At 37.7% G+C, this 576,716-nt stretch overlaps 1 protein-coding gene across 6 annotated transcripts; it reads left to right on the top strand.

Moving 5' to 3' along the window:
• Positions 1-198,950: 198,950 nt before the first annotated feature.
• CDH8 (cadherin 8) lies at positions 198,951-560,870 on the top strand. 6 transcript variants are annotated; one of them, XM_053906508.1, is made up of 14 exons: positions 198,951-199,292; positions 199,780-200,124; positions 214,044-214,491; positions 311,701-311,995; positions 355,950-356,069; positions 389,842-390,009; positions 394,294-394,481; positions 397,660-397,913; positions 419,652-419,788; positions 492,892-493,013; positions 496,491-496,745; positions 506,563-506,680; positions 557,114-557,365; positions 558,775-560,870. In XM_053906508.1, the coding sequence occupies exons 3-14, from the start codon at positions 214,243-214,245 to the stop codon at positions 559,266-559,268; spliced, it is 2,652 nt and encodes an 883-aa protein (XP_053762483.1). In that variant the 5' UTR covers positions 198,951-199,292; positions 199,780-200,124; positions 214,044-214,242; the 3' UTR covers positions 559,269-560,870. The 6 variants fall into 6 exon arrangements, with proteins under 6 accessions (XP_053762483.1, XP_019311285.1, XP_019311284.1 ...); XM_019455739.2 differs by lacking the exon at positions 198,951-199,292 and adding an exon at positions 208,380-208,515 and having other exon boundaries at positions 199,650-200,124; XM_053906511.1 differs by lacking the exons at positions 198,951-199,292; positions 199,780-200,124 and adding an exon at positions 201,085-201,103.
• Positions 560,871-576,716: the final 15,846 nt, after the last annotated feature.

Here is a 576,716-nt window from a genome sequence, read left to right as displayed (position 1 = left end):
GGTATAGATTTTTCACCTCTTTGGTTAGATTTATTCCTAGGTATTTTATGGGTTTTGGTGCAATTATAAATGGGATCGATTCCTTGATTTCATTTCTGTTGCTTCATTGTTAGTGTGTAGGCATACAACCAATTTGTGTGCATTGATTTTATATCCTGCAACTTTGCTGAATTCATGGGTCAGTTCTAGCAGTTTTTTTGGTGGAATCTTTCGTGTTTTCCATATAGAGTATTGTGTCATCTGCAAAGAGTGAAAATTTGACCTCCTCCTGGCTGATTTGGATGCCTTTTATTGCTGTGTGTTGTCTGATTGCTGAGACTAAGATTTCCAATACTGTGTTGACTAACAGTGGCAAGAGGGGATGTCCCTATCTTGTTCCTGACCTTAGGGAGAAAGCTCTCATTTTTTCCCCATTGAGGATGTTATTAGCATTGGGTTATTAGTATATGGCTTTTATGATCTCGAGGTATGATCCTTCTATCCCTACTTTATTGAGGGCTTTTATCAAGAAAGCATGCTGTATTTTGTCAAATGCTTTATCTGCATCTATTGAGAGGATCATGTGGTTCTTGTCCTTTCTTTTATTGATGTGATGAATCACATTAATTGTTTTGCAGATATTGAACCAGCCCTTCTTCCCAGGTATAAGTCCCACTGGGTCGTGGTGTATAATTTTTTTAATGTATGGTTGGATCTGGTTGGCTCTTATCCTCTTGAGGATTTTTGCATCCATGTTCATCAGGGAAATTGGTCTATTGTTCTCCTTTTTAGTGGGGTCTCTGTCTGGTTTTGGAATCAAGGTAATGCTGGGTTCATAGAAAGAGTTTGGAAGTTTTCCTTCCATTTCTATTTTTTGGAACAGCTTCAAGAGAAAAGGTATTAACTTTTCTTTAGATGTTTGGTAGAATTCCCCTGGAAAGCCATCCGGCCTTGGAATCTTGTTTTTTGGGAGATTTTCGATTACTAATTCAATTTCTTTACTGGTTATGGGTCTGTTCAAATTTTCTATTTCTTCCTGTTTCAGTTTTAGTAGTTTATATGTTTCTGGGAATTTGTCCATTTCTTCCAGATGCCCATTTTATTGGCATATAATTGCCCATAATATTCTCTTATTATTGCTTTTATTTCTGCTGTGTTGGTTGTGATCTCTTCTCTTTCATTCTTGATTTTGTTTATTTGGGTCTTTTCCTTTTTCTTTTTGATAAAACTGGCTACAGGTTTATCAATTTTGTTAACTCTTTCAAAGAACCAGCTTCTGGCTTCATTGATCTATTCTACTCTTTTTTGGTTTCAACAGCATTAATTTCTGCTCTCATCTTTATTATTTTCTGTCTTCTGGTATGGGGTTTTATTTGCTGTTCTTTTTCCAGTTCTTTAAGTTGTGAGGTTAGGTTGTGTCTCTGAGATCTTTCTTCCTTCTTTAGGAAGGCCTGGATTGCTATGTACTTCCCTCTTATGACTGCCTTTGCTTCATCCCAGAGGTTTTGGGCTGTGGTGTTATTATTTTCATTGGCTTCCATGTACTTTTTAATTTCTTCTTTAAGTTATTGGTTAGTCCATTCATTCTTTAATAGGATGTTCTTTAGTTTCCAAGTATTTGTTATCTTTCCAAATTTTTTTCTTGTGGTTGATTTTGAGTTTATAGCATTGTGGTCTGAAAATATGATCTCGATCTTTTGTACTTGTTGAAGGCTGATTTGTGTCCCAGTATGTGATCTATTCTGGAGAACGTTCCATCTTTACTGGAGAAGAACGTATATTACACTGCTTTAGGATGAAATGTTCTGAATATATCTGTTAAGTCCATCTGGTCCAATGTGTCATTCAAAGCCATTGTTTCCTTGTTGATTTTTTGATTAGATGATCTGTCTGTTTCTGTGAGTAGGGATTTGGAATCTACTATTATGGTATTACTATCGATTAGTTTCTTTATGTTTGTAATCAATTTTTCTATATATTTGGGTGCTATCACATTTGGACCATAAATGTTTACAATTGTTAGGTCTTCTTGGTGGATAGACCTCTTTATTATGATATAATGCCCTTCTTCATCTATTGTTGTAGTTTTTATTTTATAATCTAGATTATCTGACATAAGAATGGCTACTCCAGCATTCTTTTGTCAATGATTAGCATGATAGATAGTTTTCCATCCCTTTACTTTCAATCTGAAGGTGTCTTTAGATCTAAAGTGGGTCTCTTGTAAATAACATATAGTTGGATCGTGTTTTTGTCCATTCTGTTACCCTATGTCTTTTGATTGGAGCATTTAGTCCGTTGACAATTAGAATGAGTACTGAAAGATGAATGTATTGCTAATATGTTTCTTATAGAGTTGGAGTTTCTGGTGGTATTCTCTGGTCCTTTCTTGTCTTTGTTGCTTTTGGTCTTTTTTTTTCTTTTTTCTTTTTCATTTTTGTTTCATCTTTTCTCCCCTCAGAGAGTCCCCCTTAAAACTTCTTGCAGGGCTGGTTTGGTGATCATGAACTCCTTTAATTTTTGTTTGTCTGGGAAACTTTTAATCTCTCCTTCTATTTTGAATGACAGCTTTGCTGGATAAAGAATTCTTGGCTGCATATTTTTCATTTTAATTTTTTTAATGTTTACGAGAACAAAGGGGAGGGGCAGAGAGAGAGGGACACACAGAATCCGAAGCAGGCTCCAGGCTCTGAGCTGTCAGCACAGAGCCCGATGTGGGGCTCGAACCCATGACCCATGAAATCATGACCTGAGCCGAAGTTGGACACTCAACCGACTGAGCCACCCAGGTGCCCTGGCTGCATGTTTTTCTGATTTAGCACATTGAATATAGCCTGCCACTCCTTTCTGGCCTGTCATGTTTCTGTGGATAGGTCTGCTGCAAACCTGATCTGTCTTCCCTTGTAGATTAAGGACTTTTTTTTTCCATTGCTGCTTTCATGATTCTTTCCTTGCCTGAGTATTTTGTGAATTTGACTATGATATGCCTTGTTCATAGTCGGTTTTTGTTGAATCTAATGGGAGTCCTCTGTGCTTCCTGGATTTTGCTGTCTGTGTCTTTTCCCAGATTAGGAGAGTTTTCTACTATGATATGATCATATAACCCTCTACCCCTTTTTATCTCCCTCATCTTCTGGGACCCCTATGATTCTGATTTGTTCTTTTTTAATGAGTCATTGATTAAATCATGCTCTTTTGCCTTAGTCTCCCTCTTTTTTCTGCTTCATTAGTCTCCATATGTTTGTCCTCTATATTGCTGATTTGTTGCTCTGCCTCATCCATCTTTGCCGCCGTGGCGTCCATTCAAGATTGCAGCTCAGTTATACCATTTTTTTTTTCATACTGAGTAGCTTTTACTTCCTTATCTACATACAAAGGGATTCTAATCTATTTTCGACCCCAGCTAGTATTCTTAATTTCATGATTCTAAATTCTGGTTCAGGCATCTTGCTTGTATCTGTGTGGATTAAGTCCCTGGCTGTCATTTCTTCCTGCTCACTTTTTGAGGCGAATTTCTCCTTTTCATCATTTTGAAGGAAGGAAATGAATTAATAAAGTAAAGAAAAATTAAAATGAAAAAACTGAAATTAAAAAAAACTTAAAATTAAAGCAGAACATACAAAAACGAAATCAAATAAGTGATGCTAGATCCTAGGTGTGTTTTGGTCTGGTTGTTGAAAGGAGCTTGATAGATTAGAGTAAAAAAGGGAAAAAGAGAAGAAAGGAAAAGAAAGAAAACAAAAGGAAAACATCTGAAATTTGAAAAAATGAATAAAATGAAATAGAATAAAATGAAATGATGGAAGAAAAATAGAATTTCAAAAATTTACAGAAAAGTAAGAAATATAGTAGAAGAAAAATTAAAAAATATTTTTAATAAAAATTAAAAATAAAGATAATTTTTTTCTCTTTCTGCATTTAACAAAAAGAAAACAAAAAAGAAAAAGAAAAAAATAAAATTGAATACATAGACCAGCAAACAGACTGAAATACGATTGAAATTACATCAGTTTCCCCTACAAGTCAAACTATGAAACACTTTATAGTCCATAAATTCAGCAGAGAGATTTGTGGTGTTTTTGAAGAGCGAGGTTGGCCCAGTTCAGCGGGTCTTAGTGTAATGGCTCCATTGTCCACTAGATGGTGCTGCTTAGTTTAGTGGAGTGAATTGTCGTTGGTCTTGTAGGTGTATATGCGCATGCACGGGAGGGGTGAAAATGGTGTCACCTAGCTACCCAGTCTCTAGTATTGGAACTCTCTGCTCTCCCCAACCAGCACTTGTGCACCCGTCTTTTGTCTCCGGCTTCTGTCCACTCCCTGCTTTTACACTGTCCGTGACCCAGGCATCAGGTTACCAGGCGGCACTTCCGTCCTGAGTTTTACCTCAGATGCAGCTGTGTTTCCTGACCCCTCACTTCTGAAGGACTACGGCTTTGACCTGCTCAGATCCTCTGGGGGAGGGTCTCACTGAGCAGTGGCTGGGTGCTGGCCGCACCCAGGAATATTCGCAGAATCATGCTGCTGCTGATGCCCAGAGACTGTGGCTGGGTGCCAGCCCACCCCAGAAAATGTTCACACCATCGCATAGCAGCAGTATTTCAGGGATTATGGAAAATCACAACACACACCTGGCACCAGGCTTCACCCTTAAGGACCTTGTTCCAGCACCAGAAAATGTGGTTGTTGTCCGTGGTCTGCTGGCACCTTTGCCTGTTGGGGCGGGCGGGGGGGGGGAGGGCACACAGCCTCTACCTCATGTCCTCCCAGCGGAGGAACCGCCATTCCCCATATGGCCCGAGGACTGCCCCGACATCACTGTGCTCCTGGGGATTCGCCCTTTCCACCAGAGCACTGTGAGGTATCAGCTGCAGAGTTTCAGACTCTGTGCTCCCCCTCTTTATAGCCTTAATGGAATTGAAACTCTCTCCTTTCTCCTTTCCCTTTTTAGTTTAGTCCCTGTGGCTGTTTCCACTTGGCCACTTTCTCTCCAGCTGCTTTTGGGGGGGGGTGCTTTTCCCGTATTCTTCCCCCCCCCATCTCCATCCTCTCTCCACAAGCGAAAACAGCTCTGTGGCTTCTCTCTCCCCCAGTTTACCTCTCCACGCCATGTACCTGCTGAGTTCTGTGGTTCAGGTTGTGTGGATTGTTGTGTTAATCCTCAGATCAGTATTCTAGGTGTTCAGGATGGTTTAGTGTTGATCTGACTGTATTTCATGGATGCGACATGCAAAAAAAAACCTTCCATGTTGTTCCGCCATCTTGGCTCCCTGTTTTTTTTTCTGTATTAACTATATACTACAATACGAATGTTTTATTTTTTAGATTTAAAAAAATGTAAAAATAAATAAGTGTAGTTGAGGAGGGACTCCTGGGTGGCCCAGTCAGTTAAATGTTTGACTCTTGATCTTAGCTCTGGTCTTGATCTCAGGGTCATGAGTTCAAGCCCTGCATTGGGCTCTATGCTGGGTGTGAAACCTGCTTTAAAAAAATGTAGCTGAAGAGAAAAACATGAATTTCTCTATGGTATCTAGCACTACCATGCATAAATAGTATGTCCACTTGAAATTTCTGGATCTTATATTTAACTCAGATTTAAGACTGTAAGTCTTTTTTTTCTTTTTAAAATTTTTCTTTTGAGAGAGAGATAGTAAAATGGAGAGGTAGGGAGAGCGACAGAGAGAGAACTCAAAGCAGGCTCTACACCCAGTGTGGAGGCCAAGGCAGGGCCCACTCTCACAACCCTAAGCTGAAATCAGGAGTTGGATGCTTAACAGAATACGCTACCCAGGCATCCCAAGGCTATAAATCCTAATGATCAAATTGGAGAGGTATTAAGCTCATCTTAGTGGCTAGGAAAGGAAACTATATAAGAAAATGAGAGCAAATTTGACATCTCTGCTGTAAAAATGCTTTGCATAATCATAGCACCTCAGTGAAGGAGATACCACAACTCTAATTTTCTAGATAAGGAAACAGCAATTGTGAAAGATTTAGTAATTCCTTCATGATCACATAAGGATAACTGAAAATTTTAAGTTCACATTCTGGTATAGTTTCTTATCTTACTGCCATACCATGGCATGTTGGTAAGGTACTAATTGTGAAGTTGGAATTCTACTCATGTTTTTTGTTTATTTGGGTTTTTTTTTAGTTTTCTTTTAAAATTTACTTACTCTAAAGAGAGAATGCAAGAGTATGTGAGATGAAGAGAGACAGGAGGACAGAGGATCCAAAGCTGTCTCTGCACTGACAGCACAGAGCCCAACATGGGGCTCGAACTCACAAACCTGGAGATGGTGACCTGAGTCAAAGTTGGAAGCTCAACCAACTGAGCTACCCAGGCACTCCTCTACTTTTGTTCTGTGTGTATGCTCTTACCATGGACTGGCACTTGCACGGTCACATACACACTTTAAGGGTACTTAAGTTCCTTGATACACGTATATTTGTATATTTTTATTTGTTGAATAAATGAAATGCTTGGAGCCCATACTCTACCATTATTAGATGTTATAATTGTATATTGTACTGGAGGATAGTTCAGGTATCTTTGTTCTGTTGCAAACAGTTCTAGCCCCCGTCTTGCAAGAAATGACCCTTCTTCCTCATCCTCAGCTGGGAAGACAGCTGTGTTCCCTGGGTAATCGATCTCCTCCAAATTGTTACAATCTCACATTTGCAACTGCATCTCTAACTGCCTGAGTGGCAGTGAGAAGCACCTGAAACAGATAAATTACCAAGATAACCTTTTGCTGACGTTGTTAACATGATTGATAGGAGTCATTATGTAAGTTAGAGAATCATTATTTTTTATTGGCAAAGTGGGATTTTCCCAACAAGCCACAAGCAGGCTCTGAGATGGAGAGAAGTTTCCTTTAGAGACCATGTGTCCTCCAGCATCTGGACTCCTGAAAGTGAAGACTTCACACCTAAGAGCCAAGGAACAATGCCATACAAAAGGGGTTCTCAGACTTCAGTGTACATCAGAATGATCTGGAGCCTTCTTAAATCACTTTGCTAGAATTACTGACTCAGCAGGTCTGCAGTTGGGGGTGAGAATTTGCATTTCTAATAAATTCCCAGATCATGCTGATGCTGCTGATTCTGGACCTACATTCTGAAAACCGCTACATAGTGGAGAATAATATTTGGTTTAGCGTACAGAATCTAGAGTCACAGCACCTAGGATTGAAACATCTCTCTTTCCCTGGGGGCTTTAGGTAATTTTATTAACCACTTGAACCATAGTTTCTTCATCTGTTACATAGCAATAAAAATATGATAAGTGATGAAAGCACACAGCCCCATGCCAGACCATATGAAGAGGTTGTTTTTTTTAATTTTTTAATGTTTATTTATTTTTGAGAGAAAGAGAGAGAGAGAGTGTGAGCTGGGAAGGGGCAGAGAGAGAGACACACAGAATCTGAAGCAAGCTCCAGGCTCTGAGCTGTCTGCACAGAGCCCAATGCGGGGCTTGAACTCATAGACCGTGAGATCGTGACCTGAACCGAAGTCAGACACTTAACTGACTGAGCCACCCAGGTGCGCCATGAAGAGTTTAATAAGCAATAATTGCTACTCTTACCTCCTTTAGGAATTGGAAATATTTCTTGCTTCCCGCTCTCAAGAATGCAATGAGATGGCTCTGAAAATCTACAGGGTCTATCCCAGTGGCGTTGGCCAGAGAAATAGCTTCAGGGAACGCTTACCAATACAATCACCAAATTCTAGAGCTGAAAGAGATGTTATTTTTCAGTCTTCATTTCAACAACGAGGAAGTTAAAACTCAGGAAAATAAAGTCACAGCATGACCCAGCTGGTCCTCAGATATTTCCCCACCCAGAGAATCAGTTGGTTGCTTGGGCTATTCAGTAAAACATGTGTGAATGTGCCAGATTGGCTGTAAGTCAGGAACACTGATTTCTTTTCCTCTTGTATAATTAAATCTCTAAGGCTTTTCTTTCCATTTGTCTGGCTGTAGAGGAAAGGACACCTCAACTCACACTGTCTTGGTGGTGGCACAAATTAGCCTGTGGCCGTTTCTGCTTAAGGAATGTACGTCTTAATATTAGGGAAGAGTAAGGGATAAAACCCTACAATTATGGGCGATTGCCAAAGGATCTGAATGCTTACATTTCCTAAGTTATTTTGTTTGCCCTTTCTGAGTTGGCATTTGTAAACCCTGCTTTTGGTCACTCTTTTGTTTTTGTATCCAAGTTCTTCTCCCCCTTGTAAACCATATCCATCCCTCTGCCTTCCTTTACCAAGCACCCTGTGAAAATCTAATTTAAGGGAGAAGTTCTGAGAAATGCCAGGCTTTCCCTAAGCATTGAACACATTTTCTGTGTGTGGAAAAGGAGAGCTATGTAATCAATCTCTTTTTTTTTTTATTTTTTTAATGTTTATTTATTTTTGAGAGAGAGAGAGAGATAACGGGGTGGGGGGCAGAGAAAGAGGGTGACATGGAACTGAAGCAGGCTCCAGGCTCCGAGCTGTCAGCACAGAACCCGATGCGGGGCTCGAACCCATGAACTGTGAGATCATGACCTGTCCAGAGTTGGACATTTAACCAACTGAGCCACCTAGGTGCTCCTGTAATCAGTCTTATTTACAGTTTCACTGGAGCTACCAGGAAGATCGGGACCAAATGTGCACCCCAGTTATAGTAGTTCCTTAAGACGTCATGATTTATGTCTTATTTTGTCATTTCATTTGATCTCCCATCTCTCATCAAACTTGTCATTTGTCAGGCTTTAGTCAGAACTCTTCATTTCATGTTAAACATCCAATATCCTGTTGGAAAGTCATAAGGAAATTGATTTTATCAAATTAAGACCTCAATATTTCCCGAAGTTCCATTCCACTGGAAAAGTTACAGAATACTAAGGAGAATCAGCATATAAAAAATCCGTATAGTGTAATGGAATGTTTATACACATTCCATGGAGGTTTCTTTCCTTACAATGATGAATAATATCCAAGTGCTAGCTACCATGTGTGTATACGCTTGTGTGTGTATGAGAGAGAGAAAGAGACAGAGACAGACAGAGAGAGAGAACCTCAACTGAGCTGCCAGGTGTTGGAATAGTTGATCAAACAAGACAAAAAAAAAATGAGGGTAACAGTCAACCCTTTCCTCTCTTATTACAGTAGTATAAACAAGAAGCTAAAGTGGAGACAGGGCTGGCTCCTCTCCTGTCCTATTTCCTTTTGTGGAACAGCATATAGATAGAGGATCACAGGAATCATCACATAGGAGTTGTCTCACTACTGAGGAAGCCCCAGACTAAAAGCTTCAACAGTGTTAGAGACTCATAGGCTGGGTAGAAGGTGGAAGAGTAAGTGCTAGGAGGAGAAAAGTATTAAGATCGAGTGGGGGAGGGGGGATATCTTCATATTTCCACTGATGAGGAGGCCTCAGCAGAGGTACCTGAGGAAGACCTTGGCCAAACACCCAGATAGAGGGATCTAGGAATGCTGCAGTTGCCTGGGCTAACCATGCAAATACCTGTAAGAACATGGTTGACCAAAGGGTGTTGTGTCCTTGTCTCCAGGTCCTCTTAGAGACTGTGACTCACTGACTATACACCAAGTGAGATAAGGGGATTGGAGATTTATTTTTGTGGGAACAAGTAAAGTTTTTATAATTGCCTCTTGCTCGGTCTGAAAGATCACACAGAAGTTTTCAGTCAGGATCAGTGTGTGTGGGTGTGTGTGGGTGGGTGTGTGCATGCACGTGTGTGTGCATTTGTGATTTACATTAATAAAACTATTTTTCCTTCAGAGCATCATGATGTATTTTATAGATAGATTGGGAAGAAAATGTTGCTTGCACTTTTTAGTTGGAAAAAGCTGTATGACATAATCTAGGGGAAACTACCCATTTAATTTCTCAAAGTAGCATAGCTGGTTGAACCGAAGGATATCTGACTGCTCCAGGGATATTTTTTTAGCCATACCACATGACTCAACATTTAGCCTCCCTTTGCTTTGAAAAGAGAATGTGATGGTTATCTAAGTACAGTTTGTCTAAGTGGAATGTTGCAAGCTCTAATTTCCTGCTTATTGGTTATAATTGATGTCCCTTATTTATGCTTGTCCAGTAGCCATCCACACTTATGGGAGCTACCCAGCCTCAGTCTTGTAATTTGTGATGAATCTACACACAGCTGGAGAGGTGGTCATGTGACTGAGGTCGATAGAATCAGAATTGCATTCCTTGTTCCTAATGATTCATTAAGGAATCACCCAATCACAGCTAAACAAAGATCATCAAAGTTAACCGTAGGACTCTTTCTGGAACCACGGAAAAAATACTACATTTTCCTGCCAAACCTGGAATGATCTAAGCATGGCTCTCAGAGGAGCGGTAGTGGGGCATCATTTTGAGACATTATTCTTATTTTCTTGAGAATGAAAACAACAAAAGAAAGGCAGTGGTTGGGAAGGAAAGTAATAGACACAGAGACAGAAATGGGTTTTGGGTATAATGAATGATACAAGCCCATCTTAACTTTAATAAATAAATTTTTGAAGCAAAGAACATAAGTTTGTTTGAAACCAGAAAGTGGATTTTTCTTTTTTGCTTCCTATAATCGATAAACTATTGACTAATATACTTGTTATATTCCTTAACCAAGCTAATTAGGAAATTTCTCAATGTCAGTTTTGCTTGGCATCACATAGAAACTGAAATCAGTGTCTCATTGCAGTAAAAGTTATTTCAAATAATGCTTTATTTATTTTTGATAGTGTTATTTGCCATTTAGTTCTTTTTAGAAGATATAATTGTATGATATTCCTACTTTTATATTTTCTTCTTTGTTAGTGATACATTTTCTCTCAATTAATCAAACTGCAACATTATCAAAATTTTCACATACAGAATGGGAAATTTCCACACATCTCAATAACTATTTTGGACATTTGCAGTTAAGCACATTAAGATGCTTATTAGTGGAGAGTTGTGGAATGAGCCTCAATTAGTGAATTAGACTGTATTCATTACACTTCACCAAATGCTCATTAACAGATTGTTTGATATTTTTTTCCTGCCCATGCTAAATAAAAGGGGGTGGGGGAGCTAGCTCGCCTCAGCAGCAATATGGAAATGGTAGCACATGATAGCTTGTTTGCTTACAGCTGCCTGGAGTAAAGAATGCTTACACCCTTTATCAGTAAGACTGTCTTGAACTAGGTATTAGAAAGAATAGCTTATTCTCCCATGTCACTAGGGAGACCACTGGGCATATTTTTTTTTATAATTTTTTTTCTATTTTAAAAATGGCAGGTCTGTTTTTGGGAAAAACAGAACTCCTCTGACAGTTCATTTTGGCTCAAGGATACCATGATTCCTTGCCAAACCTTTTTTTAGGATACATAACAATCTAGGATGCTTCCATCCAACTATCCCTAGCTTTCCTCTTCACTCAGGGACAGAATTCTACATGGTCTGCTGTCTGTCTAAGCCTTTCCAACCCCCTCTCCATTTGGTCTCATACAGGTCTTTCCCCTAAAATCTTTGCATGTTTAATTTCATGTTGGCGTCTGCTTCCTAGAAGATCTGGACTGCTACAATAAGCAAGGGAGTTTATCAAACAAACACAAAACACCTAGAAAGTTTCTGCAGTTAAAGTCACACAACAGTTCTTAAAGATGGGACTAAAATAAGAGGGAAGTTTGCAAGTGTGTTATGGAAAATTAGATCTCCAGGGTGGCCTCTGCTTACCCCAAAGCCAGGAAGTACCCTCACCCCACACCCAGCAGAAAACCTGAAGCATATTTGTGCATCGGTACAATTGAGAATAGGAGTAAATCGATCTGGTAAAAATAGGGAAATCAAGTACAAGTCTACCTAATGATACAGGATATTTACAAACCTCTCCTAATTAACTCACCAAGTGGAGGTTTTTTCTCTTTGGCCAAATAACCAGTACAAGAGAAGTAACTTTGAATACAGAGTCAGAATTTCTGCTTTTAAAAGGCCAGTTGCACTCTTTAAATACCTTGACAGTGAAGCCTTTCAGCTATAAAGCTCTGTCCAGGTATCAACTTTCTGGTGTCTCACTTTTAAGAGAACTAAATAGCAAATCCTCACTGGAAATTTGAGAAAATACTTTAAAATTAAAGTCACCACGTTAAAATTTTTTTAAAAAAAAGGGGTGCGTGTGGGTGGCTCAGTTAGTTAAGCATCCAACTTCGGCTCAGGTCATGATCTCGCCATTCACAAATTCGGGATCCGCGTCAGGCTCTGTGCTGACAGCTCGGAGCCTGGACCCTTCCTGAGATTCTGTGTCTCCCTCTATCTCTGCCCATCCCCCACTCATGCTCTGTCTCTCAAAAATGAATAAACATAAAAAAAATTAAAGTCACCAATATAACAAAAAAAGGGCAATATAGAGACAATAGGAAATGGCTTATGGAATTACATGGAGAAAATAGAAAATAGGGAAAAAATAGAAAAATGGAAATTAATGAAATCATCAAAAATTACACTTGGTATCTTCAAAATGGTAAGGAGAAGATACAAGTAAGCCTATGTTTCACAAAGTGGAACAAAAAGAAAAAGCAGTGAATGTTGTAACTTATAGATTGGTTATATTTTTTATTCATTAAACTTTCTCAACCATTAAGAATCTCATCATAAAAGACAAAAGATAAAATAGAAGGCTATACGGATGCCTGGGTAACTCACTTGGTTAAGCGTCCAACTTCGGCTCAGGTCATGATCTCACAGTTTGTGAGTCTGAACCCCATGTTAGGCTGTGTGCTGACAGCTCAGAACCTGGTGCCTGCTTTGGATTCTGTGTCACCCTCTCTCTCTGCTCCTCTCCCACTTGCACTCTATCTCAAAACTAAATAAACATTTAAAAATTTTAATTAAAAAATAGAAGGGAATAAATTATTGGTGAAAAAATATAACGATGTTTACCATAACTAAAGAACATGACTTTCAAGACAAAAGGGACCTCTGAGTGGCAAATTAATAGTAAATATAGTAATGTAAGTAGCTCTGAGACCTTTGCATAAAATGAAATAAGTCACATACAAACACTTAGAGTTTCAGGCCTCCATTCTGCTGTGTAAAAATATTTCCAACTGAATTCCCATACCCAACAAAATTAACTCTCGGTTATATTATTTTTCTTATTTTAGAGTTTTCCCCAGAAATTGTCATAAATTCTAGCACTTCTTAAAAATAAATTTCCAAAAGGGAATTTTCTATAAAAAATTCTGTGAAGAATATAAGAAATATTTTATATGACTTTATAGAGATTATGTGAATTGAATTCATTGTTTCAAAATAGAGTTTCTCAGGCCCCATGAGTAAGCACATTCTGTAACTTTGAGACGATGCTGGTAGTGGTGGTAAGGGTCATTGGGGCTTCATTTTGCCCTTTCCTGGGAACCTGGAACAGTGACTCTACAGTGATTCTACTTTCCGGGGGGAAGATCAAAGATGACGCATGGTGATGCTGGACAGTGAAAAGTCATAGAGCCCTCAGCTGTTCCTTGTCCCTGTAAGGATGTGCTTTCCCCCCGCCCCCCCCCTTCTAAGATAAAACAAAACAACAAATCCTTGAGAGAGTTTAGCTTCCGATGATGATTGCTTAGATTATTTAAACTTAAACAGTTTAGTCCATATCAAATAAATATTCACAAATTTGTTAATGCTGTAAATACTAAAAAGTGATGACTTAATTTGGTAGTTTGAAAGTTGCAAATCATCTTTAATCCTAGATATTATGTATACGTTTTCTTATATTTAATATTATGAAAGTAAAATTTTAGCAGTTATGAATGACATAGGAATATAGAACAAAAGATATTGTGAAAAAAATATTTAAAAATGTAACAATAGGGGCACCGGAGGGTCTCAGTCGGTTAAGCGTCCATCTTCAGCTCAGATCATGATCTTGCGGTTTTTAGGTTTGAGTCCCACATCAGGCTCTGTGATGACAGCTCAAAGCCTGGAGCCTGCTTCAGATTCTCTGTCTCCCTCTCTCTCTGCGTCTCCCCCACTAGTGCTCTGTCTCTATCAGAAATAAACATTAAAAATGTTAATGAAATATAAAAATGTAACACTATATAATGTAAAATATAATAATATGGGTAATATAAAATATACCTAATTGTTGGCCCCCATGCCCAGTATAGTTATAATTGCCCGATCGTTAAAATCATTTAAACTTTTATTTATTTATTTTTGTTTTTTTGTTAGAGAGAGAGAGAGAGAGAGTGTAAGTGGGGGAAGGGCAGAGGGAGAGAGAAAGAACTAATCTTAAGCAGGCTCCACATCCAGTGCCGAGCCTGACACATGGCTCAGTCTCAAGATGTGAGGATCATGACCTGAGCCAAAATCAAGCATTGGACGCTCAATGGACTGAACCATCCAGGTGCCTTCATTTAACCTTTTTAAAATTCCCCCAAAAAAGAAAGAAAGAAAAATAGGCAGCCTTTTTAGATCCATATAAGCATAACCAGTGTTGGAATTCACAGATAACCCTAGGCACCATTCTGTACACACTTTCATAATTGCCATTTTGAACATCATGCACTTATAAAACTTGATATCCTATTTATATAAGTAACTGAATATATGGAATGTATCTATATTGGAAACAAGTTTAAATGTTTTAGCTGCCATTAATATGTAAATATTAGTCATTATTTAGCAAAAACCTCTGGAGTTATTTCTAGTGAATTCCCATCCGCATGTCCTTCTCTATCATACAGCCTATATTCCCAGCCCTCAGCTAATTGGACTTACAAAAACCAGACCTGGGCAGGGGCCACCTGCCCAGGGTGGGTAATAAGAAGTATAAGGTGTGGATGGATTGATAGAAAACTTTTGAACCTGGGATAAACTGGCCTGATCAGATTTTCTCTGAGAAACTTGAATTAAAAGACACAGAAGAGGGGGCACCTAGGTGGCTCAGTCCATTAAGTGACTGGCTCTCGATTTCGGCTCAGGTCACGCATGATCTCATGGTTTGTGAGTTTCTGCCTCGTGTTAGGCTCTCCGCTGGTAGTGAGGAGTCTGCTTGGGGTTCTCTGTCTCTCTCTCCCTCTCTCAAAATAAATAAATAAACTTTAAAAAAGAGAGAGACACAGAAGTTGATGGCAGGAGCAGCGACAGCATAACAGCACAGTGTTAACAACAATAATGATGGCAGAGAACAGCAGAGATAAATTTATGCTTATTTCCAAAGTAGCATGGCCCAAGTTTCAATAAGATTCCAGTTTCAAGTTGCCTCCGGGCCTTGCCCTCCAGGCCCTGGCTGTGCACAAGCTCTTCCTGGGATAGTGCAGTTCAGTCTCTATGGCCATACACAGCAGCCTTGTTCATGAGAAGAGACTCTACTATGGGGTGCTGGTATCACTTGAGTAACTTTGGATATGCTGATGTTTCTGGAAACAAGAAAGTCCCTGAATAGAATGCTAACTATGTCAAGTTTACCAAGTTATTTATCCTGCTTTGCTCATCTACATAGGATAGTAAAGCCTACCTCGATATTCTTGTCAAATATTGAATGTGATAAAGCATATTACTTATCTTGGTATTGGACGAGTGGTAATTCTCTTTCCTACCGTGGACCACAGAATTCCTTTAGGTAAACCTCCCTGATTCTACCTCCTTACCTGAAGTCATGCCTCATCTCAAGGCACCCTGGATCCAGTGAACAGGTAACACACATACAGGAAGTCCCTGTCTCCTGAAGCCAAAATCAACTCTGAAAGCCCTTCCTGCTGAAGAAGTGTTTGATATGTTGGCTGGTGACCTCGGTAAGATTTCATCAGAGCCAACTTTTTGTCTCCGCACAATTCTGTGTGTCCCCTTATCTTCCACAGGTGGGAATCCCAAGAGCACTCCCTAATATGCACCCTCATGTCAGTTTGTGTGTCACTGTCAACTTCTTAGGGCACCCAACATGTGATCATGGGATCTTAACAGATTTATAAAGCCAAAATGGAAGGTTTGAAGCTTTGTCAGTTGACAGGTACAGTTTCAATCCTTTAACTTTTAATAACCTAGGCTGAAGATAAAATTAACTAGCATAGAGGTGGACATTATGTTGTGCACAGGGTTTTTATATTCTTGTCCTGGGAAGATGGAAGTTTTCCTTCAACCCTCACAACTGGAGGTACAAGAGGCAGAATTGGTGAAGTGGATGAGTTAGAAGTAATTTTGTACCCACATTTTACTCCTTTTCTGTGTTTTTTGAAAAAGTGTTCAGTCCTCATAATCATTCTATGAGGTACACCCCACAGCCTGCTGCCTATTCCACATACCTATCAGAGAAGGCAAGAAGCTTATTTGTGCAGTTGTTAATAACATCCTCAGTGCCTACCATTGTCCCTGACACAAAACTGGTGGTCAGTGACTAGAGAATGAAAGAATAAATGCAAAAATAAATGCATAAATAAGTAAATGCATAAATGCATAAATAAATAAATAATACATGTCAAATAACACATCAAATATGTTATTTGTATTTAGATACAGTACACATTTTGTAACACAGACCATTATGTTCTCCTTATAAACCTAACCTTCCATAGTCTCTCCTTATAAACCTAACCTTCCATAGTCTCTCCTATGTTCTCCTTATAAACCTAACCTTCCATAGTCTCTCCACCATCCCTCCAAAAGTTACCCTAGGTTATCCCTTTCACTCATAGTTCTTCACTCACCACTTTCACTGTGTGCACAGCATATGTTTGTTCTACTTATAAATGCTTCAGTGGGACTTTCATTCATTTTAAGAAAATGTGCAGATTCAATAGAAAACATTTCTCTGTCCACTCAGTCTATCCAGACTCATCTCTCACTACTGGTGAGATGGTCTTTTACATATCACATGCCAATAGTATCAAATATAGATACTGTAGAACCCACACTTGAGAAAAAAAAATATTCCAATAGAAAACCTAACTGCCAGACACTGGATCAGTATTGTATATGAATTTTCTGATGTTATCTTCACAACTCTATCTTATAAGTGAGGTAAGTTAGGACTAAGTAGGTAAATAACTTGTCCAAGCAAGGAAAGCTGGTAACTATATTGGCTGATTCTCAACATCAGACAGTGTAACCCCAGATCTCATCCTTTGTTCATTCTTATCTCCAGAATGGTCCGGCCCACATTACCTTCATTTCCTACTAAAAAAATACACATATTACTCTTTTATTAAAATGGATCTCAACTGACAACTCCTTTGTGAAATTGTTCCTTCGTCTCAAGGAAAATCCTCTTTTGTTCCACTTATGTTCCATATATGCCTGCACACACCTGCCTTAGTAGTCACACTTTCATTGCGTGTGTGCTTGTCTATCAACGGATCAGCATTATCCAAAGTAGGCTTCATAACGGGTTCCTGGATAGCTCATTTGGAAGAGCATGCAACTCTTGATCTCTAGGGTCATGAGTTTGAGCCCCACCTTGGGTAGAGAGATTACTTAAATAAATAAAACTTAAAAAAAAACCATTGCTGCAAAGCAAGCTTCATAGAGGTGTTGTTTCCCTTTTTTAAGGGATATACTTGTCACTGCATTGATCATGTCCATGAGTTTTAGGGTACCTACTTTCAGTGAACCTATGACCTAGTATATACTTTACAAATTACTTATCCACCACTAACTCAATTCCTGTAACTTCAAAGTTATTCTATTAATCATTCAACATTAATAAACACTTTGCAATAAAGTTGTGTTGACTGGAATTTATTTCCAGAGATTTGCAATCTTTAAGAATGTCTTGAAGAACTCTCTTGTCTTCTTCTCATCCTTCCACCTGTGAATAAACTAGGTATTTGAGGAGAATATTTTATTAATGGAAGTCACATGGATCTGGAAATTCCATTTCAGAGTAGCAGTAATTAACTGTCCTTAATACTCCTGAAGTTTTCTGCTGTGCAATGCAGCTACTTCACATGAAATCCACAAGACTGATATTTAAATATCATGCTTTTTATTATTATTTACTTATGTCTAATTTATTAGCTGGATGCATCTCTGTAGCCTTGGGGTATGAATATATTTAAGCTTAATTAAGAAGCCAATTTTGAGTATTATCATTTCCAGTCAAACATAGAAGACAGGCAGGCACATTAAACACAGACAATACACATGTGCACAAAGATGTGCATCTTCAAGAGATAATAGACGCACCCACCAGCAAGGGGGTGAAACCCTAGGAAGTAGGAAAAGGCACATGAGAGGAGGCATCTAATTAGAATCCTAAGGCTTTTAATTTTTAAATTTATTTTAAATTGTAAAGTAGAACCACATATAAGACATACTCTACTGCGTCAAGTGATTTGTACATATTAATGCCATTTCTTCTGCAGGCTATAGTAGAATCCCCAAAGTAGCAAAAACATAACTCCCCTCCTTACACACCCTGTGACATTTTTCCCAATGTAGGAATCAGCTCTGACATTATGCCAAATCCTTTCATCCAAGCATTGGCAACAGAAAAGTAATCCTAAAGTTGAAAACAGATAAGTGACTCTTCTTTCAAGTAGGCTGGAATAAAATTAAATTAATAAGTGATCATTGTCAAGGTCATGGAGAGTGGTAAAGCAAGGCTCATGTCTTAATGCATGTCCATTTTGGGGTTTCACTGAAAATAATAGTCATCATATCAGCAACACCATCACCATCATCATCAAAGGCTGCCTTGATTTATACCATGCATTATTGTTTAAAAGAACCTGAATATCTGCTATCTTACTTGGCAGCAATAGAATATTTATATATTTTTAGATGTGCTTTTAAATGTGAGTTGGAGGAAAGTGATATGTGTATAGTTTGAATTTATAAACTGCCTTTAATACATAGGATAATGTCAAGGTCACTTATACCTTTTAAAAGTCATCTTTAACTGCTATTTTCTAATCTCTCATTTCATTATTCTAAACTGGGAATATAAGTTTTGCTTAAATAGCTTTGATACAGTAATAGAGGTGGACATAGGTCTGATCTTAGAGTTGACACCGTTATATTTTTTCAAGGGTATCATCAATCCACGTTTGATTTTTTAACTAGTTTGTATGTTTGATTTCTTGCCTTACTCTGACCCATTGTGACCTTCCAAAGCTTTCTGTATTTAAGTAGTGGCAATGAGTTGGGATGTATGTTGGAAACATGTATTTTTATATTTTATTTATAGTCCATCTTCAGGTTTTTTTATATATCAGGAATCATAACAACAAATTGCCAATAGACTAAAAAAAAAAAAAAAGAACATCTGTTTCATGTGTTTTCCATCATGAGGACATTTGAAGTGTGAGATTCTTTTTCTAAAAGATCAACACTTTAAAAATCCTTCTGATGACAAACTGTGCCTACTTCCAGATCATGTGGCAGTAAAACACTATTACATAGCTCATCACACCCAGGATGAAGTGTCAGCTGTGAAACATTATGATTTATGTGTGTATTCAACATTTGTTTTTGGAGCCAAACTGACTTCTCCCTTAATTCGTTGTGACTAAAATGATCTCTACTTAATTCTCTGTAATTAGCAATCCTTAATTCCGTCTCATAACGCGGTTATACACAAAGCATTTGCCGCGCCTTTTTTTCCTCTGCAAAAATGCTCATCAGTGCCCTTAATTACCTACTGACATCACTGTGTTGTGGTTGTGGACTTGCACACGTTACTGTGTACAGCACGGCTCATAAAGCCTAATGAGAATAAGTTCATTAAATTAATCCCAATAATTAACAAACTTGCTGCCTGCTTCTCAGATGTCTAATTTGTGACACAAACTTGGCAAATGTTTTCAACTGTGAAAACAGAATTGAATGCAAAAAACCTTGTGAAGTTGAAATTCATCTTTATTAGAATTTCTTCAACAAGTACACAAGTCCTGATTATATATATCAAGACAGAGACATAACTGCCGTGAAAATAAAAAAATAAATAAAATAGTAGAAAATGTTGACCAAATGAGACAGGGTTAATGATGGTGATTTTCCCCCTCGGGGAGGATTCTTAAAGTGGAAAGAAATGATTTTGTTTTCATATGTCAGTAATTCCACTTTTGTGTGAAGAGTTTAATTCTTTCCATTCCCAACTACCACTTACTTCCCAAATGGCTGGTTCAAATACTTGCCGAAAACGTTCCATTTCTCCATGTTATGTGTTGATATGACCAAAGTATCATGACTGTAACTATAATAACAGGTCATTGGTAGTTTCTGTGTTCATAAATCAGAGGATGAATTCACTCCTCAAATGACCCTAAAATTATATGTGTTATATCCATATCCCACTCAAATGTAAAGCACCAGTAAAAGGATAGAATAAAATTTAACCCTTTGCATTCCTTACTCTAATGCCTTATTTTAAAATCCTTGGGATATGGAACATATTCTGGAATATAATAGGTGCTCAGCCAAGTCAGTTGAATAAATCAGAAAGTAAATCCATAATATTTTTTTAAATGAAGTTACTGTTTTTTTATAAGTGATTTTTTTCTTTAAATTTTGTATGCAACTTATATGTATTATCATCCCCAGAAACATACTATTTAAATGCTTACTAGGCTGATAGGAAAATATATTCAAATCTCTCCTGTTCAGCTTCTCCTCAAGAGTCCTCCTCTGAACCACTGGTCTTTGGGGTCATAATTGTAATTGTGTTTGTTGGCAATCCTGTGGAGCCTCTTGCTGTCTGTTTTGTATTATTTTCATTTTTTTATACTCAGCAGGGATATGTATTAGACTTGCTTACATCAAGGAATACTTAGTGGGGCTCTGACTCAAGGAAGAGCTCTGTGATATAAATAAGAGTTACCAACTACTAGAGCAAAATACAAAATTAGATTACAGGGTCATATCTGTTTTAGTCCCTTTTAAAAATAAAGTTATTGCCTTTGTTTATTTATTTCCATCCAGAAGTCCAGTTTTGCATAGCTATTATGAACTTGAGAATGCCCAGGGCTCTTGGCCTCTATTTTTGTGGACAGGTTTTGTATAAAAATTAGTATATATGCTTAAGAATATGGCCATCAAACAGGTCTCAGTTTGAATCCTGGTTCCTGTATGTGAGCTGTGTGACCTGTACTTAACTCAGCATCTCATATCATGCCACAATAAAATCAGGACACAAAGAATACTTTGCTTGTGAGGTGGTTGAAGTTATTACAATGAATATTTATAAGCAAGTGCTCAGTAAATGTAAGCATTTTAATATAACTAACAGAGAATCCTGGCCTATCTTAAAATAATGAGGATGAGAAACAAGAATAGTGGAGCTACTGCAATCCTATGCTTTGCCCACATTTGAAAAGGGGAAGGAGGGGGAATGTGGAATGTAAAAACAAATCAAGGTGCAAACCCTACTTTCATACTGAACAAGAAGTCCTCAATTAAACCCCAACTCACAAAGCCCCTGTATTATATTACATACAATGTAGACAAAAAGAAACTTGCTTAAATATAAGATTTAAGGAAACTGGTGAGAGAATCAGCTTAATTCATTCATGAAACATAGACTGTGTCAACCAAGGGATATAGTGCAGCTGTATAAAACATGGTCTTTGAAGTCCCTGTAACCTGGATTAATATTCCAGATCCGCACTTAGAAGTCCATGGCCTTGGGCAAATTATTTGACATCTGAAAGCCCCAGATGTCTCATCCACGGAATCAGAGTAGAATATGCCTATTCCATTGAAATATTTGAAAACGGAAAATAAAAAAGACCTCCAAACAGAAGGAAAACACTTATTTGGTAAGTGAGATTCATGCTTTATTTCTGAATTAAAGTCAAATAACTAATTCTCAAAGTTGGGAAACAGTAAGATTGTAAGCAAAGTGTTTCCAAATATACCTTACCTCATTTTATTTAAACAAAATTCTTGAAACTGGCATAGTGGTTCTCCACTGGGGGAACTTTGCCCCCTCCTCCCCCCCAGGACACCTGGCAATTTCTGGAGAGATTTTTGGCTGTCACACTGGGGGATACTATTGGCATCTAGTATGTAGAAGCCAAGGATGCTGTTACATATCCTACAATGAATAGACAGCACCCCCCCACGCACAACAAAAATTATCCAGCCCAGAATGTCAGTATTGCTGAAGTTGAGAAACCCTGATCTAGAAGAACAGGCATCTTCTAAATATGGTCTGTTTGCAATAAAAATATGTTTTCCTATTTCATGTTTCACCTTTTGTTTTTGAACTAGTATCAATTTAGCAGTGAAACAGAAACAATACTTATTTCTTTGGGTCAGCTGTCTGAACTAGTTCCATCGCTTCTGTAGGGACATTTTTCAATTGGATTACTCTGTGTCCACAGACAAATAACTGGAGGGGTAGCACTGATTTGAATTCGTTATGGAATTCAAATTCAAATTCGTTATAGAATATTCATAATCAAGGGCTAGTGGTTGTATTCTTCAGAATATTGACTAGTCATAAAAAGTATAATAGTACTTATTAATTGGCAGAAACTATCTTCTTTATACACTTAATTCCAGCATCTTTGTTACAGTAGCTCCTGGCCAAAAAAAGGGGATAAGGAGTAGGAGGTTGAAGATAATAAAATTTCAAATCCTATAATATGTGGAAGACTGTCTAGTGAGTATTCTGGACATCCAGGATACTACCACCTGGGGCACTGTCGTAAAATGGGCAGATCCCCCCGACCCCCTATCAGGTCCAGTGGATAATTTTTGACCCTTTATTTTGTTTGCATGGCTGTCAATCAGTTTGAGAATCCATCACTACCCCCACCCAAGTCTCTGTGTCCATGAGAAGGTGCTTTCTAACTTTAATTCAAACTAGGGCTCACATTTTACTCCATCCTTCAGTGATTGTCTACAGTAGGAATGTAACCTAGAACTTGCTAGGCTCAAGCCTCTAAATCCTGGGGCTGGGTTGTGACTGTCCACATTCTGCTATACTTTACCATGTAACCAGCCGATAGCTCTCTTTATACAAAGTCTGCATATCACATCATGGCACAAGTGGTTTTTATAAGATGAACACACCTCCTTCCCCTCCCTGAGTTGTATTCTTTGGAGAAATGTTGAAATGTTACAGAATTACGATGTACATGTGGTTGTGATTTATGACAGCAATCGTATCAAAAGGAAAATAAGAGGTAAATTACCCCTCTTTAAAAAAAACTTAATATTTATTTATTTTTGAGAGAGAGACACAGCACAAGAAGGGGAGGGGCAGAGAGAGAGGGAGTCACATCTGTAGGCTCTGAGCTCCTATCACAGAATGTGATGGGGTTCAAACCCCACAAACCACGAGATCATGACCTGAGCCAAAGTTGGATGCTTTACTAACTGAGCACCCAGGCTCCCCTTACCCCTCTTTTTAAAGCCCAGTTTTGGGAGAAGAATACAAAGGAAATTGTTGTGAGCTCTTTCCGGAGAGTCAGAAAAGGCCGAGCTGAGTAAAGAGGGTAAGATGTGGATCCCCAGGCAGAACACGGCAGATGAAGTAGCCTGTGTGCAAATGCACAAAACTTAAAAAAAAGGAAAAAGCACAGACAGGCAAAATATTTAAAATTTTTAGAGGGCAAACATATGCCAGCTAGTTCAGAAAAAAATGAGACTGGAAATATAGGAGGAAGAACCAAGTCTGAATGATTTGGTTTCATTCTAAAGGGGGAGTTATGGCATGAGATAGCATTTTCTCCTTTTTAAAGGAGAGTTTGTGGCATGAGATCACATTTTCAAAAAATCTGTCTGACACTTATATGAAGAAGAATGGATTAGAGGAAGGTAAAGCTAGATACTGGAACCAGTTATTAAGGGGAAAGCAAAAACAAAAATGCAAACTTTTAATCAAGGATTCTTGTCAGAAAAAAGAGAAAGTTAAAATAAATATGGAATAAATTAGTTTAAAATAAATCATTGAATACTCCTACTTTCTTAGTGTACCTGAGGGATTGGACTTGGCCTTGGATGTTTAACTTTTGTTGTGTTTTTTTTTTTTTCTAGTAATCTCTGTTGACATTGTTGCTAAATCCTCTAATACCCAATATGACATTTCCCCAATATTCTGTCTTTGTGTCGAACTATTAACAGACGTTTCTCATAAAGATAGCTAAGTCTCACTAGGTCTACCCTTCACAGATGGTCTGAGATACCAGTAGTGACCATAGAAAGGAGAAAATAAGACGATGTAACAGTATTTTGGCAAAGAAAAACCAGCATTGATTAAATTCTTGCAGTTGAACAGAATATTAACAAAGATTTCCTGCCTCATTTGGAGAGGGTGGGATTAATTCATGAAAGAGAGGGTAGCTATAGGCAAGATTCCACGGACACAGAGAGAAAGACAAAATGCAGATTATGGTTTAAAAAAATTAACTAGTGAATGGGATGTTAACCTCCAACTGGGGAAGTAATTGTATTAGAATGGTGATGGAAAAAACTATCAACCAAAGAAATGAACCTGAACTGAAATGTTTCTAAATGGCAAGTAACTTTGGTTACCTTTTTGGCTTGTGCATGTTTCATTTTGTATACCACTACCCTATGCTCTAAAATCTCTGTGGAGAGGAATTCTGTAAGGTTTTTTGTTCTAATACCTAATAAAGCTTTGTCCCCACACATCTGACTTGAGCTCAAAACAGGATTCTACAGACAGCAAAATTCCTGCATTCCGTGGTGGTTTGCAACAAAAGTACCTCAGTCAATGGATGAAAAGATCAGATAGCACTTTGAAATACCGTGTGTACTGCCTGGCACAGTGCAAGTTTTTCCAAGTCTGGTCCTTTTTCTACCGTTCTGAGCTAGTACAAGATTACCATAAGTGATGAATCTGAGAGAAACAAGGAAATTTTTGAAACTCTGCCAGCTGAAGAACGTTCTGGGCTCTGGAGCTCTGTGACTCCACATGGTTGTGATAAGAAATAACTAATGTCACTTCCTCATAGGTTTCTGTCCTGATTGAGGCACATGAAAAATTGAGTGGTAGGGGTTCTGGTAAAATACACCCATGAATACCACTATTTAGGGGGTGTTCCCATGCCTTGAATTGCAGGATGATTTACTAAGATCATAAACTGTATTTTGTGTATAAATGTACTTTCCCATTACATGAAGGCAGCTATGTCCTTTGTCTTCTTGCCTAGCAGGATTTGTGTTTGAGGACTTAAAGTAGAAGGAATCTTCATACATGACTATTCCTCGTTTATGGTTTTGTTCTGAGGAAATTATGCTGGTGTGTGCTGCATAGTAAGGTCAAATAGGTAAATGTTTTAAAGGACTATTTTTTACAGTGTTTTAGGTTTACAGCAAAATTGAGTCAGGAGTAGTTTTGCCATGTACTTCTGGCCCCACATAGGCATAACCTTCCCAACTAACAATATCCTGCCTTATAGCAGAAACTTTGTTTACAATAAATGAACCTACATTGATTGATACATCATTTTATTAATGAAATAGAATTTTTAACTGTGTTTTATTTTGGTGTATAGCTCTATGAATTTTAATGCATGTATACATTCATGTAATCAACATTCAGATACAGGGTAGTTCCTAAAGACCCCTTTCATGCTCCCCCCTTACATTCACACCCTTCCCTTATTCCTACCCCTTGACAGCCACTGATTTGTTCTCTGTCACTATAGTTCGTCTTTTCAAGAATGTCACATAAATGGAATCATAAAGTATGGGATCTTTTGTGACTGGCTTCTTTGATTCATCAATGATGTCTTTGAGAGTCATACACATTTTTACGTGCATCAATAATTTGTTCTATTTAATTGCTGTATGGGGTTTCATTTTACAGATGTACCACAGTTTGTTTACTTACCCAAAGAAGAACATTAGAATTGTTTCCAGTTTGGGCATTTATGAATAGAGCTGTGGTAGGCATTCATCTACAAGCTTCTATGTGAACATGTATTCATTTTTCTAGGTAAATACTCTGGGGTAAAGATTGCTAGGCCATGTGATAAGGATAAGTTTAACTCTATAAGAAACTACTGAAGCATTTTCCAGAGTGGCATTTCTATTTTGCATTCCTGAGAGCCAGAGATGAGAATTGCTAGTACTTGGTCTTTTCAGTCTTTTCTTGGTATGTTTGTTTGTTTCCAGCCACTCTGATGAATATATAGTGGTATCTTTTGTGCTTTTAATTTGTATTTCTTTTTTTAAAATGTTTCTTTATGAGAGCGAGAGCGAGAGAGAGAGAGAGAGAGAGAGAAGACAAGAGGGGGAGGGGAAGAGAGAGAGGGAGACACAGAATCCGAAGCAGTCTCCAGGCTTTGAGCTGTCAGCACAGAGCCCAGTGCAGGTCTTGAACGCACAAACTGTGAGAACATGACCTGAGCTGAAGTCAGACGCTTAACCAACTGAGCTACCCAGTCTCAGTTAATTTGTATTCCTTTAATGGAGAATGATATTGAACATTTCTTCATATGCTTATTTGTCATCTGTATGTGTCATTGCTGAAGTCTATTGAAGGTTTTTATCCATTTTTCATTTGTGTTCTTGGTGACCTGACTCTCTTATCCTTATGCAGTGTCCCTGTCTACTCTTCTATTATTCTCTGACTTTCAGCAGGAATGTTGGACCATTTGCATGTGATTAGTAATATGTTTGGATTTAGCTTTAATGCTTTAGTATTGTTTTCTGTATGTTATTTCTGTTTTCCTTTTCTTGTCTTCTTGGAGGTTTCTCCTTGTGTTCATTATTGGGATAGTGGTTTGGGATTCAGCAAAATGTGAGTACTCATGGCCTTCTCCCATTTATCACCTCTGGGAGAGTGAAAATTTCAGAGAGTAATGTCTTTAGGTACATTTTGAGAGGTTGAATTTTAGGTCATTGGTGTCACAGAATCAGTATGATTTCTATTATTTAAGTTAGCAAAATCTGAAGAAACCTTGACCATCAGAAAATATGCTTTCTTCACTTATGAGCCTCTATCAGGGGTGGCTGGATATTCCCCGAATGTTCTGTATGAGACCAACTAGCCATTCCAATGACCCCGAGAAAACACATCAATCACTGCCAACCAGATAAATTTCTAGTATAAATTGAGTATAGATTAAATCCCATACCTACTCTTCTTGCCCAGTAAAAAGAAAAAAAGTGGGGGTCTGAGCAAAGCATTTAAAGAGGATGCTACCTTTTTGCCTCTTCTCTTTCTGGAAATAGTTGTTCTACTAATAAATTCTACCACTGATATGTGACTATTTGTTAAGGGATATTACCATATTTTAACAGTGGTGGGGAAGTGCGTCTAAGATAGGGGAGGTTTTGTTTGCTTGTTCCTCCCATTCAATTTCATGATTTAGTTCAATTAAGAAAACATTTACAAACCTTCTGTATACCAGAGGTTTTGTCAAATACTGGAAGACAGACATAAATATGATATTTTTGTTTTATTTTTTATTTAAAAAATTTAATGTTTATTTTTTTTTAGAAACAGAGTGAGACAGAATGTGAGTAGGGCAGGGGCAAAGAGAGAGAGGGAGACACAGACTCCAAAGCAGGCTCCAGGCTCTGAGCTGTCAGCACAGAGCCCGATGCAGGGCTCAAACTCAAGAACCTGGAGATCATGACCTGAGCCAAAATCAGATGCGTAACTGACTGAGCCACCCAGGTGCTCCAATATCTTTATGCATTTCGAGCAGTTAATAACTGAGAAACACATACTCACCCACTGTATTGTTTTATGATCACCTGAAGCAAAAACCTCTGACCATCTCAAGTGGGTGTAGGTAAAAGTGGAATTCATGGCTCACAGCCATGGAGAACTTTGATGTAACTGTGTTTAAAGCTCTGTTGGTTTAGGAGGAATGAGAAGGTCACACTTCTTTGTGGCCCCAATTCTCAATGCCTTTTGCTCTGCAGTGCCTCAGTATCAAACACACATGTCTTCTCTTGGGAGCAGTTACAGACAGTGGCAGTTTTAGCATCACATGGTACTTTAAGTGGTAGGTGATTAAGGAAAAAAAAAGTCTTGCCCAAAAGGTACTCAGAAGAACCAAAGTGATCTGAAATACGTCAGATAGCCATCCTTGGAATTAGAGGAAATTGAGTGAAGAAGGCATACTTCCCCAGTGAAAGAAATGCTTGCCATCAACTAGTAGAAACACAATGCATTACAGATTTAAAGATTTGAGGGCATTATGGTCATGGTCATAAATAATCCTATACAAATTTGTAAGATAAGTTTCCACCTACATATAATACTCTCACCAAAGAAAAGGAGACATTCGTTATATGTTATAATGGGCTCAAATGAATATTCCTTCCAGAATTACAGTTTTATTGCTTTCTTCAATTTCAAATTAGGGCAAATGTATCTTTAAACATATAAGCTCCATATGTTCTATTCCAATATACTAAGCTATAAGATATATCTGCACCTAGTGATAAACACCAATACTCTTATTTCAGCTTTAGACACTTACTGCTTTTGCCTTGTTTATTTGACATTTAAAAAAAAATCTAAACCAGAGAACCTTATTTAGCAACATGATTATTCTCAAAATTATATCAGAGCAGTAACAGTGATTCACCAGGTGCTATAAATTATTCCAAGAAGAACTACCTTCCAAATATAAGCCTGTATTACAAGGTGCAATCGTGAATCATGTGTGAATGTCAAAAGGGCAGTGATATTTTAATACGTCACAGGTGCACTGGATTAACGCCATGTATTATGTGGAGATTGTAGAGCCATTCCTTACTAGACTGCTTGTTCATGTGACAATGTCTATTTCACATGGTTAATATATGAATTTTTATATGGGATGTGTAAAATATTCAGAAGCTCTGGGCTTTTTTATATGATACTAACTGCCTAAATGAAAATAATGTAACTCCTTCCCAGGTATCTATGGAACATGGGACACACACACACGCATATACACACACACACACTTCTAACCAGAAGAGAGAGAAATGTAGGAATTAAGTGAATGCCTTAAAATCTATGAGCAATCAAAAGAAAAAGAAAATGAATTAATTTCCTGATATGAAACAGATGCCTTAGAGTAATTGGTGGGAAGTTATCAAATATTATCTTACTATCAACACAATATGGATTAAGTACCTTTATGAACTAACCAATTGGCCCATGGTTTTCCAAAAACATGGCTAGCAGAGAAGAGGGAGAACAAGGCATAAAAAACAGTTGTTAATAGTTAAGCACATGACAAAGGAGTTGACATTATTGTATACTTTGAAAGATGTGCTTAGAATATTTTACTTATGTGTAAGCCATGTGTTTGTTTTTGTTTACTTACAAATATTTAAGCGTCTCTTACCTGCCAGGCACTGTGCTAATTGTAGAAAAACAACAGAGATAAGAGTCTTGCCCTCAAAGAACTTACCACACAGTGCACCAATAAATTAAAGTTAGTTTTTTAAGTTAAAAAAAAAACTTTGTTTTTATTGATGTGTAATTGACATGCAGTATTATATTAGTTTCAGTTGTACAGCATAGTGATTTGACATTTATATATATCACACAATGTTTACAATAAGTCTAGTTAATGTCTGTCATGTTAGGAAATTAATACAGTGTTATTGACTATATTACCCACCCTGTGCACTGTGTTCCTGTGATTTATTTATTTAAAACTTGGAGGTTTGTATGTCTTTAGTCCCTTCACCCATTTCACAACCCCCAATCCATCTCCCCTTTGGCAGTCACCAATCTTTTCTCTGTATCTATGATTCCGGGTTTTGTTTTGTTTTGTTGTTTTGTTGTGTTTTGTTGAAATTCCACATAGAAGAGAAATCATATGGCATATGTCTTTCTTTGTCTGACTTATTTCACTTTGCATAATACCCTCACGGAACATCCATGTTGTCACAAATGGCAAGATCTCATTGTTTTTTATGACTGAGCACTATCCCATTGTATTATTATATATATTGTATCTCTTCTTTATCCACTCATCCGTCGATAAACACTTAGATTATTTCCGTATCTCGGCTCTTTTGTATTTTGCTTTCATAGCAAGAGGATGTGAAGGATTCTGCATGATGCATCCTTGATATGTGTTCTTCATTCTGTATCTGAAGCCACTGAAATGTAATCTCTCATAAATAGCTACTATTCATTACCTGATGGTAGTTAATGAGTTTTAATAGAGTATTCTAGGAAAGCATTCAAAACTGACAAGTCCTCCTAGGACTGAAACCTCTTGTGAAATAATGGTTGCATCATATTCTTGTAGGGTGTTCATTTACTTCCATGCCTGTTATGACCTGAACATCCTAGCCTGTAAATTTACATTATTGTACTTTGTCTTTTCTGTTGTATGAATGTTTCAGGATATTTCTAAACCTCTTGTGCTTTGTTAAATTCAAGGACAATGAAACAAGTTAGTTCTAATTTAAGTAACAAGCCTTAGTATGTGTCTATATATATATAGCCATGAATATGAATATCTCTCCCTCTTTCCCTATCTCTTTCCTATTTATGTGTATCTATGAGGAAGAAAGGGAGGAACTGTTGTCTTTTCACCAGATACTTTACATGCAGTGGTTAATTTTCATATACTTAAATCCATGATTCCAATAATAGCCTGACAGTGTTCCTGTGAGCATTGAATGTCATTCAAAATTTCACCCAAGTTCACTTGGCTAGAGAGTTGTAGAACAGGGATTGAACTCCAGCTTTGGCTTAGCATGACTCCCCGTGATTGATTCTCCTGCCATACTATTCTGAAACACTTTGAATGAAGCAATTAAATGGTAAGATTTACCATGAGCCCCAGGAACTAGACACCCATATGGCAAACATTATGTCCAGAGCAGACCACTCCCGGCTCTTCCTGAGCCTCTCTTGGCCAAGATTCTGACTTTTTTCCACTGAAATATGACATAGCATAAGATATTTTCTCTTCTTCTCCAGTAACCTTAGATGTGAATAATAATTTAATGTTATGTTGAAGTTTATGTAATATTTATATAGAAAAATATACCTGTCAGACATCTACAGATTGATATAGCTTCACAAACTTAACACACTTGTGTATCCAACACCCTGATCAAAGAACAAAACCTTGCTAGACCTCCAAAGACCTCCTCATGCTCTCTTCCATCATTTCCCCCCACCCCAACAATAAGCTTTTTTTCTAAATTCTAACAGCATAGGCGAGCTCTCCCAACTTTTGTGTTTCATGAAATTGGAGCCGTACAGTGACTCCTTTTGCCTAACAATATATTTCCAAGAATCATCCTATCACTGTGTAGTTGTACCAGGTTTATACTAATTGTTATGTTGTATTTAATTAGGCATCGATATCAATTTAGTTCATCAATATATAGATGATGGGCATTTTGGTAATTTCCAACTTTTAGCTATTATGGAATGGTATTATGAACATTCTAGAACCTGTTTTTAAATGAACAGTTCACATTTCCACTGGGTATATACCAAGAATTGGAACTGCTATATCACAAAGTGAGTGTATGTTACATTTAAGTAAATACATAAATGACTTTCTTTAGAAGTGACTTTTGTTGTGTAAAGATGACATATTTTTTCAATTCTTCCTTCTTGCTTTCAATATAATGCCTTTTTCTAACATACTGCCTCTCAGTAACATGCAGTTCATTTCCTGCTTGTCCAAGCTTATAGTTCTAGGGTCTTACACAGATTTTAGTCTCATTACATCCCACTCCACCAAGTAGCTTGCTGATGTTGCTTTGGTTTTATGTATGCATAAAGAATTTGACTGCTCTCCCAATAGTGGAGTGTGTATGGAAGGCACTGAATGGCTGAGCAAGAGGAATAAGACTGGAAAAAGCTCGCTTGTTGAATTTTATATCCTACTTACTTTCAAAAATCACACTAATTTAGTTTTACATTCTACTTATTTTCCAAAATTTCCTTTGCACCTTAATTCTTTGCTGGTAGGCAGTGACTAAGCCTTAGAGGGAATACAGCTTGCTAGGTAAACCACAAAATTGCTTGCCGGGTTGTGTATCTACAGACTGGGAAAAACTCTGTAAATATCAGCTCCTTGAGTCTTCCTGCAATTGAACTTGAAAAAAAAAATGTGCTTGAAAACATGCAGTGAGGGGCAGCTGGTTGGAAGTCACCTTTCATCATGTTCAAGGAAAGGCTATATCACGGCATCCAGGTAAAAGCATTGTAGACTAAAATTTAAACCTGTTAATTGCAAATATACAGGAAATTGTACCTTGCATTCCTTCTCATTCTCGTGTCCTTCTACTCATATGCTAAGAATTAAAGGCATATATCATTATGTAGCTATAGCAATTATAATTTAAATAATCTTTAAATTGACTTGAAGCTATACTTTTTCCTAGATAAAATTACTTACTCAATTTCATATGGTTTTGAAGAAGATGGAGATTAATGAAAACTGTGCCCTCATATAACTTCTAATCTAGCTCTGGTAGATCAAAATTCTAGTGTCTATGTAAAAGGACTGTTTGAATTAAAGATGGGTTGTCAATAGATGTTAGAAGGTAAAATAGTGTGGTGTGAGTAGGACACTCTTTCCATATAATTTCTATAACCCTTTATATGAAACCCTTTATATGAAACAATACATGTTGTCATTTAATTCAAGAGATGATATATGTATACCTTGTGTGTTGATGTCAACTGTTGGGGTTGTAAATTCAATTCCTTTAATTGTTTAGCCTCTCTACTCTCAGCTTCCATAATTGTTCTTAAGTATTAAGTGAGATAATGCAGGTGAGCACTTTGGCATAGAGCCTTGCGTATAATACTACTTCAACTATTAGTGACAACAGCGGCAGAGATAATAACTATCCAAATATAGTGGGAGCCTTTTTTTAAAAGGCTTAGCCGGTACTTAGCATGGAGTAAGTGCTATATGAGAGTGTGACATTTGTTTCTAGTATTGTTTTGATGTTGTGTTGTCATTATTATTTCTGTTATAATTTTTGAAGCACAATAACTATAGCCGTATGAAGAGACCCTTGGGCTATGGAGACTGTCTTCCCTCCACAGGAGTGAGCCAGGGAAATCCCATTCATAGCCTGAATTTTATACCATTCCTTCCTTCCATACCAAGGTTTCTGGCCATCACACTGCTAGGATGACTTTGATTGGAGTTGTATTCCTTTTTGTTCACCACTGTTGTCTATTCCTCTCAATTAATCAAATCATCTCCCAGATAAATTATAACACCAGTGCAAAAAAATGTTTTGAGCAACTTCCATGAGCTGAATATAATACAAGGTGCTTCACATTATATATTCCATCTCTCCACATAAACTTGCAATATTGGCATTACCTTCATATCTAGATAAGAAGTCTGAGGATCACAAAGATTAAGAACTTGCCAAAGTATATGAGAAGAATTCACATTGTTAAATGAGTATTTTTCCATTAGGTATACTAGAGTTAGCTTACTTGTCCACCAGTTGACATTTAACTTGTTCCCAGTTTTTTAGCAATTATGAATGACATGGCTACAAACGTTCAAACACAGGTGTTTGTGTGAACAAGAGTTCATTTTTTCTTGGGTATGCCCTTTAATATGTGAAAGAAGCCAAACTCAAAAGGCAATGTACGATTTAATTTAAATGACATTTTGGAAAAAAGAAAAACTACAGAGATGAATGAAAAACAGGTCATTGGTGGCCAGGGCATGAGAGAGACATTGACTACAAAGACGGCAGGATAGTATTTTGGGTGATGGAACTTTGATACAACTTATTTGGATTGTGGTGGTGGTTCAGCCACACTAAGCATTTGTCAAAACTCACTCACAGATCTGAACACAAAGAGGGTGAATTTTACGGCATATAAATTTACAGATCAATGAAGAAATAAGTAAAAAGCCAGCCAAAAGACACAGCACATGGAAATGGCAGAACCAGCAAGTAAACTCAGGAAGATTGTTCTCCATAACCCATGCACATTCTTGTTTTTTAAATTTTTTTAAGTGTCTTATTATTTTTGACAGAGACAGAGCCTGACCAGGGGAGGGGCAGAGAGAGAGGGAGACACAGAATCTGAAGCAGGCTCTGGGCTCCCAGCTGTCAGCACAGAGCCCAACATGGGGCACGGACCCACAAACCGTGAGATCATGACCTGAGCTGAAGTCAGATGCTTAACCGACTGAGCCACCGGTTCAGTGCCCCAACCCTTGTGTATTCTACACAAACAGTCTTTCGGTCACATTCTCATTGCCTTATCAAGGATTATTACCAAATGAGTTATTAGAAGGTCCCTTGTCTGTATTATAACTTCTGAAAGGGAATATTTTATATATCATCAGATAGAATATGTCTTAATAAAAACACTGTATCCACTGGGCACCTGGGTGGCTCAGTCGGTTAAGCACAGGACTCATGGATTCCACTCAGATCATGATCTCACAGTTGGTGAGTTTGAGTACCGTGTCAGGCTCTGCACTGACCTCGTGGAGCCTGCTTTGGATTCTCTGTCTCCCTCTCCTCTCTCTGCCCCTCCCCTACTTGCTCTCTCTCAAAAATAAATAAATGTTAAAAAAACAAAAAAAAAAACCCATATCCATATTCCCTTGCATAAATCTACTTTCAGGAGCATCTGGAGTACTACTTGTTTTCAACAGAGAATTGAATAAATTAATGCCTTGGATTTGTTATTTTTTTTTTAGAATCAGAACTTTTTTAACATTTAAAAATATTAATCAAATCTATTTCAGTATTCCCATCTGTTCCCCAAATCAGACTCTCTTTAAGATGGCAATTATGACTTTAACTCTATAAAGCTTTTCTCTCCAAGAATACAGGTTGACATATGCACCATGACTTCTTCTAGTCCATTAATCAATAAGCATGCACAGACACTTAAAGTAATAGTGATGGGGAGTCCTGTTAATACGAAAAAAGTTAATGGTCCTTTTCATCAAGTGCAGGCTAATCAGGAAATTATGTCTCCTCTCATAATTGATAACTCTTATAATTCTCTAGAGATTTACTGTCATCAACAGGTTGAAATACCCCTATTATATTGAACAGCAATTTAGAAATCTAAATAGTAGGAGAAAACAAGGGATTGGAATGTAGCAGTGTTTTCTATCATAAATTGTTTAGTAAATGAACATGCAGATTATTCCAGGCTCACATTGCTTACTTGGATGTTTGAAACCACTTAGAAATTCAGTACTTAAAATTTATCTATAAATACATTAAACTCTCAAAGAACCTGCAGTATTAATTGTTGACTGGGGATTTCATCAAGCAAACAAATTATTCAGACAGAATAATGTGTGTCCTTGTTTGCTGGATTTCCCCAGGAGGTAAAACAATAAATCTCAAACCTTAAAGCCACCAAATTTATTTATCTTCTGGAATAAGTACTTTTTTTCCCCCTTCTGCAATGAACCCTGCAAAAAATAAAATGCCTTGAAATTTATTGTTTTAAAAAGAGAAAATCCTTTCCTAACTAGAATTTGAGTACTATATTTCAAAGATTGCTGAAAGGGTCTTTTTATCAATGACATATTCTATATGCCAAAATATTTGAGCATGAACACACTGGAATCGGGGGGGGGGGGGGAGTATTGTCATCTTTTGAAGATCTTCTGTGGAAAATACCATGAATTTGTAATCAAGTCACTTGTTTATTCTTTTTTTTAAATTTATTTATTTTTTTAATATATGAAATTTACTGTCAAATTGGTTTCCATACAACACCCAGTGCTCATCCCAAAATGTGCCCTCAATACCCATCACCCACTCTACCCTCCCTCCCACCCCCCATTAACCCTCAGTTTGTTCTCAGTTTTTAACAGTCTCTTATGATTTGGCTCTCTCCCACTCTAACCTCTTTTTTTTTTTTTTCCTTCCCCTCCCCCATGGGTTTCTGTTACGTTTCTCAGGATCCACATAAGAGTGAAACCATATGGTATCTGTCTTTCTCTGTATGGCTTATTTCACTTAGCATCACACTCTCCAGTTCCATCCACGTTGCTACAAAAGGCCATATTTCATTTTTTCTCATCGCCACGTAGTATTCCATTGTGTATATAAACCACAATTTCTTTATCCATTCATCAGTGGATGGACATTTAGGCTCTTTCCATAATTTGGCTATTGTTGAGAGTGCCGCTATAAACATTGGGGTACAAGTGCCCCTATGCATCAGTACTCCTGTATCCCTTGGGTAAATTCCTAGCAGTGCTATTGCTGGGTCATAGGGTAGGTCTATTTTTAATTTTCTGAGGAACCTCCACACTGCTTTCCAGAGTGGCTGCACCAATTTGCATTCCCACCAACAGTGCAAGAGGGTTCCCGTTTCTCCACATCCTCTCCAGCATCTATAGTCTCCTGATTTCTTCATTTTGGCCACTCTGACTGGCGTGAGGTGATATCTGAGTGTGATTTTGATTTGTATTTCCCTGATAAGGAGCGACATTGAACATCTTTTCATGTGCCTGTTGGCCATCCGGATGTCTTCTTTAGAGAAGTGTCTATTCATGTTTTCTGCCCATTTCTTCACTGGGTTATTTGTTTTTGTTTTTCGGGTGTGGAGTTTGGTGAGCTCTTTATAGATTTTGGATACTAGCCCTTTGTCCGATATGTCATTTGCAAATATCTTTTCTCATTCCGTTGGTTGCCTTTTAGTTTGGTTGGTTGTTTCCTTTGCTGTGCAGAAGCTTTTTATCTTCATAAGGTCCCAGTTATTCACTTTTGCTTTTAATTCCCTTGCCTTTGGGGATGTGCTGAGTAAGAGATTGCTACAGCTGAGGTCAGAGAGCTCTTTTCCTGCTTTCTCCTCTAAGGTTTTGATGGTTTCCTGTCTCACATTCAGGTCCTTTATCCATTTTGAGTTTATTTTTGTGAATGGTGTGAGAAAGTTGTCTAGTTTCAACCTTCTGCATTTTGCTGTCCAGTTCTCCCAGCACCATTTGTTAAAGAGACTGTCTTTTTTCCATTGGATGTTCTTTCCTGCTTTGTCAAAGATGAGTTGGCCATACGTTTGTGGGTCTAGTTCTGGGGTTTCTATTCTATTCCATTGGTCTATGTGTCTGTTTTTGTGCCAATACCATGCTGTCTTGATGATGACAGCTTTGTAGTAGAGGCTAAAGTCTGGGATTGTGATGCCTCCTGCTTTGGTCTTCTTCTTTAAAATTACTTTGGCTATTCGGGGCCTTTTGTGGTTCCATATGAATTTTAGGATTACTCGTTCTAGTTTCGAGTAGAATGCTGGTGCAATTTTGATTGGGATTGCATTGAATGTGTAGATAGCTTTGGGTAGTATTGACATTTTGACAATATTTATTCTTCCAATCCATGAGCAGGGAATGTCTTTCCATTTCTTTATATCTTCTTCAATTACCTTCACAAGCTTTCTATAGTTTTCAGCATACAGATCTTTTACATCTTTGGTTAGATTTATTCCTAGGTATTTTATGCTTCTTGGTGCAATTGTGAATGGGATCAGTTTCTTCATTTGTCTTTCTGTTGCTTCATTGTTAGTGTATAAGAATGCAACTGATTTCTGCACATTGATTTTGTATCCTGCAACTTTGCTAAATTCATGTATCAGTTGTAGCAGACTTTTGGTGGAGTCTATCGGATTTTCCATGTATAATATCATGTCATCTGCAAAAAGCAAAAGCTTGACTTCATCTTTGCCAATTTTGAAGCCTTTGATTTCCTTTTGTTGTCTGATTGCTGAAGCTAGAACTTCCAGCACTATGTTAAACAACAGCAGTGAGAGTGGGCATCCCTGTCGTGTTCCTGATCTCAGGGAAAAAGCTCTCAGTTGTTCCCCGTTGAGGATGATGTTAGCTGTGGGCTTTTCATAAATGGCTTTTATGATCTTTAAGTATGTTCCTTCTATCCCGACTTTCTCAAGGGTTTTTATTAAGAAAGGGTGCTGGATTTTGTCAAAGGCCTTTTCTGCATCGATTGACAGGGTCATATGGTTCTTCTCTTTTTTTTTGTTAATGTGATGTATCACGTTGATCGATTTGCGAATGTTGAACCAGCCCTGCATCCCAGGAATGAATCCCACTTGATCATGGTGAATAATTCTTTTTATATGCCGTTGAATTCGATTTGCTAGTATCTTATTGAGAATTTTTGCATCCATATTCATCAGGGATATTGGCCTGTAGTTCTCTTTTGTTACTGGGTCTCTGTCTGGTTTAGGAATCAAAGTAATACTGGCTTCATAGAATGAGTCTGGAAGTTTTCCTTCCCTTTCTATTTCTTGGAATAGCTTGAGAAGGATAGGTATTATCTCTGCTTTAAACGTCTGGTAGAACTCCCCTGGGAAGCCATCTGGTCCTGGACTCTTATTTGTTGGGAGATTTTTGATAACCGATTCAATTTCTTCGCTGGTTATGGGTCTGTTCAAGCTTTCTATTTCCTCCTGATTGAGTTTTGGAAGCGTGTGGGTGTTTAGGAATTTGTCCATTTCTTCCAGGTTGTCCAATTTGTTGGCATATAATTTTTCATAGTATTCCCTGATAATTGTTTGTATCTCTGAGGGATTGGTTGTAATAATTCCATTTTCATTCATGATTTTATCTTTTTGGGTCATCTCCCTTTTCTTTTTGAGAAGCCTGGCTAGAGGTTTGTCAATTTTGTTTATTTTTTCAAAAAACCAACTCTTGGTTTTGTTGATCTGCTCTACAGTTTTTTTTAGATTCTATACTGTTTATTTCTGCTCTGATCTTTATTATTTCTCTTCTTCTGCTGGGTTTAGGCTGTCTTTGCTGTTCTGCTTCTATTTCCTTTAGGTGTGCTGTTAGATTTTGTATTTGGGATTTTTCTTGTTTCTTGAGATAGGCCTGGATTGCAATGTATTTTCCTCTCAGGACTGCCTTCGCTGCATCCCAAAGCATTTGGATTGTTGTATTTTCATTTTCGTTTGTTTCCATGTATTTTTTAATTTCTTCTCTAATTGCCTGGTTGACCCACTCATTCGTTAGTAGGGTGTTCTTTAACCTCCATGCTTTTGGAGGTTTTCCAGACTTTTTCCTGTGGTTGATTTCAAGCTTCATAGCATTGTGGTCTGAAAGTATGCATGGTATAATTTCAATTCTTGTAAACTTATGAAGGGCTGTTTTGTGACCCAGTATATGATCTATCTTGGAGAATGTTCCATGTGCACTCGAAAAGAAAGTATATTCTGTTGCTTTGGGATGCAGAGTTCTAAATATATCTGTCAAGTCCATCTGATCCAATGTATCATTCAGGGCCCTTGTTTCTTTATTGACTGTGTGTCTAGATGATCTATCCAATTCTGTAAGTGGGGTGTTAAAGTCCCCTGCAATGACCACATTCTTATCAATAAGGTTGCTTATGTTTATGAGTAATTGTTTTATATATTTGGGGGCTCTGGTATTCGGTGCATAGGCATTTATAATTGTTAGCTCTTCCTGATGGATAGACCCTGTAATTATTATATAATGCCCTTCTTCATCTCTTGTTACAGCCTTTAATTTAAAGTCTAGTTTGTCTGATATAAGTATGGCTACTCCAGCTTTCTTTTGGCTTCCAGTAGCATGATAAATAGTTCTCCATCCCCTCACTCTCAATCTAAAGGTGTCCTCAGATCTAAAAATGAGTCTCTTGTAGACAGCAAATAGATGGGTCTTGTTTTTTTATCCATTCTGATACCCTATGTCTTTTGGTTGGCGCATTTAATCCATTTACATTCAGTGTTATTATAGAAAGATACGGGTTTAGAGTCATTGTGATGTCTGTATGTTTTATGCTTGTAGTGATGTCTCTGGTACTTTGTCTCACAGGATCCCCCTTAGGATCTCTTGTAGGGCTGGTTTGGTGGTGGCAAATTCCTTCAGTTTTTGTTTGTTTGGGAAGACCTTTATCTCTCCTTCTATTCTAAACGACAGACTTGCTGGATAAAGGATTCTCGGCTGCATATTTTTTCTGTTTAGCACACTGAAGATATCGTGCCAAGCCTTTCTGGCCTGCCAAGTTTCAAAGGAGAGATCAGTCACGAGTCTTATAGGTCTCCCTTTATATGTGAGGGCACGTTTATCCCTTGCTGCTTTCAGAATTTTCTCTTTATCCTTGTATTTTGCCAGTTTCACTATGATATGTCGTGCAGAAGATCGATTCAAGTTACGTCTGAAGGGAGTTCTCTGTGCCTCTTGGATTTCAATGCCTTTTTCCTTCCCCAGCTCAGGGAAGTTCTCAGCTATTATTTCTTCAAGTACCCCTTCAGCACCTTTCCCTCTCTCTTCCTCCTCTGGGATACCAATTATGTGTATATTATTTCTTTTTAGTGTATCACTTAGTTCTCTAATTTTCCCCTCATACTCCTGGATTTTTTTATCTCTCTTTCTCTCAGCTTCCTCTTTTTCCATAACTTTATCTTCTAGTTCACCTATTCTCTCCTCTGCCTCTTCAATCTGAGCTGTCATCGTTTCCATTTTGTTTTGCATTTCGTTTAAAGCGCTTTTCAGCTCCTCATGACTGTTCCTTAGTCCCTTGATCTCTGTGGCAAGAGATTTTCTGCTGTCCTCTATACTGTTTTCAAGCCCAGTGATTAATTTTATGACTATTATTCTAAATTCACTTTCTGTTATATTATTAAATCCTTTTTGATCAGTTCATTAGCTGTTGTTATTTCCTGGAGATTCTTCTGAGGGGAATTCTTCCGTTTGGTCATTTTGGATAGTCCCTGGAGTGGTGCGGACCTGCAGGGCACTTCCCCTGTGCTGTGGTGTATAACTGGAGTTGGTGGGCAGGGCCACAGTCAGTCCTGATGTCTGCCCCCAGCCCACCGCTGGGGCCACAGTCAGACTGGTGTGTGCCTTCTCTTCCCCTCTCCTAGGGGCGGGATTCACTGTGGGGTGGCGTGGCCCGTCTGGGCTACTTGCACACTGCCAGGCTTGTGGTGCTGGGGATCTGGCGTATTAGCTGGGGTGGGTAGGCAAGGTGCACAGGGGCAGTAGGGGCAGGCTTAGCTCACTTCTCCTTAGGTGATCCACTTCAGGAGGGGCCCCGTGGCAGCGGGAGGGAGTCAGATCCGCTGCCAGAGGTTTGGCTCCGCAGAAGCACAGAGTTGGGTGTTTGTGCGGAGCGAGCAAGTTCCCTGGCAGGAACTGGTTCCCTTTGGGATTTTGGCTGAGGGATGGGCAGGGGAGATGGCGCTGGCGAGCGCCTTTGTTCCCCACCAAACTGAGCTCTGTCATCCGGGGGCTCAGCAGCTCTCCCTCCTTTGTCCTCCAGCCTTCCCGCTTTCCGAGCAGAGCTGTTAACTTATGACCTCCCAGACGCTAAGTCACGCTTGCAGTTGGGACACACTCCGTCCAGCCCCTCTGCTTTTGCCAGCCAGACTCGGGCGCTCTGCTTGGCCGGCGAGCCGCCCCTCCGCCCCGACTCCCTCCCGCCAGTCCGTGGAGCGCACACCGCCTCACTGCCCTTCCTACCCTCTTCCATGGGCCTCTCCTCTGCGCTTGGCTCCGGAGACTCCATTCTGCTAATCCTCTGGCAGTTTTCTGGGTTATTTAGGCAGGTGTAGGTGGAATCTAAGTGATCAGAAGGACGCGCGGTGAGCCCAGCGTCCTCCTACTCCGCCATCTTCCCTCCCAAAAGTCACTTATTTATTCTTTCAAATGCTCTGTATTGAGCACACAGTATATGAAGAGTCTAGAGTCACCAAGACAGTATAGGATAGAACATGCCAAAAGAGACTGAGAATTTCAACAAGTTGTCTCCAAATATCTGGGGCTCAAAGGTGGTTAATATCCAAGCCAAGCCTGGAACCCATTTTTCTAGCACTTTTCCAGAAATTTCCCATAGTACCTTGATGCCACAAAAGGATCAATTTATTTCATTAAACAAATGGCAGTTTCCACTAGAATTTAATGTCTTTACTGGTTAATTTGTTAAGTACTGTATATCTGAGTCGTTTTAAATATCCAAGCCATCAACATCAGTCTTGACCATACTAGAGAACCATTATTAACAAGGGTAAGGAATTGAAGATTTGCAAAGAATACAATTTACAAAGGATCTTGTGAAGGACACTGTCATGCCGTCTAGCAATTTAGGCAGTATTGTGTTGGGAAAAGTGATAAGGCACTTGAATTAGACAATTCTTAATTTGAATCAAAGCTGTGATATTTTGTACAGCTGTGACTTCAAGCAAATTACTCCATGCATATGTTCCCGTTTCTTTTTCTGTAAAGTGGGATTAATATAAGAGGAAGAGTTCAATAAATAGCTCTTTGTAATAGCCACAAGTAAAAACAACTTCTATGCAATGTATACATCTATCTTTAAGGTAGATATTATTAGCTTTTTACTTTTTTGTTACTTTTTTTCCTTTATTATCTTTTCACCTCATTACCTTTTTGTTGTCCTTGTTGTTGTTCAAACTGAGGCTTAGTGAAGTTCTCAAGATTATGTCGTTGTAAAGTGATAGGGACAGGATTGTAAGCTAAGCAGTCTGGGGCACCAGCCTGCACTGCTAACGTTGCACTACACTGCAGAACAGAGAGAATAAAATGACATAATTCACATGACAACCTAGCAACCCTGCTGACATATGGCAGACATGCCATCCGTTGTCTAGTACAATTAATGAAGGGAGTAATCTGTAGGTGCGATGAATAAGAGACTGAAAAATTGGTTTGGGGAAGAACCATTATGATACAAAACTGGTCTGAACATTTAGGAGCACCGCAGATCCCACTTTTTATTTATGCCAATGGCTCTGAATGGGGAACAATTCTGCCTTCCCCTCCGGGGGGATGTCCAGAGATGTTTTTGATTGTAATGATTAGAGAGAGGCTGTTAAATCTCTAATGGGCAGAAGCCAGTGACACCACAAATCATCCTACAGTGCACACACAGTAGCCATTAACCCTCATGGCAAAAGATTGTCCAGTCCAAAAATAGCATTGTATCACTGTTGAGAAACTCTGATATATGTCGTCTGACAATTTTAATTTATCATGCTAGGTTAGATGCAGGCCCTGTGTAAAGAAAAGTGTATCAAATTTTTTATATTTTCCAGAACTCTCTCAAGATTGGATTCACACAAGAATCCATCAGGGATTCTGATTTTAAAGACTTGAGCTCATTCTAGACATTTACACTTTCAACACTTCACACCTTCAGGTAATTCTGATGTAGGTGGCTTAATTGGCCCTGTTTTAAACAGAAGAGCCTCCAGTTGTAACTCTGCTCTACCTGATACTATGGGCTAGGAAGTGTAGAGCTGCCAGAAGCAGTCAGCTTAATAATAGCTGTCGTCATAAACCCCATGCTGATGTTCTGCCACCCCTCTGGTTCTTCCCAGCCAGCTTCCGTATCAGGCTAGCACCCTGTAGTTGAGGAGCAAAAGACATATTACAGGCAAGGAAGTGTGAGTTATGGTCTGACAAGGAGGTGCTAATAACTCCACTGAAACTTAGAAATATTCCTTTTTCTCTGTGCCAAATGGGTAGGGGAGAGAGTGGAAACAGGTGTTAAAAGAATTCAGCGTGAAGCCAAAGTCTATAGTAAAGCCAAGACAATATGTGCTGGAGAAAGAAGGGACAGCAGCTGGTGCAGTGAAGAGAAGAAGGGGTTAGAATCACAGAGAGTTGAAGAGTTTATAAGTGGTAAGTATGGAGGATTCCAGTTCAAAATGCATTTGAAAAAATTTCAACAGGTTGCTTAAACTCTCTGAGGCAGTAGTTTTCTATGCTGGATGTAAGTTGGAATCACCTGGGGGGCTCTAAAATAAATACCAATATCTGGGCCCCACTGTAGACCAATTAGATCATGATCTCTGGAGATGGGCACAGAGTATCAATATTCTTTTACTGTTCCCATAGTAATTCTAATATGCAAGCCAGAGTTGAAAACCACTGCTCTAAACATTATCTTTCTCTTGTCAGGAAACAACTACACAATCAGACCATGAACATAAAGATTTCAGCAAGAGATCTGGGGCTAAGCACACCAAATGTTCGTTGTTGTTGCTATTTTTATGATTGCTATTGTTGCTGCTGATGCTATTGTTATCCTAGTTATATTTCTCACTTTATGATGTTGAGTACCTTATTCATGTCTATATCCTCATCTGGAAGAGGGAAATAAGTAAGATTTATAACCCAACATTGCTATAAAAATAATAAGGGGATATACATTTTTGATATATAATTTTCATAAATATTAGTTTTTTTTCTTAGAAACTACTGCATTAACTTGCATTAAGAGGGAATTTGAAAATCTCCCTGATAAAGATGATATTCTTAAGGGTCAAATGTACAATAAAACCCTATGAGAAAGAAGTATTTCATAAAATAAACTATTACTGCTATTATTACCTGTACGAGGAACTGTGTATGTTTGTTTTTAACTTATTAAATTTCCAAGCGCTCTTAGGAGGTATTATGTTTCCATTTAACAGATGAAGAGGAGTGTACACACAGTGATAGGATCAGAATTTGAACATAGGACTTTCATGCTGAATTATTTCCCGTCACCAATATTCTTAGTACTCAGGAGAATAATGGCCCATAAGTGGGATGGGCCACTAAATGCATTGTCATCATTTTTAAATCATTTGGCTTGGGCCCCAGCAATCCCACCCTGCTGGGTGGAGTTCTGGGATTTTATACACACAGCTATCAGGAAATGGCTGCGAACAATGCCCTGAAGTATCAGAGAACATAGGGTCGGAAATTGGAAAGCAAAACACCTGGAGAAATTCCCAAGGCCATGTGCAGGCACACTTGGCAATCTTCTGCTGCTGACAGGGCTGCATATGCCAAATTGAGTTAATGGAACAGAAAAGAACAGGTGATAGAATTTAGCTAGCTTTATTTTTCTCAAACATGACATCTCTGCTTTTTATATGTCATGGTCACTGGCATGGCCCTTGGTTAATGGATTATATCAGGAACTTCTGGTTCAGAGAAGCTCTGAGTCTTATCTAAGATCTTTCAGTCAGCTGGCATTCAAGAAACCTAGTATGACCTTCTTTTCACTCTGACATGGAAAGTCCCAGGCTCTTGCTTACTGAACCCTTGCATTAACTTTGAAATGTTATTTATGACAGCTAGGCAATATGCTATGTATTATAACTATCATGAATATTAATTTTAACTTGATTGAAATGGCAGGAGGTAGCCCTGCAGCTTTTTTTGTTTGTTTGTTTAAGCAAAAATCATAGTATTGGTGTCAAGTATTCAGAATATCGTCACCCAGATGCATCAAAATTTAAGAAAATTTGAGAAGAGACTCTACTTCTGCACGGTAATGTTTCTGAGGTCTAGAATAGTACTCATATATGTAATATTAAAAGTGCTTTGATCCTTGAAATCACTGTTAGAGAAGGACAAAATCCCGATCCCCATTTTGCAGATGAAGGAAATTGAGGCTTCAAGAAGCTAAGTGACTTGTTTGAGGTTACTGAGCTCAGTTAGACGGAAGATACGATGAAAACAATAGCGTTTACTCCATGTCTGGAAGGCTTGTCTTAGAAGCATACCTGGAAGTGATAGAGCAATGTCTTCTTAGTCATATAATAAGGTTTTGTGTGATATCTGATAAAATACTAAGTACTGGCAACCAGGGTGTGTGTGTGTGTGTGTGTGTGTGTGTGTGTGTGTGTGTGTGTGTTTCTATTTAGCAGGAAGGCTAGGGAGGTTACCCGGTTACATGTATACCAATTATTCATCTATTCTTGCTTTCAAAAAATAGGATGGCACATTAGCCAAACTAAATAATAGTATGGTGCCCAGACATGAGGAAGAGATAGTAAGATATGGTACTGCTGTTTTGTAGTTTTTCTCTTTCCATGTTTTACCTGCCCTTCATTGGTATACAGATGCTGGCATCTCTCTTTTTGATTACCACGATGAGTTAATTAACATTCCCTTCATCACATGCTTGCAAACTTTTTTTTTCCTTTTGATGAGAACTTTTTTTAAGTTCATTTATTAATTTTGAGAAAGAGAGCACAAGCAGAGGAGAGGCAGAGAGAAGAAGAGACAGAATCCGAGCAGGCTCTATGTGTTCAGCCTAGAGCCCCATGTAGGGCTTGAACTCATGACTGTGAGATCGTGAACGCTTCACTGACTGGGCCACCCAGGCGCCCCATGAGGAGAACTTTTAAAATCTCTTGGCAACTTTCATATACAATGTAGTATTGTTAATTATAGTCACCATGCTGTACATTATATTCCCAGAATTTAACTTTTTTTTTGTAATTGAAGTATAGTTGACATACAATAGTATATGTTTCAGGTATATGGCAGTGATTTGACAATTATATACATTATGAAATACGCAGCATGATAAGCATAGTCACCATCTGTCATCACACTGTTATTACAGTATTATTGACTATATTCCCTGATGCTGTGCTTCTCATCTTTGTGACTTTTTTTTTTTTTTTTATGACTGGCAGTTTGTACCTCTTAATCTCCGTCACCTATTTCACCCATCCCCTCCACCTACCTCCCATTTGGCAATTACCAGTTTGTCCTCTGTATTTATGAATCTGGTTTTGTTTTGTGATCGTTTCTTCATTTGGGTTTTTTTTTAATTTGTTTTGTTTTTGTTTTAGATACCACATTTAGGTGAAATCATATAGTATTTGTCTTTCTATTTCTGACTGACTTAGCATAATGCCCTCTGAGTTCATCCATGGTGGTGCAAAAGGTAAGATTTCATTCTTTTTTATGGCTAAGTAATCACTGTGTATATATGCCAGATCTTTTTTAGCCATTCATCTATCAATGGCCATTTAGGTCTTGACAATTGTCAGTAATACTGTGATGCACATAAGGATGCAAATGTCTTTTCAAATTAGTGTTTTAGTTTTTTTAGGTGCATACCTATAAGTGGAATTACTGGATTGCATGGTATGTCTATTTTTTAATTTATTGAGGAACTTCCACGCTGTTTTTTCCATAGTGGCTTCACCAGTTTACATTCCCACCAATAGTGCATGAGGTTTCCCTTTTCTACACATCCTCAGATGCTTGCATTTTTAATCTTTTATGTTTTGGAAATGTTAGAACATAATAGCGATTTTAAACTGCCATAAGCAGTCTTTTAAAAATATATATCAAACCCAATTCTCTCATCTCTCACGCTAGACCCAAGAAACACTTATACGCTTAATGGTGTCGATTTGCAAGGATGATAAATGGGCCCATCTGTCCACACCAACTGGTTCACAAAATTAAAGTGGGGAGTAAGAAAAATATAAAAGGAACACAGAAGGCAATTGTTTCTACTTTTTGAGCTTGGCAGACATTTTCGAGAGGGAGTCCCATATTACAAAATCTGACCCCTATTAAGTATAATATAAATGCTATATCCTTTATGTGAGTCTTACCGCCCCATCTCCCAAATCTCAGAGAGTTCTCTTAGTACTTTGGATAAGTTATCTCTCTTAACCTCTACAACAAACCTCCAAAGCTGTTGTAGTCATCCATAATTTACAGAGGTTTTCATAGTAGAATTCCAGAGCAGTAAGCAGACTCTGAAATCTAATATAAATGGACTTTGACCCTTAAGAGATAGCAACAGCTAACACACTTCATGTTGGTATTTTCCATATGAAAATACCACATGGTATTTTACTTTATTTTACTTTTTAAGCTGGTTTATAATTTTTATTTCTCTCACACAGCTTTCTGAGGATATGTGTCTGAAGCATGTGTGTAGGAGGGGGGATCACACCCTACTTCAAAGATCTTTTGAAAGGACAGAAAGTATTTGAAGATGAGTCTTTATGGCCCTTCATTTGTCTATCCACCATAAAATATTCCCTGAATGTTCTTTACATTCCAATCAATATGCTGAGTCATAATAAAAACTCACCAGATATAGTTTTTAATGTGCCTATTATAGTATAAAATATGATAATTCAAGGAAGTCATTTATTTAACCCACAAACATTGAGTGAATGCTTCATAGGTGAGTTCTAGGATGATACAGGATTATATTGGTTACACAGGGTAATCAGGTATGTTTGCTTCCCCTGAGGAGCTAGAGATATATTTTGTAGTGTGTGTGTGTGTGTGTGTGTGTGTGTGTGTGTGTGTGTGTGTGTGTTGGGAAAAGGGATTGAGTTGTTCATAGCTAAAACATTATATTGTACTATTATTTTTGGGTTCCTGGACCTAATTCCAGCATGGGGGGGTGGGGGCTTCCCCATACACCACCAAGCAGTTCTCAGACTCCAGCAGTGTGTCTGGAGACAGCATCAGATCCCACAGGTTAAAGCTTAGTCCCACAAGGATGCCCTCCACCCTACTCCAGATGCCATCTGCAAGCCCAGAGTGTCACCTACAATTCTGACCTCCTGGCTACAAATTGGCGGTTTCAATAACCCTCTCTGACTCAGGATGCCAATTGAAAGTTCAAGTTGGTACCTGTACTTCTGACCAACTGGCTATCAGAGATTCCCATGACCCCCTTCTCTGTTGGTTTAATTTGCTAGAGCAGCTCACAGAACTCAGAGAAACATTTTACTGACTACTGGTTTATTATAAGAAGATACAACTCAGCAACAGCCAGATGGAAAAGTCATATAGAGCAAGATATGAAGGACCACAGAGATTCCTTGTCTTCTCCAGGCACCATTCTCCCCAAATCATGTGTTCACCAACCTGGAAGCTCCCCAAACACAGTCCTTTTGAGTTTCTATGGAGGCTTCATTACAAAGGCATGGTTGATTAAGTAATTGTCCCTTAGTTGAATTCAGTGTTTAACCCCTCTCTCTTCCCAGAAGATTGAGGGTGGGGCTGAAATTTCCAATCTTCTAATCACAGGGTAGATTCCACTGGTGACCAGCCCCCATCCTTAGGTTCTTTTCAAAAGCACTGAATTAACATAATAAACGGCACCTTTTTCATGCTCTTCACCTAGGAAGTTCCAAGGGTTTTTTTAGAAGCTCTGTGCTAGAAATGAGGGCAAAGACCAAATATATTTTTCTTGTTATAAATCACAATATTACTATTGTAATTATCTCTTTCTTAAAATATGATATGGAAATGTGGAAAGGGCATTTCAAGCAAATCAAACAGTGAGGAAAAATAGAGGTACAGATATATTGAGGAGCACAGAAGACCTTGGGGGAGAAAATGACTCTGAGCTGAGTCTTGGATTTCAAATGATATGAATCTCACAGGGTGGCCCAGCAGCAGCGCTGACTTCAATTGGGAACTCACTAGAAAGGTGAAGTCTTGGGTTCTACCCTAGACCTGTTGATTCAGAGAATTCTGGGACTGGGTACCAGCATTCTGTGCATTGACATATTTTCCTGGTGATGCTAAAACAGGATAACATTTGAGAGTTCGTGGATGTTAAAGAGGCATGGAATATATGACTACACATTTGGTGTCCCCTCAGGTTCCCCATCTGCAAAATAATACCACCTTATTTGGCATTTTGTCAGAGTGGGAGCAGATATTGTAAACAGAAGTCCTTAATTCAGGCCTCTCTAAATGATACTTCCATAAATACTGTGTGGAGAAATTATTCCAGATATATATGTATATATATATCATGTTTTATTATGTAAAGAAATACCCAAGAAAGTATAGCTATAGATAAATGAGCTTATATGTGTGAAAATAGATATATTTGTATGTATACATATCTATTATAGATTACAAAACAATCACTCAAATGAATATTACCTCCTTCAAAGAGTAAACACTTAGAAGGCTGCACATTTCCCTACTATAATTCTATTGTCTAAAAGCCTAGATACGTACATAGCTATTTAGGTAGGAAAGCAATAGGTACATAGGTAGATAAATAGGTAGGTAGGTTGGTAGGTAGGTAGGTAGGTAGGTAGATAAGAGAAGCACATAAAATATTACAACTTTTGAATTTCGTTGGTGGGTTGTGGGTATTTTCTCACTATTCTTTCTTTATTCCTGTATGTGTGATGATTTTCATAATAAAGTTTTAGAGAGAAAAAAAGCCTGTTAGCTTCATCTTTGGAAGCTATCCCCAGAGCATTTTTGTATGATACAGAAATCAAATTCATTACCTCACTTTTTTTTTTTTTTTTTTTTTACTTCTTCATCACTACTGACTCTGAAATGCTTTTAGGTGTTGTCTCGTAGCAAAATATCCACATAAGTTAAACATCCCAACTACTTGGGATTTGCAGAGGATACATCATGAACTACTTATAAAACAGTGATTCTCAAAGTTGACTTCACATTAAACCACCAACACTAAAAGTTATCAATGCTCAAATCCCACCCATAGAGATTGTAACGTACTCAGTTCAATGTGAAACTCAAGCATTCCCCCTTTTAACTTCCTCAAGTTATTCCAAAGTGTACTCACAGGGGTTGAAACTCCAGGTCAGAATGTGAGGTCTCAGTCTGTGATTTAAGGTGTTGCATGTGGAATCTTGAACTTATAGTTTCCAGTGAAAGAATCAATGCTCTGATTATGTTATTTTTAGTATGAAAATGTGATTTCTGTTTGTAACTCATCGTAGAAACATTGTGGTGGGAGGAGAGGGGATAGCCTGACTGCTAATAAGGGAAATGCTAAAGATCTACGTCATAAAAATGATGACATGGCCCTCAAAAAACAAAATTGGTCTTAATACCCTTCAGAGGCTATTAAAGGATTTAAAAATAGAATAATTTGATGAAAAACTAGCTTCTAGAGATAAAGACTTTGGGGCAGCTCGGTGGCCCAGTCCTTTAAGGGTCTGATTTAAGGCCTGGCACAGGGCTTGATCTCATGAACCATGAGATCATGACCTGAGCCAAAATAAAGCGTCAGACCCTTAACCAACTGAGACACCTCGGTGTCCCCAAACACCATGATTTTGTAACTATTCCCTAACGTAGCTCAAAGACCAAAGAAAAACTGCACACAATCTCAAGGTCCCCTTCTTTCTCCCTTTCTTCTGTCTTTCACACAAGCACATTCATACAGGCGCATATACGTTTTCTCTCTGTTTCTGTCTTTCGTATGCATACATACACACAAACACACTTGTGTACACCCCATCCCACTGCCACAAGCACACACACACACAAACTTCCATACGTGTATAGAATAATAAATATTTCCTCTTATTCTTTCATATACTACTTTTGGTTCATTCTTGGCTCCCATATGCATTTTTATCATGAAAACATTATTTTTTAATTTTTTAAACATTTATTTTTGCGGGGCAGAGACAGAGTATGAGCAGGGGAGGGACAGAGAGAGAAGGAGCCACAGAATCCGAAGCAGGCTCTAGGCTCTGAGCTGTCAGCACAGAGCCTGATGTGGGGCTTGAACCCATGAACCATGAGATCATGACCTGAACTGAAGTTGGATACTTAATCAACTGAGCCACTTAGGGGCCCCAACATGAAAACGGTGTTTATTTATATAGTTTTGATTCAAGATTCTTTGAAGCAAGACCTTATTTGTTAGTTCTTCTGGTTCAAAAATATTAACAGCATGCTAAAAGGACACACATCTGATTTTAATTCACTGTTCAGCATATAATTTGACATTGGTTGTACACATGCATTCTTTGTTCTTTCTCCTTATGTTTTTTTGTTAAATCATTTCCCCTGAATCTGAAGATTCTGCACAATATTCAGCTGAAGCAGACTTTAGGACTTGTAGCAACATATTTTACCAAAATTATTAATATTTCATCAGAAATTAGCAAAAAGGTACAGCTTTGGGTCATTTTATACCAGCCATTCACACCTTCTCTTGAAGCATAACACTCCTGTAAGTTTTGTTGATATTTAAGATGCCCAATTATGTTAAAAACTACTTCCTGTCATGCAGAATGATGTAAGAAAGTATTAAAGAGAACAGAGAGATCAATTCCAAAATATGAGCCTAGGGAGCCATTCTCAACAATGCTTTCAGCTATTTTAGAAGAGAGAGAGTTTGGGAAACTAAGAGGGAAGGAGAGAGGATAATGTGGTGTAGACAAAGCAGGGTAGAATGTCATAGTTTTAAAAAGCAACAAAAAATTTCATCTACTTATTCATAAATTCATTCAAGATTATTGAGGACAGGGGCACCTGGCTGGCTCAGTTGGTTAAGCGTCCAACTTCAGCACAGGTCATGATCTCGTGGTTCACAAGTTCAAGCCCCGTGTCGGGCTCTGTGCTGACAGCTCAGAGCCTGGAGCCTGCTTCGAATTCTGTGTCTCCTTCTCTCTGCTCCTCCCCAAATCGTGCTCTGTCTCTTAAAAATAAATAAACAAAAAAATTTAAAAAGATTATCGAGGACATTCTTTGTTAGACATTAAATTAGGTGGTCTTAAAATTGCCAAGTTGTGTCTAATGTCAGCCACAGGTCACATTCTTTTCATAAATATTTACTGAGCACTGACTACATCTTAGGCCTAAGAAGGAAGGATATATTGAAGCCATGCTTGATAACTTAGAATTTTTCTTGGATTAGGTATGCTATGGATCACCCCCAATTTTAAAGGGCATGGATATTTTCAAAAGAGAAATGCAACATAAAATTCTGATATCACACATTGCCCCAATCAATTCAGGAAGGACTGGATACATGAAAAATGATTCCAGAAATGTATTGATGAACTCCTCCCCTAATCATCTTTAGGAGCAGGGTGTCTTGAGTGACTCACTTATCCTAGGGATAGTTTACTTCCCTTTTTTCATAATCCTTCCCTCCGTCTTGATGTTCTTGCCACTGTAAAGTATCTATTTTTAATCTCTGCCTTCAGCAAGTGAAGAGGAAAAAAGAATATGAGACTATTTCAGGGTAATTTTGCCTGTTGGAAGAATTTTAGCACCAAACTTTCAATCTTGATTCACTGAACAAATATTTAATTATAATAATAGCTAACATTTAATATGTAGTTACTAAGTGTCACACAATTTACATGCTATATTAGTTTGCTATTGCAGTGTAAAAAATTACCATAAACTTAGTGGTTTAAAGAACACCCATATATCAGCTCACAGTTCTGTAGGTCAGAAGTCTGGGCTGACTAGGCTGATCTCTCCATTCGGGATTTTCATGGGCTGATATCAAACCCTAGGGATGGATCTACTTCCAGTTTCATTCAGGCTGTTGGCCGAGCCTGATTCTTTCCATGTGGCTATAGATTTGAGATCAGCATTTTTCTTATACTGGGTTAGGGCTGAAGGCTATTCACAGCTCCTAGAGGGCTCCTGAGTTCCTTCCGATGGGACCCTGTTCATCTTACTGTCTTCAAAACCTGCAGTAGGAGGGGCACCTGGGTGGCTCAGCCGGTTAAGCCTCTTGATGCTCAGGTCATGATCTTGCAGTTCTTGAGTCTGAGCCCCACATCAGGCTCTGTGCTGATGGCTCAGAGACTGGAGCCTACTTCAGATTTTGTGTCTCCCTCTCTCTCTCTCTCTCTCTGCCCTTTGCCTGCTTGCACTCTGTCTCTCTGTCTCTCAAAAAATAAATGTTAAAAAATACATAAATAAATAAACCTGCAATAGGATGTCAAACTCCTCCCACGCCTCAATTTTGTCTGATTTCTCCTGCACCAGTAGGAGAAAACTCTGCTTTTTAAAGAGCTCATGTGAGTAGGTTAGACCCTCCTTCCCACTTGCCAATCATCTTCCTATTTTAAGAACAACTCATTAGTAACCTTAATTACATCTGCAAAATCCTTTGTCATGTAAGGTAACATAATCACAGGGATAACACCAGTGGGAAAAGCCATATAGATTACTGACTACCACAGTATTTTACCTTCAGTCTTTATCAGTACACCATTAAATTAAGTATCAGTATTCCCAATTTTCAGAAAGATCCAAGGTCACACAATTATTAAGTACCATAGCAGTAGTTTGACCCCAGGTCTTTGCAATTCTACAGCTACTGCTTTTTTCACAATTGTACAAGCAACAAAACCTTTATGAATACCTATGCTGTACTATAGTGTAGAACTAAAGAAAGGAATAATGCTTTTTCTTGGCCTTCAGGAGCAAAAAATTAGCAGATTCCTCTTCACTGAATCAGTTAGTAATTAATCCCTAATACTTACCATGTGCTCTTTTAAGAGCTTTGTATATGTTAATTTATTTAATCCTAACAATAACTTTATGAAATAACTGTTAAAATCCCCAAGGTCAACCCACTTGACCTGGAAAAGTTTAAATTCCATCATAGACACTTGGTCTCCAGAGTTCATGTTTTTAACTACAATATATATTGCCTTTGAAGGATCCATTTTTAAGTTCTATATTTAGATGCCAATCAGATAATGCAATGGAGGTTCTCTATATACACCATGCTATATTTTGTTTGCATTGTAAAAATCCATTTTTATATTTCTTTCTAAAAAAATGTTTTAATGTTTTTATTTTTGAGAGAGAGAGAAAGACAGACAGACAGAGCAAGAGCTGGGAAGGGGCAGAGAGAGAGGAAGACACAGAATCCAAAGCAGGCTCCACGCTTTGAGCTGTCAGCACAGAGCCCAATGTGGGCCTCAAAGTCGTGAATCGTGAGATCATGACCTGAGCCCAAGTCAGACACTTAGCCGACTGAGCCACACGGGCACCCCTTTTTTATTTATATTATATTTCACTGTAAAAGTTCCTTATTCTCAATGTGTACTTACACTTAAGATATATCAATATTTGACATAGCTGAAGCTTTAGCAACACCGTGCTCATATACTTTCATAGCTACAATCCACGGGAGCTGAATAGTATCCTCCCTACCTATCCTGAGATAGAAATCCTACTTTGCCATACTCCTTGCCACTCTCTGTTGTCTCCCATAGATTAAAAGAGTTTATTACTATTACCATTATATCCCATCAATACTGTTGTGTTTTCTTATAGTAGAGATTTTTTTTTTTTTTCTGTACTTACAAGAAGTGGGAAATCAGAATGTAAACTGGAAATTGCCCACAACAAACATTAAGTTCTCCTCCTTGGATTATGTTAATTGTCTGATAGCCTTAGACATTTACTTTGGTTGGGGAGCTTTTGTTTTACCTAGAGACCATTCTTTAATTAGATTTAAGAACTTTGTACCTTCATCAAGTTAAAGAAAATATTGGAGTAAGCTGTGTAATTGTAGGGTGTGAGTGAGACAAAGGAGATATTTTAGTCTTCAGTTTAGCCACTAGGAGGAGGAAACATGCTTTTCAAATGTATTTATTTGTTACTCTAATTTTAAAGTTAACTTTATGTTTTAAATGTTGATTTTAAATTAATGGGTACTTACTTCACCGGAGTCTGTGGTGATGTTTAGCATTTGTCTCTGCAATGTGTTTTTGTGAATTAGTCAATTCCCTTATATATCTTCCTTTATTTCTAATACTTATGTTTAATAACCTTTGCATTGCTTTCTAGAAAGCATTTTGCCCATGAAATTTGAGCCACATTCAGGGAAAACAGAGGTAGTAACCCACTGGCAGAATCAGTAGGCTTTATGGCTGAGAAGCCCACGCGTTTGTGTTAGATAAATGTCTCCCTACCTGGTTTTTGTTCAGCCCGTCCACCGATATAAAACCTCACAGCAGCCATATCTGTATTCAGCCACAACTCTTTGTGAAAGGGACAGCTTGAGAACCTATTAAAAATACATTGTTACTATGAGTATTTTGTTCTTCTTTGCTATATAATAAGCTGAAAGCTACAGTAGGTGAGCATTCTGTGGGGAAGACCGCTGTTCCTTTTATTGACTTTATAGCCACACAAACTAATAGAAAATGCATTTTATATCACACAGCTGAACTCAATCATGCTGAACTCAACAGGATGGAATATTTTCCCTACATTTAAGTTGTAAATGGCAGGCTGGTTTACAATAAATACCTGGGACAATAAAATGTCACTTCTTTATAGAGTTTTATTATTGAAAATACCTGTATTGCAAATAATATTTAGAATTTTTGACTGTGAAGCTAATGTTCATTAGAGAAAACTTGAAAATTCTTAGAAGTCATTACATACAAAATGTGAAATTATTTTTTATATTGACTTTGCAGGAGCAAAAATAGTTGTCATTACTATTTTTTCAGTAATTTTCACTATTCATAAATATAAGATTGAATGACTTACCAGCATAAATTTATTCAGTAATATTCCTCCTTGAGACATTTAAAGTTTCTTTTATTTAATATTATATTTTATTTAACCAATATATCCAAAGCATTCTGCCATGTAATAAATATAAAAGTATTAAGGATATGTTTACATTCTTTATTTTACTGAGTCTGCACAATTAAATGGTCTTGAAAATTGCAAAAAGATCTGCTAAAACGTGGGAGATAGGATGTTAAGAAAAAAATACACAGATATAAATGTAGACTATGAGTATAACTGTCAGTCTGTTTTTTTATACCTAAGATAAAGGACTAAAATAGAAAATGAGCACAAGAAGCAGTGATTTGTTGGGGTGCTAAGGTTGTAAGGAATTTAGTCTCCCCATTTATTAATGTGATAAGAAAAACCCACATACCATAAACTTACTGCCTTAGCAGGCTCACTGTATCAACTATATGTACCTTGTTATGTAACAGATCTTCAGAACATTTTTCATCTCGCAAAACTGAAACTCTCTACCCATTGAACAAAATCTGCCCATCCCCATCCCGAACTTGGTAACCATCGTTGTATTTTACGTCTCTGATTTTGCCTTACTCTAGGTACCTCGTAGAAGCAGAATCATGCAGTATTGAGACACTTAAAGTTTTTATTAAGTATCCCAATACATTTACTTTTTTCTCTCCCTCTTCTTTCCTGTCATTTTCCAATCTTTTATTTTGTTCCTTTTAGAAAATATTCACTGCGATTCACAATTCCTCAGAAAATGCTCAGTGTGCTACCTGCTTTGGTCCTTCAGTTGAAATTCTAGATACAGAACTATATGTCACAGCCTGTTATTGTTTATGTTGCTGTTGTTTTATTAGCAAGAGCAGTATTATGATTTGTAAATTGGTATTTATAATCCTTCCAAAGGAAATAGGATCATTCCAAAGATAAATGGTGAAAGTGGAAGGTGACTGTGACCTGAAAATTTCTTCTGAATTAGATCTCCAAATATGTCTTCATATAGTTCTTTCTCTTATTTGGAGGTTTAATATTTATCTAAATAAATACTCCTATATGCAGTTTTTTTTACACCACATTTTTAGAGTCTATATCAAAACACTCCTGAAAAATCATTAAGATAGTTTTGTTAGAGTGACTGTATAATTTACAGTCTGGATCTTCTAAGTGAAAGGAGACTCTGTCATTCACTACCCCAGGAAAATAGACATAAATCAGAACTATCGCAGGCAAACCATGAAAAATGATTTCCTCAACACTTGCCAAAAAAACCCAAACCAAACCAAACAAAAACAAAAGACACACCTATCAAGATCTTTGCTTTCTGGCGTCACTATTTTTCAATGTAAGAAAGCAAATAACTAAAAAGTCATAAAGGGTAACTTTGGCTACCCTTTTGTTCATTTTGTTTCAAAAATACAGGCTTTTTTTTTTTTCATTAAAAGGATGCCTTTTAAGAAGGGAGGATTTACAGAATTTTACATTCACCGCAGCAGCTGTTCTCAACTGCATTGCCATCAAATATGTCAAAATTAGCTGTGGGAAGGAAAAGGGGGGGGAGTCACAGATAGTAGACACTGAAATGAGAATAACTGCATCTGTTATAATATTTATTTCATTTAAAAATCTATCATTATATGTTCATAGATGTGAATGAAACATTTGGACACTATACAGTGCATGTGTTGCCAGAGTGGAGGAGGGGAGTCTTGTTGGCGAACATTGACATAGAATTGATACAAATCCACATTCAGTACCTTTTACCTGAAGTCCTTAGAACGCCAGGGGTGCCCGGGGGGCTCAGTCAGATAAGCATCCAACTCTTGGTTTCGGCTCAGGTCACGATCTCATGATTACTGAGCTCGAGGCCCATGTGGGGCTCTGCACTGCTAGTGTGGAGACTGTTTGAAATTCTCTCTCTCCCTCTCTCTCTGCTCTTCCTCTGCTCTCTGTCTCTCAAAATAAATAAACTTTAAAAAAAAATTAAATTCCTTAGAACTCCACCCCCATTTATGTTCCTCAATTTGTCTCTCATTTCTCCAAACATAACCTCTAAAGTGTGTATACATTTCCCTGCTTCTCTCTTTTTTTAAATGTTTATGTTTGTATACATGTTTATTTTAATTTAAATACAACTTATTTAACAAAGTGTAATAATGATTTCAAGAATAAAATTTAGTGATTCATCACTTATATATGACACCCAGTGCTCATCCCAGCAAGTGTCCTCCTTAATGCCCTTCACCCATTTAGCCCATCCCCCCACCCACCTCCCCTCCAGCAACCCTCAGTTTGTTTTCTGTATTTAAGAGTCTCTTATGGTTTGCCTCCCTCCCTGTTTTTATCCTGTTTTTCCTTCACTTCCCCTATGTGTATCTGTTGTGTTTCTTAAATTCCACATATAAGTGAAATCATATGATATTTGTCTTTCTCTGACTGACTTATTTCACTTAGCATAATACATTCTAATTCCATCCAGGTTGTTGCAAATGGCAAGATTTCATTCTTTTTGATTGCCAAGTAATGTTCCATTGTTACTCACTGATCAAAAAGAATGGAATCTTGCCATTCCCTGCTTCTCTTTTTATCCCTACTTCCCTTTTTATTTTATTTTTGTATTTGACAAATCTAAGTTTTGGAGGCAGTCCACTTTCTCAGCAGAACTTTACCCAGCTTCTTCCATTTCTTTTTGCTGCACTCCCTGCCTCCCCCTCTTGTCCCACCACACATACACTCTGATCATGTGAGAGGCCCAAGATACATTGTTTAGATACTAATGCAACTTTCAGTAGAGATTAAGTATTGACATATGTATACAGAAAAATTCTATAATAATAATTATCCTACTTGGAATTTAGGCTACTTCCATTCCATTTCTGTTAGAAAATGTGGAGTGCCTGGGTGGCTCAGTTGGTTAAACATCCAGCTTCAGCTCAGGTCATGATCTCACAGTTCATGAGTTCAAGCCCCACATCAGACTCTTTGCTGACAGCTTAGAGCCTGGAGCCTGCTTCAGAATCTGTGTCTCCTTCTTCTCTCTCTGACCCTCCCCTGCTTGTACTCTGTGTCTCTCTCCACCCCACCCCCCGCCTCAAAAATGAATAAAACATTAAAAAAGTATATGTTGTCTTAGAAAATGTGTCTTAATGAAAAGAAGAATGGAGTTTCTTAGGCCACAACCGCAGAAGCTTTACAATTTCTCCCATAAAAAAACTGAGCTATGATCTATATTTTAGACAATTACTTAAAAGTTCTGGCTTTGGTTTAAGGTCACATCTTCCATTGACTTAAAGTAACTTTTTATGTCTTTGTTACTTTTAGCTGTAAATATTCTCTGATAGGGACCTAGAACCAGATACAAAAACCTTTAGAGCCAAGATTAGCATCTTGATTTCAAAGAGCATATGTTTCCTGAAATGGTGTTTAGAGGCTGGTGTTGCACATTGATATAATTAAGATAGGGCCCCAGGAAAGATGAACTATAAAAGCATCCTGCCTACGATCTTCTCCCCATAGATTTGTTATAATTTTTATGATATGAAAGAAAAAAAGAAATGATTGCTATAATAATAATAATAATTATTATTATTATTCAAGAATAAATTATTCTTGAAATATAATAATAATTATTATTATGTAAAAGTGTATTTTTCAAAGCATTATATCTGTATCCCTCCTTTAAATAATATTCAATGATACAATTAAATAGTCATTATTACTCTTACCTTCATTCTGGATTGTCACTTTCTCATTCAGAAGTTCCCTCCCCTATTTTGGGAGTCTAGAATTTGACTCATTCATCATTTCACTGGATTAAATATTTCAACTATTTGTTGGTTTGTCAGTTTCTTCTTGTTTGTTTGTTTTATGGAAAGTACATATTGATTAAGTCTTCTGAGTTACTGCAGGGCTTAGAAGTATCTTTGTACCACCACTGTATGTGGACTGGAAATTTAGCTATGACAAAATTTGGGGTCCCTAACTTTTGCACCACAATAATCAAAAAAGTTATGCCACCATATTATGGCATGTTGTAGTGCAGATGAAAAATCTGAGGCAAGATTATTTTTTTTTATTTTTACGTCTTATATTTTCTACATAGTTGACTTCAGATGATTTCTGCTACAAATTGGCAATTTTCCTTAAGACATATACAATTACCACTAACGTTGTCCAATATCCCTTGGGATCTTTCAGTCTACCTTTTTAAGTCTGCGTTAACAAAGGACCAATATTCTGTAAATACCGACTGGCCACTAACTACCCTTCCCAACAGTGAGGTGTTTTTTTCTTTTTCCTTTTTTAAAAAATTGTTTTCATTTTTTTCAGTTTGAGTATAATTAATATACAATGTTACATTAATTTCAGGTGTACAACAGTGAGTCCACTTCTTATACTTTAGGCTCACAGTTTAGCTACCGTGTGTTCAACCAATGAGTTTTACTAAGTGAAATAAACTGATAGTTGTTTTTTTTCTTTTCATTTCTGATTATTTTTACTCCAAAATATTTTCTTGAACTTTTTCTTCCCAAATCAATTATGTACAGAATTTGTGCTACCTGTAAACAGGTTAATGTACAGTAGATATAACAGTTAATTCCTTGATGTCTTTGTAATACTGTATGCCTCTCATCCAGCACTTTTTATCTCTAAGCTGTTTCACTGTGTATTATCTTTTCATTCAGTTAAACCATGTTTTCTTTATATTTTATGGAGTAAACAAAACAGACGTGGCTGCAATACATTTTTATTCCCTGAAGTCTTTTTTTACGATTATATTTTTCTTTCACTTCTTGAACTTTGCACTCATTTTTATGTTAAACATTTCTTTTCCTTTTTTATGTGGAAGTAAATCTTAGATCTTAGTAATCTAGATCTTAGTGATATAGAATGGTTAAGAAATAGAGAAATCTGATCTATTTTTAAGTTTATTTTTTTATTTTGAAATAGAGGGGCTGGGAGGCAAAAGCAAAAACAAGTAGGGGAGAGGCAAATGGAGAGAGAGAATCCCAAGCAGGCTCCAAGCTTAGTGCAAAGCCTGACACAGGGCTCAGTTCCATCAACTGTGAGATCATGGCTGAACCTAAATCAATAATCAGACACTTAACCACCTGAAGTACCCAGGCACCTCTGATCTATTTTTTAATCATTTCATCTCAAGTGTATGCTGTTGGAACATGTTGAAGAATTCTCTTAGTTCTCAGAATGGAGATCTTATAGAATAAAGATGCCACGGATCTTGGAAAGCCACCATGGCTTGTTATTTCTTTGTGTGTGACCATTTTTTAATATGTCTGTTTATCATCATTATCATCATCATCATTTTCATATTATCTGTGCATAATTGAACAGCAACCGTTAACAACTATCTAGTTTGCATCCAAAATGAAACTGTATACTGATATCCTATCAAAGAAGAATCTCTCTCTCTCTCTCTCTTTTTTTTTTTTTTTTTTTTTAATCTTTGCCAATGCTGTGATCAAGCGTGACCTTTTGGGAACTCTGTGTCAATTGCCTACTAATGTGGCTTGTCTTCTTTCCTAGTATTAGGGTAAGACTGCTCTTACATTAAAATTTTAAAAATAGTTGCAGACTTTCCAAGTTGTTTCTTCTAAAGCCACAGTCACCATGGCCATCATTCTAGCCTTGGTGGCAACTATATCTCATTGAGAAACCACCTTTCAGGAGCTCTTGTCACCAAAGATGGCCTTCTTTTCTAAGTGGCACACAAATGTCAGCATTTTCTGGCTCAGCTCACTCAGGCACCGCTGCTCAGGTAAATGACACGCTGTCACAAGCCATTCGCAGAGGTAAGTACCATGATCTAGCTCACTGTGGTCAGCTCACAGATTCCAAAGAACCATAATGACCAAAGGAAATTCAACACACTTTAATTTTAAAACCTGCCCACACCGGTGGACGCCCTTATCCATGGGTGGGTGCTCACAGCTTTCAGAAATTCTTCCATTTATGTGTCAGCTGTCCAAGACTCTCTCCTCTCTCTCTCTCTCTTAATTGAAATCTATTTGACATATAACATTGTATAAGGTAAATATCATGTTGATTTAATATATTTTATGTTGCAGTATGATTGTCCTGTTAGCTGGCACGTCTATCAAATCACACAGTTGAGGGTAATTTCTGAGTTGGTCTTTAATGGATTGATTCAATCTGAATGAAGCTGAGTTGTATATAAGTAGATGAGTAAACCACTTGAGTTAGAAGTGGTGACTGGAAAGGAGAGAAAATTAAACCATTAGTGATTTAGGGATTATTTTTTTTTAATCCACTAGTATATGTATGTGTATATCTATCTGAGTATTTGTGCTTTCCTTCTGCTAGTTTGAAATTTCTCAAGCTATTATATTTTGTGGGGGGGAGGGGAATGGGGGGCAGATATTCTATGCTGGTCATATTTTCTTTGTTGTTTAACTTCCAAGAAAATAAAAGCCAAATTTGTATCTTGGTATGATACACTCTGACATCCATTTCTTCTGCCGTTTCTTAACTGAATTGTGTTTGGGTGTTGAGTTTGATAAGTTCCTTATAGATTTTGGATACTAACCCTTTATCTGATAGGTCATTTGCAAATATTTTCTCCCATTCCATCAGTTGTCTTTTAGTTTTGTTGATTGTTTTCTTTGCTGTGCAGAAGCTTTTTATCTCCATAAGGTCCCAGTAGTTCATTTTGCTTTTTCTTCTCTTGCCTCTTGGAGACACGTCTAGTAAGAAGTTTCTGTGACCAAGTTCAAAGAGATTTCTGCTCGTTTTCTCTTAAAGAATTTTGATGTTTTTATGTCCCACGTTTAGGTCTTTCATCCATTGTGAATTTATTTTTGTGTATGCTGTAAGACAGTGGAACAGTTTCATTCTTTTGCTTGTCGCTTCCAGTTTCCCCAGAAAAAGTTGCTAAAAAAAAACTATCTTTTCCCCATTGGTTATTCTTTCCTGCTTTGTCGAAGATTGTGATTGGCCATACACTTGTGGGTGAATTTCTGGGTTCTCTATTATATTCTATTGACCTATGTGTCTTTTTTTTGTGCCAGTACCATGCTGTCTTGATGATTATAGCTTTGTAATACAGCTTGAAGTCCAGGACCGCAATTCCTCCATTCTTGTTTTTCTTTTTCAGGATTACTTTACTATTCAGGGTCTTTTCTGGTTCCACACAAATTTTAGAATTGTTTGTTCTAGCTCTTTGAAGAATGCCACTGGTGTTATTTTGATAGAGATCAGATTGAATGTATAGATTGTTTTTGGTAGTATAGACATTTTAGCAAATTTGTTCTTCCAATCATGATCCTGGGATGTTTTTCCATTTCTTTGTGTCTTCTTCAATTTCTTTCCTAGAACTGATACATGCATGAATTTAGCAAAGATGTGGGATATAAAATCAGCATACAGAAATCAGTTGCATTTCTATACACCAATAACAAAGCAGCAGAAAGAGAAATCAAGGAATTGATCCTATTTACAACTGCACCAAAACCCATGAGATACCTAGGAATAAACCTAACCAAAAAGGTAAAAGATCTGTATGCTGAAAACTATAGAAAGCTTATGAAAGAAATCTGGCATGCATTCTTGAAATCTGATATTCTGGGGTTTTACCATGCATCCAAATAATTTGTATTTCCTTTTCATGAATTTTAAATTTAGTAAATATAGATGTGGAATAGACTGTAACTATCCTTAGACATCTTCAAATAACTTATGTAAAAAAAGGGTCACAATTAAATAAAAATATTACAAATAAATTGAAATGTATTTTTATTAAAAGGATAATCTGTCCCTTAGATTCATAGATTGTTCCAACAAGAGGATGCTTAAGTCATTTCTTCCAATATCACCATAGATACCATTAAATAAATCAGAAACCTAAAGCCCAAAGAAGAGAAATACCTCCTGCATGTCTACCACCTTATAAATTGAAACACATTAATCTTCACTTCTGATTTATTATTCATTTTTATACCTGACATTAAAATGACTGTAGGAATTACAACAGCCAAATAAACTGCAGGGTATATTATTGAAATGTATGTGGTCATTAGTAGGGGACTCAATAAACTCTTGTACATAAATCCAAGGGAATGTTATGCAAATAAAAATAAATGCTATAACTAGTTACACCCTGATAATTTAAATTCAATCTATATTGCAGATTATACATATAAGGTATAAAATAGTACATTATTATAACCCCATTTATGAGAATCACATGTATTTTACACACACATACATAGACTTAAATTCTGACATTTTTATCATTAATGTTAGTTACTCTATAGTAGAATATAAAAGAGATAATAGTTTACTCTCTGCTTTATTACTTAATTATTTTTGTTTTCCTTTCTTTTTAAAACCCTTCTGGGATTGTCTTTCTTAGTTGTCCCTAAGTCACTACTGCTTGTGTATGGTATCATTTCATTTCTTTGTTGTTGCATTGACTATATGTAACAGTTGAAAATAAAGTGTATATTTGGGAATTCTATGTGCATATACACTCTATCATCCAATTTCCTGATTCCAGGTTAGAGTTTATAATGAACCTCATTTTGGAAGGGAACATTAGGTTTTGCATAAAAAAGTAATGTATAATGTTTGTAGGGAGAGATCATTTATAGGGGAGATATGCTTATCTCTATACTTCTGCAGTTTAAGAAAAACAAAAAAGAAGCAAGTGAGCTGAGTCATTTTAAGTTTTATGTCATAAGCCATGCATTGGATTTACCCTGGAGATTAGCACTTGCCACTAGCTATCAGTTTAACTTAATAAATCCGTAGAATTACTGGCTTGGTTTGTAGCAGGAGAAAACTCAATTTCCCCTCAATTGTGTCATCTTGTGCTGTAGTGAGTAATGCAAGAACCAACTAAGCACTACTGACAATAGAAAATCCTGGGAAGTACCAGCTCTACTTTCTGTGTGTGTGTGTGTGTGTGTGTGTGTGTGTGTGTGTGTGTGTGCGCTGCATGCGTATGTGTTCATCTTATTCTTACATTTAATTCAATTTAAAGGGGTTGTAAAATACCTGTAATGAATTGCACTGTGTGGATATTCAACAGTAATCATTTTTGCTATTACATTGGCCTTTTTGGTAATTTCCATTGCTGTACATGTTTCTCTCCTATTTTATGCCAGTTTTTAATCTGTTAGATATCACCGACCTCATCATCAGAAAACATTGACAGTTACACAGAACATTCACCCAAATATCAGCTCATGACATCATTTCTTCTTTTTTCTTAATTGTCTTCTATTTTCTATTGATCCTTGTACTAAAATATTATTTCCATATAATACTTTCCGTTTTTATAGAGCTTTACAGATTAGAAAGCATTTTCTTATATGGCATCATGTTTAATCCTCAGAAATTCTGTAAGCTTAATAAGTTAGTACTATTGTTGAATTAATGAGGTTATAAGAGCTCAGAGTATGACCCGATGAAAGTCATTCAACTTACACACTAGCAAAACTGAGACCACAGTCTGTGGTTTTTCATAATTAACAACCACCATTGCTTATGCAGTACTTAACAAAGTCCTTGGCAAAGATCATTTCATTTAGTTCAAAACTACTCTTTGAGGAAGGAATTATTAGTATTCCAATTTTACAGTAAATGAGGCCAGAGAAATTTGCCTGCCATCACCAATGTAATAGTTGAAGGAGCCAGTGCTCAATCCCAGGAACCCTGCTTTCAGAGCCCACTTGGCATTAACAGTAAACTATACCTTTAATTGGTGTACTTTTCAGTACTCATGATTGGTTAAAACAATAAATAAACCTGTGGTGGCACACTACTCTAATTATACTGTCACTTAAGAAATAAATCAGTTACCAAAGTGAAGTGTAAATTTACAGAAAAGTTCAAAAATCTTGTGTATACCTTGAGAAATTTTTGCAGAGGGATAACACCTGCATAAATATCACCCTGAGCAAAATTTACAACATTACCATGCTCCACATCTCTCCTTCCCACCCATGGTCATCGCTACCTCTCTTACAGGGTGACTGGGTGGCTCACTAGGTTAAGTGTAGGACTCGGTTTTGGCTAAGGTCATGAGCTCGTGGTTGTGTAAGTTCAAGGCCAGCATCGGGCTCTGCACTGGTAGCACAGAGCCTGGTTAGGATTCTCTCCCTCCCTCTCTCTCTGCCATTCCCCCACTCATGCCATTTCTGTCTCTTTCAAAATAAATAAATACACCTCAAATTTTTAACAATAATAATAATATAATAATAATAATAAAAGAATATCTTTCTGACTGTGTAACTACTAATACCATAAATTATCTTGACTTGATATCCATGGGCTACTAGAGTATGTAATTTTTTTGGCTTTTGCTTCTTTTCAGTTTTTTATCTGTGATTCATTTATATTATTACAGAAAGCCATACTTTGTTCATTATCCTTCTTCTATAGTGTACCAGCATGTGAATATTCCAGAATTTATATTTCTATTGCTGATGGGCATTTTAGTCACTTTTAGTTTAGGACTATTTATGAATGGTGTGCTATATAAGTTTTGTAATAATATTGTGGGTGCACGTGTATACACATTTCTGTTAGTTATATTCCTGGGAATGGAACCACTGGGTTATAGTGGATATCTACATTCAGCACCAATAAATATTATTGAAGGGTTTTCTAAAGAAGCTGTACCATTTTATACTCCTACCCATATTGTATAATATGCTTTTTCACAGTATCACCAACCCTTGGTATCTTATGATTTTTATTGTTGTGGCCATTCTTGTTGACACATAGTGTTATATTATAGATGTTAATGTGCACTCCTTTTTTCAAATATTTGTGGTTATTGGATATTATTTGGGGGAACTTGACTACTGAAGTCATTTGCTAATCTTTTTTTTGTTTTTGTTTTTTGTTTTTATTTTTGTTTTTTTTTTACTGAATTATCTATTTTGTTTTATTGAAATGTGGTTCTTTAGTATTGATTTAAGAAGAATAAAAGTCCTATGTGTGTTTGTGTGTGTTGTGTGTTGTCTTACTCTTTGGGCTGTCTTCTTAGTCTCTTGGTAGTGTCTTTTGATAAGGTGGTGCTATTAATGTAAATTTTGTAGTTTACCAATCTTTACATTTTAGTTCCTTCTTTTCGTGTCTTATTTAAGAAAATATAAATCTTAGAATTGATATTATGCACATATAAAAACATATAGTGAAATCTAAAGTACTATTGACTATAATAGTAATAACTATATTATTATAATTATTTTTATAGATAAGTCATGTAGATTTCACCGTATACTTACTCTTTCTTTCTCCACTCTCCCTGCATTCACATGTGTCCCCATTTCTTTTTTTTAATATGAAATTTATTGTCAAATTGGTTTCTTTTTTTTAAATTTTTTTTCGATATCTGAAATTTATTGTCAAGTTGGTTTCCATACAACACCCAGTGCTCATCCCAAAAGGTGCCCTCCTCAATACCCATCACCCACCCTCCCCTCCCTCCCACCCCCCATTAACCCTCAGTTTGTTCTCAGTTTTTAAGGGTCTCTTATGCTTTGGCTCTCTCCCTCTCTAACCTCCTTTTTTTTTTTTCTTCCCCTCCCCCATGGACTTCTGTTAAGTTTCTCAGGATCCACATAGGAGTGAAAACATATGGAATCTGTCCTTCTCTGTATGACTTATTTCACTTAGCATCACACTCTCCAGTTCCATCCATGTTGCTACAAAAGGCCATATTTCATTCTTTCTCATTGCCACATAGTACTCCATTGTGTATATAAACCACAATTTCTTTATCCATTCATCAGTTGATGGACATTTAGGCTCTTTCGATAATTTGGCTATTGTTGAGAGTGCTGCTGTAAACATTGGGGTACAAGTGCCCCTATGCATCAGCACTCCTGTATCCCTTGGGTAAATTCCTAGCAGTGCTATTGCTGTGTGTCCCCATTTCTGACCAAAGAACATCTGTTGGTATGTCTTTCAATTCTCTGAAAATAAAATAAATTCTTTGTTTTTATATGTTGAGGAATTTTTTTAATTTTTTCTTTTAATTTTTTCTTTTTTGTTAAATTTTTTTAACTTTAATTTTTTTAAGACATTTCCTCTCTGTATAAAATTCTAGTTTGCCAGTTATTTTCCTTCAGCACTTAAAATATAGCATCTGATAGGGGCACCTGGGTGGCTCAGTCGGTTAAGCGTCCGATTTGGGCTCAGGTCATGATCTCACGTTTTGTGACTTTGAGCCCCACGTCAGGCTCTGTGCTGACTGCTTGCTCAGAGCCTGGAGCCTTCTTCAGATACTGTGTCTCCCCCTCTCTCTGCCCCTCCTCTGCTCATGCTCTGTCTCCTCTGTCTCTCAAAAATCAATAAAGATTTTTAAAAAATTAAAAATATATATAGCATCTGATTAAATTGTAGTTCTCATTTTCCTATTTAGAAATCAAATGTCAATCTTTTTATTGCTCTATACATCCCTTTTGCCCCCCTTTTATACTTTTAAGATTTCCTCTTTTTCAGGGAGCCTAGGTGGCTGTCAGTTGAGTGTCCAACTCTTGATTTCAGCTCAGGTCTTGATACCATGGTTCATGGGATAGAGCTCCACATCAGTGTGGAGCCTGCTTGAGATTCTCTCTCTCTCTCCCTTTCTCTGTCTCTGCCCTTCCCCTGCTCTTTCTCACTCACATGTACTCTATCTCTAAAATAAACTTTAAAAAATAAAAAAAATAAAGTTAAAATTTTTAAAAAAATAAAAGATTTCCTCTTTGTCTTTGGTGCTCAGCAGTAGGGCTGTGTTATGATGATGGAGAGTGTTTCTTTTCCTGTTTATTCTGCTTAGATTGTCTGAGTTTCTTGAACCTGTAAGGTGATGTCTTTAATCACTTTTAGAAAATAACATGACCTTTACTTCTTTGAATAAAGCTTATGTTACATTTTTTTATACCCTAGATGTGCCTCCAGTGACACAACATATATTAAAAATTTTCACCATGTGTCAGGGCGTCTGGGTGACTCAGTCAGTTGAGCGTCAGATTTCTTCCACTCATATCATGATGTCACAATTTATGAGTTCAAGCCCCATGTTGGGCTCTGCACTGACAGCTCAGAGCCTGGAACCTGCTTCTGATTCTGTGTCTCCCTCTCTCTCTGCCCCTCCCCACTAGTGTTCACTCTCTCTCTGTGTCTCTCTCTCTCTCAAAAGTAAATAAACATAGAAATTAAAAAAAAATACTAAAAAAACTTTTCACCATGTGCCAATGCTATCTTACACATTTCTGGATATTTGTGTTTCCCCTTTTATTCTCCCTTTCTCTCTGTCTCTCTCTCTCTGAGCTTTAGTATGTTTCTATTCTACTAGTTTTCCTTGAGTCCACTCATCCACTCTTCACCTAGGTCCAATATGCTGTAACAGATTTTGTTCAGGTGGTTCTTCTTCCCAGTAATTGTTTGTTTAGTTCTAGAAATTCAATTTGAGTCTTTGTTTTTGTAGAGGTTCCAGTATGTTGGCAAAATTCTCTATCTTAACTTTTCCTTATCTTTCATATATTAATGAATCTTTTTTAAAGTTCATGTGATCAATTCATTATCTGGACCACCTAGCCATCCATCTTTTGTTGTTGTTGCTGTTGTTGTTGTTGTTGTTGTTGTTGTTAAATTTTGATTGTGTTTTCTTAAGCTGTGTTTTTTTTAACTTTTATTCATTCTTGAGAGACAGAGACAAAGCTCCAGCAGGGGAGGGGCAGAGAGAGGGAGATACAGAATCCAAAGCAGACTCCAGGCTCTGAGCTGTCAGCACACAGCCCAAAAAGGGGCTCAAACCCACGAACCGTGAGATCATGACCTGAGCCAAAGTCAGATGCTCAACCGACTGAGCCACCCAGGTGCCCCAAGCTTCATAAGTTTTGATTGAATGCCAGACATTATATTTAAAATGTTGTACCGGGTTTGAATGTCGTCTTTCCACAGAGGATTTTATTATCCTTGACTATCCTCTGGCAAGTAGTAAAGGGGAAAATTCATATAATCTAATGAGGGACCTAGCAGTTGCAAGGCAGTAATTCAGACTTGTAAAGAAACCATGTCTGTCAACCACTGGTTTGCTCCCACTTGCAATACATTTCTCTGGATGCCCCTTCATTGGCAGGACTTACACTCCAGTGACTGTCACAGCACACTGAAACCACCAAAACCAACACGGCCTATTTCAGCTCTCCTTGGCTTGGTTTCCAATCCTACCGTTCAGTGCAGCTAAAGAATAAACAAACGTCTCCAGGTGGAACCTGAGACAGAATGAATGGCAGCAATGTATCTGTTCTCTCTGTGAGGCTTCCTTCTTTCTTAGATCTTCACCTTTCAAATCATGGGTGTCCCCAGCGTTTTCACTTTTCTTTAATCTGGTCTTTCAGATTTTCCCAGTAAAAGTGCTGATCTTACCAGGTATTTCAGAATAGACAAAGTCCATGGTAGAGCTTTTTCTCTTTTTTTACTGAAATATCACTGACGTAACATTATGTTAGTTTCAAGGGTGCAACGTAATGATTCAACACCTGTGTTTGTTCCAAAATGATCACAGTCAGTTTCGTTAATATTTCTCATATGGCATAGCTCTAATTGCAAATTTTGTACAATTCATGTATTTGATTTCACATAATAAATTAGATATCTATTATATATACAAGGGACTGTCTTTACAGTTTGTATTTATATTATTTTCCATACAAAAGTAAATTTCATACAAATGTGTTTTGCAATGTAAAAACCTATGATCTGTGAAATATTGCATGCAGACAAAAAAGACCTATTAAGTTCTAAAGGAGGACTGCATTGGGGATTTTTGAATGTAACTCCTACCTTTAGTTAAGCTCTAAGACACTGCCACTCTGTGGTAACTCTCAGACACAGCAGCATCCTCTGTATTTCTAGATATGAGGATGCCCCAGCAACTTGCTTCTAAATTCCCTTCCTTTGTTGTTCAGGAAAGTAAAATTCCCCCATTCAGTGAGCATTTCAGCTACTCTGTACTCCATTCCCTCCCATTCCAGTTCTTCCAAGCCTGAAGTCTAGCCATTGAGTCCTTCCTCTTCTTTGCAGGAACTTGAGCAGCAGCAGAATGTTAAGTTGCCTGAGTCACATGAGTCCACAATTTAGGCTTTGGCTCCTGTGAGTGGTATGGTCTTAGGCTCATTACTTGCTCTTATCATCAGTGTTGTCATGTAAAAATAAGAATTTTAGCAGGCATATTCACTTTATGAGAATTCATTGAGCTGGGTACTTTTTGTGTGTGCCAGATTTTAGTGGAATTAATTTTTTTAAAGGTCAATAATACATATGTAAATACATCCTTTAAAGGTTTGGTCTCTGTATTTAAATGTGTAATGTCACCTCGTCAATGGAATCTATACGGACTTTCCTTTTCAAAATTATCATTTTCCCTCCTTTCAGCTATCCACACATATCCACACATCCATCCATCTCCTTTACTCTGTTCTGATTTCTATTATTTTTCTACAACACTTAGCTTTGTCTGAAAAGTTTAATTGACATATTATGCATCTTCCCTCACCCCTTTGTGGACTTACAAAAACATGATTTCTTTTTGCTTCACTCACTGATTTAAAGCAAGTGCCTAAAACAGGGCCTTTCACATGGGCAGGTGCTCAAATGTATTTGTTTAATGCATGATGAGGAACTTAATATAGTTATTGGTACCTAATGATAGCTCATATTTAAATATGGTATTATGATCCAGGTTTCTGCTGGAGGCCATTGTTCTCAGATTATAAATATAGCTTGTGGGAGTGCCTGGGTAGCTCAGTCACTTAAGTGTCAGAGTCTTGATTTTTCACTCACGTCATGATCTCATGGTTTGTGAGTTCAAGCCCTACATCAGGCTCTGTGCTGGCAGTGCAGAGCCTGCTTGGGATTTTCTGTTTCCCTCTCTCTCTCTCTGCCATTCCCCTTGTTCAAACTTGCACATGCTTGCTTTCTCTCTCTCTCTCTCTCTCTCTCTCTCTCTCTCTCTCTCTGTCTCAAAGTAAATAAATAAACTTAAGAAATTAAATATAGCTTCTGGATAAGAAAGGTGCTGATAAGCAGGTGTCGCATATGACTAGGAAGAGACAGTTAAAACTAGTGAATTGCTTAAAGGGTAAATTTTATGGTTAGTAAATTATATCTTAATAAAGCTGTTATTTTTTTTAAGTAGTAGTTCACTCTTCAAAGGGAGAAACATTAGCTCCTGGTTCTGAAACAAACTCCCTTTTTGACCTGATGTAGACCAGTTCGCTCCAGTTTTTAATCTTCTTTATACAAATTGAGTGTGTCCATGAGCTGAAATTCTGAAATCCCCTCCAACTCCAACATCCTGCCTTTTAAAACATGCAGATCTCTGCAGAGATGGAGAGAGAGGAAGGTGATCCTGTGCCACTATCACATTGCTTTGTAACCAGAAGCATACACGTTTTAGAAAGCATTGGGTTAATTTTTTTTTAATTTTTATTTAAATTTTAGTTACTTACAGTGCAATATTTTTTATTATTTAAAAATTTTTAGTGTTTATTTATTTTTGAGAGAGAGACAGAACATAAGTGGGGGAGGGGCAGAGAGAGAGGAAGACACAGAATCTGAAGCAGGCTCCAGGCTCTGAGCTGTCAGCACAAAGCCCGATGTGGGGCTCGAACTCACAAGCTGTGAGATCATGACCTGAGCCCAAGTCAGAAGCTTAACCAACTCTGAGCCACCCAGGCACCCTGAACCTACAGTGTAATATTGGTTTCAGGAGTAGAATTCAGTGATTCATCCCTCACCCAGTTACAAAGCATCGAGTTTAGAGACTGAGCTCATTTCAGCATTCCTTAAGTATCATATAGACATAGAAATATGTTTCCACATGTGCATGTAAATATCTTACTATCTAATTTTTGTGGGACAGAAAATAAGACAATGACTACCAGTTTCTTGGTTTCCAAAAGACTTCCCCAGAAGCTGTTTCCTAGCCCCGCGAAGTAGATCATGGATCACCAAGGCACAGATTCTTCTGTCTGCAAACCAGAGTGTACCTTGGGGGCCATCTGCTATCTCCACACATCCAAATTAGCTTGGTTTAATTTGAGTGAGTTAGAAAACTCTGTTGTCACAATGAGAGAATGTTCCTATTACCTAATTAGCGGGGCTTATTAGGAGAGTGGTGACTACTGAAGTCCACTGAACACCCAGCCATATGGGCATATGAAGTGTGGATCAAACAGGTCTTTTTGTAATTACGTTAATAGTTACTCTTTTAGCTTTCTCTCATTTTCATCTAAGCCCAGTGCAAAGCACATTTCCTGGATTTTCAACAGAGTGTCAAATAATAGGCACTGTAAATGGATTTGAGTTATCAAGGCCACCATTTACTGAACACATGTCTGCTGCCCGGTGGCTAACCCCTTTTGCCACTTTGCAGAATGTCCTTCTCTGTGCCTCGTCTGAGACACCACAGGTCATCTGCTCTATTGCTGTGGCCTTTTCCCTGCCATATGGCTATGCTGCACCCAAACCTTCATGGTGATGTGCTCCTTTGATATACCTTCAGCACAAAAACCTTTGCTAAATAGGAAAGTACAGCATGTATAATTTCCTCATTAAATCAATAGACAAGGTCACACTGTGTTAAATGGAAAAGGAGGCACGTCCCCATGTGCTGCGTACTGGCAGGAAAATATGATGCAATGACCTTTCAAAATCATCCAAAAGTCACTTCTTTAGACATTTTGACCAAAATAATACATGGGTGAATTTTAAATTTTACCCTCACATATATTAAGGGACACTGTATTTATTCAGGTTCCCATGGTCTAAGGACGAAATGGTTTCAAAAGAGGCACAGAGCCTTGATTTTGCACACAATGAGAGAATGCTTCCTGGATACCAAGTCCCACAACACCAATTGTCGATAAAAAGTGTTTAATAACACTATCACGTATTTGCCCCTAACTAGATCGTGTACAAAATGGTATGCATACTCTCAACAACCTGGAAGTGCGTCCCGTCTTTTTTCCCAATCTTAAAAGTGAGAAAACTGAGTCTTCTAGAGAGCATGGAATTGATCTCAAGTCAGATGCACTTTGACGTCTTTTCAGGACTTTCAGCATCTCCCAATCTAAGAGTCATCTCCGCTCCTGGAAAACAGTAGAGATTCAATGAATCTGTTTTGTTTTGTTTTGCTTTTTCAACGAGTGTCTGTACAACAGTTTCACATAGGTTAATCATTTATTCAGTGGGTTGATTTAACAAATAAATGTCTGATGAAGTCAAAGGAAGGGAAATCCTAATAGCTGAAAAGAAGATGAACTTATAATATAGATTTGTAATTAGAAAACAGATCCTCCTGCCCAATGTGTACATGAATGAGCTGTCAGTAAACTGAAAGAAGCGAAGAAAACAAGTATTTACAGCCCCTCAGGGGCTATTGCTGTACACAAAAGAGACAAAGATTGACTGATGGATACTTATCTGTAAAATTCAGATCCAAATATACTCTTTTCTGCAGTATCCAAAAATTAGGGAGATTGAGGAAAGAAGTTCTGATTTTACATGCAATATATAAAATACATTTGCACATCTCCAGAAAATTGGATCCAAGAAGGAGTTAAAAATAAAGTTCAGATTTCCAATTTGAAAATCACTTTATTAAATGCCAAATTTAAATGTATGAGTGTATCTTGACCTGGGGAATCCTCTCTCACGTTTTCTCCATCCTGAGGCCCATTTGGAACCAATAAATCTCATGAATCTACTTTTATACTGAAGCTGCTTTAAGTTTGAGCAGTTGTAATGAGACTATCTTTTACAGTTAATGCAGTATTAGCCATCAATCAGGTTCTGCCTTCAGTCAAGCAGTCTGTGTAACTAAAGTCTTCTTTCCAGTTTGTTGTTGGCACATATTCCAACTATGGGAGGCATTGAGTGTAAGAAAATATTTAGGACCACATTTACAATTTGGATCATTGAATATCATATTTGTAGAATTGCATCATTTAATGTTCCTCTTGAGAAGACAAAATCTACTTCTTGAAAATGAAGTATCCTGACTTATCTATTAGTGCTTTGGTCTTTAAAAAATGTTTTTAAAAGGACTGAGAATGAGAGACGAGAGGCTTTCTGGATGTCCAGATGGACCCTAACGGGCAAATAGTACTGCTTCTTATGTTTGGGATCACCATGTGTGATGTGTGGACTTCTCTAGTCTAGTGGTCCCTGTCTATAGAATTGTACATTTATTACAACAGTTTTTTAACAGGTGATTGTATGAAAACTTGAGGAATAGTGTAAGTTTTTTTTATAAATTTCCATGAAGGGGATGGCTCAGTTACCACCAGAACTATTTGAAACAGTAATTTTCCTCCTAAGCTGGTATTTCTGGATTACTCTTCTGTTATCTCCTATCATTCCTCACATAGAATTTCTCCACTTTTCTGTAATTATTTGCTTAAGGATGTATCTCCTGGGGAGTTTGTTAACATCAAAGACTATGTCCGATGCATCTCTGTATCTTTAATTCCTACCACTGATGAACACTGATACATGTTGAATGATTGGATAGGTTTTAATGTATTAACTCTCCTTGAAATTTACTTGAATAGAAAATCACCTGATGGTCGCTTTATAAAAAGAAATGAGTCACAAGAAAATATAATTTAGATGAACAAAGTAAGCCTTCATTTGTTCATACCCATATCTCAGCAAAACTCCTATCCTCCAATCAGCCAATAATCAGGCATATCTCTCATCAAAATTCTAACTTATTTAAGAATGTGATGCCTCATTGCTCACCAGTTTCACATGGCCCATACCCTTCAAAATACAGGAAGGAAGGGCAATGTTATTACATTTATTTTAAATTATGTATACTTATTTTGGGAATAGATAAATTTAGATGGTCCAATATCTGAAATGTACAAAGAGATGTACTGTAAAAGTCACCCATCCACATCTGTCTCCTGCCACTCATTACTTGCTCCACAGAAAGCAGTGTTCCAAAATGTTTTGTATATTTATAGAGGTAGTCTGTGCAAATAAAGGCAAATATATACATGCATTTTTTATGTGGTTTATTCATTTTCTATCACTGCTGTAACAAATAACAACAAGGATAAAACAACATGTATTTATTATCATATATTTCCTTAGGTCTAAGTTTAACATGAGGTGTACTGGGCTAAACAAAATAAAGGTATCTGTAGGGCTTTTTTCCTTTATTTAAAAAAAAAGTTTATGCATTTTGAGAGGGGTGGGAGGAGAGAGAGAGAGAGAGAGAGAGAGAGAGAGAGAGAGAACGAGCAGGGAAGGGGCAGAGAGAGAGGAAGAGAGAGAATCCAAAGCAGGTTCTGTGCTGAGAGCAGGGATTGATCTCGCCAACAATGAATCATGATCTGAGCCAAAATTAAGAGTCCAACACTTAAAGTAGTGAGCCACCCAGACACCCCAGACTCTGTTCCATTCTAAAGTCTCTGGGAAGCAGCCATTTCATTGACTTCTCAAGCTATTAGAGTTCATCCGCATTCCTAGACTTGTGGTCTCATTTTCAAAGCCAGTAATGCTTGTTCAAGTCTTTCTCCTGCTGACATTTCTTTGGTTCTACAGCCAAGGAAGTTCCTCCTTTTAAGAATTTCTGTAGTTTGATGTGGCACATCTGGATAATCCAAGATAATCTCCCCATCTTAAGGCCCTGCATATTACTTATCTGAAAGTTTATTTTACCGTGTAAGGTAACATATGCACCAGTTACAAGAGTGATTAGAACATGAACCACCTTGGGGACTATTATACCACTTAACGTGTGTTTCATGCACACACACAAGCATGCGCACAAACATACACACAACTTTACTTCTATAATGAAGCAGCACACTATAATGCAATTCTGTGGTTTGCCTTTTTTTTTTTTAATTTTTTAACGTTTATTTATTTTTGAGACAGAGAGAGACAGAACATGAATGGGGGAGGGTCAGAGAAAGAGGGAGACATAGAATCCGAAACAGGCTCCAGGCTCTGAGCGGTCAGCACAGAGCCCCGACGCGGGGCTTGAACTCACGGACCGCGAGATCATGACCTGAGCTGAAGTCGGACGCTTAGCCGACTGAGCCACCCAGGCGCCCCTGTGCTTTGCCTTTTTATGCAGTATTGGATACTTTGGATATTTTTCCATACTTGTATACAAAAAATTCTCATTCTTTTTCACAGCTGCATAGTTTTTTTTCTTTTCTTTTTTTTTAAATTTACATCCCAATTAGTTAGCATATAGTGCAGCAATGATTCCAGGAGTAGATTCCTTAGTGCCCCTTACCCATTTAGCCCATCCCCCCTCCCACAACACCTCCAGTAAGTCTCAGTTTGTTCTGCATATTTATGAGTCTCTTATATATTGTCCCCCTCCCTGTTTTTATATTATTTTTGTTTCCCTTCCATATGTTCATCTGTTTTTTCTCTTAAAATCCTCATATGAGTGAAGTTCTATGATATTTGTCTTTCTCTGACTAATTTCACTTAGCATAATATCTTTCAGTTCCATCCACGCAGTTGCAATTGGCAAGATTTCATTCTTTTTCATTGCCTAGTGATACTCCATTGTATATATATACCACATCTTCTTTATCAGCCATCGAGGGACATTTGGGCTCTTTCCATACTTCGGCTGTTGTTGATAGTGCTGCTATAAACATGGGGGTGCATGTGCACCTTCAAAACAGCACACCTGTGTCCCTTGGATAAATGCCTAGTAGTACAATTACTGGGTCATAGGGTAGTTCTATTTTTAGTTTTCTGAGGAACCTCCATACCGTTTTCCAGAGTGGCTGCACCAGCTTGAATTCCCAGCAGCAGTGCAAAAGAGATCCTCTTTCTCTGCATCCTCTCCAACATCTGTTGTTGCCTGAGTTGTTAACATTAGCCATTCTGACATGTGTAAGGTGGTATCTCATTGTGCTTTTAATTTGTATTTCCCTGATGATGAGTGATGTTGAGCATATTTTCATATGTCAGTTAGCCATCTGGATGTCTGCTTTGGAGAAGTGTCTATTCATGTCTTTTGCTCATTTCTTCACTGGATTATTTGTTTTTTGGGTGTTGAGTTTGATAAGTTATAGATTTTGGATACTAACCCTCTATCTGATATGTCGTTTGCAAATATCTTCTCCCATTCTGTCAGTTATGTTTTAGTTTTGCTGATTCTTTGCTTCGCTGTGCAGAAGCTTTTTATTTTGATGAGGTCCCAGTAGTTCATTTTTGCTTTTGTTTCCCTTGCCTCTGGAGATGTGCTGAGTAAGAAGTTGCTATGGCCAAAATCAAAGAGGTTTTTTCCTGCTTTCTCCTCAAGGATTTTGATGGCTTCCTGTCTTACATTGAGGTCTTCCATCCATTTTGAGTTTATTTTTGTGTATAGTGTAAGAAAGTGGTCCAGGTTCATTCTTCTGCATGTCGCTGTCCAGTTTTCCCAGCATCACTTACTGAAGACACTGTCTTTATTCCATTGGATATTCTTTCCTGCTCTGTCAGAGATGAGTTGGCCATACATTTGTGGGTCCATTTCTGGGTTCTGTGTTCTGTTCCATTGATCTGAGTGTCTGCTTTTGTGCCAGTACCATAGTGTAGTGATGATTACAGCTTTGTAGTATAGCTTGAAGTCCAGGATTTTGACACCTCCTGCTTTGGTTTTCTTTTTTAAGACTGCTTTGGCTATTTGGGGTCTTTTCCGGTTCCATACAAATTTTAGGATTATTTGTTCTAGCTCTGTGAAGAATGCTGGTGTTATTTTGCTAGGGGTTGCATTTAGCATGTAGATTGTTTTGGATAGTATTGACATTTTAACAATATTTTTTCTTCCTATCCAGGATCATGGAATCTTTTTCCATTTTTTTTGTGTCTTCTTCAATTTCTTTCATAAGCTTTCTATAGTTTTCAGTGTATAGATTTTCCACCTCTTTTGTTAGATTTATTCCTAGGTATTTTATGGTTTTTGGTGCAATTGTAAATGGGATCAATTCCTTGAATTCTGTTTCTGTCGCTTCATTGTTGGTGTATAAGAATGCAACCTATTTCTGGGCATTGATTTGATATCCTGCAACTTTGCTGAATTCATGAATCAATCCTAGCAGTTTTTTGGTGGAATCTTTTGGGTTTTCCATATAGACTATCATGTCATCTGCAAAGAGTGAAAATTTGACCTCCTCCTGGCTGATTTGGATGCCTTTTATTTCTTTGTGTGGTCTGATTGCAGAGGCTAAGACTTCCAATACTGTGTTGAATAACAGTGGTGAGAGTGGACATCCCTGTCTTGTTCCTGACCTTAGGGAGAAAACTCTCAGTTTTTCCCCATCGAGTATGATATTAGCATTGGGTCGTTCATATATGGCTTTTATGATCTCGAGGAATGCTCCTTGTGTCCCTACTTTCTTGAAGGCTTTTATCAAGACAGGATGCTGTATTTTGTCAAATGCTTTCTCTGCATCAGTTGAGAGGATCATGTGGTTCTTGTCCTTTCTTTTATTGATGTGCTGAATCATGTTGATTGTTTTGCGGATATTGAACCAGCCCTGAATCCCAGGTATAAATCTCACTTGGTCATGGTAAATAATTTTTTTAATGTATTGTTGGATCCGGTTGGCTAATATCTTGTTGAGGATTTTTTGCATCCATGTTCATCAGGAAAATTGGTCTATAGGTCTCCTTTTTAATGGGGTCTTTGGTTTTGGAATCAAGGTAATGTTGGCTTCATAGAAAGAGTTTGAAGTTTTCCTTCCATTTCTACTTTTTGGAACAGCTTCAAGAGAATAGGAGTTAACTCTTCTTTAAATGTTTCGTAGAATTCCCCTGGAAAGCCATCTGGCCCTGGACTCTTGTTTTTTGGGAGATTTTTGATTACTAATTCGATTTCCTTACTCGTTATGGATCTGTTCAAATTTTCTATTTCTTTCTGTTTCAGGTTTGGTAGTGTATATGTTTCTAGGGATTTTTCCATTTCTTCCAGATTGCTCATTTTATTGGCATATAATTGCCCATAATATTCTCTTATTACTGCTTTTATTTCTGCTGTGTTGGTTGTGATCTCTTCTCTTTTATTCTTGATTTATTTTGGTCCTTTCCTTTGTCTTTTTGATCAAACTGGCTAGGGGTTTATCAATTTTGTTAATTCAAAGAACCAGCTTCTGGTTTCATTGATCTGTTCTGGTTTTTTTTTTTTGGGGGGGTGGTTTATAGCATTCACTTCTGCTCTAATCTTTATTATTTCCTGTCTTCTTCTGGTTTGGGTTTTTATTTGCTGTTCTTTTTCCAGCTCCTTACGGTGTAAGATTAGGTTGTATACTGAGATCTTTCTTCCTTCTTTAGGAAGGTCTGGATTGCTATATACTTTCCTCTTACGACTGCCTTTGCTGCATCCCAGAGGTTTGGGGTTGTTGTGTTATAATTTTCATTGGCTTCCATATACTTTTTAATTTCCTCTTTCACTTCTTGGTTAGCCCATTCATTCTTTAATAGGACGTTCTTCAGTCTCCAAGTGTTTGTTACCTTTCCAAATTTTTTTCTTGTGGTTGATTTCGAGTTTCATAGCATTGTGGTCTGAAAATATGCACCGTACGATCTCGATCTTTTTGTACTTAGGGCTGAATTGTGTCCCAGTATATGGTCTATTCTTGAGAACTTTCCATGTGCACTGGAGAAGAATGTATATTCTGCTGCTTTAGGATAAAATGTTCTGAACATATCTGTTAAGTCCATCTGGTCCAGTGTATCATTCAAAGCCAGTGTTTCCCTGTTGATTTTTTGATTAGATGATCTGTCTGTTGCTGTGAGTAGGGATTTGAAGTCTCCTATTATGGTATTACTATTGATGAGTTTCTTTATGTTTGTGATGAATTGATTTATATATTTCAGTGCTTCACATTTGGTGCACAAATGTTTACAACTGTTAGGTGTTCTTGGTGGATAGGCCCCTTGATTATGATATAATGTCATTCTGCATCTCTTGATACAGTCTTTATTTTAAAGTCTAGATTTTCTGATATAACTACTCCAGCTTATCTGGACTACTCCAGCTTACTTCTGTTGACCATTAACATGATAGATGGTTCTCCTTCCCCTTACGTTCAATCTGAAGGTGTCTTTAGGTCTAAAGTGGGTCTCTTGTAAACAGCATATTGATGGATCTTGTTTTCTTATCCATTCTGTTACCCTGTGTCTTTTGATTGGAGCATTGAGTCCATTGACGTTTAGAGTGAGTACTGAAAGAAATGAGTTTATTGCCATTTTGATGCTTGTAGAGTTGGAGTTTCTGGTGGTATTCTCCGGTCCTTTCTAATCTTTATTGCTTTCAGTATGTATGTATTTATTCCTTCCTTCCTTCCTTCCTTCCTTCCTTCCTTCCTTCCTTCCTTCCTTCCTTCCTTCATCTTTTTTCCCCTTCAGAGAGTCCCCCTTAAAATTTCTTGCCGGGGGGCGCCTGGGTGGCTCAGTCGGTTGAGCGTCCGACTTCAGCTCCGGTCACGATCTCGCGGTCCGTGAGTTCGAGCCCCGCGTCGGGCTCTGGGCTGATGGCTCAGAGCCAGGAGCCTGCTTCCGATTCTGTGTTCCCCTCTCTCTCTGCCCCTCCCCCATTCATGCTCTGTCTCTCTCTGTCTCAAAAATAAACATTAAAAAAAATTTTAAAAAAATTTCTTGCAGGGCTGAAATTTAGTGGTCACGAACTCCTTTAATTTTTGTTTGTTCGGGAAACTTTTTATCTCTCCTTCTATTTTGAATGACAGCCTTGCTGGATAAAGAGTTCTTGGCTGCATATTTTTCTGATTAAGCACATTGAATATATCCTGCCACTCCTTTCTAGCCTGCCAAGTTTCTGTGCATAGGTCTGCTGAAAACCTGATCTGTCTTCCCTTGTAGGTTAGGGACTTTTTTTTCCCTTGCTGCTTTCATGATTCTCTCCTTGCCTGAGTATTTTGTGAATTTGACTATGATATGCCTTGTTGATGGTCAGTTTTTGTTGAATCTAATGGGGGTGCTCTGTGCTTCCTGGATTTTCATGTCTGTGTCTTTCCCCAGGTTAGGAAAATTTTCTGCTATGATTTGCTCACCTACCCCTTCTACCCCTATTTCTCTCTCTTCCTCTTTTGGGACCCCTATGATTCTGATATTGTTTCTTTTTAATGAGTCACTGATTTCTCTAATTCTTAAATCGTGCTCTTTTACCTTCATCTCCCTCTTTTTTTCTGCTTCATTTTCCATAAGTTTGTCCTCTGTATCACTGATACTCTGTTCTGCCTCATTCATTCTTGACACTGTGGCATCCATCCATGATTGCAGCTCAGTTATAGTATTTTTTATTTCATCCTGACTAGTTTTTACTTCTTTTATCTCTGCAGAAAGGGATTCTAGTCTATTTTCGGCTCCAGCTAGTATTCTTATTATTGTGATTCTAAGTTCTGGTTCAGACATCTTGCTTGTATCTATGTTGGTTAAATCCCTGGCTGTCGTTTCTTCATGCTCTTTCTTTTGGGGTGAATTCTTTTGTTTCATCATTTTGAAGAGAGAAAAGGAATTAATGAGGTGGGAATATTAAAATTAAAAAAATTAAAATTAAAAAAGTTTTAAAGTAAAAAATTTAAAAAGCACGCACAAAATTGAATAAATGATGCTAGATCCTAGGTGTGTTTTGTTCTGGGTGTTTGTTGAAAGTGATTTGACAGATGAGAGAAAAAAGGGGGAAAAAAAGGAAATCGTTTGAGAATTTGAAAAAATGACTACACTGAAGTAGACTAAAATGAAATGATGGAAGTAAAATACAATTTGAAAAAAATTCCACAAAAATAAAGAATATAGGAGAAAAAAATAAAGAAAAATATTTTTAATAAAAATTAAAAAAATGAATTTTTCTCCTCTGTATTCAAGAAAAAGAAAAGAAACAAAAACAGAAAAAAGAAAAAAAAGGAAATCATTTGAAAATTTGAAAAAGTGAATTCACTCTAGTAGACTAAAATAAAATGATGGAAGTAAAGTAGAATTTGAAAAAAAAATTATGTAAAATAACAAATATAGTAAAACAATTAAAGAAACATTTTTAATAAAAATTGAAAATGAAAATGATTTTTTCTCTTTCTGTATTCAAGAAAAAGAAAAGAAACCAAAAGGAGAAAAATGAAAAAAAAAAGGAAATTGTTTGAAAATTTGAAAATATGAGTACACTGAAGCAGACTAAAATAAAATGATGGAAGTAAAATAGAATTTGAAAAAATTTGCACAAAAGTACAAAATATAGTAAAAAATTAAAGACAAATATTTTTAATAAAAATTGAAAATAAAAATGAATTTTTTCTGTTTCTGTATTCAAGAACAAGAAAAGAAGTGAAAAAGGGAAAAAAAATGAATAGATGGACCTGCTAACAGATTGAAATATGACTGAAATTATTTCGTTTTCTCCTAGAAGTCAGGCTATAAAGCGCTTTATAGTCCATAAACTAAGCAGGCGGTGAGACTTGTGTTCTTGAAGAGTGTGGTTGGCCCAGTTGGGAGGGGCTCAGTGTAAAGGGTCAATTCTCCACTAGATGGCGCTGCTAGCCTACTGAGGTGGATTGTTGTGGTGCTCATAGGTGTGTATGCGCATGCGCGGGAGCAGTGAAAATGGCGTCACGCAGCTACCGAGTCTCTAGTATTGGAACTCTGTTCTCTCTGATCAGCAATCGCGCACTTGTCCTCTGTCTTCAACTTTCGTCCACTCCCCACTTCCTCACTGTATGTGACCAAGCCCCGGGCAGTACCTCTCTCCCGAGTTTTGTCTCACATGAGGCTGTGTTCCCAGACCCTTATTTCCGAAGGACTTCAGCTTTGACCCATTCCGCCCCTCTCCAGGAAGGTCTCCCCGATCAATGGCCAAATGTTGACTGCATCCAGGATCCTGGGTCCACTTGCTGGACCCTGTTGCTGCCGGTTTCCAAGACTGCGACCAGGTTCCAGCCCACCCCCAAAAAAGATCGTGAGACAGTGTAGCATCAGTGTTTCAGGGATTATGGAAAATCACAACACGCATCTGGCACTTGGCTTCACCCTTAAAGACTTTCTTCCAGCACCAGCGAATGTGGTTGTTCTCTGAGATCTGCTGGGACCAGGTGGCCTCACAGTCTCTACCAAATATTCTTCCGGCAGTGGAACCGCTTTTCCCCGTGTGGCCCAAGAACCTCCCAGACCCTGCTCTGCTCCTGGGGATTTGCCCTTCCTACCACAGCACCTCCAGGTATCAAGCTGCAGACTTTCAGATTTTGCACTCTCCCTGTTTACAGTCTTAATGGAATTTAAACCCTCTCTTTTCTCCTTTCTCCCTTTTTAGTTTAGTCCCTGTGCTGTTTCCAATTTTCCACTTTCTCTCCAGCTGCTTTTGGGGAGGGGTGCTTTTCCCATATTCTACCCCCCCCCCTCCGTCTCTGTCCTTTCTCCTCATGCAAAAGTAGCTCCCTGTCCTCCGCAGCTTCACTCTCCCCAGGTTCACCTCTCCGCGCCACATGCCTGCTGAATTCTGTAGTTCAGGTTGTGTAGATTGTTGTGTTAATCCTCTAATCAGTTTTCTAGGTGTGCAGGATGGTTTAGTGTTGGTCTGGCTGTATTTCATGGATGTGAGATGCACAAAAACTTCCATGCTGCTCCGCCATCTTGGCTCCCCCTCCCATAGTTTTTTTTTTTTTTTTTTAATTAAATGAATATACCATAATTTATTGCACGAGTCACATATCAAATTTCTGTGTGTTTTAAAGTTCATGTTTCTTTAAATAGGCCTCCCTGGCTAGACATTCATATCTGTGCAATAATTATGGTGCTTACTACCATTTCACTTATTAGAAATATCATCCTGATAAATGCCTATGTGCTTTTATTAATTATCATTATTCTTTTCCTTTTTAAAAAAATGTTTATTTCTAAGAGAGAAAGAGAGAATGTGCATGAGAGAGGGACAGAGAGAGAGAGAGGGAAACAGAGGATCTGAAGCAGACTGTGCTGACAGTGCAAAGCCTAATGGGGGGCTCCAACCCATGAATGTCAAGATCATGACCGGAGCTGAAGTCAGATGCCTTACTGACTGAACCACCCAGGCACCCCTCAGTATTCTTTTCTTAAACATATCATGCCCTGTGATTTAACTCCTTGAAAAGATACCACCTATCTTTTGCTGTTGCATTCAGACCTTCGTTTGTTTTCATTTTTTAGTTCTTTTCGCCCCAGAAACAGTCTTAATGGTTTCGAGGAAGTATGCTTAGTATACAATCATATTCCTTTCTCCTTTCTCTTCTCACTTCTGGTTCCATTGGTCCCATCACACTCTTAAGATCATTCACTTTATCATTTTCCTCTTACAGGCTGCTGTGGAAGCCTGAATTTATTTGACATTACTTCCTTCCTGAAGTAGTGGGCGTGGCCTAGCTACATAAATTTAACTCTGTCTAGTGTGTTGGGATCAAGGCTGCTGATCACTACCCACAAATAATATGATTGATTTCCTGTCACTTACCTTGATGTAATTTTCCTTTTTTAAAATATGAAACTATATAGGAGCACAAAAGAAATTCTTCCTGTCATTGTGTAAAAAAGCTTGGACTTTAGTCACCAGATTTAATTCCCTGATGAAATGTTATCATCTGGCATTCCTAGACATTTTCCAACATATTGTTTTTACAAACCTTCTTGATCTTTGCTAGATTTGACTTTTGATTATTATTTATGAGAATTATATTTTCTGCTGTTGCTTTTTTTTCTTGTCATTTGTTCCCTGCATGAGACTGTTAGAACGGTGCCTGGATGGCTCAGTCAGTAAAGTGTCTGACTATTTTTTTTCACATTATTTTTGAGAGACAGAACAGAGCATGAAGGGGGAAAGGGCTGAGAGAGAAAGAGACAGAATCCAAAGCAGGATCCAGGCTGTGAGCTGTCAGCATAGAGCCTGACGCAGGGCTCGAACTCACCATGAGATCATGATCATGACCTGAGTCAAAGTGGGACACTCAACCAACTGAGCCACCCAGGTGCCCTTGCATCTTTGACTCTTGATGTCAGCTCAGGTCTTCATCTCAGTTCTAAGTTCAAGCCCCATGTTGGGCTCCATGCTAGCCTACAAGTAAGTAAGTAAGTAAGTAAGTAAGTAAGTAAGTAAATAAATAAATAAATAAATAAATAGTTATAGGGCATCTGGGTTCTTTTTTAAGTAATTCAATAAAAATAACACCTTCTCTGTATACAAACTGTAACAAGAATAGAAGAGACTTAAATTTGAGGAGAAAAGAGGGTATTCAATTATTTCAAAAGCCCTTCTTAAACCACTTATTTGATATCATTAAAGAGGTACCAAAAGAGTTAGACATTTTCATGCATGATTATATACCTAAGTCCAAATCATATCCAAAGTCTGTATTCTTTTATTTGAAATTTCATTTAAGAAATATTGTATCAAATTGAGTAAACACTATATATTGTATATTGAGTAAACTGTAAATGTTTCACTTAAGAAACATTGTCTACTGAGTAAATACTATAAATCGAAGAAGACAGACTCCCTCTCTGGAAAAGAAAAATGGAATCCAACTAGAACATTAGCTGCTCCATAGGACACTGAGGTAAAGCTGGAGTAAAGGAATTTGTTTAAAAGCCAACAACTAAACATATAGCTGCAGTATCTCTTTGCCATAGATACAGAGCTCATATTGTTTTCCTTTAACTGTGTTTGTTTTTAAACTGCATGTAGTCTGAAAAGACCCAGTCTTCAAATCCAAAACACATATTTCTATAAATATTGCTTCAGGTCGATTGTATTTTGTTACCAGCAGGAAAAAAGCTTCCATTTCCATGTGCAGCAAAATTGTGCCACAGGGGTTGGCACGATACAATTAAGGAAGCTAATGTCAGTTGAAAACAAGAACTGAGGTGTCTCAACCACCAGATAGCTGGAAATGGATTTACATAATATGAAGGAAGTTGCAGGATCTCTGCTTCCATTATAATCCTGCTCACGGATCTGCGTCTGTGTCACCTGGCACTTTCATGAATACACCATGCAGGGTATGCAAGAGGGCATTTTGGGATGAGATGGCAGCTTTCTTTCTTTGAAACAACGAGCCCTGCTTGGAAATACCCATAGAGTTTGGTTCCATGAAGTATGAAACATCCCAAATGAGGGAGATTGTCTGTGAGTTGTGCACTTGCTGCCTTCAGCATCTGTAAGCCGTTTTCTACTAAAAGTCTGACTATTTAGAATTCAAGCCTTATGCAACTAAGAAACTCCAAAAGAGGTAATGAACCATAAATTATTGCCGTTAGATATTTAATACTCAATCAGTATGTGCTCTCTCAGGCATATCCCACCGGCATTGCATTCATTCTGACAGTGTGGTACTGGTTCAATTACTTTGCTCATTTACAATAAAAGATTAATAAAAAAGAGGTATATTTTAGTTCACAGAGATTAATTGCATCCCATACTTTCCCTACACTAGAAATATTCAACCCATAATCCTGATAGCTTTTGCATCAACAAGTGCATGGAAAATTAATAGACTTTCTGCTGCTGGAAATCTCAGAGGGTTTTCAGATAGAAATATCCAGGGAAAACAAGATTGAAAGTTGGCTTTGGGCTGCAAATGAATTAATTTACCTGCTTCTTTAAATTTACTTTTATGACATTTTGAATTAGCCAGCATAAAGATATGTGTACTGTAAGTATTTTATATCTGCACATTTTCTGTCAAGTATTTGCAAAGCACATTCCCCTTTGAGATCTAATTCTACCACATAGAGCCAGGTATGTATGCCCATGCTTGGTAGATGTTCCAACATTTGGGGAGATGTCTATTAACATTTGATAGTTTTTTTTTTCTTCAGAGAAAATAGATGCCAAGTATACTAGTGTATTTATTTTGAATATTTTTTAACATAAAGGTGTTCACCATGGGGAAATCTAGGTTTAAAATTTCAAAGTACGTCCCTGATAAAGAATTCTTAAGTTTTTATAAACTTTGTGAATGTGACACTCTATTTTCCAGTGCCTTGAAGATAAACAAACATCTTTAGCTGGTGGTTAGCTAGAATAGAAAAGAAATTTAAATTTACTAAGTCTTACCTACTTTAAAGTAGGGTTTTGTTTCCAGATTTTATTTTACTTGATCCTTACAACAATTTGGTTATATTAATGTTTTCACTTCTCAGAGAATAAACTGAGGCTCAAAGAAGTAAAGTTACTTGCCTCTGGTCACACAGTGACCCAGTAGCTAAACCTGTAGTCAAGCCACTGTCTTTCTGTCTCCAAAGTCCATTATATGTTGTATAAATCAGATTAAAGGTAAGAAAGCTTCTGTGGCTTTCTTGAAAGCCTTTTCTTGAAAGCCTTTCTTGAAAGACTTTCTGTGGGAGTCATCTCTTCTCTAAGCTTGCTTCTGTTTGTCAAATGGTGAACGTCACATTTACTTGATACAGATATTCTGATGATGGAGTAAGACAACCATTGCACATGAAAACTAGGAAAGTAGCAGCACTCTGTGTGCATGGAAATAAAATATAGACGGATTGGGGTGCAAGTGTACAAACCTGACCCTTCCGTCCTGGGGAAATCACTGTCAAGGGCATTGACAGGACTGTGTCTCAGATGTTTGTCCCAGTCCAAATGGACGCTGGGAGGGCTCCTCTCCTCCTGTTTGCAATGCAGTGTTTTAATCTACTTCTCAGTCACGGTATTCAGGAAACTTTTAGCTGCAGAAGTATCTAACCTGTGTTCTCTGCACATTGTTATCTTGTTTTTTGACAAGAGAGATGTGTTCCCTTCCACATATCCTTAAATTTCTTTGTAGAGAGCAAAGGAGTCAGCCTAATTTCTGTTCCCATCTCTCTTGTACTTTCCAGGAGCTCCACCCCAGTGTTCGGTGATATCAGCCCCTGAAAACTTAACTATTCAGTGACCCTCCAATTTATTGAGTGGTCTGTAAGGAGGAAACACATGAATCAGAGATAAATCCACTACTTCTGAAAACATACATAGACATCATAAACATTAAAGATGAGCAAGGCCGAATTAAAGCAATGATACATCCTCTTTTTTTTTTATAAACAAACTATTGCTTTTGTAGGACAAACTAACCTATTTTTCTGATTTATTTCACTGAATTTATTTTATTCCACGGTAGTGGTTTTATTGTGTCAAAAGGAACACAGCTCATCCCTGTGTTTCCATAAAGTCGACTATTTTGTAGCACTTTTAAGCTGAATTTATTTTGTGATCTCCTAGTGAGCTCACTGGGAAAAATGCATTTCAATTTAAGAAGACAGTCTAGAAGCAGTGACCACAGAACAGGTGTTTTTATGTTTGTTTTCATACTTATGGGAGTTTTGGATGAGAAAGAACTGGTTGCTTCCCAGTGATTTTGTTGCTGCTTTACAAATGATGATAATGTTTCTATTCCACATAGAAGCCACTGATATTTCAAATTCTTTACATGTCTTGCACCTGTACAAATAATTTATCTTAATACAGACCTGTGTGTTGTCTTTTAGAACTTTCTGTTTAACAGCGATTAGGTATAATAACCCATCTGTGTAACCCTGGGCAAGTCTTTTCACCCTCTTAGGCCTTAATTTCTTCATTTGTGGAATAATGGAATTTGGACAGAGCATGAGCCAACAAACACTATACATCTATTAGGATGTGTTCCAAAGGGCCTAGAGCTTAATACTTCATAAAATACAGACTGTGCCTTCAATAACTTCACTGTGTAATGGGAAATGGAGTCAAGCAAAGAAGCAAGAACAAAATCATCATCATCACCACACTAGAGAGACGCATAGTTCCCATTAGAATAGGAGGGACAATACTCAGGTGTGGGAGGTGCGAAAAGCCCCGAAAAGTGTCACCAAAAAAGGTAACACTTGACCTGCATGTAGAAGAACGCCTCGTACTTTGTGGGTAGATATGACGATATGGGTGGTCTAGAAAAGGAAAGAACAACAGTAAAGAAATGTATTTTTATTTTATTTTTTTAAAAATGTTGATTTATTTATTTTTGAGAGAGAAAAAGAGAGAGACAGAGACAGAGAATCCCAAGCAGGCTCCACAACATCAGCACAGAACCTGATGTGGGGCTTGAATTCATGAACCTCGGGATCATGACCTGAGCCTAAACCAAGAGTCCGTGCCTAACTGACTGAGCCATCCAGGTGCCCCAGGAATTCATTACTTTTAGAAAATTGTGAAGGACAGCATAAGGCTATTAAGGGGTGGCAATAGACAGTAAGATGTGTAGGAGCAGTTAGAGAATCCAGAACAGGCCCCGTCCCATACAAGCCATAGGCCTCCTGAGGTTTCTGTCAAAACTATAAGGAAATCATTGATGCATATTAAGCAGCATTAGGCAACATCACAATGTAGTTAACACAGGTTAAATCTAAAGATTTCTATGATATGTTTGTGAACTACTGGATAAAAGACAATCAGAAGCAGGACAGGTGTCTAGTAAACATCCTTCAAAATGAGAGTCACACTCCAAATGTCTTGAATAGCATGTAGATGTATAGTGACTGCACATCTTTTGAAATCTGCATCAGGTAACTTTATGTCTGACTTATAACAAGTCCCTCGATTGATGCTTGAAATGTTTAATGAAAACATTAAAAATTACTCGTATTGGCCTGAAATCTTCCAAATCTTTGTGACAGTATACAAATAATATTTACATAAATTGTGCGTTGTTGTTGTTGTTGTTTTTTTTTTTTTCATTATCACCTCTAGCCCTTGAGAGACATAAATTCTAAATATAAATCCACTCAGTTTTCCCAGGTCATCTCTTTCCTGTGAATCCTGAGGGTGAATTATTTATTTCATCTTTTAAGGAAGACGACTTGCCTTCTTTCATTGTCTGAAGTTCAGTTGGCCTCAGGCTCCGAAGCGCTCGCTGTTCGGTCGAGAGAAGAAGGGTTTCCCAGCCACAGTATTGCAGGCAGTATGTGGCACTTGATGCCTCGAATTTGCCGTCATAATCTTTCTCTTGTCGTTTCAACTGCTTTTGTCTCCTGAAAATCTTTCCGTTCTGGTATTTAACATGTTTTCCTGTTGATAAGCATCCTTGTCTTATGTCTCTGGTCTTCAGGAGCCTTGCCATGCTTTTTATTTCCCCAATCTGATACTTAACAGGGACCACTAAATGCGGGCTCATACATTGTAGACATATTCTTTTCCCTTTCATTTCCAATGAGTATTTGCTCTACAGTCTTCACTCAAGGGATTCATTGTGAATTATAGTTACTTTCATTTAAAAGGAAACACAATCCTCTCTTCTTGTTGGAAATACATTGGGAAAATTGTTTTTAAATATATACAAATTCCTATGGTAAACTGAACGGGGTACCACAAGACATGAGTGTTAAGTATGGACAGCAAGAAATGCCAATTTTCTTAGGGAAAGTTGTAAAGTTATAAAGAGTGTGGGAGATCAACCCCAATTCTTTAATTTCTAATGACTGTATAACCTTGGAAAATCCAGATAATCTTTTAACATAAGTATCATTAAGTTCATTTGATAAACAGGTAAATAAAGATCTTTTTTGAAAGATTATGTTTAAAAGGCTGAAATAATATTTACAGGGCCTCTCGTGCCCTGTCCATGACACGTGTTAGGGGCTTGATAATTGGAAGTTATAATTAGTTATGTATTCTCTCATTAGTTAAGTATCAATGGACATCCTTAACTCTATGAAAGGAGCAAGGATATTTTTACGTGATCAAACCCTCAAACTGGAAAGTAAACACCAGGTAGAAGGTTGAGGATTAAAATCAGAGAAGTACTCTTTTAAAATTGTTAATGGTTCTCTGGTTCATAAAAGGAAAAGAACAGTTCACATAGACTTCAATTTGCTAAGCTCTTTTTTTTTAAGTTTATTTTGAGAGAGGGTGTGTGTGAGACAGAGCAGGGGAGGGGCAGAAAGAAAGTGGGAGAGAGGGGAGAGAGACAGAGAGAGAGAGAGAGAATGAGTCAATCCCTAGCAGGCTCCACCCTGTCAGTGCAGAGGCCCTATGTGGGGCTCCATATCACCAACCATGAGATCATGACCTGAGCCAAAATCAAGAGTTGAATGAATGCTTAACCAACTGGACCACTCAGGCACCCTGCTAAGCTCTTTTTAAAATTCTCCAGGATCTTTAGAGGCGCCTGGGTGGCTCGGTCAGTTGAGCGTCCAACTTCGGCTGAGGTCATGATCTCACAGTTTGTGGGTTAGAGCCCTGTGTCGGGCTCTGTGCTGACAGCTCAGAGCCTGGAGCCTGCTCTGCTCTGTGTCTCCCTCCTCTCTGCTCCTCCCCTACTCATGTGCTCGCTCTCTCTCTCTCTCTCTCTCTCTCTCAAAAATAAAATAAACAAAAAAAAAAATTTTTAAACCTCCCCAGAATCTTGCTATAAATGAAGAAAAAAAAGAGAGAGAACTCAGAAGTTTGATAACTTGAAAAGATTAATGTCTGCCCACCCTTGTGGTTCAAGTTCAAATATACTATTCCATGTGCTCATTAAGCTCAGTGCCAACATTTGTCCTCCAATCCTCTTCTGATTGTTCATATATGATGTAATAGTGAATCCAAGTCTGAGTTGTAGTTAATAACAATATTTTAATGCCACCCAGCATTTTAGTATGCTATGGTCTCTAGAAGAAAATGAACCTTCATTATAATATAAATGTCTTTTATACACAGCCTCAACCAGATTCTTGACTACTATTTCAATACATTTATTTCAAGCATAATCAAATTCTAAGAAAATTGGTTGGTAGAGTGAGCAATGACTGAGTTATCCATCCTGTTGAATTTTAATTCATTGTCCTAAGTAAACCTGAAATTGGCGATATGATTTGAGTGCAAAGTCAACCACTGAAATGAACATGTATAATTTGGAATTATTTCTATCACAGTGTCTGCCCAAGAACATTATGGACAAAGCAGTTCCCAAAGGATTCCACTTTTAGAAGCTTATGAGTGTTAAGAGGACTGTTGAATGCAGTTGATATATGTATATCTGTGTCAGGACATTGATCCAGTGTTTCATTTTTATCATATAGTGGGATACAAAAATTAAATAATTGTTATTTTGTTATTAGTATCTGTTTGGCAGTAATTTCTTATCCTTAATTATTCACAATATGCTGGCAGATACATTATACCATTATAAAAATCCATGAGAAGAACAAATATGCTTGCCTATTCACAGATAAGGAAATAGATACAGAGTAGTGATGACTTATCTACCTCCTCAAAAGGGATTATTAAACTGGGTAAAGCACGCCCCAGAGGTAGGTAAATACAGTTTTCTTTTTCTTTACTTGATGTGTAGTTGACTCAGAGTGTTACAATAGTTTCAGGTAACACAGCGATCCAAGTCTATATGTTATGCTGTGCTCAGCCAAGTTTAGCTACCATCTGTCACCATACAATGAACACTATTACAATATCACTGACTGTATTCTCTATTCTGTACCTTTCATCCTGTGACTTACTCATTTTATAACTGGAAGACTGTATATCTCACTCCCCTTCACCCATTTTGCCCATCCTCTCCTTCCCTCTGACAACCCCCAAATTGTTCTCTGAAATACTAACATTCTAGTAGGAAGCACTTGGATCAAATCACTCTTATTTGACCAAGACATTACTTGCAAATAATCATACTTGACTTGTCATTAGTACTATAAAGAAAATAAAGCAACATATCACTGAGAAATGACTTTAATTTAGATTGCATAGTCCTCCATCTCCAGGAAATAAAAATCAGGGCAATAAAAGTGAAGTCGTAATATTTCTGGAAAAAAAAGGGAGAAAACGATACATAATAACAAATTGTTCCCACAACAGCCACAAGAATAATACAGATTAGAATACACAGTGTGACCTGTTACACACCACAGAAGTCCCCCGTTATTGACTTAGGCATGCACTGTGTCTGCCAGAGAGGTGACATATTCATAGTTAGTGCATTCACCTTAACTCTTTGTAAGTGCATGGCTTGTGACAGTATAATTATCCATCTATCAGTTTTGATGTTAGGTAGTTACGTTAAATGACTCAGTTCAGGACAATGAGAATCAGAGCTTTGTCACTTTCCACACTGGCCAGACAAGGGAAAAGGGAAAACCACCTTGTAAACTGCAGGGTCGTGGCGGGGAGGAGTGATGGTGTGAGGCAAGCCCAAGATTGAATCACATGATTCCAGAAATGTGAAGTCCTTTCTCCTGAGTCCTTTCACAAGAAATAAGAGATCTTAACAGGTTGTGTGTTCTCACAGACTCTATTGTTTCATTTATTTTAGAACAATAAAGAAATAAAAAACTTTGTGGAGAATTCTCAAACTTGAGAACATTATGAAGAAGAAAAGAGCAGTCCCATGTTACTGCTATAGTGCACTATCTCTAGGAGAGCCTGAAAGGCATAGATCCTAGAGTCAGGGTACCTAGGCTAGAGTCGATGCTCAGTCACTTACAAACTTATTAACCTTGGGAAACTTGACTAAACCTCACTGTGTCAGAATTTTCTTATCTGGAAACCACAGATAATTAACAGCACTCCCCTCATAAGACTGTTAGGAAGGCTAAGTAAGCTAATATATTTGAAACTTAGAACAGTGACAAGCATATTGTAAGAACAATAAAAATGTTTGCTAAACGCAATTGAAAAATAAAAATAATAGTAAACATAGTAGATTACAGTATTGCTTCCACTTTTTCACTCCTGATTCTGATAAGAGCATTATTCATTCCCTCTCCCTGCAATGGCCTTTCATATCTCCTAATGGAAGGCACTGTGGCCCCACCCATCAGAACATGCTTTGGCCAATGAAATGTGAACAGGACCTTGAAAATCATTCTGTGTTTATTCCAATTCGTCCATACCTACTCTTTGCTTAGCCATACCTAAAACAGGGATGGCTTCTTTGGCCCAAGTCCATTTCAGACAAAATAAAAAAAAAAAAAGGATGAAATAAATATCTATTGTTACACAATAAGATTTTTTTAAAGACCTCCATTACTCCAGCAAAGTTGACTAATACAACAACTAAACAAAGAAATAAATGAATCAATAAATAATAAGCTCTATTAGCATTTAGGTAATGTTTTAAATGTTACCCTTGATTATTTACATATTCAACTTCTGTAGTAATCTTTAATTACATATATGTATAATTTTTAAACTTGCTTTTTACTTAGCTTATAAGTGTACTTTGTATCTTTAAATACCCTTGCAAACCTTAGAACTGATAGATTAATTGAAATAGCCACCTATAAGTGAAAAAATGATAATAATTGTAGCAATAGATTATTCTCAAATAATGAAACATATAATCAAACATAATTTGATTATAATGAAATAAAATGTATTAACACATCTAAATAAACTAGGACAAGGAACGACACAGAGGCTGAAATAATCAGTGCCCAGCCAAGAAGTGCTCAAGGCTTATCCAGTAGGTACGAGTATGATACTTTGTTTGGCATTTTATGCACAGGATGAACTGTGTGCATTCTAAGACTGGTTTACTTAACGTATAAAGTAGCCACGTATTTATGCTATCAGTTAACATGGGTATACAAAAAAATAACTTGATGATTTTACAAAGTTAATAATCCATCATGGCATATTCATAAATTCATTAGATGTGTTTATTATTTAACCTATATCAAAGTGGACAATATTAGCATCATTCAGTGTGTTCATCTGCTAAATATAATACTGACTGTAAGCATGGCATTAAGTATACCTGTTGCTATTAAATCAATGTTTTTGAAGCATATTCCATGAAATACTTGTCTATAACTATGTATACATATAACTATATATTAAATTATATAGAGTCACATATATAACTATGTATCTATATAACTATATTTATATATAAAGCTATATATATAATCATATATAACACTATATATATGGGGGAAAGCAACGAAAACTGAAAGCACATAACAACTTATTGAGCTCCTACTGTACAACAGGCGCTGGACGTAATTACTTCATCTTGTGCCACCATCTCTGGAGTCAGAATTATCTTCACTGGCAAATATATTAACTGAATCTCAGGCAGGTTAAACACCTTGACCAAACTGCATCAGATAACTGTGGTGCCATCAAGATTTGGACCTGTGTTTCAAAATACCCATAGCTTTTCCACTACACCGATAAACATGAGATTTATACGTAATGGCAACCTGAGAGGCACGTGTTTTCAGATCATCAGATCTGGTACATTTAGTGTAGAACCACTTCCTAATAGGAAAGAGTGTGAGATGCTGTGATCAGAAAGTGTACACATCCATTACCATCTGACTGTCACCTGCTTCTCCTGGTAAAACCATTTTATTAAAGTGAGTCACATTTCTAAGCATGTGTATCCCCATCATTGAAGGTAGGCAAGGAAATACTGAGCTGATGACCCAGGAAAACATTAAACAAAAAGACAAAAAGAAGCTGATACCAAGATGGGGGACATGTATCCATTCTTCTATTTTTAATCTATCTGGCTTAAAAAAAAATGTTCCAAGAAATAATTGTCATGAAAAGACATGCTGAAAATGTGTCGGTGTGAATGTGTTTCATGCACAATGCATTTTTATGTAGAGGAAGAATATTCCTAGCTTCTCTTCTGAGGTATAACATAAGTACCATGAAATTCATTTGTTAGGGGCGCCTGGCTGGCTCAGTCAGTTGAGTGTCCGACTTCAGCTCAGGCCATGATCTCACGGTCTGTGAGTTCGAGCCCCACGTCAGGCTCTGTGCTGACAGCTCAGAGCCTCGAGCCTGCTTAGGATTCTGTGTCTCTCTCTCTCTCTGCCCCTCCCCTCTCATGCTCGCTCTCTCTCTCTCTCTCTCTCTCTCTCTCTGTCAAAAATAAATAAACATTAAAAAAATTTAAAAAAAAGAAATTCATTTGTTGGAAGTGTATTCTTCATTGAAGTTTAAATATTTATATTATCCCACAAGTTTTCCATGCCTCTTTACAGTCTATATCCATTCATTTCTCCAAACTCAGCTAACCCCTGATGTGCTCTCTGTATATTTATTTATAAACTAAATCATACAGTATATGTTCTTTTACTGTCTGGCTTTTTCACTTATCGTGTTCTTGAAGTTAATTCATTTGTAGAATGTATCAGCCATTTATTCATTTGTGCAGGCAAATAATATTCTGTTGTATGAATATACCACATTTTGTCTATCTAGTCTCTAGTTTGTGGACATATTTTGACTCTTACGAATGATACTGCTATGAATACTTGCATACAAGTCTTTGTGTGGTCTTGTGTTTTTATTTCTTTTGGTTACTTATTTGGTTATTTATTTCTTCATTTTGAAGAAAATGCCAAACTCTTCTTCCAAGGGTCTAAACCTTTTTCCATTCTCAATAGCAATGTGTGAAGGTTCCCCTCTCTATGTCCTTACCAACATTTGTTATTATTTGTACATATGTATTAAAGATTTTTTCATCTGTGTCATTAGAAATATCAGTTTGCAATTTAGTTGTGATGGCTTTGTCTGAATTTGCTATCAGGGTAATACTAGCCTCAATGAGTGAGTAGAGAAATGTTATTAGCTAAAAGATTAAGTGAAAGGCTCTTATTGTTTATTTTTTAGATGTTTTTGGAAGACCCCACCGGTGAAGCCATCTGGCCTGCACTTTTCTCTGTAAGTAGATACTGAATTCCTAATTCAGTTTCTTTACTTGATGTAGGTCTATTCTGAAGTTGAAGTAGATGGAGGCATGAGAAGTTCAAGAAGGGCTTTCAAAATAGGGAGAAAAACATGTGCACATGTATACAGGAAAGCAAGCACTTGACCTGAATTTATTACTCCAAGTGGTTGGGTAGCCCATAAATGGGATGCCACAGTCAGAATAAAGTAAACTTGTCTTGTTCATCACCTAAATTAAAGGCATTAACAAGATGTATTTAAGTATCTCCAGTCAGTCAAATATGTCACTTAGTGATAAGAAATTTATAAGCAGACCGTGATATCTGAAAAATCCAAACAAGGAGTAAGATTATAAATTAATGAGTAACCATGTTATTGATTAATTTTTGTGTAATCAGAATATTGAATGGTGAAAATATGAATGGTATCCCAAACATTGAGTCATATTTTATCAACTGTGGTAGGCAGAATAATGGCCTATAAAAGACACTTCTGACCTAATCTCTAGAACCTCTGACTATGCCATTTTATGTGGCATCAGTAATTTACAGATGTCACTGAAGTTAGAGAACGTGAATTGGAAAGATTGCTATGGATTATCATAATAGATACAGTGTACTCACATGAATCCTTAAACCAGAAACTTGTCCCAGCTTTGGTCACAGAGTGATGTGACCACAGAAGAATAAGAAAGATGCAATTTTTCTGGTTTTCAACATGGAAGACAAGGGCAGGGGGCCAAGGAAGGTAGGAAGCCTCTAGAAGGTAATAAGCAGAGAAGCAGAGACTCTTCTAGAACCTCCAGAAAGGAATACAGCCCTGCAGACATCTTGAGTTTAGCCCACTGAGTCCCGTGTCACATTTCTGACCTTCCCAACTGTAAGATCATAAATTTGTGCTGTTTTAAGCCTCTGAGTTTCTAGCAATTTGTTACATTAGCAATAGAAAACTAATGCAGTAGCTATTCTAAAGATTATAAAAATCCATCAAGATGCTTCCAGATTATTGCTGAGAGTGATATAAAATACATAGAGGGGTGCCTGGGTGGTTCAGCCACTTGAGCGTCCAACTCTTGTTTTCAGCTCAGGTCATGTTCCTGGGGTTGTGGGATTGAGTTCTCCTTTGGGCTCATGCTGAGCTTGGAGCATGCTTGAGATTTATTCATTCTGTCTGTCTGTCTGTCTGTCTCTCTCTCTCTCTCTCTCTCTCCCCCTCTCCCTCCCTCCCTTTCTCTCTCTCTTTCTCTCCCCCTCTCTCTCTGTTCCTCCCTCCCCTCCCTCCCTCCCTCCCTCTACCCCTCTCCCACTCACATGCTCTCTCTAAAATAAAATAATATGTATATATTTAAATGAATATATATATATATATATATATATATATTTATTTATTTATTTATTTATTTATAACCTGTGGTTTTAGGCCACTCAAAATATCAAACACCATCAGTAGAATTTATATGATGTAGTTACAGACAGTGAAGTCTCTGCCGACCACTGCCAGGAACATCCAGCAACAAAACTATCAGTACACACATGTCTATGTTTGTCTTTTCTGCTTTCAGCAATATTTTTTTAAGTTTATTTATTTTGAGAGAGAGAGCAAGCACATGAGCAGAAGAGGGGCAGAGAGAGAGAGGAAGAAAGATTATCCCAAGCAGGCTCTGCAGTGTCAGCCCACAGCCCTCTTTGGGGCTCATGACCTGAGCTGAGATCAAGAGTTGGACGTTTAACCGACTGAGCCAGCCAGGCGCCCCATGCTTCAAGCAACATTTTAGGTCACTCGTTGCACAGACACTCCATGCCTCATTTTTGAAAAAAAGACCCATTTTTTTTTCTCTCTCTCTGTAGCTTGGACTCCAGAGTGGATTGTGTATTTGTAACCTGACTCTAGAAATATATGTTAAGATCAGTTATCAGGTGTACATCTCATTTCAGTGTTTCTTAGTGTCCATCCTAAGATAAAGCTTCTTTTGCCAAATCTGAGATACTGTGAAAACTTTCAATGATTCTCCTAATTCTCAATCCCTCTACTGTTTTCTCAGACCTCCCTCTAGTCTTCTTCTTTTTTTTTTTAATGCAAAAATCTTCCTTGGGTATCTCTTTCTTATTTTTCTCTTGCTTCATCTTGACCCTACTACAGTCAACTTAACCTTTAGTCATTTACCTCTGCATCGTGTCTAATGATATAACCCAAGATAACTTGTTTTAATTTTACAAAATACTTACATTTTTAGATGAGAGATGGGACCTTCCATTCAAGCAGCACGACCAATTTGTTGCCTATAACTCGCATGTCAAGTGAATTTCTCAAAACTGCCAAATCCTTTCTGAACTCCTGTCAAAAAATACTTGGCATAGTTTTTGCCACCACTTTCCTACCTAGTATGCACATGTCTGATACTGTTATCAGATCAGTAATCTCTCGTGTTAGTTTCTTCAGGCTGTCCTACCAAATTGCCACAGATTTGGGCAGCTGAAAACAACAGAAATTCTGGAGGCTGGCAGTCTGAAATCAAGGTGTCACCAGGGCATAGTTCCTCTGAAGGCTTTGGGCTTTAGCTTCTGCTTTTTGCCAACATTTCTTGGTATGCTGTGTCATGTAGTTGCAATGATCCAGCCTCTGTGTCTGTCATCATATGACCTTCTTCCCGCTGTCTTTCCTGTGTCTGTAAGTCTCTTTTCTTACACGAAGACCAGTCATTGGATTTAGGGCCCACACTTGTCCAGTATGCCCTCATCTTGACACTGCAAAAACTCTATTTCCAAATAAAATCACATACATAAATACCAGGGATTAGGGTTTTAATGTATCTTTTGGGAAGAAACAACTCAACCCAAAACATCCCTATGCGAGGGCTTTAGAATATTTAATACACTATCCCAAACAACCACTTGCAACCAGTAAGCGATAGGATGTAGAATCAAGTGTGTTTGGGGAGGCAATCTTGAGGAGGGTTTAAAGCATGGATTCTGGAATGAGACTGCCTTGTTTGGAAGGCGGGTGGGACATAACAGGTGTCTGTGAAAGTTGCTTAGCCTTTCAGTTTTTAGATGTTGAATGTGCAAAATAAGAATCGTTATAAGACCTATCCCGTTATAAGACCTATCGTTAATTTATAAAAAATTAAAATTATTAATTTTACTGAAAATATTTTAATTTATTATTAGAAACACTATTTAAGCTGTTATATGTAATTAGCATTGTGAAAAATATCAGAGTAACAAAAACAGCTATGCCTTTATCTCCTAAAAATATATCTAGCCCATATTACATACAAATTTAAAATTTACAAAATTTGAATTGTAGTGGCTTTTATTATTAAAGTAATAATCACTCCTTGGGGCGCCTGGGTGGCTTAGTTGGTTAAGCATCCGATTTCAGCTCAGATCATGATCTCAGTGTTCATGGGTTCATGGCCCACATTGGGCTCTGTGCTGACAGCTCACAGCCCAGAGCCTGCTTCAGATTCTGTGTCTCCCTCTCTCTCTGCCCCACCCCCACTCGTGCTCTCTCTCTCTCTCAAAAATAAGTAAACAGGGGCGCCTGGGTGGCTCAGTCAGTTAACCATCTGACTTCTGCTCAGCTCATGATCTCAGTGTTCATGGGTTCACAGCCCGCATTGGGCTCTGTGCTGACAGCTCAGAGCCCGGAGCCTGCTTCAGATTCTGTGTCTCTCTTTCCCTCTGCCCTTCCCGTGCTCATGCTCTGTCTCTTTCTGTTTCTCAATAATTAAAAACAAAAAAAAATTAATTTTTTTAAAAGTAATAATTGCTCCAAAATGTCAAGCACAAAAATTTTTGGTGATTTCTTTTTATTTTATCTAAAGTATTTTCTGTCTTTCTGTCACTGTCTCTCTCTCTGTTGGTCTCTCTTTCTTTCTCTCCCTCTCTTTGTCTCTTAATATAGAATTGTGTGTGTGTGTGTGTGTGTGTATATATATATATTTATATAATCATTATTTTATTATATTGAGATCTATAATATGCAGAGTATAATATATAAGCATTTTTTCAAGTCTTTACAAACCTGTGGAAACATAATTGTTAGAATTGTGTAATATTCTACTAAAGGCACTTATTAAAATTCATTTAATTTTATAAGATATTTAGCATTGTGTTTGCTCCCATTTGAACACAGTTTTAATATTAAAATATCTAACACCTTAAGAGAAAGAAAACTGGTATGTTTTTAAGATTAAGTAAAAAATAGGGCATAAAACTGAGTGAATAGTTAAGGGGAAAAGTACTACTTAAGTACAATCGAAGGAACAGAAGTAATGACCGCTAATGCTAGGGGCTTTGCACAGCAGATAAAGATCACATTTCACATGTAATAAGCAGTTAGACTAAAGTTAAGCTCGTATAAGAATTTCTTTATATAGGTTTTTAAATTTGTGAATCCATATTTTTTCTATTGGTATTGGCTATGATATATTAAGTAAAAGAATAATGTTGATTTTATTTTTGCTGTTACATTAAATCAACTTGCATTTGTGCTTCCAGATTATTTTACTAAATTGTGGGTTTATGGAAGCATACTATTCCTTTGGGTAACAGTAGAACAGACAAGAGATAGATCTGCAAATTATTAGGGTTTTTTTCCAATTTTTAAGTTACTTAAGCACTTTTATTCTAAAATGAGGGGAAATGGCACTGGTATTTACTTATTACCAAATTAAATGTGAGGGTGCACAAAAAGAACTTGAAGCAGAGAAGGATCCTTTGTCTTTTTTTACTTTCTTGCTTTGGTTTGCATTTTCCCCCTATAACACGGAACCAGCTTTGGATATCAACATAAGGAAGGACTTGGACATAACAAGAGACATATTACATTTAGATGCAAATTATTAATCATGCAAGGGGGAAAAAAAACCTATTGTACTATGACAGACAGAATGAGTTTTATGACTAACTTGATAGTTTGCTCAGCTGTCAGTGCCATTGGGCATTAAAACTTTACACTGACATTAAAACTTTACATGAATTATTACTCAAGATTATTTTCCCAAGAAGAATGTTTTGTGAAGTCTTGTATGTGTTGTAAAATACCGCACATGTAATTTTTCTAAGCATCACGAGAATGAGTAAGGAGGAAATGCACCCATTTATTGACTTAAACTTTTCAGAGGAACCTGTGTTTTAAAGAGTCAAAGACACTTTTGTCCCTGGGTTGGGATTGGGGAGTTATTTTTATTTCTCCTTAACAGAAGTGTAGTGTCTGAAAGCAGCTGAGTATTTCTTGTCACCTGTTCCAGGTATTTAAATTTATGTTGCTCTTTTTTCCACATGCATAATATATATTTATCCACCCCAGGTGAAAACAACATCAGAAGAAGGGGGGGAACCACCAAACCAAATTAAACCAGCAGGATTAAGCCAAAATGTAGTTGCAGCCAGCTTGATCAGTGATGTTTTATTCATCAATCACCTGCACTCACCTCGAATTGTTTACGCACAGATTTCAAGCATAAATAGCAAATGCACCACTTCCTTTTACTTGTGTAATATCATGGATTAATGTGGTGCCCATTAGTCTGTTAGATCCCCCTTCAGTGTTCAGGTGCTGCATAAAATGACTTCCTATTAGTTGTATTAAACTTCCTTTTTTTTCACATGAAATGAAAAGAACTTTCAGGTGTTTCACATAATGAGGCAGATTATTTAAGCACTTAGGCTACTTTAGAAAAGCAAGTAGGCATGACTAGAAGCGGCATTAATGCCTTTATGTCACAGAAAAATTACTGATGCAGTTTATGCGTTTTTCCAAAGCTTATGCGTCTTGTAACCTAATATTTTCCAGTATGTGTCCAATTTTGTTATGGAGGGTGTCAGAATTTACAGGATAGACTGAAAGTATGTGAGCAGCCTCCTTTAAAGAGGATGATCTGATAAGACCTCCATGAAGAAGGAATATTTAAGCAGAACATCTGCAAAAGAGTCAAGACCCCAAAAGTTGTAGGGAAGAACATACCAAATACCAATTGAGCCATTGTCACCATTATCAAGTGCAAAGACTGTGAGTAGGGGACAAGTGTGGTGTGTTCGTGGAACAGGAAGAATACTGGAGTGTCATTTAACATACTCAGTCCTGCCACATTCCAAAACCGTGGTCTTTACACCAAGCTGCCTTGGGGGGGAAACAAAAATACGGAGAAAGTGAGTGTGCTTCCTTTTCCTCAGCAATGGCTATATACGGTATATAAATGTCTCTTTATAAGCTGTCAAACTGTTTGATTGTTTATTTAAACAGAATTAAATAAAATCTCTTACATTGACATTAGAGTAGTTTCACACTTTGAAATGATAATAATAAGACTGTAGGTAAATTCTAGCCCAGAAATAAACCACAAATGGGACAAACACTTTTATATTGAAAGTACTGAGAGGAAATGAACCTTGGATTAGAAGATCCATACATTATTCATGAATAAGTAGAATCCATTGTTGAAATCATGTAGATTTCATTTTTGCTCACTGTACAAATAATTTGATCCCCCCATAATTTAAAAGGCACGATACCATTCCAGTAATTTGAGATGGAAAAATAACATCTTTGTGTTCTCTATACCAGACATAATCTTCTAATTAAGGAAATGAGTGTTGTAAATAGGAGATCTCTGAGAGCCTTCCAATTCTGACATCCTCAGATTCTGTACAAAGTTAGCCTCTCCAAGAAACTGTCCTAAAGAATGATATCATGGTTTTGCTTTGAGCTTCTAATTGTTAATTATCCCTACCATATGATGTTTAAAATTGGGTTAGAGCAGGGGCTCCTGGGTGGCTCGGTAAGTTAAGCATCAGACCTCAGGTCAAGTCATGATCTCTCGGTTTGTGGGTTCAAGCCCTGCCTGGGGCTCTGTGCTGACAGCTCAGATCCTGGAGCCTGCTTCGAATTCTTTGTCTCCCCCTTTCTCTGTCCCTCCCCTATTCGCATTCTCTCTCTTAAAAATAAATAAACATTTTAAAACATTAATAAAGAAAAAGGAGGGGGATAGAGTAAAATGGCTTGCAAAGGTGTTTACACTCTAGGGTCCTTCGCTCTGCCACCAACAAGCCTCCTTATGTTGAATATCTCATGTAATTCCGCCAGTCATCATTGAAAAACTGAGATGACATCATACTGTCTTTCTCATAATAAATGATAAATTGCAACAAGAGATACGTTGCTCTTAAAATGAATCTTTAACAATAATTATAGCCAACACAGAATGAAAACATTCTCAGCAAACAAAAGACTATAAAGTCTTCAAATCTTGATTTGTTTTTTTTTTTTCTTTTTGAAATGTGGAGTGAGTTATGATGGCCATTTGGCATACTTCAAGTCCTTCAAATTGTCAATTCTTTGCTCTTTCTAAAGCTCTGGAGGTCTGTTTTCTCTGAAATGTTTGTTTCTCTCAATTTGTAGCTCTCTGTAGGGTCCCACACTCAGAGCATAAACTAAAAAAATACAAAGAAAAGTGAATAATCTTACCCTAAATTTATTACAAATAGCAATTTAGAAGACTCATTATCACAGTATGAAACATTAAAAAAAAGAAGAATCATAATCAAAGAATGTGAAAAAATGTAGAAAATGTGTGGGTACGTATCTATCTAGCTATCTCAACAACATCTGAATGCATGATGTTGTGCTGTTATGCGTGAATCAATAAATACATTTCTGTACTCATTTAACAGTGTGTTATTGAAATTAGACTATAGTTATAAATACTAATTAGAATTAAATCATTAGAAATGAAATGTGCCCAGCATCTCCTGACAGGCTACTGTAAATGAAAACACTTAAACTTGTTGAAATTCATCAATTTTTGTTTCATACTTTTATCAGGGTTTTATAAGACAAAAGTTTGGGGCGGGGGAAGTCCCCAGGCTTCAAGAGACTATAAAATCTCATTGAAGTCAGTTTCCTGCAAGTCAAATAAAAAGGGAAAAAAGCCCCTTGGTACTCATCCACTGCTGAGTTGGTCGAATCGAGCCAATTCTAATTTTTCAGGGTTGTTGAACTCACCAGGGAGGACATGAGCAGACAGAAGAAGTAGACTATACTCTATGCCCCAGCTTCAGCAAAATCCAAGTGATTTCTCAGCCTATACTTTTGAACCCTCACATCATGGGTCTCAGTGTTCTCTAATGCTCTTCAGTGAGTACCTGGGGTGCCTCACTCAAGTAGCCCTGTTTCCTTGATAATGTAAGAGAGACATCAGCTCTCTCCAGGTCTGAGCTGTAAAATCTCAGGCCAGAGCAAGACTGACCTTGGCAGCTTCTTCAAGGAAGATAGGAAGCTTTGGAGTTCAGAAACTCCTTGGAAGACTTCAGTGTGTTCCAGGATGGATGTAGCCACACAGGGAAACCAAAGAAGCAGGGAGTGCAGACCAAGAAGAGGTATCCATTGAAGACTGGGGAGGTGGTAGAATGTTGCTGAGAAATGTTCACCAGGCTATGCCAGGGTTCCTCAGCCTCAGCACTATTGAAATTTGGGGGCAAGTAATTCTTTTCTGTCAGTATGCAGTATTGTTGCGGGTGTGTGTTTATAATAGGATATTTAGGAGCATCCCTGGCCTCTACCCACTAGATGCCAGTAGCACTCCTCCCGAGTAGAACACATCAAAAAATGTATCCAGACACAGCCAAACATTCCATGCTGGTGGGGTGGGGGGTGGTAGGGGGGTGGAGGGAGAGGTGGCAAACTCTCCCATGGTTTAGAAATCTCCTGTGGTACATTATCCACTCCTGTGGTTTGGATTAATGACTTTCTACTTTAACTTTTAATAATCATGCTTCTTCCCCCAGAAAGCTTTCCCTTCCTCTCTGTGAAATTTCAATGCTCACCGACATGCACTTTTAATACCCTATTCTTGGATCATTCAACAAAAATGCATTAGACACCTACTATGTACTGTGTATGTCCCAGAAATATGGTAGTCAATAAAATTGACACAGCTCCTATCTTTATAAACCTTGCGTGTTTGAAGAGGAAGTAGGTCTTAAAATGCTTACCTACAAATGAGTGAGATATTTGTGGTTGCTAGGAAGGATATTAAACAGTGTTGTGATGAGATTGCTACTTAGGAATTAAGGAAATAATTTAACTTGAGTGGTCATGAAAGCTGATAATTGAACAGACACATGTGTAAAGAAGGCATCCTAACAACCAGGCTGAGGAAGTAGCAAGAGCAAGAGCCCTGACATGGGAGCAAGATGGATTTATTTGAGGAACTGTAAGAAGCCAATGGCTATAGTGTTGAGAGCAAGGGGAAAGGCAGACTTGAGGTGAGTGAAAAAAGGAAGGTCATGGCCAGGTGATACAGAGCCTAGTAAACCGTGGTGGAGTGTTAGCTTGTATATCAGTGGTGTATCATAGCTCTTAATACACTATCCCTACTTGTGGAGAGAGATTGGTCTCTCTCTCTTATTGTTCATGTGGCCTTAAACCATGTATTTTTTTAAAGCTATAAAATGGATAACACTATATGCCTCAAGTAATGTTGTAGGATTAAATAAAATATTGTGAAACTAATGAGTGTTAGTGAAATTTTAGTTACAGCATTTACCTGCATTGCATCTCTTAACCCTCACAACAATATGCTTTATTCCTATCGTAAGCATGGAACAAAAACACTAGAATTCAACATTGAAGGCAGGAAAGGAGTTTGGCAGGCAAAAAAACGTGATGGAGAAAAGGCACTTCAAGGAAAATGGGAGCAACATATGTGCCAGGCACAGTTATTGAAACTCCTGAAGTAGAGAGTGACTGTGAGCAGTTAGATGTGGCTGGAGGGTCAGGAGCAAGGAACAGGAGGAGAAAAGCCTAAAGAAATACATTCTTAATATATTTAGGTTATGTGATCTTGCTGAAAGTAACTTTCTTCTTTAGTCCTCAATTTCCTTGTGCACAGAAAGGGGCAACGGTGTTTCTTTCATAGCATTGTTGTGAGGAAGTATAATCTTTTATCAGAGACCAACATAAAGTTTTAAAAATGTTAGGTGTGTATCCAAATATTGAAGGGATGCTTATTAGTCCGCCAGTGCCTTTGTTAGCTCATTTCCAGAGATAGGCTAGTACTCTGTTCTCAGATCTTTCTCATTCTACATTTTGATGAAAGATTTGATTGCTAACACAGATCAGATTTTTTACATTATCAAAGTTGGAATGGATAGTTAATATACCAAGTGACAAAAATCATATCTTGACAGGCTGAAGTGATTAAATTTAACACAGATAAATGTATAGTCCTAAACTCACATTCAGGAAAAAAAAAATGTATCTATTGAGATGAGACAGATGTCGGTGTACAGCCATTCATCTAAAATATCAAAGGGCATTTTTGGGTGAATGCACACTTATATGAGGTAAGAATGCGATATATTTACCCAAAAAGGCAGATGCAATGGCATTTTAGTAGCATTCATAGAGGTAGGTGTCCATTATAAGGAAGTAATTATCTCACTTCACTAAAGCCAAAGAAACTTATGGTAATGACAGAACGTGGCTGGCACGTATTGATTGTTTGAATGATTGCGTCTTTGAAACTAATGAATGAAGTGGTTAGTATATTAATGCTATAAATCTATCTCTAGTTAGTGTCCATTTAGAATGGAAAGTATGAAAGATTCTCTGAAAGATGTGAAAAGCAGTGTCCTGAAAGGAAATGGAGCCCATGATATTGACCTTCATCCTCTCTTTTGATTCCTGTAATTCCACTGCTGTTAAGGAGGCCAGTAGACCAGTTGGCAGATCTTTTCAAGGAAACTGACCCTGAATAGCTCGCTTTTGACATATGGCCAATGGAAAGTCAGGCTGTAATTCATCTGGGGAGTCTGGTTGAAATGTGTAATGATGGGCATGACATGTACTCAGCAAGAGTGGCATGAACCATACAAGGGCACTGGAATGCGTGCAAAGAGGATGCTCCAAAAAGAGGGTGCAGAGAAAAGCACAGCCCTCATTTGAAATATACTCTTAGTGAATTTCAAGAGACTGGAACATGTTTTAAGGAAATCTGGGCTTGCTTTCAAAAACAGGATCCATTTATAGTCTGAGGGGAAAGCCACAGGAGGCTAAGGGATGCTGGCTGAGATTTACTTTGAATTCCTTGATTTTCCAAATCTGAAGCTCAAAGTCAAGTTCAGGCTCTGCCAACTACTTGAACCATGACAGGAGTTAAAAGGTTTTTATAAGTCCTTGAAAAATGTAGCTATAGCTTGATGACTTCAATTCTGCAACATCAATAATGGTAACCGGGTTGGGTAATCCTTGTGATACTACTCAGTTTCACTCCCTAGTACAAACTGCATTTATTTCTTGTTTTGGAAAGGTATTACTCATACGGGAATGACTGTGAAGTGATTTGTGTAAGACGATTCTCTTGAAGCCCTGACAGTCCTGACTTGCTTGTATTCTTGGGTTGGATTTTGCCTTCTGCAGCCATGAAATTTTGTAAGAGCACATTAAAACTCTTGTTAGAAGCAGGTGCAGAGAATTCTACAGGGAAATGGTGAGCACAGATTAGGCACAGGTGCACCATTGGCAGTATCATCTGGATTCAAGAGATGATAGATGACAGGTAGAGTAGATAGATACAATTTTTAAACTGGATAGTGATTTTAGTTACCAGCCCTTTTTTTTCTGTAAAATTCCCTCTTACATCACTCATCACTCATTTTCAGCTAATTGGCACTTGCTCTCAATTTCAGAAAGACTGCTCCTATCTAAATTGGTCTTACCAAAATATTACTTTTCAATTATTTTCCACATGTGAAGGCTCCTTATTCATGTTGACTCTTACCCTGTTTATAAAACTCCCTGTAATAAACTACATGGTGTGGATTAAGGTCCTAACTCCAAATCTTGTTTGCACAACACTGTAAAATATATTTCAGAGATATACCATGTTATAGACTCACCATCTGTGACACTAGTAATTGTGGCAGGGGAAGAGAAAGAACAGACACTTGTGCAAAGGTTGATTAAGACCTCCTTCTAGAAGTGTTATAAATCAGTTGTATTCATATCTCATGGATTGGAACCCAGCCACCAGCCTGCTGTTGAGGAGTCATTGTTCAAACTTCACCTGTGATGAACTGAGATGTGATACCAGCAGGTGGGAGGCACTAACAAGAACAATTACCCAGACAGTTGGAGAAGTTGGAGTAAAGTAGTAAAGATAAGGACTATAGGAATGAATGGCCATTTTTATAAAAAATGATACCCTCTGGGGCCCCTGGGTGGCTCAGTTGGTTGAGCGTCCAACTTCAGCTCCGGTCATGATCTCACAGTCTATGAGTTTGACCCCCGCGTCGGGCTCTGTGCTGACAGCTCAGAACCTGGAGCCTGTTTCAGATTCTGTGTCTCCCTCTCTCTCTCTGACCCTCCCCTGTTCATGCTCTGTCTCTCTCTGTCTCAAAAATAAATAAACGTTAAAAAAATTTTTTTTAAAGTTTAAAAAAAAAAGGAAAATAAATAAATGTTAAAAAAATGATACACTGAATAAGATAACAATAGGTTGAGGATGGGTAATCAACAATTAAAGGCTAAGTGTGAAAGCCAATGAATTGGTACAAACAAAACAAAACAAAAACAGCCTTCCTTACTGTGTTTCTCCTTTACTCTCCTGTTACTATGACACTTAGAACACTGATACCAGATGTGTGTTGTTGTAGGTCCCCCCCACACACACACACAAAGCAATTCTCTGAAACACCAGTTGGGTACTCTACAATTTCACCCTGTTCTAATGCTATCTACCTGGAGATATCACCAGATACCATAGATTAAGGGCTCAGTCCCATAAGACTGTCCTCCATTTCAGATTCAGTAGCAAGTAGTGAGTCCCCAAGTTACCCACAATTTCTGTCTGATTTGGCTATTAATAGGAGGTTCCCATGGCCTTCTACCCCTTAGATTCAATTATTTCCTAGAACAGGTCACAGAACCCAGGCAAACACTTATTTATATTTACTAGTTTATTATTAAAGGATATGACAAAGGATACTGAAGAACAGCTAAATGAAAAGATACATCAGGTGAGTTCTGGGAGGGACCTGCACACAGGAGCTTCTTTCTCTGTGGAGTTTGGATATGTCACTTGTTCATAGGTGGATAGATTCACTAACCTGGAAGCTCTCCAAATCTCAGACTACTGGGATTTTATAGAGGCTTCATCACTTAAATGTGATCACTTATTAACTCCATTTATAGCCCCTCTCCCTCTTCTAGAAAATGGCAGGTGAGACTGAAGATTCTAAACTTCTTTCTTTCTTTCTTTCTTTCTTTCTTTCTTTCTTTCTTTCTTTCTTTCCTTCCTTCCTTCCTTCCTTCTTTCTTTTGAAAGAAAAAGCACAGTGGGGAGGCGGGGCAGGCAGAGAATATGGGAAGAGAGAGAATCCCACGCAGGCTCTCCACCATCATTGGAGAGTCGGATGCAAGCCCTGAACTCACAAACTATAAGATCATGATCTAAGCCAAAATTGGATGCTTAACCTGAGCCATGAATGTGCCCCAAGATTCTAAGCTTCTAATCATAGTTTGATATTTTTGGAGACCAACCCCTATCCAGGAGTCATCCAGGAGCCCTCCAGAGTGACTTCATTAGAACAAAAGATGCTCCTAGTGCTCTTATCACATAAGAAGTTACAGTGGTTTTAGGACCTCTGTGCCAGGAACTTGGGAGAAAGACTACAGATAGGTAGATATAGATACAGATTTTTTTTCTATTATCGCACAGTCAGTGAACTTCCATGGCAGCATGTAAAAAGACTTTCAAGTCCTAAATTCTGCAGGCATAAAATTTTGAAGTCCAGGGCCAAATCTTGTTTATAAGACTATCTCAATTCCATAGGAAGTTGAATTCTCCATTGCAGCTATACTAATGTCTGGCCCTAATTGAGAAGGAATAAAACCAGAAGATGACATGTAAACTTCCGAGTCATTCATATACAAATCTTGAATTCCAGATCCTTTTAGTATCCCTGGAACTAGAGAAGTGACCCACTTTTTGTTAAAGGCTGGTACTTCTGGGGCACCTGGGTGGCTCAGTTGGTTAAGCATCTGACTTCGGCTCAGGTCATCATCTCATGATTCGTGGGTTCAAGCCCTCTGTGCTGATAGCTTGGAGCCTGGAGCCTGCTTCAGATTCTGTGTCTCCCTCTCTCTCTATGCCCCTCCCCTGCTCATATTCTGTCTTTCTCTCTCAGAAATAGCATAAACATTAAGAAATATATATTTAAAGGGTGCCTGAGCGGCTCATTCGGTTAAGCATCGAACTTCCGCTCAGGTCATGATCTCACAGTTTGTGAGTTCAAGCCCTGCATCCAGCTCTGTGCTGACAGCATGGAACCTGGATCCTGCTTTGGATTCTGTGTCTCCCTCTCTCTTTGCCCCACGCCCACTCATGCTCGCTCACTCTTTATCTTGAAAATATATAAACATTAAAACATTTTTTTTGATTTAAAAAAGGCCAGTTTTTATTTCTCTTTACTTAAAAATGACTCAAAAGACTTGCCTCACAAGCAGAGGCATGCCGTTAAGAATCCTCACCTACTTCCCACCTTTCACCATCCATTAATCAGGGCTGAGTCACAGATGACCTGGTTCAATGTATGTGTTGGGGGGGGGCACTAAATACCAATGGACATATGGAAAGAGCAGTCAAAATTTAGCAGGCTAATGGATTAGCCTTCATATAGAGCAATATTTGGGCAACTGAGAAAAAAATGATGGGAATATCAGAGAAATCCAATATATACATACGTAGACGGATTTATGGAGAGCACAAATGAGAATATCATTATATCACATGTTAGTGCCCAATAGAACACGTCCACTTTTGTGGTAGGCAGGATAGTGCCCCCTACTCCAAGATGTCTGCCTCCTAACCCCTAGAATGTGTGAATACGTTATCTTATATGTCAAGAGGGACTTTGCGCATGCCATTAAGTTAAGGATCTTGAGACGGGGAGATTATCTTTATCTCGCTTGACCCAATGTAATCGCAAGCCTCCTTACAATTGAAAGAATAAGGCAGGAAGGTCACCATCAGAGGACCCGAATGATTGAAACAGAAATTGGGAGTAATATGGTTGGTGCCAGGTGATCTTGAGTCAAAAAATTCTGGTATCTTGTAGAAACTGAAAAAGGCTAAGAAGTAGATTCCTAAATCTTCCAAAGGAAACCTTGCTGACACCTTGATTTTATCCCCACAATACACATTTCAGACTTTTGACTTCTAAAACTATAATTTACTAAATTTGTATTATTTTAAGACAATAAGTTTGTGGCAATTTGTTATAGTAGCAGTAGGAAACCGATACAACCAGGGAAGAGGGACTAAACAACAAAGCAGACAGCATTACTCACCTAGCTGACCTTGGCATGTTTCTATCAAAAGTACTAGAATAATGGTCTTATGAATTTAGACATATTGGCAGAGATAGAAGTAACACATGGGCTCATTGATGCCCACACACCAAAGCTGACCTAATTATCACCACCAAATATCTTTATTGACATTAACTAAGACCAGTGCTAAGCCCTTTGTGTGGCATTCATCACTCAGAACACCAACAAGCCACTTAGTCACAAGTGTTTATATTACATCCTTCCTAACACAGAAGAGGTTCATCTTTCCTGAAGTTGGCAAATACTCTTGGTATGGGTTTCCCTTTCATGCCTGCAGAGCCCCAACCAGCCCCATTGCCTAGAATTTACAGAGGATCTGAACCATTGACATGGGATTTGCATAACATTGCATCCCATCAAGGAACCCATTTAAGAGCAAAAGTTATGGCAGAAGGCAAATACCTTGGAATCCACTGTTTATGTTACATATGCACCATACAAACTGTCAGACTGACACAGCAGTGAGAACAGTAATTGAAATACAGCTTGGAGATGATCCTGAGTATATAGGATAACATCCATCAGTATACCATATACACCCCAAATCAATGACCATTGTCTTTTCCACTGTACTTGGTAGGTATAATATGTGGGCTTGAGAAATATTGGTTGCAAGTAGGAGTGGCCACATGTATCACTCCCAGTGATCCCCTTGGGGAGTTTGTGCTTCCCATACCACATCTCTGGACTCGATAGGTCTGGAAGTCCTGATCTTTGCCAGAGAACACAGACATAATCTCATTAATTGTTTAGTTATAGCTGACATCTGGTTATTTCAGAATATGTATGCCAATAAATGAATAATTACAAAAAGGAATTACCAACCTTGCTATGGTGATTGACTCTGATTATCAGGAGAAGACAGGGTACTTTCAGTCCACAAGGTAGCAGAGAATATATTTGGCATCCAAGAGATCCACGGCCACATCTCTCATTATCCCCTGGCCCAAATTTAATAGGAAATTGACAAGCAAAGTGCCTGTGGCCTGAGAAGGGCATGGTGACTACAGGGTAAGACTCCCTCAGAATAACAGTCTGGGTTACTTGACTAGGTAAGCTACCTAAGACAAGCACAGATTCTAGCCAAGGCTAAGCAGAATCTAAAATGGGTAGTAAAGGAAGGAGATGGTGAGCATCAGTTGCAGATTCAAGATCAGCCACGGTAGTGAGGCCATAGTGCATCCACTAGCATTGTTCTTGTAAATTTCCCCAGGAAGATAGAGCAACCAGAATCCCGGAGGAGGTGCTTCCAGAGCACATCGTATGACAAAAGTAGATTTACTGGTGTAAGATGTACCACTCAGGTGTGTCACCATCCCTCCAGTCTCTAATTCCCACTTTTCAGAGCTGAGTCATACATCCTTGAAGCTGCTGGAATTGTTGGTGTCTGAAGGTTCTCAGGTGAATCATTGTCCAGGAATTCCCTCAAAAGAAGAGAGCTGAATTACACAAACACATTACCTTTCCCTGGGATATGCCACATATAGTAGATGGTCAAGAAAGAGGTGTAAATGTCTCAAAATAGAACAGTTATAAAGACCTGTCCCATCTCCAGTGACACCCTTGGATTGTAGCGACTACATGCATAGGTCAGCGTCTCTTTCTGTTTAGGCTTAGTTTTTTCACTCACCCATAAGTTTTAATCTAAAGCATATTCCCCAATAAATTTCTTACATGCAGATCTCCATCTCAGACTCTTTTTGGGTGAAAATATGACAGTCTTTATTATAAGATCAAAGAGGCAACTATAGTTTTTCGTAATGCAGTTTTTGTGAATCGGAAGCAAGAAGTGTGATATGATCAGATTCTCATTGTGAATGGACCTTTCTGCCTTTGGTATAGAAGCAAAAGGTGCATACAGAATATGGGAGGAATGGACACATAACTATGAGGGTATAGGTAGAAGTCAATGAGGACATGAGAAGGGACATCTAAACCAAACCAAGATGGTCCTTAGCATCATGTAAGGCTTCTCAGTAGAAATCACAACTAAACAGACTGGGAAAAGCTGTACAGGCAGAGAAGAGAAAAAAAGGGTTTTTCTAACAGAAAATGTGTGAAAACCTCTGATCAGGAGAGGACAAGCCTATCACTAGCACTATAACTTGATAGTTATGTATCACTGAGAACAAAAACACATTAGCCTCAGAGCTAAGAGGCCATTTCCTAAATGAACTTCTAGGGCAGAGTTTAGACTTTACAGTAAAGGTCAAGTGGAACTATTGCACAAAATTAGCAGCAGAGGGGCCTGATCATGATTCCACTTTAGAAAGATCTCACTAAAAGCAACTTAGAGGACAAAGTGGAAGAACTGAAGAAACATAGCAAGATTCTTACATAGGTAGGGGCTGTCTGTCATCTGATTATAGTTTCACATCAGAAAGATTACTCTCTCAGCTGTGTTTATAGTGGAATAGGACAGGGAGACTTACCACCAGAAGCAGATAAAAGATAACACAAAGATACTTTTATACATTATCAAAAGATAAAGACTTCAATGCACATGGTTGTAAGATGTACATGAAATCCTTGCCTCATCTGTCCATGGAATTTCCAAAGACAATAACAAATGTATCATTAAGGTACAATGAGGTACAGAGGAGGCTTCAGCTGGTCCTAAAAAAAGCTCTAGAATTGGGCTGGCCCTTCAAAGTTGTTCCATATTGAGGCATGGTGGCTGGGTATCTATACTCCTACATAGATCACTCTTTGGATTTCAAGTTGTCCCCAGAGAGGAAGCATACACTTGGGGATGGTCATGGTTAATTTCTGGTAGGGACTCAGTCTTAAACCATCAGCAGTCTATCCTCAGATTCTCAGCAGCTGGAGAAATGAGTATCTTGGCCCTTAATTGTAGAACTTAGTCATGCAATAGAGCATCCACTAGAGAAAGCAATTCCCGGGATAATCCCGGGGAAACTGCCTCCAGTTCTGCATAGGTTTCTGTTGCAACTTGCTCTCTGTGAGGGCTTACAAAGCTTTCAGTAAGTCAGCTTCCTTTCCTGTATTCTTTCGCAGTTTATTTTGGATCCTGTAAATCAGCTGCTTAGGCACACTATAGTAAACACTTTTCCAGCTCCTAGGAAGAGTAGCCCATACTAGGTCTTGAATACATGTGCTGTTCACTTCTTAGCCCTGGAAACTGAAGCTACCCCTTTATTTACCTGCCTTTTTTCTTCTGGCTCTCCCACTAAGGGAGAAAGTTTTGCCAAAATCAAAGAGCACTCTAACTGTAGAGAGCTGACTTAGCCATCAAGATTTCTCATTGATGTGATACATGTGACCTTCTCTCTTTTGCTGTCACTGAATTCTACACCCTACACTTTTTTTCTAAGATGCAGAGAGAAAACCAACTCTCTCCACCTTGAGGAGAATGCCTTTCTCCTCAAATTATCACTTGAGGAGATAGAATGATCCCTCTCAGACTTCAAGTTACCCTATGGGCTTCCAAATATGAGAGAAGGCACAGAATATACCTTCCCAGGTTTTTGGTACCTATGTGCAAAAATGACTGGAAGAGAAATGTAAAAACTCATTTGAAATGTGTTGAGGCAAATGATCATTGATATTATTTTAAGTTCAAAAGATTCTATCTGTAAGACATTTTATTGAATATAGACTAAAAGCTTCAACTTTGGAGTCAGACAGTTGTGTCTCCAGTTGGACCTCCTTCATCCCCTACTTGTGTTATTTGAGCAGATTAGTCAAACACACTTAACCTCAAAGACATCACTTGTGCGAGGGTATTTACAATAGGTAGCACGTTGTTGGTGTCCTACTCAACTTCCTCTTCTCTGACAGTGATCCCTCCCCCTGCTGCAGGTGTTGACTGCTTCCAATACACATCTGAACTTTTCTTGAGAGGATTCTCCTTGATTTATGAGGTCTACCAAAGTGCCTAGGAGGTTACCCACCCTCAAGTCAAGCCAGTAATTGATTATGAGGTGGGTCTACATCCCATTCTGACTAAACGATTATGAAAAATGTTCTACTCGGAAGATCTTCCTCATTAGGAAGATACAGTCTATTTTTTTTATCCTCTGTGTGTTGTTGTGCTTCCATGCACCTCACAAAACATCTGCAGTTACCAGCACACTATACTGAACATGAAACAAACATTGAAGTTGTCAGAGCAGACAGGTGAAAAAGAGCTAAAGTTCTTGGAAAGATTGGTGAGTATTCAAGCAAACATTCTGGAGACTTTTCTACCGCTGGACTTTCTACTATGTTAGTCAATATATGTCATCACTATTTAGTGAGTTGTTGCAAGATTTATCTTACTTGAAATCAAAAGCAAGTTAACAGATAAACAGTGTAGAAGAGAGAGAGAGAGAGAAGAAAGAGGAAAGAAGAGAGAAGATGTGTGTCCTGGCATCCACATTGATTCCCTAGTCTTGGTCCCTGAAGAAGCCATACATCCTTCCCCTAAACCCTGCTCAGCTTTCTCTTTTACTTGAACTAGATTGAATTGAGTTTCATTAAAGGGGACCTGAAAGACTAATATTGATTAATTCATATTTCAAAGTGCTTTGAACAGTTACAGTACAATAAAGACTCAGTGACTACTAGCTATTTATAGCATCCTTAATTATCAAGATAATCATTATATTCTTTCATCTTATCACTCCTTGTGAAACCAAAGTAGTGATTCTTAAACCTGGTTTCACATTAGTATCACCGATAAGGCTTTTAAAACTTAACAACACTCAAATTTTCCACTTCTATAATAGAGTGACTTATTCAGGTCTTCAATGTAAATAGGAAACTATACAAAATATATAAAGCAACTTTTGTCAGTACAATAAGTTCATCTTTGGTCTTTGCCCGTAGTTGCTGGCATGCAGCTCCCAGAACACTTGGAATCTCCAGAGTAATAGGAACATGTTTTGTTCTACTAAGACTGCTCTTGACAGGGTCCTAGATCACTTCAGCTTGGGGTCTGGTTGCCCAAAAGACCAAGGCATGATTAGAGAGTTGGAGTTTTCATCCCTATCCACTTACCTTTAAGGAGAGAAGAAGAACTAGATATTGAGCTAATCACCAATGGTCATTGACTTAATCAGTCATACATACTTAACTAAACCTCCACAGAAACCCCTAAAGGACTAGGTCCAGCGAGATTATGGTTTGCTGAATACATGGAAGTGCAAGTGTCAGATGGGTGGTGTGCCCGCAAAGAGCATGGATGTTCGCATGCCTCCCTCTATACCTTTCCCTATGCATCTTTCCTTCCCATTTGGCTATTCCTGAGTTGAATATTTTATAATAAACTCATAAGTAAGATGCTTTCTGAAGTTCTGTGAACCTTTTAAAATGATCAGACTTGAGGGGCGCCTGGGTGGCGCAGTCGGTTGAGTGTCCGACTTCAGCCAGGTCACGATCTCGCGGTCCGTGAGTTCGAGCCCCGCGTCAGGCTCTGGGCTGATGGCTCGGAGCCTGGAGCCTGTTTCCGATTCTGTGTCTCCCTCTCTCTCTGCCCCTCCCCCGTTCATGCTCTGTCTCTCTCTGTCCCAAAAATAAATAAGAAACGTTGAAAAAAAAATTTAAAAAAAATGATCAGACTTGAGGAGAGGATTGTGGCTAGCTGGTCAGAAGTACGGTGACAACCTGGGACTTACAAATGATGTCTCAAGTTGTGTGGGGACTCTGATAACTCCAAGCTGTTAGTATCAGAATTGAACTGAATTATATGACATTCAGTTGGTATCCATAGAGTTGGAGAATTGGTTGGTGTGGAGAAAAAAAGCAGCCCACACATTTGGTGTCATAAATGCTGTGAGTAACAACAGTTCAGTTGACATTATACAGCAGGCAGCAAAGGCTGGCACCTGAGAGAAAAGAAATAAATGAGGTGAACCTTACAATTTCCCCAGCTATTGTCTGGAGGAACTTTCTAGACCTCATACAAGTAAAAGGAACCCTACAAATGCAAGGAGTATTTTTGAGATTAGGAAGCAGATATCAGAGTTAAGATAGTCTAAGGTAGCTGCAAAACTCAGAGTACTGATGGGATGCGGCCATGCAGAAAAAGAGCTGCAGACATCTGCAAGAAGCCCTATGGGTCTGTTATTGAATACAAAATTGTGTATGTGTAGGGGACGGTGTCATAAACCCAAAAGTACACTACCAGAAAAGCTATTAGCTAAATTATTATGAGAGGTCACCTAAGTCTGGCAATATATTTATTTCTGACCAGTTAGATTGAAGACTGTTCACTGAACACCCAGAATATCTGGTAGTAGTAGATGAGTCATGACTTAGTTGTAGAGCAAACCTACCTCTAGGATAAGAACTGCTATAGATCAACACTAGTAAAGTTTAAAAGGAAGCAAGCCTGGGAAGTCTTAAACTGGTCCACAGGTAACTTACCTGCCAAACAAGATAAAATTCAGCATTTGTGAAAGAAGGCAAGAGAATCCAGATACTAATGTGGTATTAACAATGCCTAATGCCTACTAAAAATTAGGCAGATAATTTTGGGTAGTCAAGACAATGTCAGCTATGTGAATTTGATTACCCCCCCCCCATTTCTCCAACAAATAAACAATAAAGGACAAGAAAAAATACAATGACAAAAACTCAATCTGTCAGCATCACATGAAGATTGAGAACAACTAAAATTACATTGCCTGTAACTAGAAAAATGTACACCAAATTCTGGCCAGCTTTCTCTGTGCATCCTCGCACAAAAATTTGGAAATGCAAATAGAGTTTGGAGAATACTCTGGTGTAGAGAAATTAGACAATCTATGTCTGGGTCTTTTTATTTTTCTAAAACTACATCAGAAAGAGATAGCCTACTTTCTGTTGAAAATGCTTAAAAAACATGCAGGTAGATCAAAGCAGGGAAAAGGCAAAAATCTTTGTGTGAAGGGTGGGAGAGAGCGAAAGGAAGAGACACTCTTTAAAAGGACATGGGAAAGGAAGAAAAAGCAAGAGGAGAGAATTCAGGATTCTGCAAGGTAAAGTAAAAGATATCAAAGATATCCTCTGCTTTCCAAAAATAAATAAATAAAAGGAAAGACATACACTTTTGTACTCTGACAGGAGAGGGCACTCTTGAACTACCAATCTTCTAGCCTTTACAAGCTGGTAGACTTGATCATCTGTGTGTGTGCGTGTGCGTATCTCAAAAAACAAAAAAACCTATGTAGCACAATGTTCAAAATTGAATTAATTATACTCACACAGCATTTAGGGATATGAAAAACAATCTGAATCAGAAATTTTAAGAATGCAAATAGAAATAGATTTAAAAAATGAAAGAATGAAATGAAAACGAATGAATGATATTTGGAAAGAAATAGGAAAAAAAGACAAAGACATATTACAAATTACAACTAAATTACAAAGCACTCAAAGAGGAAGCTATTTGAGTGAAAGCATTAAAAAGGCAAAAATCAGTGTGCCTGGGTGGCTCAGTCAGTTAAGCCCCTGACTCTTGATTTTGGCTCAGGTCATGATCTCAAGGTTCATGAGTTTGAGCCCTGTGTTGGGCTCCGCACTCACAGCATGGAGTCTACTTGGGATTCTCTCTCCCCGCTTCTATTTCTGCCCTTTCCCACCCCAAAATAAATAAATGAACTTTCACAAAAGGCAAAAATCAATGCCGTGAACAAGTTAAATAAGTAAAATTGTGTGGAAAAAAAATAAGTGTTTGAAATTGAATAAAATCAAAGAAAAAAATAACATCTGTATAATTGGAGTATCCAAGGAAGCTAAGATAATGCAACAAAATTCATCTGAAAACTGCAGTACAAAAATAATTCCAAAAACATAAATAAATAAAACCTGTATCAACATATGCAAAGGGCCCATTGCATACCTGGAAAAAATATCCTGTGATTATCAACCAACTCTTTGATATATACTAGTAAAAGTTATAGTCTGTAAAATTTAAAAACAATCCTTAGGACTTCCAGCAAAAGGATACAGTATCTCACAAATGAAAAAGAATGAGGCTGACTTTAGACTTGTCCAAAATAACATACAAAAAAAAAAAAGAGCAAAATGGAGTATTTTCAATAAATTGAATGGTAAAAATCATGAAACACAATTTGCTCTGTATTCCTTTTTCTTCCATTATTATCAACAAAGCTGTCTTTCAAATATCAAGGCTATTAAAAATAAGAGTTACAAGAATTCTAAAACTATGAGACTTTCTTCGGAAATCTGCTAGAACATGAACTTTTTCCAATGAAAATATGTCTAGGGAAATTAAAACAAAGGATTAATAATAAGCATTTAATGTATTAATATATTAATTAGAATTGTATTAGATATAATTAGTTAGATATTGTAAGACTAACGTCAGCTGAGGGTGGAAGAATAATATGCTATATGATATATAAATTATCTTGTGGGTTCTGACAAGTAGAAATAATGCCGCTTAAAACATGGAAAGAGAAGAGGAGTAGAAAGTGAAATAAAGTGATTCTTTTATGGGGCGCCTGGGTGGCGCAGTCAGTTAAGTGTCCGACTTCAGCCAGGTCACGATCTCGCGGTCTGTGAGTTCGAGCCCCACATCAGGCTCTGGGCTGATGGCTCGGAGCCTGGAGCCTGTTTCCGGTTCTGTATCTCCCTCTCTCTCTGCCCCTCCCCCGTTCATGCTCTGTCTCTCTCTGTCCCAAAAATAAATTAAAAAAAAAAAAACGTTGAAAAAAAAAAATTAAAGTGATTCTTTTATAAGAAATGAGTGTGGGGGCGACTAGGTGGCTCAGTCAGTTAAGCATCTAACTCTTGGTTTCTGCTCAGGTCATGATCTCATGGTTAATGGGATCGAGCCTCACTGAAGCCTGCTTGGGATTCTCTCTCTCCCTCTCTCTCCCTCTGGCTCTCTCTGCCCCTCTCCCACCCATGCCCATTCTCTCTCTCTCTCTCTCTTTCTGTCTCTCACAATAAATAAACTTTAAAAAAAATGAATGTGAATTAAAGGATATCATTAACAAATGAAAAACCAAATAAAAAATTACCTAAGTGTAAAAACTTGAGATAAAGGGCATTTTAAAAAGTATAAGTAAATAGGTATCCACTAAAACAAAACTATAAAACTTCCTAAATATTGTAATAAATTAAAACATAAAGAGCCAAGAAAAAATATCATGTAGAGAAAGAGGTATAAGTTATAGATACAAGTACTAGTTTTAGGATAAAATAATATGGCAGAGGTGAGACCAAACTATCAGTCTTATCAATAAATGTGAATGGGCTTAACTCACCTATTCAAAAACAAATCTCAGTCAGACTCACAGAGACCCAAATATATGCTTTTTACAAAAGGCATACTTAAACTGAATACTAGGATAGAAAAACACTAAGAAGAAAGGATTAAGAAATACCAGGCAGAACAATCAAACAAAACAGCAAGACAGTAAGAATGCAGCTGCAGAAACACTGATACTAGTTAAGGAAGAATACAAACCTAAACATAATATACATGACAAAGAACATATTTTGATGCTAAATATCACAATTCACAATGATTAATTACAAATATGTATGTGTCTGTACCCCAATGATTATAGCATTACTATCAATAATAACCAAATTATGGAAAGAGCCCAAATGTCCATCAACTGATGAATGAATAAAGAAGATACGCTTTATATATACAATGGAATACTATTTGGCAATGAGAAAGAATAAAATCCTGCCATTTGCAACAATGTGGAGGAACTGGAGGGTATTATTCTAGGTGAAATAAGTCAGTCAGAGAAAGACAGGTGTCATATGTTTTCACTCATATGTGGAATTTGAGAAACTTAACAGAAGACCATGGGGGAAGGGAAGTGGAAAAATTGTTTCAAACAGAGAGGGAGGCAAACCATAAGAGACTCTTAAATACAGAGAACAAACTCATGGTTGATGGGGGAGGCGGGGGGTAGGGGGAAATGGCGATGGGCATTGAGGAGGGGACTTGTTGGGATGAGCACTGGGTATTGTATATAAGCAATGAATCACAGGAATCTACTCCCCGAGCCAAGAGCACACTGTATATACACTAAATGTTAGTTAACTTTACAATAAATTATATTTAAAAAAATTATATGTGCCACATAACAGAGAAACCACCTTTATATACCCCAAATTATAAGAGTTATGTAAGGATTCATAGTTATAAAACACTAATAATGAGTCTTAAATAAGCTTTTCTCAGTGGAAGACCTATCAAACCAAAAAAATGAAGGAAAAACAGAGATGAACTGTATTAGCACAATCAGTATGGATAAACGTCTTTATACCCTAACAATAAAGAATATGATTTCTCAAGCATACATGGGCCATTCATGAAAATTTAACATATTTTATAATACAAAGCAATCAATAATTCCATAAATATTACAAATATTACCCTCTGATCATAATTTAGTAAAGACTAAAAATTATTGAAAAACAAAACCCTAGAAATCAATTAACTTTTTGGTTTTCCAAAAGACTCCTTCAACTATTTACAATCTCTACTTTGAATCAGATGTGCCCTGGCTGAAATTCAGCCTGAAATCTTTGGTCAGATGCTACATTCAGTGAAAGCCACAACTCTCCTAGTTTTCCTTTACAATGCTGTTAGTCAAAATTTAGACGATTCAACCTCTTTAATTGGTTTTGTTATATTGCTAGCATGTACAGCACACAGCAGCATGGTCATCAGTTTTCCAACCCTACACTGAGATTCAAAATCATAATGTTACAAGTATTAAGTGATTTCTCTGAATATGTACTTTTTGAAACACCAGTACATTGCAAGTCATGAAAAACGAAGGCTTTTCAGTTCCCTTCATTGTGTTTGGGGGTGGGGGGAGGAGAAGAGATTTCTTCTGGAATTAACTAAGAGGATGCTCTAAATCACGCTTCCGTTGTTGATAAGACGCTGACATTACTACCTATTTTTGAGTAGGTTAGATATTCTCACCTTCCTTCTAAGGAGGAATCTGGCCAGAGAAGCATAGAGCACATTGAATACCCAGATGGAAAAATCATACCAAATGAACAGAAAATACATTCATCTAGCAAGGCATTCCATCATTCAGAAAAGTGTATTTAACGCTAGCTACATGTGAGGCACTCTGACAGGTAGTGACCCCCCAACTTTGTAAGATAAAATCCTTGCCTTTCAGTAACTTATCATCTGAGAGAAACAAATTCACAGAGAAGATATTTCACTAAAATGTAATGGATATTATAGTAGACATGACAAACTCAGAAAAATGATGCTTGACATGGAGAAGGAGTGCCTCCCAAAGCAGAGGAAATTAAGTGTGCACCTTTGCAAATTAAAAGATAATTTATTCAAGTATAAAAATGGGGTGGGTATCTGTTGGCTATTTCTGCAACACTGCTGCATAATATGGAACCACAAGGTCTAAGTGGCACACAACAAGCGTCTATTACTTCATGAGTACTTGGTTGGACTGGGTCAACTCTGATGATCTCAGCTGGACTCATCTATACCTCTTCAGGTTTGCTGTGGGTGCTCTAATCCTGACTGCTCCTGGATGGGTGGCTTGGCTTCAAGCTCTAGGGCTGGCCCTTGTGTTTACACTTCACCCAGGTCCTCACCCCGGGACTCATGCTGAAGGGCCCTTGAAGGGGAGCACTTCTCTTAACATGAACAAAAGGGTAAAAGATGGAGCAGCTTACACGGTACCTCATGGGCTGAAATGAGAGCCCAGAAATGGCAGAGTGTCACTTCCCCCTACATTCCACTATCCACAGGAAGTCATAGGGACAATCTACTCTCAATAGCATGGTAAAGTAAATTCATCATCTCTGCTGGAAGTTTTTAAAAAGGGAACAGAGAGAGAAAATATATAAGTCTTATATAGGAAGGAAATGAGTAATTGGGAATAAATGATTTAATCGATAAGCGTTATTCATAGCTGACATAATAGCCTGAGCCAGAATTATTTTTGAAAACATAGAATATATTAAAATGCATTAAATATGCAAATTATAAAAATATATTAAAAAGACTACCTCTGCATATGTTATTTTAGGGAACTTTTAGTGGTTCCGTTAGGTTAAATGACATGGCGGGGGGTGGGGGGGAGGCATTGGCAAATGGTAAAGAGGGAATCTGGGCTCTTTTAGCCTAAAACAAAGATTTAATTTCCCTTTGAATCAATGTTTGTTTGGTTATCAAATGTTTTCTTTTTTTATTTATTATCTGTCATCTTTCACCCAAAATTACAAATAGGTCCTTGTGTCTTATTCATCAGTTTGACATGAAGGAAACACAGACTATATGGTATGTTTTCATCAGATGGTGAATCCTTGCTACATCCTAGTTAGCACTGAAATTATTATTAACAAAAAAGGCTGCATATCAGTTGGTACCTTATGAGATGCCATGGGGAAGACACGAACATAAATTGGAAATGGAATGAAGCACAATATTTAGGATTTCTAGTATTGCAAACACTGCACAGTTTTTTGTGAAATGAAAAATTCTGACATCTATACCTTTCATCAGTTGGTTAAAAATGACACATGAGGAATGCTGAAATATTTAAAACCAGCATAAATATCCTTTTCATTCCATTTCCAATTTGCACCAATATCTCTTCCTCTGTATCTCTCAAAATGAAACTTCGTGTTTACTAACCTGTGGAGAAAAATTTTATTAACAGCACTGTTAACAGGAAGGAAAGGAAATATTAACTATTTGAATCTGTGGTTTAGGGAGCACATGTGACCCTGTAAGAGTTTCCTTTTTATTGTTTTTATGTCAAAATATTTTTGTGCAAATGGAATTCCTGTTCAAAATAGAATCTTACATTGCTATTGTTGCAAAGGCTCTTAATTTATAATAATCACTGAAAGCCTTCATATTTGGAAACCTTGCACTATGTTATATTTGGAAGCTGCTAACACATTTTTAATCATATGATTTATATCAGAAGTCTTCAAAAATTTAGCAAAGGGAGTTCCTGGCCTCCTTCATTTTCAAAGCTAGTGACAGGTGGTCAATCCTTTCTGATGCCTTGAATCTCTCTTATCTCCCCTTGGTCTCATCTTTTCTGCATTCCTCTTCTGGTTCTAAGGATTTATGTGATTACATTAGGCCCACCCAGATAATCCAAGATAATCTCCCTTTCTTGAAGTCAACTGACTAGTGACCTTAATTTCATATACAATTAGTAACTTTAATTCTATTTACAAAGCCCCTCCATGACAGTATCAAGATTAATGTCTAAGACTGTTTTTTAGAGTGAAGAAGAAAGTATCTTTAGATTCTGTCTACCATACTGCCTCACTGAGTTCCTCCAGGGATTAAATAAAGGAATATATATCCTATGTATAGTGGCTGACACATAAGAAAATTTCTATGAATAATAGCTTTTATCATTGCTGATGAATCAATAGAAGTCTGACATTTGGGTACATTTGACATCAGTCATCTTATAAAGGCTGGAAAAAGGAAGTTCAAATTTTGAGGGAATGTTATGTAGACTAAAATCATTAGGATGATCAGAGTTGTTAATTCACATCAAAAATTGGAGTCAAGTTCTTATTTTAGACTTTCAAGTTCAGATATGTCACGTAAACAAAGTGTTTCAATAAATAAAGAAGACTACCACTACTGATAGGGGCTATGCCATTCTATTACCATGTGACCCTGGGCTCTTTACCTTCCCCATATCAGCACTCAGGGATTTCAGCTGTAAGATGGTGTGATAATACCTACCAACATTAAAAAAAAAAAAAAAAAAAGATAAGAAAAGTGTGATGATACCTCCTAAGTAATAAGTGCTCAATAAATGTGAGTTTCCTGTAGTACCCTTATACCCACGTGTTAGTTTTGGAGTTAAGACAAAGAAGTGTTATTTTTGGTTCATTTATGAGTTTTTATTTTCATAGTCTGTAAAAATGGACATAATTGTTCTTACCTGTAGGACATTGGTAAATAAAATTAGAAACCTCCATGATTTAGTGATTACTGAAGTTTCCCTTTTAAAAGATTGAAGAATTTTAGAGGTGCTCGTTGGCTTACCTGGTTAAACATCGGATTTCAGCTCAGGTCATGATTTCATGGTTCATGAGTTTGAGCCCACAGTTGGGCTCTAGGCTCTCAGGTCTCAGCACAGAGCCTGCTTCAGATCCTCTATCTCCCTCTCTCTGTCTCTGCCCCTCCCCTGTTCGTGCTCTCTCTCTGTCTCTTTCAAAAATAAACAGACAATTAAAAATATATAAAAATAAATAAATAAAAGATTGAAGAATTTTAAAGCATTTCAAAACCTTTGATTGGCACATGTCCACCTGTCAGGTCACCCCTTAAATAATATTAATGTTCCAGTTACTATAAGACTGATTGTAAAACACAATGCTCTTTGGGAAATGTGCACTTGTTACCACTGGGGATTCACCTCCTGTGCCTCTGCTAGAGCGCAGTCACCTGTAAGCCTTTAGTTGGCCAATCTGAAAAGGCACTGGCTTGCTCCTACTATTTATTAATATGTGTTATCTGTATTCTCAAAGGAATCTTCTATATCCGTGTACTTAGTGATCACTAACAATGTGGTAGGCAAGGTCATGGAAGATTAGCTAGGATTTAATGTAATTTGATGTTTGACAATGATAATGAAATGTGTACTATATTGGAACTTTGCTTGTTAAACAGGGATAGTTTTTAATCTGAAAAGTTGCATTCAAAAAATAATTACAATGCCAGACCCTAAAACCAGAACACTGAAAGAGAAAAAACACCTGGTTACTTGATTTATTGAAACATTTTACAACTTTGGAGAATATATTTATTCTCTCAATGGACCCAACTACCAGTGTGTTCATGTGTGTGTATGCACATAATAATGCATATAAATTATATACCTATAAGTAGTACTATATATATATGTGTGCATATGATTATTAATGTTACATAAATTATATAGTATATATAAGAAAAGTAACATAAAACATAAATACATATAGTTATATATACACATATATACACACACAACAAATATGTGTGTGCACACATAAATGGTTGCTATTACTATAACATAATGCCTTGTTAACATGCTATTTCTAAGGCTGAAAGTTCTTTGAAGGAGAGAACTATCGGAAAGCTATAGATATAACTGATCTGTTTGATTACACTAATAGTTTCCATACTAAACTTACTGGGTCAATGTATATGAACATGTCTTTGGTTCTTATGTGCAATAATTTAATTTTAGTAACTCCCATAAAGAAAAAAAAAAAACAAAGTAGTATATCTAATGTGAATTAGATTATCCAGTGCTCTTCATTTCAGTGTTATTTCCTATAAAACCCTGTTGGGTAATATTGATTCACTTCTGGATAGCAAGGGGTCTTTTCCAAAGCATTTGATTAAAAAAAAAAGTTAGTTACTAGTCATTCCTCTTTTACTAGTAGATTTTGTCAAGGTAATTGGGTTTTATTGTACTTGGAGACACCTGTGGGTAATGGTTAGGATAGTATACCTTACACAGATCAGCAGGCAATAAACTGGCTTCTGCCTGGGCTTTCAATCCAAGGGCGTCCCCATTTAATCTAACAACCTGCTGTGTAGAAACTGTTTCCTGAGGTATTCTCACTTATATGCAGCATCCAAGAAATGTCTTTTTGAAGTACAACACAGTTGTGTTTTCTTAAAATACTTCCCACAAGGGATGTGAATATCAATAAATGAGAATATCTTAAGAAAAAGAAAAGGGGGTCTTATTTTAGAAAAAAAAAATTCATGCATTCAAAAAGCATTGTATTCTCAACCACTGCTGAAACCAGGGGTACAGGAATGAAGAAAATGTGGTTCCTTCCCTCAAGGAACTTGAAGTCTTATAAAAGAAATAGCATGTTAACAAGTCATTATCTTATGGTGCCCATCAGTATTTATCACAGTGATCTGTGTTGTTTGGTAGTCGTAAAAAAAAGAGCAGTCATTTACTAAGCACATCATGTTTGCCACACCTTGAATAAAATATTTACAAAACTTATGTCACTGGATGCTCACAACAGCGTATGTAGTGGGCATACTTTGATCATTCTTGTTCTGAGGATGAACTGTGGTTGGAGAGATTGACTTGCCTGCCTGAAGTAATATGGAGAGGACATCACTCAGTCAGGATGCATGCCTGTCTAACTCGCATCAGGGCATCTCATCACTATGCTGTGTGGCCTGAAGGAGGGTGGGATTGTCTCTTTATTTAGTGGGGTGGCAGGGGGTAGGGATGTGGGAGGTTATTAGTGGTGGTGGCAAGTGAGGACGTTGAAGGATTCACAAAAGAGTAAGGTATCAAACATACACTAAAAAATGTATATGTTGGGACACCTGGCTGGCTTAGAAGAGCATGCAACTCTTGATCTTGGGGGTTTGAGCCCCACATTGGAGGTAGAGATTACTAAAAAAAATAATTAGCTTAAAAATAGATATGTTTTCTAAGCAGACTTACACATGGGGAATTCCAGGTGAAGGATACAGCATGGGCACAGACGGAGAATCCTGAGAAATCATGGCTAGAAAAAGACAGACAATTCTGCATGGCTGGGAATAGGCTGCAAAAGGAGTAGGTGGCCCTCTAAGATTCTGGAAAGGCAGTCATGTGACATAGCTAAAGCTCTTACATTATGAATTGTCATTCACTACCATAGAAAAGAATCAAGCAAGAGTTCTGGGGTGATTAAGGTTTCAGAAAGATAGCTCTTCAGAGTGATTGAGGTATCAGTGGAACAGAACCTGAAAATGGCCATCCCAAGAAAAATGCCATTGAAAACATCTAAGACAAAACTTACAAACTGAGGCAGTGGCAATGGGAGATCAGGTGAGATGAAGGAATGCCAGATTGGATGTGGGTCCATGAAGCGGAAGAAGGATTAGGAGTTTACATTTCTAACTCAGGTGTCTGGTTGAGAGAGAGGCTTGACCATTGGTGCAGGATGGTCGGAAGGAAGGAAGAAGAATAATGATGAGGGCGTTTTGTTTATGTCTGACCTTAGTTATGGCAAATTATGGGTTACTTCACCAGGATGAAAATTGAGAGCGATCAAGCCATTTTATTTCCAAATACACAGTAATAAATGCCACAGCATAGTAACTTAGCAACCTTCCAAATTATTGAACTATAACTGATAAGGAACATTTTATCTAAGACCTCTCTCCCAATCAGTAGGTTGAAGAGCTACACCTAAGTGTATGTTTGTTTACCACATTAGATGCTCAGGAGAAACAACAAAACAAATATCAGCAACAAAAATACTGCAGGAGCACATTTGTATCTTCACACCAAGATCTTATTGGTGAATGAAGTTCATTTCTTAATATGACCTCCATTGTTGAGAAAGCTCCCCATCCACTCCTAGTATCCTATGTTAGCTACTTCTGTTCCTGGATCCCGTTCATGTTAATTCTCTTGGTATTCTCACTGCCATCAAAAACTTCACATACAAAAATTTTCTCAAGTTTATTAGGCTTTAGTCGGCATATTGTCAGGCATTCTATTTACTGGCTGACACATTAGCTATGTAAAATATATATTACTTTGTTTCCTCACTCAAAGACACTTTCTTAAGAAGTTTTGAGAGTAGAAACCACAAGCTTCATTAGGAATTAAAGATACAGATAAAGGAGAAGAGTTATCGAGAATCCACTCTGCCAGGTGCTGTGTTTCTGTGACCTTTTATTTTCCTAACTCACAGTACGAGATTAGTATTATTATCCACAGTTTTAAGAAGGGTATAATGTTTAATGAGACTGAGTACCTGTTAAACATGCCACATCTTGCTAAGATTCAACTCAGTCTCTTTGAGGAGATAAAACACTGCTGTCTTCATTTGCTTCCCTCTGGAGAGATGCTTGGAAATTACTATGTTTCTTATCTGCTTCATTCAGCCCACAACTTCTAGGGGTTAGAGATGAACAGATTAGAGAACTGCCCAGGATGAAATAATGACTTTAGGACAAACAAATATTGTCGCAAATTGTTTTACTAATATATACCAAAGCTATCATTTCTCTTCCTATGGAAAAATGAGGCAGGTATTCACGTTGTCCTTTTTCATGGATCCTCAGTCAGAATGCAAATTTTTGTGGAAGAATTTTTAAGATAAGTTAAAAATTTCTGAAATATCTCCTCCCTCATGTCTAAAGAATGATCTTTTCATCATATATCACATGTCAACTACCTTGATCTTTTTGATTGTATATAATTCAGATATTGATGCATGCATGGGGGCAGAAAGGTTGAAATACATATAGCAACTCAAGTAGTCCTCATAATAAAATGTTGAGTCAAAAGTGAAGGAAAAGACACAAGAACTCTGTGTGGTTTGGTTTAATGACATTTTAGGTATTGGGGTTAAAGGAAGGGAAAGGTTTCAGTGTGAGGAAAATACTGTGGGGAAATGGGGAAAGCAAATTCTCCCTAAGTGTTGAGAATCAGAGATCACTGTAGATCATTTAATTGTCTTTTAGCTGTTTTTAATGCCAGATTAATATTTTTTGGTTATCATCTTATGAAAAGGTGTTCATTTATTTAGTAGGTTTTATTAATCACATTCATACAAGATAGAATAAAGAAAAAAAGAAGGAAAAATGATAATGAAACCCTTAGATCCTAAATGTTAATTTATTTTTTTGAGTTTTAATAGTCTTTATTATTTTTTATGAAATTTATTGTCAAATTGGTTTCCATACAACACCCAGTGCTCATCCCAAAAAATGCCCTCTTCAATACCCATCACCCACCCTCCCCTCTCTCTCACACCCCATCAACCCTCAGTTTGTTCTCAGTTTTTAAGAGTCTCTTATGCTTTGGCTCTCTCCCACTCTAACCTCTTTTTTTTCCTTCCCCTCCCCCATGGGTTTCTGTTAGGTTTCTCAGGATCCACATAAGAGTGAAAACATATGGTATCTGTCTTTCTCTGTATGGCTTATTTCACTTAGCATCACACTCTCCAGTCCCATCCACGTTGCTACAAAGGGCCATATTTCATTCTTTCTCATTGCCTCATAGTACTCCATTGGTATATAAACCACAATTTCTTTATCCAATCATCAGTTGATGGACACCTAAATGTGAATTTAGATTCTACCATGTTTATTTCTGTGATAAAAAAGAAGATACCTTATCCTCAGAGCTTTAATTTTCACCAAAAGAGTGAGAGATAGAGGGGAAGGAGAAGGAGAAGAAGAAGGAGAAGGAGAAGATGAGGAGGAGGAGGAGGAGGAGGAGGAGGAGGAGGAGGAGGAGGAGAGGAAGGAGGGAAGGGAAGTGGGGGAGGAGAAGAAGGAGAAATCCTGGCAAGGAGAAGCTATCATAATGTTCATCAACTCAACAAAGTCATATAATAAGTTGCCCACCTTGCAAATAATACTTTTATTAAAAGTTAACCAAAATTCAAAAATACAAATTATAAATATTAGAATTACAAATTATTGTGCCAATTCTATCTCCAAAGAAGTAAAACGTGATAATATATCACTGATTTTACCTTTCATTTTAGATACAATTTTCAATAATGTAATACTAGCATTTCTTATAATTTCCTTAATTTTGTTTCTTTGTTTCAAAATCAAAGATTGATAACTGGCTTAAGGTCACTGAGGGTCCAGCTAACCCTAGGCATGTATTGTTTTTGATAGGCATTTGAACATTTTCCATTTGTTTTTAATTTCGTCACACTTTTATGATACTCCATGTATCAGTGCTACAGGCACTTTTTTCTGTTGTCCACTGTTTTCATATGTTAGGCAGATTCAATAATATTCAAGTAGTTTCACAAACTGGCATGCTACTGATAATGGACGATGACAGCAGGTAGAAACATTGTGTTGGAAAATGAAATGTCAGTTACTCACCTGATGAGCCAAAATCTGGCATAGGAGAGTTCAAAGTGCCCACATATAATATGCACATGGCAAGTGTTTTGGAAGTGAAATCTGTAAAAATTAAAGATTAGTTGATACTTGTGTATGCAAAGAAAACAAAGATTAGAGGAAGAGGTGACAGCTCTTCATGACAAGCTTTCCAAAAGAAGCAGCAAGTACAGTCAGGAAAGCTTTCTAGGACAAAGAGAATATACAAAAGAATTTCAGAGTTTTAGAATTTAAGAGCTGGAACAATTTCAACATGAAGGAAATGATCAATAAGGAGATGCAAGGGGAAAGTTCTGGAATACATTTCAAGAGAGTATCTGTCAGCATCTGGATAAAACATCATTTGAGAGAACTGAGGATATCTATAGAAATAGTAGAAACTGAGATGTGGCTTGTAGAAGATTCAGACAGATAGTTTGGGGACAGAGAAGAAACACTTCTGTGTGTCTTAGGACAGTCTTCCTTTCCTTTTCATTCGAGTCTGTATGATCCATAAGTTTCTTATTAGTGGAAACTTTGAATTACTTTTCAATACATGAATATTCTAGTATCTCCTGGAATCAAAAAGCAATATGAAATGATTCTAAGATAAAACCCCCCCAAAAAAAAGCACTCTTTATTTAAGCCGACTTTGGATAGTATCCCTTATAATAACCATAAGCTCTTTCCTTCAAACTAAAGGCTCTGTCTCTCCCCCCACTCTACCTGTCTATTGTGGCTAAAGTTTTGATGATTGGCTCAGCCATCGCGGGGTCTCATTTTCCTTTTTTCCTGAACTAGTGATGTGATAAATTTCAAGTCTCAAGTTGCCTGCAAAAAAAAATGATATAGCCCATTCCAAGTGTTTTTAAAAAATCATGAAAATATTGGTGTCTTACTGTTACAAAGGGAATTAAAAAAAAAAAAGAGGAACAAAAATGAGAATTCTTTTTTCTGTGTTCAATTTTGAGACAACCAAACATGGACACAATGGGAAATGCAATAAAAAATTACATAAACTGTTTTGAGTTTTGAAAGATTAAATTTTTCAATAAACCATCAATTGGACATGTTTAGATTATTGTCCCTGAACTCCCTATTGTATTTTTTTTCCAAACAGGAAATTTTTTCTTTGTTGGCATTTTGTTTTTAATTTTTAGATGATGTGCATAAAGGGAAAAGCATTAGGAAGAAAATCTGCAAAACTCAGTCACAGTTTTGAACTATCTAAACTAATCTTGAAATTTTAAATAAGCCACCCAATTTGTTGATCAGTTTTATCATCTGTAATAAAAAAGAATTGATCAATATAGTTGTACATAATTTTATGGTTGGCAATAACCTTATCTACCTTTATTTAGTTAAATATTGAAGTAAAAAAGTATTTGTTTCTCGGCTAGCTACGTCCACAAGTGGTAAAACTCTCTCAAATATACCTCTCCAATATACTGAGGAATCTCACTTTTCCCAAACCAAATTCTTAGATTTTTCTCCACTGGCTATGGAGTTTTCCATATGAGCACACCAACAGGTTGTATGTCCAAGCAAGCTATGTCCAAGAATCAGACACAGGGTGCTAATTAGGTAGAGTGGGTCCAGTGTATCTTCACTTGACTTTCAGGAGGCTCCTGCCCTGGCCTTTCTCTCTGGTGCACAGTAAATGTGTCCTTTTTTTCCCCCTACCTCAACCTGGGAGCTTAAGGTCTCTGTTCAATTACCTTGAGTCAACAGTGCTGATATGTGTCTGTTAACTGTATTCATTCTATCATTGCTTTCCCTTGACTGTTTCCAACTCCCTCATCTCAGGAATGAGCCTCTTGAGCAAGCCCACACATCACCACCAACAGGAGAGTATTCAAAGTTGAATGAAACTTTACTTTGGTAGAAGAAATGGGCATTTATCAGAGATGGTTAGCAGTGGACACTGGAGAATGGAAGGGATTCTACTGTCTCCAGAAAGCCAGAGACTTTAGCACTTATTTTGTCTGTTTAACCAAGCATTACTGAGTAATACACAAAGAAGCAAATCATCTAGCTGTTTAAGGTCTAAAATAGTGTAGCACCAGCTACATTATCCATTGTTTATGCCTTGCTATAAACTTGCTTTCACTGATAAGCTGACTAATACTTGGTGTGAATAGTTCCATCTTTCTCCATCTTTAAGAATGGTTAAAGCTATTTTTTGTAGAATATCTTGAAATGGCACAGTTGACTCAATGAGCACAAGTTCCTAGAAAATCTATACAACTTCATGGCTCCCCCGAATTATTGTCATAGTCTGTGATCTTCAGAAGAGAAAACTAAGCTCTCCAAAACATACAAAGTGTCATCTGAGACAATGATCTCATTTGCTATTCTGGACAATTAATACATGTCTGAAATTCTGAGATCTAGCTCTTCTCCTCCTCCTGAATTTATTGGAATCTAATGAACTGAGAGACAGTTTGTAAACAATTTAGGGGGTGAGGTAGAGGGCTGACCCCACTCATTCTGCTTTGAACTGGTCAGCAACACAGAACACGTATGGTAGGTGTGATTCAAGGATAACCTAAATACCACCTGATCCTTTTATAACTCTATCCACCTTAATCATAGCTGATGGAACTAAAAGATTAATATATAGGCAAAGCTAAAGTAAAATATTTTTTAAGTTTATGTATTTATTTTGAAAGAGAGAGAGAGCATCCAAGTTGGGGAGAGGCAGAGAGAGAAGAGAGAATCCCAAGCAGGCTCTATGCTGTCAGCACAGAGTCCCACGAGGGGCTTGATCTCGTGAACTGTGAGATCATGACCTGATCCAAAATCAGTAGTCAGACGTTTAACTGGCTGAACCACCCAGGTGCCCCTAAAACATTTCTTTCATTATTTCTTTTCTGACAAAGTGAGGTTTGGTCCTTGGGAAACATGTTAATACATTAATGTATTTCACCATGGTTTTTTACTGAAAACTTCACAGTATTAATGAAAGAAATCAAAGAAGATATAAATAAGTGAAAGGACATGCTGTGCTCATCAGTTGAAAGACATACTTAGTAAAGATGTCAATTAAAACACAGGTTTAACACAGTACCTTTCAAAATTCCATCAATTTTTTGTGGACATACACAAGATTGTTCTAAAATTGATATATATAAAGGCACAGGATCTACAATAGTGAATGCAGTTTTGAAAAGGAAGAATAAAAGACAAATCAGTCTGTTCAATTTCAAGGATTATTATATAGCTATATTAATCAAGACTATGGGAACGGTGGAGGGTTGAATACATAGGCCAATAGAGTAGAGAATCCAGAAATATATATGTACATTCTCTTAATAATTTGAACTAAAAGAAAAATTTTCCTGAATCACTCTGATGATGGTGGTCAGTTGAAGGAGGAAAATCAGGCATGGAACAGCATTGGAAGCCAGGATTATAGAAAGTATAAAGAAGCATAGGTCAGAGATTTAGGGAGGTTAGGGGAGAGAAAGAGAGTAAGATTGATTTTTAGTTTCTGGAAATTCCACATGCTTCTAGAGACTCCTCATTCCTTCTGATTAATCGATTTTATCCTCAAGGTAATTAGAAAGGTGTCTTACTGTTATTGCTGTTGTCCCAACATTGTCCCAAGCTACCAGCTTAGACAGATGTGCAACTTGGAAACAGTTCAACAAACTAAAGAGTGAAGGCTGTAATATGAACAGAAGTTTGCTGAGTTCAGGTTTCCAGGACAGGCCTTCGTGTTTCTGTGTAGAGAGTGACAGAACAGCAATCTCCCAGCCACTATCAGGAAGCAAAGACACACGACTTTCAGATTTAGGATGAGATTTAGAATTCTAAGATGGCATATATGAGGCAATAAAACCAGTGCTTTATGGACAGAAGCAAGAGTGAGAGTTGTACTTTCATTAGAGTCTCCCTGACCAGGGCTGGACTAAATCACCCTGAGCAAGTTACTTAACCTCTCCAACCTTTAGTGAGTTCAATGGAGAAATGGAGATAATAACAATAGCTCTTCCACAGGATAGCTGTAACAATTAACATACAGCATAGCACTCTGCATGATGTACTGAATATTTAAAAGTGCTTTAGTGATATTAACATTGGCTCTGTCTTAATTTTGTTATCTGTCATTTGGACAGGTTTTAGAGAAAGTCTATAGATGGAGACATTAAAGTATCATTTGTTAAAATTTCACAAAGGTATGTCCACACGTACAAGATTTTCTTTGTTACTTGAGACACTTGACATCCCATGAACTAGGGGAACAAAGCCCAAGTTTAAAATATCTCACGTTCACATTTGAACAGTTTCAGCAATGTGCTCAGTGCCAGCTTTTCTGAATATGAAGTTATTAATGTAGAAAAAGAAAGTAGTGAATTGGCCCTCAGAGATAGATCATTGGGATGAACAAATAAAATGTGTATTCACTGATTTACAAAGTTTTAAAATACTTTAAATAAGAAATGAGTTTGAAAGAAATTTTATTCTGGCAAACTGATACCTTTCTTCCACATTTGTTTGCAAAATAAGACTTCTCAGCGATCGTTTGGTTTATAACATATAATTTGCACTAGTAGAAGTAAGAACACAAATGATTTATGTTTATTAAATAGCTGTTTGCTAACTGGCCTAAGGAAACCTATGGAATATCAGAGTTTGAGGTAAGGAATCCAAATGCACTGGCTCTTTTTAAAGGATATAATTGTTTAAAATATATAACTATTGATCGATATTCTTTTAAGTGTTGTTAGACAATAGGATATATGCAACTGATTGTGAAATAGTTAATTAAATTAAGCATAGCCATTTAACTCACCTACCATGAGTCCCAAGAATGTGATGCAATTGAAATCAAGGTTTCCATTTGTCACAGTTCACTGCAATGAGCTTTCTTACACTCTCTGCCAAACAAAATGAAATGAATAGAGGTTACACATTCAAGGCCCCTATCTTTTATTCCTTAAAGCTCATCAATATGTAAACCCCTGGGGAGTTAGCTTTCTCAGTTTGTACACCAGGCCTTCACTCATGTGGGGATCACAGTTCAGTGAGTTATGTAAAAGATCCCTGCCATCACTCTTTATGTACTCTTCCCTCCAAAAAAGATAATCTGATAAAATGCTTAGGCTATAAACAGGGGAGGCAGTAAGGGCAAAAAGGGCAGAATGCTTAAGATGTGGGAAAAAGAGATGATAGACAAATAGGGAGGGAGGGAGGGAGGGAGGGAGATAGATAGATAGATAGATAGATAGATAGATAGATAGATAGGATATTGGAAATATTTTATTTTGGATATATAATTTTATACCTTGGAAAACAGGTAACATTGCCGTGGACTAAAACTGCCTTGCGGGGAGAGAACTGCAGAAAGATTTTACATAAAATTCTAAATTGCAATAACTTTGTAGTCTCTTCTGACTGATTCAAGCTACCTCCCAACCACTTATAATCATCCAAGTCAACACCTCGGCTTGTGTGTCAGCTCCTTTTGTACCTTACATCTCATCCTAATGTTCTTCCCATCTGTAGCTATTGCTGGTCTACTTTGCTCTTGCAGTGCATTCAGCCTGTAGAGATGGTAGCATTCTGAGATGTTAACTTATTCCATGTTAATATTCAGCATTTATTAAAGGGTTTAGGATTTTGTAGATACTCAATAAATGTTTTGAAATAAATGAATGATTGAATAAACAAATTAATGGATGAATGAATGGGTAGATAAATAGGACAAATGGATGGATAGACGTATGGATGGATGGATGGATGGATGGATGGATGGATGGATGGATGGATGAGTGGTTAGATGGATGAGTGGATAGATGGATAAGTAAATGGTTGTCTGAGTTTGGGTCAAACAGAGCTATTTAATTGTCATAAAATCAAAGCATAAATCATTAAAAATAAATAACCAGTACTCTAATTTTATTAAAGTCTTCTTCACCATCTACTTTGTTGTTCTTCACATTTGGGATACTCAGTTAAAACTTCTTTCTCCTTAAAATTATCAAACAAGGAATTTTGGGGAAAACACTTTTTTTTTAAATTCAGGAAATATTGAACAACTTCCAAAACCCCTACACAAAGAAAAAAGAAATCAATTGATGTTATCATCAGTGCATTTAAACATAGCTTCTAAAAATGAGACACTGATGAAAAGGAGTTTAAAAGCTGTTCCCTTTACACTATTCTAAAATAGTTGATGTTATTTCATTTTTTCTCCTCTGAGCTTTCAAAATACTCATGCTGAGATACTGAGATTGTATTCAGTTTCTGAAATTAGTGACATAAAGCTTCTCCAGCCACCCCTATTATCTAGCACAAAGATGCTAAAGCAGAATTGAAATCCTATTATATATATTGCATTAAATTGGTTCCCAGCGGGGCATCTTAATTAAGATGTGCTTATTACCTGGGTCCAGATTAAGTGGCATGGACTGTATCACAGTCTTTATAATCAGACAGAAAGCAGGGTTAGCCAGGCCCTGATTTGCTAATGAAGGCTAATGACCCGTCGACTTCAATGGTACTATTGTGGTGGGGGCTTTTAATACCACACCAGACACTGTTTTAATTTAACGCTAAGAATGCACATAACCCTATTGCCCTTTCTTAAGTAAATACTCGTAGGTCTTTAAGCATTACTCTCTTAAAGAGAGATTTGCATCAGAACCTCACTTTATGCTTTAGGGCGATAATACAGTTCCTCTACAGAACCTGCAGAAAATGGAAACTCTTTACTAGTTTGATTCCTCTTCTCTCATTTCTATTATACCCCCAACTCCAACACCCATGGCATCATACTCCTCCTCATCCCATGTATACACCCTTCTGACAAGTCTTCATCTTCCCTGTTAATCTATCCAGAATCCCCAGAGCATCAAATCTAGGATAGATCAAGAAGCTCTTTATGATGTTATAGCACAAGTCAGGGTTCAGTTTCCAAGGTCCAAACTGGCTAAGAGATTGAGCTCCAAACTACTAAGTATATTTTTGTGTGTTCTTTGTGAAATCATAGATATATCTATCTGGACCATCCATACAAGTATGTATTTTCGCATCTTTTTCCCTTTCATTGAATTAGAATATCCTATCTTTCTATTCTTATATGAATCTGGATGCAAATCAGGGGAGAAGCTATCCTACCTGATTATAGAAAGTAGGAAATGTAAATGTGATCAAAGTAGCAGGAAGTATTCTCATCCAGGTGAACACCCTCTGGTTCATCCCCATCAACCTGGGAGTAAAATCTTATTGAGTGCCCTAGGTTTCTTTACTCTTAAGTGCCTAGGAAACCCACATATGAATTAAATATTCAGCTGGGTAATAAAGATCCTATGACACAGTCCACCAAAAACCTTTAAAATCAGCATTGCTGAAGGAGCCAGCAAAGTTACATAAATATTTGATGAAGGGGACTTAGTTATTGGTGCTGCAATAATTATACAGATTGTAATGGTAATCCTCACTATCAATAATACCTTTGGAGGTAATGGCATTATATACTTCTCTCAGAGAGAATAATAACAATATTAACACCGTACTGACACTTGGCAAGCCAATATCTCCCAAGCTGGGCTCACTTGGCAATCAGGACAGCAAGGAACCTTAGGAAACACATATTTTTTTGGCTGTCGTTCAGTTACTGGAGTGTCAGAGAATATTTGGCATTTAATGCTATGCAAAGTGTTGTTCCCGTTTGATTGTTGTATACTATATAAGCCTTGGAGCATGACGTGAAGTAATTTAACAACTGGAAAAACAGACATTTGGGACAAAACTAATTTCATAGAAAGGCTGATCACAGACATTTAACTTGTTCATAAAAATGTTACCTTGTCATATAATACAGAGCTGAAGATCAAGCTATGGGGGCAAAAAAAGCCAGTTGTGGGAATGTGACGTGAAGTCTGTTTTTCACTATAATGTTATCTAAGCTCTAAGTACCAAGATGTGCCTTGGTCTTTCTTGCTGTGTCTCTCTTCAGTTTGCAACAAATGGGCAATTGAGTCAGTAGGTTTGTGTTTTAATGAGCTCTATTACTCATATCAGCATATTGATATGCTCTCATATCAGCTGTTTACTTCACCTGGCTCCTGTAAAAGATGCTGAAACAGTCTCATCAGTGTATCAGAGAATGCACAAAGACCCAAGAGAAACATAAGGAAACAAGGCAGACTGTGAGCCACATCTGAGGACTGGAGTCTCCTTTCTTTTCCTGGATAATTTATACACGTATAGTCTTAGGAGCCAATCTCCTTACATTTTCACATATCCAAAGTCACCTCACTTTAGTACCTGATGGGGAAGAGGAGGGTTCATCCTATGACCTCCCGGATTCACCCACTCTGCAGCTGCTCTTCAGCATCATGCTGTCTCTCTGTCAACTGTGATGCTTGTCACTGCCAGGGACTTTTCAGCATTGATAGAAGTGTGACATTGATAGAATCCTACATTTTCTGCCCAGAATGGAGCAGGGGATTGAGAGTAAGAAAAAGCAACACTTCCTTTTACTGCCTATCTTTCTTTTTTCTTCAAAGACCTGCCTAGTGTTTTAGAATTTACTGAATCCTTACAGTATAAAATCTGCAAGTTCCAACATCCAAAAATATTCTCTATATACCCACTGATTACCACACCCACTCACAACAACCCAATTCATACCACTATCATCTTTTACCTGGATTATTGTGATAGAGCTTCTCTTGGTGTTCTATTTCTCCTGTTGCATCGCTACTGTCAATGGTCCATCCAACAGCCAACATGTTCTATAAAAAAATAATGAAATACATTCAAAACATTAACACATGTAGAATAAACACACATTTAAAATAAAACAGACCAATGATACATAATGTATAGATAGGTACAGAACATATCTCTCCCTCTCCTAGTACAACATACACATGGACAGACAGAGACCAGGGTGTCTTTGTGTAGCTTATTCATTTTAATAATCCCTAGTAACTGGATCAGCTCCTAGAATATTGTAGAACTGAATATAAACTTGTTGAATTAATTAATTATGAAGTATTCAACATCCCTGGGTCCTCTGACTTCATAGAAAGTTCTACATATAATCCTCTGTATTTGGTCTTGCCACATATCTTTCCTCCTACTAATGCTTCTCCCCGATGTGAATCTGTCCTCAGGACAATTCATTCTCAGTTTTAGTAACACATGCTCCTTAGAAAACTGGGTGTGAGTGTTGTAGGTCTCCCACTTCCCAGTGAGTAGTTGAATCACACACAGACACACTTGTGTGTACATAACCACATTATGCTTACTTTGGGTCTGCAGAGAATCAGAAACACCTATAGAACTGAAACATTCAGCACCCTTTCCTTGTTTTATTCATAGATGGAAGAAGGCCCACTGAAGCTCTGAAACCATGGATAGGAAGAACCTTCTATTTTTTTTTTTTAATTTTTTAATGTTTATTTATTTTTTAGAAACAGAAACAGAGCATGAGCCAGGGAGGGGCAGAGAGAGAGACACACACACATAATCCGAAGCAGGCTCCAGGCTCCGACCTATCACCACAGAGCCCATTGCAGGGCTCGAACGGACAAACCATGAAATCGTTACCTGAGCCAAAGTTGGATGCTTAACCAACTGAGCAACCCAGGTGCCCCAAGAACCTTCTATTTTTGACCAGGGGCCATCTTCCTTCCCAAATTCAGTGAGGGAAAGAGGATGTTTCTTTCAGTACCAAGTAGAATGTCAGCATTATATTGTCCATTGTTACCATGTTTTAAGAGATGTGCTGTGCTTAAATCATTGGAAAGAAATGGTTCTTTTGGGGGTTATTAATTATATTTTGTTCAATTTTCTATGTGTCTTATGATGTTTTGACATCTCTCTTTGGGCCATACAGACCTGGGGAGAGACCACCCATCCCAGGGCTAGCTAATTGCTGGGAGAGGTGGACAGCTTGCCTGGGACATGCCCTTCCTGTACACATTGGGCATACCAAGCCAACATTTCCCCTGCCCTAACTCACACCAAGGCCAGGTACCAGACTACTAGGGACTGTCTCTATACCCTAGAGCCCACCAGAATAATTCAAACTAGCCAATCCTAAACTCCTAACCTTGCCATGCCCTGCCTTGCCTTTCCTGCAGAAGCCTCAGAAAAGCCCCTGGCCTTGCCTTCCCCTTGACCCTACTACTGCTTGGCCAAAATGGTCAGTAATACTTTTTTCTTCCCCTTTCCATGACACTTACCTCTCTGTATTGGCACTCAGTCATCTCCATAAAAATGAGTCACCTCCATTAAAATTCCATTGGTATAATTTTTCCCAATGGTAAAATCCCATTGGTCAATCTGGACAATAGTACCCCATTCAGAACACATTTGAAGGAGTTCTTTAATGAATTAGACCATGTACATACAAGACTCGTCCATGAGTGGACCAGGAATTGAAAACAGACTTGGCTCTGTTTGAATTGGGATATTCAGTCCTTCCGTTGTGACCATTAGGAAAACCACCTTTCAAGAGAGGAAACAGGCATGTAATATTCATGCGTAATTCATAACATTGGTTTTCAGGTCTCTTTTTCCAGTACACCTTTACCAGGTACATTGAGAGTAAATTCGTCGTCTCTGGATCATGCACTTCATTTACTAGGTCTACTATTTTCTTTTAATAGCACCTTTCCTTGGCCCATTAATTCCACTTTTGACACCTTAAAATAAGATAAGAAAAAAAGCAAGAACTTAGTTCTCCTGCCTAGTCATTGAGTGTTTCAAATGATTGATGGAAGGGCAGAACTATTCATATGTGCCTGGCAGGAATCAGGTTTGTGCTCCAAGAATCAGAAGATTGAAAGGCAGGAAGGGCCTTATGATTCATGACAGAGGGTGGTAGGTGTTTGGATGAGTGGTTTAAAAAGTGGGGAAACATGGAGGCAGGGGATGGAGGGACTGGCGCTGTAATGACGGTAAGGATTCACCACTTACAAGAATATTATATGCATTTGTTTAAAGTCATTGTAAATAAAACACATTGCTAATATTGTAGAACTTCTGTCAACCAGAATATTATTCATTTTTCATTTGTAAAAGAAATGGAATTTAATTATACAAAGGGAGCCACGTCTGGATAGCACTAAGCATTTTCTTCTATTGCTGATGCTTCCTCCTAGCTTTAAAAAAACTGCATGGCAATTTAGCTTGACAGATGTGCTAACAGAGATGGATGTGACATTACATTCTGGGTTTTGTTGGAGTTGCTGTTTTGGATGAATACAAACGCAGCTCTATGTGACTGATATCCTAAACTTTTGGTGTTTAGTGATTTCATAGATTTCATAGTAAGAAAGACCCCAATTTTATTTAACACTTTCAAGCAGTTTGTCTTACTCTTTTCACCATGAATACAGCCTGCAGAGATGCAAGTTGGAACATGGTCTTGTTGATAATGGGGCAAGAATAGCAAAGTTAGAATTCGGCCACTAGGCCTGAAAACAAGTAGAACCTGGGGCCAGACCCTCAGGCAACTTAGAATCAACTCTCCAGAGTGAGACTGTGATGGAGAATTGCAGGCCTAAGGTTTATTGGGGATTGTTCCCAGGCCAGAACACCTATAGGAAAGCGATTGAAGCAGAATTGAGCAGGGAGAGAAGCTGACTGATAACTAAGTTGCAATGGAAGCCTCAGAAGATCCTATGAGGAGCTCTGAAGTTGGACTGGCCCTTTAGAACTGTCCCACATTGATTCAAGGTGTCTGGACCTTTGCACCTCTGAGTCAGCCAAGTATCACCTGTGGCTGAGACAATGTCCAGTGAGAAACAGCTGTGAGCTGCTGGCAGCCATACTGAGGTGATGAGGAGGAGATAGGGTATGGCCGCTTCTACCCTGAAGAAGGATCTGGGCAGAACACCATAGTATCTATAACACTTGGCCTGGAAATCTAGAGCCAGAGGAGTAAGTGAAATTAGAAATGCATGTAGAACAATTAATTTTTAAATGTAGGGTATATAAACTGAATAAGTGAATAATGAATCCCAGATAGACCTCCAGAGGGGACAAGCCAAGGTTTGGGAATGAGGAAGATAGTACTAATGAAATCTTTACCAGGATGAAGGGAAGTGATTTACAAGGGGTGATAGCCTGACTGCAAGACTTTAAATTATCAATTTCCTAAAGGTATTTTACAGGGCAAATAGCGGATGCTGGTTTAATGGATCAAAGCTGGGGTAAAAAATAGATGTTTCACTCCTAAAACACCGAAGGCTGATTTCATTTGTGGTGATGCCAAAAAGCAAAAGATTTTTTTTTTTTCCCTCACCAATAAGTATTCCCATCTTGAAACTGAAATGTTTAAAAGAGGGGGAAAAAAATGAAAGGAGATAAACTTTGATCAAGGAAACACAAAACCTTCCAAAGCATCAAAGCAGCATTTTAAGGATTCACATCAAGGCTTCTCAAAAGTGGCACTGATTGGCATTTTGGACCAGACACTTCTTTCTTGTGAGGGCCTGTGCTGTGCATTGTAGGATGTTCAGCAACATTTCTGGCCACTACCTCACAGATACCAGTAGCAACCACCCCTCCCCAAAAGTCATGGCAACCAAAAATGTCTCCAGGAATTAACAAGAGTCCACTGGGTGTGAGGGGTGGGGAGAGGCAAAACCACCCCAGTCTAAATATACTTATATTCTTTTATTTTCATTAAGGGTTACCAATGGTCTGTTGGCCCAGAGCTGAGAGGTTTCTCCTGATGCGGGAATTTCAGTGCTACAACCAGGCAAGTCACAGGTAAACCATTCAAGTTGGTCACACTAATTGGGCTCTGTTTTGGAGAGCAGTGTGTTGGAAGAAATACATTGACATTGAAGAAATACATACCTGAAGAAATACATTGTAATACCAATTTTAATGAAAATAATAGGCAGCAGAATTGCCCAGCAAGAATTGTCTTTCGCACCTAAAAGAGCTTCTGATTTCTTCAGGACAGTATTGGGGTGACATACTGCAATTAGCAAAGGTGAATTCAGTGTAATTTTACCTAATCAGATAGAAGCTATTTCACTCAAACTTGATCATATGTAAAAATGGATATATTTTTTTACTGACAAGGAAACAATGAAATCCATCTAAGTAAAAGGATATTTTGTTTATTTTTAAGTTTTTGAGTAGACTTCGCACACGATGTTACATTAGTTTCAGGTGGACAACATGGTGATTCAACATCTCTGTGTTTTGCCAGCTCAGAACAAGTGAAGCCACCACCTACGACCATTCAGTGCTATTCCAGCATCGCTGACTATATTCTCTATGCTGTACCTTTCCTCCTGTGACTTATTCATTCCATACCTGGAAGCTTGTATCTCTCACTCCCCTTTGCCCACCTTGCCCACTCCCTACCCCCTTCCCTCTGACAACCATTTGTTCTCTGTATTTATCGGTCTGATTTTGCTTTTTGTTTGTTTCTTTATGTTTTATTTTTCTTAAGATTCCACATATGAGTCAGATCATATGGTATTTGACAATGACATTGTATTTACAAGTTCTTTTAAAAACAATTTTTTTAATGTTGATTTATTTTTGAGAGAGAGAGAGAGACAAAGAGTGAGTAGGGGAGGAGCAGAGAGAGAGGGAGACACAGAATCCAAAGCAGGCTCCAGGCTCTGAGCTGTCAGCACAGAGCCGGATGCAGGGCTCAAACCCATGAACTGTGAGATTCTGACCTGAGCCGAAGTCGGACACTTAACTGACTGAGCCACCCAGGGGCCCCTGTATTTACAAGTTCTTAAGAAAGAATGGTTGTCCCAAATAGGTTTTATTGTTCAAAATTCAAACTTTTAGGCAAAGACAAAGACCAGTGATTTGTTTTTTCTTTTGTTTTGTTTAAAGTTTACTCATTTGCAGTCACATATATTGTTCTTTTCTAATAACATGAGATGTGGAGGGAAGAATTTGAGGATCGTACAACTAGTTCTTTCTTTTTTTTTTTTTTTTTTGATTTAATTTACAGTGAGGGAGAGCATGAGTGGGAGAGAGGAGCAGAGGGGAGAGAGAGAGAGAGTGAGAGTGAGAGTCAGAGTCAGACAGAGAGAGAGAGAGAGAATCTTAGGCAGGCTCCAAACTCAGCACAGAGGCTGACGTGGGGCTTGATCCGTGACCTGGGATCATGACCTGAGCTGAAATCAGGAGTGGTATGCCCAACTGATGAAGCCACCCAGGTGCCCCAAAGCCCAGTGATTTGTAACTGACTTTGCAGCCGAGATTTCTCAAATAAATCACATATTTATCCACTGCATCCATTGGTCTCAGTAAATTGAGGAAGTTGAAGAGCAAATGATTTACTCATAGGCACACAACTAGCATTGTTCTCTCAATATGTAAATGAAAACTAACTGGAAATTTACTAGTGAGAGTAAAACTAAGGTTAAATATTATTTCTGCTTTTGAAAATTCATTGTTTAATCATTAAACAAATATTGAGATCCTATTATTTGCTAAGGCCACTGTTAGATGTTGAGGTGGAATAACTCAATAATACCCCATAAGATAGCAAATTTGATGAACACCAATAAATCACTGATTGCTGTGCTTTTGCTTATGAGCAAAGATTGTTAACAATAATAACTTTTATTGATCACTATATGTCAAGCATTGTGTTCAATACATTTGTATTTTTATTAATAATCAAGACAATCTTCTAAAGTAGGTATGAGCACTATTTGGATTTCAAATATTAAATGTTATATACATATATATATATATATATATATGTATATAACATTATTATTGGGCAACTAATCATATTATATGTATATACACATATATGCAGTGTATGTACAGTATATATGCAGTATATATACATATACATATATACAGTATACATATATACTGACCTTAAGATTTGGCATGTAACAAGGTCACATGGTTTGCAAATGAAGGGTCTAGACTCTCACTCTAGAAACTATGCTTTTAACTTCCACTCTGATTTTTGACAAAATATGTTACCTCTATGATTTTTAATTCTGTACTAATTATAATCTTGATATTTAAATGGACAACTATGTATTATTGCTTTCAGAAGTAATATAGCAGCGTGAGGTAGATGTGCATTAACTTTTCTTAGATTTTCAAAATTAGCCTTAATTTCAAATATTTTGTAATGTTCTCAGGCCATATATCTTTATGATTCAAAAAATATATATGGGTACTCTAAAAAGCATCAGTATGATTATTTGTAAGCTAATGAAAGAAATCCAGAGCACTTAGTTGCCCAAGATCTCAGAGCTGGTAATTAGGAAACATGGAATTGGAACCAGGACATCTGATTCCAATGTCCACTTAATCAAGTCCTCTGACTCATAAAAGTTGTGAGAGGGAAAAAGGAAAGATGGTTTAAAAAGAGAGCTCAAGCTCATGTTTGCCTAAGATTTTTCTTTTCTGGGTTTATTAAAGACTAATTGTCTTTTTTATGCTGTCAATGGGAATGGTGTTGGACAGCAAGCAAAAAAAAAAAAAAACAAAAAAACAAAAAACAAAAAAACAAACAAAAAAAACTTCTTTGAGCACTAAAATCCCTCTAACCCTCTATCTTACTAATCAGAGAAAGACGTGTCCTGGGTGTGAAAGCCTGAAAGCCTTTCTAGGGTTTCCCTTACTTCCCTGGACTCTCACTACTGAATATCTCACTACTGAGTGTAAGACCCTATATTTAGAAAACCCATTTGTTGCTTGGTCTTTTTCTATGTTCCATTACAGATACTCTCTTAAGTATCTTATAAAGTGAGCTGGAATCTCTTTCGCTTCTTGCAGTTCCTCAGCCAGCCAAGTCGTCATAAGGAAGGGAGGAAAATAGATCCTCCTTCGTGTTTCATGAGTTCATGGTTCACAGAACATCTCTTCAGAATAGATTATTGGATGTAGAGGTGAATGAGATACTGTTTATCTTGTTTGACCACCCCTCGACCTGGCAACTCACTATTACATAGAAGAAATCCTAGTGTCAGACATCTTCTGTGTTTTTTTTTTATTTATTTTTTTTTTATAGTACATTTTTAAAGCTAAATGAAGGTAACTATCAAGGTTCTAGAAAATGTAATTATAAGACAAGCACATGTATTGTTGGAAAAAGGCCCTCTGAAGAGGTCAGGAGTTTGACTTATTCTTTGTGCCCTGAGGTCCAGAATAATTGGCACATGATGAGTGCTCAAACTTCAGCCCTATTGGATTGAAATGGGTTTCATGTATCACACCAGAATCCCCTAAATTATATGCAGTAAGAACACTATTGTTATACGTATTGTATAATTACTATAGTTATGGTACTTTAAACTCTATGTAAGTATATATATTACTACATATCTACACATTACTATTATGTTACTATATATAGTGCTATCACTTAGCTCAGACAGTGATCAGAGGAACTTTGCATCTCAATCGGAATCCATACTCCCTTTAAAGAGTGACAGTGATGTGAAGCAAAACAGACAGGGGCTTGAGGTTCAGTCCAAGTTCTGACATTTACTGGCTGAGTGAAGGTGGCAGATCTTTTTGCCCAACTGTGCTCCAGGTTTCATGCTTGTAAAATTTACCAGCAGAAGTTTCTTTCCAGATCTAAGGGCTCAATATTATCTGGTCACAAGCTAATCTATGCTCATTTAGTTTTATGATGAGAAACCAGTCCAAAACATTCTCACTTGAGAGCTTTCAAGAAAATACTCTAAGCTCTTTATTTTGAGCCTGTTGTAGATGTGAAAAATGTAGTCACCTCCCTATTTCCCCAAATTCTCAGCACTATTCTGCAGATGGCACCATATGTTGTTTTATAAACTCTGTTTTATTTAGTAAGGTGTTTTTGTTTAAATGCAAAGTACTAATTGCTATCTGAGATCTTAAAAGATAAATATAAAGGAGAGACTTTGTATTTTAAAAATTAGGAAAAGGCATATATTGACATGTATATCTAAAAATATAGAAAGAGAAAGAATGGGAAGAAAACAATCCCTCATTATGCATATCCACCACTGGATTTTTTTTCCTTCTTAAGGCATTCCAGTCCTGTCAACCTCCATTGAAGTGGCTGTCCCTGTCAATTGTCTGTCACTGCTTAATGTCATTCTTAAAAAGACTCACAAACTTTATGAGTGACACTGTAACTTCAATCAATTTGCATTTCTGCCACGGTGGAAATTATTTTTGAAAACGTATGCATCCTCCCTAGGCTCTTTGAGGCCTTAATTGCCTAGAATGTCACTTAATCTATAAACTTTCTGCAAGAGGTTTGTCTGAAGGGAAGTCTGTATGAGCATGAGGAGTATCTTCTTTCATAGAACATTTTTAAACAAGTGCTAAAATCTTGCCTGGTATACACTGTTATGAGATCCTGAGGACGACCTATTGCCACAATATGTTGAATTATTTTCTGATATTCCAGACTTGGCAGGTGCAGCACAGAACCCAATGGTAGTCAGTTACACAGACTTGAAAGCTAGACTGGTTCACAGGCATAGATTTCCTTTTTACCAATCTTGTGACCCCACATACCTCACATCAACTTGTTAACCTTGGGTTCCACTTTGCAAAATTGAAGATCGAAAGTGCCTAACTCATAAGGTTACTGTGTTAAGTGCAGTTGTACTTTATACTTGGAACATCAGCACTCAGTCACTGGCTGCTTTCCTTCTTTTGATGCCTGTCTCTGGGAAAACTTGAAGGGATACCTCCTAGGAAGCCCAAACATGAAACTGTGAGAACAAGTCATAGGTGGAGTGATGAAAAAACTGTGGCTATTGCTACCAAGTCTTGAATTAAAAGATTCTGTTTTTTGTCTTTACGCAACATGCATCTTTGTCAAACTGCAGAGGCTTCTTTGTCTGTCTGTCTTTCTGTTGCTTCCCACCCTCTTCCTTCTTTCCTTCCTGTCTTTCACGTGTGTGCTTCAGAAAATAGGTACAGGGAATTGATGTAAAGCAGTATATGGATTGGTATTTACATTTTGCAGATGAAAAAACTGAGAGAGAGGGTTAAGAACTTACCCAAGACCCTCAGCTAGAAGGTGTCAGATCTGGGCAGGCCGGTTCTGTCTGGTCTTTGTCGTGCATGAGGCAGCTCTGTCATGGCATTTTACAGCCGTCCTATTAGTTTCTCTGATCGAATGACACTAAACCTGCACTTTTGTTTCCCTCTTAGGGAAGGGCTGATTCCAAGCCTAATAGCAGCTATTAACATCCTCATACAAGGTCCTTTTAAAATGTGGGAATAGCTTTGAGATTAATTTCTTTTAAAGCAAACTTGAACTAGCTTTTCTATTGATGCTATGAAGAGGAAAATAGTCTTGCCCAAGGTCGATAAAGAATTGAAAAGTGAGGTTAATAATAAAAGCAGAATTAGAAGCAGTTTCAGCGGTGATATGTCATGTACAAGCCTATAAAATAAATAGCAATTATCACATTAGAAAAATGAGTCTCTTGGAATGGGAGCTGTTTCTGACAACTCTATCTATGTACCACTCTCCTCTGCCTTGCTCACTTTGTGACTCTTATTGACTAAATCAAAGCATGATACTGCCCACCCCTGTGCTTAAGATGAAAGCTATTTTCTTCCATAAAAACTCAATAACTAGAGACAAAACCATGCCATTCCGAAAGCAACCCCTTACGTATTAGCTTATTGTATTAACAAATACTATCTGTAATATGCTTTATTTGTATATGAAAAAAGAGTACTTGCTTTATATATATCTATAACATATAACAATAAATTCTTACTAAATGGTAGCACATCTTGCCTACAAAATAATACATGTAAGTGCTTGTTTTGTGTTACATCTCTGAATCCTTACAACATCCCAGTTATTAATTATCCTTATTGCATTTTACAGAGCAGAAATCAGAGTTTGGAGAGGTGTAATGACATGTTCGGTTTTATGGTGCTATAGAGTAGTGGAGATAGAATTTAAACTTAGTTGTGCAGGCATACCTGGACTTAATACTAAGTGTGGATCTCCTCCCTAAATTTATCATGTAAAATGTCCATATATACGTTATATGTCATTCACTGCCAATAGCAGAAAGTCGTGATTCGTTTTGCCAAAGCTTGGAGATAGTATCTCCTCATTTTTAACCAAGTAAGGTAAGTGTATATCTTAGTATAACTCCACGATCTCCATTTCTAACTCATTCCCACCAAACACAAAAGTCCTGATTGCTTCTTGAGCCCTTCATGATGGAGCTGCTTATTTGTTTCAGAGATCACATGGCAGTGGTAAACTTCATATCTGTAGCAAAACTGTAGCCTCCTCTTGAAGGAAGACCTCCACCCAAGTTCTTTTTCCACTGGATGTCCTGGTGTCTTAATGGGCACCACTAGACAGACCCCTGTGAGCCTGTCTTACAAACGTAAGCCTTCTTGTGAATAATATGACTCCAACAATGTCTCAAGGACAGAGAAAAGTTACCTCATCAGTAAAGACAAATGTTTTCAATGCTCAGAGATAACTTTTCCCAAAATGTATTCGCTTAATTGAATACTTTCTACAGAGCAACGGGTTTGGCAGATGGTTAGTTGAGAACAGCGAAAGCAAAGTTTGGCAAAATTGCAATTGTCGTTGTAGGCTTTATGTCCACCCAGGCATGTCTCAAGACCATTTGAGCAGTCATACCTGGGACTTAGTTATATGGCGGGTCAAAAAGCATTTCTGGGAAAACTCATCCTAGTCGGAGCAGTAGAGTCTAGAGCAATGGTCTCAAAGTGCAGTTCCCAGATCAACAAGGATGCCCTATGTACTTGTTCATGCCAACTTCTCAGGTTCCAGTTAAAACCTACGCAGTCATAAATCTGCGGAGATAGGCCTAGAAATCTGTTATTTAATAAGATTTCCTAGTAATATTGCTAGGTGCTAATTTTTTTTGACATTTTTAATTCATTTTTGAGAGACAGAGAGAGGTAGAGTGCGAGCAGGGGATGGACAGAGAGAGAGGGAAACACAAAATCGGAAACAGGCTCCAGGCTCTGAGCTGTCAACCCAGAGCCCAACACGGGGCTGGAACCCCCAAGCTGGGAGATAATGATCTGAGCCAAAATCAAGAGTCGGATGCTTAACTGACTGTGCCACCCAGGCACCCCTCGGTGCTAAATTTTAACTGCTAAGCTTAGTGCAATTCTTTTCAAATATACCTGTATTCTTAAATCACGTGGGGAGGCTTGACGGTAATTACAATTAAGTGAAAATAGCTGGATATAGAGCGTAAGGATTTGTTTGGTTTTGTTTGTTTGTCTGAGACTTTAATTCTGAACTTCTCTCAGCCACTGTCTTCTTTGTAAAATACTTAATGTTTTCCAATACATGCTATGAGTCAGACATGGAATAATTGTTTTGCAAGACTATCGTGCCTTTATGACATAGATACTAACCCTATTTTGCAGATGAGGAAACTTAGGTGCAGACAAGTTAAGCAGCTTTCTCATAATCACTATGTAAGTGGTAGAGCCAGTATTTGAACCTGCCTTCTCAGGCTCAGAGCCTGCACTCTGATCCACTCTTTGATGTCAGTCTAGACGAACAGCAGATAACCAACACATATTGGTTCTTTTCCTCCCTGCCAACACATTCAGGTACATTTCTCTTCCTATTTTCTTGTTCTTTAGTAGAAAAACATTAAGCTGATGGATTTCCTTTGTAACTCTGCTTTATATGAACTAATCACTTCTCTTTCTTTTTTTATCCCCCCCCCCAAAAAAAGTAAGAGATTCCTTTTAGAAAGAAAAGAGGGAGAAGAAGGGACCATGTGATTTCGTGCAAGACCTTAGGGTCTCTAGATCTCAAATGTGAATGTAATTTAAAAAAAGAAACTTTTGGGGCGCCTGGGTGGCTCAGTCGGTTGAGCATCCGACTTCGGCTCTGGTCACGATCTCGCAGTCCGTGAGTTCGAGCCCCATGTCGGGCTCTGGGCTGATGGCTCAGAGCTTGGAGGCTGCTTCTGATTCTGTGTCTCCCTCTCTCTCTGCCCTTCCCCCGTTCATGCTCTGTCTCTCTCTGTCTCCAAAATAAACAAACGTTAAAAAAAAAATTTAAAAAAAAAAAAAAAGAAACTTTGTTAGCGTTCTGTTCATTATATATTGCCCTGTAATCTATTCTAGGTTTTATCCCCCATCCTCACTAAACTTTAAAAAAATATATTATGGGTTACAACCATCATACTTTGCAACTGGGAAACAGCTTTAATGTGAGCAGATAGATATTAGTCTATTTGAAAATACCTCTTTGGTAACATTTTTAGCTAAGTAATTGGCAGCAGTGATAGCACAAGGAACAGGGTGGTATTTCCATCCTTGTGCTGATGAAAACCTATTTTACCTGTAGCCTACAGATGACTTTTGGGACTCTGTCGCTGAAGGGATGGGATTGGGCTCAATAGATTAACCAATGAGGCTGATCTAAAAGAGCAGTGTAAGAAAGAGGCAGTCCTCTTTACGTGCATCCTAGCAAAACAAAATTTATTGAGTGTTTACAATGTGTCATATACTCTCCTCTGCCTCTGCCACATACCATCTAATTTGATCCCTCTGAAACACCATGAGGAATCGCCATTATATTCCCATTCTAAAGAAAGTTAAATAATTTCCCCAGGGTCACTCAGTAAGTGGCACCGGTAGATGAACTAAACACAAAGAGTTTGCCTTCAGAAACTGGGTTTGCGTCTTCTGTATTGTTTTGGCTTCTTGACTATCGTTTTCTAGAAAACTCTATGTTACTTCTAATCTTTTCCTTAGTTTAATTAGCAACAGTTTTTGAATGTGTATCTTGTGCTAGAGACTGCTGAAGACACTGGGGATTTAAGGGAAATTCATGGTTATACATATTTTGAAGGAATTCCTAGCATTTCATTTAACCTACTGAAATTTGTCCATCTCTACCACAGTGCAAATGAACGGTAAGTTATAGTCAGTATTGATACACATTTTTTCAATGAATAAATGTACAAATGAATACATGAATCCAACCTGGGAGCAATGGACTTATAAACATATGCTCCTAACACATATGCTAATGATTTGGGCACAGACTAATGGATTTGTTCCCCCAAATCCATTCCTCCTTTCTTCCTTAGTAAAGGAACCCCTGATATTTACCTAGACTAGTGGTAACCATGAATTCAATTACATTTCCTACTCATCTGTGTAGTAAGGTATAACCATGTAACTCCTTTCTCTTTAATTAATACTAAATGTAGCTGTACGTACAATTTCCAAGAGTTGTCCTTGTAGAGAGGTAGCCTGCTTTTCTTTATGTCTTCCTCCTTAATTCAGACATGATGGTTGGAGTTTGAGGGGCCATGTTGGACTGCGAGGTGACATATTAAAAATTGCAAAGCAGCAACTTATAAAAATACCGATGGTCACGAAACTCTCTAATCTCGTCTATGTAAGATTATGTGAGAGAAATAAATTTCCATCTTGTTCAAGCCGTGGTTATCTGTGTTTTCCTGTCATAAGCAGTTAATCTAACCTTGTTGATTCAGTGTTAAGATACAAATGTGCATAGTGTTGCAGGAAGACAGATCAGGGAGCGTCTACCTTAAAAGATGGCTGAGAATTAGGAAAGATTCCCAAGAAACTTGAAGAATGAGTAGGAGTTTACCAGCATCCAAGGTGAGGATATTCTTTCAGGAACCAAAAATCGTATTTCTAGGAGTCTGTAGTTCTATCTTTCTCCAGGTTGTTTCCCAGTGGTGATTTTGAATGCGTAATATCCATTAAAGATTCATTCATTAAATATTTACTGGGCATCCAATGAAGCAGACACAGACTCTTCGTTCAGCAGAAGCTCCCTGTTCTTCACACTCTGGGATCAGTCTACCTCTCTAGGCTTGCATCCTGCCACTGAGCTGGCTTGCATTTTATAAGTATTTAATGAATTAGGAGAATGTCTTTTAATACACCATGCTTGTTTTGCATCCATGCTGTGACAGTTATCCAGAATTCTTCTTTCCAGTTGCAAGGTCTGCCAAAACTCTTTGCACCCACCTTCTTTCCCTCTTATCCTTCCCTCCTCTTCTCTTGCCAGATAATTCAAGTGAGACTGAGGAAGGTAGGTATGCACGCCAGGTCCAAGAACGCTGTGTGGTCCAGAGCAGTTTGTTAGAATCCAGTCAGGTAGAGAATGGCATAAAACCGTGTCTGGAGCATCTTAAATCAGAAAGTAGAGATGTAGTAATGGACGGTGGGGAACTTCAAAAGGAGACAGAAATCTCATTGAAGGGGCTCTGGTCAGTTTAGGGAAACTTGAGACTCAGAATAGGTAACAGGAGTAACAAATTGCAATCCATTGAATAAAATATGAAATCACTATTCTACACTCTTATATAATGAATGAATATATTGAAAGTTTTATCAGAATTGGATTATGTATATAGTTTCAAAGTAGCTCCCCATAAACTAGTTGTAAACTGTAAAGGAAAACTGGCTCATTTACAATGGAAAAGCCTGCTGGACACTGTTTATACCAAGAGATCCAAGTGTGAACCTCAACCTACAATGGGAGAGAGAGAATCTGGGCATCGTGGGATGAGATGCAACGAGAACAACGCAGCACTGATTTTGCAGAATTCTTGCCACAGATACATAGCCTGAATCTGCTCATAAGAAATTTTCAGATAAGCTCTAATTGAGAAACATTCTCCAATGTAAGTGGCTTATAATCTTCAAGAGGAATAAGGCCATCAGAGGGCGAGGAAATATAGAAGAATGCTCTCAGGTTAAAGGGAAATAAAGAGATACTAAATTCTAGACTGCTTCCCTTTGTTGTAAAAGGGCACCTTTGCATCTACTAGCAAAACTTGAAGGAAGTCTCAGAATTCAACGTTACTCATGTATTGGTGTTAAATTTCTCATGGACAGGATTGTACTGTGGCCATGTAGAAGAATGTATTTATTGTAGAAAATGCACAGTAAGGTGGGCGAGGGTTTGTGGGCACCATCTCAGCAATTTATTCACACACAGTTTTAGGAAACAAAAAACAATCCACAGAGTATGCGTGCATTTTTTCTTCAGGTTCAACAATTATTTTAAAATACACTAAATAAGTACACCAAAAAATTAAGTGGTTGCAGGTTTTCCTCTGATTCTTCTTCACATACCCTGATGTGGAACACCCCTCCTGCCTCAATTTTCTGAACAAGAGAAGAGCACGAGATTTAAATTAAGGCCGATATGGGTTTTAATCTAAGATCCACTGTCTGTTTTATTTTCTATGTGACTCTTGGCAACTTATTTACTTTCTTATCCTCAGTAACCACCTCTGCAAAAGAGAAAACATAGTAGTGTTTGCATTTTAGGCTCATTCTGAGAATCAGATTAGCTAGACTATGACAAGAGAAACACAGTGTCTGGTGCAGAGCAAGCACTGAGTATCTGTTAACCCCTTTAACTGACCTCTTCTGTCCTCACATGTACATCAGTAACTCCAGCTACCTCACTATTGTCTCACACCCCTAGGGGCCAGTAAGGCACTCCTCAGAAATGTGACATCACTCATCCTCTGATGTGACTCCTTTCATCTACCTCAGGCTTTGAAAGTTCACAGTCTCTCGAAGAAGCATAGGCCAGTAGCCAGAGTGCCTTTTTTCGTCCCTGAACTCATTTGATCCTTACAACCCCCACCCTGGGTTATACCACTGTGTCCATTTTACAGAAGAGAAAGCCTCAGGTTCTTCAAGATGTTACCTGTAGTTCTGACTGACTATAAACCCTCCCCCTGTCCGCTGCCACCCCCATCCATCCATTTTGCCCTGACCCCGCAGGAGCCAGAAAAGTAAATTAAGTAGGACAGGAGCAGAGAGGAGGGGAGAGACAATCATCCCCAGTTTCTGAAGGCAAATTCTGATCGTCTCTGTTTCTACCTAAACAAAGATGGCCTAAATAATTATAGAGACTGAGCTGGGTAGAGGGAGCAGTAATAGTTTCAGCCGGTGAAAGACTGAAGTTTTTATATTCTACTGAATTGCACATGTACGTATCTATGAATGAAGCTGTTTTCATACAGAAAAGTGAGAGGAAAAATAGTGGACTCTTCTTGACTCAGTGTCCATGATTGAGTGAGGGGAATAGAAAAGCATACTGGAAGAGCTATGGTAGGAAAGAATACATGTGTTTCTTCCTTATAACCATCCCCCATCGTTCGTTCCTTTCCTTTAGTTATTCTATGTATTAGTTTGCTGGGGCTGCCATATAACAACATACCACAGACCGGTTGACCAAACAACACACATTGATTTGCCCACAGTTCTGGAGGCTCAAAGTTGAAGATCAAAGTGTCTGCAGGTTTGGTCTCTTCTAAGAATTCACTCCTCAGGTTGCAAGTGACTGCCTTCTCCCTATATCCTCATATGGTCTTTCCTCTGTCTTACACACATTCCTGGAATCTCTTTCTGTGTCTCAATTTCTTCGAACAATGACACCAGTCAGATTGGATTAAGATCCAGTTTAAGGGCCTCATTTTAAAAATGTAATCACCTCTTTCAAGGCCGTACCTCCACATACAATCAGATTCTGGAGTACTGAAAGGTAAGACTTTAGTTTATGAATTTTGTGGGGACACAGTATAGCCCATGACACATATTATTAAGCACTGCTTCTATACCAAGGAGTTGACACAGTGCTTTCCTAATAATAGCAGAGTTCCTGGCATATCTGATGTCTTCAGTGAAATTTAGGCAAGTACTTTACAGGCATTATATCATTTAGATCCCATACGATGTTTGGGTATAGCAATCATTACCCCATCTATAGAGTGGAAAACAGCTACAGAGATTTAGGTAAATTTCCCAAGGTCTCACAATTAAGAAGTAATTCAGCAGGAATTGTAGCACAGATATTTGTGTCTAAGCCAGATTTCTATATTTATGATCTAATTCATCATTGCATATCTATATAACTGCATGATTATCTATCTCAAAACCTGGGGTTTGCAAATATCTCATTGATGAGAGATTTCTAGTTAATGTCAAATGTTTGTAACTCTGCTCTTTTTATATTTGATAAAAAATATGTGTAAAACTAATGAAGAATAAATTACATATGGTTGTGTGTATGTAAATTATGAATGCATATATCTTCAAACATATGGTGATATAATATGCATGTATTTATTCATAAGAATTAGCTGTTTGGTAACATGACCAAATCCTTTTCACAGTACAGTATTTGTTCTTTTGGTGAATCTTATTGTTGCTTTTTAGTTAAGGAATTAAAGAGCAATTGCATTTATTATAAAAGAAGCCTATTACTAACATTTATTGAGGGTTTTCTATGTGCCCAGGTCTTTGAACATTTATTTGGTTTCATCCTCCCTGAAAGCCTTAGAGGATTAACACCTAACAGAATATAGGTGGGTTCCTGGAGAAATTAAGTCACGAGTATCTGTATCGGGGAACTTGACTGATATTTACAGAATACCCCAACAGATCCAGAGTAAGGAGATGCAGGAAGTTGGTCCCTGACAGAAGTTAGCTGGCCACAGACTTCCAACTCCCCTGAAAAACTAACTTCTGGCACCTTCCCTGAAGACAGCAGGACAGACTCCAGAATTACAAGGGAGCTCTACACCAAGTAAACAACCAGTCAGAGGTGTTAAGATGTCAGTAGTCACAGTAGAGGTTGCAATTTCAGAACCTTTAGATTGCTGACTACCAAGCTTCGTGGTCCATAGGCATCAACGAAGATGCTTATTAAAAAAATATTTGTCCCCTGAGTATCCACTCTCAGAAATTCTGTTGCATTCTGTTTTTCTAGTGCCCAGGAATTAATACACTTTATGAATTCCCCCAGGTAATTACTAGGGCAGTTAGCCCAATTCTATTTCATATTGCCAACATAGTACATTTTGAGAAACATATATTTATATTAGTGGTTCTTTAACCTGGCTTCCTATTAGAATCAACTAAGGAGTTTTGTGTTTTCTATTTTTAATTATTTATTTATTTTAACTATCATTGCTGTGGCCCATACTCCAATTCTCAGTTAATTGGTCGAGGATGAGGCTTAGGAATTAGGCCATTTTAAAGTTCCCAGAATGTTTCTAAAGGTTACCCAAGAAGCAGGGGCTGACAGTGGTTTCCCAGATACAATGTAATAGAGTCAGGAAGATCTCACAGACCAAACTGATTCTTGCAAAGAAGGCATTCCCATTAAAACACTGCCATTGAAAATTATTTTCTCCAGGTTAGGTGTTTTCTCCAACCTCCAAAATATGATAGTGTTATACTTAAAAATATCAATTTAAAATTATTATAATGCAAAAAGTTACAGAAATATAGACAGTTTTTCTTTTTTTAACTAAAAGGGAACTTGGTGAAAAGGGGCTTCAAAGAAATTGAAATTGTCCAGAGGAGATTATCACAGAAAATCACAGAACATGACAAGAATTTGTAACATTTGGAAAGTTCTTATGTTGTGCCTGGCTCTATGCTGAACAGTTAATGTACATAACATTATTTAATCTTTACAATAATACCAAGATATGTGCATCATTATTGAACACATCTTTATAGCTAAGAAAAAATGACAAAATTCACAGAGAATATAAAATGACCAAATGGGACTAGACCTCAAGGTTCATGATGTCGGATCAATGGTCTACTTATTGTAAGACACTATCACTGCACACTATTCCCAGATAAATGTGTAGAATTTTTCCTTGGGAAATAACAGTTGAGCTGTGAGATTCCAGGTGTGATGAAAAAAATTGATAGGAATCAAAGTGACAGAAAAGAAGTGATCATGGGACGTGAACGCCATGAAACAAGACTCTTGTAGCCCAAATGAGAAACCCACATCCCTTACCATAAACTCCTGGAAAGAACCCATCCCCCTGGAATCCAGATTCCTGCAGGGCATGTAAGAGACATAACGGTTTCCTGATTCTTGCTTTATTTTTTTTTCTTCCACTACTTTATTTAAATTCAAGTTAGTTAACATATAGTGTAGTATTGGTTTCAGGAGTAGAATTTAGTGGTTCATAACTTACATATGATACCCAGTGCTTATCCCAACAGGTGCCTTTCTTAATGCCCATCACCCATTTAACCCATCCCCTCACCCACCCTCCCTCCATCAACCCTCAGTTCTCTATAGTTAAGAGTCTCTTATGCTTTGCACCCCTCTCTGTTTTTATCTTATTTTTCCTTCCATTTCCCTGTGTTTTGTTTCTTAAGTTTTGTTTGTTTTGTTTCTTAAATTCCATATTGACTGAAATCATATGGTATTTGTCTTTCTTCTGACTTATTTCACTTATAATATGCACTCCAGTTGCATCCAGGTCATTACAAATAGCAAGATTCCACTTTTTTTTTTTTTTTTTTTTTTTTGGTGGCTGAGTAATATTCGATTGTATATACATACCACATCTTCTTTATCAATTCATCAGTCAATGGACATTAGGACTCTTTCCATAATTTGGCTATTGTTGAGAATACTGCTGTAAACATTGGGGTACATGTGTCCCTTCAAATCAGTATTTTTTATCCTTTGTATAAATATCTAATAGTACAATTTCTGGGTCATAGGGTAGTTCTTTTTTTAACTTTTTGAGGAACCTCCATATTGTTTTCCAGAGTGGCTGCACCAGGTTGCATTCCCACCAAAAATGTAAGAGTATTCCCCTTTCTCCGCATCCTCACTAACTTCTCTTGTTTCCTGAGTTCTTCAATTTAGCCATTCTGACAGGTATGAGGTACCTCATTGTGGTTTTCATTTGTGCTTTTCTGATGATGAGTGTTAAGCATATTTTATGTGTCTGTTAGCCATTGGTATGTATTCTTTGTAGAAATGTCTATTCATGTCTTCTGCCCATTTCTTAACTGCATTATTTCTTTTTGTGGTGTTGACCTTGACAAGTTCTTTACAGATTTTGGATACTAGCCCTATATCCCATATGTCACTTACACCTTTTCCCATTCTGTCATTTGCCTTTTATTTTTGTTCATTGTTTTCTTCACTGTGCAGAAACTTGTTATCTTGATGAAGTCCCTGTACTTCATTTTTGCTTTTGTTTCCTTTGCCTCTGGAGACATGTCTAGCAAGAAGGTGCTCTGGTTGAGGTCAAAGAGTTTGCTGCCTGTGTTCTCCTCTAGAATCTTGATGGTTTCCTGTCTCACATTTAGGTCTTTCATCCATTTCGAGTTTATTTTTGTGTTCAATTGTAAGTAAGTGGTCCAGGTTCATTCTTCTGCATGTCATCATCCAGTTTTTCAATCACCATCTGTTGAAGAGACTTTTTTTCATTGGATATTCTTCACTACTTTTTCAAAGATTAGACAAACATATGGTTGTGGGTCTATTTCTGGGTTCTCTATTATGTTCCATTGATCTATGTGTCTGTTTTTGTGTCAGTACCCTACTGTCTTGATGATTACAACTTTGTAATACAGCTTGAAGTCCGAAACTGTGATGCGTCCCACCTTGCTTTTCTTTTTCAACATTACTTTGGCGATTCAGGGTCTTTTCTGGTTCCATATATATATATTTAATTTTTTTAATGTTTATTTTTGTGTGAGAGAGAGACAGAACATGAGCAAGGGAGGAGCAGAGAGAGAGAATTCAAAGTAGGCTCCAGGCTCTGAGCTGTCAGCACAGAGCCCAATGCAGGGCTCTAACTCAGGAACTAGGAGATCATGACCTGAGCCGAAACTGGACGCTTAAACAACTGAGCCACCCAGGTGCCCTGGGTTCCATACAAAATTTAACATTGTTTGTTCTATCTCTGTGAAGAATACCAGTGTTATTTTGATACAGATGACACTGAATGTGTAGATTGCTTTGGGTAGTATAGACATTTTAATCATACTTACTTCCAACCCATGAGCATGGAATGTTTTTCCATTTCTTTGTGTCTTCTTCAATTTCTTTCATAAGTATTCTATAGTTTTCAGAATACAGATCTTTTATATCTTTGGTTATATTTATTCCTACGTATCTTATGTTTTTTGGTGCAACTGTAATTGGGATTGATTCCTTCATTTCTTTTTCAGCTGCTTCATTATTGGTGTATAAAAATGCAACAGATTTCTGTATGTTGATTTTATATCCTGCAACATTGCTAAATTCATTTATCAGTTCTAGCGATTTTGGGATGGAGTCTTTTGGTCATTCTACATAGAGTATCTTGTCCACAAAGAGTGAAATTTTGACTTCTTCCTTCCTGATATGGTTGTCTTTTACTCTTTTTTATTGTCTGATTGCTGGAAATCCAGGAATCCAGTGCAATGTTGAACAACAGTGGTGAGAGTGGACATCTCTGTTGTGTTCCTGACCTTAGGGGGAAAGCTGTCAGTTTTTCCCTATTGAAGATGAAATTAGGTATGGATTTTTTTTATATGGCCTTAATGATGTTGAGGTATCTTCCTTCTATCCCTACTTTCTTGAGGATTTTTATCAAGAAAGGATGCTGTATTTTGTCAAGTGCTTTTTCTGCATCTATTGAGAGGATCATATAGTTCTCATACTTTCTTTTATTAATGCGGTGTATCACATTGATTGATTTGCACATAGTGAACCAACCCTGTAGCCCAGGAATAAATCCCACTTGATTGTGGTGAATAATTATTTTTTTTATTTTAATGTTTATTTATATTTGAGAGAGAAACAGAATGCAAGTAGGGGAAGGGCAGGGAGAGAGGGAGACACAGAACCCAAAGCAAGCTCCAGGCTCTGAGCTGTCAGCAGAGTCTGATACAGGGCTCGAATCCACTAACTGTGAGATCCTGACCTGAGGGGCAGTCAGCTGCTTAACCGACTGAGCCACCCAGGCGCCCCTGAATAATTCTTTTAACGTACCATTGGATTACATTTGCTTGTATCTTGTTGAGAATTTTTGCATCCATGTTCATCAGGATTATTGATCTGTAATTCTTTTTAGTGGGGTCTTTGTCTGGTTTTAGAATTAAGGTGATTCTGGCCTCATAGAATGAGTTTTGAAGTTTTTCTTCCATTTCTATTTTTCGGTACAGTTTTAGAAGAATATGTATTAACTCTTCTTTAAATGTTTGCTAGAACTCCCCTGGGAAGCCATCCTATCTTGGACTCCTGTTTGCTGGGAGATTTTTGATTACTGATTCAGTTTATTTGCTGGTTTGGGGTCTGTTCAAATTTTCTATTTCTTTCTGTTTCACTGTTGGTAGTTTATATATTTCTAGGAATTTATCCATTTATTCCAAATTGCCCAATTTGTTGGCATATAGTTGCTCATAAAATTCTTTTATAATTGTTAGTATTTCTGTGGTGTTGCTGGTGATGTCTCCTCTTTCATTCATGATTTTATTTGTTTGGGTCCTTTCTCTTTTCTTTTTGATAAGTCTGGCTAGGGGGTTATCTGTTTTGTTAATTTATTCAAAGAACCAGCCTCTAGTTTCATTGATCTATTGTACTGTTTTTCTTTAATTTCTATGTTATTTATTTCTCTCTAATCTTTATTATTTCCCTTCTTCTGCTGGTTTTAGGCTTTATTTGCTGTTCTTTTTCCAGCTTCTGTAGGTGTAACATTAGGTTGTATATTTGAGAATTTTCCTGCTTCTTTAAGAAGGCCTGTATTACTATACACTTCCCTCTTATGACCGCTACATCCCAAGGGTTTTGAACTCCCATGTTTTCATTTCCACTTACTTCCATGTATTTTTTTTTTATTTGATCATTAATTTTCTGGTTAATCATTAATTTTCTAGTAGGATGTTCTTTAACCTCCATATATTTGTGGCCTATCCTAATTTTTTCTTGTGGTTGACATCCAGTTTCATAGCATTGTGGTCTAAAAATATGATCTCAGTCTTTTTGTACTGGTTGAGGCCTGATTTGTGACCCAGTATGTGATCTATTCTGGAGAATGTCCCATGTACACTCAAAAAGAATGTGAATCCTGATGCTTTAAGATGAAAGGCTCTGAAAATACATCTGTTAATTTCATCTGGTCCAGTGTGTCATTCAAAGCCATTGTTTCCTTGTTGATCTTCTGCTGAGATGATCTGTCCATTGCTTTAAGTAGGCTGTTAAAGTTCCCTACTCTTATTGTATTATTACCAATGAGTTTCTTTAAGTTTATTAACTGACTATATTTGGCTTCTTTCATGTTGGGGGCATTAATATTCTAAATGTTAGATTTATTGTTGGATGATCCTTGCTTTATTTTTGTTCTAGATTCATCTTTTGCTTTGCCACAGTTTAGGTGTGCCAAACACTATAGCCAGTACTGAGAACATACATTGCAATCACTATCCATATAGTCACCTACATAACCAAGAGTAATTGACATATACATGAAAGCAATGGAGTGTTTATATTAAGTGCTATGAGCAAAGTAATTTTTGCTCAGGAGGGATGACAAAATTGGAGAGCTTAAGGGAAGAAGGTAGGAAAAAATAAATGAAGCAAAGAAAGAGAGAAAATTATTTCAGAAACATAAAAGAGCTATAGGGGAAAAACCTTGAGTACTGAAAACAGGTGCCTGAAATATACTTCCACAGAGAATCCACCCACCCCCTGCCATTTCCTCTTGACTCTTTGTCCTGAAAAGATAAAGAACCAATCACTTGTTAAGCCTTACTGATGACATATAGTGAACCTTCCCTTCCTCGTACATCCACTCAATCCTTCAGAAAATTCCCAATGGGCAAGGAGTGCTTTTTAAACCACCTATTTTCCTCTGAGTGCTATTATCATGGGCCAATTTCTTTGAAAGTGTTTCCGAAAAAACATTATCTACTAACTAATAGGGACCTGTTGGTGAGTAACAGAAGTCCTGTCGCAGCTGTTGACCAGTCCTGCAAGTACACAATGCATATGCATGTGTTTTTCTCTTTTAGTCTGAATGTTATTTTCTGGGGAAAAAATGTATTTATATGGACTTTTTTTTCTCCCCCAGATCAGTTGAGTAGCTCTCTTCTTCTATTCTAGGGAAACATTTCACTAGTTATTCCTGTTAGGTTGAGGTATTGGAAGAGATAGGAAAAGTAGAAATTCTATTCTCCTTTAATCCATCCCAAGACTTCTGCCATGGGGCACAAAGCCCCAAAGTGTTTGCTATTCAGCTGTGAATGGTTCAGCGAATCTACTCAGAAAACATACATCTCTTTATACATCTTCTATTTCACTATATTTTCATTTTGATTGATTTTTATATTTCTTTCTGAACTTTATAACTTGGAGATAAAACAAGCTTGGCACTGACCACTTGATATTAAGGAATGTACTGAACACTTGCTCTTAACAGAAAATTGGATCCGTGATGTGACTATTTCTATTTAATGTCAGGTAGTCACAACTTGTTAAGACCTGCTTTTCTTAAAGCTCTGAAATTGCACTTATAATGAAAATTCATTTTCAGTGTTTGGTGTATGCTTACAGCAGGGCTTCATCTGTAAATTACCTGTAATTTTCTTTTACTAGACTGGTTTCTAATATAAAATACTGATACTTTAATATAGTTTGCTTGAATTTACATCTATATGAATTAATAAAAAATAACAGTAACTGAATGATGTCTGTAGTCTAGTCAACAGTATCATACCAATGTCACCCTCCTGGCTTTGATATTGATAAGTTACCTTAGATGTTACCATTGGGGAAGCTGAGGGAAGGGTACGTGGGACTCTGTATTAGATGTAAAAATTTCTGTGAATCTATACTAATTTCAAATTCAAATTTAAAACAGCAGTAAAAGGAGGAAACAGAGAGTACTACAGAGTATCAAATATGCTTAAAAAATTAAATTTGGGTTCCTGGCTCCACCACAAGAGCTAACTTTGGGATAATTATTTGATTACTCAAACCCTCATTTTATTCATCTTTAAAATGGTAGCAATAGTCTCCAATGTACAATTAAAAAAGAAAAATTCGGGGCGCCTGGGTGGCTCAGTCGGTTAAGCATCCGACTTTGGCTCAGGTCATGATCTCGCAGTTCGTGAGTTCAAGCCCCACGTCAGGCTCTGTGCTGACAGCTCAGAGCCTGGAGCCTGTTTCGGGTTCTGTGTCTCCTTCTCTCTCTCTGACCCTCCACCATTCATGCTCTGTCTCTCTCTGTCTCAAAAATAAATAAACATTAAAATAAATAAATAAATAAATAAATAAATAAATAAATAAGAAAAATTCTCCAATGAACCTTTGCTTGAAGAAGCTACTAAAAGTGTGATAAGCTATTAGTGATACAAGATAAAATCAACAATAATAACAAGAAAATCTGTGCTGAATTACTTGTGTTTAAGTGTTTATACTACACATCTTGGGTCTTAGGCAAAAACAAAACAAAACAAAACAAAACAAGTTTTAAGGTAACCTGACCCTTAGTCCCTCTACATCTCTGAAATCCCTCCCCATCTGTGTCCCTTTTCTATGGCTTTGGGGTGACTGGAGCATACATAATTTATGCCAGGAAAAGGAATTTAATTTTCCTTGGCTTTCTCTCCTCATCATAATACCTCCCTGTTAACCACAGGGTTAAGATCTGGACTTGTTGGCTAAAAAGATTACCTTTCCAAGGCCCTTTGATATGGTACAGGATGATCCTTCAAATGCCCTCTTTTACAATTAAGGCAGATAACCCATTGTAATTAAAGTAAACAATCTACTGGATATAATCTTTTGCAATGAAAGCAAGCTTTCATAATCCTGAAGAGTTGGGAAGCCACAATTCTTTCTTCCTTGTAATGGTAGAATATTGCACTTTCAATCACCAGTTGGAGGACATTGAAGTTTCCTGATTGTTTTTTTTTTTAACTTGTTTCTTATCTGATATTGAGTATGCCAGTGCATTCCTAACGAGTATCATCATTATAGACAGATTTCTCTGAAAAGTACTTCTGAAGCTGTATTGCATGCTAACAAGGAACACCAGCCTCAATAAATGGTCTAACATCTATCCTATAAATGACATTTTTAAAAATTTTATGTGCTAATGCAAACATGTATAGCATCCTTAATTTCTGTTTTAAAGAAGTCATCCCTTACAGAAGAATGGATCCCTGCTTTTCATTGTCTCAGTGGAATTTTATGTCTCTGGGTAGAATTTCCATGTCATTGTTTTCCTCTTATCAAATTCTCAGTGAAGTGTTCACAATCAGGTATGGGCCAGTGGTTGGAAGTTGAAATTGATGTGACTCCGAGATGCATATGTTCTTGTCAGTTATGTGCAGATCAATTCTAAATGCATATTTTGGGCCTTGATTTCTGTAAGTGTTCTACACACTTTGACAACTATCTCCTGAAGTTTTAACTGCGAGGAATGTTGATGAATAAAATGATAGCTCCCACATGAACAAAAGAATGCTGATGACATAAGGTATGACCTCATGAACATTTATGATCTTCTCAGAGGCCTCGTAGAAAGGCTGAGGTTCCTGGAAAAAAAGACTTATCGGGTACAAGAGGCTGGTGCACAAGTCTTATACAGTGATAAGGGAAAATAAATCTTTTTTCTGGAAACTAACAACTTTAACAATATAACAGAATCACATTTTCAAGACTGTGCATAACTTTGATTGATTTTGAATGAAGCCAGCCAAGTCACTAAGATGTAGAAATGTATGCAAAATTGAAACCTAGACATTCGTGCCTGTTTCCTGACTGGTCTCAAATAAGATATTTAGCGCCTAAGTCCACAATTCCACTGGTGAAATGAGGGAAATTAAAAAAAGCTGTGCCAGCTTTTGTGTGGATGAAACGTTGCCATGCTTCAAAACTGTTCCACATCACTTATGGTATGACTGAAGCTACACTACTTTTCCCCAAAATTATATTGAATTGGCTACCTACCAAATTGATTAGACTGTAATTGTCAGTGTCTTTTTCCTTTACCATCCCTTCTTTGTCTTTAGAGCCAAAGGATCATATAAGAACTGGAAGGTCCTTAAAGAGTTCGAATATCAGGCAGGCTCCTCTTATGTGTCAACTTGGCTGGTCCACAGTGCCCAGATATTTGGTTGAACATTATTCTGGATGGTTCTGTGAGGTTTTTTGTTTTTGTTTGTGATGAGATTAACATTTAAATGAGTAGGCATTGAGTAAAGCAGATTGTCCTTAGAATGTGGATGAGCCTTATCCAATCAGTTGAAGGCCTTACTAGAACAAAGACTTACCTCCCCTGAACAAGAAGGAATTTTGCCAGAAGACTGCCTTTAGATGCAAACCACAACTCTTCCCTGAGTCTTGAGCCTGCAGATTTTAATTCACTAAGTCTTCAAAATTATGTGAACTAGCTCCTTAAAGTCAACCTCTCTCTTTCTCATTCTTTTCCCCCTCCTCTCAATAGATAGATAGATAGATAGATAGATAGATAGATAGATAGATACATCATATTAGTTTTGTTTCTTTGGAGAACCCACACTGATAGAGAATGCTTCAAAGCTCTGTATCCACTACAGCAGAAATTAAAGGAATTGTTTACCTGGCACACTGCTAAAGATGAGAATACATGTTATAACCCAAACACTTGGCCTAATATACATCTTAGTATTTCTCCTTTCAGAGCACAATTCAAACTCCTTAATAAATATATGGTCTCATTACAACCTAGTCTCACATTGTCTTTGCAAACTTATTTCCCAAGGACCTCCATATTATAGATGATGCTTCTGCCTGTCTTCTCAGCCCCAAATATTCTGCTAGGTGCCCTAGGTTTTATTTTCAAACTCTACAGGTGTGGGGACTAGGTGAATGGGTGAAGCTAACTTTAACTAGAGAAGGCCTATTTTCATATGCCTTGATTTTTTTTTTTTTTATATGCCTGTCATTTGTGAAGAAAGATTCCTGCCATCTTTCATGTGGGTGCTGTGGAAAACCTATCTACACTGAACTGAAGTTCACAAAGTAAATCCAGCTTCATGACTTTCTTCATTTGTTTACAAATTCATTTTCTGTTATCTCTCAGTTTAACTCAATCTTTGCCTGCAAAGTATTTGTTGGGTAAATAATGTCTCACAGTCTCTCAGAATTGAAGTGGATTATAGCGCCTGACTGGCTCAGTCATTTGAGTGTCCATTCTTGATTTCAGCTCAGGTCATGATCTCAGGGTCATGAGTTGGGGCCCCATGTTGGGGTCCTTGCTGAGCATGGGGCCTGCTTAGGATTCTCTCTCTCCCTGTCTCTGTGCCCCTTCCCTGCTCAATCTCTCTTTCTCTCTCTCTCTCTCTCTTTAAATAAATAAGTGAACTTAAAACAAGAAAGTATTTGCTGACTTTTCATGAGGAAAATAAGTGCCTCACAAGGCCACTTAATAGGGCATTTTGTTCTAAACTAATTTTTGTGTGTTGTGCAAGCAACTCGATAGTGATGTTTTTTTGTGTAACAACATGTGTGCTGTTTTTCAAAGAAGGGCTGAAGATGAGAAGGGTGGTTTCTCAATTCCAAAATACATGAAAGTTCAGATTTTATATTTATTTTATTGAAAATGCAAGTGAACATTTACATGTTTGCAATAAAAAATGTCCGTGGGTTAAATTACAGCTGGCAATGTACAATTGAAGTAGATAATAACATTCTTTCTTGTAAACTGATATGATACATAGATTTGGGGATGAGCAAGGATGGCAACTCTTATGTAAGATCCCTGACATTAAGAAATATGAAGGGGGGCATTTTTTGTCAGGTTGTCAGTCCATGTAGACAAATCACCACACAAATTTATTTACTTTCTTTCTTTGGCCAAAAATAATAAACAGGAATATTGACCACTGTCTTCATCATTTAGCTAACGAAAAAAGTTAAGAAGGCCAAATTTCATGAAAGATATGTAACATTGTACTGTTTTTGAGTACTAATTGTGTATGCGGTGCTCTGTAGCGAGCTCTCTGTTGATATTTCTTTATAATTTATCTGCACAGTAGCTCTGCAAGAGACAAATATTCTTCAAAGAGACAATTGTCATAGAAGTATTATAATGGGACTTCATTGAGTAAGTGCCCCTTCCTTGAAAATGCTTGGCTTCATTTGATTCACTGAAAACCCTGGCAGGTATGTAGCAATATGCCATTTTACAAATCAATAAATCAAGGTTCAGAGAAGTTTAAAAGCATTGCTCATTCACAGCTTCATTTAAAAATAATATTTAGAAACTTTTTGTTTATTTATTTTCTTTTGCCTGGTAGTTTACCAAGCTTTGTCTTACAAAGAACAGAAAGTATGGAGAATCCATGATCTTTAGAATCAAGCAAGGGAGACAAGTGTTGATCAAGTATCCCTGTAACAAAAGAAAATTGAAAAGTTGACAAATTTGCTATGAAGGAAAGGAACAGTACTGTATGAGAGCAGGTAAACGTGATCTTAATGAAACTTAACCAAACCCCCTGGGCCATGGGAAGGCTTTCCCCCACAATAGTGTCACTAAAATGAGGCATAAAAAATAAAAATCCAGGGGTGCCTGTCTGGTTCAGTCAGTTAAGCATCTGACGCTTGACTTTAGCTCAGGTCACGATCTCATGGCCTGTGAGTTCAAGCCCACTTGGGGCTCCATGCTCACAGTGTAGGATTCTTTTTCTCCTTTCTCTGCCTCTCTCTCTCTCTCTCGTTCAAAATAAATAAATAAACTTAAAAATAAATCCAAATGTTAGGATGGGAGCCAAGAAAATTTAGACAGGTTAGAGCCATGCCAAAAGTTTACTGTAAGTCATTAGAGATTTATTTTATGGTTTGGAAAATAAACAAAGTAAAGCAAGCAAACAAAAAACTTAGCAGACCTTAATGGTCCACTTCAGTGGACCATTTTTTTTTTTTTTTTTTTTTTTTTTTTGAGAGAGAGAGAGCATAAGTGGGGGAGAGGCAGACTGAGGGAGACAGAGGATCGGAAGCAGCCTCTACACTGACAGCAGAGAGCCCAATGCAGGGCTTGAACTCATGAACTGTGAGACCATGACCTGAGCCAAAGTCAGACACTACACCGAGTCACCCAGGTGCCCCTCCACTTTAGTTCTGATAGAGATTATACATACTTTTAGATAGAGCAGCAAAAAACGTAAAATATTCAAAGGTTGAAGGCCAGAATTCTTTTCTCATCACATGTGAGAACTCATGGGCTGCCCGCTCCACTCCCCATCAGTGAAGACGTCTGGGCAGTGACAAAGTTCACCAATTTCACCAATGCACATTTTTCATTTTCACTCATGCCTTTTTTTCCCCCTCTGCTGAGAATCTTATAGCTCATCTCAATCTTGGTAAGTAAATATCTGGCACTCCATCCCCAAGTCTAGAACAAAGGAGATGCATGTTGACATTTTGATGCTGGTCAATAGTTTCACAAAAAAATAGTCAAGATATCTCTTCAAAAAACCCTATGCCATAAACTTCCCTTAAATGAAAATGCCAGCTGAACTTGTTTCATTCTTTCTAAGCAAAGCTATTCAAAAGGTACAGGGCATCAGAATGGACCACCTGGGCTGAGCTGTTAAAAAACAGCAGGAAATATAGGAGGTCAGAAAGAATAAAAGCAAGGTATTCACCATTGCCATAACCAGCAACATGCCCCCGTGGGTTAACCTTTCCCGAGGTTCTGACCCCACTCTGCCTGGAGAAGTTTCCCTTGCAAATGAAAGCTACCTCTGATCCTGACTGTAGCAATAGAGATATATCTTTGGGTAAGATCCAGGAGGTAATGAAATAAGGAATCATAAATTCCATGGGTGCTTATGCCTGCTAACAGAGAAAAATACTGGAGCCTCTGAGTGTTGCAACTGTTTCCATCTGTTCTCTTTATGTGTAACTGATGTAAGAAATTAGTGACTGCCAGAAGTCACTTGGTTTGCAATTACAGTGTTTCATGATATTAGTATAAAGTAGGAAAATGAGATACTCTATTCTAGAATGGAAAGCACAAATGAAGGTGAAAGCTACTTTTGAGATCCTATATCACTTCTGGCATCCTTTGTCATTACCTAAAGAACGGGATATTCTCACTTTACTTGCAGAGCATATGGAAAATCCCAGAGAACCTGCTGATAAAATATGAAGGAAACTTACACAAAAACTCCTGAATTCTCACAATGGGTCATAGGAGTAGCTTTATTTGTCTCCTATGGGTCAAGTGGTTAGGTGAAATAGAGCTTAAAAATTACAAAGCCAGTCCTGTTACAAATTAAACTTTGACCCCCTAGTGCTTGTTCTGTGTCAAAATGAGGCACTCGAATATTCATCTTTGTTTTTAGTCTGGCTCTGGTAGGTCACACATTCTGAAGTTCTGACTTTCATTAAGCCTCCCAGCCAGCAATATAACCTTCATGTTAATTCAGTGCAACCCTGGGTAAGGTGTTTCAGTAAAATGAGAGTCAGAAAAATGATCTGCAGAATGGGTTGATGAATCAGTGCCCTGGATAATGCACAAAAACAATGGTATGGTAAGAAGACACAGAAGCTGAGAATACTCTTGGTAAAACAAACACTTGCAAATATAACTAGTCAAAAAACAAATACTGTGTCTCTTAAAGCACAAGTGTAATACAGAGTTCTCTGTACAGAATATTCTTTAGTCAACAATGAAAGAAAAATAAAAATCCACAAGACAAGCAACCGTTTTAAATAAATATCTTATCTGTGGGTGGCAGTAGATTTTAGCAGAAAATGTATGCATCTTGGAGAAAGATGGATATGAGTTTGAATGCCCAATCTGTCACTTACTAGCTGGATGACTAAACAAATCCCCTAACTTCTCAAAGTCTAAAATTCCCAATTATAAACTAGAAGTCATTCCAACTATCTCATTATACCACAGTGAAAATTATATGAATTAATGAATGTAAAATGCTGGCATGCAATAGTTGATTAATAAATGCTAGTCCATTCTTCAAACCATCCACACCTTAAATTTTAGTAGGATTTATTGTTTGGAGGGTCACTGGAAATCTAATGAAAGCTATCTTATAAAAATTGTAGACACATACAACTTGCCTTACCTTTCTGAAGGTTCACAGATGACATCCATGAGTTTCCCACGAGCCCCTGGCTTATATACAGTTAAAAGACCCAAAGAAGGTGAAGGGCAGGATGCCCATTTAGGTAGGGTGTTCTAAAAATTCTTGAGACAAATTAAACAAAAACTAACAGAATGTATTCCATTAAAATACTCAGCAAAGAATATTTCTTGGGAGTCTAGTTGTATGGCAACTATCACTTCCTTTCTGAAACGAACTACTAGGAAGTAAGATTACAACAAAAGAAACCAGATGCATGTATTTGCAACAAAACAGTTTGTTCTGCTGCACTTAGATTAGTGTTATCAAAGTTATGATTATTGGCTTGCATTCTTGAATGTAGCACCCCCCCTGCTTCTGAATGCACAGAGCATCTGGAAATGATAGAGAACTGTGGGACCATAAAATCAGACACTTGGGAAATTCGTACCCTTGAACTCCTACACCAATATATGGTGTTTTGTTAGTTTCTGAAGAAATATTCACCTCTGAGGCCTTTAGACATTAAAAAACATTTTGTTGCGTATGGTTCCTTATCTAGGGCATCTAGTAATGTAAAAATCCCTTCAATCATTTTCTTTTGAGTTATTATGAAAACAAGTATGGGAAAAAATAAGCCCATATTTATATACAACCTCGTTTCACATTTATTACAATGAGTAACTATATTGTTAATAGCTAGAATTACTGTAGTTTTGCAAAAGGTACTAACTTGAGACTTCATAGAGGATTATTTGTAACCATCCTTTTGAATCAAATGTTTCCTATTTATCTTAAAATATGAAAACGTTTTCTTTCAGAGTTCCTGTTTTTAACAAAGCTTTGACATTCCTTAAAATCTCATAAATTTAGTTGTGCATTTTAACATATGGTGGAACTAAAACAACCATAAAGAAGTCTTTGGAAAAGAAAGACACGAATTCGCTTCATATTAGGTAAACTGGGGTCATGCATATCAAGTGTAGGGAAAATATGTAATGTAAATCAGTGACATAAAATAAAACACTTTGTCTTTACTCATAAGGAAAATATAAAAGTTGAAATAATTTCACTCTCAATTTTTTGGTCAGGTTGGTTATAGAAGATGAGATGTGGGGCACCGGCCTGCCTCAGTCAGTCAAGCATGCATCTCTTGATCTCAGGGATGTGAGTCTGAGCCCCACGTTGGGCATAGAGACTACTTTAAAAAGAAAAAAGGAAGCTAAGATGTTCATGATTCTATTGCGTCTTTAAGAATTGGTAGTAGGGGCACCTGGGTGGCTCAGTCGGTTAGGCAGCCAGCTTCGGCTCAGGTCATGATCCCACGGTTTGTGAGTTCGAGCCCCACATCAGGCTCTGTGCTGACAGCTCGGAGCCTGGAGCCTGCTTCGGAATCTGTGACTCCCCCTCTCTGTCCCCTTCCCAGCTCATGCTCTGTCTCTGTCTCTCAAAAAATAAATAAACATTAGAAAAATTAAAAAAAAAAAGAGTTGGTAGTAATGCTGTGTGGGGACAGACTATAACTACACCTATATGGTGAGCATTGTGTAATGCATAGAATTGTCTAATCACTACATTGGACACCTGAAACTAATAACATTTTATGTCAACTATACTTCCATAATAAAAATAGTTTAAAAAAGGAGTTGGTGTCGCATATAGAATGGCAGAAATGATGACATTCGTAGTCCATAGATATTTTGACAAAGAAGTGTTTTGAACATAGTCATTTTTAATATGTGCTCCTTGCAGTGATGACGGTATCATGCTACAAAGGGTCACTGAATGGAAAAAGCCAATTCTTACTGGAAAACCCAGTTTCCCATTGAGAAATGAAGCCCCTCACCACACCTTTTATCTCCCATGTTGTGGGTGGCGGATTTTGTTCTGCACTGATCTCTTAATTTGCAAATTAAATTTAAATGTGCATCTCTCTAAGGGTGCAGAAACATTTGTAGATAGGAGCTGAGTATTCCTTCTAAGGGCATGCATATGCTCTCCAACAGGTATGGTCACAGACAGCAGGTATTAAAAGCAATACAAAAATCCACCCACGTGTGCTCCCCTCCTGAAAAAGTTCTGAAGAATTTGAAGTCTCAGAATATTTCAGATGTGGGGGTTGGTGTGATGGAAGCTCTAAGCCCACTATGTCAACTATCTCTGCTTTTCCTTCAGCTTCAGCTGTATTCTTCATCTATTCATATTGATTTCGGCACATAGCATATATATGGAACACTTATTATACGGTAGGGCCTTTGGTAAGAACCATGGACTCAAGGATGGATAAGAGATAACTTACATTCCCCATAGGAAGTTACAACTTTGTGTCAGAGGACTTACAAACAGATGTTCAGAGTCTGGGATGGTAACAGTTCTGATGGAGGCGGGCGAATTGCATTGTGAACTCAAGAAAGGGGCTAAATAACTCAGCTAGGGAAGGATTCGGGTTTGGAAGACTTGCAGTGGAAGTGAAATAATTAAATGTCAGGACTTCTCTGGAGGTTCCCCTGGAAGACCCAGCTAACATTGTCTACTCTGGAGAAATTTATTATCTCCACTGCCACCCCACCATCATTCTATAGACAATGTTATCGCAGTTTTGCCAAGTTCATGGTAGCCTCTCTAATGACTAGCACACAACGAATAATATGCACTCCCTCCTGGGGATGGGGGGGGGGGTGGGGGGTGGGAAGAGGGGAGGTTAGGGAGACCATCCTGTAATAGAATACATCTGAGTTAAATATTTAAGAATAGGAATTGGCCAGATAAGAAAACAAGGGAAGTGTGTTTCAGAAAGAGGCTCTAGTGAACTGAGCATGTCCTGTCTTTTTGGCTCAAAAAATGTGGCTAAAGTCGTGTTTCTCTGTAGGGAAATGTTGATTCTCATTGAGCAGGATTTATTAAAGGTCAAGACTGGGAAATATCTCAAAGATAACAGCAACCTGTTTTGGAAAAATGAAGGGATGTAACAGGAAAAACCCAACGGGATGAGGATGATGTTTTCCTTTGGGAAAGGGGGAAATAATACATGATTTCCATCTCTGCTATAAGGGAAAGGTGAATCTTCTATAGCTCACAGGGTTGCTCACAGCGTTTTCAGAAGATATGAATTAGATAAACTGCTTATCCTCATGTCTGGGAACTTGTCAGCACTTGATAAAAATAGTTTCTCCTCTCCCTCACTCCTCTCCCACTCATTTTTTTCAGTGAATATGGTTTGAAGACCTCATTTATATGTCTGTAAACATCCTGAAAAAAACATACACAAACTTTATCAGAAGAAAAATATCGAATAGACAAGTAGGATGTTGCTTGGTGTAATATATTAGTTTCATCACACCCATGGCCCTAAAAGCTGACTTATTACAGACAAGAAAAAAAAAACACATGAATTTCTTCACTCTTGCCTAACTTTCATACTCATGAAACATAAATAATGTAAAAAGGTGACTTCTTTGCTGGCTTGTTTTCTCTTTCACTCGTTTCCTCATACCTTTTTAGAATTCTAAGAGTCTTGTCATTGTATTATGAAAAGAAACCCGTGTTAATTGTGTTTTCAAGGTAGGCAAAATCTTAACGGTAATGCTAGCTGGCACTCTCACTGTGTTTACCCTATCTGGGCACTATTACAATGTATTAATTTAATCTTCACTACAATGCTATGAGTTAAGTTTTGTTATTATTGCCATTTTAAAGAGGAGTCACAACAAATGAGCAATATAAGGTTACATTTCAAGGAGGGACTTGAACCCAGGCAGTCTGCACTTGAACCCAGGCAGTTATGCCAAAGCGTCTCTGTTTCTTTCAACTATTCTAAAGGAAGAAACACATGGTAGAAGAATCAACAGAGTGAATTTTTCTAATGCCTCCCTTCTTCTCTTCAAACTCAGATGGTTGAGGTTGGGTTTGAAAAGAAGTTGTGCAACACTCCCTAGTCATATACTCTGGAAAAGTAAGAGACTAGGTGTGTGTGTGTGTGTGTGTGTGTGTGTGTGTGTGTGTGTGTGTGTGTTGATGCTTGCCTGTGCATTGGAGATGCAAATTCGCTGAAGGTAGAAAAGCAAACACATGCTCAGCATTTTCTCCATTATCTCCTTTGAGTCCCCACACACATCTGCAATGTAGATATCATCCTTCCCACTTTAGGGAGACTTCTCCCATGTGACAGAGTTGCAAGTGGCCGAGCCAAGATTTCAGTGCAGGGTGCTTCCACAAAAGGTGAGACAGTATTATAAGAGCATTGAACAGAAATCATTACATTTGCTGGAAACAGGGTGAGATTCAGGAAAGGCTTTCTTGAAGAAAGACTATGTACATCGAGATCTGAAGAATGAATACAATTAGAATGGAGGAGTAGTACTCCAGAGAGAAGAGTACCCGCAAAGATAGCCTCGCTTGCATGAGGAACCGAGGAAAGTCCAGTATTCCTCAACACAGGGAAGAAGCAGGGCAGTGGTGTGGGACGAGGAAGATGTAGGTGGGAACCAGACATTTGGGATCTTGAAAACATGACCAGGATGGGCATCTGTATACTAAGAGCAAGGGGCAACCGCACACAGTTCTACAGTGTGTCATGAGCAGAGAGGGGAATGCTGAGATGAACAGCTGTGCAATTAACATGAGCATGTTTGCATTTCTGAAGGTTGATTCAATAGGTAGAATATTTGGCACAGTGGAGTCATGTAGAGCAGTTAGGGAGCCCTTGCAGTAATGTAGCCAAAAGATGGTAGATCATTAGCATAGAGCAATGGTGGGTGATACGGATGGATACATTTGAGAAATTATAAAAACTAGCTGAACTTACTGAAAGATGAGATGGGTGGTTAGAGGGATCAAGAGGTCCAGGCTTGACTTCTGGTTGGATGGACTGTAGCTGCACTCCCTAAAAAGCGAAGCATGGCTTAGAACCAGCCACAGAGCAGGAAATGTGGAAAGGAGGAATTCTAGAGTGTCTTGAGCAATATGTATTTAATCATAGTCAAACATTTTGCCACACCCACCTATAGGCATTCAAGGAGAGAAAAAGCATCACAAAATAAGCACAGTAAAATCTGGGTAACCTATACCCACTGTAGTCATACCCTGGATGTAAAAGAAATATTCACAGATACTAGACTCTCAGCAGCCGATTCACTAACTACCCTAAAACTGAGGTTCAGGAAGCATGAGTTCTCAAATTCCTCTAAGAAGTCAGGGTTTTGTTTCTCCCTTTGTGACACTTTAACTTTTGAGATGGAAGAACAGGTTAGAGATGCCAGCAATGACAGATGCCATTCAAAATTATTCCTTCATTTTACAACTGAGAAACTGAGGTGCAGGGAGCAGACCCACACACAACCAAGGCCACAGAGCATCATTCTATGTCATAATTCTATTGAAGTGTTGGGGATCACGCAATGCAATGACAGGATGTGAAGAGAATATCCTTTATACTTTCCTATACTATTCATCCCAGGGCCAAGACACCCCTATGAATCAAATACAGTATACTCAAGCACTGACATCCACATGAGATATTTACATGAATGGTGTTTGGCTTCCTTATGGAGTATTTAATACATTCAGTAATGCCATGGATATGAGCCAATGCCAAGTCCAAAATCCCATAATTTAACTTGCTCAAATTCATTATATTCTGTTCTTTAAACTATTATTTTTTTAGACTTCCTCCTATTTTTTTTTCATTTTTATTACAAATAACAGCAATTGGATTGCGCTTAAGGTTAAGATTCATATCAAAAGGAAGATCCCTTTATTTATTCATCTGTGTGTGTGTCTGTGTGTGTGTGTGTGTGTGTGTGTGTGTGTGTGTGTAAATTTCACTTTAGGAAATTTAAACACTTGCACATGATTAGGAGTAGCAACTAGCGTAGATCATAGATACTGGGTGATCTAGTAGTCAAGTGACAAACAACTTGATATGAGTTGTCTGCCTCATCACTCGTTTTGGAGAGTCTACAAAATGGAAAACTAAAAAGTATGCAGCAACAAAATGGTATACTCTTACAACATATAACTTTAAGGTTTCTTTCAAATCGTTGAAGGAGAAAAACTAGATACGCAGATAACAAAACCCATTCAACATATTGCCCAGAGAGTTTGGTATTGAGTGGGACCTTAGATTAGGTTTGGGATAGCTGCCAAACATCCTGCATTCCAATCCTCATTATTCATGCCGATGCTGTGTGACTTAGGGTAAAAAGCTTAAAGTCTCTGAACTTCAGTTTCATCTTCTGTAAAAGGGGAATAATAGTTCCTACTTTGTGGTAGTCTTCCAAGGATTAAATGAACAAATGTAGTGAAGGATTCAGTGTGGTTCCTGGCGTAAATGTTAGCTATGCTGAGGATGATGATGAATATATACAGTAAAAGTTGGGAAATACTGGAAGGCTTAGTTAATGCTCCACAGACAGAGATAATTTGTCATCATGCTATTGGAAAATAAAATTTCTTCATATGTCTGGGCTAAGGAAAACCGGATTTGTAATGGTATTCTGAATACGACCTAGTCTGTTTTCTCAAAGAATATACAATTTCTTTTTAGGCAGAGATTCTCTTCTGTATCTTTCTCTCTTTAGTTCTAGGTTACTATTCATCTGATTAATCTCAGAAAAAAGTATACAATAAAATATGTTTAGTCAATCAAATAATTATATATATTTGCATATGATATATCATATGTATTTAAATTTTTTATTATCATCATGAACATTAGGTACTAGTCATTAATATTAGGTAAATTGGCATAAGATGACTAATTTTGTGTTGGGCATTATAATGACCCTGCTTGTAAGATTTAGGTGGAAGAACAGGTTGGTGAAAATTATGTGGGTTGTCAACAAAAAACAGGACAACTCATATTCCAGGATGTGCTGTTTCCTTGGGGTGTTTATTTAACTTCTGTTACCCTCTGTTACCTTTTTGTAACAACTAGAGTCATACAATCTTACAGCTTTTGCAATATATGATAAAATACATAGTATACATCAAGTACCAGGTATCCAGGAAGAGCTCAGTGTTGATATAGAACACATTGGAGTAAATACATAACATAAGTGATGCAAAAACACTTGTCTTTTCTTTTTAACTAAATAATTAAACGAACATTAAATGAACCATCTCTGAACTGGAAGTCAGGAGCCCTGGATTTTCATTTTGGCTCTGAGTTGTCATGGTTCCAAGCAGCCATCAACCTTACTGAGGAGAAAGCATATGACACAAAACTTTTGTGCCAAAGCGCATCTAGAACCAGTATTTCCAAATCCCTTGTGTACTCCCGCAGATCTCAGCTTGCATATCTGTAAAACAAACCAGTGACCTAAATTATCTTTAAGTGCTCTTCTAGCTCTGAAATGGTATCATTACTAGCATCTCATGTTTAAAAGTATTTACAAATGGATCTCAATCTCACCTTGTTTTTTTCCTGAAAATTGATTTAAAACTGGTGCATAAAGTGGGTAGTTGGGAGAAACAAAGTATGAGGGAAGGCAGCTCCTTTAGTTTCAATCTGCCTAGTCAGAGACAGATTTTCTGTTAGAAAGAGTTAACTCACAAGAACCTGTGGTAGTTGTGCATCTTTTAAAAACAGATCTCTTTTTCTGTCCTCAATGAAAACAACTATATGTCCAGTCAATGGCTGTCAACTACTGTCAGGAGATTTGTTGATGGCTCACTGTCCCTTTTACATTTGCAGCATCATGCATTTTAATTAGAAGCCCATACAACTGGGTGCCCTCTCTACCTGCCACATATAAATGAATGCTAGCATGTTGCAGAGACAGTTGTCCCAGATGAAAAGAACCAAACAGGTCTCAGAAAAGACTGATATTCATAGAATGAGTTAAAAACCCAAGGAATGATAAATGAAGGGTCCAATTTTCACTGAGCCAGTATAGATGTGCCAAGGTCAGTGGCTCGGTTTCCATATGCAATACTGACAAAGGGGTCATTGTTACCATTGAAGAGTGTTCCTATGTGCCAGTTACACAGTACACATGTTATGAGACAGATGTGGAAATTTAGGTTCAGAGAAGTAAAGACATTTTACCTAAAATAATGGGGACTAAAACCTAAGTCCCATTGTAACTTGACTTGGTGGGTTACCTCTTCATCACATTGTGTAGTGCTTGTTGTTGGGCTGGCCACATCATCTGTTGGAGGAGGAAAATCTCTCTGAACAAGAAGGAGAAAAGGAGTGAATTAAGGGAGAAAGGGAACACAAAAAGTATAGCAGAAAAAAAAAAAGAAGTCAAAGAAAAGAAAGGTCTTGTCACAAAAGATGAAAAGGAAGACAGAAAGAAGGAAACAAAGACGATAGAACAAAAGGCAAAGAAAACGATTGCAGAAGAGCTATAAGCCAAAAGGAAAGGACCAGAGATGGGATTTTGTGTGACAATGCACAAGACGAACAACGGAGCAAGGGGATTTGTTAGGGTGCATGTTAAAATCTAACTGTTTCCCTTCAGGAGTGTGTATTAGTGTCTCTTTTGATCAGTAAGTCAATGTTTCAACTATGTTATCACTGCCTTCCTTGTGGCTTTTAATCATCATTCTTGAAAAAGAAGTGTTTTTGCCAACATATTGGAAGATGCTCTTCTCACTTGACTGATTATTTAATCCACCCTGAAGCTGTCTGTCTGTCGGTAGGACAAGGTGTTCATCCAGGAAAGCTAAGAACGGCGCTGATGTCTTAGAGCAAATTAACTTCCATAATGACCCTGTCAATCCACCCTCCCATCACATTCTATTTTGTTAGTTTATACTAAACTCAATCAGTCTCACACTCGGTTTGCTTTCTTTCCCGTGCATCAGTTAGTTATCCCAGCTCCCTTGAAATGTACCAAGTGCTAGGCATAGATGAGTGGCCTAAGGAATATAAGGAACATTTCCACCCCTACCACAGGAAGTATCCAAGTGTTTTAGACTGAATGTTTCTGTCCTGCCCAAATCCATATGTTGAAGCTCAAACTCCCAGTGTGATGGTCTGTGGAGATGGGGGTCTTTGGGAGGCCATAGATGAAGTCATGAGGGTGATGCCCTGATGGTAGGAGTACTGTCCTTACACAAAGAGGTAGAGACCCGACAGCGTTCACTTGCTCACACTGTCTCTCTTCAGCTTTCACGGGCCGACATCAGGAAGGGCCACGTGAACACGCAGAGGGATGGGAGCCACTTGCAAGCCAGGAAGACAGCCCTCACCAAGGACTAAATCTGCCAGCACCTTGATCTTGGACTTGGATAAATGTCTTTTCTTTAAGCCACTCAGTCTAAGGTATTTTGTTATAGCAGACCTAGCTGACTAAGACGACACATGGTGTTAGACAAAAAGGTAGCTGTAACAGCCCAGGAGCTAGATAGCAAACAACAAGGTTTTTCTAAGTGCTGTAGGCCTGTGCCACCTTAGAGGGGAGGGGACTATTCACCTTGGTTTGAGGAAATCAAGGAAGCGTTGTCGAGGAAGTGAACTGGCCAGATTCCTGAAGATGAGCCTGATGAAGCAGGGCATTTCAAACCGAAGGAAGCATGTAAGCTTATTTGGCAAAGGAACTTAATCTAATTGTCCAATTCTGAATGATTCTCGGTGACTCTCTTAAGTGCAACCCTGAAGATAAATCTTAGAAATGAGTCCGTGCTCCGCTGTGATTAATTAGACATGTCTGCTACGGTTACAGGATTGAAGAGGTGCCTGTGTTAACTGCCATATTCAAAGAATTCAAAGAATCTAGGGAGCGCAAGCACTAAGTTTAGGGTGGGTGGAGGGGAAGGTTTATACAGCAGGTATAAGAGATTGGTTAGTAAAGGGAATTTGGGGAGGATATAAAAGGCTGTGGATGTCAGGCTGAGGAAATTATACACTGTGAGAAAAATTATACACTCATATATTTGGTACTCACTATATTATGTGTGAAAATCCAGTGGGACCAACTTCATTTGACTTAAGCCTCTATCTCTTCCATCCATCCAATTTAGACACTGTCAGTCATTTACCATTTCCCAAATGTTAACGGTCCTTTCGCACAATTTATTTTCCCTACTGCATATTGCCTTACGTGCAGTCCATATCGGTTACATAACATGTGCCCCGATTTCCCAGATCTTTAGTAGCTGTGACAGGACAGACATCAGGAATCTGTACGACACTGCAGTGGGCTCCAAGTACAGGAGTCGTGGTAGAGAGACTGTTGGGGGGCAGCATAGGGGCAGTGATAGCACAGGCTTCTTACCCTAGTTGGGTGTCATCTAGTTAGATCTTGGAGATCAGGCAAGATTTCCGTATGTATAAACCGTAAGGGAAAGTGAAGAGGAAATTCTAGACTAAGGAAACAAGCAATGATTCAGAGAAAGGAAAGACAATGGTGGCCGCTGCTGCCTGCCTGACAATATGTAGTCACGTGTTATAGTAGAATTGGACTGTTAGAATTGTATACAGAGCCTACAGCAGCCTCTAACCCCCAGGACCCCATCGTGGTGCGTTTGGTAACAGTTATGGGGACCTGGTACTTGCTGAGTACTAAAGTGGGCTGCGTTAAAACATAATAAAAAAATAATGCATGGAATTTAGAGTGCTTGTCCTGGAGCCTATGGCTCTAAGAAAAAAAAAAAAGAAAGAAATTACCAATTTAATAAGCAGAAGGACAGCAAATCCAAAATGGGGGGGAGTTCACCACCCCCATTGGGCTTCGCACTGATGGTGCCGAGCCTGCTTGGGATTCTGTCTCCCTTTCTCTCTGCCCTCCCCTGCTTGCTCTCTATCTCTCTCTCTCTCTCAAAATAAGTAAATAAGCATGAAAAAATGTACAGTGAAATAAAAGGAAAATGTTTACAGTGCTTTAGCTTGGTTCAATCCCTTCAATGTTCTTGCCTAGAGTACTGCAGTAGAATATAATGGTTAAGGGTAGGATTGCTGAAGGCACACTATCTGTGTGATCATGCACAATTACTTAATCTCTGTACCTCCCCCTTCTGTGAAATATGGAAAATAAGATTACCTATATCATAGAGTTTTATGGGCAGTGAATGAGTTAAACACTCTTGGAACAATGCTATCTTATATTTGCTATTGTTTTGTTAGTATTGTGGTTACTTTTTAACCAGTATTCCTGCTTCCCATTGCCCATAACCCAGTCTATACCCACTCAATTCCCAGGGCTATATTTTACAGGGCTACCATAGAGGTGATATATCTATACCCACTGCTGGGTCTTTTTAAACATGAGAGAAGTTTGCTAGATTTTTTTTTTTTTAATTTTTTTTTCAACGTTTTTTATTTATTTTTGGGACAGAGAGAGACAGAGCATGAACGGGGGAGGGGCAGAGAGAGAGGGAGACACAGAATCGGAAACAGGCTCCAGGCTCCGAGCCATCAGCCCAGAGCCTGATGCGGGGTTCGAACTCACGGACCGCGAGATCGTGACCTGGCTGAAGTCGGACGCTTAACCGACTGCGCCACCCAGGCACCCCGAAGTTTGCTAGATTAATGCTCAGATTTCTCAGTCAAACTGAGATAAGGCCCTCTGAGTTGGTGAATTTAACTTTTGGAGCATGTGACCCTCTAACTCTCACCTTATGCTCCTCCATGTATCCTCCTCTCCAGTCACACCTGAATACTTATCAGAGGAGTTAAGTGGCTCCCAAGGTTAGAAGGTGACAAGGATCTTCAGAGAGGTTAAGTGACATTTCCAAGGATACGCTGATTCCTAAGCCTTTCACTGTTCCCATCAATCCATTGCGCTGTAGCTCTAGAGAGCTGTCGTTGTACCAAGATCATGTGTTGGTGTCATCTGTCTGTGCCACTTGACTGAGCTTTTGAGGACATCTTGTCTCATTCACCTCTGAGTTATCTGCATCTGGTACTAAACAGGGTAACAACATGAGAATTAATGCATGTTGATGAAACCACATAGTCATGTAGACATTTTCATATGTGAACATATTTTTATCTTAAGACACTGACTGCTAGTGCGTTCATTAAACTAAATACTGCTTCTGCTAAGCACTCATGTAATGCCTTACCATTAATGACCAGTGTTCATGGTGAAATTTTTAAAGGGAATGGCAGGAATCACAAGGGTGTCTGCTGATCAGGGAGATTTTGGCCCCACACATAACAGTGTGGACTCTGGCCTCTCTATTTGTCATTATGGAAAAGCACAGATAACACGTCAGACTTAAAATTTCAGTAAAATGGGGATTTCTACAACTTCATTTCTTGCTTTTGATCTCACACATTAACATCAAAGATCATAACGTGTGTGTGTGTGTGTGTGTGTGTGTGTGTGTGTGTGTGTAATACCATTCTGTCAAAAACTTTCATATTACTATATTTTTACTACAACCCAATAAGAAAGAGGAAGCAAGAGTTATTTCTCTCACATTACCGATGAAGAGCCTGAGGTTCAGGGAGGTAAATGAGGGCTAGTGGAGGGTGACTGTGGAATAAAAAAAAGGAGAAAGTCTATATAGACGTCAAAGTGGTATTGATAAGACCACCATAATCAATTAGTAGTCTCGTCCTGCCTGACTTAATCAGCATGACTAAATTCACAGGGCACATAGAAAAGAGAATGGGGAGGATCTTCTTACAATTTATCAAGTAATCATTACAAGAACATCATTTTAATGGTTTTATTATTATTGAGGTTTATTTATCTTTGAGAGACAGAGCATGGATGAAGGAGGGGCAGAGAGAGAGGGAGAGAAGAGCCTGACATGAGGCTCGAACTTAGGAAACATGAGATCATGACCTGAGTTGAAGCAAGACACTTAACTGACTGAGCCACCTAGGTGCCCCTCAGAACATCATTTTTAAAAGACAAACATATGAAAAAAAAAAGCAATAGCTGTTTTACTCTTTCAAGGTCCTATACCTAGTGAATGACAGAGCCCAGAATATGTCCCAGATTTTCTGACTCCATATTTGTGCATTCCCAGAATGCTTTCTAGATTTGTGTATTTTGCGTCTGACCTTGAAAAGAGATGTGTGTGTGTGTGTGGTTTAAAATTGTGAATATCCTATAGGAGTACCCCAAACCCCAAGGATCTGGCTACACCAGGCAAACTCAAGGATCAAAGGGGAACCAGACAGTATTTACTATGTATTTCCTTTTCTATTTTTCTCAATTTCTGCTTTTTTGTCTTTTTTCTCTCCACTTTGCTTTGTCAAGTGTTTTGTTTTCTTTTTCTTCCTCCTTCACACAGTAGAGTGCTAGTCAGTAATTCAAACTAAAGGAAAACATAAATGGTACTTCAGTATTAAGTCCTAGGGGACGTAAGTGATTTATATTCTCTTTCTTCAGCAATATTTGCTATAAAGCTATTGAAGGTGATATTTAGAGGAAGTGGATATTTTGCCACAATTTCACCTCTTAATCCTTAGAGCATTTCCTTGATATCCATCAGCAGTTCATAAAGACTTTAACACTTTATGAGCAATATGTTGACTTCCCTTTACAATGGCAAGGAAAAAAAAATAAAAATAAGCTCTCATTGAAGAAGACTACAATGTCTCCTCAAATGAAATTGGGTGATAAACCAAATAAAATAGGCACAAAAAATGGAAGTAAGTTTTCGCTTGTTTTCACACACTCTGCTCCAAATCTGCACACTGGGAAGATTTATTTGATTTATTTACTTCAGTCTTTTCTGAAAAAAGAAATTACAGGGGAATTTTTATCAACCTATGGCGAGGATGTTAACCGAAGATGATGATTATTGTTTCACAATATTAGTAGGGGGAGACAGAGAGAGATACAACAATACAAAATACTGTTTGTACCTAAAGACTAAAAGCATTTCTGCAGTGTCCATTGGAATAGGTTATACTGTTCCCATTCCTTATAACTCTCAGAACTGACATTTTTATTTTTAAGAGTCGATTTTATAGGAAATCAAAGTAGAGAAATATGGAACATTTGATATTGCATAAAAACTTTAAGCTCAGGAATAGTACTTTAAATGTGTATACTTCTAAGTTTAAGAGGACAATTTGCTTGATAATAGTACTTGCAAGACTGCTGATTTAATACAGTTTTTTTTTCTTCAAGCTTCAGTCATTTATGTAGTTCTGTGTCATTATTTTCTAATGTGTGTACACCATCTGTGTCATATAGTTTTTTAATCAACTCACTTCTTTAAGAATGTAAACATTGGTTTTGAAAGGAAACTTTATATCTACACTTAAGAATAAGAAAATTATTTTCACTTGCCATAAATACAAGGTAAACTTAGAAATAAAATAAATGAAGGCAAAACAATGTTCTTACATTCTAACAAGGCACTCGGAGTTTGCTTAGGGCTCTGAGCCTCAGGCCAGCATTTTGCTTGTTAGAGGCCAGCAGTGGCAGGGAACTGAAGTGTTCCCTCTGGACATAATGAGACAGTTGAAAGAGAAGTGGAAAGCAAGTAACTCGCCCACCATGTGATTCAGTGTTATTTATTTTCCACGTCTGTGTCCCATGAGAATCACCACGGGGGTGGACCACCTGCAGCATCGGAAATGCTGGGGTCTCCTAACAAGTCTGGGATGGACAGCCAAAGGTGCAAGTCGTTCTGGAGTCTCACATTTTGCAAATGAAAAATGGAGGTAATATCTGCATTTGTGAACAGTAAGTACCAATATGGACTGATGGCTCAATTAATTCCATCAGCCCTCAATATATGCTATCTTTCCTTCTCTCCTACAAGCATGAAGACTCCATTTATTCCAAGTCCCTGTCTTCTCCCTTTACATATCCTTCCTTCATATGGAAATCCTAAACTTGTGTAATTCACCCCTTATTTTTGCTAGAATAGTATGAGGTGTTTGTAGTTCTGAGGAAATTGCATCCAATATTCAGACAGATTCCATAAGGTTATCTGCCTGTTCTAGTGAAAGCTACACTGCCAAAATAAATAGAGAAACGGGAAAAAAAATACTAGTAATGTAATAAAATACAGGTTAACCACCTCTGTGTAGGGCAAAGTGGAAAGATTTTGAGAGCAAATGAGACTTTGAAATCACATCATTTGGGTGTAAGATCATGAGAAAAAAAATAAGTTGCTCTTCTTAAGGCAAAAACAGCTTTAAAGTCCCATTAGGTCCTTTTAAAAAGGCTTCTTGAACATCAAATATCTTTTCCAAAACACTTCATTGATTTAAGTGTAAATTAATCAGTAATGCATGGTTTCCATTTCCCTCAGAATACACATGGATTTTTACATCAGATGCAAAGTATCTTTCCTGTTTTCCATCTCTTCAGAATTTGCAAGGGTGCTTTAGGTACTCCAGACTAACTCAAAAGTGCAAAGCCTTGCCCTTGATTCTTGCGAAACACAAGTGGTGATTTTGGCATGAGATTTGTTTGGTCCTTTATATGAATACTAAGGGAACATGCTTTCTCAGAATTCCAAACAGAAAAGGAGAAATTAAGAAGCATTGTGACCTTGGAAATATTTCTAGACAATAGCAGGGCCTAATAAGAAAAGCCAATATGTTTAAAGATCTCAGATTGGTTTCCCTGACTTCAACTCTGACTACATATTTCTGGTTTCCTCATCTGAAAAATGGGGATACTGGACAGTGTCTCTTTATCTTGCAGCTTGCTGGGGGAGAGATTTGAGATGATAAATCCACAAAAATTTATAGAGCATCTCTTCTGTGCTACTGGGGATTCAAAGATAAATGGACAAAATACTTTTCTGTGGTCTTCAAGGAAACTCCTAGCTCTGTAGGAAGAAAGCAGTCTGGGAATCTATTTTAGAGTGCTATCTTTGGGATGGGATGAGATGTGTGTCCGGAAGCTACAGAGACAGTGCACCTGCCCAAGGCATCCCAAACTTCCTTAATGGAAACTTGTTTTGTAAACACCCAGGTACTAAATTATGAGGCACTAAGGAGCAGGTGGATTCTCAGGAATACTTGATGTCATTATAATCATTATTACTACTGGTATTACCACTACTATTATGCAAATCACCAGTAGGGATCTGAATTATTTCCTGATGTTCACTCTTAATTTTGTCAGTTGGAAGAATTAATTTTTCCCCCACTTATTCAGCCTTAGTCTGCTATCTTCACTGTTCTATTTCTGCTCTAAAAGATTGAGTTTCCTGGTTTTGTTTCTTTTCACTTTGTTTTGCCATCCCTTTTTCTCCCTCTCTCTTTTCCAGTGAAATCTGTTATCCTTGTTGAGTCCCACACACCAATCTGCTGAGCCATCTGATTTTTCTAACTCCAAATCTGGGTCTATTTCTAGCTAACTGTTGACAATAATACCATAGTTATCTTTGCAGTCATATTCCTTTATTCGTTATCTCAAATAACACAGTACCTGAACACTGACTATGTGTCAGGCTTTGAGCTAGGTTTGGATACACGGATACGGATAGTGGAGTCTCTGCTTTGAAGGAGCTCAGAATTAATCTGGTGAGGGGGCCAGACAAATGAACATAAAATGATAGGAGAGTGTGGGCCAGGAAGAACAAAGGTATATAAATGGGCACATGAGTGAAGACTTAAGACTAGAATTCCTATCTGTGAGCCATCTAGAAAGAAAAGATGGCCAGTACTTATTGAAAAGTATCCTAAGAGAGGAAGAAAGCCATCTCTCTACGCTTAGGGTCTGTTCAACAGGCTGATCCCAACCGCATCCCCAGAGTATGGTGCCCAGCCTAGTGGCAAATCCAAGGAGTGTCTCTGGGGAGCTTGAACTCTCTTGCAATTAGTGGCAGCACCACAAGAACGCATCTCCAAATAGACATACAATGTATGTAGGAACAGTGCTCTCGCTATGCAAATTCAGGTTCTAGGCAAGTTCCCCAAGGAACTACACTGTCTTAGGCTGACCCGGACATTTTTGAGTCCAGATCTCTTACCTGAGACCTTCCCATGTATCAGGATCTTCAGGCTCTAGTCTCTAAGGTACATGGCTTCCAGATAATTGGATTGAGGAAGAATCCCCAGCAGAGTTCAGCCATGAAGAAATGGGTATGGGCGTGGCCCACTGTTTGCAGGGTGCTTCTCCTCTGAAGTCCTCATGTGGCCAAGGACTCAACTACAAAATGTTCTGAACACTGGTATGAAGCCTAGTGGGCTGTCATTTTACCTGTCTGTAAATTTCAACACCTCCCTGATTAGAAACTGACCTTGTTTCACTAGAGATTTAGGAGAGCCCTCCTTCCATTACAACATGGGCCCTTTCTTGCCTCAAGATCCCATTATTTCTCCTTTAGGTCATCAAATGCAAAATATCCATCCATATTTCTTTACCAGATCATGAGATTGAAGTGGGCCTCTTTCAAACATCAGCAGCCTTTCAACTCTTCTTAACAAAAGTAGGAGGGGGTTTGGAAGGCCAAGTGAAATAATAAAAAACAACAAAAAAAAAACACCCCAAATTTTAATCTTCAAGAAGGAATGCAATTAAATGAACAAGGTATAAACTGTTTAAAAAATGATTTGAAGATGAAAGGCTGGTTTGTCTGGAGCTGAGAATGTGTTGGAGAACAGCGGATGGTACTAGTTAAAGGGCTGATTGAGGTCTGACTGAATGCCCTGTGTAGCCACAAGACAGAATTTTACAATTAAGAGGAGTAGCCTCACTGTAGGGAGCTTGGAAGGATCTGTTTTCTGGCCATCTGATCTTTTTTAGGTAGGTGTTGATAGGTTTGCTTGAGAGGAAACTAACATATATACTGAAAACTAGATACCTTTTTTTTTTCTTTCATTGCATCCTTTAATGGAACGACGCTATGAGTTAAACATTTCATAAAGCATAAAAAGGCTTATGCACAGAGGCCCAAGAGCCTCAGAGTGGTTATCTAACTAGTTAACCAGTTAGCTGGTCTAATTTACAGAACCAGTAGTGTGTTCAGCCAGCCTTTGAAACGAGACGTAGGACTCCAAATGTCTGGCTCTTTCTTGCAGGCCTCATGCCTCCAAACTCCGGAGTAAGGGAGTTAGCATTTTCAAAGGAAAAAGAATTAGTTTAGCTGGTGCATACAGGACAAATAGATTGTGCTATAAAAGGATAGTGGAAAGATGAGCAAGGCCACTTGGGATTTAGAGAAGTAAAATACATTTCCCTTCACATTTTCATCATCTGAAAAACTAGGAGGTTATTGTAGAGAGTAAATGACACAACATATGTCCATCAATCCCTAGAGTGACCAGCAAGATTTTAAACGCTCAATGTAAGAACACTTACCACAACTCCTAATACCATTTATTATTACTTTCTCTTCCAGAAAAGTGATTATATGCATTATGTAATTTTGGAGGAGAAAACAACCCAGTGAAAAATAAAGGTGTTCTGTGCTCAGGCACAATGAGATAGTTTGGGGGAAGACAGAATATCATTATATTTAAAAAAAAAAAAAAAAAAGAATGACTAAAAATTTAATAGGCTCCTTCATTTTGGCAAGTCATGTGCATTTATTGTCTCTGCTTTGGGAGAATGCAACAGTCTTGTACACCTGCATTTGAAATGAGTTGTTACTTTGTGAGGATACATCAGAATGTATGAGAGCACATTTATGTATTTTTTTTCTTATGTTGATGTTTTTCTCTGATTCCTCAACAATCCTTACTCCAAAAATCTGCATCACACAAATTTTGCTTTGAAGGAGCCTCTGGGGCTGCATCAGTGAGCTTAACTCCAGGATACTAAAATAATTCAACCAAGACAAGACACATTATTAGACTGAACAGATACTAGGTGAAGGGAGTAAATGTAATCTCACCAGAAAATGAAAATACTTTACTGGACTACATTAATTTAGATCTAAGTGCCTGAACTATTTTTTTCCCCAGTCTTCTAACTTCATATCTTGAAGATTATTGAGTGTTAGCTTAATGGTTTTTGCTTGGGCCATATTTACAGAGATAAGTGACAAGCTGACATATGACCAAGGACTTATGACCTGATGACCAAGGACTTAGCATCTTGTGGGGTTCCCTCCCCCAAGAATGAGTTATATAACCTTAGGCTCAGAAGTCAAAAGCCTTATCCCATTCTTTTTCTATAAAATGAATAACTTGAACTAGATAGTCTCTAAAGGGCCCTTTTGGTTCTGATAACATGTTAACTCTATAAAACTGAGGAAATAATATATCTTCTCCCCTCATAAGATTATTGTTGCAAGGATCAAATAAAAGAGCTGCTGTTTTTGGAAATATATGAAGGGCTATACAAATCTAAATAGTAATAGAAGAGTGCCTGAACCGTGGACTCCAGTACTGAGGAGTAAGCATCACCTTGGAGGCCATTTGGTTTCATTATTTTCCAAATGGTCTTCAGAATGGTGTTTGTTATGCTGAATCATAATCGCCTTATTAGCTTTCAAAAAATACACATTCTTGGGGCGCTGGGCTTGGGCTTGCTCAGATCGTGCAGCTCTTGATCTCAGGGTGGTAAGGTTGAGCCCTATGTTGAGCATAGAGATTACTTAAATGAATAAAACTTAAAAACAATACACATTCTCCTTGGAAAGCCTGATTTAGTTGGTTAACCATGGAATCTGGGATCTATATTTACAAAACCACATGCAATTAAAGATTCCGATTTGGTTTGGGAACACATAATGTTTAGTTCATCTTGTATTGCAATGTGTGGGTCCCTGCCATAAAGAGGTAATACATTATTTAAAAGTAGGTGATGATAGTTACTTATTAGTATTTTAATGCTGAGAGGTAGTACTCAACTGTATTTAATGTTGAAAACCCTAGGTTGAAATTGTGCTCTTTAACTCATTGTGTAACCTTAAGCAAATCATTTAACTTTCTGAGCCTCAGTTTCCCCATACTTTAAAGGATACCAACCATGCCCTTTCCATTCTTAGTGCCTTAATAATAAAACAGACATTGACTGTAAAGAAATGAATGGGCATGTTATGATGTTATCTTGCCTCCCTCTTTAATTACTTTTTAAAGTATCATCGTTTTAAGGGGAATGGTAAAACACAATGCTGCATAATAATATTATTAAAAAATGCATCTCTGAGTTACATAACAGGTGTTTAGATATTCTACCCTCTGAATGGATGCCAAAGGAGAAGTTTGTTTACAGGTATCTTCTTCTCTCTCAGAGACTGTTTAGTGGGTGGTGTTTGGGTGAGTAAAATTACCTTCTGTTCTTGTTAGCTTATTTTCAAATTTAGGGAGATACACCCAAATGTACGTCTTGAAGGAATTTCGCCTTACCAGTTAGCTGTATTTATTCACACGCAGGCATGTTTGCAAAAGCAAGTACATTTTTCTTCCCCAGATATTCGTTCCCATTTCCTACCATTCCAAGTCTATTGAGCAAATCCACTATTTACAATAGAGTTGTTTTAACGACATGTTTATGAAAATACAGATCCTGATCACAGTTTCCCTCTGGAGACCAAAGAGAATTTGAAACCCTGTTAGTAGATGGGAGATGAAAGGCGGGTTCAACTGTATATCAAATTGTATCTGAGGACCTGAAATTGTTTTATAAACCTCAATTAGGCCTCATACCACCCCCCTGAGGCAAGAAAGAAGTATTATGCACTTTTATGGAGACACAAACCGAAAACCCACAGAGAGGTTAATCAATTTGCATCACATGTCTTATAGCTGGGCTGCAGTGAGTTAGGAACAAAACGGAATTTCTTCCTAGGGAGCAACTTACCTTCTTTTATTTGCCTGATTACTACAGTGTGTGAAACTTCTGGAAAATTATGATGAATGTTCAAAAGAGACCCCTGAGAAAGGATTAGCATTTGTTTCCCAGTTTAGTAAATGAGTGATTTGTTTTTCACGCAAAAGCAACAGCACCTTTTTTGTTTTGCCAAACACTTTGGTAGAAATGACCCCTTGGAGGAAGGAGAAAAGGAAAAGCAGGGCAATTCAGGAATTAGGGAAGCAATTGGTAGGATATTTCTTTTTCTTTTTTCTTTCCACCTCCTTCTACATAGCAACCTGCACAGATATCGCACGCTAGAGGGCACTTGAGGTAGAAGGAAAAAAGTCTTGACGTCTCTCCGACAGGACCAGTTGCCTTTGCAAACAGGAGCCGGCAACCTAAAAGCACTGCTTTCTGTTTTCTACATGGCAGCCGAGCTCTGATGAACGAACAAACAAAAAACCCTTCGATAGCACTGTGCAGCTTGGACTAATAAGGAAACTGCGTTCAGATTCTCGGAAACGCAATTTCCTTTCAACTTCTTGGAACCTTTGTCGAATGTAAATATAACGTTCTTCCAATACCCAACTTTATAACAACTAATCAGAACTATAGGCTCCATTTTAGGCATAATAAGAGATGCTGATGTGCTGCCCCACCCCCTACTACTGAACCCCCCATACACGTGTAGTGATACGTTAGTGTTAGTGTGCACATTGCAGATGACAGTGATCTAAACCAGTCTTAAGATTAAATTTAACTATTATATTTTAATACCAAATACAATCTGATATACCAAACTAATTTTACCTCATGCGTGTGTGTGTGTGGGGGGGGGGGGGGGGTTCTTTTCCTTTTCTTTTCTTTCTTCTTCTTTTTTAAAAACACAATGTGAATCCCCCCCCCCCAACCCCCCGCCCCTTCGTGGCTTCCACGTTAACAAGAGGGGTCTGGCATCTTAATCTAGTGGCCACTCTGTTCCAGAAAACAAAAATAAAAACACAACACAATCAAACCAAACCAAAAATGCTAAGTGTATCATCTACAAAATCCGGGCTGGCTTATTTGATAGCTTTGTACCAGTCCCCTTAAATCTATCTAACTGGCCCCTCACCCCCAGTTCCTGTGTAGAAGCTGAATTGGAGCTTATCTCTTTTCTAGCACCTGGGAAGATAGGAGATAATGCCATTTTGAAAACCTTCTCCAAAACGCTCTCAGCACAGATGTGGTTTTCAGAAAGTGTTTACACCTCCATTTACTGAAAATATAATGGCAAGCTCAAGATTAGTAATTACAGTCAATATTAAGAGATCCAGGCCTAATTTCAGGGACAGCTAAAACCAGCAGCCAAGAAACGTAACCATCACAAGTCTGAATAACAAGCTCAATGATGATTTTACGCCAAGAACCCATCACCACTTCTAAAGAAATCAGTCTAGTTTTTCAAAACCTGTAATAAACATTGGTGAAGTAATTCCATTATTTAGTGTGCATACACTTTTCTTTTTATTTTACCTTATTTGTTAAGATAATAGTCTGCCCTAGAACATCCCAGGACAAAAACAATAAGTATTCATACAATGCACTGCTTTATTTTTATTCTTCTCATCTTTATATATATCACCTGAGAAAAGAATAGCCTAAGGCAGTGGTTCTCAAAATATAGCAAGCAACACAGTCCCTTGGAGCATTTGCTAAAACCCAGGTTGCTAAGCCCCACCCAGATTCAAGGTCTGAGAATTTGCATTTCTAACAAGCCTCCTGGGATGGGGAGGCAGGATCTGGACCAGAGATCGGTGTGAGAACCACACTAATTGCTCACATTCACTTCATTTGAGCACCCATTACATCTTTTCATGACTGTAATAAAGAGGCTGATTTAAAACAAACTCTTAAAGAAATCTTTCCTAAATGTACCTAACATTTGCAAACTTCTTAAAATGCCTTCCTAATTTTTTGCCTTCTCATGATATATGCTCCAATATTGGAAATTCAATCAAATTTCAAAGTCTCTTCTGCCTAATGCTACAGTTGTTATATATTACTTATTACAACCCCCACCCCCTCAAAAAAAGGACATGGTAGTTTTGAGATTTCTGCATCACGATTTCATAACATGAAATCTGGGAAAAGTACTCTGCATTCCTGGAAAGTATTATATGTTAATTGGTATTACACTTACGTTTTGGCCTTCTTCATATTTCAGAGTCTTAAAGTTTTTACTTAAAATATTATGTTTAAAATATCCCAGGCAGGGGGCACCTGGCTGGCTCAGTCAGTGGAGTATGAGACTCTTGATCTTGGGGTTGTAAATTTGAGCCCCATGTTGGGTGTAGTGATTACTTAAAAATAAAATCTTAAAAAATTAATAAAAAATGAAATAAAATAAAATAAAATACCCTGGGCAGGAATTACATCGTGAAATATTTTCATTCACCGAATCCACACTTCTCAACCCCTCCTTTAGGAGAAAGTCCACAAATTCATTAATTGATCTAAATTTAAAAGCAAGCGAAGAAACCTGAAAGTTCTCACCATTATACTGTGGTAAACACATGTTTTTTAGTGTTTGTTTTTATATTATTTTAGTTTTTAATTGTGTACCGGAGAATGAGAAGAAGAAAAGTTTACATTTTGATGCAGCAAATAGTAGCTATGTTCCATTCTGCCATTTCCTGCTCCAGTGGGACAAAGTGGAGTGTCCCTATCTCTCCCACCTCCTGCCAGGGCTCTGCTTCCTATAAGCCAGAGGGTTCTTCACTATCCAACTAACCAGTCACTTGGTTTAGTTTCTTCTTTAGTCCAAATTACAGCACAAGATCTACCTGTAGTGAAAAAGAAACATAGAGTTTCTTTCCATGTCATTCAACTGCAGTAGAGTCCTCCTCTGCCTGTCACAGAAACCCAGGCTGGAGACACCCTGCCTCATCCCAGTCTGCAACTCAGTCAGCCAAGGTTATTTTGAAGGCATCTCCCCACCCCCCAGCTCTTTTCTGATTATACTTCAGCCCTATCAGATAATCCCTCACCCTTCCTCCCCTGCCAGGCACCACCGCACAGGCAATTTCAGTCGCCATTCTGAAAAGCCCATGTAGCACAGTCCTCTTCCTGTGGACTGGAAGCTGGAAGGCTGTAACCCTGGAGAGGATGTTGAAAAGAAAACACTTTCTTAAGGAGTTAGGCTCTCACCATTGTGACATTACACTGCATCCTATTAAGTGTGGGTGGAATTGTTAAAGAGGCAAATGCCTTGTCTTTCAGCAACCCTGATTATTTTAGAAATATCCTTATAGGGCTTTTTAACATTATCCTAATCCTCTTTCACACTGCTTAATCACCCAGACCTCTCCTAAGAATTAGGAGAAAATTAGTAGGAAATTCCTACTGCAGTGCTTTGAGCAGAGATTAGCACATGGAGAGAGGGCTACCTTGAAATCTAGTTGCCAAAATTCAATGAAGACAATGCATGTAACTGCTCTGAGAGTACATGTAGAGGTGAGTCAAAACAACGCATCCTAACCATGGGATCCAAAGCCATTGGATCCTGACTCTCTTCCCTTTGTCAAAAGAGTTGCTGTTGTTGTTTTCCTTTAAGAAAATGAGATTTGGGGATGTTTTCTAATTCTACCATTCTGGCTTTCTTTTGAGATGAGTTTGTTACTTGTGATGATTCGCAGCCTTCAGTAACACAAAACTTTTTCTGTGGTTCTCATAGATTTAAGAAAAGTACCCCCCAGGAAAGGAGCAGACCATGTGATCAAACTGAAAATGAATGTCTGAAAATTAAGCACAACACAAATATCATGTATTTCTTTGTCCACTTGGGACTTACTTCCTGGTCTAGCAGGAGTTATGGTTTGATTGAGGTATGACTTCTGTTCCTTTTTCCTAGATAGAATTAGCCAACTCCTGAATACCCTGCAAGCTTACACAGTCTGAGAAAAGAAGGAACAGTTACTATGTACTGTCGTGTGTGTGTGTGTGTGTGTGTGTGTGTGTGTGTGTGTGTGTGTTTGGGGGTGGGTGGGGGCGGAGGGAAGATAGCTCCTGGTTCTCCTCACCTCTCCGTGTCTGAAATAATTCACTAAGTTTTTTGCCCGTAAGAAGCTAGAATGTGCAACAGATATTAGACCTATAGGCTGTATTCTTTTAAACATTTCATAATGGGACACACACACACACACACACACACAAATGTCAAATCTGCATAAAACATTACAAGCATATTGTGCCTATTTTCTCATTCTGCTCACTGTGTCTCATTAATTTGCGACAGTCAGTACAAGCTCTACAGACCTTGTGTCTGGTTGTCTGCGCCCTTTCCCCCTTCTGTTTCGGCTGTGCCCCCCGCCCCCCCCCCAGATGGTAAAACCCTTCCTGAGAACTCCCCTCTGGTGCACAGGGCATGGACCAAATCAGGGTGGCCTGTGGAGGGAAGTTAAACAAAAAAGTAATGCTTAGTGCATCTAACGTTTCACTGATTGTATCAAAAGATGATCACGGTGGCTCAATATTTCTGTGTTATCCTTGGAAGTGAGAAGAAAACAAGCCTGGACCTCTTAATTTATCTGTACTGGCTCTACCCCAGGGCGGGGGGGGGGGGCACGTTTCTCAGGACCTGCATGGCGTCCATCAGAGCAGCTGAACGGGCCACAGCCAGGGCATCTCTTGGCGGAGGTAAAGGAGCTGCAAAAATGGTGTCTGCGAGTAGATCTGGAGGCCAAGGGACACTGACAAGACAGGGCAATCTCCCCCTGGGTTTCCCACGCAAGTTCTGCTGTTCTTTTCGTGCCTACTTACTGCGCGCCCCTGCCGGCTGCCCCGGTGCCCGCCCCGATCCCATCTCCCTGAAGGAGTAGAGGCAGGGGGGTGCTAGGAATGTGCTCCACCCACAAGACCGCAACACACGCCTGCCTCCGAGCTGTAGCGTCTGAGTCGTAGGTAGCGGTCTGACAAGCACCCCACTCTGTCCGCAAGAGGCTCTCGGAATTGCGAGGTAAGCCGCCCACGCGCACCCCTCGGCCCTGCCGCGTCCTCTTCCGCCCACGGAGAACAGCTGTGGGTCGTTGAGACGCTTTTCAAGACCACGCTGGCCCCAGGGCGCAGGTGAGAGCCGACCGAGGAAGCTCGCGGGGACCGCCTCCGCCTGCCTTGATCCTCCGCCGGCCCCCTTCTCCGGGAGGCTGGCCTTCCGCGGGCTGCGTGCTCCGCACGGAAGGGCGCATTTTCAGCCGGGGCTCTGGCTGCGGAGACGCGCGGGGCGTGCTCGGGAGCCAGGAGCGAAAAGTTGGGCGCCCACTTGGAGCGGGGAAGAGCGAGCGAGCGAGCGACTGCCGAGGGGGAAGGCAGGGAGGGGGCGGGGAGGGGGACTGCTTACATGAATTTCCAAGTGGTAGACCTGCCTCTGCGCTCTGCCCAATGAGATCCGTCAGGGGAGGCACCCGGCTCACTTTTCCACATCACTTCACAGTTACATTTGGCAGGCAGGCGGGCTCGCACGCCGGAGCGCTCAGCCCGGAATTCGTGGATTTATTCGGAATCTCCTTGCTTCCCCGAGTCCCCTCCGCCGGCGCCGGTCTGGGCACGGACGGTCCCGCGCACCCGCCCGCTCGCTGCACTTTGGGCTGCGGACACCCGGACTCGGCGCGCCCGCCCCGCGTCTCCACGGCGAGCCCCGCAGCTCCGAGAGGCATGAACGGAATCCGGAGGCGCCTGCCCTGCGCGCGGGAACCTCTCGGTGCTCGCCGCCCTCGGGAGCCGACCCAGAGTCCCTGCAGCCGTGTGTGAACCAGGAAGCTTGAAATTCGCCAGCGCCGAGCTCGTCAAGAGTAAGTGCTCTCCCCCTGTCCCCTTTTCCCTCCAAGCCCCGAGGACCCCGAAAGGACCGTTTCCTTTAAGAATCCCTATCCCCCTTCGGACACCTTGCGCGTCTCCTCCCCCCCCCCCCCCTCCCCCGCAGATGGTGGACGCGGGTTCCTAGCCCAGGCTTGGGGCTGAGCTGCGTCTTTCATGATGCGCACAGCCGACGGGGCCACCTCAGGGCTCTGACGATTTGGCAAACTGTTGTGACAGTAGGTCCTGGGGAGTAGCAAGCAGCCTGTGCCCCTTTAGTCTTCCTGCCAGTCTCCATCTCCGCGGTCGCCTGGCGATTTCGCCGCCTCGCCAGGCCGGCAGGCAGGCGACGCTGCAGCCGCGCGCCTTCACTGCGGGGTCCGTGCGGAGAATGGGCAACACCCGCGGCGGGGGTGAGGAGGGTGCGAGCCCGAGAGGAAAGAAGGCGCAGGGACCGGGGCTGCCCCTTTGCTGCACCTTCCCCCCACCCACCCTGGGGACAGGGAGGGAGACCCCTGCCTTGGGGCCGCGGGCCGCGACCCAGCAGCGGAGAGCCCCCCGCCCCGGCGCAGGGCTTTCCTACAAGTGGCTGCTCCAGCCTACGAGGCGTGGTGCCCGCTGCAAACTTGCTGGCTCTCGGGCCGCCCCGCGGCTCTGCAGCGGCCAAGCCCCTGTACCGAACCCCGGCAGGACGCCCAGAGGCACTGTCCTTGGCGAGCCCACGCTCACAGAGGCCCCCCGAGCCGAGGACTCCGAACCCTCTCCCCATCGCCCGGCAGGGCAGGCGGCTGCGCTTTGTGCCTTCTCCCTGCTCCCCATCCGCCGACACTCGGGGGGCGGGCCGCCTTGCTCGCTGGCCTAGAGGGCTCTCGCCTGGCTTCTGCCAGCGCGTAACAGGTTCGTAAGGGACCTCCTCCCCTCCTACCGGGTTCCAGCCTGGGCTGGGGGACACCGAACACCTGCTGATGCCAACAGGTATCCGCAGTTCTCTCCGCTTCCCTTCTCTCCCAGACCAAAGCTCTCCCCACACAATGTGGCAGGAACCTCAAAGTTTTGTTACCGTTGACCCTTCCCCGCGGGCACTGAGCCGGCCGCTCGTCAAGGGCCAGCCCCGTTGGCCTCCGCGAGTCGAGATGGCAGCTGTTTGCTTGGGTTGCTAAATCTTGGAAATCAAACAACATGAATTGTTTATTGTTGCGAACGCACAGCATCAGTCCGTCATGGCAAATCAGGCTGTCAGCTGCTCACTTCAGCTCCAGTTAGAGAACGGGGCTTGTAACTGAGGCAGCGGGAGGCAGGAAAGGTCCTTGCAACTTTACCACCCTTTCCTGAAGATTCCACAAGAGTTTCCTCTTGAAGAGGCACGATCCGACAATGCCTTAGCGCACCGAAGCTGCTAATCAGATCAGCCGGCTGCTGGGTTTCACCTGGCTTCACGCAGCTTGCGGGCTGACAATGGGAAGGAGGGGGCTTCGGAGAAGGTACGCCAGCACTGCCCTCTCGGGTCGGGTACCATTGCGGAGCGGGTAGGAGGGACCCGGGTGGGTTGGGGCGGTTGTGAAGCGCCTGTCCGCCCTACAGTTCTCCTGACAGCCGTCTCAATGGTTAACAACGCTCCCTGGGCTGTCACCTCTGCTTCATTATGGGAGCTTTTCAACTGGAAAACTATGTGGGAAAGAGATATTTATGTAAGATTCGAGAGTGGGATTTTCCATCCATTCAACCTCGCCGCTGTACTTGACTGCATGCAAAATGAGCCCCGTCTTTTAGGCTAAACACAACTGAAATTTCTGCCCGGCTGTTGCCTTTCATCAGCTGTGTCCAGTTTTGCAGGGATTTTATCTGGGTGTGTGTGTAACAAAGAGCAAGGGAGAGAGAGATTCTTTTACAGACAGGCCTGATACCTTTGAAGGATGTTCTCTAAGGGCTGCATTTTTCTCCCCTCAAAGGGAGTTCTCCATAATCATCCTGTCCAGACATGTTTTCCACTTCCCTGAGCTCTGTGGCTGAAAGAAATTCAAGGATTAACCCTCTTATTAAATAATAACACTAATAATATTCTATAATTCTTTAGCAGATTGGAAGCTCCCCATCACATACTCATTTCATGCTGGAGCAGTTGCAGCATTTTAAACCATCCCCTTTGATAGATTTTTTTTTTTTTTTCCTGGACTCTAAAGAGGGCTTGGAGTTGAGAAAAATCTCCGAAAACAGAGAAGAGCTTTCCCAGCAACTCTGGGATTGCTTCATTCAGGGCTATTGAGTGGCATTTCGTCTTCCTCATTGTTTGTTCCCCTTGCCACCCAGATGAGTGTCAAGGTATCCCATGTCCATCACGAATGGGCTATATATTTTAGAGATGCTGGCTAACGTTCGCCAAAATTTGTGCTGTAATGCTGTCACTTAAACTTTGAATCTTTCTCCCCTGCAACCTAGATCTTGTATTTCTAGTTATCATTACTGTTAAGAATCACTTCGGCTTTAAAATCCCCAGATTCCCAAAACTCTCGAGATTCTTGATAGGTAAATCTCTACATGCAAGACTCAACATTTTTTGGCTGCATTTTTGCTGTGCAGGATGCATTTTTGAGTTCTTGAAGGTGCTCTGAATTTCACTGAAGAGCAATTTTATAGCAGCCTTCCCTAGAATAGCAGCAGCATTTGCTGCTCTAAAGAATATTCTCTCTAAAGGAGAGGAGGTCTTTAACCTGAAAATAACTTTCTTTGGGTATTGTGTAGAACTCTGGTCCTGACCGAATTCATCTAAGGCAGCCCCTTAGTTTAGCACTGAACACACTTAAGTAGCCAATGGTGGTATGCTCAATGTAAAAACAAACAGCCCATAAAACATGCTCAGCAGGCTGGAATAGACCACGTGAGAAGGCATTTGTAAAGGCTGTTGTATGAGCTTATTTGTGATACAACATTTCCGTGTACACTGTGCACAGATTTAAGGTCTTAGGATGCTGGTTAGCCGGGAGCATCAGATTTTGGAGCAAAGCATGGGAACTCCAAAGAATCAGGTATAATGATTCTATTCAAGAAGTTGTACTTCAAGGTTTTGCTTTCCAGTTTCCTTTCATTGTTCATTAGTGAGGAGAAAGGCACAATCATCCAGAAGTTAGAATCCATACTTAGCAACTGTCCAGAAAACCACATTATAAGTAAATTAATGCTTTAAGAAAAAAAAATCTTTATTTTTCTACTCAAGGTGGCACACCTCACAGCTTTATCAACATTCCAATCTGAGCAAAATTTCCATGCAAAGCCAGAAGCTTTTCAGGGGTAAAATGATATTCAATTTATATTTCCAATCACACTTTTCTGGTTTATCAGCCAAGTTTTGTGTTTGACAAATCAAGGAGCAAGCATGATCAGAGTAGCCTTTTAATTATAGATGGAGTCTAAAGTCTCAAGACTTTGTTTTGGAAGTAGCGTGCTCAGTGATGCTGTGGATAGTGGTGTCAGTCATTTTATTTTGCCTAAAAAGTTACTTGGAGAAGCAGGAAAAAGATGAAGTTTTCTTCCCCCGTTGTTTTCAGCATTGTTGCACTCACAGCTGAAATGATCATATTTTGCTTTTTAGTTTAGGAAAAGGCTCCTAACTTTGGTGTATTAAACACCACATGCAGAGTGTAAGAATTCAACCCTGGCTGGTCCTGGCTGCTCTGTAGTAGGTGTGGTACACACATACACAAAATTTACTTGTAGAAAACTTCAAAATGTGCCCAGATAACTAACTTATGTATTGGTTCAAGTATGAGGATTTTTATCATGTTCCCTTTGCCATTTCATCTGCCTTGGATGGTTTGATTTGCACCCCCCACCCTGGCTTCCTGAATTTGTATATTGACCAGTCTTTTTTTTTTTTTTTAATATCTTTTTGCAGTGCTGGAATTTTTTTTTCCTCCAGAATCCCACAGATGTGTATTTGTGAAATAAAATATTATTTTGATGGAATAAGGCTGTCATCTGAATTAGTGGGGCTTAATTAACCAAAGAGCGATTAGGCTTTTCTCATTTAATTCCCATAGAAAGTTGTGATGAGCAATCTATTTCTGCTGAACCGTTGGTTCTTGCCTCTGGAACATGCTTCAGATATAACCATGAGGAGAAAATTAGTTGAACCTGGCAACTTCGAAAGGTCAGAAAGGAAATAAGTTCAAGGGATGCCATTCAGCTGCTGCTCCCATATGCTGCCTCTAGCTAAGTCTCCAGAGTTACTTCATGGCAAAGCACCAGGGCCAATACTGTTTCCTTTTTCTATCATGTCCCAAGCTTTTATTTCCCAAGTTTTAAATGTCATATGCTTTTCCTTATGATAAATATCATCTACCTTCTTGCCTTTAGAAGTCTTGTTTTTAAGTTTTATTAATAGTTGAAATAGATGCGGTTTTCTGTCTTTCTTTAGAAAACATAAAAGAATAACACTTGTACTTAGAACCTTCAAACTTTCCTTTCCTATTCTCTCTGCCAAAGACAGTTGCAAATGTTGAAATGATGGTTAGTTGAGGGCAAGCACAGAGTTAGTGCTCTGCAAACATTTATTTAATGCATCGACAATGAACAAAGACTGCCCTCTCTTCCTTTACTAGGAGATTCTCAGTAAAGGATGGGGTGGGATATAATCCTACCCAAAATCCAGTATTATGATTATAAACCTCACTTGGAAAATCAAGACCAGACTTATATCAAGAATGCTGCTAACCTACATGGGATGCAAAGTAGTGTTTTATTGGGGAAAACACACTAAATTCTGAAGGGTTGCATGTGTAACTCAGTGTCCATACCTTTCCCTTGGTGGGGGAATGTGTAAAATAATGAAGGGAAGAACTTTCCCTCTTTTGCTCCTTCCTTCCCCTCCCTCCTTTGCTTCTCTTTAGTATATTTTGTATTTGAATGGAACAGTTCATATTAACCTTATGTGAATTGCAAGTCAGAACGTCTTAGAAGACCATTCTATACTCTTCTATATTGCGTTAATCAGCAGGATACCTGGCACTCACATGTACACAATGGAAAAAAATACTGTGTTTGCCATGATAAGGTATTTCTGTGACTAGATTTATTTACATTTTAAGCATGTTGAATATACTGCAAAGGACTATTAAGTGGAATTGTATTCTATGTATGTCATTAAGTGAAAATGTTACAGTACCTTCATGTTCTATTACCGATAACATTTTCCATGCATTGTTTCTTTCTAGATAGATTAATGCATAAAATATGACTATTTGATTTCCGATGTGATACAAATAACATGAAATAAGTAGGTGAGGGAGTGATATGAATATCTTAAGGGAATACTTTTCTTATACATGCAACCTCATCTTCTGAACTTGTTATAAAAATTACAAGGACACATTCCATTCTTTATTTCTCTATTGCTGTTTCAGCTTGACAAACAGAATTTAATTTTCTGTGTTGAAGTATTTCCATCTTCCTACTGGGGGTGCTCAAAAATGAAAAACCATTAATTTATACTTATTTTTATTAAAGTGGTAGGGCATATTTGTGTTTGTCTGAGTTTGACTCAAATATAGTCGGTGAAGATAGTACTGATTTTAGAACTCATATAAATACTTTAATTGTCATGACCTATGTATTCTGTTGTATCTCAGTATTACTTTTGTCAAATGATTGCTTGTTATCTGTCTACCCATCTATCAACTGTGTTCGTAGTTCATGGTAACCGTGTCAGTGGGTGGTTTTTAAGCTATAAAGTCTTTGAAACATGAAAGAATGACAGTAAGGTGCACTTGTAAGGATGGTTACTACACAGTATAATCTAATTGGCAGAATCTTGACTTAATATGCTGGGATACTTGGCTGCATTTCAGTTTTAGTATTACAGACTCTGTAGCCTTGGTTATGTGATATAACTGATTTTAACCATTTCCGCATGACTTAAGCAAGAAGCGAGAGCTTGTAATTTTCAGCTATCACCAGTAGTGCTGAAATGAATGGAAACCAGTTGTTGAATACTTTTGAAAGAAGATACTACCTGACAATCTCGTAGCATTATCTTCTCTCAGCAGCCTTCTGAGTAGTGTTGAGAGATCATTTTGGCCTCATTTCTGAGTTAGTGGGGACTCCTCACTTTGACCATTCTCATAGGAAGGTAGATGATGATGAAATGCAACAGAATTTTTTTTTTTTTTTTTTTTTTTGGTAGCAGTACCCGGCCAATGAAATGTTTGTCATCGAGTAGTTAAAGTTTGGCTGTAGTGCAATTGTACAATAGGATGTAGCAGCCCATGTTTTTCATTGAGTGGTTACAAAGGGAGGGAATAGGTCCCATGCGGATGTTTAGTGCTTGTGTGTTGTCCTGTCTGCAGAAAATAGTGAAGGGACAATGCTATGTCTTCAATGGAAAGAGACATGGTTGGCTCTTGGGAGGGGACTAAAAATCCTGCCCTTTAGCAACTTAATAAAACTATTTGAAGTCATTAGTTGTGTGTTAGCTGTGGGCAGGGAAAGCTATTTATAAAATGCTATTTTATTCGTATCCAACATGGTTCCTGCCATTTAAAAAAAAAAAAAAAAAACAAGAGTTGGAAAAGGTTATTTTATTACCTGTTCTAAATAGAACACTGGGATATTCCCCAGTGAGGTACACAGCAAGAAATTGAAATAAAATAATTTTTTAAAATGTCAATCAAAGTCTTTGTTAAGTACATGGAATTTTCAGTAAATAGTAGCTATCATTGCTTCATTGATAGAGTTTTATGTACTTTCACTTATTTTTTTCCACTGTCCCTCAAGTTAAGAGTATGAAACAGAGCATCAGTTCCCTTATTTGTCATAATTGAGATACATCTCCCCGTACCTTATGAGTGATAGAACAGTAATTCAAACTATTTCCAACTCCAAACTTGATGTTTCATCCACTGTGCCATGGAGCTTTTCACAGCTCAGCTACACTACAATTGGGCAATAAAATTGATTTCTATTGGTTACTGTGATTTAAAGGGTCTTGGTTCACAACCTTGGGAGTTCCCAGAGTGAACTTTGAAATTGGCCTCCGTATACACAGGGCACGGAGGTTGCCAAAGAAAGATGTGAGACATGCCTGACTGGTAGGTGGCAGTGTTAATAAACAAGGGAACTCAGATATGAGGCTTTCTCTCAGGTGGTCACACGATGAGATCTCCGCATCTGTGCACTAGAATCTTAAGGTGTTAAATAGAGGCCTCCATGGGGTTCAGTCACGTATTTAGTCCAGATGGACTCACCAACATCTTAATCCCTCAAAGCTGAGTCCTTGAAATGACTCTTAGTGAGAGAACAGTGGGTAGAATGTAGGTCCAGGAATAGGGATGGGATAAAAATTTCTGCGCCAGCTCTCTGATCCACTGGTGGTCACATCTTCACAATGACCTCCTCCAACAAAAGGTGAACACATTGTTTTCACTCCTAGGTTTCTATTAAATTTTCAGCACGTTACTTAAAGACAGCAATAGATGGGGCTTTCAAATGGAGAAGGAGGTATTTAGAAGAGCCCTGAGAAATCACTGCCTGACACTACTGTGTCTATAATTAGCAAGGGATACATGGAACTTGTGTTCATTTTTTTGAGATGATCTCAGTACACTTCTGTCTTAAGAGTCTGACAGAATAGATTCATCTTCAATATCTTAACCTTATGATTTCAGGAAAGTTTTCCTAAATGAAGGTCTGGGTCTGTAACACTAGAAAAGGGCCTTATTTTGACCTTGTCTTTGTCACAGACCTAGTCACCCATGCTGAAATTTCCCTAACAAATAGAAATGTTTCTGTGCTCTGTGTGTAGAACAAAGTTCTGACTCCTTGGGAAAGGAGAAGGCATTTATTTTTGCCAAGGTAACCCATAATGATTAAACTTCATGAAAACTAAAGAAAAAGAGTCACGTGCCAATGGCAGCAGAATGGATTTGGCAGGTGTTCTGGGTGGCAAAATAAGCGAAAGATACGTGCTTTTGAATAGAATAATAGCTGGATTAAGGATATGGTAGGAGACCAAGGAAAGATGATTAGAGGGTTGTGGCTGATGGGGAGATAAATAGGGTGTGTGTGTGTGTGTGTGTGTGTGTGTGTGTGTGTGTGTGTGTGTGTGTGTTTAAAACAAAATTAGAATCTTGTTATGCGATGGGAATCTGGTCAGGGAATTCTGAAGGCTTTAGGAAAGATGACTCTCCTGAATTGTATTTGGATGCATGCAAGTACCATCCCTCTCTAAACCCCAAATATATCTGTGCCTGTTCCGTTCCAGTCATCCAGCGTTTGGCGTGAATTGCACTGGGCCACAAGCTGAATCTCATACCCCATCTGTGTTTCTGAAACACCACTTTGAATTCAATGTGCATTTACCTGTTTTGAAGCAGCCTGCTAATGGTTCTAAATTCAAGGTCAGAAACATTTTTAATAGAAATTCTCTGGTCTTATGTGTCATTTTTGCTTCTATGAAATATTGTGGCTACTAAGCCTGGTGGATAATAAAAGCATAATTTCCTGTCAACCACAATAATCTGCTGGATTGAATCCTAAAGTGTCTGTAAAAGCCCATTTTTATTTTAGACTTCACCTATTGGTGTGCGGCTTATTGTTTAGAACTTTAATCTACCTTGTTCACAAAATTGATGGTGGAGTATATTTTTGCATAATGACTTAACATACCCGAGAATTGACCACCTTAAAAAAGTTCACCATAAAAAAATGTTGGGGTCAGCAGAGTAACATCCAGGCTGTAATTAGAAAGGTGTCTAAAATATGTGTATGAATGAAAAGTCAGATTGTAAGTATGTTACCCAAGAGAAGATATTTTCTTATGGGGAAAATTCTAAAGACTTTCTTACTTGTAAGAATTCCAGAGAGACTGTAAAATCTCTTCATCTCACTATCTGGGTGTAAATCAATGCAACAGCATTATAATAAAGTGGATTGCTTGGCCAGACATACGTACTGTGGTTGGAAAATCTAAAAATAAATTGATTTTTTACCCAAGCTTTACAACCTTGCTCAATTTCTTCTTCCTTGCATAGACTTAAGCAGTTTGTGTATGAGTTACTCTTCACGATGTTTATTAATTCTGATAACAGTGACATCACATTTGGTTGCATCTCAAGAATTCCTATAAAGCTATTTTCTAATCATCAAAGAGACATTACCTCTGCTTGTGGCAGAGGTGAAAGCAATATAAATAGTATGGTTCTAATTGTCACAGTAGAAGCTCATTTGTCTCTAAGTGAAGACTCTCTAAGGCAGACTTCGCTGAATGGAAGGCCAAGTCTCACCACCCCCTGATAGCACATTTGTGCCTGTGAATACTCCAGTTAGTGGCATAGTTTTACCAGAGCCTTGCATAAAGTAGTGTGTGTGTGTGTGTGTGTGTGTGTGTTGGGGGGGGGGGGGGCGGTATTATGACATCATACAAATCTCATATATTCACACCAGTGCAGGGATTCCCAAAGTCTGATGTGTGTATGTACTCCTGTAGGCACGGTGAGGGTGAGCCCTGCGTGGGCCTGGGAGGAAAAGACCTTCTCACCACGCTGCTAAATCCTTTGTTATTTTAAGGAGAAGGTCTGAGTTGGGAAGTGGTCTTATTTGCTCCAACCCCAGGCTTCTCAGACTCTGTTCCTCAAATCCATACAAAGTCCCAGGCCCCCACCCTCCATTTACTGGGTTATTATCTGCATTTTGGCCAGGTTTCCTGAGGATTTGTATGCATATGAAGGTTTGAGAAGCACCCCCAGGGGTGTTGTGGAGAGGACTTACTACATTTACCAGAGCCCATTGTTAAATTTTCAGGAAATGCCAGGACTTGTTAGTGGCCACAGCGAGAGCTTGAAATTGGTGGAAGTATTTACATTATGGAAATCATAAATCAAGGATTCTTTCTTTCGAGAGCCACTTAAATATTTAACAGCATATCCTTGCCTCTAACTGTTGATTTTCCTTTTTATCGGAGACAGATGACCTCAGGCTTTGCCAGTGTCTAGTTAAGAGAAAATAAAACATTACTTAAAATACCAGTCTCACTGTGCTTCAGTTTGCTTATCCATAAAATGGGAATGATGATAATAAAGTGATAATACTTACATTAGGGTTATTTTGAAGAGTAGATGTAAATACATAGCTGTGTGTGTACATATAATATGTATATATATGTATGTAGTCATGATTTACCATATACATACACATATGTGTGTGTATGAGTTGATGATTTAATATTACCCAAACACTAAGTGTTTACTGTTAATCTCTTTGTAACAAATAACATTGGTTTGCCATTTTAAAGTAGATGTTAGAAAAAACTCCCATTTTAAATTTAATAGTACAAGTAATTTAAGAATTTGGCTGCCTGAGGGAGGGGTATATGACTGTGCTAGAAATTCTGTGCAGGGGAGGGTAGTAGAAATGACCAATGTGGATGAAGGAGAGTTTCCCTTCATCCCAATAGAGTTAGGATAATTTCTCTCCAGAGCTCTGCCACCAGCTATTGGCCACTGACCAAATCATTCCTCCTTTCTCTGAAAAATGAGGAGTCAGATTGGAATAGCACTCATATGTTTCCCATACCCTGTCTGTAGGATGGAAAATATTTCTATTCCTCAAAGCCTTGGAGAAATCCAACATGCTCTTTGCTTCACAGAGAACTGGCAGAGTAGAGGGTACCCTATTTGACAGGTACTCTGTGGAGACCATGTGTAGGATGAATTTGGTGGGTGGAGAGCAGATCATGGATTGAATGATCTGGTAAGTAATGATTTGCAGACTACCTAAGATGCTGGATTAATCGGTGGTCTAGTTCCTGTGCATTGCCTGACTTAAATGCCCTTTCACCCCTAACTCCTCCCCAGTTAGGAAATTGCTTGCTTCTCCATGCTTAGATGTCACTTCCTCCAGGAAGCCTTTTTCTTTTTTTTTTTTTTATGCTGTGAAGATGAGTGGCATACCATCGCTCTGTATTTCTGTAACCCTTCTCAGCCTGCATTTCACTAAATATTGTAAGTATATCTTTGTTAGTCTGTACCCATTGGACTCTTTGCTTCCTGATGAGAAGAGCATTGACCTGATTGCCTGTTGACCATCAGAATACACTCATCAGTGTTTATATAACGAGAGACGTGGTTAAGAACGAGAATTTTGGAAGTAGATTACCTAGATTCAAATAATGATCTGCTCCCTACTGGAGGTATTTTTCGGGGCATGCTGTTTAACTTTTCTGTGCCTCAGTTTTGAATGAAACAGTGTGAGACACAGTAAGATTTATCCAGCCCTAAGATACTGCGTTAATGGGTGGTATTTTGGGCTATGCATCTATTCCTTTATTAATACATCCTTTCTAACTAACAAAGGTGTGCCATGGTGTACAATTACTTCAGGGTTTGTTATCACTTTTTACCTGATTTTGGTAAGTTTGGGTGCAGTACCGCTCATGTCACATTTCATCCTGGCTGCCAGTGGATGGCTTCCATGAAGGAAGTGTCTATTATGAGTATCGGATTAAACTTTCTTATCCCAGAATCATCAACAACAGAACAGATGCCAGAATATACTTGCAGAGTTATTTGGCACAGTTTAAAAATAACTGTACGCTCTAGCCTTTTCTAATTGCGTTAACAAGACTACCTCTTCTAATCCTCAAAATAAACCATTTAGGTATTCTTATAATTGTTGTTATTGTTGGTAGTTGGCCCCCACTAGTAAATGCAGTTTTTTAAACTAGAATTCAATCCCCAGACAGGCTGATGCTGGAGGAAAATCACAACCCACTTTGAGAACTTTGTAGTTCTCTGGCCAAGAGAAGGGCATGCATGGGTTTTGAGCATTCAGGGATGTTCTGTCCTATAGAAGGTGAATTTGGAGAGAATATACACTTTTTCCCGAGAAGAATTTAGAGTGAGGCTATGTGGACAGGATAGGTCTCAACTACTTTGTGATAAGGTCCAGCCCTTCCTCCCCGGCAACACCTTTGCCTTCTCCCATCCCACCTTCTGGAAGATTTTTGAGTGCTTTGTGTCACTCTTGGACCTTACCTACTCCTGCCATAGAGGTCATGTGGCTTAAGTCTCTGCTCTTTCATTTGAGTTTTTAACCAAAACCTCCCAAAGGTATGGACCATGTCAACACCACCCTCACAGTCTGGTTTAGGAAAAATAGTTTAGTGAGTGCTTCGCATGTTCCTGCTGCTTTATCAGAATCTTGATTCTGACTCCCCCTACTGACTGGAGGAAAGTGGGAATTATTTTTATTGCCATTTTGCAGAAGAGAAAACTGAAGCTCAGGAACTTACGTATCTGATGCATCATGAGAGAGACCTCAAGTGGTGTGAACTGGGATTCAAACCCAGGCTTCTCTGCCTCCACGGCGGACCCTGTAGCACACTACTGTGCCCCTTTAGCACTGTTCAGGCCCCCTGTCTAGGAGAGGGCAGGGTGTGTGATGGTCGTGCTCTAAATGCTGGTTAAATAGGCCAGTGGATGGGCAATTTAGAAAGAGATTAATACTTGGGGATGTTTTTCTTGAGAACTTTTAAATTCCGTCTTGTTTTAAATTTGAAGCCTGCAAAGGTCTGCTTCTCACACTGGAATAAGAGAAGGTCATGATGGAAATGTGCTTTAAAGAAAGGCTTCTCTTCCTTTTGTGTGCTGCGGTTCCAGGGGAAGCAGAGGATATTGTTCTGGGTTCTGTTTTCTCTGAGCTGGTTTCCTATTGAAAGCTTTTCTTCCCTTCCATTTACAGACTACTGCCGTTTGCAGTGCTTTCCCTAGGCACTCATGGGGCGGGGCCACCTGAGGTACCATCCTAGTCCGGGAGATTGAGCTGAGCCCGGGCAAAAGGTGACAAGTGGGGTGATTCCACTGGCCATCTTGTTAGATCAGATACAGCCTGTATTTGCGGCAGAATCTGGGTCTGCCATTTCAGCTGGCATCACTAAGGCCACTCACTAGCCCAGCCAATGTTAATGACTTTCTTGCTTTCCCATTCTGAGCCAGAATGGGACCAAGGACCTAGAGGTGAAAGGTTCCCTACCCCATTATGAATTCCCTGAGCCAAACTGATCCCCATGGTGTCCTGAGGAATTATTTTCCCATTTAATCTAATTCAGCAAGGCTTCTCTCTGGGTTCTGCAGTGAAAATTCTTTCTTTAAAAATAATTTTTTTGAGAGGGAAGAAACACATTTTTCCACACTGAAGGTAAGCAAAAAAATGTATTTGACACCTCAGGTAATGGGGGATTTTTTTTGCCCATCCCTTTCTGAATCTCCTCAATTGAAAATTGTATTTTTACCATATTTCATTCCCAAAGGAGCTTTTCATAATTTAAATCTCCTGTTCAACTGTACATTTAGAATGGGAGCTCTGACACCAGCCTGATTATAGCATACATGCTGGACATTACAGAATTTCTCTCTGGGAGACTTCTAATTTTATTCATTCATTATTAGCATCCTGGCAGAGAATAGCATTCTGCACCCTGAATTGGACCATCCCTTCTGATGCTTTGTGGCAGCTAAGACTGTAAAATGGGAAATTTCCTTTCCCAGTCTCATGTGTAAATTAAAAAAAAATACCCATTAAAGGCTATTTATATTGCTCAACATAGAGTGAAATAGAACCCATGTTTAAATCAGAAGAGAGGGAGGGAGGGAGGAAGAATGGGTGGAAGGAAGGAAGGAAGTAGGTAGGGGAAAGAACTTGTGTTACTTAAGCGGTTTGTGATAACTAACATAGGTACAAATAAAAAAATCTAAATAAAGCTTAACAAATAAAAGGACCCACTCATTCTAACTCCTCAGATCCACTTTTTTAACTGGAGAGTTGGGGAAATGCCTGCTGTTGTTCATTTAGGTGCTTCTAAAAGGCAGCAGTTTTGTTGGAAGACCTGGTGGAGTGAACCTTTACTCTTTCTGTCTCCTTGTGTTTGCAGGCGATTTCAGTGAGAAGGAATGCCAGTGGATCGTGGTCTCAGAAAAGCGGCTTAGATGATGTCTGTTTCCTGTGCTAGAAACACGTGGCAGAGCTGTAAGTAAACGCTCTACACTGCATGATGAATTGGATGGCTGCAGACCGGAGGCAAAAAAAATAATTGTCTCATTTTCGTGGTGATTTGCTTAACTGGTGGGACCATGCCAGAACGGCTAGCGGAAATGCTCTTGGATCTCTGGACTCCATTAATAATATTATGGATTACTCTTCCCCCTTGCATTTACACGGCTCCGATGAATCAGTCTCAAGTTGTAATGAGTGGATCCCCTTTGGAACTAAGTAGGCTGAGTGAACAGCGGATTTTGAACCGCTCCAAAAGAGGCTGGGTTTGGAATCAAATGTTTGTCCTGGAAGAGTTTTCTGGACCTGAACCGATTCTTGTTGGCCGGGTAAGCTACACTTTTAAGATCCCCATTTCGGGATCTGTTTCTCTTCTTTAGATCTTTAACATCCGACTTGTCAGAATTGTTGGCACGCTTAGCTGTAGTACTTTAGGCCAGATGGTTAGTTTAGTTACCTATTGGTTTCTTTAGGAATATGACTAATCCCACTGTAACAGTCTTAAATGTAGACAGACTGCTCTTCTGGTGAAGGCTCGTCTCCCCCACCACTTGCCTCCCTTCAGATACAAAACACTTGTGTAATGTGTGTACCTACAGACTTTTCTTTCCCATTTTGTGCAAGAAATCTGCATGGCAAACTTTTTCTCTAGCTTAAGTATTTGGAAGAGGGATACATTTTTGTTGGGTTTGAATTTCCTACGACCTTGATTCCTAAGATGTTTAGTTGTTTCATTTTGTTTTGAGGTCGTGTGTCTCCAGTTGCAGGTAGATTCCCCCCTCCCCCCCCTCCCCCCCTTTTTTTTTCTGTGGTTTGTTTGTGGTTTTAGTCATTAACCTGGGTTGGAGAAAAAGAAATTCTTGGATTGGATGTTTAACAGTGCTTTGTACTGTAATCCAATAAAATTTGCGATAGGAAACTAGTTCATTCATTGTCAGATGGAATCAAATGTATACAATCAAAATTTCACTTAGTGGCGTGTGTGTGCATGTGTGTGTGGGTATTTACATTTGTTTTGTTGTTGACAGGTTAAACAAATGTTCTTTCTGTAGATAAGTTGTTTTTTTTTTTTTCCAAAATCATACCATGGGTACTGAAGACTGTATACATTTATTCCTCAGAACTGTTCATAGGCTTCTATTAAATTTGATACATCATGGTAGAATTCTAATTATAAGCCTACCAATGGCTGATTTTCCTGATAAGGGAGATTAAGATGTGAGTCATGCCAATATTACTCATTTCCCAAAAGCAGTGATTTAGAAAAATAGGAGGAGAATTAAATATTGATCTCTAAGACCTGAGTTAACTCTTTGTGTTTGACTAGGAACTTCTGAATACATTCCTGCTTCTACCTTATTGTCTTGCAAAGCAAATTGAGACTCTCCAAGGGTTATGTTTTCTCATTTTGTATAGTTAGTCTACTTGGACAAACGATATCTGGATGAGGAGATCTCATGAGTAAATCAGATAATACTTATTAAGCCCTTTCTATGTGTCCGTCACTGTTCTAGGGATACTGGAGCATATCCGTTTTCAAAACCATGATCTCTTTCTTGAAGAAGCTCATACTGTAGCCAGTATTGAGTGTTTATTATGTATTGACCACTCATACAAAAGCACTTTGTGGGCACAATCCTGTTTGTGTCTAAAAATAGCTTTTCCCCTCTTTCTGTGTATATATGTGTATGTGTTTATGTGCGTATATATACACATATAAAAATATGCGTGCAAAACAGCTCTACACTACTTTTTCAGATGTAAAAATGCAAAAATTTCTGAAAGATTTTTTTTTGTATGTTTAATACAAACTCAGGTAGCAGAACTGACTTGAGGCTATTTATAGTCATAATGCATCCTATTACTGTGACTATTCATATAATTCCCAGCAGAAATGTTAATGTGCTTGAATACAGGGTACTGCCCCAGACCCTGCTAAGGGTGTTACTTACTATACAGTTTATGTACCTTAATATGTTTCCAAATGTGGAAATTCCTGAATTTTGAAACACATCTGGCCCAGTGGGGTTTGAATATGGGCTTCTTGACCAGCATTATGTTTTTTGGTTTGTTTTTTAAGTACAGAAACTGAGACTTAGAAGGATTGGTAAAGCAAACCAAGATCATTGAGCTAGTAAAAGTTCTGAGTTTGAATCAAGTTGGGGATTCCCAAGGCCATAATTTTACCCACCATATCCTATTACATTTTAGTAGCTAGTTGCCACGTGTTGAAACCATAATTTGCACTTAAATGTTGAATACAAGGGTGACTGGCTGGCTCAGTCAGTACAGCGTGAGACTCTTGATGTCAAGGTTGTGAGTTTGAGCCCCATGATGGTTGTAGAGATTACTAAAAAATAAAATCTTTGGGATGCCTGGGTGGCTCAGTCTGTTAAAGCGTCCAGTTTCAGCTCAGGTCATGTTCTCAGGGTTCGTGAGTTCGAGTTCCACGTTGGGCTCTGTGCTGACAGCTCAGAGCCTGGAGCCTGCTTCAGATTCTGTGTTCCCCGCTTCTCTCTGCTCCTCCCCCACTCGTGCACTGTCTTTGTCTCAAAAATAAACAAACATTAAAAACATTAAAAATAAAATCTTTAAAGAATAAAAAAAAATTAAAAATCCTTGATCTTAATGAAAACTGAGTTAATGAATACAGAATGCAGAGCCTGTAAAGTCCAGAAAAGTATTCTGGGTATTGAGAACTTACCCCAACCCTCAGGCAATTTGTTTTCCTACTATAGGAAATTCTGGATCTGTGCACACATGCATCCATGTATAATTGGTGAATTATGTGAATTCTATTAACTTTTTATGGAGGCCTATCACTGTGATGGCATTTTGTATAATATAAATAACCAAACATGCTATACCCAGGATGTCTCATTTTTGTCTGCATAGAAAAAGTATTTAAATTGGGGTTTGCTTTGGATTCGTAAGAGTCTGATGACTAATTTTAACGCTGTTCCTTACATTAATAGAGATAGAAGCAAACAGGCAGACTTCAGCATTGATTTGTGACTTAGTAATATTTGAGAAATTCATGCTTCTTTGAAGGACAGAAATCTTGTCAGAGAACCCTAAGATTTTCAAATGACCAAAATGCTCCCAAGTCTTTATGACCGTTTTAATGAATTAGTTCTTTGCTTTCCTGTCTACCCCAGCCAGTTCACAAACAATTGTTAAATCAGAGTTAAACTTATTTTCTGAAGAAATTTCTACAAACAGTTCCAATCCTCCATATTTCCCCGTAAAGAAAATTGCTCCTGAATTATTATAGCTTAGCCATGGAGGACCTTGGGTTGTAGTGAAGCCAAAAATACCTTTCAGGTGACTGCTTCAAATTACAAGTCAGGCTGAGTGTGGGGATGATCCCTATCAAGGTGCCCACCGGTGCTTTATGGTATTTTATCTCTATGTACACTCTTCCACGTCGGACTCTAAACCACTTGTCACTGAGCTTCTCCCTAGGAAGGGCTGGGAGCGTTAGTCACTCAGGAGCATACCTACTCTTTAAAAGGCACTCCTGTTGGTGCACCTGGGTGGCTCAGGTGGTTGAGCGTCTGACTTTGGCTGACTTTGGCTTGGGTTATGATCTCACGGTTTGTGAGTTTGAGCCCTGCATTGGGCTCTCTGCTGCCTGCTTTGGATCTTCTGTCCCCCCTTCCTCTTTCTATCCCTACCCCTCTCTCACTCTGTATCTCTCAAAAGTAAATAAACATTAAAACAACAACAAAAAAAGACTTTCCTGTGAATCACCATGGTGGGGCCCTTGACACTGCAGGCTGAGTTCAAGCTCAAAGGCAGATTCAGTTTTTGAGTGACTGGCTTTTCAGAGCTTCACATACACCCTCCATCATCCATTGTGCTTTTACTGTATTTGTAGACAGTGGGGTGCAGAGAAGGAATAAGCCCTTGAGATGTACTTTCCAGAAGTTTGAACTTTGCTTTGGCTACCTTCTGAGTGTTAACCCTGGAGAAGTTACTAAAACTCTTTTAAAGTTTTCCAAGTAAGAGCAGTAACACTGGCTGTTGTTCTATGTGAGTGATGAATCACTAAATTCTATTCCTGAAATCATTATTACATTATATCTTAACTCACTTGGATTTAAGTAAAATTAAATAATTTTAAATAAAGAAAAATAAGAGTATATAACAGCCAATAAAATAATATATGCATAGTGCCTGCATATAGTTATTGTAGTCATGATTGTATTCTTTAATTTTTTTTAATGTTTATTTATTTTTGAGAGGCAGACAGAGCATGAGGGGGTGTTTGGGCAGAAAGAGGGAGACACAGAATCTGAAGCAGGCTCTAGGCTCTGAGCTGTCAACACAGAGCCCTATGTGTGGCTCAACTCACCAGCTATCATGACCCCAGATATCATGACCTGAGCCAAAGTTGGATGCTTAGCCGACTGAGCCACCCAGGCACCCCTAGTCATGATTGTATTCTTAATTTTGTGTGTGTGTGTGTGTGTGTGTGTGTGTGTGTGTGTGGTTGCAGTGGTGGCTAAACAGACAATTATATCACCAGGTGAGCACAAGACACCTGGAGCCTGAGCAAGAGCCCTTGCTGTTAGTTATCCCAGGCTGCTTAAGGTGGAGGTGATACTTAGATGTGTTTTGAAGGACGACTTGTTGCCTAGACTGAGGTTGGGTGGAGTAGGAACTTAGGTATCCCAGCTGGACAGAGGGTTTATGCAATGTCAGTGGGATAGAGTAGGACTACTGAGGATCCCTTCTGTCAAAAGTAATGCTGCCTGTATATTTCTTGTTGAATTCGAATGAGGTTGAAAGTCATATTCACAAGAAGTCTTCCCTGTCCCATTCTGTCTAAAATATAACTGTCCTCTCTCTAATATTTCATATCCTTTGTGCTTTATGTTTTCTTGTTCCTGATGATCATTGTCTCAGCCATTCTCTATCTTATTTAGGATTTTTCTCCTACTACAATGCAAGTTCTACAAAGAAAAAGGATTTTTGTTTCCTTTGCTTTTTACTTGACATCCCTAGAACCTAGAACACTGCGTGCATATAAGAAGTGCTCAGTAAATATTTTGCATAGATAAATGAATGAATAATTCACCTAAATAAGGGAAGAATTTATTAAAAAGTAATATAAATTCAATATGACTTAATACAAGTGGCATTTTTCAATAAAGAGGACAATGCATTACTTTCATGTTCCATTTTCATATTGGTACCTTATAGACAGCTGGGTAGTTTAAACACGGTCTCTACTCACTGATTTTATTTTTATTTTTCTAAATATTTATTTATTTTTGAGAGAGAGAGAGTGCGTGAGCAGGGGAGGAGCAGAGAGCGAGGAAGACAGAATCCTTAAGCAGGCTCCAGGCTCTGAGATGTCCGCACGGAGCCCGACGTATGGCTCGAACCCACAAACCATGAGATCATGGCCTGAGCCGAAGTTGGAGGCTTAACCGACTCAGCCACCCAGGCGCCCCACTACTTTCTGATTTTAAAAGTCTTTCTTTGAGGTAGTCATAGTGTGCAAGTTAACTTGTTAAAACAACTCTTTTTTGAGGAGGCTGCATGATCCTCTCTAAGCCCCTTACCCGTGGTATGAATCACTACATAGAGATGATGATTTCATTGTCTCCAATCCATCTGCAAACTTATGTTTGTGCTTATGGCACAAGGTACCTCAGAACTCTTCTTTCTGAATTTCTCAGAAACAGGTATCAGCCAAAGAGACTCCAGTTCTTTGTGGAACAGGTGGTTCAGAACCTGCTCTACATATAAATACTTAGCATTCCACATACTTAGGAGCTCCAGGGGTGACTTACTCTGCCAATTCTGGAAGAGAATAAGGTGGTGCAAGGACTCTTCATCCTATATACTTATGTGTTCTTGTCTTAGAGAGAGAGAGAGAGAGAGAGAGAGAGAGAGAGAGAGAGAAACATGGTGGTTTTCATAAATCGTGCAACTAAGGAAAAAAAAAGTCATGTCCTTGTGATGAAATGGACATGACATGAACAGCTTGATAACATCATGGGAGCCCTTCCCTGTGAAACACAAGGATGATTGATCAAGTCATTCTGCAAATATGTATTGAGCACTTATTGTCTCCTAAGCATTGTGGCCAGTAGATTCTCCGCTCGGAACAAATACAAATGCAAACCCTCTGTCATGGAATTAATGGGCTACCATGGGGAGAGAGACATTAGGAAAATAGTCATGAGAACACATGTCACATTAAAACGGAGGTAAGTGCTACAGGATAAAGAGATAGGGTTCTATGGAAACACATACCCAGGAAGCTTGTCTATTTGGTAGGATGTAGAACCTTCTTGAAAGAAATAGCCTGTGAGCTGAGACGCTATAGCCAGCGTCCTGGCTGTAGAGTGGCACCCCAGAGTGCAGGGATGGAAAGGGAGAGCATTCCCCAGCAGAGGCGATCACAGATGCCAGACTGTTGAAAGAGCCGAGAGGGTCAAGGTGACTGAAAGAGAACTAAGGTTGGAATCTGAGAGTCACAGAGAAAGGATGGGAAGGCTCTCTTGGAGATCTGACTTCTTCCTTTTTCACTTCTGCTACAAAGCAGCTGGAAGAGCAAGTCAGACAGCCTCTCTGGGGCAGTTTCCTCTCTTGTAGTGGTATCGTGGATTATGAAATTATATTTAACATACAAATCCCTATGGAACAGGAAAAGCAAGCAATATAAGAAAAATGAGTGTAGCGTCTATTGATTTTCTGCCCAAGTTCTTTTGGCTCTTGTTCTCTGGTTCTGTGATCCTGGTTCCTCATATTGGTTTATTTTGGAAAAAACCGGTTTGCTCTCCAGGTGGTCAGAGATCTATCCTAAATCCTCTCTCTTACATAAACTCCTCTGCTCTCTTTCTTCCCTTTTCCCCTCCTACCTGGGCTTCTGAGCAGTTCCTTATTTGGATATAACTCCACTGCTGGTGATGCCACATCTATTTATAATTCTCTCCCTCCAAGGCACTGACTCATTTTCTCTCTTTAAATTTGACCTTCTAACCTTCCCTCTTCTCTGCAACTTGGAAATCGTTTGGGTGGTGCTTAGTATGAAGGACACGGGATGCCAAATAATTACACTATATTATAGTTTACGGTGTCAACGGCTGGGGAGAAAATTGCACTTGACATGCCATTATTTTTGCTGGCCGTTTGCATGTAAAGAGCACTGGGCTACGCAGCCGCAGCCAAATTGTATCCTCGGCCTTGCGAGAACGATTCACTGTCAGTTCCGTGGAGCCTCTGCCTACTCAGACAAAGCCCGTGCACCAATAATTTGGCAGGAATGCAAGTCAGCATCGTGTGTCTCAATCTGGCAAAACGAGAGTTGTCGGCTTCTTGCCCCATGCCCCGACCTAGGAATAACAGGCATCCCAGAGTTTTGGGAAATCTCTGATGCTGATATCAATAAAGGAAATAATATTCGTCATGGAAATCAGCAGAAACCCTAAACACACACACACGCACAAATGCACACGTATGAGCGATCTACTAGCTGAGTTTGTGCATGAGTAAAATCCCAGATCATCTCCTACTCCTTTGTCTCTGGAGCCCCACCCCCCACCCTGTTTGCCTCATTCCTTGCCAAGGGACCAGGTGAGAGTATGGATAGTCTGTGCTCATCTTTGCAGATACCCTCAGTCACACTTCTTAAAAGTCTTTCATATGTTCTTAATCTGCTTAGGGTCATCTCATTAAGGCAGGTCTCATTTTCCCACTTGAAGAAAATGATAGTGGTCATATGTTTGTGGGTGAAAAGCCCGATAACATAACCCTATTTTATAAATGACAACAAGGTAATCAGTATTAAAAAAAAAAAAAAAAAAAAAACTTTCCTTGCAAATTCACATGGCAGACTAGCCTGAATCATTAAAACTTACTAAGATTTATAACATGGGGACACGATTGCAACCGAGGAAATACCGGAAACAAGATATGAGGTGTGGATAGACTATAATAAAAAAAATGCATGTGTGAGATGAGCAGAGTATGTGGCACACATGTGTTAAGATATGCATGTGCACATGTGAAAATACATATATTTAATCATCTGCAAAATAATGAACCCCTGTGTACTCATCACCCTGATCCTCCATATTCAAAAATTTTCACCATTTTGCTGCTTTGTTTCCTTTAGTTACTTCCCCTTCACCCCTGATAGTGCCAATACTCTTTATTTTTCTTTATTTATTTTGAGATAGTGAGTGAGCAAGGGAGGGGAAGAGAGCGAGAAAGGGAGGGAGGAAGACAGAGAGAGAAAATCCCAAGTAGGGTCCGCACTGTCAGCCCAGAGCCCAGGATGCGGCTTGATCCCACAAACTGTGAGATCATGACCAGAGCCAAAACCAAGAGTCTGACGCTTAACCAACTGAGCCACCCAGGTGCCTGTAATACTCTTGACTTTAAATATTAATGTAGGAAGAATCCTAATCATATTTATAATAACAACCCATTGTTTCTGATAATAAAATTCCCTAATAGAAAAAATGAAACATAAGTTATCAAAATTCCCAAATATATTGTATCTAATGAATAAATGATAGGTATGTGACCCACATTAAAAACAAAATAAGGAGTTCATTCCTGATGTTGACTCATATTAATAATTGTACCAGGTATCAATAAAGAGGAATCTTTAAGGAAATAGACCAATATATTCGTTTTTTCCCCTATTCATGTGATTGGATTACCATTTTGTTTTCTTTATAATTTTTCCCCATTTTACTTTCTAGGATATGTTATTATTATATTATAAAACATTAAAAAATAAAATTAGAGAAAATTAAATGGCAATGTTATATCATTTAATTTTCTTAAAACCAGTGCTACATATTTATAGCATATTCTTGGAGACCACTGTTTAGTTTGAATCTCATTTCGTAAACGTAATCTTATTTTTAAAAAAAAGTACATTTATGTTAAATTCTTGAAAGGATAATCTCAGTAAATTAAAGAGTTAGAAATATTTAGTCATTTTTACACAATGATGAAGAGATAAAGAACAGCCATAGCTCGGCTATACTGCTGAATGTACTTTAATGACTTTTATTACCTTGGGATAGACCAAATACTAACCAGAAATAGTTTATATTTGGCTTTGAAATGGGAAACTATGTTTTTAATGTTTAAGTATTATAGTCAGCCTGCATGTTGCAAGTAACTTCAATAAATAAGAATAACCTAGAAAAGATATTTATGGAATCATGTTATTTAAGAAAGATAAAAGTGTTCCCGCATTTATAGAGTTTCCTTTGGCCTGGCTATGCGTGTTTGCTAGACAGTAGTTTCTGTAATATTTTAGCATTTTCCTTCCATGCATATCATTAACCTTAAAAATAAAACCACCAGTTCCATTACCAGCAAAAGATGGGTTTATTCGGGAATGAAAGGGAATTGCAATCTGGGATAAGCAAGAGGTGGCGACACTTAAGTAAGTCCAGAGAGCAGAGTAGAGATCGCTCTTTTACCCAGGGGAGAGGGGAGTTGGGAAGGCTGTTATAAACAGTCCACTGGAGTAAACTGGGAGTAAAAGTATGGTGGCTTCTCATTGAGTTGTGACACACTCTAATTGGCTGGGCTGTTGCTGGGAGAGGAGGTAAGCTTTTCTTCCTTCTGAGGGGGTTGTGAAGTAGTGTCCATGTGCAAGGAGCATCTCTTTTATTTGGGTCTTCAACTGACCTTGAGTCTAAGGGCTCTCCCTGCCATCCCCTTGACTTCATTTTCGTGAGGTATCCTTTCATTAATTTTCGCCGTATCATTTCCATTATAGCTAACTTAAACTCCTCCCCCCCCCCACACACACACACTCTCCCCTTCCCCTTCCCTTCCTGGCATAATTTGGTCATGTACGTTCCTGTTCCTAACTGAGTCTTTGAATATTTTGAAATATAGTAAAGACAGCCTTGTCAGTATTCAAATATTGGAATATTTTGTTATGATGTGGGTGTGCTTTCTCATTAGCTACGGCTACCTTACCTCACATTTTAATACATTTAGGAGTCCTTTTAGATGTTCTGTCTGTAAAGAGAAATATAATTCACTACATTGTTATTACTAAAAGTGAGGGTCTGCAGACCAGCACCAGTTTCTGGGAGCTAGTTAGAAATGTGGAATTTCATTCACCACCTGTATGCCTGACTTATGAATCAGAATCTTCATTGTAACAATTTCTCCAGGTAATTTGTGTGCAAGTTAAAGTACACATACATAAATATAAGTATATGAATATAAATAAATACAAATCATCAGTCAATCCCAGGATAGCTTGAATCATGACTTTGGTGCTCTGTATCTGGCCTGAGTAAATTTGGAATACCACTTAATTAAAGAAACAGGTCATGGGGGTTGATGTTTGGAAGAACTTTAGGCAAGGTATTGGGTAGGAACCGCAGCTTATTTCATTCGAACCTATGTGATAGGTGCCGGACACTATAGGCTGTGACATCAATTTGCACATGGGACTCCTCTATACTGCAGGTGATGGCAGAGGCAACAGCCTGTGGACCCCCACAAGCTGGATTAGTTAACAGGAACCATCCTCTGCTCAGCTCCATGGAATCCTTTTTTTTTTTTTTTCCTGCATGTATTTACCACAACGTGGCAGATGTGCTCTGAAATCTGCAGAGTATCAAATGTCACTGGGCTTCCATGGGAGACAATAGCAGAATCCAAATGAGCCTGATCAGAAGGGCTGAGGGATATTGGGAAACAGCAGGGAATAAAACACTAGATGCATATTTCTATTTCTCTGTAATCCTAAAAAAGCCCAGCTGTGTTGCATAGATCTCTTTTTGTTGTGAATATATGTCAGAGACTATGAGATTGATGACGTGGTACAGGGACATTAAAGAAAAGAAGGATTTTAAGTCACCAAAACAAACTGATCATGCGTATTGAGTGTTGACTGCATGGCAGGCATCTTATAAGGTTTGCTGGTTCAGTCCTCACAGATACCCCTGATGAAGGCATCATTATCCCCATTGCCAGATTGAGAGAGCTCAAGGGAAGAGTTATTTCCATTAGTGGTTACAGGTTAGACAAACAGTGAGTGTACAATGAAGCCAGGAGTCAAGCCTGGGCACAGGGACCCCAGAGCCTGTTCCTGTACCCATGGCCACACATCGTCTCTTTTGAACCCCATGTGGGAGGTGCTCAATGAGCTTAGCTGCCACCCCAATTTGGAGATGAGAAAAGTGAGTCTCGCTGAAGTTACTCAAGTTATAGTTTCATGACTAGAATGTAAAGAGTTAGTAAGATTTGAATATGCATTTAGAGATGTCTAGCTAATTGCAAAACCACTGTAACTATTTGCATGCTTCTCTTTGTGCCTTGCTGGTTGAAGACCGGGGTGGATGTAAAGCCCTTGAGAGAAGAAAAATATCCTTGAGGCCTATGCGTATGGTAGCGCTGTTTTATTTCCTTTATGGAGACATGAAACTGCCACAGTGTGGGTCTGGGCAGGGCTGGTGCCACCTACAGAGTGACATGTGGGTTAGTCTCCAAATAGAGAGTAGAGAAATAACTGTCTTTTTTGCTTTCTCATTTTTAAATATACATTTAAAATAATTATGATAAGGAAGCAAGAGAAGAACCATGTGGAAGGAGTAGCAGAATATTTCTATTGAACAACTTCAGGCATCTTGCTCAGTGCTTTAGATACACTTACAGATGTCATTCTCTGCATTTTGCAGATGAGACCATTGAGGCCTTTGCATCGAATCAAACTTTCATGGGTTAGGTGACTACACTGCAATGATTCTAGCTTTTCTTCTGAGCTGGGCAGAATTCTGCGGACTCATGAGCTATAGCGTTACCTTGGAGTACTCACCGGGACCTTTGACCATGACTGGGCAATTTTGTAGGCTCCTCTTAAACTGAGAATCACCAGACAGCAGCAAGAAGAGTAGAATGGTTGAGTGGAATAAAAAATAAAATCCTGTACACGTAGGCAGGAACTAAAAGAAGACAAAAAGCTTGTACCCTCCAGCTGCTTGAACTAATTGTGTTAATGCTGAATAATTTATTAACAATTCCCTGTACACTTGGAAACTGAGCTGGACAATATTACAGAGGCTCCAGAGGTGGGATCAATGATTTGCTTAGCTCCCCGCAGTGACTCCCCTGATTCCTCTTGCAACTCCAAGGGTCTTTTTCCAGAGGGATATGGGCTTCTCTGTTTCATCTCTTCCTTCCTGACTCTTACAATAGTGACCTTCCTCTGGCCAGCTCCAGTCATGTCCTTTGCTACTGGTGCACTTTGGCCTCTGAGAATAATTCCCTCGTGCCTTTAGCAGATTCTCTGAGGAGAAGTGATTTGGTGAGAAGGCAAACATGGCTATTAAAAATGACCAAATCCTAGATCTCTTTGAAGTAAGTCAGACTCCCTAGCCACTCAAGGGCTTTATTTAGAATGTGGCAGGGTTATTTATAGTAGAGTTTTCTTTGCTTTTATTTTTTATGTGCTTCTGGGAATCTAAAAGTCTAAATGAATTTCTCATTGCAGTTTGTTTTTTGTCATACTCGTGTGTGTGTGTTCACGTGTGTGTGTGTGCACGCATGCCTTAGAGCAGTGATGCTTTGGCAGAGCTCAGCCTCCGATTATGTCCCTGCCTGCCTTTGCAGGAACATTTACAATCAGCCTTGTGAGGTGTTTTCAGAAATCATTAGACATTTGCAGTGGCTTGTCCTATTGATCACAGCCACTATTTCTCTCCTCTTCTCTGCTTTGCCTGTCATTAAACTCATATGTAAAGTTCTTAGATTTTTAGAGCTGAAACCAAGTTCCACATCACAACTAGACTATGGGGAATGCATTTCAGTGTTTGTGGCTTTTTCTTCATCCAACAAGTTGGGTGAGAGATACAATTTGAAGCCAAAAGACCAGGCAGTAAACATGGAGACCAGGCCCCCCCCCCCCCCCCCCCGCTACTGCCCCTCAGAAACACAGACAAACAGATAAGATGATCGGGTGGGGTCACAGAATACAAATGATCCAGCCAAGCAGAAAATGGAGAAGACCAAAATTCTGAATTACAGAGAGAAAGTCACATTTTAAATGTTACAACCTAAGAAAAGAGGGTAGACACAGAAAAAAACAACTGAGAGACTTTCACAGGAGCCAAAAATTTAAAACTACACAGGATCAGGAAACAATGAGATAGAAGGAAGTGAAGAGTTAGAGAGCAAGAGAAGAAAGATAATAGAGAGGAAAAGAGAAGAAGAGAGAGAGGGAGGGAGGGAGAGAGAAAATGAGAGGGAGGGAGAAAGATGAAGAAAGAGAAAGAGAAAAGCCGGAGTGAGTTTTGAATCCACTCAGTGATTTTCACTAGGAAGAATCTAATTTCTTTCAGCCTCTACACAGATGGGCTTATGCACACTTCTTTGGCACTTCTGATCACACATAGGTTTGCTTTTTTTTTTTTTTTTTTGAACAAGGAGTGTGTTTTGTTTCTGACACATGGCATTTGCTGAGTAACCGTGGCTGGCAGGACCCGGCATGAAGTCAGAACAATTTGAGAGAACCAGCAAGCATGATGATCTTTCTCCTAAACTTTCCCAGAAACAGAATTTTGGCTTTTAAATTTAAATACTTTGTAGCAACTGGTGCTAGAAACTGAATGGTGGCCATTGTACCTCAAATGAGATATAATAAGTGAATAATGTCTTTAAATGAAATCATCACATAGTTCATTCTAAGGGTTCATTCTGATAGGCACTAGTTTACAAGAGAAGTAGAGAAGTTGGGGAGGATTATGGGTAAACCCTTGCACCATTTATATCTTCTAAAACTCTCTAAAATTATGGATTGGGCTTTTGAAACAGTGGAAGAGAAAAACACATTTTATTAGAATTTCTATTTCTAGTAGAGAAGCAATTTAACTTATGTATTTAATTTTAAATAATCCAAAATGTGCATAGAGGAGGCTAAGACTGTTTTCTGTGTCTGCTACTTGACAATGACATTTCAATGAATATATTCTTTTGAAAATAATTTTTTAAATGTTTATTTTTGAGAGAGGGAGAGGGAGGGAGGGAGAGGGGGAGAGAGAGAGAAGGAGGGAAGGAGAGAGAGGGATTGTGAGCAGGGGAGAGGCAGAGAGAGAAAGAGAGAGGGAGACACAGAATCTGAAACAGGATCCAGGCTCTGAGTTGTCAGCACAGAGCCTGATGCAGGACTCAAACTCAAGAACCGTGAGATCATAACCTGAGCTGAAGTCCAATGTTGAACCAACTGAGCCTCCCAGGTGCCCCTTCAATAAATGTATTCTTAATGGCTTAAGAAAAAGTAGACAAAGTGAAATTTGAAGGGTGTGTATAAGTAGGACAAAGGGAAATAACACTTGGCACATACCTCATGCCTTCTAGGATATACAAAATCTTATTTAGCATTCATTGAACCTTGTGAGAAAGAACTCTTGACACCGATACCCCCCCACCCCCACCCCAACAACCCTTCACATGTAAAGAAACATAGGTTCTGAGAGATGTAGCCACTGTCCCAGAATGGCCAACAAAGTGTGGGAATGGGTAGTGGAATGCAGAGCTAGCTGATTTCAAAACCCATGCTTCTTCCTGCCTACACTCCACCACCTCCACCCTCCCTTTATTTGGTTCTTCCTTATGTTTCTTTGCACATGGATATGCTCTTATGGAATATGGAAACGTTCTTATTTTTAAACAACACCATTTGCTCTTCCAAATATTTCTTTTGATCATTCCAACAACCCTGAGGCCCAAGTAGGATGTCTGTGACGGCATGAGACCCACAGGAGCCACCAGGGCTTCTGAGTCTCTGCTCAGTGTTTAATGTCACACTGCCTGATCAGGGTCCTCTGTGAATTCCTCGGAATTGCAGAAGGTGGGCATGTTTCTGTGATCACTCTTCTCCACTGGGAAGTGTGTTGAGATTCCTACTACAATTCCAGGTTGCACTACAGAGCAGGCTTCTTCGGACATGGACCCCTTATTCTTGCAACATTTTGCTGCCATGAAATGGGAGAAGTCTGGTTGAGGTTACTTGTTTTAAGTATACTAGCCAATCGTGTGTTTGATGTGGTCTCTGCCATCGAAGGACTACACTACTTCCCTTCTCACGCTGGCAAATGAAGAGTGAGAACTTGGATTAGTAATAGTCATCATCCCAGGAGGTGTTAAGGAAGGAGGCTCTCAAAAACCTTCACTGCCTCGTAACCTCTTAGCTTCACATTGTTTAAGATTGTGTTCCCTAATGCAGCCTAGCACCCAACTTCTGAATGACGTATAGTCCAGGCCAGGAAACCGTATGTACAAAAATGTTGGATTCTTTTGTTAATGTTTGAGGAAGTCCCGGGCAGTTGAAGTTTTCTGTAGGAATATTCACCAGGCTTGGATTTGGGTGGGAAAAGGTGGAGCATTTCTATGTCACTTGGCATCGCAAGCCCTGGGTACAGTTTGATCCTATGACCTGGCAAAAAAGCTTTGCTCTATTTACAAAGGAAATCAGCATGTCTGGGAACTGCTCACTGAAATGTAATAAGGAAGGAAAAGTCTGTCTGAAGGCTCTGCTCTCCTGAGAGAACTTTTGAGGTAGCTGAAGAAAGGCTGCCTCATTGGAATTGGAGACATTGAACAATTCTTGCAAATGCAAAGTTCTTGCGTCTGTTCCTCTGAAAGCTCCACAAGGTTCTGGCCTTTTCTTTTAGATTTCATAAATGTGTCGGCTCGAGCAACACTTGTCTGTCTCATCAAATAAGAAGCTAAGTGTTGGCTCTTCCTCCCTAAAACTGAGCATTAATGCACCACGTGCAGATTTTCAATTTGAACCTCAGTCGTCTTAAAGCACTAGTATTTTCTAGTTTACAATTTACTTTTTAAGGTGCATTGTTTTACCTAAGGCATCCTGTTTATGGAGTTATAGGCTTGGGTTTGCAGCTCCAAGAGGAATAAACACTCACTCGAACACAGAAACACACAGCACAAAATTAGGAAACAGTGTTGAGCACCAATTTCTGAAACCTTTAGCAGATGTTCAACACAACTTTTTTGTTATAGCCACAGTGGCTAGCCTGTTTTCCTCCCATATTTATTCCTGAGGCAATGAGCTTATATGGACCACCACACCCTGGACTACCTGTATTGACCTCTGCTGGTCAAAAGTTTAGGCTGTTTGTTTTTTTTTGTTTTTTTTTTTTGTTTTTTCTAAATGAGAAGTATGCTAGCCCAGAGTATTGTGGTAAGGAACTCCTGTGCTGAAGTTAGACAAACTTGAGTTTCAAATTCTGTCATAACTGACATATTCTGTGGCTTGTAACCTCTTTTAATTTTGTTAAGCCTCAGGTTCCTCATCTAGAAAATTAGCTTGTAGGATTTTTTTTTCTCTAGGGATTCCTTAAGCTATGGATGTGATATCTTAGTATCTACTAAGTATAATAGTATATCTGCTAAAGATAATAGTAGTTTTTATCCTAACCATTTCACACCTTGGAATTTTTTGTCATTAAAGCCCTAATTGCCATTACCTTGAATTTTTTTTTAAGTCCTGCCATTTTGTGCCCGTATGCTGCTTATCTGTAAAATGACATGGATGAATGCAGTCTTCTCTAGGACCCTCAGAAATCCAACTTGTCATTTCTCTAGAATTCTGTTACCTATACTGGTAAAACACTGAGCTTGAGGAAGGAATGAATCTCACACAGTAGAAGGAATAGTGGTTCTTTAATATGAGTGTTTTGTATTCTAAAGTCATAGGTGAAAGTATGTGCTTAACTGTTACTTGCTATTCAATACTTAAGAACAAGAAGAACATTCAGAATGACATAATGGATACCCACATTCCATAGTCATAGGCAATCGAGTGCAGTGCTTCAAAATGTCACAGTACCAACAAGATAATTACTCTGAAGATCAAGTGAAGGGACAGGTTGAAGATGTTCCCCAACTTTCAACACTCAGGAGCCCACGTAACTGGAGAGCGATGTGGGTGCGACACAATGATGTTGAGTTCTGCCGTGCTGTGGACTGCTGTGCGATAAGCATGGGTAGGAAGGACTATTTTCCTCTGAGCTATGTAGGCTTAAAAATGATCCTATGAGAAAAAATACAGTCAGCCCTTACAAAGTGTTCCTGACTTATAAGTATAGAATCATCACCATCATAATAATATCAATGGCAATGAAATACTCGATCTGTAACACCTGGAAAGCAGGTTGCATGAAAAGAACATTATTAAACATATGTAATAAAAGCTATTATGTTGAAATAAGTTAGTGTTATTCCATGGCTATATTATTTCATGCAAAATTTCAAAAAGAAAATCTTAAAACTCCTGAACAGGTAAAAAAAAAAATCTGTATTAATAATACTATCTGGAATTTATTGAAATAGAAGGTAACCTTCAATGGCACATTTTATATATATTAAAAGGAAGGAACCTTTAGATTCATAAGTAAGTATTATGTATCCTTCCATACATGCATACCACCAAAACCCCATACCTATTCGAATTATTAACTTTTCTTACTAATGGATAATTACCGTGCTGAATATGTCCAATAAATAGGTTTTTAGACAAGTGATGGGTACATCTATTATCTAAGTTGTATTATCTTATAAATTCACCTAAGATTTGTACCAAGTGTCATTTTTAGGAAAATGAGGTGTTTTATAAGAAGAATGTCATTTTTAGGGTAACACTGTATCACATGTATTGCGATTTCCATTCTGTATTTCTCTCTTAAGGAAAATAGATCTGACTGCTGCTAATAACACTAATAGCTAACATTTTGAACACTTTCATGCTAACAGTAGAATGAACACTCTTTAGTGCTCACAAAATCTGTATAAGGTGCGCACTGCAATATATTTCAATTTGTAGGCATACACAGACTTAATGAACTTGTATAATTTGCCTACAGCCAGCCAGCTGAAAGTCGCTGAATCAGATTTCAAACATAAATATATTTGCCATCAAATTTTGCTCCTAAACACTTCTGATATATAATGTCTTAAAAAATGTTGAGGTTTTTAGATGAAGTACACACATTATGTCATGTCATCACACACACACACACACACACACACACACACACACACACACACACACACACACGGAAGCTAGAAACTAATAGGACATTCCACAGGTTTATTTACGTGTTATTTTCAAAATCAATACAGTTGATTAATGTGTTATTCTGAAGTGCTAACACATTATTGGGTCAAAGTAGATTAAAATATTTATTCTGCAGTATTTATTGGGGACATACTATGTGCTAGGGCCTTTGCTGAAATGGTTAAGACAAAAGCCAAGACTCTGGATGACTTAAACATTCACTTTGAAGAAATGAGGTAGAAATATTCTAAATAAATTTAGAAGAAATGAGGGCTATTCACTCTTTAAAACAACTTTCTATTTTACCTTTAATATCCATACATTTTCTCCGCAATACTGCTACCAGTTCACCTAAATTATCTGGATTTCACATCACCTCTGGAAAAGAATTAGCAATCAAACCAGCTTGAAATAGGAAGGATTTCTCTCTTCCTCTTAACAGAGCACATAGCTTGAAGCTAGTGCAACTTTCTAGTCAGTGAGAGAGAGGATCACTATGTAAATCATTATCACTGACAAGTTAAGCCTCCAGTCAAAAGCAGAATGTATAGTTTGTGTATTCACCTCAGGCTATTTGTCTCCACAGGGTAACTTTTTGAAAAGAAATACTTAGAGCAGGTTGATATCCACACATATCCACACAAACATACACACATACGGTATTACTCTCATGTCGTCTTGGGTTAACTGAATTCCAAGATTTAAATTACTCTCAGGACTCTTGATATTCACCTCTCCATCCTAACCCAGAAATTCCAAGCCAACAAGATGAATTGAAACTTCCATTCAGAATGAGTTGGAATTTATCTGACTCATTCTGCATGTAGGTGGTCAAATATGCTGTCCCAGCCTCATCTTCTCTGTTTGTTCAACTTGATTTTCTAAATTTCAAAACCAGATCTGTTATTATCCTGCCTGTAAAATTTCTGCTTCTCTGTTACCTATGTGGATGAGTATAGAATCCTTCCCTACCTCAGTGAATAGCAGTTACTATTATGTGATCTTAGGGGAATCATTTAACCTTCTAGAGTTATTGAAAACATTAAATGAGTTGATAGGAAATTGATAACACTTAGAATAGTGCCTAGAGGTACTATGTAATGGTTAAGCATACTAATGATAATAAAACTAATTATAATTGTTCACCAACAAATAACTGTTACTGCAGCTACTACTAGAATTACTACTTCTGCTACTAAAAATACTTCAGAATTTGTATCTACAGGTATTACATGAGAAAAAAATATATTAACTTTGCTCAGCAACCATGTGTGGATCTGAGCTCAGAGAAACATTGTAGCCAACTAATTCAAGTAGGATTTTGCTTTTTAAAACTCTTTTTTATTTGCTTTTATTTTTTATCTCTTTTCTTTACCATGATATCTGTAGCAACCTACATCTGTTCTGTTGTTGGCACATTGAGAGTACACAGTAAAAGTTTATTAATAGAGCTATTGTGGATCGTTTTTGTTAGACCATAAAAAAAATACCTAACACTAGTAAATGCTAAATAAATGTGTATTCTCTTTTCTTCTAGCACTTTTCCACAACATTTTGAAAATCAGTCTACTCTAAAAAGGTGAAACATGAACTGTCTTAAGCCGTGTGTTTCCAAGATAAGAAGGGGATTCATTATGACTTTATTTTTTGGAAAACATATTAAACTCCTGTCCTTAAAGTATGCTGATGATCCCAATATGGACATCAGAAACACATGCAGAGCTAAGTATATGTACCTTAGCTTTTTCCAGGGTCCTGTGATAAAACAAAATTCAGCTGAGTAAATTTTAAAGATGTTATTGGTTTCATGAATGGGTCAGCATCCCATTTAGCAGATAGAAAGTAGCTCCAAGGAACCATACAGAATGGGCAGGAGGGAGTGGGACAAAGAAGTCATATCAGTAAAAAGTAGATTGGTCATGGCAAAGCCAGTTTCCTTTAGGGGATGGCAGGGGACCTAGAGGGCAAATTACCTCACTAGTGCTGACCAGGGGATTCCTGATTGACTGGTTTAAGAGCCCATTTTTTGGAGAAGCTGAAACTGTAAGTCTCTGTTTGGTGACATGAGGCTTAGCCTAAGTGACTCCATTTCGAATCTGTTATTATTTTAATATATTCTCAATGATGAGAAACCCATATACCCCCAGAGGTTAGGTAAATCCTCCATTGAAGTGATGACAGATCTGGATCTGCTGATATCTGATAGGCATGTAGCTAGCTGTAGAGCTTTGGTTCAATCATCATACTGTTTATGCAAGAAATAGCCAATAGCTTCCATGATTTTCATGATCCTCTTACTCTGAGAGTTTTTACTTCCAGATTTCAACCCTCCAGTCTTTTATACTTTTTTTTAAAATTTTTTTTAATCTTTATTTTTGAGAGAGAGAGAGCAAGCGAGCAAATGGGGGGGGGGGGGTGACAGAGAGAGAGGGAGGGAGACACAGAATCCAAAGCAGGCTCCAGGTTCTGAGCTATCAGCACAGAGCCTGACGCAGGGCTCGAAATCATAAACCATGAGTTCATGACCTGAGCTGAAGTCAGACACTTAACTGACTGAGTCACCCAGGTGCCCCTCAACCCTCCATTCTAATAATTCCCCGTTATTAGATGCAATAACCTAGCAAGACTATGGTGGAGTTGTGTCAAACACCCGGATACACGTGACTGGGAAAAAGCTTGTCCAACTTTTCTGAGCTCATTTGGGTTTTGTTTGTTTCTCTGTGTTTTTCCATCTATAAAATATTTGCTCAGCTTACATTTTTTTTTTTTTTTTTTTAACATTTTTTATTTATTTTTGGGACAGAGAGAGACAGAGCATGAACGGGGGAGGGGCAGAGAGAGAGGGAGACACAGAATCGGAAACAGGCTCCAGGCTCCGAGCCATCAGCCCAGAGCCTGACGCGGGGCTCGAACTCACGGACCGCGAGATCGTGACCTGGCTGAAGTCGGACGCTTAACCGACTGCGCCACCCAGGCGCCCCTCAGCTTACATTTTGGATTAAATGAAAGTGCATATGAGAAATACTGGTCCCACACTTTTTATACAGTAGGAACTCAGTAAATGGTAGCTATTCCTTTTATTTTTCTTACTCTTCTTCTTATTAATAATCAGGCCATGTAGAGGCATCACTAATCATTACGAGTTTCATCCTTCTAAGGCTGTGTATTGGTTGTTTGCTAATGAGACTCTCAGACTTAACTGAAGTTATCTGCTTTGTCATGCCCCAGTGTCTTAGTTTTACCTTCCATGTAATATCCTACTGATTTCTTAGAACTGAATCTTTGCACCCCCATTGTATTGATTTCATTAGGTCTTTCAGCACAATGAGTCATTAGGTTGAAAGATGTGGTCTTAGAGAAAAGTCTTTGGAACCAGGAACTGAAAGTTTCAGTCCTAAGACAAGTAGGTGACTGCAGAAAGCAGAGACTTGAATTTCTTTTCCAGATGACAGGTAGCTTCTTTGTGGGTGTCAGTGCTGCTATCCATCCCACGTGTCCTTTGATTCATGAACTAAGGTTGAGTAACTCAGTCTTCTCAGTAATGCTGAACAGATGATGGGCTTGATTCATTTATTTACAAGATGAGAACTTAGGCATGGCTCAGAGGAAGCAAGAAAGGGCAACACTGAAGTTTGTATCAACTTCCTGTGTTTAGGAATAAGACGGGCTGGTTGAAGACAGTATGATAGACTGGGATGTTTTAGATTTAGACAGTTATGGGTTAAAATTTTGATTCTGCCACTCTATTACTCAGGGATTTCCAGAGAAACAGAACCAATAGGTTGCATAGACATAGAAAGGGATTTACTCTAAGGTGTTGGCTAATGTGATTATAGAAGCTGAGAAGTCCCACCATCTGCTGTCTCCAAGTTGGATGCAGGGGAGCCACTGGTGCATTTCTATTCCAAGCCCGAAAGCCTGAGAACCAGGAGAGTCAGTCACGTAAATTCAAGTTCAAGTCTGAAGGCCAGGAATGCTGATATCTAAGGGCAGGAGGAGATGAGTGCCCCAACAAATCTGCACAGAACAAATCTGCCTCTTGTCTACCTTGTTCTCTTCCAGCCTTCATTGGATTGGGTGGTACCCGGCTATTTCTTTACTCAGTCTCTCCCGGAAACATCCTCACAGACACACCCAGAAATAACATGTTTGTTTGTTTGTTTGTTTTTTCTTTAAGTAAGCTGTATACGCCCAATGTGGGGCTTGAACTCAAGATCCCAAGATCAGGAGTCATAGGTTCTAATGACTGACTGCTCTAGCCATACACCCCCAGAAATAACGTTTTATCGGGTCTCTGGGCATCCCTTAGCCCAGTCAAGTTCTCAAATAAAATTAACCATCACAGCCCCTGAGTAGTCCTACATTCTTAGGCAAATAATCTGGTCTCCTTAAGCTTCAATGTAATTACCTGTAAAATGAGAAAAATTGCACCTTGTAGAAATTTGATGAACAACTGTGCTTATTATTTGCCATAGAGGGCCACATTGTGATAGAATTTCAACTTTTAGGAAAGTTGGAAGAATAATATGAAGATCTCCCCATATTTGTCAGTTGTTTACATTTTGATCCATTTGTTTTATCATTTGCTATCTATCTACCTGTGAATATTATATTTTTCTTCAAAGTCATTTGGGAACAAGTTAGGGACCTTTTAGGGATATTTTCTAATCACAGGTAATTATCATTATCAGGAAATTTAACATTGGTACACTACTATTATCCTATCCATAACTGTCTAAAATTCTGTCAGTTGTCCCAACAATGTTCTTTATACATATTATATTTCTTGGTCCGGGTCAAGATGACAGACTGCTGGTAGTTGTAATGTCTTTTTTGATTCCTTTCATTTAGAACCAGTTTTCAGTTTATCTTTAAATTTATATTGTTGAAGAATTATAGGCCATGTATTTTGTACAATGTTTTTTTTAAATTTTTGAATCTGATATCCCCTTGTGAATACATACATGTTATGGTTTTTGGATGAAAAACCAGAAGAAGTGATGATGTATTCTTAATATCACACATGTTGTCCCAATGTTGATGATGCCACTTTGATCATCTGGTGGTCTTTGAAGTCTCTCTACTAGAAAGCTGCTGTTTCCTCTTAGTAAATAGTAATTGGTGTAGAGCTACTGCATGAAATTTTGTTTCTCATCAGACTTTTGTCTAATAGTTTTAGCATCATTGGTAATTTTGTATCTCCATTATTATATCCATGTTTGTCAATTGACATTCTACTCTAAAGAAGTCTATGAGCATTCAACCACTGTTCTCTATTAGAAGAAAAGCACAGTAGGAACATGAGACAGTCTAGGGGTATAATAGTGTAAAGACCTTAAGTGCCTATATAAATAACTGGTATATGCCTTCCTGACAAATTATTTTGGTGCCATGTGCAACATAATACAGATAGGGCCTTAAAGAAATATGCATTATATTCTCATTCCAATAGAATGTCTTAATTTTACTTCATATAGCATACCATAAGGTGGGATGGTGGAATAATGGGGGAATCCTTGGTAATCCGCACCCTAAACTCGAGGAGACTCTAGATTGGAGAAGGTTGGATGTTATATTAGAATTATGAATGTTTTGGAAAATCTAGACCTTGAGAACAAAGAGACTAGAATATTAGAGAAAGATTACTCTTAAAAATATAAAACACCTCTACTTATGAAATGCTTGTTTGAAGACTATTAACTTCACATATGAAAGAAAGCAAAGTGGAGATTATCTAACGTTTCAGGATTGTTTAAATTGTAGAACCCATCAGGTATCTAATAAACTGCCTTTATTGCCATTATATAAATCAATTTGTCTTTTGAAAATTACTTCATAAATTACTACCATATTATGGGTTTAGGTGAAATTGTTCTGTACATTTTGGAAAAGATCTTATCTGGGTCTGTGTTTGTGGGAAACTTTCAGATTTTAGAATGAAAACTGTTATAGCTTTGGGAAATGTTATTATATGACTTCATACCTTCCCAATGAAAAAATATTATAGATGAGCATCCTTAAATGTTCTGTGTTATGTCTCCTAAGAATGTACTAATGCTCTCTTAAGAAGGGAGATGTGAGAGCACACCTTCCCTTCATCTGGGTACAGGTTGGCATGAATCTTTAAGTGTGGTCATTCTGGAAGAAAGCAAAATTTTCCTCCCTACCCCCGACCCCAGGCAGTGTTTCCCTGTGGTGTCAATGAAAGAAGTGTGTTGTTCAATTAGAAAGCCTGATTCTTCCATTCTGGGTTCAACCTCAACCCTGATGCTGTTATTTTTAACCCTGCTTCTGGGGATTGGGCTTGGATGATCTGTCAGCTCCCTTCTAGCTCAGATATCCCAAACTAAGAAATAGAGAACACACTAGTAAACATTTCCACAGGCCTTGAGTTTTGATGAATTTATCTGCAAGGATGGATTAGGTTTATTTTTCTTTGTCTTGAGGCAAAGGAGACATATGTCTTTAAAGCTGCTTGGCTGGACTGTCTTTTCAGCATGATTTAAGAACACAGGAAACTTTCACATAGGATTAGGATCAGTATGAGCCATTGGAAGAGTTCATAAATTCTTTTTGGAGGGTGAGTAGCTAAGAAGACCAAGGGCGGATGGATTATGTCTGCTGAATTGGGCAGGTAGGATGAGAGCTTGTGAAATTGAAAGCATGTTTTCTTCTACCTTTCTAATATATCTGTTAATTTTGATTGCATAATAATGAGAAAACATATTATTAAATGTAATTGTAGGCACTCAGTCTGCGCCATAGCAGCTGTTCTGTTCCAATTTATCCAAATGAAGAATGAGACCTGTAAAAAAGTAAAAGAGAACTCCAACATGCCTGCCCCCAGCACAAGCCCATCTTTGTCCTTAGAATCTGAGAATTAGATGACCTTTTGTGGGAAAACAAGAATTACTTTCAGTAACCTCTAAACAATTGGTTTTAGTTTTCCTCTTAATTTTTTTTTCCTTTTTTCTTTATTGTAGCTTTAGGTAAGTTCAAACCTGAAACATTATCTCATTCATAATCATCTATCACAAGAAGTGTTTTCTCTGTCTTACACAGCAGAATGTTTCCTTTGTATGTATACTAGACCTATTCCCTCTTTAATAAAACTTTACCTTCTAAGTGTCTTGTCTGGGAACAAGAGAGTTACCATGATTTCACATAGTAATCACTTTTATTTGAAACTTGGTTCATTTTTCTTAATCTCCTTGGGGCTTAGAGTTTATCTTCAGACAGCTCTGTTTGGTGGAAGTAGGTATTGGGGACACAATTAGGACTTCAGTGAGATTACCAAAGGAAACAGGGCAGAGGTGAGGGGTGCCTGGGTGGCTCAGTCAGTTAAGCATCCAACTTTGATTTTAGCTCAGGTCATGATATCATGGTTTGGGTTCATGAGTTCGAGCCCTGCATCAAGCTCTGCACCATCAGTTCAGGATATATTCTCTCTCTCTCTCTCTCTCTCTCTCTCTCTCTCTCTCTCTCTCTCCCCCCTCCCCCTCTCCCCCCTCTCCCCCCTCTCCCCCCTCTCCCCCCTCCCCCCCTCCCTCCCCCCTCTTAAAATAAACTTTAAAAAGGGTGAGAGGTGATATTTTCCTAATTTTCTAATGGGTGGTTCCAATGTGAGGAACAAAATGGTTGTAGGAGGGTAGATGATGTGAAAAAATTGAGACCTGAGGAAAATACTCTAACATAGTGTGGTTCTGAAAGTAGAGTGATCATCAGAATCACATAGAGGGCTTGCTAAAGCTGGATGGTAGGTCCCACCTTCAGAGCATCTAAAGGGGGGGCATGAGAAACTGCATTTTGGACAAGTTCCTGCATGATCCTGATGGTGCTAGTCTGGGGACCACACTTTCAGGATTGGGGCTCTAATACATCTGTAAAATACAGTCATTTCAGTAGCTTTTGTCTGTAATAGAGCAATAGATTGGTGTCAAAGCTTTGTGCATTTTATTGGTTATTTGACAGATTTCCCTTGTCCCATAATAGGTAGATTGTGGGTTATGCCCTGTTGACACAGAGGTTACTAAAGCACAATCTTTGTGTTCTGGAAATTGATAGTCAACTAGGGGAGGCAGTGAAGGAAATCCACAATCTCAATACAGCGTAATAAACAGTCTAATGGAAGTTAGTACTGGTTGATATGGAAACATAGGTGTGCCTGAATCACTTTGCATCCAGGGCCTGCAATCAGTGTAAGATCTTTGGGGGCAGACATCTACAATGAGTTTTGAACACCATATAGGATCTGTTAGATTGAGGGACAATATTACATGCATAATGAAAAGGGTTAAAGGCACACATGAGTGAAATGGTAATGCAATTTAAAAATAGTAACAGTTGGGTAAAAGTAGAACATGTAACAATGAGGTACTTTTTTCCTCCTTGGCTTATTATTAGTAGTATTCACTTCCCAGGCATGAGTTTTGCCTGCTATTATTAGGGCTTTGCACTTTATTATGTATGTGATGGGCTTGGAGAGTGAACTCTGTCATTGATGATATTAAGCAAAGAGGTAACAAGATTTAATTTCTATTACGAATGCCTGAATAAATTGTGATAATCTCCCCTTTGGAATATGATGCAACTGTGCAAAAGGGGGTGGCAGTACTCTTATATGTTAAGGACTAGTCTCTGAAACAGGGTACAGGATAATGTTCATAAAATGCTTTTATTCATGTACAAAGCAGATGGAGGAGAGTAGTTGCACTCACATATTCTTGTGTGTGCTTTGAATATTTCCTTGTGTATGGACACATGTATATGCACAAATGTGCAAAGTATAACTTGATAGCCGTAGTTGCCTCTGGAGGGAGAAACCGGAGGACAGCGATCTGCATTGGGAAGGAGAGTTGATGCTCCGTGCGCTATTTTGTGCTACTTACGTGACGTAATTTTAACATGCACATTTTGTTTTTGATATTATCACATATATTTACTACTACAACTACTAACAAATCATTTTAGAGTAAAAAGGTTGCTATTATAAATGTTTTTATAAAGGAGGCCAGAAGGAAAGGCTGAAGAAGGAGGAACAGTTACCTTCTCTTTCAGTTCATGCCTTGAGTGTGTTTAAAGTTAGAAATATGGTGCTGGGGCACTTGGGTGGTTCATTCCTTTGAGCTCCTTGATTTTGGCTCAGGTCATGATCCCAGGGCAGTGGGATCGAGCTCTGTGTTGGGCTCCTCACTGAGCATGGAGTCTGATTGTGATTCTGTCTCTCTCCCTCCCTCCCTCTCTCCCTCCCTCCTCTACCCAACCCCCCATCTCTCTCTGTTTGTCTTTCCCCCCCCCTCCCTCTCCCTTTCCCACTCCCTCACTTGTACTTTCTTTCACAAAATAAATAAACATAAAAAAAAAAGAAATTGGTGACAGGGTGTATTGAAAGGAAGAAATTGATTGATCTGAGAGAGTTATAAAACCCAGGTGTTTTCTGGAGTCACTGTATACACATAAAAGTTTGTTTTTGAACCATGTGTATGCACATTAAAAATATCAGTTTTCCCCATCAGAAGGTATGCAAACTGAAGGCAAGGGATTTATTTTTCTTGTTTACTGCTGTATCCCCAGTACCTTCTGGGTAGGTGCTCAGTAAATATTGTTAGATGAATGAATCCCAGAGCTTTAATTCCTTGCCTCTGTTGAATTTTTATTCTCTCAGCCACATATTAAATATATCCCCCCCACTTTGGTGTAGAATCCAAAACTTAATATATTTCTTTTTATTGCAGAACTCTAAATAGGGTATATTGCCTTATATAGTAGTCTCCCCTTATCCATGGGGAATATGTTCCCAGGCTCCCAGCCAATGCCTGGTACTGCAGATAGTACTAAACCCTATATAAATTATGTTTTTTCTTATATATGTGTTCCAATTATAAAGTTAATGTATAAATCAGGTACAGTAAGAAATCAACAACCATAACTAATAATAAAATAGAGCAATTATAACAGTTTACTGTAATAAAAGTTTTGTGAATGTGGGCTTTCTCTCTCCTTATTATACCATATCCACCCTTCTTCTTGTGATGATGTAAGATGATGTAAGATACTTGATGAGATCAAGTTTGGTGAATGACGTAGGCGCTGTGACACAGCATTAGATTACTACTGACCTGACGATATATATTGTGAAGAAGGAGGATTATATACTTTGGACCTTGGTTGACTCTGGCTAACTGAAACCATGGATAAGGGGGGGGGGGGGGGTACTACTGTATTTTGTTTCCTGCAAAGATGACCCCTTACAGAAAAAGGCTTTACATGTATTTTGCTGGAAGCAGGGGGTTGCAGACATGCATTCAATATATTGACTGGCCAAAAAGTTAGAAAAGCAAAGCATCAGGCAGTCCATTGTTTCTTAAGGGAGGCTTGTGTCTCCAAAGTAGTGAATAAATTTTGTGTTTGCTAGTTTTAGGAATCAGATTACAGGAGAGAGAGAGAGAGGGAGAGGGAGGGAGGGAAGGAGGGGGATGGATTCTTGGATAACTCCAAATTTTCTGATTTAGCTAAAATGATTGAAAGGCTTGAGCAGCACCTTTGTCCCTTACTTGTGTTGCTTTGGGCAAAACTCTCATTCTCTTGGAAACTCTCTTGTCCTTCCCTATAAAATATCCTTCATCTGGCTCCAAATGTGGTTTTAAGTACCCAGCAACGTGAAGAATGTGAAAGCATTGGGTACACTTCCCCACTGCTGCAGTAATTTAAGTCATGTCATTGTCTGCCTAAATGGAGTCTTGACACATTTGCATTAGCTGTTAAGAGCAACTAAAGGTTATGATCACTTACACTCCTGCTACATTGGGTTTCTGCGGGGAAATGAGAGCAGGAGTTTACAAAAAGGAATATCTGTAGTACAGACGGAGCGCACAAAAGTGCCTTACACTCCGCCTGGCAGATGGTAGTGTCTTAATAGATGTGTTTCCTTCCCTTCCGCCCCTGCTTACCTAAAATGTCTTAGAGATGCTAACTCTGGCAGTTTGTAGAAAATTGGATTCCTGAACTTGCCAAGTTGGTTTAGGGTATGAATCTATGATTTTTTATCTGAGTATTGTTAGTGAAGACATATTGCTAGTGAAGTCACAGAGGCAAGGAGTCAAGTCCTGACTCTTTTTAAGATTATTTGGCTAGGGGCGCCCGGGTGGCTCTGCCAGTTAAGTGTCCGACTTCATCTCAGGGCATGATCTCACGGTCTGTGAGTTCGAGCCCCGCATCTGGCTCTGTGTTGACAGCTCAGAGCCTCGAGCCTGCTTCAAATTCTGTGTCTCCCTCTCTCTCTGCTCCTCCACCGCTCACACTCTGTCTCTCAAAAGTAAATAAAGATTTTAAAAAATCTTTAAAAAATATTATTTGGCTAATGTGCACCTTTATACTCGACTCTCAGCTTTTCCTTTCTGTAAAATGAGAGTACCTTCCACTTTATCGGTGTTAAGATTTTAGCTAAAATATGCAAATTACTTGTTAAAGGATGTAGCAAATAATGGCAAACAATGCATGGAATTAACTAATATAACCTGGTTTAGAGGCCCCTTCTCTGATCTGTTATAATATCAGCTAATGATAACACCCATGTAGTAAGAACTTAATGATTACTGTTTCATCATGCCAACCATTAAATTTTTGTTTCTGTATCTTAGGATGGAAAAAATAATAGTACCTGTCAGTTAATGTTGCAATTTAAAGAGATTATATACACTTCTCATAGTAGAAAATCCAGTAATTTGAAGTATAGCAATTGGACCTATTCTTGTCCATCTCTAGAGTCTTAGCTGGCTTCTAACTAACATGTGATATTTACTTTTCTAAGAGCATTAGAAGAACAAAGAAGGCTCATCCTGGGGTTTTCTCAAAGACAAAATTCATTGCCTTGGACAAATCATGTACTATCATAAGATTCTAAGTTTGACACAAACAGCAAAAAAAGCATATCCTTAGCACAATCTCAACAGATTATGGGAAGGACTTAATTAATGTTTATAGAGTGTTCCCTTGTTTGAACAGGAATACAAAAGAAGGAATAGAAACAAGCATATGCTTTTCATTCCCTGAGCTCTAATGCAATTCAGTACAATTAATTTATTTCACCATCTCCCTGATCAATCATAGGAGCTAAGGATGGCAGTCTGAGCACACTCCTGATTTGTAGCTGCAGGGAGTGGGGCTTTTGGCTGCACGACAAATCACTGAGAAAGATTTTCCTGGAGATTTGAGAGGGGACCCTTGGCACTGGTTTTATCTCGGCATGTGTGTATTGTTCTCCCAGGACGTAGACGCTCTGCCTTCTTTAGGACATGGAGTTGAAGTTGCTGTGAATCTCAGTATTTCCCCACATCTTAGGAGTTCACCATTCCATCAAAGCTGGACATCAACACGTTGACAAACTCTAACATCAGCACGTTGCCACTCACCAACCTCCCTGTGTGAGGAAACTCATTTCGGTCAATCATGGTACTGATTTATCTGCAATATTTTGAATCACTCTCTTTGTCTAAAAATAACAATGTATCAACTGCATGGGGCCTCCCTTGCCAGAAGTGTATGGATGTGTGAAATTATAATTTTGGCCTCCCTTTTCTTTTTCTTCTATTTCATCTCTCTCTGTCTGACTTTAGGTGTTAGAACTAGTCCCTAAGCCAATTCACTTCCGAGGGTTTGCAGAAATCTCCGGTTACTTTTGGATCTCACATAATTGAAGGACCTTTCCCTGTCTGTGAGCTCAAATACAGACCAAAGGAAAAAATGCTAGAGTGTTTTTAGAAAATCTATTCAAGTCTTATCTGTACCCTGACCCTTTTATTCTTTTTTCTTACCAAAAAAGCCAATTTTTTTTTGGAATGAAATTATATTGATGCCATGATCTCATGTGTGAATATTTCTGGTCTCAGCAGCTTTCTTTACGTCTCCTCAGCCTAACGTTGGGATTTCCTGGGTCACATTTCACATATTTGAAGAGATTTGAAATTGCGGAGTTAAAAATTGCTGACAAATGATCAGCTGCCAGCCTTTATTATTTAAGTTAATAACAAAACATCACTTAAAAACTTCTCATTCAAACTAAAAACTTCCCATCAAATTGTGTTATAACAAACTCTAAATTTTTTAAAGATTGTTTTAATTATTTGACAGCATCAGAGAGTGAGCAGGGAAGGGGCAGAGAGAGAGGGAGGGAGGGAGGAAGAATCCCAAGCAGACTCTGCACTGTTAGTGCAGAGGCCGATGTGGGGCTCGAACCCATGAACCATGAGATCATGACCTGAGCTGAAGTCAGACACTTGACTGACTGAGCCATCCAGGTGCCCCCACAAACTCTGTAAATTTTTTTTTTCCATATGTAGTTCATTATATTTTGTGTTTAACAGAAGAATCCTCCGTCATCTGAAGATGATGGGTTTTTCTTTTTATTTTCTTCCATTATCATCATCATCATCATCATCATCATCATCATCATCCTTTGGGTATTTGTAGTTCATGAAGATGGGCCAGGGGTGGATGCTGGATTGTTACTGCTACATGCTTTTAGGATGGTTTTATACTGCTATTTCAAAAATATTTACAGCTAAAATGTAGAACTTGGTTTAAAGAGCACCTGTGTAATCAAGGATAGAAAGTCATCTTTTGTATGTGCCACTAGGTGAATAGCTGCCTTGCATGCCACTTCTGTCCCTGACGATGGCCCTGTTCTTGTGGAGTTTTCTCTCATTAGAAGATAATTCTTTTTAGAACCAGTGATAAAATTTTAGGACAGATATTTCTGTACTGAGCACTGCTTGGGCACCAAGTTAGATATTTGTTTGTTTTAGTATAACTTTTTATGTTCATGTTCCTTTCTGCCTTTAGAAGTAATTTCCTATAGGAAGTTTGGTGTAGATCTTACCCAGAGGAGGAAGAAGCAGATACCAGCAGTGTCCTGAGTCTTCTGAGCATTGTGATGATGGAATATTTTTGTTAATTGAGCAGTATTATTTTCTAAGAATAAATACAGGGTAAATTGATCACAGCTTGGGTCCTTAATGTTATGAAGTTAGAGAGACTTGGGCCATTTAGTAGCAATGTAAACTTAGGAAATTTACTAACTTAGATTTTCCGTATTTGGAAAGTTATGAAAATTATATTACATACCTCATAGTGTTATTGAGAAAATTAAATGAGGCAATTCATACAAAGTGCCTGAAATGAAGTTAACACTTAGTAAATGCTAACTATTAGTGCTATGATTAATACCCAAACAAAAACTAAAAAAGGGGAACGATTTTTAGAGACTGAGTATTTTTGCCAGTCTAAAACACCAGACTGATTAGAATGTGAGTAATGGGGAGATTCATGTTTTTGACATCATATTGTAATGAGAAACAGAAAACTGTAAAATCAGCCAGATATATCTGAGTCTGAACTCTACTTCTTACTAGCTAAGCTTTAAGTTTCCTACCCTGCCCATTGGATATAATAATCCTGTCTCTAAGGGTTATCGTAAGGCATAAGTGACATGATGTCTCCAAATTGTATGACCCATAGTGAAAACCCAGTATATTTTCAACCCCGTATGCATTCTCCTTTGAACTCTTCATTATTAATTAGCACCACAGAATAGATTAATACAGTGGAAACACAGTTTTTAAACCCCCCTCTCTTATGTAACATGGCTTTCATTCCCTGGGAGTTGGGAACAGGTTGTATTTGTTTAAAAGCCCAATCTTAGGTCATAATTTCTCAGTACTTTTCCATTGTTGTGAATGATGTGCAGTCCAGCCTGCCTGAGATTTGTATCTGAATGAAGAGTCTGTCACAAAATAGAAATTACAGAAACTACATTAAAGTGCTTAGACAAATTCCATATCCTGATGTCTCTTTTTCATCCTTTGAATTGTAAATGGCTTTTCCAGACAAAAATCATTCAAGGTGTGCTTGAAACTTCTCTTTCAGCCACTAGCCCATAGAATCCATGGCTGGGTTAGAGCACCTCCTCCATTACCTATCTCATTTTTTAATCTGTCTTCACATAGTCCTGGACTCCCTGCCTCCAGCATACATAGAAACTTTACCCCTCCTTTACATAATTACCTCAAAGCCCATTACTATGGTGACTCAGTTTGGACACGTTTCCAGTTTTTAGTGATTCAGTTCTCATAATTTCAGCTTTGGGTCATACAACATTTTGAATTAAGCCTCTGTTAAAGAACACAATTTAACTGACTAAGTTGTTATGACCTTATGGGCTTTGTTCAGCGATTTATGAATCAAGCAGCATCCAGTCTAGCAGACAGAAAGGAGTTCAAAGGACTTGTATGGTTCAAGGTTTTAAAGCCCAAAGTGAGCTGAAATAAGACAGTTATACTGAGCATTTGTTGATGGGTTAGAACTGAATTACTTCCCTTGTATGGAAAGGGAAGGGGAAGTCTTAGAGCCAGGTTAGGTAGTTTGTGATAAGCAGGCAAGTGCTCATTGGTTGACCTAGATTTCCTTTTCTGGGAGAGCAGAACATTAAAAGGTAGTAAAGCTTTTGCCTGGTGAAGTGGGACTTAGCATGGGGGGCTCCATCTTGGGCCCAACCTGATTATTTTAACACCTGAAATAGCACATGTTCTTTCTTTTGTTTTCTACTCTATGCATGTAAGAGCCCTTCTTGCCTTTCATAGCGATTGCAAGGTGAATAGAGAACCCAGGAAAATAATGAGTTTCTTATCACTAGGCATGTACAAGCAGAGATCACTTATCCTGCAAGTTGCCCAGGGATTTGAATATCAAAAGGTTTGTAAAAAGGGTTGAGAAAGTTGCTTACAGAATCTTTGAGGTGCAACTTACCCTTGAGGCTATTATGATTTTTCCTACTCAGTACACCTTAATTTTTCAACTATTCATCTATTGGAATGAGGATACCTATATTTAGCAACAAAGACATTACATGTAGAGATTTTAAAGAAATCCAAATGTAGAGAATAAGAAAAAAGAATGAATCAGAAGACTTTATTAGTTTGTTGTTGCAATGTTTTGTTCAAAAGTCAATAAATCAGCTGTCTTTTACCATTCCATCTTAAGGGTCTGAAACAACATTATCTGATAAAGTTTTCTGTGATGACAGGAAAGTACTATATTTCTGTTTTCCGAGATGATGGCATTAGCCACTAAATGTAGGTAGAATAACTGAGTAACTGAATATTTGTATTTAATTTTAATTAACATAAAATTGTGCACATGTATCTTGTGGCTACAGTGTGGGTTGATTGCAGGTACAGAATGTAAAATGGCTTTCTTGGAAGCTTGCCATTTACAGGGGATAGAGCAGAGATCATTACAACTTTCCACATTCACAAAATAATTCTTCTTGGAGAAGAAAACAAGGTATGGGTGGTTACACTAACATAGACAAAGACTCAGTATAAAAGAAATATAAATTGTGGCTTTGGCTCCGTGATAGCCAAGTAGATAGTAGGATTGAATTAAAGGGGCCAGAAGGAGACTGTGCATACACCAAAACTTGCTGCAAAACAGAAATGGCATTATAAGTCAGTGATCAAAGACTGGTCCATAGTTGGTAAACAGCTCAGAGACAATTCATTGTCCATATGGAAAAAAAAAATGGTTTTCTATTTTAAACCATCCTCCCCAAATTAATTCCAGTTGGATAAAGGCCTTAAGGATGAAAGGTATAAGTTTTGGAAGGCATATGAGAAAATTATTTTATGTCCTTTTGATAGGGAAGAATTTATAAAGCAACAAACAAATAATGCAGACATTGAAGGGAAAAATGAAAAGTTTCACTGCATCAAAATTAAGAACTTTGGCTTAGGCGTCAGGTTAGAAAAAAAGTGAAAAGGGAAGAGAAAAGCCGTCTGTTACATGTAACTGACAAGGATTTTCATCAGAATATGTGACAAGTAAGATTAATAAATAAGAGACAAAAATGAGACAAAGATGCAGACAAATAAAAATGAGACAAAGATACAAGTTACCCTTAAGCATCTTAAAAAGTGTTCAGCCTACTAATAATCATGCTAATTAAAAATTATAGTTAAGTAGCATTATGTACCCAACAAATTGCAGAAATGAGATGTAGATGGAAATGTAGAGCAGAATGAGTTCTTATAACTGGTAGGTAGTGTGTGAGCTCATAAAATTGTTACATACAACAATGTGGTATTGTCTTATATATATTTTAAAGTAGGAAAATTGAAGCTATGGATGTATTGTATTACCTAGCAATTCTCTGGGTAAATGCCCTAGAAACCTTCTCTTAGGCATACACACTAGAGTCCAAGGAAAAACTATAAATCAGCAATGTTTATAATGCTAAAAAATATGGGAATAACTTACATTTTCATCTGTTGTAGAATAGCTAGATTTTTATTGTCTTTCCATAATTTGCTGAAAATGAACTACAAGTGAAAGCATCAGCATGAGTCAATTTCAAAAACAGGTGAACAAAAAGCAAGTCACAGAAGCATTTATGAGGTTGAACTTAAAAGAAAGGCATGTTAAATACAGCATTCAGGGTATTGACGGCCTTTATTGATGAGAGAAGGGGATGCTGCATTATAGGGTCATATTTAAGGTCAAATATATTAGGATTGTTCTATTTTTTTGTTAGATTTATTGGTAAGTGTTCCTTTTAGTAGTATTCTTCAACCTGATTTTTATATGATAAATATAAAATATATAAATATATAAATTTATATTTATTATACTTATTTAAATATATTTATTATATTTATATTAATATATTAAACAATATATTATATTATTTAATATATTAATATTACATTTTATTAATATACCAATATATATGAACTAATATATAAATTACTATATTAAATAATATATAAATTAATATATTAATATGTAAATTAATATATTATAATATATTAAATATGTTTATATTTATATTTATAAAATATATAAATATAAAAATATATATACATTTATATCACACACATATATATATATATATAATTTGCATGTAGAGAATCTATTTCATAATATAAGTATTTAAAAAACCAGGAAATACTTTTATGACAGCATACAAATTGTTTCATACACATGTACTTTACCAGCTACAGAAGAGTTCAGGGCTCACTCATAAGCTAAGAGTGTTTGATGGTTTCATTTTTATGTTTTGTTTTATTTTTGTTTTTTTCCAGGCTCAGACTCAGAGTTCCTGGCACTCACATGTCTGTCTTAGTAAATTCATTAATTCTTATATGTTATAAAACTTCAGGATCACTTATGGTTAACTAAAATTACTAGTATTATATCTAGAAATAAGAATGGCATGTGTTTATTGACTAGTTACTATGGATGTGGCACTTTTTAAAGAGCTTAGTACACATTAACTTACCGAGTTTTTACAACAACTGAAAAGAGAGAACATTATTATTATCCCAACTCCTTTCTACTGGTTAGGGAGCTAAAACTCAGAATTTATTTTTTTAGTGTTTATTTATTTTGAGAGAGAGAGGGAGAGAGGGAGGGAGGGAGAGAGAGAGAGAAAGAATCCCAAGCAGGCTCCACACTGTCAGTGCAGAGCCGGATGCGAGGCTTGATCCCAGGAACAGTGAGGTCATGACCTCAGGTGAAATCAAAAGTCAGACACTTAACTGACTGAGCCACCCAGGTGCCCCTAAAACTCAGAGTTTAAGAAGCTTGTTCAACTTCCCAGAACTGGTGAGAGAAAAGACTGTTTCTTATGCAGGTAATAGGACTTCAGGGGAAAGGCTTCTGCCATTTACATTGTAAGGACTTACTATACATACACCTTGTGATTTTTTTTTTTTTGTATAAGGAATGCATTTGGGAATTTATTTATTCAATAAATATTATTGAGCATTTTCCATGTACCAGAAATTATTCTAGGATATGAGGATACAGTGATAAGAAAATTAAAAATAAGATAATGCCTTTCTTTCCTGAAAGCCATCAGTAAACTCACACAAAAGTAAGGGGCAAGAGAGGGGGCGATGGAGTGAGGGAGGGGAAGAGGAAGAGGAGAAAGAAAGAAAGCAAAACAAAGGATCAGGAAGCAATTTTACGTTCTTGTCACCAGTCCAGGGTAATTAAACAACCTTAATAGGACAAACAAGGCCTTTTATTTTCTGCTTCCTAATTACTCTATAACCTGAGAGTCTTAATTTATTACATTACTTTTCAATTCCTGACTCAGACATTCTTTCTGCTGTCACTTCTGCCCGGAGTACCTTTTTTATTTACCTTTCTGTGCCCAGTGCGCGCACGCACACCCACCCACACACGCACGCACACACCCTTCTACCGCCACCCCCACCATACCACACATCCTTTTAAATTTTCAGCTCAAAATTTATGCTTTTTTTAAAAGACTTTCTGGGCTCCCCTTAATGTCTGAGGTGAGTGGATGATTTACTCTGTGTTTATTACATTTAGAGTTAGGGAGAGAGACATACTGGTTCCCTGTATTATTCTAGAGGCTCTTTCTTTGTATGCCCTAATTGATGCCTTAGAAAAACCCCATGTTCAACTTTAGATTCCTGCAGACCACCAGATGGAAGCCCATGGAACTAAGAAATTTAAGCCTTTTTGAGAAGTATGGGGAGGAAAGCAATATTGAATACATTTGTTATAGTTCTAGGAACATGATGAGGCAGCCAGTCGACTCACCATTATCTCATGTTGAGGTGATGGCACTGGCCATGCTACTATTGGTTACTGCTCATTCCTCACTAGGAAGTTTTCCAAATTTGCTTCTTTCACTGTTGAAATGATTATAGGTCTGTTGTCAAGAGATATAAATCATAACAGCTACAGCTAATGCTTCCTTAGTACTTCCCATGTGCTAGGCACTCTGCTAAGTATTTTTGAGATACACTCTCATTTAATCTTTGGCACAGGTACTGTTGTTATCCCTACTTACCGTATAGATGAGGAGCTGAGCCACAGACAGATGCAGAAGATTGTTCAAGGTCACCCAGCTGGGAAATGGCAGCGCTGGGGTTCAAACCCGTTCTTCCAAAGTCTAGCTTAGTTTTGTTCTTTCAGACTTTTTATATCTGCATGGAGAGTACATTTGCCCTGTATAATTTTCTGGTCTGATGTTTTAATAAAAACATGAGTTAGGTAGTGTTCTAGGGCAGGACTTCAGGAATTGGCAAACGTTTCTAGAAAGGGTTAAGTAGTAAATCTCATAGGTTCGGTGGGCCATGCAGGCTCTGTTGCAACTATTCAACTGTGTCATTGTAGAGTGAAAGCAACCATAGACCTAATGCAAGGGAATGCATGTATCTGAGTTCCAACAAATCTTTATTAACAATAGGATTGACCATAATTGGCCTGAGACTAATAGAATGTGGACCTTGGTTTTAAGGGCTTTGTAAATACTCCCATAGTCCTTAAAAACAAAACAAAACAAAACAAAACAAAACAAAACAAAACATAGAAAACGTGAAAGTACCATGACTCTTGGATAACATGGGTTTGATTTGTGCAGGGCCACTTAGTTACATTTTTTTCCCCCACTAAATATAGTACAGTACTGAAAATGGGTTTTCTCTTTCTTGTGGCTTTCTAAATAACATTTTTTTCTCTAGATTCCTTTATTTTAAGAATGCAGTATTTTATACATCTAATGTACACAATATGTTTATTGATTATTTGTGTTAATGGTAAGGTTTCCTATCAACAGTAGGCTATTAGTAGTTGAGTTTTTGGGGAGTCAGAAGTTATGGGTGCGTTTTTTAGTGCATGGGGGGTGGTTGGTGCCTCAGTCTCCAGTTGTTTGGAGTCAGCTGTGTTACTATTAGGATGGCAACAGTTTAACCTAAGAGGAATCTGAGGTAAATGGAGTGCTAGTGACTTTCACCCAAAGTAACAGTTTGGTAAACAATAGAAGAAGGGTGTGATGTCAGTAGGACCCTGTTCTTCCACATTTACATGATGTTATCTGCATTCTGACCCAGAGATTCCCTGAATGTGAGAGACGGTAAGAGCAACTCACTGCCTCTCCAGTCCCAGCTACTTGCTTGGTTAGCTGTATGAAATCCCCATGCTGTGAGCCCCTTTAACATGTATCCTTGTCCCTGTTCCTGCCCTTCTCTCTTCCCTGGAGACCCATGCACTCTCCCTCTAGTTTCTACAAGACTGCAGTGCCTCATTATGCAAACTTGAATGCCTTCTGCCACCTTTTTAGGCTCCTCTTTCTCCTTCTACTCTCTAGTTCCTATTTTTGGGTTGTCTCTGGGTGGAGTGGATCAAATGTTGCACATCCTCTAAGTTAAATCTTTATAGGGCTTGAAAGGAGAAGAAAGGCACATGTCTGTGCTAGAGTTTTAAAAGAGGGAAGTATAAATGGATAAATTATTCTGTCTTGAGGGTGGAGTTCAACAAGATGCATCTTGATTTCTCCAGCAGGTATCACAGGACCTGACATAAAATAGATGCTTAATAAGTGTTTGTGGAATAACCTAATGGCTGAATGGCATCTATTATTTGATAGTCTTAAAGCATTTCTAAAACCGTGGGAGTAGTCACTGATTAGAACAGTGGCTGACTCTGTGAGTACCTGTAATTAAATATTGGGGACCCTTGAGAAAGCCCCTTTTGTTTCCTCTATATAGCAGATGACTTCATGTGTCTCTCTTTGGCTTTCATTTTTAACAAATCTGTTGAGGTATAATTAATATTTAAAAACTACATATTTGGTGTATACAGTTGAATGAGTTTGGACATATGGACATATGTATACACTTGTGAAACCATTACCATAATCATAATAAAAATAACAATCCACTCCCAAAACAAAACAAAACAGAAACAAACACAAAACAGAAACAAAAACCAGTGACTAATGTTATAGAAAAACCTGAGGGTAAATAAAACAAGCAAACAAAAATATTACAGAGTCATCCATATTCCCTGTCTTCTGTGTTTGGGTTGGCCCAATTTTTTTTTTTCTTTTTTGCCTGTTCCAGTTTATTGATAGAAGCTGCTTGGAATGTGATGTTTAGAAGGACGTTTAGGCTAATTCTGGCCCCATGAACACAAGTGCCTTCATCAGTTAGTGATGTCTGCCCTGTGTGCATGATCACAGAGTTGAGGCACCCTTCCAAAGTATCTGTTGATCTTTACCTAAGATTTATGTTGCTCTCTAAATAAAGGATTTTATTTTACTCATCAATGAGAAACCTTTAATTTAATGACATACTCTATCTGGAACTGGGCCTTACTAGTGTTTGTCAACTTCTTTCTTCACTCTGCTTATGCCCCTTGATCTCCAGGTGATGAAGGAAGCCTTTTACCGTCATTCCAGAAGTCCTATATGATGTCCCATCTTGAATATCTCAAATGTGTGTTGTTGATAGCCAAGATTTATTGCAGTGCCTACCTTAGGCAAGACACATTTACTCTGGGCCCATTGTTCCTGGCTCTGACTTTGGGCTGGATTCTTTATTTCTCTTGGCTTTTTTTTCAGTCGAGGTGCAAATTGCTTTTCAAAAGTTTGAGTAGAAACTAGAGCAGTTTTGGATGGGTTAGAAATGGGGAAAATGGCTCATTTCATGAATAAATATTTGCCTGCGGTTCTCCACTTTGCAGACTCAAACAGGGATTAAAAGGTAAAGATTGGCAGGAGGGAGGTGAGGAGGCTTTTAGGCAAAAACCAGCATGTGTGCCACAGCTCCACACACAGAGAATGCAATTTTCCCTTTGTAATAAGTAAAATCAGCTATAAGTAACCCTTTGTAGCTGCCACTACAGAGGGTCAGTCTCGTGGAAAAAGCACAGGATTTGAGCCAAAAATATCTGAATTGGGATCACTTACAAGAGGTGTGAGCTTGTGCAGGTGGCTAACTGTCTCAGAGTGTCAGTTTCCTCATCTGTAAAATGGGAACCAATACAGGCAAAGTGCCATGTTTAGAGCCTGATAGGCAGTAGATAATGAGCAGTAAAGCTTGGTTTTCTTATTTTTGCCATAAAGAAAAGATTATAAACTAATCAGAATTACCTGATTTCACAAGACTATTGAAGCAAACCTCTTCAAGCATTTTATTTGGATAGTCTGTTTACCATACAAAAACCCTACCATCACCATCACCACCACAACAAAGCAGCAGCAGCAACAGAACAGTGAGTGGGTAACTTCCTGAGCAGGTATAATCAGGGAGATGGGTCATAGCCTTTTTGTTAAATTGGTCAAGGAACACATGATTTGTGCAGAGAGAAATTTATGCACACGTGCGTGCGCACACACACACACACACACACACTCATGCACACAAGACATAATGAGAATATTGTGTTTCAGAACTGCTAGGCTGGTATGCTCTCTAAAGTCCTGGCATAGCTTTTGAAGTTGCATAAAGATTTCAATAGAAGAGCAGAAGAAAATTTTGCAGTGGGCAAAGATAGTATGGCTTCCTTGCCAAAAGAGAAAGAGATTATAAATCAATAGATTCCGGACTTAAACTGAGCATGGATGTAGGTGGAAAAGCTGTTTAATGTATTGGCACATTTTACATGATTCTGTGCCACAGTAACAAAGCAACAACAAAGATAGCAATAATAAAAATAACAATCACTAAAGCTAAAGCCAGTATGTCCCGAATGCTTACTAAGACCAGGCATGTGCCAAGCCCTCTAATAAATCTGTCAGAACCTATGTGTTGTTGTTATGCAGGAAAAAAATGAGTTAAGTTAATAAATATAGTTTGTCCGTGGACACATAGTTCAGACATGGCGGATCCAGTATTGGAAATGAAGCGTTCAGATGTCACGTGACAGTGGAAAGGGCAGGCGTAATCATAAACGTTCTTCTCCACTTCTGTACCTTTAACCTTAGATATGACGAAAATTACCTTGATCCATTCACTTTACCTCCCCAAATTTCCTATGGAGATTCTAGGGAATTTTTCTTCCAACCTACAAATGGGTATCACATTTGAACTGATTTCAGTTTTCCTTTATCCCAGACTCCCCTTTCTCAGGTAAAACTTTATCATAGAGGCAATTTAGCCATCATGTTTTTTGGGAGACAAGGCTAGGGGAAGAGGCACTTTTCTTTGAAGTTGTTGGGAAGAAGTCTTTGAGCTAAGTGCCTTGGAGAAATGTAGAATAATACCTCTTTATTATGGCATTTTTTTCCCCAGTGTTTTTCAAGGTTTGGCCTCCCTGACTTCCTGCCTCTTGCTTTCTTTTGTGACTTAGACATTATTGAGCATTTATTATGCTCTAGACTGCTTGGGGCTGGAGACTCAAAAACAAATAAAGTGTTCTTTATGCCCTGAAGGAGCTGCCATTCTAGCATTTCTCAGAAGGTTAACTGTTGCATGAGTGGAGAAGATAGTAGAACCCTTGAGAAGAATTTAAGTGACTTTATCTTAACCCCTCAGCAGTGAGAGATCACCTTTATTTTAAAGATACATGTTGCCTGAATCCCATGGCTGTGTGCTTTTTGTTAAAATTTGGCTTCTTGTATTATGCAGTTCTAGGGTCCATTGATTGCATGTGCTGGTAGGTATTTTGGAAACTGATATTGATACTGGATGTCTGTATTCCAGACTTTTCCCATATGAATTAGTGTGCGTTTTTTGGGGGTTTTTTTGTTTGTTTTTTTTATAAGTATTTGAATTGTTTGCTGAGTGAAACCCCCAATGAAAAAGTTCCCACTGGCTTGGAAAATAAGGAATTATGCTTATGCGCCATTCAGCTGCTTATACTCGTCTAACTTTGATTTGCAATTAAAGTCTCCATCAATGTCCATTATGCCGTAGTTACACGCTATTGTGTTCTTAGTGTAACTATCACCAAATTATAAAGCTCTCATTCTCAGCATTGTTTCTATCCTAGAATTTTGATTGATAACAAAGTAAAACACTCTCCATCGGTTTAAGCAGAAATAATAGCAGAATATCAGGAAATTCACAGAATCCAGAAGAAATCCATTGAATCTGTCTCAGAGAACATACTTGGATTCTGCAATGGTAGGCTTTATGAGAGCCCTGCTGCTGCCCCCTTCAACACTCATTCCTGGAAGTCTGCAATTCCTACTTAAATTCACGAGTGGTGGTGGATTTCCAAGATATCGGGAGAAGGCTCAGAAACTGTGCAGCCTGAGAGAGAGAGAAAGAGAGAGAGACAGACACAGAAGGACAGAGAAGAGTGGATCCTCTACAAAAGCAATCTGGCCTGTTCAACTATATACTACTGAAATAGAGCTATGAAGCACAGAGGGTCTGCTGCATATATATTGCTGCAGGAATATTTGCAGAATGATTTTTATCCCTGTTTTGCAAACTAAGAAGCAGAGAATTTAAGCAATTTCCCCAAGTTTGCACAGTTAATAAAAGGCTGAACTAGGTTTTAAATGTAGTACGTTTTAGGGGCACCTGGATGGCTTAGTTGGTTAAGTGCATGACTCTTAATATCCTCTCAGGTCATGATCTCCTGGTTCTCAAGCTCTAGTTCTGCATCAGGCTCTGTGCTGAGAGGGCAGGGCTTGCTTGGGATTCTCTCTCATCCTCTTGCTCTGTGCCTCCCCTGCTCACACGTGTTTGCCCTCTCTCAAAAAGAAATCAACAACAACAACAACAACAACAACAACAAAGTAAGTGTAGTATGTTTTTGTATGACATTCTCCCTGATGAACTTTCAGTCATGTTTTAAGGGATTGAGGGTGCAGCCTTAGGGGGCTAGATATTAGGTGGAGCTAGAATTTAAGCCCATCTTCTACATTCATGGCCACTTTTATTTTTTCCTATTCCAGCATTCCATGTTTGACAGTAAATGCCATAGCAGTATGGATTTTCTACTTTGGGTTTCCAGTGTCAAAATGCTGAGCAGCCTTTTTCTTGGCAGGAGGATGATCACATTTGTTTCTTCTTCTTCTTCTTCTTCTTTTCTTTAATGTCAGTGACACTTTCTCCCCAACCACATAGACCATCACAGAACCTTTATGATCTAAAGGAAGACAAAGAGATTTATGGCTTCTTGAGATTGTCTCCTGCTTCCCTGAGAATAAAATGAAATTCTTTGTACCACACTTCAATATACTTGACATCTTTTATTATTTTCAGGTCATACACATCTTTCTTCCTATAAAGAAAGTCATCCTACAAGCATTCATTCATTACTCTTAAGGTCATGTCACAAAGAATCATAGACTTATTGTCAACACACTCTGTAGAAATACAAAACCTTTTTCCCCCAAAATCTTCTGTATGTTCTTATCAGGAAATCAATGTGCTGATGGGGCACTGAGGAGTGGGAGAGTTGGAGAAATTCAGTGCACTTTGCCATCTGCCCAAGCAGATGGAATTGGGATTGAGTGCACTCACTCCGATCTAGGATCTGTTGGGTATTAGCATCTGGAATGTCATAAGTACTAGAATTACTGCCCATGAAAAGGTACCAGTTAAGATGCTGAAAAAGATGTGCAGAGCATACTTTGCTGTGATATGGTTTCTATGTTTTTGTACTATTTAATTCATTGTGTGCTTTGGAAGGTTTTTAAAAAACTGGGAATATCTACAGTTTCTTTTGAGTCTGCTTTTAGACTTCCCCAAAGCTGTGATAACCAACAGTAATAGTGTCACATATGGGTCTGAATGGTTCAAAACTTTTAGAACTGGGCATCTTTGATTTCACAGTACTTATTACATCTTTTATTAGTTCTTGAGTTTGTGAGTCAACTGTACTCTGCATTGTCTAGGCATAACAGAATGAAGCATATGCCGTTACATATCCAGACCCTCATCCCTGACACAGGTTGGTACCTACCCCTATTCTCATGGTAACACCAGCCTGGTTCAGAGAGGGATGTCTATGCACTTAATACAAAATTCCACTGTCTCATGGGTGGCTATTGTAAATCCAGTAGATGCCTCATCCTTTTCCAAGACTCTGCTTTATTGAAAGCCAACTATATTTTCTCATCTCATGAATGCATTTCTTTATATAGTTCTGCTGTTCCTAGCCTTTTGAATTATTATGTAGAAGCGTCAGCTAGGCCCATTACTAGCTGCATTAGTCAAGTTATTTACCCTCTCTAAACCTCAGATTGTTTAATTCAAAATAGGACTAATTATACCTACACCATAAAACTCTTATGATGGTTAATACATGCAAATTGTTTATTGTATTTTAGGCACTGGGTTGGTGACTCACTGATGATGAGTCTGAGGATTAGGCAAACCTGGTAGATGAGACTAAGGAGAAATGTGGCAACTATGTCCATTTCAAATATTTGTGACAGGGGCATTAGAATATATGGGCTTCTTAGTACAAACATCTTGGAAAAGTGTTAGGTATGCGTAGAATGTTTGGATATCAATTTCCAAATTGTAAATCTGAGGGGTAAGACATTCTGCACCTTGAGACTGAGAAGCTGTGGATATTTTCTCTAGCTCATCATTCAGGAAATTATATCTCTGGATTTATTTAGTTTCATGACATCATTTTCATGGACTACACTCCAGGTTTCTTAGCAACCTGGATGCCTCTGTATTTTTGTGCATGTTGCTGTGTGGCACCATGGGCTCTGTGGTGTGAAGGAGAGGTGGGTCGGTCTCTAGGGAATCGTATGACTATACATTATTCAGGACCCTGAAGGGTCGTATGCTTATTTCAGCCTCAGTCACCTTTTTGGTGTAACCTAGTGTGAGCAACTTCTGAATTTCGATCCACCTCCTTGCCAAATTTCATAGAATCTTGACTGAGTGTATCTCTTCTCCATGTCTCCCCTTCTGCTTTCCTCTCTGAGTGGAAATCATTATGTAGACCTCTTCTGCCAGGTACCTGGGTGAGACAGTTGCTGACACCTACAGGCTTAAAGGCTTACAGGTTCCTTCAACCTCAAAAGCCACTAGGTAAAGTGAGGTCCATTATCACCTAGCACTCATGTCATTCCATGGAAGGATTTGGGTCAGCCTTGATGGGATGATATTTCTGCTTTCAGTTAAATCTCATTGTCATAGGAAAGGATACTCTGAACATTCTAGGAACTAAGCCCAATTAAAAAAACATAAAACATAGAATAAAACACTCAAGCACACACACACACACACACACACACACACACACGCAAAATATGTTCTCAGAAAAAGTACAATTTTTCTTGCTAAGAGAGTGGGGGAGGCACATAACTATAGATACAGAGCTTACCTTGGTATCACTCTCTACCTCTTCACTAACTCTTGCTTTGTCTGCAGGAATCGTACATGATGCTTATACTGTCCCACCTCAAACCAAATTGCTACAAAAATAGACTCTTTTTTTAGACTCCTTGCTCCTCAGGGAGGTGAACAAGTTGTCTTTATTCTCTTCTTATGTTGATCCACTCCATTCCTCATTTCTTTCTTGATTTTGGAATGTCTGCATTTTTCCAGTTGTTGCTGCTTTGTTCTTCATTTTTCTGTGACTTTGGCAATCTTTTTTCAACTTCCTTCAACTTCCATTTATGAAAAGAGACATTCTCCAATATTTCCTGCTTGACTTTATTTTCTCATCCTTCTCTTGAGTTTGGATTTCACTTAGATCATACACATCATCTAAGTGATACACATACTCTCTTTTGGAGATCATACACATCTCTAAACCATGTCTCACTTTTAAGTTTCTAAACTGCATGGCTAATGGCTCCACCTAAACTTCCACGTTAGCACATTAAGCTCAAATTATCTAGATGTAGTTAAAAGTACAGGGATTATGATGATTTATGGACGTACGTAAAAAGTCCAGCATCCTAAATTTAGTAATGGGGTGACCTCGTAGAAAATACTATGTATCGTGTAACATGCATAATATGGTGATGATAATACATGCCTTTAAGAAACACTTTGAAGATCAGAGATATTACATGTAAAATATTAAGCAGATGACTTGGCATATAATATTAAAGGAGGTCACCATTCTAAGAAAGAATGCCTTTCTTACCCTTTCAGTACTCATGGATCAGTCCTGGGGAAGCACCTTAATTTGAAGACTTTGAATCACGTAGCTCTATCTCTGGGTCAAAACAGTGTTGTGTAGAAGGCAGGCCCAAACCTGATTCATATTCTCATATCAGAGACCAGCAAGGTACTTCTATACGCTAGATTTATACTCACACCGTCCCACTTAAAGAGAATGCAACATATAGTAATGGCATCAGGAGCAGTACTATACATATTTTACCCCACTAGTGTCCTGGTACACATTATATGTTCAGTCAAGCTTTGTTCATAAATGCATTAAAAAATATATGTATCTGGGGGCACCTGGGTGGCTCAGTCAGTTGAACATCTAACTTTTTTTTAAATCAATTTTTGTTTATTTTTGAGAGAGAGAGAGAATGCATGAGTGAAGGAGAGGCTGAGAGAGAGGGAGACACAGAATCTGAAACAGGCTCCAGGCTCTGAGCTGTCAGCACAGATGCAGGGCTCAAACTCACAAGCCGTGAGATCATGACCTGAACCAAAGTCCGACACTTCACTGACTGAGCCACCTAGGCTCCCCTGAACATCTGACTCTTGATTTCAGATCAGCTCGTGATCCCAGAGTTGTGGGATTGAGCCCCACATCAGGCTCTGTCCTGGGCATGGAGGCTGCTTAACATTCTCTCTCTCTCTCCTTCTTTTTCTGCGCCCCCCTCCCGCACTCTCAGTCTCTTAAATAAAGAATAAAAAATATGTCTTTGGATCACTGTATAACTGACAGAATTTTGGTCCTATTAGAGCTAGGAGAGAAATCAGAGGTTGTTCAGTACATTCTGCAGATAAACCCACGTAGGTCCTCTCTGTGCTCTGGGTATTCTTTGATGGATTTCAAAATAAAATGCACACAATATTTAAGGGACGTGCTACCCGCTAAGACAGTATCTCCATTACCCCAAACAGTATATGATGACATGTCTCATTTAGCAGTGACTCAGAGTAATAGGTAAAGCAAGCAAAAGCATGCAGCCAGCAAGTGTCAGACTTAGGATTCAAACCTGTGCCTCTGTGATTTTAACAGAGGAACACCCTGTCCTATGAAATCTACTCTCCAGATTCACAGTTTGTGTTTTAGCCTACCACCTCACACACGTGGAAATCCATTTTAACATTTCAAGGTTTCAAGGGAGGATACAGTCTACCCAGATATCCATTCAATGATGGTGCTGCCCCGGGAGCTCACTTTTTGTAGTGATTTTCCGTGTTTGTGTCTGGGTTGTGTTCTATGGGTTCCGAGAACTTTCATGTCACATGCCAATCCTCACTTCGTACCATTCACTCTGCCAATGGGAAGTCTATTTATTGTGAGTCATTTGTATCGTTACTGCACACTTGAGGGCGAGGGAAATGAGGCCCTTAACACCGAGGAACACAATCGCCCTCATTTTTCTTTCTCCTTAAATATATAACCCTGCGTGAGAAGGTTAGTTCAGCTCCTTTTTGTGTAAATCCAAAGCCGAGCTCAGTGTTTCTCAACAGTCTTGGACTCTTAGCATTCTGTGGTCTTCTGCCAGGAAAAATAGTCAATTTGTGGTGTGGGGATACAGGGAGACGTCCCTCACGGTTTCTGGGAGCAGAGCTTGTTTTCGATGAGCAGCCTGCCCCCTGTCAGGCTCCATGCCGCTTTCTCAAGCAGCACTAAAGGAAATGAACTAATGATAGCTGATGCTTGGGATGGGCGAACTCCCTCCTGCTGCTCAGAATGGGAATGTGAGGGAAAGCTGTGGGGGCCTGGGCCAACCCCGGCAGAAACAGGTTTTTAACAGCATGAATTTATGAATCCAGTCAATGCAAATGAGAGTTTATTATGCTTGGAGTCTAAAAAACGATGCCTCATTTATTAAATTAAGCTGCAGAAATTCTGTTCGGATAATGTTAAATGATAGTTTTTACTCTCAAAGCTAGGCTTTTCTTTGAGTGCTTCTGCTTTTCATAGTATTATTTTAATGCTGTGCTTGAGACGGAAGGGAGAGGAAAGATAAGGGGATGGAGGGCATTATGATGATGGCCAGATAAGACTGGATCTGAATCACAGTTCTGCTCTTCCCTGTTCTGGGTCCCACAGATTTGGAGGTAACCTTTGTCTTCTTTTAAATGGGCCTAGTTACCTAAACTGTAAAGTGTGGCGAAGGAGACAATGAAGGGAGATCACGACATTTAACTAACAACTCAGTGCAAGCAAGAGGAGGAGAGAAAACAACTTTCAGATACATATATAATCTAGATAAGTGTTTTTCACTGAGAGGCTGTGGACCCTGTGTAAGAATTCCTAGTCATTCATTCATTCATTCATTCATTCATTTACATATTTATTTACCTGTTGAGGAGCTATTAGAGGACTCTGCATCAAACTAACCCTTATTCTAGTTAAAGAACCACTGACCTTAAAGTCACGGTCTCTGTTTAAATCCAGCTGTGATGTAAGTAATATGAGTATTTTAACCCCAGCGTGAGAGTGCTCACTAGGTTACTAATGATCAGTATCAACATGTTAGGAGCAAATGTGATGATGTTGGAAACAGAAAACTAGCCTGTACATGCTCTTTGGGATCTTTTGGCGTGTTTATTTTTCACTGACTATATGACTCGGGCTAGTATTTAATTTCCTGTGAGACTAGTTTCTACCTCTCCAACTTGAAAAAGTCTTCATGTATTGGCATGATTGCTTTGATTAGTAAATGAGATAATGCATGTAAAGGTTTTAGTGCGAAGCTTTGTATGTCGTGGTTGCTTTACAATGCTAGTGTTTTCTCTACCTACGTCCTAAAAATAAGTAATTGCTCATTGTTTATATCTATAGTTTGGAACATAATTGATTTGATTGATTTAATTTTAATGGTTTGACTCAGTGTCTTTTTAGTGTTCTTGCTTGTACATGGATTTTATGATGATAAGTTAATTATATAGTTGAATATTTAAGTACTCTCTGTGTGTGTGTGTGTGTGTGTGTGTGTGTTTGAATAATCACACTGTACTTTTTTTTCTTTTCTCTTTGCTAAATTATGTCAGTATACAAGTTGGTTTGCTCTCAAGTTATTACCACGCCAACTTTCTATAAAATAATCACAAGACATATGTGGACTAGGGGACTGTTTTATACTCTTCTTTTCAAAGCAATATTTTCAACAAAGAGGTTCAGCCCAATAAAGCCCTTTGTGATAAAGCCAATGAACATGTGTTTTAATTGACAATTCTTCCTGAACCTTGCAAACATGATTTTTCATCCTAGGAAGCCAATTTTGCTAACCTTTTAATAGTGTCACATATGTGATCAAGGCATAAGGTGTTCCAAGAACAATTAGCTGTTAGGATTCAGGTGTAAACAGAAGGATAATTCACAAATGCATTCTCCATGCATGTTATGCTAAAGAGCCACTGCAAATGAAAAGAATTAACATACATTATGGCCCATTTTCATGAAAGTGCTCGCTTGCAAATTAGTGTACCTAGTTGGAAATGTACAGTCACAGTGCTCCCCAAAGTGCAGTAATACTCCCTCTTCTCCTTGTCAGCATGTTTTATCAGGAAATCAAATGGCTGTGAGGTCATCTTGTGTATATATTTGTTTTATTCTTAGTTTTGTTCTTTTGATTTTCTTTTACTTGAAATTAAGTATGTTTGTTAGCAGGGACGAACGAGTTCCTTTGTGAGGCTTTCACCTTATGTGAGCTCATTTTAGAATTTCACGTTTGGGTTTCTGAGAGCCATGACTTAGAGAAAATTGGGTAGCCAAATACTCAGTTTAGGTTACTTTGCTGTTATAAACCTTGAGAGCTATGAATGGGTCTTTCGTTGGAGACATTTAATAAATATGGAGGGAAAAATGAGACATTCAGGTCTTGTGCTGCCTCTGGGGTTTCAACAGTTACCATATTGAAGTGATTCTAGCCTTTACAGAAAGGTAACTTGTTTTTGCTCCTACTCTCCCACGTGAGCACGTTAATAAATTAAGCACCAGGATGGGAAGTCAGCTGAGAAGAAAAGAAACTGGGTGCTGATCAAAAATAGCACATGGGTACGGAAAGTCTATTTGAGGTGAGTTGGTCATAAATTGACCACTTTCGACAATTTAATTAAACAGTGATTCCCACCTGAGGGAATTTGCACATGTTGTTTCTTGTATTTTGAACACTCTTGTCCCCAACCTCAACTCTAAAAGCCAGGGAAAGAGTAGCAGATGAGGGGAATGGAAATCGTTTCATACACAGAGAACAACATGCATCAAAGGCCTTGAGGAGGATAGAGGTGGGAAAGAACCAGGTATATATGAGGTCCTAAGTAGAAGACTACTGTAGTAGAGGTCAGGTTTACGTAGACCAACTATATCCCTATAAGGAGTTTGCATTTTATACTTCGTACCCAGGAAAGCCCTTAAAGCATTTTAAGCCAAAAGGGATGCAAACTAACTTACAATAAGGAAAATCCATCTTTTACAGAGCATCAACATAGTATGAGAAAAGTGTAGCCAGTAGACCATCTAGAAGGTCAATATTTAATGCAGGAGAGAGCAGTGGTGGTATTTTATAAAGAGGGTAGGGGGCAGACAGGGGGTTCACTATTTTGGGGAAGACTGAATCCCTTAGAGGCAGTGATTTACACAAGGCCGCAGACCTAGTCAAAAGTTGATTTAGGATTGCAGCCAACTATCTCCCCCGTGCTCATTGTAAATAGGTGAGGTTTGAAGAACTTTTTAGAGAGAAATGCCCAAGCGTTTTATTTTATTGCCGTTGCCTACCTCTTGTTTGCTAGAGATAAGCAAGACAGAAAGGCAAGCTTAAAAGTGGGTTTCTGAGTATTTGCTTACATATGCTTTGTTACAAGATTCTCAATTAAAGAAAACAACAAAAAGTCAATGAACATGACTGGTGTATTTGGTTCCTTGAATTTCAGAAACCGTGGGAGCTTGGAAAATACTTAAGACATTGGGCAGTCTGTTATTTCCCAAGGCATTCCCAAGGCATTCCCAGTTAGTTTTTGTTTGTTTGTTTGTTTGTATTTGTTTTTATTTTTTCCCCCAATCCTTATCACATTGGAGAAGAAAGTCTCAGTTTATTAGTCTTCAGTAGCGTTAAAAAGAGAGGTTAACATTTCCCTGGGCCTGAGGCCCCTTCTCTCTTTCTTAGTGCCTTTGGCAGGCAACAGCATTTAGACAGAATTTAATAACGTTGCTTTGTTTTCATTGAATTTATTTTTATGATTACATTTATTTATGGCCTGTGATAGAGGTTTTGTGTTAGAGTTGTGATGTAGAGTTTTCTTTTGGAATATATTTGAGTAAAAAGTCAATTTAAAGGCAAAAGTGAAAAACGTTAATAGATGGTATGTTACAAACAATGAAACATTTTACATCCCTCCTGTCAGTTACCTCACTGATGGTTATGGTGAGGTAGTGGGGGCCATGGAGAGGGGTGCACTGGGGGCCAGCTTCCTTTGTCTTATGCCTTTCCCTTGCCCCCATTCCTTTCCTGCTCCCTACTTTGCTTTTAACTCTGGGGAAAGAATCAGTAAGGTAGTGAGTGCAAGATACACAACACCCCTAACCTGCAGAAACCTATCTCATTAAGGGAGCGGGGATGGGGAGAGAAGAAGAGGCTTAGTTTTGATTTTACACGATTCTCTACCAGTGTACCACTTTGCTGTGTTAGCCCATACTTTTTCTCATACACACACAGGTGACAACCACGCATTCAGTTTTGGAAGGAAAGGAGAAGGTACCAATTTTAAGTCAAAGCCCTTTGAGTCCAGCAGTATTGGAAGCAATGCTTTAGTCCAGCAGCCCCAGACGAACCAGGCTTTTGGCACACGTGCTCAGCACTGTCCTGGAACAACAGATCCTGCGGATCTCGTGATGGTAACAGGAAATGCTTGTGTGGCACGGTCTTGGGACATCGTCAAGTTTGTTCTGCTCCCACCTCCACTGATGATTCAAGGCTAAGCCATTCTTAGGGAGACCTGCTGACTTAGTATTTGTATTTTTCCCACTTTTAACAGTTACATACCGAGATGCTGCTCTTTGCTAGGCACTGTTCCAGGTATAGAGATTCAGAAGGGGAGAAGGTTGTCTTACCTAACTTGATTTTGGTGTGAAAAAAAAAAAACATTCAAATGGAAGGGAACCATATTTATTTACATAAGTGTTATGTATCAGGCAGCATCGAGAGACAAAGAGGAATACATTTGGGGGATCCTCTGTGAAGCAGTAACATCAGCACAGGGACTGGAATGAGAGAGCTGTGAAAATTCTTTACCTGAAGTGGGAGGAGCTGGCAGACTTAAGGAGAAGGAAGAGTTGGGATCTTTGTGATGGAGACCAAGTGGGGGGGGGGGCAGTGATGAAAACCTCAGGGGCAGAACCTCACACTCCCTGGAAAGAGACCGAACTTGGAAATGCATGATAGGGATTTGCTGCCAGATTTGGAGATTTTGAATGGGAGAGTAACATGATCCAGTTCATGTTTTTTAAAGAGGTTATTATGTTTTTTTTTTTTTTTGAGGGGGATAGACTGTGGGGAGGCAGCGGTAGAAGCAGAGAGCCGATGTAGGACCCTACTCTAACCTTTGAATTTTCATGTTAGAACTTTTTGGAATGCAAGTCCTCAGAGAATGTGGGTAAGGAAAAGAGAGCAAAGTGAAATGAATGCTGTTAAACCTAGCACAGAGCTCTGGCAATATATATATATATATATATATATATATATATATATATATGTATGTGTGTGTGTGTGTATGTATATGTGTATATATATGTATATATATTTAATGGGAAGTGTTTTTGCTCAGCTCGACTGTAAGGATTCAGTCAACCAAGGCTAGGGTGGATGATGGATAGTAAAGAAAGGAAAGAAAAAGGAGGGAGGGACAGAGGGAAACAGGCAAGCAGACTGGATAAAACAAAAGGGGCACCAGTCTGAAGTAGCACTTACCCATTTCTTCAGTTATTTGTGTTGTGTTTCTTTCAACATTAGTGTAGTTTTGAGCCCTAGGTTGTGGATTCAATGTGCCATGCTGCACTATACAGAAAAATCTTCATGACACATTCTTTTAAAGAATTTTTTTGTTTATTTTTGACAGAGAAAGAGTGCGAGTGGGGGAGGGGCAGAGAGAGGGAGACGCAGAATCCCAAGCAGGCTCCACGTTGTCAGCACAGAGCCAGATGCAGGGCCCGAACCCACGAACCGTGAGATCATGACCTGAGCTGAAGTTGGATGCTTAATCCAGTGAGCCACCCAGGCGCCCCTTCACTGAACATTTACTCTGTACTGCAGTGTGATAGAGTCTGTGGTGAAGACAGAAAATAAAGTGAAGGGCACCTGGGTGGCTTATTCAGTTTAGCATCCAGCTCTTGATTTCAGCTCAGGTCACGATCTCTTGGTTCCAGGCTGCATTGGGTGCTGCACTCATGGTGTGTAACCTACTTGGGATCCTTTCTCTCCCTCTCTCTCTGCCCCTCCCCTGGGCATGCTCTCCCTCCCTCTATCTCTCTGTTAAAAAAAATAAACTTTAAGGAAGAAAAAAGTGATAAGGCCATGATGCCCTAGGAATTCATATTCTAAAGACACCAGCCTGGCTCCTTATGCATGCAGCTTAGGGAATTGCATGGGTCTCTGTGGCTCAGAAGAGCCCATGGCTGGATTCTTGCTCTGCTGTTGCTGTCTTGAAATTCTCAATTTTTGGACATGAAATCCAATGAGACAAAAGAGCATGCGCATAAGTGGGAGAGATACATGGAAGAGAGGAAAATACTTTATACTTTAATACCTAAATGATGCTTTATTCTTGTCCCTTTGTCTACATTTTCATTTCGCACTGGGAGCCACAAATTAAATTAGCTGGTTTTGCAGCCAGGACATATAAACCAGTAGTTCTAGTAGACCACGACTTTTCTTGTGTGAGAGATGCTTGTGTCCAGCCACAGAGTAGAGGCACTCAAGTCAGACGTAGGTGGGAGGTGCCAGTGGTAAAAGAAGAATATCAGGAACAAGTGAGAAGGTAATTGATTTTTAAAGGAAAATCAGGCCAGTGAGAGAAAGGACTTCAGACAGAGCAAACAATATGTGTGAATGCTGAGAGTTGTGAAGAGGTTGTGCCTGGGGATTTACAGTTGTCATTCAGGCTGTAGTCCAGGGAATGGTCTGGGGGTTATATCCACTGGGGATGCAGCTGGACAGACATGGTCAGACTCAGGTCAGGTAGGGCCTTCTGTGTCACACTGTTGAGCAGGGAAGCAAATTGTTGATGAAATACTGGTCTTAGTAAATAATCTCACATGTCCACAGAGTACTGAAGGTTTTAGGAGAGTCATGATGAAGTATTATACGGCACTCCTTGTGCAAATCTTTCCGTGTGCATTACTTTCCTTCACAAGATTATTTGGAAGTTCCTATTAATTGCTATTCTGGCTGCAGGAACTGAAGTTGAGTCTGAGTTACTGTTCAGACATGTGATCTTAGATAAGTGAGAAACAGATTCATCTAAAGTATTTTGACTTTAGAGTCCATGCTTTTAACTTTTTTTTTTTTTTTTTTTTTTTTTTTTTTTGTGGCATCCCTATGGAATGGTAGGTAAACAGCAGTGGTGGGAAAAGGCTTTGACAGATGGACAAAGCTTGACCTAAATTGTATGGATCTTAGAATATTATTGTGTCACTGTTATGGATGAATGTGACAGTATTGCTTTCTTATATTGATATAGCTCTGCTTTGTTCAGCTTCTTTCCCACATATCACCACACTCATACACGGAAATTCAACTTTCAGATAGATCAAGAATTCTCATAACTTCAGACCTACGTACCCGCTTTTCTTTTGACTGGAGAACAGTTTCAAGCACGCTTTTCCTTAACTCATTGTCGGGGGGCCCACCTGAGCTGTCTCCAGCCTTTGGAATCTTCTCTGCCTCATGCAGACAGGCTTGGCCTCCCTTTTCCAAATTCCTGAATCTTCCATCTTTTTCTGTCTCTTACCATCCACACATTTTGCTTAGTTTTCTTATTCTGTCGCACTACACAGGAGGTTCTTGAGGACCGAATCTGTTTTCTTTCTGTATACTACACCCATTGCCTAGAGCAACCTGTAATGCAGTCAGTGCATAATTTCATTCTGGCCTGGGTTACCACCACTTACCCCAGCAGAGTTCTTCATCGAGTAGAACACCTGATATGAACAGGATATTGTATTGAGTGCCTACTGTAAATAAGGCAGACACTGTGCTAGGTTCTGAAACTAGAAAGGTAGAGTAAAAGACATGATAAAATTAGAGGGAAAAGAAATAAGAAATGATTTTAAATATGGTGGTGAGCAGAAGTGGGCTGATGGTTAAGCTGTAGCTTGAATGGCAAGAAACCATCCATGTAAAGGTTCGCATAGAAAGTGTTTCATGCACCGAGAAAAGTCCAAAGGATCTGAGTAAAAAGAAAATTTGCTGTGCTCAGAAAGCCTCTGTGGCTAGAACAGAGCATATGAATGTGTGTGCATGTGTGAATGTATGTGTATTTGTGTTCGGATACCTACATACTGTCCTTCACGTGTATTTAAGTAGCTCTGTTCATTTCCATCCTGAAATCCTATGCTCTCCTCTTTAGTACCAGAGCTGAATGGCTACTTAAATAGTTTGGAGTCTCCTGAAGTCACATTAACTGGTGTTCTTTTTCACAGAAATGGTGAACCTGACAGATAGGGAGGGTTTCCAATGTGTTCCTTTTAAACTACACTTAGCTGCTGCTAGTGGCTCTTAAATCGACATTCTTTCTGGCTTCCTTGAAGGGAACAATCAGATAGTCTGTAGGTGGTCTTGCTTAGACATTTGAAGCTTTATTCTTAGACAAATTCTGCCAGGATATGCTTTGATTCCTGAGAACAGCTAGAACCTATCAAGGTGTGTGTGTGTGTGTGTGTGTGTGTGTGTGTGTCTAAGGGGAGGAGACTTAGACTTGGATCTCTGGAGTCTCTGATTGTGTAATTAAGAATCAATTGGCCAAAACCTAATTTTGAATATTTAACTACTGCCACTGACTTGCTTCTGCTCAAATGATTTGCCAGGCAATATTACATTAACACCTAATCTACTCTGAAAGACGGTTAGAAATACTAAATTACCCAGATACACCTAATGTTTTCCATGGAATGTCCATGTTGCATTAAACGCATGCATTGACTACTTCACACTTACTAGCATGAGGAATGATGTCGGAACATGGACTCTTTTGACCGCAGGTAGAATGAAAGTGGATTGGAGAGAAATGCAGGCAATCCTGTAACATGCAGCTTTAAGGGCCCTCCAACCCACTTGCAGGCTGGACCCCCTGCCTCAAGTACTGAAGTCCATTCCTATGGGGCAGGTGAGAAAAATCAGTCCCAGTAAAAACACTGTTGAAATCAGAATGAGTTGTACAGAACCGAGCATTTCGCTTAGCTTTTTATTCTTTTTTTTTCTTCTGTTTTTTACCTGAGAAGTAAAATAACTTCTTCTTGCCGAAGAAGTACAAACTTGTTAAGCGGCATCATAAAAATGCTGTTCAGGAACTTGGTACTTTTACTGTAAAAATAGATACTGCTTTGTGCTTATGCAAACTAGGCTTAATTTGCCCTCATGAAATAGAATTGCATTACCTTGGGTCTGCTGTTTGGAAATTAGATAACATTAAAGGATATAACAAAACACAATGTAAATTTACCTCCTCTCCTTCCTTTATACAAGATGAATTTTATTGGAGTCTAGTGATTATTTGAGTCAGTTCCAGGCATTTTCTCTAAGTTTACCTTAAGATTTTACTGTGTGTGGCTTCTGCGTTTTCAAAGACTGTCTTGCCTGCTTTAGAACAAAATAAACAAACACTTCTGTTGTGCAAGGCAGACTTTCAAGGAATAGGATCAAATTAGATGTACTGTTTTTAACTTTCAGAGTGTAGATATTTATAGTTAAAGGGCATGTGCATGTGTGTGAGTGTGTGTTTGCATGTATGTATGTTCATGTATACATACTTTTTTGGGCAATTAATTTACCGGATTGAAACATAGTCTAATTATTAAAATACACATTTGGACATTTATATTAGAGAAAGTTAAACACATTTCATTTATTTAAAATGTGTTAGTGTTTACATATTTACGTGAGCACTACTAAATTAAAAAAACATTTAAAAATTTTTATTTATTTTTGAAAGAGAGACAGAGCACAAGCTGGAGAGGGGCAGAGAGAGAGGGAGACACAGAATCTGAAGCAGGCTCTAAGTTCTGAGCTGTCAGCACAGAGCCTGACGTGGGGCTCAAACTCAAGAACCGTGAGTTCGTGACCTGATCCAAAGTCCCACACTTAACCAGCTGAGCCACCCAGGCACCCCTGAACACTACTAAATTTAACTTAAGTGATCAGGTATGATTATACTTAAGCTTCATGGTGTCAATGTCAAGAAAGGGGTTTACATTCTCAATATAGGGCTCATTTCTACTTGTTGGTTTAAATGTGGGAGAACTTTTGGTCTGTCTCACATGGCAATGCTGTTAACAGCATTATGTATATTGGGGCATTTATAGGTCAAATGCTACTTCTGGTATTTGAGCATTTGCTAGGGAGTCAAATAGTTTTGAATTTTTCAGGAGCCCTGTGAGACACATCATTACAAGATGTTAGGCATTGTAATGGAGATGGTGTTATTTCCTACAGAATATCAAGAAACCCTTCCTTTTTTTTAATTTTAATTTTTATTTATTTTTTATATGAAATTTATTGTCAAATTGGTTTCCATACAACACCCAGTGCTTATCCCAACAGGTGCCTTCCTCAATGCCCATCACCCACTCCCCCCTCCCACCCCATCATCTTCCTGCAAGGAATTTCCTTTGTACAAAGTTATACCCAGGTCTTTGCAGTCATTTTCCAACCACCTTATAGTTAAATCTTTCTCCCAAGTTGTCAGTCAAAAAACAGAGAAAAAAACCACAAAACCTAGAGTAACAGCAAAATAAAACAAGACAAAATGAGAAAGTAGATGAAAGCTCTATTTATGAAATATTTGAACATCTGAATGAAAATCAAGAAACCACTTGGTTCTCTGAATGTTCATATTCTGCAGTGGAGGGTGGCATGGTCTTTATTAGGAGGAATGCCATTTCTTCTTCACTCACTGTATCTATAGGCTCGGGTAAGTAATTTCCCTAATTCTCTTTCACTTCCTCATCCATGAAAGGGAGCCAAAAACTAGTTGAGAAAGTTACTGTTGAAATACAGTGATAGTGCTAGTTCCTGATGTGTTAGCTCTTAATACTGTTACTGCCAAGCAGAGTTCATATTTATAAATGTGTGCATTTTTGTTTAGATGTCTCATTTCCCACATAGTTAAAGACTGGGACTCAGTTAATTATGGGAGTTTAAACTCATTCTCAAAAGTATTTTTGTTCTGCAAGTTTGGTTAGAGTATTATCATGACACAAGTTTAGTCTTGAGGACTAGGGATATAAAGGTGTTTAAAGCCTTCCTTTAGTCTTTGTAGGAAGCATAGTATTAAAATCAAAGTTGGCACTGGAACTGGTGGAATTGTGTTGACGTGAACTCCTTAGTAGAGAAGAGGATGTGTAACCAAGAAGGACAAACACCATATCTTTTTTAAATTTTTCTTTTAATTTTAATCCCAGTATAGTTAACATACAGCATTATATTAGTTTGAGGTATGCAAAGTGATTCAACACATCCATACATCAGCGGGTTCTCTTCATGACAAGTGCACTCCCTAATTCCCATCACTTGTTTGACCCCCCAACTCACTCCACTCTGGAAACCAGCAGTTTGTTCTATAGAGTTAAGAGTCTGTTTCTTGCTTTGTCTCTGTCTCTCTTTTTTTCCTTTGCTTGTTTTGTTTCTTAAATTCCATATATGAGTGAAATCATATGATATTTATCTTTCTCTGAGTGACTTATTTTGCTTAACATTATACTCTTTAGTTGCATTAATGTCATGGCAAATGGTAAGACTTCATTCATTGTGATAGCTGAATAATACTATATTAGGTCTATATATCACATCTTCTTCATCCATTTGTCTATTAATGGACACTTCAGACTGCTTCCATAATTTGTCTATTGTAGGTAATGCTGCTAGAAACATACAGGTGCATGTATCCCTTTGAATTAGTGTTTTTGTACTTTTGGATAAATATCCACTAGTGTGTTTATAGGGTCATATGATAATTATATTTTTAACCTTTTGAGAAGCCTCCATATTGTTTTCCAGAGCGGCTGCGCCAGTTTGCATTCCCACCAACCATGCAAGAGGTTTCTCTACATCTTTGCCAACGCTTGTAGTTCCTTGATAAACATCATATCTTGTTTTTTTATACCCCTTTTCTCCATAGTGGATAGATGAGAGGTGGACAACCAACTTAAAAACGTGCTCCCGAGTTATGGGAACTCTGCAATGAAAAGATGTCACCTTAGTGGAGTCGTTGAAAATTCCAGATTACTTCCTTGCGTCCATTTGTCCCACCTCCAATCTATACGTTATGCTTAATCATAGAGTTGATAAGATTTGATTTGCATTTTGGGAAGACCACACAGGACACTACACATCATTTATTTTTCAGTGCTTATAGAAGATTAAATCCTGAGGAGCCAGTAGACATTGCGTATGTTGCCCCTGCCTAATTCCATGATCAACCTTCTGTAGACCACGCACTCTCCTCATTGGTATCTGTGTCCCCCTGCTCTGGCCTCCTTTCATTTCTTAATGTGTGTGTGGGTTGTTTCTTCTGGGTTTTTACATAGGCTATTTCTTCTATCTGGAGTTCACCTCCTGTGTCATCCCAACTCCAGATTTTTAACCCCTAGTTTTTTTTTTTTTTTTTTGAAAATCTCAATTCAATATTTATTTCACTTGAGAAGCCTTTCCTAACACCCCTCCATAAAGCCAACTGTCTTTATTCATTTTCACATGATATCCCAGGTAACAACACAAATATCAAAAATAAACACAAAGCATATGTAAAACCATAAGTCTGTCCCCCAAGTCAAGCTGTGCATTATTATTTTCTTGGTGTTCACCATTAAATCCTCAGTACATAACACTGTGAGGGAGCTCAAAATATATTTATTTTTGAATTAATTATTGAATGGAATTCCCCTGTGGTATTCTTCAGCTGTTGTAGTGGTATTTTATTTCTCTGTAATAAACTCATACAAGAAATTATAGTTTATTGGCTTCTTCTCATATTAATGAGAATAATTTTCACAGATTTCAAAAAAGGCATTTTATTTTACCAGACACGTATTGAACATCAGCTCTAAAGAACTCTGCTTTGGAAGCCACACAGATGAACAAGACATGGTCACTGCCTTCAGGGTGTCTAATAATATTCAGTAACTGATTTGGGGTTTATTCAGTTTCTCTCTACATCAAAGGTTTCTACTAGGTTATGCAATGAATGAATTCCAGCAAAGTTGGCAAATTCCTGTGAAGCAAATCCCATTTCCCATCGACTTCCATTATTAAATTGGAAATGCATTTCCTCTTGTGAGGGACCCGCAGTATTCTATTGCTTAGCACAGTGGCTCATTGGGAAATCATATCCCTTCAAAGGAGTAAAGAGAAAAGGAGGAGTGACAGGCATGGTAGGAATTGTTAATATCCTATAAAGGTGCTGCCGTTAAAGGATAATGGTGGTGTAGAAGCTCGCTCTGGCTTTTAGCTTCACTATAGTAAAATGTGAGGCTCAGTGGAGAGTATGAGCAGGATCTTTTGATTTTGAATCCCCGTTTTCCCACACTAGTTGAATGATCTAAGGCGGTTTACTTAACTTCTTTGAGTTCCGTATTCCTCAAATATGAAAAGACGATAATATGGGGTCTCTCATAGGTGTATTGAGAGGATTATAAGTGCTAAGAATATGTGTATTGCTTAGCATAGTGCCTGGTACAAAGGAAGCACTCATTCAAGTGTATCTTCTGTTTATGATGATGATGATAATAATTAGCCAAAGACCGGAGTGTGGAGTGTTAGCAGCATAAAGATTGAAAGAACAAAAAAATTATAGTTGAACTGGTGTTGGGGAAGAAAATAAGAAAAAAAAATACTGTTACCTCTTGATGCTCTATTTCTTTATATTATCATTGTTGGCACTGAGCCACTTGAATCAAAAGCAGTAGGAGGGAATAGACACCCAGTCACGTGGTACTCTGCACTCGTGTCATTTAATCTTTTCAACATCAGTTCACTCAACAAACAAGTTTGAACTGCAATGCACATTTGCTAAATAGAGTAAATCTAGCTCCTGCCTGCAATATTTCCCTAAAGGTGTCTTTCTTATGAAGAGCTGCTTCTCAGCTAAAAATATCCTATACCCTGTCTTATCTCTACCACCTTCTCTCAACACAGAAGTCAAAGAAGAAAAAAAAATCCATTTGGGATCAAAAGGTCTTGCCTTCTGTATTACAACCTGTATCACTTACCAGGAAGTATGCTGGGCTCATCCTGTATAGACAGTGCTTTATCAATAATTTTGCTGTACAACCTCATTTACAGGTCCCTGGCTGTCTTGATTTCAGGATTATTCAGCCTGTACATCCTGTACAAAACCAGAGAGCAGGAAGCACCAGTGTGATGTTTTGGTTCACAGAGCTTAAGATGCCTTAACTCTAACATGTACCCGAGTGCATCCTGTGAGGTATTAATAGGTGTCATGTGAAATAGTCCCAATGTTAACCACAAAATCTATGAGTTAATTAGATCCTAACATGTGTCTCTGCTGAAGGAGTAATCAGAACTTTTAACATGCTGACTTGGGTATCTGCAAATTAGGAATATAGTGTGTAAGTTCAAAATATCAGGTATTATTTTTCCAAAATTTATTGGATTACTTTTTATATATAAGATTACTTTAAAAAATATCTGCTGTCTCCATGGAAGGAGAATACTTTCTTGCTTTCCCATTTTTTGTCAAAATATTAAGAAGGGCTGTATGCCTGTGTGGCTCAGTCAGTTAAGCATCTGACTCTTGATTTTGGCTCAGGTCATGATCTCAAGGTTTGTGAGATTGAGCCCCACATTGGGCTCTGTGCTGACAGTGTGGAGCCTGTTTGGGATTCTCTCTCTCTCTCTCTCTCTCTCTCTCTCTCTCTCTCTCTCTCTGCCCCTCCACTCCCCTGCCTGCTTGTGCACATGTACACACTATCAAAATAATAAACTTAAAAATTGTTTTAAAAATATATTAAGGGAAAGTGAAGTTTTTATAAAAAGATACTATATTGAACAATTAGAACATACTCTCATCTGTAGCATATTCTTTAGAGGGATGAAAAGCATACATTTAGAGGCACCTGGGTGGCTCAGTTGGTTAAGAGTCCAACTTTTGATTTTGTCTCAGGTCATGGTTTCATGGTCCTGAGATCAAGCCCCATGCCAAACTCTATGCTGACAGTGCAGAGCCTGCTTGGGATTCTGTCTCCCTCTCTCTGGCCATCCCTTACACACACACACACACACACACACACTCTCTCTCTCTCTCTCTCTCTCAAATAAACATTTAAACAAAATAAATAATAGTATGTATTTAATATGTGTTGTTGGACGGCGCATTGTTTCAGCACTAGACAAGTTCTCTACCACTTGGAACCTCGGTTGTGATCTGGTTACATATTGGTAATATTTGTTGACTAAAGAATGAATAGCATGTCCACTATTACAGAGGCACTCTGCTAGATGTTAAGTCCTGACTGTGTTCTAAACCCCTTTTGGATGTTTCTTCCAATGTTGTGAATTTTCTAAACCTAAAATGATTTCATCAAAATAATCAGAAAACTAAGAGATCAGAAATTTGGGGGAGCTAATTCTTATAGGAAGACTTAATTCTTTTGTACATATCTTAATGTCTCCCTGTTTTATTATGTTCTTTACAGTGTCAGCTCTACCCAAATGTCTTTGCCAATCTGCCCCCAATGTAGTGTCATGAAGTCTTATAGCTCAGTTGGTAATTACTGATTTCCAGTAATTATCATGTGGATTTCTCATGATGTCGCTGCTATCAAAGTGGGGTTCTTAATGACTTCATAACCAGGGTGAAAGTAGGGACAGGGAAGACTTAATGGGGACTGTTAACTTCCTGTGATCAGGAGCCTCTGTGTTTTCAACCATGTGGTCCTCCTGGGTGCCTCACTGTAATACAGATTCCATCAGATGAACATGTCCTTGGATTATTTTCATTTCCTTGTGGCATCTATTATTTGAGAACAGAAGCACAACAGCCTTGTAAGTTGACCAATAGCAATACCACACTGAAATTTCAATGCATTTTAACCCCATTTGACATTTATTTTCATCATAGATGTAACTTGCAAGACCCCAGAGTAATGAGTAAAGCTTTTTAAAGAATGAACTGAAATAAATATGTAGAATGAGGAAAAAAAAAAGCATATCCATATCTTAAGTCTGAAAAGGAGTATGTTACTTCATTTAGAGGAAAAATGTGCTATATTTTCTTTCCGATTTATAATACCTGAAACTCAAATTCTATTCCATTTTTATTTTCTACTTACTCATATATTCCGGGGGGAGAAAACTCAACCCAGAATGAGAACTCCTTGAAGGCAGGGGCCTTGTTTTATTCATCATCCCTGTATGTAACTCCTCTGGAAAATAATAGGGGCTCTGTTTGTTGAATCTGTATGACTGAAAAGCAGCTGAATCTATCCCTGAATGGTACAGTTAGAAAATATGTGCTTGGGGAATGATCAGCATTTTCTGTGACACATTCAATACACTTTTTAATTCATACTGTTGAAATTAAAAAAAAAAGCCCTCAGTGTCTTATAGAAACGTCATATTTACCGGTTTCCTCATAATCATTGTAATAATAATCATACTCTACTCAGCCTAAAGTCACATATACTTCAATTTAAAAATAATGTCTACAATACTATTCCTGCATGGGAAATAAATAACAGTTTAGAGTTGTTTTGATACTGTTTGTGATACTGTTTTTGAGCAGTCTTGAAATTTATGGCTTTAAGAAACAGAGCTATTTTAACCTCCTGCCCCCACCCCTGCCAGCAAGAGAATACACTGGCAAGCTATTGGAAAGACTCTGCTTTGATCACTATGAAATATTTCACCCACTAAATATAGTCAAGCACTTATCTTGGAAATAGATGACTGGATTTGGTCAATCTTACCCTACTGTCCGATTCCAGATTTCACCAGTTGTCTTCTCTCTGAATTCTGCACATAAGATTGTTGTGCACCATCCAAGAGAAGAAGAGAAGTTTTGCCATTCAGTTCAGCTCATGTATATTAAGAGACCAAATTGTCAAGATCTAGAGTCAGCAGATAGCTTTACAGGCTGTGCCTCCTTGGGCAAGTTACTTAGTGGCATTGAACTTCGGAATCAATCCTTGTTCTCCCTACATGATATCTTGTCTTCAGCACAAACAGGGCTAATGTGTGAGTGGTAATGGTGGAAGAAAACTAGTAAGCTGTACACGCTTACTGTGTACTGGAGAGTGTCCCTTTCCAAGCTCAGCTTCCTAATCCATTAAGTAAGTATACTGGTACCTACCTACTTCAGAGGAGAAAATAGACCCTTGAACGGGCACCAGCTGCTGTAGCTCCTGTAATCTTATCCACAATGGTGGGGCGGCCTTTGTGCTGAAGGATGTTTCAGCTTTCCTGTGTGTATGTGCACACACACGAGCACGCACAGACCTGGGTATTAGGGGTGCAGCTTAGGTGGTAGGAGCTTCAGAGTAATTAAATGGACTCAAGTTTTTGAGAATCACAGGCAGTGATTTTGAAGATGCTGAAATCCATTCTGCCTGTGACTTATTAAAATGAGGGAAAATCACAAAGCATCCTTTGGTTCAGTCACGTGTCTTTTCACATTTTACAGCATTCATTCTACAAGCTTTTAAATCCAAATGATTTAAAAGAAAAATAGGAGGGAATAATAAAACAAAACAAAACATCACCATGCCTGAGAAAGCTATTAAAAGAAAAAAAAAAGCCCAGTTCTCTGTAAACAGGTAGCTCCATCACCTTTCAGCAAGAGTCTTCTTAATTCACACCAGCTGGTCATTTCTGGTTTCCCCTTACTTTCTTGGAATAGCTACTTTTCTTTGAAGCAAATTGCTCAGCTTCTGCAGCTGACTCCCCGAGTTTGGAATTCGTGAAGAAGGTAGTAGACTTCCTCCACCGTCTGCTCTTCTCTGTTCTTCCTCCTCAATTTCTTAACCCTTGAACAAATTTAGCTTTCATGGGTAACCTTTGAGGAGGGGCGCTCCCCGAGATGGACGCCGCCTATGAGTTTGGGGGACCTTTGCGAGTAAGTGCGATGGTGTAAGGGGGCAGATAAACTAGAATCCCTGACTTTTACCTTGCACCTAAGCACACAGTGAAATTGACTTTTCAGCAGGACCGGTGGAGGCTGGACTACCATGCCCCCCTATCACCTTTCTCTGAGCATTGATAGCAGTTTTAGTGGAGAAACTGACTTCGTGACTGTTGAGATGCAAATTCTGTTAACAAAGTAGAGCACATTTCTCCTGTACTGTTTCATTTAATCTCTGCAAGGATCCTGTCAGGTGGGCATTTTCATGTCTTCTTTAAAAATAATTTGGAAAATGCTGAGAAAGCTTAAGAAGCTGCTAATATCGCCTAGTTCATAGGAATAAAACCTTATTCAAACCCAGACTGTTAGACTCAAAAGCCGGATATTCTCCCTAGTGAACAATAGTGTCCCATCCTCTGTTGTAATAAATCTGATGAACTTCATGTTTTTTGAACCTATTTTTGTTTTGGAACTTTTGTCTTCCTTTACCATTGGTAAAACTGTAGTTTTATATGTATGTATAATTATAGTTATATGTATGTATAATTCCATATATATATGGAATTAAATAAAAAATACAAATACATAATGAATATATAAATATATAACTACATGTTTATATACATATAAAATATGTGTGTGTATGTATGTATATACAGGCTATTTAAGTTTTGTTTTTGTATTATTGAAAGGCTTCTGGATTTTGAGAAGCCTTCTTTAGGAAATGAGGCAGTAAGAAACAGGCCTGGCATATTTCTCGTATTGTGTATTTAGAGAGAGCATTAACTTTTAAAATGTAAATGCCTGATATATACTACTTAATATAATTAATGTGTTTAATATATTTAATCCTCACAACCTAATAAATTAGCCACCCACATCATTTTTGTTTTTAAAACAAAAAGAAAACTTAAATAGGGTGACACAACTAACAAGGTAGTAGTCAAACCAGCTTACTATGTACCAAATGGACAGTGGCCCCTCCTCCAGCAGTGTTTAGGAAGGAAAAACTGAGAACCCGTAGAATACAGGTTTATTTTTGTTGTTGTTGTTAACAATTTCTTCATCCAAAATCAGCAAGAACTACAGATTCTATGCTAATCAACATTCAACCTCTATAGCTCATTTCCTGACACCCTGTGCATTCCATTTGACTGTTGAAACTATTTACTGGTCACTCTTAATGCTTGGAAATGTGACATGACATGCTTTGCACCTGTTATTGTCACAGTGGTCTTCTGAGGTAATGAGAAGTGTTCTCAAAGCCTGCCTTGTTCCTTGTAAAAGGATATACTAAGTAACTTTAAAGACATGGTACTCATATGTAGTAATGTTGCAATAGGAACCTTGTTCTGAACCTTGTTCCGCCTGATCTTAGAGCACCTGCTCTTCCCCTTACACTGTGCTGCTTATGCTCTGTCTACTATTTTAGAGGGTTCCTTCACAGGATTTGGTAACTTAACTCTCTCCTTTGGTTGACACTATCCATGATGTAATTTATCTGGCTTCTCACCTAACTTTTATGTTGCTCTGAGAATTAGATCAGGCATTCACTTTTTCAAAAGAGACCTTCTATGATGGTTGACCTGTGGGCTCCATAACATTTCCCATAGTATAATATCACTTACTGTGCTGTAATATTAATATTCTGTTTTTATTCTGCCACTCCCATTGGACTATGAGATCTGAGAAAGGGGGCTATGTTTTAATCATATTTCAGTTTTCCCAACTCAACACAGTACACAATAAACAACTATAGAGTGCCTTGTATGTCCAAGTAAATCTACTTCTGACCCAGATAATGTGTGGAAGTACTTGGAAATCATGTGAGCAACTAGGTTTTGACTCAGAGTAGAATGACCACTCTGTAAAAAGTTCTGTACTATTTTGACATGAAATTGATCTGCAAACACTCATCTTGAACCCTAAAGTAATCGAAAGGACAGAATATATCCTCTGGACTTTATTTTTCTGAAGTATCTGGAATCTAGAAGATGGAAATCCATTGTACTACCATCATGTTTGTTTCCAATCACCTGTTCTCTCATTCATCAATCTATTACATGGCACCTAATGTTGGTAAGACATTCTTAGATATGCTGAAATACAGACTGATAAAGACAGATAAGTCTTCTATCCTCATGAAGCTCTTACTGTAGTATTTGAGTCTATGGAGCAAGAAAATAAGATAAAACAGTGATGTAGTATGGAGTGACTGGATGATTATATTTGTTTGGATTTTCTGGAAAATAATTTCTGATTGGTGATTTAAAAAATATTGAAATACAATCGATAGGCAGTGTTATATTCATTTCAAGTGCACAACATACTCAGCAATTGTATACATATTCGTGTTCACAGTGGTGAATACAGTTACCTCTGTCACTGAATTGGTGATTTCGTGTTCACCATGCTAAATAGAGTTACCTTTGTCATTGAGTTGGTGATTTATTTTCAAGCTATGAATGACAAGAAGAGACCAGCCTTGGAAAGATAAGAGGAATTAATGCAAATACCTTAGCAGAGAATAAGGTGAATTTGCTAGAGGAACAGAAAGGAATGTAGAGTGGCTACAGAGTGGTGAACTAGGAGTACAGTGGTATGAGATGAAGTTGGAATGTAAGACCAAGGTTAGGTAACAGGTTTTTATGGACTGAGATGAGGAACTTAGCTTATGTTCTAAATGTGACAGGTGGGGATTGAAGAGTTTTTGTTGTTGTTTTGGGGGTATTGAAGACTTTTAAGTGAGGGGCAACAACGTGTGTGTGTGTGTGTGTGTGTGTGTATTGCGCAGTTTACAATATGCCGAATGGACATTAAGGTGGGAAGAGTAGAAGAGTGGAGACCATCTGGGTGACTCTTATGTCGTCCAAACAAGGGGTAGTATTTCATTGGTCTGAGGATGTGAGTCACAATGGAGATGAGAAAACAGGATAGTTTAGGGATATTGTTGAGAGAATGAGCCAGTGCTACTTTCTTTTTGTACATAGAACTTATGAGAAAAGGGGTCAAGGAAGTCTTGTAGATTTTTGCTTTGAAAAATGGGTAGATGCTATTACCATTTACCAAAATGAGGATCAGGTTATGGGCAGAGGAGAGGTCAAGGTATTCAGAATTCTGCTTAGCTCATGTTAACATTGAGGTTCTTTGAAATATTCATGCGGGAATGTCACACACAATGTTGGATATTTGAGTTTGAGAACCTCAAGATCATTCATTAAACATGCACGTTATTGTGTCACTGACATTGACGTTAGGATGAGATTGCCTAAGGAAAGTGTGTAAATAGAAACAGGAGATCAAGGAGACGACTGTGGGAACTTCAGCCTTTTGAGTTCTGGAAAAGGAGGGCACATCAGCAGAGGAGAGGAAGAGTGTGCACCTGGAAAGTGAAATGCTTTGGGCACCAAGAAAAACAAAGTGTTTCAAGGAGAATATGACTCTTTGTTTTACCTGCTGTTATCATTATTTTAATTAAAATAATTTTGAGTCAAAGATGGAGCTATTTGAAAACACTCTTTAAAGAAATCTTAACTTTCCAGAAAAGGGAAAAAAAATGGCATTAGTCACATTTATAGGCCACTTCTGGAAATTTCACCATACAACCCAAACTGTCTTTTCAGTCTGTACATGAATAAAATGAGAACCAAAGGTGAATGTGGTCTGCCTCAGGTGCTTATTTTTCTTGTGGATTATGGCATAATTATTTGAAAACGGTGTTGTAGTACTGTCAAATTATTGTGTCTTTTTCTCTGTTTCAAGTTCACCTTGAGTGAATTTCGTATGCCTTTAAAATGATACAAGAGTAAGATGCTCACTTAAGAGTCCCATATCTTCCAACATTTTATCATTATTAGCATTATTGTTACCTTTATGGTAATTGTTATGCATGTGTTTTGCTTGTCTTCAAGATCTGGGACTCCCCAAAACTTGAATTTGTAATTCTTGAGAGATCGACAAAGACAGGGAAGAAAGCATCTTTTGGGGTGTTACATATGGCCTCTTCCTGCCAGAAAGTTGTTGTTGAATCAGCCTTGGTTACCTCAGACCCAGGGAGACTTAAGGGATTCCAGCAGCCTGTGTTCTGGGCCTTTTTTAAGGTAAAAGAACCCATTAGCACGGTTTTCCCCTGCAAGGCTGTAAACTCTGGCCCTGGTGAGGAGCACACATATTCAGAAGCCAATTTGGGCCAGTAATGAGATCTTTAATGTGCAAATAAATATTAGATAGGGCAAAGAGCACACTATGATTAGATGCTGTGGTGACTCATTTATGTTGATGTGCAATGTTTGACGTAACAAAGATGTAAAAGGAGGTAAGAGGGGCATGTATTATTTTTAATACATTCTTCATTTTTGTAAAAAAAATCCGTGAACTATCCAAGAAATATAACTGAAAGACTGATTTTTGTTTTCTCCTTGGTGTTTATTATTTTGGATGTGGAAAAACTGGTAAAGAAGGAGCTAAGCTGAGTAAGGGAATGCACCTTTGTTTATGTGATGTTGGAAGGGAAGTGTTGGGAGGAGGGTGATGGTTTGTGAGCCAGACATTTCTGGCTTGACTCCTGGCCCCATCACTTAAAGTCTGTGTGCTCTTCCATAAGTTTCTTAATCTCTTTGGGTCTCAGCTTCTTATCGATGCAGTGTGACAAATAATGTTTATGTCCCTGGACATGGCAGATATTTAGTTAGTGATAGCTATTTACAATATTGTTTTATATCTTTCTCCAAATTACGAGCCTGTTAGTCTTTTCCTCTAACTTTATGTGTAGCTAGAGAGGCAGATCTATTTGCATAGCCCATCATTTTCAGATTATAGTAGGGCTTGGTATTTAGCTTTTTGGTATTAAAGTCAATTACAATTGATTTATTAGCTACTAGGAAGGTGCAATATAAATAATAAACTTGAAGGTTATAGATAAATTATGTTTTTAATTGGCATGCTAATAAATTATAATGTCATGGTATGAAGTAAGTAGCTGAATTCTTCAAACATCAGAGAAGTCACCTGATGAAAATGTTTAATAAAATTAAACTTAGCTGTCAGAATAAAATATGCCAAGGAAGAAAAATAATCCCCCCATCTCTCTAGTTAATTTGAATTCAGAATTATGTCTACAGATCTATACTTTAATAAATCTGGAAGATCCAGAAATCATTTTTTTTCCTGATTATGTAACAATAAACTTTTCCCAAAAACTTTTTTCTCCTTGAGATAGGTAAGCCATATTTTGTTTGCAAATATCCCTTGAAATTGGAATGTGCGGCTTAACTCTTAGTAGAAACAACTTGAATTGTTATGATAAATGGAAGAATTTTTTTCATACCTCTTCATCTTTCTGGATTCAATACCGATATCCATATTTGAAGCAAGTTCTAAAAAGTGTTTGGTATTTGATAAATAGCATCCCCTCTGGGAACTGAGAAACTCAGAAGAATAGATGAGGCCCTCATCCTAGATGAGACATTGGCTTCTTGCTTAATTTTCCTTGGCTTCCTTTTTTTGTTTGTTTGTTTTTCTGAGTGACAGAAGGAAATGTTTATATTGTACAGCTACTTATAATAGTATAATGACTAACATTTATTAGATGCTTACTAAATAGCTTGTACAAATGCTAAACATTTTACATATATTATCTCATTCAGTTTTAACAAACAACCCTAGGAGATCTAAACTAGCATCATCCCATTTTTGGATGAGCAAATTGCTCACGGTCATGTGGTATATAGATAACAGAGCCAAGGACACAGGCAGTCTATTGCATGCTTAACCTCAATTCAGAACTTCCACTTTTGATGAAAACCCCTTGGAGATAATGATCTTTGGACATTGGAGTGATTTTGCTCACCTGTGATTGTTAAAAAGGGGTTACCAGGTAGATGCCCTTGATGTTTTCATTGTCAATTTAACTATTTGCTATTACCTTACATTTAAATATTACTCTTCAGCTGTTTTATTTACTGATAGCAACCTTTAGGAATTTTATTTACAATTCTCAGAGATGTGGCCAAAGCACAGAGCCTTCAGTTCTGTTTCATGCAGAGCAAAACAGAAAACAGGGATATATATCTTCTGCAGTCAGAGAGAGATGCCAACAGGGGTGGTAGGGAGGGGAAAGGGGGCTCCTCATTAATATCTAACTGCAAGGAGTGAATACTTCGAATTTTATGTATTCTTCTCCCTGAATGAGCTACCGCAATTCTGAGATGACTGGTAAGAACATGGAAATCATGTATATTGTAAAATAAGTGTCATTTGGGATAACGGGGTAATTAATTCATTCCTCATCAACTTGTCTGTAGCTACTGATGTATTACATAGATCTGTGCTTTAGTAGGAATTGGTGAGATAAACACTCAGTGAAATCATTTTATATATGATTGGGGAATTTTTTTTTTTTTTTTTTTTCGGAATGACTTTATCTTGATGATGCAGTGTGAGGTGTTGTACTTTTCCAGGGCATCAATGAAATACGGAATTGTACCATTTGTCTCTTTTAAACCAATTTAATTCCATTACATTTAATAATATTTAGTACTTATGGAGCATCATCTCCTTTCAAATGGAAACATTAACTGTTGTAATTAATTCTCTGAGCACTTCTCCAGGCTTAAAATATAAATAGACATAAAGGAAGCAATTAGAAACAGGTGTGCCCTTGATAAAGGAAGGGAACACAATCAGATGTTCAGCCTCTGACTCAGGACTCCTGGGTTCAGTTAGTGCATGTAGAAGGTTTTTTCTTCAGGGAGGCAAGCAGTTCACTAAATAGAAATTGCAGCATATATCTGAAGCTGGACCGATTGGAAGATTTCTGGGTCCCTTTATAAGATGTTGTGAATAAAGTTCTATCATTAGTAAAGGTTTGAAAATAGATAACATTATGGGCGCCTCTCCATGCTGAAATGCTAGGATTGTTTTTTTGTTTTGTTTTGTTTTGTTTTAATTCTATGAGGAAATTGGATTACTGGGTCTCTGCTGTTCACTGTCTCTGGCTTATGCCAATTTGTCAAGGTCTTAAGAAAAGGTGTGTGTAGGGGGGATGGGTGGTGGGCAGGGGATAATGGAAGCCACAGATGGTTAAAAAAAAAAAAAAAGTTGTTACTTTGGTCACTTGATAGCCCACTTGAAGAATCATCATCTCCCCGTTGAACGATAACTCAATAGGTCAGTTTGATTCCTTCTAAAACATGGACCTTAGCATTCCCCATTGTCCTTTCACTAAAGGACAATTTCCTTCTGTCCTCAGGAGAAAACATCCAGGCTCCCACTCATGGCACAAGACATGCCGTGATAAACAGCTCCTTGTTCTTCATTGCCACGTCTTTGAGAACCATAAGACCAGAACCATGGTTTAAAGTCTCACACATATAGTAGTTACAAATTCACATTTCATGAAGACCACCCACTAACACTTGGACAAGCAGTGCTCCACCCAAAAGCAGGGTCACATGGTTTTCAACCCTGAGTAAACATCAAAATTACCTTGGAGGCTTAAAAATATCATTTCTTGCGTCCCACCACAATCTACTAATTCAGAGTATACAGAAAGGGGAGGCTCCTCGGCGTTGGGTATTTTACAGATCCCGTAGAGACAGGTGACTTCAGTTTGCCTCCAAATTTTAAAACCACTTCAGTATAACAAAAAGTAATATTACTTAGAAGTTAAGAATAAGGGCTAGAGAATTAGACAACTCTGAGGTTCTTTATGTGTTCCTAAATGAATTTTTAATTCAGTATTTATATAGAGACAGAGCAGGACATTGAAAATGATCAGAAAAGTAGGACCCCTGGTGGCAGACCTTAGGTTTGTCTCTTGTGCAGAGCAGTCAAGCTAGTAACCTCCACTCTAAGGGTATCCCACTCCACAAGACAGAAGCCTTCTGATTACCTGGATCTATTGTCCTTAGATACTAGTAGGGAGATAATTCATCAATACTTGAACATTCCTCTTCGGGAAGCGGGTCTCGTGTGACGTCTCACGTTACTCTTGCCAGCCACATGCATCCTCTTCCTGATGGAATTGTGATAAATCTAGTGTTTTTAATCTTTTTAGAAAGCCGTTGATATTTTGTCAGTCCTTATCTACTAGCCTTAGTTGTGCGGATTAAATGAAGCAACAGTAATAAAGCACCGTGTCTGACATTGTTAAATGTTAAATACATGTTGGCTATTGTTATTATTTTTATTTTCAGCACTATGTATCTAATTACCTTAGTGCCTCAAAACTGTGATGCTCTCATTACTCATTATTTCTGAAATGCCTTGTTCTTCTCTTACCAGGAAATTTACAGTTAGAGCTAACACGGTGTAAGTATTTATAATGTAATGGGCACTGCCTTAAGTCCTTTATATATATTTAGCTTATTTAATATTTATACCTATGAGGTAAGTCTTGCCATTGCCCCCATTTTGGAGAGAAAGACACTGAGTCACTAAGAGGCTATGTACCTTTTTTAGGATACAGCTAATCTGTGGTGGGTTTAGGATTTGAACTCAGGAGCTTTGTTTCCAGAGTTTGTGCTGTGAATCTTTACAAAACTGATTCTCTCATGCTCCTAAGATTTAGCTCCCAAGTATTATGACCATGTGAATCCATCATAGACATCTTCCTGCCTAAGAAAAATGACCTATTTTCTCCATTGTTTCCTATACAGATGAAAACTGTATATATAATACTATACTGTGTGCATTCCTTTTTCAAGGAACACATAGTCCAGTGCAAGAGCACACATGTGTCTAATTGAGTTGAGTGTCTTTAGTCCATGGTAGAGTTTTGGGCATATACTGGAAGCTCAGCAAGTGTTAACAATAGAACCAAAGAAGAGAGTGAAATAGTGAACTCACAGGAAATAGAAAATTATATCAGTGTCCAAGAAATAAGAGATTTCTTCCTTCCTGTCTAATCAAGGGTACGTAAGTATGAGTTGCCAGCCATGGTGGCGATGGCGGTGAGGACATTTAATTGTATATTTTCATTTTTTTGAAGTTAAAGAACAGTTAATACACAATGTTACATATGTTTCAGGTGTGTAATAGCGTAGCGATTGGACACCTCTGTATTTTACGCTGTGCTCTCCACAAGTGTAGCTACCATCTGTCACCATACTATATTTTCATTCTTGATGATGTATTATTGAAGTCCAGAAACAGTTGTAGTTATGTATTTTCAATGATATGCCACTGTCATTCATCACTTCTAAATCCCCCAGAATTCATCTACATAAAGTTGTTTTTGCGCCTAATGGAAATTTAATGAAAATGAATAGGTTACTTCATTTCATCAAAAGTAATATGATGACTGTATTTTTCTGGTTATGCATCATACATGCACATCTTCAAGTTTACTGATGCATTCCAAATAGAACAATTATATCCTACTTTTACATTTATCATGCTAGCTTAAAGCATATAGACTGTAGCTGTCTTACTTTTGGCTCTTCTGAAGTTAGCCTGCAGGATTTTGGTACATTCTCATCGACAACATCATCTAATGGGGAATCCATAGGTAATTCATCTCCGCTCTGATGTAAAGATAGCATTCCCTGTGGCCGTGGGATTTAATGCAAAAGATGATAGTTAACATTAGTGTTAACAAATTCAGCTTGTTCCCAGTAGTCAATCCTCTCGGCGGTTTCCTATCTGGATGGCATACTGTGGACGTGGTGTGGGACCTAATGCCGGAATCACATCCTGTAGTTGCTGAAGCTTGCATTTTTTTCCCTGTAAAGCTTCAGGTGACAATCAGACTTAAATTCTCTGAGGATTTTAGTGCTGGTGATCATCTGATAATTCTACAAGCATGTCTTGAATACCAACCATACATGAAGTCTTGTATTCAGTGCCAGGTATACAAAGATGAGTGGGATGTGGATAGGAGTTCAAATCCATTTTGAGGGAGGAAGACAGTCGCGGTACTCATAATCAGGTAATAACAACCGTAGCTTCCGCTGGGTAATGTAAGGCCATGTGCTGGACATGTACCTCTCAAGAGGGTTTTCTTTTTTTTAATTGACTTTATATTTTCCTGTCTGAAAAACTGTGATAGAAGTAAATTCTTTAAAGCGAAATAAATACCATATGTACTGGATCACACATGGGTTGTCCATAAGTCGTATTCTTCTTTAACTCTATTTTTTTTTTAATGTTTATGTATTTATTTTTGAGAGAGAAAGAGAGAGAGAGAGAGAGAGAGAGAGAGAGACAGCACAGCGAGGCAGTGGCAGAGAGAGAGGGAGACAGAGAATCCAAAGCAGGCTCTAGGCTCTGAGCTGTCAGTGCAGAGTCTGACGTGGGGCTTAACTCAAGAACTGTGAGATCATGACTTGAACTGAAGTTGGACGCTTAACCAACTGAGCCACTCAGGTCCCCGTATAAGTCATATTCTTAAGTGCTAGGATACAAAAGAGTAAAGTGTCCTTACTGAATCCTGACTTTAAGCTTCCTCTTATTTTTATCCTTCAGTTTATACTAACTAGTGTAGAGTCACCACTTACTCAAGGGGTCAGGGAGGCCCTTTATTGAGCCAGGACTTGAAGGATATCTGGTAGTTCGTTTAGATTCCCAGATACATCCTATGTACCCGCACTAAACCTACCTTCTGACATACGTTGCCCCTATGTCCACTGGGCAGGCTGGCATGCCTCGGGTATTTCACAGGCAAGGCTTTAGTGTTCTGGAATTTAGATAGGCTGTTTGGCTCACTCTGGGCACCACTCAGTACTTCTGGACCATATGGGCTGAAGCAACTTCATTCATTCAGGTACTGTCTCCTTACTTTGTGGCATATGCCAGCACCATCCAGAAACACCTCTGTCACTGATCCAATCTGAGCACTGTAGATGATTTCTGCCCTCACTCAAGCAATGTTATCTCTACAATCACAGGTTTTGATGTGTTCATTGCCCTTTCCATTCAGAGAAAAAATAATCCATACATTTAAAATTGTTCTGTCTGTACCACTTAAAATTAATTAGGGTATCTCTCTTCAGGAAACACAGATGTAATCCAAAATAGACTAGACCATATAAAATCTTAAAGTGGGAGAAAAAAATTCCTAGAACTCTGTTCCTTTTGCTACATGTGAAAGTTGAAAAAAATAAAAAGCAAAAACCCAGGCTTGTAGAGTTAATTAATTTCCCCAATATTTATCCCAATGAATATTTCTCAAATTTTACCATGCCTTTCCATTTTTGCTGAAACCACCTTAAGCTATATTTCCATATTTCATTGCCTGATTTATTTCACCATGTATTTTTAAAATTTTTTTTAATGTTTATTTATTTTTGATAGAGAGAGAGAGAGAGAGACAGAGCATGAGCGGGGGAGGGGTAAAGAGAGATGGAGTCAACAGAATCCAAAGCAGGCTCTAGGCCCCGAGCTGTCAGCACAGAGCCCAACCTGGGGCTCGAACTTACAGACCACGAGATCATGATCTGAGCCGAAGTTGGATGCTCAACCGACTGAGCCACCCAGGCACCCCTTCACCATGTATTTTTTAAAAAAAGTTTTTTTTGATGTTTATTTTTAAGAGACAGAGTGCAAGTGGGGGAGGGGCAGGGAGACAGGGAGACACAGAATCTGCATCAGGCTCCAGGCTCTGAGCTGTCAGCACTGAGCTGTCAGCATAGAGCCCGATGTGAGGCCCGAACTCACAAACCCCAAGATCATGACCTTAGCCAAAGTCGGAAGCTTAACAGACTGAGCCACACAGGAGCCCCATCACCATGTATTTTTTTAAATTTAATTTCTAAAAATTTCTTTCCTGATTTCAAGATTATACTCTTTCAATCAGTTTTCCACAGTGCAGTCTGAGTGATATTTTTAAAACACGTATCTGGACATGTATTCTCCTGCTCTAAATCCCTCATTAACTTATCCAAACACCTTTGGGTAAAAGTCTAGTATACTTAATATGTCTATAGGATGCCCACAAACATACCACTACCTAAAAAATCAGCCTCTCCTCTTTACACACTGCTCAATATCCTCTGCTCCCCAACCATACTGGACCTATTGTGGTTTCTTGAAACTGTTCAATTGATGCTGATCCTCTCAGTTTGGTACACAGTGGGGTTGATTGTAAAGGAAAAGGGCTTTAGACCTAGATTTAAAGTTGGCTGTCCATTTTCCCTTTGTCTGTATTGGTGTAGATTTCAAATGAAGAGGGTCTTACTCTCAGGTCATTATGAATAAGAAAGAGGACAACTTCTTCAGTAGATGGAACTTCTTTTTTTTTTTAAGTTTATTTTTATTGATTTTGCTAGAGACCTAGTAAGTGGGGAGGGGCAGAGAGAGAGGGAGACAGAATTGCAAGAGCCCGATGTGGGGCTCAAACTCAGGAACCCTGAGATCATGACTTGAGCCCAAATCAAGAGTCAAATTCTTAACCAACTGAGCCACCCAGGCGCCCCTGGAACTTCGTTTTTCGCGTGGCGGTTTCATCTCATCTTCACCTTCCAAAGAATGGATTCCTGTCTTGTTCTGAGTGGGTCTTATGGGGTTCCTAGGTCACACCAGTGTCACCTGGGAGCTTTTTAGAAATGCAGATGCTCAGGCTCCATCACAGACCTGCTGAATCAAAATTTGCATTTTAACAAGGTTCCCTAGATAGTATGGGTACACATTGGAATCTTAGTTCCCTGCTGGGGATTGTATTTCCTAACTACTGTGTTTTCTTTTGTAAAATTCAAATCCAGCCATCATGTCAAATAAAATATATGTCACTGAGGGCAGGAGATATCTCTGATTTATTATTACATCCCTAGGGTTTGGAATGGTACAATCAATGACAGTTAAAAAAAAAAAAAAGCGGGTCCCAGAAATTAGGACTCAGTTTTCACCACTCTGAACCTACTGTTATATCTTAATCCTGATAGCACTTAGTTATTACCTGACAGTGGCATAATAATCAAGGACACTGTATATAGCAAAACTCATATAATTCCAGATTAATTTTCCCCAGGCCACAGATATATTCCTGTGTGGAGAATGTTTTCAGAAGTACATATGCATACTGCAAAATGTATTTTTGGAGCACAAAAGTCCAAAACCCTTGAACTGGGTTCTTTGACTTCATAATGCTATTTTTTTGTTTGTTTGTTTCTGGCATTATCTCTCCTAGGTGTCCAGTGTTGTCTTCACAGTTAATAACACAATATGTCATGGAGATGATTTGTAATTTTTCATTACATTTTAGAACATCTCACTTCTAGTCCAGTTATTCATTAGATGTGTATGTGTTAATCCAGTTATCGATTACTAGGCCTGTGTATGCGTGTGTGTATGTTTAGCTCAAATCCCAGAACCGCACATTTAATACCACTGATTTTTTTTAAAGTAGATTTTATCATTGCAAGTTTCATTTATGTGCTACTTTTGTTTGTTCGTTTAACATTTACTTATTATAGTTCGTAAAACCCCTCGTGGACTTTCTGTTGGACCCACATGACATCGTGGTTCACAGTTGCTGACAGTGGAAAGTAAGTGTTCCTAGTAACCAGAAAAACTGTCACAGTGGTGTGATGAGAGTCTAATACAGTTTATATTTGCCTCCACCACCACACCCGCAAACCGAGGGATTCTTAATGAACGTCAGACATACTCATTATTTCAACTTTTATATTCATTTTAAGTGAGATTGTGTGTGTGTGTGTGTGTGTGTGTGTGTGTATACACACACACACACACACATATATATATATACATATATATATATATATATATATATATATATATATAGTTCAATGCAGAGAAAATGCTGCAGTAAGTACTATCTTTGATGTGAGTCCCAGCAACTTTTAAATTCAAGGGTGTGGTTAGATGTGCATTTATTAGCTAGTCAGACCCAGCAGGTAGCAAGTCAGGCTCTTTTGAAAGCTGCATTTTTGTCTCTTGGACTCTTCAAGCCAAGTAATGGAGAATAACATCAGGAATTTCATTGAGGTTGACATTTAAGGCCCTTTGTTTTGTTTTGTTGCGGTCAAATACCCAGAGACCACTTTTCTTAACTAGACAAAATTGTAGCTAGAAAATCCTTAATGGTCCACGGAGAAAGGAATGATACAGTACAAACTCTTGCTTCAGTTGTTATTTTAAATATGGACATTATTTCTACCAGGACTGAGAAAGAGTTTATGGTTTATTTTTATGGAATAAAAAGGTCCACACAGTTCTAAGCCCAAAGCAAGTGTCTCCTAAGGTTTGTGAGTGATGAATCCAGAACTCCAAAGGTCAATGCAGGATTGTAAACTTACATTCCTTTTGGCATTAAAGAAATAAGCTAGTTTTAAACATTTTTCAAAAGTGCATTGAGGAATAGGCAATCTAATTGTAGTATAAGCAAAGGTCAGCGACCTGTGCTAATTACAAAGCATTTTAACCCTATTCTCAAGTTGGAATGTGTCCCCGCAGTAGTTGGTTAACCTGTTTCTAAAGGTTATATGCATTTGTGTGCAAGAAAATGGAACTTCTCATTAAAAAAGAATATAGATACATGTGTGTGTGTCTTCTCTCATTTTAGCTACTTAATCCACATCACTGATGTTTAGTTTTACTGTTCACATTTTTTTGTTGTTGTTACTTTAAACATTTATCTTTCTTCTTGGTTCAGCATAATGCAGATTTCAGTAAGCACTTGTTTTTAAGCACTTATTTCTAACCTGTGATATAAAATGATTCATGACTGCACTTCTGTTTAAAAACTGTCCCCATAGTATATAGGGCTATAGTGATAGGCATGTATTTGTTATGCAACAGAGTCATTGAGCAAAAGGCTCTACAGATATTAAGCTGACCTATAATTATGTTTGATTGCATTTTAGTTTTTCTCTGAGGCATGTAATTGACATAAGTTTTGTATGTATTAATCTATTGATTAATTAATTGATTTCCTTCTTATTAAATAAGGCATGCTTTTGTTTACATCTTTACAGTGGTGCACTTATTAGAAATCTTTCCTGGCAAGCGCAATATAATAGGTTTCTTCCCAAGAATCTTCAATCTATATGGGGAACAACCAGCTGGTGAGATAGCTGGGAATGAAAATACCTAGCTCAGGAAGTTTTTGTTGTAGTCACTTGGTTAAGAGCAGGAGTTCTGGAGTCAGGGTGGCCGGCTTGATACCAAGTCAGCCAGATATGTAACCTTAGCCCCACTATACCCATTTGGAAACTAAGGCTCAAGATGCTTGTATGGTTTATACATGGTACATGGTACACAGTACAGTAAATCAGAACAGGTGAAAATCTAAAGACAAATAGGCAAAGCAAATTGAAAAAGCCAAACTGTAAGCTCTGTTAAAGAAATATCTAATGTATATAGCTCCAGACACTGTTCTGCTTCTTGACAGTTGTCCCTTTCCTAAAACACAAGTTCCTATCTAAGCCCCAGATATGTCTGCCTCTTATAATATAGACAAAGAAAAGCTATTTTAATGAAGTGGCTTCTACAACAGCACCTGTACCTTGAACATCTTTGGAAAAGTTCTCAGATCACTGACTTTCATAGAGTTTCTAAAATATAATGTTATTTTCATTTGCTCATTTGATAGGATGATAAACATTTCCTATGAACTGTTATTAGGTTCATTAATATTGGTCTTTATTGGTCTTAAAGTTGGTCTTAAAGTTGGTCTTTATTAGAAGTGGACAAGAGATAACAGGAAGGAATGGAGGAGGAGAGCTGTGTGGGCACACAACAGATGCAGTTACCCGGGGCAGTCAAGAGTCACAGTAAGAACAAGCTTTCAAAAGCTCAACAAGTTTTTGAACTGACGAGGTTCCTTGATGAAAGAGAGAGAATTATAAATAGAACATTTCTACTCTGCAATAGCCTGTGCATAGGGTAGGTAGGCATTTGGATATCTCAAAAGCAAGTTTACTGTATTCACCTAAGCATATCAAAGCTTACCATAGATGAAAATACAAATCTAAAGAAATAAAACCAAAAAATAACATAAAAGCAAGGACAGGCCTTCATAACCTAGTGATAATTGACAAGTTACAAAAACGGAAAACAAATGGGAGCGAAATAGTTTAGCTAATCCACAAAATTGCACAATAGAATTCCTATGTATTTGTTAGTGGTGGGGCCAACAGGTTGGCTCTCAGCTTGCTAGTATCCATTGTGAAGTATAAAAGTTGATTACCAGTACAAATTAGAGTATCCATAAGATAAACCAATTCACCTCAAGAAATTTGGTCACTGGCTTGGTGTTGGGAATATTTATTTATCCTTCACCATTTTCCCCCGAAGGACACTAGGCAATGGAATGAGCAAAATCCCCAATGTGAGCTGTGTAATATCACAGTGAGGTATTTCATAAGACTTTTAATTTCTAACATTCCTTAATGTAGGTCACAGAAGTGCAACTATCGCATGTAAAGTACAATTCATTGGAACTAACTTTACTAACCTGTTGAAGGGAAGGACTGGTCATTATGATGATACTGCCCTTGGAACCTCTCAGGTGTTCCTGTATAGTTGAATCATATGATTAGAGTATTCAGAGCAATGGTTTCAAATACAGTAAAATCTTGGTTTGCAAGCATAGTTCATTCTGGAAACATACTTGTAAATCAAAGCACTTGTGTATCAAAATGAACTTCCCCGACTTAGTTGGGATCATGTGACATTTGGCATCATGTACTACTTGTATCACAACACATCACTCGTTTATCAAGTTAAAATTTATTAGAAATGTTTGCTTGTCTTGTGGAACACACACAGAACAAGTTACTCTCAATCCCAGGTTTTACTAGGTATTTTTTTTGAATTGCCTCACCTTCTTGTCAACTAATGTCTTATATAAAAGCAACAAAAGCAAACAAACAAACAAAAAAACCCAAACATTTAAAGTTGATTAAATATAAGGCTTCATCATTATGCTTCGGGCCAGGTAGGTCCACACGGCTCCTCATGCTCCATTTTCTGAAGCATCTCCTGAGGTATCACCATAGACCCTGCCCTGGGCACAGAGTTGTGTCATATATTTACTTGTATATAATGTCTATGATTTAGCATTGGGGTGTGTGTGTGTGTGTGTGTGTGTGTGTGTATGAACGCACGTGTGTGTGTGTGTTTAATGAAAGATATGTACAAGTAGAAATAAAAGAATGTTTGGTGAATCCAGACCCCCACCTGTTCTGTACCTTACACACATAATATTGTCAGTTAACAGGTATACTTCGTTTTAATATAAATGTCACATTGACTCTGTAAGACGTTCTTGTTCGTACTGTGATGTAGAAATTGAAGATAAGTAAAACGATTTGTTGAAAGTCACGTGATGTTTGAATCACAAAGCCACTGTTGGGATTCAGGACTGAGTGACTCCAAAATCCATCTTCTTTCTGCTATACCAGGTTGTTGAATTACATGGCAAGGCTAAATGGTGAGGCACTCAGACCACAGGTGATATAGCTCATGCAATGCCTTCTAATGCATCTCTTGGTTTTTTTTTTTTCTCTTTATCCTTGAAATTGTCATAAAAGGTATTAATGGCGGAGTTCAATGGCAGTGATTAGCCACTTGAAATAAAAAGTGTATAACAAATGAGACCTTGTGTAGCCATTTTCCTCTCCAGTCTCACCATTAACTCAACACAGCCTGGATGCCAATTTTCAGTATGTGTCTATGTATAGTTGCTATCACTATTAATGAGACTTATGTGAGCTCACAAAAGAAATAGTGGAATCTATTAAATCAAAATTATGACTCCTTTACCAGTTCTTCCTTGTGAGTGAGTACACCGCATCCTGATGATTCCTATTGCTTAGCCAACAATTGTTTAAATGCTGGGTCATTTGTGGGCATATGCTCCATCTGTCAGGTGTCACAGAAACCTAAGGACATAAAAAGTCCTTCTACCACCTAATGGTTTTCATCTGTTTGGTGAATTCAAGAGTTGACCCTTTAGAAGAAATAGCTAACAAGGACACAGACCAGGGTGTTAATTTGGAAGGTGTTACAGAGACAGGAAGCAACACTGTCTATAAATAAGTATGAAGACTTTGGAAAGTGATGTGAAGCACTGGAAATTAATGGGCTGCTGTCAGGCATACTTGGGTTCAAATAGCTGTTTTCCTGTTTGTTGTCTTCTGACTTAAGTAATCTAGTAAATGATCAGTTTTCAATAAGTGTTCAATCTATTCCCTTCTTTTCATATTTAGGGAATAGATTATTTTTCTATTTCCAAAGAAGTGTCAACAGAATCCTGGAGAAAACAAATAGAATATTTATTTCAAGTGGAGAAAAAAAAATGGTTGCAAAGACGTGTACACACACACACACAAGCACATGTAGCTTTGTAATTTGAGACCAAAACTGCATGATTCTTATTTATTAACTTTGTCTTGGAGTCAGTGATTTAACTACTCTGTGTGTCAGATTTCTCATCTATGAAATGTGAATAATAAAAACTACCATGGAGAGTAAGGCTGAAACACACACACATTAATCAATTAGAATGGTACATGGTAGGTTCTATGTATTCAACTTATCCTGCCATGACCTGACCTGATCCTGATAACAGTTATCTTTGAAATAATAATGGTAGAGAGTTTGTGTTGCTTTGCGACAGCACACATCCCCCCACCCCATTAAGAATTAACTTCAGAAACCAAACAAGTCGTTTAGCCGGTAAACAGTTATTTACTGCGAGTCTTAATTTTCATTTCATGACATACATTTACACTAAAGAACTGTATATTGTACTTTGGTAGAAGAAAACCCTTTTAAAATTTATGTTTCTTGATGCTTTGAAATATATGTGGGATAATTCCTCTATAATTAGGCAAGATGCATTAATGATTTCCTAATGAGGCCAAAGGAAAAAAAATAAAAATGAAACAAAGGTAATGTACTATCACTATTTTATTTCTCTAAAATCATGAAAAGCCTATGTCTGACAAGTAGAAATAATTATTCATTCTCCAGATGGTGGCTTGGATTGGTGAAAGGGGAGCCTTTTGATTTGGGGATATTCAGTATTATCTCTACTAATCAATTTTTCCATTGACATTTAGTTTTTACTGGGATAAGGAAAAACTGTGAGTCTCCCGACTTTGCTTAGCTTCCTGAGGTTCTATTAAAACAACAAGAACAACAAAAACTTCTTTGCTTTTTTTATTGTGTTATCTTGTTATTTAATCAGGCTGGCCATGTCTGATAGGCATTTGCACTGTTGCTACCCCATGGTCTCACCTGCGTTAATTGGACAGTGGCAGTTTTCAATTAGTGTAAGCTCAGCTTCTTGGACTGCCTTTGCGATTTCTCTCACACATACGTTGTAATTATGTGTGTACCTCAATGTGTGAGACTATAAACATATGCTATATATTTGAATAAGAGTGCTGTCAACACTTTATTTTCAAAGTATATTAATTATGACTGAATAATAATATGGATGCTAATGCAGTGAGAGCAGTATCCTGTGCCTGGTTGATATTTACATTACCAAATGCATCTCATTCTCAGAAGAGTGAATTTTAAAGTAAGGAACAATTAGCAACTCTATGGAAATTGTATATTAAGGGTATCTTACAAACAATCCTCAAGACAGCCAACCACTCTTTATTTTAGATTGTTTCTTTGCTACAACAGACAGAGATGTTAAAAATAGAAGGGTTGAATTGTATTTAGAGTTGCAACAACTGAAGAAGACTGCATGGCTAGATAAGATTTTTAAGTGTTTATGGCTTGTTTTTTTTTAATTTTTTTTTAACGTTTATTTATTTTTGAGACAGAGACAAAGCATGAATGGGGGACGGTCAGAGAGAGGGAGATACAGAATCTGAAACAGGCTCCAGGCTCTGAGCTGTCAGCACAGAGCCCAACACGGGGCTCGAACTCACGGACCGCGAGATCATGACCTGAGCCGAAGTTGGCCGCTTAACCGACTGAGCCACCCAGGCGCCCCATGGCTTTTTTTTTTTTTTTTTTAATAGAAACTAATATCCATTTATCTTGATTATATCACTCTATCAATCACCAAGATCCTGTATATTTATGAGTGCAATTTTTGAGTATGATGCTCTTTGACCTTCACATGAGTACACACTGATGATGCCTGGGAAGGTGAATATTTTCAGCAACTTTCAGTAGTTAGGGTAGATGTTAGGAGTGTGAAAAGGATTCTGCTATTAAACATCCCAGGTACTTGTGGATTTGGTTAAGCAGGTAAATTTGACCTGATATTTAACTCTTATAGAACAGTATGAATCTGCTATGTGCCATAGCAAGAGGATGGGATGAGAATCTGTTTTCTGGGCACATAGTAGAAACAGTATTAATATTTGTTGACTATATTTTACAATAGACTACAGGGACAAATATGAATCTCTATTACTACATAAATTAAGAGTTTTAGTATTCAGGACATGAATGTCAGAATCTTTGTGAAAAATGTTTTGGAACCTAACATTGACTATTTCTGGCAGAAACAACTGGAACCATTTATTAAAATTAGCATTTGTTACCAGATAAAATAATTTCACTTACAATTTTTCAAGATTAAAAAAAATCACAGAAGTAAATTCCTTTTTGATTTCTTAGTGGTTTTCAAAGGTTTCCTGGACCAATAATATTAGTATCACTTAGAAGCTTTTTAGAAATGCAATTGTTTGGGTGCCCAACCCCAAATTTCTACATAGGGTCCAGAAGTCTGTGTTTTTATTTAGGATTCTGATACTTATTAATGTTTACACTGCTCCAGTATATAGATGAAAATGTGTTTGTACTTTTTCCTTCTAGCCATCTAGATGGTTTACCAGGGCTTTGGAATAACCTGAGATAATATTCACCTGAGATTTCAGATGAGTGCCCAGTGTCTAAGAAGAATTGCTTTAATGTGCAAATAGTGTTAAGTTAGCTTCAAAGAAGGAGGGAACTTGGGCGGGAACTTGATTTATAGTATGTCATTTAACATTTAACATTAACAAAGTTTCAAAGTGTTAATTTTCCCATTTGTAAAACTTGCCTCAGATTGAAGCAAGATAAGTTCAACTTTCTTGTGGTCATACATTGAAACTTCCAAACCTAGGTTTGGAATAAGCCTACAATTTTTCTGTTTTTTTAAATTTCAGCAACCTTTGTTTACATTACATTTAGCCTATGTTTAATGAAAATTTAAATTATATTAGTTTTTTTTTCAAAATAAACTTTATTAAGGTATAATTGTTATAAATTTGAATAAGTGGTTCTCAAATTTCTTTTGGTCACAGGACATCTTTATAACTTAAAAAAACTTATTAAGGACTCCATAAAGCCTTGATTTATGTGAACTGTATTATACTTACATGTTTTCCATTTTAGAAATTCACACTGAGAAAGTTTAAAGATTTAAGTCATTTAAAGGTAAAAATGATAAACTTATGACATAAATCATTTATAAATGATAAACTCATAAAAGTTGAATGAAAACTACTTTCCAAAGCAAAAAATGAGAAGAATGTTATTGTTTTACATTAAAAAAAAAAAAACTCTTTAATTTCTGAGTTAATAGAAGATGGCTAGATTCTTCTATCTACTTCTGCATCCAGTCTGTCATAGTATGTTGTTTTCATTAAAATATAAGAAGAAAATCCAGCCTCAAATCTGTAGTTGGGAAGGCATGGATATTTTTATAATCTTTCTAGATAATTGTGGATATTTTTCTTTGGTATCACACCCAAATCTCCACAAGTGGAAGTGCCTGAAAAGCTAGTTTCAATGTGAATCGGAAACCATATCAATAAGTTTTTGTATTCTTCTACATTAAGTCTGTTGGTTTCCCTTTTGTTTGGAATAGATCTTTGCCATTTTATAGTTTTTTTAGCATCACTCATTTGGAAAACACTGTTTCACTGAGTTATATAGATCTTTAAAATTTTATTATAATAAAAATTCATGTTTAGTAGTGTCATCAGATTAATCTCACACAATTTACACTGGAACATTCAGTCAAACTGTGGAAAAAGGAAAAAATTTAAGAGAATGTTTTGTCAGTGTTCTTTATGTTTCAAAAGAATTTGATTAACCAGAGAACTAAGAGGAGTTGAAAATATGAGTTAGATTTCTGATGTGCTAATCACAATTACTTGCTAAACAGGATGTATCTTGTTATCCAAATAACTGACAAGAGCACAGTGGGAAAGAACACAGTGGATAACTAAATGACAGTTATCTCCTCTCTGAAATTCTGTATTTAAAAAGAGACTGGGATAATCAAAATGCCATGACCTTGAAAGAACATTGCAACTGAAGTTTAAAAAGAGCTACATAAACCTAGATTGTAGTCTGGGTCATCAAATGGGGTGTGATATTGGTAAATCATTTTTTTTCTGTGATCAAGATGCCTAATAATAACTTAGCTGTGTTGCCTCATACTACCCCTTGGGCTGTGCAAACCATCTCATTCAAAGTCTTGTAAAAAGCAGACGGTCACAGCCAAAGCTCAGATTTAACAGAAGAAATCACAATTTCAAGTTTCATCCACCACTACTCAATGGGTGGATGGATGGGTTGATGGGTGGATGAGTGAATGGACAAATGTGTGGATAAGAGAATTAAGGGGAGAAAGGTAGGTAGATAAATGGTTTTATTCAACAGCATATGGGTGCATGAAAGAGTGGGTGAGAAGAGTGGTGACTGAATAGATTCACAAATATCCTTCCTTTTAGACAGATGAGAATCAAAAACCCTAGTTTGGAGTACAAATACAGTAATTTCCCATTATCCCAGTTGCCCTTTCCATGGTTTGTTACCCTTAGTCAACTGCAATCCTGAAGCAGAAGATCCTCGTTCTAATCTATTATCAGTCAATAGTAGCTTCACACATGACGTCACAGTGCCTACACATCATTCATTTCACTTCATGTAGGCATTTTATCATTGTGCATCATCACAAGAAAAAGGGTGAGCACAATACAAGAAGATATTTTAAGACAGACCACATTCACAGAACTTGTATTATGGTATATTGTTATAATTGCTCCATTTTATTATTAGTTACTATTGTTAATAGGGTGCCTAATTTATTTATTTTTATTGTCACTTTTTTTATTTGAGATAGCACGCACACAAGCAGGGGATGGGAAGAGAGAAGGAGAGACAGAATCCCAAGTAGACTCTGCAACGTCAGCACAAAAGTCCAGGGAGGGGCTCAGACTCATGGGTCTGACACATCATGTTTCTAAATCTGTAAAGCCACAGTCCAGACTGAAGGTGATAAATTTGCCCAGGTCATGAATGTTGGCTTGGGTAGTCTCTTGGCAAACAGTATGCTGGCCTCCTGTTAATATTCTCCTTTCACATTCCTATTAGTTGAGCATTCTTCCTATGTCTGTGTCTATTCCATTTCAAACTTTTATAGGATAAATTAGTTCACAAAATATGCCTGTTCTCAATGGTTTTATACTCATGGCTTGTAAATGTGTCTATTAAATATTGTCATTCAGGAATAAACTGGAGAAGCTTTTATATCCTGTCTCCTCATCTAGGGAAATGAGAGATCCCTAGACTAACTACTTATGTACTCCTGAGGGTCTCTCTAGAATTATGCTAAAATGTATATGCTCTGGAATCCAATTTACTAGGTTTATATCTGGTTCTGTCATTGTTAATTGTATGTGTCAAAAAGTCATTATATTTGCTGAACCTGAGTCCTTCATCCATGTAAAATCATTGACAAGGTACGGGACATTAAAATAGGTCCTGTGCAGATGAAAAAATAAATAGACTTTAATGAGTGTTGACTATATGCCAAGTATGATGTTTGTTGCTGGGTATAATGTTTAATATTGTACATAGAGGTCCTTCCCTTGTGGAACTTTCTTTCCTTCTTTCCTTCCTTCCTTCCTTCCTTCCTTCCTTCCTTCCTTCCTTCCTTCCTTCCTTCCTTTATATCTGTCTATCATCTATCTATCCATCCATCCACCATCCATCCATCTATCTTTAAAAGAGTAGTGAAGACAATGTATTTTTTTTCTGACTATATTTTCAGGTCCCTGCAGCCAAAAACAGCAGTTCACTTGGGCTTGTTTCTAACTTTCTATTTCTCTGGACACCAGTTCCCATGGTCAGGTCAAGCTGTTCAATGCTCACACCAGTAATTGACAGAGAATGCAAAGAACGAGTCTGAGATATCAAGATGCTGTCCCTTTGCCAGTGGTGATGCTTTAGGAAAACTATATTTTAGTGAAGCAGGAGTCATTTTCAGTATGGGATGCTGTGTTCTGTTATTTTAACCAGGGAGTGTTTCTTCTTTAGCCTTTTTACCTCTTAAGACAAACTGAAGAGTAACTCGGTTTATAGGAGAGTTAATTTGAGAACTGTTGTTTCACTGAATTTTTTTTTTTTTTCCTTAGAGTGTGTGATCACAAGAGCAATTGCATATCCCAAGCTTTGTCTTACAAAATGTTGGGATGATGCTATGCCTTTTACATGGCTTTAATCCCTGCTCCTTATTGGTAGAGAGCAGTTTAGAAACATGAAAAGAATCTTTATGCCCTTGTGCTCTTTTTCTTCACCTGACCTTTCAATCTCCTAGCAGCCTATAAATGTTTTTTTTTTTTTAATGTTTATTTATTTATTTATTTATTTATTTTTTAAACTTTTTTTTAACGTTTATTTATTTTTGAGACAGAGAGACAGAGCATGAACAGGGGAGGGTCAGAGAGAGGGAGACACAGAATCTGAAACAGGCTCCAGGCTCTGAGCTGTCAGCCCAGAGCCTGACGCGGGGCTCAAACTCACAAACTGAGAGATCATGACCTGAGCTGCAGTTGGACGCTTAGCCAACTGAGCCACCCAGGCGCCCCAAATGTTTATTTATTTTTGAGAGAGAGAAAGAGAGAGAGAGAGAGAGAGAGAGAGAGAGCGAGCGAGCATGAGTGGGAGAGGGGCAGAGAGAAAGGGAGACACAGAATCAGAAGCAGGCTCCAGGCTTTGAGCTGTCAGCTCAGAGCCTGACATGGGGCTCGAACTCATGGACCGCGAGATCATGACCTGAGCCAAAGTCAGACGCTCAACCACCTGAGCCACCTAGGTGCCCCAATATGTTTTTGATTTAGATTGAAGTGCCGTATTCTTGAGATTTAGACCAAAATTGTACATTGTGTCAAAGTCCCTACTGCCATCTTTGGTAGTAAATGGTTGTAAGGATGAGATTATCAGTCTACTCACTGATAGTTTCACAGACCATGGTATTGTTTCTCCCTGACAGGCACAGTACTAGATACTGAGAATAAGGTGCTAGGATACAATTTGATTCAAGAGTGCTAAGCTTGCTGTCTTCTCCAAAGGGGAGCAGATTCTTGAAAAACGGATCAGTAAGTGACAGTTTTATGCCACAACGATCTCTGTTAATTTCTCTGGGTCCCAAAAGATGATTCTTTCCTAGCAACTTGGATACTTCTCTAGAGCAGGATAGGGAATGAGACACTCTTTGGTGATGTCTTTGCAGATAGAGTGGAACTTCCAAATAAGTTCTGATGCCAGAGCTATTCAGTTGTCAGTTGATAAGGAAGTGATGAGGAAGTAATTTCACCTGTGGGTTACTGGATGTCATCCCTCAAAACTCACTCCAGAGGGAAAGGTGGCAGAGTGGTAATTAAATCATTCTTTGGCATTAAAATAGCCATTAAGGGAGGAATTCATCCTCTCAGACTCTGTTGTCCTAGGAGTACTTTAGTGTCCTCAGAGATCCTGTGTGAGAAGGTTGAAAAGTAGTCTGAACTTGTTTTTGACAGTCACAAAGAGATGTGGGTGACATTGGAGACTGGGGTGGGGCGGGGGCTCTTGTTCTGAGAGCAGTGATTTCTAATTATCACATAATTGTTATTTTCCGTCTATTACCCTTCCACTAGCCATCCATTTATCCATCCATCTACTCATCCTTCCATCAACATTCCCATGTCTCCATTCTTACATTGGGTGTTAAAGTTGAATACACAGTTGGGGGACTTCCAGGGCTTTGGATTTACAGTCGATTAGACTTTAGATCACTGTACCTAATTATTCTAAATTCCTTTCTCTCCTCTTTAAATCATTGTTTTGAAAATGGAATGGGAAGATCTTAATTCCCTCCTTTCCTTCACATTCACTTTATTCCATGAAAACATTTAGAGCTTCCAACACCATGACAGACACCTTACTAGGCAGTGGGAATACAAGGGGAAATGTAAATGCAGATCCTTCTTCCCATGACTTTTGTAGTCTAAACTCATTTTAATTGGGGGGTATTATGCAAATAGATGGAAGATGGCGAGGGTGCAATTGTACTGATACTCACATTTCAGCTCAGATATGTAGCAGTCCTGTTAGGATCCCTGAAATTGAAGACTTCATCTAAGAAACTGGGTTCACCCTTTGCACACCTGACACTCTGCTTCTCCAGCCAGGCTGCAGTGAGTGACCAGAGGGATTGAAGATTCGTCTGGTGGTAGATGTGACAGATCATGGGCGTCAAGCTGAACTTGAGCACCAAAATTGAGGCAGCTTTGCGAATTGGTGTCTGTTTTCTCTCTGACCTCCTCTCCCTCTTTTGCCCACAAGACCTTTCTTGTAGGCACACACCAACCTCTGTGATGTTATGAAAACAAAATTATGATAATGTCAGGCTCCTTACTGAAACCTTGTGTAGATGGACTCTTGTTACTTTCATAGTCAAATCTAAATTCCACTTGTTGTTTTCCAAACTCTTCATAATCTGACCCCTGGCTGGCCTGCCTTTTTCTTTCTTTCTCTTTCTTTCTTTCTTTCTTTCTTTCTTTCTTTCTTTCTTTCTTTCTTTCTTTCTGCTACATTTTCTCTCCTTGACTCAGTGCTCTAGCCATATTAAATCATCTTTACTTCCTCTAACACAGTATGCTTTGTTTTTTTCTCTGTATCATTATCCATACTATTACCTGTGGCTGGCATGTGCTTCCTCCTTTCTTTGAGATCTGAGGTTTTAATCATCGCTTCTTTGGAGAGGCCATTTCTGTCCCTCCACACTTCACGTTCTGACTTAAGTAAAATTTCTGTATGCTCCCATACCCCTCCATATCATAGCCTGTAGAGCATGCATTTGAATCCAGGAAATTGACTCTAAAGCTTACACTCTGAAGATTGCCACTTGCTGATAGTGCATTCTGTGGAAGAGTTCCCGAAAACTCTCTGAATTGCATTAGTTGCATTGGTGAAGTGGAGAAATATTATCTAGTTTGCTGTGGGAATAACATTGCATTTATACATGTAAAAATGTATACCAGATGATAAGTAGCCAACACATGTAATAATAATTAATAATAATAATAAGTCTGCTTACCCTGAATTTTCTGTGTATTTATCTCTCACTAGCCTTTGGGTCTTGGAGAGCAGCAACCATGTGTATGTTGTTTGTAAACATTCTCTGTTCATATTTAATAAATGAATGGGTGTACTGTATTGTAGCCAGGCCTTGAGAGTTGTACCTCTCAAGGAGAATTTGCAGGTGTCCCTTACCCAGCCTGCTTCGTGTCACAGAAGCAGCCCTCGGGAGAGGTGGTCCTCACCCTTGCACGTGATGCATGGTGTGTGAAAATTCAGTGTCTTGGGGACATCTTTTGCACCATAATCTCACAGAGAGGGTCTTGGTGACAGGATCAGTGAAGTTGTATTGAAGTGAGCAGGTGTTGGCTGGCTTGTGTGATGCACAACAAAGAGAACAGCTTGTCTTTCTGCACCCCACGTCCTTTTGAAGTCCACACCTGGAGTCTTACAGCGTTTGTTGCCTGTAAATTGCCAGTCTTACATATCCACAGATCTTTTGTTTGTAATGCCAAGTGGGTTACTTGAATAACCATGTGAGTGTGTGTTTGTATGTGTGACACAGACAGTAGGATGAGCCAAATATATATAGAAACACAATTCTCTGTGTTTCAAGAGTACCGTTAGCCAGGTGATCTGGATTTTACTGAGATTTGCTAAAAATGAATTTCTGGAAGAAAGACGGAGCATACAATGTTTACTTAGGGTTTTTGTTTGGTGTTTTGTTTTGTTGTGTTTTTTTTTTTTTTTTTTTTTTTTCCATTTTTTCCAGGATCTAGTTTTGGGAAGTTGCTTTCACTTATGTTGCAGTGTTTCAGATAGTTGCAAATGGTTGAGTATGATACTGATATAAAAACAGTTTTAGTTACTGTATCCTTACTATGTCCACTCCCCTTTTCCTCTATTTCTCAGATGATCTCAGATTCCAAAATCACATCTGCAGAGTAGATGGTTTATCCCTGTGTTCTAGGCAAGGTATCTGAAGCTCAAATAAATGCGTTCACCTCTCCAGTTCATATGGTTAGAGACCTAAATATTAGCTTTGTGTTTTATGACTTCAAAAACCTATGCTTTCCCCTTCTGCTTCCGTTACTTTTAATAGAAGGGGCCATCAAAACCCAAGTTAGGATTATAATGCAATTTACTTATCAGAGGCTATGGGTAAATGTAAAGAAAAGTATGGCAGAAATAATTTCCAGCATAAATGAGAATAACACCATTTGGATGGCTTGAGTTTTTTTAGCAAAAATGCTGTGTCCAAGAGTGACGCATACCAATACCTCTGTGTCTCAGGAATGCCTTGTATGTGGATGGAAACCTCCAAGAAGGATATATTATTCAAATTTTCTTTTTTTAATAAAAATGCTAATGAAAATGTTAAAATGCACATAAATTAAAATGATCATAAATTAGGATTAATATCACATTAATGAATTATAATCCCATACTCATTAAGATAAAGTGGCATTTCAATATTTGCTCTTGTTAATAAATTTAATACAATAAATGAAAGGGATACATTTTGAGATTCAATAAATATTTGATGTAATCTTATGCTTTAACTTTTTAAAATATGCAAAAGTAAAGTAGGAGATCTAGATGCATTTGGATTCTTTGTTGCTATTTTATGTCTTTTTTTTTATATTCTTTTCTTTTCATTTATTGAAGCGCTAAATACAATTTAAATTGGCAAAGAAAGCGATAGAGCCTGTTCTGAATAAAAGTGATCCCAAGAGAACACAGTATCTTTGAGTCTAGGAGTTTCTTTCCATGCAGCAGCATTTTTTTTTAAGGAACAAGTATTTGAAATTTGAAATCTTACAGTGAAATACCTGGAAAATAGATAGATACACGCACAGACACACATACATACATACATACATACATACATACATACATACATACATATATACATACTGAAGATATGTACATTTAAGCACTATTTTCAGCCATAATTCAGTGAGTTTTCCTTTAAAAATGCAAACTAAAATATATACAGTTTTGTTTTTAGTTTTTTTTAACAGGAGTCAACATAGTATAAAGAAGATGTACCATGTGTCAGAACACTCCTGTCTCACTCTTGAGAGTAAGCTGAAAATTTTAAAAGAGGGGTTCTGTTTTCCCTAGTACTTACCAGAATGTTTCAGGTAGGGTAGGTATTCAGTAAATTTTTGCCCTTGTAACCAAACTAACATGAGTTCAGTCCTTGGTGAGTCACAGATAGAAACTATACCAGGTGGTGTTGTCACACAAAGTAAACTTTTTTGCAACAAATAAGGAGACCATGGGGAGTAATTTCAAAAGCTGTGACTTTTGAGCAAGGGTAACTTTGTTTTCTTTTTTTTTTTTTTTTTTAGGATTAGGATGAATATTTAGAAAGGGGAGCCTTGTCATTGGATGTAGAGGTGGGCATTAAGGTCCCACATGTACCTTAAGGAAACATGCATATTCATATTATATTTGTATGTTATGTAAATGAGGCTTGTGCTCCTCCCATGGTGGAGATTTTAGTATTGTAATAAGGTAAAGGTAACTGTCAGTCACTCTGTGGTCCATCTGCGCAGGTGTGAGTCAGAAGTTTAGTTCAAACTGGTCTGGGTGGTCTGGGTCCATGGAACTCGTCCTCTAAGCAGTTCGTTATTGCTTGAAGGATAATTTTGGTTTCCGTCATGGGATATTGTACCTATAGGGTCTTTTGCTTGAATAAAGAGATAAGCTGGAAAGAAGAGCTTACAGAAAGGTGTGGAACAAAGGTCAGTGGGTACAAGCAGGTAAGAGTAGTAAAGGTCAGGCCTTGGGGGTCTAGCTAGTGATGACACCCTGACCTGAGATGAATTTGTATTTCTCCTGCCAAGTTCTGATTTTGCAAAGGGGACCCTTTTCTGGCCCCGCTGTTCTTTATCAAATGGGAATAATTTTCCAGGACCAGAAAAATTGTACAAATCAAAGAAGAGAAGGTCATAGAAAATATAAGATCTTGCTATACTTCAGGTTGGATTATTTTTGTTTTTCTAACAGGTAGACCTGAGTTGAATTATGGGTCTACTGCACTTGATCCCATCAAATAGAAACATTGGAGAGGTTATGATGGGCCTTGTCACACCTCACTTTTCTCATGTTTCATGTGAAATAGTCTAACTTATTGACTTCTGGAAAAGTTAAGAGAATTATCATATAAGCAAATCCCATAGTTGTTGACACTATGATCCATTAAATGACCCATTAAAGGTAGCTAAGAACAACTTTAAATAAATGTATTAATAAATGGAAAAGAATATATGATTTTTGTGTTTTGCTCTTGATATTTTTATCATTCTAAATGTATGGTTGAGTGTCTGACTTTGGCTAAGGTCATGATCTCGCCATTACTGAGTTCTGGCCCCACGTGGGGCTCTGTGCTGACAGCTCAGAGCCTAGAGTCTATTTCAGGTTCTGTGTCTTCCTCCCTCTGTACCTTATCCACTCATGCTCTGTCTCTCTTTCTCTCAAAAATAAATAAACATTAAAAAAAACTGTTCGAACTGATTTGTATACATTTTATTGTATTTCATTTTGTTTTATAATATTTTTTAATTTTGTATTTAATGTTTTATTTATTTTTGAGAGAGAGAGTTAGAACACAAGTGGGGAAAGGGCAGAGAGAGGGGACACAAAATCTGAAATAGTCTCCAGGGTCCAAGCTGTCAGCACAGAGCCCGATGTGCGGCTCAAACTCACAAGCTGTGAGATCATGTCCTGGGCCGAAGTCAGACGCTTAACCGACAGAGCCACCCAGGTGCCCCTATATTTCATTTTGATTGATATGCATACAGTGCCTAAACTCTTTGTACAACTACTGTTAGAATAAATTGATGATGTTAGAATGAATGTCGAAAGAACCAACTTGATACTCAAACAGAAGGTGGTTAAAAAATAACTTTGCAAATTGCCTCATTGCTAACCCATGTCACTTTGCATTTTAGCTACACACAGACCTGGATCCTGGAAGCAAAAAAATCAAGTATATCCTGTCAGGTGATGGAGCTGGGACAATATTTCAAATAAATGATATAACAGGAGATATCCATGCTATAAAAAGACTTGACCGTGAGGAAAAGGCTGAATATACTCTAACAGCTCAGGCAGTGGACTGGGAGACAAACAAGCCTCTGGAACCTCCTTCTGAATTTATTATTAAAGTTCAAGACATCAACGACAATGCGCCGGAGTTTCTTAATGGACCCTATCATGCTACAGTGCCAGAGATGTCCATTTTGGGTAAGTATGCTTCCAATTTCACAGAAATATTAAGAGTCCTCTTTAAAATAGTTCCTGGCATCTGGGCTGGTGTGTTGCTGAATGAAAGACATTTATTACCGTCTTATCTCTGATTTGCATTTCCAAATCCCCTTTTTTGGCCTAAGTTCCACAGCTCAATAGCTTTAGTCCCTTAGTAATAGGAACTGACGAAGCAGTTTTATTAAAATATCTCTCCTTACAACGATAGTACTTCAATAGGCTGAATTTGTATTCCTCTCACAAACTTGTAGTTTGAGTATTGTTACTGAGATGGATTTATCAAGATTTGTTCCAACATGCCAGACTAATCCTATTGATATTTGCTTGATGTTTAATTATTTGTTTGTGTATATTCACATGCAGATGCCACGCATAGAGAAAGAGAAAACGGTCTAAATCTGTAGTCAGCCAGATATTGGATTGAGCTGGTGGGTCAAGTCAAGAGTGAATTAGGAAATCACAGTTGCTAGAGACTTCTTTGTAACTGAGCTTTCTGTAGGAGCACTGCATTCACCAGTGTCCTGCTCATACTTGTTTGCAGGCATTCAAGTATCCATTATATTTTATTGAGCAGTATATATTTCAAAACATGATTTTCTCCCTTTTCTTTTACTGTTTTTGGATATCCTTATCTATCCTCCACCCCTGGCCTTGGTCTAGGAAACACCTGTTTCTAGACTTTATACTATTAGAGGAAAGGTGTTAGACCTCTTCCGAACCTGACAAGATAAGGCGGGATCCAAAATTCACAGTCTGAGATTACAAAAGTCATTCTTATGTATGTAATAAGTACCCCAGCTTATTTCAAATTGCATTTAAGACAACCTACAAGGATACGTGCAGTGCAGCAAAGTCACGTAAATTAAAGCAGGTGAAATGATGAGACAACTAGAAGACACAAGTAAACGTATAAATTGAAGGCCACAGTTAGGTAAATAGCTTGGCTTCATTTGATTTCTTTGCTCTTAACCTACATTATAACTTTGGTAAATAGACCCACTGCAACAGTGAATGAGCATTTTAGGTCTTCCTATCTTACCCATGTTATCTCTTGCCAGGACTCCACTCTACCCATCTCTTGTGCAAGGAATTCTACTTTCTTCTTGTTCTTGTTCTTGTTCTTGTTCTTGTTCTTGTTCTTGTTCTTGTTCTCGTTCTCGTTCTCGTTCTCGTTCTCGTTCTCCTCCTCCTCCTCCTCCTCCTCCTCCTCCTCCTCCTCCTCCTTCTCCTCCTCCTCCTCCTCCTCCTCCTCCTCCTCCTCCTCCTCCTCCTCCTCCTCCATCATCATCATCATCAAAATCCAGTTGCTCTTCTACACCTGGTTGAAATGACCTGTTTTCTAGGGAAACTTCTATGGCTTTCTAGCAAGCAATTAGCTTTCTACCATCACCACAAGGAGACACCCACAAATGAGCAAAAGCATCTCCATGTTTATACTTCTTTAAGAATCTGACATGCAGGGGCAACTGAGTGGCTCAGTTGGTTAAGCTTCTGACTTTGGCTCAGGTCATGATCTCACACTTGTTGAGTTTGAGCCCCCCATTGGGCTCTGTGCTGACAGTTCAAACTCTGAAGCCTACTTCAGATTCTGTGTCTTCCTCTCTCTGCCCCTCCCCTGTTTGCATGCGCTCTCTCTCTCTCTCTCTCTCTCTCTCTCTCTCTCTCAAAAATAAACATTAAAAGAATTAAAAATCTGACATGAAAACAGGAACTCAAAAACTATTTTTTCTTTTTTTCCCCTCCTCTTTTTCTTTGATCAACTCATTTAGAGCAAAGAATTTCTCTAATTTGTCTTTTTATTTTTTATCTAAATTATAGTAAGATGGTTTTAAAGGACTCCTGATACCTACAATACATACAGAACACTTTGTCTTAATTGCTAATAATGATGAACTGTTGATTGCAATTCATGATTACGATTCCTGCATCATAATGACGAAATCTATATCTATTTATTGTAAATATGTCAGAGGCTTCCTTTACTGTGTATATGAGTCATGTACTTGATAAATACATTGGGAAAGAAAACCCCCAAAACTTCTGAAGACTTCAAGATCATTCAGCTAAGAAAAGCATATTAAACATAATATTAGCTACATAATACAGTGTATAAATGTATACTTATGTATACATTTTTTCCTCTATTTAAAAGATTTTTCTTGATAATTACGTAGAGACTAAAGGAAATAACATAATATTAGCTACATAATAGTGTATAAATATACACCTATGTATTCATTTTCTTGATAATTAAGTAGAGACTAAAGGAAATCATCTATAGTAACATATACACAGTTATTTTTTAAAAGATGTATAGCCTTTGACATCTCTTCCAAAAACCTGTGGTTTTTGCTGCGATTGAAAGTGTGGTTTTTGAAGTTAGATGGAGTTTTGAATCCTAGTTCCATCCCTTATTATCTGGTTGACTTTGAAGTTCAGGGAGGTTAAATTATTGCTTATTTTCCCAAGCTATAATGCAAAGATAATAATTTCCATCTTGCTTTCATTGTGTGAGAATCGCATGAGGAAACACAAGGTAAAGGTATGCTGTAAAGTAAGTAATTGTGCAGAATTGGCTGTTGCAGTTTTTAAAATCATTTTTATTAATCTGTTTCCCACGTTACCTTTGGACCTTTGCTCAAGTATTGATTTTACGCATTGGGTGTCTGGTTTCTGCTTGACTCCAGCCTCTCTGGTTAAAGGAAGCAGAAGCAGCTGCACTATTTTATTGTCAACTGTGAATTATTCCCTTCATTTCTCATGAAGGTGAATATCAGGATGAAGGTCAGCTACTATCTCCTTTCTCTCCCCATTACTACTGTTCTCTCTCAGCCTGGCTCTTCCCTCCCCTCCTTAGTTCTTTCGTTTTTCTTCCTTTGCTACTGCAGAAATGCCAGCACTTGCACCTGCACACCCTGAGGAATGCCAGCAAGGACTGGGGGTTTCATTGTGCAGAAAGTGAAAAATAAAATTCTAATTGAGAAATTTACCAATATTAAATTGAAATGAATGTGATGTTCAAGAACTGTCTGCCAGCTGACAGGCTGTCAAGACAAAACACACATATATATTTGCCCAAATGGCAGCCAAATTATTTTAGAAATATCTTACTTGGAAGCTAGAGACACAGCTCTTTTATATTCTACTGTGAATTTCAGAACTTGATGAGAATTCTCTTTTATAGCAATACCACATAAAGAGTGGCATGTGAGCTTGTCTGATTTTAACTGTGAATCCCAAACTAGCATTGTTGAGGTGGGTTTTTCAATGCAGATTTGCCTATACCTATTGAGTTTCAGACAACATAAATGTTTTTAATGCTGTGGTACATTGGGGTGAAGGGTGTTTAACCCTGACCATATGCCTGAACCTGTGTTCAGATAAAATAAACTTTTTATTTGAGTTGAAAATAGAATCTCAGATTAGTGGCCTGCAAATCTGCCTTCTATTTGTGTGACAAAATCTGTAGAAGCCTTACTTTATAGTGTGCACAGTGATCTCTACCTAAATAAATATGTTGGGAAGAATTTAGTGATTATATGTAAAGTACTTGGCAGAGCAAAGAGTTAGTGATGAGGGTGTATGAGTTTCTTTACAGCCATCCATTCGTGAGTTACTTCTACTAGTAAGATTCAGTAACCTATATGAATGCCTTGGTCAGTGAAAAACTTCTCAGCAAGCCTTACCTTTTTATTTCAAAAAAATACATATGTTGGAATGAACCCTGTTTCATTCAAAAGGCCATATTAGTGAAAGTAGTGGTGAACGAATGAGAAGTCAAATAGCGCTTAAGCTGCTAGATGTTACTGCATTGGAGAGTACACAATTATATGATATATAACACTAGAGGTTTTCTTAGTTTTCTTTGTGATTCCGGGCTTCTCTAAGGATGATCAACGAGTATTGAAAAGTTGCTATATGCCAGAAGCTGTGTTAAATGCTTTTAATATCTGCGACAGCCCTCCACCACCAGTACTGATATTAACTCCTTATTTCTCATATTTTTAATCAGAAAAACAGGGAAAATAATAGCTAATCCAAATCCAGATATTAAGTGAAGGAGCTGGGATTTAAATGGCTCTAGCTCTCATGGGTTTAACCAGTATGCTGTACTCATCTTTGATAATATCTCTAGAGAATTTTGTTTATATGAGCACTATGTTTCTGCTGCATATTTATAATAGTTAATGTTTTTCCAAGGTAGATGATCGCTTGAGGTCAATATACTTTGCAAATTAAATAAAAAACGAAGACAGGATTTGGAAAGGAAAAGTTTGGGTAGAGAGTTGCACAATTTTCAACCTAGGCACAGAAGCACTTTACAAATTTAAGAACAATGCATCACATACATATTCAGATAACAATAAAATTAATTAGGAGCCATGTGGTGAAGACTGACCCTGAAGTGCTGCTAATATAATAAAGATTAAAGAGAGTAACTGAGATTGACTCTGAATTTCCTGGTTGTGAATGCAAAAGGAGAATGTACTATCCACCAAAAATATCCACCAAAATATCGGGAGAAAGTTAAGAGATGACTTAGTATGATATATTTTATTTTGTTTTATTTTTTAATGTTTCTGTTTTGAGAGAAAGAAAGAGTGTGGGTTGGGAAGGGGGAGAGAGGGGGACAGAGGATCCAAAGCAGGCTCTATGCTGACAAGCAGTGAGCCCCAAGCAAGGCTTGAACTCGTGAACTGAACTGTGATCATGATCTGAACTGAAGTCAGACGCTCAACTGGCTGACCCATCCAGATGCCCCAGTAAGATCTATTTTAAAAAGGCAATTCTTACTGCTTTCCAAAGACTCACAACTGAAGCGGTTATGGAAGTCAATACGCAATACACACATAAACTCATTCTCCATGAACACTAACTCACACAAAGGAAAATGTTAAAATTTGAAAATAATTTCCGTCATTTTCTATCTATCTTCTCTTGCCATTAATATTAAGCCTTTTTGTTATAAATATGTCCTTTTATGATAAACATCCTCAAATCTTCTTATGAGGAAGGCCCACATAAAATACTTATTATTTATTTGGTGTTTTTTTATCATCTTTGATTTGGAATATATTTAATCTTAGAGAAAAGGAGTAAATGTAGTTCAAGTGTATTTTCCTTGAACCATTTGAGAGTGAGTTGCTGACTTGATGCCCCATCACCATGGAAAACCTCAGTAAGTCCTTCCCACAATGCACAATGCAGCCATCACCATCAGGAAATTTATATTGATGTACCATTGCTATTGAAAGCACAGAACTCAGTCACATGTCTCCAATCATGGCAGTAATGTTCTTTTGTATTAAAAGTATCAAATCCAGGACTGTAGGTACATTACCAGTATGTGTCCTTAGAGTGCTTCAATCTGGAATGGTTCTTAAGTCTTTGCTTTTATGACCCTTCTAGTTGGACATTATAGAAGAGTTAATCTATAGAATTCCTTAGTTAGGATTTGTCTGAGGTTTCCTTGAGATTAGATCCAGAATATGCATCTTGGAAAGTGATATCACAACACATGGTACAAGATTTTGACATTATTGGTGATAATAACTTTTGATGACTTCATTAAGGCAGTGTCCACCATGTGCCTCCATTGTAAAGTTATTTTATTTTTACTCTTTGTACTTAATAACAACTTTGTGGGCAGATGCTTTGAGCCTAAGTAAATATCTTATTCTTCATCATATTACTACACCCCCAGTTTTAGCATTCATTGAAGTTTCTTGGCTGAATTATTACCATGACAGCTGCCAAATGGTGGTTGTACTAATTCCCTCATTCAGTCTGCATTGATTACTTGATATTCTTCTTTAAGGAAAAACATTCTTTTCTTCCCATTTATTTGCTTGTGTATTTATGTTAATTTGGACTTCAAGATTTCTGTTTTATTTAGTGAGTTATATACTGTTATTATCATTATTTATCTTAATGCCATGATAATAGTTATGAATCATATTTGTATCAGGCTTGGTCATGACATGCTCTTGAAACTTTTTCTGTGTCCTATTGACATGCCTCATCATTCTTTGCGTACAGTCTTATCTCTGGCGAGAGTGTTCTAGGTTTTTTTTGTATTTTCCATGCCCCGGCCCTGGAATTTGCCATTTATACAAAGACACTTGGTTCCATTTAAAACAGACTTGTATTTGGCGCCAAATGCAGGGTATTGGTTGTATGCATTGCTACCAGGGTGTTGCTCCTCCCATATCTTCTCAGTGGACAGGGCAGAACGAAGTAACATATGAGAGCATGTGTACACACACACACACACACACACACACACTTATCTGTATTGAGTTGAACAGTGTTCCCCTCAAGTTTTGTCTGCCAGGACTTTAGATTTTACCTTTATTTGGAAATAGAGTCTTTACAGATGTAAGTAGTTAAGTCCAGGCCATGAGTTAGATAGAGGCAGAGATTAGAATACTGCCCTAAGAAATGTCAAGAGCTACTAGTAGCTGGAAGGGGCAAGGGAACATTCTTCAGAAGAAATGTGGGCCAGTCAACACTGATTTTGGACTCCACCACTGTGAGACAATAAATTCCTACTGTTCTCAGCAATCCAATTTGTGATCATTTGTTATGGTAGCCTTCAGAAACTAATGCACAATCGATCTATTGAAAACCATAAGTTTGGCTCTAAACCTCCAGTTCTAATGCAACAACAGAGGGTTCATTGTATATTTTTTTCCCTTCTCCAGCTGTAAGAAACTGGAGTTTCCTTATCCTCAATATATTTATTATTTGGATCACCCTTCACATCCTGTAATAAGGGATTTCCATTTGCTCCTTCTGACCAACCCCAGATCTCTCACATAAATGTTTATCTGCTGTCATACTCTCCCTTCATCTTTCTATTCTTACACAGATTAGTATCTTGCCCAGTCACACTTAATGGCTTTTGCACGAAATTGTTCAGATGGCAGGAAAACAGGAATGGAGGCAGAAAATGTATACTACTCTCTACTTTTGTTCTCCTCTATTCCTCAGTTGTTTCTTGTTGTATACTGGACCTATAGCAACATTTTCCAATCTGTATTCAAAATAGGTTTACTAAAAAAATCAAATTCAATTGATAAACACTGAATTTTGGAAAATGCAATGTTTTTTGTACTTCTGAGTCTTTATTATTATGTCATAATTTGATAAATTTGTATTACATGCTCTTTCAGAGATTCAGACATTTATATGATCCCAGAAGCTATTTTTTAAATAAATATTTTGCAGCACTGCATAATTTTATACTATACAAGCTTTACAAACACATGTCCAAAGAGAAGAGATTTTTGATTCTATGCAAGGCCACATATTAGTTTAGCATGTAGCTAAATAGTAAAATCTGCAGTTTCTAAAGAGTGAATTAAAAATTATGACAACTGTAGCTTACATGGATTAACTTGTCATTCTTGTCACTTCCTGGTACTTATATCAGTCATATGAACAAGATTCCCAAAGTAATAAAGAGTTCATTCCCATATTCTTTTTTTATTATTATTAAAGAAACATTTTTTGTCACATAAGCTTAAAATATCAAAGAATGTTCATACTAACAAACAGTCTTAAGCTTCACATTCTCCTTTCTTATAATGTAGAGGTTGTAGATTTCTTGTCTGGATTTAAAAAAAAATGGTACTTTTCTCTATTTTAATGGAAAGATGCAAAATGAAGAAAGGGAAATACATATCTTGATGGATTTGATTATATTTTTTTGTCTTGTTTGATTCAGAGTGATGAGCAAAACTGCAATTCTTTAGGAAAACATGGGTAGGAAATCATGGGGATTGAAATAAATACTCTCAAAAGAAATCCAGCTGCTCTACCTGATATGAATGCCTATAACAGCTGTGGTTCCAAAACTCAAAGATGACGTGAGGATTGTGTAGTTTCTATTTTGCATAAGGAAGCTAACCTTCATTAGGGATACATATTTGAAATACTGAAAGTATTCTCTGATCAGCAAATCTGTACTTATCATAAGGAAAATTAAAATACCTCCAGAAAAACTTTGTATTATAGGTTGAGGTTTGAGAAACCAAGGTAGTATTCTACCTAGACAATCCAATGATCTGCTGTCTTCCTTGTCTTTTTGCCCTCATAAGAGAATTAATATTTTAGGACTCACCATATTTATTGATTCCAGAAGCAAAAGGGCAAGTCTTCTGTAAGTTATTCAAGCCATGCTTGTGTCCAGAGCTCTGTGAATTAGTATCAACACCCACAGTGTTAGGAGTTTTTCTGTTATGTTGTCATTCCAGGAAATCATGAATTAAAAGGAACCAAAGAGTAAAAGCTTATAGAGTTCAATCTTTGCCCACATTCGCCTGCTAGAGACATGAATCAACTGCATGTCAGGGCAGCTCCAAAACATGCATTTGTGAAATTCTGAAGTCTTGGCTGAAAATGAATGTAGGACACCTTTGTCAATATATTTTTGGTATCAGCATGCTCTTCTCAGAACCTTGCCTCTTGGAGCTGGTGGGAATTCCTTAGAATGTCTATGCATTTATTAATATTATTTCTTTAACTTTGGTATTTGTGTATGATGGGCTTAATAATAGTACTTCCTGGATTCATTGGACTTTAAAAATTACCATTTGATTTTTTTAGAACCAAGCGCTTTATTCCTTGGTTGTTTTATGAGGTATGTGTTGTTGTTAATCCTATTCTGCTTACCAATAACTTCACATAGAGAAAAACAATGAGATTTATATGGCAAGATAGCTGTATGTGTAGATAAGCACATAGATTAATAGATAAAAAAGTGATAGAGCTGTTAAAAGGGGAAAAATAAAGATACACAGATATGTAAAATGTAGACCTATGGATAAAAGAGCTGTGTGTGTGTGTGTGTGTGTGTGTGTGTGTACTTGATATATAATTCGATATCCTAAAAAAAGACAAAAAATAGTTATATAGGAGGCTGTAGATGAGAATACATGGATTGCTTCAAATACATCTCCCATTGTAAGGGAACAGGTTTTCATCCCTTGTGCCTGCATTTGAAGAGTTTAAAGTCAGTATAACCATATTTGTTGCCAAGATTTTATTCATTTTCTTTTTGTCAGTGAGCATGACACCAAAGAGTCTTCCCTATATAACCATGTCACATTTTTCAGATCTCATCATTATCGAACAATTATGCATCTTTGCAAGCCACAGGAGCCATCTGAGTTCAAGAAATATATTCAATGTGGGAGAAGGGGAGAAGGTGTCTGGGGAGGAAGACCACAGAAGTAAAAGTGACATTTTCATCACATTATATCAAGGGTACCTACTGTCAGTAGGATTTATTCTTGTTGATGTTAATCTTGATCACTTGGCTGAGGTATTATTTTATTAGATTCCTCTACCATAAAGTTACTCTCTCCCTCCTTTTCCATACTGTACCCTTTGGAAGGAAGTGTCAGTGTGCAGTATATATTTAAAGAGTGGAAGGTCGGGGCTCCTGGGTGGCTCAGTCGGTTAAGCTGCCGACTTCAGCTCGGGTCATGATCTCGCGGTCCGTGAGTTCGAGCCCCGCGTCGGGCTCTGTGCTGACAGCTCAGAGCCTGGAGCCTGTTTCAGATTCTGTGTCTCCCTCTCTCTGACCCTCCCCCGTTCATGCTCTGTCTCTCTCTGTCTCAAAAATAAATAAACGTTAAAAAAAATTAAAAAAAAAAAAAAAGAGTGGAAGGTTATGCTTTCCTCCCACACCACATAATAGCATTGCTCATGCGATTTCTCATACATATGAGATTTTTCTCTTCTGTATTTTTCCTTTCTTTTTTTTTCTTTTCTTTTTTCTTTCCTTTCCTTTCCTTTCCTTTCCTTTCCTTTCACCAATATGTGTACTCAAGTGTTATTTCTTTTGTATCTTGGCTTATAATCCAATACAACTTTATTTTCTTGCTCAATTTCTTTGTCAGCTTTGGCCGCTGGAAGGCATTTTAGTTGTTTCCTGTGTCCCTTTAACATCCATCCGTCCATCATTATCATTATCATCATCATCATCATCATCAGTACTTTGGTTTAGATTTTAGCACTTATTTACTTTCTTACTTTCTTGCACTTCATGATGCTCCAGGCTCATCTTGTATAATTATTACTCCAATTCTAGAATAAACTATTTTTCCAAGGAACCCCAGTTCCTTTTATTGGAGTGTTACAAACCAAGATGAGTATTGGGTGTATTTGTTCCTACTGAGTTGCCTTTGCTTCTAGGCCCTCTCAGCTGATACAGGGAGGACAAATATATGTGGATATACTAAATTTATACACACACACACACACACACACCACATATATATTGTACAAATATATATGGATAGTAGTATACGTACTAATAATCTACTAATCCATGTATTAGTATATACGTTAGTATGTTAGTGTATTATTATGTTAATGTGTATATATACAAACACAGTATACTTATATACACACATATACAAACATACACAAACACTCACACACTTAGGTCCCCCTTTTTCCCCCCATCGCCCTCAGTAAGTTCTAAAATACATATGTAATATAGTGGCATTATTTTCTCACCAGTTATATTTTATCCTGGGAAACTCTATTATCCATTTTTTTAATTTGCGTATATTAAGATTTACTCATTGTGCTATAAATTTTAATAGTTTTGATAAGTATGTTGTGCCATGATTCCATCATTACAGTATCATACAGAATATTTTACTGCTTTAAAAATATCCCTTGAGCTTTACCTATTAAACTTTCTCATATCCTTAACTCCCAGTAAGCACTGATCTGTTTATTGATTCTTTCCTAGAATGTCCTACAAAGAAATAATATAGTATGTAGACCTTTCACTTAGTAGTATGCTCTTAAGATTCATTCATCCATGTTTTTGCATGGCTTAATAGTTCATTCCTTTTAACCAATAGGTAGTATTGAGTCATATGGATTACCATAGTTTGTTTATCCATTCACCTATTGAAGGATATTTTTATTGCTTCCAGTATTGTGTGATGATAAATAAAGCTGCTCTAAACATTCATGTATAAGTTTTTGTTTAGAAATTAGTTTTTTTAATGTTTATTATTATTTTTCTTATTTTTTTGAGAGAGAGAGAGAGAGAGTGAGCGAGCATGAGCAAGGGAGGAGCAGAGAGAGAGGAAGACACAGAATCTGAAGCAGGCTCCAGGATCCAGGCTGTCAGCACAGAGCCTGATGCAGGGTTCAAATCCATTAACTGTGAGATCATGACCTGAGCTGAAGTAGGACCCTTAACTGACTGAGCCACCCAGGTGCCCCTAGAAGTTAGTTTTAAATTTAGTTGGATAAATATCTAGGGGTATGACTGCTTATATTTAATTTTATAAGAAATTTTAATTGGTTCAATGGAAGTACTAACCACAAAGCCCTATCTATAATCTACAAAACACTATAAAGATATCCCTCTTTGATCATCAGGTCATCAAAAACCTAGAATAGAAAGCAATCAGTTAATATAGAGATGGACATAAGTACTTGAATGAGTTCCAGTCATCACATTACAAACAGGAACTATCTTAAAATACTGTCAGACCTTTGGAAATGCAACCCAAGAGGATTTTTTTTAATTTTTTTAAATGTTTATTTATTTTTGAGAGAGAGAACGAGAGAGAGAGAGAGAGAGAAAGCATGAGCAGGAGAGGGGCAGAGAGAGAGAGGGAGACAGAGAATCCGAAGCAGGCTCCGGGATGTCAGGACAGAGCCCGACGCGGGGCTCGAACTCACAAACTGTGAGATCGTGACCTGAGCCGAAGTCGGATGCTCAACTGACTGAGCCACCCAGGCGCCCCCATTTTTTTAATCTTTCCTTTATTCTGGTCAAAATGAGTCCTCTTTATTCTATTCTTTGTGTGTTGTTCATAGGCACTGTTCACCAGCTTGCCACTAACAACATTACTCTGCCCATTCCTGCTTTTTGAAAGTTTGTGTGAAAAAAGGGAATGAGTGAAAAAATGAGTATCTTCTAGTCCATAACCACCTATGGAGAACCTACCTCTTTCAGGCTGTAGTGAACATCCATTGAGTGTCTGCTTAACTCATGCTGTGTTTAATCTCTGCTAACTGTCCATCTCCCTGTTGACAGTATGGTTAATTAACAGTCAGTTTATATAAGGTTGCTTCTGTTCTGGAACACAGGTAGACGTTTGATCACATCGAATTTACTTAGTCTCAACCCCAGGAATTTGCCATGAAGACTCAGAAGATTTTGAAATAGTATCTTTCTTAGCAGCTCAACATGTAAATATGTGAACATGTAAATCACTATGTAGACATCATCTTTTCACGGTGTCTATTAGAGAAATCAAAAAGGTACACTTGACCGAGAGAGGTAGGGACATGAACTAAGTAACAAAGAAAAGAAAATGATGAATAAGTAACAAAGAAAAGACTCTGCAAGTTTTTACTGGATTTTTTAGTCTCTGGTTTTCTAGAAACATACTGAGTCTTAGGTAATTCCCATCACTGGCTTCCCATGATACTCCATCTGTACATGACAACTCCACAAGGGGAGGGACATACTATGTTTCTTAAAAACAAAAATTTCATAAGAAATATATAATTGTCTTTTGTGTGTTGTCGGTGTCAGTGGAAAGAAATTATTCACAGGAAGTTTGGTCTATTAGAGAAGGGATATAGAAGCATTTTTCTTCCTGGATATGTTAACCCTGTATAAAGATAATCAATATTTATGCACACTGAAATTATATGAAGTTCTTTTTTCATTATATAAACCTAGAGAATAGACTATCACTCTTGTGTCTTCCTTCTGAAACATCTTGGCTCTTCAGGGCAAGGTGTGGCATTAGTAATATGTCGTGCTTATCTTCATAATATAATATGAGTAAAAGAGGAAGTTTTGTCTTCATCTGCCATCAACTGCTGCTCATTTAAACACAATGAACTGAAATATTGCATTCTTGGGAATGTTTAAACTGGAATTGGGGATGGGATATCCCTTCTCCCAGGCTTTTGAAAAGGTCATGTATCTCCTTGACCTGGGAAAGAAAGAGAAAATGAGTGAAGGAATATTCTCAGTTCAGTATGAAAAAAGACCCTTCATGCCAAATGCAATGTCACTCTTCCACCCATCTATATTCATAGATGCTTTTAATGGATGTCAGATAACATGCCATCTTCTGTGCTTTGTTCTTTTAAAAATTACTATTAAAGAAAAGCTGGATGATCAAGACTGAAAACAAAGGACAAAATTCATTCCTGAGTATGTCTTTAGTGTCCTTTTTCTCACCTTGACAAAACCATCTGAATAATGATAATCACCCCAGGATCCTTTTTTTTTTTTTTTTTTTTTTTTTCGGTGTTGTTATTCCTTTGTAATTTTTAGGGCTGCTGATACCATTAGGTAACAATGAAATAATATTAAACAGTCCCCACACATTTATGTATATGTAACAAGTTACAATGTCAAAATTAAACGAAAGGAGAAGTGCCAGGATCTGCCTTAAGAGTGGCTCTTGCAGTGCCTTGCAGCTCCAGGAAATGCTGTGTATGTGCACTCTGAGCACGCTTTTTTTAAAAAATAATTTATTGTCAAATCAGCTTCCATACAACGCCCAGTGCTCATCTCAACAAGTGCCCTCCTCCATGCCCATCACCCAGTTTCCCCTCTCCCCAACCTTCATCAACCATCAGTTCTTTCTCTGTATTTAAGAGTCCCTTGTGGTTTGCCTGCCTCCCTCGCTGTAACTCGCCCCCCCCCTCCCCTATGGTCTTCTGTTAATTTTCTCAAGATTCACATATGAGTGAAAACATATGGTATCTGTCTTTCTCTGACTGATTCCACTCAGTATAATACCCTCTGGTTCCATCCATGTTGCTACAAATGGCCAGATATCATTCTTTCTCATTGCTGAGTAGTATTCCATTGTATATATAAACAGCATCTTCTTTATCCATTCATCAGTTGATACACATTTAGGCTCTTTCCATAATTTGGCTATTGTTGAAAGTGCTGCTATAAACATTGGGGTCCCATTGCCCCTATGCATCAGCACTCCTGTATCCCTTGGGTAAATTCCTAGCAGTGCTATTGCTGGGTCATAGGGTGGTTCTATTTTTAATTTTTTGAGGAACCTCTGCATTGTTTTCCAGAGCGGCTGCACGAGTTTGCATTCCCACCAATGGTGCAAGAGCAAGTGCAACAGTGCAAGTCCCTCTGAGCACCTGTTAGGGGGACCCTACAGCAAGGAAAGTAAGACCATGTGTTGTGAAGCCAGCATTGTCTCCCTGCTTCATGTAGCACTAAGGGCATTGGTGACTTAGAATTTTCATAAGCACAGAAGGCAATTCTTGTTCTTATTCAGGCTTTTCTGCATGTTTGCCTTCTCTTGTCCCTGGTACATATTTTTGAATTATGCATTAAAGTATAATATCCACACAGTAAGTGCATATGTCATAAGAGCACATGCTCACAAACTGAACAGTTTCATGTAATTAGCACCCAAATAGAAAAAAATCAGTATAGTATTTGCCTTGCAAAATTCATTCTTGGGCTTCTTCCTGACACTATTTCCACAAGAGTAACCTGTATCCTCACTTCTAAAAGTATAATGTTTTGCCTGCTTTGTGCTTGACACAATTGGACTCATGCACTCCTTTTGGCTTTTGTGTCTCATTTCTTTCTCTCAATGCTCCAGACAAGCTTGAAACCAGTTCAACCATATTTACGAGACACGTGAATGAATCAGTGAATATGGTGCTTTTTAAATTCCTTTATCCTGTTGATTCCTCCCACACTTCTCCTCTTTTCTTTTTGGTTTTGGTGTTAGAAGGTGACTTTACCATTAGATATGTTATTTCGCATGTCCTTTCACCACGTACCCAGCTCAAGGCAGACAGTGGGAACTTCCACATCAAGGCCAGAATTGGTTTGGTAAGTCTGCATCCATGGGACACAGAAGTGGTTTCTAATCTGCCTGAAACAGTTTGACTGATTGATTGACAGAGAGAGAGGGTGAGCGAAGATGAGCCTGGGGAGAGGGGCAGAAGGAGACAGGAGAGAGAATATCTAGCAGGCTCTATCCTCTGCTCTGTGTGGATCTTATCGTGGAGCTCCATCCCATGACCTTGGGATCATGACCTGAGCCCAAATCAAGAGTAGGATGCTTGTCTCAGCCACTCGGATGCTCCAAATCTCACTTTTTTGTAAAAGAAATTTACATATTAGAATTACTTTTACCCCAAAGGGGAAAAACACCCAAACTGCAGTTCTGCCTTTTCTTTTTGTTTTTGTGAGAGGGAGGGAGGGAGAGAGAGAGAGAGAGAGAGAGAGAGAGAGAGAGAGAGCGCGAGCAAGTGCACATGAGCATGAGCAGGGGAGGGGCAGAGAAAGAGGAGAGAGTCCCAAGCAGGCTCCAGACCCAGCACAGGGCTTGATCCCACAAACCATGAGATCATGATTTGAGCCAAAATCAAGAGTCAGACACTTAACCATATGAGCCACTGAGGAGCCTTCTACCTTTTATTTTTTTTTAAACATTTCACTCCCTGTTTCTCCATTGTCTCTAATGTTATCATCAAACCACCTACATTTTTGTACAGTAAAGTCACAGAGATGAAAACTCAACTCTGTGTGCAGAAAGAAGGACCTAGTGGTTAAGAATTCATTCTCTAGAGTCTGTAGGCCATATTGCAAACCCCTAGTAGTTTCCTTAGAGCCCCAAACTGACCTTTAGTCCTTTGAGATTTGCCGCTGGGATTTTTGTCCTATATCAAGTATGACATTAATTACATGGAACATGTCATGTTAGAGAAAACTATTATAATTTTGTTTACTGATATAAATTATCATTTAAAAAGGAAACTTTAGGGGGTACCTGTGTGGCTCAGTCGGTTAAGTGTCCGACTTCAGCTCAGGTCATGATCTCACAGTTCTTGGGTTCGAGTCCCATATCTGGCTCTGTGCTGACAGCCCAGAGCCTGGAGCCTGCTTCGGATTCTGTGTCTCCCTCTCTCTCTGCTCCTCTCCTGCCCATACTCTTGTTTTTCTCTCTCTAAAAAATAAATACAAATAAAAAGGAAACTTTATTTCATCACTAGTATCATTTGCCTTAAATAGATAAATGTCAAATGTAACATTAGATATAATGAAACATATACATAACATTAGGTAGACATCATGTGAGATATAGGTAAATATATAAAAGTCATTGACTTTTGTATAGACACTGTTGCCTGATGAAGGCTTTTATTTGTAGGCCTTCATGTGCCTTGGTATATTAAAGCATATTGGCAAATATCAGCTGTTAAACTCATATAGGCATAAAACTGAGATTATGCCTTTAGTATAAAAGGAGAATGGAATGGGTATATGTCTGTCACTGTGGATTTGAAACTAAGTAATGCTGATTCCTTGCATACCTAGAGTACCCTGCTGGAATGCTGCTCCTATTTTAGAGAGCAACATGTTATGCAAAGTGCATGTTTACATTTTGGTATATGCCATGCAAGGACACACACAGCCCATGTTCTCTCTTAGCCATACCTACCACCAAGGGGCACATAGTTTGGCAGGGAGGGTCACCAGCTACTTACATCTTGCCAAAGATGTGGAAGGACCATCACAGCAGAAACCAAGACTGCCTGGAGGACCCAGAGATGCCTGGAGATATCCCTGGGAATTTTGCTCACCTAAGATTTGCATGGCAGGGGATCCATTAAAATTTCATGTTTCCTGTGACTAGAGGAGCTGTGGCCATTTCTTAAGATCTTTGGAACAGATGAGGAATAGGCACACACTATCATCTGCTCAGAAGTCAAGTCCTGTGCATTGGTCAGAGGCTGTGCTAGTAGGACTGTGTGGGCTCTCCTAAACGATCCATTTCTGCAAAATGGAAAACATTTCAGCATCATCTTTCCATTCCTAGGCCTTAGCCATCCAGAGCGTACGAACAATTAACATTGTATTCAGTGAGCAAGCAGGTGGATGAAAAGAAAAGTGTGTGATTGTTTCAAATATTTGGTGGGAGCGTTTACCTCATATCCATCAAGTGAAACACATCTGATCAGAAGATATTTCAAGATGTCATGATAAAAGTGAGTTATTGCTGTGCTATCATCCTCGGTGAAAAAGGCAGTTTTGAAGCTTCCTTATCCCCACGCCTCAGACACAAGAGCCATGTTGGGTTTTGAAGGGACATTCGAACACATTAGACTTGGCATTTGCTTTGAACAGAAAAGACATTCCTGATTAATTTTAAGATTTGCCTGACTCGTTAGATATATCTGTAGCTCTTTAACTTCTTTAGAGCTTCTGGTACTATAGAAACCAATTTGAGCAGGGTGGGGAATGCTTAGATATGTAAGATCCAAGGTTAGGCATAGGACTGCGTGGAGAATATAAAAATTTGCTTCCCTGTGTCTGATGTAATGCTTCCTTGAAATATTCAAAGGTAAATGCTTAGGCTTTGAAGCCAGACTGTGTTTGAATTGTGATCTCTTCCTAACTATTGGGTGACCCTAGGAAGGGAATTTACCTCTCTGAATCTGAGATTCTTTGTCTTTAAAATGGGGCTTAAAAAGGAAAATTATGTGAAAGGATAAAATACTCTGGTATGTAATATTCCAAACAATGTCATTTGGCCCAGGCTCTGAGGCATAACTACCTGTTCCAAAGGTCTGCCTCATTGGCTTTCTTTGCATGCTCCTTCTGAATTCTCTGAGCATCAGTGTATATAAATTTGAGTCTTCCTGCATGGTGGTTTTTGTTTAGGATACATTTTCAGAATTAAGCTAGTTAGTTTGTTCAAATAATCAATTATTTTATTACCTTTACTTAAGACTATACCTTTACTCTTTGTTTCTGTGATCCTACCTACTCTATGAAAGAATTTTTTTTTAATTTTTAATTTCTATTTATTTTTGAGAAAGAGAGAGACAAAGCCTTAGTAGGAGAGAGGCAGAGAGAGAAGGAGACACAGAATCTGAAGCAGGCTCCAGGCTCTAAGCTGTCAGCACAGAGCCTGACACAGGATTTGAACTCAGGAGCCTTCAAGTCATGAGATCATGACCTGAGCTGAAGTTGGCCGCTCAACCAACTGAGCCACCCAGGCACCCCAATGAAAGAATTTTTAATATCTCATTTCTTTACTTTGTGCTGAGTTCCTGGCCTATAACTCCCAACTGCCCGCATGACATGTATATGTGAGATTGAGAAGCGTTTTTAACAACTAGCACATCCAAAACTGAATCTCATACAACCTGTGGGACAGGATCCAAGCAAGGAGAGCCATGGGTCTTCTGCATTTAAGCATCTTGGAAAGCTGCAGTCAACGTGTCAGCCAGGACTGAGATCTCATCTGAGGCTTTACTGGGCAAGAATCCTAATTCCAAAGTCTCATGGCTATTGACAGTGTTCAGATTCTTGAGGGCCTTCAATTCTTTTTCGTATTTTTTTTTATTTTTTAATGTTTATTTTTGAGAGGGAGAGGGAGAGAGAGAGAGAGAAAAAGCAGGGGAGGGGCAGAGAGAGAGGAAGACACAATTCGAAGCAGGCTCCAGGCTCTGAGCTGTCAGCACAAGAGCCCGATGTGGGGCTTGAACTCATGAGATCATGACCTGAGCTTAAGTCAGATGCTTAATCGACCAAGCCACCCAGGCGCCCCAGAGGGCGTCTGTTTCTTTCCTGTGTGGTGACCATCTTCCCTTCCTCGCTGCATGGCCTTTCCCTGTGACAGCTCAGAACATGGCAACCTCCTCCTTCATAGTCACCAAGAGAGAGTCTCTGGCATAACAGTCATAGCAGTCTCGTGTGACATAATCCCTTTGCCCCATCACCTTAGCCGTATTGTATTGCTCAGAAGCAAGTCACAGGTCATAGTTATCATTGATCCCCTCCTCTGTGGTTTTATAATAGCAAGAGTGATTATTTCTAAAACAGGGTTTTGAGCATGGCATTCCCTTGCCAAACACCCTTGTGTGTCTTCCCTTTGCTCTTAGAAATAAATGTAGTCAGATTTGAACCATTTTACAGTAGAGAAGGGTCACCTTCTTCTTTTCAACTGCTGTGTCTTCCCTCCCCATCCTAGTCCAAGAGACCATTATATTTCACTCAGACTTCTGGCTGGCCTCCATGCTGGCTGTCTGGATTCGCTACTCTGTGAATTCTAGTGCATTCTCTGATTATGGCATGTTCCTGCTTACTGATCGTCAGTGTTTCTCCATTGCATTGTAGAGATCGTTCAAAATTTACAACATGGCTGCTAATGCTCCGCTCAATTTGTGCCAACATCCCTGTGTTTTCAAGCTGTTTACTGTCCCTCACAGGCCTACTTCTTGTCCCTCGTGTGTGATGGCCTCAGAGACTCCACATGTGGCATTGATTTTGCCTAGGAGAGTCTAATTCCTCGTCATCCTTCTAGTTTGGATTTTTATCCTTTCTTCCGAGTGTGTTCAAGCCTTCCTATCATTCTGTCTTTTCCTTCATACAAATTATAATTAATTAGTTACTTGTGTAATTATCTGTGCTTATCATTCCTGAAGATGGAGCCTCTGCTTACATTGTTCCCCATTGTTTTCTGTACCTCGCAAGAGGCTAACATAGGTATATCTCAGAAAACAAACAGGCACACAACAAACAGAAAAGGAAGATAGGACTAAAATAACGAACGGTGTTCTCTTTACATATTTCAGTTGCAGTTAGGGAAACAGACAAAAGATCTTTCTGCCTTGAGGCCAGGTGTGAAGGACATCTGCGTTCTCATGATCTGTGCTCCTGAGAGGTCAGGAGAGGAGCCCAGGAGAGGTTCGGTCATGGCCAGACACAGAACAGTTCGTGAGGTGGTAAGTATCAGGTACAACTGACAGCACTCCAGGAATCCCATGGTGAAGCAAACTTCAGTGTCTTGGGGAAACATGAGGCGTTTTGGTGCTGGAACGTTATCAAGATCTGTGCTGCCTCGCAGAGTGACAAGGCAGCTGATCTTGAAACGTGACAAACGGTAAACTCCTTTTACATGATGCTGTGTCTTCAGTCTTCCTGTACACACCAGACTGATAGGGAAATGAGGAAAGTGCTCTCTGTTTAAGAGAGAAGATGCTCAGGCCTTCTTCACTTGTTTTTCTTTTGATATTCACGTTTCTCCCTCCTGTTTAAGAGAAATCAGTCTTAATAACATTCTTCCCCTTTATGATTCAATATAAAGTTGACTTACGTATTACTTCCTTTTAATTTTTGGTTGTCCTAGGTAAGAGCATCATGGAAAGCTGGGGAATAACAATGTATCAGTCTACCTTCCAGGAAACTCATTTCTGTAGGATTTAGACAATGAAATGTAAGATTCACTGTATCATCTTTTATTTTTTAGTGGCTTTAGAAACTTAGGCAAGACATGGAGGTGAATACATTAATTTTATTCAGATACAGGGGATCAAAATATTCAGGTGGCAACTTAGATAACCTTTTATAGAATAGGATTTAATGTACAACATGAGATGCTAGAGTCTCTAATGAGCAGCAGAGAACAGGTAGACTCTGGAGAGGAAGCTGTGGATCTGGGAGGCCGCTCGTTAAACATGCAAATTTGGATATATTGTTTCTCTTCTCTGCACGTCCAGTTTGTAATTTTTATTTTTATTTTATTGTATTTCAATTTTTGAGAGAGAGAGAACATGCATGTACAAGGGAAGGGGCAGAGAGAGAGAGGGAGAGAGGGAGGGAGGGAGAGAGAGAGAGGGAGAGAGAGAGAGAGAGAGAGAGAGAGAGAGAGAGAGAGAGAGAGAGAGAGAGAATCTTAAACAGGCTCCATGCTCAGTGCATAGTTCGGCACCGTGCTCTATCTTAAAGCCATGAGCTCGTGTCCTGATCCAAAGTCAGGACTCAGATACTTAACCAACTGAGCTGCCCAGATGCCCTAGTTTGTAATTTTTAAAACAATTTTCTTTTACTATTATTTAGGGAACTAATTTACATTCAGTGCCATTTAGTAGGGCTTCAATACCTGTTAATTAAGAAATAAAAATAACATCACCTACAAAATTCCTGGGCTAGTGTCTTACACACAGTAGGTGCTCACTAAATCTACACCGTTGTTATCTCATTATCAACATCATTATCATTACTACTGTAGACCAACACTACACTGAGCAATTTCACCTGATTGGATGGGCACACATATCTATGAGGCCTTTTGTTCCTTTGTTTGGATTAAGAAAAGCCAACAGTTGTCTAAGAGTCTTACAGCAAATATGCAGTGAATCCGGGGTTTTATTCTTTCCAGTCTTACCACAAACACTTTAACTAAATCATGATTCTGTACATCCCAGTGGAGCACATCATTGTATGTTAAATACCTGTATATTGTTATGAAAATCACAGCTGCTTTCAAGGTACTTAGGGTTCACTCACTTTCCATTGTCCCCAGACTAAACCCTGGGCAATTATGTTGAAATACTTAAAAGCAGGTGAGGAAGTGTAAAGTATTTCTGCCATTTGGGCATCGTTTATTCAGGGTTCCTCCTTGGGCAGCTTTTAAAGGATACTCTTTCTAGGAATAGAGGGCAGCTTTTAAAGGATACTCTTTCTAGGAATAGAAAAAGAAACTCGTTACTTGGTTTTCCATCCTTCTTTAATAAACATAGAAAAGTATTCAAAGAAAGATTAAAATTCTTCTAATATCTGACTCGATGATAAGCTCCGTGAAGGCAAGACCATTGCTAACACACTTTGGCATGGTGTTTGCAAGTATTTTTTTTCTTAACTGTGACAAAAACTTCATTCTTAATCCCCCTTCTTGGTTTTTAACTTACTGTTTATGAATTGCAGGTTAATGCGGTTTCTAAAAAAATTTTCTCTTAAGCCTTGCAGGAACCAAAATTTTCCAATATTTTGTCTTTTTTGCACCTATTCTCTCCTTCTCTCTGTCTCTCTATCACACACACACACACACACACACACATACACACACACACTCCTTTGCCTTCCACTCTCTCTATATGTTGCAGTGTGTGTGTTTGTGTGTGGATTTGTGTGATACATACTGTCTGAGTTGGAGGGAAAATGCTGCTTTCTTTCCAAATCAAAGAGAAAATTGCGTCGAGCCTGGAATGGCAACAAAAATAGCTGGCTTGACTCACAGTCTCTCTACTCTGAAATATAAATTCTATCCTGAAGGGAATTCTCTTTTCTGTCTCGTTCAGTCTACTCTTCATACATACACACGTGGTGAAATATGCACAGATTCTAAAGTCTTCATAGGAACATGAGAGATCATTAATTTTGTCCTATCTTGGCAAAAATGGGGGGTGAGAAATTATTTATATTGTGGGCTGTAATTCAAGGCAGTTCAAGTTCCAAAGAATTGAGTTTCAGCAAATGCCTAGGAAGCCTCTTGTTTGAAGAATTCCACATTACCCCCATATACTTGTTTATGAGCTTGCCAGTTCCAACTGCAATATACAGCGTTGGGTAGTCTTGTTCTGAGAAGATGATGAAATTATTTCTTTCTAGTGGTGCGTAAAGTAATTGTGTTTGATTTCATGGGTTTTATAAATGGAGTAAAGAAGGTATCTGAAATGGCACATCATGCTGGTGACAGAGGAGATAGAGGGTTAGATGTAAGAGAACTGACATCGAATATGTAAATAGGTATTATAGTTATCTCTGTGGATTCTTTATTGTTTGTATGAGGTTTTCGTATATTGTGCAATAGTGTTGTATATCTTTGTGATCCCTTTGGTTGTCTGTGATAGTACGGTCATGTGAGTAAAGCAGAAAAGTATATTGGACTCAGAGATTTATGATTTGCTTTAAGTCTGTCTGTTCCAGCTCTTATTATTTATAAGCCCCACAGAGACAGATCCCCTGTGCCAAATGTGCTTTCCGTAGACTTTCTACCAAATCTAGGATAATGCTTGGATCAGAAATAAGGGAGAAGGGGCCAGACACAAATGGAAAGTTGAGGCTGTTCTCGGTGGTTGATCACCTTCATTCATTTAATCAAGAGAGAGAGAACATCTTTTCTATAAGGATATACGCGCAAGATGATTCTTTTTTATTATCAACAGTCCGTAGTCTTTGCTTCTGCTTTTGTTGCCTGAACAAGCATGTGCAGAATCAACAACAGAAGTGGTCTAAGCTCAGGCAAGCAGAGGCCATTTCGCTGACAATGGATTAAAACAATGCTTAGACCTAGTTTTGAAGGTTTTTTGAAAACTGCTCACATAAACACAATGTCCAGGATTCTCTTTTTTTTTATAATAATTTTTTTTTTAATTTTTATTTAGTGGGGAGAGAGCAAGCAGGAGAAGGAGAGAGGGAGAAAAACTCCCAAGTAGGCTCTGCACCATCATTGCAGAGCCTGATGCAGGGCTTAAACTCGGGACTGTGTGATCATGACCTGAGCAGAAATCAAGAGTCAGATGCTTAACCAACTAAGCCACCCAGGCACCCCAATGTCCAGGATTCTTAATCATTCTAGAGCTGTAAAGTATCTCGGTGCCTTGTATAATAAATGAGGACCAGGAAGGTGTCATCACAACCCTGATGTCTTTTAATGTAATGTGGGAGCTAGGAGAGCAGCATTTTCATTTCTTAGGGGATTTGTGAAATTATGCGCCTGGAAATTTATGTTATTTAATTCTTATTCAAATTTTCACAAAGTATATAATTTTAATGGCTGTGGTTATCTCTGTTATATTAATGTGGTAGAAAAAATTATAATTAACATGAAAACTATACTGCATTCCATATTTCTTAATTTATTATCCTAAAAAAATGTAGCTATTCTGATGATCAGGACACCATACCGTTTGGTGGAAAGATACTTTAATTACTGGAAAGCATTGCATGAAAACAGGGAGATTTATGAATTATATCCTTACTGACACTAAACCCAAAACATATCACATATTGAAAGACTGAAAAGCATACTTAGATGTACTCCCAAATCCCCAGTATTGGTACTTTCCGGACAACCTTTGAATACAAGGAGGCTAGGGGGATTTTTGAGTCTACTCTTCTATACAATTAGAAACTTGATAGTTTTCTTATCTTACTCAGAAGATTGTAAAGTTATACAAATAAGCTAAAACACTGTGTAACATAAGTTATTATGGGGCGCCTGGGTGGCTCAGTCGGTTAAGCGTCCGACTTCGGCTCAGGTCATGATCTCGCGGTATGTGAGTTCGAGCCCCACGTCGGTCTCTGTGCTGACTGCTCAGAGCCTGGAGCCTGTTTCAGATTCTGTGTCTCCCTCTCTCTGACCCTCCCCCGTTCATGCTCTGTCTCTCTCTGTCTCAAAAATAAATAAATGTTAAAAAAAAAATTAAAAAAAAAATAAGTTATTAGTGGCTTATTTCTTAGATCGTAGATACCTATGTTGATCTGGTGTAAATAGTCCTGCAGTTGGTCAGGTGATACGTGGGCTCCTTAATCTGAGTGTGCATGGGAAGATCTCGGGAACTGGTTAAAATAGTTTCACACCTTCACCCTCACAATCTGTGACTCAATAGGTTTGGAGTGAAGCTGAAAATTTACATGTCTAACAAGTTCTAGAGGAAGCTAATGCTGCTGGTCTAGAGACCAGGCTTTGAATCCACTTGCTCAGTGGGTGATTAATGCCATATTTCGTTACTTGGAGTCCAAGGCAGTGTGCCAGGAGATTCTGAAAACAAAATAAGAGAGGTGTGACACATCTTTTTGAGGTGTTACCAGAATATGGGCAAAGCTATTTCATTTTTTTTAAAGAAATAATGTTGATAGATTAAGGAATGAAATGCAGAAACAGCATGACATATCCTGAGAAAAACACAAGACCTCAGAGTTGTGCCAAGTTTATAATTGTCTGCTTCTACCTGTGAAAGCTATCACCTAATATGACTGCCTGCCTAACTTGCTAGAGCTTTTCAAACACGTCCACCCAAACGTTGTAAAATTAGGGGTTCCACAGGGCAAGTGCTGTTATGCCTGCATAGCTAATCTTGAATCCCCAGGTTTTAGCTTCAGGTCTGGCAAAAATAGAGGCTCAATAATCTGTGTGGTGTTAGGCAAGATTTCTTTTATTGTAACCTCTCTTGTGTCTAGTTGCCCCCAAAGGAAAATAAGAACAATGATAGAACCACTTCATTGGGAAAATAATGTTTTAGGTTGGGCCTGTCATATTGATTGAAGACAATATTTGATACTATTTATCAAATATAGTAAATGTACTGAGAGCTTACTGCGTGCCACGCCACTGTTTAATAACAGTGAATAGACAAGGCGATACATACCATTCCATATGAAATTCTTTGTTGGTAGTGGGTGGGCTGAAAATTTCAGGTAAACCAGTTCATGGTGCACTTCTTAATTAACTGCATGGCTCACAGTTCAGAAAACACGGCTACAGAGGTTTTTATTCCTTTCAGAGACAATGCCTGCCTGGAGGATATGGCAGCAAACAAAGATAGGGGGAAGAATTGAGCCTCCTTCAGGCTTATTTGTGTAAATTAGGAGTCTGGTGTATGCCTATGATTGTCTAAATAACTCTTTATTATTTATATATCAGCAACTGTATTCATCATTGATTTCCGTTAACAAAAACACACATCTATACAAGCTATGCTCTAATTAGAGAGCGAATTAGAAGTGTCTAATGCCTTAGTACTATAGAAAAATGACAATACATAGGTTTATGTATTTACAAAAGTAAAGTTTAAGCTCTTATCTTTCGCAATTCTTCAGGCTCTCATGGATGCTCTCCACAGGGTTTGACCCCCTTATCCATCCTACATTATACTTGCTGCTTGTTAGAATGCAGGTGCTAATTAACTAGTTAACACCTTTTGTACAGTACTAAAAGCCCCGCCTCTGTGCCTTCTAAGGTGTCTCTTTGAGTTACCCACTAAAAAGAGATGTGCTTCCCACGGCAAGTATGTATTACTTTTGTAATTAAAAACTCAAAATAACATATAACTTTTCAAAGGGCATAAAGCACCCTTTCCTCTACCTAGCTCACAAATAGCATTTTTCCATGTGGCCAGTTTGTGGTGACTTGGATTCTTTGCTCCCTCCTCTGATTTTGAATTGATTTTCCAAGGGGTAGCACCTAGGGATCTCTCTGCATTTTAAATACCACTTATCTGGAGATTCTGGTCTTGGTGAAGCAATCATTCACCCAGAGCGGAGTTCTTTTCAAACTGGACACAGTGCTCTGTTTTCTGACATATCATGCTTTGTTTGATAGTTTCAAAATAGGTCCATTAAGTGTCTCCACATTCTGATTCTCAAGTAGCTGCTAAATTCTTTTTTGTTTCATCATACAGGAATAATATAGTATAGTACATATTACACAGTACATAGGGCATAGCGTAGTACGACATAGTGAGACACAGAATAGTGCATGCCATTTGCTCCTAATCAGAGTCAGCCTCTGATTATGGGTCCCACATCTGTCGGTTATGGCAACCCAAGATAGTGTCCTAAACATTTTAGTTTTTTCTTTTCTTTTCTTTTCTTTTCTTTTCTTTTCTTTTCTTTTCTTTTCTTTTCTCTCTTCTCTCTTCTCTCTTCTCTTTTTCCTTTCCTTTCCTTTCCTTTCCTTCTTCCTTTCATTCTCTTCTCTTCTATTCTCTTCTCCCTTTCTTTTCTTATCTTCCCTTCCCCTCCCTTCTTTCTTTTTATAAACAGTCATTGTTTTCCTTTGACTGTTTTCATTTTGTATATATTATTTTATCTTCAGGGTTTTTTTTTTTTTTTTTTTACTATTTTAATGTTTGCTATTATTGTAACTATTACCAATAGTATTCTACATTTTTTTTAGGTTTACTTATTTATTTTGAGAGAGCAAGAAAGAGGGAGGGGCAGAGAGAGGAGGAGAGAGAAAATCCCAAGCAGGCTCTATGTTGTCAGCACAGAGCCCAGCCTGGAACTCGATCTCATGATCCATGACATCATGACCTGAGCTGAAATCAAGAGTTGGATGCTTAACTGACAGAGCCACCCAGATGCTCCTAAATGTTTTTAAATAGGTATTCATTTGTTCTACCATCGTGTAAGGAAAAAAAAAAAAAAGCTTGCTCATATTTTGGATTCTTTAGGATAACTTGAAAGCGATAGAATTACTAAGTCAAATGTTTTGACTCTATCTATATATCTACATGTACATATCTATGTATCCATCATACCTATGTATGTAGGTATGTATGTATGTATCTATCCTTTGTTTTGTATCCCTGACTGTACTAACTACTTGGGTACTTGCTATTATTATTATGCTACAAATACCCAAATGGAAAACATCTGTAATTGAGCACATGAATGAATTGAAAATATGCATTTCTTGGGTATCTATTTCTTCCTATTTTTTTTTTCAAGAAGCTAAAAGTGATTAAGTTTTAGGGTTTATGTGAAGTCTAAATGAGGTAATCCCTCAAGTAAATACTTGGGCCGTGTGTGTGTGTGTGTGTGTGTGTGTGTGTATAGCGTTTCCTCTATTTTTGATGGTAATGATCAGTATAATTAAAACAAAAGACTGATATTTGAAAGTAAGAAAAGGCAATTGACAATGAGTTGGAAATATAGCAGTTAAAATGATTTGGGATTCTTTAGGAATTTGTGGATTTTCCCTTCATGCTTTTCCTTTGAAAGAATGTCATGAGTGAAGTTTGTATTTAATGACCATCCCGATTCCTAATTATTTTCCTGGGGAATCGGGAGAGCTGCTAAGGTAGCTACATATCCTGTATGAAATACTGTTTTGAAAATATTTCTCTGGAGAATTTAAAAACAAGAAGAGCTCAGATTCCACCGTTTTTAGACATATCCCGGTACTCCTCATTTCACACATTTATACTCAAACATGTACAAAATCCTTGCTGCCACATTTTTCTTTCTGCCTGGAGAACAGCTGTAAAGATATTAATTGTGCTTCAGTTATAAATGGATTGCCAAAAGGGACAGAACGGGTTGTGTATCTCATCAGCATGCCCTGTCTGGTATAAATAATGAGACAGGAACTTGGTAAATTGGAAATTTGTGATAAAAACGAGATGTGATATTATAAAGTCCCATCAGTTCCTTCTTTGAACACATTGATTTGTAAGGCATTCTGCAGGACTGCTAAATCAATGATTGTCTGTCACAAAATGTTGGTTAAAAGGGTTCTATTACTGAGGTCAACTACAAATTAGCCCAAAGGGTAAACACAAAGGTAGTATAAATGTTAAAAGGAAAAAAAAAAAGTCACAGATGTTGTGAAATAGAGTTGGAAAGGCACAATTGTAAGAAAATGTATACACTCACTGTCCCTCCTACGGTTCTTAACTGTGGTAACTAGGAAGACTTGAAGAGTGGAAGTACAACTTAATTGAACAAGGTACTTGATCATTTCACTTATTTTTAAAGCAAAGTTGGGCGTTTCTTTGATGTTTCTCCAAATTCTCTGTGTGTCTTTCAAATCTGCCGATGTTCACATGTACCTTTTGTGAGCACCTAGCAAAGCTCTTTCCCAGCACATCATGCTTAAATTTTAAACAAACCTAAGAAAATATTGATAGTTCCAAATGTTTCGTACAAATAAATTGATACATTTTGACTTGTTTCTTAAATAAAACCCAATTTTGGAAGAGGTCTTACCTTAATGTGATAAACATTGGTGGATGGAATTTAAAAAAAAATCACGTAACTATACAGAGACATTGAATACTTTCATTTCTTATGACCAAGTCAGTATTCTGAAATCACAGAATACCCTTGAAGTTGAGCTACCTGTCATTTCACATCATCAGGAGAGGTTGCATTTCCGTACCTCCAGTCTGCCTTCCACTTTTCCCTAGGCACCAGTCTCCTCTGCACACATACACAACTCCTTGAACAAAACTAAGTTATAGACTGTGTGGTGATGTTTCTTTCCATAACTCTCCCCGTGTTCGTCTGTGAGCCCTCCTCTCAGGCCATGAAGGACCTATATTCATTTTTAAAACCCCAGGGCCAAACACGGTTTGATGGTGTCCAACAATCGATAAATGTCTGTAGGATGAGAGGAAGGAACTAAGGAAAGGAGAATAAAGAGAGAAAAGGATACACACAAACAGATACAGAAGAATAAGATGAAGAGATGAAAAATTAATTCAACTTCCTCGTGCTGTTTTGTTGAACTCTTTAAAGGTATGGTCCCTTCAGATTCAGCTTTATGTCTTCAGGACCAGAAACATCATTGTTCTGTTTCTCTCTGTCTCACCCTCTCTCCCTCTTTGTTCCCCTTTCCATCCTCTCCATTTGAAAACCACTCAAGATGTTGGCAGATCCTTAGTCACTTTTTGTAAACTCAATGCCTCCCTAGCCTTTCACATATTCTTTTGTTTTTGTCAAGATTTGAAGTAAGGCAGAGTTTTCAATACATTTCTCCCAAACTCTGTACAGGTATACAGGTATCAAGGTCTCACTTCATTCTTCTAGTAATTTTGTTTTCATGCTACCGTCTGCTTATTTAATGTGACTGCATAAAACTTCTCAAGTATAATTGTAGAAGACTTTTTTTCTCACATATATGTTAATATGAACTGGGGGAAAGAAAAGAGGCTGTTAACTGCAGTCCCAGAATTCCTACATGTAGGAATGAGAGGTTAGCACCAGAGTTACCAAGGATGGGGTTAGGAATTGACCTCAATAGACTTGATTTCAAATCTTTTCAATAACTTTCTTTAAGGTGAAATTTTCTTGCCAAGGCTGGTTATTTGTAAGGATTATATATGTGTGGATTTCTGAGTTGTATGGTCAGGTTTTAGACACGCATCTAAACTTGACTGTTTATGGTAAGGTGCTGGAACTTTAGAGTTGAATTATCTGGGTTTGAGGAAAGAAGAAAAGTGAGTTAGAATAGCATTTCTTCACTTACTATATGCCTCACTACATGTATTTAGCTTCGTTGCACGTGGTTTTCCATACTTTTGAGTGTGTTGGGAGACAACAGTATCAGGTTAATAGGTATATTTAGTGTAAAAATGAGTAAGGGAAGGTAAAGGATACTGCATAGTGAGTATGTAGCACATAGTTGGAGATAATTGTTCCAACTAGAATTTGAAATTAGGATAGGTGGTATATCTGTAACTCTATTCAGATTGGAAGTCAATGTGTTTATCAGAAGTAAAATTTGATTTAAAATATACTAATACCAGAATACAGATACTGTATATCTCTGTGGTTTTTTTGTTTGTTTAATACAGTAGAAGTGTTGATTTTGGGTCAGGTGGAACTAGAATTGAATGACAGCTTCTTAAATTATAATCTAGACCCTGGTAATAAGAGATGGCAATATACTGTGTCTTAGTCAGGACTGTGATCAAAAACTACCACAGCCTGGGTGACTTAAACAACAAGTATTTATTTCTCACAGTTATGGAAGCTGGGAAGTCCAAGATCAGAAGATCCACTATCTGATAGAACCTACTTCCTACTTTGCAGGTGGCTGTCTTCTTGCCATGTTTTCACATGATAGAGAGCGGGGGGGGGAGAGAGAGAGAGGCACATTCTTTTGCCTCTTCTTATAAGGTCACTAATCCCACTACCCAAAGCAATCTACACATTCAGTGCAATACCTATAAAAAAAACACGAGCATTTTTCACAGAGCTATAACAAACAATTCTAAAATTTTCATGGAGCCAGAAAAGACTCCAAATAGCCAGGGTAATGTTGAAAAAGAAAACTAAAGCTGGAGGCATCACAATTCTGGACTTCAAGCTGTATTACTAAGCTGTAATCATTAAGACAGTATGGTACTGGCACAAAGAGAGACACAGATCAGTAGAACAGAATAAAGAACCAAGAAATGGACCCAAAAATGTATGGCCAACTAATCTTTGACAAGGCAGGAAAGAATATCCACTGGAAAAAAAGACAGTCTCTTTAGCAAGTGGTGTTGAGAAAACTGGACCATTTTCTTAACGATACACAAAACCAAAATGGAGGAAATACCTAAAAGTAAGACAGGAAACCTTCAAAATCCTAGAGGGTAAAAGAGGCAAAAACCTCTTTGACCTCAGCTGCAGTAATTTCTTACTAAGCATGTTGACTGAAGCAAAGGAAATAAAAGCAAAAATGAACTATTAGAGCTTCACCAAGGTGAAAAGCTTCTACATAGGGAAGGAAACAATCAACAAAATTAAAAGGCAATGGGAGAAGATATTTGCAAATGACATATCAGATAAAGGGTTAGTATCCAAAATCTCTAAAGAACTTACCAAACTCAACACCCAAAAAACAAATACTCCAGTGATGAAATGGGCAAAAGACATGAACAGACACTTTTCCAAAGAAGACATCCAGATGGATAACAGACACATGAAAAGATGCTCAACATCACTCATTGTCAGGGAAATACAAGTCAAAACCACACTGAGAGATACCACCTCACGCCAGTCAGAATGGCTTACATTAACAACTCAGGCAACAACAGATGTTGGTGAGGATGCTGAGAAAGAAGAACTCTTTTACACTGCTGGTAGGAATACAAACTGGTGCAGCCACTCTGGAGAACAGTATGGAGGTTCCTCAAAAAATTAAAAATAGAGGTACCCTATGACCTAGCAATTGCACTACTAGGTATTTATACAAAGGATACAAAAATGCTGATTTGAAGGGGCATATACACCCCAGTGTTTATAACAGCACTACTAATAGTAGCCAAAAGATAGGGGCATCCCAAATATCCAGCAACTGATGAATGGATAAAGAAGATCTATCTATTTATCTATCTATCTCTATCTCTATCTCTGTCTATATCTCTGTCTATATCTCTGTCTATATCTATATCTATATCTATATCTATATCTATATCTATATCTATGTCTATGTCTATATCTATATAGATACACACACACACACTAGAATATTACATGACAATCAGAAAGAATGAAATCTTGCCATTTGCAACAACGTGGGTGGAACTAGAATTTATTATGCTATGTGAAGTAAGTCATTCATAGAAAGACAAATATCATATGACTTAACTCATGTGGAATTTAAGAGACAAAACAGATGAACATAAGGGAAAGGAAGGAAAACTAAGATAAACACAGGCAAAATGTAAGAGATGCTTAAATATGGAGAACAAACTGAGCGTTGCTGGAGGGGTTTTGAATACAGGGTTGGGCTAAATGGGTAATGGGCATTAAGGAGGACCCTTGTGGGATGAGCACTGAGTGTTATATGTAAGTGATGAATCACTAAATTCTATTCCTGAAAACATTATTATACCATATGTTAGCTAACTTGGATTTAAAAAAAGAAATAGTCACTAATCCCATTATAAAGACCTTACCCTCATGACCTAGTTATTTCCCCCACAGTCCCATCTCCTAAAATTATCCCATTGGGGGTAAATATTTCAACATATAAATTTGGGGGGAACACAAAATGCAGTCCATAGTATCCTGTTAGTGATTTTTTTTTTAATAATAGGCATTAAAGGACTTCCCTATATAATACTAGTGGAACATCTAGCAGGGAGTGACTCAGGTTCAAGAAATGCGGTCTTTATTTTCTCCAGTTTAAGTAGAATTTCCTTAAGCACATTCTAGCAAGATAGGCAGAAGGTCCTTGTTTTTTCATCAAACATAGGAAAATCCCAAAAGATTTATTCATGCAGGAAAGGGCCTACCACATTTCCTCAGTAGGGAAGGAGAGATTAATCTTCCTCCACTCTCCTCCATCCTGTCCCCTCTCCTAGGACTCCATCCCTGACCATTGCTACTGCTCTTCAGTATCAGATGATTTTGTTGATTCACACTTGAATAGAATCTCCTAGTCCAGTTCTTTGCCAGAACCATGCTTGCCTTGCCTGGAAGGAAGCTTTGGGGCTGTTCTTTCACACAATGATAAGGTAACCTGTGATGCCCAATTTTCAGACTTGGGCTCTTACAGATTCGCCTTCACAGATGTGGCTGCAGCCTTCCTAGATGCAGGATTGTAAAACCTAGAGAGGCTTCACTTTGTCACCCATGGAACTTAACATCATTGCCCTTCTTCCCAGTTTCTGGTAAAGACACTTTACCCCTGGTAAAGACACTTTCTACCTTCTCAGACCCCAAATAAAATCTTCAGCTGTCAATTCTTCTACAGGAAGTTTTCATGAGTTCATATAAGGAACTGGTATTATACTAGGTTTTATTTATAGCCACAAGAGTGGGCCCATCTTTAGGGAGTCAAGACTCCCCTCTTAAGAGGAGGAAAAATTCCTATTGTTTATTTTCTAATGAATTTATAAAATATGAAAATAAGACAAAGCAGTAGAAACAAATAATTCAAAAGATCAATGGACCAGACTCCTCTTAATCATTGAATGTGTCTTCCTATAGAAAAGAACCATTCATTCATTCATTCATTCATTCACTCATCTATTTAACAAATATTTATTTCGCTTTCTCAGTTGCTGGAGAGAAAAATAAAAATATTAGGCCAAGTTCTCTGTACTTGAAGATAGAAAATTCAGAACCAGTATCATAGTTATAAAGGCTGGGAACCTCTGTAACTGGTTTTGAATATAGGTTTTACCCTTTTCTGTTTGAATGGAGATCATCTTAACAGATGTTCCAAGGCTTGTTGCAAAGATTAAAAGAATAAATATTTTATAACAGGCATTGTTCTTAGTGCTTGTACCCCTAGGATGATGTAGAGCTGTACCTCTTATATAAATAAAGGATGAGGCCACCTTGCAGAGGAGTGGGCTAATTCTGCAGAGGAGGGTCAGATGGGAAAGTTTGAGAGAATAAGAAAGAATATTGTTTTCAAGAAGCTTTCAGGGGCACCTAGGAGGCTCAGTCGGTTAAGCGTCCGACTTCGGCTCAGGTCATGATCTGAGAGTTCATGAGTTCGAGGCCCACATCCAACTCTGTGCTGATAGCTCAGAGCCTGGAGCCCGCTTCAGATTCTGCGTCTCCCTTTCTCTGCCCCTACCCTGCTTGCTCGCTCTCACTTGCTCTCTCTCAAAAATAAATATTAAAAAAAAAAAACAAAACAACTTTCAGTCTGGAAGGAAAAAATCTGTGCATGCTGCAATGTAAATATAAAAGGAAAAGATGTTCCCAGGGACAGTCAAATGAAGTATTTTTAGAGTTCAGAAGAGGGGACAGTTCAGCTTGGGGACAACTAAATCTTGAATCTGGGTCTCCATGAGTTAGGCAGATGTGTTGGGCAATCATAGGAATGTACTTGAGCAAGTCTGTGGGTTAAAAACAATAATAATTGGGAAGATTAGAAACCTCTGGTGTAAAAGAATGTTGAAAACCCTTTTCTGACATTCTGTTTTCCTGAGATAAGTTCCAAACTTATCAACCTCCTTCATGGGGATTCTTCCTGATTTGCAACCCCACCTCTGAACTTTGACTCAAGAGCATCCTTGTTCTTAAATGTAACCTCAGTATCATTGCTCCCTCCTTCCGGAAACCTTGCCTTTGCTGTTTAGCTGCCCCTCCAGTGTGACTCACACTGTCTTTGTCTCCCCTACAGCACTTTATCACATCACTGGTTAGTCCTGTTATTTTCTGGTCACCCCCTGGTGTGCCCTTCAAGACAGCAAAACTCTTCTAACTACAAAGCCTCTTAGGTGCCTAAAATAAGGCTCAGCACATAGTAGGAGCTCACTGAAAATATAGTGTGATAGTGAAGGGCCCAAATAAGCCCAACTCCCCTCCTTTTCCGCTACGGGCATCATGGATGCCAGCATGTATAGGATGGCATATTCGGGGTGAGTTAAAGAAAAGTCCCTGAAGCCATTTCTCTAGAATGATATTTCAATTAAGCCTGTTTTTGTCTAAGACTTTGCCTTCTCAGTAGCTCAGTGGTTCAGTGGTTTTTCACTTGGGCGCATGTGAAATTTGATAGGAGAGTTCCTCATTTTGTCTTTGAGTTGAGGGGGTGGGGATGGGGGGTAGAAAGTAACCATGTGAGGTGGTTGGTGGATGTGTTCATTAATTTGATTGTGGTAATCATTTCACAATGTCTACATATATCAAACCGTTACATTGTAGACTGCTTTAAATATATTACAATTTTTTTTTGTCAGTTATATGTCAGCAAAGGTGGAGGGGGGAGATGTAAAGAAAGAGATTATAGTCACAACTACACTGTCAGTTTTAAAACTCCCAGCTTTTAACTAGAGAATTAAGCTCATTCTAAAAAGAATAAAAAAAGAACAGCCACTTGAGTGGTTATAATTTTGTTCTCATGCCTCTTAAGCTCAAATTCATCTTTCAGCAAATGTGCACATGTCCAGGTAGGATGCCACAGAGAGCCATGGGTCAGCTCCAGATAGTGTCCCCTCATCCAGGGAATCCTGATTGTTTATCCATATGGAGCAGAATAAGACTATGAAGTAGTCATATCATAAAAATGATACTCCCATTTTTAAATTAGGAAACTGAGTCTCCTAGATGTAAAAGAACAATCCTGGCTGCAGGAGAGTGACAAGTCATTGATAGAGAATGTGACCTCAGTCCAATAATAAGAGGATGTGAGCAAAACTTCTGACACTATAATTGTAGCATATGCCTGTGTTCCACGACATCGTGCTGATGCCTTCTAGAAATAAATTTTACAAAGATTTGCAGTTTCCTGTTACGGTGAAACCCTGTGAAAACATTGCTAAAATAATCGTCAAACCCTCTCGGGACAGAAATTCTGACTGCTGCACATTCTTTTGCCCTCCACGTCTAACTCAGAGCTCAGCATACAGCACCTACCATGCAAATAGCCTTTGTGTGAGGGAATGAATGAGTTCATATACTAAAATATAATGAAGGAAGCTTCCACCGACTGCAACCCTGACACATTGTAGAAGGTACCCACAGAGCCCCTGGTAGCATAATTTTGCAAGGTCAGGATGGAAGTAGCTGCCAGTCTAAAGCATAAATGATGATAGTTTACTTCTTAGGTATTTGTAGGATTTCATTCCATAGGTAACAGATTAGCGAAGGCTTGATAGCTGGGAATAGGCAGCCTAAGAAAAGAAAGCATACTTTTTTGTCCCATTGTACTATAAGAGTCATTCTGATTCTGAAAGAGTTTATTTATGCACACAGAACCGTAAAACAGACAGCTTATTAGTTTTCACAACCAGGCTTCCAATCGTCCTCATTATCTGTTTGCAAAAGCAGTGGGTAGGCCACCGTTCTGGCGCTGTTTGTGAGAAACACGGAAGGTACTTTTCTCCTGTGCATAGTAAACATGGCTGAGACTTTACAGTTACACATTTTCGTCCAATATTTTTCACTTCTCTCACCCAATGCACATTACAGATGTTCGCGGGAATGATGCATGGGTGGATACGAGACATCTGTGTGCTTGAATGCGTTTCCTGAAGTGTTTAATTGTTCCAGAAAGTTTTGAGCTCATTTTATAAACACAATGTTGAGTGTGTATGGATGTTGCATTAAGTTACAAAACTGTTTATACCTCTAAATGCTCCAGAATAAAATATGGAAATGGAATTTTATTTCCCCAGTTTATGTCCCAAATCATAGAGCCAGAGAAATGACAGGATGCATTTCGGTGCTGTCCATCCGCCTGACTGCAGTTAAGAATCTGTCCCTGTTCCCATAATAAAATCAATTTGGAGCATATAGTATCTGGCAGCAACATTTTACTACAGGCTGAGAGTTGGCACGTGAGAAGAACACCCAGTGAGCAATGGTTAGACCTTTGCAAAAGATGATAGAGGAGGAAGTGACTGTTCAGGATTTCATTGTGTGGTGTATGTCTTAAAGACCGTTTTCTGAAATGAAATGGCAAACCCGTGCTGCCCTTGCCTCCTGTTTAATTGGCTCTTATAAATTGCAAGATGGATCACCAAAAAAGAAGAAAAGGGTTTGATCTTCTCTTCTCACCCTGACTGTAACTTCCCTAGTTTAACCAGTGGTTGTTCAGAGCAGAACTTCCTAGAAGGAAGTAAAATCTGTCTTCTTGCTTCCAGGTGGCACATCTCACTATTTATTTCCCTCAGAGCTTGGTTGAGAAAGAATTTTCCATGTGTAGGGTTAAAAAAAACAAGCCATAAATTTTACTGATCCATGTTAATCCTCCTCATCCTCCAAAGATCCCCTAAGGCGGCCCTTGGAGGTTTGGATATTTGGCATATGTCTTCTATAATTAAATAGCAAAACTGGGGGGAAAAAAAAGCTCCTGGTAGGATTTAGGCCATCTTCGCACTGGGAGGATTTGCTTGAGGCCCTTCAGGAGAAAGTAATGTTGAAGACTATGGTGTCAGTTGGAGGGACGTGAAGAAAACTGCATCGGCTGCCTGCATTTACTCTCAGCTTTTCTGTAAGCATATTAGGTCTGGGTTCTCTTGTAACTTGGGGGGTGGGAGGAACAAAATAAACAATGAAAAACGCTCTAGAATTACACAGCCATCATGCACAGAGGTATCCCAAAGCACATTTCCATAAAAGTGAAAAAATAATGGATTTGGCATCACACGTTTAAAACATCCAGGGCCGATGCTTCAGCTTCTAGTAAGGGATAATTTAAACGTCAACAAGTTACACAGGCCTTAAGAAATTATTGCTCTGCTATTCAACAACAACCAAAAAACGTTGCCATGGCAACACCTGTGCCTCACTACCTCTTGTATTGCCTAGTACTTGGGAGAATTAACAAGGAGGATGAGGGAAGATGGGCTGAGGGTTTCATTTTATTAAAATAACCAATGCCTGCTGCATCATTGCTGTGACCCGTTAGGCCTCTGATCTTCGGAATGTGTGAATGTTTAAGGAAGACGTTTTCAGATGATAACGCGGGGCACTCTATCCATGGACTTTACGTACTGAGCTTGCATCTGGGTAGCCAGAAGGTCAAAGCAAAAGTTTGGAGATGGTAGCAGGAAGGCCAGGAACATACACCTTTCTGAATTTCAGTAATTGCAGGGGTTCTGCTGCTTTATTTTCCCACCTGCTATCAGAACGCTTATTCTCTGAAAATGGATTGCAAATGACTCTTTGCAAATGGGGTTTATGTTCTTCTCATCATAAGAGTTTTCGCTTTTCCAGTGTGCGCGTTTTCACGCTGCACCAAACCTTTGTTTTCCTGCTCAGGGTGTCAGCACCAGCATTTTTCTTTCTGAATAATGTGCAGAATTGGTGTGCTGACTTGCTCATAAAAAAGTATAGTCTAGCTAACAGAGCTGCACTACCCAAACCCAACATCTTATTTTCCCGAAGGCCTTTCATCTTAGTTTGTCAGCAAACTGGAACCTCTAACCTGACAGTGTAAAATTTTTGATGGTTAATTTTGCTTGTAGTGTTTGCTGTCATTATAGGGGGAAGACTTGTGGGCCCTGCTGCTAACGGGAGGGAACTTTCAGGTGTGGCAGGAGGCAAATGATACCGTGAGCCTTCTGTTAATTAAAATCCAAGTGCATGTTGGCAAATATCACTTATACAAGAAACTAAATGCAGAAAAATGGGCTTATTAAAAGCAGAATGCACCTTGGAATTGACGTATTCATACTTGAATTGATACAGCAGGATGCATTGTGGTGACAGGGATCATTTTTGTTGACAACAGCTGGAAATACAACGGCTATATTATTATAATTAGGATCGGCATCAAGTTGGATTATAATAGGGGCTTTCTTGGAGAAATGGCACAGTGTCAAATTTATAGTCACCAGCTAAATGAGTCTCTTGTATCCTCGACAAAGGGACAGAAACAGTTCCAAATGAAAACACAAACAGAGAATCCTGTTGTTATATTTCCTGGGTATTACGCAGGGTCCTATTTATCACACACCAACACTTGCCGCTTTGAAGAAACATTATCCTGCAAGGTTTACACTTTTCAATTTGCCTCTGTGGTCTGCATTCTGCATGCATTTCCATGGAGAAGCCGACACCACAGCTTGACTAGAAATCTTTTCTGCTGCAAGATTAACCTCAAAGCATCCATTTTCCCCCCTCTGGGTAATCACTTGACAAATGCATCCACAAAACCTCTACACACATCTATTCCAGTGTACAGGTGCATCAACAGTCTTGAATCACTATTAGGAGAAATATTATCCTTGACGGGAAGTAGAGCTGCCTTTTCATTTCCAGATGTCTAAAGTTGAAGGATGTGGATTTCCCGGGAAGCCAGGCATCAGGCAGAAATATCATGGATGAGGATGTGGGTAAAATCTTGCCTTAGCTACGTCGCATTGCTCGGGACAGTAGTTCATCTTCAAAAGAGTATGGGATTTGCATGGGCCGAGAGATAGGGCATTGATTTGAATGCCACCCATTCACATAACAGTGAGAAACTTGTGCTGATGATGTGCCCACTGCCTGGCCCTTGTGCTTGCTACATCCAAACACAGTTTACTTTTGAGTCCACAGCAGTTTTATACTACAGAGGAAACTGACGTGAGATAAACTAGATGGGAGCAAGTGAGATGGAGTGAGTGTGTATGTATATTTTCTAAGTTAGTTTCTTATTAAGGGCATGAACATATTGTTACATTTGGGAAAGTCTTTCTGTGTTTTCCCCTCAAATTTAAGGAAATATACTACTATTAATTAGGCACAACACTTAGAAATGACAGCACCCACCACCACTTAAAATGATAAAAGATGAGTTTGTTTTTCAGTCTCTCATGCACATACACATAATGTACATATAATAACAGTGACAGCAAGGTCTCAGAAATATAAAATGTCAATGACTCTTCATTACTGTTTGCATAACTTATTACATTTAATTATCTTAACAAGCCTAGGCCATAGCAGTTATTTTACCTTCCTTTTTGCAGATTAAGAAATCAAAGCTTAGAAAAGTTTTGTTTCTTTGGCCAAGGACACAGGACTCCTAGAAGTTGAACATGGGTATAAAACAAGTGTTCCGGTTCAACATAGTATGACTCCAAATTTATCTTCTTAGTCTCTTTTCTCTACTTAATATCATCCCATTTGATTCTCTCACAGAACTTTAAGGTGTGCAGAATGAAAAATGATTGTCTTCAGATATGCAAAAAACTAAATCACAGAACATGGAAATTATGGAAATCTGGTCCCTTCCTCCTGCCTCAGTGTTTGGTAATGTGATGGGACAATAAAAGAACATCAGGTTACAGTAATCAATGAAAACAAATAGAATCATCATCAGTCTGGCATTAGTGAAGTTCCCAGGAAAGATCCCTAAATTCCATTTAAGGAAAAATCATCTCCGTGGGCCTTTATGCACTATGAATGGATTAAAAAAACCTTCAATATATAAACAAATCTGAGTGAGAATTCTTCAGAATAATCATGATAGAAATTAATGTTTCTTTGTAGGGGAGTGAAGTCAAATTATAAAAAAGTCCAGGACCCACTACAGTCATTCTGAACAATGACTTTACTTAAGAGTTGCCTGAGAAGACTTTTAAAAATACTCCACCACCATCCCCATATTGCCATGCCATAGATCTGAAAGGTACCCCAAAGATCTAAATGTTTTTCAACCCAGATTCTAAAATGTAGGCAGAGTTGGTGCTCATAGGCTTAGCCTGTGGTCATTTCTGTGCTCAGCGTCTATATAGATTATTTAGTGTGACTCACAATAATTCTGATGTGTATTGTAGATTTGAGATTGGTGGGTGAGGCAGGTTAAATGATTTGCCCAAAGAGACGAGTAATTGTTTCAGCGTAGTTTGGAAGTATCCCATCTGCAAAACCGTGACCCACATACTTCTCCACCCAAACACACCCACTGCACACATATATGCAGTGATTCTGTCATTGTTCACAAATGTGTTTGATTGATTGATTTTTCTGCATAAAGGTGTTTCTCAATTTAAGTCACCTACTAGCAGGTAATTTTAGTGATGATAGGAATTTTTGACTATTTGTTCACTTCTTTGTTTCCTGTGCCTAGGCAGTGGTTAGAACAGAATTAGCTTAACATCATATTTGAGTTCATTTTTCTCAAACAATGATAATGTGTTACTTCATAATGGTGGGGGGGAGCATTTCTCCTAAAAAAAAAAAAATAAGACAACTCAACAAAGCAAAACAAACAATTATTTCACAGTCTTCTGCTTGGAAGAGTTCACCCTTTCTTATGAATCTCTGGACTATTAGCTCTCAGTAACTCCTGAGTCTTTTTCTTGCTATTCATTCTTTTTTTTTTTTCTTTAACTTTTTCCGAACTATTCTTAGACTTAGAGAAAAGGGACAGAAAGAGTTCTGCATACCCCTCACTCAGTTTACCCTCATTTGAACATCTTATGGAAACTTAGTACAAGGGTGAAATCAAGAAAATGAGCATCAAGATCCATATTTATTGTTAATGTTTTATCACCCCCCTAACTGGACTACTGCTGTAACCGCATATCTAGTCTGATCTCCTAATCTTGTATATCGCTTGCTCCAGTTAAATCTGGGGGCACTAATCCAGGAGAACAGCATAGGATTGGTCTCTCACTGAAATACCTTCTCTGTTTCCTACAGGAAGAGCCAATACTCCCCATCTGGGCACTCAAATGACCTCTGCATTTTGCACTCCAGCTTGCCTCTCCAAAGTTAGCTTGATGACTGATTTTTCCAATCAGATCTCCTCCTAAAATGTATTTATTTCGCTTTCTTCCTCTTACCTGGAAGGTTTTTCCTCCATTTCTTTTCCATCCCACACAATATTCAAATAACTACAAATATTGTACTTTCACGTGCTCATCTTTACCAGCTAGTTGATGAGTTATTTTCGAAAGTGAGTCTTATTTTTTTCTTTGATATTGTTCCCAGTGTCTGATGGAATGTATTACAAGACCAACATGAGGTGTTTTTTTTTTTTTTTATCACTGTAGATTTTGTAGCACCTCTGAATCATAATGCTGAGTAGAAATTCCAATTTTACAGGACTATCAACCGCTCAATGAATAGTATTACTACATTTTCATGTATAGTGACCGTAATTCAAAACCCTTAATAACATTTTGATTGGCAAGATCTTGCAAAAGCTCTATCCTATTTCAGTAAACATGGAGGTATGCTACTCAGATCCGCCCTTCAAATTGAAACATTCTTCCCCCATGCTGCTTGAGAGTGTTGATGACTGGCATCTCAGAGCTGAAGGTCATCCAGCTGAAGAGAGCTGCATGACCCAAGACCAAGCCTCCATTATCAGAGGGGTTCCCACATCCAATAACTGGACAGTGCTGGAGTCTAAAGGTCTGGCCCCATTTCCTCAATGACCATGTCAGGTATAGAGTAGCCACTGGAGTCTGTGAGTGCATCACAGACCAAGGGCTGGTTCCACCCAATATTGTCCTGTTCATTTCCCCACAGGTATCAGTTGAAGAGAACTCCCTGGTAAAAATTCTGCAATTAGGAGCATCTGGGTGGCTCAGTCAGTTGAGCGGCCAACTTCAGCTCGTGCTGTGATCTCACAGCTTGTGAGTTTGAGCCCCGCATTGGGCTCTATGCTGACAGCTCAGAGGCTGGAGCCTGCCTCGGATTCTGTGTCTCCCTCTCTCTCTGCTCCTAACCCACTCGCATTCTGTCTCTGTCTCTCTCAAAAGTAAATAAACATTAAAAAAAATTCTGCCATTAATCTGAGAGTCTACTTGCTAGGGAGCTTCTCTGTGACACTTAGATACCATTTGTCGTTAAATCATCAGATGATTTATTCATTTGCCCATTCATTCAATTATCAGTGTTTGATAATTACAGTAAAACCTTGGTTGGCAAGCATAATTCCCTTCCAGAACCATTCTTGTAATCCAAAGCACTTGTATATCAAAGCAAATTTCAAGAACCATTGGCTCAGTTGTGATCATGTGAAATTCAGCATCACACACTTCTTGTATTGCAAGACATTGTTCATTAATCGAGTTAAAATTTATTAGAAATGTTTGCTCGTCTTGTGGAACACTCACAGAACAAGTTACTTACCATCCAGGGTTTTACTGTATTATGTGTCCGACCCTTACTGGATTAAGGACATTGACCCTGTCCTCACAGAACTTGAAGCCTGTCACCACACCAGACATCTCCAATTGCTCCCAGTTTTAGCAGTTTCCAGAATTTCACACAGTCTTTCAGACTACTTTGCCTTTACTTATGCTTGACTTATTGCTTGGAATTCCTTCCCTGCCATTCTCATGATTAAACTCTACCTGTCTTTAATAATGTAAGTCAAATGCAACGTCTCACAGAAAGCTGTCCTGTCCCTGCCCGCCCTTTCTGTGGAGTGAGAGTTCCAGACATGGTGCTATTGCATTCAGCTGAATTTTTATGTGTGTGTGCACCAGTCCCCTCTTCTTCCCTTCCACCACCAAACTGTATACTCCTTCAGTGTAGATCTTATCTTAGTATCTTTACTTCATATCAGGCAAGCTGTATGTGCTCAATTGCTGAAGGAATGAGTGAATAACACAAAGAAAATGAATCCGAAAAAAAAAAAAAAAGTTTTGATTCTATTATCCATAAGGCGTAATTACCTAAACATGCTAATTAATTGGTGGTTCCAATCTAATTTTATATTGTAAAGAATTAGATAAAATGAATGAAATATTCCTCTGATATTTCTGTGCAGTTTTTCTAGCAGCCATTTTATTCAGGTGTCTTCAGTTTAGTTTTGCAAAACTTAAATGTTACATGTGATATGATTAATTTTGTGTTTCATGTTTCTTTGATATTTTTCCTTTCCATATCCTCCAAGCCCACATGAATCTGATAGGTGTCTTTAAAATGAAAACAAAAAAAGAATCTTAAATAATATTTATTCTAAAAGGGTTATCTTTATATAGTGCTCCAGCCCAGCAGTACTCATTCTTTTAAAAGACTTGGATAGTTTTGAAGTTATGACAGAGTAGTTTTTGAAGAGATTTCTTATTTTCCTTATTCCCACACATGGATTTCTGTATGATATGCTTGGCAAAATTTAGCTCTTGGCAAAGGATAATGTGTTAATTATTATCTTTTCTCTCCCTCTTTTTCTTCTTTTTTCCCTCTTTCTTTCATTCTTCCTTTCTTTCTTTCTTTCTTTCTTTTTTTTAGGTACGTCTGTCACTAATGTAACAGCTACTGATGCTGATGACCCAGTTTATGGAAACAGTGCAAAGTTGGTTTATAGTATCTTGGAAGGGCAGCCTTATTTTTCCATTGAGCCTGAGACAGGTTTGTGGCCTAAATTTTGAATTCTATTTACCATGTTATTGCTTCAGGGAAACACTTTTCTTGGGATTTGGATTATGAAATGTCATGGTTAAGTACTTCACTGCCTGTATCAATAATATTTGAATGTGTTATTCCTGTGCAATGTGTGCTACATGGCAAGCCCAACAATCATTTTGATACTGATTAAAACAAATTGCAGACCCATTATAGAATATCACCTATTTAACAGATGGCCTGGCACCATTTTTCATCCTGGGGGAAAAATGTGTTTATACATCAGGCACACTTAAATATCAGATTTAAGAATAAAGCCAGTTGCTTATTGGCTCTGTGATTCTTTGTGAGTAATACTTACAAATCTTTTTTAAGTTTCAATTCCCCTATCTATAAATTGGGTATGGAATCTATTTAATAGTGTTATAATGAACATCAAATCGGGTAATAAATATCGACCATATAGTGCATGACATGTGGTAATCATCCAATGGGTGGGTATTATTATATTTGCTATTAGGTTGCTTATTTATAAATCAGGATACTGATATCTACCCGTTAGAGATCTTTATGACCTAGTGGTGGTGGTAGTAATAAGAGTATTGCCAGTATTCGACCCAACCAGTATCCTGAATCTGGTGGTACAGATTTTAGAAATCATTAAGTTAGTTTCAACAACAAAACAAAACTTTTATAGTACACTTAAAAATTATTAATAACAGTGTCTTTTGCATGAATTTTTATTCTGTGTCTTGTGGTTTGGTCTGCAAATTTTCCAAATTGACAAATTCAATACATAGCTATGTATAGTATAGGTATAATATATTTTCTCTGATTCATGAGTTTTCAGTATTATTGAGATAAATTTCCATGTCTTACCAGTAAGTCAATTATTAATAAATTAAAAATTTAAAGCCTCTCTTTGCTTTTTTTTTAAACTCAAAGAGTAAAATCCTCATGCATTTAAAAGTGAGAAAAAGTACAATTTATATATAAATAGGTCATGTCTTAAAATTGAATTTAGATTTAGGAACAGGAAGGAACTCTTGTAAAAGACATTAATTAGGGGCATAATTACATACTCTTCCTCAGAGAAGAGAGAAGTCTGTTATAAACTTCATCTCATTTGGGCTCCTTGATGACCCTAGGGGAAGTGTCAGAGAAGGCAGTCAGCTGAAAGAGAGAGAAAAAAAGAGGGAGGGAGGGAGGGAGGAAGGGAGGGAGGGAGAGAGAGAGAAGTCTGGAGATGTCCTGTTGGCCAAAGTCACAGTGACAGAGTTGGGAGTAAAACTGGGACTCATCCCCAGGTCCTTAATTTCAAAACCATCTTTGAACTTTACTTTCCTAGGGAATAATTATGGAACAGAGGCTTCTGTAAAACAAAACTGTGTTGATGGCTTAAGTGGAGTTGAATCGTCTTTTCCTTTGCTCCTTGACTATTTGTCCACTTGGATCATTTTGTTCACCAGGCCCAGCATAATCCAGCAAAAATGTATTCAGCATTCACTGTGTGCCAGACATTGAATTAAATGTAAGGAGAAAAATTCACAAAGGCTAATGTCAGCCTTTGAGTATCACACAATCCATTTTGGAAGACAGATTTTTGCTTTCAACATAAATACAAGGGAGTATGGTGCTAACATTTAAATAATTCATATATCAAGAATAAATTACTATGAGGTATAGATGATAAAAGTCCCCTAGTAAGTCAGAGGATTTGGGTACTTTTAAGTCTCATCGACATCTATTGCCATTTGCTTAATCAAATGTCAGCAACATTTAATATTTACATTTTTACCCAGCATAATGAGTGTCTTTCTCAACATAGATTTATTTTAGCTTTATCGTTTCTAATTTGAAAGATACAAAATTATCTGGTTTTATATTTTAGAAAGTTTATTCAGAACCCATTGTGGGAAATAAAATGGAGAGAACGGATACTTTGAGAATGTATATAGAAGTTGCTTAATCGATATGGGTTGAGTGAAGTTGAGATTTTAAACTAAAACAGACACAATGCAGAAGGAAATAGAGGCTAAATTCAGTAATCAGTAGTCAGCCTAAGTTCTTTTGCTGCAACACAAATATGTACAAGTGAAATATAAACACTTTTGTGTGAATACCTGCATAATTACACTTAGGTGTGTTCAAATGAAAGCAGAGTGTAAGTTGTTCCCATACAAGCTAAAGTTGCTTTGTGAGTCCCTTTCTCTGTGTTTTTAAAAATATTTTTGAAACTGGTATGAATTTTTTTGAGTGTTTGTGGTAGAAAAGGGCATGTTATGCATAAATTGATTAAGAAGACTTTTTAGAACTTTTATGTCAGAAAAATATAGAAAAAAAGGGCAAAGACCATTGAGCATTTGGGCTTTTTATTTTATAAGCAAATGGAAAGTAAATACACTTTCTGGCAACCAAAATATGTGTACCAGTTATGTCCTCTGGAAAAGACATTGAGACAGAATGAGGAGAAGAAGTGGCTTAGTGGGGAAGGGCTATGAAAGATCAAAAAAGCACTGTCTTAGTTCTGGCTGCTATAACAAAATACCTTAAACTAGGTGGCTTATAAGAAACAAATTTATTTCTCACAGTTCTTGAGGCTGGAAGTCTCAGATCAGGATGCCTGCATGGTAGCATTCCAGTGAGGGCCCACTTCAGGTTGCAGGTGGCAGACTTCTTGTATTCTTGTAAAAATAGAGCTAGCTAGCTCCCTCGTCTCTTTGTATATGAGCATTAATACAGTGATCACATTGCCTCTTTTTTTTTTCTTTCTTTTTAGTTTTTTAAATGTTTATTTAGTTTTGAAAGAGGCAGAGGCAGCATGAGCTGGGGAGGGGCAGAGAGAGAGGGAGACACAGAATCCGAAGAAGGCTCCAGGCTCTGAGCTGTTAGCACAGGGCCTGACGTGGCACTTGAACTCACGAACTGTGGGATCATGACCTGAGCTGAAGTTGGCCACTTAACTGACTGAGGCACCTAGGCGCCCCTGATCGCAATGCGTCTTAAAGTCCCTGCCCCCAAATGTCATCACATTGGGGATTACATTTCAACATAAGAATTTTGGGAGGGAGATTAACATCCAGCCCATAAGAGGCCTGAAACAGGATTAGGCAGGGCAGCCCGTCATACTGCAGTGCAGATCTGATACCCATGCAAGTTAAACAGAGAGGAACAGGAAAGGCAGTGCAGATTTGACAGCATCTTGGCCAAACCCATGGGCGTCCCTGGAGCAAAAATGGCTCTTAAAAGAAACCCATAATTTACAAACATGGGTAGGCTTTAATACAGTCTGGCCATGCTCAGTCTTTGGCTCTGATGTGTCTGGGAAGAAGAGTCCTCAACTTGCAAACTAACACTAACCCTCAAGGTGCTTCAGCTGGAAGATGTCAGCTAAGTATACTCTTAGGCAAATTCTTTGTTAAAGAGAAATCCAAGCAGTGGTTCTCTGTGGCTGTCACAACATGTTGCAAACACAAAAGAGTAAATAAATTTACCCTATCAAGTCAGCAAATGTGATGTTTAAAACAGTAATGTGCAGGATTGGATGAGCACTGGGTGTTGTATGGAAACCAATTTGACAATAAATTTAATATATTAAAAAAAATAAAAATAAAAAAATAAAACAGTAATGTGCAGGATTAATATGTGCTTGGTAAATTACTTAGTCAAAACCTAATAGTAAAAGTATTAATAATTACATTTATTGAAAAAAATTGAAGGCTATGTATCAAAACCATTAAGAATGTCCACTAATTTTAGGGGCGCCATAGTGGCTTAGCCAGTTAACCATCTGATTTTGGCTGAGGCCATCTCACAACTCGTGAGTTTGGGCCCTGCGTTGGGCTCTGTGCTGACAGCTCAGAGCCTGGAGCCTGTTTCGGATTCTGTGTCTCCCTCTGTCTCTGCCCCACCCCTACTTTGTGCTAGTGTGCTCTCTATCTCTCTCTCAAAATTAAATAAACAAAAAAAAAAAAAAAAAGAAAAAAAAAGGAATGTTCACTAATTTTGACCTAGAGATCTAAATTCTAGAAAAATAAAGAAATATTCAGGGATGAGCCCAAATTCATTACAAAAGACCTGTATACCCCTACAACTCTCATAGATGCCAACCCTGTACATAGTTGGTCTGTCCATGACTTCAGGAAGAGATGCAAAATAACTGAGACAGAATATGTTGGTTTAAATACCAATACACATTTCTACTGTGGAATTGTTCAGTTCCTTTTTTTTTTTAATGTTTCTGTATTTTTGAGAGAGAGTGTGTGTGTGTGGGGGGGAGGGTGGGTGGCTGGGTGAGTATGAGCAGGGTGAGCAGGGAAGGGGCAGAGAGACAGGGAGACACAGAATCCAAATCAGGCTCCAGGCTCTGAGCTGTCAGCACAGAGCCCTACATGGGGTTTGAACCCATGAACGTTGAGATCGTGACTTTAGCCAAAGTCCAATGCTCATCCAACTGAGCCACCTGGGTGTTCCTTTTTTATTGTTATTATTGTTGTTAAAGAACCAGGATAGTGAAATTTGTATTTTGGTAATAATTTTGAAAAAATTGTTTCTCCTTAATTTAAAAAGAAATTTAAAGACTTAAAATGTTTAGAGCAGTATTTGGTTTAGAATATAATTGACAGAGAGGGACAGAGATATCTCATATATCCTTTGCCCCACAAATGCATAGTCTTGCCCATTACCAGTATCTTTCACCAGCACAGTACACTTTTACCAAGGATAAACCTACATTGACACATAATAATCACTCAAATCCATAGTTTGCCTTCAAGTTTATTTTTGGTATTGTACATTATATAGGTCTAGACAAATATATAAGGATATATATCATTGTAAGGATATATATCAGTATAAGGATATATATTACTGTAATACCATACATATTTTCACTGCCCTAAAAATCCTCTGAGCTCTTTCTGTTCATCCCTCCCCTAATAACCCTTGGCAACTACTGATCTTTTTATTGTGTCCATAGTTTTGCTTCAGAATGTCATATAGAGTATGTAGTTTTCTTTGATTGCCTTCTTTCACTTAGTAATATGCATTTGAGTTTCCACCATGTCTTTTCATGACTTGATCACTCATTTTTAAAAGTTTAGTATTTTTATTTTTTACCATTTAATTTATTTTTTTTAAATTTACATCCAAGTTAGTTAGCATATAGTGCAACAATGATTTCAGGAGTAGAATCCTTAATGCCCCTTACCCATTTAGCTCATCCCCCTCCTACAACCCCTCTAGTAACACTCTGCTTTTCACCATATTTGAGAGCCTGTTATATATTGTCCCCCTCCCTGTTTTTATTTTATTTTTGCTTTCCTTCCCTTATGTTCATCTGTTTTGTATCTTAAAGGCCTCAGATGAGTGAAGTTATATGATATTTGTCTTTCTCTGACTAATTTTGCTTAGCATAATACCCTCCAGTTCCATCTCCTGTTGGATTGGTAAGTTGCAAATGGCAAGATTTCATTATTTTTGATTGCCATTGATCACTCATTTTTTTAAGAGTTAAATAATATTCCTTCTCTGGGTAGATCACAGTGTATTTATCCATTCATTGGCTCTCAGACTTCTGAGTCCTTCCATGTTTTGCAAATTATGAATTAAGCTGCTTTAAACATCGATGTGCAGGTTTTCATGATGATGTAAGCTTTCAACTCCTTGGAGTAAATACCACAGAGTGCAATTGCAGAATTGTCTGGTGAGAGTATATTTAATTTTGTAAGAAACCTCCACATTGTCTCCTAAAGTGTCTGTACCATTTTGCATTCCAGCCAGTATGAGTGCAAGTTCCTGTTGCTGCCATTTCCTCACCTAAATTTGATATTGCCAGTGTTCCAGATTTGGGCCATTATAATAGATGTGTAGTGGTATTTCATTACTTTAATTTACATTTCCCTGAAGACATGTGATGTGGTAAATCTTTTTGTAAGTGTATTTGACACCTCTATGTGTTCTTTTGGTGTCTGTTAAGGTCTTTGACATATATTTTGAAATTTTTAAATTAAAAAAAAATTTTTTAACGTTTATTTATTTTTGAGACAGAGAAAGAGAGAGAGCATGAACGGGGGGAGGGTCAGAGAGAGAGGGAGACACAGAATCTGAAAGAGGCTCCAGGCTCTGAGCTGTCAGCACAGAGCCCGACACGGAGCTTGAACTCACAGACCTGAGATCATGACCGGAGCGGAAGTCAGACGCCCAACTGACTGAGCCACCCAGGCACCCCCATCTTTGACATATATTTTTAAAAGCTAGTCCCTTTGTTTTCTTATTGTTTAGTTTTAAGAGTTATTTGTGTATTTTAGATAGCAGTCCTTTATCAGATATGTTTTTTGCAAACATATCCAAATTTGTGACTTGCTTTTCATTCAGTGAAATACAGTACCTTTTACAGACCAGGGATTTTAAGTTTTAATGAAGTCTAGCTTACCACTTCTTTCTTGGTTTGTGCCTCTGGTGTTATATCTAAAAAGTCATGGTCGGGGCACCTGGGTGGCTCAGTCGGTTAAGCGTCCGACTTCGGCTCAGGTCATGATCTCACGGTTCATGAGTTCAAGCCCCGCGTCAGGCTCTGTGCTGATGGCTCAGAGCCTGGAGCCTGTTTCAGATTCTGTGTCTCCCTCTCTCTCTGACCCTCCCCCGTTCATGCTCTGTCTCTCTCTGTCTCAAAAATAAATAAACGTTAAAAAAAAAAAAAAGTCATGGTCATATGCAAGGTCATCTAGATTTTCTCCTATTGTCTAGGAGTTTTATAGTTTTGTGTTTTACATTTAGGACTGTGATCCATTTTGAGTTAATATTTGTGAAGGGTGTAAGGTCTGTATTTGGATTCTGTTTTGTTTTTGCATGTGGCTATCCAGCATCATTTGTTGAAGAGATTATCTCTGCTCCACTGCATTGCCTTTGCTCCTTTGTCAAAGTTCAGTTGATGTTGTTTATGTAATCCCATTATGGGCTTTCTATTCTATTTCGTTGACCTATTTGTCTGTCCTGTCACCTATACCACACTGTCTTGATTACGGCAGCTCTGTGGTAAGTCTTGAAGTCAGGAAGCATCAGTCTTCCTAATTTGTTCTCCCTTACTATTTTGTTGGCTGTTCTGGGTCTTTTACCTCTCTATATAAACTTCAGAATCAGTTTGTTGACATCCATAAAATAATTTGCTGATATTTTGATTAGTATTGCATTGAATCTCTACATCAAGCTGGGAAGAACTGACATCCAGATGTTTCTGAGTCTTTCTGTTGATGAACATGGAATATCTTTCCATTTTTTAGTTATTCTTTTATTTCATTCATTGGAAGTTTGCTGTTTTTCCTCATATAGATCTTGTACATATTTGTTGGGTTTATATTTAAGTACTTTAGTTTTGGGGGGTGCTAACATAAAACATATGGTGTTTTTAATTTCAAATTTATTGTTTTTATATAGGAAAACATTGGCTTTGTATCCTGCAGCCTTGCTCTAGTTTATTATGAGTTCCCGAAGGTTTTGTTGTTTTTATTTCTGTCGATTCTTTTGGACTTTCTGCATAGATGATCATGCCATATGTGAACAATGAACATTTTATGTCTTCTTTCCCAATCTGTGTATCTTTTATTCCTTTCCTTGTCTTATTGTATTAGTAAGGACTTACCAGCATGATGTTGAAAAGAAGTGGTGAGAAGGAACATCCTTGTCTTGGACCTGATTTTAGTAGGAAATCTTCAAGGTTTTCACCTTTATGTATGCTATTAGTTGTAGGGTTTTTGCAGATAGTCTTTACTGAGTTGAAAAGTTCCCTTATGTTCCTATTTTACTAAGAGTTTTAAATCATGAATGAGAGTTAGATTTTGTCAAATACTGTTTCTTCACCTACTGATATGATCATCTGATTGTTCTTTTTTTAATCTGTTGATGTGATAGATTTTATTAATTGATCTTTGGGTATTGACTCAGTTTGGCATATCTTGGATAAATCTCATTTGGCCATGACATATAACTCATACTACTTTGGATTCAATTTATTAATATTTTGCTGAAGATTTTGTATCTATGTTTTTTATAGATATTTGTTTATAGTTATCATTTCTTAGAATGTCATATGAGTTTGATATTAGGGTAGTGGTGGCCTCATAGAATGAATTAAGAAGTATTTCCTCTGCTTCTGTCCTCTGGAAGAGATTGTAGAGAATTACTATAATTTCGTTATTAAGCGTTTAGTAGAATTAGAATAACCCGCAAACGCATCTGGGCCTGTCCTCAGTTCATTTTTATATCAGGATTCTGGCCTTACCAGCAAGACCCAGACTTGTAGCTGTAATCAGTATTGTGACAGTGAGCATCCTCTCAGCAGGCTATGGGACTTGAACATATTTATGAAATTTATAAAGAAGATTTCCCATTGGCAACTGTTATCAAGTTATTGATACTAGAGTATTTTTAATAATAATAAAAAAAAAAAACAGAGCACAGGAGACAAAAAATCCCCTATGTGTCTTATTTTATCCTCACAAGAATGCTAAGAACAGAACTCTGGACTTTGGAAAAGAGAAGTTCTGCTATCCCCTTATTTGTTACATACAACTTAATGGAATTATTTTCTGTTGCCATAACACCTCAATCTCTCTACCTCAGGGAGCACTCCTTCTCTTGTTTCAGGAATAAATTTGAGATTACAGAAAGATTTGCCATTTGTTTCGCTTTTTATATTATTTCAGCTTATAATCAGTAATTATCTTACATATTGATTTTTTTTTTTATATTTTGAAGTTAGTTCTAATGCTAGAATGGGTATGAAGGAATGGAGCTTGCCAGATTTGTTCCTTATACGTCCCTATGCCCAGCAGAATGTATGGCACCTAGAAGTCCTTCAGCAAGGATTTTAAATAGGAAGACAAGGAAAAGAAAAGCAAAGGATGGATGGAATGGGGTAGAAGGCAGGAATGGATTAATAGAAAGAGAAAAGCTTGCTATAACTCATAGAGAAGATGTGTGATAAACCAGGTAGGGAATGCAGCTTGGTTTTTAGTCTATATTCCTTCTATTTGTTCCTATGGTGGGAGTAGCCCTACTGTAACCCCAGATGTAGTTTTGCTGTGGTTGTTGTTGAGATTCACTTAGAGCTAAAATTCATGCCATTTCCAAGTCTCATACCATGTCCTAAGTGTCTAGCCAACACAGTGCTATTCTTGTACTTGCAAAAATGAGCCTTGAGACTGTGATAAACTCTTGCTCAGATTTAATTCAAGATCACATGTTGAGATAGAAAAGGGCCATCACACAAGGAAGGAATGGTTATTAATATATTCTCTTATTCGAGAGGTCACGGTGATAATAATGATAACAACAACAACAACATGCAAAGGAAAGTATTGGTGTGTTTCCAGTTTTCTAGGTGGACAGAGCAATAAGCCAGACTGTAGAGGGAATAATTTCTGTCTCCATGCTACAAATGACAGAATTATATTTCAGAGAGAAAGGTAAAATGCTTTCCACATCTATCAATAAAATTCCCTGTCAAATTATAACAAAAACAGGAAGAATGACAAGAATATAAACCAAAAGTCTTCTTTATTGAACACCTATTATGTTCTTGGCATTGTGCTAAATGGGTTTGCATGCATTATCAAATTTATTTTAATTTATTGCACACAGTATTTTGAGATAGTTTCTCATGCCATCTCAGTTTTACTTATGAGAGAATGGAATGAGGGTTAAAATTGATATTTTTTTACACAAGGAGCTTGAAGAAAGATTCTAAGTCAGTCTGTCTGATATCAGTCTCCAGTTTTTCAACAGTCTCCTATATTCCCATATGACTTCCAAGCAGTGTAGCTGAGCCCTAGGGCTATCATTGGTGTAGAGGAAAGGGACCTATAGAACTTGCAAAGTCCAGATATACTTCATACCTAGACATAGGAGGCAGTTCGGTGTCAAAGAAGATGTAAGCAGTAGTAATTGTAAAATGAATTATCATTTTTTATGAATAGCTTCAAAAGGCTGAAAATAGCTTATTTGTATTCTGTAAGTACCTTCTTTTTTTGTTTTCCCCTTCATGCTACCCTCAATACCATATGTTTGCTTACAACATTGTGAGCAAAGACAGGGAGAAATGTGGCATCTATTTAAAAAGCACCAGTTTAAGGACAGCAGTGAGAAAACAGTTGCAGTCTATCCTAAGTGATTGAAGATGGAAAGTCTAAATGAAATGCAAGGCAAGTGAATGATAAATGCTTAATTATCCACAGAAACCAAGGTAAAGTTGCAGGACAGTTTAAATGTTGCTCTAGGCAAGAAAGAGTGTGAAAAATGACCTGCTTAAAAATAAGCTAACTTAAATCATTGACCTTTTTTTTTGAAACTCAGAACATCGTTCTTCGTTGGATACAAATAACATTTGTCTCAGTAGAACTTGTAAAAAATGCGCTAAGGAAAAAAATACTCTTTGGGAAAAAAAAATCCATGTAATGAATGGTTCTCTTTTAGAAAAATCAAGATAACACATGGAGTCTTTATGAAATGCCTTCATGGAATTGAGTCATTTTTATGCATTCTGAGTCAAAGTGATAAATTGCAAACACACGGGGTCTCTTTTTAAAACATCAGGATTGGGTGGATTATCATTTTCATTGCCAAAGGGACCAGCCAAAGAATGTTCTTAGTGCAGATCTTTGAGAAGAAATATTCAGATAAATTCAGGCAGACCAGCAATGCTAAGATATAAGTGAGAATGTCTTTGTAATTCACATCAATCAATATTTACTGTCAACACTCTGATAGGTCATGTTCTGGGCATCAAGAGTGCAATGTTGTGTATGGTAAATCCTAAAAAGAGATGTATATCGACAACTTCAGTGGTGTGATAACATAGAACACGTGCCAGAATTCATGATACAGGGATGGAGCAAAATGCCACCTAAGCAAACGGTAGAAAGAGAAGAACAAGGGAACCTTTTAAAAGGCTGTGTTCTGAGAAAATGGTGGCACTTTAACCAGTGATTAATAGGGTAAACTGTTAAATAAAGCCTTACAGCAAGAGGAAATCAAAGGTATATGTGGTCACGGGAAAAAAAAAATTGGATACTGAGAAATTAAATAGTTTTCACTTAGAGGTATCAGAAGTTTTTTTTGTTTTTGTTTTGTTTTTCCCTTAAGAGATTGTTCTGTATGAAATAAATTTATACCAGAATTTAAAAATCCAAGCTCCCACTAATTTTCTGCATGATTTTGCACGAGTACCATCACCTCTTGGGACTAAATATCCAATATTAAAAAACACCGATATCATTGCCATTTCCAGCATCCATAATATTGGGGTTAAGGAAGCACATATTCCATACTTTGCTTTTGATCTCTGCAAACTGAGAGTTCCTTTAATATTATTAATTTTTATTTTTATTGAATCAAGAAAAATGAGTTTGGGTAGGATATCTCCAGTTACAGCAACCCCAAGATTTTGTTTGCGTTAATGGTAGATAGAAAAGTATTTCTGCAATGTTAAATACAAGACACCCATTTCTATTGAAACTACTGGATTTGGAGTGGAAAGTTTGAAAGGTAAGAATGCCATGGAAATGAGGAAGGTGGCATTTCCAATTGCCTAAGGAAGTTATATCATAGGGGATAAAAATCCTTTCCTACATGCTGGCCAAAAGCTGAGGCATCTCCACCTATCACACAGCTGACTTGCTTTTAAAAATTACAGAATACTCTACATCAGGTCTTCCTATGAAGTGGGTAGCTAGTAATGGGGAAGGGATGGGGATGGCTTCTTATATAACATGTGGAGTCTCTTTTAAGTCTCCTGGAAGGAAGGACAGGGGCTCTCCATGAAGAAGTCAGGCTTGAAGTCAATAGACAGGAGGATTTGGAAGGGAGCCAAAGAGTAATTTTCTCACCTGTGAGGATATCCTCCTGTTGTATTCTTCATCCTATTTGTGTTTCCTTAATAGTGAAGTTCATCGATTTCTATAATTTTACAGGAAAGAATACAAGCAGAGAGACATACTTTTCAAACATAATGGCGCACGCATGCGTGTGCGTGCGCACACACACACACACACACACACACAGTCACACATATGTTCAGAGCAACTAAACAGGGGAGGAAAGTATCAGTGTGTGAGTTTGCTTGTTTTAGGCCAAATGGGAAGATAGAGAAAAACAGTTGCCTTTTTTATGTTGCTTATATTTCGGGTAGAAGAGCCAGCAGTGGATATTGAGTAAAAATCATAGGCATTAACAAACTATGTGCCAGTGTCTTTATTTCTTATTTAATTCATATATCATGTAAAGTAGCTATTTTAAGATAAATTCTTAGAAGATGAGGATTATGAGGATCTTTGAGGTTTAATGATACGACAAAGTCAAACAGGTAACAAGTGTTTGGTACATATAGATCACAATAAATATTTGTGGAACTAATGAATGAATGAATAATTTAATGAATGAGTAATGAGAATCTAAAGCATGTAATTCTACCTGTACCTAAGTCTAAACTCCACTGTGTTGATGATAATGATGACAAAATTTAATTTTAAATATCTAATAGATCATTATCCTAATCTACTCAACGTTTATAGATAGTATTCCCAACAAATTCTACCCCTCCCCAGTTTTGCTGATGATTAAATCCTCATATCCCCAATGAGCATGACAGCTGTCTGCATGCACACACTAACTTAACAATCATTTATTTTCTTGCTTGGAATCTCCTATGGGAGGTGAAGTAGGTTGAGTAAGTTTTGTGGTCAGATTAATTGCTTTATGATTACTAAAAACAATGTCTCTACCCCAAGAACATAGAATAATTAAATATATTTGGGTAAATAAAAATAGTGTCACACCTTTGGACAAACACTTTTTAAGTCCAGAGGGAGCTGTCCAGTGCTGACTGTAACTGAGGTTGAAAAGATGAATTTTTAGAGAAACCAAGGTCTTTAGATGTGCACAGTGAACAGAAAGACTATGAACCACCCAGACTCCTCAACTGTCACACTGGGGTGCTTTGGGATGGATTTAAGTGGAAGCAAAAGCAAATACTTATTCACAATGACATCCATTCAACCTGAGCAGACCAGCTAGGATCAAGGATTTTTTCCAGCTTACTATGTATCATGTCCCTGCAGAATTAAACTGTAATTTCTATCTCTATGGTGATATTCTTTCTCTCCTTTGAAATATAGCTTTGAGTTTTATTTGGACTAGTTCAAAATGACTTCATGAAGAAGGACAAAACTGTATTTGCATTGATTTTATAGGAAAACATGGTTTATCTAAGAATGTCAAAGATTAATCAGTATCCAAGATACGTACATTTTGACAACTCTTACATCAAAAATGCATATGTATAATATCTGGTGTTTTTTGTGTTAGTATAGCAGGTTTTATATAGTTGGAGGATATAATTCTACCCTCCATCCTTTAGGTCTAACTCCATAACCCAACATTTAAGATTACCTAAAATTATACTAAACATATCATGGAAGTTCAATAATTGTTTTTAAATATTGTGGTAAGTCTGACTTTAGATATACCTCCCCCAAAAAGAATTATCTAATGTTCGAATTTCCTTGTCTGGAAAACAGAGTTAAACATCATAAAATTTTGTCTATGACTGTATATGTAATTATTGGAAGCTCAGAGAGGGGATTAGTTAATATTGGACACCTCTCTCACTTAAGGTAAAAGTAGTCTCTGTGATAGGTTCTGATGTGTGAATAGGAATTCACTAAGTGGCTGTAGGAGGAGAAATGCACAAATACTTCATCTGTTTCCTTGTAAGTCATATTCCAGAAACATCTCTGTGAAATTATTTCCTCTGGGCTAAAACATGAAATATCATAATTTTTTTTAAGAAAGAGAGTTAAAAAAGGAAAAATTTCTTTTTTTTCCACTACATGAAGTTTATTGTCAAATTGGTTTCCATACAACACCCAGTGCTCATCCCAAAAGGTGCCCTCCTCAATACCCATCACCCACCCTCCCCTCCCTCCCACCCCCCATCAACCCTCAGTTTGTTCTTAGTTTTATTTAAGAGTCTCCTATTCTTTGGCTCTCTTCCACTCTAACCTCTTTTTTTTTTTTTTCCTTCCCCTCCCCCGTGGGTCTCTGTTAAGTTTCTCAGGATCCACCTAAGAGTGAAACCATATAGTATCTGTCTTTCTCTGTATGGTTTATTTCACTTAGCATAACACTCTCCAGTTCCATCCATGTTGCTACAAAGGGCCATATTTCATTCTTTCTCATTGCCACGTAGTACTCCATTGTGTATATAAACCACAATTTCTTTATCCGATCATCAGTTGATGGACATCTAGGCTCCTTCCATAATTTGGCTATTGTTGAGAGTGCTGCTATAAACATTGGGGTACAAGTGTCCCTATGCATCAGTACTCCTGTATCCCTTGGGTAAATTCCTAGCAGTGCTATTGCTGGGTCATAGGGTAGGTCTATTTTTAATTTTTTGAGGAACCTCCACACTGTTTTCCAGAGTGGCTGCACCAATTTGCATTCCCACCAACAGTGCAAGAGGGTTCCCGTTTCTCCACATCCTCTCCAGCATCTATAGTCTCCTGATTTCTTCATTTTGGCCACTCTGACTGGTGTGAGGTGATATCTGAGTGTGGTTTTGATTTGTATTTCCCTGATGAGGAACGATGTTGAGCATCTTTTCATGTGCCTGTTGGCCATCCAGATGTCTTCTTTAGAGAAGTGCCTATTCATGTTTTCTGCCCATTTCTTCACTGGGTTATTTATTTTTTGGGTGTGGAGTTTGGTGAGCTCTTTATAGATTTTGGATACTAGCCCAAAAAAGGAAGAATTTCAGCCGTAAGTGTGGGGATCTTGTCTAATACTCACCATACACCCTAGTGCCTGGCACTTTGCCTGTCTCATGAGAGTTGTTCAAGAACATACGATAAATCAACCAGTAAACATAGACAACAAAGTCAACGATGAGCGTGCCTAGAAAATGGTCATCTTCAGAAGGATTTGGGTATGGTCAACTTTAGATCACAGGATGTTGGCGGTTTGAAAAATGGAAACTTTTAAGAAGCTTATATCTTTGTGCTCTGTTCTCATATTTAACATATATCAGCATCTAATCATCTGATTATTTAAGAACAGAAGGTATGACATTGCTGATAATAGACTAGAGACACAAGGATGTGCCCACATTTCAGGTCATTTGTATCTCTTCTTCCAGAAGCAGGGGCCTTTAACTCATTACAGTAGCATATAACTCTGGACATTATAGTCTGTTCAGAAAATCAAAAGAAGGTACCACTTATTGATTATCTAGTATATGCCATTTGTCATCGTTGTCTTAGTAACCATGTGCAGTGGGTGCTATGATCCTCACTTTACATAAAGAAAATAAAAGCTCTGGGCAAATTGATTTCTGGAAGATACCCAGGTAGTAAAAGAGCTGATTTCCCTACCTCATCTGTCTGATTTCAAGCTCTGTTACATTAGGCTTTCTGTCTCTTAACAGAGAGGATTGAGGTTGCGGGGTGGGGTGAGGGATGGTAAAAAGCAAATGTAATCAGAAAAAAAAGAAAAAGGAAAAGAAGAAAGAGATTGTAAACTATTTAATGCCCTCTGTTAGATTAACATTTATTTTAAATTCAGTAAATAAATATTTATTGATTACCTCCACTTTCAGGGACAAAATGATGGATGAGGTAGACATGGCCCTGACTTCATGGAGCTTATGGAACAACTAGAGAGATGTCAACATAAATAATTACATTATAAATACATCAATTGGATATTTCTTATTTATTGTCCGAAATGTCATGAAAAAAAACTTGTAAGGGAATGAGATAATTGATTTATTGTTGTTGTTGTTGTTGTTGTAGTAATTTGAAAGATTGGGCTGAATTTCATGAAAGGAGAGTGGAAAAAACATTTTGGATAATGAGAATAATTGGTTTAGATGAATATGAATATGGATGGTACTAGAATATTGGATAAGGAAGTCTAAAATAGAGATACTTACAAATATTAATTAGTCTCAAGAGAATGTCTTTCTTTAAAAAAAAAAAAAATACCAGGAGGACTTTCTACTTGGGGTGAAACCCTGATTCAGAAGGAATTTTGAGTATCAGGACTGGTCTTTGTCCCCTTCTAGTTAGAACATTTTGTGGTTATAATTTGGAAATAAATGGATATTTCTACTAGGTTTAATCAACATTTATAGAATAAACAGATTTTTCAAATTTGTATGTGCCTGGTACTGTGCTTAGATCAAGTGAAAGAGACAGTAGTTTTGACTTCCCATAGGTAGGGACTAAGGAACATGTGGCTATATAAAAATAAAGCAAAAATAATCTTTTTTTAATGGTTTAAGAGTTAGACTAGAGTCACTTCACAATTTGTGATTATGTATAATTTTCCATTCAAAATCTTATATGTGATTGTTTTATTACAAGGTAGGATGTTATATATGACCACAAGGAGCAGAAATATGGAATTCAGTAAATTAGTAATCTTAGTGTTCATAAGGTTAACAGGGTTGAACTGGTTGGTAAATGTAAACATAGCCATAATTAGATAGATCTATCTATCTATATATCTGGAGAGTTTCTTTAAAAGTAGTTTCCATGAGCGGTAAAATTTTATTGTGTGTGACAGAGTACTATTAGAACTTTCTTTTCCGTCCCATTAACTTTAATAATGTTGCTGTGGTATTATCTATCTTAACAGTTACCTTTGCACTCTGACACCTGTGGATCTCTTAAAGACAGGAATTGAGATTGCCTAATTTTGCTATTTAATAACAAATCCATTCATGGACTATAAATGGAACTGATAATAATGACTGTATTTACATGATGAAACAAAATGCAAATTGGGTTCCCTTGCTCTTATTCTCAGCAGTGTATAGATTAGCAATCCCGTACACAAATAGTAATAACAGAAAAAAACTTAGTATGTAGCAGACCTTGGATAGTAAGAGCTAGAACATTAAGCAGTTGAAGGAGTTGGGGGTCACTCACTGGTCCTCAGTTCCTTTTTTTTTTTTTTTTTTTTTTGCTAAAATGAGGTCAAGGAAAGAAGTAGTCCCATAAATTTCTCATAAGAACTTATCAGAACTTAAGGAACTTCTATGCTATAACTTCAGTCAAGTCATTTATGTTTAGATGACTCCACATCAAAGTAGCAATCTTAGAAGAATGACCTTCTAATAACTTCAGAAAGTCATATTTTAAAAAATCTTTTTTTCCTTTTGAGGAAATGGTCTGAACAGGATTTGTTAATAATTGAGTAACAAGAAAATGTTTAGAAATGTAGTACTGGTTGTGTGCTTTTTCTCACTATGTGTATACATATCTGTAGTTACTTTATGATAATCAGAAGGAAGCAGCCTCACCACCATGTTCCATTTTCTTTCCATCAGGTATATCACATTGCAGCAATAAAATATTAGAATTGTCACAATAGAATCTATTCTGAGATGACATCATTTTATATTTAAAAATAGATACAGGGGAAAACACATTTGAAAACAGCATTTGTCTTATTTACATTTCATATGAACTCTAAAGTAATGTGCCTCCTACACTCTGGAAAATAGTTATTGAAGGCTGTCATCTAAAGTAACTGAAAAATATGCTGAAAGGAAGCCAAAAGACAAACAAGAGCTCTGTGTTACATATAAACATTTATTTATAACAGAGATAAATCTCTGAATGGTCACTGTGTTTAAGATTTGAGGTGGTGACGATCTAGTTTAGAATTCCAAGGGAGACAATATAGTGCATGAAGTTCTGAATGTGGACTTTGGAGTCAGAGTTAGATTCAACTTCTGTCTCCCACATTTACTACTTTACGACCATCACTAAGATATTTCACAACCTCAAGATCCTATTCTTTATGTCTTAAGGGTGGATGATCAAAGCTACATTTAGAGCTCTTAAAAGATTCTGAGATAATATTTTTCGTGTGCACAGCAAATAATATCCGTTGAGCTCTTCAAGTTCCCTGACTTGACGTATTTAGAATTTTCAGACGTGTGTTAACCCAAATACTTCCCCCTTGAATCTTGCATTTACCAATATTGGGTTACACCAAGTAAAAATTTTTGGTAACATAGGCTATTGAGTTGAGAATGAATTTGGGTGGAAACGTGAGGTTTGTTCATATTTAACAGACACATACAAAACCGTCCCTTATTATCTTGGTGGGACGGCCCTAGAGTGTAGGACCAGAAGGCCCAGATGTATGTTCAAATCCCTGAGCAACTGACTAGGAAATGGCATCTTCGGAAGCAGCTTCCATTCCACCCACACGAAATTCTGGCTTCTGCATTTTTTTCTACCACTTTTGGTTGTTGCATTTACCAAGGACTGTCTTCCTCTGTGCTGACTACCAGCATCTGTCTCTGAGTCAATTTGTCTCATTCTTCCATGCAACCATTTCAATAAATGTCAGGGTGCTGAATTTTTTCCTTTGCAAATATTTATGTATGAGTGAGAATAAGCACAACAGTAATTTGATCCTAAGGTATTCAGAATGTTTCACAGATGTAAATTAATTATACCATGCATCTCCCTGTTAAGTAGAACAGTACTTCTCTGGCTCTTGAGCTTTCTGTGGCCAGAATTTTCCACTATAGAAAGGGAGAAGTGGAGAAAATCAGCTCTCACTAGACCTCCACACATCTTCAAAAGAGCACTTTAGATAGTCATGTACTGCATGTGTTTACTTTTATATGGGATCCCTCACAAGTTTGCATGGGGAAAGATCATTCGTGCCTTGACTCATTGAAAAATATTAAAATATATTGAGAGACTGCTACCTGTCAGATGCTGGGTAAACATGAATAAACAAGAAAAGTCCATTTTTTTATTGTCTGCTCCTGCTGGCTTCCATATGGGCAGAGACTTTGATGGCTCAGTAACAGAGAAGTGGAGTGTGGACAGGGAATCCTCACTGATAATTTGACATTTGAGTGGAGATATCACAATAATGTTCTTACTAACAAAGAGAGGGTCAAAGAGATAAAGTAACTCACCCATGGTCATGCTATCTATGGCAAGCACCTGGAACATAATAGGTGTGATGGAAATGGCTTCTATCTGGTCTTATGGTATTTATCACAGTGTTTAGGGAACTAAACAAGGGGCTAGTCATATATATTTTGGAGTGAATAAGGATAAGAATACTTTTGATGAATAGAGGATGCTTAAAGCCTCAAGTAAATTTTGACACAGGAGCTGAACAGTTAGATGCTAAAATAAGAACAAAAACACATTGAAAACAAAATGGTGCAGTAAATGTTACAATAGAGGGATGCATAAAATGATAGCAACATTCAAAATAGGAAAGGATGAAGTTGCATTTTATAGGCAATTGCTCACACCTGCCTCATCTTTTGACTTGTGAACCATTCCAGTCCAGAGAACTGTACCTCCTTTATCTTTCTATCTCCAAACCTTAGGACAGTGCGTGCCTCTTTCCTCCAAGGTGCTCTCTCAGTGGTCATTGATTTAAATGATACTATCCAAGATTTTGCAAAGATGAGGAATTAAAGGTGGTGGAAGTTTGGTAGCGTGGCTTCTTTACTCTTAACTTGCTATGGGTGTAGTAAGAAGTTAGAGTTAAATTTGGAGTATTTGGCAAGATTTAGCCTAAGTATGGAAGACTAGTCAGGAAGAAAGAAAGGTTGGTTTTATTTATCATCTTCCTGATTCCTTCACCTGAGACTTCTTTGGCTATTAATTTCACTCACACCAGAAATGGACCCCTATAATGTCTTCCTAATAACAGATTATTTTCATGTATGAAGCTAGTAAGGTTAGTGAAATTTTATTTGCCTTTAAATATAGAAAGTATTTGGGAACTTTCGAACATGAAATGATTAGGCAAGTAGCTATTGAAAGAATGCTGAGTTGAGAAAGAATCAACAGCATCCTCTTATCTTTGGACCCCTTTGGGGCGATCACTTGGCAACAGTTTCTAGAAAAAGAGAAGGAAGAATAATTAAAGATCTTGGGAATGATCATTACAATATGCCTCTAACTATAATGCAGTATGTTTGGATGTTTTCTATAGGTTTTCAGGAAATACATGTTTTTAACAAGGATGGATGAAAGAACACACTATTGCTTAGATACATTCATGCTTGTGAAGAGAAATATTGGAACTGGAGGTAAAAAATTCTGGATTCTAACATCATTTCCTGGTAGTGTGACCTTAAGTAAATCACTGATCATGCTGTACATACTTTTAAAGAGTAGGAAAAACGTGTCTTTTGGGCAACCTCACACATGTTCCCCTGATTCAATCCTTTGACCTTGTTAGAAACAAAGAGTTAGTGGTCTTCTTTTAATACAGGATATTCGTGATGAGAGAAGGGTAGGTGACTTACTTGAAGTCACCGAAAACACAAATGTGAGATTTGAAGACAAATTTATTCTTTTGTCCTAGTCCAAAAAGGTTTTCTGTATCACATGATTTCTTTTAACTGTGCTGCATTCATGTACACCCAGAGGTTACTTCTAGAGATGGTTTTATTCATCATCACACTGCATAAAGTGATACTATGCAAGTAGTGGTGGCAAATTTCTCAGAATCAGTGGCTTGTATTCTTGGTATTTTTGGAAGGTCAAAAACAGATAAATATATAAAGCCCAGTTTCTATAATTACCACAATCAACTGGTTGAGAGTTTGAAGGAGGCAGTCTCTCACCTACTGTGGGTACGTCTTCTACAGAGAATCTCAGTGCAGACCCCTCGACCTAGCTTAATGCATAGCGAGTAGGAGGTAGTCAGTGAGAATCTATTGAACTGAATTGTGGCAAGCGGCCATATAGAGAAGGTAGAATTTCAGTATTCATTCATTCATGCATTCACACAAAGTATGTATTCCCATAATATGTGTCTTCATTTAGATTTTTTGGAGCAAAACCATTAAAAAGAATATATATTGCCACAAAAGTGGAAAAAATGGAAAACAAGTAGTGATTGATAGGAACCAGGAAGAGGAAGAAAAAAGGACTGTTATGTAATTATTAAAAATCCAGAGCAGGAAAAAGAAGATGTACTTATTTCTTGCAGTTTTTTATTTTAATATAGAGAGTAAAAATCATGAGCCACTTAATGTATTTGAAGAAACAGCTCTGATGTATTGTGACAACTGTCTTGAAGGGAACAATAGAGCCATAAAAATCTGCTCTTACTAACCCTCTGTATGGTAACTCCTTTAACTAGAACATCTACCTCACTTTTACATTCTGACTGGTTTTGCCTCTGGCTTGTCTTCTAGGGAAGTGAGATGGCCTCCTGTTAACATAAGTCTAATTATCTCTGTCCTGGAGGGACATAGAGATCCATTTCGCTATGCTTGCTGCTCTATGATGGGGCATAATCATACCTGGATTTCAATATTCAGAAATGTCCTGGGCTAATCATAGTTAAGTGTGGCCTATGTATATGAGAACCACTGGTAATGAATAGCTCCTGCAGGTGACTTGTGTCTGTCTCATTTGTTTTTTTTCTGCAAAGTAAGTTTCACTGTCCCAGCATTACAAATTAAAAGACTGGGGCCCGGAAAGCCAATGAGTTGTGAGCCTGGTTGCCCTGTGTAATGTAGCTCTGCACATTACAATACATTCCCCAGATTTTATACTTAGAATGCAAGAATTGTGAAGTTAGCCTCCTTATCTGTCTTCTCCACTATATCTATAGTACCTGAAACAGTGTATGATATATAGTAGTCCTCCACAAACATTTGTGTAATGACAGATTTATTACTTGTCTGTTATTTTGCTATGCTACTACTTCTCCTTATCCAGTGCGAAATAGAGCATAGGGCATTTTTGTGCCACTGCCTTCTTAGGTCCATGAATGGGAGCTGAAAGGCATTAGCTGCCTGAGTGCAAATAATTTTGAGTGGGGAAAAGTTTTTTTGAATAAAAATAATAAAATAGATAATGATAATAGATCACGATAATAAGAGTGAAAAGGAGGGGTGAGTATTGTGCCAAAGGAAGGGAGCTGATGGTGCTTCTTGCACAGACACTGACCTGGTTAAGTGGGAATCACGTAGCAATATTGTTTGAGAAGACACATGAGGGGTGGAGGAGGAGAATTCTATTTTGAGAGAGAATGTGAAGGCAAAGAGAGAAGTCACTCTGCTGGGAAGAAAGAGCCTGCATCCCCAAAGAAGAATGTAGGAGGATTTCAAAAGCAGAACTTGCAGAATGCAACAAAGCGGTCAAGGAGAGTATTGGATTAAAAGGTACAAAAGGTATCGTGGGAAGATTATCCAGGGATAGTAGTGAGATCTGTGCCCCTCAGATGATTTTAAACAAATCAAGTTGTCAGAATTTTCAGTGATTCTAATATGTAACCCCTCTAGGTACTTCAACACTTTTCACATTTGTACATCTCTATGTTTTATGAGTCTTTGGCTGACAAGGAAAATGTAGCAGAAGCATGTCAATGGTAGGAAATTCTAGAATATTTCTTTTGAGCCCAGTCTTGTTTCTGATTCTTATTTTGAAGGGAATTGAGGCAAGATCTCGGCATGATGATGTCTGATGTCCGTTGTGGCACATTTCATTGAAGCTGCTGTGCCCCTCTGCCCTGGGTTAAAGCAATGGGAGAAAATTGTGTGCCCCTCTGCCCTGGGTTAAAGCAATGGAAGAAAATTGTTGCCCCACATTTATGAAGTCCTGGGTTCTGATTACATGAGTAGGAAACTTAGTCACACCTAGAAATCACGCAGTGATCATTTGATGCTGAACATGCAGTGACCTCATGGGGCAAAGGCATGGTTGATTATTAGTGAGAAACTTCTCTAGAAATTTGAGGTTGAGTGTTTAGCTAATTGGGACATTTTATTAGCAAAGGCCGGTGTCTTACTCTCTATATTGCATAGATCCTTCAAATCAGGGTTAATGGGTCACTGTAAATTCCCTGAGGGAGGTCACTGAGTTGATTTAGCATCTCTGAGTTAGAGATTACTAAAGGAGAAACAGCACTGACTGCCATTTGAAGCTAACAGGCAGACTTACCAAGCAGATTACTCTCAAGTTTGCAATTAGTGATCGTCTAAAGCCTCCAGAGTATAGGAGGGACACGTTGATATAATGGGAAGTGCTGAGAGACGCATTAGATCTATTACTGTCTCAGCCATGTTGAAACTCACAGAATACAAATAATTTAACCAAGACCACAAAAGTTCACGTTTCTTCATGTTTTCATGGGAACTGTAATAGTTATGGTCATGAAATGTAGAGATGAGGTGATGATGAAAATTATTATAAGAGCTATGTGGGTGACTATCTACTCTTTGTCAGCCACTGCATTAAACACCTTACCTGCGCATGGACTGTGTACCTGTGTAGGACCTTGAACAAAGAAGGCTCAGTAGGATATGAAGTATTGCTATTTTATTGTGAGTGATCTTCACAGTCATCCAGCAACAATGTAGTATTACTGGGAGTTAGAGTAGGAGTAGTATTAGTGATCAGCAAATTACGATTTTGTTATTGCCTAAATATGTTACATGCCCTGTCTTCTTTAATAATATCATGCGGAAATAAAACAACAACAAAAAAACTATGGGGTAAATACTATCTCTGTGTAACAAAAGAGGAAACAGGAGCTCAAAGATGTTGAGAAATTGCTCAGGTTACTTACAACAGTTGGAAGCGAAGGAGTCAGAAATCTCATTGTCCGATATCAAATCCAGAGCTCTTAAAATGGCACATTCTGCTTGTCTGTGTTGCCAAGCCTTGATCCATATGACATGCTGTGTCTGACTGATATCTGGGGCCAGAAAGTTTCAATGGTGCATGAGAGGAATCAGGACTATTTAAGGATCATATCGATTCAATTAAAATTTGAGTGTCTTTTATGCTCTGTGAACAATGTTAGATGCTACTTCATATAATGTCTGGTAGGTGATACCATCTCCATTTTCTAGATGAGGAGACTGAGGTTCTGGGTTGAAAAGAGTGGCTTCAGTCTATTTAGATGCAGGTCTCAATCCTGGCTCTCTTTTGTAGTAGGCAACTGTAAAGCCTGTGCTTTATCTGCTCTACAACCCTGTTATTCTCATCTGCTTAAGTTCTCAATTGCTAGGAGAAAGCATCCAATTTTTTAGCGACTTTCACGTTGCTTTTTTAAACCACCCATACTTTTTATACATATAATTAGTTATTGGAATTATGGCTTAAGGAAAGAATAGTGCCATCATGCTCTTCGCAGAAATAATTCCACTTGATTGAGGAGTCCCTGGAAGTGTTTTCATTTAGGGGAAAAGAAATTTCACCTTAATTCTGAATAGGAATAATTGCAAGTATTGCAGTGTAACAGAATTGGCAATTTGAGCAGCATCATTTATTGGCTAGCCATGTGTTGATGCTGCAAATGGTGGCCTGTGCAGAATTATTTAATAGAAGAGCTACAGAACAAACAGTGCATGCACTAAAATCACCATGCACAGGGTGTGTAAAAATATTGAGACAGGATATCATTGTTAATTCGCTTACAATCTATGATATATGCTCTCCCATAAGGAAATGGGTGTAGACATGTCTGTGATCCACAGAATGGGATAGTTAAGAAGTTGTAATTATTTAGTCAAAGAATACGCTGCTTTACAAGACAGGAAATTCACATATAAGGAAGCACTTTGTACATATTGAGATACTTGAATGATTCTCAGTGTTCTGATTTAAAGCTCTCAAGTTTGCTGTTCTCTAGTAAGAGCTTTCAAACACAAATGTGAAAGGTCAGGTAGAGGTTAATATATAAAATCTATGTGAAGAAGTCATGTCTGTCAAACAGATTCACGTTAAGATGCTGTAATAGCATCGGAGATGATTGTTAGACAAATGTCTCACTAAGCACTACATAGACATTTTTTTTAGCAAAAAAGAGTATGTTATTTTATTAACACATCATAACTAAGATTCTAGAGACCCAGGTTTGAGCCTTTGTTCTGCCACAGTCTGTTATGAACTGGCCTAAAACATTTTCCATTGCTGAGCCACATTCAAAATCCATAATATTCATGTGGCAATAGATTTCCAACTAAGTTTTCCTATGAATTAATTTAGGAAAAATCAGATGTCATCTATATATGAAAAAAAATATATATATATATACACATACAAACACACAAATGTATATGAAATGTTACAGGATGCAGAACTCATCAGCATCACCCCTTTTTCTGAGTAATCCTGAGGCTATCTGAAATAGTAGAACACTATACACAAGTTTATTCTGAGGCATTTAATAAATACAAGTGTCAATTACGAAACAGTTAAAATACCTAGAGGAGCAGTGAGAACACTTAGGTTCTTTAATATGAAAAACACACTCTCCTCACCAGCATTCACTGAAGTGTTAGGTCCTTTCTCCTGGCAAACTGATCATGACCCTTGGGATGGAATGGAGTAGTCCTTGAGCCTCCCTTGAGCCTTGGAGGTGGCAAGACTTAAAAAAATGCATCTGGTCCCTGAGACATGACAAGTATTAATATTGCATGCTTCCATAGTCTAGCTCGGAGCTCCCAGAGCAACTGGAAAAGCCCCCAATTAACGTTTTATTTTGTTTGTCTTTTTTCCTCCCTCTTCACTTTCTTCTACCTTCTCTTCTTCTCCCTTGTATTGTCTTTTTCTCTCCTATAATTGTCCATACTTATTATGTGCAGGAATTGTGTTTGGTTCTGGGCATGGGAATGAATGAGGCATGCTTTCTGTCTACAGTGATTTACTATCAGCACAGGTTGAAATCCTAGGGGAAGTGATGAAGAGGAGAAGAGACTTGAAAGTTAATGCTATGAGAAAGTGGCTAGCAAAGGTGCAGAAGACCAAAAGGAAGAGAGTAATTAGCACTACCTGGGAAGCCTTCTTAGCCTCTGAAACACCAGAGCTGGGCCTGAATGGATGGATGGAATTTTAAGAGGCCTAGTAAAGGGTAAGGGTGGTCTAGACTGCATTGTCCACACAGAATAGTGAAGGTGCTAAAGTCTGTTGGAAAAATCTGAAGAAAGGTAAGTATCTGGGGAATCAAGGGCATATGCTGTGTAGAATGTTATAGTAAAAGTTGAGTTTGGGTACAAATCATGCAGTAGAGATTTGAATGCAAAAAAAAAATTTTGTCTGTCACCTGGAAAGCACTGTGGGGACATTACTATTTTGAAGTTGATAAGAGATGTTCATACATTGTAGCATCACTGAATATAGTCTTTGTTTCTAATTTTTTAAGTTAAGGTAAGTTTATTATCACTAAACTGATACCTAATTTTTATTTACATACATATATACGTATATGTATATATTTATAAAATGTATATACAAAATGATGTATATATAACTTTGAGTATACTTATGTGTGTGTGTGTATATACATATATATATATATACACACATTAGATATGTGTTATGTAAAAATAAATATAAAAACGTACATTTACATATATCTTTGTGAGGATGTCATATATCTCTGTATGTATAAAGGAAGACATTGGCTTTTTATTTTTCATGTAATAATATCAAATTTAAATTCTTATATAACAGTTAATAACCTTTTACATATAATATTGGTAAGTCTCAGGGAGTTTTAGTGATTTACCCAAGATCACTACATTACATTGTTGGTAATCTCATATCAAAATAAATTCTCATCTGTATAACCCCAGAACTCATTTTCTAATACCTATAGTCCTGTGCTTTCCATTACAAAGAACTGGGAGATTTGGGGGAGGGGACAAGCTTCAATTTCTTCATAAAAACATGTCACATTATCTTTGTTTGTATTTTTTGCCAAATTTTATAAGCACATTATAATATAGAATAATCATTTCATATATTATTTTTATTTTTTTATTTTTATTTTTTTTTTTTCCAACGTTTTTTATTTTATTTTTGGGACAGAGAGAGACAGAGCATGAACGGGGGAGGGTCAGAGAGAGAGGGAGATACAGAATCGGAAACAGGCTCCAGGCTCCGAGCCATCAGCCCAGAGCCTGACGCGGGGCTCGAACTCACGGACCGCGAGATCGTGACCTGGCTGAAGTCGGACGCTTAACCGACTGCGCCACCCAGGCGCCCTCATATATTATTTTTAAAATTTGAGAATTGTTATAAATGTTTTATGTTGCTATGGAATTATAGAACATAATTTTAAAACATCCGCTTAACTTTGTATATGTTTGATTTCTATAACCTTCACCGCTAATTTAATATTTCCCTACTGTTGCATATTTAAATTGCTTGACAGTTTTCAAAATATCATGTAAAAAAGTGAACATCTTACTCTAAACATTTGAGATATCTGGAGAAAGGAAAATTTATAATTTCCTTGAAATAAATTCTTAGTTTTAAAAATACCAGATGAGAGTATATAAATAAGCTTTTGATTCCTGATACATTTAACTCATTAGCTTCACAATTATGTTTTGATATTTTACAAAAGCACCAGAAATATATGAGAAATATAGTTTCTCTAAATCCAGACCGTTGTATCTATCTGCCTGTCCATCTATTATCTATTATCTATCTTTACATCTACCTATCTATCATCCATCTATCTAACATTACCTTTCTAGCTAATTCATAAGTTGTAGTCAAAGGGAAAATGAACCCTATCGAGTTCATTTAAAAAATTTTTTTTATGTTTATTTTTGAGAGAGAGACAGCATGAGTGGGGGAGGGACAGAGAGAGAGGGAGACACAGAATCCGAAGCAGTCTCCAGGCTCTGAGCTGTCAGCACAGAGCCCGACATGGGACTCGAACTCACAAACAGCGAGATCATGACCTGAGCTGAAGCTGGACACTTAACCAACTGAGCTACCCAGGTGCCCCCTTATAGAGTTCATTTTTGAACACTATGGAAGCTAAAGAGTTTTCTAATGATTTGTTTTCTCCTTTGTGGTATATCTGTGCAAGTTTGACATTATTGCACTTATTATATTGTAGCTATAATTCAGTGATAAGGTGGATATATATCTGGTTGTATATCCTTTACCCCTCATACATGGCAGCATAGAGTACAAATCACATGGCAGAACAGAAAGTTGTGGGTACAATATATGGTCCCCAAAAGGAACTTTTCCCTGGTGGATTTGTACCACTTAATCTCATAAATGAGAGATTTTTTGTTCCACAGATAGTAAAATGATAATTGCACATTGAATTGGCAAGAGTTTTGGGAATAACAAAGCTAGTGGTTTCATAACCAGGATAATGTGTTCAACAAGTCTTATTCAAAAGAGGAGTCTAGCACAGCATTTTATATCAACTGCAATCTTTGTACAGCACAATCTGGGAAACCCGCAAAGAGTGAATTACAGTAATCAGGCTTCAGAATGACAAAGGAGTTAATCAGCATCTCCTTGCCTTTCTCGTGAAGCCTCTCAATCTGGTGATATCACAGAAATTATAAAAAGAAGTCTTCGTGACGGATACAAAATGCTTCTCAAATGATAACATTAAAGACAATGGGAAACACACACACACACACAGACACACACACACGTTTTAAATTTTTGAGATGACTGACACTAGATTCTAATCAGAAATACTCCCTGGATAATGAGACAGAAGGAACAGCTGTTTAGCACTTAGGAAGAACTTAAGGCCAACCTAGGACTTAAATTTTTAAACTACTGCAACAGGGAAATCTCCATATGATTGAATAAGGTTAAGATAAAAATATTGTCTTTTAAATATAGGAAAATCTATTCACAGTAGGGTAATATATACCAGTTGCAGGGCAAGGTGACTCCCCCTCTCCCTTCTTAATTCTGTTACCAGGGTTCACCTCCCATCCCAAACCTTCCCACCCAGCTCTCCAGTGTCAGATTCAAAACCTCCAATGAATTAAATTCATGGAGAATAGATTGTTCTCATTAATTCTCATGAATTTTCTGATTAGATTAGATTTTCAAAATGAAGTTTGAGGGAAATTCTTCTAAAATGTGATGATTCATGTTCCTTTTTCTGAATTTATTTCATAGTTAATGCTATTGAGACTCCAGCAGGACAGGCTCATTCTCCTTAACACCAATTTGTGTATGTGTGTTTTTTCTTCTCAAAATCTTAGAGCTTCTTATTTTCAAGAAAAAGAAAAGGTTTCTCCCAAGGATGTTCCATGATTTATCCTAGAGTAACTAGGTAAAGGGTTTAAGTATAAATACTAGAACCGTTACTGAGTTGGAAATTTACAAAAGTCAAAGAAATAAGATTTTTTTTTTTTTTAGTTTTATTTATTTTCAGAGGGAGACAGCACAAGCAAGGGAGAGGAGCAGAAGGAGAGAGAGAGAAAATCCCAAGCAGGCTCCAGAGTCAGCATGGAGCCTGACATGGGGCTCGATCCTATGACCCTGGGATCATGACCTGAGTTGAATCAAGAGCCAGACACTGAGGCACCCAAGCACCCCAAAAGATGTAATGTTTTTAATTGTATCAGCTCCAAGTCAATCCTGGTATTACCATATTTAATTAAGTTGATTTTCTTTTTCTTTGTGAGACTATTTATCAAATGCCTACGTCCATGAGTTTCACTACCCCAGAAGAAAGCATTTTGTGATACTGCTTGCCATAAAATTGAAAACTCTGATTTGTTGTCAGACTGATATTATGGAAGTTTAAGTATAATATTTAATCTTCTGAACACTGCTGGACATCAAAAATGTGTGACTATGAACATGTAGAAAGACATGAGCACTAATTTTGCTTGACTACTTTGGTGAAAAAGGAGGGACACAATTCTTGTCTTTGGGAATGGGAAGTTATTTGAAATTAACACCATCAAAGGTGTTTTAAATTGGTTTATTTCAGCAGAAAGGATGTAGGAATCTCCTGTATGTTGTTTGAAAATCAAAGTTGAAACTGGATAAAAATGCCATTTAACTGAGGCTTTCGGTAACTTTTTAGTATCATAGGTCAAAATTTTTGACTTCTTAAATCTGAGAGGAAAAAGAACTTACTATATTTTCTGCTCTTTGCAAGGTGGTTATTTGATACCAAACAATACTTTTTAAAATAAAGAAGTTATCTCTTTGTCGATAAAAGAAAAAGCCTGAAGTGTGGGAGAACATGTGAACCAAAGGATATAATTTAGAGGAGAAATAGAGGGAACTTTTAACGCAACTTTAAGCTTCTATTTTAGGAGTTTATCAATATCTTACAACATCTACGTAGGTGACATGATCTCCCTTTTGAATAAGAATTTTAAAAAAGGTTCAGTGACAAGTGTAGAGATGCCCCAACTCAAGGAGAAAAATGGGAGGGTTGAGGTCACTTGGGGTTTTTCCTAGCCTGCCTTTTTGGCCACCAGGTAGCAGGAAAAATGCTCCAGAAATTCTTTCTTGAATTTTCTAATGAGTCATTGTTAATTATGAGTTTGAGACTAGCGGCAGCTCAGAAAACAAGAGCTATTCATTATACAGTTTTGCACTGAAGTCCATGAAGTGTGCTGCATGCCCTAGAAAACTTGTGGAGACTCCTTGCTTGTCTTAGAAATTAGAAAACCCACTCCAAGTATTGTCTAAGAAAAGAGAAAGTGTGAAGACGTCCAGGTACAGCTTTCTGGCTGGGTCATCTTGAGCAACTCACTTAACTGAATAGCTCTTACTCGCTTTTTACTGATGGGGAAACAAAGAGCCTGCCCTGCCGTCTCAAAGAATAGCCCTTTGGACAGCAATGTGTTCTTATATTGAAGTACTCTTTGAACTGTAGATGTGTGTTTAACAATGATGTGCTGGAAACATCTTTGACACCTGGGTAATGAACCAGTATGCTGACCATATTTTATAGGATCTTGGCAGGAATGGGGTAATTGAGGAGAGTTTAATAAGTAACTATTGACAAAACCTTGGCCAGGTTAAGAGAGACCATCACAGGATAACAAAGCACCTCAAGCCTAGCAGCAGAAGAGCGATCATTACCCCTAGACCCAAGAGAACAAGGGATTGGGGCATCTATTGGATACTAGAGTTTTGTTCTAGTAATACCTGAAAAGACTAACCATAGAGTGGGCCAAATATGTGACTGGGATATTTGGGGAGTCTGGAACTTCACCCTGCTACATCCTCGCAATCTCCTTGGGTAATGTGTGTTGGTTGAATCTAATGCAGAGTCAGAAAGTAAGGAAGTTCGTTGAAGCAATCCATAAAGGTCACTGTCCCATGCCAAGAATAGGTAGGAAATGCTGGAAAGTGGATCTGGAGGGGCAATTGGAGAATGTTCAGCACTCTAACCACCATCCAAAGAGGCATTTAAATAAATTTTGGTTGGGAAGGAAAACGGGGAAAGGGAGTAGCATAGTTGGATAACTAGAGTGTGTGAAGAACTTTACATGAATTATCTCACATAATCTTAGTATAACCACAATGGAAGGCTGATTTATTTTCACCATTTGACAGGGCAAGATACTGAATCCTGATGAGTTTAATAATTTGTTCATGGTAATAAAAGTAGTTAAGTGTGGGAATAACTTAAGAAACCAAACTTGCTTGACTTCAATATGAAGGAGCATCTGTAAAGGGACTCCAGCTTCTCAGTAGATAAGCCTATAAGGTAGTGTGAGGCTGCTTGCTTTTATAGAGGAAGGCATAAACATAGGTGGAGACCCATGGAGCTCTTTTTGTCCCATTTAAGCAAGGCTCTCATCATGATGCTTCACATATATTTTGATATAACTCATACACATTAGCCCAGGTATACTATTTTTAACTGAGCCTCAATATTATTTTAATTCCGAATGTCTGAGAGATATTACAGTCTTTTTTTTTTATTTACACTCTCATGATGTATTTTAAAAAATGATGAGAATAATACATACCAAACTTCTCTGACTCTGAGGAAATTATCAAAATTATTCCACTGAAGTAACCTGAAAGGACTCTTGCATAGACTTCAACCTATCCACTTCTTTGGGGGAAAAAAATGATGCCTTCCTTGGGTAATTATATCAGTTACCTCCGATTATTAGATGTTATATATTAAATTCCAAAGTCCAAAGGATGGCTTTAATTTATGATGAACTTAGAATGTGATGGTACCTAAACTTGACACACACTTGTGTAAATATCATGGGAGTAAAACAATTTTCTAATGGTTCCTACTGGAATTGGGCCCATAATGAAAGTATTCTGAGTTATGAAATATATATCCATACCATAGCACAATAGCCATATTGGCATCCCATCATGCTAATGATGAAGCTTTATTTGTTATTGTTGTTGCCTTAGCTCACAAGTTATATTTTGATACGATCAAATCTTGAAACAAGCCATTATATTGAAAAATATTATGTTACTATCAATATTTCCAAATAAGCAATATTTCCAAATAATTACCTTAGAAATGCAGGGGAAATTCTCTTTAATCCAGAAAGTTTTATTTTACTTGGGCCAGAGACATAACTCACACTTACTCAACAAGAATGTTTTGGGCTAGTCACAATAATTTTTATTATGGGCTTTTACCAATATGGTAGGAGGGCGTATTTTTTGACACAGAATTAAATAAAACTGCAGAACACAGAAAAAATATAGTGTCACCAGTGTAAAGGATCTCATTGTTCTTTGAAATGGGAAAAACTGGAAATAACTGGAATATCCACTGATAATATGTTCATAAATGAACAATCATGCAGTTAAAAGAAGTAATGAGTTTGACCTCTAGATGCTAGTGAGCAAACAAAAGACATCTCAAAGATATCTATTCTGTGATAAAAGAAAGTCCCAAAACAGTGCCTGTATCATGACCACATTTGTGGTTAAATGTTTATATGCATATACACATTTGTATGCATATACATATAATGGCTTTGAAATTGTACACATCAAAATGTTAGCAATATTTATCTATAAAAAGAGGTATGAGAGTAAGGAGAGGGCTAAATAAAGATTTTCAAAATAACTTCAGAAGCATCTACCCAAATTTTGTATCTTTAACAAGAATATTAAATTACTGGTGAAACACATAAAGAAGCAGATGGATGAAACCCTGAAAATATATCACAAAGGAAAAAGCTAACATTTTAGCACTGACGATGTTCTGTTATTTTGTATGATCTTATGTTTTACCTCCTTTCTCTTTTCTTTTTAATTTTTTTTCTAAATTTTGTATTACTTTTACAATGGAGAAAATGTAGCTAACTAATTAAAATATAAATGTTGAATAGTACCTTTGGATTTAGACACTCGCCTACATTAATTCTGATTGGTGTTTTATTCATCTGAGTTGATTCTAATAATGCATTTATTTCTTTCATCTCTCTGATGTATTTGTGAGCTTCAGAATAATTTATCTTTGACCTCAGAGCCTTCAAGCTATTTATGTATTTACTCCTCTCGTAGGGGAACTGGAGTCTGTGATAAATTGTAAGATTCTTTCACTTCCAGGGTTTTCCTGGGTAGATGAGGCCATGTTTTGATTTATACTTTAATTTGGTAGGCAACAGTATGCCATTCAGTTTACTTTCTAATGTATATTTTTGCAAGTTCTCTTTTTTATACACTATAAAATGTATTTTTGCAAGTTAGCCACTAATGTCTGTGACTGAAATCTTTCAGTGTTGGCATCAATGATGCACACCAGTTAAAAGGCAAAATAAAACAGAAGATTATCTGAGTGGGGACTTGATGTAGGTGTGTGTGTGTGTGTGTGTGTGTGTGTGTGTGTGTGAGAGAGAGAGAGAGAGAGAGAGAGAGAGAGAGAGAGAGAGAGAGAGGGAGAGAGAGAGAGAGAGAGATGCACACATTCATTTTGAATGAGCTGTCTTCCTGAAAGTCATTCTCCCATTTTTCCCCCTCAGCAATTATAAAAACTGCCCTTCCCAACATGGACAGAGAAGCCAAGGAGGAATACCTGGTTGTTATTCAAGCCAAAGATATGGGTGGACACTCTGGTGGCCTGTCTGGGACCACAACACTTACAGTGACCCTTACCGACGTAAATGACAATCCTCCGAAATTTGCCCAAAGTAAGTTTGTTCCCTACACTGGGTGAATATCTAATTACAATGTTTTCGTATTAATTTATTTTCTAATTTTTAGCAATATCCAAAAACCTGACAGCAATCATTGAATGTTTATTATATGTAAGGTATGCCAATGTGTATGTGTCTGTGTGTATACACACACATATACACATACACACACACACAGATATGAAACAACCAACTGTCCTGTCATTTTGGTAATAAATATATTCTCATTTTACAGATTTTAAAGAAGCTGAGAAAATTTCCAAATATTTAGGGTATAGTAAATAGTTTAGCTAAGAGTTAGAACCAGTCAGTTACAGAACATCTGACTGCAAGACGTGTGCTTAGTTCTCCATTCCCTGGTACCTCCCTTTGTGAACTTGAGAGAGTAATTACAATGCACCTCAGATAGTGCTCTATCAATAGTCCCACTTTGTTGTATAAGAGGAACCACATCTGTAGTGCCTTAGGAGGGGAAAGCAGATAGGCCGTGTACGGTATACTGGCCGCAAAAATAAACACTCTTTCCTGTGACTTCCTGTGGCTCCTTCAGCCATCAGTGATCACTGACCCTACTCATCCTTACTAAAGCCAGGCTCTGCCTCAGAAGCATCTCAACAAAATTCGAGGCAGCCACCATCCATGAATCAGGGAGACAATCATTGTTTTCCAATTTTATGTACGCTCACAGAACCGTTTCTTTTTTTTTTCTTTTGTTTTTAAATTTTTAATTTATTTTGAGAGAGAGAGATTGAGCATGAGCAGGGGAAGGGCAGAGAGAGGGGAAGAGAGGGAATCCCAAGCAGGTTCCATGCTGCCTGATGCAATGTGGGGCTGGGTGTCATGAAGCCGTGAGATCATGACCTGAGCCAAAATCAAGAGTCGGATGCTTAAGCAACTGAATCACCCAGGTGCTCCACAGAACCATTTTCTTGTGAGCACTTATCCAAATACTCTGACAAACTGCATTGTGAAGACCTTTTGATGTGGAGACTCTTGAGTTGAGACATGAGCGATGACTAGGAATTAGCTGGAACAAGATGAAACTAGGGAAGTGGGGGTGTGGTCATGGCAATGGGAGGAAGAGGATATCCCAAAGTCCTGTGAAAGAAGGGTATATGGCCCTAGGTGAGAATTAAAAGAATCTTATAATAGGGGACCCAGGATAGCTCAGTCGGTTGAGCATCTGACTCTTGATTTTTGTTCAAGTCATTATCTCATGGTTCATGAGATCGAGCTCTGTGAAGGGGTCTATACTAACAGTGAAGAGCCTGCTTGGGATTCTCTCTCTCCCTCTCTCTCTGCCCCTCCCCACTGTCTTTCACAGTAAATAAATAACCTTGCAATAATCCTACTACAATTGGAACACAGAGTCTAAAGAGTTAGGTTAGGCAAGAGTTAGCCATAGTTGGATTTGGAGGCCATTCTGAGTATCATGATCTTTATTCTAAGATCGCTGGGAAGCCATTAAAAGGTTTTACATTATAGGTAAAGTAATAGAATTGGAATCCAGGGAAATAAGAGAAAATGAAATCTGGCCTCCTTCCAATGTGTTCTCCACACTGCAGCCACTTGAAGGGTGTGCATAAGCATTCATGTAAAAAAGTGATGGCAGAGCTAGCAAGCCAGGGTGGTCTCTGTGGAACTGGAGAAAGGTGTATAGGTGTGACAGATACTAAAGAGGTAATGATAACAAAACTTTAAGGATATGTTGTATTCTCAGTTGAAGAAGTGAGTTTTCACATTTTTGCAATGAGGGATTACATGCATGCTGGTGCTATTTGCTATGGTAGGGAATACCATAGGAGAACCTGTTGTGGTTTTTTTTTTAGGAGAATTTTTTTAAAGTTTATTTATTTATTTTTTAAGAGAGAGAGAGAGAGAGAGAGAGAGAGAGAACGTGAGCAAGCATGAGCAGGGGAGGGGCAGAGACAGAAGGAGAGAGAGAGAGAATCCCAAGCAGGCTCCGCACTGTCAGCCTCTAGAGCCTGATGTGGAGGTCAGTCTCACAAACTGTGAGATCATGACCTGAACCACAACCAGGAGTTGGATGCTCAATCAGCTGAGCCAACCAGATGCCACTGAACGGAGAGAAGAGCAGGGAGAGAGATGAAGAGGGAGGTAGGGGGAGAGGGAGAGAGACAGATGGAGGGGGTGTTGAAAATGATACATTTAAGGTATTTTTGAGAATTTACCTGCAGAAAAAAAATCAAAGGTAAAAAGAACAGAAAGGATGAATTTTCATTAGGAATTTCAGCATTTTCACTTCTGGCTATGCATAAATCTGATAACAATGCAACCCTTTTTAACCAAATTATTGAAATGGAGAATACCATCTCTCCTGTCCTTTCCCCAGCTCTCTTCTTTCCTTTTCAGTTGCCATTATAGTTAAGGATCTAATATGCAACTCTTCTTTCTCAGAAAATGATTGTTTCAATTCAGCAGTGGCAGGTGAGTTTCAAAAGTGTTCCCTTTCTTAGGAGTAATAACTATTAACTATGATCACACTAATAGAGATGAGTGAGCAGAATAGGAATGGATAAATGTTCCATTTGCTTGGCTTCCCAAAGCTCCCTGATGTAGGACTAGCAGCAAGGTGAAGCCCCTTGCTGGCTTATTGCCTTAACAAGCATACCTAGAGGGATCATCTCAAACCTTAACTGGAATATAAAGTTTGAAGGAAATGGAATCATTACACTAATTATGAGAGAATTGGGAGGCTTGTATTGGATGTGTGGATTTTCAGTGCCTACCTTATGGCAAAACTATTTGGAAAACATTTTTGTTCCCCAGTCCCATAATTTCATGATTCGAGGAGACATTTTTATTTCATCATTAAATAAAAGTGTGCTAGTGCTAGAAGAAAACCTTACTCATCATAGGAAATAATCTTGTTAGATTGCGTAGAATGAGCCTAGTTTATCCAAGGGACTCAGTGATTGAGTTCCAACTAGAATTGGGTAATGTTCTCTAGATTTAATTTTTCCTTTTGTTTTATAGCTCATCGAATATTTATTTATTCCCTTGTTTTGGTTCCAGCGGGAGTAAAACTTCCTGATTGCCTTGACTTTGGGTTCCCCACAAACAGGCATTGAGACAGGAATTTGATTAGAAGTAGTTTATCTTGGAGATGATCCCAAGAAACGTCAGTGGGGAAGTGAGGATGTGTGCGAGAGAAGGATAGAGAGCCAATAATGTGCATTATCAAGCCGGCTACGACCGTGGAGGAACTGGAGCTTTATCCCATCGGGGAAACTCTGCAACACTGTAAATAGACAAAAGAAAAGAAATAGCTCAAGGTTACCCTACCAGAAAGGGGAGGAGCCTGGGATTCTGTATCCTAAGTTGTGTGAGTCTTTGAGGACTGCTTCTCAGAGGGCATTAATTTTCTGGTAGTTAAGGCCTGACAGGCAGTGGGCAAAATGGGTTCTGAAGGCCAGAAAAAAAGCCTCAGGCAAGAAATGCGGGAGTTGGCAGTTAGATGTGGGGCCGGTGTGTACTGAAGTGGTAATGGCCAGGGGTTATGGTCTCTTCACTCTACCAATGAAATGAGTGACACCAATACAACAGCTAAAGTGATTTGAGTAAAAATGGGACTGATACCACTAATCAGACACATTTTACTGGCCCCACAGGAGAATGAACATACACTATGATTGTATTTTGCCTAGAGAGTCTTGGAAGTAGGATTTCTGGTCTTCAGAGCAATGAGGACTTTAGTAACAGGAGGACTGTTTCATGTGTCTGAACAGCTTGCTGCAGGGCACAGCAGAAGTTTAGTAATTGGATGTTATCAAAAATGGTCTACAGGTCTGTAAATATAAAGGTAACTTCAAAAGTGACTTTCAGTGTGTTACACATTACATCTTTCTGTGCTGAAATTAGCGTAATATTTTATGTTGGGCAACAATGAATATCCCCATGGGCAGCCGGTATGATTTTACAGCAAATTGGAAAGAACATTCACATAGACTCCTTCATATCCCGATGTAAATTTGCTCCAAATATATGCTTGGTAAACATACAGTTGAATAAGTTTTATATCTCAGAAGAGTCTCGAAGAGGGATCACTTCTTCTTCTGGGAACTCTTTGACTCATTTAAAAGATTGTACATTTCGCAGCAAAATGGATATTTTTCTCTTTTCCATCACTGTCCTGTTAATATCTGCAGGTGTGCTCGGAACAAAGAAAGTACCCAATAAATATTTGCTGAATAGGTCAGTAAATGAATGGAAGTTGTGCAGTGCTCAGTGTCTTGTTTTGTTTTGTTTTTTCCTAAGGTCTGTATCACTTCTCAGTACCAGAAGATGTGGTTCTTGGCACTGCGATAGGAAGGGTAAAGGCCAATGATCAAGATATTGGTGAAAATGCACAGTCATCCTACGACATCATTGATGGAGATGGAACAGCGCTCTTTGAGATCACTTCTGATGCCCAGGCCCAGGATGGCATTATAAGGCTGAGAAAGGTAAGCTAAGGAAGATTTTGTTCGTCTTCCAAAGACATCTTTGAAACTTGAGTTTTGAAGTTGACAGGGGTTGAGCGGACTTCCTGACGTAATCTTAGGATTGGTAAAGGTTTAGCTTCTTCAGCTGTGAAAAAGCAGAGTCCTTTTTGCACCTCATAACCTTGGCCCCAGTTTCCCTTTCAGCTAACTGGGGGGCAACCATTTATCATGGTGTTGGTAGCATCCCATCCTACCCATTATTTCCCTTCATCTATGCCTCAGTGTTCTTCCCTAAGCCAAAGGAATTGGCTCACTTCCTTTGCAGAGCACCCTCGTCACAAAGGGAAGTCAACACTCAAAAGATCACCCTCAAGCAATGAAGGACATAGATTGGTAGACAGTTCTTATTCATTGAAGACATTATTCTGAGGCATATTGTCTATGGTTCTTAAGAGGATTCCCAGTAGGAAAAAGATTCAGATGCCCAGAGAGGTGGCAAGTTCAGTGGCCTTTAATCCTTCCCTATAGAACTCTCCCCATTTCCACACTCCTGCTTCCTGGAATATCTGCACAAAATATATTGAAGATTCCCAAGTTTTTATTGCAGGCTCTACTTTCAGAGAAACTCCAGGACAGACAAAACAGTCAGCCTGAGTTGTTCTGGTCAGCTCTAGCACTAGAAGGGCAGGGCCAACCCTCCTACCATTGGTTACTCCAAACCATGCATCAAAGGTCCAAGCATTATGGTAAACGAAGCTCCTCTTGGCCTTGCTTCCGGGTATGGGGCTACCATGAGAGAAAGAAACATCTAGATGAGTAGTACAGATAATGTATGGCTATTGTATCTGCATTTGCCAGCAGCCATTTCTTTTGTGATAGATGTGAAAAATTCTGTACAGTAGCTTCTGAATTTATTTATCATCATGACACCTACATTCATAAAAAAAATATGTAGAATGCATTTCATTATCTTATGGGCATGGACCTTTGCAAGGGAAAATATCCTTTTATCCTCATCATGAGTATTTTTTTCAATACTGTTTTTCGAATCTTTTTCACAAAACAGTACAAATTAATTTTAATTAGATGTGTGTGTTCATGAATAAGAATATAAATGGCAGAGCACACTGTTGGGACCCTGTCTTGATCAGCATTATATTCATGTGACTCCAAACTTACTCTCTAATTCTCTCCATCATGTTACACAAGAACGTGATTCCAACGGCCATGCTCTAAAAATCCCGCCTTGGAGAGATAGTAAGATTATGAACCTGGAGTTTCCTGGACATACTTTTTATACAAAATCAGTGAATTTTTTAAAATTAATTTCAAGCGAGAGGAAAAAAAAAAAAAAGGCTGCATTTATTTTAACTCTGTTCGGAACAACACTAGCTTTCTACCTGGCTTGAGTTTAGGTTAAGAGTTGGAAAGTATTTAAAAACTCATGTTTAAAATAGAATACAGTATAATTATGCTTGAGTCAATTATTGAATAACCCAGAGCCACATTTTCTTTAGCTAATGATTCCTAATGTCATTTTTATTGTTATTATTAACTGCCATCCTCTGCTACCATAAGGTGCTTTTATAAACTGAAGCAGTTAGCCATGTGTTATAGTTTTATTCACTGTTATTCATAAACGTGGAACTATATACTACATGTTTTGACACTGAGAAACCCATGTATTTTCATGTAGAGAGCAATATGTAGGGTGTCATATTTCTACAATTCGTGGGTCTCCTGTTTGATAAGATCCTAAGGACACTAGGGATGTGTTTGGATACATTGTCATTATGTTGAACTAAGAAATAAACAGAACATAATCTGCTACACTTAACAGTGTTTGTGAGGAATTTGAAATTGCAAAATAGTTACAGTAGGGGTGATTGGCAAATTTTTGCAAATGCTGATGTTGAATCGTCTATTCGTGGCTACGTGTGCCTAGGAATTTCAGAATAGACAGGGAAGTGACTATATGCCTTTTTACTAGAAAATATTTCCCCCAAAAGCCGAGTCCCATTAGAACTGAATTCAAGTAGAAAGATCGACCCCAATTCTGAAATAAAGATACATATTTAAGCTTATACAGGAGTTCTGAAAGAGTTCCCTAATGCCAGCTTGTCTTCTGATTTCTTTTTTTAAAAATCTGCATTGCAGATTGTGAAGAATTGCACCTCACACCTAAATTGTCTCTCTGAACTTTGACAGACGTTTATTCATGAAATCTGAAATATTACGAGTTGACAAGAATTGCAATGTAAGGAATCTGACACAGATTGGCTTCTGAGTATTTAGGGGAACTAAATATTTTACCTAACTCTCTTCACCTAGGTCATTAGCTGAAGTCGTAGGGGCTTTTAAGGAATGAGATATTAACATGTCAGAAGTATTGTCAGTAATGGAGCAGTGAGGTAATTTCAAATTGCTTTTAAGTGGTTGGTGGAGGCACAGCCAGACCTAGATATCTATATATATACTGCTCTCACCCTTCCTTCTTCTAAATATAAACACTGATAAATATGTATCTGCATACATATTTCTTTATATGCCCACCTGCTTCAGAGCCCAGAACTTATAATAGAGACCTTCTAAGAATACCCTAAAAAGTAATAAACCTTATTTTAGCCACATGATCAGTAGAGCAGCGGTGATTTTAGAAGCGAAATCAGAAAACACTCTTTGTTGGGATTAGTGCTAAATTATGCTTTATAATGTCTCCTTGGACTAAACAATGATTATTTCTAGTTCTTTACATTTCACACACTGTTGCAGAAATGATAAAATATTCTTCCCAGATAGAGATTGTGTTCGATGCCGCCTTATCTCCTACCAGCAGAGGCCCGATTAACTGGCTGATTGGTATTCAGGTCGTGCCACCACTAGTAAAATTTTATTATGACTCTGAAGTGAAATTTTGATGGCACAATTCATGACTGTGAATATTTTGTGAATTCCAAGTGAAATGAGCAAAACAAAACAAAACAATAGGAGATTAGATTCACTGAGCTTGTATAATAAACAGATATCAATAAATGCCTGTAAAATTTACAGGTTGAATCTGAGGGAATGGAGAGTGATCCCATTAAGGCTCGCAAATGGGCTTAAATGCACATAACTATCATCCATCAGCATTATACTCATTTGTTCTTGCTGCTGTGGTCATTAGCGGGAAACATTCATCTTTGTCATTTCTTAACAGCCTCTGGACTTTGAGACCAAAAAATCCTATACGCTGAAGGTAGAGGCAGCCAATGTCCATATTGACCCACGTTTCAGCGGCAGGGGGCCCTTTAAAGACACGGCGACAGTCAAAATTGTTGTTGAGGATGCTGACGAGCCTCCTGTCTTCTCTTCACCTACTTACCTCCTCGAAGTTCATGAAAATGCTGCTCTAAACTCCGTGATTGGGCAAGTGACTGCTCGTGACCCTGATATCACCTCTAGTCCTATAAGGTATTCCTTTTATAATTTTTTTTAATGTTTATTTTTGAGACAAAGAGAGAAAGGGTGTGAGCTGGGGAGGGACAGAGAGAGAGAGGGAGACACAGAATCCAAAGCAGGATCCAGCATCTGAGCTGTCAGCACAGAGCCCGATGCAGGGCTCGGACTCACAAGGGGTGAGATCATGACCTGAGCGGAAGTCAGATGCTTAACCGACTGAGCCACCCAGGCGCCCCAGGTATTTCCTTTTTAAAAGGCTTAGGGGCTACATCAAAGGACAAGCACATCAGTACAGAATGCAATTATGTGTACATTCTTTGTGGCTGCCTTTGATAATTAGCTCACGTGACTGAGGGATTTTGGTCAGCACAATGTCTGCATGTGTGTGTGCACGTACGTGCCCAGGCACACATGTTCACACACACCTACTAAGAGCTACATGCAATACCCAGAGCCAGGAATATCAAGATGAATGAAGCCATTACAGCTTTCAGAGAACTCAGTGAAAATACAAAATTGCATTTTTTTTTTTCTAGTATTGGGCAAGTATTGCTGGTTTGTCTTCTTTCTCTTCTGACAGTTACAGTGAACTATATATATAAGAACTTGAGAGACATGAGACCACTGCCTCATTCAGTTCATTAAGAGGCCCTTATCTTATTTGTGTCATTCGTGTTTGGCTTTGAAATTATCTTCTTATCACTTCATGGGCATTTCTGATAGGTCAGCATATCTGGATTGGCCCCTTTTAGACAAAATCTTTCTTTGCCATTAAACAAAAAAAAATCTTTTGTTTATATTTTCCCTGCTCAGAATTTTTTCCCAAGATGAAACAATTCGTTTGTTTTTTAATGTTTATTCATTTTTGGAAGAGAGAGTGAGAACGAGAGGGAGAGAGAGAGAGAGACAGAGAGACCATGAGTGAGGGAGGAGCAGAGAGAAAGGGAGACACAGAATTGGAAGCAGGCTCCAGGCTCTATGCTGTCAGCACAGAGCCCGACGTGGGGCTCGAACCTACAAACCATGAGATCATGACCTGAGCTGAAGTCGGATGTTTAACCAACTGAGCCACCCAGGTGCCCCAAGATGAAACGATTCTTTATTAAAGTTTTTCTGCTTTTTTTAGAAATGAGGCTCAATTCCATTTTTTTGTTATTGTTGTTGAACTGTGTACATCTTTTCTCTTTTGCCATTCATCTACATGACACTACAGGTGCTGAAGCTACATAACATGAACACTGAAAACCTATAACATGTAAACTGGCTAATGATGTGCTTGAGTATAGATTTCAAATATTGTCTTAGAAATGCTTGTTGGAAAAGAGAGAGAGAAAGAGAGGGGTAGGGAGAGACAAGCAGGGAGAGAGGGAGAGGTGGGGAGAGGGAGGAATACAGTCTTAAAGAATTGTCCTTTTAATCTGGGAGTTAGATGTCAGTTCATCCCATCTCATTGAATGGATATATTTTCAACTAATCACAGAAACTCTGGATAAGTGAGCTTTCTGCAAGTTTTATCTATTCACTTTTTTTTTTTTTTTTTATGTATTAAATTTCCATTACTCCCAAGGGCATTGAAACTGTGAGGCTACAAGTGAAACTCACAGAATAGTCGGTGCCCCAAATAGTTTGGGCAAAAAATAATTCTTTTCAGATCCAGAAAAGCTGGTTTTAATACAAGCCACTTCAAAACTCAGGATAATGAAGAGGGTTCCCCAAAAGGATACAAAAAAAAGAAAATTCCCTCAAAAGAGCCCAATCTCTGAGAAGATAAAATCCCACCTGGGGATTTGAAAAATGGTCAGGTGTCCATTCTCAGTTCTGAAGAAGTTCACCAAGCTATAGCCATACAGGATGTCCATAGTTGCCTAAGAGAATTGTATCTCTCAAAGGGCCAAGTGTTGAAAACAAGGGAAAAATGTATCCCGAGAAATAAATGTGCATGGTCATTCATTTTCTGACTACATATTGAAGTTATGAAATGGCTCTGTATTGCGATGCCAATATATAAATACAGGCAATATTTGTCAAATATTCTGTCCTGTTTCATGTTTTTACTACTTGTCCTCCGAAAGAACACAGAAAGGAGCAGTTGCCTCTTGCCTCACATCTCCAAGCATGACACAGAATGAAGGGAGAACTGAATGATGGGGCCAGTTTTAACCCTTGATTTTACACGATTTCTACGCTTTTTAGCAAGGAACATACAAGGGCTCAGGAGTATGCCAAGTCAGGGGCCCTTACAGACAAGGGGGTTTCAGATATTGGGGCAATCACATATAAACCCCAAACATGGAATCCATAGTGGCAGTGGGAACACACTTCCAATGCAGAGATATGCTCTTAATCAGCTAGGAGAAGGTCTGAAGAACTGTTCATGCCACACTGACAGGAAGCTCAAATTGGCAGAACTGATTAAAAACCCAGGTTTATGGTTGCCCACATATTTTTGCACATTCTGTTATCTATCCATATACTGATGCAAACGTGGAGATTTACCGATACCAACTCCCGGTTCCCAGTGAATCAAATGATGATTATCACTGTAGTTAACTGTTACTGTTATTGCTGTTGTTATTTTTATTATTACCACTGCTTTGAAAGGCAGGTGTAGAGGACGCTTGAAGCTGGTTAGCAACAACTGTCCAGTTAGAAGTGTTTTGTTTTCAGGCAAGCTAAAGGGGATTAGAGGCCATGTTACCTGGAGAGATGGACAGATAAGATACCACCTGATGACACTGACATCTGTGCCTGTGATAGATTTCAGGCAAGCGCTTATTCCTTGGCATCTATGGTCCCACCCAAAGAAGGGGCAAATACTGTTTCAAAGCATTTTGCAACAGGGCTTTGATGAGTGATTCAGAAGGCAAGCCCCCCTCAGTGTGCATGGAGGTGGATTGGATGCATGGGATGGGAACGTAAGAATCATCACCTGCATTTTTCAGCACTTCTGCTTTTCTGTACTTGTTCCCCTCCCCCCCGCCCGTTTCATTGTGTTATGGAGAGCAGCTCTCCTCTCTCTTTGCACAATTGGTTAATTTGAGTAGAAAATTAAATTTTCTGACTAGCCAGAGCAATGCATGGTTCCTTATAAGTCTAGCAGACAGATTTAGACCCATTTAACCTTTTTAAACAGAACTAGAGGACATGGATATTCAGGGAATTACTGAGTGACAAATAGCTATGGATTATTGTCTCTTTAGAACTGTTGTATTTTATATGCTGACAAGAAGGTACCCATCTTTTAGAGGAATGTTTACTTTGACATGCAGTAAGAAAGAGGCCTTTTTATGGCATTTGCTGTGTTTAAAAACTCAGTTGTTTATTGGTTGGTCAACTTCCCGTAAGACTCAACTTCTTTCTAGAGCACATCATCAAGTTGGAAATATCATGTATTTTAAAATTCTTATACCTAAACCTGTACTTTTTTTTAATTTATTTTTTTAATTTAAATCCAAATTAGTTAACATGTAGTTTAATAATGATTTCAGGAATAGAATTTAGTGTTTTATCACTTACATATAACACCCAGTGCTCATCCCAGCAAGTGCCCTCCTTAATGCCCATTGCCCATTTAGCCCATCCCCTGACCCAACACCCTACCAACAACCCTCAAGTTCTCTGTATTTAAGAGTCTCTGTGGTTTGTCTCCCTCTATATTTTTATTTTTGTTTCCTTTCGTCTATCTTCATCTGTTGTGTTTTTTAACTTCCACATATGAATGCAATCATGATATTTGTGTTTCTCTCACTGACTTATTTTTCTTAGTATAATATACTCTAGTTCCATCCACATTGTTGCAAATGGCAATATTTTTGATCTTTGATCTTTGAGTACAGTTCCATTGAATGTATATACCACATCTTCTTTATCCATTAATCAGTCTATTTGGGCTCTTTCCATACTTTGGCTATTGTCAATAGTGCTGCTATATAAACATTGGGGTGCATGTGCCCCTTCAAATCAGCATTTTTTTTATTCTTTGGATAAATACCTAGTAGTGCAGTTGCTGGGTCATAGAGTAGTTCTAGTTTTATTTTTTTTTTAGAGTTTATTTTTAAGAGAGAGAGACAGAACATGAGCAGAGGAGGGGCAGAGAGAGAGAAGGAGACACAGAATCTTAAGCAGGCTCCAGGCTCTGAGCTGTCAGCACAGAGCCTGACATGGGGCTTGAACTCGGGAACGGCCAGATCATGGCCAAGGCCAAAGTCAGATGCTTAACCAACTGAGCCACCCAGGCACCCCACTAGTTTTAATTTTTTGAGGAACATCCATACTGTTTTCCAGAGTGGCTGCAGCAGTACCTAAACCTGTGTCTGTAACTACATTCGTACCTGTATCTTTGTCTATACCCTTTCAGGGGAAAGAAGACAGTGGCATGGAGGGTCTTACCTTGTCCCTGCCAGGAACATTCATTAAATACTTGCTACTCTTTTCAATACTAAATGTCTCTGAGTAATATTGAATGAAGTCGGGTAAATTATTTATATTTAAAAAGGTGATACATTTTGAGCTTACATTTTGAGCAATCCTATCATTGCTACTTCCTCCAGCAGCTGGTCTCTGGAATTCTCTTAGACTCAGTTTCCTCATATGTATTTTGGGTTAATATCCTGTCCCTCACAGGGTAACTGAAATAATTAAGTTATTAAATTTAAAAAATATAGAAGCTACTAGCATTGCCAGTTAATAAAGCCACCATCAATTTCATGTCCTAAACACAAATTAAAAATCCAGTATTTGTGCTCTTGGGTGGCTCAGTCGGTTAAGCGTCTGACTTCAGCTCATGTCATGGTCTCCTCGTTAGTGAGTTGGAGACCCTCACTGGGGTCTGCACTAACACACAGAGCTTGCTTCAGATCCTCTGTCTCCCTTTCTCTCTTCCCCTGTGCCCCATGTGTGCCTGCTCGCTCTCTCTCTCTCGCTCTCTCTCTCTCTCAAGAATAAACATTTTTTTTTTTAACTCTGGTACTTACGTAAGCAGAGTTTCCTCTACAAATGGTTGCTTCGCTGTGCAGAATTACCTGTTTTACCTTTAACAGTTAGCTGCTAAATAGTCTAACCTCAGTTAGTGTAAAATGCCCCTGCTACTGCAGTGAGTATTGTTACTGGTGAGTGCTTAATATGTGACAAGGATGTGCTAAGTATACTCATTTCATTCCCTAACACCTCTGTGATAGAACATGTATTCTCATTATCGCAAACTGATGAGGAAACTGCAGATAAAAAGCCTCAATTGCTGAGTATCACACAAATACTGTAGTGGAACCATGAAGCATACCTGGGTTTTCCTGACAACGCAGTGCCTATCCTCTGTCCCTCTGCCTCACTCTATCCCTGAGATCTCTGTGACTTCACCCATGTCTCTGCCTGCTGGAACAGCCGAGCAGGACCAATTTTAATTGAAATAATAAACTGTTCATTCTCTAAATGGCCTCATTCCATTCAGGATGCATACCAACAAGGAAGGAAGATAGACCAGGTCTGTGACATTAATCAGAGCATGGGTGGAATGCTCTTTGCTCCTCAGCCCTACCCCTTTGTATGAGTTTTGTTACTATTGGCTATAAACACAATCGTGATGATGGAGGTAAAAGAAGAAATGATGTTCTAACAATAACATAAATGAAACATGGTGTAAGTTACTATTATGTACCAATTCACTTTAATTCTCACAAAAGTTGCTGTGAAGTCATCAGTGTGATTCTAGTTTTATGGAGAAGGAAGCTGAGTCTCTGAAAAAGTTCCCTGTGTGTGTGTTAGGGATTGCAGGGCCAGGATTTAGACCTAAATTTATTCTTACCATTGACTACTATGTCTGTGCATGCTTCTGGCATCTTGCATGAGGAGTAGGCTGATGACAACTCATATTTACTGAGCCCATACTTAGTGACAGACACTCTGAAATGCTGTTATGTGCAGTAAACTGTTTATGTAAGGTAAAAATTCTTAGCACAGGGTAGGTGTGAAATTCTAAGTCAGTGCCTTCATGTAAATCCTCTATGGTTCGTTTTTCCCTTTAAATAAGTTTATGAGAAGTGTGTATTTGATGTTACCACTGTGTGGAGATGACATGTGTCTGGGGTTTTTAGTAGTTGCTTCCTGTTTCTTTCAGAGCCTTCACCTTGGGTAAGACTACATGAACTGCTTAAATTAGAAGTAGGGATAATGGCCATTCAGCAGGCAGAGTAGACGGACACATGATCATGGTAGGCACAGTGCTCTGTTGTCACAATTCCTCTCCTGAAAGTAAGTGCCCACTCAACACAAGAGATTACATTTTTAGTTCCTACTTGTACTTGGGCATTTTTATAATTCACTGTGGTTATCCAGCTTGCTGTTAATGAGCTCTTTTCCTGAAAACACTCCTTACAATCCTGATGCCCAGTGATGCAAAAGTGGAAATATTTCATTCAGTAGAGAACCTGGCATTAATTTGGATAGTAGACTGTGTATTGATTGACTCCTCAGTCTTGCAATAACTTCCATTTTAGGGAAGGACCTATTTTTTGTTTGTTTTTATTTATTATTATTACTCTTATTTTTTTGGTGATAAGAACACTTTACATGATTTCTGTCTTTTAACAGATTTTTAAGTGCACAATACAGTATTGTTAACTGTAAGTACAGTATTGTAGAGCTTATCTCCGGAATTTATTCATCCTGTGTAACTGAAAGTCTATATCCATTAATTAGAGACTCCCCATTTCCCCCCTCCGCCAGCCCCTGGCAACCACCATTTGATGCTTCTAGGAATTTGACTATTTCGGATTGTCTCCCGTAAGTGGAATCATGCGGTACTTAACGTTTCTGTGATTAGCTTATTTCACTTAGCATAATGGCCTCCATGTTCACCTATGACATGGCATATTACACAATTCCCTTTCTTTTTTTCAATATTTATTCTTGAGAGAGAGAGACAGAGACAGAGAGAGGGAGTGAGAGAGTGCTCGAGGGAGGAGGGGCAGAGACAGAGAGGGAGACACAGAATCCGAAGCAGGCTCCAGGCTCTGAGCGATCAGCACAGAGCCTGACATGGGGCTTGAACCCATGAATGGTGAGATGATGACCCGAGCCAAAGTCGGATGAGCAACAGACTGAGCCACCCAGGCATCCCTACACAATTTCCTTTTTTAAGGCTGAATATTACTCCGTTCTATCAACATACCATGTTTTCTTTATTCATTCATCTGTTGATGGTCATTTAGGTTGTTTCTATATCTTGGCTATTATAAAGAGTGCTACAGTGAACATAGGAGTACTAATATCTTTTGAGATCCTGGTTTCAATTGTTTTGGACAAATGCCCAGAAGTGAGATTGCTGGATCATATGGTAATTCTATTTTAAATTATTTTTTAAAACTCCCATTCTGTTTTCCATAGAGGCTGCACTTCTTTGCATTTTAACCACCTGTGTGCAAGGATCTAGTACAAGGACCGAGTTTTCTTAAAATAATTAAAATTTGGCCATTTCATTCCTGCACACTCTTAGCCAGGTAAAAGCTTGATTGTGTCCCAAATCAAAAATACCAACCCTTCCAAATCATTGTTCCAAAACAAATCTCACTATACTTGCTAATTCGACTAATACTACTTAATGCATCTATTAAGTCATATTTTCATTTAGTCAGTCATTTATCCATTCAGTCACACACAGACTATATATACATTTTCGTATACATACACGTATATATATATGTGTCATATATAGAATTTATTTATTTTACTAGGGGATTTCTGTAAACACAGAGCCCCTGCCCCATGGACCTTATTCTGTAGTAGGGAGGCTGGCTAAATAGCCATGAAAAACCCAACTCTCACATTTATCTAATTAGATACATGTTTTCTAAAAATGATAAATAAGGATGGATTCTGGAATGTTAGGGTCACATGAAGGAAGAAGTGTCCTCATTTCATAATGGATTTGAATAGAAACAACCATATACATCCAATGATGCTAAAGTGGAAATATCTCACTGTAGAAAACCCTATATTAATTTGAATGTTTTCTTTTTCTTTTATCCTCTCTCTCTCTCTCTGTAAAGAAATGTTTTGGGTAAAAAAGGAATCCTTTTTTCTCCTTAGAAGAGTAATAAATAATATGTGATGCAGAGACCTTAGAATCCTGGGACCAGCAGCACCAGATAATATTATTTATTAAAGCAGTTAGACCAACCAGTGGAGCAATTAGAGGCAAAAAGCTGAAAACTTGTAGATGGAATTTTTGATACTCAAAATGCATGCGAGAAAATGTTAAAATGGTTTCTTTAGGCATAATAACAAAAGCTAGAATGAAATTAAGCAGTGAGAAAGAAACAGTTGGAGTTCACCGAAATATAATAACTGATTCATAACTAAGGGGTTTATTTCATTATAAGTGGCTCTAAATAGCATCTTCACTTGCAGTTGGCTCAAAATTGCATCTTCCTATAAATTTTCCATATAGAGGCTGCAAACCAGTGTTTAGCAAAACATGTTTTAGAATAGAAAAGTACCTGTATGCCTGTTAAACTTGAAAAATAGACATACACTGCCTTTCTCTGACAACAGCATCTCCCTAACTGTGCCCTAAGGGACACTATCGGGATCAAAGACATTGTGGCCACATTGATTTGAACTCAAGTTCCTTTGCACTAGGATTCCACAGGTATGTTAATTAGCCAAAGCGCATTGCACTTTTTAAGAAGGAGAAAATGTAAGCAGCACATTCAGTCTTTGAACTTTGTGTAGTTTTGCAGAGTATCTGGAGCATATGATGGAAGACAGGACCCTGAAGCTCCTGTACTGGTCTGTGCTCTAGATTCTAAAGCACTGAGCAGTGCGAGTTTCACCATACTTATCCTTCTGGGTGTAACAGGCGGTTTATCTTCTTATTACTGTATGAGTCTCCCTCCTCCCAACAGCTGCCTTTTTTTTTTTTTTTCTTTAGGACCTACTTAAAGGAGGACTCATGACTTTTAGTGAATACTTTTACTCTATTACGGTAGACCTGCAGTCAATAAACTATAACCTGTGTGCTAAATCTGGTCTACCACCCTTTTTTGAAGTTTTATTAGAACACAACCACCCTTATTCTTTTATGCCCTATGACTGCAGAGTTGAGTAGCTGTGACAGAGATAGTATGGCCAACAGAGCCTAAAATACTTACTTTACAGAAATTTTTTTTTTTTTTTTTTTTTTTTTTTTTTTTTTGCCAAACCCTACCCTGGACTGATAGCAGTTTGGATTTTCATCAGTGATTTGAACAGTTGGCTCCCGTATAATTCTGGGATCTTACTCTGTCTCAGAAAGTCCCTAAAGATAAAATATATATATATATATATATATATATATATATATATATATATATATATATATTATTTTTTTAAACGTGTAGCAGCCAAAGAAATTCTTTATGTTAGACTATGTGATAGGAGTTGACTTTGTCCATTTTTATCTGAGAGCCCTCAGGACATTGGCTTTCATGGGATCCATGACAGTGTATTCTCATGTTGACTCTGCCAGAAAAGACTAGTTTTCTTTAGTGTAGCTTTGGAGCCAATCCCCATAACTACCATACAAGCTGTGAAAGGGCATCCTGAGAAATGGTGTGATGCTTACATGCTTGGAGCGGGGAATTTACTTGTTTTTTGCATGAGTTTATTAAAAAAATAGATTTTTTCCTCCATTCTCCACACCTCAGTAATAAGTATAATATAGGGTTTTTAGAAGTGTGACTGGTGACTGCCTTAGCCAAACACTGGTCTCTTCATTTCAGTGTCTTGGTAAATTCTCCGATTTCAGCAGTATTTTTCTGTCTAAAAGCATGAAATCCCCTAAAAAGAGAAATTAACTTGTAATAGACTTGCTACTGTAGTGTGCTAACAGACTCTAACATGTATTCTCCAATATGAGACTAGATAGTCACCAAGTGATACTGGAAATAATCTGTGGATCTTTATTCGTGACTATTTAGCATATTAGTATAGTGCCCTTCACATGTATCTCGTTCACACTTCATTACGTTAACTCTATGAGTGACACGTATCCTATTTCCATTAAACAACTTGTTGCAGGTTGTTTTCCCTGGGAGTAGATGCATTGGAAGTACAAGATGTTTATTAGGGATCAGCACCTGTGTATGGAAGGAGACAAAAGCAGGATGAGCAGGGGGAGAAATCGAATGGCATTGCAGTCCTGGCAAAAGACCCAATCCAGTGGGTCTTTCTGGGATGAGTGTTAACCATCAGAGGAATGCATCATCCCTCTGCTTGTTTCGTCTCCAGATGAACTCCGGAGTGTAGGTTCTCTGCAAAGGATCCAGATTCTAAGGAGTGGATAGCTGAAGGGTGTCTACTGACCCCTCCCCACACAGCCCAGGCTTCCTTCCTCGAAGAGATATCTGCACAGAATATCTTCATGTCAACTGTGGATAAGAGCACTAACCATCTTTATTCGTGAAGTAATTTGACTAAATTCATACTGCTAGCCATGTAGCTCCCAAATCCATGTTGCCACCACAGTACAGTGTCTTCCTTTAGGCAAATGTGTATTTGTTCTGCATTTTGAGATGCAAACACTGAAGTGGCATATTGGTTAGCTGAAATGTTATCGGTGTAGTATGGCAATAGTTATCCAAAACTATGAAGCTGCATGTATTTATAAAATATTTTATAAAATATGGGTGATCTAAGTGGTAAAAATAGCTTAAGAATCTAGAGACAGGAAAAAAAAATTGGAAAATGCTGATCTTGGGTTTAAAAAGTTTGTGTTTTTTTGTTTTTGTTTTCTGATGGGTGAAGTCTTTGTCTTCTCTAGGGAACAAATTTGATAATAATGTTTATATTCTGAGAGAAACAAAGATGCCTGTGTAGGCTGAGCAATGTTATCTAATATTGTTACTCTCATAAAGCAAAATAAATCCTCTATTTTGCATCCCAACAAAGGGAGATTGACATGCTTATCTGATGTTCAAATATTTATGGGAGTCATTTCAACCAAGCCTTTAGTTTTCCTTATATTTCTACATTCTGATTTGACACAAGGTATTATACAACCTTGCTTTTGATAAAGGACAATCAGATTTGACTTAGTGTTGCAGGGGGAAACATAATATTGCATATTTTATAAGAGAACACGTTAAAAATGGAGAAATGTCATCTCCATCCATCTATCAAAAGTTTACTGGTTCTATTCTATGTGTCTGGAGCCAGCTTGCTGGGGAGCAGAGTGGTTCAAGTTGAAGTGCCTTCCAAATGGGCTTCTAGATTCAAATCAAGTTTTGGGATAGTCTGCTGAGGGGTGTAGCTTCACAGTAAATAATATTTAGGAAAGTCCTTAAGAAGGATCAGAGTTAGGGAAAATATATTTAATGGTGCAAAAGACAGCAATAGATCTAAATGTCCCTGTGAAGACAGTAGGACAGAGCAGGTATGGAAAGGGAGCAGGCCCCAAAGTATGGTGAAGTGTGGGAGATAGGCTCACTGGAAAAAGAAGAAGCCTGTCTAGATCACCCGTATTAAATATCACGTGCATGATATTGGGCTTTGCACTTGCTTAAATGTACAAGATTAAGTTAGACAATGCGGGCAGGCATTGTGCTTAAAGATGGGTATTTTTAGTGGAAAATATTTTTCCCCCTAGACAAATTACATCTGCCTGACACTGGAATGGTGTGCTTATATTAGTACTATTGTATATCACATAGGTAAACAGGCTATTTCAATGTAAATTCATTTCCAGCCCTTAAGATTTAACAGGCCACATCTTGTCCACCTATTAATTCCTATCATTTAGCATAAATCCTTAGCATTTATTAAATGATCCAGAATTTACTAAATGTCTAATTAAAATTTCAATATATATACAATTTTATGCATTAAAAACACCTGCTTTAATATAGTTAATATTTAAAATATATTTGTATTATTTCTTGGGTGTGCATGTTTTTAATAAATACTTTTTTCTTTTGTACAGTAAGTGATTTTGACCAAAATTGGACAGATATATAATCAAACACCACCATACTTATAGCTTTCCGACATTTAGTGTCAGATACTATAGTCAGGATTTTATACTTACTATCTCAGTAACTTTATGACCGAGGAAGAATGTGTATTATCTTAATTTTACAACCATAGACATTGAGAGTCAGGACAATATATATGGGCTACTCCAGTCATTTATATAGAGGATTAAGTAAGAATTTAATACACGGGGTTACCAGAGAAGCTGAAAATTAGGAAGACCACAATAAATACATTAAATATATTACTCAATCTTAATTCTGGGTATGGTCCTATGGTCTAGACTGATACATAATGAGTACTTTTTTTTTTTTTTTAATTTCACGCCATCTCTGTTTTATTGTTAATGTAGCCTCATTAACTTTCAGTATCCTTTCATATAAAGAAAAGTCATTATTGGCATGATTGGAAGCCCCCAGAAGACATTTAACAGAGTTAAAGAATGTTCTCCACTTTTAGATTTCCCCTGAGAAGAGGAAAAGGCTGTGAGCCTTTCATAAGGGTATTTCTTCAATATTCTTCCACCTCCTTTAGTTCCCACATCCAAACAATTACCATGTTATGTTTATTTTACTTTCTAAGCTCAAGCACCATCATCTCTAATGTGAGTAGTTGCAAAAGTCCCATTTGCCAGTCTCTTATGCCTTGATATTCACACAGCAGCCAAAATGATCATTAACTCAGTTTAGATCTGTGTGTTGACCAGTAGGTTAGCCACTGGTCACACGTGGATCTTTGAATTGGAATAGAATTACTTTAAACTTCATAAAATACACATTTCTATTCCTCAGTTATACTTGCAGGATTTCACAGGCTAAACAGCCACATGTAGTTAGGGGTCACCATATTGGATGGCTCAGAGCATATTTCTACATCACAGAAAGATCTACGAAATTCAGCTGTGTTTTAGATCGTATCACTCTCCTATATTTTTTCAAGTGGCTTCCCATTTCCTACAGGTGAAAAAAAAATCCTTCATACAGTTTCCAAGGTCTTTCATGATGTATTCCCTGAGGCCCTTCCCCTATTGAGTCTTGAACTTCAACCACACCATCCTCTGTTAAGGTCTTCAAGCACACTCTTCCTAACTCAGACTTTTCATATTTGCTGCTTCTTTTGATGTGAAGATTTTTGTAATATTTTATGTATCTCAGCCCTTTTCTTTTTTTCTTCATGAATCTATGACTGTAAGCTTTGAAAAAACTTATTTACTTTCATTGTCTTTCTTTACCTATAGACTCAGTGACATGAGATCGAGGCCATGTAAGGGCCAAGATGGAAGAAAGGATGGGAAAGAAAAGACAGAATTCTCATCTGTCAGACCTGAGCTCTCCCCACACTAATCTAGTCCTTTAATTTTATAGTTTCCTAAACAAATCCAAACTCTCAAGATTTTCTATGTGCATTTTTTTTATGCTGAGGATGCTGTCCTTACATATTTCACCTGGAAAAATCCTGCTTATTCTTCCTGTCCTTAAAGAGATACCATAGCCTCTTAGTGTCATCTCTGGCCACCCCTCCCCCTTTCCCAGGCACATTTGGACTTACTGCGATGTGACTTCATTACGGAGCTTGCTACTTTTCATTGTAAACAATGCAAAGGTCACACCAGTACATCTAAGAGGAGAGTCTCTATTCAAACATTTAGCTTCTTCCCTAAAAGAAGTAGCCACTAAAACTTTACTGAAATTAAAAAAAAACATAAAAATAAAAACTTATATTTAATACCTTCATATTGTGTAAAAATGTATTCTACTTTTTTCATATATTTGCTATAATATCATATTTAGAATTTTCAGTTATGAATAATTATTTCGATGACTCAAGGATAAAATTAGAATTTCTCCAAAGACATTATGTAAATATGGAAGAATTAACCATGAATCAAATTTACCTGAGATTTACTCTAAGTAATTCTCTTTTTTGTTGTTGTTTGTGTTTTGGTTCTGCAGCTACAGAAAGTTACACATGAGACTATGGCTTTAGGCTGCTATTTTCCCAAGGTATAAGTGGGATAAACTATAAAACAAAACACATGCTCAAAAAATGGAACCTCATATGAACTGACAGAATTGAAATCTGAGATTTCTATACTTGACCCTAAATAAAGTAAAAGATACCTGAGATTGATTGGGTTGGGTGGATCTGCTTCACTCTTTAGGTGAAAACAGTAAGTCGAAATACTACAACATTATGTCTATCTCCATATGGACACCAAAAAACCAGAATCTTTCAAATATTCTGTTGTTGTTACTTAAAAATACCAAGATATTTGGCAGAGTGTATTCTAGAAATAATGATAAATACTCAGTGTAAAACCATTTTTAAAAAGTGTGAGGAAATTTAAAATTTTTATGTTTTTATATATTTTTGAGAGAGAGAGAGAGAGAGAGAGATAGAGAGAGAGAGAAAATGAGTAGGGGAAAGGGAGAGAGGGAGGGAGGGAGGGGAACATATAGAATCTGAAGCAGGCTCCAGGCTTTGAGCTGTCAGAACAGAGCCCGTGAGGGGCTGGAACTCACAAGCCGTGAGATCATGACCTGAGCCAAAGTCATATGCTTAACCAACTGAGCCACCCAGGTGCCCCAAAAAGTGTGAGGAAATTTAGAATGTGTTATCTAATTTCAGATTCACCTAATCTTTAAAAGAAGGCAATCATATTGTTCTCATTTTTAGATGAAGAAAGTGAGTATTGGTTATATAAATTGGCTTAGAGAAGTTAAGAACGGGAGGGCCATTCCCTGGAAAAATCATCGCATGTTTCACAAATATTATAGTGGCAGGTTGCCTGGGTAGCTCAGTGGGTTGAGTGTCTGACTTTGGCTCAGGTCATGATCTCTCAGTACGCGAGTTCGAGCCCCACGTCAGGCTCTGTGCTGACAGCTCAGAGCCTGGAGCCTGCTTCAGATTCTCTGTCTTCCTCTCTCTGCCCCTCACCCGCTCACACTCTTTCTCTCTCTCTCTCTCAAAAATAAACAAACATTTAAAAAATAATTAAAAACCTAAATATTATAGTGAAAGAATATAGTCCAGAATAACTTTTTTAAGAAACTTCTTATCAGTTTATCTGATTGCTAAGATAATCAGTGTAGCTGGTTTTGCACACTGCACAATTAAACCTGCACATTTGGCTCATGTTGCACTGAAGTCATTGGGAGTGAAAAGAAAAGTCTCCTTGACTTTAGGAACTTAGTTCTAAAAGTCCTGAAAATGTTCTTAACATTGTTATAGACCAAGAAGCGGTAAACTGAATAGGGGATAGAGGTTCACTGTACATAGTGTTAGGGGTGGGATGGGGAAGAGGAGGTGGGAGATGCTTTAAATGGATATGCACCTATAATACTTGCATATTGAAAACAAAATACACATACACATGTGGAATTTTGCGCCACAAGCTGGTATGAAATATAAATAGTTGAGCTGTGTTAATTGAGGAAACATATTACATGTTTCAGGTAAACATTGTTATTTAATATCAGTGGTGGCAGCAATGCAGAATAGGGTGCCTTGTCCCAGCGCAGTGATATCCAGTGGTCTATCTGGATCTACTCTCAGCTGCTGCACCAATGGTATCTCCCTATATTTACTTCTCTCTGTAAGCTACTCTTCATTGGGTAAACTGGTGACATCAATTTGTGTTCATGGTCAGAATGATGTATGTTAAAGTGGAGTCTCCAAACAAGGTGCTATGCATCTAGGTAGGAATTTTCTTGCCTCTATAGCTTTAATTTCACAAAGTAAGATGATGAAGCTTTCACCATTTACTTCTAAGACATACTACTATAGGTTACAGAAACAGTAGTATTGAAGCAAACCAGGAAATTTGTTAGAATAAAATGAGAAAGTTTAAACAGGGCTTCTAAAACATATTCATTGTACTCGATGGAGAATGTGTATTTCCAAAACTTCCGTCATTAGAATTGATGTTAACATGACCCAAGGAGCCAATTTTGTCACATGCCACTTCCCACTGTGTTAATAAGAATTCTTTTCCTTCTTACTGTGGCAGGAAGATGGCTCTCCAAAGTGTATTCTGTTCTTCTCAGAACGAGATCTTTTCTCTAACACATTTTAAGTAATTCTGCATAGGAACAGCAAATCCAATACATGCAAACTTTTAAGAAATTAGAGCAGAGACTTGAATACTGGAGATACAGATCCTATGACTTTTAAGATACAAATTAGAAGGCATTGAACTTTTCGTTAGATTTAAGAACCAAAATAATTCTTCCTTATTTTTTATTTCTTTCCTGTCCCATTTATTGCTTTCCCTTGTATTTATTTCTTTAGCACCCTATTACACATATAATCATAACCTATGCTTGATACATGTTTGTGCATCTTGCCTACAACCAGTCATTGAGTAACTACAGTGCAAAATCTAACCAATGTGATATTGTAATATATGAATCAAAAATGTCCCCCTGTCCTAAAAAAGTGAAAGTCTGGCAAATGTTTAGCTACAGAAAATGGAACATCCGTAAGGAAAAGAATGACTCAGAAGCCTTGAAGAGGGATCTGTATGGATGAGGTGTGTGCTGAGAAACCCAGTATAGCCTTTTATGTCATCACTCAGAGTCTGTGCTCCATGGAGGTACTCAGACTAGCAGGTAGTTTGAAAGAGGTGAAGATGGGAATAGACAAATATTAACAAGGGTTTTGCAATATCTTTCTGGTGTCATTTGTGAAGTTCTGTCATTCCCAAGACTACTAAAAGATGTAAATGATAGCCCTTATTTATATATTTCCATTTCTAGAAATTTATGTCCACAGTTACTCTAGGCTTGAAGGCATCTCTTACAGATTGAAAAACTGGCTCATCATTTATTTTATTACTCATTTATTTATTTGCCTAATGTGAGTCATGTATCAACTCATTTACTGCAAAGCACCACTCTGTGAAGAAGATATTCTCTCCTATTTATAGACAAGACTGTGAGATTATGAATAGTACATGATTTCAGGGAGATTCCACTGAAGGTTCTCTGGTTTCTCTGATTATACTTCTCTGTGCTGCTATTCAGAAAGACACTGGGAATCCCAGAAGACAGAGTGGCTTATGGATCTACTTCCCAGGTATCTAGCCCCAATCATGACATTCTGAGAATTTACACAGTACACTGGATCCTAATATTTCAGTCGTTACTCCAGGTTTGTTTTCTTAACCCATTCTGTTTTTCTTTGAAATGATTTTCTGTTAACTGACTTAAGGAAAGAGCCTATAGTAGAGTTTCGTGTTTAAGTATTGCCCTTTATTGCTGCTGTTGTAGCTGTATGACAGAGTGGAATGAGAGGGAGGGGAGGGGAGGATGCGAGGCAACGCAGTGGATGGTGGCAGCTTAGAGGACTGGAGGAAAGCAAGGTGAGCCTTTGCAGCTAGAGATGCAGTGCTGTGGCTCTCGTGTGTGTGCTTGGGGTGGGGGTGGATGGTGGACTGAGTGTCTTCTGAGAACATTCCTAAACATGTCATGCTTTCAGTTTTTAAATGTAATCTTTAGTTGTGGAATAAGTCTTAAAAATATGTTAAAATGCAATCAGTTTTAACTATGGTTAAGAACGATCATGTTACTCAACAATAATACAAAATTGAATGTGTCCACTAAATCTGTGGACCCGCAGTGGTGACTTCACGAGACAGAGATTTTGGTCAGAAAAGTTGGTGGAAAAATAAACATCTGAAATGGTGCCAGACATGCAGGTTTTGTTCCCCATTCCCCCACACTTGCTTTTCCTTCTCAGCTTTATTTTTAATCACTCAAACTGGCATCTTCTATGTTTCCTTCTACGGATAGGAAAATCCAGATGAACTTGTTGAGGGACAGAGAACCAAGGAGTGAAATGGATGCTACCTTGGGCCTGAGAGGGGACTAGGGAATCATCAGGAGAAACTTATTATCATGTCCAGATAAGTAATGATAAGATTACAGATTTTTAAATAATAGATTTACTGAGCAATTATGTGTCAGGCACGGTAGTAAGTGCTTTATATGCAGTACCTCATTTAAAACTCACAAAACCCATTATAATTCCCAATTTACAGATTAAGTAACAAAGACCCAGATAGACTAATAGCATGAGTAAGTCACATCTATGTAAATGGTGAAATTAAGGCAGTCAGGCAGTCTGAGGCAGTCAGACTGGGACCCGTGTTCTTTACGATGAGATTATTATTTTTTAAAGTTTTTTCATTTATTTTGAGACAGCATGAGCAGGGGAGGGGCAGAGAGAGAGGGAGAGAGAGAATCCCAGGCAGGCTCTGTGCCATCAGCAGGTAGAGCCTGATGTGGGGCTTGATCTCACGAACAGCAAGATTATGACCTGAGCCTAGATCAAGAGTCAGATGCTTAACCGACTGAGCCACCCAGGTGCCCCACGATGAGATTATTAATGCATATGGAGCCTATGGTCTGGGACTCTCCTGGTAGTCTTAATGTAAACAACCAGAAACTCAGGCCATGCCCTTAACAGAGCAGAAAAAAGTTTGCTAGAATATAAAGGTGGATTAAAAACCTATCAGGAGGTCTATAAAGAAGATGGGAGATGGAGAATTCTTATTCCCTGGCTTTCCAGCGAGGTCTAACTCCTTGTCATCTGATTTAATAAATCATATTTCTTTAGATATATTTCAATATATGGAATTATATATATTATAATACTATATACTATAAAATACTATATGTTATATAATATATAATAGTATATATTATATTAGGATGTATATATACACACATATGTATGTATATATATGTATATATATACACACACATATACACACACACGTATATATAGGCATTTGTAAGATGTTAAATCAGTGTGTTCTAAAATAAGAAAAATAATCACAATTTTGGGTTCAGAAAATTGAGTGCAAAGGTGGCATTCAATGATGTCACTATCATACAAATGATAGTAGAGTCTTGATCCCTGATACTTAGTGGGCAGCACACACGTATTGACAAAGTATGCCATGCTTATCATCTACTCTAGTCCTCTCAAGAATCCTATTATCCAGTATTAATATCACCCCTACTTTATATATGAATAAGGTAAGCCCTTCCTGTAGCTGGTGCACACATAGACTTCAGAGTGAATCAAACATGAATATTCATTCTGGTTCTGCTGTTCACTAGTTATGTTGCTTAAAATGTCCTCTAAGGGTTTCATTTTTCCCTTCTTCATTCTATAAGAAACCAAAGAGAAGGGACACCTGAGTGGCTCCATAGGTTAAGCATCCAACTCTTGATTTCAGCTCAGGTCATGATCTCATGGTTCGTGAGTTTGAGTCCCATGTTGGTCTCTGTGCTGACCATACGCAACATAGTGGGATTCTCTCTCTCTTCTCTGTTTGCTCCTCCCCTGCACTTGCTGGCTGTGCTCTCTCTCTCTCTCAAACAAACAAACAAACAAACAAACAAAAAGAAACTGAAGATTAGAGGACAGAAGAAGGAAGGAGCATCTAGCACTGTGCTTGGTCCACATTTGGTGTTTAATGCATGCTTGTTGACTATGTTGAATCAGGACTTCTAGGATGTTTAGCAATTCTTGGGAGCCTTTATCATAAAGTCAACCAGGCAGATGTGTGAAATATCTACATAGGCAGCAAGGGGCATCTTTAAATAGTTGAGGTAGACTTTAAACTGAATTTAAACAAAGTCATTTTTTCCCCCATCAAGTTCCTCCCATTGTGTAATCTTGTAATATTATGACATTCTCACCTGTGATCGTACTAAAGGGCTGTATTTATAGCCTATTTTATAAATTCTTATGACTCACCCCATAAAGTCTGTCATGAACTGGAACTTTAAAAAATGAGAAAAATATCTCTGCCTCTGTTAGAGTTAAGAAACTTAAATGACACCCAAAAGTTTTTCCAGTTTTATGCTATTTATAAACTGCTAAGAAAGGGGCGTTCTCTACCACCTTCTAAGTAGGAAAGTTTATTAAATTTTTGTGCAATCAGACATGGTGATTACGGTGAGGAGGATGATGATAATGATAAACATATCTCTAGCACTTTTAGAACATATCTTTAGAGGCTGATTGATGCTTTATTTTTAGTCTGCAACCATATTTGACCAGTGAAAAAAATCAAGGCTCAGTGAAGATGAATTATCCTAGAAACAGCAATACGTAAATAATAGAGACAGAATAGCCATCTTCTCATTGCACCCTCATTGGTGGAGAACAGAGAGAGATCCTGTGTCTACTCCATTTTGTATAAAGTCATTAATCCCATCAGACCTAATCTAACCCTATTTACCCCTCAATGTCCTCATTTCCAAATGCTATCATATTGGGAGTTAGGATGTTAACCTCTGAATTTGGGGGCAGCACAAACATTCAGTCTACAACACCCTCTTTTCAGTCTCCATTCCATCCTGTTTTAGTTTATTTCACTCTTTATTTATGGGTTAATTTTTCTAACTATGTCTTATGTTCCTTAAGACTTTTATCTTATTGAATTCAACATTCTATAACCAAAACACAGATCTTGGTGTATAAAGAGGATAGCAATAAATGTTGTAAAAATCATAATTACTATATTATCTTGATGCCTAGTATCCCTTAGAAGCAGTTGGTTCTAGATACAAAATACCTTAGCGGCACCTGCATGGTTGAGTCGGTTAAGCTTACAGCTCTTGATCTTGGCTCAGGTCATGATCTCAAAGTTCATGGGTTCAAGCCTCACATCGGAATCTGCACTGAGAGCACGGGGCCTGCTTGGGATTCTGTCTCTTCCTCTCTCTATCCCTCCCCCACTCATTCTCTTTCTCTCTCTCAAAATAAATAAACTTTAAACATAATACCTTAATAATGTCTTCTCTGAAGGAGTTTTCTCAAAAGAGGAGCTACTGGGGCGCCTGGGTGGCTCAGTCGGTTGAGGGTCCGACTTCAGCTCAGGTCACGATCTCACAGTTCGTGAGTTCGAGCCCCGCGTCGGGCTCTGGGCTGATGGCTCAGAGGCTGGAGCCTGCTTCCGATTCTGTGTCTCCCTCTCTCTCTGCCCCTCCCCCATTCATGCTCTGTCTCTCTCTGTCTCAAAAATAAATAAACATTAAAAAAAATATTAAAAAAAAAAAAAAGAGGAGCTACTAACCTGTGCATTTAAAATTGTGAATTTTGGAGACTCGAGTGTTATAAAGCTGCTGAAATATCTTTTCTGACTCAAAAATGATTACTAGATAATCAGCCACCATCTTATTTCTATGGAAAGAAACTAACAGGAATCCTAAATATACACTTTACTTGTCAAGAAAACAAAACAACCCAACAGCAACAATAATAATAACACATACATGTTGTCTAGTGAAATAAGGGTTTAACATAAATACACATTTCCTTTGAACTGCCGTAAATGACATGCTGCCTAGCACCATCCTGATTTGGGCTTGAGTTTATTGTTTTATGTGATATTTTGTGGCAACTGCTAATTATCATAAGCTGTCCAATAAATGTGATGGATTGTGCAATTAACTCTTCATCAGCATCCGTTTTTGAAGATGCTACCTATTGAAACTGATGGCAGTTTATGACCTCCATGTTGCATAGGTAGCTAATTACTCCTTGGACAATAATTATTAAGTTTCTTGTGCCTCATTCAGTCATTTTATTTTACAAATTATGATGCCACCGAGTTTCCCAATCCATTTGACTTCACAACTATGACTCTCACAGGATTACTAAAGGTCTGCTGTGGAATATATGGATCATATAAACATTGAAGTGATTACAGATGTATCTCTTTTGTAGGTTTTCCATCGACCGGCACACTGACCTGGAGAGACAATTCAACATTAATGCGGATGATGGAAAAATAACGCTGGCAACACCACTTGACAGAGAATTAAGTGTATGGCACAACATAACAATCATTGCTACCGAAATTAGTAAGTGCCTGGGTTTAATTTCTTCCTTGTGTGACTGGGTTCAATTTATGCCTAGTGATCACATGACAAATGGTCCCTGTTTGCATCAGGTATTTTGGCATTGGAACTTATATTATTGCTCCCAAGGAGCCTTTGAATGAATTGTCTCAACAAGAAATAACTTGCCCAGTGGTAAATTACCAAAGGTTGCAATATATATGGGAAGGAAATACTCTCATATCCAAATATTCTTATATATCTATTATTCAGCCACTAAATAATGACTTGCATATTAAAATATGGAGAAAGAGTATGAAAGGGTAGGTAAAAAATAGAACTCAAGTATTGCACACTATAATTTAAATAAATGGACCGAACATATATACTATTATTCACATATTTAAACCACACACATACATATTCACATATGCAGACAAAATATAGACGGAAACTTCATACTGTCAATGCATATTATTTTGGAGTGATAAAATTATAGATGATATTTGTTTTTTTTAAGATTTAATGTATCTTACTTGGTACCATAGATTATTTAAAACTGTAACTTCAATATAATTGTTTTCATAAATTACATGTGAAAATGTAAGCTTTTTTTTTTTAGAGGATGTTCCAGGGTTGTTAAAATAACATGTTAGTCTTTCAGTCAGTTTTTAGTGAGCACAGCTTCTTTGATTGCACATACTGCCGCTATTACTGGGTCTCTAAGCAGCAGCTCTCTGGTGGAATTTTGTGCTACACTGTCTCAGAGAATTTGCACTCTGCCTCACCAATTTTTATTACACAAAAATATGCAAAAGAACATAATATTCATCTTATTTCCAAACAAAATACCTTTTGCATATTATCTGATGTCCTTCTTTCGATCAAGGACCTGATAAGGCCTTTACAGTTCACACAGATTCAAGGGAGACAAATTCTTGAATGAGTTGGGAATCTGGGTAAGGAAATAAAAATCAACATTAAGAAAAATTCCTGGGCGTACATACAATATAGAGTTTATAGATGACAGTTAATGGATGTGGGACCTAAAATCTTCTCTGTACTCTCTCTAAAATTTCCTCTATGGTTTCTTGTGAAGACAGGGCAAACATCTCTGAGACACACGATTAATTTGTTTGTGCACATGAGCCATCCATGACATCAGGATGGCACCACTTTTCCTTGTTCTGGGTTATGGGGGAAATGTTCCCCATGGAACTTTGTTAAAAGACAAACAGAACAAAAGTAAACCAACAATAACACTGTGTGGAAAAAGTGAAGATGTAAGAGTGCGGCATATCTGTTTTTTTTGTAGCCTCCTTGAATGCAAGCAGAGGACATGCAGTCAGGTTGATACGTAACTTCAGCCCTACCAAGTGGAGGGTTCTGGAGAGAGCATAAACTCTGGAAACTCTGGTGTTTTACTGGCTAAGGAGTAGTATTCTCTTCCTCAGTGTGTTATTCTGGTAGCAGTTACCCTTCGCTAACATTAAGGGATAAAGCAAACCAAGGATACTACTTGGTAACTGGTTCATCAGAAATGTTAACCCCATCTATGCCTGGGTGGCCCAGTTGGTTAAGCCTCTGACTTCAGCTCAGGTCATGATCTCATGGTTCATGGGTTCGAGCCCCGCCTCGGGCTTTGTGCTGACAGCTCGGAGCCTGGAGCCTGCTTCAGATTCTTTCTCCCTCTCTGCCCCTACCTGGCTGGCTCGCTCTCGCTCTCTCTCTCTCTCTCTCGCTCTCTCTCTCTTAAAAGTAAATAAACATTAAAAAAAAAATAAATGTTAACCCCATCTAGAGAAAGAAGTACAAACATGAAATTTTCATAATTTACAATGTTGAAGCCACATTATTACCTTAAGCCTCAGAGAAAAACTGTATACAGTTTATATTGCTTTAGGGCTTTATAAAAATTCTCTAAAGGATCACAGTTTTCTTTATGCAGACAGTAATTACTTTTTAAAGAACCTTCTCATATTGAATACAACCAAGTTGAGTTAGCCTTAATTCGTGACACTTTTTTTTTTTTTATGAGATGGATGCCTTTACTTAATATTCATCAAGGAGGTCCTAATTATAAGGATCTATGTTACTCATTCTAAGGAGTAAAAATAAACGAATATACAGAGCGGGTAGTTAAGAAACATTTCAGGGACAATCACGAAACAAAAGACTCGTTTGCAAGGAATTACAGACAAGTAAGAAGACAGACACAAAAGCAGTTGCTGCAAGGAAATAAGCTGTTAACTCTAGGGTGACCAAGTCTGAGGTGGCATTAATTTGTTCATTTACTCAATAACTATTTATTGAGTCTGTCCTACTTGCCAACCACTCTACTGGTGGCTGGGGATATAGCAGTCAGCAAAAGAGACAAAATCCCTAGTGATCTTGGGGTTTTCCTTCTCGTGGCTCCTCGAAGCACCTGGATATGAAAGGGTAAGTTGAAATCTGCTGAGATATCCATACAGAAAGACTGAGGGGTAAGGAAGAAGACGGTGAGTGTTGGGAATTACAAGCAGTTCCCTGTTGATGGTGTGGAAAAGTGCAATGATGGAACTCCTTTAATGAACATATGATTATATTAAAAAAGGGATCATGATAAATATGAAAAAGAATAAGTTGTTTTGTGTACCAGTAAGATAATTAGTTAAGATCATTTTTAAAGCAATATAGTTTATTTTTTAATAAATACAGTATACTCTAATTACAAAAGTATATCAAAGTTTAGACCAGATAAAACTTTCTTCATGGCTTGAGATAAACCACTCAAACATGTCCCAGATTCAGGTTTACAGTTGGTTCCATGTAGGGAACAAATACAGAATGGCTGTGCCCGTATAAAGACCATTGCCTTGTCTGTGAACATTATACAATTTAAAATATATAACCCCAACTTACATCACTCTATTGAAATAATGAGAGATATCACTCTCTTTTACTTACTTAAATCTTACCTGGAGATTGAAAACTAAACAAACTACATAGGCATATTTTGACCTATAAGGAAGTTTAATTCAGGAGGTCAAACATCTCAAGAAATGTGAAACTGTTAACTTAGATATCAGTCTGCTTTTCTTGGAATGTTTGCCTGTAACCTTCTTAGCACCAGCAAGAAAGAAAGTACAAAGAGAACTTTAATTTTTGGCCGAAAGATAAAAGCTGAGATGGGCATAAATTTAGGAACTTTAAAATACAATTAAGCCTTTTATTTCCTAAAACATAAAAAGAAGTATAAATAATAAGATCACAGAAGGCTTCAGAAAAATTAGAATTACATGAAAATGGCTTAAAAACTTGTTTGACTTGGTTTTATTACTTAGCCCATCATGTAATGTTTATCTTCCGAAGCCACAGACCATGTCTTGGGGAAAAAAAGAAAATTAGAGATTTATTGTATTTGGATGAGTTGAAGATTAAAACCACCCAGAAAAACAGAACCTTAAAAGTTGAGGTTTTAATAAAGATAAAGAAATACTCTTTCCAGGGAGAACAATTTAAAATTATTCTCAGAATGCCATCTCATCAAAGATTTAAACAAATGAAATTAAGCTGAAAAAAAAAATGGATCTTAGGGAAGTCCTTCTCTTATCTCTTAATGAGAATGGAGATGATGTCCTTTATCCTCTGTCAGATTCACTTAACCAAGGCTGAGATGCTTCATTGTGTATAGTACACAAGTATTTCTGTGGTGATAGATCTAGCTTGCCATCACAATCAACAGGCACCTCTCATTACACGAGCTGGCAGTTAGATGCCCATGTGCTAACAAGAGATTAGACTGGTAGAGAGTGTTTCTGCTACTAGCAATGCCATCGTCTGCAACTATAGCGCACGGCTGCTATTTACCACAGTGGTGAAGGTTTAAGGTAAATTTAGCTGACTAATTAAACACTGAAAAAGTATTAGGTAAGCCCTATCATGCATTAAATTCTCACAGCACTCTGAGAAAGTAGGTACTGTTAATATAATTGAGCCCTGAACCACACAGCTTTGTACTGCACAGGTCCACTTAGATGCAGATTTTTTTCCAGTAAATACACTTACAGTACTGTAAATGTATTTTGTCTTCCATATTTTCTTAATAACATTTTCTTTTCTCTAGCCTACTTTAACGTAAGACTACAGTATATAATACATATAACATAGTAACTACATGTTAATAAACTGTTTATGTTATCAGTAAGACCTCTGGTCAATAGTAGGCTAAATTAATATAGCCTATAGTATATAAATATAATTAAGTTTTTGGAGAGTCAAAAGTTATACACGGAGTTTCAACTGTGCAGATTTGGGGGATTGTTGGCACCCCAAACCCCAGAATTGTTTAAAGGTCATCTGTATGCATTTTTCAGACAAGGAAACTCAACACAGTTAAGTAACTTACCCAAAATTTCATAGAGGTCAAGGGTTGGGGTACGAAGGCGAGAATGGTGCCCATGCCATTCAACTGCAGATGATATGTTCTTAGGTGCCTTCCATGGAAGAAACCTCTGTTAAATCTTCCTTCATCGTCCGGCTTAAATTGAGCTTCTGACATTGCCTAGCATTTGCCAAAGCAAGTGAGTGAAGTATTTCCTCTCGGCCAAGCAGAAGGGTGTCCAGACAGGGGTTCAGTGGAGGAAAGAACAAGATCAGGTCCTGCTCTTGTAGCGCTTCTAAGCGAAGGTAGGAGTATTGTCTAACGCACAAAGCAGAGCTCTGAGACTGTTCAGACTGCAAGTGTATAACCATTTTACAGATGAGGAAACTGAGGAAGGCACACAATTGTACATTTTAGGGGACAGTGTTTTTCAATGAAGACCACATGGTACTCAACTGACCCGAATCACCTACATGAAAGAGCCCTGGTGTCTGGCCGGGACGTGCTGTGTCACAATTTCCAGGCAGTTCAGGAACCGCCCCCCCTCCCCCGTCCTGTCTACCCCCCAATCAGAGGTGCCTTAGGCTCTAAAAATGCCTTGAATGAAGGCACAGAAAGCTGAGGTGTTCCCTTGTTTGTTTCTGTCTTTGTTGTCATTCATCTGGTGACTAGGTGATACTTCCCTGAGCTGTGATTTGGCCTAAGGCCCATCAGATGACGCACGGGGTTCCTCTGGGTTGGACAGAATGCTAAGATCTGCCTACGAGGACAGTGTGATTAACAACACAGCTGTAGGAGACATAAAGGACATTGGGGGACAGCGGGGGAATCCACTTGCATAGAATAGTCTCTGCAGAGGCATTTCAGAGGCACTGAATGACGGTTTTAGAGCAGAGAAACTGGTTGTGTGAGGTGGTTAAGTAGGGAAACCCGCTGACCCTGGGTGCCTGGGTGCTGGCAGTTGGCATTTACAGAAGCATACTACTATTGGTTACCTGAAAGTATTTTAAAGCAGGAAGCATATAATTGCCCATTAAATTAATCTCTTTGAGTTAGTGATAATGCATTGCTCTGGCCCACTACCGTGGGCTGCACACAATATTGCAAATGAAGCTTTTCACTAATGACGGCTAAATCTCCCAGGGAAAACACTAGTTTGATAGCACTTAAGAAATGTTTCTTCCTGGCATAGGGCCCAGTTGCCAGAATAATTGCTTTGTCCAACCCAGGATACTTAGGAAAAATATATCTTTGTAGCTCATGGTGCAGAGAAATCTTGAGTCCTAGTGCTGGCCGTGTCTTGGCCATATAACCTTGGGCAAACTCTTTCTCCTTGTCCATTCTCAGTGTTTTCATCTGTGGAATGGGAATCATAATTGTCTCTTGCAATCTTGGGTGTAGTGAGAATTGAATTAAAAGTGATAGTACTGTACCTCTTAGCTCAAAATCCATCTACAGCCTCTAGAAATTAATAAATTATATACAATATTGCTAATATAGTTGTAATCCTGGGCTTTGAATCACAGCTTAATTTAAAACTATGTATTAGGTTTATATTGTGTGTTACTCTATCTCCTCCCCGCAGTTACTCTATCTCCTTCCCCGCAGAATTGGTAGTCATGGTCTGCGTATTACTGCTAGGTGTAGTTATGTTTCTTCATCGCACAACTGATAGGATAAGTTTGTTCACTGACCTTTATCTTGTCCTTGGTTCAGGCACGGTAGACTGGCCAGTGGCTAAGGGAAGGTACTCACAAGAAAGCAGGCACATTTTTGCAGAGCCTGCTTGAACTAAAGACTTCAAATTTTATATCAAGGTCCTGTTCAATATATATCATCTCTTTCTTTTTTCCCTGTGGCACAATAGAAACTAGAGTTTCATTGAGATCAATGCCATTCCCTAGTGTAGGATTAGATGGAAGCAGATGAAGGGATGCCATATTTTTCAGTTAGATAACGCTCACAGAAGGGAAAGGGTGCTGGAACCTGAGGTGGACAGTGAAATTCACATGCACGGGTGGTTAAAGAGCTCCCAAATATCAGGGAGGCCATAACAATATAACCATCTGAGAATATAGTCCCCTGACCTCAGACAAGCATACAGGTGCTGTAAGGTGAAGATCACCATTATTGTTAACAACAAGATTGATAATGAAGGGATTTGGGAAATAACATATTTGAAAGTCATGGGGAAACTACAGGTTCCTGGGAAAGGGGTCATCCTCCAGTCAATCATTATCCAGAGGGATGGACTGGAGTCAGCATCATTCTGCATCCAAGGAGATGCTGATTCAGGCCCAAATGAGTATCATTCGGTGGGTAGCCCGCATCAGCTTTCTTTAAACTGCTATAGTGCCCATGTTCTATATAGCTACTCTGGTTCTTTGCAGATTGACCTGGCAATTTCTCCCTATATCCTCTGTGTTCTGCATCCATTCTGCCAACATCTTGCCACAACATCTCCATCTTTTTCATCTCTGCCCTCCTTTTGCTTTCATCTACTTAGAAAAGCATGCAGATTGAGACTAGAGATAAGGGTTTTAACCAGGAGCTTCTTTAGGATGTCACTATGACTAACAGCCCCTTAGTCCTAACTTAAACAAAAACTGAGGAGTTTCCATCCCTGTCTTGTCCTGGTTTCTCTTTATAAACCACCTACCCAAGCCTCAGCAATAATCTTCCTATAGACAAAGGGTAGAAAGAAGGTAAGCAGCGAGCAGCGATTCAAGCTTTTTAGGTGCACGTGACAAAAAATTAGCCACTTCGGGCAAATAAGTGGTCATTTGCAGCTTTGAGGATAGCAGATAGAGTGGTGTGAGATGGAGAAGGCCTTAGATATAAATATATGAACAGATTATAAAGATAAGATAGTATTAGATTGATTTGTCTTCAGGCTTTGGTTTCTCTGGGACAGATGTTGTAAGGACTTGGGGAGGAAGTGCAGTTATCGGTCTGGAAGTCAAAGAAAGAAAGGGGGAAGTTAAGTGATTGGTTTTCTAAGTCCTGCTGCTTGGATTACTTTTTCACTTAGCCACACTCACTCTGTTGGCAAGGTACTTCTCTCTGTGGCTCACTGTCCCTACATATAAAATGGAGACTGCATTCGTGCACCTTTAGAGATATATGATGAGGAGTAAACATATTTCAGTGCTAACATTCTGCCCAACATAGTGTAAAATTGTTGAGGACCGGTTCTGAACCCAGGTTCAGCTGCTTGCTGCCTTAAAGGCAAATTCAAAAGGCAGGTGATGGTGAGAAAGGCAAGGTGGGAGGCCAGCAACTGGGGAGGATGGCGGACTAAAGTCCCAAAGACCATCCTCCCAGTCCAGGCCAAGCATGGGGTTTTCAACAGGGAAGATGAAAATCGTGAGGATGGCTACGTGCAGGAGAAGCTAGTGCAGCAGTCAATCATTTGTCCTTGCAAGTCTTCCAGATTCCGCTACTCTGCTGGTAATCAAGGCTCGCAGGTGTCTCGCAGTAAAGGATGCCCCACGAGTGCAACAGGTGCCTCCTGATAAGGCAGTTCAGACTCCTCCCCTGTACCAGTAATTAAAACTACAAGTTGTCTCTTGAGGAGACTGGTCCATGGTTGCTGTCTTTGAATGCAGTCAGGCCTTATCTTCTGGAAAGTCTGGTCCTTTGTCCCTCACGGCCAGAGGACTTCGGGATCTCCTGGGAAGCAGGTTAGTTCTCCTGCAAACCATGAAGTTAAGATCAGCAAGCAAGGAGTGAATAAGCTTGAAGCAAGGGGACCTTTAAGGACTGGTTGGAGGACTGTTGTCAAGTGTTGATAATTATGACAATGCAGTATTGATTATTATAGCAATAATTATAAAGCAAACTTACTTTTATCATTATTATACAAGTAAAGAGGATATGCCCAAGACAGGTCTTCTTGTCATGAGCAGAACCACCTAGCTTCATTCTGAGGATCTACCAAATTGTGAGTTTTTTCCAGAAGTGTCATTTTGGGATTCTCTGGGGAATATAATTTTTCACAATGATGTGTACCTAGTAGGAGTGTTGCCTTTTCTCTCTCAGCTCAAAGTGTCCTGGCCAGGTTCCCAACTTGAAAAGCTCCCTAGTTCTAACTCCAGACTGAGGTCAAGGGTATTGCTATCACCCTTTTCACAGCAGGTGGTAGTGGTTATTAGTTAAAAACGTGAACTTTGAGTCAAATCGTCATGGCCAAAATATTGGGGCATTGTATGCTTTATGTGTGACTTGAGTAGGTTATATAATCTCTTTAAGCTTCAGTTGCTATATTTTAAGTTTGTTATGAGAGTTAAATGAGATAATACAGAAAAAGGACGTCAGAAACCAGTGTATAGTAAGTCCTCAATAGTGTTGTCTTCCCTCCCTCAGGCTTTCCCCTTCCTTCTCCCTGCTCTTCTTTCACTTCCTCCACACTAAACGTGGTGCTTACCCCTCTCACATCCCCTGGCATCTCCTTTGTCCTGTAGCTAAACATTCTGTTGGTCACTCATCTTCCCCCACTTTGTTCCCCAGCCACTTGGGCTTAGGGGGAAAGGGTTGATCAAAGCGGTTATATGAACCCTCTGATTTGTATCCACTCACCTCTGTGGAATAAGCCGTGCCTAAACTCTGCAGCTTAAAATAATAAACATGTATTTCTCCTGGTTTGATGGGGCCAGATGGTTAGTTCTTTGGGTTTGAACTGATTTTGCTAGTCTTTCTGGTCAGCTGCTGGCTTGTCTGGGGGTAGATGGTCTGTGTGGATCTCACCTGTCTATATAGAAGGTTGGTTAGACCAGGTGCCATAGAGGGCACCGCTGTACCATGCTACTCATGTGTCTGATCCTCTGATAGGCTAGCTCAGCATCTCCAGAGCTGCTCTCAGGGCTCCAAGGAGCAGCAGCAGATTGGTGAAGATGCACTTTTCAAGTCTCTGTATCAAGTTTGCTATTACCACACTGGCCAGAACAGGTCACATACCAAGAGCAGGTTCAAGGAGCAGGTTCAAAAGTTTCAAGGTTCAAGAGTTTCAAGAATGTCACCTCTTAATGGGAGGAGTTGGAAATATTATGGCCATTTGTTTTTTATTCTTTTTAAAATGTATTTCATGCTTGGATGCCGAATCTCAATAGGTGTGACCAGGAAGCAATAATGATCTGCAGCCTAGGTATAGGTACTTACCTGCCTTTCTTCCAGAATCCTCACTATACTACATGTGAGTCAGAATTTTTTGCTCCCACACCTTTCTTATTTGGGAGAAACAATAAGACACAATATTTCTGACAGCCATCAACTGGTTAACTGCAGGGTCTTTAGAATTTCAACTTAAATAGCAATTTGTATTACGCATACTAAATCTGTTAGTGCATTTATAATGCTACAAGAACTTCTATGTGAGTGTTCATGCAAGCATTAACTATTATTATTACTATTTCCTGATACTCAAACTGGGTCAGGTTTCTTTGTTCTAAGTTCTCACAGATCCATTCTCTTTTACTTCAAATGACAGGTTAAGGATTATAAATAACCACCGATTTGCTTATGGCTTTGAGAATACATCTCGAAAGGAAGAAATGGGTGAAGCCCTTGCTCTTGTGAAACATGTTATTATTGTTTTATTATTGATCACTGTTTTGTCCTGGGATCCTACCATAATGCTTGGTGCTTCCAATAAATATTTGCTAAATTAATGAATGATTAAAGGAAACAATGTGTTAATACTACTGGAGAGTACCCTGATGAGTTCTGACTCCAAACAGCCACTATTAATGGATTGGTGAAAAGGATCTTTGCTTTAATATATCCCACTGGGCTCCTGGTTACGGGTCTCAGACAGGCCTATGGCTTTCTGGATTTTCTAAAGTTATGCTTTCCTCAGTGACTGAAGCTAAGACACAGAGGGCAAGAAGAACTGTGCTCCCCTTATATGAAAATTGTGAGCCATTGACTGTGCTCACAGAGAAGGATTCCCGTAGAATATTAATCAATCTCAGGAGTCAGAAACCATGAGAAAGGTGCTGGCAGAGAGGAGCGTCGGATCCCCTCTCCTTCCCCAAGGAGCCAGGCTTCTGATCTAAGAAACTTTATTTCTCTTCCCTTCTGAGAGCCTTGAGGCAAGCCCTGAATAATGCCAGCCCACACTTCATTACCCAACAAGCCCGTTTATCATTTAATCTGATCTGTATTGAACAACTGGAAGCAGGTTACAAAGCAGTAAAGCCAAGAATGAAAATGCAGCGCTTTTTCTGATTACAGGAATCCCTAATCCAAAGCTTAGAAACTGGGGCTAAAAATAGGCACCAATTCCATCTTTATCCACCCCCCACCCACCTAGCATTTCAGTTAGGTTCAGGTGACCCTTCAGCCAAACAGTAGACATTTAAATTCTGATAGCTTGCTTACATATCATTTGGGGTGGCAAGGCATTAATCACGCTGTACCCTTATACTAGTGATGATTTCTGGTTCCTGGAGTCTCTAGTACAAGGATCCACCACATGTGATGGCCAAGGTCAGAGGTTATGCTGTTCGTAACAAGGATGTGTTATGCTTGCTCCTTTTATGACTATCCGTTCTATGTACCCACAAACTCAAATCAACTAAAAGCAAAGAAACATCATTTTAGCACCAAAGTTGGGGCCAGGTATTGTGTTGAATGTTTCACAAGAGTTGTTTTGTTTGAGCCCTACAGAACCCCATTAAAGAATGGAGAGGAGGTGGTGCCTGGGTGGCTCAGTCAGTTAAGTGTCTGACTCTTGATTTCAGCTTAGGTCACGCATGATCTCAACGGTTTGTGGGATCGAGCCCTGTGTCGAGCACTGACAGCAGAGAACCTGCTTGGGACTCTCTCTCTCCTGTCTCTCTCTGCCCCTCCCCAGCTTGCACAATCTATCTCAAAATTAAAAAAATAAACTTAAAAAGAAAGAGTGGAGAGGATATCCTCTGAGATGTGAAATGACCACTCCAGGACTACATAGCCAGAATTCACAAAGTCATGCCAAAACATAATGCTTTCATATCCTCAAGACAATCGGTAGTATTTTTATAATGTTTCAAAAGTAAACAAATACCTAGAGCAGATAGGGCCCAGCTCATTTCAGCAAGGATTCCATGGGCACCTACTGTGTTAAGAATTGGGCACTTGGAACGCAGTAAGACGTGACTCATTTCTCTTTGAGCCTTAATAGTGCATCTAAAGCAAAGAACTTTTCCCTCAGGCATGCATTTGAAACTCTAACATATCATTTACTAAAAAGCTTGTAATTGGGAGCAGGGTGAGATTTCTCCATTGGACAGGAAAGACCATGTTCTCTGGGAGGATTCCTTGGAGGAGGTATATTTTCATCAGGCTTTTTGTGAGAGATTTCACAATTAACAAACATCTTGATCAAGCGGAGAAGAGCTTAGAATATCTTCTGGTGATGAGGGAAATCAAGAGAGAAAAGAAGATATGGTTGGAAAATTAAATGAATCAAATTTTGGTTGCCTTTTGATGACAGAGCAAGGGAATTACCTTATTCTGTGTCAGAGAGCCCATCATATACATTAAAATATTGAAATAAGAGATAGGGTGCAGAATATTAGGATTCAGGTTTAGGAGGTTAGGCGATTGGAATGGAGAGCCTGAGATGGAGAGAATGAAGGGGGAAGAATAGGGCTATGATGGAGTTTTTGTTTTTAATACCAGTATAGTTAACATACAGTGTTATATTAGTTTCAGGTATACAATATAAAGATTCAACAATTACATACATAGTGCTTATCGAGATATGTGGACTCTTTAATCCCATTCATCTATTTCACCCATCCTCCCACACACCTCCCCTCTGGTAGCTATGTTTGTCCTCTATAATTAAGAGTCTGTTTTTTTTTTTTTTTTTGGATTGTGCATGTGTGTTTTTTTCCCTTTGTTCATTTGTTTGGTTTCTTCAATTACACATATAGGTGAAATCATATTTCGTCTTTCTCTGACCTATTTCACTTAGCATTATACTCTCTAGACCCATGCATGTTGTTGCAAGTGGCAACATTGCAACATATAAAAAATCTTTTTTTGTAACATATTATAGATATAAATTACTAATATTCCATTGCACATATTTACCCCATCTTCTTTATCCATCCATCAGTGAACATTTGTGCTGCTTCCATAATTTGGCAATCATAAATAATAATGCTATAAACATAGGGTTGCATGTATCTTTTTGAATTAATGTTTTTGTATTCCTTGGCTAAATAGCAAGCAGTGGAATTACTGGATCATATTGTAGTTCTATTTGTAATTTTTTGAGGAACTTCCATACTCTTTTCTACAGTGGCCGAACCAGCTTACATTCCCACCAGCAATACACGGGGATTACTTTTCTCCATGGCCTTGCTAATGCTTGTTGTTTCTTGTGCTTTTGATTTTAGTCATTCTGGCAGGTGTGAGGGGAGACTGGTTTTGATTTGCATCTTTCTGATGATGAGTGATGCTGAGCATCTTTTCATGAGTCTGTAAAGCATCTGTATGTCTTGTTTGGAGAAATGTCTGTGGCTGTTTTCTTCCCATTTTTTAATCAGATTGTTTGGGGTTTTTTGTGTGTTGATTTGTATCCGCTCTTTGTATATTTTGCATACTTAGGTTTACAGGATATGTCCTTTGCAAATATATTCTTCCATACACTAGGTTGCCTTTTAGTAGTCTTGGTTATTTCCTCTGCTGTACAGAAGCTTTTTATTTTGATGGAGTCCCAGTAGTTTATTTTTCCTATCGTGTTCCTTACTTTGGGTGACATCTCCAAAAAGGTTACTACAGCTCATGTCAGAGCAGTTACTGCCTCTGCTCTTTTTATGGTTTCAGGTCTCACATTAGGGCCTTAATCCATTTTGAGCTAATTTTTGTGTATGGTGTAAAAAGTGGTCTGGTTTCATTCTTTTGCATGTGGCTGTCCAGTTTTTTGTTGTATTTTTTTTTTTAACATCATTTGTTGAAGAGATTGTCATTTTCCCATTGCATATTCTTGCTCCTTTATTGAAGATTAATTGGCAATATAATGAGGAGTTTATTTCTGGGTTTTCTCTTCTGTTCTATTGATACATGTGTCTATTTTTGTACCAGTACCATAGTGTTTTGATTACTACACCTTTGTAGTATATCTTGAAATCTGGGATTGTGATACTTCGTGTTTTGTTCTTTTTCAAGACTGCTTTGGCTCTTTGGTGTCTTGTGTGGTTCCATACAAACTTAAGGATTATTTGTCCTAGTTCTATGAAAAATGTTGGTATCTTGATAGGAAATGCATTAAATCTGTAGACTGCTTTGTGCAGAATGGACATTGTAACATATTTGTTGTTCCTGTCCATGAGCATGGATATCTTCCTAATTTCTTATGTGTTGTTTTCAATGTCTTCCTTCAATGTTTTCTAGTTTTAAGGGCACAGATCTTCCAACTCCTTGGTTAACTTAATTCTTAAGTATTTTATTTTCTTTAAATGGGATTTTTCTCTTAATTTCTATTTTTTCTCCTTCATTATTAGAGTATAAAAATGCAGAAGCCCTTCTGTATATTGATTTTTGTATCCTGCAACCTTAGTGAATTAATCAGTTCTAGTGGTTTTTGATGTAGTCTTTAAGAATTTTCTATATCTAGTATCATGTCTGCTGCAAAAAGTGGAAGTTTTGCTTCTTCCTTACCAATTCAGATGCCTTTTCTTTCTTGGTTGCCATAAGTAGGGCTTCCAGTAAATGTGGTGAGAGTGGACATTCTTCTCTTGTTCCTAATCTTAGGGGGATATCTGTTTTTTACCATTGAGTATGATATTGACTGCGGGTTTTTCATAATGTTAAGATAGGTTCCCTCTAACCCCACTATATGTTGATGGTTTCCATCATGAATGGATGTACTTGGTCAAGTTCTTTTTCTGCATCTATTGAAATAATCGTATGGTTTTACTTTTTCACTTGCTGATGTGATATTCCATGTTGACTGACCTGCAAATACTGATCCACCCTTGCATCCCAGGTATAAATCCCACTTGATGGTGGTGAATGAGTTTTTTATGCATTATTGGATACAGTTGGCTAATATTTTGTTGAGGGATTTTGCATCTATGTTCATCAGAGATACTGTCTTGTAGTTATCTTTTTTTAGTATTGTCTCTCTCTGGTTTTGGTATCAGGGTAATTCTGGCCTCATAGAATGAACTTAGAAACTTTTATGTTTTTCAGAATAGTTTGAGAAAAATAGGTAGTAACTCTTTAGATGTTTGGTAGCTTTTACCTGTGAAGTCATCTGGTCCTGGACTTCTGTTTATTGGGAGTTGTTTTGATTACTGATTAAATTTCATTGCTGCTAATCAGCCAGCTCATATTTACTATTTCTTCCTGATTGATTTTTGGGAGGTGATAGGTATTGATCATTTATTCTCTTTCATTTCAGATTTTTTATTTTGGGTCTCCTCTCCCCCTTGTTTTTATGAGTCTAACTAAATATTTATCAATTTTGTTGTTTTCAAAGAACCAGTTGCTGAATTCACTGATGCTGTTTTTTTGTTTTGTTTTTTAGTTTCTATTTGGTTATTTCTGCTCTAATTTCATTATTCCCTTCCTTCTACTGGTCTTCAGTTTTCTTTTTCTAGCTCCTTCAGGTGTAAGGTTAGGTTGTTTGAAATTTTTCTTGCTTCTTGGGGTAGGCCTGTATTGCTATAAACTTTCTTCTTAAAATAGGTTTCCTTCATCCCAAAGATTTGGACCATTATGTTCTCATTCTCATTTGTCTCTATGTATTTTTTTCTTTCCTCTATGACTCCTTGGTTGGCCCATCCACTGTTTAGTAGCATGTTATTTAACCTCCATGAATTTGTGTTCTCTCTAGATTTTTTTCTTGCGGTTCATTTCTAGTTTCTTATCATTGTGGTCAGAAAAGATGGTATGACTTCAGTCTTTTTGAATTTGTTGAAACTGTTTGGTGGCCTAATAGGTGATCTATTCTGGAGAAAATTCCATGTGCATCTGAAATAAATATGTATTAAGGGCGCCTGGGTGGCTCAGTCGGTTGAAATAAATATGTATTCTGCTATTTGATGATAGAAGTTTCGGAATATATCTGTTTAATCATCTCCTCCAATATGTCATTCAAAGACACTGTTTCCCTGTTGATTTTCTGCTTGGATGATCTATCCATTGATGTAAGTGGTGGCATTAAAGTTCTCTACTATTATTGTATTACTAATGATTACTTCCTTTATGTTTGTTACTGCTTTATGTATTTGGTGCTCTCATGTTGGGTGCATAAATATTTACAAGAGTTATATCTTCTTACTGGATTGTTCCCTTTATGATTATATAGCATGTTGTAAAGTGTTTTGTCTAATATAAGCATTGCTAAATGCAGATTTCCCTTTACTTTCCTTTGGAAAATAAATGTTTTCCATCCCTTCACTTTCTATATGCATGTGTCTTTATGTTTGAAATGAGTCTCTTGTAGGCAACATATAGATGAGTTTGCTTTTTTTTTTTAATCCATTCTGTTACCATATTTCTGTTGGAACATGTAATCCATTTACATTAAAAGTAATAATTGATAGGTATATACTTATTGCCCCCTTGTTACTTGTTTTATGGTTGTTTTTGTAGTTTGAACCCATTCTTTACCCCTCTTCCACTCCGCATGTTTTAGGTATATGGAAGCATGCATTATAGCCTTTTATTTTGTCAATCTCTTGAGTGATTTTTATAGATACACTTAAACTTTTTTTGTGTTCCTACTTTTCTTACTCCTGCTTATGGTTTTTCCTTTCCACTCAATATATCCACTGTAACATTTCATGTAGGGCTAGGTTAGTGGTCATAAATTTTTTAATTTCTTTAACTTGTGTTTGGGAAACTCTTTATCTTTCCTTCTGATCTGCAAGATAGATAGTATTCTTGGCTGCAGTTGTTTGTTTGTTTGTTTGTTTGTTTGTTTTGTTTCAGTACTTTGAATATATCATGCCACCCCTTCTGGCCTGAAGAGTTTTGCTGAAAAATCAGCTGTTAGCCTTATGGGATTTCCTTTGTATGTAACTGTTTTCTTTTCTCTTGGTGCTACTTTATCACTACTTTTTGTCATTTTAATTACCGTGTGTCTTGGTGTATACCTCCTTGGGTTGATTTTTGTTGGGACTCTCTGTGACTACTGCATCTGGATTTCTGTTTGCTTCCCCAAATTAGGAAAGTTTTCAACTACTGTTTTTTCCAGTAAGTTTGCTGTACCCTTTTCCCTGTCTTCTCCTTCTGGGATCCCTATAATGTGAATGCTTTTATGCTTCATGGTGTTGCTGAATTCCCTAAATCTATTTTCATTTTTATTAACTTTTTTCTTCTTTCCTGTTCAGCTTGATTGCTTTCCATTAGTCTGTCTTCAAGGTTGTTGACCTCTTCTGCTGCTTCCTCTAGTCTTTTTTTTTATTTTAGCTTGTATAGTTTTATAAACCCTTCTTAAGTTTATTTATGTATTTTTAGAGAAAGAGTTAGTGTGGGGGAAGGGCAGAGAGAGAATATGCCAAGCAGGCTCCATGTTGTCAGCACAGAGCCCAGTGCAGGGCTTGAATTCACAAATTGTGAGATCATGACCTGAGCCAAGATCCAGAATCAGATACTTAACCGACTGAGCCACGCAGGCACCCCTATTTTAGCTTGCATATTTTTAATATCAGTTACAGAGTTCTTCGTCTGATTGGTTGTTTTCTATGTTTTATAGCTCTTTGTTAAAGGTCTCAGTAATGTGTCCTCCATTCTTGTCTCAACCTTTATGACCACTAATTTAAACTCTCTATGAGTGATATTACTTACCTCTATTTCATTTAACTCCCTTGCTATGATTTTGTGCTGCTCTTTCATTTGGAATATATCCCTGCTGTGCTCATTTTTTTTTTTTTTCTAATTCTCTGTGTTTGTAAGTGATAGGGAAGTCCCCTATGTCTCCTGGTCTTCAAACTAATGGCTTTATGAAGAAGGTGTTCCTGTTGTGCAATGTCCCCTGTTCACCAGAACCTGGCACTTTAGGGGTGTTTCCTATGTGTGTTTTGTGCACTGTATTGTGGTGGCTGAGCTGATTTTCCCTTCTGTCTGGTCATCTCCAATGGTTCTTTTTGCCTGTTGTGGGCAGGGTTTTGTCTCTGTGGTGTTAGTGGTCCATTCTGAGCTGCCTTTGTCTTGAGTCAGACCAGGTGCATGCCAGAGATGTAGTAGCACCAAACTGCAGAGCACTTTCCCTGTGTTACCGCCTGTAAAGCTTTGGTTGGTGGTTGGGGTCTGTAGTCAGACCCAGTGCCTTCCTCCAGCCCACTGCTAGTTTTGAAGCCAGACTGCTATGTCTAGTTACCTTCCCTTATCCTTAGGGCAAGAGTCACCTGGGAGTAGTGCTGGCACTGGTCAGTGCTTCTTGAACACTGCCAGGCTTGTGGCTTGTGACACTGCTTTGAATAACCTCAGGCCAAGGGAGTATTGGAGGAGTCAGGTCTGCATGAGAACAAGACAGCCGGGGCAGGCTGTCAGCAAGTTGGGTAGTGGGTGTTGGTGTTGTCTAGTTCTCACAGGAGTTCCTGTATCTAGGCTAGGGGTGAGAGAGGAAAATGGTGCCTGCCAGCTCCTTGTTCCTGGAGAAGTCTCCCAAAGATCCCTTCCCCTCCAGCATTTTCTGAGATGAGTAAACGAATCTCCTTTCCATGTACCTCACGTGTTTTTCAAACTGCTGCTTCTCTGCTGAGTCCCTATGGGGCTCCTTGTTGTGGTATCCCTTTAAGCATGTGTACTTAGTTTTCTGTGGCCCTCAGGTTCTTCCAGAGCCGTGCACACTGATTTTTCACATTCCAGGTGTTAAGCCCCATTGACTGTAAGAACTCTAAAAATTTGGCCCTTTGGTTTTCAAAGCCAAATGTTAAGGGGATTCGTCTTCCCCATGCAGGTTCCCTGTGCCTGATGACCTGGTGTGAGTGTCTGTGTTTTTGCTCTCTCTGTGCCAGTGGTATCTCTCCTTGCTGTGGACAGTCCCTTTGTCTACCTCCTGACTATGCTCTGCCCTCCCTACCCTCTTTCATAGGGTCTCTTCTTCACATTTAGCTGTGGAGAGTCTGTTCTGCCAGTCTGGCTCATTTTCTAGGTTATTTAAACTTATGGGAGTGTTACCTAGTTTTATCTGTGGGACGAGGTGAGTTTAGGATCCTCCTACCATGCCATCTGCCTTGGGAGTTTACAATAATGGGTGTTCCTGAAACTTTACGGTGGATCAGAATCACCTGGAGGTTTGTGAAAACAGATTTCTTGGACAAGAATTTGTATTTCTAACAAGTTCCCATGTGAGGGATGCTGCTGGGCCAGGTACCACTTTGACAACCATTGCTATAATCCCTGCAGTCCTAATTCAGAATATAACTAAAGCTGTATTAGATATGGGGTTTGAAAGAACAGAATTTGGCATCTGATTAAAACTAATGAGCAGAGAGGAGAAGCAAATACTCTTGGTGGTTGCAAGCCTTGATGATGAGTATGAAACTAAGGATATAATTAAGTATTGTGCTTACTGTATTCTAGGCAGTATTCTAGCTCTTTGTATGCCCTTTATCACATTTAATTTGCACAAAAACTCCTTAAGTGGGTATCATCAATTCCTTCCTCTAATAAAGAAGAGATTCAAAATTCAAGCTCACTAGATTGAGGTGGCTGACTTTGGATTTGATCCTAGGTTTGTCTGTCTCTTTACCCCCAATCTCTGAACATAGAACCACTTTCTTCTTTTGATAACCTAGATGCTATTAAGATATACCATGATTCCCATGAACAAGCCAAGAAAAAGAGAAGATGGTCCATCCCTTCCAAAGTTGAAGCACCCACAGTTAAAGTCTTCCTTTAACCAGATTTTCGTAAGAGGTTCCAACACAATAGGATACTATTGGTAGACTTTCACCCCCACTAAAATAACTAAATGGGGTGCATGTGAGGAGGTCCAGATGGGGGCAATTAATTTAAAATTTACATCTGTGAACTATCTGTTCTAAAGGAATTTATATTTTTAGGAACCTCCAGTTCCTAACTTTAGAAAAAATTAAAGTCTAAATGAGGGGCTAATATTAAAATCTGAATGCTCTGCAAACCCACAGAGGTAAGCTTGGAATGATGCTGAAGTCTGTTCCACACACCTGCTGTTGCAATTTGATAATTAATGCTTAATAATAGGCTGAGGAAGGGGGATGTGGAATAAAACCAGGGATGACAAGCAAGGAATGTAAAGGCTTTGACTCTGCAGTCAAACCAATAGGATTCCAATGTAGTTTCCAATAACAACAGTGTACTTGAACATAATTTCCTTGACCAATCTAATGTATTTGCTTATTGATTAAAAGGAAACTATAATATTCAGAGAGCTAAAACTTATTTGGCTGGCATAGAAAATAGATACATCTATATCACATTATTATATTTTTATATTTACTATAATAGATTATATTAACATAAAATTGTTACATTTTATTATATGTAATTCTATTATAATGCAATATGATACATAGTTATACAGTGTAAATATATTCTCTATATCTGTATTTAACAACAGTGATAGTGATAGTTTTACCACTTTTTCTTTCCAGTGGACTGCTGTGAGTGTGATGTTTAAGAGCCACTGATTTTTTTTTTTTTAAGAACCTTTTCTTTCAGCCTTATTTACTTGTTTATCAAACACAAAGGAACAACTCTAAAGCACTGTAAAGAAACAATCTGTGTTTGGAAAAAAAATGTTCTATTTGAGCTTTTTTTTTTTTTTTTTTTTTTTTTTTTCCTCTGGCTTTTAAATAAGGCCTGTCATTAGATTGCATGTTAGGCACAGTATCCAAATTTCTTTGCCGGTTCATATTTGAGTATCTTTGGATATAAAAATACCCATACTGAGCCAGCATTTGATTTCCTGCTGAACTGTTTTCCACATTTCCAATATAATTATGTAGCAGTTACAAAGAAACAAAAACTGAACTCCAAAGAATACCATAGAAACCCACACTTGTTTATTTAAGAAAAGATATAAAAAGCATCTAAGACAGAAACTGATGTGTCAGATGACATGTCAGGGAAACTGATACCTAAAAATAAGTCTGAACGTATCTGGACATTTATCAGAAGTGGTTGGTTAGACGTGGTTTAAAAAGGCAGTTAGTCTATAGATGACTTCTGGTGTGTAAATAGGAGATCTTAGTGAAACTGGGAAGTGTTGAATTATATATTTCTTTTGTCTTTTTTCTCTGATTGATTTTTGATCCCTATAGTATCCTTCTTAAAGAGGTTTAAAATATAATAAAATAATCACTGAGTATCCCAAATAGTTGTGGATTGAACACACAAAACATTAATGAGTCAAATATATTTCTGCACAACACTGCTAGGCACTGTGGTCCCAGGTTGTTGAAGCTATAGTCCCCAGCCTGGAGGTGGGCCTTCTCTAGTTGGGAGACTACTCCTGGATTACAGTCAAGTTGTCTATGGAAGGAGACAGAAAGCATCCAAACAACACCTAGAGGAAGAGATGAGTTCTATATGATACCTTCCTCAGTGTGCTTCCAGTCAAGCTCAGTGCCACTTTAGGACAAGTGAAGAAGGAAAGCAAGGATGTTACAGGCAGAGGAATTGGCATGAATCCCCCCAGGATGCTTTGGGAATTTGGAGATACAAAGCAGGGATTGTTAATATTGGCCTATTTCAGTCTTGGTTATGGTGGCTTCCATAGTATGTGCATCTTACTTCCACCTGATCTTTCTGTTGTGCTTTAGGATTGCATGATAGGTCAATAGGAAAATATAAATTAATGCCCAAGGTTTATTTTCTGGCTGCAGAAATGCTAGAGATGCTCACTTGGTTTTGGACATCAGAAGAATTAGGATTTAGGAAAGTTGCATGGATGCAAAGAAAGCAGTGGTACTGTGAGAACTCTCCTATGATCTCTATTGACTCCATGTTTAGATCCACAAGAGTGAATGATACCTGAATGTGACAAGGGGATAAACTGGAATTTGGGATGCTATAGAACGCCAAGCAGAATGCTACTCACTGTATGCAAATGCTTCTTTCATTAACTCCTCATACAAAAAACAAAAAAACAAAAACATTGAGATGGATGTATTCTGAGGATTGTTTCAGAAATGGAGAAAGAAGATGTAGGGAAGTCAAGGAATGTGTATATATGGTCATGTACCAGGTTTGATACCAAAGCCTGGATTCGTCATGCTACTAAGGAAGTGTGGCCTTTGGGCAAACATCCTTTGAAAAATATTAATATTTGCACAATTTTTCAAATATCTCAATAATGACAGGTGTAGTGTACTAGATATTATACATAGAGGAACAAAAAAATTAGGGAATTGCTTACAGTCTATGTGGGATTAAAAATAAGTCAGAGGGTAGTATGCTTATTTTATTCAGTGTAGTTTTAGCTTGGAATTTGGCTCATCATTATCTTCACATGGTCCGTTTTTTTTATATACACATAGAAAATTACTTTATCTGCAAAAGGAACATCTGCTTTTAAGAGGCCTGTTAAAACCATATGGGGAATATAGGTTCAATTATTGGGCCCTTTGTAATTTTAAAACTGGACTTCAGAGTTCTCTGTAGTATCTGAGTGAAATGAGAGCTCTAATTCATCTCTAGTTGATGTATCTTGGGTGGCTGCAGCATAACATGATAATGAAGAGTACATATGTGGAGACAGAAGGAGAAGATGTAAACTGATGACAGAACTTCTAAGTCATGTGATGTTGAGCAAAGTACCCATCCTTTCTATGACTCAGTTTAATGATTTGTAAGGTGTGGATAATAACACCTTATCTTTCTAGATAATCTTTCTATATGGTTGGACAATACACCTAGCATCGTGTGTAGTCTTAAAAATACTATAATGGTTGAATATATGGAGGAAGGTTAGGGCAGGAAAATTTTATTCTTTAAGACAGCATAGTCAAAGTGTAGTCCAGTGACACTGGAAGTCTTTGAAACATTTTTAAGACATCTGCAAGGTCAAAATGTGTTTATAATACTAAGACACTATTTGGCTGAGTGGGGAGTGGAGTTGTCTAGCGGCTGCATAACGTATGATATGTTGATATTGCTCAATGGCCAATGAAATGTGTGCTTGTGTGTCACTGTGTTTTCAAGAAAAAAATAGTTGTAACTTCTAATTGATAAATATTGAGAGATAGCCCAGTAACATACATCTTTAAATGTAAAAGGTTTTTTTTTTATTTCTTCAATAATTTTTAAGTATACAACGAGGACTTGAGACCAAATTGCTTGAGAACTGTCACCTTAGAAAGGCATTCATTTTTGCAATTGGTGTGACATATAGTAACAACAAAAATTGTTATTACATATTGGATATCATGTTGGTGAAGTAATTTATCACTATAAAATTGAGGTTGGCTATTGAAAGCAGCAATGCATTCAGGAGAATTCTTGGTATAGAGTATACAGTAAGAACTCCATAAATGCTAGTCCCTGTTAAGAGCAGAATGAAAATCAAGGTTGCCCTGATGGAAATAGGTTAGGATTATAATTTACATTTCTAGGTTCTCATCAAATAAGGTTGCCTTCTGAAGAGGCAAAATTGTTTCAGGCCAGATCAAAACTCGACTGCTGCTAAATCCCTGGTCTTCCTATTGCAAAGAGATATGTGAGCCGGGGGAAGGAATTAAGAGAGTCATAGAAATAGAGCCTGTGGGTACTCATCCTGGTTCTGCCAGAAAGAGATGCCCTGGTCTAAGGATCAAGACTGAAGTGATCTTCCCGGGACCAGCCCTGTCTCTGGAAACAGACGCATTGTCAGAGCTTTTGGCCACCAAGATTTAAATTATACATCTTCCCCAGTGCTCTCAATTTGTGTCTTTCAAGCCACCTTTTTTTTTTGTGATTATTTTGTTCAATTTTGGAAATAGCTGCAATAAAATACACTGACCCAGATAATCTTTATCATAACTACTATCCCATCGTTTCATGAGATTTCCTTAGTGCTTGACTCCAGCATTTGGACAAGATTGCCCATGTACTTTATAAAACTTCCCTATGTGGTTATCAATCATACGATTAACACTGTAAATAAAAAAATCGGACAGGTGTTGTATGTCTCTAAGCTTCAAAGAGGACTTCACAAGTAGTGTTTGGTAGAGCCAGACTTTGATCCTGCATTTTGCCTGACTACCTAACATCTGCCTTAACCAGTAGACTACACTGGAAGACCTTGGACAGACATTTTATTTTTCATTGTAAACTAATATAATCATTGTCTTGTTAGACAGGTGTCTTCTAAGAGTTTGGGTAATGCACGTCTGTGCTGAAGCAACATTCACTTCAAGGATGCGCAGATAGACTAAAGTTTCTGTTTCTGCGAAGTTGAGGATAAAACCCTAAATCTCCGTGAACCTAGAAAGGTGAATGGTATTTTAAAAACTATAGTCAAAAATTGAAGCCCTTGCCAGGTAAAGATAACTTTGGCCTCCAGACTTCATTTATGCTAGTAATGGGAGTTCCTTACATTACTCTTATGATATTATATATTTCATAAATGGATACAGTGCAAAGTCATTGTGCAACCCTAAGACTTTTCATGAATTCATAATTAGAGTGTGTGCCACTCATAATCATTTTATGAGAACAGATACTAACCAGATCGATTCTAGGAATACAGACTGTAACAGTGGTAACAGTAATGGCATCTGTGACCACAGTGGTCCATAAAATTGTGTAGTAGTTGTACCTAGGAACCGTAGGAAGAGTGGCAGAGACACTTAACAAATCATGCAGAATACCTTGAAGGGTGTCATCATTTCAGAAGAGATATAATTGAGAATATGCAGGTCTCAGTTCTCTTCAGTGAAAGCAGATGCCTGCTGGCTTGCTCCTTCCAGAGTGCCCATCCTCTCATCTTCCTGCTGATCGTCTTCTCCAAAGTACACAAGTGCATCTCTGGAGTTGTATATGCTTTGCAGCTCAAAGGGATGGTCCTGTTCTTAAAAGGGCCAATATAAGCTTGGCCTGAGGTTCTTCTTCATAAGTAATTGTCACAAATGACTACTTAACTTGTTTAGCAGCATTTCTGTACATATAATATTGAGATAAGAGACCGTGAAGTAAATAGGTTACATTATCCTCAATTTATAAAGCTGAGCTCTAGAGAGGTTAAGTGATTTCTTTAAGATCACAGACTTGGCAACTTAGGTACATCAAATGTCCACCAAGTCTGTCTTTCTACATCAGCAGACTATTTCTGAGACAGTATCACACGGACTTCTTGCAGATGTGAAGATTTATTCTGGATGTCTTCTGGAAATGGAGTCTCTCCTTCCTCTCTAACTCCTTTCTGTCATCCCATGGGATCAGCCTGGAGTTTCTCAGGGAAATAAAATGTATGCAGGCCCATTGTTGAAATGCTGGGTCAAGATAGATATGAATTTCAGATCCAAGTTCTTATTTTAAAACAATAAAATTACTTCTTTTATTATTTTGATTAAAGCCTAGAAGGCAGGGAACAGAACTCTCTTGAATTAATCTTGCATTTTGAAGCAATTATATGCCTATAAACTATGTGATGCCAAAACATCTGGAAGGAAAAATGAAAAATTAAATCAACTGGCGTTTACCCATACACAACCAAGCAACTGATGTGGGGAAAGGCTGCATGAGTACCTCAACTAATTTTGATGAATTGCTGGAGAAATAAACCCTAATTGTCCATTTAGTAAGTGGCTGGGATTGTGGATCTAATGACAATAATCTTAACACTGAAGTGTCAGCCTGCGACATTGGAAGATCATACCTTTCTTGGTTTCTCAATTCTCAGATGCGTTTTTTTTTTTTTTTTTTAAGAAATCTCAGATCTTGATATTTAGACATTTAATTGAAGTCCTTCTGTTAAAGAACAAAGATTTCTTTAAAAATTACATTATTGCTACATTCTTTTTTTTAATTTTTTTTAACGTTTATTTATTTTTGAGACAGAGAGAGACAGAGCATGAATGGGGGAGGGGTAGAGAGAGAGGGAGACACAGAATCGGAAGCAGGCTCCAGGCTCTGAGCCATCAGCCCAGAACCCGACGCGGGGCTCGAACTCACGGACCGCGAGATCGTGACCTGAGCCGAAGTCGGACGCTTAACCGACTGAGCCACCCAGGTGCCCCATTATTGCTACATTCTTACATCTGCCTTATTTGCAAAGGTTGAGGGTTAATGATTCTGCAAATTCTATTGGAAGAATATAACAGAATCACGATGATCTCCGAATTTATCCAGCTTACAAGTCTTAACAAATATTTCATTAATCTTTGCAGCTTTTTCTCTGAGGTATGTAAAGGGCAAGTATTATACCCATTTTTCTTCAAGTGTAGAAAACAAGGTGAAATGACAGAAAATAATTTTCCCATGACAGCAGCAAGAGTCTTGCCCATACTACTCCATGTTTGTCATTGCTGTGTTGTTTTAAAAACATTACACATGTTAGCTAATTAGTTCACATGTAAATTATTTTTTGAACTTTTATCATGTTGAATATTTGTGTATATATACATCTTTAAATCTGTATCTATATTTATACACCAAGTGAAAGAGGGAAGAAAATTGTTTCTACACATTAAGAGGAGCATTAGAGAACTGAGGACTAATTTAGTCAATGTCTGTCTATATCATGCCATCTGTTACATTCACCCTAAATGTGTCCGTTTCCTCTATTTTCCCCCCAATAGCTCATGAAACCAGAGACTATGAGGACAGAGGATCTCTGGTTTACTTCAGTGTTGAGACAAAAAGAAACATACAGCAACATTAATCTGACATGTTTATGGACATGTATAGTGGCACTTAGACTGTGTCAGTAATTGGATGTGAATGGTTAGCGATTCATGTAGATGGTAGTAATTAGTCTTAAGTTTTCCAAAGATAAGCACATTTGGAGCCATCTGTGAAGGAAAGAGAAGTACTGAAGTTGGGTAGCCCTCTTTGATCTGAGTCTAAGCCCCTTCCTATCTCAAAGGATTCTACCTCCTTTCGATGCCTTTTCTGACTTCTCATCAAAGAAAGGAGTTTCAAGGGGATAGGCTTTTGTTTGATCTACCAGCCACCTACTTGCTGTGTGACTCTGGAAAAGTCACCTCATGTTCCTGAACTTCAGTTTCTTTGTGAAATAGGAATGTTAATATGATAGGCACGCTGTGTGATATGCAGTAGAAAAGCCACCTGTCTAGCACCCAGCCCCAAGCTTGGCACATTGAAACTGACAGTTAAATTAGATATATTAAATTCATTTGATTATTATGTTTTCACCTTTGAATCTCCAGAGGCAATCAGGAATTAGAACAGGATAGTCAATAATATTAGTTATTATTAGCTATTAATGAAGGTCTCCCTTGTTCCATTAGCTGTTTGTTTTGCTGTTAGACATGTAAACTTATTTCACTTCTCAGGATTCTTCAAAATACACAGAATCTTAATCTATTCTCTAACAGCTTTGAAGCATTTTCCATCCATGCCTCCCTACTTATTCGGCAAAAGGATTAAGAGCAACTACCCCTCCCCCTGAAATCCCAAACCATTTACTCCATGTGAATTTTGCTATTTTCTTGAAGTTAAACCCTAGACATAAAAATGGTAAATGATTTTTTACGCTGTCAGTTGTGCATTCAGATAACACTTGGTTCTGCCCGCACTCTTCCACGGAATTGAAGTGTGGAAGATAAATATGCAGGAAATCCAGTCAGAGACAATCAGAGACTTCCGTTTCAACTCCAGCTCCCAACAGTATTATTTTACAGCTAATGTGCACTCTGTCGACTTGGAGTCTGTGCCCTGTGATACGCGTGGAAAGATCGATGGAGGGCCTTAGGGAGGAGGAGGAGGATGTGCAGATGCTCTGCAGTCCTGAAGCCGGAGCATCCTGGGTGGTGTATCTGAGGTTCCTGTTGTGAGCTTAGTGTTCAGATGGTAATATAGTCAGAGCTGCCTGAGTGAATAATGATATCTCTTCTGACCCTGGCTTGTATGTATGCAGTTCAGGACATTCCCTGTTGTAACAGGTTGGAAATCAGAACTGGCCCACAAGGGGTGGCCTAACACATGAAGAAAGACTGGACACTTTAGCATATTGCTTATGAACATCGGCTGTGGAGGGATCCAGCCCAGAAGGCTGTTTCCTGTTCTTTTTTGTATTGTGCAAGCCCGGATCCTTGGTTACTTCTGAGATGTGCAATTTAGGGCAACTTGTTTAACATCTCTGCCCCAGCAGGAACATGGTGCCCAAATGTTCTCACTTTCATTGGAAACAGAGCTGCATTTTGATGGAAAACACATGCCAGTTGTTCAGAAAATACTCTAATGTACTGCTTCTGAAGCTCTATTTTTTTAAACATTTTTTAAAAGTTTTATTTATTTTGAGAGAATGCACAAGTGGGCAAGGGGCAGAGAGAGACAGAGAGAGAAAACCAAACGGGCTCTGCACCCGTCAGCCCAGAGCCTAATGCGGGGCTCGAACCCATGAACCTTGAGACCACAACCTGAGCCAAAATCGGATGCCTGACTGAGCCATCTGGGCATTCCATGGAGCTTTCATGTATCTTTGAATTACCTGGAGATCTTTTAAAAATGGAGGTTTGGATTATCTAAGTCTGTAGTACAGATTCTCCATTTCTTCTGAGCTTCCATGTGATACTGATGTTGGTCAGTGAACTCACCTTGAGTACTAAGGATGTATTCACCATATATTTAACAATTATCACAAGACCCTAGGTTGGGTGTTTCTCAAAGTTCAGCTTGCATTATCCTCACCTTGAGAGCTTGTGGAAGCCCAGATTGCTAAGCCCCACACTCAGAGTCTCTGATTTGTTGGGTCTGGACTGGAGCCTTACTTAGAATGTGCATTTTTAGCAAGTCACCAAGTGATATTCAAACTCTGCTATAGATCATAAACTGAAAAAAAAAAGACTGATCTAGATCAGCTCCTCCTCTATCTGAAAACTTTGGTTAATACTTCTGAAGATCATATGTGTGTTTTTCAATCTTAGATGACCATCATCAGGAAGTTGATGTACTTAAATTGTTATTTTTATATAATTATATATTTGCATGCAATTTTAAGAAAAAATACAAGAATTCCTCTGTACTCTTTATACAGTTTCTGATAGTGGTAACATCTTACAGAACTGTAGTATGATACTACAGCTAGGATATTCACTCTGATATAATCTACCTGAGGTCCTGAGATATCCCCAGGTTTATTGAGTAAAACTATACTCATGGTGTTTGTGTGTGTGTCTATAATTAGTTCTGTTCAGTTTTAACATGTGTAAATTCTTGTAACAGTCAAGATCTAGGGCAGTTTCATCACACCCTGAAAGGATTTATCTTAATACACTTTTATAACCAACCACTTCCTTCCCAAGCCACATTTTCCCATCCCTCATTTATGGCAATCAGGAATCTCCTCTCCAGGTTTATTGTTTTGTCATTTCAACAATGCCGAATAAATTGAATCATACAGTATGTAAGCAGCAGGAAGTGTTTAAAGCTTACAAGTGCCTGGGTCTTACCATTATATTTATTATTTTAGTATGAGACCCAATATCTGTATTTTCTGAAGCATCACAAGTAAGCCTAATATTCACAGAATTAATAATATCTCACTCCCAATAAAGGAGGTCTTTAATTTCAGGGGTTGCTTACAACTGACTCATACAGATCTAATCTCCTTTTCAGTGGCCAAAAACATACACATGACAGATTTAGTATTGAAGCCTTTTAAAATCAGAAATCTTCTTGGAAGTGCGTTTTTATTCCTTAAATTTTTAATTTGTTGTAACTAAAGACTCTGTGGGCACTTTGGCTGCTTCCATAACTTAACTATTGTAAATTATGTTGCCGTAATCATTGGGGTGCATGTATCCCCTTGAATTAGTGTTTTTGTGGTTTTTTTGGACAAATCTCCAGTAGTATAGTCACTGGATTGTAGGGTAGTTGTATTTTTTAATTATTTTGAGGAACCTCCATACTCTTTTCCACAGTGGCTGCATCAGTTTGCATTCTCACTAACAGTGCAAGGGTTTCCTTTTTTTTCCATATTGTTTATATTTTTGATTTTAGCCATTATGATAGGTATGAGGTGGTATCTCATTGTGGTTTTGATTTGCATTTCCTTGATGAGTGATATAGAGCATCTATTCATGTGTCCTTCGGCCATGTGTATGTCTCCTCTGGAGAAATGTCTGCTCTTCTGCCAATTTTTAATTGGATCATTTGTGGGGTTTTTTTGTGTTGAGTTGTGTAAGTTCATTATATATTTTTAATATATTTATATATTTTATTGGATATGTCATTTGCAAGTATCTTCTCCCATTCAGTAGGTTGCCTTTTAGTTTTTAATAATTAAAAAAAAAATTTTTTTGAGAGAGAGCCAGTGCATGAGCAAGGGAGGGGCAGAGAGGGAGAGAGAATCCCCAACAAGCTCCTTACTGTCAGCACAGAGCCCCATGCAGGGCTCCATCCCACAAACCTGTGAGATCATGACCTGATCTGAAATCAAGAGTTTGAGGCCCAATTGACTGAGCCACCCAGGCACCCCAGTTACCTTTTAGTTTTGTTGTTTGTTTCCTCTGCTGTGCAGAAGCTTTTCATTTTGATTGAATCCCAATAGTTTATTTTTGCCTTTGTTTCCCTTACTTTGGGTGACATATACAGAAAAATGTTGCTATAGCTGATGTCAGAGCAATTATTGCCTGGGCTCTCTTCCAGGATTTTTATGGTTTCAGGTCTCAAATTAAGTTCTTAATCCATTTTTGTGGATGGTGTAACATTCTTTTGCATGTAGCTGTCCAGTTGAAGATACTGTCATTTGGCCATTGCATATTCTTACCTCCTTTGTTGAAGGTCAGTTGACCATATAATCATGGGTTTATTCCTGGGCTCACTAGTGTTGTCCATTGATCTATGTATTTTTTTTTTTTTTAACCAGTACTATGTTTGTGTTATCTTCAATTTCTTCAGTGTTGTCTAGTTTTCAGAATTTGGGAGTTTAACCTCCTTGGTTTATTCCTAGGTATTCTTTTTGATGCAATTGTAAATGAGATTTCCTTAAAGTCTCTTTCTGCTCCTTCATGGTTAGTGTGTAGAGATTCCATGGGTTTCTGTACATAGATTTTGCATCCTGCTATCTTACTAAATCCATTTATTCAAGTAGCTTTTCAGTGGAGTCTTTAGCGTTTCCTATATATAGTATTATGCCATCTGCAAATAGTGAGTTTTATTTCTTCCTACTGATTTGGATGTCTTTTATTTCTTTTTGTTGTGTGCTGTGGCTAGGACTTCTAGTATTGTGTTACATAATCGTGGTGAGAGTGGACATCCTTGTCATGTTCCTGACCTCAGGGGAAAGGTCTCCGCTTTTTGCCAATTTTTCATATATGGCTTTTATTATGTTGAGGTCGGTTTCCTCTAAACCTACTTTGCTGAGGGTTTTTATCAGCAATGGATATTTACTTTATCAACTGCTTTTTTTTGCATCAATTGAAATAACCATATGGTTTGTATCCTTTCTCTTATTGATGTGATATAGCACATTGATTTGTGAATATTGAGCCACTCTTGCACCCTGCAATAAATCCCACCTGACCCTGGTGAATGATTTTTTTTTTAATGTATTGCTGGGTTCACTTTGACACTATTTTGTTGAGGATTTTTTTGTATCCATGTTCATCAGAGATATTGGCCTGTAGTTCTCTTTTCTAGTACTGTCTTTCTCTGGTTTATCAGAGTAATGCTGGCCTCATAGAAGGAATTTGGAAATGTTCCTTCTATTTTTTTTGGAATAATTTGAGAAGAAATTTTGAGCAGAATTAGCCTGTGAAGCCATCTAGTCCTGGACATTTGAGTTTTTAATTGACTCAATTTTGTTGCTAACCTTTGTTCAAATTTCCTGAGCAGGAAGTAATAGGTTTCTAGAAATGTGTTCATTTGTTTTCATAATATTCTTTGGTGGCAGTAGTTAACTTCTTTCAATTTTTATTTTGTTAGAGTCCTTTATTTCTTTGTAATGAGTTTATCCATTTTACTGATACTTTCAAAGATTGAGCTCTTGGTTTCATAGATATGTTGTAATTTTTGGATTCTATTATTTCCTTCTTTCTGGTTTGTGTGTGTTCCCCTAGCTCCTTTAGGTGTAAGGTTAGGTGGGGTTTGGGATTTTTCCTGTTTCTCGATTTGCCCTGTGTTGCTGTGAAGTTCCTTCTTAAAACAGATTTTGCTATATTGCAAAGGTTTTGGACCAAAGGTTTTGTGTTTTCATTTGTCTCCATGTAATTTTTTTTATTTCCTATTTGATTTCTTGATTGACCCATTCATTGTTTAGTAGCACGTTAATTAACTTACATGTATTTGTGTTCTTTCCAGATTTTTGTCTTGTGGTTACTTTCTAGTTATTTTCCAATTTCATAGTGTTGTGATATGAAAAGATACATGGTATGGCTTGGAGGCTTATTTTGTGGCTTAATATGTGATCTATTCTGGAGAATGTTGCAAGTGCACTCGGGAAGGATGTATTTTGTTGTGAGGATGAAATATTCTGAATATATATGTTAGATCCATCTAGTCCAATGTGTCATTCCAAGCGACTCTTTTCTTGATTTTCTGTTGGGATGATCTGCCCATTAATATAAGGGAGGCGTTAAAGGTGTTATTGCATTACTATTGATTATGTTTGTGATTAGCTGCTTTATGTATTTGGGTTGTCCCATGTTGGGTGCATAAATATTTACGATTGTCGTATAACATTGATTTTATTTAGGAAAAGCAGCATGGGTAAATTATAAATTTGCAATATGAGACTTTTTCTAGAAAGGGCTATAACCTCATGTTTTTGTTTTTCCCCACTCCTTTCTCTTTTTAAACCTTATTAATGAAATGTGAGTTCTATCTTTTCCATATTTAATACTAACACACATTTACTATTAAATATGGAGAATGCTTTAACAGGTATTTCTTATGTTCCCTGAGGTAATTATGTTTACATTAATGGTGAATAACATGGCAAATATTCAATGTTACCTACTAACACTAAAATAGACATCTTTAATATTTTCACAAGTTTTAAATTCAGAAGGCAGTATCTAGGAGTGGTGGATCAACTGGGGCTGGAAGATCCACATCACTTCTCTAAATGGCTGGGAAACTGATGTTGATCTCAATGTGGGTTTTTTCAGAGAGTGGTTTGATGCCTAGCATCCATGGTGTCTGGATTCCAAGAGCAACCATCCCTAGAGTGTTGGAGAGTGAAGTCTAGAAGTTGGTGTTATATATTTTTTTCTTTTTTAATGCCTATGGAACTCTACTACTGGCTAAGCTTTACTTCTGTCATTTTCTATTGCTTAAGCATAAACCAAGACCAGATTTACAGGCAGACAGAGAAGAATGCTAAATAATTTCTGATCAAAGGTGGTTTGTGGTAGTTTTAAAACATGGCATAAAATTACTTAACTCCTGTTTTTAAAAGTTCCAGGATCAGCCTCAGGCTTCAAGTCCAGGAGCTCATCATGGATGTTAGAAACAGGTGTGCTTCTTTGAGTCAAATTTCTAGAGTGTGGTTCTTCTGTATTGGAAGACCTAGAGACAAAGAATAGAAAATTTGCACATATTTACAATATAATGGTGGAAGGTGATAAGGATAATTTCTCCAGACAACTATTTTTCTATAGACAACTATTGAAAAGGAAAGAAGATGAATTCAAGTGAACATCTAACACAGGTTCATGTATACAGTACTTCTCTGAAGGGCTGATTCTTCTAGATTCTAGTCTCTACCCTACAGCTCTTGGTTGTGCTCTAGGAATCATTCTTTTTTCTTCATAAACTATTTGTGTTTGTAGCTGAGATTTCTTCTCATCTCCTTTCTGTCTAGAAAGGTTTGAGACTCCACTAGCCTCTTTTCATCATTTACTGTCTTTTAGTCAAAGCCAGTACATATCCTTTAAAGACTTTCTAAATTTCAAATAAGTTTATAAATCGATTTCATTAAGACAGTGGTATCTCTTCATTATGAGCCCTTACTGGCCTAGGTAGACTGCTATAGTCGATGCCCTTAATCGCCTTAACAGAGCCAGTCTGTGAAATGAGCTCTGTTTTTAAATTGTCAAAGGGACTTGTAGCTCTCTGGAAATTCCCATGAGGAACCTCATACTTCTGACATATTAACAACAAAGGATCATATTGTCCCATTCTGTATTTGACCTGTGGGCTGAGATATTTCTTAACTTTTTTCTCTGGAGAAGACAGAAATGAAAAGTAGTTTTGTTTTCACACCCAACCAACTTGGTGGAAAAGTTCCTTCTTCAGCTAATTTTTCTCCATTCCTATTTATTTCGGCATTGAAAAGCCATGTGGCAGTAAAAAAACCGTATGCCTCTACCTAGCATCTCTTAATTAGATCATCAAATGCATTAAGTACCTTTCCTTTTTTCATATCAAGCCACTACATACCTGAGTTCCTTTCCTCCAACTTCCAATAATGCATGCCTTATTTTTATGACTAGAAGATCTCGTTGCCAGTGCTCCCCCCGCCCCATTCTTTAGTCTTTGAACACTCTCTCTGGGGCCCTTTAGGCTTTCACTAACAGTCATCTAAAATCCCCCTACCTCTTGTTTTCCACTTGGTCCCAAGCCCAACGCCACCTGTTTTAAATTTTCTTTACAAATCTATCCAGATTATATGTTCTTACATTAAAAAAACTACTCCTGCAACACTTAATGACCTAAAACAACAATTAGCATTTATTTTGCTCGCAAATCTGAAATTCAGCAAGGTTGGTCACACTCAGCTGGTCTCTGCAAAAATGTAGTGCTAGCTGGGATAGCTTGAAGGTAGCTGTCCATCCGGTTCCAAAATGGCTCCCTTACCTGACTGGCAAATCTTTCCAAAAGGCAATTTAGGTTTCTTCATTGTCTGGAGTCTATATTCATATCTCCCTTGGGATACTAGCTGATGGGAGTGGAAACTGCTAGGTTTTTCAGACTTGAGTCCAGAAAGTGGCGCAGTGTCACTTGTTTCATATACTATTGATTAGTAATGGATTATACCTTCAAGAGAAGGGAACATAAGCCCCACTTCACTATGGGAGGCATGTCAAAGCATTTTGGGGCCATGTTTAAAAATCACATTGAGTCAGATCACACAGCATATTACAAAAGACAGTTAAAATAGTCTCAAATTACGTTTGTAAAATATGAAACGAGAAATACTTCACACTCTTAGATTACTAAAATTTTAGGAACTGAAATGTAAAAGTTAAGCATTGATGTAGATGGCATATTCTTCACAGACCCCTTAGATACATTGTTTTTGTTTTATCTTTGGCAAAAACGAGTCATTTTTTTAAGGCTCACCTTTGCAATCTGAGCAGCTATGTAACCTGAGATTGTTTCTTATATCCACTGAACCTTTATTTTTTTATAAATGAAGAATAACATTTGTCCTACTTAAATCAGTGGCAGTAGAGACCATCTATTGGGACACTAATGCAAGACCTGTATTTTCATATAGTAATGGCATTTTAATTTAGATATCTGAATAATAAGAGAGCCTGAATAATGAGGGGTCTGCAGAGGACTGATAATTGCAAGTACTGATAACTCAAGATTTGTCAAGGTGAGATGAATTTGTGCAGATGATAAGCTCGAGATAGGTTTGTCAAAATTTCAAGAAACTCAGAGTCCTGAGCCCATAGATTTTCTTACTCACTAGGACATTTTTGCATTCAATTTTATAAGATTTTACAGACACCTCAAATAATGTCAATATGAATGATTTGTGGAGCAAACTGTGGCAAACATGTAGAGGGGGGAAAGGGGAAGAGAAACTAGAGATTCATGAAAAATACGTTTTCCCTTCAGCGGAGAATACAGTACATTATGTTAAATATGACACTACCATATAATTGCTATCTTTAGATAAGAATTTTGATCTTGATATTACATATGTAATGCACAATTGCAATAATTTGGTATTGGGTAATTATACATTAGGAGGCAACAGCAACACAGACACTGTAAAAGCCTAGCAAAGAAATTATCCTCTTACAGTGATAGTTTTCTAATGATTTTCTATGTAATGTTTTAATACTGGTGATTTCTTGAAAAGGTTTTCAGTGGTTATGGAAAGTAAGTTTGCAAGGAGAGGGGATGACAGATGAGCTCAGATTTACCTTAGACATTTGGCAATAGAAATCTTTCTGGTTGTAGGAAAATGGAGGAGAGGCACAATAAGGATTCAAATGTACAAAACATCATGGTTTTCAGGGTGGAAATAACTTGGGTTAAAAAAACTTAATATGCATGGATAACACATACAATATGAAAGAAAAATCATTAAACTCCAGATGATTTTGTTCACAACCTGGAGACAACCACTATTAACATTCCATCTATTTCTATTTGGTGTTTTTAACCCCGCTTATATGCTGTCTCTATTGCCATAGTCGCCACACTATGCCATAAAAAATCTTTACATACACCTTATTAATTACTACATACTACTTTGTATGACTAGATTATAAGTAAATTTCTTCAATATGAAAATTCAAATAGTTTAGGTCATTATCTGTGAATGTGAAATCTTTAGAAAAAAATAGCATAAAATATGCCACTACTATGAATACACACAGAAATAAATACTAAGAATCACAGGGAAAAGTCAACTAATTGTTGTTAATTGTTCTGGCTTATTTTAATTGTGACTCTTCATGATAATTTTAAGTTTAAAGCCAATATGCACCCACTGACCAATAGTAGGTTCTCTGCCTGTAAGTTGCACTCTTTGTCGGGCTTGAGTTTATTTGGAGACCATATCCTAACTCTTATGAAATGAGACCTCCAGGAAACTTTACTTGTGAGGACAATTTTTGTTTGCTTGGATCTCTCACCTTCACCTGAGCTTCTGAATTACTTTACTTTTCTTAAGGAAATATTCTACTGATAATACTTGTCCTTTGACTCATCTTTTTATCCATGTAACTATTCATTCCTATGGTAATTACATTTTTATTCATTATTGATTTTATAGACATTCACTGACTAACGGTTATGTACAAAACAGGGTCATGTTTTCTGGGAGGTATGAAAGCAGTAAAACAATTTCATCTTTAAGAAACCTGATACTTTTCAAGGAGGAGGAAGGGTTTTATATTTGGAGAGAACTAAGTTTGAGAACATACAATTGGGAGTTCTGCCTTTATTTTGTGTAAGTTCTATTTATAGTTTCTACATCATAAATACAGTTATACTAATTTATCATAATATCCAATAGGATACCTGATAGGTTCAGACATGAAAGTTGTTTTTGTTGTTTTCCTTATTATTACACTTTCTATCCCTACTCATGTAAGTAAGTGCCTTACAAACTCTGACATTGTACATTTACATCCTATTGCTCTTTTTTGGTTCCACTAGCTGAGTTGGAACCTGTAAGTGTAGTGTTTATTTACTGATCATAATTTGAAGATCAAAAATAGACTTGTTATAAAATCCAAACTTGAAATTTCTTATCATTTTGTATATGAACATATCCTCCAAAAGCTTCTTTATGAATAAAGTAGTTTAAATTTTTTTTTCATGTTTATTTTTGAGAGAGAGAGAGAGGCAGACACTGCAATCAGAGCAGGCTCTGAGCTGTCAGCACAGTGCCTGACACAGGGCTTGAACCCATGAACTGTGAGATGATGACCTGGTGCTGAAGTCAGATGCTTAACCAACTGAGCTACCCAGGTACCCTGAAAAAACAGTTTAAATGAGGAATTATTCCTTTAGCAATACCAATAAGAATATGTGGCTATGACTTGAAAACTAAGGAAATACTTTGATATTAAAGAGTAAAATTTTTCCTCCACCCCAAAGCTGCATAGATGCCTTGTACCTATAATTTTTCATGTAACACCTTGTTTCTTACTACATGTCCATCAGACACAGTGTGCACTGCCCTAACTCTGGTTCTTTAGTCATAACGTTATTGCTATTATTGTCTCAAAAGTAATTTGCCTTCGGGGCGCCTGGGTGGCTCAGTCGGTTAAGCGGCCAACTTCGGCTCAGGTCATGATCTCGCGGTATGTGAGTTCGAGCCCCGCGTCGGGCTCTGTGCTGACTGCTCGGAGCCTGTTTCAGATTCTGTGTCTCCCTCTCTCTGACCCTCCCCCCTTCATGCGCTGTCTCTGTCTCAAAAATAAATAAATGTTAAAAAAAGTAATTTGCCTTCAAAATTCAGATCAAATATGACCTCCTTTTGGAAGCTATAGATGTTGCTCCATCTGCATGGGAGTTCAGAGAAGGCGGCATGACATCCTTGACAAATATACTTCTTTGTGTATATGTCTACCATTTGTAATCCTTGTAGCATACAAGATATCACATTATAAATGACTGGCAACTATTTGGATGCAATAACAAGGTGTTTAACCACATGCTTATAAGATGCTAAATACTATTCAGATAGAGAAAATACATCTGCCTATCGAGATAGGGGGAAGGAAAGGTGGCATAGGATTCTTAAAAATATTCTGAGGTGGTGGGGATAGATCAGAAGAGAGGTTTCCTAAGGAAATGAAATACCCTCTACAAACACAGCAGTTGGTTGTATACTTTAAAGTTAATAACCCAAGCTTAATTCTTTGTTAAAACCTAGGGTAGTTGTGCCTTGCTTTATCTCAATTCAGTAATCAAGAAAAGATTGTTGTTTAATTTTCTTTGCAGTCTGTCACTGTTATGTGCAATTCTATTACTACCCCTAAGAAAATAATTTTGTGTGCTAACCATCCAGAAATCTGTGATTGAATACTTCCAGACGTTAGCTATGCTCTCCCTTAAGAATCTTTGCAGTAACTGTTTCCTCTGCCTGATCTATGCATCCTCTTGATATTGTCAGGACTGCCTTCATCTTTAAGTCTTTGCTCTAATAAATCCTACCCTCAACCAGTACGAAATCTTGCTTACCCTACTTGATTTGTTTTGATCAGCATTTTATCCTATTGTTCACAAACTCTTTCCCAGGAGAACTTATGCTGTAAATTGTTACCTCCCCAAAAGCAAAGAAGTATCTGATAATACTAAGCCTTTAGTAAATAGTTACTGAATAAAGGAATAGTTGACTGAATAAATGAAAACATATAAACCAGGGCTAGACTATTAACATTTATCACTTGGCTTAAAGAGGATTGTCTAATACCTAATTCCATTAGATAATTAATTGCTGGTATAGTAACATGATAGTTTTCATGGGCATCTACCAATATTTAGACTGGAAAGTTTACCACAACTTAGTGTAATTTTATAAAGTGTGGTGTGAATCAAGCACAGAAAGATGTTTCCTGCTACAAACAACAAAACGTATTAACGGAGGCTGAAACTGCATTCTTGTCCAGATTTATTGTCACCACACTCCTTTTATGCAGCTACCCTATAAACCTACATTTTATTCTTATTCACTGTGTTAATGCACTATGCCAATTTGGACCTTTTTAGGACATCATAATGGCTCAAAATATGATTGGATAATCCTTTATCTTACAAATAGGAGTATCACATTTCCTTTAAGCCAATGGTTTTACTTCTCAGACTTCTCTCTTTTTTAATGGAGAGAATGTAGAATGGTATATGTGGCAAATTATTTTGCCCCAGGTAATAAAGGAAAATGCTCTCTGCTAGTGTATGGCTTTCTAACTTCTCTTCTAATGGGGTCTCTAGCAAGCTAACATTTAAGGCAGATATTGTATAACTGCATGAGATAGGTACTTTGGAGTGAGGCAAACATGAATTTTAAACCCTGTATTGTATCAGCATTTAATTGTTTGACTTCAGAAAAGTGAGATAGTTTCTCTAAACCTTTGTGTTGCCATCTGTACAATGGATACTGACACCCACTGAACATTTATCATTAGCTTCCTTTTTTCCTTCCCTTTCTTAGCCTTCATTTTCCATGTTATGTCGGAACTATACTCATTGTTATTCATAGGATGAAATGATTTGTTTAACTGCCTTAATACATTAGGCAATTAATTCTTTTTAGTGTTGAGCAAATTCCAACAATTTCCTGAGAAGAAATTATAATGAAGGTTTATGTGCAAGAAATGAAAAGTTATAGAATATTTTTTTATTCTCAGAGTTATAAAAAATCACCTGGATAGGCATTATTTCAAATTACAAAATTCTGAATTGCTCTTATGCACTTAATTAGAAATAAATATGGATGTTGGGATGTGAAACACATTAGTATAGATTTTTTTTTCCAGTATGGAATTATGGGAGCAACATCATCACCACTCTAAGAATTTAGTTGGGGGAAAGTGCTGAAAGGATGTATAATAAACCGGAGTCAATGTGCTTACCGGCAAAACAGTAATTTGTAATGGTGTGAATGAATGACCTGTCAGAGCAAGGTAAGGTCAAAAATTAACAGTTCCTAATTGAGTTCACTGAGTCAAGTTTTCTATGGGAAACTATGAGTCAGAATACACAGAAATATTTTGATAATCAGAGCAGATATTAAATCCTAACTCCATATATACCATCGAGTACTCCATTTGTCTCTACCACAGTCCTATACTGTTACTCTATGCTTGAAGTGGTCAGAAATACACCGCTTTGGGAGATTATTTTTTTTTTCTTGAGTAACTGTTAGAAATAGCATTTTCCTAAAGTGAGTCAAAATGTGCCTCAAGGTATGAACAAGTCTTATTTGCTCCTCTTTGGCATAGTGAAATACAAAGTTTCTTCAAAAAGTTCATGGGACCTCGTTTCAGTCCCCTGGAATAATGGATATAAAAACTGTGTGTGGATTTAGGTCCTAATGTGCCTGGACCTCAGAGGAAATTGAGTCAGTAAGGAGGTACCTTTTGAGTTTCGAGCAAAATACAACACAGGACAAAAATGAGACCCAATTCTTTTAAAATCCTGCAATTTGCTCTGTGTTTTCATGTATGATTTCATCCAATCCTCTCAAACTCCTCAGATAAGATACTATGTATCAGGTAGTATTCTCTATGCTAAATATAACAGTGAATAAAAAAGACCTAAAATTCCTACCCAGATGGAATTTACACTCTTGGCAAACCCTCGTTACTGCTGATAAAAACCATAATACCTGCTTCCTGGTTGGTGTAAAGTCTAAATTACTAACAACAGAGGGGAGAGAAGGACAGAGTCTTTTTTCCTAGAAGCAGAGCTTTGCAGAGAATGTAAAAATAGGGCAAGCATGAATATGGTCTTCCAAATCCTCACAAGATTTATGGTATATACAGAGGGAGATTCTTAGTGAAGAGATTTTTTTTTTTTCACTATGGTTCTTAATGTATTAGTCTGCTCAAAACTCTGGAGTCCTCTTTTTTTTTCTTTCCAGTAAAAGCTTCTGGGATCCAAACCTAAGTCAGATTTTACCAAATTTTTGATCAGCACAAGATTTCAAGAAAAATGTCCTAAGTTTTTATTGTAGATGTTTCAAATGAAGTGAATATACGATTTACCCTATCTCAGGGTTGTAGATTCCAGCTTACATAGCCAGAATTCAATAAAATTATTTGTTCTTTTCAAAAAAATGGAAAGAGAGAGACAATGACATGTTTCTCTATAATAGACTATGCCTTGGTCATAGCATCAGTTGGCAGAAGTACCTAAAGACCTCTCGGACCTCTGGAAGCCATTACTTTGATGTTCACTAGTTGCCAACAGACCTCTGCTGAGAGTAGATACAGTTTTCCAACAGTCATGAAGAAAAAGGAGCCAATGTCATTTCATTTCCATACTTGGGACGAATGCTTGGGTTCAAATTGTTAACTTCTTTAGATGGAGAAAGCAGAGAATTGATTGAGATAAGAAAATAGAGAAAGAAGGTCAACATACCTATAACTTGATACCACAATCAGCTATAGGTGGTTTGTAAGCATTATTTTCTATTTGGTATCTCCAGTGCCTAGAAGAATACCTGGCATCCAGTAGGTACATACTTAAGGTTTCTTGAATGAATACAAGTTGGGAGAGTTACTTTTTAAATTACAATGATCATGTTCAGTATTTGAGAATAATTCTGTTACTTTCTTAAGACTGCATAAGAATAAAACCATGATACCTGAGAATAAGTATGCACTACACATCACATCATTTAAGATGATGATGATTATGGTGTGGTGGTGATGACATTCTAATGTGACAGGGATTATCACTGGAGTAGGGATTGGGTTTACAAATAAGATTTCACTATCAGATGGTACGAGGTAAGTCTTATGTAAGGAATACTCAGAGCTTAGACTTCAAGTGTACAATTTTTTCTAACATAATGGAGTTCAGAAGAGGAAGTAAAGTTGTTCTTCTCTACTGATTGATTCAAGTACTTTGATGGAGAAAATCTACATCCCAACTAATTTATGCTCTAAGAGGGTATGTATCAATATATAGTGATACATTGGCCACTTTTTACCCACCTATTTTTGCTCAAAGGCCTGCCCCAGTCATGCCAGGCCATACCTGGAAGGAAACCACCACAAGCAAGTGGATTATCTGCAATAGCAAAAATGTAGATGTCAACAGTACAATTTAGCATTTTGCTTGCAGTGCATTTCTCTTGCATCTTTGTTTCTTTTGCTGGTGTGTTAAAGAAAAAAAAACACTTTTCATTTTTGTCTTTGACCTAATTTGTAAAAAATTGAGGCATTTCTGTAGTATCCAAGGCTTTTTGCCATTCTTCATAAATTGAGGAAAAAATATAGTACCTCTGGCAGTTTTTCTTTTGCACGGTTATTGGTTATTATTTTGCTAACAACCTGGAAGACTCCAATACTGGCCTGTGTGCTCTCACTTTGTCCTAATGTTTTGAATTAAGCTTGACATTTTGTGTCCCTGTCAGCATCTCTGTTCTATAGGTTGCAAATTTGCATGATAGATTTACTGAGCCCACAAAACATTTATTAATCTTTGTTTAATAGGGTAGGCATTTTAAAAGTGAGGTTTGTGCAACTGACATCTAAATTTTACTGATAACCTCTCCCTCCAAAAAAAAACCCCCAAATTTACAGATATCCTGTGCTGTATAATGCCATTATGTACAGGTGCTTCACCTTACCTCTGCAAACCCCATTATAAAACACAATGCATATTACTTACAGGATTTCATATTTCACCCAAGGTATGGTTTTAAGTTTTATTAGAAGAAAAGATAGCATTTTTGTGTCTAGTTACCTTTCTGATATACCTTGATAGACAGATGGTTTTGCATCTGTAAACACAGTTGGGCGAAGTAGTGATGTATAGATCTATGTATATCTACATTTATGTTTACATATATTCACACTACTCAGTGTTAACATCTGGGAATAAGTCAGCATCATCCATTTTATTATCATTTACATGACACTGGTGATAAGTTGTGCTGCAATCATTTAAGCCACCTTTGCTAATCATTTATTTGTTATTGTTGTTGTTGTTGTTGTTTTAAACTCAGTATGGTGTACATTATATCTTGGTCCACTGTTAGAATATATGCAGAATTTACTGTGGCCAAAGCAGAGACTGAGCAAAGGCAGACTCAAGATCAGTTTGGCTTTCTAGTCAGAGGATTCATTAAAGATAACACAATCTTAATTAAACTCTATGAACTCTACTGGGAACCAACTCACAGAGGGTTAGGGTCTTCTTACAGTAATATTTTGTCCATTGTTCAACAAGTACAGAGTGACTTACAGTTAAATTTGTAGGGGGAAGGGAAGATAATATACATAGTATACCACTATGTGATGGGGGGAAATACCTCTTTTTCTTAGGTTTATGATAATGGCTTATGTATGACTAACTCTCCCAATGAGAAGAACTATAAAGTTAGGGGGAATACTATTTGAAGACAGCCAGTACTTAAGAAGCCAAGATACCAGAGAAAAAACAAACAGATTGAAATGACTCCTAAATTTCTCTCTACTTATTTCCTTAGGGGCTTTAACTTATTCAACTCACAAGGCATAGAAACCAAGCAGGAGTCAGTGACCTGGAGTTTCTGATGATTTCTTAGGATTGTGGAGATAAAAGTTGAAGTTCAGGGTTAGCAAGGTGTCTGGAAAGTGAAAGGCCAACTCTATGGTGAGAAGGTACTTGAAAAGAATCAGAGCATTATGGGTGACTTTTTACCACAATGCATTTATCAAATCTTAAAATGTACAGGAATAAGATGATTGCAACCTATCAGAAGGCATGTACTAAGAGGTAAAAGCTAAATAAATATTTTAAGTAGAAAGGATGGGTTCTAGAAGTAAGAGAAAACCAGAAATAAATTATCCCCCACAAATTCTGAAATCTAATCTTGATAGTTTCAAGATCTATATGTCTCCTCCTATGAGGAAAAAATCAAACCCTGTCTATATGAACATCTTTTCGTGTCTTCATATTTTCAGTTTTCAAAATGCAATGTTCATTTTCAGTCCACATTATAAAATTCAATTAAATCAGCAAGCATGCCATAAAAGAAAATAAAACCACCAAAACTCCAGAAACAGATATAATTCTAATACCACTTTAGTATTTTTCTATAAGTACCCAACAATAAACACAGCTAATACATTAAAAACTACAACAAAGGGTGCCTGGGTGGCTTAGTCAGCTAAGCATCTGACTCTGTATTTCAGCTCAGGTCATGATCTCCTGGTCATGAGATTGAGCCTTACATCAGGGGTGGGGGAGGATTCTCTCTCTCCCTAGGATCCTCCCTTCTGGGGATTCTCTTCTCCTCTCCCCACCTCAAAATAAACTTTAAAAAAACAACACAGGAGATGGATACTTTGACTGATGAGCTGGAATCTAAAAGTATAAAACTAAAAAAAATTTACTGATTAAGTAACAGTATAATCTGAATTTAAACAGAGCATGAGACCAACACCAATTTTTAGAATGGTAAAACAATGATAACATTCAGGAAAAATCACAGAAAATATGAATAAAAATAGAGAGGGGCCTGCTAAGATACAAGTAATAGAAGTCTAACATATTAGTAATTAATGTTCTAGAAAGAGAGGAGGAAGACTAGGGAAGAAGTAATGTTTAAAGAGGTAATAGTCCCATAGCTTTTAATTGGGTAGAAGACCTCAAGCCATGGATTCAAGAAGTTAACCAAACTCGGGGTGGCTTGGTGGGTTAAGCATCTGACATCAGCTCAGGTCATGATCTCACAGTCCGTGAGTTCGGGCTCTGTGCTGACAGCTCAGAGCCTGGAGCCTGTTTCAGATTCTGTGTCTCCCTCTCTGTCCCTTCCCTGTTCATGCTCTGTCTCTGTCTCAAAAATAAATAAACGTTAAAAAAATTAAAAAAAAAAAAGAAGTTAACCAAACTCTATCAACTAGATACATAATAGTAACATGGCTGAAAAATAGACCATGAGAATCTGAAAATCAGCACCCCTCACCCCATTATATTTAGAAATCGACAATTGACAGCTGATTTTATAGCAGAGATTATGAAAGTCAGAGGGGAAAAAATAAGCAGAATAAAGATCAAACCAAAATTTTATATCAAGAAAAAACTTCACATAAAAATGTTTTGTTTTGTTTTTTTGTAAAGTACTTGGTGTAATTTATCCTCACTAGTTCATTACTAACAGGAATAAACAACAAACACCAAAAAAGGTCATGAGACGAAAAGAAAAACAACCTAACTGGCAATATGGTAATGTTGAAATGTGGGGAGAGAAGAAGGAATATTTACTATTAGAATGTTTCCCGTGTATAAATTACATGGGTATTTAAAATATATAACAAAAATGATCCAGAAAGAAGAAAGCTAAAAAATGAATTGGTATAAAAAAATCCATTGCAAATGTCTTCACATTCTACATAAAATTTGTAAAAGATTACCATAGACTCTGTTAGGTCAAGGACACATACATACATGTATTACCTGACTTCCTGGGAAGATGAGAGAGTAGGAGCACCCCAAGCTCCTCCTGTCCCATGGGTACAAAAAGGAACCCTCACATCAATGTATGTAAAAAAGAAAATGACCCAAAGACTGACAGGATGAACTCCACAACTGTCTGTAGAAAAGAGGCTATATTTTGAAGAAAGTAGGAAGGTCACAGACATGGTAGGGAGTGACCTGCAAGACAGTATACATGAAGGGAAGGAGCCACAGGTATAGAGATGGGAGAGAAAGACCCTCATACCAGGGAGCCCATACAAGGAAGAAAAATTCCCGTAATATTTGGATTTTGAGTAATTCAAAAAAATTGGTCCCTTTGGTTTTCCACTAGTGGGACTTAAAACCTAGAATTTTAAAAATCAGTGGGATCATGGACATGCTGCTTCATTCAGTCTTGGTGTGGCAAGGCCCCTCCAGTGACATGAAAAGCTTGCTAGTACTACCATCCTTTGCTTTGGAGAATCTACCTTCTCTAGTATGCTGTTGGCCAGAGCCCATACAGGGCAAGGCTGCAGGCCTGACCATGTCCAAGGAGCCCCATACTGGTCAGCACCACTCCAAAGTGACACATGCCCCACAGAGAGGGAAAGATAACCACATACACCAGTCAGAGGCTGGAGAGAGACAGCTGTCTGACTGCATGCCATGTCCACTAACAAAAGCTTCTCAGGGGACAACACAGGAAAAGCACCATGCAGGAGATAGCTACTGTATCTCAGGCAACTATCTGGTATGACTGAACTGACGTGCAGGACATCCCCAGACAGGCACATTAACACCACAAGAACCAAACACTGCCCATACCAGGTGAAGAGAGCCATTGGAGACAACTAGATTGAAGGAACAAGTGGCTCATCCAAAATAGCAGGGCACATGCACCACATATAGAAGATATCCCTGAAACACTGGGTTCTGATAAACAAGGGGCACTACATGGTCTCTTCTTCGTAAGGCCACTACTTGCCAGTGCAGGAGATGTAGCTGTCTCTCCTAATACAGAGAAACAGACACAGAGTTAGGCAAAATGGAGAAACAGAGAATATGTCCCAAATGAAAGAACTGGACAAAACCACAAGAGACATAAATGAAATAGATACAAGTGATGGAGAAGTTAAAGTAATGATCATAAAGATACAGGACCTAAGGAAAGAGTGGAGGATATCAGTGAGACAACAAAGAGATGGAAAACATAAAAGAACCAATCAGAGATGAAGAACAAGATAAATGAAATTAAAAATACATTTGATGGGCGGCACCTGGGTGGTTCAGTCACTTAGTTGTCCAACTTTTGATTTCAGCTCAGATCATGATCTCATGGGCCATGAGATCGAGCCCCATGTCAGGCTCTGTGTTGATGGCATGGAACCTGCTTGGGATTCTCTCTCCCTTTGCCCCTACCCCACTCACTTGCACTTTCTCTCTTACTCCAAATAAATAAACTTTTAAAAATACAGGTGGCTGAATACATACCAGACTAAAGGAAGCAGAGGGATCAATTAGACAAGTGGAAATTAAGCTGAACAGATGAGAGAAGAAAGAATTAGTCAAAATGAGATTAGACTTAGTAAACTCAGTAACTCCATCAAGCATAATTCCATTTGCATTATAGGGAATCTGAGAAAAAGAGACAGAAAAGGGGGCAGAAAATTTATTTTAAGAAATAATAGCTGAAAACTTCCCTAATGTGGAGAAGGTAACAAATATCCAGATCCAGGAGGAAGAGCACCTTCAACAAATTCATCCCAATGAGGTCTATACCAAGACATGTAATCATTTAAATGGCAAAAATTAGTGATGAAGAGCTAATTTTATAAACAACAAGAAAAAAACAATTACCTACCAGGGAAACCCTCTAACACTATCAGATGCTTTTTCAGAAAGAACTGTGCAGTGCAGAAGGGAGTGACATGATATACTCAAAGGGCTAAAAGGGAAAAATCTGCAGCCAAGAATATTCTATCCATCAAGGTTATAATTCAAAATAGAAGGAGAGATAAAGACTTTCCTACACAAACCTGAAGAAGTTCATGACCACTATACCAGCACTACAAGTAATATTGAAGGGCACTTCAATAGGACTTTGAGAGGAAAGGAAAGATCATAAGTGAGAGTATGAAAAGTAAGTGTATCTACAAAAATCACTCAAAGGATTGACAAAGAATGTAAAATATGAGAACATATAGATAAAATGTGGTAGAGAGGAAAGAATGGGCTAAAACTTAAGTGACCATAAACTTATAGAATGCTTTACACAGAAGATGATATATACAAATATGATGGTAATCACAGATCAAAACCAATAAAAGATGTGTAAAAACTGAAGAGAAGGAATCCAAGTAGATCACTGAAAAAAGCCAACTAATTGTGAGAGAAGACAGAAACAGAAGAACGTATCAGAAAAACTATAAAAACAACCATAAAACAAGTAACAAAGTGGCAGTAAATATATATCTTTCAATTATAACTTTGAAAATGGACTAAACACCACAGTCAAAATATACAGGGTGACAGAGTGGATGTAAACACACACACACACATGAAGGACATCTTCAAGCAAGTAACAAATTTTCCTTTGGAACATTTCTTGTGAGATTCTTGCCTGGCACATAGGTATGTTGGAAGAAATGCCAGTATTCATCCCTTAGTCAAATATGTTTCATGTCTGTATTAATAATTTTAATTCTATAAATTCTTTAGAAAACTAACTTTAAAACCTTCCTTTTACAAAGTAGCTATTAGTGAAATGCATTACTTTTTTCAATGTGACTTAAAGAATAGTGCTCAAATGAATGACTGTAAGAGTTTACTTACTTAGGAAAACTGATTTCCTAACTAAAGTCACTAGAGTTTAAACCTCTGTGTATTGAGTTCAGGGAGCTATAACATTAGAGGAGAACTGGTTAAAAAATCTTGAACTATGAATAATCCAAAATCCTAAATCCTAACTCTACTTAAGTTTCCTGATATGATATTTCATGTACATTTGTGAATATTTAAATCTTTATATTTGACTTAGTAAAAGACCAAAATGCATTTAACTCCTCAGTGTGCATATTGAAAGCAGGAGGGGAGCAGGACTAGTACTGGGCAGGATAAAGAAGCTCCAAACTACTAGCTTGGAGGCCTTATCGAAGTCGATGATTCACATGTGGACCATCTACACGAGGCCTCAAGTGTCCTTTAAGAAAGGATGGAGAATGTCCTTCAGTGGCTTCTGTAGTCGATACCATGTACAGCTAGCTATTCTCTCATCTTCTCTCATGGATGATTACACTATTGCCACCATCTTCCTATTTCCAGGGCAAAACCGCTTCCATCAAAACAAAACAAAACAAAACTCTTCAGAACTGCTGTTAGAGTGATTTTTTTTTCCTAAAGCACAGTTCTGATCATGACACTGCCTTATTTAAAGGCCTTTCTTCCCTGGATCTTGAACTTCTACACTTTCTACTTAGTCCACAGCACTCGTAAATGTTGGCCACCAAACCACTTTTTTAGAATCATGTGGCAGTAACAATTGTTTTTCAGGCTGCAAGTCATGATCCAGCAATTCCTAAAACTTAACCTAAATACGGGCGTGGAGGGCTGTGAGGGGAGCAGGAGAGATGACATCTTAAAGTTATATTTATATTCCTACTCATCAGTAAGTAAGGCAAAAAAATGTATGCAGAGGTATAAATTACCATTATGCATAGTAGCAGAAAAGAAAGGAACACTACTTCGATGTCTAAGAGAAGATGGCAACGTAAATTTTGGTGCATTCATACAACCTTAATGTGTATGAGAATGAAGACTCATTTTTGAATTTTTTAAAAAATATTCATGCCTGTTAGTGAAAAACGAGGGCATCCAACTAGGTATTCAAAAAAAAAAAAACAAACAAACAAACAAACAAAAAAAAACACACACACACATATCTGCTGCATAGAAAAGACTCATTTTAGACCTAAATCCACCTGCAGATGGAAAGTGAGGGGATGGGAAAACATTTATGATTCAAGTGGACATCAAAAGAAAGGGTAGAAATACTTACATCACTAAAAATAGAATTTAAAACAGAGACAAAGAACATTATATAATAAAATACAACCTAAGAAGAACATATAACAATAGTATATATTTATGCACCCAACATGGAAGCACCCAAATATATTTAAAAGTTAATAACAAACATAAAGGAACTAATTGATAGTAATAGGGGACTTTAAAAGCAATGTGCCATCAATAGATCATCCCCAAAACAAAAAATCAACAAACAGTGCCTTTGAATGACAAACTGGACCAGATGGATCTAACAGATACATTCAGAACATTCCAAACCAAGAAAGTTGAATACACATTCTTTTCAATTACATATGCAACATTCTCTAAAAATAGATCACATGTTAGGACACAAAACCAGTGAAAACAAATTCAAAAAGATCCAAGTCATTTCATGCATATTTTCTATCCACAAAGCTATGAAACTAGAATTCAGCCACAAGAAAATATCTGGAAAAAGCACAAATATGTGGAGGTTAAATACATGGTACAAAACAATGAATGGGTCAACATAGAAATCAATAATTACATGAGAACCAATGAAAATAAAAACAGCCCCAAGTCTTTGGGGTACAACAAAAATAGTTCTCAGGGAAGTTTATAGCAATACAGGCCTACCTCAAAAAGAAAAATCTCAAACAACTTAATCCTACACCTGAAGGAGGTCAGTAAAAAAAAAAAAAAGATCAAAACCCAAAACCAGCAGAAGGCAGGCCACAATAAAGGTTAAAGCAGAAATAATTGAAATAAAACCTTAAAAAAAAACATTAGATCAATGAAACCAGGAGCTGGTTTTTTGTGGAAAAAAAAATAATAAACCTAGGCAGACTCAAAAAATATTTCTCAAATAAATTAAAAATAAAAGGAGACATAACAACACAGAAATACAAAGGATTATAAAAGAATATTATGAAAAATTATATCAACAAATTGGACAACCTAGAAGAAATAGATGCATTCCTATAAACATATCATCTACCAAAACTGAAGCAGGAAGAAATAGAAAATTTGAACAGACTAGTTATTAGTAAAGAAATTGAATCTGTAATCAGTAAACTCTCAACAAACCAAAGTCCAGAACCAGACTGCTTCACAGGTAACTTCTACCAAACATTTAAAGAATAGAAATAGGAAAGGAAGTAAAACTTCTAAAATCATTCTATTATGCCACAATTACCCTGACACCAAAACCAGACAAAGACACCACAAAAAGAGAATTACAGGCCAGTATCTCTGATGAATATAGATGTAAAAATCCTCAACAAAATACATCAAAGCAACCCCAGCAATACATTAAAAATAATCATTCACCATGATCATGTGGATTTATTCCCAGGATGCAAGGATGATGGCTCAATATTTGTAAATCAATCAATGTGAGACATTACATCATTAAGAGAAAGAATAAAACCCATATGATTATTTCAGTAGATTCAGAAGAAGCAGTTGAGGAAGTACCACATCCATTCATGATAAAAATATATCAACAAAGCAGGTTTAGAGGGAATAGATCTCAACATATTAAAGACCATATATGAAAAACCCACAACCAACATATACTTAATCTGGAAAAATTGAGAGCTTTTTCCCTGAGGTCAGGAAAAAGACAAGGGTGTCCATTCTCACCATTTATATTCAACAAAGTATTGGAAGTCTTAGCCACAGGAATCAGACAACAAAAAGAAAAGGCATCCAAATCAGTAGGAGGGAAAAACTTTCACTATTTGCAGATGACATTATATAGAGAAAACCCCCAAACTCCATCAAAAAACTCTAACTGATAAATGAATTCAGTAAATTTTCAAGATACAAAATCAACACAAAAGAAATGTGTTGCATGTCTATGTACAAATAATGAAGCAGAAGAAAAAAAATTAAGACAATTCCATTTACAATTGTACTGAAAATAAAAAAATACCTAGGTATAAACTTAACCAACGAGGTAAAAGACCTGTAATCTGAAAACCACAAAACACTGATGAAAGAAATTGAAGGAGACAAATGGAAATACAGTCCATTCTCATGGATTAGAAGAACAAATATTGTTAAAATGTCCATACAACCCAAAGCAGTCTGCAGAGTTAATGCATCCCTATCAAACACCACAAGTATTTTTCATAGAATTGGAACAAATAACTCTAAGTTTTTATGGAACCACAAAAGATCCTAAATAGCCAAAGCAATCTGGGGAAAAAAAAAAAAAAAGCAAAACTGGAGGGATCACAATTCTGGACTTCAAGTTACACTACAGACCTGTAGTAATCAAAAGAGTATTGTACTGGCAATAAATAGACACTGAGACCCATGGAACAGAATAGAAAATCCAGAAATAAACCCACAATTATATGGCCAATTAATCTTTGACTAATGAGGCAAGAATATGCAATGAGAAAAGGACATTCTTCTTTAACAAAGGTGTTGAAAAAACTGGACCACTTTCTTACATAACACATAAAAATAATTTCTAACTTATGATCTAAAAGCATTAAAATCCTAGAAGAGAGAGTAAGCAATAATTTCTCTGACACTGGCCATAGCAACATTTTGCTAGATAGGTCTCCTAAGGAAAGAGAAAGAAAAGCAAAGGTAAACTATATGGACTACATAAAAAGCTTCTGCACAGCCAAGGAAACAATCAACAAAACTAAAAGGCAACCTATGAAATAGGAGAAGACATTTTCAAATGACATATCTGATAGAGGGTTAGATATACAACACTCAAAAAACAAATAATTAAAAATAAGCACATGAATAGATCTTTCTCCAAAGACAACATACAAATGGCTAATTAACACATGAAAAGATGCTCAACATCACTCATAATCAGGGAAATACAGATCAAAACCACAATGAGATACCACCTCACACATGTCAGAATAGCAAAAATCAAAAGCAGGAAGCAAGAAGTTTTGGCCAGGATGTGCAACAAAAGGAACCCTTGTATATATTCTGTTGGGAATGCAAACTGGTGCAGTCACTATGGAAAACAGTATAGGAGTTCCTCAAAAAGTTAAAAATAGAACTACCCTGTGATCCAGTAATCACACTACTGGGTATTTACTTTAAAATACAAAATCACTAATTCAGAGGGATACATGCACCCCCATGTTTATGGCAGCATTATTTGTAATAGCTAAATTATGGAAGCAGCTCAAGTGTCCATCAATCGATGAGTGGATAAGGAAGAACTGACATATATATGCAAAGCAATATTATTCAGCCATAAAGAATGAAATCTTGCCATTTGCAATGATATGGACGAAACTAGAATGCTAAGTTAAATCTGTCAGAAAGACAAATACTGTGTGACTTCACTCATACATGGAATTTAAGCATCAAAACAATGAGCAAAAAAAAAAAAAAAAAAGACACAAAGCAAGAAACATTCAACTATAGAGAATAAACTGATCATTACCAGAGGAGGGGTGGGTGGGCAAAAGGGTGAAATAAATGATGAGCACCAGGTGATGTGTGGATTTGTCAAATAACTGTATTGTACACCTGGAACTAATATGCCACCGTATGTTAACTTTACTGAAATTAAAATAGTAACTTAATTTTAAAAATCAGCAGGCTCAGCTCTGGGAGAGCCAGGCTGGCTTGAAGAGGCTGAATCCCTGTCCATAAGGAGACAGCACAGAAAGAGAAGTTTCTTGGGCATAGGGATCTGAGAGTTATTTACTAATCTTGGAGCATATCCTGGTGGGGCAGAGATCCTTCTAAGACTTCTCCAAGAACAAAGACTTGTCCAGGCATCATTTCCTTCCCCCACCCCTGAGCATTAACACAGGATCACCTGGGATAACCAGCACAGAGCAGACACTTGCTAATATTGTGCCTCCACTGTCCCCACTACTATGGACATACCCCCTTCAGCCAGGCCTACCTTGGTCCCCAGGCTGCAGGCCCCTTCTGCAGAGGACCAGCGCAAATCTGGCTAACATTGTGCTCCCTACCTGCTCCTCCCTGCCCACTTTGTGGATCTATACCCACCAACATGTCTGGCCTAGATCAGGATGGCAGCAGGTCCCCTTTTGCAGAGTACCGGTATGCTAACAATGCTACAACTGTGTGCCCCATCCACATGCACCTGGTGGATTCACAACTTCCACCACCAATATGCTTGTGGCCAGAACCTACACAATGTGGTGCCACAAGACTGGCAATTTGCAAACTGCCCCAAGAGGGGCTGGTACCAACCTAGAGTGACACCTGCCCTGGGGAAAGGGGAAGATAACACCAGATCAAACTATAACCCCAGCATTGGGCTGGGGTCAGACAGTATGTCTAACTGCAGGCCCTGTCAACCAATGAACACTTCTCAGGACAACACAGGAAAAGCACTCTGCATTATTGTGCTACTTAATCTCTGGCCAATACCTGGTGTCACTCACCAAAGCCCAAGGCATCCTCAGAGTAGCCCACTACCATCATAGGGAAAAATCCTGTCTACAATGGACAAAAATCCAATTTGGACACCTGTCTGAAGGAAAGGCACCTTGTCCACAATACAAGGGCACACAAAACACACATGGGAGATACCACTGAACTGTCAGATCCTCGTAAATGCACAACACTGTGTTACAGGGCAGTACAGGATCTATTCTTCAGAAGGTCACTACTTTCAAGAGCACAAAATATAGCTGTCTTTGCTAACACACGGAAACAGACCCAGTGAGTTAGATAAGATGAGGAGAATAAGGACTATGTCCTAAATGAAAGAACAGGACAAAATCACAGCAGGAGATCTAAGCATATAGTGATAAGTAATATACCTGATAGATAACGTAAAGTAACAGTGATACAGGTACTCAGTGGATTTGAGAAAAGACTAAAGGACATCAGGGATGTCATTAACAAAGATTAAAAACAGGACAAATCAGAGATGAAGAACACAATAAATGAAATTTAAAATACGCTTGGTGGAATAAATGGCAAGGTAGAAGAAGCAGAGAACAGATTAGTGCCCTGGAGGACAGAATAATGGAAAAAAATTGAGCAGAGCAGGTGAGAGAACAAAATCATGCAAAATGACAATAGACATAGGGAACTCAGTGACTCCAACAAGCTTAAGAACACTCACATTATAGGGATCTCAGAAGAAAGAGAAAATGAGAAAAATTCTTTTGAAGAAATAGAAAACTTCCCCAATCTGTGGAAGCAAACAGATACCCAGATCCAGTAGGCACAGAGAACCACCACCAAATTCAACCCAATAAAGTCCACCCCAAGACATGTAGTAAATAAAATAGCCAAAAATAGTGATAAAGAGAAAATTTAAAACCAGTAAGAGGAAACACTTACTTACCAGGGAAATCCCATAAGGCTATCAAGCTGCTTTTTCAGCAGCAACTTTGCAGGCCAGAAGGGAGTGGCATGATATATTCAAAGTACTGAAAGGTAAAAATCTGCAGCCAAGAATTCTCTATCCAGTAAGGCTATGATTGAGAACAGGAGAGAGAGATATTCTCAATAAAAAAAGCTAAGGGAGTTCAGGACCATTACACCAGCCCTATATGAAATGTCAAAGGGGACTCTGAATGGAAAGGAAAGACCATGAGTAAGAAAAGTAGGAAACAAAAAAGCAGTAAAAAAAAAAATTTATCTAGAAAACCAGTCAAAGGGCTCACAAAGTAAAAGGGTATAAAGTATGATACATTCACCTAAAACGTGTGTCAGGAGGAGATGAGTGAAATATGGTTCAGTATGCATACAAGGTTACATATAATCCTACGGGTAATAAAAATTCAAGAGCAAGGAATAGATAATAAGAAATGAAGAGAAAGGAATGCAACTATATCACTAAAGAAAGTCAACTAATTGTGAGAGAAGACAGCAAGAGAAGAACTACAAAAACAAGCTTAAAACAAGTAACAAAATGGCAATAAATACCTTTCAACAATTTCTTTGAATGCAAATCAACTAAATGCTCCAATCAAAGTGCACTGGTGGCAGAATAGATTAAGAGAAACAAGACCCAGCTATATGCTGCCTACATGAGACTCACTTGAGACCTAAAGACACATGCAGATTGAAAGTGAAGGAAGAAAATCATTTATCATGCACATAGATGTGAAACGAAAACCTGGATTGCAATCCTAATATCAGACCAAGCAGATATTAAACAAAGACTGTAGCAGAGATTTAAAAAAAGGACACTATATTATCATAAAGGAACAGTCCAACAAGTTAACATAGCACTTGTAAACATTTATGAACCTAACATGAAAGCACTCAAATACATAAAGGAGTCAATAACAAACATAAAATAAGTGATTGAGAGCAATACAAATAATAGTAAGGTACTTTAACACCCCACATTCATCAATGGATGCATCATCCAAGCAGAAAATTAACAAGGAAACAGTGACTTTGGATGACACATTGGACCAGATGGATCTAATATACATATATTGAGAACATTCCACTGGAAAACAGAATACACATTCTTTTCAAGTACACATGGAATATTCTCCAGAATACATCACCTATTAGGCCAAAAACAAGTCAACACAAGGTCAAAAATATCCAAATCATACTGTGCATCTTTCCTGACCACAATGGTATGAAGCTAGAAATCAACCACAAGAAATAATTTGAAAAAAGCACAAGTATGTGGCGGTTAAATAAGATACTACTAAAAAATGAATGTGCCAACCTAGAAATCAAAAAAGAAATCACAAATTACATGACAACAAATGAAAATAAAACACATCAGGGGCGCCTAGGTGGCTCAGTTGGTTGAGCGTCCAACTTTGGCTCAGGTCATAATGTCACAGTTTGTGGGTTCGAGCCCTGCATTGGCTCTGTGCTGACAGCTCAGAGCCTGGAGACTGCTTTGGATTCTGTGTCTCCCTGTCTCTCTGCCCCCCCCCCCACTTGTGTGTTCTCTCTCTCTCTTTGAAAAATAAATAAAATCTAAAAAAACAAACAAACAAACAAACAAAAAAAACACATTGGTCCAAAATCTTTGGGATGCATCAAAAATTGTTCTCAGAAGGAAGTGTATAACAATACAAGCCTACCTCAAGAAGTCAGAAAAATCTCAACCTAACCTTATACCTAAAGGAGTCTGAAAAAGAAGAACAAAACCTCAAACCAGCAGGAGGAAGGAAATAATAATGATTAGAGCAGAAACAGATAGAAACTAAAAGGATAATTTATCAATGACTCTAGGAGCTGGTTCTTTGAAAAGATCAACAGATTCATGAACTTTTACCCAGACTCATTAGAGAGGGGGGGGGGAGGGAGAGAAAGAGAGAGAGAGAGGGAGAGAGGGAGGGAGGTGACTCAAATTCAAAAGCAAGGAGGAGACATACCAATCAACACCAAAAAAATACAAAGATTTTACAGAATATTATGAAAAATTATATGCCAACAAATTGGACAACCAAGAAGAAATAAATTGCAAGAAACATTTTACCTACCAAAACTTAAGTAGGAACAGAAAATTTGAACAGACCAGTTGCCAGAAATGAAATTGAATCAGTAATCAAAAAATTCCCAATAAACCAAAGTCCAGGAGCAGATGACTTCACAGGTAATTTCTAATATATTTAAAGGAGAGTGGATACCTTCTCAAACTATTCCAAAAAAATAGAAAAGGAAGGAAAACTTACAAATTCATCCTATGAGGCCAGCGTCAGCCAGATACCAAAACCAGATAATAACTCTACTAAAAAAGAGAACTTTATCTCTAATGAACACAAATGCAAATACCTTATTAAAAACACTATCAATGTGAACACAGCAATACATTAAAAAAATCATTCACCATGATCAATTGGGATGTATTCAATATTTATCAATATTTACAAATTTATCAATGTGATACACATTAATAAAAGAAAGTATAACAACCATATGGTCATTTCCAAAGATGCAGAAAAAGCATTTGACAAAGTCCAACATCCATTCATGATAAAAACATTCAACAAAGTACAAAGTAGGATTAGAGAGAAGAGACCTCAACATAAAAAAGGCCATATATGGGGGTGCCTGGGTGGCTCAGTCGGTTAAGCGTCCGACTTCGGCTCAGGTTACGATCTCACTGTCCGTGGGTTCGAGCCCTGCGTCGGGCTCTGTGCTGACTGCTCAGAGCCTGGAGCCTGTTTCAGATTCTGTGTCTCCCTCTCTCTCTGACCCTCCCCTGTTCATGCTCTGTCTCTCTCTATCTCAAAAATAAATAAATGTTAAAAAAAATTAAAAAAAAAAAAAGGCCATATATGAAAAACCTACAGAAACATGGTACTCAACGGGGAAAACTGAGAGCTTTTTCTCTTATGTGAGGAGCAAGAGAAGGATGTCTACTCTCACCACTTTTATTCAATATAGTATTGGAAGTCCTAGCCACCTAATCAGATAACAAAAATAAATTAAAAGCATCTAAACTGGTAAGGAAGAAGTAAAATGTTCACTATTTGCAGTTGATATGATACTGTATTGAGAAAACCCTAAAGACTCCACCAAAAAACTAGAACTGATAAATGAATTCAGTAAGGTCACAGGATACCAAATGAATGTATGCAAATCAATTGCATTTCTATAAACTAATAATGAAGCAGTAGAAAGAGAAATGAAGAAAACAGTCCCATTTACAGTTGCACCAAAAATAATAAAATACCTAGGAATAAACTTAACCCAAGATGTGAGAGACCTATACTCTGGAAACTATAAAACACTGATGAAAGAATTTGAAGAAGACACAAATATAGAAAGACATTCCTTGCTTAGGGATTGTAACAACAAATATTGTTAAGATGTCCACAGTACCTGAAGCAATCTACAGATTTAATGAAATCCCTATAAAAATACCATCAGCATTTTTCAGAGAACTGTAACAAACAATCCTCAAGTTTGTATGGGACCTTAAAAGACCCCTAATAGCCAAAGCAATCTTGAAAAATAATAAAACTGTACGTTATCACAATTCCAGATTTCAAGTTATACCACAAAGCTCTAATCATAAAAACAGTGTGCTATTGGCAAACACACACAAAAATTCCTACATGGAAAGACCAATGGAACAGAATAGGAAACCCAGAAATAAACCCACTATTATATGGTCTGTTAATCTTTAACAAACAAGGCAAGAATATGCAATGGGAAAAAGACAGTTTCTTTCACAAATGGTTCTGAGAAAACTGGACAGGTACATGCATAGAATGAAACTGGACCACTTTCTTACATTGTATACCAACAAACAAACAAACAAAAAAAACCACCTCAAGATGGATTAAGGATCTATATGTGATACCTGAAACTATGAAAATCCTGCAAGAGAACACAGACAATAATTTCTCTGAATTTGGTCATAGCAACATTTTCCTAGCTAGGTCTCCTACAGCAAGGGAAATAAAAAGCAAAATTAAGCTGTTAGGACTATATATAAATAATGAGATTCTGCATAGCAAAAGACACTACCAACAAAACTAAAAGACAACCCATTGAGGGGTGCCTGGGTGGCCCAGTTAGTTGAGCATCAGACTTCAGCTCAGGTTGTGATCTCACAGTTCCTGGGCTCAAGCCCCACATCAGGCTCTGTGCTAACAGGTTACACAGAGCCTTGACCCTGCTTTGGAATCTGTGTCTCATTCTCTCTCTGCCCCTTCCTTGTTTGCACTCTGTCTTCCTCAAAAATAAATAAATGTAAAAAAAAAAATTAAAAAGATATGTGCAAAAAAAAAAATGCACTGAATGGGAGAAGATATTTTCAAATGACATAGCCAATGAAGAGTTAGAATCCAAAATATATAAAGAATTTATACAAAGGAACATCCAAAAACAAATAATCCAATGAAAAATGGGCAGAAGACATAAAGAGCTATTTCTCCAAAGAAGAAGTAAAGATGGCCAACAGACACATGAAAAGATGCTCAACATCATTCATCATCGGGGAAATGCAAATCAAACTACTATGAGATATCACTTCACACCTGTCAAAATGGCTAAAATGAAAAGATACAAAATTTGTTGAGAATGTGGAGAAAAACGAACCCTGGTGCACTGTGGGTGGGAGTGCAAACTGGTGCAGCCACTGTGGAAAAAGAATATGGAGGCTCCTCAAAAAGTTAAAAATAGACCTGCCCTATGATGCATCAATCACACTCTTGGGTATTTAAGTAAAGAATACAAAAACACTAATTTGAAAAGATATATGCACTCCTATGTTTATTGAAGCATTATTTACAATAGCCAAATATGGAAGCAACCCAAGTGTCCACTGATAGATGAATAAAGAAGTGGTGTGTGTGTGGTTGTGTGTGTGTGTTTACAAAGGAATGCTATTGAGCCATAATAAAGAATGAAATCTTGCCATTTGCAACAACATAGATGGATCTAGTGAATTAAATCAGAGAAAGACAATTACCATATGATTTCACTCATACGTGGGATTTAAGAAACAAATTATTAAAGGAAAGAAAAAAAAGACAACCAAAACCAAGACTCTTAACTATACAGAACAAACTGATGGTTATCAAAAGCAAGATGGGTGAGGGGATGGGTGAATTAGGTGAAGGGGATTGAGAGTACACTTATCATGATGAGCACTGAGTAATATATAAAATTGTTGAGTTATTATATTGTAAAACTGAAACTAATACAACACTGTGTTAACTATACCGGCATCAAAATTAAAAAACAAACAATAAGTAAATATGATATTTAAGGTTCCAGCTAAGATAATATGAATAAAAGTCTATGTAACTAATTAGTTAATGGGGAAATGGATGAACTGAAATTTATCAGTACAAAAAAATATAAATAGGAAAAATAGTAAAGAATTGATGAGGAAGAAAAAGTACAATAAGAAATTAACACCCAAATATATAACCAATCACACTGAATGTAAGTAAACTACATACTTCAATTAATATTTATCAATTTTCAAACCAAAATAAAAAGGAATAATTTTTGAATCCTGTTTCTATTCAGAGTAAACCTAAAATCAAGGACACATAAGGACTCTAAGGATTAAAGAAGATCAATCATGCAAATTCAAAGCAAAGTAGTACAGAATAAGGAGAAAGAAAGATTACAAAAAATAAAGAGAAAATTTTCTTGATAAATGATTAAATTCAGCAGGAAAATATAAAAATCTTATATGTTGCCAATAATATATTTGCCAACTACATAAGGTAAAAAAGATGACAGAAACAGGGAAAATAAATCAACAGCTACAAATAAAAATTTTAACCCCCAACTCTCTACTAATCAAACAAGTAAACAAAAACAAAACAGCAACAAAACACCTATGTGTCCTTACAAGGATAGATAGTATTTGAATATTGTGATTCGTAATCTTTTCTAATTGAATGTCTAAAGTACTGCACTCAAAATTACAGAAATCGTTCCTATCAAGTGGACTTGAAATATTTACCCAGGGTGGCTCAGTCCCTTAAGCATCTAACTTAGGCTCAGGTCATGATCTCATGGTTTGTGGGTTTGAGCCCCGTGTCAGGCTCTGTGGTTACAGCTAAGAGCCTGGAGCCTGCTTCAGACTCTGTGTCTCCCTCTCTCACTGACCCTCCCTGCTCATTCATTCATTCATTCCTATTCTCTTTCTCTCTCTCTCCTTCTCTCTCAAAAATAAATAAATAAATATTAAAAAAAAATTACCCAAAATGTCCAAAGGCTGGGCCATAAAGCAAATCTCAACACATGCAGAGTATGACTTCCTAACACAATGGAATTCAACCATGGGGGGAAAAATAGTCAACTAAAATCATCCCTATGTATTGGAAGTGAAGCCATACATTTCTAATTAGTCCATGGGAAAAAGAATAAAATCACAAAGGCAATTAGCACATTTTTAAAATGGATGATACTAAAATCCTGACATGGCAAACCTTGTGCTAACACAGTGTCCACAGGAAAAAGAACCTTAAACATCTGTATTGAAAAAACACAAATGCTAAAAATCAGTCATCTAAGCACCCACTTCAAAGAAGCTACAAGCGAATAGAAATCTAAAAACTAGCCGAAAGGTCAAAATATAGTATAGAATATAATGCAATTGAAAACAGGTACGATAGTGAAATTCAACTAAACAAAAGCTGTTTGTAAAGATGAATAAAGTTTCTTTGTAAAGATGAAATGGTGCAAGGAGGTACAAGTTACCAATATCAGAAATGAGGAAGGGGACATTATTACAGACTCTATAGATGTTAAAAACATAATAATTGCACATTATGAATGTATTTATGCCCATAAAGTTTAAGCTACCTTATGAAATAAGCTAGTAAGTTAAAAATGTAGTCTTCACAAACTGGCATAATTATGTCTATCACTTTCTCTACTGAATAAATTGAATCCATAGTTACTAACTTCTAACACATAAACCGTCATGCCCAAATGAACCAGACACAAACTTTATCAGAGAGAAGTAAAAAAGGGAGCATTTTCTACTTCATGTCACAAAGGCAGCCTAATCTGAATGCTAAAAGCTGATGAGCATATTACAAGATAAGAGATTTAACAATCTGCTTCTCATAAACAAAATCCTAGGTAATATACTAGCAAATCAATACCACTAATGTAAAAATATAATACTCCAGGGAATAGAAGGACAGGTTATAACTTTCAAAAAATCTATTAATGTGAATTAAAATATTGAGAGAAAAAAAACCTAAAAACCTATCATCAATCTCAGTAGATGCAGAAAAGTGTATACATCCATCTCTTGATCATGAGAAAAAGCCCTTTGCGCACTAGAAATAGCAGGGAATTTAGCCTGATAAAGGATAGCCACACACACACACACAAAAAAAAAAAAACCCAAAAAAACAAATATGAGACTTAATGGTATAAAAGAATGAATGCTTTCTCCCTGAAATTGGAAATGAGATAAGTGTGTCTACTGTTGCTACTTTATTCAATTATACTGAAGGTTTTAGCCAGTACAGTAAGATACAAGTAAGAAACAAAAGTGAAAATATTGGAAAGGGAGAAATAAAGTTGTTACTCTTCATAGACATCATGATTGAGTGCATAAAAATGAAAAAAAAAATAAGTTTACATCATCAATAGTTATAATCAGATATTTTAGTAATAGAGAAAATAAAGATACTACTTATACTAGTAAAAAGACTTCAACTAAATAGTAACAGGATATAAAGAATGATGTGTAAGACCTCTAAACAGAAAACTACAAAATTTTAGTGAGAGAAAGTAAAGAATTTGTGTCTACTAAAAAAGTGAAAAATCAAGCCACACAGTGTGAGAAGGTATTGTGATACACTGTCTAGCAAAGGACTCATAGTCATAACATATAATGTGCCTATTAATCAGGAAACCTAAATAACCCATTACAAAATCTTCATAAAAGAAGATATACGGGTAGTCGGGTTAGCATAATAGATTCTTAGCACCAAATCATCAGGATATTGCAAATTAAGATCTAAGTGAAATAAAATTACACACCTCTACATTGGCTAAAATTAAAAATTAGTAATGAATTGCTGACTTTGCCAAGTATCTTTCAACATTTGAAGAAGCCTGAACTTTTTACTCATTGCTGGTCAAAGTATAAAGTGGTACATCTAATTAGAAAAATATTTGAACACACACTCGTACTGAAAGGATGTGTGTCCTATCACCTTTCACTCTATTCCTAAGTATGCCGTGAATTCATGTATTTGTGCACCAAAAGATATACAGAACTGATTTATAGTACTTTCAAATAGCCTGAAACTGAAATATCCCACATTTTTACCAGAAAGAGAATAAATAAAATTGTGGTATATTTATACAATGAAATAATTTTCCATGTAATAGGAAAAATAAACTACAGCTACATGCAACTACGGAAGCTAAAGAAGCCTATTATACAATACATTAATTTAATTTTTATAAAGTTGTGAAGAAGGCAAATTAATGTAGTATTAAGTTACAGAAGAGGTTACCCAAGGATCATAATGACTGACATGGGGCACCTGAGAGGCTTTGGGGGAGCTGGTTATACTGGATGTCTTGGTCTGGATGGTGGTTATATGGGTTTGTTAATTTTATAAAATTCTACTGGAATAAAACCTTAAGAGTTATATGCTTTATTGTTTGCATAGCTGACTTCCAACTACCAAAGTTGTCCCTACACAAAAAATGTAATGGAGCCATCCCAGGAACTTTGAAAAAAAATATATGACTATTAGGTTTCTATATATAAATTCACTAATAGAAAATTCCATGATAATGGAAACGTCAAACCTTTTTTTTTTTAATATATTGTTGATTGGCTTATTATGGTCTTGTATTCTGTGGGGAGTGATTCATACTGAAATTGATATGATGTTTTAAGATTATGTTTTGTAAGTACTATATTTTAAAAAGCCTGTGGGGAATAATTAGTTTTGTTCCTATTTGTTTCTTTACTTGTTGGTCAGACTGCCCTGCATTCACATTTTAGCTTTACCACTTCCTGGCTTTGAGTAAATATGAACGAGATGACTAAAGTCCATATAATATACCCTTTTTTAAGACTCCTTGGATGTTCAAGAATTGATACTTCTTTACTACATACTATATTTCACTCATATAGGTGGATTTCAGACCTTACATACCCAGAGACTAGATTCATATTTGAGACATAATATTCTTCACAGTAACCCAACAAACACCAAATATATGGTATATACCAGATCATGCAATAAATGCTGGGCAGTTTACAGTATCAGTTTTCTTCTCTAATAAAGTGTGTTGTTTTGTGTGCATGCATGTATGAACGCATGTCTATGTATTAAGGCATAATTGTTATTGTAAGCTGGTACTGAATGTTCATTTAAACTGAATATTGGATACATCTATGTATCAGTCCCTCTGAAAGTGTGTCTCCTTAATTAAGATTTGAATATATAAGGGATTTAAACTCAACTGCATTGTAAAAGTAACTTCAAGAAATTCAGTTCCAATAATCTTGAATCAATCCTATTTGAAATAATTAGAAGGAAAAGAAAAACCACTGAGGATTTGGTAATAGAGGCATAATGCAATTTTGTTGGCAAAGTAAAATGAGAGATTTTTGCAAAGACTTACTTAGATTATCGAAGAGGACATGGGAGTTATAAACTCAACACAAAATTTTATTTCCTTATCTGTTACAGTTGGTAGAAAGAGGAGATGGGTGAGAAGGCTAGAAAGATGTATTTAGGACCGTACAAAGAGAAAGTCATTATTTGGGTCATAAATTGAGCAAAAGTGATACACAAATCTAAAACAAAACAAACAGAAAACCACATATGCATGTACACATGTGTACAACAACAAAACGAAAAGAATGTAGACAACAGAAGAAAACAAATTTGTAAGCCTGCACAATTAAAAGTAGGTAATAGTTACAATCAGATACCACCTCACACTGGTCAGAGTGGCTAAAATTACCAGCTCAGGAAACAACAGATGCTGGCGAGGATATGGAGAAATGGGAACCCTCTTACACTGTTGGTGGGAATGCAAACTAGTGCAGCTGCTCTGGAAAACAGTGTGGAGGTTCCTCAAAAACTAAAGATAGAACTACCCTACAACCCAGCAATAGCACTACTAGGAATTTATCCAAAGGTTATAGGAGGGCTGATGCATAGGGACACATAGACCCCAATGTTTATAGCAGCACTTCCAACAATAGCCAAATTATGGAAAGAGCCTAAATGCCCATCAACTGATGAATGGATAAAGAAGATGTGATTTGTATGTACAATGGATTACTACTTGGCAATGAGAAGGAATGAAATCATGCTATTTGCAGCAACGTGGAAGGAACTGCAAGGTATTATGCCTTGTGATATCAATCAGTCAGAGAAGGACAGATATATGTTGTCACTCATGTGGATTTGAGAAACTTAACAGAAGACCATGGGGGAAGGGAAGGGAGAAAAATAGTTACAAACGGAGAGGGAGGGAGGCAAACCATGAGACTCGTAAACACAGAGAACAATCTGAGGGTTGAAGGTGGGTGTGGGAATGGGGGAGAGGGGAAAATGGGTGATGGGCATTGAGGAGGGCACTTGGGATGAGCCCTGGGTGTTGTATGTAAGCAATGAACCACAGGAATCTACCCCCAAAAACCAAAAGCACACTTTACACACTGTGTTAGCGAATTTGACAATAAATTATGTTAAAAAAATAAAAAACAAAAACAAAAAGTAGGTAATAATTTATAGCAGATATTGAGAAAAATGGACAATAGCTCATTCTCATTAGTATTTACTTTTCACTTATAAATGGACATAGATGTCTTCACTTAGAATGTGACTATCAAAGTTTTACACTTAATAAAAATATAGAATGCAAGAACTTCAAAAGTTAGTTCTCACCTCAATGGTTTGAAAACTTTTTCCTAGGAGATCATAATTTTACAAGCATAAATTACTTAGTTTTAAGGACCTCAACCCTTGATCGGAGTAAACAGATAATGAAGGTTAATGCAGATAGACAGGAAAAGGGTGGAGTGGAGCACCTGCCACATGTTTAGGCAGGACTCTGTAATTTCTAGGTTCATGTAAGATGCATCTAATAAATAAGAGGACTACACATTTTCTGCCCCTTTGGAGAGTGTCTGAAAATGGTGTAGCCAGGTAGCCTGCTTTCTAGCAGGTGGAAAAACAGACAGGGTCAGTGATGACTTGAGCCAAAGTCACCCTTTGGAGTTATTTTCTCCGGAGAGTTTAAGCCATTTCAAAATGTCTAAGTCCACAACTCCATCAGCAGAGAGCATTTCTCTCCCTTTACCGCGAACGCTATTTAGGTAATAGAAAAGTAGAACTTACAAACTTTGTTTATTTGATACTAAAGCCTCCATCTGATTTAAGTTCTATTTAATTCTAAACTATTCTGTAAATATGCCAGATTTTTAAGGAGTAAAACAGAGTGTCTCCTCTTTATAGTCTGCCTTGCTGAAATTTTCACAATCGTACAATAAAAAATTATGAAAGTTCTGGTGGTCAACTCCTCCCTCGATACATTCTAGAAGGCAGAAATTTCTTGGTGTGTATTGGAGGGAGTCAAAAGACTGAACCAACAATCAGTGCTGTTGCCCTGATAGTGAAAGGGTAACACATAAAAATAATATCGTCAAGAGAATCACCTAACAAAAATATCCCCAGTAGCATTTCTCCCATGCTGGTATCCACTGGTTTATTATATCCTAAGTTGCTCCTATTTAATAACCTATTGATTGGTAGACCATCCACTAGCAATTTAGAAATTATGTCATCAATGGGCATAATAGACCTCAAAAAGTTTTATATTTAGTCACTAGGCAGCCTAAGTCTGCTCCTGAAATTATTTACCAAGACTTCCTTAAACCTTCTTATCAGTTTTGTTTTACATTTCCCAACTTGCTATATTTTTCTATCACATATTCAGTTCACATCTTCCTATTTTATAAACTTCCACTGTTCCTCTCATCCCTATTCAATTATAAATTCTCTTACTTTGCATTCCCCTGTTGACTGTAATTTACCGCTCATGGCTTCCACCCTTCTACTTGCAGAAGGCTCAAGAATTATTTATTGAGACCCACCAGTATATCTAAATTTGTCAAATCATTTTTTTCTCTCTTATAGTCTGAAAAGGAGAGGCTGTTTATTTCAATCGATGTCTGCAAAAACAGCTCATGGAAACTAGTTAGAAGCAAATTCCCAAGTAACTTAGACTTGGCAGGATTCCATTACCTTTGATTATAAAAGGGCAAAATTAATGGGCAATTCATGAGGCTCTGTGACAGAGAGGTGACAGGAAGTCACTACAATTCAAATGGTAGAAGTCAAGGAGTTGTTTACACTAGGTGCCATTTCACTTTTTTCTTCCATGGTACGTGAAAACAGTCTGACTTTTGTGGCCAATTCAAACAGGCTTTTCCTTCCAGACCACTTTGTCATATCTCTTGTGTTTAGAAAATTAATCTTTAATGAATGCTAATCAAGTTTCTAATTATAATATCTTTATATTTAATGTTTGTGTATCAGATGAAAGGCAAACATTTTGGGGCCAGTCACAAAGGACATGAATTATTTCCTCAGAAGCTTATCTAATTAATTTTATTGCTCTATAGTATCTTTAAAATTTGAATTGCCATCATTTCATTAATTTAGATAAAAGTGAATCTTCAGCATTTAAATATGACACTTGCAATAATTTCAATCACGCATGTTCATCTAATGTAGATAGTGGAAACACATTTTGGGAATATTTTGGGGACGTGAGGCACTAGTTTTCTTATTTTATTTTATTGTGTTTCTTCCTATTTTAACAGTTTCAAGAAATAATCAGTAAATTTCTGGGACAGCCATATGCTTAGAAAAACAAAATAAACCAATGGTAACTTTGCTTGCCTCTCTGCTTTATGGTAACATTTTAAAATTGTAAATTTCATCAAGAAATAGTTCAACGGCTTCACACTAATCACATGATACAGCTCATACTCATCAACATATACCAGAAGACTTCCTGATATGGCCTGAATTCTGTGTCCTGGCATCACCACCAGCTACTTCTCTGGATGCACTCAAAATTTGGGCTACTGATGTACTGGTGATGGCATGGTCTCTAGGCTTCTGGGCCTTTTCATATGTGGCTGATTCTATCTAAAATATCTGTACATCTTTGTTTACCTAGGGTACATCTACTCATTTAAAGCTAATTCAAAGTTTATTTCCTTGTTTAAATCGTTCCTATGACTATAGCACAAGGTCTCTGCCTCCTGTGTTCTTCTGCAGCATTTTGTAAAGGAATATTTTGTAGAATAGATGAAGGTATAAAACCATTATAATGTATCTCCTAGATTACTGTGGTCTCCTTGATTGTAAGAGCTTTGTCTTAGTAACTGGCAAAAGAGAGGACACTATTTATTGGATAGCTAAAGAGAAGAAAATGAAAGAATAAATGAATGACTGACAAAAGGGTGTTATCGAAAATCTCAGGAGGGAGTTATGAGCTTTTTAAGCCTCTTCAAGTTTATATGTTATGTTGAAGAATAAATTCAAAGAAGCAGCTAAAAACAACTGAATTATTTTCATTTATGTTTGCTTTCTAGGACAGGAGCAGGTTTGTGATAGTATCATCCTATTTAGTCACAAATATCCTAGCTTTTGAGAAAATGGAATATAGGGGCTTATATGGTGGTCCACAAAAAGATATATCTCGGTCCTAACCCCAGGAACCTATGAATGTGCTATTTGGAAAAAGGGGATTTGGAGATGTGATGAAGTTATAGATTTTAAGATGAGATCATCCTTAATTAGCTGGGTAGGCCCTAAATATAGTAATAAGTGTTCTTATTAGAGACAGAAAACTAGAAAACATGGCATGATAAAAAATAGCCCTGTGAACATCGAGGCAGACATTGGAGTTCTTCAACTACAGCCGAAGAATGCCATGGCTGATCTGTCTCCAGCAAGTAGCAACAACTTCCAGTATCTTGAGATAATCATTGGGCTTGATCTTTTCCACATTCCTTTACAAATGACATCCATTCTTCCTGAAAGATTCAGAGCTCTCTGCTTTATGTTTCATCTTCCTGCCCATCCCAAGACAAAATGATTCAGCCATGGCTTGCCAAGTGACACTCTGCTTTAGGAGTGGAGTGCCCTGTGTGGGTGGAGTATGGTAGAGAAGAGTAATAGCCTTCAGTCTTCTTGGTTCATTTCTCTCAGCATGAAATTTCCCCTCATGAGACTTGGCCAGGAAGATCAGGGCCCAGGATTCTCAATGACATTGTTTCAAATGTCTAAGTGTGTCCCATGAGTAGGGACTTGGTGGAAAAAGGCAGCCCCCAACCAGCAATTGCCCCAAACTTAGTGTAAGCAACAGGTATATGAGCAGGATAAGAAACACTAATGTCCTGGGTATATATCCCTTGACTAGTAGCTTGGGGGAGAAGGACCCCTGTGTTCTTGGTTGTGTTTGTCCAGAGTAGATTTCTCATCTTCCTGAACTACAAGGGTAAGAGGAGTAAGCAGGTATTGGTTCAAATGCCACAGGATTCTCTTACCAACATTTCTGTTTTCTTGAATAAGTATTTTTACTTGTTGTATGCACTTAGGATGGTTAAGCATCCAACTTGATTTCAGGTCAGGACATGATCCCAGGATCATGGGATCAAGCCAAACATTGGGCTCTGCACTGAGCCTGTAGCTTGGTTAAGATTCTCTCTCTTTAAATTAAAAAAATAAATATATGGGGGCACTCGGGTGGGTACCATTCATGGGTTCAAGCTTTGAGTCAGTCTCTGTGGTGAAAACTCAGAGCCTGGAGCCTACTTCAGATCCTGTGTCTCCCTCTCTTTCTGCCCCTCCCCCACTCATACTCTGTCTATCAAAAATAAAGAAAAAATTTTAAATTAAATGTATGTTTTTTTAGGGGCGCCTGGGTGGCGCAGTCGGTTAAGCGTCCGACTTCAGCCAGGTCACGATCTCATGGTCCGTGAGTTCGAGCCCCGCATCAGGCTCTGGGCTGATGGCTCAGAGCCTGGAGCCTGTTTCGGATTCTGTGTCTCCCTCTCTCTCTGCCCCTCCCCCGTTCATGCTCTGTCTCTCTCTGTCCCAAAAATAAATAAACGTTGAAAAAAAAAATTAAAAAAAAAAAAATGTATGTTTTTTTATTTTTTTATTTTTTACCAGTTTTTATGGGCAATGGGATAGCGGTATTCCTCAAGTAAAACAGTAAAAAACAAAAAACAAAAAACAAACAGAAACAACCTGAATTGTATGTTTAAAAGACTTTTGGGAAGAGATGTAGTTTGGTGTGAATCTTAAAGGATAACAAGGAATTCCACAGTTATGAAGAGAAGAGATTATATTATTTTGTTAGTGCTTACATAATAGGTAATGGACAGTTAACCCTAAGTCTACAGAAATTCTAAACATCCAGTAGCATATCATTTTTCAGTGCCAGGGGGGTACAGTTCAGATTTTCTTTTAATAAGGTATACTGTAAACTACAAAGTCAAAAGCAAACACCTAAAAATATATTGAATTCAACTATATAATAAAACATGAATTTAGTGAATTTGGGAGAAGAGAACATCGGCTTTAGCATAATTATACTTTGCCAAAATTCTGAGAGGAAAAAAATCTGTGTATGCATGTTTGCCTGTTAGGTGTGTGTGTGTGCAGTCTAAGAGAGAAAACAGAGTATCGGTTGGTAGACTTGACCAATCAGCCATTGCCCATGAACCTGACTCAAGGTTAACATTTCCTCACTTTCCAAGAAGCAAAATCATACTAAAAGGAATCAGATAGTTTTTCCTTATACTTAAGTTTCCCAAGACTGTGCACTTATATTTCAGTCTATTCTGTATGTGCTATTTATTAAACATATATGGATCACTCATTGTTAGGTCAAGAGAGGTAGATGACAAAAATCTAATAGAAGTCTCTTGTCATCATTTATATACACAAGAGTTGGTCTCTGATGGGGAACAGAGAAAATGAATGTTGTGTAAGTAAATAACTGATCAATAGTTCATAAAGTTGGGATCCAGAGAATTACAAAATAAAATTAATCAGTTTAAGGGGTTCAACTTGGGTGCAATAGCACCTTGAACAAAAATACGGAATTTAAACTGTTCCGACTCTCAGGGAGGTTTGAAAATTATTATACAAGTCTGAGAATGTTCATGATAGATCCCTTTTGGTATGTGGTATTTGTACTCAACCTTCAAATAGTGGTCACTCATGAGATAAAGATTTAGAATAAGCCTGTAAGTATTCTTGAAGAAATAGCAGTGATTAGTTACCTTGATATACTTTGTTTTTGAAGTTCATCAATACTATACTATGCAAAGGTTTCATGTTTGGGAGACCGCAACTACATCTTCGAGTTAAGTTTTAACTGAATAATCTTGGTAAAAGCTTATTATCCTTTGAAGGGCAGTCTCCCATCAAAGTATGGGAATATCATTGAATTTAATGTAACTCCTACTTAGATTCAATACAGTTAAAATTTACTTAGGACTGAAGAGATCTACTTATGCGAAAGATCTCTTATTGCATATACTAAACAGTATGCATGGTACTGATCATGCTGACAATTACAAAGCGCAAAGGCTAAAATGCCCTTGACTACGTGCCTAATAGTATCTGAGCACTTCCTGTTTTCTCTTATTTCTAACAATTCAGAAAATAAATTGTTCAGTTTTTCAGTTTTGATTTTATCAGGAATAAAAGAAAGTTAAGTAATTTTTTCAGGATCATGTAGGTGGTACAAGGCAAAGCTGGGGCCCCACACATTGCTGTGTAGTACAAACACTATATGCCCTTTTCTCTCTAGCAGCTGCTATCTAGCTCACGGTCCAGCTAGAAGAGAGGTGGTGTATTTCAAATACCTTACACCTTATTTATTCACCTTACATAAGGTGACAAAACATAAAATGTAAGTTCCTTGCCTTAGGGTCATGTAATGTTTTTAAAAAAACTTCTCTTTCCATTCAAACTAGAGAGATCCATAGTTCCTCTCTCAATGAACCAATTCATTCATTAGACCTAAAATAGGAAAAGAAAAGGGATTCATCAGGTGAGACATTTAAGGCCATTGGCTTGATTTTGGGGAATGAGGTTATGTTCCATGACTGAGGCGGTGGGGATTCCACAGGATAATATTCATCCATCCACAGTTAATCAAATTAGAATATTGGAGAGTAGCCATCCTAGTTAACTAAATTCAAATCTTGTAACACTGCCAGTGGGTTTAACCAACTATAAATTTGTAACATGGCTATGATTATTGGTTGTGTGCTTTACAAGTATTTTCATAATAGAAGTATTTTCTTATTTCACACACAAAAAAGAGTGAAGGTTTTAGAGATCTGAATTTAATCAATTATCACCAAGAAGGCTTTGAAGTATCAAATCCAAGTCTGTTTCATATTCAAAAGCCTTACATGTCCCCCCTCTTGCCTTACATATAAATAGTGCCATAGAAACACAAATACTTGGCCATCACCAATGCATTCTGTATAATTTACAAGAAATCAAAATATTATTACATGGTACAAACTGTATGGCATTTATTACAAGTGAAAAATCATCACATGGCCGAAGTCAGCAATATATTAGACCAGATTTCTGTGCATATGTGTGTGCGTATGTAACTTTTTAAATTTAAGGACTGAGGATTAAGGATTATGTATTAAATTCTCTGCTGTTGGAATTGACCTGAAAAGATTACAAGATTATTATCTGTTTACACTGATGAAAATCTTTATGAAAATGACAATATTAAAATGACTTAGCCTTAGCTTATCCAAAAAGATCCCAAGGTCAGTTTTTAATAAAAAAAATTCATAAAAAGTAGGCTTCCCCATCTTTAATGTTATCTTGTTTACCATTGTTAAAGACATTCTCTTAACAATTGACTTGGTTCTGGCCTTTTCCTGGGTTTTTGATGTTCACCTTTAGTATATAGCCAGTCAAATATGGTAATAGCACAAAAATGGCTTGTGTTCTACCCAGGAGAAACAAAGAGATAAATCTTTGTTCCACACAGCGCTTTTTTCTTTTGTATAATGGATTTTATCATTAACATAAAGCTTTCTTCATCAAGGAAACCTCTTTTAAGTTTTTCAGACATGGTCATTGTAAAGCGAAGCTCCAGCAAATGGTGTTTGAAGTAATAATTTCTCCTTTTTTTAAGCAGTCAAGCACGTGCTATTTTTCCTTATTGAATGGTCAGATTCCATAATCACTATGTTGAAAACACCCTAATTAAGGGAAGTAGAAACAGACACACATGCTTTCAAGAAGAAAGTTGAGTTGCACGGTAAAAATGAAATACCCTCAATGCTGATGTTATTTTTTCCTTCCCATAGGGAACCACAGTCAGATATCACGAGTGCCTGTTGCTATTAAAGTGCTGGATGTCAATGACAACGCCCCTGAATTCGCATCCGAATATGAGGCATTTTTATGTGAAAATGGAAAACCCGGCCAAGTAAATATCTCCATGTTGTTAATGCTGAATATGTTTGTATACAACTGTCTCATATTTAATTAACCTGCATTATAGTGAGCATCTCATCATTTATGGTTTTCAAAGTCACAGGCAGGAAACACCCAAATGGGAACAGAAAAGGAGCATTTTTCTTTCTCAGATGTTTGTTAAATCTCCCTACTTATGACCACATTGGCTCCTGAAGTCGAACAACCTACTGGGCCATGAACCCAGAGCCAAACAACCATCTTAAAATATCTCAGGCTAAGATCTTAGAGAGGTGGGGACAGAATTTTAACCTTCCAATGACAGGAAGCAGGAGAAAAAGTTCATGGGGAGGGCCTTTCAGTTTCATATCAATCATAGGAATACTACTTAAGGGTGAAACCCAGCAAGACCAGTTGTAGAAAGCTAATTTTGAAATCTATAAATAGTGTAGATTTATTTAGATCAACATAGGATGAACTATATGTTTTAGACATGCAAGGAAAGCAACTGAATATTTTGTGGATTAATCAAAACTTTTTTTTTTAAACCTGTCTTCTGTAGCAGAGATAGGGACAATGGAGACAGACAAAAACAGAGAGGAAGGAAAAAAAAAAAAAGGGAAGGAGGGAGGGAGGGAAGGAGGGAGGAAGAGTGAACAACACAAAGAGAAACAAAACCTGCTCTACTCTGAATGTCAAAATGGAAATAGTCTATGTAAAGTTCTAAAAAACACAAATGTAATAGATTTATTTTAACAAGGTGCCAAAGTACTGTATGTTTAAGAAATTTATCGTTTTTCAACTTCCTAATTTATTTCTGGATGGTGACATTTTAATTTAAATAAACAGCAGCTGACAGCATGACACTGGAGTTGTTAATCCAACTATTCTTGTGCCTCATGTGGGTGTTAGGAATTAAACTTACTATTTGCCGAGTAGCTTACCTGACAAGAGTTAGATATTTTTTTCCACCTAAAGAGAGGACTAACACTGTAGCCCTATACTTTTATTTCATTATTTCACAATGCTCCTGTACAATAGGGGACATTTTCCCCTCGACTACTCTCATGTATCTGAAGGATTAGCCTCATTTCCATCTCCCAAAAAGAGACACAAAATACATGCGTGCACACACACACCAAGTACAGCTAAAATTCTAGCAATAAAACTGATTAATTTCAAACATCTACGGGTCATAAATATGGTTATCAAAATATTCATTTTTAGCAGCGATACACTTTTTTAAAAATATTCTAACATTAACTTAAATGTTTCCTAATTTCATCATGTGGAATTGCCCTTTAGCCTATCTTTTGAACATTTTCATCTGTTATCATTTGAAGGTGGAATGTGTGTGTGTGTGTGTGTGTGTGTCTGTGTATACACGGACACACACACACACACACACACACATATATATATATACACACACATATATATAGTAGTAAATATCATTTAGCTAAGTTAGGATTGAGCTGGCAAAGAAAGTTTGATCAAAATTTATACAGGTTAGTTTCAAGGATATGGTTGTGTGGGCCAGATCGTTGCTGGGATAATATAGCCAATCACAGACTTCTACACCAGACATTGTTGATCACACAGAATGTATCTAATGCTTTAGAATTTAAATAAAACCCCATTTTCATGCAAAACTCACCACACAAGTTCAGAGAGTCAATGGCATTGAGATTTCAAAAATTCCACATTGGCTTCACTTGTGATACTGACCTTTGGACCTCTAGGAATCTGGAGATTTATCCTATGGATTTTGACTATTTCTAAGGTTTTAATGATTCCTCAGCAGTTTTTATACTCAGGAAAAAAAATGCATTGTTTCATCACCTTTCCTATGCAAGATCAAAATAAAAAAAAGTTGATTCTTTGTTTTATGATTTTTGCATATCAAAATGAATGACTCATTCTGTGAAGAAATGCTTATGTTGTGTATCTGTCCACTGCCACTAAATTATCCTCAAGTGAACGTGTTTAGGTACGTTTATTAGAGTTCATATTAACATGAAGAAATCAGATTTTTGACTGTTCACCTAAGTTTTGGACATAGGACTGGTCGATACACATGAAGTTGTTCAAACAACTCCTGAATTCCTTGAATCCTCTGTGCTAGTCACAACTCATGTAATTCATTACACCATTAGTAGGCCACTTTTAATGGCTCAAGTATCTTATTTTTATACTTAACATTTTCCAAAATTAATTGTTATCAACATAAATTTGTTATCAACATAAACACTAGTGTGTTTATGTAACTTCAACATACACATTTTCAGTCATTTCTCATAATGCTACACAACCTCTGACTTTGAAATCAGAATATTCATTATGAGGTGATAACACACTCATGAAAAACAAATGCCAATAGCTGAATGAGCACTAAATTCATAGTTCTATCAATATTTTCAACCATTAATGTCTGCTTTACAACAGCCTGAGAAAAAGGAATGTGGAGGACTCTGAAATGTCTGGTTTGTCCGGAAGGTATGGACTTAAGGCTAAAATCAAAGAGGATCTACTTCCTGGGAAATGAGGCAGCTGGGGATCATTGGGAATAATTAAGAGCAAGCCACTGCAACACTCAGTCTGTAAAAACCTCCTGGACTGAGAGAGCCTCTACAAAGAGGTTTTTAAAACATCTCACAAAATGAGAACCAGTATCAACAAAACACAGACAACTCTACTGTACTTGACCACTCTTTTCCACTAATTGGACTCCTTAAAGAATAAAAAAAAAAATAAAAAAAATAAAAAACACTAAATAAAAACTTTCACCAAGGAAGGAGGGACAACACTTTCCTCCTCTCTGGAAGTACATCTCCAATACATGATACATCTATGCTGAAACTGTTATAGGTTCTTTGAAAGCAGAATTGGAAATCATGTCTGCTTCTAAAACCTTTTCATTATTATTGACAGATGACATTTTCTTCAATTTATTTCCTAAGAGAGGAACCACCACCCATAACAGGAAAAGTCCATAGTCCATATTATACAAAATCATGGTGCATCCCTTTTCATTAGAATCATCTGAAATAATTGCTCCATTAGATAATTAATAAAGTATTTTCTGTTGCTCATTACTTCTATTTTAGAAAAATTTCCCCAATAGTTCTAGGTAATTTATCTCAAGTCACAAGTTTTAAGATGACAAATATGTATCCTTAGTCTCCAACTCAATCATATCACAATACAATCATTTACAAATTACTTGGCTCTCAGTTTAACAGTAAGAATAAAAAAGATTCCTTCCACTGACTCCTCTCTAATGGCCAAAACAGAAATGATGGTATGGTTTAAAGAGTTCAAAATTAGAAAATATATAACTGATAGTTCATGTGTATAATAGGATGATGGTAGGTTTGGGTCAGTCAGTAAATACTTACTAAACAGACAGAAACTATGTACCAGGACTTGGTGAGGTACTGGGGATTTAGTGGCAAACAATGCCCTAAACAACAGTCTTTTTCCCTTCTAGAGTTTTCTCTCTGGCAAACACGTAATAAAATTAGAAATGATAGAATTGCAAGAACATACCTCAAATCCTCTGGGCAGAAAGGAGGCTGAAGAGCTGAAGGGAAATGAAGCTATCTTACTGAAAAGACCTCTTAATATAGGACCTGTTCCACCAGAGACAGGAAACATCTATCAAGAGCTGAAAAGGAGTCAGCTGGGGATAAACCAGGTTCTCTCTGAAGAGAATGGTAATCTGGCTGGACGGGTGGAGGAACAGGTAACAGCTGTGGAGAAACCAGTATCTTCCTTCATTATGCTTGACAACAGCACACTCAGAACCAAACATGAAAAGAGAAATAGAGAGCTTTAGTGACCAGTGTTGGCTAGAGGGCCTTCCATAACTCTGTTCTACATCCTATCCCCTTGATAGGGTCTTTCTAGGATTTTATTTCAGATGCTAACCCCTTGCTTATCATACATACATAATTAGGATAATTTGCTCCAGATGGTTCATTGATGCAAGGACTACATTGAAAATGTTGTATTTCCAGGTATGAGTCAAGGTCTCTTATTTAGTCCCAGAGAATATTTTACTGTTTGAGGACTAGATGACAGACTGCTTCAGTTCTTTTTTCCTTCAGGGAGGAGCTTCCCTTTTTTACTGTAAATAAATCTAGTGGCATATAATTAAAGCTTCATCACCCTCTATAGAAGCTGAGGCAAGCTATTTGGCATCAATTATGTCTGGGATGAAAAAAAATGCTTTGGTTTACTTCTTCTAATCCCCTTTGTCTCTGACCAATACTGTAGCAATATGAAGTTGGCTTATCCTAGGAATGTCATAGGTCAAAAAATAAATAAATAAAAACTACAAAGAAAGGAAGAAAATAATATCCTATATTTCTAGATATGTATCTAGCTAATGCTTTGCATGTAATGAATATTCACGAAATTTTAGAATCATAGTTCTAATTCATTTCATTCAGCAGTGACAAATATTTCAATAACTAGCTTCTCAGATATTACCATGGAAACACTTGTTTTACTCACACAGTGCACAAACTAACCTCTTCAAATGAAAAATCACTTATTTATTTATTTACTGAACAACATTTTGTATTGCATCTACAAGATACTCTTGTAATATGACCCAGGGAAACAATGTAAAAAGGGCAAAAAAAGAATGTCCTGTCTAATGGAACTTAATGAGGAAGAGGACTTATTAAAAAAAAAAAGTGGAATGAATACATAATATAATTTCAATTTTGAAAACTGGATTGAAGGAAACATTGGCACAACTAGGCAGAGGGGAAAAAAGAAAAAGCAGACCCTACTTTGTATAGTGTTGTCAGAGAAAGTTACTTTTTAAGTGAGTATCCTTTAAGCTGAATCTGAAAAAAAAAAAAAATTAGAAAGGGCTAGACATTCAAGCAGTGGAAGCAAGAGACTTCTAGCCAGCACGATAAGCTTGGGCAAAGACCCTCAAGGGAGAAAGACCTTGGTTTGTTTGAAGAATTGAAGACCTCTGTGGCTAAGTGTAAGATTAAGAAGAATGTAATAAGCAACACTGAAACTGGACAAAACGCATTTTGAATAAAATGTACACACACATGCACAACACACACACACATGCATACATGCAATTAAGCAGGAAGAACATTTAATAGGCTGTAATTGCAAAAGATGTTGGTAAAAGATATTTATTAAACATAAACTATATACCAGGACTTGGTGAGGTACTTGGTGATCTAAGGTGGTAGCAGTTGAGATGCAGACAAGGAATTGTGAAAGCCGCATGCTTTCATGAATACCGTAATATAGACAGACATCCAACATACAATCAAAATCACTACTTCGGAGATTGGTGTTGGCAGCCACATTTTACTGATAAGGAGGCTGAGGCTGAAAAAGGGTGAGGGGCTTCCCCAAGGCCATGAAAAGTGGCATACATGGGTTTCAAGGTCTGTTCTTGAAGCGTCCAAAGTCCTTGCACTTTCTATGATCTTGCAGTGCTTCCCAAGGAAGCAGACTTTGAGATTCCATTGCCTGTGCAACAAACTTCTTAGAAATAAGATTGTGGTCAAGAGTGAGCATTTTTCAAAAGCGAAAAATGTCAACTCCTGTGACCCATAAGACACATTATCCAAAAAGCATTCCACAAAATCTTAAGAAAGAAAGCTTAGGGAGAAAAGTAAAAATAATTATCTGTTGATAAACACCAGAAATGAGTGTGTTTGCTACTTTATTTATTTCTTTTAAAAATTTCTGTTGGCTTTTTTCTAATAAATATAAAACAGTGAGTCAAAAATATGGCATTTTATAACACTCATGAGACAATAAATTTAGGAGATTTAATTTTAACTCCCCTACCAGCAGGCATTTTTCAGGATCTATCTGCATGCACAAGAGGGAGATAGGATTGATTTTAAAACAAATGAAATTGATAGCCTCAACAAAATGCATACAGTACTATTTTCATTTTGGGGGGTGTAGCTAGGAGATGGTAAATTAATAGAATCCGTAAAACAATATTTGAAGAAATCATACTTAACAAAATATATTTCAAAACCATCATTAACAGAAGTATGACTTTTAGAGCTCACTTTTGACAGAGGGGAGCACATAAGTAAAAAATACAGTGGAAGGATTTGAAACCAGAATAATCTTGGTGTGAATCACAGCTCTGCCATTTACTAATTTTGTGACCTTCAGTCTTAACCTCTACTAAACTCCGATATTTCAGAAATATCTAGTGCAATATCAAGTGCTTAATAAATAATTATAATTATTATTAGTATATATTTTAACTAATGTCATAGTCTAAAAAGCAAAATATAGGATTAAATCATTAGGATTGCTTTATTTTGTTGTTAGAGCTACATGACTTTGATTTGGAGCAAAACATTATAAATAGTCCCTTAATGGGTCCCTATAACAGAAGACAATCTAGTTCCCTGTATTGGAATAACTCCTCCTCTGGTAATTTCCAAGTATTTTATTCATTCAGGGTAAAGGAAAGGCTTGTACTTTATTCCTCCTCATTTAAATGTGTGGGGCCAATATCATTATTTTTCAAATATACTGGGATCAACCTGCAGGACACATTCAATCTCCATCTTTTTTGGAGTCATGTTTTCAGCCAACATACACATTGGCTGAACCTCTTGTGCGATCCCCAATTCCATATTCTAGCACCTCACCTAAATGAGATTGATGATCCACAGAGAACATGCTGTCAGGGATTGTTTGAGAATCTTGGCCTATTTCATACAAATATATTTTGTTTTGTTTTCAACCTATAAGTTACTGAGTAAGAATTTAGGACTGAAGCAAGGTGGGCACATGTGTATGCTTCTTTCCATTTGTTCTTAGAAGCCAAGTTGATACCCTTTTGAAGAAAGTAAAATTGACACTGGATAGTAAAAGGCCTTAGGCCTAGGCTTTGTGCTAGTGGGTAGTATGTGGTACCACGAGGAGCTGACATTTTGTTGGAAGGGAAGAGACATGGTAACCACCAAGCTAGATAGACACAATGCCTCCACACAGAGGTGGAAGTCTCCCAGGCCTTTAAGATTCAGTAGGAATTTTGGAGGACAGCATTTCTCAAAGAGTGCCTGAGAAAAACTTGTAGGGCATAGCACATCACCTATATGGTGTGGCGTTTGTGGTGTGTGTGTGTGTGTGTGTGTGTGCGTGTGTGTGTGGTTTACTTAATAAGGTCATGGAGCACTGACACTGAATTAAACCAAGTTCAACAACATTCCTTTCTTCTTCTTTTGTTTAACTCTAAGATTCCCTTACATTTATAAATACATATGAATCATGACAAGGCTATATGGTCTTTGCCATTTAGCAAACATAGCTGATTATAAAATCTTTCAAATTTCCTTCAGAGAAAACTATACAACTAGTGGTAAAGGTAACCCAGTCAGGAAACAAACCTGCTCCAGGAGGATAAATAATGCCACACAGGTTCAGCTTAGGAAGTGATGCTTGCAATGCCAAGGAGGCATCAGGAAGTATTCCTGTGGAGTAGTATCATGGAAGATGGAGAGAAGAGATTGAAAAGGGACCTGAGACTTCTCAGCTATGTTAGAAACTTTGGGGTTTACCCTGCTAATGAGGTTTTCAAAGCAGAGCAAGTGATGGAATATTTTGTTAGTATTAATTCAGAGGTGCACAAAATACACATGAAATATGCAGAGTCTAGGAAAAAAGGTATGAGACACTGGAAACTCCAAACTTTGTATAAACATACTATTCAGAAGTCCTTGCTTTGTATCATTTTATTTCAACTTGGTTTCAGGAAGGGAAAGGGGAGTGAAGGAAACAGAAATGGAGGAAAATATCGAAAGTTTCGCAAATGGGTTTATAAAGGTACAGCCCCCAAATGTTGACCCAGAGGACTGACGACTTCACTTAGTGTTTAAAAGAGACATAGAAAATCAAATCTATATCCTCCTGTTGTATTTTCCATAGGTCAGACTTCCAAGGTATATGTTCTGAACAGTAACCTAATGGTTTTTAAAGACAAAGACACACACACACACACACACACACACACACACTGGCATGGCAAAACACTCTAGATAGGAGAAGTCTTGGTAGAGATTGGATTACCATGCAAATTATAAAACAAATATCCAGTAACTATCCATTAAATATCTATGAACAGTGCTTATATTTGAACCTTATTATATACAGTTTTGAAATTATGGAGGATAATTGGGTCATTGTGCGGATTTTAATATAATTTCCCAAATTCCAATATTTCCTCTTTTTTCAATTTATCATCGTTGTTATAACTTGATTTCTCTTGTGTGCATAATTTTTATTTCCAAGGACCCGTCTTTTAGGGGCTGGTTTTTAAGCTATTTTGTTTTCTTTCAGTTATAAAAAACATTGATACTCTGATAAAAGCTATGGACTTTCCCCTCCTTTATGTGCATATATAAGTAATTTCATTCAACTTTACTTTCAAGTTGAGAAGATTGAAGCATGTGATGCTTATTCATGGTTCATCCTTTCCTTTCCCAAGTTTAAAACTCATGCTCTAATAAACAGAAGTTAGTATTTCAGGAAAGCTAATAGGCAGAGGAATGAATAGAAAACCAAAAATGATGCTGTGCTTTCCGCAGCACCTTTGATTTCGTCCCATTCAACTCACTTTCCATCACCTTCCAATTCACACCACCACAGAAAGACTTGCCAAGAAAAAAGAAAATTAAGTTTTGCCTGACAAAGTGACAGTGTGCTGTGATGGTAGATAGTATCTTTGCTATCAATGTTGAGTGTTCCTGGAACATAGATGTATATTCCAGAAGCTTTTGAAAGCATTCCAAAAGATGCAAGAGAATGCAATCCTCTCTCATCTTGTCCACACTTACAAGGAACTATGATTTCTAAGTCTTCATTTTGTTGTGTGATGTGTCAGAATAAAAGGGGACCTTTATCTCAGTAAAGCAAAGTACCTGAGCAATGAGAACAAGAATGGATGAGTGCATCCTATGCACTCTCCAAAATATCGAAGGCGTAAGCCCCAACTTAACTGAAATACATGTGCAAAATGTATGAATGTCAACAAGATTTTGAGGCAGCCTGATGTATTGGAGCAGGAAGACACAAGTGGTTTGTTATCAGACATATCTGGGATCAAATATTATATATCACATCTTTGATGTACTAGGGTTCCAATACATTTCTTCATACATACTTCTCAAGGTTATGTGAGAATTAGTGATGAGGCTAAAATATGCTGACATCATCCGTTCATTCATTCATTTTTTCATTTAGGCAATATGTATTAAATAGTTATCATGTGGTGTTCTTACAACAGTGAAGGGGATAAAAATCCAACTCATTGTATATAATCATGCTTGGTACCTAAGAACAAATCAATGAATAATATCTATAGAATCTTATATTGCATTTCTAATAGATCCCTTGACAGTTTTATGGTTGCAAACAGATCAGATCATCCAAAATGTATCTGTTGGATGCTTGCTTTTCAAAAATTAATAATGACAGTGATACCTCACTGTCATTCAATATTTTTGAAGTAAGGTAAAATAGTCTTACGTAAAGTTTAATCAACTCTGCTAATAAAAACAATATAAGTTGGGTTAAGTGTTGATAAACAACAAATTGTTTTTTAATAAAACAGAAATATGATATGGCCCCATAATTCTCAAAATTTTTCTTTTTTTAGTTTCATTTCTTAGAAAGGTTATTTCATTTCAAATTAGTAATCTCAAGAAATAGAACAAAGTCTGCTCCCATAGAATTCCAAGTATGGCCTTGAAATTCATCTCCTTATCCCAACATTCCAGATATACTTTGTTTTTCTAATAAATCTGTCTATCTATTTATCTATCCATCTCCTATATATAGATATTACCTATCTACCTATATACATCTATATAGATATATAAAATTTCAGCTTCCTTTAAAATTAATCCACAATAAGTCATCAAACATTAGATTTTTTTCAATTGCATCTTTACTGGTAGAAAGGAAAAATATTTAAACCGAATGTTATATATGTACTCCTAAAAATCTGTGACCTCTCCAGAAATTTTCAATTATCTAAAAGGTAATTGACATCATAGTAGCACACTGGGGGAACGTGTGTGGTTTTCATTCTCCAGCTAGTCAGTGTGCCTATAAAATCTGCTTATGTGGAGTTGCACTGCCTTGAATAAATCTGTTCTTTTCTTTCTATTGTTTAAAGCTGAGTGTATTCAGATGTTATTACATCAGTGAAAATTTCAGCCTTTTAGATAGGGGTATCTTAACGCATTTTAATAGTATAAAGTCCTTCAAGTGATTTACCGGGTGTCTACTTTTAGAGAAAATGTCTAGACAGTAGCTATCTACATTAAGATAAAATGAAGTGTCAAAAATGGTTTAAACCAAATTCTTAAGTGTAGTCAGTTCATGGGATATTTGGAAGTTGATTTAAAGATTCACCATTTCTGGGGCACTTGGGTGGCTCAGTCCACTGAGCATCTGACTTTTGATTTCAGCTAAGGTCATGATTCCAGGTCATAGGATTGAGACCCTGTCTGGCTCTGCCTGAGCATGGGGCCTGCTTAAGATTCTCTCTCTCTCTCTCTCTCTCTCTGCCCCTCTCCCCTGCTTTGTGCTTTCTCTCTCGCTCTCAAATGAAATTTAAAAATAAAAAATATAAAGATTCACCATTTCATCACTATTTCCCCAACATATCAAGCACTGAGCTTGATGTTAGCTTAATAATACAAACTCCCCTAGGGGCGCCTGGATGGCTTGATCGGTTAAGCGTCCAACTTCGGCTCAGGTCATGATCTAATGGTCCGTGAGTTCGAGCCCCACGTCGGGCTCTGTGCTGACAGCTCAGAGCCTGGAGCCTGTTTCGGATTCTGTGTCTCCCTCTCTGTCTGCCCCTCCCCTGTTCATGCTCTGTCTCTGTCTCAAAAATAAATAAACGTTAAAAAAATAAAAAAATAATAATACAAACTCCCCTAATGAGTAATAATAAGAGAATTGTAAACACCAATCTTCTCCCTTGGCTGAAAACAGTCCATCTCAGACTTAAGCATGCATCAGAATCACCTGGAAGACTGTTTAAAATGCCTCACCCCAAGCCTTTCTGGTTCAGTAGGCTCAAGAAATTGTATGTCTAGTTTCTGGCTTAAATACATCGTGGAAAAAAACATATTCATTGCAGGTATAATGTTTAGACCAAACTTCTGAGATACGGCATGACAGGTAATTATATTCCTTTACTTCAGGTAAGCTAAATTATTGCATCTTTTATTTTGGTCGTGGCGGCTTAACTAATGAAATAACTCATGTAGATCTACTTGCCAGCATGTATGAGTCTTTTTCATGCAGATTACTTAGAAATATTAGGAAGGGTATTATTACAGGAGCTCTATCCACTAACTACACTACAGAATGCATTTAGTCGTGAATGATTTTCACCACAGGATATCAAAAAGTCTTTTCATTTGCTCTTCTTCACTTATGCTCACACACGTTAAAAGTTAGTTTTTCAACTGGTGCACCTGGACATAGGAATACTTTTGAAACAAAATTGGGTAAATGGAGAAGGGAATACTACCTATGCTCACGGATAACTTTCCCCCTCACTGTTCTTTATAACTGCTTAGAAGAAGGTTCTTGTCAAATTCTTCCCTTAAATATGTGTACATGTAGGCTAGTCATAAAAGACTTACTTGTGTTCCCCAGATTTTCCCCTTGGATTTCCATTCTTTCATTTTTTATAAAACTGGAGGCTCAGGGCATCTCTCTGCACTTAAATGTCAGGGAAAACATGCTAGGTGTTCAAATAGAGTGAATATAATTATATTCCCATCTAATCTGATGAGGTTAGGGAACTGTTGTGGTAACATCAAAGCCATTACATTTATCATGGGGCTATGTCATGAATAAATGGTACTGACCCTAATAAAAAAAATGATAATGACAATAAGGATGATGACTGACATTCACTGAACAGTTACTAGGAACCAGATACTATATTAAGAGATTCACATGAATTTATATCAATTGCCAAAACAGCCCTATGAGAAAGGCACTTTTTATTTGTCATTTTAGAATACATGGAAACTGAGTTTCAGAAAGACTAAAGTAACTCCCTCAGTGTCACAATGACGAGAAGGTAAAACTATGGCTTCTATCAAGGCTGCTCAATTTCAGAGTCCATCACTTTGATGACTACCTCACTGTCTTAATCCTGAGTTATATTTTGTGCTATTTTTTTGTTATCTTATTACTCAAACTAAGTACACTGATAAGACATTTTACAAGATCCTTAACAAAAGTAAAACCCCTACCGGGTAAGAATATGTCCCATTTTTAAAATGGAGAAATGAAAGCTGAGAGGGGTTATTTCCTTTATGTCTTAACCTTAACGTACTGTTCATCATATAGTATGCACAAAAGTCATAGATGCTCACAGTTGTGGTTCTCACACTCATTTAGGCGATAAGTCACTAGGCAAGGATATCCTTTTCTCAGAAAGAAATGATCCATTTTTTCATCTATAATGAAATTGGTAAAGTTGAATGGGACCTAAATTCAGACAGACCGAATATATTAGGCATCATCATTATATTCTCTAAATTTCACAAACCTTACAGCATTTCCCTGTTAATTCTTCTTATGGTAAATCTGATGTCGCCTTGACTGTCATGCTTTACAGGCATTTTTTTTTTTTTTGTAGAAATTATGTCGTAGTTATTTACAATGGTAGTGTAAGCTATCATTTTTACTACATTAACTACTGCCCGGTGTTTCATATTGAAGTGATTAATATCACAGAATCATTAATATGAATTATTAAGCTGATTCTCTGACATCCTAAGAAACAACTTAGCACTAAGTTAATGCAGCTTTGCAAATGAAATAAGCACATTCAACCGGCACCAATTCCAAGTGTGTGTATCTATCCAAACAGCTCTGCACAGTGGTAATTCTCCTAATCCCTATAATTTATTCATCTCAGGATACACTCCAAAGCATTGTTTGCATGTGTTATCCACTAGCTTTAAAAACAGTATTCATTATTGGGAGGGAACAGATGCGACTCTTCAGAAAGGTTTGTTGCAGTGATGTTTGTGCCGAGGAACATTCTATTTGGCAAACATATGTAACCTGATAAGCAAAATAAAAGAGGAGTTTTGAGGATTCAAGATTTAAGTTCTTTACTTCCACGATCCTCCCAAGAGCCATACTACAATCACTGTAACAATTCCAAATCTCATTCTAGATGCCCGTGTATATTCAAATTGGAAAGAAACCTGTAATTACCCAGTGGAATTTTCAAATACCCTTAAATTTGCTACTTTGAGCCACAGACACCAAATGGACACAAATGAACATTAATGTTCATCAATTTATCAAAGCTGAGGTTTTAAAGTGATAAATGTTTCTCCTTGTTCTTGGCACAAACCATCCACAGCAACTCAGAAAAGTGAAAAAAAATCGTTGGACCAAATATCAGTCAACTAAAGAGATGTCACTCAGCTTTTAAAGGCAGTATAAGCCCTCTGATGTCATCAAAAATGCTGACGTCGAGTTTTATGTTACAGGTCATTCAAACAGTGAGTGCCATGGACAAAGATGATCCCAAAAATGGACATTATTTCTTATACAGTCTTCTTCCAGAAATGGTCAACAATCCGAATTTTACCATCAAGAAAAATGAAGGTAAATCTATTAGCCTTATGAAACAGGGTGGAACATAAATTGGAAAATAGGATGTGATTTCATAATTTGACTGAAAATATCAATAAAATAATTTTTGCTCACCCATGAGCAATTGAAACTTAGCTTATCAGCCTAATGGCTTGGTAATTACATCACTTCCTCCTTCCAATATTGAAACAATAGATAAGAAAGCTGTTAATGTGAAAGTTAATTTTATCCCAGGGAATACCTCAATCACCTTACTTTGAAGAATGAACAGTAAGATTTAACCCCTGGGAAAGTTCCAGGAATTTTGAGATACTGAGATATCTGTTAGAGAAGGAACTGGCTTATACTTCACAGTTGCTAAGTTTTAATTGAATGTTTACCAAGTCTTTAGGGAAAGCCTATCCTAATTTTGCCTGGTTTGTGGGTACACATTAGAGGTATTTGTTTAAGCCTGTACCAACTTTGATAATAGCAATTGGATCAGGAAATCCTTCTTGAAGGACACTCCTTATCAGTATTATTGTGGAGGTAATATAAACTGATTTTATTGTTAAGTCTTTCACTCATGGAGAACATTTAATCCATTTCATTATTTCTTGAGAACTAAGTTTGGGTTACTGTTTTCCCTAACTATTATCTATTACATACGAAGGTTATAGATCTATTTTTTTAAGTCCATCTCATCTGTACATTTTTGTTTCCTAATCTGCTGTATATGTAACAAGCATTTTTTGCTGTTGATTTTGGCTCAGGTATATTTAAAACTTAGTTTTGGCTGTTTTGGAATGATTAGCAAAATAAATGTATTGTCTTAAGCTGTTTTCTGTAGGCATTTGTTTGGATTTCTGAATGGTCTCTATAAAAACTATACTCAGAAGAGTCAAATTTAGTTCATGACATTTGGGTAATTTGCTATGTTGTGTTTCAAGGAGGGAGTGAATTTTGACATTTCTTTCATGAAATAAAACATTTTATGGCTCTTGTTAAGTATATTATGGCCCTACCTTTTAACATGATGCTCCTTACTTAGTTCTTTGGGGATGCTTTGATAAATGTAAGTGCAACACCAAAAATGAAATGGAGAAGTCCTTATACAGATATTCCTCTTTTAGCTGGCCTTCACTATTATAAACACGAAGGAGACGAAATCCTGTTCTTTCTCCTTAGTAATGGAGTACTCCTTTGTTAACCTTCCCTAATTAGGAACTGTAATCCATGTACGTTGTCTTTGTTTTTCAGTTATCAAGATTTCTTTTTTATGAAAGTCACATGAATATGGCTAAGATGAAAGCCAAACAGAAATCCCAAGCTGAGCTAAAAGTCTGTGTATACGTGTGGTCCATGCTCACTTTGATTGTGAGCTAATAGGTATCAGTCATTATTTTTGCATATGAAATGCCCTCCATTTAAAAATTCTCTGTGAAGAAATATTTTCCCATCCCAAAGGTTTTGAGCTTTTTGGCATATTCTGGGCATGCAATTTCAAGATATGCCTGTCATATAAGTACAGCCCGTCAAAGGCACCACATAAACATATTGCAAAGGAATGAGAGGCTGTTTGGGGTGCCAAGGAAAGTGCAGTTTCGTACTGTATTTGTTTGTACCCTAAATCTTTTAAAGAGGGGATTTTGGTCTGACAGTGAATGAATTTCATGTGTTTTCTCTGAATTTTGGAAGCAGTAAGAAGTCAAATTTGCACAATTAAGTAACCTCTTTCACCCTATCACACATTTCAATAAGCCCTTTAACAGAATATTTTAAAAGCATGTATATTATATGTCTTACTTTGAAACTAGAACATGGAAGTTACACTTTTTATTTATGTCACAGAATTGTGTGTGTGTGAAAAAACTGAAAAAAGTTTTACAAAGATTCCAGGTGTTATGAATATTTTGTGCAAAGACCACTCTGTGCCACAATTGTTCCATTTAAATTGTGCGTTTATTTTGCCAAAAGTGACCATATAATTTATTTTTCCAATTGGGGCATTTTTTAAAGTGAAAGGGGTTGCTATTTATATTTGTTCCTGAAAAAAAACAAAACAAAACAAAACAAAAAAAAAACCCATAAACCAGGATTGTATTGTGGAAATCAGAATATATGTTCACTGTGATTTTGGATTTAGGATCCAAATATTCAATTTCTCCGTAGAGTAAATCATGAGCTCACTAGTTTTTCGAATAGATATGTATAATTTATACTCTATCTTCCTTTTCCTAGATCAGAAATTCACAAGTTTTGCTACATAGACCACTACCTTATTGGCATCTGGATAGTTACTATAAAAATAGGGTTGGGGGAGATGGTCCCTTCTTCACATGTAGAAACAATCAAAGTAATGGGAAAAAAGTTGTCAGATTTAAAATTATGGAAATAAATAAGTAAATAGATAAATCAGTATTTTGGTAGCCTATTACCCATTCCCTGTTAATGATAAGACAATACAAGCACAATTGAAAAATCCAAATACTAGACATTATTTATTTTAAAACTATGGTATATTTTATGTTTTAAGATGGAGAAAATCAAATGGTATAATCATATTTAGGATTGTTTTTTTTCTTCATAAAATGGACTTTAAAATGGTCATTAACTGATGTTTCTCCACTGAGAGTGTCATGATTTATGAGTCCCAGCCCAACAGATGAAGGTTAATATTTTGAGAGATCTAGTATATCCAAATTTATAATTGATGGCCAGATGATTTCCTTATTTAATTAGATATTTATGGGTGATGGTTTTAGTATTTCGCATTTTCTAAGGAAATTGTAGCCACGTCTTTCAACTTGAAGTTAATGTGACCTTTCACCTCCCTTGTATAGATTGGTCCTTCTGCAATTTTCAGCTGACTAATTCATAATCAAAGACAAAAAAAGATCAAAATTAGCTGTCTCCTATCTCCTACACAGTTGGGTGATTCCACAAATAATTCTCTTTCTGAATATATGAGATTCATATTTCATCCAGATTAGGAAAACAACTTTAAATACCCATAAAGGTGAAAGCAAATGTCAAAAATATGATGAGTCACATCATATATGTATCACATATATACACTGATCATAGCACCTCACATTGTCTAAATAATATGGCCCAGACGTTGGTTTCTCCATCTTCCAGTTGGGTGAATTTAGAAACAAATTGAGTTTTTTGCTGACGCATTGCAGTATTGGCCTCCATTCTAACCATGAAAATGGAAGATACTCAACAATTCAATATAACAAGACATGGAAGATAAATGGACCTTTCACAGATACAGAAATATCTTGGTTGCAGAAAATTTCAGGTCTGCCAGGATCATGGTCTTCTCCAGCCTGCACATTGTAGTTAAAAGATTTGATTGGAATTGCCAGAAAGCAGTCTGGAAAAATGGGAGTCTTCATGTTTTGTACTGAAATATTTGAATCATGTGTATACAGAAATGAGGAAAACCACAAACAGGACAGTATAAAATGGAAAGAAGCAGACAATAAACTTGGCCTTAATTACACTTTGGTTAGGCTTCAGAAAAGACAGCAGGGGAACCAGAGTACCTGATGATACTAACATTTGTTTCTCTTCTTGGTATTTCCTTTTGACCAAAATCCTACTGATAAGCACCTCACTCCCCAGGTATAATTGTGATAATTAATTTGGATAATGTTGATGCTGACTGGAGCTTTGGATAAATGCACCTGGTAATCTCAATGTCCAAAACATGGTTCCCTGTTTAGAATGCATTTCATGCTTTGTTTTGTGGGGTTTCCATCTCAACTGATTGACTGGTTTCAAGCAATATGTGTTTTATGTCTTTTTATCCTCTAGAGGCACCCCTTGTAAGAATACAGACTACAGGCTGATAATTTTAAGCCATACTTTCCTCATCTGTAATACCAGGATAACAATACCTATTCACCCCACAGGTGTGCTGTGATAGATATGTGTAACCAAGGTCTTAGACAGCTCTTAGCACAATGTCTGGCGCATAAAACAAAAAAAACAAAAAACAAACAAAAAAAACCCTTCATCAGTAAATGGGACAAGATCGTCATAAGATTAATCTATTAATTCTTAAATTCCTATGCTATGTCCCATCTCCTCTGGCTTATCATTCTCATCCAGCCCCTTGGCAGCTTTAACTCTGTTAATTTTTGAGTATTGTACAGTAATTGTGAAAGTGGCCTCATTGGTAATTGTGAAAACCTTCATCCTTACTAGAACACATTACGAGAAATCTGCTTAGTAATGTATTGCAATCTAAATGATATAATACAAAGATAAAAGAAAAAAAAAAAGGAGGAGGAGGAGGAGAAGGTAGAGAAATAATTAAAATATTTACCAGCCTTGGAAATAGCTGCAGGGTTCTTGGAACTGTTTTTGAATAGAAAGGCTTTTCTTTCTTTCTCCTGTGCAAAAATGAAACTCAGCTTTCTCCACACAATAGCTGACCCCATCTTCCAACTTGATGGGATTACTTTTCATTTTAGCATATCAAGTTGTTTTAAATACCCACAACCTCCTAACACAAATGCCCTGTGGAATCATTTTGCATAAGCTGGAAGATTAAAGGCAACATTCCTTTGCTTTTTTGAAGAATGTCAATTTATCTCACGTTCCTCTCACCGCAAAACTGAAATTTGCTGCCTAACGGTGTAAGTGGATTTCCCTGATCCCAGGCCAGCCAGAGCTGGCCCTCTGTCCTCCATCTTTACTCAGGCCGAATCCTCACACATGCCTCTGCTGTATTCAGAACGGAGGCGTTGAGGCAAACAGAGGCCCTCCTCTTTCTCCTCAAGCCACTTGTACCCCCATCCAGGCAGAACTGGACTTGAAAGGTCTTCCTGAAGATCCAGAGCAAAGAGGGCCCTTTTGTAATACAGGTGTCCTTTTCTGGCCACCTCAGGCCCTCATGGAATTCTTCCATTACCTCAGGCTGCTTTGAAGCTAAGAATGGACTTTCCAAAATAACATCTTTCCTCATGTGGCCTTTACGAAAGCCTCCGTCCCTCAGCCACTGCAGATCCATTCTTAACGGGTTTCCCAGGCAACCATACCTAAGCAACAAGTGAAAACCCTGTGCTTATATGAGTGCGATAATGAATACCTATATATGCATGTTTGCAGTATGGGGACCCTGTCTATTCTGCTCACAGAGAGGAATTTTCCACAGCACTTACACAGCACCAAACATTGACAGAGGTCTTTTCCATATAAGGTATCGGTTCTGATCCACATGAAGCATGGTACTTCTTGTCAATGTTGAATGGTAAAAGGTAGTACTCAATTTGCATGAAACAGGAGGCCCAACTGGGATCCCAAATATGCAGAACAGCATTATGCATACATGATCCAAAAGGCTTCTGCTTCAGTAATTCATAATTTATTGTTTATGCTTCTAGCAATGTTCCGTTGATAAAAAGCCATTTATGTTTCATTTTGTCGTCTAAACTGTAATTAAGGATGATGTGCAAGCTAAGAAAAATAGATAACAGATCTGTACTTCCACTTTCCAAGTTGCATATGATTGTAGAGTTGGGTTCAGAAAACTAGATTTTCTTTTCTTAGGTAGTTTTAATAAAATTCTTGTTATTTTGTATAGTCTCCATATCTTTTTGGTTTGTTTTTCTCTTTTAAATCATAATACAAGAGTGCTTTCAGAAATTGAGAATTTCTTCTGCATATACTGAAAATCCTAAAAGTATTGCTCTACTCAGAGATAGCACTGCTCCGTATCTGTTCTTTAGTGTATATTGTGGAAGACAATTGAATTCTGAGATTACTGACTACCAGGGATATAATTTAGATATACGGCATAGACTCACATGTGTGGTTGTCCACATGCTATTCAAAGTTATAAATTGATTAAGAGTGTCATAGTTTGCTAAATCATATCTGATCTGGATAGAGCATTCTAATTCAGAAAAAAATAATTTTAATGTTTATGTACTTTATTTATTTTGAGAGACAGCATAAGCTGGGGAGGGGCAGAGACAGGGGGTTAGAGAGAGAATCCCAGGCTCGTACCCACAAACTGTGAGATCATGACCTGAGCCGAAATCAAGAGTCAGACATTTAACCTGCTAAACCACCCAGGCATCCCTCTAATTCTGAAAATTTTTGAAAGAGAAAAACCAAGAGATAAATTGTACATGCTTAGTTATCTTAAAGCTATTGTAGTTACCTTAAAGATCCCTTAGGACAAATAATCTTTTTATTGAGAATTCGCTTTCTGAAACTTTTACTTCAAAAGAAAAAATAGAAAATAAGGAAATCAGTCGAACATCAAGAAGAGTAGAGAGAATTACTCAGAGAAATGTTTTTTATTTATCAAATCTTGTTTGGACCACTTTCTTGTTTGTGCCATTAAAAAATAATGCTATTTACTGATTTAGAATCTGTTTACAAGCATAAAAATAGGTCTTGGGATTTTGTGGGTGCCAAATAAACATGACTGTCCTTTTGGTAAGCACAAGCAAATATTAAAATTGAATGTGGAAACAAAATGAGCTGTCAGTCGATGCAAATTCTCCTTTTCTAAAAAAGTATTAAATGTAGCTGACAATCATTTTATCTCCCTTCAGCATAGAAGTTTGAATTAATTTTGAGCACCTTATAGATACAACATTAGGTATACGTGACATTCTATCTAGGGATGTGACCTGAATAACACATATCATGTGCTTTGCATCGCTTGGTTTATTAAAGTGGATACAGAAAGCAGAGAAAAAATTTGGAAACAGTAAAGGGGGCACTCATGTAAACATTTTTAAAGTTGACTTGGGGTGAAGTAGAATGAATAGTAAAAGAGAGACCCTGTGGAATATATAAAGCACGAGCTTCATAGTTAAGAGTATTTAGCTTTGAATCCTAGCTTTTTGATTATGATCTGTGAGAACTTCCACAAATAGATGAATAATCTCGAACCTTTATCTATAAAATGGAAATAATTATTACCCATATGTTGTTTTGAATAAGAAAATATTGATTTAATTGTTAAAAATGTGCAAAGTTCAGTGTCTGATAAATTGAAGGTACTCACTCAATAAATATTAATTTCCTTTCCTTATTTCCCTTCTTTTTCTACAATTGTATGAGCCTCCTGAATCTCTCAGCCCACCGCAACAAACCCGCACCCACACCCAATGGAACAAACAAATATATGAATAAGGAAACTAAAATAAGGCATTTGGATGGTAACTAATGATAAGCTATTTAACTGCCCCTTATTTGAGTGGCCAGTGATTGACCATGTCTGTAAACATCGGCCATAAGTAAAGCAAAGGGAGAGGAGAAATGGTAAAGACAAATTTTGGGGTAACTGAAATTTTTCTTTGAATACAATCCTCATTACCATAACATAATAGATAAAAAAAAAAAAGAGTACTTACAAATTGTAGGTATCCATAGAGCTGAGTTTTCTCTCTTTAGATCCAACTGCATACAACTCTGTATACTGCCAAATGGAACATTTGAGAGTTGATAGAATGATAGATTGTTTTATCTTGGAGCACCTTAGTAAAAAAGAAAAAGAAAAAGAAAAAAGAAAAGAAAATACAGATTAGGAAGATCTTAAATGTTAAATATGGAATGTCAAATATATTTTAAAAACTCAGTGATAGTGTACATTTAAAAAAGGCAATGATGAAGAATGTCTCTCTCCCCAATTTTATTATCCACCACTCTCTCCCTTCTACCTTGTTCTTATCCTCTATATTCCTTATGCATCCTTGAACATGCAAAACCAATGATGCTTTTTAAATGCACTCTCCCTTCCCTTTATCTGGAATACACATCTACTGCTCCCTCCATTTTCTATCTAGCTAATTTCCAATCATTCATAAGAATTCAGGTTACCCCCATCTGTGAGCAGAACAAGGGAATGTTTAACAGTTGCTGTAAGTTTTTTTTTTTTTCCTTTGCTTTTCTCTGCAGGACAGTGTGGTAACTGCTAGGGCGGGCACATGAGTCAAAGAATGTCTCCCCCATTATCCTCTGAGGTTATTAATAAGAGAGTATATCTTTTTATTCACTCATTCATTCAATACCTATTTATTTAGTGTCTACCATGTGCTAGGCACTGCCTTGGAATTGAAAACAAACCAGGGAATTAAATAGGCATTGTTTTGGTCCTCCTGTACAGTGTATTTTTGTTCTCACAACTCAATCTTATACTAATTTGAATTCACAGAAAGGAAGGCTATAATCTAACATGGATTTTTGTCATATAGTGGAGAAATTCACATGCTAGGCTGCAAAATACTATGATTTGGGAAGGAAAGATCACACATTCTAACTTCTATACTGTCATAAACAAAGGTCCCTCTTAGACCTCACCCAACTTGTAAAACTGGCCCTACATAAAAAAGAGTTTTCATCTTTACAAAGCATTGTGATGATCAAGGTGGTGATATACATCCATAGTCATGGATAGTGAATTCTCCCTGTGAGTTTCAGATTTGTGCCCTCACTATGTCTGCACTCAGACAAGTGGAACCACATTACTCAATGTGCTTCTGACTACAGTCAGATCATGTTGTGGAGTTCTTTTCAAATTTAAGGTGATCCCTAGGCATCACTGTAATTTATGCGTCAGCACTGCCACTGAATGGGGGCTGATGATTCCATTTTTGCATGTTTATTAGAATCCATTATAGTTTTGATCCAAGCCTCGTTAGATATAGTTTATGTCTTTTCCAGTTCCTATGCATCGTTGATTCAAATGCCTGTCAGTGACCAGGTTTTAGCTAACTTTCAGTGTTTAATGTTTACTGAGGTCTTCTGGCAACTACAGGATGGTATTGTGCTGATTTTTGGACATGGCATTGGGTTCATTTTTCTGTGTGTTCCCTAAAGAGCCACCAGAATGAATGTACTGATGCACTTCATAGAGAAATATAGTAATTGTTGTTCTTGGACCTTTATGGGTCACCCATTGCCTTTCCTTTCAGCCTAGTAGATAGCTTACTCGAATTTTCTCCGTCTATTGTTTGAGTAGATCATTCTCAGCCTTTTGATGGCTGTTTATCTTAGGGCAGTCTGAGAAAAAAGCGATATTGTCCCTGGTATGCTGAGCACAATCTTCTTTCTCTGAGTTTCATGCTTTCACTTGGCTAGACTGTCATTTCTCATTCCATCAAGGTCACACTGTGATGTACTTTTCCGGGGACTTCAGTTTCTTCTCCTACAAAATGAATGGGTTAGTGCTGAGGAGCTAAGAATTCACGTACCCTAATATACTGACAGTGCAAACATGTGCTATTTGGAGAAATATCACAGACTTGAAAATCAGACAAATTCCGCATCCACCAATTAATGAAGATGTGACTTTGGATAGAGCTTTTAATTTTCTGTAATGGACTGTGTTTGATAATGTTAAAATAAAATTGCTGTGATGAACAAATGAAAGGATATATGATAAGTGCCAAGGGCAGTACCTAGAACTTATGTGATGTTCTGTGTACTTTGTCTTCTTCATTAACCTTCAAAAGAAATAATGCACATGCAAGTCATCTTTATACCAGAAATTATTATACCAAATCTCATTCATACTAAAATACTAGATAGTATTATTAAAAGATATGCCTCTGCAATATTACAGGTTCTCTTTCTCAGTATGTTAGGGCAGAATTCTGGACATATTAAAGAATTAAACCATTCCCATATATCAAAAGAACTCAATAAACATATGACACATGGTTCTAATAGCTCAGAATTTGGTAGTCTTGCTTATCTTCTAAGGGTGGAGAAAGAAAATATAAGAGTTCTATGAAGATATTTAATTACTGGATTGGTATTGATTTATCAGGAAGGTCTCTCAAAAAAGTAGAGCTTAAATAAAGTTTTGCAGAAATGAATACACTGTTATGTGCAGAGGGTGCTAATCACAGTTAAGGGAGAATGGTCAGATATAGAAGGAATTTACTTTAAGGAACAATAAGGAAAGGCCAAAAATGTGTTTAAAGATAGATGCAATGAAACATTTTGTGGAGATCCATGAACTCTATTCTCAGAAGACTTTGCATGGTTCACAAAAGGACATTAATGGTGTGACTCTTAGTATTTTAAGTATGTCTGCATAGATTCTTGATGTTTTTCATAGAATAACAAATGTGTCCTACACATTTGGGAGGTTTTAAGACAGACAGACACACACGCACATGCACACACATGCACACACACACACACACACACACACGTTTCTAGTCGGGCTGGGAAATGAATTGATATAAACACACACGATATATACCAGTAATATATATATGAAAAAGGTCCCTCAGTGCATATTTTCCTATCTTAAAAATTAAAAAAATAATATCTTGGCTCATGTTCTGAAACATGAAGTTGACATCAGTTGATAAGAAACTTCCCTTTCTTCTAAATGTCATTGGGCAAATGTTCAACAAAGAAGGTTTTAGAGTGGTTAGGAGAAAATTATCTAAAATTATTTTTTCCCAAAGTAAAATGGATAAAATGTACACAAGTTCACATTTTGATTGTTTAGGGAGAAACAAGAAGAAAATCTATGCCCCTATATTAATTCTGGTATAGCCTTTCTGTCTTTCTAAAATATGTATGTATTCCAAAGCTGATGCTTAATTTTACAAGAAGTTATTTTTGAGAAACAATCTAACATTGCATAGAAATATGATTGCTTATAAAAAATATTTAATTGGGAAACATAAAAAAAGATTATACACATTAGATTATAATTCTACACATTAGATGCTTACATCTCTGGTGAGAATTTTATTTAAAAGTCCTGCAGTTATTTTAAGATAAATCTGTACTCTATTACTCTGCATGGGTTATATATCAAATTGCAAGAAAAAAACAATGGTAAAGTTTTTTGAGTTTTTTGAGTTGTTTCATATCATTTACACGATATATGTATCTATCCATCGATCTCTAAACGTACATATTCAAGTTGAGCATTATCATTGCCATTTTACAGATGGGAAACTGAAGCTCAGTTATGTTAATTGAATAGGCACAGAATGAGACTACCAAGCTGGGAAATCTAGAGTCTTACAAGGAGCACTTACTGCCTCTCAAAGCCTTGCACTTTTACTCCTAGAACATTTGCTCAGCAAAACTGCTGATATTTTATTTATAGTTTTCAAACACTTGTGGTTCTTTTTCTCAAAATATAGAAGGCTAGAAACTATCAGCTAAGCCTTAGAGAAGACCATCACAGTATTAGTTGGGTAAAACTTGGCAACTCTAATCTGATGCCTTAAAAACTTTAATATCACCAAATATACAATATTGTTAAAGAGATACACCATTAATTTATGTCCAATTAAGAAAAATAGCATTCCATTAAAAATCTGACAATACAACATGCCCTTAACTAAAAGACATATCCTTATTTCATAGGTATTAAAACATATATATGTATATATGTGTGTGTATATGTATATATATATATATATATATATATATGTATGTCATATACACACACATATATGTAAGAATCAATAAAATACAGTATTTCAAATAACAAGTCTGAAGGAGAACTGGAGGGAAAAAAAAACAAGAACTTAGGTATAAAAATAGTGCTGGGTGCAACGTTTAGGTAATCTAGATCAACATTCCACTGAAATTAGAGTATAGACAAACTGTGAGGGCTATTTTAAAGAAGCACATTTCTAAAGGCAGTCATTGTTTTTATTATATCACTCACTTGCTTAATCCCTTCATAGAATGCCTCTCAAAATAAGCCAAGGGCCATTAAAGGAATTGCGTATTCATTTCTCTCAAAAGCACAATTTCCAAGGTTGGAATTGCAGTGTGAGAATTTAAAATCCAAGTCTTGGCTATTCAACCTGTTCCTGGAAATGCATTATTGGGGTACATGCTGGGTCTTGTTTATAAATATAGAACATGGAGCTTTTGCATCATAAATTTCTCTTATCAGGGCCCTTCCTCTTTAGAAAGGTGATGGTAACATAAAAGTGTCAGAGAACAGAAAATGGCAAGAGTTTTTATATCATAATTCAAGGGGACCAAATAGCAAAATTGGTGGGACCTTAAAGAAAAAAGAAGGAAGCGGACATCCAGTGAGGATGGGCTTTAAGGGATTAAGCTAGCTATATAAAACCTACCCTGAAATGCATTCTAGACCTCAATATGCTAACTGCAAAGAGGAATAGGGATAGTCAAATTAGTAAGGCTGGTATAGCAGCAGGAATTTCAAAAAAAGTTAAAATAAAAAAAAAAGAAAAAGAAAAAAAATCTCACTGCTAGGGACAGAGATGTTCCTTAAGGAGAGTCCAGGACTCTCCTTAAGAGTAATAGCCAGGGAAGGTGCTTATTACATGACCTACATATGGCTCTGTCAAAGGGCAACAATGACAACAAAGTAAGATTCAGGGAAGTTATCAATATTTTTAGGAGATCTAGTGAAACAGGAAACCAAGGCCAAGAACAGATAAAGTTCATTATGTGCTAAGTAATCCCTGGATCCCTGCAAACTCCACTCTTTAAGGTCCATGAATGTTGGGCTCACAGAAGCCCATTCACATTGCAGGGGATCTGAGCCTCCTGTACAACATGCATCAGTTTGTTCTCCTAGAGGACAGAGAGGGGGAACAAAGTTACAATGTGAAGAAAATTATGGGGGGGAAGGAAGCATGGGCTCTCACAACTGTGATTCTGTTATGCTTGATCCCACACGATTCTTGTCCTCCTCCAGCTACTAAAATATAATATATATAAAACATAAAATATATAAAATACAAAATATTCTTAGAGGTAACAGTGATGAAAGTGAGCAATGACAAAGACAATCACACACAGTGGGAAGCCAACTCCCACAGGTTGAGTACAGACTAGGCTCCATCACTTGCAAGCTGATCTTTGATGAGCTATTGCATTTCTCAGCCTGAATCTTCTCTTAAAATGGATACATCCAGGCATTACTTACAGCATTGTGAGGAGTTTTTAAAGATTATGCAAACTTAGAGTACAATACATGGGATCAAAGGGAGGATCAATAAATGGTGGCTGTGGTTAAAGAACATATGAGGCTGGTGAATGAATGTATTCATTTAAGGTACCTTCACACAAAGGAGTTCATGAAAAGCTTACCTGTCAAGTCTTAGACAGAAAAAACTAGGTGGAGAGAGTACATGTACTTATTAAGACTTATTTGCTTGCAGACAACCCCACTCAAACTACCCTCGCTATAAAGGTAAATTGGCCCAAATAATAGAAAGTCTAGAGTTTATATGGCTTTTCTAATGATGAGACCCAGGTGCCCCAAAGTCTGTCTTTCCCTACAACTTCCTCTACTTTCTTTCTCTGTGTTATCTTGCCTTCCCTGCACAGTCTCTTTAAAGAGAAGGAAACAAAACTTGCTGAAGGATCAGGGCTATAGATATCTCACAGCCTGGTATTTCTGGAGGAGAGATCCTCTTTTTCCTGGGTTCCCTATCTATCAACTCCTGGTTAAAACGTCCGTGTATGGCCTAAGAGATGCTCATGTGACTCAACTGAGCCATTCTCTGTATTCATGGACATGAAATATCCTCAGGGCTGTTGTGAACAGTTTTGTGAGCTCTTCCCTGTCCAATGCCCTTGGCCCTGGGGTAAGCAGCAATTGAAAACCAGCCCATTTTCCCCATGAGAAATTATGACCCCAGGGAGTCTTCTTTCTCTATTCTCAGAAAGGCGTGATTTCATTTCAAGCCCTTGAACCCTTTAAGGTTGTAGCTGCCCAAAGGTGAATCCATCCCTTAATTCACACAAATTCAACCGTACGCTGGCAGCAGCCTGAGATCTCTGATGGGTCAGCCTGGGTAAGTCCCCACTTTCATGGAGGCAAGCCACTTGATTGACAGCTTTGTCACACTCCAAAGAAATACTGGAAGGTCAGTTTTAAAAAAAGAGATAGGTTGGAAGAATAAAGAGTACAGATGGCATAAGAAGGTACAAGTCATAAATAGGCCAGTAGCATCAATGCTGTGAATGACCTCAGCAGAGGGATTCCTTCACTTCCCTTGGGAAGCTTCTTGGTAGAGCATGACTCTCCCTGTTCAGAAAGTTATGAATTGCAGCTGTCTCTTATGTGACTTACATTGCATTACATTGCAATATGTCATTGTGAGATGTGACATAATATAATGTAAGTGACAGGCAGCTAAAATTTTACAGCAAGAAAACTTTTTTTTTTATATATCCAGGATCTGCTATCAAATTTGATAGCAGCTATCAATCCATTTTTTTTTCTGCAGATAGATCAAAAATTTGATGTTCATGAAAAGCAGGTCATTTTGAAACATCCACAAACACTTCAGTGCCTGCACAACTCAGTTACCATAAATCAGTTAAAAAAAATCCTAAAAGCTGCATTAGTCTTGACTCAAGTTCTGTTTTTGCCTTCCATGACTAGTGCAGATATTGTTTTAGATTTCTTTGGGATATCACTAAGAAGTTTAGTGAGTTTAGTTTTCTTTGGGATGTCACTAAGAAGTGACGATCTAATAAATTATTTTAGTGCCCACATCAGACCACGTGTTTCACAAATGAGGGTGGCTTTGCAGTCCAGGAGACATTTGGCAGTGCCTGGAGCCGTCACAACTAGGGAAGTGGTGGGAGATTACTGGCATCTAGTGGGTAAAGGTCAGACATGCTGCTAAACATCCTATGATACATAGGGCAGTTTCCATAAGATCATTCCATCTAATGTTTTGGCAATTCCTCTGATCCCAGAGGTCACTGTTTAAGAAAATTGGCCTAAATATGGTCATGACCTAGTCCAAAGATGGCCGAAGAGTAATTCTGATGACTCTAGAACTAGTTTTTTCCGATGGCCCCATCCTCAAGACAGGCCATGGTAATGCATTAATTAAATATTCAGCTAAACCTTTTGGGCCTAAGGGGCACATAAGAGAATCTCCTTGCACATCAAAATTGACTGGAAACCTCATCTAGTAACAGCCTCACAGAAGGTTCTACAGGGAGAGGAAAGCCAGATTTTTGAGGTCTAATCCTACCTCTATCAGAAGTCTGTCTTTGGGGGTCTTTGTAAAATAGTTTCCACTTTGGGCCCCAGGGGTCTCCTCTACACTATGGACATTTGCATGAAACTGAAGTCCTTGACTTTGTTACTGTTGTTGTTTTAATGGAGGAATCCTTTTGTTAAGTTATATTTTTCAATATACCCTAATTATGTAGAACACACAGATATGAAGATTCTATGACTGAAACATAGGTGAGGGACAGGACCAGATAGCCTGTCCATTCCCTATCGCCCTCTCTTCTAATATGACAGAACCCAAGATACAATTTGAAAACCAATGATGCAAGGAGAGTCCTTCTAGGAGTAAATTCATTTGGTATTATGAGTCATGCCAGGAAAAGACCCTGGAGAGTCAATTGTGCCCATGTTAATACTCAACTGCAGAGTGTGGATAGCTTCACCAACCTTCCCCTGTGCTTTCTTTCTGAGAACAAAGCAGACAATAATCCACTGCCAGTGTTTATGTGAACCTGACAAAGAACTCTCACTTTGTAGGATTTCTATCTGCCAAGATGCAGAATGACACCAGCAAAAAAAACATAGGTTTTAGATTATGACAGCTCCAAATAGGAATCCCTGCTCTGCCATTCACTAACTCTGTGTGTTTGGGTCCTTTATTTAAGGTCTGTGCGCTTCTGTTGCTTTATTTGTTAGGTTGGGTTAATAATGCCTATCATAGAAGTGATTTTAAGGATTAAATGTGATAATGATATAAAGCATTTACACAGAATGTGATGCATAATAATAGCTATCATTTATCGACTGCTTCGTAGTATAATTGTAAGAATTAGAGATAATGTGTGTAAAGTGCCTGACATGTAGAAGATGCCCCATATATAATAGCTACTGTTATTATTCAGCTCGAATGCACAACCAGGAAAGTCCCAGAAACATTTATAAAATGGAGATAGTTTAATGTCACTTCCTTGAATCATACCTCATTTACCTTTTCCCCTTCTTTATGGCAGAGAATCTCTAGGCTGCCCCTGGGATTTCAGTGTTCAACTTTAACACTCAACAAAGTTAACTTACACATAACTCGTATCAACAACAATATATGAGTGTCTACCATTGCTTTTTGGAGTATATCTCCATTTTGCAGATGAAGAGGCAGAAACAGGGGGCTGTGAAGTGCCTTAGCCAAGGTCAATTAAACAGGTGAAAAGTAGTGAAACCAAGATTCAGGTTAAGGCAGTCTGCTCCAGAACTCTGTGTAAATCATATAGCTTAGTGTTGCCAAATCAAGTCTCTCTTAATAATGATACCCTGTGAGGCATAAAAACAATCTCCCTTTAATTTCATCCCAATTCTGTGAATCAGCAAATTTGCTGCTATGCTTGTCTTCCTGGTTCTTCTGGTCAGAGCCAGGCTGAGCTATTCTCTCACCTTGGTTCACACAGCTGCCTGAGGCTTTGTATCAGACAACTGGGAACCCATTCCACATGGTTTCTTCTCCTCTAGAAGGTTAATTTGGACTCTGGGGGTAGATAGTTTCCCAGACTGAGAACAGATTCTTCAGGATCTCTTAATCCCTAGGCTCAGAACTGGCACAATGTCACATTCACCAAATGCTTTTAGTCAAAGCAAATCACAAGGCAACCCACATTTGGGGCTGGGAAGAGAGACTCCACTCCATGAAAAAGAAATATATATTCTGTGGGCATTTTCTGTAGTCTACAATGTGTACCTTCTATCCATAAATCCTTCATATTCTTCTCACATTTGATACATGCTCACCCCTATCCCAGGATTCCCCAAAATCTCTTAACAATTTTAGAATCAGTTTGTCATGATCTGTAACAGATATGAGTGCAGATGACATTTTGAGTTTCAGCTTCTCTCAGTCAGGAGACTATGAATTGAAAAGGCACATTATCTGTAGCCCATATACCTAACGAATAGAGTTAAGCTCAAAATAATTGGACTAGAGATTGACATTTTAATAGAGGATGAATGTTAGATGTATAGAAGGCACTGGTCCATAGCTATTGTACAATCCACCTGGTGACTTGTTGCCATCCTCTTACTCTAAAGGTAGGGAATAAGCCAGGTTCTGCTTCTGGGCATGGCTCCCAGGTCATTGTTTACTGCTCTTGCCTGTGCCCTCTAGATTCTTAGGTCATCCCTGAGAAGTATTTCATTTTCTACAAGAAACACTTCATGTTTTCAGCTGAAAGTCTTTCTTATCTGCTAGGTGTCCGAGGCTTCTTTTTGAATTACAACTGTTTTAGTTCATGCTGAAGATGATTTAAGTTGTAAAATTCTCTTCTAATACTTTATAGGTTTCCTATAAGTTTAATCAGTAGTCTCCACTAAGAAGATAATAGTATCCTTTCTGATTTTCTAGCATTTGCTAACCGTTTCCTGACCTCTTTCCACACCTCTGCACCTACCTTGTCCCAAAGCTGTTGCTACATGTTTTAATTTTTTTTACAACAACCCCTTTATAAGGTACCTGTTTCTTTATCAGTTTGCTTTTCTCTGTAACAAACTAACTCAAAACTTAGCAGCTTAGGGGCGCCTGGGTGGCTCAATAGGTTGACAGTCCAACTACTGATTTTGTCTCTGGTTATGATCTCTTGGTTCATGAGATAGAGCCCCATGTCAGCACAGAGCCTGCTTGGGATTCTCTCTCCCTCTCTCTCCCTCTCTCTCTGATCCCCTCCTCTCTCTCTCTCAAAATAAACAAACATAAAAAAAAAAAAAAACTTAGCTGCTTAAACAATAAACTTTTAAAGTTTCTTATGACTCCTTCTATCACCTGGATGATTCTTCTTACTTAAGCTAATTCAGCTGGGACTCAGCCTAACTTGGCTTTACAACATACTAGATGATTGGCTTAATATTAGGCGGGCTAGGGATGATTTAACATTGTGTGTCGCATCATCCAGAAGGCCAGTCCACACTTGTTCACATGGTATTGGTTATAGGATACTAAAGCATAGGAAAATATACCAAATACCAAATACTAAGCCACATTTCCTGTTGCCCCTTGGCCAAAATAAGACACATGATTAATTCCAGAGTGAGTCTGGGAGGGGAATATCCAGAGGCATAATTATGGAAAGAAGACTTATTGCAGACATTTTTGCAAAATAAAAAAAAAAAATCTATAACCAACCTACTCATTATTCAGCACCCATTTCCTCCAGAGAGAAACAGATAAAATTATTCTATAGAGCAATACAAGTGCACCATTTATTCTATTTTCTGGGGGAAGGTGGAAGGGCTTCTAACAACTTTTTGTTATAATTGTTTAGTCTGTGACTGTGGCCAAAATCTCAGGGAAGCAGGACCTATTCTCCTTCAGTCAACAAAGAACAGTTGTTCCTCTTCTTAGCAACATTAGGACACAACCCAACACATGTGTGCACATGCATACACACACACACACACACACACACACGCACACAACCACCTGGGAGAATTCCAGCATAGCCAACAAGGTATATGCATACTCTTCCCTTACTCTCTGAAAGGGGAACTGCAGAAGAGCAGTAAAACAGTATATATGTTTTTTATTCAGAGAGGTCTGGAGGAAGGAATCCATCAAACCTCACTAATAATGCATAGCAGGATTGAGTGACTAAGAAAAATATCTAATGGTTAGGTTTACAGGCAACTTCAGACACTTAGATAAAAATCTCTGATGGGGAGGATTTTCATAGAGTTAGCCATCACATTTGCCTTTGGACACTGAAATTCAAATGAACAGACTGACATTCATAAAATCATTGCCTTTTCCCTCTAGATAGGGTAAACTTTCACCACTGTTTTCCTGGTTAATTCCAGGTTTAAGCCTGCTAGCATTTCTAGCTAAGCAGTTCTTGCATGCTAGCTGTTAATAATGGCCTCTTTTGTTTCCAAAGCATTTGGATGATAAATTATATGGCCACCTAACCTCTGAACTACATTTTTATCCCTATGATAAAAAAATCACTGATGTTACTACATATAATAATTTCCAAGTGGATAACAATGTACTTCCCCTGAACACCACTGAATCATCCGCTGCATAGCAAAAATATTCAGTGATTGTACTGTCTGGCAAGGTAGTCAAGAAGGTGGTCAAGGTGGTTAGAAGTGTTGATTGATGGTTAATTGGATATAAGCTGTGCATGTTTACTCTTATTCAGTATGTTTTCAAAGAGTGTTAAGACCAAATACTACAGAAGCAATCTTTCATACATTTTCCTTTTATTCATCCATTCATGCACATTTACCAAATGTTGACTGAGTTCCTAAAACTTATCAGGAACAGGTACTGTGACAAATATAGGAAATACAGAGATCAATGTCATGATCCATATCCTCAACAATGCTATTGGAGTTCTTACTCTGTCCTAGTCATTGGTTTGCTTGTCTTAAGTCTGGAGTTTTCAGAGGGCACAACAAGATTACAGACAAGGGGATCTAAATAGATGAGGTAAGAAAAGCAGGCAATATGGATTTCTAGAAGAAGAAGACACCTGAGCTAAGTTTTAGAAGAAGTACCAGATGGAGAAAATAAAGACTTGGTGGTGCTTCCATCCAAGGGAAGAAAACTGGGAAAGAAAAGATTACATAGAAGTATGTGCCAACACGGTGCCTGTAATGTAAATAGATAAGTTGCATTCAGCAATGGCCCAGGCATACCAAAAATAAATGAGGGCTTTTGCCTTACTAAAGGTCTCAAGATTAGAAAACCAATGATCCAGGCAATGAGAGGAATAGGCACAGAGAACTTAAACACAGAAAAGAAGTCCTGATGCTCAATTCTGAAAGAGGTAAATCTGGGCTGATTCTTCAAGGAAAATGTACTTATCAAAGGTGTATGACTTACCAAGGTAAATGAAAGTGGGGGTCATCCAAGACAAAGGGAATAGCTTGGCTAGACAGGGGAGATTACAGGGGAACTATAATCTCACTGGCACTACTAGACTATATACTGAGGGGGCACGCAGGCATTAGTAACTAAAAATGAGGCTACAAGGAGACCAGAGATATTTTGAGGAATTACAAGGTGGAGGTGGTAAAATAAGAAAAAATGGAGGCAATCCTTATAATGACTTTGTGTACTACAATGAGCCTTGAAGAAGGAGTCACTCACATATAATAAACTAGCCCTACTGAGGAAAGAAAATTCCAGAGGATCCAAATATGAATTATACTGATATATTCATTCTACTTCTTCATTTTCTTAGATTGAACAGTGTTCTTAGAATAAACATATGGTGCTGTTAATGGACATGTTACTTGGTACAGGAGAAAAATAAACCAAATAAAAAGACCAAAAGTTGAGAGATTTATTTCAAATGTTTAATCGATAGCAACTCGAAAGGTATGTGTGCTTATCGAAAGAGCATAAATATTTTACAATTCCCATTCTTGCAAACACTGATCAAACTCTGTAGATCATATCATGCATATTGATGAGAATTGTATTGTTCCAAACCTCATTTTGTTCACGTGAAATAGGAGAGCTTATATAGATGAGAAAGACCATTTTAGAATCATCTATGTGTGAGAAAACTCACTTAGCAAGGGGGTTTATAACTTGCCACCACTGTGCCAAACTGTTCCAAGGTTTCAGAAAGCCAATAATGGCAGAATTGCAACAAAGATCAATAAAGAATCCAACATTTTAGACAAGAGGGAGAAACGTGATTAACCTTCAGAATCTATCTTTATACCTTCTCTCAACAATGCTCCCAAGAGTTAGATTGCTACTTCAGAGACCCTCTTGACCCAGGAAACTTGATCATCCTTAAAATATGGATACTGAGCTGCCAAAATGCCAGTGTAAATCCCCCATGGCCCATTATTCAGCATATGTCCAAAATACTTCCTTGCTCCTATACATCCTGAAAAATGTCAGCTTAGTGAAATGGTCCTGAGAATATAGTCCTAGTTTAAACACAGCTTAACATTGGATAACTAACAAAGTTAAAATTCCTAGACACTGATTCAGATGGCAGTCTATATTAGTGGTTTTTAGGGCATGGTTAGATTGTTGTATCTCAACTATAACATATATTAGTGGAGTGAGCTTGGGCAAATTAGTTAAACTCTCTTAAAACCCCATCTTTATCCAAAAAATAAATAAATAAAAATAAAACACATTAGTAAAACTATCTTCATAGAATTTTGTCATTAATGTTTATAAAATTCTTCAGGGGCACCTTGGTGGCTCCGTCTGTTAAGCATCCGGCTTCAGCTTAGGTTGTGAACTCACAGTTCGTGGGTTCAGGCCCGTGTCAGGCTCTGTTCTGACAGCTCAGAGTCTGGAGCCTGCTTAGGATTCTGTATCTCCCTCTCTCTCTGCCCCTCTCCAGCTGGCACTCTGTCTCTGTCTCCCTCTCAAAAATAAACAAACATTTAAAAAAATAAAAATAAATGAATAAATAAATAAAAATCTTCAGAAGGACTCAATAAACATTTTTTCTGTCTCAAATTTCTGGCTATTACCATCATCATAGAAGCAAAAATAAAATCCGTAATCATAATAAACACTAGTAAGTATTGCTTCCTGTCTTACAAAGGAGTGGCTTCAGTTCCCTTACAAAGATCCTTGAGGAGATATTATTAACCTCATTTTAAAGCTGTAGAATCTAAGGCTCACTGAGGTTGAGATTAAGTGATTCCCTTAAGTCACAAAGCAAATAAGTGGTAATACCATGGAGAAAGTAGGATTCCATGTCAGTGTGCTGGGCATAGGGGGTATTTCCAGGGAGGAAGTGGGGCTTGACTAACATTAATGTGTACCTCTTACCAGCCAGGAACTTTATGTATCTTATCTACTTTTAACTTTACAACCATCCTAAAAAGGAGTTGTTACTTGCTCTACCTTATATTTACAAAAACTTGAGTGGTAAAGAGACTTTTCCAAGATCACAGAAGACCTAAAATTCAATCATCATTCACTTTGATTCTAAAGCCCTTAGCAGTTCATTGAGAAATGGTGTTTTGGTTAACAGTGACAATGCTAGTTTCTTAAACTGTCAAATGAAGAGGGGGACCATACCTTCGCATTTTGGAGCAATCTGCCAGCCCATGTGTCAACAAAGCTCCCTCTGCCCTATCCCCCTCTTATGTTTTTTGCCCCTGGGATGCTATACGTTAGACTGTTAGATACTGAAGACATCAAAGTGGGTGGCATGGGGGAGATGAGGTAGGCAATACTCGGACTTAAAAGTATCTTAAGATAACAGAAGGTAATGCTTCGATCCACTCAGACCCCCCAAACCTACTGCAGGGGCTTTGATGGAAAAATTTTTTTCTTTTTCTTTTTTTTTTTTTAATGTTTATTTATTTTTGAGAGACATTGAGAGAGAACACAAGCCAGGTAGGGACAAAGAGAGGGAGACACAGAACTTGAAGCAGTCTCCAGGCTCTGTGAGCTGTCCGCACAGAGCTCGACGCAGGGCTTGAACTCACAAACTGCAAGAGCCAAAGTTGGACGTTTAACTGACTAAGCCACCCAGGCACCCCTGAAAAATTGATTCTAAGTATAGAATGGGTTTGGGACATCTTAGGCTTATGAAAATTTCACTTTCAAGATGATAAGAACCATTGGAAATGATGCTAAGGGTGGCCCATCCACTAAAGGCAAAAAGAAGTAAAATGCTCTCTTTAAATGGGTTTCATTTTCTCTGTCAATCAACTTGAGGTCCCTCAGTATGGAGTATTCCCTAGCTGGGGAGAGAGTAGAAGAGAATTCACGCTGTTCAAATCCAATATCCCCACTGCCACCTCAATGGGATCATTCTGCAGAATCCCAAATCACAAGGGAATACTAACAGTTACTTTCAGACCTCAGGACTGCTGTGTTTGGGGTTATCCCAGACAGCTGAGTGCATTGCATTTCCCCCCACTGCTTGATGGCCCAACAACAACACGAAAAAAGAAGCACTCAAAAAAAGAGCAAAACTCTTCCTTTTTAAACTCCTTTGAAAACAAACTGCTTTGCAGGCAAGTTTGGGCCCTGCAGGAGGTTAGGGGCACAGAGAGAATTGCTACATGTCTTGAGTCCTTATAAAGCTGAGGTCGTTCAGTAGAGTTTCCAAGGGCACATATGCACTAATTACATGCTTGGCTTTCATCTGACCTTAACGAACGGGATGTAAATTAGTTGCTCTGGCAGAGAGGTTGGCATGATGGAGGTGATGCTGGCATGTGACACATGAAAGGAATAAATAAACACAAGTAGGCAGGTCTCCTCCTTGCTTTTCCTTCCCTCTTCCAGCAGGTTAGAAGTTCCTTCTGCTAAGAGATTTCAAACTGTTTGGAACACCATTTTTGGGACAGAGAGACATGAATGTAATGCCCTCTGTACCCATTTAACAAGCTGTCAGTAGCCCCATTTGCCAAAAGGGACTGATGATTTTCCTCACTGTAACATATGGGAACGGCTTGCAATGTTGCATGATAAAAAAAAATATGATATAGCCAAGTGAGATGAAGGTTAGAAAGAACCCACTAAAGTTCCTAGCTTATTGGTTATACACACTCAGTAAAAATCACTAGAATTCACTTATGCTAGGGCTGTTATTTCTCCGTTCAACAGATGAGAAAACTGACTCACGTAAAGGTTAAGCAACTTACCCGAAGCACTTGGTTGATATATGCAAAGCCAGGGTCAAACCCAAATGGTCTGGCTCCAGAATACACAAGGAAACCATTCTGTTAATAAGTATTTTTTACACCGTAGAATTAGAATAACAACCCCTGGTGGGAAGGTCTGTGTGAGAACTAATGGGGTTGTAAGTATGAAATCATCTTGTAGGGAGTTTAAAGTGAGAGTCTCCTCTTCATGACAATCATCAAAGCCTTCATAATGTCCTTTAAATTCAGGAGAACCATGACAAAGCTAAGGGAATCCCAGCTGCTCAGTGCTACTGCCAAAGAACAGAAGAACTTTTAGGAAGTTATTTAGACTGTCTGAGCCTGAATCCTGATCTATAAAATGGGCATATGTGATGATCACAGCTTCATTTATAGTGAAGAAGGCTGGATACAATCTATATATGTACTGTACGTATTAAATAAGGAAATGACCTTTATGAACGCTATGAAATTTGTGACTGACTTTTTTTGGCTTTAAAATGGGATGAGGACTGAGAATTGCCAAATTTCACTTGCAATCAGGCTTCATTGCTTTTTTGTTGTGGCATGAAAGGAAGAGGGAAAGTAAGCCAGACTAAAATGAGTCCATTATAAGCCAGGTACACTATTACATGGTTCATTTAAACTACCCCAATATTTAAGGAACGTATCAATATCATTTTAATGTGTAAGGTACTGAGGGGGAAAAGACTGTAATTTGCATCCAACTATGTGGTTAGGAAACTGAGGAGTTGCTCTATAGGATCCTACCTAAACCCCCAGGTAACTGCCTTCTTCAAAACTGCCTTGTCACAAACATTTCATTCCCCCTTATTTCAAAAGCTATCTGGTTAAACATAGATTCCACTTTCAAACCTCAAAAGGACACATACGCATATGTAGAAATGTCCTTGTAATTTCCGAGCACACTCTGCCTAACCTACAATGCATTAACGCTAGTAAATATAAAGAAACACAAAACCCCAGCCTTGTGGAGGTTTCCAGCTGCAAGACTTCCAATTAAAAATTTCTCCCTTTCTTTACTCACGTAACATTTCCAGCATAGATAACAATTTTACTGCGACATCTTTAATACCATTAATGATTTGATCTTTCTGCAAAGAGCTTAAAAGCCCATAGAAGACAGAGATAGACTCGAGGTAGGTAGGTGGAAGGTTACACAGCAGGAGTATCTAGTGATGTGAACATAATAAAGAGAGTGCCCCAGAATTAAAGGAACCAGATGAGGGGCATTTACAAAGTAACACTTGAACACAAACCAACTGCTGATTTTTTTTAAATAAGAACTTTGGAATGAGAAAGTAGATTTCCAGTATCTCTTTGGTTTTATTTTCACAGGCAAAATCAAATGGAGAGTTGAGGCAATCAGTACTGGGAACAGTGCCCCGTACAGAGTAGATGACTAATAAATTTGTAAAATGAGTGATTCGGGCAAACAAAAAATCCTGCTGTCCTAAGAATGGAGTGCAAAGAATGGATGCATTCCTGCATGAATAGCGATCATTATTTGAATAATTATCTAAACATTCAGATCATCCTGGTGTTGATAGATGTGCTTTATATTGGCTTTGAGGAATTAGATTCACAGACACAGAAATATCCCAATGTGAATAAGACTTCTTTGCTTCAGTGATGCATAAGCAAAGGCTGGCATCTTCACGTTCATTGCCCCAAGTTAGATAATCTGGGAGGATGAGAACATTCATCTTCCATTCCGCAAACATTAAAACTTTACTACAGCCTCAGTGTTAGGCTATTCAGATACGAAGTCATTTAAGACATAACCCCTTCCCTCAAAGGAATTTACCATTTGACTCCACTGAACACAGTAGAAATTAATGAAGCTAGCTTCTTTCTCAGGTGAGAGAGCAACTTCTGCTTTTGGTTTAGAGCAACTGATTCTAAAAGCCAAAAATCATCCTCTAAGGGAAATGTGTGCGGAGCAAGGGAGACAGACTCATCATCTCCGCTGAAGGAAGAGAAAACACAGGGAAGGTAAGTAATAGAAACAACACAGCAATAGTAATAATGATAGACCTCTTTATATGTGTCTGGTCCCTGGTAAGCACTTCGTACACCTTATGTAATGTCATCCTCACTATTAGAATGTAAAGTTAGTTATATTATTACCACATTATATATAAGGAAACAAATTTCAGGGTTCTAAAAATTCTGATAGAAACTATGTAAAAAATGTAAGTGCCCTTCTTTATCTCTTTGACTTGATCTTATACTCTGATTCACATCACTCCAGCGAACCCCCAGCCACACTGACATCCTTCCTTTTGAGCTCATTGAACTTATCACAGGCATGCCCGCCTGAGGGTCATTGAATTTACTATCCCCTGTCTGGACACATTGTCCTCTCCCCTCCTCCTGACTCAGCTATCTAAGTGATTGACTCCCTCATCATCTGCCTCAACTTGCTCAAATGTTGCCTTCACTGAGCATGCTCTTCTCTACTGAGCTCCTCAGTTCTCCAGACCTGCTTTGTTTTCTTCCATAGCAATTTTCACCTTCTGTAATACCTCACTGGCCAAGCCCTTGCACCCAGTTCTACTCTCCAAACTAAGCTGGATAAGGGTTGCCCTTGTTTTGTGTTGTTTTTTTTTTTTTTTCCCCAGATAGACCCTTTTTAGATGCTAGACAAAACAAGTCCTTTGTTTTCAAGTTCTGTTTCCAACTCAAAACTGTGTATTGACCACGTATCACCAAAACAGAAGCCACTCTCAGTATTTAAAACAGGAAATTTAACACAAGGCAATGGTGACAGAGATGATGGGAGACAACTTAAATATTGGCAACAGGAGAAAGTTATTGCAACCAAGAAGCTGAGAGACAAAGGGAAGATGCAGAATTATTGGAACTCAGTGTCTAGTGTTTCCCAGAAAAGTTAGAAATGCAAAAGGAGCCATAGGAAGGGAGGGAAGACTGAAGCCACTGAGGAGGTTCAGCTGTTGCTAGAAATGCCACCTTGAGCTAGCGAAGAGAGATGAATAACTTGGAGTTCTTTTCTCCAACCCTCCCGTCACCAGCTACTGACTCCCCATTAGCTGAACCCAGCCAAATTCTGGATGACACAGGATCTGTTAGGTCAGCACCTCCTGAGGCAAAGAACAGAGCAATTGACTGTCAGGAAATCAATGTAAATGCAAGCAGTCAGATAACTGCCCCTGTCTGACTGATGCATTAGATTTCACATAGGTTTTAAGGCCTGTTGCTATAGCCCCTCAATGTAACCTGGCTCCCTTATTACCTAACACATGGAACAATTATAATTAAAGAAATGCGTGTGATTTCTGCATTTGTCATTATGGTTGTTGTTTCACTGTGTCTGCCTCTAGATTAGAAGTTCCATGAAAGCATCTGAACCTTTTTATTGCTCTATCTATAATGCCTAGACCATGGAAACACTTTCACAGAGTTCTTCACAATAAACACCTGGAAAATGGAGGAGAGTGAATCACCTGAGATTTAGCAACATCATGATATACACACTTTATTATCACATTGCAATAATCTGTTACTGGTTTTAGTTCCATTTTAAACCTGAAAGGCAAGAATGTACAATTGATCTCAAGTTCTGAAGGTGTTATTGCTTAGTCTCCCAGCACTGTCATGTATTTGTGGGGAAGTAGGAGGAATGGACAACAGAAAAGATAACAATTCCATGATGACAGGCACTGTCTCTGCTGAACACCAATGGTGCGGTGGTGATCTAGTCCTGGAGGGAAGGTATCCTCAAAGATCACTTGACTCTGTGCTTTACTGGCTTTTCTAGAATTACCAATTGCAGGGTCTATCCTACCTCATGGTGGAGGAGGGTGACTGAAATAATGCCTTTTGCAGAGAAATTGCACCTATGCAGCAAGATCAAGTGGATTTCCAAACCTTTCTATCTCTAAGATCCTTAATGCGAGCACAGCCAGAAGTTTGGGACTGAACACAACAAAGATATGAATGAATGCATGATGAAATGAATAATATCTAGAGCCAATACCTCTGAAAAAATAATGTCCCCAATGTCCATTAATACTTTTAAAGAACCCAACTAGTGAATCTTCTAAGGGCCCATGTCTTTTAAAATGCTGCTCAGACAATGTTTGATTGTCTGGTTAGAGCATGCCAAAGAGAGATGGAAATCCAAATTATGTACATGTATATACCTGAGGATATACAAATCATTACAAATCATTATATCATCTGATTCTCATTTAAAAGTATAAATGACTCCTTCCAAAGGTCCATGAATTAAATCATGGGTACCATTCAGTGACTTTAGGTTTTGTCCTGTGCTCTATTTTTTACATCTATAGTATGATCTCTAATCTTTGTAATAGTCCAACAGGTTGTGTGTTATTATTCCATCATTCAATTAAGAGACTCAAGGTAGTAGAAAATCTTCTCTAAGTCCACAGAGCTAATAAACAAAGATGTAATTAGAAAATAACTGCCTAGGTTATTTTTCAATGTTTCATTATGGAAAATATTAAAAGTTTATAAAATAAATCATCTTATTGCTCTCTGCATACCCATATCTTAAATTTCAATAATTGCCGCCTTATGCCCAAGCTTATTTCATTTATTTCCTTACCACTTTCCCCACTTCTATTTCTTTGAAGCAAGTCCCATGTATGATAGCATTCGTCAATAATATATATATTTTTAAATGCTTATTTAATTTTGAGAGACAGCATGTGAGCAGGGAAGGTATAGAGAGGGAGGAGGACAGAGGATCCGAAGGGGGCTCTTTGCTGACAGCAGAGAGCCTGATACAGGGCTCGAACTCATGAACTGTGAGATCGTGACCTGAGCTAAAGTCAGACGCTCAACTGACTGACCCACCCAAGAGCCCCCATAAATATTTTAGTATACGCTATGTAGGCTGTTTTTTAATGTAACAGCTTTTTGTATACTGTATATAGATTGAATAGCTTAATATAGACTAGTTATTACTGGCAAATGTTAACTTACTTTCACTTTTAATTGTCACTGGGCAAAACTCCCATTTCAGCCTGTACAGGGATAGGCAATTATTGTTCCAAAAGTTAAGTAGGATAATTACAGATGTTCTATTGGCTTATTGGACAGGAATGAGAATTTACATTGAAAGAAATGTACATGAAAAACATATCTGTTGTATTTTTCTTTCAATGCCGTTGTCTTTAATATAAGCATTGCAGGAAAAGAGAAGAATAATCAAGGAAAAAAATACCATGATTGTGATGAACTGGAGGATTTAATTGGAGATACTGTAAGAGGAAATTTTTAAAATGTGAAAAATGTTCAAATGTAAAAACATGGTAACAAAAGCAACACAAGAATTTAAGTATCACTTCTACCTTCTGTGGTGGGTATGGAGATCCTGGCAAATGCATGTTTAAAAGTAAGAATGCAGAGCAATTACCAGCAAATCCACATATGACATCTCTTGGGAGTCTTTTGGAACCAGTTTCACTTATCCTTAGGTTTTTAATATTTTCCATCTCAAATTAAAAAATAAAGTTACTTTTTCCTAATAAATAAACTCTCATTGCTTCAGATCACTAAAAACTAATGAGCTGTTAAACATCCACAGAAATTGTTTTTGGTCTTAAATGGCTTCTTCTAAAAGGAAAATGCTCGAACTCTTCAGAAGATTGGCTTAGATTTCACTTTTCACAAGCTTAAAAAAAAAAAAGACTGAATAAGCTCCTTTTTGTTATAGAAGGGCAAGTTAAACAGCAGAATCTACTTATTGAATTCTGTGAATATCAATTTTTTTTAATATGGAATATTTTAGGAGCTTATCCTTTACTTGGAGAGATTATGTTCCCAGAGATTCAGCGGAGGTTTCTACAGTTTTTGCAAGACATGATGCATACTGGTAGATCATCCAGGTTACCACCTGGAATTTTCCTAATTTTAGGAGCCAAATATTGTCAGCTATCAATCTATGCACAGTGTTACTCAAAGGAACATTTTGTAGATAGGCATTAGGGTCACAAATGACTTTGCGACTATTCATCAATCTTCAAAGAGATAGCACATGCGGCTCTCCTATGTGAATGCTAATACAAATGTGAGCATATTCTTTTTCTTTTTCACAATTTTAAATAGATTTTTGAAATACAACATACATTTCATATAACCCACCTATTTTATAGTACAATTCAATAATTTTTAGTAAATCTACAGAGGTACACAACAGTCACCCCCATCTAATTTTAAATCAGTTCTATCACCTCAAAGTAATAGACAGATGTAATGATATAGAGGCTTAAATGCCATCCCAAACTACATTTCGAAAACCAAAAACATTTTAATATTCCAGGATTGGGGGTGTTTTCAATTTATCCACTGATATCTGGTCCCATTTTCCAAATTGTATGAAGTGGCAGGTGAATGTGGGATCATCTTAAAAGAACTCCAAGTCCTGGGTGGACAGAAGGAACCAAATAGGGTAATTCTAAGAGTTCAGTTTGGGAATTTCAGAAGAAGGCATCATTTTCATCACATGAGTTCAAGTCAGAGGGGCTGCCAGTGCTAGAGTCTATGAGGAACAAATGAAAAATCCCAATAAACAAAAGTACCAGCACTTTCTATCTCCCTCTCATCGGGCACCAGTAACAGATTATAGCTGTAACAGATTATAGCCATGTGAAATTTTACCCTTTCCCTTGACCCATGTGTCCGTGGGCAGATCATGGAGCTGTCACAATCAGATACAGCAGATATGTGACTAGAAAAGGAATTAGAAGGACAGAGAGAGAAGAGAACTAAATACTTTGGGAAGGCTACCTTCTACTCCTGAAGCAAAACTAAGTGCAGGGGAGGCAGATGTAAATCAAATGAATTGGGAAATTCTTAAATCTTTCTTGAGATATAATTGACCTGCAACAAATACTCGTTTTAAGTGCACAGGTGAAAAGTTTCACAAATGCATGCACCTATATCACTATCACATTTCCATCACCCCACAAAGTCCCTTCATCTCTCTTTACAGTCAATCCCTTGCACACACATGCCACCAGACAATAAGGGCACTTTGTGGGGCTATGAAAATATTCTACATACCAATTAGAGTTTTTTGTGTTCAGTATTATGTTGTTAGTGAATAAAGCAGGTATCTTCTTCTTTTACAATCTTTAATTTCTTTCTCATGCCTTATTTTTTTCTGTTTAGAGCCCGTAGCCGAATGTTGAAAACAAAAGAATACAACCTTGCTTGTTGCTGATGGTTGGGAAAAAGTATTCATATTTTTCAACATTATGTAAGGTATTAATTCCAAGTTTTTATAAGATAGCCTTCATTAGGTTGAGGAGAATCTCCTACTCACCGTTAGCTGAGTTTTTTTTATCATGAACGAGTGCTGAATTTTATCAAATTCATCTACTGAAATGATCATGTGGTTTTTCTCCTTTATCCTATCAATCTGGCAACTGACTTTCAAAGATAAGAGAAAAACAAAACCATATTCTTAGGAGTAATACCACTAGGTAGTGTCAGAATCATTTTTTCGTATTGCTGTATTCAAATTGCTAAAATGTTCTTAAGAATTTTCCCCCGTAGGTTAATTAAAAGATATTTGGTGCTCTGCTGCTCCTCTTTGTAAGTAGTTCATGAGACCTGATTTTTAAGATTTCAGGAATTTGTGTAGCTGGTTAATATTGGGTTGTTAGCTTGAAATCAACCATAGTTGAGGTATTGTATCTACAACACAAAAATTGGCAAATGCTACCTATCAGTGTCTTTCTCCCTGTCTCAGAAAAGCTGGTTGTAAGACATTTAACTTCATACCCCTGGGGACATTGATGTGTGAAGTGCCTGCATATGTTTGCAATAGTTTTGCCTGGTTTAAGTATCAGGATAATGCCAGTCTCATAAAATGAACTGGGAAATATTTCCTCCTTTTCTATTTTATGGAAGACTTGTGTAGAATTGGCATAATATCTTCCTAAAGAGTATGGTAGAATTCACTAGTGAAGCCATCTGGGATTGTGGTTTTCTTTACAGTAAGCTTTTTAATTATTAGTATAGTTTCTTTAATTGATATAAGGCTATTCCAAATTTCTGTTCCTTCTTGAGGTGGTTTAGGCACTTTTGCATGTCAGGAAACTTGTACAATTCACCTCAGTTAAGGAAAGCATTGTTATTAAATTGTTCATATCACTGCCTCTCTTCATACCTCTAATATGTAATTTGTGTTTTCTTTTACTTCCTAATTAGTCTAGTTAAAGTTTTATAAGTTTCATTGCTCTTTAGCAGTAAACAATATTTCATTTTATGAATGCCTTGTATATTTTTTTAATTTACTCTTTCATTGATACTTACCTTTGTTAAACTCTTTGATTTATATATTTGGACTTAACTTGCTCTTTTTCAAGTTTCTTAAGGTGGAAGTTTAAGTCACTGATTTTAAGACTTTGTTTATGTCTAATACAAGTATTTAACATTTTATATTTCTCTTAAATAGCTCTTTAGCTCCATCCCACAAAATTTTAATGGGTTGTGTTTACATTCTCATTCAGTTCCAAATACAGTTTCTAATGACCCTTGTGATTTCTTCTTTGACTCATGGCATAATTTTCTTGTTAAGGTATTCTAATTTAATTATTTTGAATCAGGGAACATAACTTGTTCATTTCAACTTTTTTGCATTGGAACTTTTTATGGCCCAGAATGTAGTCTATCGTGGTGAACAGTCCTTGTACCTTCGAGGAAAAAAAAAAACAAAAACAAACAAACAAAACCCCATATATATATATATATATATGGGGTTTTGTTTGTTTGTTTATATATATATGTATACACACACACACACATATATATGGTTTTGTTTGTATATATATATACACACATATATATTTATATTTATATATGTATGTTTTCTCCTATTGTTGAGTGGAATTTTCCGACAAATAATTTAAATGACAAATAATTTACATCAGTTTATAGACTAAAACCATCACGTTCAGCTATTCTGTCACCTTACTGTTTTCTTCCTATTTGTTGTATCGATAACTTGAGAAAGGAGTGTTGAAATTGCAAAGTATTATGGAATTGTCTGTTGCTACTTTCAATTCCGTCACTTTTTGTCTTAGGTATTTTTTTTTTTTTCCCCAGTGGTACAAGTAGGAAAGTTTATTAAAGTGAAAGTACTCTCTGGGGATGTGAGAGCAGGGGAGTTCAACTGACAGCTGCCTACCTCAGGGAGTGGGTCTCTGTCTGTCTTATGTATTTTTGAAAGGTATATTTGATCATCACATATTAAACCTTCTTACTGAATTGACATATTCATTACTATGAAATAGCCCTCTTTATAACTGATAATTTTCATTGTTCTAAAATTTATTTTGATTGATACTAACATGCATTCCACTTTGCTTAGTATATTAATATAGCTAATATTATTACAGCTTTCTTAAATGAAAAGTTTTCATAATATTTTTTTTCCAAAATTTTCCCCTTTTTATCACTTTCCTTACCTCTCTCTTTGCATACATTCTTTTTCTCTGGTACTTACTCCTACAAATCCAAAACCCATCTTTGTGTCTTCAGTTCAGTGAGACTATTAGTCTCTCCTTGGACTTTTCTCAAGTTGGGAGCTTTCAAATGACACTGAATAGTACTTTTTAAATATTAAAATGAGATGTCTCATCATTAAGACTCACCAATAATGTTGTAGAATGTGCACCAAATTTTTTCCAAGGACAATGATCCAGGTGAGTTAAATATTCCTAGGTAAGAAAGAGTAAAATTTTTATATAAATGAGTTATACTTGTCAAAGTTGTTCATTTGGTACAATAACAACAAGAGTAGATAGCAATGCAAGGTGAGCACCATCAAAGAAATGTATAATTAAAATATTCCATTTGAAAGTAGGGGATATGTTGTATATTCTTAGAACAATCTTGATTCACAGTTAGAGAGAGAAAATTTGCAAGAACCAGACCATTTTAAACAAAGAAGTGAGCTATTTACTGATGGATAAAATGCATCCTAAAGTGACATGGACCAAGCTTCCTAGAGAACTCTCAAATTTTCCCCTTAATTGTTGAAATATTTGTGTTCCCAGTCAGTAGAAACACATACAGGAGAAAATACTCTAAGGAAGGAAGAGGCCTCAAGACAAAAATAGAGATAGAAATCTTTCAAATGGTACCAATGATCTTGGGCTAAAAAAGTTAAAGATAAAATAGAAGAACTATGCAATTTAACATCACCTACTGTGTACACGATCTAATACTAGACACGGGCGATGTAAGATATAAACTTTCATTGGGCAGTCTTCTCTTTAGGAATTGTCATCAATGGATTTTCTGAACCTAGCTCTGAACTGTAGCAATTTCCTAGTGGTTTTTGGCTTTTTTGGATTTTTCTGTGAGTTCAGTGGGCTTCCTTTTGATTAAGATAAAGTTTTAAATCGAAATCTGGATTACTAAAACCGATGACTGATTTTTTATAGTAATTAAGTGGAAGTTTTCCTTAGAAATCACTTCATACTGCATCTGGATTCTATAAGAACCTCATCATATTCCATTCTGGAAACTCTTCCTCAGTGCATCCTGAAGTCTTACTCCTTAACCTTTATTTTCTCAGTTCTTTACTTTATATTCCAACTTTGAGGTTTTCAAACAGAAATTCCTTATAAAGTATAAAACTCTGAAATCCAAATATTCTTAAAAGATTACAGGTCTTCACTTAATTTCAAAGTTAAGGTAACTGATAGCTTTACATATACTAATGAAAACCACTGTTATTTTAAGTTTTATTATACACCTCAGGAAGAAAAACACATTTGCTCCTCAAAGACCTTCTGACTCTTGGTTTTGTAATTAGTAATTTGGGTACAATAAAAGTATTTGCTCTGACCATGGGGAAATTATTTTAAAATGCAACCAGGTAAGTAATGAAATTGGTGTGCAAACACAATGGGGAATGATTCCAGAGCCTGAATATTATCTAATAAGATATTCAGAAAAATTCTGAAATACACACCCTAAAGGAATTATACCTTAAGATAAGCTATTGAGGATTTAGAATGTTGAAAATGGAAGAACTCCCCTAAATTTCTATTTGTTAAGCACAGCTCTATGGTGCCAGAATGTGGAATATTTGATAGTAGGGATCTTTATATCACTGCCCAGTACCAGAAAATACTACGCATCCATTGTCAACGGGGGTTGGCAAGCTTGGAAAATCAAATAACATCTTGAGAATATTTTAAAAGACTCATCAAAAAAATCCCTTTTATTTTCAAAGAAAGTATTAAAATGAAATCATGCATGACTTCAAAATGTATTCAGATTTCTCTATAGTGTATAACAATAGGGAATTTTATCAGATTACATTTTCAATAAAAAGAGTTTGAATGAGCTTGATGTGATTTCTATTTCAGTCATAAGGGTGACCTACACAGGTATCTTCTTCTTCAATCATTTTATTTCTGCTCCTTCCATCGTATTTTAACCTGTTAATATGTGGGTGAATTTGAGGAAAAGCAAATCAGTTTGACCTTTAATGTAAAGTCATTTTTGTATGATCAAAACAGTACTATTTCCAATACTATACAGGATGTGGATTTTAAGATTCAAAAGCACGTGCCATTCTCAGCAACCTGGGAGGAATGATAATGTGACCACTGCTTGAATGATAATTTTATCTACATAACTGCCTTCCGTACTCTTGCCTTCACTATATATTAAGACTCCTGCCCAAAGATATATGTTTAGCCAAGCTGTTTTAATATAACATATTAAACTTTAAAGTGATTCAAGGACAAACACTGGACTTCAGCTCGCTGTAGGATGCCACATTTTCTTGCATCTTTCCCTCCTTTTTTTAGCAGTTATTTTACCACTAAGCCAGAAAAGAAGGAATTATGCAGGAAAATTGCTATCAGCTGCTACCCCTGCTGGATTACAGAACCCAGAGCATAATAGCTTCCCCAGTGGAGCCTCTAAGGGTTTGGGTCAAGCCATTAACCACTGCAAACACCTAAGGGAAGAAATGGAATAGAGTAGAATGGCTCTCAGGCATCCCAGGAGATTTTTATGCAAACAAAATTTATTTGAAATGCAGATGTCCAGGGCCTATCCCGGGAAATTCTTATTCAGTTGATTTGGGGTAAAATCCAAGAATAGGCATTTTTAACACATGCAAATATTTATATCTGAATTACTGCCTGAATTTTAGAGTTGGCTTCTGTTTGTGTGAATATTTGCTCAGATTTAAGTTGATAATTAAATGGGCTTAAGATTGGAATGTCAAGATGGACCAGGTATGTCAGACCCTAGGAGATAATGGACACTTTATTTTAATTAGTGTAATAATAAATATAAGACTGCTGACATATGTCTCTCTCCTTGCATTCTAGTTTTGTAGGGCTAGGAATATTTTGGACTTCTCAAGGTTCTGTTTTGTATTTTGAGACTCGTTACAAAGTGACTAACTCATATTCACTGTATTCACTATCATGTATTTAAGAGAACAATTAAAACCACTGTATTTACTTTACATTTCTTTATAATCCAATCTCCATTTCATCTCTGAATTAGATACTCCCAAATCCCTAGGCTGTTCCTAAAGCCTTCTTCATAAATGAAGTAATAAATTTTCAGCTAGTTACTGAAGGATGGACAGAACTTTCTTACATGAAAAGAAAGAAGTGAGGTTATTGGATGCAAGGGGAGAGACGTATAAAGTCATAAAGCCACACAGATGATGCAAGGAACGGAACCAAGAAAGGGATTTTTAAAAATGGGGAAGAATATGGATGAAATATTATTAGTTCCATTATTTGAAAGGTTGAATTTGTGCTACTGAACATTCAGGTACATATGGTCAGTAGGTAAGTAGAAGAGATGTAGGGTAACATTTTAGAAAGAAATATTGTCTGGTATTTGAAATCAAGTAAGTGAATCACATTCAAATAGTTCATAAAGAGGTGGTAAAGAATGAAAATTCAACTAAGGATATTTGAAGCTCCAACTGACTTTATTCAAGAATAAATTAATCAGACAGCATCCCATGTAGCAAAGAGAAAGGAGCACCAATGACGTCCAGTATAGAAAGTTTTTTAAAGTCAGAGAGGACCAGAAAAAAGGACATTATTAGCAAAGAATGCACTGGTGGGCATTCTAAGGCAACATAAGGGTTCTTATTATGGACTGTGTCCTAGTGCTGACCACACAACTCCAGGTTGGTTGGTTGAAGTTCACATTCCTTGCAGGTGGTGGGTCAGGGGGGCAGCTGAAACTGCATTTAGCTTAGGTATCAAGTCTTGATTTGCTGATGTGGGCTTTAATATAGTGACTCCATTTTGAGCCCGTGGTTTTCTTGTTGTCAGAGGTTAGATGAAAACGCTGAGGGCAGAATGCTATTGAACAAAACAGGGAAGCAGAAAAGATGGAATGCCATTCTCTGTATTTCCCCATTTCACAACCAGCTGTTTTTAAACCCAGCCCACAGGCCTCACCTTCCTTAAGGCTTCTTTTCATCTGTATCTATGATGATGGAACTTTAAGTCAAGGTACATATGGCATAGTGGACCACAGGGTATGAGAGCTAAGGCAGGACAAAGGTCAAAATTAGAGAATAGACCACCAAGTCGCCTATGTTTTGGCTAGTTACATGCCATTTTTCTCTCCCCTTCTGTGTCAGAAGTTCTTTGAGATCAGTGATCACATCCTCACTTAACCTGGCCACCCATTTGCTCATTCAACAAGGATTAACATCTCGCCATGAAGACTTCTATATAGTGACACACATGACAAATGAAATGATGCATTTGCATTTGCTAAAGAAGACAGTATCTCTGCATCCAAGGATCGTTCACTTTGCAAGACAGAAAACCATCGTATCTGACCATATTGCAGCATGCTAGGGGAAAGTATGCAGAGGATCTTTCCTCTGACAGTGATGTCTTGTTGACAATAGGCACTGAATAACTGAGGGCAGAATGCAGTGAAGGTATCAGTGTAGATTTGAAAGAAGTTAAGATAGAGACATGGGTGATAGCAAGGGAATGTGCATTTGTACCATTTTTGGTGGCTTTCACCTTATGTCTTATTTGTATATGTGCAAATTCAAAACATTCAGGGAGAGGATGGTATCTAACAAAATGATGATTTGCAGGGATACTTGACCTCCTTCAAATGGAAGCAGGTTAACTAGATAACAAACTACTTTTGGTAATTCCTTTCTTTCATATCCTCAGTTGTCCATTCACTATATTTAATGATTTCGGTAAGTTATATGCAATGTATACCTCACTTGAACTGCTGTTGTAAAACAGCCTTACTCTCTGGTCCAACTACCCTATACATCAAGTGTGTTAATAAGCACAAATTTATCATCTCCAGTGCAAAATGAATTAATCAGCTCCAGTGCAAAAAGAATTAATCTCTGACACCCAGTTTCTTAAATATTTAGAGAGGTCTACTCAATCAATAGCGATGTGGTGGAAAAGTCACTCTCTTGACAACACTAGCTTTCCAATGTCTTGATTTTTAATGACTATGAGGTTATTTTCTGGAATTTTCACAAGAAATTCCAATAAGAGCCTTAGTATTTCTTTGTTTGGTTTGGTTTGTATTTAAATAGCTTGCACACTCTAAAAAATGTTGTTTTTTTTTTTTTTTTACTTCTGCATAAATAGGTAAAAATACTCTTTGTCATACATGTTGATATTTATAAAAGGTTTAAAATTTCCATTTGAACAGAAACTGACTGTTGGTATAGTTTTCACTTTCTGGGGTTAGTTAATATAGGTATTCCTGAAATAAAATGAAGGTCATATTAGTCTTCATCCCTCATTCCCCAGTGCCTGGAGTAAGATAAATCTTTTCATCTAAGCATTAAGTGATCTGCATAAGGTTCATGGAACATTTTGTGTAAGAGCAAGTATGCAAATTAAATACAGGGAAAAAATAATCAAACTCAGAAGACCTTGGGCAACATGATTGTATCTAGCATAGAATTTGTACCTGTAATACTTGTGTTTCTCTCTGGCACCAAAAATAATCACTTCTTGATAATTAATTCATGGTTATGTTATGCTATGATATGTTGTGCTATGTTAGGCAGACTCTCAGGATATGGGATTTAGATCTATGGAGTACTGTACTGAATACCTTTTGATCCTTCTAAAATACTGAATTATCATCTACAGTGGCAATGACCATTTAGTTTTTCCTTGTTTGTGATAAAGGTGCCATAGAATGGAAAAACCTCCCTCCACACACTTTCTGTTTTGTATCTTATCCTTAAGCTTTAATTTAACCTTCTTAGAGCTCATTTTCCCTTGTTTTCTGAGATGAATTTTGTTAAGATGACAGAAAGTGTAGAAAATGCATTGGATTTAGTTGTAATTCTTAGCTACCAGCTGAGAAACCTTGAGCAAGTCACTGTTTGTCAAAAACTCCATTCCTCATATGTAAAATGGGAATAAGTATGCCCTTCCCTGATTCTGTAAATCACATTTAATCAGATTCACTGATTAACTTAGTTTATTAGGGATCCCAGAACAAATTACCACAAACTGAGGGGCTTAAAATAACCAGAGATATATTATCTCAGAGTTCTGGAGGCCAGAAATCCAAAATCAATTTGCTTATAGGGCCATACTCCTCTCCAGAGATTCTGGAGGAAAATTCATCCTTTTTGTCTTCCAGCTTCTCTGTTGGCTGTAGACATTCCATGGCTTGATGGTTACATCATACCAATGTCTGCCTCTGTGGTCACATTACTTCTTCCTTTACTCTGTGTCCAATCTACCTCTGCCACACTCTCACAAGGATACATGTTTTGAATGTAGTACCCAGCGGTTCAGCCCCAGATGAACTCATCTCCAAACACTTAATTTAATTACATATGCAAAGACTCTTTTCCAACGAAGGTAACATTCACAGATTTCCAAAAAAAAGGACTTGGATATGTCTTTTTGGACATCACTATTCATACCACTATATTCTACACCAACTTCATATAATCTAATTTTTTGCTTTTATATTAACAATTTAAGAATAGTTTATGTAGCTTCTTATGGAATTTTAGAAGATGTTTAACTTTCACAGGCTACTTGCTGAGTCCTAAGCATAGCCCAGTTTCTGTATATTTCCTCCGCAAAATGAAAACAATGCAGATATTTATAGAACTGTAGTATTGCATGCTTATAGCAGAATTTTTCTGTTAAAAAAGTGTTAGTTCATTTAATGTGTACTTGCAAATTTTTGACTAAACATTATTTGGTGTTAGTCTAGGAACTTCTAAAAGAATTCACAATGATGTTTTTTTTCTAAAGGCAGAATAAACATTGATCATTACTTTATGGCTAGATATACTTTATTATTAAATATTTGGAAATTTGATGAGTTAATGCTTGACAAACATTGATATTATTGACATCAGGTGGTATTGTGGACAACCTAATGAGGAAAAAAAAAGGAAACAAGTAACAAATGATCTAATTAGGTAGCTCAGAATATCCAGTTGCTTGTTGCAGATTTAGTATGTTGGTACACTTTCAATGAATTATGTAGGAAGTTATAATGGTACTAGAGGAGATTGGCTTCACAGAGTCTTAGTTTTTATTAATTCATTACAGCCTGATTGTTTCCAACAACACTTAGTGTTTGGAGTAAAAATGTATAAATGAAATATAAATGGTAGGATCTTCACTCCATATTCCCAAATATTAGGTATTGTATATACATATATTTATATCTAATTTGCTAAAAGGTAATAGATTCGGTATCTCTATTGCTTTGCTAGGCTCTTAGAAATAAACAGCAGACACAACACCATAAGGACTTAATTAAATCTCTTGTCCATACCTACTGAACAGAGTGCCATTTTCCCTTTGTTTTGACCTCCTTGCCATTTTTATTCCATTTTACTTGACCGAGAAAATGTGAAATAAATTTGCAAGTCAAATGCCAGGAGATATTTTTTCAAAAAGAGAGAACGCCAGTGATCTTCTCTTCATCTACTCCTTTTGTCATAAACATTTGTCTGGCAAGTGCCTTCATTAACTCTGGCTCCTTGTTGCTTTTGTTTGCATGTAAAACAATGAACAAAAGCCATAGCTCCATGATTTCAAATAAATGGGACTTGGGGAAAGTAAAATTTCTGCATCAGGGCAACAATAATAGATGAACGACGGTAAAACAATAGAGAATTTAATTTGCCTGCCTTATTTTATCTGGGGGAACAAACAAGGACAATGTGGGAAGAACATGGGATATTTAAATAATAACAAGAATAATGACCTTTCTTTTTCTATTAAAAATACATAGAAAATAAATGGAAGGAAGGAAATTAGTGAGGACTGTGGGAAAATTACACAAATAAAGTTAAAGAATTATCCAGGTAGACACAGTCTATCTCTTTAGATAGATTTGGATATTTCATGGAGTATGTATACAGAAATAATTAGTGCCTACAAGATTTTAGTTTGCTCAGGCTGCTATAACAAACACTGCAAACTGGTGGCTTAAACAACATTTGTTTCTCACAGTTTGGGAGGTTAGGAAGTCTAAGATCAAGGGGCAGGCAAGGTATGTTTCATTCTGAAGCCTCTTCTCCTGGCTGCTTGTAAGAGGCCACCATGTTTCTTTGTGTTCACATGACCTTTTCTTTGTGCACTCATGGGTAGAGAAAGAGAAGCATTCTTGTGTCTCTTCTTATAAGGGCACAAATTCTATAGGACCAGGACCCCACCCTATGACCTCATTTACCCTTAATTAATTTCCTTAAAAGATCTATCTCCATAGACAGCCACACTGGGGGTTGGAGCTTACAAATGTCAACTGCAGGTGGAGGGAGAGGCACAAACATTTAGTCTATCACAAATGCTTACTGGCTTATTTATACAAAGAAACTTTTCTTCTAAGAGTATTAATGTTCTATGAAAGAAGGCCCTTGATTGCCAACTCTAAATGATATAAAGACTGAATATTAAAAATCAAAGAGGACATTCCTCCTAAACCAGCTACAGGAGATTCTAATTCCGATTATGTGCCCCCCTCTGAACACAGGACTAAGTTAATGAATTTCAGCTCAGTAAAAGGGAATTCTGGTGTGCACTCTTTAACATGATGATAGTTCACATATGTTAGATATCTGAGATGGTATTTCAAATATTCTTCTCCTCTCAGTCTTCTCTATTTGAATCTAAGCACCCTTAGTTTATTGTTCATGATACATGGTATTAGTTATGCCCAGAGTAAGACTGAGAAACCATGAATATATCTCTTAAATTTCCATATAGGAACTTGGGCTATAAATCCTTTCCAATAGCCTAAACTGAACTTTCTCACTGACTTATTCTGAATCACATATAATTCCCTATGACAAAATAACATGAAGGGAAATAAATGTGAGACCCATAAAATGCAGCTAATGATTATTCATTCACTTAACAAATATTTGCTGAGTACTCATTATGCATTTTAAATTGGTTATTCATTACTTAAAAGTTTTTCAGTTTATTTTGGCATCCCCTGTATCGATCACATCCCTATTACTATATTATTTCTTTGTAATAAGTTCTTTGATAAAAATATAAAGATTATCTTATTAGATTGCATAAACACTCTGTCTGGGAAGGCTGGGGATGGTTAGTAAAGGAATTATCCCCCCAAAATTACATTTAAGTACAGACATAAAGAATGCATAAATGTTAATTCAAATGAGGGCTAAGGAAAGGTAGAGAGATTATGAGGTAGAAGAAAGAGCAATTATGAAAGCATGAAGGAAAGAAGATCCTTGACTCAGAAAAGGCCAGGATGGCTAGAACACAGAGGAGTGGTAGGACGGGAAGCTGGAGGATGAGGCTGGGGCTCGACCATGTAAGTCACATAGGAAGAAAAACTCTCATATGCAGCAGAAATTTTGAAAAGACTTAGCAAGCTTCTATCATATCAGTTAGTTGATCACTTCCTTAGAACTGAAACATTCCAAATAAAAGTGGATAAAACAACCCCACCAGTGTTGCTGTTTTTTATGAGGATCTTCACTCTGTGTCAAGTCCTGTGCTGAAGACTTGGAATAGAGCCATGACTAAGGCTAGACTCCCTCAAGGGGGTTAGACTTTACTGAGATAATACACACACTTTACTGAGTATTATCTATTTGTCTCCTCAGTGTTAAAACCATTGTGTTAAAATTCTGAGACTTTAATTTTAAGATGGCTGTATTTGATACAATATCAAACAACCTCCAATAATGCACTAATAGGTATATCTGGAGGAAAAAAAATGGCAAACTAAGCATATAAGTAAATATTTTTATTTACAATGAATATGTTATCAGAATCTGAAAGGAATCTCATACATAATGGCATAATGTAATGTGCTGTCTGAAAAAAGCAAGCATATACCCCTACTGTTTATCTGTTCTCTACTTTACTATTTATTTGGTGTAGACCTTGTATTACTCAGCCAAGGAGTAAGAAACCCAACGATTCTACTATTTTTGGAATATTGTCAATTTTGAGAACTATGTCTGGTGTTACTGGTCCACTTTAACTTTCCACCAAGATCTTTCTTTCACAAATCAGTCATAAGCAAAAACAAATGGGTTTAGAGTATGAAGCAAGATTCTGGAATGGAATCATTCATCCTCCTTGGTGTAATGCTCATAAGCAAAATATTCCAGGAAGATGAGAAAATAGGAGAAAACTTTAACTTATGGAAATAATAAGGAATACTGATATTTGACTATTTCACCTATTAAGAGTATCAGGCAACCAGGTGATAAGCTGAAGAGATATGTTTCTATCTCAGTGTAACACAAATGCATGAAGTGGACAGCAAGTAGACATTGCTCTCCACCTGGATATTAGTCCTCCCTAGAGAATACCAAACTCTCTTGCTCCATCCTCTTCTTACATAGATCTTGACAAAACACCCTTCTCCCCTTTCTCAAACTGTGTTATTTTATACTCAATTTCAAAAGATTTAAATTTAAAAATAAATCATGACATATATGTTGATGGGCTTTCAGTGACCACTCTTTTTTTCTCATAATTTTTTCAGTTTTAGAAAATGTATTTTCTCTAGTAAGTCACCAGGATATGTTCTTCTATTTGCTCCAAGGGAAAAAAAAAAAAAGTAAATGCAATAAATACAAAACCCAGGAGCAGAAGCCAAGAGGATGGAATAGATTATGATGCAAAGGCAACATGATAGAAATTGGAAATGCATTAAAACAAAAAGGTATGAAAAAAAAGTTTTTAAATAATACAGTAACCCAATTGAATCCAACTTTAGAGGTATTGAACAGCTGTCTTTTATATGGCTGCCTTTTCCCTTTGCATCATTGCAAAGAGAACAAAAAAGAAAGAAAAATTAAGGAGGAAAAAAGAGTACAAGTAAACAAACTTGAACAAAAACTGCCTTCCAATAAAATCAGTCATCTTAATGTTGAAAGTCAAAACCTATTTTCTCTTTTGTAGTATCAAGAACAAGGTACAGGTATCACCATAACTTCTTATGCTCAAAATTCTGTTAGAAGGTCTAGCTAGTATAGTACAATAAGAAAAAAAACTAATAACGTAGGCATTTAAAACTATAACTTTCCCTCTAAACATTGCTTTAGCTGCATCCCTTACATTTTGATATGCTGTATTTTCATTTGCATTGTCTCACAATATTTTCCAATCTCCCTTTTGACCTTGCCTTTGACCCAATGATTATTGAATAATGCATTGTTTAATTTCCACAGATTTGTTAGTTTCCCAAATTTCTATTATTCATGTTTCTTCATTCCATTATAGTCAGAAAACAAATTTTGCATTATTATCTTTTTAAATTTTACTCAAGTTTATTTTACACCCTCACATATTGTCTACACTGCAGAATGTTCAATGTGTACTTGAGAAGAGTATTTATTCTACTGTTGTTGAGTGGAGTGTTCTATAGATATCACTTAGATATCATTGATTTATACTGTTTTTCAAGTCTTCTATTTCCTATTTCCTTGTTTATTTCTGCCTAGTTGTTTTATCCATTATTAAAAGTGGGATACTGGAATATCCAACTATTACTTTTGAATATCTAGATATTACATGCCAACAATATATTATGTACTTACTGTTTTATACAATTGCTTTATAAAACAGTGAAGAAAAAAGGAGAAAGTTGTGTATTCTATCTTTCATGATGACATAATTACTTTTCCTGGTCCTCTTTTTTTTTTTTTTAAATGTGAATCTGAATTACCATCTGAGGTTATTAGCTTTCAGTCTGAAAGAGTTCCTTTGGTATTTCTTACAAGGCATGTCTGCTGCTGATGAATTTCCTCAGCTTGATGTTTACTTTCCAAGCTTCTATTTCATATTTTTTTTGTTTGTTTTGGAAAGAAGGCTTTGCTGAATATATGATCCTTGGTTGAAAGTGTTTGCTCTAAACACTTTGAAAATGCTATCTCATGTCCTTCTGGCCTCCATTATTTCTTTTCTTTCCTTTTTTAAAAAAATTTTTAACATTTATTTATTTTTTTTAACGTTTATTTATTTTTGAGACAGAGAGAGACAGAGCATGACGGGGGAGGGTCAGAGAGAGGGAGACACAGAATCCGAAACAGGATCCAGGCTCTGAGCTGTCAGCACAGAGCCCGACGCGGGGCTCGAACTCACACACCATGAGATCACGACCTGAGCCGAAGTCGGACGCTTAACCGACAGAGCCACCAAGGCGCCCCAACATTTATTTATTTTTGAGAGAGAGAGAGAGAGCACAAGCAGGGGAGGAGCAGAAAGAGAGGGAGACACAGAATCCGAAGCAGGCTCCAGGCTCTGAGCTGCCAGCACAGAGCCCAATGTGGGGCTCAAACTCACGGACCGCGAGATCATGACCTGAGCTGAAGTCGACCACTCAGTCAACTGAGCCACCCAGGCGCCCTGTGGCCTCCATTATTTCTATAAAAATTCAGTTCATCTTATTGGAGTCCCTTGGAAGGGATGAGTCAATTTTGTCTTGCTTTCAAGTTGTTCTCCTTGTCTTTGGCTTTGAGTATTTTTACTAGGATACACTGTGAAACTCTTTGCATTTGTCTTCTTAGAGTTTGTTGAGGTTTCTGAATGTATAGGTTAATGTCTTCAAAATTGTTTGAAGTTGTCAGCTTTATTATTTTTCTTTTCTTTTCTTCTTTTCTGGTATTTTTCATCCACATATTTTGGAGCCACATTTTTATGAGGCTCTGTTCATTATTCTTTATTCTCTTTTTTCCTCTCTATTCTTCAGCTTGCATATTTCCTATGCATCTATCTTCAACTACATGAACACTTTCTTTTGCCAATTCAAATCTACATTTTAGTCAGCCTAATTAGTATTTTATTTCAGTTATTGTGCTTCTTAACTCCAGAATTTCCATGTTCTTTTTTAAATGTTATTTTTAAAAATAATTTCTATTTATCTATTTATATTATTTGATGTGATATTATTATCAGACCTTTCTTTCTTTAATCATAGTTTAGTTTATTGAACACTTTTATAATGGCTTCTTAGAAGTCTGTTTAATCTGATATCTGGTTGCTTTCATGAATAGTTTCTTTTGCCTCCTTTTTTTCCCCCTTGCTATATGGGTTTCCTATTTCTTTGTATATCTTGTAATTTTTTGTTGGAAACTGGACGTTTTAGATATTATAGCAGTTTTGGATATTGACACCCCCCCTACACACACTGAGAGCTTAATATTGCTGTTTTTGCTTAATTTGTTTAATGACTGGCTAGAATGTTTTTGTTAAGTCTATTTCCTATCTGCAATTTTAAACCACTGATATTTCACCTCAAAGGATCCCAGCCTTGGGTATGCCTACAGTCACCCTAGAATGACAGTGATTTGGGCAGGATTCTCTGCCCCTGACCATGTTCCAATTGTTAAACTCCACTAACTGCCAGATGATTTCTGTATTGTTTTCAGATTGGGGGCAAGATTGCTCTACAGACTAAGCCAATCAAGTTTGGGCTCCTAGAATATTTCTCTAAGTCAGTGTTTCAGATGTGTTCTCCCCAGGCATGTTGCTCCCCTAGTCTCTGTCTCAGGTTCTCTGTGTCTCCACTGAGGCCAAACTGTAAGCCACTCTCTCCAGAGTTGAGTTGGAAACTATGATGTGTTTCTCTGAATGAAGCCTCTGTTTTAGATGATGAGCACTTGGTGCTGGGTGGGGGTGGGGAGTGGATGTGGAGTAACGTCAAGTTTTTTGGCTTGTCCTTCCCAGTGTGTAACCAGTGCCTGATAGGCTAGGGCAAGGGTAACTGAGGCCCTATATCCCCAGGGGAACCCTTCCCAGGGAGAGTTTCTGTCTCACAAGCAAGGGCTGTGAGAAAGAAAGGAACCCTCTTTTGGCTGCACTCACTTGAAATTTAGTTTCAATAATATAGTAGGATGAGACTGCTCACACCCTGTATCTCCTGCTAAGACAGTTCTTTAACTGTCTTAGCTGAGGGGACAGGGAGCCCTATGTTCTTGGCTGAACCAGTATAGAGTGGATTTTCCATCTCACAGAGCTGGGAGAAAGTGGGTTCTACTTCACACATGAGTCTCGTCATTCTTACCAACCTTTGATAGATTGTCCTGGATAAATGTTTCTTCATTTGCTGCTTGCCTCCAGGACCATTTCCAGAGATGTTAAATGGTTTTTCTTTTATAATCACCATTTTCACTAGAGAACAGTTCTGTGGAGCTCCTCACATCATTGTCTTGCTGAAGTGGAACTCTGTGATGAGAATATTACTTTTATAAATAAAGAAAAGTTTACAAGATTGCTAGAATTAAAATCAATGCATAAAACAATTACACTTTACACACTAGCAACAATGATCAGAAAGTGCACTTTTAAAATATTAATATCACTTTGCAGTTTGATAATATTACCAAAGCAACAAAAGATACACAGTACCAATATTAAATCTAACAAAAGATGTGAAATTCTCTTGTAGCTAAAAGTTAAAAATTACATGTTTAGTGATATATATTAAAGAAAATAAGGAAACTATGATCTTGAAATGGAAGACTAAAGACAGTAAAGGTGATGCCAATTCTCTCAAAGTTGATTTATATTTTAACATAATTTCTACTAAAGTTCTTATAGGGATTTTCATACAATTTGCTAATCTGATTCTATAATTGTCAGAGATTAGCAAATGAACAATAATAGCCATGATACTCGTAAAGAAGAACATGAAAGGGAAATTAATCTAATAAACATCAGGATTTATTATGAAGTTTCCATACATAAAGGTGTATTACTGATGCAGATTTATAAAAACAGAGCATTGGGAACATAATAGAGAGCTCCTAAAAAGGTGAGGGTGCACAAAAGTTTGATTTGTGAGAAACTGAGAGTTGAAGAGCAGTGAGTAAAGGATAAGTTACTCAATAATTAACCTTGGGGAAATCAATTACCAGTAAAGAAAGAAACACACACACACACACACACACACACACACACACACACACACACAATTCCATACAATCACCTAAATGTGACAGATGGCATTATAAATATATTTCATGTAATTTACTTTTAAAAACTCAGTTTAGAAGCACAAACCTAAAAGAGATTGATAAAACTGACTATATTAAATTAAAACTTTCATGAAATTAAAAGGCACCATAAGTCTTAAAGAAACTAACCATAGCTTCATAAAAGATATTTGCCACATGTAGATTTTTTTAATGTATTTCAAATGCAGGAATTTGAACTGTGTGAAACTGCTGATACTTGTTTTTTTTTAAAGTGTACAATAATGACAATTTCATTTGGCATAATAAAATAAATCCATAATAAATATAAACACCAATTAGAAATAGTTTTTTGTTTTTTGGTTTTTTTTTAAAGGAGAAAAATGAATAGGCAAATAGGGAATTGACTTGCCTGGAGGTAGCAGGTAAAATTTGCCAAAAATGACTCATAGACTTCCTTTACTCAGATAATAATTTTCATTATCTAGTACGGGAATAACAAATGCAAATGCAAGGAATAGTAAACACTGTAAGTTTAGTGGTGGACTCACTAATGCTTTTATATGTATTAAAGAGCATAGTTTTTTTCGACACTGAGCAATATTCCTGCTGCGGTTTCTAAATTATCATTATAGATTGTTTTAAAGAGAGAATATGCAAAAATAGTTTCCCATATAAATAATGTCAACCACAAAAAGGCAAAAGTCTCATTGTAATTTTATTAATTGCATCTTGAAGAACAATTCCCATCTTCTGTTTTGAACTATGGTATATGAAATCATCCACAAATGTTCCTTGCACTAATTAACTGTACTCCAACTTGTCACACATTTTCTGAAAATATAACATAACTATATATTCTGTATCTGTTTTGAGATAATGTTCTCCCATTTTTTAGCTTAGTGGTATTTCCCTCCATGTCTTGGAAATAAAGATAACTGGATCATTTGGTACACCACTACTTAACTCTATTAGAGAACTCTTTTCAGTCTTCAACTACTAATGAGGCACAACGAAAAGAAATTTACAAAAAATAATGTTACTCAATTTGAGTGTTTTCCTATTTGCTTACTAGCAAGGCATTAGAGATCCGTTTATATCTTAAAACAAAAATAAATATAATTTATACATCTATTTTGGGGAACGGCCATCTTTTTTTTTTAATTCTGGAATAGCACTATATGGTACAGAAAATTTAACACATTCATTTAAAGTCATTTGAGTAGAATATGTGTTCATGTATTTGAGTGTTCTGGAAGCCAGAAGGACATTAATGACCAAGAATTGGACAACTATGGTTTGGAATCCCTGCTTATTATGCAACAATGAGGTAGCCAGGTATTCTAGGGTCTACAAACTTGCCAATATGTGAAAAAAATCTGAACTGAAATAATCCTTTTGCTCAAATAATATTATACATGTTATCTGAGATTATTTGCTTCCATGTAGAATATAAAAAGGAAAGTATGTTCCCATTTTGAATAGATATATGTCTTTCATTAATCAAAGGGAGAAAACAATAGTTAATATATACAATATGACTATAGTTCATGAGCTGGGCATGAATGACTACGAAGTTTTATTTTGAGGGGTGAAATTTTGAGAACCATAGGGCTAGCATGGGTTCAATTACTCTTCGCTGACAAGTTTTACCCTGAACTGAAATGAACCCTTCCGTACAGCTTGTCTTGAAATGTTGCTCTAGATAACCAACGTATCTCTCTGTATAATCGACTGACACATGCAAAATGGAGCATTTGCTCCAGGGACTTTTCCATTTATTCTTTTTTGCATAACCAGTATAGGTCTTCTCTACAGAATTTTAATATATGTGGCATATCTCCTCCAATTGGCAGTAAATGGGACTTTTGTTAGTTTAAATGCTCAAGGGTGTGAATGACTCTTTTTAGATACCTGTGGGAGACAACAGAGTGCATTGTTTTGTATGCCATATCGTCATATAGTCTATCTTTCAATGCAGAATTTCTCAAACATGCCTTTCAAATGTGGTCCAATTCTGTTCAGTCAATTTTGCATTATCAGGATAAATGAGGGAAAAAATAAACTTATTTGTGGAAACGTGGGTTAATTTGTGTCTTCTGAAAGGACACTTGAAGATTATTTTTATAAAAGAAATATTTTGCATTTACAAAGTGATGGTAAAATTTCATTAATTCATGGTGGGGGCCCATTTATTAAATTTGCAGGGCATGGATGTTTTGGTCCATGTCAATTGGGGAGGTAGGGAGGGGGAAAGAATCTAACTGGTCTAGTGGAGTTGGGATTCTCTTGAGTTTTCCAGAGGATTTATGAACTAGAAAAACAAGTGTTGTTTGGGCAGCCACTTGGAAATGATGCAAACTATTGTAATTTTCACTTTTTCCAGATAATTCCCTCAGCATTTTGGCAAAGCATAACGGATTCAACCGCCAGAAGCAAGAAGTCTATCTTTTACCAATCATAATCAGTGATAGTGGGAATCCTCCTCTGAGCAGCACCAGCACCCTGACCATCCGGGTCTGTGGCTGTAGCAGTGATGGTGTTGTCCAGTCTTGTAATGTTGAAGCTTATGTCCTTCCGATTGGACTCAGTATGGGCGCCTTAATTGCTATATTAGCATGCATCATTTTGCTGCTAGGTACGTATTTCCTTCACAGCTTAATGGTCACCATTTTTCTGGTTCATAAATGACTTAAATAAGGACAGCAAACCTGAACCCCAGTCAGGTATCAGCATTCTTCTGGGGAAAAGGAACTTTCTTGCACTTCTCCAAGCTTTGAAGTTACCAAATAGGGGTGAAGGAAGAAAAGTGCCACGATAGCCAATGTCCAATTGGAGAGGACAATTCAGTGCCTTTTTCAATCCCATTACCAGTGAAAAGACAAACTAATTCTAATGGTGGTGGAAGTGGGGAGAGACCTTTATGTGGTTACAACAGCATCTACCATATAAGAAGGCCTGCAGATCTGATGTACACCAGTTTACTGTAATGGGAGGCTCTCGTGTGTCCATAATACTCTTTTCTCTAAACGATGTATACATTGCGTTGCTGAGTTCATCCAAACACACAGTTTGGTCAGACTAAAAGATAACAAACAAGCAAACAACAAAAAAAATATTTTTCAAAATTACACTGTGTTCTTCAGCTATTTTTCTGGATATTAAAATCAACTTAAAATGAAGATTGAAAATGAAGGAAAGTTTTTTTTTTTTGGTAACTTTTCCATTAAAAATTTCTAATTATAAAAACAACATTAGAGACTAGAAAGATATATAAGAAGAAAATTATGTCTTATCCTGTCCTTAAGTAAAGGATATGGCAGTTACTACCTTTCCAGTCACATCCGTTCTATTCACCCACTGCCTGGATTAACATTTCTAGACATATTTTACCCTGTGAACCCTAGTTTGGTTTGGCTGGCTTTGCCTGTTGGGTATGTATTCCTTTCCTTTTGCCTACCTTTAGGCGTACCTTCCCAGATGGGGAAGCCCCAGCTTCCTTATAAGGCAAAAAATTGCGTATGCCAATTTGACATTCATCTTGATATATCACTTCATCTGTGAATGAACATTATTTGATTGGAGAGAGTCTTGAAGAGCCGATAAAACACAAGATATTCTAGATATGATTTACTCTGCTATTTTTTCTTTATCGAAGAAGGACATGGAATCAAAGATATTAAATAACTTGCCCAAGAGCCACAGCAAGTTAATTATTTTTATCTTTGCTGTTTTCTATTGTGTGCCATTTATTCTAGAGCTCGTAACAGTCTTACATGCAGCTTTCACCATGGATAGATGCAAATTAATTCTTTTAACCCAACTTCATCACCATTTAATAAACAGAAGCAACCTGGAATAATACTCACTCAGAATTCAATAACCCATCTTTCAGAAAGGTGTTTAATTTAATTCCCAAGTGAATTGTAGTAAGGCTATATGCTGGCAAGTTTCTACACAACGCCACTCTCTTGTAACATACATGATATGTTGCTTGTGAAATTATTTGCAAATTGAGCTAATTGTTATTTCTCATTTTTCCTACAGTAATTGTGGTGCTGTTTGTAACTCTGCGGCGACATAAAAACGAGCCATTAATTATTAAAGATGATGAAGACGTACGAGAAAACATCATTCGTTATGATGATGAGGGAGGAGGAGAGGAAGATACAGAGGCTTTTGATATTGCAACTTTACAAAACCCAGATGGAATTAATGGATTTTTACCTCGTAAGGATATTAAACCAGATTTGCAGTTCATGCCAAGGCAAGGGCTTGCTCCTGTTCCGAATGGTGTTGATGTTGATGAATTCATAAATGTGCGGCTACACGAGGCAGATAATGACCCAACTGCCCCGCCATATGACTCCATTCAGATTTATGGCTATGAAGGCCGAGGGTCTGTGGCTGGGTCCCTCAGCTCCCTGGAGTCCAGCACCTCAGACTCAGACCAGAATTTTGACTACCTCAGTGACTGGGGTCCCCGCTTTAAGAGACTGGGAGAACTCTACTCTGTTGGTGAAAGTGACAAAGAAACTTGACAGTGGATTATGAATTAATCAGTGGAACTGAGCATTCTGTAATATTCTAGGGTCACACCCCTTAGATACAACCAATGTGGCTATTTGTTTTAGAGGCAAGTTTAGCACCAATCATCTATAAACTCAACTACATTTCAATGTTGAACCAAAAATTAATAATAAAAAGCATATGTTAGGAGGTTATAAATCTTGTGGAGTGTGAATTAAAGTATGTGGAGTCTCTAGAAGTCTTTGGATATTTGATATTTACTTAGCCACCACAGACAAAGATTGGGATCCTGGCTAATCCTTAGAGAGATGGTTAAAAAGAGGAAAAAATCAAAATTAAAAGGTGCTTTCTTAGAAAAATGGACCTGCAAGAAATGTGCTGCTGATATGTGTCTTCTGCAAGGATTTTTATAAATGCAAATGGTTTTTTCCCCTTCACCAATAAGGATTCCGCCACAAACGATAAAGCAATACTTGGTCTGCTGTACGTTATGACTTTCTGGAGTTTTGGGAGGCCTCCTAGATTATACGGTACGGTGACCGCACATTGTACATAACTGTTGGCCCCACTCATCAGAGACTGAATAGCATCTTTAAATATTGTGTCGAGCCTTAAAATATTCACATGTTCGTAATCCATTCCCGGGTGGGGATTGCCAACTCAGTGGTGGGAGGAGAGAAATCCCATTCAAACAGGCTTGTTTTCTGGAAGCAGGATTACTCGTTCCCTCCACTTCATCTTCTTCCACAAGGACAGAAAGATAAACCGTATCACACAGCGGACTACATATGAGACAGATGGTTTTATTGCTAGCGCGTGAATTTATTTGTTTAATCCTCGAAATAAATATTTTATTGATGTCCATTAATGCTTTTATTTATTAAGGTTGGTAATCTATATAGATTAAGGGACTATATGGAAAAAAAAACTAAATTATATCCATTAATAATCCTTTAGATTGTTTTATATAAATATATATATATATATATACACACAATGAATGTTTAATACATGTACATTTTGATGAGATGAGTATGGCAGGCAATATTATCAAAAGGGGAGCTAAGAGTCTCTTTAGAGTAGAAAGTGTTATTGTGGCTGGTGATGGCAGGAGCAGCATTTTCCCAGAGAAACTTTTGGACTGTTTTCTATTTTGTTCATAATCCTAGTATTTGGTGTTTTTACTACAAGCACAAACATCTGAAAGCATATTGATTCATGTGACTATTTAAACTCTAGACTTTTAGATACCTACATAATGCCCTGCCCAGTAAACATGCTTCAAGTTGCCCCCACTGTTTTAAAGCAGGAAGTGGTTTGTACATAATTTTACTGCTTTTGTTTTTAGCACTTCTCTCCCTGATCTTCATGGTGATGCACAGAATGTCGTAGACTCCAAAAAAGGACAGCACTAGAAGATGTGAGCATATTCAATTTGTAACACAATCCTGCCATTTAGGAGTAGAAAATGTATGATAAAAATCAAGTACTACACGCAGATCATTTTAATTTTCTACTTTGCTTTAATGCAATATTGTTTATTTACTTCATGTATTGTATTCAGAGAAACTCCTGTATTGTTTCCTACTTTGTGAAATATATTTTTATAAATACCTTTGTTGTCATCACTTTTTTTCCCCTAATCAGATGAAGATCTGTTAACAGAGACATCAACTCTAATTAGAGTTCTACAATGTTCAACTAAATCATCCCGAGGATCACTTATATTTCTAAGAGTCATTATTATAAAGCAGAGGAAAGAAATAACCTGGCAATGAACACAAAGCAAAAGGGACATTAAAGGAACATGGTGTACAGAAAGTCTAGTCCAGCTGTGCTTGTTGGGTCCTCCTGGCAGCAGAAGCTGTAATAGAGTTACGAGTAAAAAGAAAAGAAACAAGAATAAGGAGGGAAAGATTTCAGCTAGGAGTACAGGTCTAAAACCTTTAGAAGGAACGTTATCAGTATGCAGGATTTAGCAAAAAAGATCTAAACCGCAATACAGACCTGACCAACTTCTGCCAAATGGGTTCTGAGTGAAAGACTGCCTGATGAGGGGTCTGTCATTGGGGAAAAAGTAGTTGAGGTCTACTTCCCCTGCCATCTCAGTCCCTGGTGTGGGGTTGCCTGGGAAGAGCAGGACTTTGGCTAGAAAACCAAAGATATCAAATCCTGGAGACTGCCTCCACTGTGACAGACATAAAATGTATGAATATTGGAATTTACAACTATCCAGGGACTTAGTTGACTCATTGAGTGTCTGTTGCCTGAGAATAGTTCATGTTTTATGCTCTGGCTATTGGACACTTTTTCTTGAGGTAAAAGTAATGGTCCAGAGTGACTTTATGCCACAGCTTGGCATAGTACCTAAGACAAGTACTTAGTGAATGTAGATTAGTAATAGTAGTTGCAAGAGTAACCAGTGGTAATATTCTGACTAAACCAAGGTGAAATCATTACCTTTTTACTTATTTCTTGCATATCAGATGCATTTCTAATGTACTTCTCAGTGAAGCCCTTAGATTACTGACATACAAACATGTTTGACGGAAAAACTACACTTTTTCAGGAATACAAAATCTATATCCTCCAGTCTTGGTAATCCATAGGGTAATATTTATATGGTGGTTTGGGGGGGGTAGGAGATGGTGTCTATCATACTAGTTCCCTAAATCTTACCTCAAAATTTATTTTGACCAGGAAGGGAGAATGAAAGTGTTTTAACCTCTTGGTGATTTACTTTGCCACCACCTACTAGCATTTTGTGCTTTCAAAGTCCATTTAAAGTTTTATAATATGGAATGAAGTAATTAACACCATGTTCAATGGTACTTTTAGAGTACCCTGAATCTACATAAAGATCCGAGAAACACCCGCCCCCCACTCAGCTTAAGTACTTTGTATTTTAGCAAGAGACTTGTTAGGACTTCCTCAACCAAGACAGGTTGATGGGGTTCCCAACCTTTTTCAGACTTTGAGTACTCCATGCTCAAATCTTTAAATAATACGTTTTTTGAATTTTATCAGAATGAGTATTTTTACTTCTGCATTGTTTTCTGTTGCAGTAATACATATGTCTTACATATACATGTGTGGTTAGTTTTCAAATAAAATGCTGATTCAGTTCACAGGCATTTTAATGTGACTGTAGGTTTTTATTGTGTCCTAAGCATTAGTTGTTTTCCATTCTTAAAACTCACTCCTGCACAAGGTTTCTCTGCCTAACAGCAAATGACTAATAAGTGGGAGTCATGTGAGACAAAATTATTTCCCTCTGCCCACCTCACAATTCAAGTTCCTGTCTGGGAAAACTGATACATTCTTGGGTGACTGGACACCACCTGGAAACAGTTCAGCCCCAACCCTGTCTACTATTTCAGCAAATCATATTACAAAAATGTCCCTTAAACATCCATGCATGGTTACCACAGAGTATTCAGAACACAACCTTCCAATAATATTTTATGATACAGTTATAAGATTAAGAATAGTTTATAATAGGATGATTAAAATATGCTAGAAATTATATGCAAGTATTAACATTGCCGCACAGAATTGTGATTTCTGAAATATAAACTTGACAGTGAAAATATTTGCTTTGGGAAAATGTGCGGGTGTTTGTATGTATGGAAAATAAAACTTGGATCTAGGGGCATCACCAGTGAAAGCAGGATGCTTAAAAAGAGTCACATGTGCTTTGGGAGAGTTTCCTTAATCAGATGCTTAAAGTGAGACAAGTCTCTGCATGAGATGTGGAAACCACCTAGGAGCAGCCAAATTCCATACTGAGACTCTTCTGGGCTGTGCTGTATTTTGGAGAAGGAAAAGCGGGTGCTGGGAGCTAAGTAACCAATTACTCTTTATAGCCACATAAGGACCAGGGGCAAGTAGGCCCTTCCAACAAGTTATATTATGCGATCACTGGCTTTGCAGGGAATCTCACGAATATATAACATTCTGATTGCCTTTTTGATTGAAAGTTCCATCTGAGATCAGGACAGTGCAACCAGTAATAAGATTTCAAAAAATCCCATCACTGGCACTGTTGGAAAGGCTGAGCATGACTGAAATCACATCGTCAGTCAAAAAGATAAGGTAACAGTGGGCATCACTATAAAAGCTATATAAATGCACAATTTAAACATGAATATCAACATGGAAAAACTATATATATATGTGTGTGTATGTATATATATATATACGTACACACACATATATACACATATACATATATATATACACACATACATATATATATGCACACATACATAGATATATACACATATGCCAAATTAAGTTATTGGGGTTAATCTTATATTTATAATTTTCATCCCATAATCCTATGCTACTAAAACCCCGGAAGGGTAGCTCCTTGTTTTTCTGAAACTAACCTTGAATTGGAAAGAAATTGGATTGAAGATAAACAGTTTTAAATGAAGGTTTTTGTTTGAGAACAAAATAATGGTTCATAATAGCTGGGACGAGAAGGAAATACATCACATTGTATTTGAGAGGTTTTTATATTATTGTGTTTTTGTGGAGAAAATAATTGTGGAATGTATTCTGCAGGTAATAGTTTTCAATATATTTTTATTTTCCCCATTCTGGTACTATTTTATTTGCTATACAAAGTTTTTTTGCAGAGTAACTCAGTTGGCCAGTGTTAAACATATTGTTGCCACTGTGGTCATTGCCCTCTTGATGACTGTAGAAGACAGAAATGCTGTCATTAAAGTAGATGTTTATTTGTATTATTTTCTTCTTAGTCAACACACATTTATGTATTCCATGGTATATTATTTTATTTTTTATTTACATGATACACTCTTTAGAGTAAAGATATTCTAGTCCTAGTATTTCTGACCCAATCCTAGTATTAATGGGTCCATGCAACTTAAAATCCCCCTGACTGGATGGACTATCTGCAAGGAAAGAATGTGTTTCCTACATGTATTGAGCATCAATCATCTCAGGAAATAGGCTATATATTTGATAAAGAAAGATTAAATGAGATGGCATCTCTAAACTAATTCCCTTATTTATAAAGTAGAACCAATTAATCGCATCTAACCTAAATGTTGAGACATTCTTTCTCTATCATCTTGAAATAGTACTTTGAGTCTAGGTTTAAACTTAGGTTGGTCTGACATTAAAGCCCATAACTTTCAATTAAACAAAACTCTGTAATTATAATGGAAAGCTTGTAATGATAAGAAATAGAATCTAAGTTATGAACAGTGATATGGAAGAACTGAGGAAAAACTAAGTGACTCTAAGTGGGAACACTCAGGAAGTCTTCATGGAGAAGTTTTCAAAAAAGATGGGAATGAAAGAATTGGCAGAACAGAAATCACAGCTTTTCAAACACCCAAAACTAAGAGGGGGGGGCATTATAAAAAGATCACACTTACAGATTAATGACAACTTTTTGGACCTTCAGAAAGATCCAAAACATTGGTGCTCATAGGACACTTTAGGTTTGCCTAAATTGTAGCATGTTTGGTGGATGAGAAAAATGAGGTTCAGAGATGTCTTTGGGAATTTTTTGGAGTTACATTAATCATCTAAGAAGTAAGAGAGACCAGAATTGAACTCTGGTCTTCTAATTAATTACCAGGATTGTAAAGTTGTGTTTTTGTGTATATACATACCTCCCCCCCGCCCACCCCCCCCAACACACTTTATGTCAGTTTCATCTAGATCACAAGGCTAATAGGCATTTGCTGGAAGAATCAATGTCTGGGGCATTCCTCTTCCAGCTTGAGTTACCTGTCATCATCTGACATACATCCTGAGTTTAAGCACCATCTCTTGCAGGTACCATTATTAATAGATAACAGCTATCTATTACTATGCACAAATGAGAGAAGGATAATTGTTAGAAGGAATAGCACAGGAAACTGTCTGAGAAGAAAAACTGTAGAAAACAAAGGCTTCAATTAACCTAGAGACCAAATAAAAGAAAATGAGAAATCACTGAAGGTAAATTTTAATTGCTTTGGATCCCCTCTGTATAGGCAAAGATATCCAGGGCCATCCTATGACTCTTCACAAATATGACCTAGATTCTAACGATTATGTTCCAAGTGAATACAAAAATTTAGGAGTCATTGGAATAATTCTCTCTTCCTAATATATGCATTCCTAACTACAACTTTACTTAATGTTTTTCTATTTTTCTCCCTTAATTCAACCTCTAAATTTTGAGAGCAATTCCGTATTTATGAAGTCTAATTTTTGCAAAAGTGAATGGATTATCTAGGCTCAAGGAGAGAGCTATAATCATACTGCAAATAAACTTTTAAAAAAAGATACCTTTCTAAATTTTTCTAAATTTATTTTCTACAAAATATGTGATATGATAAGAAAACTCTTGTCTTATCTTTCCAAGACACATGGTCTAATTGGATAAATTATAGAAGCAAATAAGTGATAAAACATTAGATTTCGCTCTGCTATGGAAAAGGGGAACAGATGGTTTTATGAAAAGACAGAAAATTAATAATCTAACCCTGCCAAGGCACAGTATTCTGCTAGAAACTGTGTTATAGTGAATCTTAGAGAGAGTGAGCATCAATAAGCAGTGTCTGCTGGGGTAGAATCTCTCTCAACGGACTTTACAGTTAGTGCTTTTTACCATATGAAATCTCCACGTGACAAAATTTCCAATACCCTTACTTATTTCATAAGTATTTGCTTAGGATCTCCCAGAAATCTGGGTGCTGGGAATATAGCACTCAACAGGACAGGGAGGTCTATTTCTTCACAGACTTGGTGGTATAAGAGAAATAGAAATAGAAATAAAAAAGACAGAGATGATGATGATATGAAAGAACATAACATGGACAGGAAATTAAATGTTTTACATGGAGTGGACAGGGTCATCTTTGAGTTGTCATGTTATGACATGTGAAGTTGCCAGGATAAGAGCAATGGAAAAGCTTATGTCCATCGTTGTGCTGTTCTAAACCATATACAAGAAATAACACATACAAGAAATGAACATGAGGCATAGACCACAGTGGATCAGGGTGGAGGTGGCACAATGTGCTGTGGAAAAGTAGTCAGAGACCACGTTATACAAGTCCTTGTCAACCAGGGCAAGTAGCTCAGATTTACTTCATGTCTGTTGGAAGAGGAGGTGAGTGAAAGTGTCACTCACTTTCACAAGCAAAGGGATGACATATTCTGGTTTGTATATTTAAAAAGATCCCTCTGGTTCTCGAATGGAAAGGGATTTTAGGAGACAATGATGAAAGCAGGAAACCCAGAGAGGAGATTGCCACAGTAGTCCAAGCAAGAGCTTATTTTGGTTTTGATTACTGAGGTGGTATTAGAAATGGAAGAAATAGATAGTCCAGATATATTCTGGATATAAAACTGGCAGTATTGGCAACTTCATTGCATGTGTAAGATGAAGGAAAGATGGATTTAAGGGTGACCTCTAGAATTTCTGACTTGAATAACTATGTGATTAGTGGGGCCATTTATAGGGATTGCGTTGACTGGAGAGGGTCTGGTTATCAAAAGCAGACATCCGGACTCCTCTAATGATCCACAATAGAAGGGACAACAGAAACTAGAGTCACTTAGAATTTCCTTGATGGTGTGTATAAATGACTTCTAGAAAATTTTACTGCATTTTGATTCTCCTATATATGAATACCTGAATCAATAAAGGTCATAAGTGACATGATCAGCCTCGGGCAGAAAAAAATCCAGCCACACCGATTATTTTTTTTTAATCTTTCTAGAAATAGGAAAAACAAACACTTGATATTAGTGAGTTTATTCTTGGCTGGAGTAAGATGGATTCGCCTACGTTTCTTTTCTTTTTTTAATGTTTATTTTGAGAGAGAGAGCATGAGCAGGGGAGGAGCAGAGAGAGAGGAGGACAGAGGACCTGAAGCAGGCTCTGTGCTGACAGCAGTGAGACTGGTGAGGGGCTCAAACTCACAAAACATGAAATCATGAACCATGAGATCATGACCTGAGCTTCTGACACCCAATGGGCTGAGCCACCCAGAAGCTGCCAGATACGTTTCTTAATGGAAGTGAGGAGGAACAGTTTGAAATATTTATCTATAATTATCTTAAAATGGGGGCAGTATCATTTGTAACTTTATATATAAACATAGTATGTTATCCAGAAAGCATTCCTGAAGTATGTCCTTTCTCTTTGGACTGAAGGCTAATTCTCAAGGGAAGAAGCAGTTTGGTCTTTGTGGTTTAGTGATATATATATATATATATATATATATATATATATATATATATGGCAGGATATATATATATATATATATATATATATATATATGGCAGGATATATCAGGATATATATCAGGAAAATAACACACTCAAGTCTTGTTTATTGCCATTTATTGATAAAGTTCATCTGGTTATCTGTAAGCTGAGGAGCTTGGCATCTAAGAAATGCTGGGTGCATGGAATTAAAGTGGGATCAGTCTGGAGGGAAACATCTTATACAAAATAAACATAAGAAATTCCTACACAAGAAAACAAATTTAAAAGGATGTTTCTTCCTTGTTATCCCCTTATTATGTTATAAGCCCTATACCAGATGTCATGGGAGTTGGTCAAAGGAGGTAAGATTTAGTCCCCCCTTGGGAATTTCTAGTCTTCTGTGTTAACGTGACATTAAAAAAAAAATCATAGCATTGTGTTTTGACATATAGGTTTTTGCACTTTCAAACTGCTTTAAGAATATGGAGTGAAAATAAATAATGCTTTGTGACTTTAGGAAAATAAAGGTACAATAATATTTACTGAACTATGCCATACACAAAAAGTTATTTGGGTTAGTGAATATGGTGAGAGATGGGACAAATAGGCACAGATAATATCACAAGTCAAAAGCAAGAGCCTAGAGAAGATAGAGTGCATCTTTAAAGTTGGCAGAGATAAATCAAGAACTAAAAATTACAGATCTATTTATTTTCCCTATAGAAACACATCAGTAAAATTTAATAGTATTAATAAGTAATGCCTCTTACTTTAATGTGGTATATCCCAAGAATTTCCTCCCAGGAATGTAATTTAGTGTTATTTGGCTGTCAAAGACAGAAATATCACTTAAGATTTCAATAGATGAATAAAAAAAGCCTCAGAGTTCATGACCTGTTTAGTATTAAAAGAAAAAAAAAAAAAAAGAAAAACTAATAAGCACAGATTCTTATTAAGTTGATAAATGGTAACCTATCTAAATTCGATAGCAATTGAAATGTTTAATAAAGAATTTAAAAGGTATATTCTCTTAATATGAAAATAAGAAAAGAATGGCTGTCCTCACTGCTATGGCTCAATATCATATTGGAAGGGCTGGCTACCACCATTACACAAGGAAAAGCAAAAATAGATCCCAAGATTTAAGATTTATGGGGCAGGGACGCCTGGGTGGCTTAGGCAGCTGAGGATCTGACTCGATTTTAGCTCAGGACATCATCCCAGGATCATAGGATCAGGCTCCCCATCAGGCTCTGGGCTGAACATGGAGCCTGCTTGAGATTCTCACTCTGTATGCCCCTTTGCATCTCTCCCACTTGGAGTCTCTCTCTCTCTCTCTCTCTCTCAGGTTAAAAATAATTTTTAATTAGAAATTAAAAAAAATTTTTACATGGGGGAGGCGGGGGGCAGGGGCGGCACCTGGCTGGCTCAGTCAGAAGAGCAGGTGACTCTTAATCTCAGGGTTGTAAATTCAAGCCTCATGTTTGGTATAGAGATTACTTAAAAAAAAATAAAATCTTGAAAAAAAAAGATTTTTGGGGAAAAGAAAAAAAGTGTCAATATTTGCAGATGGCATTGCCATAAACATAAAAATTTTAACAGAATAAGCAAACTGTTAATGCTAAGCAGAGATTTGGAGTGTCTCAGTCAGTTCAGCAGCCAGCTCTTGATTTCGGCTCAGGTCGTGACCTCCTGGTTCATGAGTTCTAGCCTCTCATGGGGCTCCGTGCTGTCAGCATGGAGCCTGCTTGGGATTCTCTCTATCCCTTTCTCTCTCTGCCTCTCCCTCTTGCATGAGCTTGTGTTCTCTCTCTCTCTCTCTCTCTCTCTCTCCCTCAAAATACATAAATAAACTTTAAAAAATACTAAGCAGAGAGTTTATCAGTATAACTAAATCTATGACAAAAACCTAAAATGTTAAAGATGCCAATTATTCTAAAAATCTATAATTTCTCTTCCATTGAGATCAAAATTAGAACAGAATTTTGATACCAATTCAACATCTTTTCTTTTTCAAATTTGATTTTAGTATTTACTGAGCTCCATTCTATAATATAAAATATTATAGTAACACTAGTGTATTCCTCACACTGCCAGATAAGGACTTGCTACGAAGCTGTAAAAATAAAAATAAAACAAGAAACAATAAAAAGCAAAAACGAACAAACAAAAAACCAAAAAACAATGGCATCCCTGCTTCCGGTGAATAAGCATATTAAAGTACACTAGCCAATAATCAAACGTAGTATGACAAAACATGCAAATACAGAAACAGTAAGCTATTATTATAAATAGTAAGCTATTAATGTAAAATCAGAAGGTCTAAAAAGGTAGATACAGCCAAATGTTGGTGAAAATATTAAAAGTGAGAAGATTCATAGACTGCATCTATCTTGTGATCCAGCGATGACATACGAAGATAAGTCAATATGCCTGATATTATTTATTATGTTTTTATGTTTTTCTAACTAAGATGCCAGAGACACTGTACTCATCGACAAAAGGAGAATGAATATTAATTATGACTATTTAATAAATTCTAAGGGCAACTATGGGGCATTTAGAAGTAATAAAATGAATGCACATGAGCCAACATACATCCACTTTGAAACAACGTCAAGGGTAAAAACAAAATACAAAATGAACTTTTTGGTAAAATAACATCTGTATTAACTGAAAACACAGTCACACAAATATACGTTTTACAAAGGCTAGGTATTATCATTGCATTATGTGAGAAGACAGAATGGCCCAACAACTTTTACTTGAGGTTCATAGAAGTAAATGAATACATAAATAAAAATTAAAATTAAACAAATATAAACGTGTTTAAGGAAAATAATAAACAACCTATGTCTTGGATTTAAGGTCAGGTGGAGGAGAGGGAGCATTACAAAGAGGATAAGTTGTGGTCTGTTTATGGAAGTCCATACATGCTAAAGAGTCTAGACCAACATGGAAGGTCCCATCTATGTAATTTGTTATACAGAATACAAGCCCATAGGATTTTAATAAATATTCTGACTAAAAGGCAGGTTTTCAAATATATTTCATATTTGGTGACATGCCCAGACTACCTAATCCCCCCCTAAAAAGTCTCCATCCACATTTAATAAAGACCCTTAGAAATCCTACTGCAATGAAAACTTCTTAATTTGTTTACCTGAGGATTTCTCAAATGTAATTATATATATATATATATATATATATATATATATATATTTTTACTGAAACACCAACTTCATCTTTCCAGATATATGCATGTGGTATAACAGAATATGAGCATTATTACTGAAATCAAAAGACAAACAGGATTTTTAAAAAGTGGAAAGATATGGTCAAATCTAATTTTAAAAATCAAACCATTTAAATTTTATTTGGTATATATTAGCCAATCAAGTTTCAAACTTAAATGTTTAGTAATTATTTTTATGTTCTCACTGAGATCATTATGAGATCATTATGCAGTGATCTTTCTGTCTTCTGAGCTCCTCCTATTCTTCATTTTTTATACTAATTTTTATAAGTTTATTTTTAATTTACATCCAACTTAGTATGCAATGCAAAAAATGACTTGAGCAGGACAATCCAGTGATTAATCCCCTACATATAACACCCAATACTCATCCCGGCAAGTGTCTTCCTTAATGCCCCTTGTCCGTTTAGCCCATAATCCCACCCATAAAACTTCCAGCAACCCTTATTTTGTTCTCCATATTTAAGAGTCTCTTATGTTTTGACCCCTCCCTGTTTTTATATTATTTTCCTGCCCTTCCCTTATGTTCATCTGTTTTGTATCTTAAATTCCACATATAAGTGAAATCATATATTTGTCTTTCTCTGACTGAGTTCGCTTACCATAATGCACTCTAGTTCCATCCACATTGTTGCAAAAGACAAGTTTTCATTCCTTTTGACTGCTGAGTAATACTCCATTGTATATATATATACACCACATCTTCTTTATCCATTCATCTGTTGAAAGACATTTGGGATCTTTCCATACTTTGAATATTGTTAATAGTGCTACTGTAAACATTGGGATTCATGTGCCCCTTTGAAACAGCACACCTGTATCCTTTGGATAATGCTGAGTAGTGCAATTCCTGGGTCATAGGATAGTTGAATTTTTAATTTTTTGAGAAGCTTCCATACTGTTTTCCGGAGTGGCTGCACCAGTTTGCTGTCCCACCAGCACTGCAAAAGGGTGCCTCTTTCTCTGCACCCTCACCAACATCTGTCGTTGCCTGCATTGTTAATTTTAGTCATTCTGACTGGTGTGAGGCAGTATCTCACTGTGGTTTTGATTTGTATTTCCCTGATGATGAGTGATGTTGAGCATTTTTTCATGTGTCTGTTAGCCATCTGGGTGTCTTCTTTGAAAAAGTGTCTATTCCTGTCTTTTGCCCATTTCTTTACTGGATGATATGTTTTTTTTTGGGTGTTGAGTTCGTTAAGTTTTTTCTAGATTTTGGATTCTAATCCTTTATCTTATATGTCATTTGCAAATATCTTCTCCCATTGTGTTGGTTGCCTTTTGTTCTGCTGATTGTTTCCTTCACCATGCAGAAGCATTTTATCTTCATGAAGTCCAATAGTTCAGTTTTGCTTTTGTTTTCCTTGCCTCCAGGAACGTGTTGAGTAAGAAGTTGCTATAGTTGAAGCCAAACGGCTTTTGTCTGCTTTCCCCTCTAGGATTTTGATGGCTTCCTGTCTTACATTTCATTACGTTAGGTTTTTCATCCATTTTGAGTTTATTTTTGTGTATGGTGTAAGAAAGTGGTCTAGGTTCATTCTTCTGCATGTCGCTGTCCAATTTTCCCAACACCATTTGCTGAAGAGACTGTCTTTGTTCTTTTGGATATTCTTTCCTGCTCTGTCAAAGATTAGTTGGTCATACACTTGTGGGTCCATTTCAGGGTTCTCTATTCTGTTCCATTGATCTAAGTGTCTGTTTTTGTGCCAGTACCATACTGTCTTGATGATTACAGCTTTGTAATACAGCTTGAAGTCCAGAATTCTGATGCCTTTGCTTTGCTTTGGTTTTATTTTTCAGGATTGCTTTGGCTATTCAGGGTCTTTTCTGGTTCCATACAAATTTTAGGATTGTTTGTTCTAGTTGTGTGAAGAATGCTGATGTTATTTCTATAGAGAGTGCACTGATTATGTAGATAGCTTTGGGTAGTATCAACATTTTAACAATATTTCTTCTTCCAATACATGAGCATAGAATATTTTTCCTTTGTGTTTTCTTGAATTTCTATCATAAGCTTTGTATAGTTTTCAGTGTATAGATTTTTCACCTCTTTGGTTAGGTTTATTCCTAGGTATTTTATGGTTTTTGGTGCAATTGTAAATAGGATCAATTCCTTGATTTCTCTTTCAGCTGCTTCATTATTGGTATATAGAAATGCAACTGCTTTCTGTGCATTGATTTTATATCCTGCAACTTTGCTGAATTCATGGATCAGTTCTAGCAGTTTTCTGGTGGAATCTATATGTGGGTTTCACATATAGAATATCATGTCATCTGTGGAGAGTGAAAATTTGACCTCCTCCTGGCTGATTTGGATGCCTTTTATTTGTGTTGTCTGATTGCTGAGGCTAGGACTTCAAATACTCTGTTGAATAACAGTGGTGAGTGGACATCCCTGTCATGTTCCTGAACTTAGGGGAAAAGCTCTCAGTGTTCCCCCATTCCTTTCATATATGGCTTTTATAATCTTGAGGTATAATCCTTCTATCCCTACTTTTTGAGGGTTTTTATCAAGAGAGATGCTGTATTTTGTCAAATGCTTTCTCTGAATCTATTGAGAGGATCATGTGATTCTTGTCCTCGCTTTTATTAATATGATGTATCAGATTGATTGCTTTGTGGATATTGAACCAGCCCTGCATCCAGGTATAAATACTTGATCGTGATGAATAACTTTTTTTAATGTACTGTTGGATCCAGTTGGCTGGCATACTGTTGAGAATTTTTGCACCCATGTTCATCAGGGAAATTGGTCTATAGTTCTCCTTTTTCGTGGGGTCTTTGTCTAGTTTTGGAATGAAAATAATGCTGGCCTCATATAATGGGTTTGGATGTTTTCCTTCCAGTTGTATTTCTGGAAAAGCTTCAAAGGAATAAATGTTAACTCTTCCTTAAATGTTTGGTAGAATTCCCCTGGAAAGCCATCTGGCCCTGGACTCATGTATTTTGGGATATTTTTTTATTACTAATTCAATGTCTTTACCAGTGATGGGTCTGTTCAAATTTTCTATTTCTTCCTGTTTCAGTTTTGGTAGTTTATATGTTTCTAGGAATTTGTCCATTTCTTCCAGACTGCCGAATTGACATATAATTGCCCATAATATTCTCTTATTATTCTAGTTTTGCAGTGTTGGTTGTGATCTTTAATCTTTGATTCTTTTTACTTTTAATTTTTTAAATGTTTATTCATTTTAGAGAGACAGAACATGAGCAGGGGAGGAGCCGAGAGAGGGGGAGACAAAATCTGAAGCAGGCTCCAGGCTCTGAGCTGTCAGCACAGAATCCAGTGTGGGGCTTGAACCCATGAACCACAAGATCATGACCTGAGATGAAGTCTAATGCTTAACTGACTGAACCAACCAGGCGCTTCTTTCATTCTTGATTTCATTTATTTGGGTCATTTCCTTTTTCTTTTTGATCAAACTGGCTACAGGTTTATCAATTGTGTTAATTCTTTCAAAGAACCAGCTCCTGGTTTCACTGATTTGTTCCAATTTTTTTTTTCTGATAGTATTGATTTCTGCTCTAATATTTATTATTTCCCGTCTTCTGCTGGTTTGGGGTTTAATTTGCTGTTTTGTTTGTTTTTTTAGCTCTTTAAGCTATATCGTTAGGTTATATATCTTATACCTTCCTTCTTTACGAAAGCCTGGATTGTTATATACTTCCCTCTCATGACCACCTTTGCTGCATCCCAGAGATTTGGGGCTGTGGTGTTATCATTTTCATTGGCTTCCATGTACTTCTTAATTTCCTTTCTAATATCTTGGTTAACCCATTCTTCCGTTAGTAGGATGCTTTTTAATCTCCAGGTATTCATTATCTTTCCAAATGTTTTCTTCTGGTTTTCTTGCGGACTTCTATGATTCAGATATTATTCCTTTTTAGTGAGTGACTGAGTTATCTGATTCTTATATTGTGCACTTTTTTCCTTAGTTTCTCTCTTTTTTTCTGCTTTATTATTCTCCATAATTTTGTCTTCTACATTGTTGATTCACTGCTCTTCTTCATCCATTCTTGCCGCTGTGGCATCCATTTGATATAGTGTCTCAGTTATCATGTTTTTAATTTCATCCTGACTAGATTTTACTTCTTTTATCTCCACAGAAAGGGATTCTATGGTTTTTTTCTACCCCAGCTAACATTGATATTATCATGATTCTAATTTTTATTTCAGACATCTAGCTTATATCTGTGTTAAGACTGTGGCTGTCATTTATTCCCGTTCTTTCATTTGGGGTGAATTCCTTCATTTCATCATTTTGCAGGAAGAAACAAAATTCATAAAATAAAAATTAAAAAATTAAAAACAACACAAAAAAGCAAATAAATAAATCAATATCCTAGGTATGTTTTGGTCTGGCCGTTGAAAGAAGCTTGATAGAATAGAGAAAAAAAGGGAAAGATAAGAAAAGAAAAAAGAAAACATTTTAAAAATTTAAAATAAATGTATATAATAAAATAGAATGAAATTATATAAAGTAAAATAAAATAAAAAAGATTACCAAAATAAAAATATACTAATTTTTTTAATTTATAAAAATGGAAAATAAAAATAATTTTTCTCTTTCTGTATCCAAGAATAAGAAGATAAAAGAAAAAGAAAAAGAATAGTTGGACCAGAGAATAGAATGAAATCTGAGTGAAATTACATTCAGTTTCCCTAGAAGTCAAATTACGAAGCACTTTTTAGTCCGTACACTAAGCAGGTGGAGAGACTTGCGGTGTTCCTCTAGGGCTTGGCTGGAACATGTGGACAGCACTTGGTGTAAAATTCAGTCTCCACTAGCTGTTGCTGCTTAGCTTACTGGGGTGGAGCAGTTTGGCACATGTACATGTGTATGTGCATATGTGGGAGAGGTGAAAATGGTGTCACCCAGCTTCCCAGTCTCTAGCACCAGAACTCTGCTCTCTCACCAACCGGCAATCAAGCACCCCTCCTTTGTCTCAGACTTCCATCCACTCCCCGCTTCTACATTGTTTGCATCCAAACCATCAGCCTTCTAGATGATATCTCCCTCCTGAATTTTATTTCAGATGGGGCTGTGTTTCCAAACCCCTCACTTCTGAGCAACCCTGCAGCTTGGACCCTCTTTGATCCTCTGGGGGAGGGTCTCCATGAGCAATGGCCTGGTGCTGGCTTACCCCTGGGAATGTTCCTGCAATTGCACTGCTGCAGAGGCTCAGAAATTGTGACCTAGTGCCAGCTTGCCTGAGATACAGTTTGTGCAATCGTGTGGCACCAGAGGTTCAGGGATTATGACAAATCACAACACAACTAGCACTAGGTTTCACCGCACCCTGGTGTCTTTGTTCCAATACCAGCAAATATGGCTGTTCTGTGGGGTTTGCTGGGACCTTTGTCTGTGGGGAAGCCATATGGCCACTACCAAATGCGCTCCTATCAGGGGAACCACTTCTCCCCATTTGGCCCACTGACCCCTGAAACCCCACGGTCTGCTCCTGGGGATTCACACTTCCCACCAGAGCATTGCCAGGTATTGAGTTGTGCAATTTACAACTATGTACTCTCCTGTTCATAGAATCCTAATGTTACTGAAACCCTCTCCTTTCTCCCTTTCTTGTTCAGTCACTTGTGGGAAAGAGTGGGTTTCCACTCTTTCTCTTTCTCTCCAGCTACTTTTGGGGGGAGTGCTTTTCCTATACTCTTCCCTCTTTCTCTGTCCTCTCTCTGCAAAAACAGCTCCCTATCCTCCTCAACTTCTTTCTCCTCCAGTTCACCTCTTTGTGCCATGTACCTGCCGAATTCTGTTGCTCAAGTTATGCAGCTTGTTGTGTTAATCCTCAGATAAATTTTCTAGGTGTGCAAAATGGTTTGGTGCTGATATAGTTGCATTTCAGGAATGAGAGAAGCAGAGGACTTCCATGCTGCTCCACCAACCCTGCCCCTCTTCCTGGTAAAACCTAATTTAATCCATTTCCTCTTGATGGAAATGTA

This window comes from Panthera pardus, unplaced genomic scaffold (genome assembly GCF_024362965.1).
Source record: "Panthera pardus isolate Hobbes unplaced genomic scaffold, ASM2436296v1 HiC_scaffold_19, whole genome shotgun sequence".
Taxonomy (NCBI): domain Eukaryota; kingdom Metazoa; phylum Chordata; class Mammalia; order Carnivora; family Felidae; genus Panthera; species Panthera pardus.
This window is presented reverse-complemented; position numbering and strand designations above follow the sequence as displayed.

What these genes read in the sequence shown, in the direction of transcription:
- CDH8 (XM_053906508.1), top strand. Translation starts at nt 214,243, where the DNA reads ATGCCAGAACGGCTAGCGGAAATGCTCTTGGATCTCTGGACTCCATTA. An exon ending in CTGGACGGGTGGAGGAACAG is followed by an intron (nt 496,746 to 506,562) that starts GTAACAGCTGTG and finishes TTTATGTTACAG; the next exon opens with GTCATTCAAACAGTGAGTGC. An exon ending in TACCATCAAGAAAAATGAAG is followed by an intron (nt 506,681 to 557,113) that starts GTAAATCTATTA and finishes CACTTTTTCCAG; the next exon opens with ATAATTCCCTCAGCATTTTG.